This window comes from Microcebus murinus, chromosome 1, assembly GCF_040939455.1.
Source record: "Microcebus murinus isolate Inina chromosome 1, M.murinus_Inina_mat1.0, whole genome shotgun sequence".
NCBI lineage: Eukaryota > Metazoa > Chordata > Mammalia > Primates > Cheirogaleidae > Microcebus > Microcebus murinus.
The window spans coordinates 24,181,307-24,758,022 of NC_134104.1; the positions used below are offsets into that span (position 1 = coordinate 24,181,307).

The 576,716-nt window shown below is 35.6% G+C and overlaps 3 protein-coding genes, 1 long non-coding RNA gene, 2 other non-coding genes and 1 pseudogene across 9 annotated transcripts; 4 read left to right on the forward strand and 3 right to left on the reverse strand.

Moving 5' to 3' along the window:
- The first annotated feature begins 30,523 nt into the window (after positions 1 to 30,523).
- TMPRSS15 (transmembrane serine protease 15) lies at positions 30,524 to 147,474 on the forward strand. The gene is made up of 24 exons (XM_076004240.1): positions 30,524 to 30,668; positions 34,110 to 34,240; positions 34,510 to 34,577; positions 48,906 to 49,057; positions 61,796 to 61,927; positions 68,322 to 68,427; positions 72,943 to 73,049; positions 79,001 to 79,141; positions 79,816 to 79,965; positions 88,516 to 88,621; positions 88,918 to 89,068; positions 91,067 to 91,202; positions 98,694 to 98,783; positions 101,381 to 101,506; positions 103,762 to 103,902; positions 112,259 to 112,369; positions 114,043 to 114,175; positions 128,364 to 128,459; positions 130,332 to 130,381; positions 130,546 to 130,720; positions 137,751 to 137,932; positions 139,509 to 139,604; positions 142,622 to 142,761; positions 147,190 to 147,474. Exons 1-24 carry the CDS (start codon positions 30,524 to 30,526, stop codon positions 147,343 to 147,345), a joined length of 3,021 nt encoding a protein of 1,006 aa, XP_075860355.1. The 3' UTR covers positions 147,346 to 147,474.
- Positions 147,475 to 149,548: 2,074 nt separating this feature from the next.
- Positions 149,549 to 170,599, reverse strand: CHODL (chondrolectin). Of its 2 annotated transcripts, XM_012785990.2 has the most exons (7): positions 170,133 to 170,599; positions 159,330 to 159,639; positions 159,028 to 159,185; positions 156,551 to 156,637; positions 154,031 to 154,133; positions 152,300 to 152,378; positions 150,894 to 150,981 (listed from the first exon to the last, which is right to left on the reverse strand). In XM_012785990.2, exons 1-7 carry the CDS (start codon positions 170,209 to 170,211, stop codon positions 150,979 to 150,981), a joined length of 819 nt encoding a protein of 272 aa, XP_012641444.1. In that variant the 5' UTR covers positions 170,212 to 170,599; the 3' UTR covers positions 150,894 to 150,978. The 2 variants fall into 2 exon arrangements, with proteins under 2 accessions (XP_012641443.1, XP_012641444.1); XM_012785989.2 differs by lacking the exon at positions 152,300 to 152,378 and having other exon boundaries at positions 149,549 to 150,981.
- On the forward strand, positions 163,282 to 163,387 carry LOC142875455 (small nucleolar RNA SNORA40). The gene has a single exon (XR_012922809.1). It is a non-coding gene; the product is annotated as a small nucleolar RNA SNORA40 (small nucleolar RNA).
- Positions 170,600 to 185,877: 15,278 nt separating the features above from the next.
- Positions 185,878 to 422,780, reverse strand: LOC142870035 (uncharacterized). Its single transcript, XR_012918555.1, has 4 exons — positions 422,509 to 422,780; positions 422,322 to 422,398; positions 210,936 to 211,023; positions 185,878 to 186,136 (listed from the first exon to the last, which is right to left on the reverse strand). It is a non-coding gene; the product is annotated as an uncharacterized LOC142870035 (long non-coding RNA).
- Positions 398,438 to 398,544, forward strand: LOC142874915 (U6 spliceosomal RNA). Its single transcript, XR_012922494.1, has one exon. It is a non-coding gene; the product is annotated as a U6 spliceosomal RNA (small nuclear RNA).
- On the reverse strand, positions 410,920 to 412,464 carry LOC105883089 (citrate synthase, mitochondrial pseudogene; annotated as a pseudogene).
- A 118,157-nt stretch (positions 422,781 to 540,937) lies between the features above and the next one.
- Positions 540,938 to 561,755, forward strand: C1H21orf91 (chromosome 1 C21orf91 homolog). 3 transcript variants are annotated; one of them, XM_012785993.3, is made up of 5 exons: positions 540,938 to 541,060; positions 542,020 to 542,153; positions 558,461 to 558,997; positions 560,014 to 560,076; positions 561,421 to 561,755. In XM_012785993.3, exons 2-5 carry the CDS (start codon positions 542,027 to 542,029, stop codon positions 561,585 to 561,587), a joined length of 894 nt encoding a protein of 297 aa, XP_012641447.1. In that variant the 5' UTR covers positions 540,938 to 541,060; positions 542,020 to 542,026; the 3' UTR covers positions 561,588 to 561,755. The 3 variants fall into 3 exon arrangements, with proteins under 3 accessions (XP_012641447.1, XP_012641448.1, XP_012641451.1); XM_012785994.3 differs by lacking the exon at positions 540,938 to 541,060 and adding an exon at positions 541,094 to 541,458; XM_012785997.3 differs by lacking the exon at positions 540,938 to 541,060 and adding an exon at positions 541,480 to 541,714.
- Positions 561,756 to 576,716: the final 14,961 nt, after the last annotated feature.

Sequence of the window (576,716 nt, forward strand, 5' to 3'; positions counted from 1 at the left end):
TAATAGTATAACTTATGCATAATGGTTAATTAAGGAACAATAGATAATGAGTTTTGAGATGTGTTTATTTAAAAATTGACTAGTAGTGCCTTTTAATAACTCTCTTTCTTCCAGATACTTAATTTCTAATTCAAATATTTCTAAAGCATTGGATTAAGATGTCCAACCAATAAGATGGTTAATATATACATCTTATTCAGAAGAAATAATTAAAGTAAGAGATTCTTAGAATAGAATATTTTAAAAAGTTTACAAAGAAGAAAAGTTTCTCTATAGTAGTAATCTAAGATTTAAGTATCACTCTATAACTAGCTCTATAAATACACCAGATTTATGACTGTTTGTGTAGATATAAAAAGTCTCTCCTGTGTACATGTCTGCTTCTGTTATCTTCTCTAAGACAAATGAGTATTAAATTGATTAAAGAAAGAGTATCTTAAAACTTAAGAGAGATAAAGGGACAAAAGTGGAATACCTACCTCTCTGAATCTAATATGTATAATTAAATGTTATAATAAAAATAAAATGCCAATCAATTTATGCATCTATATAGTTATCTGTGTGCATATATATGTGTGTGCATACATATATGCATGTATCCATGTGTGTAGAGATAGAGATTAGACATAGATACAGCATAGATATAGATATTGATGCAGAAATAAATGCAATATAGGTATAGATGTAGATATAGATTATAATGAATCTTCCTTTCTTTGAGGTAGCTGGATCTGCAAATTTCTTTATGTTATCTTTTTACAAGTTGATGCTGGCCAAAATAAAATATCTGAGGCCATTTCATATGAAGCAAAGGACAAGTGATAGGTGAATTCCTTGTTGCTCCATACAGCAGTAGTAGAACAAATGGATCCACATGGAATAATGAACTATCCCTTAAATCTAGGCATCCAAATTGGCAACAGCAGCTGTCCAGAGTAAGTAGTCAGTATACAATTGTCAGATTATTCATGTTTTTTAAATGGAAAAATTCTAGAACACTGAATGAGGACAGAGGTTTTTCAACTTTTCAAAGTGAGAGAAAGGCTATTTATGATAGCATTGCAAAACTCCAAAACAAATTACTAATCATAACACTTATGAAAATGTATAAAGCTAATGCCAATGACTAGAAGGTACATCTGAATATAACTTTGGCCCTTACCAAGATCTGAGATATTTTTTTTATATGCCTATACTTTCATTTTTAAGATATATATTTAGGCAGAAATTCCAGAAGCTTAATCAAAAAGTTTCTTCTTCACCTTTATTTTCAGCACAAGAGTTGCATGGTATGTGAGTAGCACCAAATTGACTTCAACTTGCTGTTCCTGAAGTCTCTTCCTGTCTTATCAGTCAGGATGGATTAGGTGTCTCCTTTCTATCTTTTGGGGAGTTAAAATGCTTTAAAAACTTACCAGGACAAATATTACTACCAGGGGCAAGGTCCAACAACTACTCCATTACCTCATTTAAGGTTTGTCCAGTGGTAAGATACTGGCAGTTAATATGTATTAAAAACATTAAAAGAGGCCGGGCGCGGTGGCTCACGCCTGTAATCCTAGCACTCTGGGAGGCCGAGGCGGGCGGATTGCTCGAGGTTGGGAGTTCGAAACCATCCTGAGCGAGACCCCGTCTCTACTAAAAATAGAAAGAAATTAATTGACCAACTAAAAATATATATACAAAAAATTAGCCGGGCATGGTGGTGCATGCCTGTAGTCCCAGCTACTTGGGAGGCTGAGGCAGGAGGATCGCTTGAGCCCAGGAGTTTGAGGTTGCTGTGAGCTAGGCTGACGCCACGGCACTCACTCTAGCCAGGGCAACAAAAAGTGAGACTCTGTCTCAAAAAAAAAAAAAAAAAAAAAAAACATTAAAAGAGTAAACTCAAACACTTTCTGTGATCATGATATCTCCCCTGCCAGGTAAGTATATCATATTCTTTCTGAACTGAGATTTTTTCACCTGGTTATTTTAAGTATTATATGTGCAATTGCTAGCCATAATAAAAACTTCATCTTTTCAAGAAAGGTATACAGAAATCTTGGTGTCAATTACTTGAAAAAAGGATTGTCATAGTAATTAGTCCCAACTTTTTTTCTGAAGACAAAATATTTTAATTAACATTGACTATTTGACTATAAAAGAATTGATTGTTCCCATAACACCTAAGATCCCATGACATGTATCAGTTTCCTAGGGTTGCCTTAACAAAGTATCACAAACTAGGTGGCATAAAACAATACAAATTTATTATCTGCCTGTTCTGGAGGCTAAAAGTCCAAAATCAAGAAGTGGACCAGGCCGTACTCTCTCTAAAGCCTCTAGCGGAGGACACTACTTTGACTCTTCCACCTTCTGGTAGCCCTACATACTCCTTGAGTTGTGGAAGCATAACTCCAATCTCTGTTTCCCTCTTCACATAGCAGTCTTCCTGTGTTTCTGTGTCTTCACATAGACGTCTTTCTTAGAAGGACAGCAGTCATATTGGATTAAGAGCCCACCCTACTCCATTATAGCCCCCCTTAATTACATCGGCAATGACCCTATTTCCAGAAAAGGTGATATTATGAGGTACTAGGACATAAGACTTCAATATATCTTTTTGGGGAAATACAATGCAACCTTAGCAAGACACAGAAGTAAGATCACACTATTTTTACAAGGCTAATAAATATTAGATAATTAAATCTGAAGATTGCTGAAGGCATATTGCCTCTGCAATTGCTGAAGGCATATTGCCTCATATAACTCTGAATAGAAGAGTTCAGAGAAGTCTTATCAGAGAAGAAAACTCTTAGACTATGTTTAAGAGGATAAATAAGAGCAAGTAGGAAGGAGAAGTGGAGTGAATGATAATCCAGAAATACAGACTAAGAAAATACTTTATACTAAGGGGTGAGGTCTTGAAAAATCAAAATGTATTTAGGAAACTAAATACATTAAGGTTTTCAAATAAGTAGCAGGATCTGAAGCTGAAGATAAAGATAAGAAAAGTTTATTAAAGTTTCTTGAACCTTCAAATAATATTTTTTACTTATTTTCCTCAAAGTAAAGGGAAGTAAATGTCACACTGTAAGTAATGAAAATAGATGTACCTTTGTGTTATACAAATGTGGAAGTGGCAAAGACGAATTGGAAAGTGTATTTACCAAACATTCAGAAAATGGAAATCTAAGAGACTCCAATGGGCATTGTTGATTGCATGCATAAATCCTATGTGTTTTAAAGTGGAATTACTTGTAAACTTACATGAAAATTCCAGTAAGAAAGATTATACATATATATGAAAAATTAATTTTAATTAAATTATTCAAGTTATTCATCTTACGCTTAGGTTCTCTCATAGGTTGAACACAAGTATATTTTGGGAAAATGTTCTTATTAAACAAAAAAAGGAAAAACATATACAATGATTAAAAACAAAATTTAAATTGCCATTCAAGATGTCTTAAGTCAGTATATTTAACTACTCTCCTTGAATATACAGGAGACAAAGAAAATAAACAGAAGAGAAGTTCCGAATCTTCACTGGAAAACAGAAAGAATGGAATCAAGGAGATAAGACCAAAAGAAAATTTTACATAATACAGCTGATAGAGCATATTGAGAAATATGTCAAGCTGAGTAAAACTCAGCAAGTGCAAGTGCACAGGATTTCTATCACAATCTAACATGTACCAGAATAAATTCAATCAGATCCCTAGGCTAGACCAGCTCTTGAGGCATTTGTAGTCTCAAATTTCTATTCTATAAACTGATGCAATGAGCATACAATCTTTTCTCTCTCTTTAATAGGAGATTCCACTGCAAAGAAAGAAGGCGATCTTATTTGATAATAACAAAGGAACTAATTAATGGTGCTTCTAGCTGAAGAGTAACTTCATAGGAATTGCTTTTAATAGAATTTATCTGTTTTAGGACTGTACAGGGTAAATAAATATGGTGTTTATAGATGATTTATGGAGTATATTGTCCAGAAAATGTAACAAAAGCTATATAATTTAAAATAATAAAATGTAGATGATTCAAAACCAAAAGAACTCTCTCTTGTGTAAGTAGCTTCATATGTTATTAGATATTTCATATGTTGTAGATCAGAGTACATCCTGATGCAGCAAGAAAGGACTGTTGGAGCTACACTGGTGGCCCAGACCTCTCCTTGCTTTGCCTATGCCTTGTGATCACTTGTATCCTTGAAATAATTGAGAAGCCTTGACCCAAATTTGTGTGAGGCTGATACTGACAATCTAACACTTCGTGTTATCTCACCAGCACATGGAGTGGTAGACTGCGGTGATTCCGCCCACCTTTCATTTGATACAGATTGCATACGTAATAATACCGCCAGAGATGGCTCTGAGCAGAGATTGCCACACCAGTTGGACAAGCCAAAAATGCTCAAGTATGGCTGGGCAACCACAGCCAGGATAAAGAATGAATCTATCCATATAGAATTGAAACTTCCTTCTAGGTGAGCACCTTCATAGTCTACTACCCAAATAGGTAACTTAGATTTTTGATCAAGCAACATAAAGTTACCCTAAGTGTTTTGAAAGCATTTAGTCCTTTGGGAGAAATCATTTAAACTATCAATAACAGAATAATCTAGAACTTCCTTCAAACAAATGGAGAATCAATGCCACTAATTGTGGCATGTAATTATTCATTAGCACTGGTATACATTTAACAGTGGCTTCACTTGTGATCCCAAATTTTAATGTCCCAATTTTTAAAATTCACTAAGAAATGCAGGTTTCACAAAGAATGACATTAATGTTGTGAAAAGTCCATGGGTGCAAAGACATATCAACCAACGATAATAAACTCAATGAGATGATCCATGAGCTGAACATACATAGTTACATATACGTACATATTTTTAATTACTTGGATTCATCCTTTGGTGAATCCAAGTAATTAAAACTAAAACTATACCAAGAAGAGGAAGCCCTGAAAAAAAAAAAAAAAAAAAAAAAAAAAAAAATAAAAAAAAAAAAAAAAAAAAAAAAAAAAAATAAAAAAAAATAAAACTAAAACTATATTTAAATTAAGAAATTATTTAAGAAAGGTTGTAGAGATAAGTGCTGCTAGGGACCTCACAGAGGAAAATTGTGAAGCAGAGAAGGAAGAGGATAAAGAAAAAGAAAAAAGATATTGGCAAGGATCAAACCCAGAGAGGCTCGGAGCCTAGCAAAGCGGTAATGGGGGAATCCCTTTCTCTCTCCTACACTCCTTCGTTAATCAGCAGCAACTGGTCACCTATGCCCAAATAGTAATGTATACTTGATCATTTTAAGAAAATCGGGTGAAGCTGCATGTATAACCCAAGTGATATTATTATAAATTATAAAACTAGACTTAGAAACTTGATCAATACATCTAAGTAGTAGGGGGCACACCAGTCTTTCAAAATCAAAACAAAAGGTTGTTAAAGCTAAAGAACCAATACAAATTCTCATGAGAAACAATAAATGTCACCCAGTACAGAGTTTACTTACCTGTAAGAAAGGATATAGGACAGGCCACACAGCATGTGCAGTCTCAGCTAGCAGAGGTCGTGTGACTCCCAGGCATAGAATGCAATGTTTCTACATCCATCTGCACTGGAAACATGAGTGTGGTAATAAGAGAGAGAGGCAGACTGCATGGACACCACCTTAGCTCAGGGAGGTCGTCAGCTCTGGAATCCCTTCAGTCTTTATATCTTGCTAGTCGCACAGCCATACTGGAGAATGGAGTGCCATTCTCTAGTGTGGCTGCATCTATCTCATCAATCACAAGTTATTCATCAGTAGCAGATTACTCAATAGGATGTTTGAGTAAGGTTCTGGGTTGGCACAGGGCATATGCAGCAGTTTTTCCACAGTTCATTTTGATCCCGTACATATACCTTAATTTAGTGTTGTAAGATGTATTTAATCAGAGGAAATGTTACAGACCAACTATTAAAGCTTTCTGGAGAAATATTTAATGATTATTTTAGATTGGATCAAATGAAAGAGAAAATTATGAGACAGTTAAAAATTGTTTTCCAATAGAAAACATGAGTGCCAAATTCAAAAATTCAAAGAAGTATATCGAATACTAAAGATATATAATTAAAGACTAGAAGACCAATGCAAGATACTGAGAATTCAGAGAAAAATCATATATACTTTATACATATGAATGAATGTTTGTTAAATATTAAAAAAAAATTTATTTAAAAAAAAAGACACCTGTATTCAAATATTTATCACAGCACAATTCACAATTGCCAAGATATGGAATTAACCTAAGTCCCCATCTGGTAAGTGGATAAAGAAAATTATATATATCTGTACACACACACACATACACACACACTCCATGGAGTACTACTTAGCCATAGATAGGAATGAAATGTCTTTTGCAGCAACTTAGATGGAACTAGCGACTTTTATTCTAAGTGCTTAAGTGAAGTATCTCAGGAATGGAAAAACAAAAACCACATATACTTATTTATAAGTGGGAACTAAATGAGGGGTATATATGCTCATAAAGTGGTATAATGGACATTAAAAACTAAGAAGTGGGGAGGGTAGGAGTGAGACAAGGCATAAAAATCTGCTTAACATTTATAATGTACACTATTCTTGTCACAGATGTACTATAAGTCCTGGCTTCAGCATTATACAATTCATTCATAAAACAAAAAAGACTTATACCCTCTAAATCTATTGAAATTAAAAAAAAATTTGTTTAAGTACCTGAATGAAGAAAAGAGAATAATTAAATAATAGAAAAATACGTTCCTGATTTTTTTTTTTTTTTTTTTTTTTTTTTGCAACAGAGTCTCGCTTGTTGCCCAGGCTATAGTGAGTGCCGTGGCGTCAGCCTAGCTCACAGCAACCTCAAACTCCTGGGCTCAAGTAATCCTTCTGCCTCAGCCTCCCGAGTAGCTGGGACTACAGGCATGTGCCACCATGCCCGGCTAATTTTTATATATATATATTAGTTGGCCAATTAATTTCTTTCTATTTTTATAGTAGAGACGGGGTCTCGCTCTTGCTCAGGCTGGTTTCGAACTCCTGACCTCGAGCAATCCGCCCGCCTCAGCCTCCCAGAGTGCTAGGATTACAGGCGTGAGCCACCGCGCCCGGCACGTTCCTGATTTAAAACCCTTTGAATAAGCACATTTATTAGGTAACCTTTATGATAAAGTTTAAATCCCTAGACATGTTTTAATCAAAGGGGGAAAGAATGTAACAAAATCACATGGTAAAAGCAAATAGACCATGAGTAGTCCCCTGAATGTTGCCAAAACCTGACTCTTACAAAAAAAAAAAAAAAAAAAAAAAAAAACAGTTTAGGTCAAGAGTAATTAGAACCAATGTGTGAAAATATCCCTTCTTCAATGAGACAGCCTTTGGGGAAATGGGCCAATCTTGAGCAACTCAGCTTCTGACGGGGAACTATAATAATAATGAACGCTTTTGGTTGTGCCTAAAGTGTTCTATTAACTGTGGCTAAAACAAATAGCTCTTTATTCATGTAACATAGTTCAAAAGGAGGATCTGCATGCATAAGAACAGCTGTTTAAAGACACAAACAGGTAAGAATTTTCTTTCTCTATTTTTAGCATGTTGACTTTTATTCTCTTAAATATGACAGTAAATGAGGCAGAGAAAGTGGAAAATAGGGATGTTGTGATTGGCTAGCTGGTTGGACTGACTGTCCAACCCAGAGAGCTGTGTGCTTTGAACAACCTAATCAAAATTGAGGTGAGTAAAATTTTTTAGCAAAGAACAAGGAGGAGGTAGATTTGGGGGCAGGAAACTAACATTGTCTGCCACAAACAAACACAAATGAACAAGTAGAGAGCAGAGAATTGAATCTGTTGTCAGAGGGCTGCTGCCATGGACAACTTACATATTAAGTTGATGCCCAGAGCCAATCACTTCCTCTATAAGAACCAGTTCACAACCAGCTATACTAAATTACAATGAAATTGGATTCCAATAACATCATATTTTAGTACAAACACAAACACCAAACTAATCACACTGACCAGGCATGGTGGGGTAGATGGTATGGAAAAGGGAGCACTTAGTATTTTTCTTTTACTTTTTTTGTTTCAGAACATTCAATTTAAAAAATTGCTTTTTTTTTAATAACCATGGCAAAAGGAAATCATTTAGTTTATAAATGACTCCTTGGTATTCTCCACCATAAAAAGGGAATAATATTAATTCCTATCTAATAGAGAACATATGAGGATTTAGTGAAGTAATATCTGTACAGTCCAACTGCTTATGGTGTTTGTCACAGTGAGAGTGAGTGTGTGCGTGTACGTGTAGTTTGCTAAATAAAGGTTTGAAAAATAAATTGTGGGTGATCTAGGAAGAACTGAAATACATTATCATTAAGCTATGTATTGGTAAACCACTTGGCAACAGGTTTTTCTACCCCCTTATTTTTCAAATGTTGTCAATGAAAACATACAATTTTGTAATTTTGTGATCTATGGCAGTCTAGGAAGTAATATAGGTTGAGTTCAACAGACCTTAACCACTTCAAGAACGCGCTCACCGTCCGCGAAACCTTGCCCACAGTCGGCACTCACAGTCCGCACGATATTTTGTGTTGTGCATTGACTATGAATCTGTTTTGCTCTTGTGTGATGAGGAAAGCTTGTTTTACTTTACAGGCAGCTTTACTTGTAATGTAAATATCAGAATAGGTAACATATCATATATGTTTTCATTACGTTATTTTTAAATAACAATTTTATTTTGGTAAATGAAAAATTAGGAAAGTCATATCACAGCTGTCGGCTAAAGTTGCATGCGTTCATCTGTGGCTGTCGACTACAGTCGATGCTGGTCCCGAAGTGGTTAATAATGGAACAGATTTTGTTGAGATTATCCATTTATCTGAATGTGGGTTTTAATAAAACCAAGAAATAGTTTTCTAATTAGAAAATGAAGGTCATTAAATTCCACCTCTCATAGAGCCTCTTGCCCTACACATCACAGTATTACACACGAGAGCCCCAATCTGTAGCCAGATCATCAGCATGAGCTTGAATTCTGAATCTTCCACTTGCTTGCTAAGTGACGGTAGACAAATTAATTAACCTTTCTGCTCCTTGGTATTATCCTCCACATAAAGTGGATAATACTATTAATAATTCCTACCTCATAGAATATATATGAGGATTAAGTGAAGTAATATCCGAACAGTACAACTACTTATGTTTTCTGTTCCAGTGAACGTGAGCTTGTGTGTAGTTGCTAAACAAATGGTTTGTAAAATAAATTGTGGGTTGTTGGTACTGAAAAGGAAAATGAAGACATCATTACAGAGAAAGGTATGTGGAATATAAAATGTATGATACAAATATTTAGGGAAGGAATAAATAAGCAAATAAAAAGGAGAGATTTAATTAACATTTGTTAATACTAATAGGACAGAGACTGAGATGGGGCTAAAAATCAACATTAATGTATTTTTCTCTTTTCCCACAAAATAATATATTTTTTTTGTTATGTTGCATTCAGATTATTGAGAGATTTTGACGTGAAACTTGCCTGGAGCCCAGAATACTGATATATCTGAATCATCAAAATGTCTAAGAGAAATGTGTACAAATATACTTGGGAGATTATTTTTAACATTTTTTCTTGAATGTGGATAAGGCAAAAGAGTTTTCCATTAAGATAATATTCACATTTGAAACGTTGATAAATTCTTATTTATACATACATATATATTTAATATGCATATATATTTAAATAATATGTATACATATTTAAAATTAAAGATTATTTATATATATAGCTACATAAATAATTGCTAGAGTTTAAGAAAGAACTTATGATTCACACACCACAGGAGGCAATCACAGAAACAGAAACAACGCAGGAGAAACTGAAATAACCATTGCTTCTTCAACAATGTAGATGTTTTCAATTTGTCGGCAGAAGTCTTTTTGCTCAATGAAGAATTACATTATGGACTTCTTTTTAGCTAACCTCTTGAGGTTTTATTCTTATCATCATCTTTATTATTTTTAAACTGTGTAAGGAACACTGCAAGCTATGCAGCCTTTCTTTAAGTGATGTTCAAAGGCAAGCCAGCCAGCCAATAAGATTTGTAAACATACTACCCATAATTTTAAATTTGGAATTGACTGTAGAGGCATTACAGCAGGCAAGTTCGCTGATTGCAACAGAACATGGATGGCTAATTAATATGAATGGAAATTTCAATAAGAATAGCTTTCTGCTGGTTTGTAACTACTCTACCCGAGTTTTCTAGAATAGATTTTGGTGTTGACATTGAAAAGATCTCTTCCTTTACATTTTAGCATTTCTATGAACACATAGTATTCTGTATTATATTATTCATCCATTGATAAGGATTTATTTTTCCTTAAAGTCTCTGGCATCTTGGGCTTCTTTTTTTATTTTTTATTTACATTCTATTAATTTTCACTTATTCAATTTCTTCCTTCTTTTTACTGCTCTATTTACTTTGAGAAAACACAACAAATGGCATGCAACTTAGTATTGTTGTTGCTTTCCTCTACTTCTTTTGCTTAGCTTTTAGATCCCTGGCTCTTTTTTAGCCATCATTTTATAGCTCATAACTTTTTACAAAGCATAATGCATTCATTTGCACAGTCCTTTTTTTTCTGCTGTTCCTTTTGTCAGTTCTTTACATGAATCTGCAGAGTTGGCATTACTTTGCTCTGACTCTGAATTAAACCTATCAAAGACTTGCTTATTTTTTGCTTCTAATTTTAAGCGAAACAACATCATGGGTTTTATGAATCAAAAGACTAATGAGCCCATCTGTCATATTTTGCAAGAATGCCACAATGAATCACTTTTTCTGACTTTAGCTGGCACTGGGAAATTACTACATGTAAATAGACTCACTGAGATGTCAAAACAAGAGTGTTGCATAAAGGAATTGCTGTATAGTGTCTCCACAATATTTGGCTCGGCTTAGAGCTTTGTTAGACAACTGGGAGCATTCTGGGCACTAAAGTTTAAGCAAGATGTTCAGATTTGAACAGAGTGAAAAAGTGTATTATATAGCTGGAAAATAGAATCTTCTCTCAAGTTAGCAGAGGTTATGATGTTTGCAAATTACTCTTAAGGTAAATGAAAGCCTTAAGAATAAATATTAGACCTCAGATAACACTATGAATCTATTGGTAAAGAACTTTTAAAACACCTGCTTTTGAAGTGAAAATATGATAGCATTCTTTGAGACCTGGTGAGTAAATTCCATTTCCATTAAAATACTTAGGCAAACCACTAATGGAAGCTGAAACTTTTCTTTTTTTAACTAAAACACACTTGAATATCTCCTTTTGGTTTGTTTTGCACCAATACTTGCATGAACTTCTCAAAGAGAAAAAGGGTAAAGATGAAGATTAGGATGATGCTGCATATCACAAAGTGATCAAAATGTCCTTGACATTATGCTAATCACCATGGGCTATAATCTGTTAATAAGAGGGAAGATTTTATTTTGTAAAGAATCAATATCTTCTCTGTTTTGTGGAGATGCATATCAGTGAGTGTCTTGTTTATTAGGAAAGCAAAACCTCTGAGCAATATGGAATAGAGATTTATTTTAGAAATTAAACTCTCCACAATTATAAGAGAATGCACAGAAGCAAAAATCATGAAGGGTGAGGTTAGAGGATCAGAGAAAGGTCACTAGCAAGGAATCGAGAAAAAAAAACCTAGTGAAATCTATAGAAGACTGTTACTTTGCATGCGGGAGAGGACAGGCAGTGCCTGTAGATCAGCAGAGCAGGCAAATGTGAGTAAAATCTGGACTTAAAAGAAAAAATAAACAGCAAATAAAATCCATGAGAGTACGTCATGACAATAAACTCTAACCTGTGTCTGCTATTCACTGCTTTTCTCATCATTATAACTCCACAGCTAGCCTTGATTGACGTGCCTTGGGTAAAGTGCGGAGCAATCTGGGGCCCTCGTCCTTGGCACTGCGTGTGAGTTTGGCCCATGACTTAAAGAACCCCAAGAAATTCTGTGCTGGCCAAGCCCCATGCAAATGAGATAAGCTAGCAGATTAGCAACATTTCAGACCTGCAGTGACGTCTGGAGCCCTGGAACCAACCTCCTACCTTCCTGGCTACCATTTCACAACTACCCTTCAAACCTCACAGATTTCACTCATGGCCAGCCCAAAATTATAGAAAGAAGGACATTTGAGAATAAAGTTAGATTTCAGTTAAATTGACACATATAAAACCAGTGAACTTAATGTCTAGATCCAGATTACCTGAATTTATTTTCTGAATCTGGCAGTTATTGGCTTTGATATCTTAGGCCCTTTTATTAAATACTCTGTGTCTCAGTTTCCACATCTTTAAAATAAGAATAGTATTAGCACCTGCCACGCTACTACTATTTAACATAGCAGGATTATTGTGAGAATCAAACAAGTAAAAACCTGGTAAGTTCTTAGAATTATATGTAGCACATAGCAAATGACCATTAAATGTAATTATCATTATATGTTTTATTTTATTCTATTTTTAAAATAATCTCATAAAGTGATATTTTGTGATCTTCTTTCAAAATTTCAAAATGCGTCTTCATTCACAGCTAGATGATACCACGATTCTTTTTAAGTCATAATAAGGCAAAATATCAAAATATTAATCTTTCCTTTATTCTCCTTGAAAGGTAATACATTGTTTTCAGTCCTCTGCCTGAAGGCAGAAACTCCAGTTGCTTGAGAAGTACTGAGCTCAAGGCTGGCATTGTAATTTTCAGTGGACATAACCAAAGGGACATATCAACAGCCATTTTTATCAGGGCAGTGAAGGTTGGAGTTAAAGCAGATGATAAAATCTACTTAGAGTCTCCATGAGGCTTAATCCATTATCTTCCTGGGGAAAGTTTTATATCAGAAAAATCCTATTCAGACCTTACACAAAGGAACAAAACATTCCATAAATAGATTAAGGAGAAGTGCATTCAAAAGACTGAGAGTACAATCCTCAAACAAAGGAATGGAAATTTCATATGTCATAAATATTTTTCTTTAAATGAAACTGTACAGTTATCTTACAAAAATATACTGACCTCTGGCATACCTAAATTAGAAACACTGGTTATAATTGTCTTAGTGAGCCTGAAGAAAAGGAAATCGTTAACTAACCAAGGATAGGAACATGGGATCTCAAATAATTTTGCTGTTAGGCAATTATTATCCCTGCTATATTGGTAAGGTAATTGAAATTGAGGAAAATTAAGTAAAAACTGTCCACAGTTTTACAGCTAGTAACAAGATGCTAAGGTTTGAACTCAGAAATTTAGACTCAGAGCCAATGTTTTCAATTCCTGTGCAAACAGCCTTCCCTCCTTTATAATCAGGACAGAGCACTGACAACTGTGACCAAGGTGTTAAAACACAAAACCCTAGATTTTTGCTTAATATTCAAAGATTGAGAACCCATTGGGAATGTGTAATATACTGCATAGTTTTTATATCATTGCAGGTTGTATTGATCCTATATTAGTGCTGTAGTGTTTCTCTTTATTAGTGGTATAGTGTTTATTAGTGGTGTAGTTCTCCCAAGTCAGAGATATAAAATAACAGCTACAGAATTTGAGTTACTCCTCAAACTTACTCTAAAAACTCTGTGCTTTTAGAAATTTAATGTGCATGTAAGTTACCTGAAGATCTTTTAAAAATGGAGATTCTTATTTAATAAGTTTAGGGTGATTCTGAATTTTTAACAAGCTTCCAGAAGATGTTTTGGGACCACATATTGAGTGGTAAATCCATAACCTTTTCAAATCCTTTCTAGATACTTCTTAGGGATAAGATGAAGAAAGCCCAAACCCACCAGGAAATTCTAACCATATATTGCTGGAATTCACTGCAGTGATGTCTCTAATCTGACTAAGACCCAAAGTGACATCTACATCCCACTGGCAGTATCATCCTCACAGCCAAAGACAGGCCATGCTATTTGTCCTATTCTCTTAAGGGATTTGAACAGAAAGGCAAGGATCAAAAGCTTATTTCATACTCCAGAAAGATGAAGTGTTCCTATCATCTGTTACATATATTGATCTAATATGATGGCATTAAAATGACAATAATAAATCAAATCACTAATTGTTTTAGATAATATATAGGTTTTATTATATTCAATGTATTGCTGGTAACTAATTTGACCTTCACTACAATCTGAGAATTTTTACTGTACCTTCCAAATGTTGAAGGCCTTTTTTTTAGCCACATGGAAATAACAAATTCAATTGGATTTTGTGTTACATCCAATCACAAAGTATCACCCAGTTGCCTAATAAGGAAATAAAGAAAAAAAAGGAAATTCCAGCAAAGCTAAATAATAGTGACTTTAGCAATGGCATTTAGGATTACTCTAATCATAAAATCAAGGGATTTTAAAGCTGACTAACATTATCTTATCAAAACCATTCATTGTACAAATGCAGAAGTTAGCACTGAAGGAATTCAAGAAGTTGTTCAAGGTAACATTACAAGAAAAACATAAAGAGAATGTTATATTTCTTATTTATAGTCTAGTATTTAGGAAATAGCAGCCTTCCTTTGCCCATATGTATATATCTAATATTATCATATTAGTCAGGATAGACTAGGTTATGCTACATTTAAAAAATGACTTTCAGTTCTCAGTGGCAAACAACAACAAATATCAATTTCTTGCCCGTATTGTGTGCCCATTTTTGATTAGCTGGAGCTCTGCTTCACACTATCTTTACTTTGAAACCCAAGTTGACAGAGCAGTCCTATCTGAGAGATTGCTTTTCTCATGGCAGAGGGGGAAAAATAAAGACATGATCAACCACTGGCTGACTTGCTTTTACTCACATTTCATTAGCCAAGAAAAATCACATATTAGAGCAGCCTGCATTTTCCACCTGTAGGAAGAAGGACCGAAAGTAGCATTACCAAGTTTAATGTCAGTTCAGCATGGAAACAAACTTTTCTACCAGGGCAATGTTGAAGTGCAATAATGTAGAGATGAATCTCTATAGTTAATATGTTTTATTTGGGAAGTAACAAATGCAATTCAGGGCATACACATAGAATGAATGAGTCATCTTTGGTATGTCTGAGAACAAAGAGAAGGTTGGAAGTTTTATAAAAAGGAGAAATGTTACATTTTTTTTTAATAAGAAAGTTAATTGGCACTAGTAAAGTTTGGGAGATCTGGCAAGTTCTGAATGGTAAGTGATAGCGGTGGGTAAAATTATTCCTAGAGTTGCAGTAGGTTGTTTCAGAAGCTATTAGATAAAACTGGATTCCGGTTACAGCAAACAGTTTCAGCAGCCAGGCTTGCAGAAAATTACATTCTTGGAACAATATTATGTGCCCTGAATGCTTTTCCCATCTGGCCTCCCAAGTGATTTAGTTGGGTATGACTATACCTAAATTGTACAGTCAACTTTCACAGTGGTATAGGATAATATTTTTTAAATGATGTAATCTGCAATTATAAATGGTATGAACTCTTGCTTTTGCATAGATCTAGTACTTATGGCATACCCTCAATAAATAACCATTGTTATAAATAAGTGCCCATTTTCATTTTCCTTCCCTGGTGATTACAATTTTAAAAATGTTTCCTAGCAGAGAGTGGTCAAGATTATTTTGAAACACTTAAATCAAAAATCACAGTATTCTCTCCTGTGAACTAAATTCAGCTATAAGTAGCAACTATATCATTTAATAGATAATATATTGTGGAGCAAAATAATACCTATATCAAAGCAAAGAGATGAATGGGAAGGGGTATGGGGGTGAAAGATAATTGGTAAGGGAACATTTTGCCTGTATTAGCTAGAGGCAGCATGCAGAACAGTTCCCAAAGACAGAAAGGTTGACCCAAGTTTAAAATTGCAGCCCATCCAGCTGATATATTGAGGTATATAACACCATTCTCACAAAGATGTGGCCTCTGTCATTTCTAAATATGTGACTATGAAATCATTAGGTTTCCATAGCACTATCTATAGAATGTCATTCTTATTCTGTTTGGCCACTGCTATGACAGATAAAAATAAGATATGCAGAAAGTCCACAGAACACTTATCTCTGTTATTCCTAATCCACAGAAGCAGGACATCCTTCAGACACTCTATTTTGAATATGGTCTTCCAGCAGGTAGCAAGCATTAAAGCAATTAATGGGTGAAAGGAAACCAGAGGGTAGGGCTTGTTTGGGAGAGATGAAAAGAAAGTATCATTTCTTTTGTGTTAATTGGTCACGACTGAATGAACAAATGAGCAATACATTTAGTTATCTTGCAGGTGAAGAAAGAAAGATGCAAGTGGCATTTTCCTCAAATTCTCAGCCAACCTCAACTTCTTTCTACAACTCTGCTAAGGAAAATAAAATTTCTTACATTTCTTTCCAACAAATTTGTTGTGAAACGGATATAGCATTTTTGGTAATTATATTCCAGTCGTGTATGTGTGTGTTTGTCTATGTTTGAATATATGTGTGCTTATTTGTGTATGAAGGCATATGTGTGTGTGTGTGTGTGTGTGTGTGTGTGGCTATATGTGTAAGTGCATATGTATATATGTATGAGTTTATATGTGTGCAGGCTAGGTTTTTGACTGCCACATCTAACTGCCTCTCATAACAGAATTCTCTTAATTATTTTCCTAATATGGATCAATTCTCATTGAGCAAGATTAGCTCCTGGCAATCTATTTGGATCATTTCACTGACGAGTTAATTTTATTTTCTAGATCAGAAACATCTAGCAGATACAGACTTCTGAGGGGTTTAGGCTCTATTTTTATCACAGGGTTATTGAGAGCTTAAATTTAATTAAATTGTGAACATATCAAATCTTGTTCAGCATAGATACTGGCTTATGTAGTAGGAATCTTAAAATGTTTTAAAAATAGCTTATTTTTATAGTCTCTTATCATAGAAAGAAAATGTATTAACTATTTTAACTGCATATTTCAATTACATAACTGTGTTTTAGGACCTCTCAACCGAGATCTTGGTCTGGCTGTCATTGCTTCTGCTTATTTGCTATGGTAGACCTTTTTATATAAGGTAGGAAGAAAATAGCAGAATTACGTAAAATACCGCGATGGGTAATCCATGCTTTCTGACCCTCACAAACTATAGACTTTTTAAAAATTTAATTTAATTTATTTAAAAAAATGTTTTATTTTAAATTATTATGGACACATAATAGTTGTACATATTCATGGGGTACATGTGATATTTTGATGCAAGTATACGATGTGCAATGACCATATCAGGGTAATTTGGTAGCTATTAATCATACTTCCATTTTTAATAACATGTTTTTGGTAAGAAAAGATAAAAGATAATTTAAAAGTAGAAGTGTCAAATAAATGATAATTAGGCTACATGTGCTACAAAATCTTGAAATTACTTCTTAAAGCCCTTTTTAGGTAAAACTTGGGTGGAATGTTATAATCAACATGATGCTTTTTTTATTCCAGTTAGTTCTATATTATGTTCAGTTAAAATTGCTACCTTATACATAAAAATTAGTTGTTTAACTAGTCAAAATGTAAATTGATGTGTTTATTTTACCATTATATTTAGGGGAGAGAGTTGATTGGCATGGTTTACTTCAAAATCTGGAATGAGTCAGCTTTACTTGAGAACTAATGTCTTATAATTTATAATCTCATTAAAAAAAACTAAAGATCATAGAAAATGTGTCTTCAATAGATAAGTACACCTAAGGTGTTAGCAGGACATGAAATGTGTATATTCTTGAATGAATGAGTTTATCTAATAGCAAAAGATAAAGAAAGTAAAAAATCATCTGAATATTTTAAAGCCAAAACCAAGAAGACTGATTTTAAAAATTCTTTATTATATGCTGCAAATAGCTTACAGATTTATCAAAGGCTTTCACATTTTAGCTAAATATTAGATTTGCAAAAATTAGACAATATTGTCCTTACTTTGTTAATGGTACAGGGTAAATGCACAGGTTAAATAACAGGGAGCCAATGTCCTTCAGAGACTATTACAAATAAGGAAGATAGAACACTGGGCTCTCAGAGCAAACACCTTATATTAATAGCAAGTCTGCAAATGTCCACTCTCCAAAAGATATGTAAAGATAATCTGAATTTTAATCTAGGATATTCTGAAAAATTAAAAGTTAGGAAGTGTGGTGCCTTCAGTTTTGTTCTTCTTTCGGAAGATTACTTTGGCTACTGTGGGTTTTTTCTGTTTCCATATGAAATTTAGGATTGTTTTTTCTATTTTTGTAAGAAATGCCACTGAAATTTTGATGGAGATAGCATTTAATCTGTAAGATATACAGATTTGGCTTAGGATATACATGTTAACAGTATTAAGTTTTCCAATTCATAAGTATGTCAATTTATTCCATGTATTTCCGTCTCCTTTAATCTCTTTCAATGATTTTTTAAATTTATTTGTATATCAGAATGTGATGGGGTTATAAATGTTTAGGTTACATATATTGCCCATGCCCCACTTGAGTCAGAGCTTCAAGCATGTCCATCCCCCAGACGGTACGCACAGCACCCATTAAGTGTGAATATACCCATCCCCTCCTCCCCCTCCCACCTGCCCAACGCCTGATCAATGTTAGTGCTACATGTGCATAGTTTTCATAGTATAAGAATTTCACCTTCATAGTTAGGCTCATTTCTAAGTATTTTATTATTTTTGATATTATTGTAAATAGATTGTTTTTTTATTATCAGGGTTGATATTTTGAGGAATGTTGTCCCAGTTCTTTGGCTCCTTACTTGGAAAAAATCACAAATAGGTCTAGTGGGATGGAGAGATGACAGACACTTAGCACTTCCACACTAGCAGCTTTATTGCAGGCTTTTCAGCATAAAATAGAAAGCACAAGTACATTTTATGAGGGAAAATAGGTCTATCTCCAGAGTGGTGAAGACACTGGGGTCTTACCACAATTCTACTTTTATGTCTGCATCTTATGATATGCTCAGTGGTAGGTGGGATAGTCATTATTTTCCTGGGAAAGGAGTGAAGAGTTCTTAGAGCTAAGGGCCCTCCTTAATTTTAACCTCATAAGGTAACTTCCAGAGGTTGTCATCATAATTGCAATCTGTCATGTATTGGTGGATGTGATTTTTACTATGCTAATGTATGTTAATGAAGAAAAAGTTACCCCTGGACATGAGTTTCTAGTTTCTTGCATGTTCCTAGCCAGGAAAAGTCCCCAGCCTCAAGTTTCTGCTGTTGGGGGTTTGATTCTAAATGCTCATTGGCCTTCTCATTTTTGTCTCCCCTCTTCTATTCTGTGGTTATTGCTGCCAACCTGAACCTATCCCTAACATTGTCTTCCTTTTTGGATGGTTCCTTGTTACACAACTGGTTCCTTGTTACACAGCCTGTCACAGAAGAACAAATAATGTTGATTTTGTATCCTGCAACTTTACTAAACTTGTTTATTAGTTTTAACAGGTTTTTTTATTTTGTGGAATCTTTAGGGTTTTCTACATATAGGATGATGTCATCTGAAAACAGAGAAAATTTTACTTCTTCTTTAACAATTTGGATTCCTTTTATTTATTTTTCTTGCATAATGTCTCTGGCTAGGGCTATTAGTACTTTATTAAATATAAGTGGCACAAGCTACAGTAATTAGAGCAGTATGGTACTTGAAAAAAGACAGACATATAGACCAATAGAACAAAATAAAGAGACCAGAAATAAACCCACACAAATACAGTCAACTGATCTTTAACAACAGGGCCAAGAATACACAATGGGTAAGGGTAGTCTTTTTAACAAATGGAATAGGGAAAACTGGATATCTACATGCAAAAAATGGAATTATATCCTTACCTTACATCATATACAAAAATCAAACAAAAATGGATTAAGAACTTAAATCTAAGACCTAAACCATTACACTTCTAGAATAAAATATAGAGGAAAAAATTTTTAATATAAATCTTGGCAATGATTTCTTGGATATGGCACTAAAAGCACAGAAAACAAAAGCAAAATAGATAAGTGCAACTATATGAAATTAAAATAATTTACGACATAAACAACAGAATGAAAGGCAACCTATGGAATGTAAGAAAATATTCACAAACCATCTATCTGATAAGTGGTCAATTTTCAAAATATATAAGGAACTCCTACAAATCAATAGTATGGCAAAACAAAACAAAAAACAAGTAACCTGATGATTAAAAAAAAAAAAAAGGCCAAGAGCCCCGAATAGACATTGCTTCAAAAAAGACATACAAATGGAAAATAGGTTTGTAAAAAATAGCTCAACATCACTAATCATAAGGGACATACAGAACAAAAGTATGAAATATCATCTCACTTCTTTAGATTTCTATTGTCAAAAACAAAAGATAAGTGTTAGCAAGAAGGTAGACAAAGTGTTTTACCTATTGGTAGGAATGTAAAATGCTGCAGCATTTATGAAAAACAGGGTGCTCAAAATATTAAAAATAGAACTACCATATGATGCAGCAATTCACTTCTGGATATATATCTAAAGAAGTTGAAATCAGTATCTCAAAGTGATATTTGCCCCCTTCATGTTTATTACAATATTATTCACAACAGGCAAGATATGGAAATAACTTCTTTTCACTGACAGATAAACGGATAAAGATAATATGGTATGTACATATAATGGAATATTATTCAGACTTAAAAAAGAAGGAAATTCTGCTATTTGTAACAACATAGATGAATCTGGAGGACATTATGCTAAGTGAAAGAAGCCTGTCACAGAAGAACAAATAATGCATGATTCCACTTATATGAGGTCTCTATAATAGTAAAACTCATAGAATCAGAGAATATAATAATGACTGCCAGGCAGTAGGGTGATGGGATAAATAATAAGTTGTTCCATGGGTATAAAATTTGAGTTATGCATGATAAAGAAGTTCTAGAGATCTGCTGTATAACTAACATACAGCCTATAGTTAACAATATGGTATTGAGCACTTCAAAATTTGGTAAGAGTTTAAAGCTCCTGTTAAGTGATACCACACACATACAAAAAGCAAAGGACAAAAGGAAACTTTGAGAGTTGTTGGACATATCTATTATTTTGATTATGGTAATGATTTTACCAGTTGTTTGCATTTTTCTAAACTCATCAAATTGTACACATTAAATATATGCAGTGCTTTGTACCTTAATAAAGCTGTTTAAAAATGTAGTATTAATACCTTAAAATTATAAGAATTAGAACATTTTTAAAGAAACTAAAAAGAAAAGACATAGTATCTTAACATTGTAATGGCAATCTTTTAAATTCCTATACGTTCCTTATGTCTACACATTCCTCCAATTGTACAATTACTAGTAGAAAAGAAAAGTATCATTAAAGTAGGATAATTAAAGAATTGCTACTATCAAACAAACAGGTAATCACTTTATAAATAAATCATTTTTAAATGTTTTTTAAAGTATATTATGAATTACATTTAAATTCCTAATCCAAACCAACAGTTACAGTTTTATTGTATAAGCAAATACATATGGCCACATCAAAACTGAAGGAAGATTAAAAAACAGGGAATTTAGCTGGTTACCCACAGGTAAAACTCAGAGAGTTCTGTCACTAAAAGGGGAAAAGGGAGAATCAACACAGGGAGGGAGTAATCTCCACCATAATTATGTTTTTAAAATTTTCTCTTATTTTTACACAACTTCTCCAAGGATCTAATGCAAGGAATCTAACTTAACATGCTATTATACTGTTTAATTTCCTGTGCCTATCCACTTTCACCAAACTCATGCGTCTGTCATTGACTGTACTGTCTTAAAATAATGACTTAATAATACTACCTTTTTGGTTATTGTGTGTTATTTTATGTTTAATGTTAATGGTCCCAACTCTTAGCAGCAGCAGCAGCAGCAGCAGCAGCAGCAGCAGCAGCAGCAGCAGCAGCAGCAGCAGCAGCAGCAGCAGCAAGATTACTAGAAACATTAATCAAACACGTAATTCTGGGTACAATATAACATTATTTAAACAAAAAACACACTATATACCTATATACCTGGCCACTTTGTTTTGGAGACTGACACTCCTAATAATAAAAGAGAAGCAAATAATATCCGTATAAAGAATTTACTCAGTACAAACTATTACCCAATGAATTTAATGGGTGGCATCTAAAAAGACAGAGTCAGAAAAATGAAATTCAAATTTTTACTTGGGAGTTTTGAGGTTCAAACCAAGTCAGGAAACTTCAGTTCCTTAATTAAACGATCTCTTAATTGGATCTTATCTTTATTTTTTCAGTTGTAAAAGGAAAGAAGATGAGTTTCCTGGAACTGTTTTAATGACAAGACAGTGAAAACTTAGCAAGTTGATGTGGAAAACTTACTCTGTGGAAAAAGTACAACTTGATATAATAATACTTTGGTGATGATAGCAGGGCAATTAGATAAAAGAACACTGGGAAAATTTGACAAGTAGGCTTACTCTCTTTCAATATCAAAAAAAAGTCTTTGGACCTCCAGGCACTAAGATGATTAAAGTTAAAAAGTAACATGTTGAGAAGATAAATCTTTCCTGAGCTACAGATGTGGCTGGCACAACAATATAAAATCATGGGGTTGTGGATTGGTTAGGATTCTGTATACATAGGGGGTGTCTTTGAAAATGACCTAAACTAGCAGCTGATAGGGAATAACATGCTGACATTTTTTCAAAGCTCCCTACTAACCAACTAAGATGCTATAAAAAGTGCGGTAACCCCTACTAGGAAAAACCAATCTCTCCCAGCCTAGTTCATTTTTCTTTCCTGAAATACAGGTCTATTTTTGAATACTGCCATGAATAGAGTTCTTCCCTTAGGAAGAGTTAAGTGCTATGCAGTTCAGCATGTTCTGGTATAATATCTTTTATTCAAAAGTTTCATAATCCACTTTACAGAAAAAAGTAGATTAGGAAGATAGGCTTGGTGAGAGTGACTTTGATATGGCAAGGTAAGAAGCCACATGTGGAGTGAGAACAAAGGATGAAGAGAGAGGAAGCAGAATTTGCATTAGCAAAGAGAAAGTAAATATGGTTTCACTGTAGTCAGACAAGAGAAGGATAAAAAGGAGTTGCAATGAGAACAAAAGGTCAGTGAGAGATATGAAGGAAAAGATCTTAAGAAAATGTTTTAAAAGACATTTAAAGACATAGGTGATTTTTAGGTGAATATCTGAAACAAATCTAGGTGAAAAAGGCTTTTTAATGTAAAGGAACATAAATCATATGATTTTCTTTGGAAAGAACCATAAAAATCATAAAATTTTAGAAATGAAAGTAATTTTAAGATCAATAACTTTGTTCCCTGGGTAAGAAAACTGAAGCTCAGAAAATGTTTTAGTGAAATGCCTAAGGATAACTAGCAAAGGTCAATGCTTATATGTAAAGTGGAGTCTTCTGTCAATATCTCTAGTGGTTTTTTTTACAATGTCACATGACTTTTTTGAATCACAAATGCATTTGTTAGCAATTAAAGAAGTGCAATTTTGCAATTTTAAACAAAATATTCCAGTACATAGCATATTTACAGGCTTCATTTACTATTACACTAAAGTGGTAGAGAAACCCAACTTCTTATTAATAGGATTATAAGTGATTCAAGAGATTACTATTAACTTAAAATATTTTCATTCATTCATTCTCAATTTTCTTCTGTCCTTCTATAAAGTAGTATTCAGCTAAATATTAAATTCTATAGTATTTTTAATAGACAGGTTTAAAAAACTGAATAATATTGTCCACTTATAATATATTTTTTGAGCCAGGGAGCTTTAATATGACATCTAAATTAATTTTTAGGAATTAATTTGGCTGAATAAAATTGATATAGTCTGTAGGTTGAATAAAATTGGTATAGTCTTTAGGTCTTTAGGACATAAATTACATTGGATGGACTTTCAGGTAAAGCTGAAGCTTAAAACATTCTTCTGTAGAATTTAATTCAATGCTATAAACTAGTTATAAACCAATTAAACCAATCAAAAACTCACCAGCAGCCAAACAACAAAAACAAAAAAAACCAACTGAAATAAACAAAGTTCATGGCATAAACTTTACCCCAAAATATTAAGTTGTTCAACATGGCTCTTGTTTTCTATCATTCATCTACAAACCTTTTCCTCCCCATCAGTATTGCTGAAAAGGAACTAAAAAAGTTCTAATTTTCATTAATACCTTGTAATTCGTAGAATAGGAAGTCAAAGTAGTGGGTAGTCAGCCTGACCAAAAAAAAAAAAAAAAAAAGAGAGAGAGAAAATATCACAGGACTAGGAACTCCTTGTGATTAGTGGCTGCCACAGAATCTCAGTAGAAATAAGAAACTATAATGGCTTCTCAATGCTGCTCATTAATTTGCAGGAAATAGTATTCAGCACAGGGATATTTCACATACATTCACAGACAGAATAAACCCCACATTAGTGTAAAGGAACCTTGGCATAGTGTTTGACAAAATTGCAAAAAAAGAGAAGGAAATAGGGGCCATGACACGAGGCTCATATTTCCCTCCTGACATGAGTTTATCCTCCTCCCTTAACCCCTCAACACATTCTTCCAACCACTCAGGTTGCAGAAAAGAAGAAAGCAAAAGCATATAGTTTAATCTCCTAAAACTGTAGCTCACACGAACCCAAAATTTCACCCATTCTATGGAAAAGCAATGGGAAAGAGCCTAGACAGGACCAAGTCAAGCATGAACTAGGTGAAAATAATGTGAACAGCCATGTAAATATACCTGGAAAGGAAAGACAGAAAGGAAGAAAGGGAGGAAAGGAAGGAAGGAAGGGAAGGAAAGAAGGAAGGAAGGGAAGGAAGGTAGGAGAAAAAGAGGGAATATACCAGCCTTGGAGACAAGCAGACATGTATTACATAAGGCTCTTTCAACTTTGAACCATCAATCACAAAAGTGTTAAATTGATTTAATGACACTGAGAAGGAAGGAAGGGAAGGAAGGAAGGAGGGAAATAGGATATAAAATATTGCCAAAAACTGATGTTAGGAACAAATTGAAGCAAAAGAAAATTTTCTACAGTATTATTTCTCGTAAAATAACTTTAGAAAGTGAGTTCAAGACAGTAAGGACTTAACTAAATAACAAAACCCAGAACTGGATTAAAAAACAAAGATTATAATTATGAAAATCAATTGCAATCTGAATCAACATTATACAAATGATAAATTAGAGACAGAAAATAGAAATATAGAGTTGACCATTGCATATATTGAAACAATTAGGACTAAGAAAATTCAGCTTAAGGAAAATTGGATCCTAAGCCCAATAAGATGTCTAGTAAATTGAACAATAACAAAAAGATCAAAACTTTAATAAAGGAATATTTTTATCTGAGATGAAGAGGAAACAGAAAAAGCCACACTGCATTCTAAGAAAACTTCATTCAGAATAATCAATGTCAATTTATTCTCTTTTGAACCTCAAGTATGAAAAAAGAATTCTATAGTCATTCAGGCAGATATAAAATATGTCACATACAAAAGTAAGAAACAGAATTAGTATCAAACATCTCCACAATTCCGTTCATTGTCAGAATAATATTAGAACTCTGATATTCAGAATTCTAAGAAAAAAATAGACTTGTCAATTACCCATGCATTTAATCCACAACGGTATAAAATAAAGAGGAAGATTTCTCATATATGGATGAACTCAGGGAATACAGAATACATCAGCCCTTCTAAAAACAGATTTTAAAAAGAATGGTTGATGTTGATGCACATGCAATCAAAAAATTGAACTGAACAGTCATGAAAGAGCTCTAGTTAAGTATTTAATGCCAGAAAATAGCAGAAGTTCTGAGGGAAAGATGACATGGCAACAAAATTTTCTATACATCCAATGTTTTTCAAGTGTTTAAACAATAACAATAACCAATAAGCAAAATTCTAGGATTATAATATTTAAGGATCCTCACTGATAGATATTTAAGAATAAAGTTCTACACTTATTTTTTTGGTACCCAATAAGATGTTTGTCAAATAGCCCTCAGACTTTGAACAACAGAAAATGACTGCTCTCTTATAAAACCTAAAATATAAAGAAGCTTACCAATTAGAACTTAGAATAATGTATTAAAATTATGTAGAAAGTCAAAGAAAAGAAATATATCAGCCTTGGAGACAAATAAATGTGTGTTTCATAAGGCCATCTCAACTTTGAAAATCCATCATAGAAGTGTTAGTTGACTTATTACACTGGGACATTTGGGCACATTTTCAGAAAGAATAATAATCCCTAGAATCTCCAAAAGTATTTTTGATGAAGAACACAGAATATCTTATTTTATATTAGTTTTCTAAAATTTAATCTTATTCAAGCTATGTATCTGCTAAAAACCCAGGCACTGGTAAGTTTTAGAGGTAAAAGCTGTCTGAGATTTCCTACCTTGTGTGGAACAGTGAAAGAAATTTTATATAATTGTTCATGCCCTTAATCTTTAGAGACTCTCTACAAGTACAACTGCTACTGTGTACAGTCAGAGTGTAAAACCACATATTTGTCGAGCAAATGAACAGATTATGTTGCGCACCATGGTCCTTAACCCTCTGACTCTGTTGCTTGGATAATATAATTAGGAGATTATTAGACACTTAATTTTCTTAGTTCTTCTATTCGTATCCTTTCGTTCACTCTAGGCAAAAATACTCACAACCACCATTTAGGAGTCTCCCAAACTTGAGCATTGGCTCTCTTTATTTCATAACCCAACATCGTCAAATCTCTTCCTACATCATTATTCATCTAACTAGAATATGTCATTCCCATCACTGAAATGGTATGCAAAAATTGTATTTACACACTGAAATCTTCATTGAGTGTTAGTGAGGTTCACCTGTCCAGAGCTGTATAATCTCGTCATTCACCAACTCAAATATATTATACTCATTTGTTTCTACTTCATGTAGAGCATTTTAGGTTATATGATTAAATATTTTAACTATATCTTTAAGTATTTCACTCTCCTATAGTTACTCAGTGGCTTGACTTAAGGGAGTCTTTTCTGTAACCTCTGCATTTCTCAAAATAGAAATTTCTTGCATAAATTTTCTTAACATTTTAGTGATTATTTAATGAAGATGAAAATTTTATTAATACCATAGGGACTTCAATCATATGCCTCCATTTTAATTTCTATATATATAGAAAAATGCAGAGTATTATTAACTGACATGTTCTAATTGTCTAGCTTTGTCAAAATTAACAAAGTTCCTTAATTTGTTTTGTAATTTTAACAGAACTGACGCAATACAAATACAGCTTGGTGTTCTACTGCTATACTATCCACGTCCTTTCCTACTTGAAAAGGACCATACTAAATTTTCTCATCTCTAGGTATATTTTTATTATACAGAATTGCATCACTAAACAGTTTTCTTTTTTTATTTCAAATAGTATAACACTGCATATGTACTTTTAAACTAGTTTACTTGCTTGAAATTTTGTTTTATTATTTCCAAGCTGGTACATACAGTTCTGCTGCATGCACTTTTAACTTGTATTTAATATTTTATTGCATAAAAGTACTACAATTCACTTTTTTATTTTCCTATAGATGAACATTTATGTTTTCCCTATATTTTGTGAGGCATAGAGATTTTTATAATGAATATTGTCTTATTGCTCATGCTAGGTTCTCTAGGGCATGTAACTAGAAGGGGAATTTGGGGATTAAGTTCAGTTTTGCTAGATATTACCAAATTGCTATTAAACATGATTATTTGAATCTTCACTCTCATAAGCAACAAATGCTGTTTCTTAGTAATGCTAAAGTTTTAATTTTTTCTAGGATGTTTAAAGTAATAATATTTTATGTATTATTTTAATTAAATCTATAATTACCACTAAACTTGAGCACCTACAGACAGTTGTGTGCTTGTATTTTGTTTCTTTTTTATTTGGTATTACGTTTTTTTGTTCATTGCCTGCTATTTGTCTTCTATTTGTTAATTAGTGGAAATTCTCTATAAATCCTGGATAATGATTTTCATCTGTAAGCTATAGCAAACATTGTAAGGGTCATACACCCACAAGCCCTGTCATTCATCTCTGCACACTGAAGTCAGATTTCTGTGAATGTTCTACCCACACAGAGTAAGCTCAAAATGCCAGAGACTTAAAAGTCCAGGAAGCTACTCTCAACCAATGAGCATGACTACTTGTCAAATAACTATCACTGCTTCCTTTACCCTTAATTGGGATAACTCTCACCCCTGCTCTGCATCTCACACAGTGCCCAGTAGCATTGCGTTCTTGATGCCAATGGTGGCAACTGGCTTGATCACACACAGTCTCTACTACTTATGTATCTTTGTTCCATTTGGAATTTATGTTTCATTGCAGTGTAAGATGAAGATCTAATTTTGTTTATCTGAAGAGGATACTAACAAATCAACCCAGCACTATGTATTGAATAGCCACCAACTCCTAACCTACTATGAGTAACTTTGTGTGTTTGATACATAAAATTTCCATATGTGAATCAGGTCGAGTATGAGCACTTTATTCTATTCCACTGACACGTTTTTCTACTATGGGACGAATACTGTATTCTCTTTATTATTATAACTTCGTAATGAATTTTGCTACTTGATAGGGCAAGTCTTGTTTTATTTTAATAACTGTTCTAATAATTTCAGGATATTTTTGTTCTTTTTCACATTGGCCTGTTTGCTTCATTTGTTCTTCACAAATTATTGGCTTTTTTAAAAAAAAGGTATTCTTCCACTTGCTTATTTGATGATATTAAATATAGTTATTTAAAACATACTATTTGAAGAGAATTTATAACCTGAATGCTGACTTTGTTTCTAAAACTAAATAATTAATTTAGGATTTCAATCTTATATTTTATCTATTATTATCCTGTGATTGGAGCAGAGCAAGTGAACTTACTTTACTATCTTCTCCTCTCCTTCTATAAAGTCAAAGAAATGTAACAGATCACTACTTGATTTTCTGAAAAGTGTTTGCTTCTGCATCTGCTATAGAAAAAAATAGTAATTGTGCTTTCACCTTCTTGGCTTTCTAAATTCAAGGGGCATCTTTGCCAGGTTTCAATTTTATTAGAGTCTGGCCTGTTATTAGAATTGTCCCCTAGAATATAAATAAAATGAACTTTTCCCATTCCATTATCGGTATGAATATTTTAGAGTACTTAACAATAAGTATTAATTCAATTAAGTAAAAAATATAAATATTTTCCATGTCATACATTTATTTATTTATATTCTACTTCATATCAGCAAGAATTTGAGTTCAATGTGCAATTCTATTCTTTCAAGAGTGAAGAAGAAGAAAAGAGGTTATTGCTCATCTTAGCCTGTTATAATGTGCCTCCCTAACAGTGTGTTAAGGTTTCCAATCTAAAACTTCCTTACCTCTAGCCAATTTTATTTACGAAAATGAAAGGAAAATTGATTTACTTCAGAATCAGTTCGGTTTTATTTGGTTTTTATTTTACCTTGTTTTTAAAGTCCTGGACTCATTATTCAAGGCGTGGAATTTCCAATGATACATTGTACCTTAATTATCAGAAAACAGCTTTGAATTTCCAATAAAACATGGGTCTATAAATGTAAATGTGGTTATCTTAACCTGTTCTCTTGTTATAATTGGCACATTTAAAGGAGATAAAGTCTAGGATGAATGAGCAATGCCTTCCCCACCCAGGATATTTCTCTAAAAGAGAAACAAATATATTATTCCTCCTATAGCAACGATTCCTATTCACTGATAACTGCACAAGGCCATAAAGAGTAGCCGTACGATGCCTTGTTTCAGTGGACTTTATCTAAGTGGACACAAGATAAATCAATAATGCCTTACACTGCGTAAATTGACATGGGTGATGAAAAGTTTATAAAACTTCAGGTTTCATTAGAGACAGAGAAAGACAGAGTGTGCATGAGAGAGAATACATATGTTAGGCTTTACATACATCTGTGCATAAATGTTATTTTTGGAATGTCTATACACTTACACATGACAAGAGAAATACCTTAATCATGATCTGAGTCAGAGGGTAGAAGGTTGATCTGTTAGGTACTTTACCTGATTATCAAGTGTATGTGCCTGATGACTAATTTTCTATCACAAATTTCAAATTTTTTCCTAACAGTTCTTAAAATGATGAAGGGTCATTTTTGTTTACTACATGAATTTAATTTCATTCACCTTGCCAAAAGGCCTGTTCAGGTGATTAGCATTTACAACTGTAGGCATTTTTACTCATTTATATCTTCTTAAAGATTAACTGCCCTTTTTATGATACTTAACCAATAGAGACACAATGTTGCCAAAAGGTCATATACAACTCATTTACACTGACTAGTAGGAGTGCAGACAGGTTGTTGTTGCTTTACACATCTTCTTTAAAAGTTTAAGAGATTTTGCTCTTCAGTTGGTGCAGGCATTTATATTCTGTCACAGATCTTAAAGTAGTAAACCTTCAGAAACGAAAAATGGGATCACACAAAAGTGCATCTTCAAGGCACCATTCTCTGAACTCCTATGAAATCATGTTGGGAGTTCTTTTTGGCACATTAGTGGTGATCTGTGTTGGATTAATTGCAGTATCCTGGCTGGCAATCAAGGAATCAGAAAGAGGTAAGTCACATGGGGTTGGCTCCTAAAGCTTCTCTCAGATGAACGTACACATTCTAATCTCAGTTATCCTGTCAGGATATTGTAGTCATTGCTGTGAATTCACAACAAGATATTTATGTTGTATTTAGATGCTTCTTTGTAGTTGACTTCATAGAATGTTAAAAAAATTTGTTGGTATGTAATTTGAAACTAAATCCAGAATTCAAGTGTGAGACTAGTTTTCTTTTTTGTTTAAATAAATTATGTTACATAAGGTTCTCAGTTTTAACAGATAACCAAGTAGGTTTCATGGCCCATGAGTTCATTTTGATATGAATTAAATCATAAATGCATTAAAATATTGTTGAAAATACAAGTAGATAAATATGCACATGAATAATATGTTCATTCTCCTACTGCAATAATATAAAATATAAAATTGGATGTAAATGTAGACTTATAAAGATCTCAAGCTGAGTAGCAACTTTTGACAAACAGAAAAAAATAAGAACTGATAACTCTTATTTACAGCTTAGTCTGTATCAAGTTTTTAAAAAACCTTTAAATGTATTACCTTGCTACAATAAACCTATATGTGGTTATTGGTATTCTCATTTTACAGGTGAGGAATCTGAGACAGAGAATTTAGGTAACTGCTTAAGTTTGCATCATTAGTAGTTAGCAGAAGTAAGATTCTAAGCTACACAATCCAAGTCTAGAACTTGTGATTTTATTTTCCACTTATTCGTTTATAGAGTATATAGAAAATAATTGAAGGCATAGTGATAACTTGAATAGTAAGAGTTGATTTTTTTCTCATACAACTATTATATTTTTTAAATCATGAATTCCAAATGGGCATATAAATTCTTTCTGAAAATTCACAGGGTAAAACCCTTTACATGTGAGTGATATTAGTTTTTCCAATAAAACCTCAGCTTTGGGATTAGCTATTTTCTCTATTATATAAATAAGTTTAAATTAGAAAGGAATAACCATAATATATACTTTTATAAATTAATTTTAGTATAATCTCTGGCCTATTTAAAAAATATATCCATACACAAGGAATAGATTTTAAAGAAAAAGAACACTTGTAGATATTTTATATAATAATACAAATTACCAAAAATTATACAGAATCACTTAGACTTTTATAAAAGTGACTGTTTTGGTCTTATTTAAATGCTGTGAATAACTTCACGGATGGATACACATTTGGAGGTCCATTGAAATTGTTGATGCACAATAAAGATATAAAGGTAGTTATTTTACAGATGAAATAGAATAGAATAAATATTATAGAATAAATATTTGTAGATGTTAATATGATTGAATAGTGAACAACTAAATTTAAAAAGCTATTCAAGTTAAACCTATCCTAGAACACCAAAGAACTTAAAACATACCATTTTAATACAGGTTTGTTTTTTTTTTTTAGCATTTTTGGAAATCATTTTAGGCTTATGAAAAAAATATACAGAGTTATCATACAACCTGTCTTTCCCTAATATTAATATTTGTACATCCATATTGCAATTTTCACAGCCAAGAAATTAACATTTACATAATACTGTTAACTAAACCACACACTTTATTCAAATGTCACTAGCTTTTCCACTAATGCCCTTTACCTCTTCAGGATCAGGTGCAGATTCCTACATAGGATTTAGTTACTATGCTTCCTTGATCTCCTTTAATCTATGACAGTACCTCAATCTTTCTTTTTCTTTCACATTTAAATATTCAAATCACAATGTAATTTTGAATATTTAAAAAACAAATGAAACAGTATAAAAATAATGTTACATCAATTTTGCAGTGATAACTGTTTACACTATATGTGAATTTATTGTTTGAAATATTATTTTTAATATTCCTGTAGACTGGAAAGTATGATAAATCCTGGTATGTGGAGTCAGTCATTTTTATGTCCAAACTCTAGATCTGTCATTTAAGACTTTCACTACCTTGAGAAATTTTCTTAGTCATTCTAAGCTCTTATTTTCTTATCTCAGATGTTATTTCTTTATAACATCATCTCACACCAAGGCATAGTGAGAATTACATATCATTATTATTATTACATTTACTAATGATTTTGTCATTGTATGAATTTCAATAAAGGCAATTTATTTTAAATATAAATATGTATCAAAGAAAATATCCTAATAAAGGGATTATATGGGACTTAATGGTGCATTTTATTATCCATGTTTATATTCAACGTTTTAGCCATTATTTTTACGTTCTTTCCTATTGAGAATATATAATTTCTACAACATTCTCAATACTGTCTCCAATAAAGACAGTCACCATCTAATGGCAAAAGGTCATGCATGCCATTTTTATAATTTTTAGAATGAAAGAAATAGCTTCAAAGGTATGTTTCAAAGTAACACAAACACTGAAATCCTCACAGCAATCCACATGTCAAAAACCAGTGGTGTCCCTGGATACTAGGTGCTTAAGAAGTATCTGAAAGCAACTACAAAACTTTTAATGATTCACTTCTCACCATGTTTCCCTGAATCAGTTCCCATAATTGGTGGAAGTTGATCAGTTCATGTATCATCCAATGATAATAATAATAATATAATATATTATATATTAAATTATAATTATATTATATGTAATATTAATTATATATGATATAATTATAATATAATGTATTATATATAATAATATAATATATTATATATAAAAAAACACAGAATCACAAATTAATGATCTTTTTGCAAATACATGTAATAATGTCACTATATATAGGAAAAAGGAGAGTATTTAAAATAGTCAACATTTTTGTGAGGATTGAGAAAATGGCACAGCATACACTTTTGTTTTAGTAGCTAATAATAATAATTTCTGATTATTGATCTTACATTAACATGCTTCTCTCTCTGAAGAATAAAATCTTACAGATACACATGGAGGTGGCTGAAGTTCAACATATACAGACGCAGCTATAGTGTTTGATTTACAACAAACATTTGGAATAAGTTTGTTCATTATTAATAAAATAATATGTTGTCTCCTCACTTTATTTGCATTGTAAAATACAGTAGAGAGTGGACTGTGCACTGTTATAATTATAATATAATATATTATATGTAATATTAATATATTATAACATAATATATTCAATCTCAATAATAATATTAATAATAATCTCAATAATAATAATAATAAAGCTTAGAGTGTGGGTTAGACCTCAAAGAAAAGAAAAAAATAGAATGGAAAAAGTTTTTTAATGTTTTGAAACAATCAGGTGTTGAAAAGTAAAAAACAACAAAAAATAGCTGATTTTGAAACACTAAGACTGGAAAAAAAAAAGTGAGAACTACAGGCTACAGGGCCACCATGTTAAGCAAGACTTTATTTGTGTGTCTTAACAAAATGTGCCTATTCTCTTCTATTCACAATTCACATTTTTTGTGTTTTGTTTCTCATTAATTTATTTAGATGCAGCATTTGGACAAAGTCATGAAACCAAAGGAATATTTAAAATAACATCCGGAGCTACATATAATCCTAATTTGCAAGACACATTGTCAGTGGATTTCAAAGTTCTTGCCTTTGACCTTCAGCAATTGGTAGGAGACTATCTTTCTTCAGAGGGCTTGACATTTTATAGTATAGTTTCACTGCTTACTTGTCAAAAGATACATAGGTCCAATTTTCTCACTATGAAAAGATTAGTAAATAAATACAGTATGCCCAAGATACTTAACATATGAGTCCTATTATCACAGAGAAAATTCTCCCAATTCTAAGCAGAACATAAAGATTACTTTATATACATTTTTGAACAAATGTTAAAATCTTAAATTTATATCAATTTTTCAATCTTTGTGGTTTTTAGCTAGATGATATCTTTCAATCAAGCAATCTGAAGAATGAATATAAAAACTCAAGGATTTTACAATTTAAGTGAGTACAGCTTAAAAATTTTCTATTTTTATAAGCGTATTATGGGGGTACAAGTGTTAAGGTTACTTATATTGCCCATGCCCTCTTCCCCCTCGAGTAAGAGCTTCAAGCATGTCCATCCCCCAAAAACTGAGAAAAAAACACAGAATCACAAATTAATGATCTTTTTGCAAATACATGTAATAATGTCACTATATATAGGAAAAAGGAGAGTTTTTAAAATAGTCAACATTTTTGTGAGGATTGAGAAAATGGCACAGCATACACTTTTGTTTTAGTAGCTAATAATAATAATTTCTGATTATTGATCTTACATTAACATGCTTCTCTCTCTGAAGAATAAAATCTTACAGATACACATGGAGGTGGCTGAAGTTCAACATATACAGACGCAGCTATAGTGTTTGATTTACAACAAACATTTGGAATAAGTTTGTTCATTATTAATAAAATAATATGTTGTCTCCTCACTTTATTTACATTGTAAAACACAGTAGAGAGTGGACTGTGCACTTTTATACCAGGAGGGTTATATCCTCTATGCTTGGAGCAAAGTGAGTGCTCAATTAATAAATCTTAGATTAATAGGATAATGATATAATTACACTATAGATACTTGACTCTAGAATGAATATATATATATTAATTCTTGGAAGAACTTCTTAACAACTAGTTTTTGGATTTCTCACAATGAAAATTCATCTGTGTGTTTTTGTTGCTATTGAGTTCAAGGGGAAGAGTTTGGGGTTTCCTATTCCGCCATCTTGCTGAGATTACTTCGAGTCTAAAGTTTTCTAAACTGCAAACTGCCAAAGGATTTTTGGAGGAAAGATAAAAATCAGCAGGGAAGTTAGGTAAAACACTGTAATTTTGGTTTGAAGGTATAAAATTAAGTTAAAAGGGAAAAAAAGCAAAGAGAGTGTATCATATTAAAAATAGGAAAAAAAATGAAAGACTGATCAAAACTTCTAGTATCTGACAAAGAAAAAGGAGGAAAACCCTTTAAAATAATTAAGAACAAAAAAGCACAGAAGGGAAGAAAATATCTCAAAAGCTTAGGAAAAATGTAGGTCCTATGTCACAAGGAGGCAAAAAGGAAACTCACTGGTTAAGTCTCTATTTCAGGCCAAGCATTTTGTGATTTAAGTAAAATATATCATCTAATCCATTCCACACAAAATTACTGTGAGGGAGATGTAATTATTCTGATTTATAAATATGACACTGAGGCTTAGAAATATTAACTTGCTTCAAATCATTAACTTTTTAAAATTAATTAATTAATTAATTTTAATTAATTTATTTTCTTTTTTTAAATTTCAGAATATTATGGAAGTACAAACAGTTTGGTTATATATATTGACTATGCATTGCCAAGCCAGAGCTACAAGCGTGCCCATCCCCCATACAGTGTGCTTCACAACCATTAGTTATGAGTTTACCCATCCATTCCTCCCTGCTCCCACCTGACTGGAAACCAATGAATATTACTTCCATGTGAGCACCAACATGTTGCTCAGTTAGTCCCAATTTGATGGCGAGTACATGTAGTGCTTGTTTTTCCATTCTTTTGATACTTCACTTCGAAGAATGCCTCAAAGAACTAAAAGTAGAAATGCCATTTGATTCAACAATCCCACTACTAGCCACCTACCCAAAGGAAAAAAGACATTTTGTAATAAACACATCATATTATTAACTTTTTTCAGAGCTAGTAAGTGTTGAGAAATATATTTGAATCCAGTTTTGTTTTCCTTCTGATTCTGTATCAGGATTAGAATAGCAGAGCCCAAAGCATACAGCAACTAGTTATAGGGAGGGTGGGTTTGCTTTTTGCTAAAATAGAAGAGTGGACTCAAGATGCAATGGAAAAGGACGTTCCTCTTTTACTACAGAAATAAGAAAGGAGGCAAGCCTGGGACAGGAGGGAGACCAAATAATGAAAGCCAGAATAAGCATGGAGAAGACTTTATGTCTGTTAAACACCTAACTAAACTAGACCAATGTCAATAGTTAGTTCTTGTCAATGTCAATAGTTAGTTCTTAGTTCTTAATTCTTAGTTACAACTATCAATCTCCCCATATTCCTTTACCGTGAAAGAAAATGTTAGTTTTTAGGCTGCTGGTACCCTGCAATTGAAGGTAGTTATCCCAGTTGAGGGAGAGTGGACAATGAGACAGCTGTAAGCCCACAGTCTAGAATGAAAGCACGATATGCAAGTTCTACAGAAAAAAAGCAATGGTCTCCGTATATGTTTTCATTACATTACTACCTATAAAATGTGAATATTTATTAATTTTACTTTTATTCATTTACCATTTATTATATGCCAGGGCCTAAAAATTACATATTATCCTTGCTCTTACACAGCTTGCAGTCTAGTAGAAATTATTATAATTTTCTTGTTCACATTTGACATTGATGTTTAATTTTTACATATTCAATTAGATGAATAATCAGGAATTATAAAAACACTCAAAAATTCACTTCTCTTATATTTTCTCTCAAAAAATGTTATTTTTGTAAAAGTTAAGCTTTTTAGCCCTATTTTGAAAAGAAAATGGCAAGTACATATGGGCTGGTGGTGTTCCTGGCATGCCAATTAGGTTAGTACCATTAGCAAAATGAAGTCTCAATATTAACCAGAATATCAGCATGTACTTGTGAATTTGTTCTTCTGCGTACTGTTACTACCATGCATTTTTGTGCATTACTTACTGTATTCCTCACTAGCAATTTGTGGGTTTTTAGATGATCAACCTTTGGGAGATTATCCATCTGTGGTTCAGAGAGGCTAAGTAACTTTTCCAATGTCATGCTGATGATGCTAATGTCTGTCTGTCTAAAACAATCATGCTTTTTCTCTACTACTAATTTTGATATAAAAACTTATGACAGAGAGTAGAGAAATGAGAGTTAAATTTACAGAGGCACATATTCAAGAATTATCGGATTGGTGTTTGGTACATGTTTCCTAAGGACTATTCTTTCCCTCGGAATGTCTTATTAGGTTCATTTCCTAAACTGTCTTAAACTTTTTTGCACTAAGTCCCATGCTTTCATCTTTGCATTTTCTTGTTCTTCACTGTCATTTTTAGCCTTGTACAGAATTAAACATTTTATGGAAAAACTTATGGGAGAATCTATACTCAACCCAAGTTTAAAATACCTTATTTTCCAATCTTTTCCCCTTAAACTTTCTCTTTATTACTGGTTATACATGTGTTATTCTTCTCTAAATTATCTATGCTAGTTCTTGGAGTTGGCATATAGAAAAATACTAAGTAAATCGAAGTGGAATGAGTTAACTGAATTGAGTAGTAACCTCTGTAAGAATCCATTATTGGATTTGAAGGTGTGATGGTCCGTTTAGAAGTCTGTGAAGGGCTTTTCTAGCATTTTAGACTGCTTCCAAATTGGTGGGAACTGATTATTTTTCATAATGACTTCATTGTTATTTTAGCAAAGGCTAGAGGCAAGTCGAAGATGAGATAGAGAGTCTACAGTAAGTTTGTACTGTCACTAGGGTTTATGGATACATCAAAATATGAAGTGTGTGTGTTTATGAGAGTGACACAGATGAATATTTAAAGGTCTGTTTTGTTAAAACGAAAATTGTAATCATTTCTTACCTTTTCTTTTACCTCTTCCTGAAAATGACACATTGTTTTTATGTTTGTTTCATTTGAGGCTTTTAAAAATCAGCTATTCAAATGTCATGTGTTAGGAACTAAGTTACATTATAGTTTCTGTAATCTCCAGAAAGCAGCATTTTTCTTATCTCCCCACAATGATCTTCAGCTTAGTCAGTTTATCCCTAAAATTCTATGGAATGTACAGCATGCTTTGAAATAGACCATGGAATGCAAAGTTGAAACCATTTTATAATGGAATAAAAGATTCAAAAATATATATTGTTCTATACTTTGCACAAGTAGAGAGCAGAACTATGGTAAAGACAAGTACTTTAAAAAATAGGCAAAACATACATTAAAATGGCACTGGAAAACTGAAGCAAATATTTTTGTCCTCTCAACCTAGAGTTAAATAAATGTTCATTTAGTCATCCATTCATTGTCTCTTTTATTCAACAGATATATATAGGGCTTGCTTGGACCCATGCAATTAACTAGGTTCTGAGAATACAGATACTAAGAGAAAGTCTGTTATTAAGGAGCTCATTCAAATACCATCATTAGGACATTTTCTCTGGTGTTGATGTATTTAGAACTGTTTAAATCAATCTCTCTCTCTCTCTCTCTCTCTCTCTCTCTCTCTCTCTCTCTCTCTCTCCCTCTCTCTCTCTATGATAGGCTGTTAGGTTTTTAATTGCCTACCTACAAAGAGCACCTCAGAGTTAAGTGACTAAATACATAACAGTCATTAATAGAAAGTTAAGTTATAAGGAACCTGTGAAGATGAATTTATAATCCTGCTTTAAGGAACTTAAAATACTGTTGCATAGATACTGCCGAATCAAGAAATTATAACTAATATTACTAAGCAGTACATGACAAGTTGTGTATACAGTTTATGCTACAGTGTAAGAAAAAGAAAGAAATACAATGATGTAGTCTAGCCTTTGCTTAACTGCTCTGGTCTGAAATGCTCACAGCCTCAGAAGAAAGTTCATTCTAGTCCAACAAAAGAAGAGATTCATACTGCTTAAATTGGATTCTCTCATATATCTGAAAAAAAAAACAGTAATCTATTTTTAATATTGCTATGGACATTCTACAAACAACCTATTGAATAATTACTGTTTTTACCATATTTTATTTGTTGCTGTATAACTTCATTTACTAGAACAGACTTTATTTCTTTGGCTCTCGCCAACTGATCCTGGTTGTGGTTAGTAGTTTTTTACAGAATAAATGTATCTCCATTTTCGTATCCCCTTCTTTCAAATACCTAAAGACTGTTTCTTCTGTTACCACTCTAAATGCAGGTGGGCTCCAGGATTCTGTCTCAGAAAGCCCCCTGTTTGTCCTCTCCCATTCTCTACTGGCTTCTGCATCAGCCCTACCACAGGATCTGCACACTCCCAAAAGCATCCTGCTTTCTTTGTTTTGTGTACGTTTTCATTGGTTGGATTCCTGTTTCTCTCCTTACTATTGCATCCATTCTTACATTCTATTCCTACAATCCCTTAGAAGCCAGTCCATGTCACCTCTCAAAGGACGCTTAACTAACACTCTAGTCTGGGTTGGGTACTTCTTCCCCTCTTCTCATTTAGCACTTTGTACCTACATGTAAAGTATGGTCTTCACACCACGATATAATTGTCTATATGTCTGTCTCTAGGACATAGCCTGTCATAGACTATAAGCTCCCTCAGGGCAGAAAATGTGTCTGTGATACCCATCTTTTCAGAACCTATCTAATGCCAGCCTTAGAGTGTGTGCTGTATTAAGTTCTGACAAATGAATGAAAAATTTATTTAGCATCTGTTATTAATATATTGAATATTATGTTAGGTGTTAACATGTTTTTCTTTAATCCTCATCCTATATATAAGTATACTTTTACCATGGCTTTAACTTTCTGTTAGAATATAATTTTAATTAAAAATTCTAAGATAGTTCTCTGAAGGCGTAGATGAGTTAATGTATTAAAGAGCCCCCTGACATGGAAGGGTGGGTCATGGAAGGCTTTGTGAAAAATATGGGATATAGTCTGAGAAGGATAGGTAGAGACTACTTGAGTAGAGAAGAAAACAAAAGCCATTTCTGGTAAAGAAAGAAGAATTAGTATAGTATGTTGAGTGTATAATCTGGCTGGCTTTGAAGTCCACTAAGAAGATGTTGAGATATCATGAGTGTACTGAATACAAACCCAGGGGTTCTCATGAAATGTGTGCCAAATGAGAGCCCTAGGGGACTGATAGGCTAGTGGAGAAATACAATGAGCCTGTTGTTATAGAAAGGTTACTCTCCTATCTTGGATCAGGAACAATTGAATCAAAGAGCCAAAGGACAAAGATAATTAATACATAGTCATTGCAAAGTACTGACATTAGCAAAAGAATCCTTAATTCTTAGAGATGAAGTAAAGGCAGAAGGCTCAAATCAAAGGTCATGCTTAGAAAAACAATGACAGAAGTCATATGAAGATTATTTAATGGTCAGGAGGAACCTCAGGGCCTTGTCATTTCCTGATAGGGCAAAACTAATGCTATTAAAGATACAATAAAAAGGGGGGAAGCTTTATATTTTATACAAAAGAGTTCAAAAGAGTTTAATTTTTTTCTTTCTTGCTCTCCTATTTTCTTTCTCATCTATTTATCTATCTATAGTTATCATTCTTTAGCCTATTATTCTTGACATCTTAATCCCAGTAGCTGGTTCTATATCCTTTTGCTGTCTTTATTCTTAGCTACCAAACAGAGGCTTTTGCCCCTGTTTCCAGAACTTGTTATCTCTGGTAGCCTCTTTCATTGTCCCAGTATCAAGACTAGAAGGAGACATGTGGACTCCCAAGAAATCTTAATTACTTTTGTCTTTTTCAAAGTGCTATTTATAAAATATTTTTAGGTATTCATTCTGTAAGGGTAAAATCATGCATGCAAGTGATTTTTTTTTAAATCCACTTGAAGCAATTTGTCTACTTTGGAGTGAAGGAACAAAATTTCTCTTTTCCATTTTTGTAGAGGACTGAGTCTGGAGATTTGCAGTGACGCATCAATTCAGATTTAGTTCTGAAAGGTTTTATCCTCCCTGTAGGAAAGGTATCCCAGGTACCTGTCTCTCCTTAATTGGACTCTGCCTACTGAATTCTATATAAAAAGCACAGTATCCATTGTAGAGTTTATCAGAATAGTTTTGCTAATGCAACCCTTCATGTTCACATGTATACAACATGGTGGATATCTTTATATTTATTAGATTGGCAAAATTTGCTGTATATAGACTTTCATACATAGACCTGGTAGGCTATCAAAATCTCAGCATTTTTCTTTGGTATTTAGTAAGTAATCTTTTTTTCTCTCTCTAGATGGCAAAATCACTATCTTTGAAACTATAAATTATTTGAGCTGAGGAATTATTTCTTTTCCATCCTAGGAGCTACCTAGGAGGCCACTATTGTGCCCAAATCATTATAAATATTTTATAATGATTCTAAAATAATGTACTTCATCAATGTAGAGCTATTTTCCCCTGGTAGTAGTTGAACTTTTAAATCAGAAATGAGTTTTTGAAAAAATGCAATGCAAAGGAATTTCATGAAAACATCTACAAGATAAATTATAGGTTGTTACTTTGGGAGACCAAGCAGGGGAGGATAGGAAAAGGAATTCAGAAGCGAGAGAGAGAGTAACAAGGAAATATTTAGGATTACTTTGAATAATCACATATAAATAGACATATTGGACTCATACGAGAAAGTGACAGATTCATCATTAGCTTTATAAATTATTTTAATTTTAAAATCCAATTGATAAAATCAAGTAACAGAAAAAAACTAACTTCTCACCTTACTAACAATATCCATAGCAAATTTAAAAAATATATCTAAAAATCCTTTAAAATACCCATTTCATTTTTTTTTTTTTTTTTTTTTTTTCTAAGAAGAGCAATTATTTTATTTTATTTTTTTTTATTTTATTTATTTTTTTATTTTGGTATATTATGGGGGTACAGATTTTAAGGTTTCAATAAATGCCCATTTCCCCCCCTCCCCCCAAAAGTCTGAGTCTCCATCATGACCATCCCCCAGATGGTGCACATCTCACTCACTATGTATGTATATACCCGCCCCCCTCCCCCCCCACCTGCCCAATACCCTATTACTGTAGCACCTATGTGTCCACTTAGGTGCTACTCAGTTAATACCAGTTTGCTGGAGAATATATCTGGTGCTTGTTTTTCCACTCTTGGGATACTTCACTTAGTAGTATGGGTTCCAGCTCTAACCAGGAAAGTATAAGGTGTGCTATATCACCATTGTTTCTTAGAGCTGAATAGTACTCCATGGTATACATATACCACATTTTATTAATCCATTCTTGGATTGATGGGCACTTGGGCTGTTTCCACAGCCTTGCAATTATGAATTGTGCTGCTATAAACATTCGAGTGCAGGTGTCTTTTTTGTAGAGTGTCACTGGATCATTTGGGTAGATGCCCAGCAATGGGATTGCTGGATCAAATGGTAGATTCAGTTGTATCGCTTTAAGGTATCTCCATATTGCTTTCCACAGAGGTTGAACTAGTTTGCAGTCCCACCAGCAGTGTAGGAGTGTTCCTCTCTCTCCGCAACCACGCCAGCATTTATTGTTTGGAGATTTTTTGATAAAGGCCATTCTCACTGGGGTTAAGTGATATCTCATTGTGGTTTTGATTTGCATTTCCCTGATGATTAGAGATGTTGAGCATTTCTTCATATGTTTGTTGGCCATTCTTCTGTCTTCTTTAGAAAAATTTCTGTTCAAGTCCTTTGCCCACTTTTTAATGGGGTTATTTGATTTTTTCTTCCTAATTTTCGTGAGTTCTAAGTATATTCTAGTTATCAGTCCCTTATCGGATTCATAGGATGCAAAAATTTTCAACAAAATCTTAGCTAACCGAATCCAGACACTTATCAAAAAAATAATCCACCACGACCAAGTGGGCTTCATCCCAGGGATGCAGGGATGGTTCAACATACGTAAATCTATAAATGCAATTCACCACATAAACAGAAGCAAAAACAAAGACCACATGATTCTTTCAATAGATGCAGAAAAAGCTTTTGACAAAATTCAACACCCTTTCATGATACGAACACTTAAGAAAATAGGCATAGAAGGGACATACCTAAAAATGATACAAGCCATTTATGACAGACCCATAGCCAACATCATACTGAATGGGGAAAAACTGAAAGCATTCCCACTTAGAACCGGAACCAGACAAGGCTGCCCACTATCTCCACTTCTGTTCAACATAGTGCTGGAAGTCTTGGCTACAGCAATCAGACAGGAAAAGGGAATCAAAGGTATCCAAATAGGGGCAGAAGAGATCAAACTTTCACTGTTTGCTGATGATATGATATTGTATCTAGAAAACCCCAAGGATTCAACCAAGAAACTCCTGGAACTGATCAATGAATTTAGTAAAGTCTCAGGATACAAAATTAATACACAGAAATCAGAGGCATTCATATACGCCAACAACAATCTAATTGAGAACCAAATCAAAGACTCAATTCCCTTCACAATAGCAACAAAGAAATTAAAGTACCTAGGAATATATTTAACCAAAGAGGTAAAAGACCTCTACAGGGAGAACTATGAAACACTGAGGAAGGAAATAGCAGAGGATGTAAACAGATGGAAATCCATACCATGCTCGTGGATCGGCAGACTCAATATCATCAAAATGTCTATACTACCCAAACTGATCTACAGATTCAATGCAATACCTATTAAAATCCCATCAGCATTCTTCACAGATATAGAAAAAATAATTTTACGCTTCGTATGGAACCAAAGAAGACCCCGAATATCAAGAGCAATTCTAGGCAACAAAAACAAAATGGGAGGCATTAATATGCCAGATATCAAACTATACTACAAAGCTGTAGTAATTAAAACAATATGGTATTGGCACAAAAACAGGAATATTGACCAGTGGAACAGATGTGAGAATCCTGATATAAAACCATCCTCATATAGCCATCTCATCTTTGACAAAGCAGACAAAAACATACGCTGGGGAAAAGAATCCCTCTTCAATAAATGGTGCTGGGAAAACTGGATAGCCACCTGTAGAAGGCTAAAACAGGACCCACACCTTTCACCTCTCACAAAAACCAACTCACGCTGGATAACAGACTTAAACCTAAGATATGAAACTATTAGAACTCTAGAGGAAAAAGTTGGAAACACTCTCCTAGACATCGGCCTGGGCAAAGAGTTTATGAAGAAGTCCCCAAAGGCAATCACAGCAGCAACAAAAATAAATAAATGGGACATGATCAAACTACAAAGCTTCTGCACAGCCAAAGAAATAGTCATGAAAGTAAACAGACAACCTACAGAATGGGAGAAAATTTTTGCATCCCATTTCATTTTTTGTTACAGATTTTAATTACATTCACACTACATCTGTGTGTGTGTATGTCACATTATAGCATTCAGAATACTAAACATAGTTACTACTCTATTTCCTCTTCTTACAAATATTTAATGCCAACCCCTGCCACCTGCTAACTTTGTAATTGTGTGTGGGGCTGGGAGGGGGGAGCTACTCGGCAGGATAATTAAATGGGTTGCTCTCCTTTGGAAACACTTTCTATCATTATGCTTTGTGGAAAAGTGCTTTGACTCAAAGAGCATTTAGCAGTTGATTCTTTTAATAAAGGATTGTTTACCCTTTGTGGCAACATGCACAAAATAAAGCGGTTTATTTTGCCCTTTGAGCATAGATAAGTCACCAAGTTAGGAAAGGAAAGGCTTTAGTTTACTCAGCAACCCTTAAGGTTATCAATATTATTAAGGAAAATATGAGATAAGAAACATTTAGATCTATTACACACAGGCTTTCTGTACAATGATAGGATTTATCTGTTGTATAAAAAGGCTCAGCTGCACTTGAATGTTTATAGCAGCACAGTTCACAATTGCAAAGATGTGGAAACAGCCCAAGTGCCCATCAATACATGAGTGGATTAGTAAAATGTGGTCTATGTATACCATGGAGTTCTACTCAGCCACAAAAAGCAATGGTGATCTAGCACCTCTTATATCATCCTGGATAGAGCTGGAGCCCATTCTACTAAGTGAAGTATCTCAAGAATGGAAAAACAAGCACCACATGTATTCACCATTAAATTGGTATTAACTGATCAACACTTATGTGCACATACAGTAGTAACATTCATCAGGTGTTGGGCAGTGGGAGGGGGGATGAGGGGATGGGTACAGTCACACCTAATGGGTGCGGTGTGCTCCATCTGGGGGATGGACACACTTGAAACTCTGACTAGGGTGGGGCAAAGGCAACATATATAACCTAAACATTTGTACCCCCATAGTATACTGAAATAAAAATAAATCATAAGAAAAAGAAAGTGGAAAAAAAAAGACAGCTTTTCCACTGGAGCAAGTGCTTTGAAATGAAAATGGCTATCATTTCATTTTTTTCCCTAAAGAAAGAAAAATTTACCTTAATAAATGAAATTATTACTAAACTACTAAAATAAGAGCTTCAGCTTTCTTATAAGGAGAAACACAATTTATTATTATTATTCTCTTGATTTCTATTATATATCTCTCTTATCTCAACATTTACACTGAATAAGAAAAAAATACTTAGAGCATACAACTTTATGTGAATATAGGATATGAAACTCCTGTCCTTGCAAAGTATAAATTATTAAATGCAATGTATAATTCACAACTAAGAAAACACATCTTTCATACAAAAATGTTTTATGCCTGAGGATGAACTAATCCAGTTACTTTCAACTCAGTGAAAGGAAATTCCTGATTTGCACTTTCTTTTCTGAAAATACCTCACCTCTTTCATTCCCTAACTTAGGTAAAATAAAAGCAAATGTTCAAATTAAAATATGTGAAATTACATAAAAATAAAACACAGATTTAATCAGAATTAAAATTTTCTAATGCACAATAAGGGATAAGATGAAAAAGTGGGATTGAAAACAGAGAAAATAATGGACATTATTCACCCTCACTTTATTTTAGCCATATTTAATCCTGTCCATGTAACTATTTTGAGTGATAAGTTTGGTTAGGGAGACATAAGGCAAAGAAGAAGAAGAAGAAAGAAGATAAGAAGGAGGAAGGGAATAAAAGGAGGAGAGTGAGGAGGAGAAAAAAGTAAGAGGAAAAGGATGATGAAGAAGGAAGACTCTCTTGAAAGTATTAGAGGGATTAAAATATCTTTCCCTTCTCCCAAAAAATATCCAACTAGCTATTTTCCTCATCTATTTGTATATGAAGTTCTGATTAGAATGCAAGATAACAAAAACCAAAACTTGCCTCTAAGGTGAATGTGCCGTGGTCTCTTTCCTGCTGACATACACTTCATGACAGAGTTGGTATCAATAACAGTGGTGTCAGGGATGGGGTGTGTGAATTACATAAAAACATATTAGAAAGAGAGACATCCTAGGTTTCATTCTGATCTTTGACACCAATAAGCTGTATAACCCTGAGCAAAGTTACCTACATTACTTTGAGCCTCAATGTGTTTATTGCTTAAATGAAAATGTTAGTCAACATAGGGTGCAAAAATAATCATCCTTTTCTGGAGCTTCTGTTTATATAAATATGAAATGAGGCCTGAGAGTTATATGCAAGTTAGGATTTTAAAATTTTCAATTGACATAACACGTAACTAAAAATTCCTTAAATAATATGTGTTTATTACTTGACATCACACGAAATCTGGAAGTTTCAGCACAAGTTAATTTGGTGTTGCAATAACAATGACATAGACAGGGATTTAAGTGCTTTCCTTTCTCCAATATGCTATGTTTAGCTAGTCAACAATGGCTTGCCTCCTGGCCTTAAGACAGATGTGGCAGTTCCAGCAATCATATGAAGACACAATGTTCAACCAAGAAGACCAGTAGTCTACTATGAGCAGTTCTTTTATTAGATATGGAAAAGTTTTCCAGAAGTTTCCCATAAGTCTTCCCCTCAAATTTCATTGACCAGTGCCTGGTCATCACCCATGAATAAAACCATGTCTGAAATGAGGAATGGTTAAAGCAGATGTCACCTTTCCTGAGAAAATAAAAACTTATTTTCCAGTAAGATTAGGGTTCGGCCAGCATGGAAAAATTGACAAGTGTGGAAGAGTAGATAAAAGCAGTGTCTGTGACAAAATGTAACATTACCAAAGACAACACCGATTCCGTGTATGGGTAAGTTTGTGGAACCCTGAGCTAAACAGTTACTAACTCTTTTCGTTTACAAGATTTGGTTACTGTGCTTTAAGCAAATGATTGGAAAGCTAAACTTAACATTTTAGAAAATGTATTTAATAGACGTGAAGTATGAAAATATTATATGAGAGTATCCTGTTCATTTAAAAAATGAAAAACCAGCTACAAGGAAAGGGTCACTTCTGCTAAATTGTAACACTGAATAGTGGCATAGACATTAAGAAGGAATATGCTACCTAGTGGAGATGCTGATCTACTATGGTCTTTCAGGAATATTGTGGTCTTATATACAGTCATGGAGGAAAAGAATAACATTTCCTCTAGGTTCCATCAGGATACATAGATGGACAGACCAATAAAGAACACTTTTGAAGTTAGCAGATTTCTTCAAGAAACTCATAAACTTACAGATATCATAAGAACATATGAGAATAACTCCTATATTTCAAAACCAGCAAACATATGACATAAAATATGGTTTTTCCTAGTCTGTCTCCTAAGGAATCAAGTAAACCCTGGGTACACAAGCTTACTTAGGGGTAGAGAATAATTCTCAGAGCTAGAGTTTGTCTCCCAAGTGGTGTATCCTAAAAAGATAGCGCGAAGCAAATAGAATGTAATCAGGAGAGCAAAGATTTCTCAAGTATCCCCATTGGCCAAAATTTTATTCATTTTTATCTGTCTTTAAATTGAAAAAAAAAATCGCCTTTTAAAATGCACGCTAGAGACCAGGGGACAAAATAAAAGAGAAGATGATAGGGCTACGTGATTGAACTCTAATCTTGTGATCAGAGACCATGTAGGCAAGACAACCCCAACTCAATTCTAGGGGTCCCTGTTCTCTTTCTATCCCTTGAAATCATGATATGTTTTGGTATTTTATATTAAGCAAAATAAAGAAGAAAAAGTAGATTAGTTGCTATAAACTTCCTATCAGGACTTCTTAAATTACATGGAAATATTTTTTTTGAAACCAATGAAACTATCTTAGAGTTTTCTTGACATAGAAATCATCCACCCTTCATCTCTCCAAAGAGTAAAATCATAAATCCATACCCTTCATCTCTTCAAACAATGAAATCAGAATAAGTGCCAGGACATCATGTTATTTTGTTAAACTTAACACCAGTGACTCTAGGAACAGCCTAGCCCAGGGATTCGTATTCTAACTTGAAACTCAGAAAACTCAGATTCCAATTTAGGATCTACTTGAAAGTTTGTCTTCTTAGAAAAGCATTTATACTTTAAATTCCTATTTCTTTAACTCATGAAATAAAGATAATATTTGATATAAACTACCTTACACAGGTGTAATGAGGATTAGCAAGGTGATAACTACAGAGAATTTCAAAGACATTTTAAATGAATTGAACACAAATCACTTGAAGATGGCTGATTTTTTTCCTCCTATATCATCTTTTGCTTTGCAGAAATGGCAGCATTATAGTCATATTTGACCTTTTCTTTGCCCAGTGGGTGTCAGATGAAAATGTAAAAGAGGAACTGATTCAAGGCATTGAAGCAAATAAATCCAGCCAACTGGCCACTTTCCATATTGATTTGAACAGCATTGATATCTCAGGTATCTGTGAACATTATTTGATTTCTTTGAATCATTAAGCTATGAAATTAAAATTCTAGCAATATGCCAGGGAAGCAGTGGAATCATCCTTGACTTTAGGAACATGTACTATTGCCTGAAGTGACACATTTACATGAGAAAAGTGAAATATGAAGAAACCATATTTGAAGAAAATTATCAGTGAGAAAAAGTTTGTGAAATATCAAATATCAGAAAGGTTCTGAAAATGTTGGCATGCATAAATGTTTGTGCATTTTTTAAAATTTTATAATTTTAAATTTTATAAATTCCTTGAATTGGTCAAACCAACTCTGACTTTTCAGGAACTGTCTATCAGAAAGTGATACTTACCACTTTCCTATTGTGTTATATAGACATTGGTAGGTTACAAATTCAAATGTCAAGGTCGAATCTCTAATTGGGAAGCTAAAAGAAGAGTTAATGAGTTTACTCCTTCCCTGTTATTTATAAAAACTAAGATTTTATTTTTATTTCTTTTATAATTTCAAAATATGTAGGGAATACTAATGTTTTTGTTACATGGATACCTTGTATAATGTTTAAATTGGGACTTTTAGTGTGCTCATCACCAGAATAGTATTCATTGTACCTGTTAGGTAAGTTTTTATCTCTCATTCTCTCCCATTCTTCCCTCTTGTTGGTTTCCAATACCCCTTACATCACTTGTGCTCATCCTGATTATCATGTAGCTCCCAGTTATTAGAGAGTATATGCAGTGTCTGTTTATCCATTCCTGAGTTACTTCCCTTAGGATAATGGTCTTCAGTTTCATCCAAGTAGCTGCAAAAGAGATTATTTCATTACCTTTTAGCTGGATAGTCCTGCATAGTGTGTGTGTGTGTGTGTGTGTGTGTGTGTGTGTGTGTGTGTGTATTTGGTTCCCATTTCATTTAGTTTTGCTATGATTTTTGTGATATCTTTTCTTCTGTTGCCTTGGGTTTGTACTTCTTTTTCTGATTCCTTGAGGTGTGACATAAGGTTATTAATTTGTAATCTTTCTGTCTTTCTGATGTAGGCATTTAAGGCTATAAACTTTCCCCTTAGGACTACTTTTTCTGTATCCCATTAATTTTTGAAAGCTTATTTCTCCTTTATCATTCAGTTTGAGGAACCTTTGATTTCCATTTTAATTTCATCATTAACCCAAGAATCGTTCAGCAACAGGTTGTTTAATTTCCATGACTCTGTATGGATTTGAGTGTTTCTCTTGAAATTGATTTCTTGTTTTATTCCACTCAGAAGTGGTCTAAGAAGATACACGGTATGATTTTGATATTTTTTTAGTTTTCTGAGACTTTTTGTACCCTAGAATATGATTAATCTTGGAAAATGTCCCATGTGCTGATGAGAAGAATGTATATTCAGTAGCTTTTGAGTAGAATGTTCTGTAAATGTCTGTTAGATCCATTTGCTCTAGAGTCTTGTTTAAGTCCAGAGTTTCTTTATTGATTTTCTGCTTCACTGACTTGTCCAGTTCTGTGGCTGGGGTGTCAAAGTCCCCAGCAAAAATGATGCTACTGTTTATGTCTTTGTTTAGATTTAGTTGAATTTGTTTTATGAATCTGAGAAGAACCTGTGTTAGGTGCTATATATTTAGGAGTGTTATGTCTTCTTGTTGTATTGTTCCCTTTACCATTATATAATGACCATTTTTGTCTTTTTTTTATCACTGTTGCTCTCATGGACGCAGAGAGTATAATGATTGTTACAAGAACCTGGAAAAGGTAGCACGGTAGGGGGATAAAGTGGGGATAGTTAAAGACTGCAACAATATTATTAGATAGATATAATGAACAATATTTGATAGCACAGCAAAGTGAGTATAATCAACACTAAGTTAGGGTATACTTTAAAGTAACTAAAAGATGTGAAATTGGAATATTTTTTAACACAAAGAAATGATAAGTGCCTGAGGTGATGGATATCCCAATTACCCTGATTTGATTAATTCACATTGTATGCCTGTATCAAAATGTCATATGTACCCTATGAAGATATACAGCAATTATGCAGCCATTGTAATTTAAAATATTTAAAAACTCTATTTTATCTTATATGATAGTGGCTATACCTGCTCTCTTTCGATTTCCATTGTGTGAAATATTTTTTCATACCTTTACCTTGAGTCTGTGTGGGTCCTTGTGAGATAGATATGTTTTGTGGAGACGACATGTATCTTTGGTTTGTTTTTTACCCATCCAGCTAGACTATATCTTTTAAGTGGGGTATTAAGACTGTTGACATTCAGTGTTAATATTGATATGTAGGATACTATTCTATTCATCAGGTTGAGGAATAACTTGTTGTTTTGTTTTATCTCTTATGCTATTGTTTTATTAGAGCTGTGAGCTTTAACTTTTGGGTGTTTTTATACTGGTAAGTATCTATTGTACTGTCACATATGTAATACAGTTTTAAGTATTTCCTGTAGGGTAGTTCTAGAAATGACAAATTCCCATAGTGTTTGCTTGTCTGAAAAAGTCTTTATTTTTCTATCATTTATGAAACAGTTTTGCAGATACAAAATTTTGGCTAGCAGTTCTTTTTATTTATTTATTTATTTTAGAAGACTAAAAATAGGGCCCCAATCACTTCTGGTTTATAAGATTTCTGCTGAGAAGTCTGCTGTTAGCCTGATGTGTTTTCATTTGTAGGTTAGTTGTTGGTTTTATCTTGGCACTTATAGAACTTTCTCCTTCATTTTGACTATGGCCAGGTGAATGACTATGTGTCTTGGAGATGTCTTTTTTGCTATGAATCTTCCTGGTGTTCGATGACCATATTGTATAAGAATATATGAATCTCTGCTGATAACAGAGCAGTTTTCTTCAATAATTCCCTTGAATAGGTTTTCCATGTTTTTGCTTTTTCTTCTCCCTCTGGTATGCCTATAATTCTTATATTGTCCCAGTTTGCATAGTCCTCTATCACTTCTGTGAGTGATTGTTCATTCTTTTTTGTGCATCTTTGAGTGGCTAGGTTAGTTCAAAAGTCTTCAAGTACTGAAGTTATTTCTTCTGCTTGGTCTAGCCTGTTGTTGAACATCACTGCTATATTTTGAAATACAAGTCCTGTTATATCTTTTTTTATGCTGTCTCTTTAGCAAGTTTTTTATTTTTGTCATTCATACCCTGGAACAATTTTTTTACTTCTTTATGTTAGTTTTCAACTTTCTCTTTGATCCAATTTATCTTATTTTGCCATCCATATTTTGCATTCTATCTCTGACATTCAACAATTTCCTTTTGATTGGGATCTATTGCTTGAAATCTATTGTGATCCTTTGGGGCAATCAAAACAGCTTTTTTTTTTTTCATGTTGCCAGAGTTCTTATTCCGGTTTCTTCTCTTCTGACATCTCCTCTCTCATCTGAAGTCAGATAAGTTGCAGTGCACTTGTTCTCCTCTGCTGGGACCCTCCTACTTAGTGCAAATCAGAGGTCCCTGGATGGTACACTTGTGTCTGACTCTGGAGGATCGACCCCACACAAAATAGGCAAATACACTGTGAGCATTTACACTGCTGTTCTCCTGCATCTCCTGCCTTACTATTCCCTGTGGTTGTCACTGGTAGTCCCCATATTGCAGAGTGAGCACCACCTGGTTCTGTCAGCAGTGGTGATTTTCACCATGAGCCAGCTTGAGAGCTGTTCCACTTAGATCTGTGTGAAGTAGCATTTGTCAGCTTGTGCCAGCTTGAGTGCATCTCCTCCCATGCCCACAGGTGGCAGTGATTGTCTGCCCATGCTGTGGTTTGAGAGCTGTCCTGCTCAGATTTGTGGGTGGCAGTGCCAGCTTGAGCAGAATGCTGCTCACGTCTGTAGATAGTGACATCTGTCAGCTCACATTGGCTTGAGAACTAACTGGATTAGATCCACATACATCAGTGTTTTGGCCTTTGCAGCTTAAGTGAAGCCCTGTCCATGCCTTTGAGTGGCAGCGATTGACAGCCCACACTTGCTTGAGGGCTGTCTGGCTTAGATATGTAAACAGCATTTGTCAGTCAGCACCAGCTTGAGTGCAGGTCCACCCATGTCAACAGGTGGCAGCAATTGTCGCCCTTCCTCGGCCCCCGCAGGAGAGGAGGTAAGCAGCTCCTGCCCACAGGACTCCAAAGAGTGCCTGGCCTCCCTGCTTTCTCTGTTCCTCAGGACCACAGCTGCTATGAAGAAGGAGCAGCAATGCATGTGACCTCTGGGTAGAGGCAGTGCTCTAGGTCTAGGATTTTAAAATGGTGCCAGCCTCAGTTTCCAGGGTTCAGTTAGCCAATGGGTCCTTGCTATGCTTTCTCACCTGAGCAATGCTGCAGCATGGTCTCCAGTCAGCACCTTATGTCAGTCCTGTGGCCTTCTGAAGTGGAAGGTCCCTCTTGCAGCTCAGATAATAATGACAAGAGACAGATAGTGGGAAGAATGTGGAGCCCTAGGATTCTCTCCTCTGTCCCTTCCCCATGTATGCACTCATCTTCCCTGTGTACCCCCAAACTACAGAGCAGGTTGCCTCTCTCCCCTCTCCTTTCCTTTGGGTGGCTCCTGTCAGCTCTTTTTTAATTCACAATGCTCTTAGACAAATGATCTGAAGGTCAATGTCCACTCACCACCTTCAATCCCCTCAGTGAGAGTGGTGTGTATAGGCTGCTTCATCTAATCCATCATCTTGGCCCCCTCCCCAATTTATGTCTAAAATGATAAATAATCTTTAATACAAAAATAAACCGAAGGAGAAGAAATATGGAACATCAAAAATAACAGCAGAACAATATGTTTATCAGTGCTAAAAATGTTTTAAATTTTCCTTTCTAGTCATTTTCCATTCATTTCAATTTACAAACATTTACACTGTTCTGATTTTGGTTGAAAACAACAGTAATTTTCCAGGCTTATCCAGATTCACAATCAAATATCCATACACTTTGGGACCAAATATGTTTTGGAATTCAGAAATTGTTTAATGTTAGAAAGTTAAACCAACTTGGAATATCCACACCAAGTAGACTAAAGACAAAATGTAAATATCCTAACTATTCAATTAATTCAATGAGTTTTTATACAGAATGAGATCAGTCAGTATTGGTTTGCTTCTAACTCACATATCTAAAAACATACAGAAGGGTTTTTTTGTTTTATTTTATTTTAACTTTTTAGTAGTACATATGAAAAATTATGGACCTCTAGTTGCTTTTCTTTACAGCACTGGTTCATAGAGCACAGTTTCCTCTTTAACTCAGTCTCTTGTTATATCCTGCATCTCCTGTTCTGTGACAAGATATTTATTCTTAGTGCTTGTTCTACTTATAGCTTGGTCCCCCTGTCACAGCTGCTGGAGAAGAGGCTGTCTATTTTGGATCTTTGTCTGCTTTGAATGAACTTAAGACAAATACTGGGCTATTATTAACTAGAACAGGTGGTTTACCTATCAACATACTTACTTTCTACATCAATCTTATTATATGATGCCTTTACTACCCTCATTTTACAGAAGAGAAGTCTGAAGAACAGATTATTTTGGTAAACTGCCTAAAATCGCACAGTGATTTAGATTTAGATCAGGGATTCTGAACTAGGTGGTCTGACCCTAATGTCTATGCTTATTATGCCAGAGTTTGTTTGTTATGGTTTTATCTTTGAACAATGTTGATTGATTTTTTAATAGTCATTTTTCTTCTAGAAAGTTGTTATCTTACTCCCATTATTTGAATGTGCATTAGTTTCTGCAGGTCTGTTATGGCAAATAAATTGAAAGATATGTTGAAACTCGGGCAGGGCAAAGCCAAATATGTAACCTAAACATGTGTATACCTGTAATATTCTGAAATAAAAAAAAATATTTCATGACTCTCTACAATTGGACTATTTTAGGAAGGAGAGTTCATGGTTTTAAAAATTATGTATTTATTCAATAAACCACATTTTTGACTTAATTTAGAATTAGCATCACAAATGCAATAAACTATATCAAAACATCAACTCAAGAATATTCTCAAAAAGGCAGTTACATTTGATTTGTTAGACTGTCTTAAAACACTTTTATAACATAATACCAAGATTAACTTTAGGTATGTGAGTTTAATATTCATTTGTAGCATATAAATTTTCAGATTTATAACATTTTTAAAATGGTTAAGAATTTCAGGGCTAGGTGCAGTGGCTCACGCCTATAATCCTAGCACTCTGGGAGGCTGAGGTGGGAGGATTGCTTGAGGTCAAGACAAGCCTGAGAAAGAACGAGACCCTGTCTCTACAAAAAATAAAAAATTAGGCAGGCATGGTGGCACGCACCCGTAGTCCCAGCTACTCTGGAAACTGAGGCTAGAGGATCGCTTGAGCTCAGGAGTTTGAGGTTGCAGTGAGCTACGATGATGCTACTCTACTCTACCCAGGAGGACAGAGTGAAACTCTGTCTCAAAAAAAAAAAAAAAAAGTAGTTAAGAAGTTCATAAATACATTGGCTTTTATGTAATACACTGTCAAATGAAACGTAATAAAATTAAAATATCATTTTCTTTATGAAAAATCTTATAAATTTTATTTTATCTTCCTCACCAATACTCTATCATATGTCATTCAAAAGACTACTATAGATCTTGTATGAACAAGACAACACAAAAATGTGAAATGCTGAAATAAATAACCTAGTTAGAAGAGAATATTATACTTCTTAGCCCACTTACTGTCAGTATAGTTTTGAATAAAACCAAATTCACTATATAAGGGTTTTTCATGCTTTGATTTCCTTTATATCTTGCACATTTGAGTTACTATAGTTTTAAAACTATTAAGCATGTTAAGAGTTGAAGAAAATATCCAGTTTTTATCTTTTATGTGAAAAGCACTTTCTACTTAATGATCACTTAGATATTTATTCTGTGAAAGATTATTTGCAATTGATACCTTTCACATGTGTCAGTGTAAAACCAGTGGTTCTAGGTATGCCAGGATCTAGTGTGTCATGTTACATTACTTGGCTTAAATATAAATTAGTCTACGTATTATAAATACGATGAATAAATAGATATTTTTCTTACATGGACACAAAATAAAGCAAACTTTTTCCATAAATATTGTATAGAGAAAATATGTATATTATGAAAATATTGTATATAGAGAAAAATTATATAGAGAAAAAATTATATAGAGAGAATATGCAGATTCTGAAAATTTATCAGATTTATTACAAATATCCAAATTAATGTCCTGCTTTCTTTTTGTCAGTTTATTGGTTCATTAAGTGTTTCATCTAAGTCACAGTTTTTACGGTCCTCTTAGCTGTATAAAATGCCCTAAGAGAAATATGTGGAATGACTTAGAGGGAAAAGAATCAGTTTTAAATAAAACAAGAAAGCCTTGGACTTAAAAGATTTTTTTCTGTCCTACTGTCCTGAAGATAACCCTGTTAAAAATATATAGAATTGGCTGAACCATATGCCCAGTGTTGTCTGGACAAAGACAGAAATGATGAATGAGGGGACAGAGAACATGGGAAAGTTCTCCATCCACATTTTTTTTTTTTCCGCCTGAAGAGTAGAGCAGAAATCTCCTTTCGTATATTTAAACTACAGGAATGAGGACACTATATACGCTTAGCCCTATCATTCACATTTTACATGAGCAGTTGATAATCAAACATCAAAAAGTAACATAAAAATCTCCATCATTGAAAAGATATGAATGAATCTACCCATTACCTAATCTTACCAATTATTCTACCTGTATTTAAGCTATGTAGCCTCTTTGAACTTCATATTTATTATCTGACATGTGAAGGTTAACATACATCTCTTAGTGATTGTGAGAATTTAAAATGAGATAACATGAGATAAAATGAGATAAATGATACAGATACAGCGGTGTCTGCACTGTTGTCAACACAATGCCTAGCATGGAGGAGGAACACAGCCAATATTAGGTCCTGTCTCTCTTCCCTCTCTACTGACTTAGATGAAACAAACAGAAAACAACCAGTTGGGCACTTTTGTAAAGAGATTTTTCAAAAATAAAGTTTAAAACAAGATGATTATACTTGGTAATGCTCATTTTAATCCAAGCTTTTATTTCACTAAAAACTCTATTTCCCAACATTACCTATTACTGGAGAGTCTATTGAACTACCTTAATTAATCCTCAAAGAATTATTATAAGGTAAATAGGTAGCAAAATACTATCTTTTTAAACTAAATCCATGTATCCTACATGAGTGTCCAATCTTCCTCTCCATTTATTCCTCTCATAGTGCAAGATACTATGGATTCATAGAGGGGAACGAGGCAATTAAACTTGAAAACTGCAGTTTCCAAGCAGTAATTTATTATGAATATGTCTTTCAGGGATGTTAAGTTTATTCTCATTTTTATATGCCTGGAAGGCAGAGTTTGAGAAAAATCAACAAATGCATGCATCATATACCTGGCATTAGTACTATTATAAATTCTGCCAAAGAGAAATTTTGTATGATAATGGTACAAATTCTATGAGGGTTATGTTCTATCATTCAACTGCCTTTGTTGCCAATTACCTTAAAGTTTTACTAACCCATTTTGAACGCTTGAGGAGAGGGATGGGAACTAAGGTTGCCTTGTACAGATTGATTTCTTGGCTGCTATAGTGTGCCTAGTGGGCCGTTTTAGGCAACTGCTCATGTATTTGAAGGGTTTCTAGACTACAGCTTGTTCTAGTCCTTTGTTGCTAACTATGTAGGCAATGATTGCAAAAAAACCAAAAGTTTCACTATTTCTCAATCTCATACAAAGTGCAATCTTGCTAAAGTTACACTATGTGGTAGAGTTTGGGGATTGGAGAAAAAGAATAATTGGCTGATTTAGTGAAGAACATGAAATTGAGCCAAAGCAACCTAAGGCAGAATTATGTTCCTCAATTTAATTGCTCCAAGACTGAGATGCAGAGACTTTATCCAATACCAAATGTATTGTGACTTAATGTGCTTTTTCTTTCTCTGAGTTTGAGAAAACAACATTTATATATTGCTAGGCACTCTCCTCTAATTTAAGACATTCCTACTCACATGCATTCAGGACTATTAAACTATCTTTCCGCCATAATTTCATTTGGATTGAAAAGCCATAATCTTGCTTTAAAAAAAATAGATTTGTTCTATCAAAGTAAATGAGAATTTCTGTAAGGTGATATCTATCTTTCAATATAGTACTGTGAAATAAAACTGGTCTCTGGAAGTAGAACTCATGGATTCAGATTCTACTTCCACTATACGCTATGAGAATCTTGGGCTTAATTTCTCTCAAACAATTTTGACCATCATGTACTATTACCCCCATTTAAATGATAGGAAAAATAAAATCTAGGGTTTCCAAACTATGGTTTTCAATTTATTATGTTGTATGCAATATTTATTGCATATGGTTTGGAAGAAAAAAATAATGGAGTTTAGTCTTTATCCTCCACCATGCTTAGGGCAGGGCCTGCCTTGAGTAGGCACGAGGTCCCTTGTCCTGAACCACTGAAAATTGTTTTGACTTTGGATCACTCTGAAGTAGTCACATCTGAGTTTGTACTGAATCCTTCATAATACAAATATAAATGGATAATTAAAAGCTTTTATTTGAAGAATTCCAAATAATACTGATTTACTAGTTTGGTTTAATAAGATGCCAAAAATTAGTATCCTGAAGTTAAAATACCATGTAGATATAATAACATGCCCAAGTCCTCTTGCCACAGAAGTTAACAATACCTAATATTCAAAGCCATTTGATCAGCTTCTAATAAACTAAACCAATTGTTATTGCCTTTGTGCATATTTCTTTAACTAGAATTCATTAACTCTTCTCCTAAAAATTCCCTCTTAGGAATTACAGTTTAGTGTAGATTTCTTGGAAAAGAAGAAATACTAGGGCAAAAATTAGGGAATGAAATTCAAAGTAGTACTCAACTCAAACAACATTAGTTTTAAGAATGTAGGATCATTTTTTAAAAACTGGCATCTGGCAAATTTCTGTAACAGCTCATGTTTTAGTCAATGGTTTTGTCAGAAATGTAATTATATATGTATACATAATAAAATGAGAGAGAAGACTAGGTAAAAATACAATTTGACAAAATCCTAAAACTCGCTACCCTTGCATTATATTTCTATTTCTATTTTCTATATTAGTTTCAATATGAGAAACTGCTTTCTTTATGGATCAAGTCAGCTGAAGATTGTTGATGAGATACAGTCTTGAGAGAAAGCAAAACCTAAACAAGGGTACCTAATATTTCCACCTTCAAATCAAAATACTTCAAATTAGAATCATTTTCTAATTCCACTATCTGTTCTTCTTATAGTCACTATCGTGTCTAGTGACCATAAGTAAGTCAAGTGGCCACTCCTGTAATTCACCTGCCCACTCCTTAGCACTCTCTTCTTCACCTACCCTGATCTAGGTCAGGAGTGTATCAGTTCTACCTATAAAGCAGAAATTGAGTCCATGTCCCATCTCCTATGCAAGTGTGAGTTCTAGTTCTCATCAACTTTCACCTGGACCATTGAGACAGCTTCTCAACTGATCACCTCTTTCCAAGTGATTCTCCACAGGGTCCCCAAATTGCATTTATGAAAAATGTACTGGACATATTGCATATATGTATAAAAAGACTCAGTTCCATTGACTATTAAACAGTATTTCTACTATTTAAAAAGGTAAAAAGGTCCCCCAGGATCTGGCACCAAACTTCCTTCCTTCTATGGCTTTCACAAACATCCTGCCATCTGGGTAAGTCAGACTCATATGTTCTCCATACATTGATGTGTTTCTGACACATCACCAACTATATTCCATAAAGCTCTCCTCCTGGCGCATTTCTAGACATCCTTCAAAACCTAGTTTTAATATAACCTTTTCTTTGAGATATTTTAAATTCCTGCCTCAGAAGGAAACGAATTGCCTAATAATCTTTAATGTTCGATAGCACTACTTTTATATCTCTCTTCAAAAATAACTAATTAATGAACTGTCTCCCATTAAATTCCAAGCTCTGTGGGAATAGAGCTCTACCTCATTCATCCTTTTATCTCCATCTCTCAAAATTGCATGACACAAATACTCAGACAATAAATACTTGTGGAGTGAATAAATGATTATTAAAGAGATCAAAGGATCCCAAGTAGCGTCACTTGTTGGTGTGGTTTAGAGGTTCAATCTAGAGTTCAGTATACAACGGACAGAGAGATGTGAAGCGTCAGGAAGTGAAGCTCCCATGAGAAACAGTAAAACAGCCATAATTAGATGTCTTCTTCGCAATATCCCAAAATGTAGTCTTTCAAAGGCTGAATATTTAGAATTCTATTAGCTACTGTTAAAATAAGACCCAGAATTTCAAGTATAATGCTTTTTAAAAATATTTTTTGTCAAATGTTTATGGAATATTATCAAATGTTATGCCTTTTTTTTTTTGGATTAGGGACTCAATGATTAAGGACTTTCTTAATTGATATCCCTTATATATCAACAATTGTGCATTTGAGTTTATTAAATGCTATTTTATCATTATTTTTATTATCTTAAATGGGTGTATTCTGTCTTTTCGGAATGACTCTGATCTTTGTTCTGTTCTATTTTAGATGTGAGATATTTCAAGAATTTCCCCATGGTTTATATCCATTTTAATTAGAGCTAGTTACAAAAGTTTAATTTAGCATATATACTTGGCAACCCTGTCTTTAAATGTTTCTAATTAAGTATTATCTTAGTAGACCCACGCACTTTTATTTTCCCAGTTAATTTTATGTAGCATAAGGAGAAATTTCAGAATTTCATATTTTTCAATCCCAGCAGATGGCAGTACAGTGCTGGCTTTAAGATTAAGAAACTAACAAAAATGCTATTGATTTAAAGATTTCAAAACTTTAAACTATCATTCTTATTCTAGTCAGAGACAAAGATATTCAAATTTTCACATTGGTCTGAAAAATAAAAACATATTTTTTTCTTGTGGGCATATAAAAATATGTCTTAATTTTAGAATTGCACTTAAATTTTCCAAGTTAATTTGGAAGCAGAATGTGTTTCTTGGTGCCTACTTAAGTATGTGGAAGTGGATTAGGTGAAGGATAAGACAGGCTGAGAGGTACAAATTGATCAGGTCCCGATCAGAATGTCGTGTGGAACCTTGCAGGTTATGTTTGCATCCTACCCTCTAAGAATCTCTGACCAAGGAACAAAGAGATATTGAACGGAAATAGCCGTTGGGTTTCTTCACTGCTCAATGTTGCAATATACCAGGAATTTTAAGTGTTTTGTCTTACTCTAAAACTGGCTTTTGTTGATAAATTTTATTTTGTAGAATGCAAACTTTGACTTAAGCCACATATTTCAAATAATAAGTTTATGAGTAAATAGCTACTAGATGCTACAGATGATGCAACAAATTTTTCACTGAATTGTCCCACATAACACAACACCACTGTGATGAGTAAATACTAAGGATTAAATGTCCAAAGTATCCAAACTATATTAATCACCAAGGTTAAAATCAACAAAGTAAACATTCTTATCTAACATCTATGAAAAAACATTTTTTTCAAAATTTAAAATTCTGCATTTTTACAAATGACTGATTCATCAAATGAAATAAATATTTATATTGGGAATTAAAGTATATACTTGTAAGTATCTCAACGACAAAACAAAAACATAATAAATATTCAAACATTGTTCATCTCTCACCCATTGGCAATTAAATAATTTCAATTTTATTTTTTTAAGGAAATGTCTCAATAGAGTGCCTGCCTGGTTTAAGGCCTTGTGCTGATGCTCTAAAGTGTATAGCAATTGATTTATTTTGTGATGGAGAGTTAAACTGTCCAGATGGTTCTGATGAAGACAACAAAATTTGTGGTAAGTTTACCCCTCTACTTCTTTCCCCCATTCCTTTCCCTCCTCCCTCACTGTACACACACACACACAAACAAAAAACAAAAGAATCCCCTTAGATACCTGAAACTGGTGAAGAATGAGCTATTCCAATAGCAATTTTATAATCTAATATTAATACAAAATATTTTTTTAATTGTATGAATATTTTCCTAAACTTTAAATATTAACATTAAACACATTAATTAAACAGTATTCCACTTGGTGACTATGGAAAGGATGCTGTGCTTAGCAATGTCTGTTATGAATGTGAGGAAAGAGTGCAGTGTTTTTTATCCCTTCTCGATATTAAACTACTCCAAACTATTATGAATTTGATTTCTTACATATACATTCTCACTTCTTCCTAATGGTTTTTCATGTTTTTTCACCATCATATCAGCTTTTTTTTTTTTTTTTTTTTTTGCTATTTCAACACCTAACTCAATGAGCAACATTTTTAAATTTTGATTGTTGCTTTTATCCACCTCTTGTAGTTCTGTGAATAATGGGGACCAGTTACAAATAAGAACTTAATGTCTCATGATTAAAACATCTGTGTTTTATTTGTATATTTTGGCATCTCTTTTGAATGCTAATAATAATGTTACTTTATTTTTATTATTGTTATTTGACACTTAAGCACTTACTATACACTGAGCATGGTTCTGAGTGAATTAAACATGTTTACTCTTTGACTTATTTCTTCAATTTGTAGTTGGGTTCCACTTAGAAAATGTCACTAGAAAGTAGCATCCAAATGGGTAATTTATTGTTGTGTGTAACATATCTAAGAATATTACCACATAGAACTAAAGTAGTCTCCGTCTTATCTGTGGTTGTCACAGTTCAGTTATATGTGATCAACTGAGGGCCAAAGATATTAAATAGAAAATCCCAGAAATAAACAATTCATAAGATTTAAATTGCACATTGTTCTGAATATTGTTATGCTTGTTCTATCTTATTATTAGTTATTGCTGCTAATATCTTACTGTGCCTCATTTATAAGTTCAACTTTATTATAGGTATGTATGCATAGGAAAAAGTATATATAAGGTTCAATGCTATCCATGGTTTCAGGCATCCACTGAGGGTCTGGGCAGGTAACCCTGTTGATACAGGTGGACTACTCTTGAATTTGGGTAAGTCTAACCAATAGTTTGTTTTTGAAAAATTAAACAAAAAGCAATGAATTGCACATTTTTTGGTATGGTTAATAATCAGTTTTAACTTCAAACAACTAGTTCCTGAAGTGTGTTAAAGATTAGTTACTATTTGCTACATTTTGCTTTTTCTATTATTTATTATACTTTTTTCATCTTCCTTGATATTAATTGAAGATGAATGTTACAATAAGGAACAAAGTTTAAAAAATTACTTATCCACTTGGTACATACTTTAAAAGATAGACAGTTGGTCTGTTTCCCAGGACCAACTCAACAAAAGGCAAGTGTACTACAGAGATTTCCACTAAGCAATCCCAATTCAAATGTTCTTGGATAAAATTCAAACCTTTAAAGTTTAACTACATACTTTGAAGTGCACTCAGAACATATTGGAAGAAAGTGCAGGCTACAGAATATTTTTAATCTATTTTATATAACGAAGTTACTCAAAGAAGAAGAAAGCAACCTTTATTTTTTGCTGTGTTGTTCAGGCATTTTCCACAACCTTTTCAGGAAGAATATGATACAAGTCTGCCATCATGAGGTAGCAAAGGTGATGTTGATTTCTATTTCAAATATAACAGTGTATGTCAAGTTAGATGCATAGCTTTAAGCCTATATAATGATGATCAATAACCTTCAATAGGTTATATAATAGTAATATATTAGATGAATCAAATAATCAGAAAGTGCACCACACCTATTATTTGGTTCTTACCCTCATGAAGTTTATAATTTTCGTGTTAAATTAAAATAGTGTATATCAAAAAAAAAAAAAAAAAAACCACAGGGGTATCATGGAAGTGTGATAATTTGTGCTAAAATAAGTTTTCAGGCCATGAATTATTTTTCTGAGCACTATAAACTCATCAGATCAGCCTCAGTGTTAGAACTGAATTAATTATCTAAATTCCTCCAAAAACATAATCAAACTACATTATTACTTGTCAGTATCATGATGGTTTTGTTTTTGTTGAACCTTAATAACAACCAGCTTTCCATGTCACTAACTCGCTTAAGCAGATTTTCCATTTTCTTGTTTCTTTTATTTGTAGTTTAAAATCAGTATTATATCTATTTGGGTAGATAAATTTAAATCATTTTGGGGATAAGGTAATGGAAGAATCAATCAATCTACCTTTATCCAGTGACAATTCAAAAGTCTACGTTTTCTTATCCATTATCATTGGATATCATTATCATTTTAACCATTGATAATGGTGAGCTCAAAATCCTAGTGGATTCCAGCATCAGCTCAAACTTCCAGCAGCATCATTTCCACCTGAAAGCTCTTTTCCATCAATGTGCATTCACAGAAAAATTCTTGAAATTAATTTAAGATAATTTTCTCTATATGAAATTAACCTTTGCTCTTGCTCTTATTTATTTTTTTTTGCTCCAGCTGTGTGCTCTAATTCTAGTTTGTGTTATTAATAGAATCACATTAATGTTGACTTACGCAGCTTCCTCTTTTAGTCTTTAGTTATTTAGGTTGACACGACTTACAGCTGACTATAGCTGAACCAAGAGTTCTTTAAATTGTTTTTCTCTTCTGATTAGAATTGCATCAGCAAGAAAGTTCACTTTTTAGCTGACCTATGAGAAGGAAAGATGCTGACTCATAGCCCTTAGGCCAATGCTCAGGATTCTTTGGAAGTTGGCACATGTCCTTACAGTTTGCATGCCTCATATGTATGTGCAAAGTAGACGCTGGTGGAGATCATGTTTGATCTATGTATCCTAGAGAATACCCTGAGCAAAACGACATTACTAAATGTTGAGCCAGCAGAGGGAGCTCTCAGCGGTTCCTAAGTGCATACTTTTACACATCCCATACAGCTGCAGGCAACATTTCTGACAGTGTAATAGAATGGCTGATAGTATTTGACGAGCTAATTTATCGCCCCCTCAAAATGTTTTTTCTGATGCTGCACTGAAGCAGTTGTGCAGCCTAAAAAGTCATAATCCTAAACACCCAGAAATTCTACTCATCTATGGGTTTATCACTTTTTTTTTCTTGAAAGCCTGTCCTACTTCATCGTCATACCATAAAATTAGGTTCTCCAGAAACATTTTGAAATTAAATGAAAGAATATATAAGGAATACCTTTGTACAAGCCTATACCTAGAAATTATCTTTTAGCATTCTGAACTTTGTTAATAGAAGTAGTTCAATACTGTTGTAATTTTATTTTAAATTCCTCTTTGCTTATATGCAGGAATTTACCAAAGGCCATTTAGAGCAGAATTTGACATGCAGATTATCCACTCACACTAAAACTTAGAAACTTTATAGAAAATTAGACAGGCAAAATTATCACATTCTTTAGGACAGGCTAAGTATTATGATAAATAATCTTAGGAATTTATCACCTTTATCATAGTCCAAGAAAAATGACAAGGGGCTGCATCATCTTTGGCATTAAGGATGCCAACCAACCCCTTGTCGGCCAGACTCTCTGCCCCCAGAGTCCTCCACTGGATTCTTTACAACCTACTGACAGACAAGGGAATAATGTTACAGAAAATCCTTCTAGAAACCACATTTGGAAATAAACACAATCAGTTTCACCATAGTTTATTGGCCAACTCAGTCACATGACCTCATCTGACTACAAAGAATTTGGGGAAGTGTAGTTTTAGTTATATGCCTATGAAGGAACTACAACAGAGTTTATCAAACCAGAACTATCTTTGACACTGGAGACATAACTCAACTTTTTGTAAAAGTATGAATCCTGTTGAGGAACACAAATCTATTATTATTTTTCCCAAAAATCATGTAGTGAATGGATGTGAAGAATTGGTAAAATTTTACCAGCCTTGCAAATAGATTTTACAAATTCTTAGATTGGTCTTGTTTTGCTCCCTTTTTAATGCTATCCTTTTTTTTCTTTTTTGCTTCTTCCTGTTTGTTGTGGAATGCTATGGCAAATGTAACTGTATTCTGCTTTTAAGAACAGTAGAAAAGGTGGAATTCTTTTTTTTTTAATTTTCCTACTTCTTTCATTTATGCTTTCCACCTTGCTTTTCAGATTAAATAGTTGGTGATGTCATTATGATAGCTCTGTATATTATGATATTAGGCAATATAGCACAGAATGTTCTGGAATAAGACTGCCTGAGTTTGTATTGTTGCTTATAAGGTAGAAGGCCTTATGCTAGCTACTTAACCCCTCTATGTCTCAGTTTCCCCATCAATAACTTCATAGGATTATTATGAAGATTATGTTGAATACATGTATAATGACTTTAAAACAATAGCAAGCACTTGCAAACACTCCATAAATATTAGCAACTTTATTTTAAGGCTGGCAGGATAGAATGGTCTACCTCATTGGTTCCAAAGTATGTTAATTTAAATATAAACTATCTAGAATAGCAGTGCACTTTACTGCACTGCCTATAATCTTTTGTTGTTTCTTGGCAAATTGTTTCTTGGCAACATTGTATCAATGTTGTTTTTTGGCAAATTGTGATTAAAAGGCTATCTATACAACATAAAATACAAGCAAACACTTTAATGGTCATTGAAGCTAAGGCATTAATTGTCTCATTTGTTTATCATGGTTTGCAGTGGGCATAGGGTTGAGGGTGAGAAAAGAGATTTACTTTTACAATTAGAAAATTATTTAGCACTGCATTAAAGTCACATATTTTACTATTTATCTTCAAATCATGACAAATTAGACTTAATTTTCCTTGTTTGCTGCCCTAATTATTATACATAAGGAGATTCAGTTCTCTCAACAAGCCACAATTTTCTCTATTTCCTTTCCTGTGGTCTTTGCCGGACTGTTCAGAATTTAATCTTTGCTTCTTGGGTTATCATCTTTTCTGTTATTAGTTTATTCTTTCTTTTCTTCCCTTTTTTATTTGATCTCCTGCTGGCAATCGGATTTTTATGTCATAAACAAATACAATTAATCTGTAGGCCATTGTTCTTAAAAAGACTTTGAATCTTAAAATTAACATACCACAATAAATGTTTATGCTTTTAAAAAATATACCAAAAATAGCAAAACCAAATCAAAAACATGATATGTTTCCAAGATTTCTATGTGCAGTCTGATTTTTCAATTTATTTTTATTCATATAAAATATTTTATGTCATATAACAGCTTGTATTGTATAATTTGATAGAATTGCTGTATAATATTACAATGAGGTTTTTGATACCTCAGCATAGGATTAGTTTATTCTAGCATGCAGATTTCTAAGACAACAAATTAATTTTGATATATTTTATTGATTTTTCTACCTTCCATCAATGCTTCTGGCAAATGAGAAATCTACAATCTACAAAGAGAAAAAGAGCACTTTCTAGGAGTTGTAATTCTAGAATAGGATGTCAACAGAACTAAATAGCTAAGTATAAAAAATAATGTAATAAAACTAAAAATGCAAACATAAAAACTTAGCATATACTATACGTAGCAAGTGCACAAAGTAAACAAAAAAATTGTAAAGTACAGCTACTGGTTCATGCCTTTAAGAAGATTTTAATCTAGTTGGAAGTGATTCAGATATAAATTAAAGAGAACTAAAAATCCATGACATGAAGAAGAGGTTCATTAAATAAATATGTTACAAGAACTAAAAGAGATAAAAAAAAATTTTAAAAAGGAAAAAAGAATAACTAAAAGAGGAAAATAAACAGTCTTGGAAAGCAAAAGTTATAATCAGGAGTATTGGCTGAAATAATTGAGCTCGATAGTAAGTCTATCTAAAAGGAGCAAGAGTGATGAAGTTTAAAAGATGGGCAAAAAGATTAGATGGATGGAATTATCTAGCACTATCATGTGCCTGGCCTTATTCTAATGATTTTCAGGAAAACATAGCACTTTGTACATATATTTGAAATTCACCTAGTTCTAACTTAATGAGGAAAATAGAACAAAAAATTAGTTATTATATTCAGATATATATTTCTTTCCTTACAAATATGGAAGAATACACTTAAAATGCAGCTTAAGTATGAGTGTTTAGAAATAGAATGCTATTCTAAAGTATACACGATGGGATGTGTAAGAATATTTTAAAATAGCTAATAGATTTCAGAAACGAGATTTGATTAACTCCCATTTGGTCATTTCAGTTTTGTAAAATAACCTTGTACAGAGTCTGTCATGGGTGTTCTGTGAAATGTTTGTTAGCCAATTTGGATTCCAAGATTGTTTTGTGTAATATTAATTGTCATCTTTTTGCAGCCACCGCTTGTGATGGAAGATTTTTGTTGACTGGATCATCTGGGTCTTTCCAGGCTGCCCAATATCCAAAGCCTTCTAACCCCACTGTTTGCCAGTGGATCATACGGTAACATGTCATCTTCTATTTTCTGTTCTTACATCATAAAGTCTTTTTCTTATCACTTTTAGCAGTATTTTTTTTAACAATTATTGTTTTCATTAGCTGTAAAGCAACTGACAAACTATTGAAAAAGATTCTCTCTTGTTCTTAACCTTTAAAAAAGATATTCTGTTCTATGAACAATACTGTCTAATAAATAAGGTCATCTCATTAGTCTCTGAAATAAGGTTCCCCCCACCCCCTGTGGTTAGCACAAATCATGTGCTGCCAAGACAAATAGCACACATGCATGCTGTGCATTGCAAGAAATGGAATTTCATATGACCAGCATCTGTCTGCAGAATAGTTCCTTTCTCAGTATCCCAGCAACTGTATGAAAATCTCCAATGGCATGATTTAGATACAGCAGATTAAGAGCGGGGAATATCCTCTCTCTATATAGAGAAGATATTTGGCTATATCCTCTTTTTTGCTATATCTTGAGTGACATTTGGTTAAGTTACTATGTATTTCACCTCCAAGCTCTTACTTCAATTGACCCATCCAATCATGATAATGATCAAAATAATAAGGCCACTGATAGCTGACCTATCTTAATGCTAAACTAAGCCTTTTTCATAGACAAAAAATACCTAAAGTTCCTTTTGGATATTCCAAAAAGAAAAAAAAGTTTTCAAATAAGCATCAGGGAAACAGAAATAAACTCATAAAAACTTGAAAAAAAAACCCAAAACTACAGGAGTTATCATAGTCTTAAGTATGCTAACATGTAATCTAAATTTCCAGCAAACATTTCTGACTATATCCTCCACAAAGTGGGCAGAATAAGTGTTCCATGGAATTCCCTTTGAAAAATTATATTCTAGTTAATTTCTCTTAACAGCTGTATGAGATTATGGGTTCCCATCTGACCTACAGTATGATCATTTTAATCATTATCATGACTCACTGGGATTCAATATAATAGCTGATTAAAGAAGGGTAGAAGGCAGAGCCTCAGGTTCTGGCCAAACATCATAGGAAATGGGCCCATAAATAATCACAAGGGTTGTTTCCTCATGTAGACATATCCCAGAGAGAAGATATGAAGAAATAATTGTTTTACACACATTTACTTGTCATAAAGGCTCCTAGGGAGCTTCTCTTGCATTCATTCCTTAGTTTCACAGCTTGAAAATAACATCAGATTAAGAATAAATCATTATATTTTTGCTTAGAGACACCAAAACATTAATTGAAACCAGAAATCATCCCAGAAGGCTGCTTCATTTCTTCTGCTTCTGTCTTCTTCAGTTTTGAGTCTGGATTCACTATAGGTTGCACCAGCAGGCTCACTCTCAAATTTCTGCATCTATAGAGTTTATAAAACTGTCCTTGAACTGAGCTAACAGGGCAGAACTTAAATAAACAACTACAACTATATCTTTGATTTGTTTCTCTATGTCTGGGCTGGAAAGTTCCACTGATCCCTCACCTTGGTCTCCTTGCTTCTCTGCCAACCCCCTGTGGTTTCTGAATACAACAAAGAGGAGCCTTGAGTGTACCATCCTGAATCTACCTATTTTAATCCAATGGCCCTCAAACCTAAGAGCTCATTGCGATCACTCTTGCAGTTTTTCAGAATAGGTAGCCCAGAATCTACTCCAGAACTGCTGAATCAGATATACTCAGAGCTGAAGTGCATATGTCAGTATTTTAAAAAAATAACCTATCACTGTTCTAAATTTACATCCCTAGAAGCAAACATTGGATACGTCCAAATATCTGGATTTCTGCTTAGAGGTCTTTAAGTCCCGCCCCTGTATTATAATAGCTGCCATTTCACTATCACAAATCCCACTACTGAAGACTAAATTCCAGCCCTGAACTCCAGCCTCATGACCAGAACTATAATATAGTCTATGCCAAACCTGGGTCTTGCCACAAATGACATTTCCCAACAATAACCTTTACACTCTCAAAAATTAACCAACTTTGTGAAAAATGTTCCCAATTGCCTGATTGGCCATGTTATTACTGATGGCATACCTAAAAACTAAGGTTGTCATGCCATTGGCCCATAGGCCTTGTTCACCCAGCATACTCCAAAGGGGGCCTCTGTTTGGCCTTGGAAACTAGATCACTAGCTTTTATCAGCCTTTTCATCCTCTCTCCTAGGTCCATCTGCGTGTAATTCATCCACCCTCATGCCCAAGCAAGCTTAAACATTATCATCTACACTTTTATTTTTCTTTCAGTCCTCTTCCCTTTTGAGGAGTTCAGAGGAACTTTCTACTTCCAAAGCACTCTGAAGAATTATTTACATTTCTGAATCTAATACTTCAATAAGACAGTGGAGTTGTAAATAGAGGTTTTCCTATGCTCTCTTTCCCTAAAACTGTTGTCTGAAAATGAAAATCCTATATTTAATTATCAAATTAAAGCTTTAGGATGAACCTGTCATACTTTTCCTCCTAGGCTCTTATCCTAGCAGCTAGATATTTTTTTAATATTAACAAGCATGTACTAGTTTTTACAAAGTATTGCATAATACAAGGATAAATAAATTAATCCCTGTCATTAAGTCATACAAAGTCTGGTAGGCAAGACAATGAAGTATGTAACTGACAATTGTAGAATACAATAGTTATCACATTGATGGTATGGACAATGTACATGGATTGGGAGACTCAATATTACTAAAATGCATATACTTCCCAAAGTAATGTACAGATTCAATTAGATTTCTATGAAAATATCTATGGCATTTTTTACAGACATGGAACCAAACAAAACCTGAATAGCCAAAACAATCTTTAAAAAGAAAAACAAAACTAGAGGCCTCACACTTCCTGATTTCAAAGCTTGTTATAAAGCTATAGCAATCAAAACAGTAATATATTGGCATAAAGACAAATACATAGACTAATAAACAGGATAGAAAGCCCAGAAATAAACCCATACACATACAGTCAAAAGATCTTCACCAGGGGTGTCAAAACAACACAATAGAGAAAGGATAATCTTTTCAACAAATGGTGTTGGGAAGATCTGAAATCTACATGTAAAAGACTGAAAGTGGACTCTTATCTTACACAATACACAAACTCAATTCAAAATGGACTAAACATTTAAATGCAAGACCTAAAATCATAAAACTCCAAGGAGAAAATAGTGGAGAAAAGCTTCTTTTTAAAATTTTTTTGTTTAATATTATGTATATTTATTTTTAATTATTATGGGCATATCTGATGTTTTGATATAGGCATACAATGTGAATTAATCAAATCAGAGTAATTGGGGTATCCATCACCTCAAGCATTTAACATTTCTTTGTGTTAGGAAAATTCCAATACCAATTTTTTAGTTATTTTGAAATATATCCTAACTTATGGTTGTTTACAGTCACTTTATTGTGGTATAAAATATTGTTCATTCTATCTAATTAACTATATTTTTGCCCAAATTAACCATCCCCACTTCATCATGTTAAAGAATCAAGCTTCTAGGCAGCAAAGGAAACAGTCACAGAGTCTAAAAACAATCTACACAATAGGAGAAAATATTTGTAAATTGCATAACTGATAAGGGATTAATGTCCAAAATATTTAAAGAAATTCTACAACTCTGTAGTAAAAAAAAAAGTCAGTAACCCAATTAAAATGGGAAATGGACTTTAGTCAACATTTATCTTAAAGACACAAAAATATTTGAAAAGATATTCAACATCACTATTCACCAAGGAAATACAAATGAAAATCATGATGAAATATCACCTCACACCCATTAGGATGGACACTACCAACAAAAAAAAAAACCAAAAAAATCCAGAAAATAACAAGTGTTGGCAAGAATGTGGAAAAATTAGAGCCCTTGTGCACTCTTTGTAGGAATGTAAAATGGTGCAGCCCCTATGGAAACAGTATGCAGTTTCCTTAAGAAGTTAAAACTAGAATTACCATATAATCTAGCAATCCTAATTCTGGGTATTGATGTCAAAGAGATATCTGCACTTTCATGTTCATTTCAGCATTGTTCACAAAAGTCAAGAGGTGGAAAGAACCTGATTTCTATCAACAAATGAATTTGTAAAGGAAATGTGATATATACATAAAATAGAATATTATTTAGCCATAAAAAGAAGGAAATTCTATACATGGTACAACATGGGTGAACATTGAGGGCATTATGCTCAGTGAAATAAACTGGTCACAGAAAGGTAAATACTGCTTGTCTTCACTTACAAGAAGCATCTAAAGTAGTCACAGCCATAGAAATGGAAGTAGAATAGTGGTTGCCAGGAGCTGGAAGGAATAGACAGTAGAGAGTTGTTTGATGGTTATAGAGTTTAAGTTCTAGATATCTGCTGTACGACATTGTGTTCATAGTTAATTATACTGTGCAATACACTTAAAAATTTGTTAAGAGGGTAGATATGTGATTTTTACCAGAAGAAGATAAAATACATACAAAGTCTAGAGTGCATTAAGAATTATGACAACCATTGAGTGAACATAATCTATTTTTTTGCTTTTAATACAGTGTAAACCAAGGACTTTCCATTAAACTGAACTTCAATTTTCTTAATATGTATAATGCAGATTTATTAAATATTTATGAAGGTGTAGGATCAAGCAAAATTTTGAGAGGTAAGTTAAAACAAATATATAATCCACTATCAAAATGAAAATATATGGAGAACTTTTTGGAGTGATATGTTTTCTCTTTTATTTAGAACTAAATATGAACTTGAAATTTATATCACTGAAGGGGAAAAAAAGGAAAACTGATCCTCATTATAAAAACTAGAAAATTAGTGCTCTATGTGATCTTCTTCATAACAAAATAGTTACTATTTCACACGGTCATTTTCTTAGCGATGTCTTAAAAATCATGTGAAGATTGCCAAAGAAATATAATTATATATTTAGTTACCATGTGTTGCTGAAATGTTACTGCCTGTTAAGCAAAATTCAGACAAGCCCTGAAAATTACTATTCTATTTTTCTCCAACATTGTGTAGGTTATAAACTCACAGAGTGTCAGTTCTTGTTTTCAGTGTGCACTTGGTTCCTCAGTCTCTTGAAGGACTAATACTAATAAAATGGGTAAAACAGTGTATAGCACAGGTTGTAGGCTCAGTAAATGGTAGGTGTCAATGATATTGTTATGACTCAACCATCTGTCGTTAATATATGGACACTAAAGGAAGCTGAGGAAAGGACAGGACACGCACTAAGAATATATATCTGCCTACCCCACTTTGTTCAATCTGGCCCTAAAATGCGCAAAACTCTTCATGGTAGACAGTGAAGGTAGGGGCAAAATTCCAGGAAGAAATAAAATGAGGATGAGGAAGAAAATGTAGAAATGGAACCTAGGGAATAATTAGTTTATTCACACATTGGAGAAATAGTCAAGTGTTGAGCTAAAATGAGGTTGCAAGTGACACCTGTGATTAAAGTTTATTTACTAATGGCATTTATTTTAGTGTTTTTGCCTTGTGGGTAATGAAAATTCAGTTCTCTCTAATAAAAGTTTTGATTGATTTAATGATTTGAGAAATATTTAAGCAGGTGCTAATAATATTTCATTTGTTATTGGGTGCAACTGATAGGACACTATGCTGAGTGATTTATGTGGGTTTTCTCATTTAATATTTTCTACAAACCTGCAAAGTATGTTTTAGAGTGAAATGAGTAAAGAATAAGATGAAGTGTATGATGTTCAATGACCACATGTTCACAGAGCTAGGTAGTGTAGGAGACAGAAATCAAGCCCCAAATTCCCTTTCTTCAAACAGAGTGCAATGATTCAATTATTCATTGTGCTTTGAAAACTCAAGTGCAAATATAATAATGAGTTATATATAAAATATATGAACTCATGGTAAGTCATAGGTAGTCTAAATAAATTTATCAAGCCTTTCATAATCTATTTCAGTAGTTGATAAATACAGTTCCTAAAAATTATGATCAACATAATATTTACATATGTGGATAAATAAGCTAGTTCATATAAATATCTTCAAAGACTGATGTGGCATTAATACATTTTAGCATACATTGATCACTTCCATGTGTAAAGCCACATTGTCAGAATTTTTTAACTTGAGAAAGGCTTCCTACAGAAATGTAGCTGCTATTGTAATCTCTACTGTATAAATGATAAAATCTAAATTCATAGAATGTAGTTGCCCAGTAAGTGGTAGATGTAAGTTATCCTCATGTTCCATTACTCTTCAAATAACATGATTTATCTAACCACTATTTTCACATGTTTAGACTATCAGTAATTCATAAATAAATCTTAGAATAATTAGGTATAGTGGTATGAATATATACAATTATCTTAACAATGTAATAACAACTTAAAAATCCAAGTAGAAAAACATCTATGAATATGTATTTAAATGATGACAGGCACTTTCTTAATTTTAAGATCTTTGAAATAAAAATCCATTTTAAATTTTTGAAAATTAAATATTGAATTTTAACCTGAAAAATTGTGATAAAGAGTATTGGGTGTTAAATTTTAAAATTAAAAATGAATTTTTTTAAGAAAGGGAATAGTTTACCTCTAGCATCGAGCACAGTGTCTAGTATATTGCATAAACTCAATATTTGTTGATTTAAATTTATACTCACATGTTTATAATTCTTTCATATGTTAGTATAGTATGATGCTATATAGAGACAAGTAATATCTCTCATAGCTTTTAAGTTGTTAATATTTTGTATTGAACTAATATCAATACTTTCATTCTCAATTCACAAGCCCATCTTTTCCTAGATGTTTTAGCAAGTTCCTTTATGTGACAGATGGTTATAAGATTTGCTTTCATTAAATTCCAGTTTAAAATATATATCACAATACTGTTATTGTTTTTATCATGTTGAAAATTTATAAATATTTCACTTAAATTAGGGGAAATAGGATTATCTACAGATACTATAAGGAAATAAAAGCATACAGTACCATAAAATAATTGCCATATACTTGATTAGGGGTAAATCATCATAAACAAAGTTGAAAGGCATTTTTCAGTCATGAAAATGTTGTGATGTGACTCTAACTGGTAAAAACTGTCAAAGAAAGATGGTCATTACATAAAGAAAGATAATATAGAATGCAATGGAGTCTTCAAATAATTATAGGAATTGAAGCGAATCAGAATAAAATTTCAGGAAAGTTTGTTCAAAAATATTCTCTTTAAGTTTCAGTGATGAAAGTAAAATATTAAATTCAGTGGTGGTAGTAATTATCAATACTTGGAATGGAAAGGGTAGAAGATTGTGAGTAAGCTCCTTTAATGTTTTGTACAGGAAAATCTATAAATGTTTTTATGCACCTTCAAAAAAAGATAACAAAAATAGCCTGGGTTAGCACACTGATATTGGTTTTAAAATGCCTAGTCCAGAAAAACATGTTTCTAAGTGTGTAGGTATTATACCATTTTTTATATTGCAAGTGCTTAGCTGGTATCCCATTTCCACAGGACTGCTTACTATATGTCCCTAATACTGGAGCTTAATGTTGTGTAATGCCATGCTTTTAAAACTGAAGCACACAAAAGTATGCATGGGTATAGCCAAAGCTTTATAACAGACATAGTGAAGTTTCCTGTTGTTGATTTATCCTAAAACAAAAATAATCATATTGTGGATATAAAATAAATAACATATGCAAATATTTTTGAGGTAAATCATTCATAATGAACTTTGTGCTTTTATTAAGACACTTGTGTATACTCAGAAGTATCCATTCATTCACTTCTATTTATAGAGGTACATTACATGAAGAAGTTTAATAAGCACTAAAGAGTCACCACTTCCAGAAGTTCTCAAAGATTTCCTGATCATAATGCCTGGCAAAATTAAGGATTCCTTCCTCGGTACTCCAATAGCATTTCTCTGATATCTAATAATTCCACAGTTAATTTTTTTATAACTTTTCAATCTGAATGTTTCTAATATAGGAACTCGGTTATTTTTTCTCCCTATCATTAGCACTTGGACCCATACCAAATTAATAGTGGACACTCAATAAAGTATGTTGAATATATTTGAAATTCTTTATATCGTAAAGGTGATATACTAATGGCAGCGTTTATACTCTTATAAATCGGATAAAATAAATAGTTTTGAATTAGAGCTATTGAATCCTCCTCCTTAAAAAGTTGGTCATCCCTGTCCTTTGCCCCCTTTCCAAACACCCCTGCACCTTTTTCATGCTTTCTGTTTTTCTCTTTCACAAAACCTATTCACCAGAGCCCTTGCTATTAGAAGACAAATGATAAGTTAATTCACATTTAAGTGTTACTGCTTGACAAGACTATGTAAGTTAATATGTATCCATAGAAGTATTGGAATATTAGTAGAAGACACTGAGTTTTCTTAAGGCATTACTATTTAAAAAAATATTCTATCAGCTATACTACAACATCAGGACAATTCCAGCCTTTAAAAGTTAGTAGGTAATTGTTTTTTTTCTTTTGACACAGGCCCTATTTCTTTTAGGTACGCAAACCCTGTTACTCTGTTTACTCACATCTTTACATATGCACTCAAATATTGGTTAAAAGTCTCCTGTGCTCTGGCACAAATGACAGAGGCACAGAAACCATTGAGTCATAATCTCTGCCTTTTCATGGCTTACAACCTAGCTGGTGAGATAGAGAAACAATAACTAGCATTCACTGAGCAATTACTATATATCAGTCACTGCCTTGCATGGAAATTACTTATTTACTCCTTATCACAAATCTTTATGGAAAAAAATTATAATACAACAGGGGAAACTGAGGCACAGAGAAGTCTAGGAAGACATGGAGCCAGGTCTAAATTGAATACTGACTCTGGAGCCTCTGCTCTTAACTATAACCCTCTTCTACCATCCTGGATGCATAAGATACATGGCTTTCACTGGATCTGTGATTCTGGGACTCTTTTTAGTCAAAGCCACTTGAAGAATCTGATGAAAGTTTTATAAAATCTCTACAGACACATATTCTACATCATTTCTGTAGGTTTGTGTGCATCTCTGAAGCAGATTAATGGACTTCAGGATGTAAACTCCTGGACTACCCAGACTAGTGCAATAACATTAGATAACGTGGGGATCCAACACATTTACAACCATCAAGGGTGTGATTGAACCACTAGACACATTCAAATCTATCCAGAAGCCATTGCCCAAAATAACTCCATTGCTATGGCATAGAAAGCAAACAAGAAAGACAGAAAGGCAGATAAGTTTACAACAAAGTTTCTAGAATGCTCACATCCATTAAGTGACTTAACACTTATGAACTATAAAGATTTTCCATATGTGAAATATTTAGGTTACACAGTTACATATACTGGTGGGAAGAGTCTAAATAATGAACATAATCTGTGAAAAAACACTTGAGTGAATGACACATGTTTGGGGAAAAGCATTAAGATGTGAATAAATGCTTATTCATGATATTCTATCTATTAGATTCTACTGAAATTATATTACATGTATCAAATTGTTTGCTAATTTCTACAAAAGAACAGGATTTTTAATAGTTCATAAAAGTGTCTCTCTTCAGAACTTAATAATAATAGTGGTGCTTTGTCTCTAATATGCAAGTGTGGTATTTATTATAGATTTGAATCTGATGTGCAGTTCAGACTGTCAAACTAAAATGCTAAACCATTGTTTTTGAATCCTTTTTGTCATTATCACATCCACTAAGAAACCTTTTTACACCTTTTTGTCCAACTGCTCCATATGAAATTTTAATATTTCAAATACACCACATTCTGTACATCACCTTATGTGGTTTATGTATATTTGAGCGTTGCATATATAAAAATTAAGACTGTTTTGTTTCAAGGGCAAATTTTTACCCCCTTGGAGGCAATATCATCACCTCCTGTAAGAATGTACGTGCTGTAAATTTTTATAAAAACAAATTTTATACAATGATTTTTATAAATCACATATGAGAACTTTTTATGTCCAGAGCACTATACCAACTTTCGACAATCCAAAATGGAAAGATATCCCTTACATAGTTTAGAGTCAAGACATAAAAATGTAAAAATCGATATAAAATGCTGTAGAAAAAATTCTTAATCCTAGTTTTATTTCGAAGTCTTACAGTTATATGGATAGAAAGTCAAAGAAATATCTTTGTTTTTATCATTGTGACCTAGTTTTAGCCATTGATAATGTGACACAGGAAATACCTGAGAGAGCCAAACTAACTTTTAGCTTTTAAAACTGGTTAACTTGTGTGTTTCTTTCAGGAAACTTTTCAGAAAAGCAACATATCTTTTCTTTTTTGTATGTGTACATAGTAAATGTAGCTAATAGTTAAAAACAAAAAATGTGGCTTTTTTTCAAACCCTAAATATGTATAACAATTTGAAGTTTTTTAATTCTTAAGAGACATTTCAATTAAAATAAATTAATCGTAGGACTATGCTTTTATTTAACTGGGTGGTGTCAGATAGATTGATAGATCATTGAATAAATTGATAGACTGGTCAGTGAATAAATGGATGAAAACATGGATGAATACGTAGATACGTATGTACATATAACAGTCATTCATTTTCTTTTGTAGCTTCTATTTGGGAAAATAATCCTGGAACAATTAGGATTTTTTCCAACCAAGTTACTGTCACCTTTCTTATAGAATCTGATGAAAATAATTATGTTGGCTTTATTGCAACATATGCTACATTTAACAGCAGTGAGCTTAATAGTAAGTATTATTTATTTTTCAGCCTTTGAATTTTCAGATGCCTTAATATTATAATGGAATTTTAAAAGTAGCAGAACCCCAAATTTTCATTAAATAAGTCTTTTAATGAATATCTCTTATGTGTATCTCTCTCTAGTTAATATTTAGAAAGAAATGAGAAATTAAAAATGGTTCACATTCTTCAAAGAGATTAAATAACCAATTTGAGAAAGATTATCCAATCAGTATAAAAATTAATTTAAAATTTTATATTTTGTAAATATTCCAAGTTGAAAAAAACTTACTAGCATAAAAATAATTCAGAGAAAGTTCCACATAAACTTAATTTTATCAAAGTATTAAATTTAGTAATAGGAGGAGAGAAAAATATGAGACAAAGTTCATGTGGGAAGTGAAAATAAGAGGTAAATATTAACAAACAAGAAGCTTGTATTTGCTAAAGTCCTTATGGGTTATAAGAAATGGATTAATTTAACACAATTGGCAATACAAATTTGGTTTTTTTTTAACTAAATGGAATGAAACAGAGTTAAGATTAATAAAATGAATGATTATGTGCATGGCATTCAATTACAAGCTGTACAAGGTTATTTTCAATGCAATTTATTATAATTACTCATATTGTGAACTAAATTTGAGTTTTGCTTTTTATTCTTTCTTTTTTTAATTCACAGATCATGAGAAAATTAACTGTAATTTTGAGGATGGCTTTTGTTTCTGGATCCAAGACCTAAATGATGATAATGAATGGGAAAGGGTACAGGGAAATACCTTTCCTCCTTTTACTGGACCAAATTTTGACCACACTTTTGGCAATATTTCAGGTATAATTCATATTTAATTCAGAAATCAAAAGGAAAGAGGTGTGTTGTTCTGCAGTTTAAAGTGAGCAGTATTAATGCAAAACAGCCCTTTCAGGTTTTCTTTTTATTAACGTCATGGACTAATAAATACATTCCAATGAAATATGGTGATCAAATAGGCAACTAAAAGTAAGTGTGTTTCAATAAATATATTATTAACCCAATATATTAAAAAATATTGAGGAGTACATAGAGGCCACTAGAGACAAGAAGACTAGGTTGTCACCCTAGATTTGCCACTTATCATTAACTAAGTAAACTTGTGAAGTAATTAACTTTTCAGAACTTTGGTCTGCTTTGCCTCAATTTCATTTTCTTACTGTTCATCGCCTGTGCACAGAAATCCAATGGATTTGTATATATTGATGTTGTAACCTATAGCCTTGCCAAACTTGTTTGTTAGCTCTGATATATTTTTTAAAGAATTCCTTAGAATTTTCAATATACAAGATCATATATTGAAATGTGGATAGCTTTACTTTTTCTGGGAAGCCCTGTGGAAGACTGATTCTAAAGCATGGTCCTAAGGGTAGGGCTGTGATTTGTCAGTACATTCATCATCTGAATGGGATATTAGAATTGGATTCCAAGTAGAAATATTAGAGACAATAATATTTGACTGAGAAACCAGAAATCATGGGAAAATATCAGGAGATAAAGGACTTGTGGTGGGAAGATCATCCATGAAAGCCTTGGAAGCACATATTCATAATCCCAAATATTATCACTGAACAAACAGTTACAAATCTAGAAGGAATGTGTATCTTTAAAAGTAAGGAAAATTAGAAAAACAACAGAATGAATATTTGTGCATGTATAATATTTTCTTAGACAAAATCCATCTTACAGTATGGCTTGCTGATACATTGCTGATAAGAATACTATTCCATTCAAAAATACATACTAAAATCCTTCTTTAATCAGGCATGGTTCTAGACATTGAGGGCATAGATCACATATGCTACTTCTGTGAAGTCTGTCCAGAACTTTCAAGTTCCAAAACTTCTTTTCCATTAAACATGTTAGCACCTCTTTTGTTTCCATCACATGGCATTATATTTACTTACTTACTTGTTTCTTTTCACCACAGTATTCTTTCAGGAATGAAAACCTAGTCTTTTTTATCTTTGAATTTCTAGGAAATTCTCAGTGCCTGAATTTAATTAATACGTAAAATTATTTTTGAATATATAAATGCCTGTCTACACCTTTCACTCAAATTATTCCTGCATAAGTTATCGACTGAATGGAATGGTTTATAACATAAGAAAGTAATCTAAGAACATGTCCATTGTAATTTATTCTTTTACTCCTTTATTCATGAAGTATTTATTAAGCCCAGCCCCTATTCAAGGCACTCAGAATATATCTGTGAACAAAATAAACCAGACTTTCTGCTCTCATGGAACACATAGTTTAACCAAAAAATAAAATAAGCAATATACACCAAAAGTAATTTTTTTTAGTAGGTTAAATGTGGATGCATACTCTTGGAAAATATTAAGCTTGGTAAGTGAAAAGGGAAAGGCAGGTGCTAAGGTGCTATTGCAAGGTAAAATAGGCTGATCAATTTAGGCCTCATTGAAAAAGTGACATTTGAATGCAAACCTTAAGAAACTGAAAGGATTGTCATATCAATTATTCCAGGCAGAGGGAGCATATCTGACCTGTTGAAAGGTAAGCCAGGAGGGCAGAGTGGCTGGAGTGGAGTGAGTCAGGCAGCAGGGCCCACATGACCATGGGGCTTCTATGGCCTTGACATTTTTTAACAAGGAACCAGTTGAAGTTCTTGAGCACAGGCATGAAAAGATTCACTCTGACTGGTAGGCAAGGAATAGTTTGTGGAAGGGCATGAGTGTTGAAGGGAAACCAGTGGAAAGTTATCGCCTAACCCAGAGACGATGTCTCGGGGCTCAAATCAGAGGGAGCAGATGTGGCGAGAAGAGGTCAGATTCCAGGTCTATTCTGAAAGTGAAGCCAGTAGGATCCTGCTCAGTTAGTTTGCAGTGTGGACCTACATATAAAAATGTGCTCCATGTAGATGGCTGATCCCATAAGACCAAAAATGTTTAGTGTTGAAAATGATGGCATGAATAGCCTCATACATAATTAATCTTCTTTGAATAAGTTATTTCCCAAACCTGATCCTCCATGGATAAATTAGTAATCTGAACAGATGAAGACTAAATCCCAAGTGATAATCACCCCAACCCACTAAAGAGGCCTGACCTAAAAGAGTCAAATAATTTGATCATTTTTTCCCCTGACTGTAATAAATAAAATGTCTCTCCCGCACTTGGACAAGAGTAGTTAGAAGAAATTGCAGAAAGCATTTATATCTATTGACTTTGACAGATACCTTTTATGTAGTTGAAATCTTTGATGTTCAAATTATCATTTTTCTACTTTCATGTCATCATAATAAGAGATAAAATAATTCCACTGATATTTGAAGAATATAAGTACATTACAGGAGAAAATTGGTTTCAGTTTGCCAACAGATTAAATAATGAAAAAAATAAGATGAAACTGACCAAAGCGAAATAGGTTGAATGTCAAGTGGAGGTTTTAAATAGTTGGGTTGGAAATCGAGTTTCAGGAGAAAGTCGGATAGCAGGAGTTATTTAAAATTAGACAAGTCATGTAATGAGGACCAATGATTGGGTTTAATAGGTCCTCTCCAACTTAATGCCTGTGATTTTATAATCTACCAGTCATGCCACCACATGGGGCATTTTTCTTTTAATCTGCTTTTTTTATGTGTCAGAACATCTGAAATGGAAGAGTATTATAATAAATCTCTCCTGATGGTGGTCCTTTTATTCGTGCAGGGTTTTGTTATTGTTGCTTGTTTGTTTCAGTTCTTTGCCTTTACTTTAAATGACAGGAATGCCTAGATGAAACAGATAAATTTTGAATTGACATTGCTTTAGAGAAGACTATCTAAGCCACCTCACATTCCTAGTCCTTGTGAAGAATTCTCTCCTGATGGAGCAATGGCTCCTAACTCTTGGTATTGTCAATGCTCAGAGGGAGATGGTGGCCTTGATGCAGGGCAGTGTTTTGTGGTGCTCAGAAGTGGCCCATTTGTTCAGAAAACTCAAGGAAAACCAGGTTAGTAATATGTGAAAACTTCAGAAATGTAGGGGCCACAGAGGACTAGACAGCTCAAAGAAAGCATTTCTTTCCTTGCCTTTGTCAACAAAATTGTAATTGTCTTTAACACTTTGGGAGGCAACAGTTTAGTAGTAAAGATCCTTAAAATATAGACCCTGGAGTCTCAGCTAGGTTTAAATCTCAGCCCTGCCATTTAGGGAAGTTTTCTAACCTCTCTCTCTTCCTCAATTGCCTTGTCTGGAAAGTGGAGTTGATGATGATAGACCTGACTTTGGAAGTATGCTGTGAACATTAAATTGATTACTATGTTAAAAAACAAAAACAAACAAACAAAAAAAAAAACAAAGAAAAAAAACTCTCAGAAAAATATCTGATATGTAGAAAGTGCTATATAAGCGTTAGGTATTATAACTATTTTTTTAATGTCACAAAAGTATTCAAGAGATACAGCTGAAGTTCTAAATAGTATGCTGATGAGTAAAATAGTTATTTTGCTCAATTTTAAAGTATATTGTGTCTTTTAGATAACTGCACTTTATTTAGCATAAAACTTTTTCTAAAGTTGGTATAACTTCAGTGTTTGCGAAATAATAGCATCTTTATTTTCTTCTCGTTCCTGTGATGTTGAATTTTAAAAATATTATTTTTAAAATTTTAAAAATAATATTGCTTTCTAATATTGATAGAATTTGGACCATTTGCCAATCTAAACTTTCAATAATATCTACTAGATTCAGTTAATTTTACATGTGCACTTAAAACTCACAAATTATGTAACCAAAATATATGTACCACCGTAATATTCTGGAAAAAAAAGGAAAAGAAAAAAAAAGAACAACTCACAAAACCATTTGTATCCTTCTTAAGAGAGATCTCAAAGTTTCCAGAAAGTTCTACTACCGCTCTAGTTTCTTCTGTCTCTACATCAGCATGCTCAGCACTTGCTCAGCACATGCTCAGCACTTTTGCTCTGTAATCAGAGTGTTGGGTGGGGAAAGGTTATGGAGAAATAAAAAGTAAAAAAAGTGATAGAAGGAAGTTCTAAGAAAAACCTAATGGCTCAACAAAGAGATTCACTGTGTGCTTAAATTAATAAAATGTATTTAATTGTGTGAATTTTAAGCTAACTCTGAGATTAATTCCAAGAGCTCTTCCAAGAAGATATTTCAAGAAAGTTGAAGGCTTTTAAAAGAAATTATTATTTGACCACGTAAATTACCATGTGGTTATGGAAAATATCTATTCCCTTAGTGTAGAACTTTGATAACTTTAAAAGCCAGTAAAATCAGTGCAACAATAATCCGTTAAGCAACATTTAGCTAATTCAATATAAAGAACAAAACATGAACAAGGTGTTTTTCTTTTTCCCAAAGTTCTGCCAAGTTTAAAAATTCACACATAAACATAGATAAAATACACAATAGAATATGCTAATTGACATCAGAGAAGTACAAAGTGCCACTGAAAATTCAAAAGTGGTCACTCTTAATTGAAAGGCTTTCTGAAAGAGGTAGCAATTTGATTCAAATGACCTCAAAACAGTAGGATTTTAAAAATGTACAGGTAAGAAGGGCAGAAAAACAGAAAAAAGACCCTCCAAGTCATAAAATTTCTAGGTGTTTGGAAATATTAAAACAATCTAATTTCATAGAAATGCTGTAAGTAAGTGGATGAATTATAAGAACTATAGCTGGAAAATGATATTGAAGTCCTAGTACTTAGGCTTCAAACATCAGAGTGAATTTGTGCTTGGTTTAATAGGAAATAAAGACATAATAAAAGATCTTGAATAAAGGACCAATGGGATTGCCCATAAGAAAGTATTATTAAGCAATGGTGTAAGTGATGACGAATTTTGACATAAAGAGTGACAATGATGGTCTGATTTCAGTTAATTGTCCTGTCCATGTGTTGTGATATTCCTACTTCTCCACCTGGTAAGATTCTGCAACAGAAATACTGTGTGAACGTCCTGTTTCCACACTCTTAGTGGAAATGACTAGTTGTGCAATTGATTTTGAGCTTATCAAATTGAAGAAGCAAACTGAAATTGTGCTTTATTAAAATTAATAAAAGCAAAAAAAGGATAGATATTCTTGAGAAGACTAGGAGAGATAACAGTGGCCTTTAAACATTTGTAGAACTGCAAATAACATCTTATTTTTAATAGTCCCAGAGGGCAAAATTAGATATAATAGGTGCGGATTAGCTTAATATTTAAAAATAAAAGAATTTTCCAATCACGTTGAGATTGAATGGGCTTCCTTGGAATTCAATGGTTCCTGCTGCATCTGTGACATGTGTTAAAAACAGGTCAAGTGACTACTATAGGCATGGAATTTAAGGACAAATGGGTGATTAGACCCAGCAGACTTTTGTGTAAACTACAAATCTCTATTTTTTTTTAAATTTCAGGATATTATAGGGTACAAACATTTTGGTTACATTTTATGACTCTGCCTCACCCAGGCAAGGATTAGAGGCATGCCCTTCCCTTCTACAGTGCTCACCATGTCCATTAGTTGTGAGCTTACCCCCTGGGGACCCCCTAATCCCTGGAGAATATTACTACTGTGTGAGCACCATAGTGTTGATCAGTTAGCGCCAATTTGACGGCGAGTACATGTGGAGCCTATTCTTCCATTCTTGTGATACCTCACTTCAGAGGATGGGCTCAAGCTCTATCCAGGAAAATATAAAAGGTGCTAGATCACTGTTGTTTCTTATAATTGAGTAATATTCCATTGTATACATATACCAAATTTTAATAATCCACTCATGAATTGATGGGCACTTGGGTTGTTTCCACATCCTTACAATCGTGAATTGTCTGCCATAAACATTCAGGTGCAGATGTCTTTATTATAGAATGTCCTTTGCTCTTTTGTGTAGATGCCTAAAAGTCCTATTGCTAGATTGAAAGGTATTTCTATTTTTAGCTCTTTCAGGTATCTCCAAATTCTTTTCCACAGAGGTTGCACTAATTTGCAGTCCCACCAGCAGTGTAAGAGTGTTCCTCTCTGTCCACATCCTCGCCAGCATTTGTTGTTTGGGGATTTTTTTGATAGAGGCCAATCTCACTGGGGTTAGGTGATATTTCATTGTGCTTTTGATGTGCATTTCTCTAATGATTAGGGATGTTGAGCATTTTCAAATATGTTTGTCGGCCATTATTCTATTTTCTTTTGAAAAGTTTCTGTTCCTTTCCTTAGCCCGTTTATTGATGGGGTTGTTTGATTTTTTCAAGTTCTAGATAGATTCTTGTTATCAACCCTTTATCAGATGTGTAGAGAGCAAATGTTTTCTCCCATTCTATAGGTTGTCTATTCACTCTAATGATAATTTGCTTGGCTGTGCAAAAGCTTTTTAATTTAATCAGGTCCCATTTATTTATTTTTGTTGCTGCTGCAATTGCTTTGGGGATCTTCTTCGAAAATTCTCTGCCTAGGCTAATGTCTGAAAGGGTCTTCTCAACATCTTCTAAACTTCTCAAGGTTTCATGCCTTAGGTTTAAGTCTGTTATCCATCTTGAATTGATTTTCTATTTTTAAAATTTGTAATTTTATGAAGCATTTCCTTCACTGTGGACTAAAGAATTTAGCTGGTCACAAAATAATAATTTAATATTATATATTTTACTATATTTCCATAATACACAATTTTACATGATATTTACTATACTGTATTTATACAAAAATTAACTGGGTACTATAGTCTATATAATTAATTATGTTTTATATGATCACTGACATAAAGCCATAGAATCATATCTTGATCATAGTTAAAACTCTAAATATATTACTGCTTAATAAGTAAACAAAATATTTCAAATTATAACTAATTGACTATAAACATGGACAAACATGAATAGGAGAACTATGTGTGTTTATGTTATAAAATTTCAGCTAATTAGAAACATTTCTGATTAGGCTAAACATTTCAATACTTATTCATGGTATTCAGTGGTATTTTAATTATTTCCACCCCAACCACTTTCTAAGCAACCAAAACTAACATCAACTCAAAAGGAACTTGGAGTTGGACATTTAGAGAGTGGATTCTGGAATCTCCCCTCTGTATCTATGCTACTCTTTTCATTATGTTGTATGATTGAAGACTAACTAAATAGCTAATGTATTCATGAAATATCACAGCATTATGTAAAATATGAGAAATATGTTAAAAATATAAAATCTTAAACACATTTATTTTTATTTTTACATTTTTAATCTAAATTGAATATGTATATATCTGTATGTTTATAGTATATATATATATTACATTTATTAAATCATTTGACCACAAATTCACCTTGGTAAATACTCATTTATTTTGAATAATTTTTGCCTCACTGGTCTAAATATGCATTGATATATCTATAAGCAGTTTTACTAGTGTTTCTTTCTTCATGTTGTGTTCTTACTTTACATGTTATAAACAAATGAGTATGAATTTTATATGCAAACTTGCCTATATTTTTCTGTCAGAAAGCACAAGAGAGTAGATGGTTGATTTCAAGTAAACACAAAATTTCGGCATTTCATAAAAATTGCATTTCAATCAAATTGGGTTAATCCAATATTTCATTTGCTTTATATCATATTTTGTTACATGATTCTTGCTTCTTGTCATACTGTTAAGAGTGGCAAAGTAAGAATAAAATAAATTCCCCTAAGAAAATGTTCAAGATGTTCTTATCGCAACAACTTGGCACACTTCAAATGATTCAAATCATTGGTTGGAATAATGAATTCTAGACCAGAAAGCACTTTATGCAATGGCTTATGCTATTTTGAGGGCTTTTTTATGGATAGTGTGCTTCCTGCTCTTCCGTGATCAGATTAGGTATCATTCAAAGGAATAAGGGAAGATGAAATTATAAAATCAGGCATATTTAGAGATATGCAGTGTACCCAGTGGAATCTAAAACTGAGAGTCTTTGAAACTCTTAACTTTGCCTTCAAATTTTGTGTTTAAATTCTTTTGTATATTATGAGTTAGTCAACATATATAAATATCCTCATGTACTGATTGTCTCGAAAGATGTGAATTAATCAAAAAATCTAGTAAATTGGAATTAAAGTGGTATTTGGGCCTGATAATATAATAACTCATAACATGTCAGGATTTGATATACCCTTGATGGTGCTATAGTTCAAAGCTCTCATTTAATAAAGCTTGAGATCCAGAGTTGTGAAGCAATTTCCTAAATAACAATCTGTTATGGCAAAGGAGCTGCTTTCTGGGCTTGAGTCTCGTATCCTGTCCATTATATCAAAATTTTTCCTTATATTGTCATCTTAAGGTTGTACTTTAATATTTACAAGTGATACATTTCACACCATGAAAATGCAATACATGAGTTATATAAAAACTTTTTTGTTATTCAAACAGGATTTTATATTTCTACCCCAACTGGACCAGGAGGGAGACGAGAAAGAGTGGGACTTTTAAGCCTCCCTTTGGACCCCACATTGGAACCAGTTTGCCTTAGTTTCTGGTATGTTGTAGACACATGTTAAATGCTGTCTTATTTAATGAGATAACATTATTTTTCTCTGGTTACTGGACACAAATTTCACTAAGACGTTGGCTGAAGTTTTAATGTATATGCTATTACTTTTCCAATTTATAAAGCAACGAAATGCTGGTGGATTCCCCTTCCCTTCCCCAGCGACTCCCATATTCAAGGGGAAAAAGGTATTTCAAAGACAGTGAAGCATTTAGAAAAACTACAAAATGCATTTATTCTAATATTGAAGGAATCCAAACATTTTTTGCTTGTTTCCAAAATAGGTATTATATGTATGGTGAAAATGTCTATAAATTAAGCATTAATGTCAGCAGTGACCAAAACATGGAGAAGACAATTTTCCACAAGGAAGGAAATTATGGAGAAAATTGGTATTATGGACAAGTAACTTTAAATGAAACAGTTGAATTTAAGGTTTGCAAAATACTTTGTGATTTATATTTGGGTTCTTTTTATGATGATACAGTTATATTTATGGTGGTAGAGTGAAAAAAATTAAATTATTTTTCTGAAGATAACCAGAATGCTTTCTCCACTTTCCTAATCTACCTGAATTTTTATCTTTGAATACTTTTATTTTTATTCATTTATTAACTTATTAAAAACTACTTATTGAGAAATAACTTACTACATGAAAGTATAGCTTATAATGATCCATCATATCCATTGAAACCTTGTAGGATATTTCAGCCACTATCTAGCATAGGCAAACCATTTCTTCCTATATCCTTTGCTTACCTAGGACTTTTAACTTTTCACAAACACCACCTAGGTCAGTCCTGTACTTTTCTAGGGAATTATCCTATCCTATAAGAACATCTATGCCCATAGGTATCTATCTACCCTGCCCCACTCTAATTTAACTTCCATATATTTTCTTTAGAACAAATTATATGAGCTATATCATTGGGAAGTCTCTGATCATTTATTTCACATTAAGGTGAATTAATTTTTCAGATAAGAGTTTAATGTGTTTTCTTCCTAAGGGTCTTTGCAATTAAATTATAGCATAATATAGGCTATTAGTTTGATCAAATTAACAATATTCTAATTGGGTAATTTCAAACAAGATAGTATCACTTTTGCAAGATGTATATTTGGATAGTCATTATCACTGCCTTCAGGTCTTCCCATGACTTGGTGTAAGGCAAGCAATAGTCATCTGTTTTTCTCTCATCTTTCTTTTTTCCTTTTTCCTTCTTTTCTTTATTCTGATTCTATCCTTTTCTGTAAAGTTTTCTTCTCCAACTTTCCAATAATTGAAGTTAACATAAGAAAAAAATTAGACATCCAAAGAAGAAAGAGATGGCAGAAACGGGGAAATCAGCATTGCAGTGGCCAAATCTGGCTCAACTCACTGAATAACTTTTCTAAAGTAATATAACTAAGTCCATTTTTTGAGCGTTAGCTCATCATGGAGAGTAAGAGTATTAAGTTCTACAAATATTTGCATATTGGCTTTGCCACTTTTGCCGCTTTGTTGTGAAATCTTGAACAAGTCACCGTAGTCTCCTTGAAACTTAATTACTTCATACATGAAAGGAAGAAAATAATACTTATTTGGAATGGTGTTTGACAATGAAGTGTTTGACATGGAATGAATGAACAACTGAGTAAATAGATGGCTGTACAGTAGGGTTGAAAAATTAAATATGATAGTGTATACCATGTGCCTAACACAGCTTAGCATATGGCAGGTGTTAAGTTTATGTTTTGTCTCTCCTACATAGGAGAGGATCCAGAAAAGTGTAGCTAAAATCCCACTGTCCCTGAGAACCTAATATCTGATGAATGGACCCTTCTCCCAAATCTGGTTGTGTGTCCTTTGGGCAGCATCCTCATACAGTATCCCACACCAACACCCTGGCTGAACTATGCCCAGTACCAGCTGGCACTGAATGTCCATATTTTACTCATACTTTCTCTTGTTCTTTTCTCCTTCCATTTAAATTATCTAATCAGTGGGTCTTCTCTTCAGGGCTTGTATGCTCTAGGAAGGCAGATAGCTACCTGGATTTCTAATATTGTTGGGAGGAAAAATCTGGGGGACAGTTGCTCTCCACTGCTAGATAACGTGTGCATATGACAGACAACAGTGGAGTATGACAGTTTCATGAGAGAAAGACAGAGAGACAAAAAGACAAAGACAGAGAGACAGAAACTGTAACAATATTGCCTTACTCAGAAGGAAGCCAGGAATAAAAATTTAGCCAGTATAAACATATAATAAGTGAATTGGGTTTAGAAGAAGGCCTTAAAAATCATGATCCATTAATATTTCACTATGAGGTAACTGGACATGTATATTGGAGGTGGCAATATGGATTCTCCACAGGATATTGGGCCACAGAAGAAGGACCAAGTCAGAGAACATTACAGTGGAATTATTTCATATACCTCTCTGAATTGCAGGTTGCTTTTAATGCCTTTAAAAACCAGTTCTTAAGTGATATAGCATTGGATGACATTAGCCTAACATATGGTATTTGCAATAAGAGTATTTATCCAGAACCAACTTTGGTCCCAACTCCTCCACCGGAACTTCCCAGTAAGTAACCATAATGTGTATTTTTTCTTATTATGTCATTAATACTTTCAGGTAGATCTTGCTTTGGCTTATTTTTTTCATCTCAGTCTGATATTGTCTTTTTTTTCCCTATAGGTCAAAGACTTTAAAATATAAGGAAAATATGTATGCTATCAAAATATTACATGTGACACATAAATCCACAATGAAAATCACTTAGTACTTTGTTATGGATCTTATTAATAATCATCTTAGTCCCTTTTAATTTTGGAAAACAATGAGGGTGCTGATTTCCATTTTGTTTTCACTAGAATACGAACAAATGCTGTGTGGCATGGCCCGTAGCCTTTGGGGAACAAGCCTTGAAGTTCTCATGGCCTTCATAAGAAGTGATTAAGATTTCTAGAGCAGTTTAGTTAAGCCCGAAACTCACCAAGCCTATTTTTACAATAATTTAATAACAGTTATTACTCCTGAACTTTGAACAAACAGACCCAGATCGCACACAAGATTTTTGTCCTGAATGGTGTGTTCATAAGGCTTTAGAATATGCTCCCTTCATGGAGCCACTAAAGTGCTACAGCTGAATAGTGACTAGGATTCTGGGTGTTCTATGAGATCTTTTAGCTCAAAAGGAAAAAATGCAGCTTATGTCTACCTGTCCTCTTAAGTCAAATTGAAAACATGGCATTTCAGAGAGAAACCCATCACTGTTCAAATTATCCATGTTAAAAATGACAATCACTTCGATAGTACTTTCAGATCATGAAATTTGACAGGAAATAAAAGAAAAACACATATAGTAAATGATAACAAACACCCATTGTTTATATACTGGGATGTCTTCACTGTGTTTTTGTATTTATGCAAGAACCATCCTTCTGTTTTTGGATTATGGAGGTTAGAAGCTCATCTAGTGCTACAGCTTTGCTTGGGTTGAACATCATGGATGCTTTGTTCTGCCATGGATCTGAGCCCACAAAAACAGCACTTTTTTCATTTCCTATTTTCTTCCAAGCACACTTGAAACCTTACCACATTCACATCAACAAATCAGTTTGTTGATCCTATCCAAGTTTGGTTTTACTTCCAAATCTATGTATTTTCCTCTCCAAGCTAAAAAACAAAAAGAAGCAGATTTATCAGATGAATGACCTTAACTATTCAAAGTCTCTTAAAATAAATGACCAGTATTGGAGAATATTTAAAAAATGAGTTGTCATTAAGTTGAAGATAGTAATTATATTGCTCTTCTGGTCCCATGCCATCATATAGAATGTACACTTACATGTCACCAAAAGACTAGTTTATCTTGTGTATTAACGTTTTTAGATGCTTGTGTGGGTTGTACATACATTATTCAATATTTCAAACACTCATTCAAATTCTTTAAATATCTACAATGTGCAAAGTATTGCATAAGAAACGTAAGATGTAGCAATAACCATCGACATGAAAAAAATTAATATTCAAATAAATATTTAAAGCAATATATAATGATGTGCCCTTAAAAATAATACATGAGAGAAGAAAGCAATGAATAGAGGACTTTAGAGAAATGAGTGTGAGCTGGAGGCAGCTTTAAGGAAGCATGCAGATAAAAGGCAGAATGACATTCATAAAACTGAAGCAAAAGCAGGGAAGCACCATGCATCCTTGTGTGATAATATTGGTCACCAAATTATGGCAAAAGTGAGTTTCTTGATACCAAATCTAGGCCTAATTTACCTTTGCCCCACCAGTGTCTGACTGGTTCCTATTATCATGTAAGTAGGTGATCATAGTTATTATAAAAAATCATTGTCTCACTTCATGATACAATGTAGGGTATGTGTAGGTGTTCCATACCCTGCCTGTTTATTATATAGAACATTTTGGTGCAAAAACAACACACTCAGAATCATTAAAATCACTGCTTGTTTGATAAATAATTCCTATATATACCAATTATTAGTGATGTTTTGCTATTTTGTTACTGCAATAATAAAAACAATAGATTTTCTTTATAATACTTTTTGCCAGTCTGTTTCTGTATTCATTAATAAATGGTCAGGAAGAAAAATTTCCTAGGTTAGAAATAACGTAGTCTCACAGTCTCAATATTTAAAATATAACAAAATCTCATTACCTAAAATAGAAAATTTAAGATAACTTTTGTACATAATATCATACCTATAAATAAAAAACTTTAAAAATGGTTTTCCAAAATAAAAGTTTATCTCTATGGTCCTCAGTCCTCACATTTATTTCAGTCAGAAAGAGAAAAAGATCACACCTCAATGTCAAGAATGCTGGGTATCTATGCATATTTTAGCAATAGGGAAATTGTAATGGTAGAATGACCCATCTGATTTTAAAATATAAGCATTAGAATCTATCCAGAGTATATTTGTTCCAGTTTCCAAGTGACTCACTTCAAGGCAATATTTATCACAGCAGAAAATGTTAATTACCATCAAATGTATTCTGAACAATTTCATTCTAATGCCATTTGCAATTGGTTCACTGAAATTCTTATTTGAGCAGAGCTTTTCTGGTTCCAGATCACTGATTTGTTTAAGTAGAAATAAAAGAAAACCATGGCTGACTGGCTAATAGCCTTTCTTTGGCTCTATTTAGAGCACTCAAATAAGAAAATAATCCCAGACAAGTAACTGAATAATAAAGCTCAGTTTCCTCCCTGGTTCTTAGGGATCTACATTGTGCCTAGTTTGAGGAAATATAATCTCAGTTTTCATAACCTCAGGGATTCTTCCATTTTGTGACTTCAATCATTTGCTGGTATATCAGCCTTGCAATTTTTGCCCTGTGACATTGGCACAAATTAATTTAAATGTGGAGATTGTACTCAGGACATTTTGAGAAAGTAAACATTCATTACACAAATATGCCAATTTGCAAGACAATTTTGATGATTCATGACAAGAAACCTACTGAATAGAATAGGTGTATACAAAAAGAAATCCACATTTCAGGCCCCTGACTTATATCTGGGGGTGTTAAAACTAATTAAGAAAAAAAAAAGGGAGCCAAGCCATAGTTTTAGTAATTTTAATAGTCACTCTTCATTTCCACAGTTTTGCACGATTTGGCCATTATTTACCTATTTTCTATTTTCAAATATTAAAAGTTAATTTGGAATGTTTGGTAGACATGCCACTAAGAGCTAAATAATCTAACTTTAATTCTTTATGTAGAAGTGCATCAGTATCTATCTACTTCTCTTATAATTGATAGCCATATTCAGCAGAGCTGCTTGCTTTCTATATCATTAATATAACATAATAGTCAAAACCCTGGCAAATTCCATATTAGCTGCATTCATATACTCTGGTATCATTATGTTTTGGCTGTACTATTTTGGTTGGTTTGTTTGTCTGTTCTTGTTTGGTTGAATTTTTTAGAGACAGGGTCTCAATGTTGCTCAGACTGCAGTGCAGTGGCATCATCATAGCTCACTGCAACCTCAAACTCCTGGGCTCAAGCAATCTTCCTGCCTCAGCCTTCTGAGTAGCTGAGACGATTGATGTGTGCTACCACACCTGGCTAATTTTTATTTTTATTTTTTGTAGAGATAAGGTCTTGCTATATTGTTTAGGCTAATCTTAAACTCCAGGCCTCAAGCAATCCTCCTGCCTCAGCTTCACAAAGTTCTGGCGCTAGCTACAGAGGCATGTGCTTGTAGTCCCAGCTGCTCAGGAGGCAGAAGCAAGAAGATTGCTTGAGGACAGGCATTCAAGTCTGTAGTGTACTTGTGAATAGCCACTGTTCTCCAGCCTGGACAACATAGCAAGACCCTGTTTTGAAAAAAAACAGCCCCTCAAAACAACAAAAAACTAGTAGCCTACTTTTTAGAGTTATTGTTGGCTAGATTTCTATTAATAACCAAATTTAGACTATTGGGAATGAAAATTTGAATTTTATTGCCACAAATGTAATAAAAATATTTACATCATGGCTGGTTACTACAACTTGTTAATGGAAATATATTTGATAAACTGAACACAAAATTTTCCTGGAAGATTTCATTTTAGATAACAACCTAAACTTTTAAAATGCTATCTGTAATACCAAAGAAGTTGTTATCTATTATTATGATAATAAAAAATAATTGCTGATTTTGAAAATTAGCCACTTTCAACGTATTCAAACATCAATAAGCAGTATCAATTCTTAAGCTACATCTGTTATTTCCCTCACATAAAAGTATCAGACAAAAACCTATTTTTCCATATCCTCATTTCTTATTTCACCACAAATATGTTTAATTGGAATCCTCTTACTGTAAGTAAAAGCTAGACTCTCTTCTCTACCTCCACAGTAAATGCTTCTAAGTTGACACATATCTCATGGGCCTCAGAAACTTAAGCATAGATTTAAAATGACACGCCTCAGGGAAAATAGCTATCCCTGACAACCACTTTGCCAAATACTGCGTGTTATTTACATAGTGTATGTAGTGAAAATCTCTACTGGCATTGTAAGAAATTAATCAGAATACAAATGTTCGAGAGAATAGCTCTCAGAAAAAAAGAAAAATGAAAGAGTTTAACACTATAAATGAATAGAATTCCCTGTACAAGACAAGCTATTTTACTCACATTCTCTGGGTGGCGACGGTTTATCTAATGACACCGTGTGACTGTGATATCTAGAATTACATCTCATGAATCTTTGGCTCCTCTATCAAGAGGCATATGCCACATCTCCACAATAGCAGCACCACCATTACAGTAAATTGTGTCATCACATTTAGAGTACCTTAAAGCGCTTTTGCCAATTCCTCACGGTCATTTATATGCAGAGAGTAACTGAATATCTTAACAGGCCAAGCATCAGAGGTAGCTTACTGGTCAGTTATTTGATACTAAATTATAACTCAAATGCATTTCAAAAATACCTATTAAGTATTTTAAAGGAATAAGTTTTCCAAGACTTCTATTTAGTGGAAAAATGCTAAGAAAACCGCCTGCCTTGACAGGCTTAACAATTATACTTGACAACATTTGAGTTCCGGTTGTGTGTTTATTATAGTCATACCTTCACATCTTCACACATGATTCACTAAGTGCTTAGTTACATGAAAAATTCAATACATTTTCCTAATGTCGGCTATTTACTATATTAAGAATATAAGATTTTGAAATTTTCATGTTCCTTGAAGAGAAAGTGAGAATAATAATAAAAATAAAATAAAATAAAACAGTAAAAACCATTGGCCACAGCTAACTTTATGAAATAGGAAGAGTTTGCTTTCTCCAGTGTGTAATTTGCAGTGAATTTTTTGTCCCAGCAGTAACACTTTCCCTCCTTCACTGATCTCACTGAGGATTAAAGGAAGCATTTCATAGCAGTTGATAATTATTAAAATTAAATGCATTATGAGTATGTAGAGACATTATAGGGTTGTGATAGACCCTTCTTCAGAAATCTTGCAAATTAGTTTCATAATCAAAGAGAACATTAGTTTTCAACAGAGAACCTGCCCTTATTTCTGGATTACTGTTTACTGTTTAATTAAAATGCCTTCAGCACCTTGTATATACTGATTTCTTCCTTCTAAATCTATCCATCCTTGACCTTATTTGTCAGTGCTTTCATCCACGTTGTCTTCTGTCCTCCTTCTTTTTGTTATAAACCTATCAAATGCCACTTGTTGAGAGTCAGTCTAAACCCTGCCCATGGTGTAGACCAGATAGTGGAGATAATTTGGAGTTTAATCAACCCAGTGGAAGACAGTAATGTAATGTGGGATGAGTTTGAGATTAACTGGGTTGAAGTCTTTACTTTGACTCTAGTTGTACAACATTAGCAAGTAGCTGAATATCTCCAGTCCTCAGATAGTCCATGTAAACTGAAATAATAGTAGCAGTTACCTAATCCACAAGGAAGATTTTAAAACTGGTACTGAGTATGCTAGGCAATGCGTAGGCATTATTCATAAATTATCTCTGATTTTTACATCAACCCCCCCCAAATCTTTAATATAAATTATCTCTGATTTTTACATCAATCCCCCCTAAAATCTCTTTTATACATGAGAAAACCAAGTCTCCAAAAGACAACTAGCTCAGAGCCACAATTTTAATCTAGCAGCTCCCACGCATCTTCCTTTTGTATACCATGTTCTCTCCCCAGGTAAGAAAGTGTGCATAGAAATACTTTGCAAAGAATAAGGTTTTGTAAGAGGTTTTTATTATTTTGATAAGTTCCTCTGGGCCTAGACAAGCCTGCCCTGGGAAGGCATATAAGACAATACCATCCTCTACCATCTCACAGAACAGGACATGCTGGCAAGGATACAGCTATTGAGTCAGAGTAATTGACTCTCTCTGTTCCATTGTACATATGACCAAACTCAAATCTAAAAAGCTTGTTACATGCCAATTTGGAAGATACACATGAATTTCAAATGATCTACATAAATAAGGCAAATGATATATAAAAGAGATATTATGGAAGATAGTATGACTGAAGGCACTGCCCTAGGTGTGGAGACACTTAATTAACCCTCTCATATGATTTCTAGCTTATTGGGGGTAAGCCATTTCAGTATCATCTGCCATTAACCATAGAAAAATATATTTATCACAGTTTTCTATATTCTTCAAATTAAATTACTTTTATTCTTTTGATCATTTTTTAAATATAATAATGGTAACAAGAATGAGATAGAATTGGGATACTTAAAAGTGGTTGATGAATTTTTACATTATTTTAGAACATGTTTCTAATAAATAAGAAGATAAATATAAAATAAGAAGATAAATATAAAATTTGCTTAAAGTTTCATAAAATTAGTCTATGTACTTAAAACATCATACTCTGAGCTGGAAGATCTGTGCTGTATTGTTCTAATAAATTTACCTTAAGCTTAGTCAATTTGACTTCTGGACAGTGTTGACTATCAGATCAGTCCAGGGAAATTATTAAGCAGATAGGGTTTTAGTTTGTGTCCCTTTCCTGACTGTCAAATGCTTCAATATGCAGGATAATAACCCTTTCCCCCAACCCTACAAAAGAAGAAAAATTTTAAAAAGAAAGGTAAAAAGAAACAAGAAAATAAAAAACAAGAAATTCAAGATTAGTGATTTACTAGCCCTTCTCATAAGAGAGTAGCAGATAGAGGATCTGTCCTAGTAAAAATGTTCATTTGTTTCTACAACAGGGATTTGATACCTTATTTCACAAAGTCTATTTATAAAAGATGATTGATAAAAATGTTCCTTTGCACAAATAATTTTGGGATAAGCTGCACACTATTATGCTCTCTTGGAGATTTATAAAAGCCATATGAATATTAAAGGTTTTGAAAAGATATTCAATAAAGAGACCTATTTACTTGTATTTTTTCCATACTTAATTTGCAAAGTTTTTCCTTATGTGAACTCTAAGAGGTATCTGTCAAAACTAGAATTCTAAGAAATATAACTGGAAATGTGGTAATATGCAGTATTCTTGTTCTGAAACAAAGTGTAATATTAATGATTTTTTCATTGCTTTCATTTTCAGCGGATTGCGGAGGACCTGTTGAACTGTGGGAGCCAAATACAACATTCACTTCTATGAACTTTCCAAACAGCTACCCTAATCAGGCTTTCTGTGAGTCATTTCTTTTCCAGGTCATCAGAAACAAACATACATATAAAGATTAGATGCCCCCCTTAACACAGCAAAGTAGATTATAAATTTGTCAAATATAGATGCACCTACCACATCTACCTACGAGATTGCCTAATGTAACAACAATAATAATTGCTAAACATTTTTAAGATTTATTTTATTCCTGGCACTATGCTAATGCTTAATATACATTATATCAGTGAATTCTTACAATAATTCTTTGAAGTAGGTTCCATTATTATAATTCCAAATTTAAAAGTTGAATAATGACAATGAAAGAGCCAGTCTCACCCCAGGTAGAGTTCTCTAAATCACTCACCTTATTTATGCACATAATGTCTATACTGGGTTTAACAAGTTTGCAGTTCCATAGAGCAAAGTCAATGGAAAGTATACAAAGTTAAGAGCCAATTGTGACATCTACACCTTTAGCAAATATAGGAGAGTCAATAAAGCAGACAGCAAGAGTAATGTGATTAGATTTCCAACATAAAAAAATAAAATTATAGGGAGGATCACTAAACAATCTAAATCCACAGAGAAGAATAGTTTGCTAAAATTTCACAAAGGCTATCTCTAGATTTATGTTCCTAACTAGAGAAACTCATTTAAAGCTGCATAGAGATTGTGTTAAAGATGCAGTTAGGGGTGGGTAAACTCACAACTAATGGACGTAGTGAGTGTTGTAGGGGGGGAAGGGCACACCTCAAATGATGGTTTGGGTGTAGCAAAGTCATAACATGTAGCCAAAATGCTTGTACCCCCATGATATCCAGAAATAATGATAATAAAAAAAGATACAGTTTCCCCAGCCCATCCTACAAAGATTCCACTTCATCAAGTCTGGGAACAAACTTGTTCTTCTAACTAGGAGAAACACTAATCTAAAAGGAGAATTCTGTTTGTGAAAGAAATGTCCCAATGGCAGTAAAAAATGTGCTGTTTGAAAATGAGAACTCTTCTTCCTTCAGATGCACAAAAGGTGAATAGGTGAATAGGGCCACTATTATAGGGAGATATCTGATCCAAAATAATAAACATCCATTAATCTAATTTGACTTGTTTAGATTATCATCTGCCTCACACTAAGATATCTTTTAAGCATATCCGTTGAACAAATGATCTGAAAACCCCAAAAAGCAATGGAACATTGAAACAATTTGGAGAAATTTATTAATTTTTTTGACTTATTCAACAAATATTTATTGAGTACTTTGTTAGCACTAAAGTAAAGAAGAAACAAATATGGCACAGTGTAAATGGGCATTCAGATAAATTATCAGGCATTCAAAATGTCCACGATACTGTTCTAATAAGGGTAAAGGGAGGAGGCTGTGGAGAGATATGGAGAATCCTTAGCATACTTTTTCTTGACTTTCCAAGGAAAATTAAATAATGGTATCAGGTAAAATTGGATGTGTGAAGGGATTTTGCAACATGTTATGAAGTTTGGATTTTATTCTGAGAGCACTGGGAGAGACTTCAAAGAATTTATGGGAAAATCATGATAAAATCAGTGTGCATTTTAAATAGATCCATCTAGCTGTAGTATCAGAGAAAGATGGGAAAGAAGGAGAGACATCAGCACCACCAGTTAGAAGATGGGAAACAACAGTGACTTGTTTCTAATAGTGGCGAAGGACGTTGAGAAGTAAATGGGATTCAAGGGATATAGGATTGATTGGATGTGGTAGGAGAAAGGAGATCAGGAAGATGTCCAGGTTTCTGGTGTAGACAACTGTGAGTGGATGATTAGTTGTGCCACGCACTGTGATTGAAAGAATAAGAAGAGCAATGAGTTTGCAAAAGAGACAATTTCACATTTCCTTTAAAACATGTTGGATTTGAGATATGTACATCCATATGCAATAAATATTTGGATAAATTTTTCTACTTCTCAAAAAGAAGTGCAGAAAATAAAGACTTTAGAAGTCATTACTATATAGGGTGAAGTTATATTCCTGCACAGTGAAGGAGAGCACTCATATGGAATGAGGAAATGGCCTAGAACAGAATGTGGAAGCTGAATCATTTAAAGAATCCCAAAACAAGGAGTATTTATTGATTGATATTGATAAGTTTGTTTTGTTTTATTTTTTTCAAAATGAACTACCGGCTTACAACATATATAAAAAAATACAAAACTATTTGAATAAATATTAAATCTTATGGGTTCTAAAAATTGTGTTTTAATCATCTAATTTTCTTCTAAATTTAATCATGGATAATTAAATGGATCAAAGGAGAATATCAATATCTTTTGATATTTATAAATTTTATATTGTAGGAGTAAAATGCTATTTGCAATCTTTGATTAAAGTATTCTATTTTATATAAAATAAAACATTTAATTATACTAAATACTTTCAAACTTGATCAAAGTTTTACTATAAATATTCATGACTGAACCAATTTAATTTCTCACCAAAAAGAAAAAAATGGCTTGGAATATTTGTTTTCATGGAATAGAAAAAAAAAAATCTTTGAAAGTGATTTAAAATTCACTAGAGAGTGAAGCTTTTAAGGGAAATCAAAATTGTGCTTCAAATTAAGTGTTGTTATTTGTTACTTTTAAGGTGTTTGGAATTTAAATGCACAAAAGGGGAAAAATATACAACTTCATTTTCAAGAATTTGACTTAGAAAATATTGTAGATGTAGTTGAAATCAGAGATGGAGGGGAAGATGATTCCTTGCTCTTAGGTAAGTCTGCAATTTGAATATTGTGACGGTTGTATAGCTCGAGATGTTGCACTGATATAACATTTCTCAATAAATGTAATCACTCTTCTACAACTACCAAATTGAAAATACCACAGTAGGGTAACATGAGTTTATGTGGAGCCTTCAATATGGGGTATGTTTGCAGTAGTGACAAAGTAATATACTTCTTGGGCATTCTTGGTAAAGAAGGAATAATATTTTGGACTTATCCATTTTTACCAGCTGTTATTAATTGCCTAAGACAAGCACTTACCTTGGAGACTAATAGCTGAGGATACCTAGTGTGCAGTTCTCTATGCATCGTGTGTACATCAGATGTCCAAAGATAGCTATTCAATCAGCTATTTTATTTCACTTCAAACTATACAAATTGTGTTTGTTACAGTAAAGTTTTCAAAGGATTTTTATTTTACATTTTATTATTATTTGATTGGCTGTCTCTAGTACTAGCTGCTACTATATAGGTGTCTAAGAATGAGTCAAAAATTGGCCAAAGTTGATTTTCCCTATCACTTATTGATTATTAATATTTTAATAAGCATGAAGGGAATGTACTATTATACAGGAAATTTTTGTGCCTGGATCATAAAGTACATTTTGATGCATTAAAAAGCTATTAGTCAAACATAATAGCTGATATCTTATTTAACTGCTACTAATTTTTAAGAAAGAAGTATCTCTTGGTAAATTACACATTACGTTATAAAGATGCTTAAAGGATCAGCTGGCATGAATGAGCACACTTTATGACTAAAAGTGTTTTATCTAATTCTGCTTTAAACTCCTATTAATCATTTATTATAAACATCTTGATAGCTATGCAATCAAGATGCAATCCTATGAACACTGCAACCAATGGATGTAGACTTCAGAGAAAACTTCTCAGGCACATGGAGGGGGAGGAGGGCAAAGAGGGTTCCCCAGCTGTATAATACATCAGTCCTTTTATGTAGAGTTCTTCAGCAAAATCCCCCAAAGCCCACAGTGCAAGCTTCTTGGGAGAAGATTTTTGAGAGTCACACACAAAACAAATAAACAACCAAAGTCTTGGTGGGACTAGGAGGCCAGCAAGAACAGAGGAATTTCAAATTGCTTTTTGTATACACATTTTTAAACACATTTGGAGTAGTTTTCCCATTATCAGATCAAATTGTCCTAATAGAAACTTTAGAATTCTCATAATCAAAGAAAAATAACAAAACTGTCATTCTACCTCGTAATACTTGCACAAATATTGAAAAGTAAAGATGAATTCTAGAAGGATCTTAGATTTACAGTTTTCAAATTTGTAGGCAGGGAGCTCTTTTGAAACAGAATTGTTTTCAGGGCTTCCCATATGTAAAATATTTAAAAAGAAGAATGCATTTGTTTTTGATGGGGCAGCGTCTCCCTCTGTTGCCACCTGGGCTAGAGTGCAGTGGCATCATTATAGCTCACTGCAACTTTAGTTCCTGGGCTCAAGTGATCCTCCTCCCTCAGCCTTCCAAGTAGCTGGGAATATAGGTGTGCACCACCATGCCCAGCTAATTTTTCTAATTTTTGTAGAGATGGGATCTTGCTTTTGCTTAGGCTGGTCTGGAACTCCTGACTTCAAGTAATCCTCCCACCTAGACCTCCCAAAGTGCTAGGATTACAGGCATGAACCACTGTACCCAGCCTGAATGTATTTTTTAATTAGCTGAAGTATTGTTTAATAAAGAGTATTTCATTGTTTATGAAATCCCCAAGCCCAGAGATTAGTGGTAAAACATTTGAAAACCACCTTGTAGGTTTATATTATCTATCTCTAATTAATACATCCTTCAGATTAGGTTTATGATTCAACTAACAAAGCATACCAAATAAATTTGGTCAAAAATTTATAAAGGAGGCTATAATCTCCATTGTTTTCTTAATATAAAGGTTTGAAAAGTAATCAGTTATTTCTCTGAGATAACATGACCCTTGAATAGTAGTGGTGCTAAGCCAGATAATACTATGAATAATTCATTATTAAGTTACAGAACTGCAGAAACTACAGGTAATATAAAAAGAAGATCAATAGAGAAGTTTTCTTTGTTGAAGCAGTGTCAAAATGCAAAAGAATGTACACATTTATTTACTTGTGACTGCTTCATGAGCAAGCCATGCAGCGAGCAGCCCTACATCTGGAAGATGAAACTGAAATAAGGGGTATATTTCCTTGTAAATTCAAGAGATCATCTCGCTGATTATTTAATTTTCCTTTGGAACAGCTGTGTACACAGGGCCTGGTCCAGTAAAGGATGTGTTCTCTACCACCAATAGAATGACTGTGCTTTTAATCACTGACAGCAGTTTGGCAAGAGGAGGGTTTAAAGCAAACTTTACTACTGGCTATAACTTGGGTATTCCAGGTAAGAGCCTCAAGATCACGCATTGTACAATAACTTTTCTAAGAAAACAATAAAAGTGAACAGGTTTCAAGGTCTAAACCATGATTTCAATGTTTGCATTCTTGCTCATCTTAATGAAGATTTTCTTTCTTCATATATACATATATATATATATATATATATATATATATATATATATATATACACACATTGCCTAAGTATGTTCAAAGCTGGAATGCACAATAGTTTCCAGCAAATCTAGTCATACTTCTCTGATGTGTAGAGAGTCTTCAATTTTTTCCACTGAAGAGGGCTGCATTAAACATTAAATTGGGCCATTTGGCCCCATAAGGAAGGAAGATGTCTGTCATGTTAACTTTGCCAAGAACATTTTCAGAGAGCAAAGGGGGAAACAGGCAAATGAGCTGTTGGAATGCTGACAACATTCAACTAAAAAATTAACATCATTAACTTATTAGAGACAACCAGTGTAAAGCACAAAAATAAAGGAATTTAATGCTATTTGCTAGCATGCACAACCTTCTCACCCATATGTTTTATTGTATCTATAATATAATCAGCAGGAACAAACAAAATAGTGGCCTGCTCATCATGGGATATGTATATGTGTGTGTGTGTGTGTATTTCTTTATATTCATGTATATAGGGTATATCTTTTTCACTCAGAAATCTACAGAGAAATTTTTAAAAACTTGCTTCTCTGCTCAGACTCTGATTTTTTTTATACTACTGCCCCACATCTCAGTGGTTCTTTCTAGATGCAAATATGTCAGAAGGACAGAATACATGTTACCTCCTACATCTCTCTTTCCTTTACATAGGAATATCTATGGAATAGATGTCTTTCATTGGAATATTTAGAAAAGATGTAGGGTTGGATGATTGGTCCTCATCTGTCCTATTATCTAATTCTAAATCCAATTGTGCAATTAAGTAATGTTTATATCTGTTCCCCTACTCACAACTGGCCTAGACCTTTTGACTCCGTCCCAGATAGCTATCTGTTTTCAGCTTTATGGAAAATAAGGAAGTTAACCTGCATCTGGTCTACCCCTGGCTCTGAAAATAAGCCAAAATTTTTATTATCCATGCTACTTAGGTAGAAGTGAGTGGTAGCCCAATGAACTAATCTTCCCTTCTGCATTTTGTGATTGGTGTTAGAAGCCTATCTTTTGACTTACAAGCAACAGTGACACGGACCAACCAACTAGAATCAATTAGTGAATTAAACAAATAAAAATGTTAATATCTATGAAAAATATATAACATAAAAGACAAGAAAAAAAGACTTTGCTATCTATAGAAAATTAGAATTTATCTTATATGAAAAAGGAGAAATATAGAAAATGACATGATTTTTTAGGTAGTAAGAAAATGCATTGACATGAAAATATCAACAAATATGTATTTATGTAAATATGTGTGTGTACATTTATGTGCGTATGTGTGCAATCATAATTTAACACAGAAGAAAATTAAATCATTATTCTGGAAAATTTTAATCAAGATAATTTTGAAAATGTCATTTTGAATTAAGTCACCAATTCTGTTCCTGGATAATTTTGTTGCTGCTAGTTATACCCATGTTTGTCTCTCAATATTTTATCTACTATTTCAGTTTCTTTCTCTTTGTGATGTTCCTATTATTTTAATTTTAATTTAACTCAACATTTGATTTAACTTATATTGATCATTTTTTTTTCTGATGATACTTTTAAAACATAGATAGACACAGATTATGAAATTTTGGTAGTTAATGTTTAACACTTTTAAGATAAAACAGACTTTGGATGTGTATTGTTTGATAAAAGCTAATTGGTCCTTATAGTTACACAGAAAGCAAATTAGTTAATCAGAAATATTGAGTAACAGAAAAAAACACAAAATGGTTTCATGATTATTTTTATACTTGATATTATGACTCTAATTTTTTAAAATTAATATGTAATTTTTAGCTCCTGGTAGAATAGTCCTTGCTCAGCACCTGCTCCAGTAAGTGACATTGCAACATGATCTCCTCCCAGGAAATTTGGAAAATAATGACCATCTTTGGCAAGAGCAATTTTCTGTAAAATGTTGCCATAATCAGATTATTCTTTCTGATTTGATTAGAGGTATTTATTAATAATGTGAACCACATAGTTTTCTGGTCAATTGCATAACTGTTCAAAAATTCTGGTGCCAAAACACCCTCATTTACACAAAAATTGCTGCAGAAAAGCATGATGAAGAATGCAAAAACAATAGATAAAGAAATGGAAAAATGTAAAAATCTGTGATTGGTATGCTGGAAAGAACACCAAACCACACTGAAAGCAATACAGATTCTCAGAGGAAAAATACAGAGGAAAAGTAACAATGAAAGTTACTGTGAGGTGAAATTTCTATAGTTTCTCAAACTGATTAAAATTATCTGTAAAATCATGGTCTTACTATGTTCTATAAAAAATTAATCAGCAAGAATCAGTGTTATGAACATTTCTTATGTAAAGTTTTAAATTTGAAGAGGAAAGTTTTTCTGCACATTCCTAAACAGAATAAATATAATTATTTTTCAAAAGTGTTAACAATAAGATCAGCTTTATATTTCACTCATTTAATGAATGCTAGAAATAGTGGAGTGGGTTGGGCATAGTGGCTCATACCTATAATCTCAGCACTTTGGGAGGCTGAGATGGGAGGATTCCTTCAGGCCAGGAGTCCAAGCAATAGTAGCCTGAGCAACATAGTGAGACACCATCTCTACAAAAATTTTTTTTTTAAATTAGCCCAGTGTTGTCACATGTGCTTGTAGTCTCAGCTACTTGGCAGGCTGAGGTGGGAGGATTACATGAGCCCAGAAGCTTGATGTTATAGTGAACTAGGATCACCCCATTGACTGCATGCCAGCCCGGGTGATAATGTAAGCCTCCGTCTCTTAAACGAAACAAAACAAAACAAAACAAAACAAAGAAACGATATTTCTAAGGTTTTAAACATTTTATCATTTCTTTGTGTTGGAAACATTCCAAATCTTCTCTTCTAGTTCTTTTGAAATATACAGTAAATCATTGGTAACCATTATCACTTTAATGTGCTGTCAAACACTGGATTTTATTCCTTCTAACTGTACTTTTATACCCATTAACCAACCTTTTTTTATCTCCCCTTCCCCATTCCCCTTCCCAGACCACCATTCTATTCACTATCTCCAAGAGGTCAATTTTCATAAATTCTCACATATGAATGAAAATGTGTGACATTTGTTTTCCTGTGCCTGGCTTATTTCATTTAACATAATTTCCTCCAGTTCCATGCACATTGTTTCAAATAACAAGATTTCATTCCTTTTTTTATATTGGAATAATATTCCATTGTGGATATGTACCACATTTTCTTTATCCATTTATCCATTGATGGACACTTGAGTTGATTCCATATCCTGACTATTGTGAATAGTGCTGCAATAAATATGCAAGTGCAGATATCTCTTTAATATACTGATTCCCTTTCTTTTGGATATATATCCAGCAGTGGTATTGCTGTATCATATGGTAGTTTCACTTTTAGTTTTTTTGAGAAAACCTCTGTATAGTTTTCCATAGTGGTGGTACTATTTTACATTCCCACCAACAGTGTACTACTGTGCCCTTTTCTCTGCATCCTTGCCATCATTTGTTATTTTCTGTTTCATAATTTTATAATGAAACAAATACACCATTAAACATTTTGAAAAATATTTCAAGCAATTTTTATTCAAGATAAAACCCCAAAGAAGCATAATCTATTGCTCTTAGCACAAAAGAGATACCAAGGTGGGTTTTTTAAAGAGAAAATTCCCCTGATTGAACTTGAAATGGAGTCTTCCATAACCAACACTCTGGTGAATATGCTGGGAGAGTAGTTTCACATTCCTCTTAGACATGGGACAGATGCTGCTGGGGAGTGAAAAATGGGGTGACTGAGTTGTCATCAGCACAATCTTCTTCCATCAAGATTTTTTAGACAAAAAGACTGAAAACCACTTACAGAAACAGGAATTTGGTAGTGGAAGATAATCAAGCTAGGGGTAAGAGAAACAGAGTGGGCACACATATCTGCTTATTGGTGCTCTGCCTTGGTGATCGTTTTAGAAAAAGATAAAAAAAGGGGCATCAAAATTGGTTTTGGAATATATGTGCTTTGCTTATCTTCTGAGATATTTCAGGGACACCTGCCAAGGCATTCAATTTAAATATAACATAATCGTATAGTGTATTTTTATATCTCCTTTTCTTTGTCCTGTTCTTAACATTTCCATTTCCATTGAACTACAGTATATGTGATATAGACATATTAAGATCTGTCTCCTAGGCCGGGCGCGGTGGCTCACGCCTGTAATCCTAGCACTCTGGGAGGCCGAGGCGGGCGGATTGCTCAAGGTCAGGAGTTCAAAACCAGCCTGAGCGAGACCCCGTCTCTACCATAAAAATAGAAAGAAATTAATTGGCCAACTAATATATATAATATAAAAAATCAGCCGGGCATGGTGGCTCGTGCCTGTAGTCCCAGCTACTCGGGAGGCTGAGGCAGGAGGATTGCTTGAGCCCAGGAGTCTGAGGTTGCTGTGAGCAAGGCTGACGCCACGGCACTCACTCTAGCCTGGGCAAGAAAGCAAGACTCTGTCTCAAAAAAAAAAAAAAAAAGATCTGTCTCCTATAAGTGTCCCCACATTGCTCTTTTCTGATACTCTGAGTCTTACCACGGAATTCAATAGTGCTTATCAGGCAACTGTGGAAGTGGCAGCTGATTACATTTAGGGGTTTAGAGCCCTCCCCAGATTGTATGGCATGTGCCTTAGAGATCAATTTAGTTCCATTTAAAACCAAGCATATGTTGACTAAATGAGGCAGGGCTTTTGGAAACTTCATAAAAAGGAGATGGGGAAATTCAATTCTTAGCAATATTTCTTTTCTCTCTCTCACTGTGGGCATAAAACTATCAGAAATAAGATTTCAGAGTCCAGAGAGAGTTAAACTGTTAGATTAAAGACTTCTTAATGAAGCTGAACTGCTATATGATGCAAAGAATCGGAATTCAGTTTATGCATGTAAGGAATATTTTGTAGAAGCTTGTTTACACCTCTCCTCAGCTTTTATAATTTCTACTCAGTTCAAAACAATATATCAATTTTCTCCATTCTACTTTTTTTAATTCAATTCATTCAGCTTGCAGAAACAAGTTATTTTTTCTGGAAGCATAGACTATAACCTTAATAGCTTTGGCTAGAGCAAAGTAAAGAATTACAGTTTTCAGATACTTATACATGTTTTTGTTCAAATTTTTGTTCATATATTTAAATTTGTTTCCATTCAGCTAGTATGTGCTTTTCCAATTAAATATAGGCTAACTACATTAGTAAGAGTACAATTATCAATAAATTTATCTATGATTAAATTATTGTCATTGAGAACTCATTTTTACATAATGATTTTAAGAAGCTATGAAAAAAAGCAATGAGATAATTTAAAAATAAGTAGTGCTGACTAACATTCTATAAGCATGTTAAGAGATTTAATCATGGACTTGGAATTAGTGCTGTCAACTTTTTAAATAAATATAATATATACTAAAGTATATATTTAAAACATAATATGTGAATACAAATACCTGCGTACCTAGTTTTAAGCCTTCCTGTTTCTAAAGGTAAATGAATACCTAAAACATACAGTATAAAGTCAGTTAAAATATTATAGCTTACATGTAGAATACACAATTGTCTTGGCCCATTTGTCATGTCACTAATCTGATTAAAATATATGTGTTTGTGAAACAAATTGATAATTACATTTTACAAGAACCTTGCTAATAGTATTATATTTTGATATATGTAATGTACTTCTCTCATGATATAAAGGTTTATATAAACAACCATGCCTCCTTAAAATATCTTCTTATTAAGATAACTTAGGTTTGGGTTGAAAAATATACAATTTTTTAAAGTATAGGAAAATATATAAGTAACTTCAATTATTATTGTAAAATACCAAAAAGAAAGGATTAGGCATGTTTTCTTGTTTATCTGGTTATTTGAAAGGGAAAGTAGCACAGCTAGCACATGAAGTAAGAATGTTAACTTAAAAATATCAGTGAAAAAAATGATTTTTCAGTGTTACTATTTTGTTAAGAATATTATCTTTAGGCATTCACTGTCTACATATTAGTATAATAAATACATGTCATTATTTTTTTACATTTATTTTCATGATACACCAAAGACAAAAGTAGTAATTATTTCCATTTGACAATCAAGAAAGCTAAATCACAGAATGATTAATTTATTTGCCCAAGGTCAAAAAAGTCACAAAGGAAAATGGCTAAATTGAGGCACAAATCAAGGTCATATGACTCCAAGGTCATATGCCCATAAACTTAGAAAAATAAACTATCTCCTGTAAAATATTTTACTATATTTCATTTTAGTCTGATATTTTTTAAAAAGTGTGTAGCAAAATCAATGCTTTGGGTTCTGACCAGCATTCCTTGTTATGGAATGAATGGAATTGGATGAAATGTGATGGAATGGCATGGAATGGAATGGAATGGCATGGCATGGCATGGCATAGCATAGCATAGCATAGAATAGAATTAATAGAACAGATTAAGGGTAAATTTTAATTTAGCTATGCACTCGAGCGCACGCGCGCGTGCACACACACACACACACACACACTGCTGTGTGTCCTAGAGTTTATGATTTAAAATATATTTCATACTAAAGTCAGAGTTTTAAAAAATGTGGAAGCCCTTGTCCTAGTCCCATGAAAGCACTAGCCCTTGTAGTTCTGCTGTGTACTACACTTTCAGCTGGGGAATGGGATGCTAACTTCACTCCTTTGAGGCAACCCAATATGAACTGGTTCTCTTAAGGCACCCCACACTTGGATTGCTCCCCTACTTTCCTGCATGAAAACACTGTCCCCTCAGAAACTGTATTTAATCTTTTAATAGAACAAACTCTAATGACCCCTTTTTATAATAGCTGAAATAAGTGATGGCCATTGATGGCTGCTGAACCAGATTTGATATTTCTAATAAGGATAATATTTAGTACCTCTTTAGAGTGTAACAGTATTTATCAGTGCTCTCAGATCTGGGTCTACAACCTAGATTCTAAAACAACAGGAATGAAAGTACTTTTACATTTGATCAATATAAATTGAAAAAGTCTCCTTGGAGATTTTTGCAATTTGTTTTTAAAATCATTTTAACTTGAATTGTGTCTCCTTGAAAGCAAATAATAGTTATATTATTATCTTAATATTTTATAATAGTTTTCAAAATAGAGGTTTCCCTGTCCCCTATTTTTATCGAGTGCTTTTTCTTGCCGATTATGATTGTTCATGTGCCTCGCAGGGGATAAGACACTAAGCCTCTCCATACTCCACCACCAGCTCCATTCTCAGGGGACCCAAATCTCATGTGGTCCTCAGCAGATTTCCTAGTATCCTTCCAGCAAGTAGCTGTCTTTCCTGACCCATAATCTCTTTCCCAGTGATATGGGGACTCTCCCAGGATAAAACTTTTTAAGAACAAACAGTTCCAGGGAGCAACACCACCTACTTCCTCTAAACAATGAATATTTCTATTAGGCTTCTTTATGCACAACTCAAACTCTTGAAACAACCACCAACAAATGGCCTCCATATCTCCTCAGTCCCCAGTCTTTTCATTTTCCTTTTGTTTCTCCATGTGCCAAATGCATTCCCATATCTTCGACACTGCTTCACTTGCTTGGAGTTCCATCCCCAAATTCCTTTCACATTATTTATTATTTCCTATTGTAAATTATCCATTTCTTTGTGAGAATTTTTTCCCGCCCAACCAAACTTTAAATGAACCCTCTGTTTCCAACCAAGTCCAAACTTGGTCTCACAAAAAGACAACTTCTGCATTTCTTTACTTTAGAGGTTTGGAACTATCCTTTGAAAGGAGAAGCCAGGGAATCTCTCTTTGGTTAACATTTCAAGGATTGTTGTTTGTATGTTCATTTTGTTGTTTGTCCGTTCATGGGTGGAGGAGTTTATTGAAGAACAGAGTTATGAGAGAGAGAATTATGAGGGAGAGGTGTGTCCCAAACCTCTCAGTCATCTCTTGGAATTGCCCAAGCTCTGCTGCAAAGGAGATGCCTGAGGCTTCATCCACACTCCTCCTGAGGCACACCCTGGCTTCGACACAATTTCTGAGCTTTTCTAAACAGCTAAGTGGATGGTGTTACTCAATATCAGAGCTTGGCTCCACCATGTGCTATGGCAAAGGGGCATAAATGGTATCTGTCCTCCAGAATCATGTTTTTGCAATTTGTCTATCCTGTAAAATAAACATTCTTTCCCCACAGAGCCCTGCAAGGAAGACAATTTTCAGTGTGAAAACGGAGAGTGTGTTCCGCTGGTGAATCTCTGTGACGGTCACCCACACTGCAAGGATGGCTCAGATGAAGCACGTTGTGGTATGTCTTATTTTTAGGAAAATACTTTTTGTTACTTCAGACTCTACATTTGGATCCTACAAGTGTGAAAGAAAGTTTATGAGGACATATTTTGATGCTTTGAGATATGAACATTTTTCAGTGGTTTTAGCCCCACTGTCCCCATCTAATTAGGAGAAACCTTACCTTGCAAGCTGTGGGTCTTGTTTGTTTGTTTAAGTTTGTCTATATTTAATAGCTGTAAGTCTGGAGCAACCTGTCTTCAGATAGGAGGTAAAAGTACCACAGAGACAATAGTCCAAAGCAGGCACTGTAGCACACTCATAGTGGCCACAGTTCATTGCCTACATTCAGAAGCCCCTGCATGCTTACTTATAACTGACTTTCTCCTCCTGCTCTGCTGTGTTTTCAATCCTTCCACCACTCCTTCCAGACCTCAGTAACATTATGAACAATGGACACTTTACTATGTATTGTTTTTATTTTTAAGCAAATATTTAATACATAATATGTGTCATGCTCTGTAAATAAGTGCTGTAAAAAAAAATAATCCTCTAATAAAAATTAGCTCTGTTTTTGCCATGAGGAAACTGAGGCTCAGAGAAGTTAAGTGGCTGCCAAAAATCACACACCTACTAAAGGCCAGAGCTGAGTTTTGAAGCTAAGTCTTTCTAATTCTAAAGTCAATTCTCTTAACTCTTACTATAATAGAGGAAAAATGTAAGCACTGACATTATTGTATAGAATTACAATATTATATTTCTAAGTAAGACTACCGTTGCTGATGTTTTCCTTTTTTTGACAAACTAGCTTAGCTTGGTCCAATCCTTATCCAGCTACTAATAGTCTTAATGTTCTGTCCAAAATGGCTGTAAGATGGTGAAGAAGATGGTAGAAATCAAAAAGCATAAGAGCAAGAGCAAAGCAAATACTTTCTGAAGAAGAAACTGGGGTGATGGTGATGGTGGGGGGAAATACCTAAAGTTGTTCCTGAATTTGAGTTTTCCTTCTTTTAAAAACTAAGGTTGTAAGACACATTCCTTACAAATAACTCTATTTTCTATTTATTTGCTGTGTTGATATGCAGTGAACTTGCATATCTCTGCCACTCCCAGTTGTACGGCTATATGAAAGACCAAAATTAAGTCTACCAAATTTGTATTTTTCAACTTAGACCTTCTAACATACTCTTAAGAAAAACTATAATCAATCTCTAAACTCTAAATGTTATGAACATTGCATGTTTAGTTTAGAGACCATCATTTACTCTCACCAAATTTAGGTCAATTGGTTAGAGTAAATGACCCTGTGTCCAATCTTATCTATTTAATGTGTCTTTGTTTTATTTTAGTTTTTTTAAAAAACATTATTGTAAATTGATAAGTTATAATTGTGCATTATTTATGGGGTACAAAGTGATGTTATGACATATGTATACAATGTAGAGTGATTAAATCAAGCTAATTCATCTATCCATCACCTCAAATACTTATTTTCTGTGGTGAGAAAATTTGATATTTTGCCATTTTGAAATCTATAATACATATTATAAATAAAAATCACAATGCTGTGCAATAAATCCCCCAAAAACTTATTCCTCCTGTCTAACTAGAACTTTATACCCTTTGACCAACATCTCCCATTTTCCCTACCTTCCAGTCTCATAACCACCCTTCTGCTTTCTGTGTCTTTAGTGCGCCTCTTCAATGGCACAATGTACAACAATGGCTTGGTGCAGTTCAGAATCCAGAGTATATGGCATACAGCTTGCGCTGAGAACTGGACCACCCAGATTTCAAATGATGTTTGTCAGCTAATGGGACTAGGGTAAGTAATTCTTCTCAGCTCTCTTTTAAAAGATGCTCTTATGTTTCCATTAATATCAAAATGAATTTATTAAGAAATTTTAAAATAATAAAAGTCTAATAATTTAGAAAATACACATGAGCAAAAGGAAGAAAATAAAACATCTTTATTAATACCATTCTCAAATAATAACCACTGTTTATAGCCTTTTTGTAAATATTATATAAATATAATTATATATAAATATTATATGAACATAAAATATTATGCTCTGTTGTATAGCCTACTTATACCTAAGCAGTTCTCATGCTTTTATATATTTTTCTAGTTAATAGAAATTTTTTTAATAAAAATTTTATATATTTTTTCTAGTTAATTTTAAGAAAATGAGATGATCCATTTTATACTATCTCATTATACATGCAACTAATCACAAAGGTACTGCAGAGAATATGCCTTTTCTATATCTTTGCAATATGTTTATGACAATTCTTTTGGAAAATTTACAGTTCAATTATTGTGAGAAAGGTTGTGCAAAATTTGAAGACTTTCCCAAGAAGGATAATAGAAGTGAAAATTCCAGTTAATAATGTACCAAAAATTTATTATATCTCCCAGTCTAATGGCATAATATACTGCTTCAAATATTTAAGCTCAACATATTCATTTTTTACCTTCCTATCAGTCTTAAAAGTAGTGAGGTTAAAAAATGACAGGTAATAAGCAGTGATAACAACTTCTTTTGCATTGTACAACCTGTCAACTCTAACCCACCATTCTGATCTTTGGGTATACATGATCTTGAAGATTTGGCAATTCTTCACTATGCTGAGTCACATGTGGTTATTTTTATCAATTACAGCATTGTATTATTTAACAGTTTGTCATATTAAACTATGATGTCTATAAAGGTAAGAACCATGTCTATTTTATACATTATTGTAATACTAACATCTAGACTAATCATTATCTAAAATATAAGTGCCAAATAAATATTTGGTAAAGGAATAAATTATTCATTATATATCAAATATAGATATACTTAGCCATCTAAATGTATGTCAGTAAGTGTTATCCAATTATAAGTCATTAGCATTTTATTTCTCTCCTGAACTAATGACTGATTTTCTAATTTATTCTAAAAGGTATACAGTTACAAAGAAAAATAATTCAAGTACAACTACACACATACCCGCAACATTTGGTAGTTGTTTCAACTATTCTTAATTCATCAAAATCAAATGTAATTAATTGTTTTCCCTATAAGGGACTCTTCTTTCTAACTGACTACTAGTTCATGTAACAAAGTCTTTGTGCTACAAACAATTTTCAAAAGTTGTTTTAAATGTTTTTTTTTTTTTGGACCCAAAACATATTTTCACTAGAAATAATGTTACATGCAGTATTTAGGTCTCCAGCCCAGTCCATAAAAGCCATTCAATTTCTACTAGACCAGTAGAATTATAGTGTATACAAATGCCAAGATAGTATACAACCACCACTTATAGATATTTTATCATATGAAAATGTGTTGAGGTCCCCCTCAGAGTGTTGGGAATGTCCCCTAATGTCCTTATTTTAAATTGATGAATAATATTAATTATTGTCCATATTTATGGAGTAGATAGTGATATTTCAATAAATACAATGTGTAGTAATCAAATAAAGGTACTTAGCATATCCATCACCTCAAATAGTTATCATTTCTTAGGTTGGAAACATTCAAAATCTTCAATTCTAGCCATTTAAAAATGTATAATAAATTACTGTTAACTAAAGTCACACTACAATACTATAGAACACTAGAACTAATTCCTCCTATCTAGCTGTAATTTTGTATCCTTTACCAACCTCTCCCTCTAACACTTCCCAGACTCTGGTAACCACGATTCTACTCTCTACTTTTTTATGAGATGACCTTTTTTAGCTTCCCTATATGAATGATAATATGCAGTATTTTCTGTGCCTGTCTTATTTCACTTAACATAATGTTCTCTAAGGTCATCCATGTTGTTGCAAATGTAGGATTTCATTTTCTGTGACTGAATAGTATTCCCTTGTGTATATAAACCACATTTTCTTCATCTACTTATCTGTCGATGGACACTTAGATTGATTCCATATCTTGGCTATTATAAATAGTGCTGCAATATACATGGGAGTACAGATATCTCTCCCACATACTGGTTTCCCTTTCTTTGAATATGTACTCACTGGGATTTTTGCAGTTTTTTGAGGAACCTACATCCTGTTCTCCAAAATGGCTGTACTAACATACATTCCAACAGCAGATATGAGTTCCCTTTTCTCTGCATCCTTGCCAGCATTTGTTATTTTTTGCTTTTTTGTTAATAGCCATTCTATCTGTGGTGAGATTATATCTCATTGTGGTTATAGTCTGCATTTCACTAATTTCAAATATTTTTTGGCCATTTGTATGTCTTCCTTTGATAAATGTCTGTTCATATCATTTTCCCATTTTTAATCAGATTTTTTTTTTTTTGCTGCCAAGTTGTTTGAGCTCCTTATATATTCTGAATGTTAATGCTATGTCAGTTGAATAGTTTGCAAATATTTTCTCCCATTCTGTAGGTAGGTTGTCTTTCTAAATTGTTGTTTCTTTTGCTGTGCAGAGGTTTTTTAGTTTAAGAAAATCTCATTTGTCTATTTTTGCTTTTGTTGCCTGTGCTTTTGAAGTCTTATCTCCAAAATCTTTTTCTAGACTGTTCTGAAGCATTTTTTCTAGTAATTTTGTAGTTTGGGGTGTTATATTTAATTATTTAATCCATGTTGAAGTTATTTTTATATAAGGTGAGAGAAATGTGTCTAGTTTCATTCTTCTGCATATGGAAATCCAATTTTCTGATCACCATTTATTGAAAGACTGTCCCTTTCCCCAATGATTGTTTTTGGCAACTTTCCCAAAAATCAGTTGGCTATAAATATACAAATTTATTTCTGAGTTTCTAGCACTGCTCCCTTGGTCAATGTATCTGCTTTTATGCCAGTACCACGCTATCTTGGTTACTACAGCTTTGTAGTATATTTTGAAATCTACTTAGTAGTGTGATGCCTCCAGCTTTGTTCTTTTTGCTGAGGATTGCTGTGGCTATTTGAGTTTCTTTGTGGTTCCATACAAATTTTAGGTTTTTTTTTTTCTATTGCTGTGAAGAATGTAATTGGTATTTTGATAGGGATTGCATTGAATTTATAAATTGCTTTGGGTAGTTATGATCATTTTAATAATATCAATTCTTCTGCTCCATGAATATAGGATGTTTTTCCATTTTTAGTGGCTTTTTCAATTTCTTCCATAATATCAATTCTTCTGCTCCATAAATATAGGATGTTTTTCCATTTTTTTAGTGGCTTTTTAAATTTCTTCCATCAGTGTTTTATAGTTTTCCTTTAGTCAAGGAAATATTTTATCTCCTTGGCTAAATTTATTCCTATTTTTATATATCTCTTATAAATTATATTGCTTTCTTGAATTTTTTTTTCAACTAGTTGGTTGTTGGTTTTTATAGGTTGATTTTGCATCCTAAAACTTTACTGAATTTTTTAATCAATTCTATGAGTTTTTTCATAGAGTATTCACATATTTCCGTATAAAACACCATGTTATCTGAAAACAGAGACAATTTGAAAACTTCCTCCTTTCCAATTTGGATGTTCTTTTTCTCTCTTTTTTCTAATTCCCCTGCCTAGGACTTCCAGTACTATGTTGAATAACAGTGTTGGAAGTGAGCATCGGATCTTGTTTCAGTTCTTAGAGGAAAAGCTTTCAGTTTTTCTCCATGAAGTATGATGTTAACTATGGGCTTGAAATATAGGGCCTTTATTGTGTTGAGGTACATTCTTTCTATACCTCATTGAACTTCTTGCAATTGGATTGAGAGCTTCTAACTTCCCTATATCCCCAAATGCTATGCATTTAAAATGGGCATCCCCCAGCTCCAAGCCTCATTCAAGTGATATCAGCATTGTAGGGAAGATAATTTCCATCAAAGAGAGGAAGTGAATTTTATTGCTCATTGTGTAAATAATTATCAATTCAGTTCATGTGGGAATTATTCCATATTTTAAACATATGTATACATGTGTGTGTGTGTTTGTGTGTGTAATCTTTTTTATTATACATTATAGACTTTAACAAAATCTCTTTCAACATGGGGAGTTTTCAGGCATAAATAATCTTGAAACAGGGCAGCTTGTAAAACAAATAATGTTTTTTGTTAAAGACTCAAATAAACCTAAAACTGACAGGTGTTTATTTATTCCCACTTCAAGCAAAGCACTGGGCAAGTGACATTGATTCCATGTTCCTAGTTTAATGTTGATTTTATTTCAATAGAGAATTCAGAGAGGTGAGTTCCTAGGATGCCCTTTGCTTCAACTGCCAAAGTTTCCCATAATGTTGAGGAACTGTTTGTAGACTTGGAAACTTACTTTGTAAAGATTAAGCTAAGGAGATTGGTAACTTGACCTTATTTCCACAGTTGATGCATCTGAATGCCCTGGGTGATTGACCTTCAACTGCCTGGGAGCTTTGTGTCCCAATTCACCACCGTTCTCAGCATCACCATATGACTATAAACATAGCAGTTCTTTTCACTGTGGTTTGTGAATCTTAACTGAATTACTTCCTGAAGGATATATGGAGTTAAGATGAGTCATTTAAAAAAATGTCAAAATGATTAACACCTTCCTTTGACAGTTTTTTTTTTTAATGAATTCGAATGAAATATGGTGAATGTGAGCATAATGCTGATTCTTACAGTTGCATGGCAGAATACATTGGAAAGGAAACATTTCTTTTATTACATTTTAACAGTATATAATATAAATATATGATTTTGATTACTCCTGGATCAGAAATCTAAGCATTAGTGATGATATTGTGTCTGTTCTATGGATAAATAAGTCATATTTTTTGCTTTAAATGCTTATGTGGTGGGACTAGACACATAAAAAGATAATTACAATATAATGTGGTAAACACAATGTGCTATAGGAGAACTTAACTCAATTTGGGCATGTCAGGGAAGACTTTCTAGAAAAGAACCTGAGCTGAATGGATGACAGCCAATTCCACATACTGTGTACTGTTTATTTACATGTGGTTTTTTTTTTTTTTTCTCCCAGCCAGATTTTACTCTTTAGTTCACTGACCTCATTTCCTATGAATCACAGTCCTTCCATCTGGAGACAGGGACAAAGAACTAGCTTTTTTAGCGTGTGTAAAGCAAGTATTGCATCTCACTGCCTCAGATGCAATATTTTTGATGAAGGTCAGGCGCTTGCTTTCTTCAGAAATGAGTCAGGTAATCTCTACAAAGACTTTAATCTTTGAGCCTGTGCTTATTAAATAGTCTCCATAGTGCTGTAGTAATTGAAAGAAAGTTATAGCCTTAATGAGAATTTGTCTAGACTGGTGCATGGTAACTGAAAGAAAACTTAGTGAGTTTAAATGATGTGTGTTTGGTACAGTGGAAAGTAATTTAGGAGTCAATTTATTAAAAAGGCACTGTAGTCTCTCAAGATTATTTATGCAGATAGAGTACAAAATGCAATTCCCCACAGATTCTAGTAAATCATACAAGGCCTATTTCATTAGCCTTTCCTTTTTTTATATTAAACATTTTTATTCCCTGCCATTTATAGCAGGCTTAAGTAAAAAGTACTTGGAATAACATTTTCACGTCTTGGGTCAAAGTGTGAAAGAAAATGTTTTATACTGATGCAAGAATAAATGTTAAAGAAACATAGAATAGTGATTTTTTAAATGATATTTCCCAGGAAAGAGCATGATCCTGTTACTAACCCACTACATAAATGATGCAGGTGAAGTTTCTGTAAAACTTTACAGAATTTAGGAAATACTAATGTCTTAAAAATACAGTTAATTATTTGTGTCTTAATAAGGTTGCTTATGAGGCCAGGCACGGTGGCTCACACCTGTAATCCTAACACTCTGGGAGGCTGAGGCGGGTGGATTGCTCAAGGTCAAGAGTTCAAAACCAGCCTGAGCAAGAGCGAGACCGTCTCTACTATAAATAGAAAGAAATTAATTGGCCAACTAATACATATAGAAAAAATCAGCCAGGCATGGTGGCGCATGCCTGTAGTCCCAGCTATTCCGGGGGCTGAGACAGTAGGATTGCTTGAGCCCAGGAGTTTGAGATTACTGTGAGCTAGGCTGACGCCACGGCACTCACTCTAGCCTGGCAAAAAAAAAAAAAAAAAAAAAAAAAAAAAAGGTTGCCTATGAGAAATTGGTGTTAAATTTTAAAGTCCATAATAGTACTGTACACAATATCTTCATTTTACATGTCAGAAACATAAAGTTAGGCCTTCTAGTCCCAAACACAAATAAGAAATGGAATTACTTCAATGTTCTTCCATTGCAGAGGTATTTTGAAAACATTAGGAGGAAAGGGCAAAGTGGTTTTTAAAATAAATCTTTCAAATAAATAGAGCAAAATGATTTAAATTTCTATGTAAGCACCACAACAAATTTGTTTATGCAATTTAGTACTGAGTCCTGGAAAACTGGAAATAAAACTTATGTTTTATACTAATTTAAGTAGTAGGTAGACAGTGATTGTATTCTTGTCCATATTTTCTGACAGTGTTCCAAAATTTTTAACTGTGGAAAAAGCCTTAATTTATTGATATTATAACTCAGAACACAAAATATTTTAATAACAACAAAGATAGGATATGGGAATTGGTAGAAAAAATGTAAATACTATTTTTTTGCTTTAAATGATTCTTTTGAATTTGCTGATTTTACACAGAATGATATAATATTTTATAACATTTTTTATTTTTAATATACAACTTCAGCAGTAAACACACATTTTATTTTATTCTTAGCTATGTTACTAGGGTAGAATGGGGTGGAAAAAGCTTTGGGCAAGATGATATATAAAAATTATTTTACTTTGGTTTAATTGACTTAAGACAAAAGCTCATCATTTACCTGAAACACAAATTATAACTATGACATTTTCCTTATTTAAAAAAAATAAATTTAAAAAATTCATTTTAATTTTAAAATTAATTAATTAAAAATAATTAAAGAGCAAATAATTAACATCAAACTATCATAATTTGATAACTTTCTAAGATTAATCTTTAATGGTTTATTATCTAACAGAGTTGGAGAAAAACACAGTGATTAGTTCATTATGCCTGCTATGGTCAAGGGAGTCATGGCGAATGCACCACTACTTTATAATCCAAACGCTACATCAGTGCTTAGATGTATAACCTGGTTGTACAGTAGAATCAGTTGGTCTCTGCCTCAGATCCTTGGATTCAAAGTGGTCTAGGTGAGTGGTTCTCACTGTGTGATTATAAGACCAGGCCAACAGCATGCAATCACCTGGGATGCATTTATAGAAATGTGAATTCTAAAACCCCATCTTGGACATACTGAATCTGAAAGTCTGGAGTAGGGCCCAGCAAACTGTGATCTAATAAGCCCTTCAGGTGATTCAGATGCATGCTAAAGTTTGAGAACCACTATCTAAGTATTCTTAATCTTCTCTTGTCACTTTTGGCAATCTAGAGAAATCTACCAACTTCTCGGGTTCATATTTTTAAGTGTATAAAATAAGATATACAAAATGACATTAATAAATAATTATCCAAATATTATATGGAAATATATCTATTTATTAATGTATATGAAATAAAATAAGATATACTGGTAGTTCTAATGATTACTGTAATATCAAAGATGAGCCTAAATAATATTTTTATATATCTCCAGCAACTGCAATAATATGAAAATATCTGTAGTTTTTTTTGTTGACAATAGCGTAGGTGCTGTTAATAATATTATGGCCAGCCACCTGACTCTATATTGGAAGGAAAAACTAAATTTCAATTAAAGGTTAGTAAAAATAAAATGTAATTATTTTTCATGCAACTACAATCCCCCTACATGTTATCATGGACTACCAAGGGCTAATAGAATCCACGCTAAGTGGTTAAGTACCTTGGCTGGAGTGAGACCCAGAGGTCTTTCTTAGGTCTCTAAAGAATCCCAGATGATTCTGGCAAAGTAGTTCTCTCATATCAAAAACACTCACGAACCTTTGTGTATTTGCTTTGGTAGAAAATATAGAGCTTGTACAAAATATCTCCAAACTTTGGTGGTTTGATCTTACCTGATATTAAAAACAGACAAAGCTGCACACACACACGCACCTACACACACACAACTCCCATCAAAAAACTTTTTTCTATTGCAACCAGGTTTAAACACCCTATTCAGAAACATCTCTGACCATCCAGGGTCTTTCTTAGCTTGTCATTTTGGCACTAACCTACTTTGACTTTTCTGGAACCTCTCCCACTCCCCATCATAGATCAAAACAGAAGTAGAGAACTTTTAAAAACCTCTATCAGAAGTATCACAATGATATCATTAAAGAGCATTTTTTTGTGTTTAACTCCTATTTTGGCTTACACTTTTTAATGGGTATTTTGTCACCCATGAGAGATTTATGTAGTCAGGAATTACTGAGGATATAATTACACACAAAGAAGAGTAAGAAAATCTCTGTTATGTTTTGGAAGAATTACTAATTGTCTACCAATAATTTTCGGCAACACATAGATATTGTCTGTTAAATGAATACAACAAAAGAACATATTTTCCCCAGGGAAATGTCCTTCGTCATTTCTTAGGTCACTTTATTTTGAGTAACAGGAGGCTTCTATATTCTAAAATAGAAAAAGGTAAGTACATGAAAAAACTTTAGTCTTATGAAATTTATAATGAAACTTCCCTGGCCCATTCTATTTCTCTTCTAAAAAGTGTGTCTAACTGCTCAACCTACAGTTAACACTGTGTATTCTATGAAACCAAAGAAAACTTTTTAATAGAATTGATAAAATCCAATGAAATAATATTCCTTCTCCTCTTTTTTTCCTTTAATTTTTTCCTTCTTCTTTCCCCTTTCCTTATTTTCTTTCTTCTTTTCTCACATCCTATCTCCTTTTTTCTTTTCTCTATGATTTTCTTTTACTTTCTCTTCTTTTCTTCAAAAAGAAACTGCAGTGTATAAAACAAAGAACATATGCAGTAAGGTTAATTGAATGCTATATGAAAATAAAGTCCAAAGAAATAAAGAGGCAAATCTACAAAACATGCAAGGTCAGTGTAATTACAAACATATCTGAGATTCTTGGAAACCCAAGAATCGGAAATGAAAAACATTAAACATCATACAGCTTTCATTATGAGCTAAGATATGTGCTACCAGTTCCATAGGAAAGACAGGTTTTGCTTGACAGTAAATTCTAAGGGAAATTCACATATATGTCTTTACAAAGTCACAATACAATGAAAATATATGCACTGAGAAAACTTCATAGCAAATGTGAATGTGCATTGTCATATGCCTCCTACTCTAACTAACTAAACTCCAACAGCAGTTGAAGAACTAATGTTAAAGTAGCTCATGTTGCCCAAGATGTCCAAGATGGTGTCCGTGGAGAGAGCCTGTCTCTGTGAGAGTCTCCTAGAAGAATCATTTCTCTTAGCCATGTTTTTGGTAGGAAGAAGATGCTAGCGGTCTGTTTCTTTTGGAACGCCATTATATCTATAAAAAGAGAATAGTTACTGACCTCGTCCATCAATTTCTCTCTTGCTCTTAATGCTGTAGCTTGCACAAAGGCAGAAAAATGATGAGGTTAAAATAATTTTTATTAGTATTTCTTTAGCTCTGAGTATCACCAACTTTTAAGGGTTGAGGTCAGAAAATCTAAAAGTAATTAAACTTACCTATTTGCTAGCAACTATCCTAGGGCTAGGTGTATTGCTATAAATGTGGTAAATGAATAAGCAATTGTCACTGAAATTTGTGCAGTTCAGGAATGTTTATCTGCCTGCCCGCATGCCTTTACTCTCTGCATGGGATGATTTGCCAACGAATCCCTGCCATCCACCATTCCCCTGCCTATAAAAACACTCTCCCCTGCCTTCTGTCCTGCTGAATCAATCCCCTTCTTTCCCTCCAATCTGAAAAGAAAGGTCCATCCTTCTCCAAAAGCCTTTTCAGACTAATCCCACCTGGCTCTATTCATTACTTAAACCTTTTGGGGTGTGAAATGAGCTACAGTGCCTTGCTGCAGTATTTGCAGCATGCATTATTATTCTTTTTTAGCTTTAGTGTGTCCAAAGGCTTAAAACATCCATACCTAAGCTCCTGCTCTAGGGAAGAATTCTTATCACAGCAAATACAGTGTGAGGAGCAAGACAAAAGAGAAGAAACCTAACCAGGGCCTAAGAAGAGAGGCAGAAGATTTAATACCATGCAAGTAGCCTTGGGACATCCTTTTTTCTCTCCCTAGGATTCACTATGTGTATATTTTTACATTTCATCTATGACCTCAAAAATGGTAATGGCTGCATCTATATGCTTCTTTTCTCACATGGAATATAAGTTCTCCTGAAGTCCCTTTGAGGTTGCATAACCCATAAAAATGGTAATAAAGGTTTAGAAATAAGGTGCCAGGAGGCATCAGTATGTCAACAAGGTAATGTATATGTTGTTTCTATGTGATACTAAACTTCTACTGATTTCAAAGAGCTATATAAATGTGTGATGAAATTATCTAAATCTGCAGATCTGGGGCATTTTTAAGATTTAGAAAATGTACACACTAGTCATAATCTTCACAGAGTGCCTCTCCAAAAATTAACAGCTAATTTCCTTGTAAGAAAAGGAAATTGATGCAGGAAGAGCCTCAGTTGCAGTGCTTGATTTGCAGAATTTAATATAATACATTCTCTCTTAATTCAATTTTTCAGTAGTTCTAAGAACTTTGTCTTTCAAAAATAAATGATGACTAACATAGGGTTGTTAATCTTTTGTTTTGCTAAGAATATTTTAATGTATTATTTATTGTCCATCATTTCTTAAAATAAGGAATAGTTTGTTGTAAATTTCTGCTACTGCATTGTATTCTGTTTACTGTGAATAAAAATGAAAATAAATTGTGTTCAGTTGGAAAAGGGATGAGTTTGCCTTGGCAGTATTTGAAATGCAGGTAGGTAGTCTGTCTCAAATCTCAAATTCTAGCATATAGCACTGACACCTGGAAAAATGTTTGTATGTTCTGACAGTCCCTACAGGATTGTTGATGACAATAGTTGGTGCAAAAGACTAGTTATTAATGTGTGAGAAATTCATAAATTTGTGTGTACACATTAAATTTATTTTTTATTTCAGACTATTACGGGGGTATAAACATTTTGATTACATGAATTTCTTTTGTGCCATTTGAGTCAAAATTATAAGTATGCCCATAACCACAATAGTGTGCATTGTACCCATTAGATATTGGATTGGCATACATTTTTTTGAAACAGTGTTTTGTCCAGCTATTCTAAATAACTAACAAAACATGGTTTCAAGCTACATCTGCTTTCTCATATTAAATTTAAAAACTAAAACTGTAGAAAAAATAATCTCATAAGATGGTATGTGTCTTATTTCCACGTTTATGTGTATCTCTAATTTTCTCTACTGGGTAGTGCAAATACCACCATGGAGCAGATTTGAGAATCCCAGGGTAGAATAATTGGGTATTTACTTAATATCTATTATTTTCAAAGATTTATCTCTAGTCTTCCTTCCTTCTAGAATAGACATGTTTAAAAAAGGTTTACCACCAATTCCACTGTAGTGCATGCTAGTAGTGAATGTGTAATAAATAGGCTACATAAAAAAAAGATTTATAATTATTTTCCCAATATTTTTCAATCAATTTTTGTCCAGATTTTGATTTGAATTTTCTAAGAAATTAATGCATTCCTTCAACCTCGGTCTGAAAAGAGATATCCAAGGGATAGGAAAGGAGGATAGCTATAGAAAATTGAAGAGTCTAAAATCTACATCTCTGGAATATATTTTTAATAATGTACCTTTTAAGATATTCCTTCTATTTAGCCATGAGTGCTTCAAACAGATTATCAGGTAACTATAAGTCACTTTGGAAGTCAAAAAGCAGAGACTTGTACAGGTAGAAAAAAAAGATACCCTGTTTGGCTATGACAGTGATGTGACAGTGGTTCCCTGACTATAGTGGGCACCAAAATCACCAGGAAAGCTTGTTAAAACCAGATTGCTGACCACCCCCCACCTCCAGAGTTTCTCATTAAGTTACCCTGGAGTGAGACTAGGGTATTTGTGTGTCTAATACGATACATTCCCTCTCTCCTAAGGCTAATGCTGCTTGTCTGGAGAACACACTTTGAGAATATGTCATGGAGAGTCAGGGACATAGAAAACCACCTAAGAGAATGTTCAACACGTGACAGCATTCAGCAGAATGATGAGACTGGGAATGTTAACAAATGCTGTTAAGAGAGCTGTCTAGAAGGGAGATTGGAGAATAATTATGACCCACCAATTATACCCTGCAGCAAAGATGGTCACTAACCAATCAATTCCAATGACGTTTCTAGAGAGTATTCAAATTGGAGAAGCATACCTTGATATTTTTAAAAGCCAACATTGCTATGATGAATTTTACCAGAAGCTGTGCCAATGCTAAAACTCAAAGTCCTGTAGGATCTATTTTCATCCACATTCTGTCTTTCCCAAATGTGTGGGTCCTTAAATATAAACTGCATTCGTACATTCCAGACCTTCTACATCCTCTGCTGCCCTTTGGAGTTTTCATGCCTGTTTTGTTTTCTAAGCTATAACAAATAGATTTTATATAAATACTTGAGATGATTCTTTTGCCCACATTTAGGAAATAGCTAATCTCTAACAATAACAAGGCTCATCTTTCTTCTGGTAAATTCATTTCAGGCTTTATTAAAAGAGTAGTAATGGCTCTGTGTGCTTCAGTCACTTGTACATGTTTATAAAATAAACATGCACAATGCTAAATTCTCAGACATTAGATAGAGCTTCCATTGCCTCTGCTCTCTGTTCAGTAAATGAAAGGTACCAGACAAACACTTTCAGTTTATTCAAGGCATTGAAAGGGTGAAGAATCACCGTATCGAGTTCTTTTCTTCTAATTGATCATTAACATCTTTGAGTGCTCTTTGAAAACTCCCTGTACACAGATAGGAAAGGGTCTTTTAAAGAGGCAATGGGTTTGTCCATCACACTACTCCAAAATTTAGGAACCACATCATCACCTGGCTAATCAATAGAAGGTAGCAGGAACCAAGATGTTTCCAGCCTAAAGGCATATTTTTACATGAAAATTAAAACATGCAATAAATAAAAGGCAGTAAACAAAATGAGGAATGAGCTAAAGGTCTCCTTAGCTTAGCTGAGTCTAAGGAAGAGTGTTAGGTTAATTAAGAGAAATCTTTAATTAAAGCTCACAGTGGAGAGATTGGGTATAACAGGTTTTCAGAGAAAGGAAAGCCTTGGGGCTTAATTGTCTTTTATCACATGGAGGTGTCTCTTTCTCCACCATATGATGGTTCACCAATTGACACTTACAAATCCAGGCTACATACTTTCTCTTTTAGAGCTATCACATGGCTTCTGATTTAAATTAAGGCTCGTCAGCCTTTGAATAGAATAATATCAAGAACAAAAAAAATTTTGAAAAATAAACACTGAAGATCTTTCTTTTTCGATGTTGTTTTTTATGTTTCTAAGGAATAAAAAAGAATACCATGATTCCTTCCCACCCTTTCTTCTCTTTTGATGATAGCAAATTCGTGTTGTTCTCTTTAGTATGACCAACATTGGACCTATTTATCCCAGGTTCCACAATTTCTTTCTATGGCGTTCTTGGGGGACATGCAATTTTTAAAAGATGAATTGTATTCAACACGAGAAAGATTTAATAAATGATGGTGCAGCAATTCTGCAAAATGGTCATTCAAATTGGTCATTATGGGAACTATCGGACAACACAGAAAAGTAAAATTTTAAAAAATAAGATAGCCAAGTGATATATACAATGATTTTAACTTTGTAAAATAACATATAAATATGCAAAATTATAAGTCATTATGGGTAATTCTAGTGATTTGCATCATCCTTTAGATAGGAAAACATTTGAAGTTTTATATTAAAATGTTAATCTCTTTGTATGGAATCTCATAATTTCTTGCAATGTCCACAGCATTAAAGAAATAAAAATGTAAAATGTAGCTTAAGTTTGTTTGTTTGTGTTTTTCTTTAATCTATATGCCCTTTTTTCCTAGGAGTGGAAACTTATCGACGCCAATCTTCTCAACCAAAGGTGGACCATTTGTTAAACTGAGCACAGCACCTGATGGCAGCTTAATACTAACACCCAGGTGGGTCCTAAGATATATTCTTAGACTAGTCATACATGGATTGAAATAAGGTAGGTTTTGGAGCCTAGTCATACTTGAATGCTTCCACATACTAGCCATATAATCTTGAAAGTTATTTGATGTATTATTCTTCAGGTAATCTCAAACAGTATCTATTTGATCGTATCTGATAACATTGTCTAACCCTCATTTATGGTCAAATGAAGTATTGTATATGGAATTGTCTGGCACACTGCTAGGAATTTGATAAATTTTAATTCCATACCTTTCTGTATTCTTACCCTCAGCAGCCCACTTTAAATTGCACTCTGGAAAGGAGAAGGCAAGGAAAAAAAAAAGGACTTTTCAACAAGAAAAAGGCCATATTATTGGGCATAAATTGGAGGGAAATGAATTCCTTTTTGTCAGTATGGTAGCTATAAACCCACCCATTTAGACTCTTTATCTCACTGGGCTGAGATAAAGACACAGGATTGTGACATTGTCATTCTTCCTGAACAGAAGACTAACCTAGCTCTGACTTCCAGACCAAAAGCCAGGAAGTAATTCCATTTGTCTCCAATTTGTGTAAATATATTTGGACAAAGTATGGATTCACTGCTTATTCTGTTTAGTGATTAAACAACTTACCCCCCTCTACCTGAGACACCGTATTTGTGTGTTCATGTATAAAAATTTTGATTAACGAAAATGCATGGAGAAAGAGGTGCTAAGTTCAATTAAATTTTCTCATTCCCTATTGAGCTAACCAGAAACTTTTCTGTGTTTGATAAAAAAAAAAATTAATCAGTTTTATACATACCACAGAGCATTAGTATTGCTTAATATTTCTAAGACCATTAATAATACCTTAGAAAGATGAACTTGATTGGACATATAGGTTTTAGGTCTTATTTTGTATTTTTGTTTTCTTTTGGTTTGCTTTTTTTTTCCCTAAAAGTTCAAACACCCAAATAACATGCACAAGTAGATGTACTTAATATATTTATAAATCATTAAAATTATGTGTGTATTGTCAATACAAGTGGTTCAATTAAAAAAAAAAAAAAAAAAAAAAAAAAATTATGTGTGTGTTTTTAATGTGACCAATATCTGCATAAGGAAATAAATCTGAGCAAGTACTTTAATTCCTTGTGTTATACTGATCTCTAGTGGTTAATACATATAACACAGTGTAAAACAAATTTGTTTAATTTTTGTTATTTTTCATTTTTTATTTTAATTTTTGTTAGAATTCACTTTGAAAAAAATCGGTATCTAAACTTTTAAGCAGATAACGAGTTTTTCAATAATTCATACTTAGAATTTCTTTTATATTTGCTCTTTACGTGTCTGCCTCCCTTGAATGGAGGATCTCCTATTCATTGAACTTGAACGAAGCATACAGCTGCTCTCACACTGCTGTGCACTGAATAGCTGTGGGGTTATCAATGCTGAAGCATACTCTGTATTATAGAATTATGAAATCCAAGGTTCCTTCAAGCAAAATAGCAATATCTATCATTTATCAACTGCGCATTGTGTAAAAGTTGCATAATAATGACATTGCAAATATTTTTTTTCATTCTCACAAAGTTCCAATAAAGGACTATCACCCCCATTTGGTGAAGGAGGAAACTGAGTCTGAGGGATATTGAGCAACTTACCCAAAATTGCACGAAGGGAAAGTGGTAGAGCAAGGATGCAAAATAGACTCTGATTTTAAACTGGGACTTTTTCTACTGTGCCTTTCAGTCTCTTTGAATTTTGTATATAATAGTTAAATTAACAAGTCTATTTTACTAAAAAATAAAGGTAGGATGACCTATGCTATGTTTTATTTTAAAACATGAAATGAACAATTTTTGAAATGTAATTGTTCTTCTATTACAGTCAACAGTGTTTACATGATTTCCTGATTCTGTTGCAATGTAACCATAGATGTAAGTAAATATTTTGCCTCGTTCTCCTTCAAGCTTTCGATTGAAAATTCTGAGTAAATAGAGTTTTCATGTTATCTGAACTTATGTTGGCACCATTCTGTTTTAATGGTCAGAAGAAATCCACCAAAATAAAATAGATGTTCTTTCTTCAATTATTTTAATAGCTTGTGGGAAAAAAATGGTGGCACAGGAAGTCACCACAAAGATTGTTGGAGGAAGTGATGCCAAAGAAGGGGCGTGGCCCTGGCTTGTCGCTCTGTATTACAATGGCATACTGGTCTGTGGTGCATCTCTTGTCAGCAGTGACTGGCTGGTGTCTGCCGCACACTGCGTGTATGGGTGAGTATTCCATTTCTGGGGCCTCACAAAAACATCCCACCAGGGAAGCTTTCCTGCTGTTTATGACATTATAAACTTTCCAATGATTTTCCCATTAGAATCATGTATAGAAATAGAGACAGTTCAATTTTAAAAAGTATTCTCCATTAGATACTTATATCAAGTATTTTGTTTCCTGCGTACATAAAAATTGAAATTTTTACCTATTCACAAGGTAAGTATTTTTAAGAGTGTGAAATTAGTATTTAATGTATAAATTGTGCTGGCTACCATTCAATCAGTTCAATATTTATTGTTAGCAAATGTTCAATTTCAAGAAGGATGCATAAGTAGCTCTCACATTATGAATATATTGTGCTCTAGAAGTTCATGTATGAGCACTTTGTGATTAGAATAAAAGTGTTTTCTTAGTTCTCAAGTCAGATCTGTTTTGATGCTACCTGTAACTAAAATTTAGACCTAATATCAACCAATCTAACTCTGTTTTATAATATAATAAGACAAAATATATATAGAATTTTAGGATTTATTTTCTCTCTCTAGAAGCAGCTGCAGGAGAGAAGATAGTGGGTGGAGGAGAATGAGGGGAGGTGGCGGGGGAAGGTGGGAGGAATAAGTGATCTTGGGTCCAAACAAATGTTTGTTCTCTGTTCTTTTTTTTTTTATTTCTTAGCGTATTATGGGGGTACAAGTACTTCCACATGAGAGAAGGCACCTCTTTAGACAGTCACATTCCAGCCATTCTGAATTAAGTCAGAAAAAAAAGTGAGCTTCCTCATAGGAGATTTATGAGTGTGACCTAGGACTGGTTTTCTGCCCCTAACTGAGTGGGAGAGGTCACCAGAGCACGACCTTACCAGTGAAGGTTAGAGCAAGCCTCTCTGCAGCAAGCATCCTGAGTCTCTGAGGAAAGGACCGAGCGTGCTCAGGCATGGAAGAGACAGCCATAGTTAAGTTAATAAGGTTAAAAGAAATAACTATCCCTACCAACACAAACAATGACAGTTCTTGGGTAAATACAGACAAATTGTCAGACACAGAGGATTGGGAAAATTTTAAGGGAGATAGAAAAAGCCAACGAGGATGAGCATTAAAGGATTGAGCCTATGCCGAAATACTCATCATGCGAGAGTGCGAGGCGACTTGAATGCATAATCCTAAGAATCTGGAGAATAAGAAACTTCCCCCAGATCTCAGGTTGGCCAACTGGCTAGTCTCCAGAGGAGCTATCTGAGGCACTGCCCTATCTACATGTGAAGTTCTTTCTGATTCTATGCCTTGAGCGAATATCTAGGTGACTAAATTGCAGCCTGTCCCATATCTAAAGTACACCCTCTTGATTTTGCTGCCTTCTTATAATTACATATTAATCTGTTTTCAATCATATCATAACAAGTATCTATCCATAGCAGGCAATTTTCCATCCCCTGCTAAACATGGCTTTTAACCTTTACCTACACATATTCTCTGCTTTGGCATATCATGGATGGGTAACATCTATATCCTAACTCTGTTTTAAATAAAAGGTATTTTAGCTAAAGTTTCCATGTTTCCCATTGCACATGGATAGGTCTTAGTAAAATAGCAAGCTTGCTATATTAACCTTGGTTTGGTAAATTCCTTCGTTTTATGTTCCTGCAGAATGTATGCTTTCTGTCAACCTGGCTTGCAGTAATATTAGTGATATCTTTTAATTATCTACTTTACATATGTACCTTTTATAGGTCAATGATAGCAATATCATATCTTTTCAAACCATGAATATATGAAGAAAATATTAATAGAAAGGCAGTTCATTCTGATATTAACACATGTTCAATCATATAGGACATAAAATGTCCTCAATCTTTTTTTCCCCAGCTTTTTCTTCTCTGCAAACTCTATTAGAATACTCTGAGGTTCTGCCTTCACCATTCTCTGCTTCTCCATCTACACTGGCTGCATAAATGATCTTATCTACTGCTGGGATTTTAAATACCACCAATATGCTGAAAACTTCCAACTTATATTTTAATTTTTGACTTCTCTAAAATCTGGATTCACATGCCCACGTGCCAACTGGCCAATACCAACTTAAATGTCTAATAGGAAGTTTCAAATTTAATATATAATAATCAGAACTTCTATTCCTTTTCCAATGCTGTTTCTTTCTGTTTCCCACATCTCAGTCAATGCTATAAACACTCACCCTGTTGCTTATACTTAAGTTCTTAATTCTTCTTTTTTTCTTACTCCTTGTCTGTGATCATTAGTAAATTCAGATGAATCTAACCGACAGAACTTACTAATGAGATCCTCAGCCATGATCCCAGGACCACTGTTGTCTCTTTCTAACTGGTCTCCCAAATTCCCTCTGGCTGCACTCAACAGTGTCATCTTCACACAGCATCCTGACTAGATAATACCGATCTTCAGCCTCCAAATGGTCTCTCATCCCATTTACCGTGGCCTGCTGTGTCCTCACCAGGGACCCATCTACATCTCCAGTCTTGTTCTTGCCACTCTGGCCAATGACTTCCTGGGCAACAGCAGCAGGACTTCTAGAATAAGCCTACCCCAGTGCATTAGAGTTTGCTATTACCGCCCTACAAATTGTTCAACTTTCTTCTTCATTTATTAGGGTGTTCATTAAATTGCCAATTGTTCAGTGATGCTATCTCCAACCACTCCATCCAAAATAAAAGCCTTTCTCCCATCACTCTCTTTCTGCTTATTCTATTGGGCACACAAGATCTTATGAAGGTGAAATGTATCAGAAATTCAGCCAACCTCTCCTGCCCAAACTAAAGATGCCCTATTTCTGCCATTGTTAGCCGTTGTTGGACTTGGGCTTACCTATCTTAAAGGATTCTCTCCTTCCATGCCCACCTATCTTCTGTCTGCTAGCTCTGCTTTTCTTTACTAGAATGTAGATGCTTTGAGACAAGAAGATTTTAAAGACATAATAAGTTCCCCTTTTCATTTAAAATGATTTCTCAGAAGCCTTTCTTCCCCATCCTTCAGCTTTGGGTAAATGAGAAAGCTAGGAAGGTTATTGCATTGCTCAATATCCCAACAGTGATTACACAGTACAGATTCTTGGGTCCCACTCCAACCTTCTAAATTTGAATCTCTGGAAATGAAAACTAGGAATCTAAATTTTTAGCAAATTTCTCACATGATTCATAAAATTTGAGAACCATTGGTTATAACTTCTGTATTCTCTAGTCATTTTCCACCAAAAAAAAAAGGCTCTGAACTTGCTAAATATTAGTACTAGTGGTGCTGATGCTGGTTTGTTTTTATATTGGGGAAGTTAAGTGCACAGACACAGAAAGGATTGTGAAGCAGGACTTGAGAGAGAAATGTAAATAATACATATTTGAGGGATTTTTCCTACCCATGGTGCTACTTATAGATGCTGGAGTAATAAAAACATGAAAAAGAGGCTATTTTCCATGCAGCATAATAACAATTTTGGAAATTATCAAGAATGTGTCAGATTCACATGTATTTAATTAGACTAATAGTTTGAAGCATGTATATTTAATCTTCACAGTCCATGGTTCATGTATTGGTTTTCTACTAAAGACCTTAAAATAACAACAGGAAATGGTGATTATTAAACTTTGTGTTAGCTACAAGCTCTCTCATATCAGTAATTATATTTGTTAATTCTCAGATGGAGCACAGTACATAAAAAAGACAAGAATTTGGGAGTTCAGCTACTTTTTTGAATTGCCTTAATTTAACATTTATTCAAATCTATTGCAAGTAAACTATATATACCTTTCTGAACTTTTATGTGATAGATTCTAAATATAAAATATGTAGAAAACATTTAAAGGACAATCCTGTCTTTTTTAATAGCGATATGTACTTTGTTAACTTCAAATTAGAATCTATATAATCATCTCATTTATTCTTTGAGCAAATACTGATAATATTGAACAGTTATATCACTAATGTAACTATTATTTACATATAATTTATGTACATATATAAATTTATGAATATTAATATAAAACATTGTGTATAAGGAAAAACATAATATAAATACATTAAATACATATAAATAAAAATAAATATAAATACATATATACATATATACATAAAATACATATATATACATATAAATACATATATATAAAAATAATATAAATACACAAATACATATGATGAAATACAAAATAGAAAACACATGGTATAGCAGTTTTAAGATTATTTTTTATAAGTATTGAATAAATATATAAATTAAATGTTGAGGCTGGGCGCGGTGGCTCACGCCTGTAATCCTAGCACTCTGGGAGGCCGAGACGGGCGGATTGCTCAAGGTCAGGAGTTCGAAACCAGCCTGAGCAAGAGCGAGACCTCGTCTCTACTATAAATAGAAAGAAATTAATTGGCCAACTAATATATATAGAAAAAATCAGCCGGGCATGGTGGCGCATGCCTGTAATCCCAGCTACTCGGGAGGCTGAGGCAGGAGGATCGCTTGAGCCCAGGAGTTTGAGGTTCTAACCTAGGCTGACGCCATGGCACTCACTCTAGCCTGGGCAACAAGTGAGACTCTGTCTCAAAAAAAAAAAAATCAATTAATTAATTAATTAAATGTTGAGTAAAAAAAATACAGTTCTTAAAATAAAGTAATCGCCTATTACCTGTTGGTCTTAACAGGCAGGCTAATCAAGTGAAAACTATGACTAGTTAAGCTTTAGGAAATATACTTAACATATGATAGAGAAAGAAGTTCAGAGATAGGACTCCAGGGAATTGATTTCACTCTATTTACTCTTCCTGTTTAGGCCAAGGTAGACAGGAGAGTATGAGGGTATAGTGAGACTGGGGTACAGTCAGAATGTCTGAAATTATCAGTATGCCAAGCACAGCCAAAGTACTGATTCCTCTGACCTGTAGAAGGGAAATCAGGAAGGATTTCTGGGCCTCTAGAGCTTCGTAATAACACCCTGGCTCAGCATCTAGGCCGCTTAACCACTTCGGTATGGCGCTCACTGGCTGTGAAACCTTGCCCACAGCCGGCACTCATAGTCCACACGATAGTTTGTGCTGTGCGTTGACAACGAATCCGTTTTGCTCCTGTGTGATGAGGAAAGCTTTAAAGGACTGAAAGTTTGTTTTACTTTACAGGCCGCTTTAGGAAAAGAACTATAATAACTCCCACTAAGGACTTGTTAAAAGGTCACAGATTCGTAGTAACTTATTAGCTGAACGTACACACTGCAACTGCAGAGATAAAAGCTGTAAAAGTAAAAGCTGTTGGCTGTCACTAAAGTCGACGCTCGGCTGTGCATGTTCATCTGTGGCTATCAACTATAGTCGACACTCTTACTGAAGTGGTTAAGGAGCTATCACCAATCACTAGGACCAGAGACCTCCTCCCCTACCTGGGTTCACATAACCCAACAATAGGGCCTCCTGCCCACTACCCCCAGTCTCTCTTCCTGTCCTCAGCCCCACCCACGGAACCGTGCCCATAGCTGTATGAGGCACCTCAGTACACTGAAGCAAATACAGGCTCTAAAGTCAGATAGTCCCAGGTCAAGTGTCCCCTCTATGATTTAAACAATCAGCACTCAGTTTATTCTGATTGTGAAATTCATAGCACTACGGTAAAGACTAAATGAGATGATGTAGTCAATGTCCTTGGTACTATACTTGACACCAAGTAGATTCTTCACAGATGGGAGTTATTTTGTTGCTAGAAAGCACTTAAATGCATTTTATCAAGTTTTAATGCAATCTGATTGTCAGTGGATGCTTACTGGATACTTGGGTGTTCATTGGCTTTGTGGATGACTGTTCCTTGACCAAACATTATAATTTGGAAATAAAACAAAGAGATGAATACATAGATGAAAAGATAGACAGATAGATGTAAAATAACTTCATATTCTTTATACATTTGTAGGTGACTTGGATTTAAAAATTTTAAATACCACTTTAAACTAAGCATTTGCAACTGTTAAGAATTGAATCAATAGTTCTGCCTATTGAATAAGAATTTGATCAATTGTAGTCATTGAATTTTGAATTCATTGTGAATATGGCTTAATTGGCTTAAATCCAGCTGGTAATTCCTTGGCCTGAAGATATTGCAAGCCAATAGCCCATTTAGAAGTTCTTGCACACTTTCAAATTATAATAGGCTACCCATTTTAATCTATTTTATAACGCAAGTATTATCCTTTACCAGTGTATTATCAATGACCAACATTATATATGGAAATTATTCAAGTTCATATATTAAGCTATAAGCATCATAATAAGTTTTACTGCTTACCTTAGCTCTGTGTGAATTAGGAGATCCCCTAAATGGGAAAATGCTTCTGAATGTCCTTCTTTTACTACTATAGTTGCTTCAGTTCTATGAAGAAGTCCTGGACTAGGATACCATTTCCACAGTGGAATATGACCTAATGCAGAGGTTCTCAAATCTAGGCATATATTTCCATAAACTTGGAGTTTTAATTTAAAAATTAGTTTTTAAATTGTCAATTAGTCCATTCTAGACTCATTAAACTAGGACTGGTGGATGAGGTAAGTAGGTATCAGTATTATTTAAAAGCACTACAGGTGATACTAATGTGCAGCCAGAGTTGAAAACCACAATCTACCTAAAACTAAAGATCAAAAGATAGCTTAAGAGAAGTGGTAGAGATTAGCCTAATTAAGGCTTCCTGTATGATCTGATCCAGGTGTCCTCAAACTACCGCCTGTGGGCCACATGCGGGTGTTTTTGCCTGTTTGTTTTTTTACTTCAAAATAAGATATGTACAGTGTTCATAGTTTTTTTTTAAACTATAGTCCAGCCCTCCAATGGTCTGAGGGACAGTGAACAGGCCCCCTGTTTAAAAAGTTTGAAGACTCCTGATCTGATCAGAAAAATATAAATTTAATGACTATTTTTACAGAAGAATTGAAGAAATATGTTAGAATGGAAACCTATAATTTTGAAATTTCTATTTTGGACATCTAAAAAGTGACTTCTTTGGATGGAGAACATCTCATACTTCTTTATTACAATCTTCAGGAGGAATTTAGAGCCATCCAAGTGGACAGCAATCCTAGGCCTGCATACGACATCGAATCTGACTTCTCCTCAAATAGTCGCTCTGTCGATTGATCAAATTGTCATAAACCCACTTTACAGTAAACAAAGAAAGGACAATGACATTGCAATGATGCATCTTGAATTAAAAGTGAATTACACAGGTAAAATAAATCACTTTTAGTTATCAAATTAATTCAAAATTAGATGTGAAATATCATTATAAATGTATTAATTTATAAAAGTTGAATAATTTGTTTCATAAATCATCACATTACTTTTAATTGTTATGGATACATAGTAGTTGTGCATATTTATGAGTACATGTGATATTTTGATATAAGCATACAATGTATAATGATCAAATCAGGGTAATTGGGGTATCCATCACTTCAAGCATTTATCATTTCTTTGTGTTAGGAGCATTTCAATTCTACTTTTTTTGCTATTTTGATACAATAATAAATTATTGCTAACCATCAGCTATCCTGTTGTGCTACTGAACACTAGGTCTTATTTCTTCTAGCTAACTGTGTTTTTGTACCCATTAAACATCCCCTCTTTATAACTTCAATGGAGGGGAACAGAGGGAAATAATATATTAAATTTCTTTCATCAAGATGTTTAAATTCAACTTTCTAAAAAGAACTAATAAAATAAAACTCTGAGAGTCCACTGCAAGAGTAAACTCAAAGGAGCAGCACAGAGAAATAGGTCATGTTATTAGGCATGCCTTCTCTACTTCTCTTGTACAAGAAAAGCAGTTCCATCTTCCAATAAACTAGGAGAAGAGCCTATGTTCTAAGGGTAACAGGAGTAAGAATTAGGTTATTCATAAATAAAGTTTTTTAGAGGAGATTCAGTAATATTGTTGAGTGACAAATTAAAAACTTTCTCTAAATGCTTGAAAAATGTACAAAAAAAAATCACTAGATAAAGTAAACTTTATCTTGAAGGGCTCTGCTCAGTCTTAACCTTTACTCTGAAGTCTTTTCTAGTGCCCAGTTAGGAGGAAGTACTTCCATCTCTTTGCTCACAGGGGATTTGATCTATTCACGTATTACAGCACTTATCAAAGGAAGATTATTACTGTGGTTAGTTGTATAGCCATGATCATTAGGGTAGACACTGTATCCTATTCATTTTTGTGTCTGCCTGAGTCTTACTTGTAGTGGGTGCTTAATAATGTCAGGTAGCTTGTAAATTAATGCAGAAAGGCTTTAAAAGTCAGTGGCCAATGTTAATGTTTCCATAGGTGTCCAATAAAACAACTGCCTAAAAGCTTTTATAACACAGAGATAATTCGGGAAAATCAAAAAGCCTCAGAATGTTTGCCCAAATTTCTCTTAATTAATCCTGAAAATCGGCCGTATCAAGATTTTCACAGAACTGACATGACTTTCTATTGAGTACCATGATTATTTAAAAATAAAATATAAACAATTAACTCCAGAATAAGACATTATTTATACCATAGAAAAGTAATTAAGAGACTTCATAGAAGACCCTAAAAGGCCATCAGAGGTACTAATCCATTGTCAAAGAAGTGCTGCTCTGAAATGCTTCTTTCCCCTAAGATTGATGTCTAAAATTGTTCACACAGGATAAAACAAAAATATAAGATTTTTAAATTAAATGTTGAAGATGATTGATTTTTTTAAAACTGGTTAGAAATGCATGTATGTCTTTTCTTGTTTTTTGTTTGCTTATTTGATTGTTTTGTTTTGTTTGTTTTCCCAGACTATATACAACCTATTTGTTTACCGGAAGAAAATCAAGTTTTTTCTCCAGGAAGGAAATGTTCTATTGCTGGCTGGGGGAGAGTTGTACATCAAGGTAAATTATCAGACTCAAAAGAAATAAAAGGTCTACTAGTAAAATGTATTCTATTTCACTATCCTGTGAATATTTTTAACATTTTTGCAACTTTTACAACATAATATTATTTTTTGGAGTATCTCCTAAAGGCACTATCAGGCTGATGTTTATATGTTGTATTTTTTATAGTCTTTAAAAATTTCTCCACATTGTATAGAGCATATTATAAAACTATAATCATTTTAAAGGGGAATTCAAGTGTCTCCCAAACTTAATATCTAATTTTAGTTTTATAAACACTCTGATAAAGGGAAAAGGTATATCAATTAAAATAAATATGACCACAGTTAACAAAAATTCATTTTTATAGAACACATAAGTTTCATCAAAAGCCAAATTATTACCTGACACATTTCCCAAAATCAATAAATCTATTTATAATGTAAAGGCCTCACACTCACATTCCTTAAAGTCAGAAGGGAATCCCTTCTAGCTTCAATATCCTTTACTGACAAGAAGACTTAGATATGGCATGAATTTTTACATTGAAGACTATAAATTGAAATACTATTCACCTCCCAGCATCATTTAATAGCATGTTTCCAAACACAAAAGTTATGCATATGAAAAATAATCAAACATGATATATTTTTTAGAAAGTGTATTCCAATACTTCATATCCTCTAAATTTAACCACAAGATTCATTGGCTATGAAATCCTTTATAGGAATACTCCATCCAGGACTGAGTTTTGGCCACTCATTAATAATAAAGCAAAGAAGAAGGGCACCGTAGTCTAATAGGAGGACCCGAGCTCTATAGTCACAACAAATTATAGCCATGATGTTTAAAAGTCCTAATTGTATTTGAGATGAAAAATGTGCAGAATCTTGTGGACAGATTCAGAGTCTCAGAATTAATGTACTCACAACTCAAAGATCTTTTCTCACAAAGTTCTAAGTCAATGATTCCCTGATGATTCTGACAAAGGTTTACCACAGCAATTACATTATGCTGCTGAAGATGCCTCATGTCTGCTGTCCATTAAGTGTATTGAAGTCAAAGACTATATATTCTTATATTTCTTCCACTTGAAAAATGTCATGATTTATTGAATTTGAAATTTACATAGTAAAAATGATTCCTAGATAGATATTTTTCTCTTTCAGACTGCAATCTAAAAGACATTTTATGACCACAATGTAGACTCTTCAAAAACCAAATTATCCAATAACAAAATTTCAGCCTCTTTATTCCATAGGAAATGTATCTTTTGTTTTGTTTTTTAAGCTGAGTAAATGTAGCTAACATTTACTTATTGTTACTAAAGATGTACATTTAATTGACTTTAAAAAGTCTCTAAGAAGGCTATGGAGCCAGGGAAAAAAAGACTATCCAAAATGAATTTCATTTAGGAATAAATGACAAGGTCATGTTTAAATATTTCTTGAGTTATGGCAATTTTGATAATTTTATGGACTTTGCCTTATTATTACCATATATTTATTTTCACAAAATCCCAGCTTCCCATCTTTTGAGTATATCACACTAATTAATTAGTTAGGAAAACCATGAACTTATTGTTCAGTAGGAATAAATGAGGTGATATTAGTTGGGTAAATTAAGCCAATCAGTAAACTTAAAATTACTGAAGTGTATGGGGTGTGTGTGTGTAAATATTCTCATTTATTATTATAGCAAATCATGTTGGGAAATAAATATTAAATAAAAGGACACTGCTCAAATTTTCATTTACCAAAGAGTTTTATTGTCTACCAAACAAATGTTGAATTCCTTGACAAACAGCAAAAATAGCTTTGGTTCTTATTGTAAAACTAAAATCTATCAGCCCAACTTGATCTTCATAGGATGCATAAGAGTGAGATGGTGAATTTTATCATCCATTTCTGTCTCTCCAATTCATTTTCTTAACTCAGTCCATTGCCAGACTTGAACATTGTCCAATAATATTCATTCCATGTTCACTGTCATGCTGGTACCTTGAAATTGGCATGATGGGAGTGTTTATACCAGTCAAATGAAAAGAAGACACATTGGGGCTTTCACTTTTTCTGGAGATTCAATTGTTACACATTTACCAACACATCACTGAGTCATATATATACTGCTTTGAACCTAAACACATACACACACACACACACACACACACACACACACACACACACTTTTGCTTCTTCAGTGTTTTTAGTGAATACATTAAACCTAGATGGAAATGAGGTCACACCCAGTTTTGCAACAACACAGACTGTCAAACGTACTAAATTACCCTCAACTTTCTGCCTCTCCTGAGGAACCAAATAGAAATGCTAATTATTACAAAGTGCTTATCACATACCTTCTCTTGGGCACTAGACACCTGCTTGTTTCACATCCCTCTTGGGATTAGTATTTCAGTAAACAGAGATTCACACTTCCAGTGGATGAATCATTTTGTAAAAAAGAGGGATGTACACTCTGCTTAATAAGTACCTCCTTTCTCTTCACCTGCATGTGGATGACAAGCTGATTGTCCCTAGACTAGGGCACAGTTCATCCGAGCTTTGTGCTCTGTTCAGTGTGCACCTGCTCACTCACACAGCACCACAAAGAGGCTGAATGACATTACATGGGAGGGTGCACCTTTTCAGGTGCCAAATGAAAAGCATTTCTGGATTTCTGAGCCATTGCTAATTTCCATGAATGAAACTCTTTGTGTGGGTGGGCTTTTTTTTCCCATGAGCAGTACTGTAACTGTTTAAACTTACTAAAGATGCTCAAAGATTATCTAATCTAATCCACCATTTCTACTAGCCCTTGGAGAAGAAAGAAGTCCTTTACGGTTATCCATTTGGCAAAACTACAGATGAGCCTTATTATATGCTTTAAAGTGCAAGGTTTAGTATTTAGTTCCATTATACATACACACAGTACTTGATGAGAGTGAAATGTTGGAATAAATAAGACTGATGGTGGCTCATTCAAGGATGCATGTTGATCACTTCTGACTGTCTGACTGCAATATCCATTTTGAGCAGGTCCTACTGCAAATGTATTGCAAGAAGCTGATGTTCCTCTTCTATCAAATGAGAAATGCCAACAACAAATGCCAGAATATAACATTACTGAAAATATGATATGTGCAGGCTATGAAGAAGGAGGAATAGATACTTGTCAGGTAAATATGTGAAACTTCTCACTCTTCACTTCCAGAAGCGTTGCTATGTAATAATTTCCTTGCTTAACAATAATTTGGAAGTAGAGAAATGATCAAGGTCCTTTAATTTCACCTCTTCTTTTACAAAACTGTTATTTTTGCCTATTTTCATAGTACTCCTGAGTGGACCTGAGCATTAGAAACAAAACTAATATTAAAGACAAGAGTTACAAATCAGATGGCCTTAGAGAGAATAAGCATAATGTGTGAGGTAGTCAGCTCAAATAGGAAGTAATGGATCTGGGTTGAGACAGAAAGGGAGCACCTTACCTAAAAACATTTATTTTCAAATTTCAAATTCTTTTAAGCCCTGTGAAAACAAACAAACAAAACAGGTCTGAGGGCCAATTTGGTCTATGGGCCTCTAAATTTCAACTCTGAATTTAGAGTATAGTCCATCTGCCCAGTGACCTGAAGTAATTTCTAGATGAAAAACAACTTGGATAGCCTACTTAGTGCCAGTTTACAGCTAACCAAGTGGGAAGTAAATAAAGAACTTATTTAATAGCCTGGCATACCCTGGCTCTAGAACTCTTATACGAGAATTTTTATATTATCTTTTACATTTTATTTTAGAGATGTCATAACATGAACTTGCTGCAGTGTTAATATCAATACTCCAATAAATTTGAAATGTTGATAGCTTCTGGAACCTGAGTTACCAGCAGGAAAAAAAACTTTCACCCATATACTACCCTCATTGAAACATCTTGCCACCTAGAAATAATGCATCTATTTATTAGTTCAAAGAAATCCACTTATACTCAAGAAAAAAAATATAATTTTGCTAGATTTTAGAATCTTAATTAATTTTTAGGTGCAGCATGGGAGTGGTCATTAAGAGCATGGATTCTGTGTTCAGACTTCTCTTGTTTGATCCTTGCATTAAGTGATCCTCACTTACTGGTGAAGCTCTGGGCAAATCATTTGGGGTTTATTGAGAGGTTTAGATGAAATAATACATCTAAGACACCAAATGAGCACTCAAAAATAATAACAGTTTTTTATTAGGTGTAGGAAATAAATTTTATGGCATGTTTTTTTATATTTGAGAATTAATAAAATATTAATGCATTAATTCAAAATGGATTAGATTAAAATAACATTACTGGCAAGACAATCTTCAAATGTAGAAATAGCAATTAATATCATGAAAAAATTGATTTGTATTAAAGCAGATCAACTTGTTTCATATATTAACACATATATGTCATAATAATATATGACAAGACTTTTTAACAGATATTAGGTGAATAATCTGTATATATTAAATCAATGTCTCAAGTCATATTAAACTCTCAGCTTAGTTTGAAATTGATTCTACTTTGGTAAACATTGCAAATTTAAGACAAATCAGATAGTTTTCTTCTTGTTTAAAATTTATCTCTGGATCTTGTACTTCCCTTTTAAAACGACAAGTGTGTTAAGGTAAGATATATTACCACTTAGGGGGAGATTTATAGAATTATTGTGCAGAAGGGAAATCAGCTGTACAACTTCAATTACAGTTAATGGGGACTCTGTAGCAGACACCTCACATACTAAGCAGAAAATATGACGGCTGACGCTATTGATGTTAGGATTACATTAAGCCATTAACTCATGCCAGAGCTCTGAAATCTTATAGTTGGCTCTAATTTCTACAGAGTCTGTTATTCATTAGCAAGTAGGAGAGCTCTCACACAAGGCAATACCTTGTGTAATATAATGTTATCTTAATTGAGTAATCAATACTCCAGCTTTTCACGTGATTTTCTTTGTTCAACTTTATTACTATGTTTTATAAGAGGAGTAACTGTGAAGAGTGCGTTATTTAAAATTGTGAACATGTTATTACTGACACATTATTTGAATAGTTATTTTTTAGCCTTATAATGGCAAAGAATTCACAACAAGTTCATTCACAGCTTCTTGAATGTCTTTTGGCTTAACAAAGGCTTGCCTTTTGGAGGTAGTTGTCTAGACCAGTGGCTCAAGAATGTCTTGTCTACATAAAATTCAATGAATGACACTCTACTAACTATTTGGAGCCATATTCTATACCCATGGTTTTCAAAGTGTGGCCTCCAGTCCAGCAGATGAGCATGACCTGAGAACCTGTTAGAAATGCAAATTCTCAGGTCTCATCACACACCTGTGGAATCAGAAACTGTAAAGGCGGGGCCTAAATATGTGTGTCTCGTCATGTCCTTCGAGTGATTCTGATGCATCCTAAGGTTTGAGAATTACTGTTCTAAACAAAATTGGTCACCAAGCAACCCTTACACCCAGGTATTCAAACAAAGCAGTGATTTTTTTGTTTTATTTATAAATATATCATCTAACTGGAAATGTAAATTTGAGGTTAATACTTTATGTTCTAGGCATTCACACATGTTTTTGAAGTACTTAAAAATCTCTGAGACAGTGGCAGAAGGAAATACATTCATTGTACAAATAAGTAAATTAAGGCAAGGAGAAGATACATAAATGAACTGAAGTGGTGTAGTTAGATGATGCAAAGTAATGGAAACAGACCTTGGTCTCCCAACCCTACTGACCTCCCAGAAGACAGGCAACAAGCCTGCTTCAGGGTCCTTGAGTAACTGCAACTGACCCAGTGTGTGCTGGAAAGTTAAAACCCGTGTTCCATCTGGATCCTCTTGTCTATTGCCAAATGATTCTGTTTATGGCAGCACAATCCACTATTGCAAAAACATGGAAACAACCCAAGTGCCCGTCAATTCATGAGTGGATTATTAAAATTTGGTATACGTTTACAATGGAATATTGCTCAATTCTAAGAAAAGACAGTGAGCTAGCACCGCTTATATTACCCTGGATTAGGCTTAAGCCCATTAGCAAAGTGAGGTGACACAAGATCAGAAAAATGGGCTTCACATGTACTCGCCATCAAATTGGTACTGACTAACACTATGATGCTCAAATGGTGGTGGTGTTTACCAGGGATTCAGAGGTTGGGGGGTAGACCCACATCTGAGGGAAGTGGCGAACATTGTGGAGGGGAAGGGCATACATCTAACCTTTGCTAGGGAAAGGCAAAACTATAAAATGCAACCAAAATGTTTGTACTCTCATATTTCCTTGAAATAAAAAAAAAAATGTAAATCAACAAGTTCTCTAACTTGATCTATGAACTCACTGCTCTAAATTAAAAATCAGCCTAATTCAAAATAAATAAATAAATAAAAATTCTCAAGCAGTTAAAGTTTATTTTTAATAATTTCTAAATCATGTAAAATGCATTTTGAGCCTTGGATGTACACTGTTCCATAAATATGTCTGAACTCATATTACAGACTAAGGGTTTGGGATGCAGAAATAAAAATCATAGCTCCTGCTTTCAAACAGCTTGAACACATTTGTTACACCTAGAATACCGATAACCTGTGGTTGCCAATGCAATTTATGTTCCCCAGTACCAAAGAGAATAAAGGTACTCTGATAGATCACATGTTTTTCCTTAAATATAGTGCCCAAAGATGATAAAGAATCAGACAAAAAGTCTCACAAGATATTTTCTAAAATTGAGTTGGGTTCGAAATATTCTATTATACCAGTGATTTAAACAAAGTATAGAAAGCGTTAAAATAACTTCATAAATATAAAAAACAGATTAATTAAAAATATTTGCATAATTAATACAGGGAGAATACTTGTCAATTTTGTGTCATTAAATAATGATACTATATGTCTGCATTATCTTTGCATTATACAGAAGTTGTTCAAATAAAATTCATGTAATTGATTCTGCTAGGATCTGCTGTAATTAATGTTCGTGAAAATTAAAAACATTTCTTCATTTGAAATCTCAGATGAAAACACGTGTTCCTATCACTAGAAATTACATCATAGATTTGCCTATTTCAGTTGAAATGCTAAGTTTTCCAAATCTTATGGTGTTTGTTGAGTGCCAAATAGTTAATCCTACCTAAAAGAACTAAAATTAATGCTATGTGTGAGTTTTTAATTTTTCTGAAGAGCATATTGTGGAATAATTTTGTCTTTTCTACAAAGTCCTTCATGATATTTAGATCTAAAATGACTGACTTTTAATATATATTTTGATCGAGGTGCTTTTCATAGTTGTTTAGAGATTTTCTTAGTATCAATCAAAATGTCATAATTAAAGTGGGAAAACTATTACTACAAAAGTGCATCATAAAAAATATGAATTATGTTTTCATTATCATAGTTTGTCTGTCTCCTTACTGAGGAGAAAGGGGTTCTCATTCATGACCTAAAGTGAAAGTGAGACAATATACAGATGACTTGCAATTAAATCATATTTTGAGTATTTATTTTTGAATTGACTCACTAAAAATAATCTTATATATGTATATCAATTGACCATGTATCTACAATTTTATTTTGCAATTTACTCTTTAGGGGGATTCAGGAGGACCATTAATGTGCCAAGAAAACAACAGATGGTTCCTTGCTGGTGTGACATCATTTGGATACCAATGTGCACTGCCTAATCGCCCAGGGGTGTATGTCCGGGTCACAAGGTTCACAGAATGGATACAAGGTTTTCTACAGTAGAGCATTTCTTCAACCAAATATGAAAGGCAGGTAGTTTTCCCATTCGACTCTAAGAAGCATAGAAATTGAGAATTTTGTTTAAAAACATTAAAAAGTTACCAAAAGCCTTTATTCTTAAGCCACCGAAATATTAGGGGGAAATAAAACAAACAAAAATAAAACTAATCTTTGCAATACAAAGTAACTTTAAAATGCATTTTGATTTCATTATGAATAACTATTCCTTCACAGATAAAATGCCGTTTGTCCTTAATCATTTTATCATTTTCTGTTTATTTAAAGGGATGTTATTTTAAAGCACACATCATACACTTAATAAAGTTTGAGCAAAATTAGAAAAAAATGTGAAATAAATTCTTTTGTCCAAAGTATGTTATTGTCTAAAATAAACTGCTATAAATTGTCTAGTTCCAGTTTAACTTGCTATTATCAGAATCTAAATAGTTTTCCTGCTTTTAATCCAAACACATTTTTGTTTCAACTTAAGCATAACCTTAATATTTACCCCAATCATAAAAAATATTTACTGTAAGCTCGTGTCACAGACCTGGACTAAATTTGTTTTACATTACTCTCAAATAAACTAATTAAATAGGAAATAGGCATAAGTCTATATATCATCCTAGCATCAAAATAAAAGGCAAATTAATTGATATGGTCATTTTATATCAAATAAGTTTTTACCTAGATTATGCATATTTTCCATTTATTTCAAGCTAGTATTTTTTAAGTCTCCAAAACATCAGACATATCAAAGCAATTCAACTATCACAGATGTTTTTCTTGGTTGATGTGTGTAACAGCGGATAGTTCTAACATGTGAAAAACTTATTTAGGCACAGCTGAATTGCCATTTGAAAGACAAAAATGTGTAATAAATGAATTTGCTTCACTTCTTTAATCTCTTGGATCATTTCCAAACTTTAACTTATCTTACCACACAGAATCCATTGATTTGGGGAGACAAAATTCATACCTAGTTAATACAAAACATACACACGTATGCACATAGTCTCTCATGAGCCATATACTAGAAGACAGAGTAAGGTTTAAAGAACTTGAAAGAAGGACCAATCAGTATGCATTGGCCCTAAGAAAGAAAGGAGAGTTGAGCTACACCTGGAAGGAATGATTATTACTGACACATTGAAGAGGCTATTGGGGACCCACTGTGCAGGTGGGAGTGATCCTAAAAGTTAAGGGAGAGAGGTCAGTAGAGAATCGTGTTATACCAAAAGACTCTCTAAAATAGTCAAAAAGGAGGGGGGATGTCATATGAAGAAAGCGGGGCCAGATAATGGAGGACAAGGAAATCATAGTAAAGAATTGCAGAATTTATTCTTAGGACAAAAATTGGAGCCCCTAAACATGCTATTCTTTTTAAGACCTTTCCAATAACCTAATTCTAACAGTTGGGAAGGAGCAGGCTGTTATTTTTTTTTTCAGTATCTGAAGATTGTTTTGCATTTTATCTGTACCTCCAAACATATATTAAAAATATGTTCCAAAAATATGCTCCCAACAGATACACCATGTACACCTTTTCCTTTTTTAAAGGTCATCCAAAATTTTATGGGACTCAGGACAGCATCACTACCATTTTCTAGTAAGAGAGTTCTTTGTTCTACTCCTAGTTGCTTATGGGTTTAGTCTTTGATACTAGAAGAGTTACCCACACCAGGATAGAGATAAAAGACAAAACCGAAGTGTTTCTCCATTGCTTTGCTTCTTGCAGCTGTTATAACCCCACGTGGCAGAGACAAAGGGGAATGCCTACATTCCTTCCATTAAGTTCTGACTAAAGGAAGAAGTGCATGGTGGTACCTTAGAGGGAAAACAGTAGATTCCAGCAGCTGGTCTCCTGTTCTACCCAGAAAAATAGCCAAGAAAAGAAAGAAGAGAGCTACATGTAGGAAAATCTCAGCTTTGAATGTAGCTGCTCATTCTCTCCATCTCTAAACAGCTGAAAGGGGACTAATGCTCATTGATGCCTATTTTGCCTCTTTGCTTTGCCAACCAACTCTGGTTGTGAATTGGCATGCAAACATTTTATTATCTTACTGAAAAGGGTTGCCAGGGAAAAGATTAGATATAACCGCACCTTTCATTCTTACCACACTTGAAGAGTATTTGTTCTCAACTTAATGCATTGATGCTAACATATCTGCTTCGTTCACATAAGAGATTTAGACAATACCAATGATCATTCTTCAGAAACAAGAACTCTTTATTTGGTTAAAAGGAGCACAGGGACATTTGAAGACCAGATAGTTACAACTCTTTCTTGCAAAGAACAAGACACAAGCATTGAAGACACTAGAAGGAGATAAGACAGAAAGGAGCTGCCATTTACTATCTAAAGCAAACCCTCACCAACGAATATTCAACCATTGAAGGACTCCAACCCATTTTCACATGAATTCATGGTTTCTTTCCTTCCTGAATTGTCAGTGTACTGTGCTTAGCTCCACACTGATGGTGACCATTACCTGGTCCCAACTGTAAGACTTCACCATCTACTAATATATTTAGAGGCTAAACGCAGCTAGGGAAAACTTTGACAACCCCTGCGACTATCTGCCTCCAGGGTCAATCCCAAACCCCAAACCACCATCTATGTTTTGTGAGCAAGAGAGGGACCACATTGATTTTAGGACCCTCAGAGAGCTGCTTGTAGTTATATAGGCAACATGTGAAGACATATGATTTATACTGTATATGCCACTTCTTTTGTTCAGATAGACTGCATCATTGTTTGTACAGCATTAATAAAGTTATCTTATTACAAAATCTGTTGAATTTTAAACTAAAAATAATTGTAAGGCACATGTCTTGCACAATTGAAATTGGACAATTCTTGCCTGTACGTAAAATGTTTGAGGAAATTTGTACCACAGTTAATGAAATAGCTTCTTATTTCTGAAGAGGTTTCCTAAACATTCACTGACCAAAAGCAGAGAAGCTGAAAGATGACGAACCATTTCTTGAAAAGAAACTTTTTCTATGGTAATATATTTGTGTGTGTGTGTGGAGTCAGATGACAACAGTAATAAATTTCTTTAATCAAAACAGTATGTACTGAAAAATGAAACACCATAAAAATAAATATTAGAACAGTCCATTTTTATCAAACACTTATGCAAAGGTAAAATATTTTGCACACTGTAGATTTCAATACAATTTACATTACATTAACTAGATTACAACTTATGAAAGGTGAGAGAAAAGAAAATAACTGCTTTCAATACACATACTCCTGATGTGTTGATAGCAATTTTACCTGCATGGTCCATTCCATTTACTCAAAGTCTGGGTGCATCCTTTAGCAAAATAAGCATGTCTCACTCCATTATTAGCACAGCATATTTTGTAAATGAAATAATAAACATATAAAATTATTTTAATATTTGCCTCAAGGGGGAGCTTACAGTTCATCTTGAAGATCCTTTGAGGTTTCAAGCCATTCCAAGCTAATGTTCTGATGCCGTTCCTTATACAGATCCAGAATTATAAAATTGTATTTTCATTTCAGGAGCCAAATCAATGAATTATTACACTTCCATGCCACTTTCCTTTCTGGTGCTCTTTGAAATCCACAATGTGGACTGGTTTGGGCTAGTTTTTGTTCTTCCTTTACTGAAAAACAAGAAAAAATAAATTCAGTGCCTAAAACTTCTTATCAAACTGGTAGGCATGTCTTGGTCCAAATGGAGATATCTTAGACACTTATTTTTAAAAGGGTCTCTCTTCTCTCACCAGCATATTTTTCCATTCCTATAAAAAATTCTAGATTATTACAATGTATGAAGATGGCATACAGTTCTTATGAATGATGAAGCAAACAAAATGTATCTTTCCATGTTTGACTCTTCATAATTCAGACTTCAGATACACACAAAAATGTGTCTGACACAATATTTAAAATTTCCATGTTATTCACCAATAAACCTTTATTTTCTTTGATCAATGATTTTTTTTAAATCTTGCTTTTTGAATATACTGCCACTAATGTATGAATAATTAAATGTAAAATAATCAAACCAATGCTATTATACTAAGTGTAAGGATAGGCTTATACCCCTCCTTCCAATCATTTTACTGTCTTATACTTAAAGTCACTTGGTCCCTGAAAGCTTAGTTTTGCCTCAGTCTGTGAAACCAGTATAATTCAATAGCAGATTCATGCTTTGGTAATTTGGGAATATCTGAGTTCCTCCAGATGTGTGATATGATTTCACTCTTGCCAGACCTTGAATTCTGGCCCACCTTTCCAGCTTGTGCCTGGGGCTCAGTTGTCTTCTGTCTTTCCATAAAATGGTCACTTTTCAGGCACCTACAGAAGTATCTATTCTTGAGTTTACTCAAGTTATCCTCTGGCAGATTCCTTGTCAAGTTCTAGATTTCTCTGGTCTAATTTCCTGAGGATAACCTCTCACCTGGAGCACTATTCTTTGCCTGTCATGTTCACTGTGCCCTACACTCACCTCCTCCCCTACCCCCCCCCCAGCCCCAATTGCCAGCATCTGCCCAAATCTCCACAGGAATCTTCCCATCCCCTCCTCTCCATCCACCACACATTGCAGAACTCCTTTAAAGAGAGAAGAGAACTATTTCTAAACACACCTGACCATTGCAAGTTGACAATATTATTTAATTCACTTCAATATTACTGTTTTTACACTAATAAAATATTATGTCCATATTGTATGCTTGGTAGATTTTCATCCAAATAAGTTCGAAATAACTTTATTCTACAAAGTCATTTATCGTGAATGTAAAATAAAGCAAGCAAGGTTTATAAAAGGTACATTTTTTAAATGTTAAAAAAATAAAGGAGTTAATTGTTAATTTGTTTTTTGTGTAGAATTAGTATTTCACATAAGAATTACTACCAGTTAGGGAAATAAGAGTTATTTTGGACATGACATGGAATGAGAGAAGCCATCATGTGTACCAGATTGGAATTTAAACTTTCTGCAAGGCACTCAGATGATAATGGAGTTGAGTCTTTGATGAAGTTTCTCCTGGCTTTCCTGGAAGAAAGGAAAAGGGGAGGGTCTAAGAACAAATGAATTCAGGACTACAGCTAATTCCGGCATGTGGAAGGTGCTCTATTTTGGTTTATTGTCTCATTCTGAGAAGTTCAAACAAGTGAAAACTCCACAGATCTTCAAGCTGTAAAAACTTGGGAGATTCTGAATAAATAGAATCACCACAATAATACATGATTTGGAAGAAAGGAAACAAAGTTTACAGAAAATTCAATTGTTTGGCAGTTTTGTAATTTTCACTTTATAAATGAGAATGTCTAAATAATATGCTTATTAATAAATCATTTTTTCAAGCCAATTTGCTGCTTACAGATCTTCCTTAAAAGTTTGGCTGGATGAAGGATTTATATCAGATCTTCCCCTCTACTTCACTGCTTTCCATAATGATAAATCATCTATCTAAAGTCTAAAGAATTAGGGCAAGAAACTAAATATTTACTATTGTCTTTATTCTATACAAAATATTGAAAAAGAAACTTTAACTATGGTCCACATATATAGGAAAGCCAAGAGAACACCAAGTACAGTATTAATTTGCCAGGCTTTATTTATCATTATTCAAAAGGTTTTATATTAATCTCTAGTTAATTACAGGTTGGATCCTCTTAAAAATTTATGTGAGAAATTTAGAGCTTACATGTATTTGACTTTTTTTTCTAGGGCTTTCATTGCTTGGTGGGTTATTTAGGATTTATTTAAGAAAAAAAAGAAGATGAAGTCAAAAGAGAAAAATGAATTCATTTGCACATCTTCCCCTGATAGACAATCTCTTGATCAGTTCTTATTTTATAAGAAAATACTCAAAGATCTTTAGCTTATTCTAGCAAACATGCTCCCATTTAAACCCAATATCTTTTCTTTTTCATTTTAACACATATTTATATTTCATATTTTTTATTTAATTGACAAATTAACATATGTGGAAAAACTTCACCTCTCTAACTCAAGGGGAAAGGGTAGCAGATATAAAAGTCATAATATTCCCCAGAAGTCTTGCTGTTAAGATATAACACTTCATTTCAAGATATCTATCAAAAAGTGACCTATTTTTACTACTGCGCTTTATTTCCTAATCTTAAAAGATTCTTTTGAAATAAAACAGAAGCCTATGTCTTGAATTTGAAAAAGGTATTACAAAATACACCTACAAAAATCAAGTCTTAGACATAGCTTGACATCTACATTGAAAGGCCTAGCACTAATTCTTATACTCAATAAACAAGAACAGTGTAGTATAGTGTGTATGTTGTAAGCTTATAAGCATTCAAATTTCAAATCCACCAACTTCAATCCTTCCATCCCACTAGCCATGGGACCAAAGGCAGATTAAGTAACCCATCTAAGTCATGATCTTCTCAGCTGAAAAAATAGAAACAGAAGGAAACCTGCTTCATAAGTCTTGTGAGAATTAAATGAGATACTACATGAATTCTATAATCAAGGTATATTTTATTAGATTGCATCTACTTGATTTGTACTGACAGACATGAAAATCAGAAACTTCTTAAGGCAAGTTAAAAATATAATTAATTTTATACTAATTAAAGATTTCTGAAAACCTGCTAGACTTTGAATAAATATAGTATACTATTTAAAGTATTTTCAAGTTGTCTCTACATATATAAATTATTTACCTTTTATGTAGCATCTGGAAACAGCAGGTTCCAAAAGCAACTAGTATCAGTAAGAGCAGTGGTATCGTTGGTATTACAACATAAATTAGATTGGGAATTATGCCTATAAAAGTAAAACAGCTTTAGTGTGCAGTTAGTTGAGGAAGGATTCTATCACCAAAAAGTCTATAAGAATTTTCAAAAAAATTAAGGTAAAATGGAATTATTATCAATAGATTCCAAACAAGTTTCTTCATAAAATACTGAAAAATCTAATGAAACAATATACAGTCATGTGCCACATAATGACATTTCAGTCAATGATGGATTGCATGTGCAACGATGGTCCCATAAGATTATAATGGGGCTGCCCTATATAGATGTCTCTACTGTACCTTTTCTATGTTTAGATATGTTTATACACAAATACTTACCATTTTGTTACAATTGCGTACAGTATTCAGTGCAGTAATATGCTGTACAGGTGTGTAGCCTAGGAACAATAGGCTATACCATATAGCCAAGGTGTTGTGGGCTATACCATCTAGGGTTGTGTAAGTACACTTTATGATATTCACACAACCACAAAAACTCTTAACAATGCATTTCTCAGAATGTATCCCTGTTGCTAAGTGATGTTATGACTGTATTCATGGTTTGGTAAAACTTAAAAATTAAAAACAAAATTGTACTGCACTGGTTGTCATGTTCCAATTCAATAACCATAATTTAAAAAATATTATTAAATCTACAATTGAGACATGGGCTATTTTCATAATATATTAATGATCTTAGCTATCTCACTTCATTAATCCTTTTCAACATTACTTAGAGAAACAAGCACTGATTATTAAAGAATAATGATTATTAAAATCATTGTTGACTTATTGAATAAATAATTATCCTAACCAATAAGCTGAGTGCTGTGATGATATTCAAGAGTTCTGGGATTAAACTGAAATATGTAAATATTAACTGATGTTAAATATGTAAATATTACAGTCATAACCCAGAGACACAAGACTCCAGACACACAAGACTTGCTCTTAATTAAATTCTAAAATGAATCATTTTTTAATCCTGTTCTATCACACACAAAATAATAATGTTAGGTATTCTTAGTAAAATAAAAAAAAACTGCAACACTGAAATCCCATACAGTTTAAAATGACTTTATTAAGCATTTTTTTCAATGTAATAAGAGGGAAAATATTCCTAATGTAATTATTTACTGATATCTTTAATTAGGTTTAGTTAGATGTTGTGAAAATCAGGTGCCTGAAAAGTCCTAAGTCTTAATGTCATGTCTACACAAGAAAAGCAAATTGAAGATTATGCACTTAATTTGAAAATTAGAAGTCATCATCATGACTAAATAATTCTGGTCAAAGTGGATTGGGCATAGTTCAAGCTATCCACTTAATTGTATTTCTTTGTTAACAAAAGAAGGAAAATTAATGAGGTCCAGTGATGGGGTATTTGGGGGATAATTTGCTATGCTTTCACCTAATCTTTTAAGCCTCCAACAGGTGACTTCAAGCATTTTAAGGACTCAGGAAATATTTCTCTTCCTCTTCAAAATGACATCATGATCTCTAATATATAATAGTAAAGAAAAATAGATAGTATTTCCTATTCTTTCATGGATTTTAGATCACCTTTGGAAAGATTCCAAGACTTTAGGTCTTTTATACAATCTTCACAAAGTAACTAGAATAAACATTTCTGCCTAATTGGTACAGGCCATGTTAAAAAGAGCCCCTCACTGCTGTTGAGAGCAGTTTCTAACATGCAATTTGCATTGGGGGTTGCATTTTGTTTCCTTTGCAGGCAGTGGGGTGCTGGCGGTGGCTGGGTTGAGAGCTCATTGCATGCATCTCTTCCCAATCTGCTGTTCAGTCAGGTCACTTTGGTAGCCTGAAATGGGTCAGGGTAGGAGTACTTATACCATAAAAATTGGCAAAGGCTACAAATCAGGCCTTTTATTTTATACTCCTCCTCCACCCCAGCCAATCTGTAAACATTTACCAGTACATCACTGGTTAAAGGCCACTGAATGTGTCGATTTGCCTCAGACACCTACATGTTGTAGAGGAAGTTCCTCATTAATCCAGGTTTAAATCACTCTCTTTAATACCAGATACATCAACTTCTAATTGAACTCTGAAGAAAATAAAACAGGTTCTTCTATTCAAAAACTAGTTTTCTCTGGATAGAGACGAAAAGGAGGCCCTAAGGAGATGGTGGGGCTGTAAAATAGAAAGAGCTCAGAGGTCCCTGAATGGCTTTGTGGAGCAGAGCTGAGCTGTAAACCTGAACAATTGGCCAAGATTGTTACATGAGCAACAAATAAACTTCTAATGTTTTTTAAAAAAAGAACTAGTTTTCTCATCTAGTTCAAAAGGAAAATTCCATAGGCCCATATTTAGTGCACCACTTTCCCAAGCATGAAGAAAAGTTTCACTGGGGTCAATGTGAAGAAGCATTTGAAAGTACAGTTCTGTTCTTAATAGGAGTTAAAGACATATATGAACTAATTACCTGCTTCAGTAACAACCACATTTTGATGGGTGTCTCCTGGTTGGTTTGTAAGATAAGGCTTTTCTACAGGGGCTGTTGGATTAATCTCTGTAAATAATAAGTACAGGCATCATTTATAATGATTACACAAGAGATACGTAAACATAGATAAAAATAATAGTTTATTATAAAACAATAAAAACACTATGATTTTGATTTTTGAACAGTTTACAGCTAATAAAATATGTTCTGAATTTAAATTTACCTGAAATGATCTAACTACAAAGTCAACATTTAATTATCTTTGAATAAATGATTTACTCGGTGAAATCTCCCTGCAACCTTAAATTGCCTTTAGCAATCAACAGAGGGTCTGTGCTGATGACAGGCCATCAGAAGTAGAAGTATTAGATTCAGAAGTATCTCCATGAAAATGTCTTGGGGTGACATTGGTAGACCCAAAGAATAGATTTGTAACTCACATGTCAATAACAAAAAAGGAAGACAGGAGACTAAGAAAACTTAAATTATTCAGTTTCTGCATTGCAAGGCTAATGTTTTACCACTTTAGACGTCATTGGACATGCTCTTAGATGGCATGTAGAAGCAGAAAGATAAGCCAAAGTTCAAATCACATAGCAGTTATAGCAAAGTTAGAAAATAATAATTCATAATAATCAGTGTTACAATTTATAAATTTTAATTAGCTATTCTCCTTAGTTCTCTAACCTCCTTATCTATCACTAAAAACAACCAGAGAATTTAATCAAACCATCAATATCCTTCACAAAACAGACACTAAGCTCGAGGAAGGTTAACTTAACAGAAAAATATAACATTAAAGATAAATTAAAAAGTGAAATAAAAAATAAAAATCGTGAGCAGATTGTAAGGCCAACTATAAAGCTGTGCATATGTGTCCAAACAATGACAACAAGATAAAGGCATCTTTTAATAAATATAGATTACTTGAGGATTTGGGAAGAATGTAAAAAATAAAGAAAAAATTTATTTTATGTCTTAAATGGTTTTACAGGAGTAATAGAAATTTAAATTACCTGATACAAAACAAAAAAAATATAAGGTCGATAGTGTCTTAAATAATGGGGTAAGTTTGAATGTAAACAAGTAAAATTAAATTAAATTAAATTTTAAAAAGTGTCAAATAATTGATCCAAGAACTCAAAAGAAAGGAAACAGTAATATAATAAGAATAATCTATAATATAGTCTTTGTTTCATTCAATAGTTTTAAGTATATAGAGTGTCACAAATTTAAAATATCATAAAATTTCAACTTTATATTTTCCATGAGAAAAATAAAGAGAAAGAACCTAAGTGCAAAACAAACTTAGCTTTACAAAGGCTTCCAGGAGGATAATGATGGGTTTAGCAACCAAGGGGGTTAAAGAATAAATTCACCAGGGATATAAAAAGTTGGCTAATATACTCAAGAGCAGGATGAATATAAGAGAAGGGTAAGTCTAATCCAAATAATCCCTATGCTTTATGGTTTTATGAGAAAAAGAATCATGTAATTTCAAGAGAATAAAGGAAGCGGCAGTACTCAATTATAATTGCCTTCCGTGAACACATATTATGAGGTCAAGCAGACAGTCCTTCAGAAGAGTTAAAATGACACTTCCCAACACTGAGGAGGAGAGAAACAACAAAAAAACCTCAAAGCCTAAGGATCTAACTTGGCTTTCTCAGATGATTTTTAAAAAAGTGATTCTATGGAGTTTTGATTAGTTCCTCTTTCGGTCAAACATCAATTCAGTTGAGCTATCCTCCTCAAAGTAATTCAAATTTACTCTTTTCAACAAGAAACCACATTAGTATAGCTGAGGTCAATGTGATCTTCCCTTTTGCTGCATATGGCAAGAAGTTGGAGTTTTCAAAAGAAAACTAATGAGGCATATTTCAAGAATAGGGGTTATAGGAAGGATGCGTCACATGCCTCTACTTTTTTCCACTGTGGTGCAATGAGCTATGATCATTCTAATTTTCACTGAGGATCACATGCCAAGTATTATGCCATGAAATGATAAGCTAATGATCCAGGCAGAAGTTGCTTTGTTCCCTTAAATTCACCAGATAATCATCTAAAGAACCATTGTCCACAGGTATAAGTCTATAATATGTACTTTGGTGACTTATAACCACTTACACTAACTGTTTAAAATATTTTTAAAAAGATATTTCCTGTTCATAAAATCTGTTTACAAAAACACAGTTTGGTCTTAATATTAGAAATTATTTTTCTTAAAGACATCTCTCCAGATGTTTCTATTTACTCCACTCTATTAAGCTCACTGGGCAGTTAGCACTACAGCATACAATGTGCTTCAGTATACTGAGAGATATGATCAGCTGCAAGGTAATTTAATGTTTCATAGAAGAAAAATAAAAGAGCCCAAGGTAGTGAAGCTTAAAGATAAAACATAATATTAGCAAACATGCTTAAAATCTGCTATGCCTACTTATAATACTTCTTACCTGGTTCATACTTGCAAATGTAATTGTGCTTCATATTGCACCTGTCGTCATTCCACTGGTAAAGGTAGGGACCCCCAAGGCCAGGATTGGCAGTTGGTTGATGATACATCACAACACACTTTTCACTTCCACAGGAAGGTTCATCCGTGTACCAGTTTCTGCGAATAGAGAGCAAGAAGAACCCTTAGATGCATTTTTTCTAAGTGAGTCTGTTTTCTTATGACATCTTCTACAGGTTAACAGAACCCTCCCTTTACCCTGTGGAGTCCCCCAGAGCACCACTGCTCAAGATATGGACTCACCGGTACTGGGAACTGCTTCCATCAGACCACTGGTAGAGATCTGGGCAGGCACCAGATGTTTGTCCATCTCCATTTCTCCAAAGCCCTATCCAGAAGTCACCATCAGAAATCCCTGTTCCAGGCTTTGTCAGGTTTTGCAACATGCTCTCTATTAACTTCTGTTCTGCTTCATTCTCAAGGCTGAGGAGAACTCCTCCCTCACTTTCACAGGCCAGGCGTGCCTCCTGGAAGCTCACTCGGCTGGACAGCTCATGGAAATAGGCCATTTTGTAACAGGGATGCTTGACATCAGCAAAACACACCTTTTGGCCTGAAAAAAAAATGTCCACATGTTGGTAATCTGAACTATAGTCATAGCACTACCAGAAGACGAGGAAAGGCAACATAGGTAACCTAAACATTTGTACTCCCATAATATGCTGAAATAATAATAAAAAAATAAAGCACACATGGACAATAAAAAAAAGAATGTGTGGAAAAGACAAAGGAAAAGACCCCACAGTTATCAATAAAGAGGAATATGTTTGAAAAAAATTAAAGAACCACTCAAAGCAGGAAACAGACTATCAAGAATGCTTCTCCCATCGAATCATTTTGTAAAGTTTATTTTCTAGCCTATTACTTTCAATTTGTAAAAGTAAATTGATTCACTAGTCAACATGGAACATAAACTTTTAAACCCAGTACTTCAAGGAAATGTTTGTTAAGAGGAAGTCATAATTCTTCTTCTGGCATAGATTTTATAAACCAATTATCATAGCAAGTGAAAGTAGCTAAAGGAATTTCAGGTGTATACAGAAAAGTTAGTTAAAAGGTCAAAGTTATGAAAGAAGAAGAACTCACAAAGGAATTTAATTATTAAAAACAAGTAACACAAAATAATTTTACACAAGGTGTTCTAAAGAAGATGCAAAGTGGCAAATTCAAAGCATAAATACTTGCTTTCATTTTGTATATCTGAGAGCAAATCTGTTAAAATTAAAAGTTAATAGAAGTCAAAATAAAGACAATTGTAGAAATGAAAAATAATATTGCATCAGACATGACAGATAGATGTCTAGAGTACTATTTTTAAAAAAATATCACTGCCAATCACTACCAATTTAGTAGTTTCTGTTTTTGGGGGACATATTGTGCATGAACTCTAATCCCTGGGCAATGTCTTCTCTCATTTTACAGAGACAAGCTGGATAAGTCATAATTCCAAATGAAATTTCTCAAATATCAACTTAAAGAATAAAGTACTTAAAAAAGGAATGCATTTTAAATATAAAAAGAAAAATCCAATGTCTTAAAGAACAGTTTGGAACAAACACATCATCCGATAAAGGTGCTAGTAAAATCTCATCAATGGCTAATGATCGTCAATTTCTGACAATTTGGATAGAGATGAGGTGAGGTTGAAACCTGGCCAGACTTGTATTTCAAAGGCAGTTAAATGATTAGCTCAAAACTAATAAGGTGACAAATATAACCTACTTACAATATTCGAGACTTAAGAAGCAGCAAACTTGAGAAAAAAGTATTTGTCCATTTTAGAGGCTCTATTTATATATTAAATACATACTAAATAACAATGATTTCTTCAAATTTAACCTTAAAAATGCTCTATTAAACTAAAGTTAGTTCCTTTATGAGTTTGAAAGTAATAACAGTGTATTTTTAAATCTTCCCTAATGCAAAGCTTTATTAAATTTAAATCCAAATTGATTTATATTCACCTTTCCTTGTTATTAATCTTAACTATTGGTGGTTTTATTATATATTTCTTTGGGAATAAAGATTGGGACCAACCAAATGTCCAAAATCTATGAATAAACACATAAAATATTCTGGATTTGGAAAGGAAGTTTAAAATGTAATTTTAAAAAGTTTTTGTAAGTTTTAGCATTCAGTTTGTCTGGATATCTATTGACTTTAAAAATCACTATATACAGTATATTGAAAATAAATTTGTTTAAAGACATTAAGCAGAATAATGCTTAAAATAATTCTTGAGAACTCAATAGAATTCTGCTCTAACAACATCTGTGAATTCTTAAATATATGGAAAATAAGTTTGATTTTTAAAAAGACTCTTAAAATTAAATTTCACATACCTGTACATATTACACAGAATGAATTTTCCTGTTTATTTAGTGCCATAACTGCAAATATACACAATCATATTGGGTCATAGTAAAGCCATCTAGATAACAGGGATATTACAGTGTATAGCACCAGTCCCCAACTTTTTTGGCACCAGGGACTGATTTCATGGAAGACAATTTTTTTTTTCAGAATTTTACGGGGATACACACGTTTTGGTTACATAGCAAGGAAGACAATTTTTTTCACCAACCTGGGCGGGGGGTGGGGAGATGGCAAATGATGGGGAGTGGCTGTAAATACAGATAAAGCTTCCTTACTTGTTGCTCACCTCCTGCTGTGTGGCCCAGTTCCTAAAAGGCCACAGACCAGTTCACTACCCACCACTCTCAGGTTGAGGACCACAGATAGGATTTAGGTAACTCTACCAGCAATAGAATTCCTATTATTCTATTGTCTACACTTAGCCCTGTTCACCACCAAGCATGTGTGCCAAAATTAAAGAGATAATCTCCACAGTGATCATGCTATTGCTTTGGTTTTCATTGGCTTCTTCTTTTGTCCAACTCTGATTTCTGCTCTCAAATGACAAGAATCCCTCCTTGTTGCTATTCCTTATCCTCAAATTGCTTTCCATATTCTCCATTACTCTTTTAGTCTTGCTCTGATTATAGGTTAGGTTTGACCTTGGAAAACAAACCATCTATATTTTCTGTAAAATTAAGTCAAATCACTTTATGCTAAGAAATTTAACAAATAGCTTTACTGTTTTCTTATGATTCATCTCCATAAACATTATTCTTGTTAAGATTGAAGGCATTTTTCTACTACATATTTAATTTTATAGCCTATTAAGAAACATGTCAATAATCAGAGATTAGGGGGTGTTATTGTATAATAGTTCAACACTGGAAAACAATTAAGCATTAAAGTTTTGTACTTTAACTATAGCACACGAATGAGCCAGTGTACTATACCTCTTGCCCCCTTCCGAATTAGTAATTAATGACACAACTAATACAATAGTGGATCCAGTAATGCAAGCAAGACAACAGTTGTCCCCTCTGCCTCATTAAGTGTGACCAGGACACAGGAGAAACAAAAAATAAAATAAAAAAAAAAATTAACTGACTTCCCAAATAGTTAATAAAAAATAACATGATAGTGTGAACGACAATGGAAAATGAGTTAAAAAGAGTTCAGGAGGAAAAATCAGTGTGAAAATAAATAACCTTGGAGAAATAATCATGGAAGTTCCAATGGTTAACTCTAATATAATTAATACATTATTTTTAATTATTTTTCCTAATGTATTATTAGGTTTTGTGATGATTTCATTGTTTGAAGTGGTTGTCCCTGGTAATATTCTAACAATACCATTCAGTCTACAATTTTTATACCTGTATTTTAGAAGCAAGCTCTGTTTCCAATTTTATCTAATACAACCTTTACATATTTCTAAGTTCCCAAATATAACTTATTTTCTTATGTTTTCAATTTGTTCAATTTTTCACTCCAAGAATTTTCAGACTTGGATTCCAGCACTTTTGAAATGTTAAATTTGTTCAACAGGATTGTTTTTCAAGATGTCAAATTAAAAAAAAAAAAAAAAACAGGATAGCCAGATGTTTTAATGAGTAAGAAGCATTTCTATGTAATAAAGCCAGCACACATTCAGAGGATGTCTAGGTATTATGTATATGCTAAAACATCACTGTTCATTATCTTTGATATATTAAAAATGAATACAACACAGATTTATCCATGGAGAACATACAAAAATGGTGATATGAATTAACTCATTTATAAAATTAAGGTAGTATTCTAATTAAATTCATAAGACAGCTTTAAGTATCATGTAAAATTTTCTAACGCCATTAAGTTGGTTTCTAGAGAAGTAATAAAATCCTCTTTTGCAACCCAGAACTCATTGTTCAGTATGAGTTTTGATACATATAAGAAAGAATATTATGAAAAAGAAATAATAATAATATAAAATCAGTAGAATGTGACTAAATTTAAAATAATTAACAAGTAATAACACATTGGCCCTAAACAATAGCCAGCCGTGGCACTTTCTGTGCCAGACCATCACTCTCTGGTTATGGATAATGGAATGGTCCTCAGGTCCTGGATGAGGTTATGGAGGTTGTGATGGCTGCACAGCAAGGGACTCCCAGTGGAGCAGGACAGCAGCCCATTGCCAACAGGAACAGACATATTAACTCCCAAGTTTGATTGAATATCAGCTGTGTCTACAGATTTTGAACTAAAAAGTCACTGGCAGTTTAGATCTAGCAGGGCAATTTTCAGGAAATTATACATACATTGCACAATTTTTTATGGTTAATATATAATCAGTTAAAGCTGACACTGAATTTCTTTACATCCAATTCTATTTTACTACTGATTTCCACCTTATTGTGCAAATTTGGTGCAAGTTGAAGCAAAATCAGCACAAGCAGCAGCTATTGAACTTCTCACCGCCATTTCAGCTGATCACAGTTGGCTGCTAGGGCAGTGGAACTCCCAACAGCTGTGAAACAAATGTTGCCCTAATTCCCAGAGAAGTTCTATTAATGCAAATCTTCTGGAAGCAACTTTCCCACCTCTACAAAGGCAAATCTTCCTGGAGAACAATTTTGATTACTTACCTCCTCAATCTGTGAGATCACATGGAGAATGTTCCTGTCTCTTACTTTAAAATTTATATTCAGATAAAATCTTTCATTCACATTTTACAAGATAGGTTAAGTATTCTGAGAACCATATAATGGTTTTAATTACAGTAAAGTTACATTTATGCTGTCTAACTATAAATTACTAAATGTCACCTAGCATCTGTAGTTGAAAACATCCTCTGATTGTTGGCTTATTTATCTACGAGAGAGAGAAAAGACCTTCCAGACGGGATTTTATAAACATAATTGCGAAAAATAAAGTCTGATATAATATATCTTTACACTTATTTTTGTTAACATATTCTGGATGTGCAGCAGGAGCTAAACAATTTTTAAATCTAAAAAGTATATAAATACTTAAGTTTCCTGCACTGAATGTTTATACTACCATGAAAGAAATATATAATATTATTAGTTTCATACATACGCACAAACACACACCCCACTACATACATAAACAGGCTCTTTAGAGATTATTAATATTCCCTATGAAAATAAACATTCCTATCACTGTCACAGCTAAGATTTTTCAACTATTTCTATGAATAAGTACATGATTTTTGTCTTTTTTCTTAGCCATGAAAATTTCTGTGGAGCTAACTATTGGCAGAGGTTTAAATGCTTTTGGCAATGATGTAAAAGTAGGACCAAACCCACAGGGTCATGGTAGTTTGCTTTTTCTTCCTGAATAGAAAGGTTATAACTTGTATTTACTTTTTCTTACTTCTTGCTTATATTTATTTACTTTCTGATAGTTGAGTACTCAGTTATGAAAGCTATAAATTTTCTCATGCCTCACACTAAAATTATATATTATCAATATTAGAGGAGTATTAAATTCGTATCATATTTTTCAACAAAACATAGAAAATATATTACAAATCCCCACAATTCAGTTATGATCTACATTTAGTTGCAAAAAAAAAAGTTGTAAAAAAAAGCATCTACATTGTAAATCTTCCTAAACCAGACTGACCAACTTTGAACATTTTACTAGAATCTCACAAAATAATTTTTCATAATTACTCTTACCCCCCTCAAAATCACACTGATAAATATACTGATACTATAATATGCAGCGTATCATGATCTCTAATAGCAATGCTGACACTTTGGGACTAAAATGAAAAAGAATGCTATTGATTCTAAGTGGTCTGCTTTTGGTGTTCAATATTACACCAACTTCTTAACAATTTGTCTTATAAAGAAAGTTTTGTTAAAATAAACTTATTTTTGCAACAGAGATTTTATGATGCACTTAATTACATAATGTGCTATAGCTGGAATCTATTCTCTTCCATGGATAAATTAAACCAAATCTGTAGTCTTGAGATATTTTATGGATGGTGTTGGCAGCAGACACCCCACTTCTCCAGCTGGGAAATGCCACAAGCTTTCTGAGAAGAGGACGAGATTCCTCTTTTAAAAATCCTAATATTTACAATAGAGATCAGAATAATAAATGGTAAACCAAGTAACAGTGTGACTTAAGAGTTCATGTAGCCAATCAAAATGAAGTAGGTTTGAATCCTAACTCTACATATGAACTGTGTGGGTACTTGGGTTTACTTAATCTTTCCTGGACTCGTTTTTCTTACTTAAAAAGTAAGAGTGCTTGTGAGTTTTATAGAAATTATGGTAATAATAATGGCCTGACTTTTATTAATAATTTAGAGTGCCGCACCTCACTTCTAGCACAATTCACACCTTAGGTAAATTAGGAACAGACACACTCTCTTGGTTAGAGGTGGCAAAAAAAGATCCCCCTTATAGACGGTTCAACTAGAAAAAGTTGCTTTCACCTCTAGGTGGCCTCAGCTCCAGGCACAGGGCTTGCCAAGCTGAGCTGCTTCTCCTATTCTCTTGGCATGTACCTTGGCACAGTGCACAACCTGCATAACTGTGTGTGAACCCTTTTAATCCTGCAAGCAACCCTATGATGTCAGTGCTCTTATCCCTTTTTAAAATGAGGCAAAGAGGGCAGAGAAAAGTTAAATAATTTGCCCAAGTTCCCACAGCTCCCAAGTACTAAAGCCAGGGTTTGTAACCAGGCCATCTGGCTCCATAGTCCATGCTTTTATTAGATTTCTATGCTATCTCCATATATGTCTCAAACCTAATATAATGGTGAGGTAGTTCATGAACAAAGGGATTGATGAATATATACAGTGCACATGTTATCTATGTTAGAATCATTAGCATTGAATAGTTATTGATTCCTGGGTGGCATTGAGAGCTTATTTCTAAGTAGGCTTTGGATTTTCTATTGCTGAATATATTTAGATCAGAATTAATATGGAAACACTATCTCAGAATTTTCAAACCATATATGTCCTTAATGATTTTTTTTACCTAATCTTTTTGTTTTCTAAATAAAAGAAACAAGGCTCAAATTGAATGTTTTACCAGTAACAAAGAGTATAACTTTAATCAAGTTGTCAGGCTGTGTTATATCATAAATAATATGTTAAATAGTGAAAGAAACAATCTCATCTCACAGTTCTACACATCAATCTACTTGTATGTGAATGCAAACATTACTAACAGAAAATAGTTGTAAATAGTAAAAATTATTAGTAAGTGCATCAGCTGGATTTCCACTTTGGACCCTTTTATAAAATACTGCCTCTTTTCTAACAGTAATATAATAGATATTGCCATCTTCAGGAAAAAGTTATAAAAACAAAACTGTAAAATGATAACAAACAGTTAAAGAATAATGGCTATGATAAATGGGTAGTTTATTAAATGACTCGTAATAAGATTAATTTGTTCCTTTCTTGTCCAAGAGATACTTAAAGTAATTGCATCTATGAAAACTGCACCATCATCACTTTTTGTTTTTGATGATGTCATGGAATAGTCCCATAGGCTGAGATATGCTCAGCAGTTTTTCTTATATCTGTCTTGCTATTATACCATACTAATCTATAGGCTACTGGTTACCACCCATGAATTTGCAATATTCTATGGTATCTGCATAATAAAAAGAGAGGTTGCCAAATCACTCAATCTCCTGAATAAAATGTATGGCAGTTTTAATAATGTTAAACTAATATATATTAAAGTGTTCTCGAGAAATCTTGAGATGCTATGAAATACTCCTAATGCCATTTTGCAGCATAAACAGGTTGGGGATCACTGCTGTGTACTGTAAAACTATCATGTGCTCTTCATACACATCCTACCAGCTTAGAGACCTAAGTTTTGAATTTGTCTTCATATTCATTCACATCTCCATAAGTAAAATCCTTTTATTTTCGTCCTAAAGAAGACGTTATTACCTACCAGTCATTTCACAAAATTAAATGACTGTAGCTCCCACAGATATTCTCCATACCTCTGTGTGATGTAAGAAATGAGTATAAGTCTAAGCTCCTAGAAGTAGTTCACCACTTAGAATCACAAATTCAGTAGATACCCTTTGATTACTATCACCATGGTTACATATTTTTGACATATTTTTTCGAGAAAATAAGGATGGCCACTAACCTATAAAAATACTTTCTTACTGCTGGTAGATACCATTAAATCTTATAGGTCTAATTATTAATTATCAATTATAGATCCAATTGTCAATTATGATGATGCAGTTGTTTGAAGTGTTTATTTCTTACTAAAATATTTTCACCTTATTTTGAAATAATGCTTGGGACTTTTTAAAAGGTGATGTATTTTAAAATATTGTAAAATATAAAATATTTTTAAATATTAAAATAAAGATATTTCTATGGAGAATTATTTTCTGAGTGCATTTCTCCCTGGAGTAAGTGATTATTTGGATATGTTAGTTGGAAATTATAAATTGCTGTATTGAAATACAATAAATGGAAATGTATTCCATATGTTGTAAGTAGGTTCCTAATAATGACCCCAAATAGGCTGGTTCCAGTCTTCAGACACTTGAATAGAGATTTGGTAAATGGTCCCTAGTGGCATGAAAAAATTGACGCACCACTCAAAACTTAAAATCAACCAGGCAGACAAAAGACCTGTTAGAAAATATTGTTTCCAAAACATCAGGCTTCAGGCTGCCCTGTTCTCACGCTATTGTGGCTGAAGTATATCTTTTAAAAAAATTAGTCTTCAATTGCTAAAAGTCACAAATCGATTTATAGATGGTTAAATTTCAATGTGAATTTCATGACCAAAGACAATTAAATTATTCATAAGAAAAACATAACTATTTTAATACCAAGTAAACATCATCATTTATACTAAATCAAATAGATCATGTTCAGTTAATTAGAAATTTTCCAGATGTCACCTACAAGATGCCTATAAATACTTAATAGGAAAACACAGCAAAAGGTTTAGGACAATATACATAACTAATAGAACACAAAATCAACTTCATTGAAAATTTTTTAAAGTTCTGTTTTCTACTTTAGATATCCTTTTTCTACCTTTGGAATTTTAAGGCTTAATGGAACAAGAATATACAAAAAGATATCATTTAAGTCAATGAAGTGTTTCTATTTGTTTAAAAAGTGCCTTACATTCAAAGCATGATCACTGCTGTTCATTCACTTGGATGAATAATTCTGATAAACACAAAGGCAGTCAGATAAGTAATTCACAAAATCAGATGTGTCTATATATTGAACTTTTTCTTTGCAGCTAAATTAGAGAGGAAAAGAATGTAATGTCACAGCTTCTGTACCATCCTGCAAAAAAGTTTGTGGGGAGTGAATGGTAATTACACACATAAGAATTATATTCTAGAGATGCAGAACATCAGAAATTGCCAAGGGGAAGATCAGTAACAATTAAGCTTAATACGCCAGTGTCTAAAGGTCTGGCTTCACGACTGATTAAGTTGCTGTCATCTGTCATCTATTTCTACATCAACTGACACCTGTTGTACAGATGCACAAAAAGTGAAAAAGGACTATTTGTGCTTTTGAGGTTAAAAATATAAACTTTTCACCCTTAAAAACACGTGTCCACATACATCCAACAAATAGTATAGCAAGAGATTTTTTTTTTTTGAGACAGGGTCTTGCTCTAAAACCCAGGCTAGTCTCAAATTCCTGGCCTCAAGTGATCCCCTACCCCTGCAATTCCTGAGTAGCTGGGAAGGGTAGTTATGTTCAATCTTCATGTAAGGAATATTCACATTCATCCTAGGCCACTGAGAATCTACATCCTTTTTAAGAGACCTTCCCAAAAAACTAAGGGAGGGTGGATGCAACATAAATTGCACAACAATAGGGCACTAAAAATCTCGAAAGAAAAAAATCAGTGGAAACGCTGGGGAGCTTGCCAATTTTGATCCATTTTCTTTGCACCGACTCCACAGACCTAATTGTGCACCTACTGTGGTGTGCACGCACCTGCAGTCATAACCAAGTATACCTCTGCCCAACTCCAGCTGACTTCATTTTCTAGGAAGTCCCCAACTTGGAACGAAATGCATGCAAAGGAAAGGCGTCTACACACAATGACCAGACTCGCCCCCCCCCCCGCCCCCGCGCACCCTCCCCACCGCCAGACTTTGCCAGTAGTCCTGCTGAGAACAAAGGCTGCCTGTGTAGGCATCCGTAAGCGACCCATGGCGAACTGGTCTGGTCTCAGAAATCATCCCAGTAAACATGAAGTCCACCCAGAGCAACAGGGGGTGGCATTTCTGTGTCTGTCCTCCGTCTGCCTCCGCCCTACCCCACCCCACCCCTTTTGCAGGTGCCGAGCCCTGCCCTGTGGTCAACTCTCTCATAAAGAAAGTGGAAATCACACCTGGAAAAGGCTGTGCCTCTTATGATGAAGCAGAGGCTCGCTTCACAGCTTCTGAAGCAGTCACTCCAAAAAATTTTTAAACTTTTCTTTGTGCGTGTTAAGGACGAAAGGGGGAGAACAGCACAATCCATTTCTCCCCCATTCTCCCGGCCGGGTACCCCGCACAGGTTTCCGACCCCCACCCCCCTGCAGCCACACCCCCACTCCCGGAGAGCCTCCGCCCGAGAACAGGCTGCTCCGCAGCGCCCCGCGGTCCCCTCCTCTGGCTCGTCCGCTCGCCGGCGGTCCCCTGACTCACCGCTGACCACTCGGCGGCAGAAGGCTCCGTGGCCGCAGAGCAGCGCGACGCCCAGCAGCAGCGAGACCGCGCGGCTCATCGCGGCGCTCGGCGGCAGCAGGTGTTGCGTGGAGCAAGGGCCGTCTCAGCCAGCGGCGGTTCTAACCCCGCAGCCTCCCTGCCTCCCCGCTGGGCCCTACTCCCGCCGCCCGAGCCCAGCTGCCCGGCCCCCTGCACGCATCGCCCTCGGCCGGGACCTGCCGCGGGGCGCGCTTGTGCCGCGCGCGGATGTGCCGGGCTAGAGCGCACGACGCCGCGGGTGCGCGTCCGGGGACGGGGCACGGGAGTTAGGCGGCCGCGCGTCTGTCCCAGAGGTGAAGCAGGAGCCCCGGCTTGGACCCCACCGTGGCGCTTTGCTTTTCTCCCCGGCCTGTGCCTAGTGAGGGGCTGAGTCCGTGCGCACTGGTCGCGGTCTCACAGCAGCAGCCGCAGCTGCTCTGCGCTGGAGGCACCGTCTTATATACCCACGACCTGAGGTTCCGGCCCCTCGCTAGTATTATAATAATTTTTAACTACTTCGTCTCTCCAGTCAGGCAGAGCATCCCCGCCCCTCCCCTAAAAACCAGCGCCACTTTGAAAACCGTCCAGTCAGCAGCCCCACCTCCTCCGCTCCCCCCTCCCCGGCCCCACTTGCCATTCGCCAACACACTCCACACTCATTTGTGTAAAATGTGACAGCTTTGCTATTAAACTCTGGCAAAAGTTGGATCCATTTGATTTTCTCAAAGATAAATGTCCACGGGAATGCCAAGTTGTGGGGCCTTTCTCTTTTTGTGCACCATTGCTGGATCATATGTATTGCTAGATGCGGGCACTAGCTACTATTTAAGATGGATTGGCAGAGTGGGAGCCCAGGCTGCTCAGTGAATTATACAATGTGGCAGGTATTTTTCCCCACCTAGGTTCTACACATAGATTATTTCGAAGCAGGTTGTTTGACGAAATTGCCGCAGGAGCAAATTGAAGGGAATATTTGAAGCATGGTTTTTGCAACTGATTTAAATCTCAGTATTTGCAACTCCAGAGAAAACCATCAACACCGTATAAATATTCTGAATTCTTGGGAATTCACTAGATATAAAATTTATGATTTTTTTTTTGCAATCATCTGTTGGGGACCTATGGTTTATATTTGAAGTAACACTCATTTTAAAACCTAAAAAGACACTTTTTCATAACCTGTCTTGCTGTTTATTATAACAGTCCACCCAAGGACTGTTATATTCAGTTTCCTAGACTGCTGGAAAGTTGTTCATGAGGGTTTAATCTATATCTGGTCTGTGGTATGAACTCTAAAAATGTTCTCACAATGAGCTTCGGTAGAATTAGTATTTCCCACTATGTTGCTTTAAATGCACGAAGATTTGTTAAATAAAATTCTTTGCCTTATAGGGAAGTACACTTTCTTCTCACTCCTTGCTGTCTTTGGTTTTCATAAGCCACACTCTAAACATTTGTTGGATTGTTTTCCTGTAAAAAAAAAGAAAGTTAATACTGCTGCAATAAAGACCAGTGTTTCAGAATTAGAAATTTTAGCACTTGGAACTCAAAGCTTATTAAATCGACCCTATTTGTGAAAGTAGAATTCTAAAATAATTACAATAATATCTACTCTATTCACTTTATTTTTCCTTATATTACTTTTTTAAAAACCACTAATTTATTGCACAGCCATGGGCAATTAATACATCTGGACATTGTAGAGGGCATGGATTCTGTGACTTTCACCACTAGCTAGATGTCCACAAGAAACAGGCACTGTAAAAATGGAAAGGTGGTCTCAGTGAGACTGGCCCCAAAGTAATTTCAGGAGTGAGTCAATCACTCAATCTCCAGAGGCTCTAAAACATCAGTAGAGCAACAATATTTAGAATCCAAAGTTTTCGAAAGTGATATCGGGTCCTTTAATAGTACACTGTGGAATTTCTATATCCCAAATATATGAATTATTACTTCACTCTCCCCATTCATTTTAAATGTCTGCAATTTCCAGTGAGCACCTGCTTCATCTATTAATAAGTCTCAAGACAGCCTTAATTTCAGGCCTTGATTGGGATTCAGTGGCTCCTCGCATGGGCAACTCTATACAGTGGCTTTAGCCTCAGTAACAGCAGGGTTCATTCGTAGGTGCTGCAGACCGAAAAGTGACAAATATGTTCTACAAAGAGATTTATTACAATGTTTAATTATTATAATTTTACATTAATGTATTTGAGATGCTTTCAGAGTCTAATATTAACTAATTTACTTACTCTGTTATAATGTATTTAAAGATGGTTAATGATTCCCTTAACACTATCAATAATATTGCCAGGACTTAATAAAATAAATATCTGAAAGTTTAAAAATAAGATTGTTACTATATTACCTCTTCAGCCATAGGCAAAAACAAGTTCCTTTTTTGGGGGGGCAGTGGTTAGTTATCACTTCCAGGAAAAGACCATTTCCTCCCAATTTTTGAGAGATGACACCTTGGCATCTGTGCAGGCTGGTAACTGGCTCAAATGTAAGGATAAGCAATTGGCCAAATTCCCCTGAGATTTAGTTGTTTTTTTTGAAAACATGTCTGTGCTGTAGAATACATGAACTCTGCCTCATTCAGGAGCCAGATCCACTCTTTCTCATAATCCCAGGAGAAGTCTTAGTCTTTGCAGGGCTAACTAGAGGAGCTCCATTGTTCACAGTGATGTCAGAAATGTAATTAAGAATTATACACACTACAGAAACATGCTTCCCTAAAGCTTGAAGTTTAAATTTAGTTACTATTAAGTCTGTTGCATGCTCTGACCCTTCAGGTGATAAGTTAAAGGTATTTATGAAACTCCACTAAAAACATGTCTTATCAGATCTGAAGAATCATCTGAATATAAGTGAATGTTTAACTAAATATAATATCAACTGAGTAAATTAAAATTTATTTTTAGTGCTTCTTTATTAATTTAAAGCAATATAATTGTGTCCTATTGTTATCGATCTAACATAACCCAATACTTTTTAGTCTAATCGTGTTTTAATTACTAAGTCTGGTCTTAATATATGTTAATACAAACAAACAAAATTATAATAATATAATCAAACAAAAAAACATGTGAGCTAAAGTCATCCTTGCTTCGAGTGTCTGGTCTGAATTATTAGGTACACAATTCACTAACTCCTCATAGAAGGTGGTATTGTGATATGGAATAATTACTTGGCTAGCAGAAACATAAATCTAAATTTTCAGTTAATAGAATCTTGGGCAAGTTTCTTCACTTGTTTGGTTTTTACTTTAAAAATATGAAAAGAATGAGTTAGAGAAATTCTGTGCTTCCCAACTAAACGGTATTCTGACCTAGAAATAGTAAGTTATTTCACAAATTTTCAAATCTTAATCTTTACTGCCCCAGCCAGACTGTCATGTTATCTGCTTATGTACACTAATTTTCCAAACGTATATCGATATTATGGTTCTAATAAAGTGTTCAGCTTTATAATTCTATTTCTCGAAAGCTGGAAAAACCTAACATCTCCCTCCCTCCTTCCCTTCCTTTCTTCCTCTCTATTTCTCTTTATTTCTATAAAAAGACAATGATGATTTATAATAAATGAGTATACTCTTTTATTTGATTTCCAAATTATTCAGAAAATAGAAGTCCTGGAAAAATTTCTATGGTTCTTTGAGTAACAAATCAATATATCACAGATGCCACATAAATGGAAAATCCAAATAAAAGCAAAATAAAACTGAGTGCCAAGTAAAAGATAATACAACTAAGAGACTATAAAGCTATAAATGAATATTTGATGAACTATGATGTTTTTCTATGAAAGTGGTCCATTTTACTAAAAGGAAAACTGTGTACAGAAGAGGATAGCTAAAAGACCTAAAAACTATAAAATATTCCTTTATGGTATTCACAAATATTAAATATTTCTCCAAATATATCAAATGAATAGAAAATGATGGCGGCAAAGTCACCCATAATAGCAATAAACCATATGTGGGATGACATATAAAGTTACAGAGGATTTAGGAAAAAAACAAAGGTATTAGGATAAAAAATCAATTTAAATATCCTTCTGGAGGTACATCTGTCACTTTGCAACTTTTTCATACACTGTTTCTAAGTGTAAATAGCTCACATGCCAAATGTATGTGTATACTGCAGCACAGCAAAATGGAAATTTTGGAAATAATAAGGAACACACAATCAGATAACACTTAGATATCGGCACTTGTAAAAATTTCTCTATCCTCTACTTTTTAAAATAAAAGTTATGATTTATTTACAATAAAGTCTAAATATTCTGCATTCCAAAGAAACTCAGTTAAAATAAACCTGATATAAAGGGGAAAAAATAACAAAAGAAAGTGCATTCCCATTGCCAAATCCTTTACAACAAAAATAAATATATAGTCCATGTTACAATAAAGAATTGATGCTATAATACTGTATTTTTCTCCAAAGGGTAAACACAAAAATTCATAAGGTAGACTTAATTTTCAAGAGCTTGAGAAAACATCAGAGAGCTAAGAAATCATCATGAATGTTTTAGCCAAGTACCTCCTGTCTTCTCTAATGGATAGCAGTCATTTAATCTGATACTAAAAAATAAGGAATAATGGTTTATATTTTAAAATATTTATGAAGTTAAATAATACAACAGTTAAAAAATATATAAAGTTCTTAATACATGACTAGGATAATTATTGTGGACTCAAGCCCATCTCTGCTAAGACTCAATATCATGTGACTCTAAAGACGTCTGAAAAAAATACTTATTGGATATAAAATGTAGGACAGAGGTAGACCTCAGCATGTTAATACCCGAATCACTTCTACCACTCATTCACAGCAGCCCCTCTCTAAATTATCACATAACCACGTCACTCTGTATGGCTTATTCTAACATGTTAAGGTCCACTAGAAACCCGGTGTCTTTTCCAGACTCTACATTGTTTTCCTTAACCCAAGTTAATGATTCAGGGTGCTGAGAAGCTTTAGGATGATCACAATGGAAATGAAGATACTGTCCTTCAGTCTCTTCCTAGATCTGCAGAAGATCTTCCCTGATCTCATAATTTAAGACCACCTCTGCTCATGCTCCTCCTGTTTATTTCTATGGCCACATCTGTTATTCATTTAGGAAATATTAACTGAGCACATATTGCATTTATTCTGTTAAAATTGTGGGTATATTTGTTTAATGTTTGTCTCTCTCCACTAAGATAGTAAGTTCTGAGCTGGTTTTATTCTCTACCCCCTCCCCCCCATGGGTAGCTTTATTTTCCAACTCTAATTTTTGGTAAATTTTGATAAATAAATAGTAAGTGGGGTGTACTTACTATTTATTTGATAAACAGTTATAAAAAATGAACAACTCTATGAATTAATGTTTTTTATCTTCACCTGCAGCTAAGTTTAGGAGCTTTTCCCCTTTCCTTTTCTTCTTTTAAGAGTGAGGGAAGTGGGGTGGAGGTGGCAGGAACCTCTAATAAGAACTGCAGACAACACAGGAAGGTAATTTTTTCCTCCTCACTTCCTTACTCCTGTAGTCCAGACAAGGAAGGCTTCGATGATTCTGAAGAGCCTTCCAAAACCTTCCTTGTCTTTCCTGATACTGAAGGATGTCAGGTTTTCAGGTGGAATCTATGCATTCTATGCACTTATATTCCAGAATCTTAGGTTAATATTCCCTTCTTATTCTGCAGAAATCACAGAGTAGCCCTCGCTTTAGCTATAGGTACTTTTTTTCCGAAAGAGAGTAGACATGAATCCAAAATTTAGATGTACATTTCTAGATGATAATGACAGAGATTTTAAATTTTGGTTCCTACCATCTTACTGTCATGTATTTCTTCTGGTAACATCTTCCAAGGATACAGTGACCACACATCCTGCTTTGCCTGGCAAAGTCCTAATTTTCCCAAAACATTGCCAGTTAACACTATGATATTTCCCATGTAATTAACTTTCGCCCCTTATATGAAGCTTATTTTTTAATTTCTAGAAAAAAGTTATTTTTTTAATCTGAGTTTTTAAAATTACACTGTATTTCCATTACAGTAGTTAGCTGGGTATATTATGTCTCTTTATGGAGATACATCAATCTCTCCTTTAGGGTAAATACCATCTAATAAAATATCCTGTATCCCCAATGGCTAGCAGTCTCATGCACACTAGGAACTCAATTTACTCAATTGACTTCAAATAAGATTTTTAAAAAGACTACCAATAAAAAATAAAATTTTGCCGGGCGCGGTGGCTCACGCCTGTAATCCTAGCTCTCTGGGAGGCCGAGGCGGGCGGATTGCTCGAGGTCAGGAGTTCGAAACCAGCCTGAGCAAGAGTGAGACCCCGTCTCTACTATAAATAGAAAGAAATTAATTGGCCAACTAATATATATAGAAAAAATTAGCCGGGCATGGTGGCACCTGGCTGTAGTCCCAGCTACTTGGGAGGCTGAGGCAGAAGGATTGTTTGAGCCCAGGAGTTTGAGGTTGCTGTGAGCTAGGCTGACGCCACGGCACTCACTCTAGCCTAGGCAACAAAGCGAGACACTGTCTCAAAAAAAAAAAAAAATAAATAAAATAAAATTTTATCTGTCTCAATGTTAATATAACCACATTGTCATTGAGTATATCTTATAAATATAAATAGAAAACGTTCCATTTATTGTTCAAATAGTTATCTGAAATTTATGTCAAAAATTATTGAGATTTAAAATATTTTACAATTCTTTATCAAATTGCTCCAAACTTTTTGAACTATGAAACTACCTGCTCATTTTCTGAGCTCCACAACTATTCTTAGTGTGATGTTGAGGCGAAACCTAAAAGAAATAGAAATCACACCTAAATCACACGATCATATGACCATACTTCCTTCCAAAGAAGCTTTAGAGACAGTTTGTGGAACCCTTAGGATTCATAAATTCACTTTGAAAACCAGAGTTTCAATCAATAAGTAGCTATAATATCCTGAGCTAAGGGTCTAAATGCTCAGAATCTACCAAAAGTAATCAAAGTTCAAATAGATAAAAAAAAAAAAGACATTTGAGATTCAGGAAAAAATGGAGGATAATTGATTCATTTTATTTAATAATCAACAGATGTTGTAAATATCACTGGACATTCTAAATCTATATGATTTTAAGGGGGAAACTTTTTGTTGTTGAACATTTGATAAGAATTTCAACTTCCTCTCTGGATTTATAAAAATAAAAATGAATACTATTTAGCAGAATATGAATTAGGTATCTGTCTTTTCTGTTGCAACCTTAATGTTCTAGTTTCCAGTTGCTGTTCTAGGTTGTCATAGCAACAAAATGCTATTTTCAATAAGTTTTAGTAGAAAACCTGTTTGGAACACCTAATTTATTATAAGTGGAATACATTCAGTTGGTTGCATGTATGACAGATTCTTCTATTTAAAAAGAAATAATCTATCTTATTATTTCTGATGACTACTACTTCTTAACTCTTTTACAACATAAAAATCTATTCAAAAACTATTCATTAAAAAAAAGTTCCTAGACAATAACAGAAATAACTTCAACGAACACATGCCTGTAGCCAGTCCAAAGAATTAACTGGGATTTAGGTTTAGTCCCCTCCAGCCCAATACAGCCAATTATCCTAATCAACACACTATTTTGTCTAAAATACAAATTTCTCATATATTTAGCATTTCAACTTTTTAATTTTCTTCTAGTGTTTACATGATATATATGTGTGTGTGTGTATATATATATATATATATTTGCAGAAAATATAGTACAAAATTATAAGGAAAATTAATCATAATGCTACTATCAAAAGCTCCTATTAAAAACACATGCATGGGATTTTACATATACTTCTGCCCAAAAGCATTCAATTACACTCTGGCAGAAAAAAATTTGGATTTCTTTGTCCTTTATTCAAGACCCCCCAAAATCTGACCCTTTTTATCTTTTTATTTTTTTTCCCTTTTTTTTTTTATTTCGGCATATTATGGGGGTACAGATTTTAAGGTTTCAATAAATGCCCATTTCCCCCCCTCCCCCCAAAAGTCTGAGTCTCCATCATGACCATCCCCTAGATGGTGTGCATCTCACTCATTATGTATGTATATTGACTTTCATTTCCACTTCCTGCTTTCATAAATCAATCAGCACAACCAACTGAGTGATTGACCATCTCTTTGTGTTTTCATACCTCTCTATGCACTATGCACTTCTATAATTTTCACCACCTTTGCAATGCCTGGCTCTTTTGCTATACCTATCACAAATATCAGCTCTTCTTTTCTCAAAAAAGCCATCTCAGGCTATACTCTTTCCTTCTCCAAATGGATAAAATGTACTCATTTAGTCCTTGAATAAAATCTATCTTGTGGAAACTTTTATACTATTATTTTTTACAAATTACTTAGTTGCTTACATGTATATGTGTTACCTCCTAGAGGTAAATTCATCTAGAACCAGAACTATGTCTGGTATGTCTTTGTCCAACCCAACACCAATGTTGTCTATTTTATTTAATGAAGTTTCTCCTCAAAGCCTTCAAAGTGGAAATCTTCTTCCAGACATTTTCTGTCTTCCAGTGACACAAGTTGACAACTCGCGTGGCACTCATATATCCACAGACACACGCGGCCGGCCACTTCTGGGGGTTAAAGGTGAAGGTTCCCTAACTCTCCTTTTAATTGTATTATTCTTTCTTACCCCAGATATTGCATAAATGTTACAAAGAACCATTTACTTCACGAGTTACTTTTGAGAGACCTTAGCATACCCTCAAAGAGTGCATACCGAAAATTTTGAAAGAGAACTAAAAAGGCAGGAAAGGAGTACCAGAGAGAAACAGGTGTTTCTTGCCTGCCCAACCACCAGCCATGTCATCTTGAGGCTTCATGACCAGATAGGGACAAGAAAATAATCTACACTGTGCTTGCTTTTCCCACACACCTAAGGACGTCACCTGATACCCTTCCAGGAGAGAGTTTATCTCAGAAAGTAACCCCTGCGGAGAAGAGGCTACACTCACCTGGCAGACACCCCCTTCCACTCACAGAGGGAACACTGATGGCAGTCACAGAGTAAAAGCAGAACATGTGAACAGGGCACATATTTGTTTTCACACTGAGGAGCTTATTTTTTGTCTTTAAAATTAAAAACAAATGGTATGATGGTATGATTTGCTTTATTGCACTAAGATAGTGTACAGTTTACCAAGAACCTTGGACATGGTAAATTCCTTTATTCCAGCATTTTTAAAAGTTAATGCTCTATTGATTCACTGTGTGAATAATATATTAATAATGTGGAATATATTTCTCAATATATCATCAAAGAATTAAAATATCATGCATTCTGCAGTATATGTTTTGAAAAGTTATGGTTGGAATAGAGACAGTATTTTATTGACTTAAACCTTGACAGATTTATTGTTTTAAGTCACATAGTAAAGCAATAAATAACAAAATTTTTAATATGAAATCTTTACATTGGCATATTTGAGGGGAAGAAAAGGAAATACATAAAGTCTTACCAAAAGCAGCCTAACCATTATAAAATAAGGCCAAATTAACCCTCCTTTTTTTTAAAAGGCTCAAAATATTGGTTCTGGTTTTAGTAAAATAGTAGCTGAACTGTTAAAGCTAAACTAAGGTCTTCACACCACATGATATTATTGGAGACTTTCAGATTGACTTGGCCCTCTCTCCCTTAGGAGAATAATTACAATAATTACAACAATAACTACTGTGGGACAGGCACTGCCCCAAAAGCCTTATATCTATCAACTGTTTTATCCTCACAAATGTCTTATGACACTAGTGTTGTCTCCAGTTTTAAAGATAAGGAAACTGAGGCTCAAGGATATTAAGTAACTTGCCCAAGGTCACAGCTGGGACTTGAACCCAAGTGCTAAATGTGACAGCTGGGACTTGAACCCAAGGGCTCTAGCTCCATAGTCTGTACTCTTAAACACAATGCCAAACCATCTCTCAGGAATATGCCCTCCTTTATGCTAAGTGAAATAAGGTAGGCACAAAAAGACAAAAACCACAAGTTGTCACTCACATGTGAAAACGAAAGCAATCCATCTCATAGAGGCAGAGAGTAGAATGGCGGTTCCCAGGGGCTGGAGAGCAGGGCCAATGGGGAGATGGTGGTCAAAGGGTACAAAGTTGTAGTTACAAGGAAAAAATGATAAGTACTCATGGTGATGGATATGTTAATTAACTTGATGCAATCATTCCACAATGTGTATCAGTATATCACTGTCTACCCCATAATTGTATATCATTATAATTTGTCCAGAAAAAAATTTGAAAGAATATTAAGTATTAAAAAATATATATATATATACACACACACACACATACATATGTGCCCTCCTGTGCTATAGAATTCATAAGACAGGAGCATCCACTAACCACTATTATTTCCCCTGTCAGATAAGTAATTTTTCACCCATCACACAGCCAAATCTCGCCAAAACTAAGCCAATGTTTCCCAAAGGTGATTGAGATGGTTTTAGGTGAAATATAGATTTTTAAAAATTTTAATACCCCTATGGTCTGAATGTTTGTACCCCCCCAAAATTTATGAGTTGAAACTTAGTCCTCAATGCCATGGTTTTAAGAGGCAGGGACTTTGAAAGATGATTAGGTCACGAGGGCTCCACTCTCATAAATGAAATGGGTGCCCTTATAAAAGAGGCATTTGTTCATCACTCCCATCAGGTGAGGACACAGCCAGAAGGAGCCACCTATAATGAAGAGGCCCTCACCAGGCACCAAATCTTTCAGCACCTTGACCTAGGACTTCTCAGTCTCCAAAGTTGTGAGAAATAACTTTACATTCTTTTTAAGTTACCTAGTTTATGGTATTTTTGTTAGAGCAACCCAAACAGACTAAGACAAATAGTTATACATTTATTTGTATGTGCATTAAGAAATCAACAGAATTGGCACATCAAAAACATGATTTTATAGATTTTACTGTTTCAATGAGACAATAAAATAGTGAATAATTTAGGCCATTTTAAAGAAAAACTATTAAGTAAATAATAAGACTAGTGTTAAACAAATGAGATAGTAATGTTAAAGACAGCATGTGACCAATAAACATCAGCTTCGACAGGGCTTTTCTCTCTAAGCTAAATTTCCACATAGCCCAGCCCTGGGGTGTCTCAACAAAACTGGTCCAGGATTATTAGAGATGTGTCCATGTGGCTTGTTCTTCCCATTTTATTATAGAACACTACAAGCTTTCTCCTGTCATAACAAAGCAGGACCCCCAAGACAGCTGTACTTATTCAGCTGTGGCCTGAGGAGCCATTATCCAGAACCCCCCCACATGGAGCACAGTGGGGCTCAAGTCTCATCTGCTGCCCTTAGGACACCTAACCAGGTCCTTTCCTAAAGGCCTGAGGACAAACAGCAGGCAGGGAGAAGTGAAGACAGATGAAAAGAAACAGGAGGTTGTGGTACTTAGGGATCAAAAAGGAAAATATCTGCTCTGTACTTAGTATACTACAGAGACTTCAGCTACTTTACTCTTCCAAATAACTTCCAGACAAAGGCACTGTGGTCTCTTTTTTATAGATAAGGATACCAAAGCCTACCAAGGGAGCAGGCAGTAGAGCTGGCTTCTTTGATTCTGAAGCGAGACAACTTCTGTACTTTGCAGTAGAGACTGAAGAAGAGGAGAAATACAGAGAGGAAGAAAGAAAGCCAAAAGAGACCTTGAAAAGATACATGTCAGATACATTTTTTAGTAGGGTAAAATATAATGTAAGACAAAGGCGCATAGTCATGGACCTAAAACCACAAACTGGATATTTGAATGGCCAGTTCATTGTCTGTCTAGCCCCATTTTTGGAAAGGCTTGAGCCTTCTCTGGAAGGTATATCCGGAGAAAAGGCATGTTTAAATTGAGTCAAATGGAAGCACTGCTGGGCCCAGTCATAGAGTTAGCATATGCAAAATGGCCAGCAGCCACAGAAACAATTTCTGCTGAATAGGTTATAAAATAAATAGGCTACTCTCCAAGCAGTGTCATTTCGTGAAGTTGGTTCCAAAACACTTAGCACTTTAGTGGGCTAGCAGGGAAAGGAGCTGCCATTTATCTTGTCAAATTATTTATTAGAAATACTGCCACTCCACTATAACACTGATTAGTAGTTTTTTAAGCTTAAAAGATGAGTAAGATTGTTTCTTCAGAAACAAGCCACAACAAACATATTCTCCCCAGTGGACTACAATATCAAAATTAAAGGGCTACTTTTGTCTTTATGGTGTCTTGCCCGTGGTTGGGGCCACATAAATATTTGTTGAATTGAATCAAACTCATTATAAAGGCTGAAAGAGCTGTGTAGGGATAAACCAAAATCATCTAAGTATGAGTGAAAGAAAAATCATAAAATAAAAAAGCATTTGTATTTCTAGCAGTTTGTTTTTATCTTCTTTTATGACCATCTTTTGAGAAAGGCATAAGCATAAAAATAATTTTAGTCTATAATGACAAAAATTATGCCCAAATTATTATAACTATGATTGCTTAATGATTCTTAGTCATATATTTTACCTTTCTGGTTGGTATTTTAATGCATAATGCTGCTATTAAGAAGCATATTAACCTACCTTTTAACTCCAGAGAATTCACTTTAAGCAAACTTGTTATTTATAAAATGCCGACATAAAATTTCTCTTAGTTTCTTTGCATTTATATTTCTCCCACTGTGTTTCTCTTTAATATTTCACAAAAATGATGGTTATATGGTGTCAACAAGCATTACAAATAATAAAATCTGGGTAATCATAAGTCTCAATACTTAAAATTCTATTTAGTTTCTGTTCCCCTTTCCTCTTCCTAATAATCACAAAAATGTAAAGATATTTAATCTAAAAATAAAAATTTCACAAAAAATGAACTAATGCTAATTTTGTAATCCTGAATCCTGTATGATTACTTCACTGAAAATAATCTTTTCTATGAATCTATGAAAGAAAAGAATAACTATCTGTGGCTTACAATTTCAATAATTTATACGCTATGATTCCAGCTCTTCCCAGCTCTTCATTACAAGGAATTTTCTAGAAAAGCAAACTTCATATTGAACTGGAACTGAGAGGACCCCAAACAGCATTGAGAAAATTATCAAAGGAAACAAAAGAAAGTATTTCAAAGGTAATAATTTTTTCTTAAGGTAAGTTTAGAAACCTTTTTCCTCTGAGTTCCACAACTGAAACCCACTTAATAATTTGAGGTAGATTGTATTACTGTTCAAAAAAATATTTGTTTTCCCCTCACATCTTCTTTGGGAGGAGTGTAATTCTCCATTTCACTGATTCCACAGGCAGGCAGCTGTCTGAAGGAAAACCTAAAATTGATGGTATTGGCTTTGGGACCAGACATGAGTGGCCAGGAATTCTCTTTACTAAGATATCCTGTCCTATTCCACCACTGAATATTGGGCTGCAAGAGGGCAGGAAGGAGATATGGCACAGAGATTATCACAAGATTCTAGACTTCAAGTCTGATGCTGGAAAAGCAATAAAACTTTGAGGGGAGGAGAACATCTTCACTGGGGTAGGGGGTGAATATGTTTTGTGTGAAGAAAAAAAAGTTAATATTTGTTGTTCATAAAACAAAATGCAGGTAAATTGTATTATTATTCCAAAAATATTCATTATCCCCATCCCATCACTGGAGAAGTATGAGCTTCCCCCCATTGATGTTGGGCTTGATTATGTGATTTGCTCTGACCAAGGGAGTGAGATGGCGCATGACATACACCCTCTTCAGACAGAGGCTTTAAACCTGCTTATGTGTTTTGGTTGTTTGGGTTTGGGCTCTTGTCTATTTCCTTCTGCCATGAGAAAAATATACCCCTCTTAGCCAGTGTTCCTCCATCCTGGATCTCAGAATGACAGATACGTTGAACATACCTACAGTACTCAGGGCCTGGAGAAGACATGCCTCAGTCATCCTACAGACTATTGAACAAAAACTAAATTCCTTTTTTTTTTTTTTTTTTTCATTTTTTGAGACACAGTCTTACTCTGTTTCCTGAATTAGAGTGCAGTGGTGTCAACCTCAAACTCCTGGGCTCAAGTGATCCTCTTGCCTCAGCCTCCTAAAGTACTACAACTGAAGGTGTGAGCTACCACACCCAGAAATAAATATTTTTTGATGTAAGCCATTGAAATATTGGGGTTGCTTTTCAAAATTACCACAGAAAATTTTACTAAATACACAATCCCATGTACAACAAATCAGCAATCTTGGCCAGGCATGGTGGCTCACGCCTATAATCCTAGCACTCTGGGAAGACAAGGCCGGTGGATCGCTCAAGGTCAGGAGTTTGAAACCAGCCTGACCAAGAGCGAGACCCCGTCTCTACTAAAAATAGAAAGAAATTAATTGACCAACTGAAAATATACAGAAAAAATTAGCCAGGCATAGTGGCACATGCCTGTAGTCCCAGCTACTTGGGAGGGAGGATTGCTTGAGCCCAGGAGTTTAAGGTTGCTATGAGCTAGGCTAATGCCACCGCACTCTAGCCTGGGCAACAGAGTGGGACTCTTGTCTAAAAAAAAAAAAAATCAGCAATCTTCCCTTATAAGAAGGCAAGGAAAAAGTGATATTTCACCTGATTTTGTCTATCATGCCTTTTTCCTACTTTTTCCCATTTTTTGTATTTTATATACTCCACCCTGTTACAAAGACACGCTTTTTCTGGTATCTATTGTTTTCACTATACATCCCCAAAACAGCCAATGAGCCATAGGAGATTTATAAATAAATTGTTGAGTTCATGAGTTCAACCTAGGTATTCCTTGAGACATACTTTGGAGATATTTATTCTGAGATTTGCCATTGTATGGTAAATTAGGAAGGCATTGTCAAAAACTGCGCATTAGATGCAATTTTCACTTGGTGGGCTAAAACACAAAACAACAAAACTTGTGATTGCATTTAGTAGTGAGTGGCCTCATTATTTGTTATTCCATTATATGTGTTATCTCATTACATCAACATTTTTAGTTGAAATGAAGCATCTTCTGTTTTACAATAATCCTAATTCTTGTTAGAAAACTAAAGAGAAAAAAAATCATTGATAAATCAACCAATTTAAATGAAAGAAGGGAGTCAGTGCAGATAATAGAGTTTTAGAATTTAAGAGTCCTCTTCTAGTTGCTCACAAAATTGACAAGAGGATTAGGCTGGCCCATGAGCACCTTTTCATGCCAGAGTAGACAGCAGGGAACTGAAAACACAGCTGGGATGCTCAGATTATGTGTGTGACAAACCCCTAAGGAACTGCCAGCCAGATGCCCACAGTAAAGCCAGTGTTCTTTGTATAGCAGAGACATGAAACTAATGATGCATCCCATGATGCAGTCAGTAAGATAAAACCATCTGTTGGTTTATTTGTCCACCATTTTTGTCACTTATAGATGTGCACTAAGAAAAAAACCCACATGGCATGAAAAGCAATTTACACAGAGAGGTTATTGGTATGTAGACACTGCCTAATGACCAGTTGTCCCGAAATTTGGAACTCTCTATCATTGTGCTGTCTTATGTTGCACCATCAACACTCTTATGTGTGTGATCCAAGTAGCTTAAACAATTAAATTATTGGCAGCAATGAATAAGCCATAAAATTAATTTATTAGTGTGAAATACTGATACAGGAAATAAGAGAACTTGAGGAAAGTCAATCTTATTTTAATGTCAATAGTTTTTAAAAATAATGAAGAATTTTTGTGAAAATGATATACTTCAGTTTTTTTCCCAAATGTGGCAGCATTCCACAGCCATCAACAATACCTTCCCTACAAGGCAGCAAAGTTTACTTTTGGCTCCTGTTACAAATGTCTTTTAGATGCCTCTGACCTCCTCCTTTGCTTGCAGAGTCATTCCTCCAGGAGGTGTATGTTGTCGATGTATGTAAATGCTATTATATGAGTCTTGAGGATAAATGCCTGTAAAACCCAGAGAATTAATATTTTAGAGGCTTTATTGTATACTTGTATGTCATTCATTTAATTTTGAGTAGAAGTCTACTTGCATTCTTTCATAACTAGGAATCATAAAGATATTTACTATTAAGTATCTTGTTTCAACATTGTTCCCAATTGTCTCTGCTCCCATTCATTCACTAAAAAAGTCATTTTTATTATTCTTTTGCATTTCATTTCAGATATATTTTAAGTATATATAAAACATAAATATATATTTTCTTACTTTTCCCACTATTTTTTACTCAAATAATAGAATACCATATACAATGTTTTTATGTTGTCATTTTTTTAAAAAACTTACAATATACTTTTGAGATTTTACATTCAACTACACAAGAAATTCTTTTTAATTACTATAAATTCACTTTATTTATATTAATATTAACAATGTAAAAGGTTTATATGTCCCTAAAAGTAGTTTAAATATTAAATAGAAAGATAATACATAATTAAGTTAAATGTGTTTTATCAGTTATTTTTCCTAATGACAGGCAGATTTGAGTCTATAAGATAACATATATAACTGATAAACAATTATTCTTAAATGCAAGAACAAACATTTTATTTACATAGAAGTAAGCAAAAGAGCTAGCTGTTTTTTCAAGAATGATTACATTTTAGCTAGCATAATATATGTTTAACTAAAATGAAATATATTACTTCTTAATAATTGTTTACTTAGGATTACTATATTAAGGATAAACAGCTATTTTATGTAATAACACAAATAATAAAAGCATATGTATAGGTGTGTATGAAATTTCCAATCTAGCAGAAAAGACAGTACTGTAATGTAAGAAACACCAACCTGCACTTCCATCCAAGCCTTCTTATAAACTATATTATACTGTGCATACAAAAATTACACAATTTACAAATGTCCAGCCTATAAATTTGTTTTCACAAAGTGAACACACTTGTATAACCAGCATCCATTAAAGAAATGACTATTGCCAGCATCCCTAAAGCCATCCTCAGGAAAAGAACAGGCAGACGTATTAGATTTACTGAAAACAGGAAAAACAAATGCCTCTTATGAAATGTTGAAGGAAAGAAAAACTATTATAATCCTGAAAATATTACCTCCATACCTCATTCTCTGACTACGTCCTCCTACCTTCTCAGCTTTCATACTAAATGTTGTATTTGAAACAAAAGGAAATCGCAGGTTGCAAGAGTGGAACATATACAGGAAGAACACATAAATCCAAATTCCCAATCCCAAGAGGGTATAATAAACTCTATATTAATTTGTGCTAATAATTTAAACACCAGAGAGTATATCCTAAATACAGGGCTAGAAATAGTGTCAGGGCTTCTAATGTGCATCACCTCTCGGCATCGTTTGAACACTTTAGCAAAAATGATAACAATGAGGAGAACTAACCCATATTGAGTGTTTTAGTGTTATACAAACTGCTTTAAGCACTTTACATGATCATCTTGTTTAATCCTGATATCAACTCATTGAGGTAAGAATAATTATTATCCCAATTTTAAAGGTGAGGAAAGTAAGATAGAGAGGTACTAGTGTTATAAAACAATTTAATATGTGTTCTCCAGTTTGGAGGCGCCAGGGTTCAAATCCAATCAGTCTGATTTTAGTAGATCAGTGGCTCAGAAAGAGTTTCTCAAGGAAGTCTCAGGAATCTAAGAATCGACTAGACAAGAAGTAGTGAGGCATATGAGAGACCTCAGTCAATCAGGTAGCAGCTTATGAGCAGGCTGTAGGCCCAAGAGTTCAGGCAACTGGAGTCCAAATCAGTACTCAGAGTCCCAAGGCGATTTGGCATGGACAATGTTGGGCTCCTCCTCAGCTACTGCATTGTGATTTCCCTCTAAGGTCACGTTAGGTGTAGACAGTTTCCATTATTGAAGCTATTTCCCTCCAGAAATTAGTATTTTCTCAGTTAAATCTCTAATATTGGCCTCTTGGTAATGATAAGCTTCTTTTAGTTTCATGGTTCTTGCCATTGAAGACTTCTTCCAAGAATACTCACGGATATAACCTTTCCTATCTGAGAGGAGAGTTCCAACTCTTCTTGCATTAGTCAATATTGGTTGTAACAAATGAATCTCTGTTTCAATGGTTTTAGACAGCAGAGGTTTATTTGATGATCATGGAATAAGAAGTGGGTAAAGTAGCCTTTTCCATCTTACTAATAATGCCATCTGGTGTTAGTGAATTTTTGAGGTCACCATGGAAAAATAAGAGAAGAATGGAAGAAACACACCTACTGCAAATTACGCTGGGATATAAGTCCTAACTGCAGAGGAAACTAAGAAATATAAAGGCACACATTTGCCCACCACATACGACCTTACCATCAAAAGGTAGGAAAATTACCTTTGCCATTTCTTATTCTGGAGTATTGATCTTGGTATTCTGCTTGTTCAATTGTGAGTCTCAAGTTTCATTGGCCATTTCTTCTAAGCCCTTATACAAATGGTATTTCTGGTAGACAATGCTGTGGACACAACCCTCTATAAAGAACTACATTTTAATGTAATTTGAATTAATTTAATTTTGTAATGCAGGGGGGAGGAAAGCCTTTCCTATCATTTTCTCCTGATACCAGTGATAAAATTCTGTAGCTGTTGGAGACAAAACAGTCCTAAAAATAAAAACTGATTGAACTCTTCTAACCAACAGCTGAGGTTTTAAATTTCCATGGTTTTCATTGATTACCACTATGCAATGTGTTATCAATTTCTCCCACTGATGTGGTTATATACCTCCCGATCATCGGCTCTTTTTAATTTTTAATATTTTTCTATTTAATTTCTCTTCAAATAAAATTTATAATAGTTTCATATCACTAATATAAGATTTTATTGACAATAAGTCTCTTTGTATCCCTGTATTTATGTTGTTTTTAGAAATTTTATCTTGTCTGATTATTTCCAAAATTCACTATCTGGTGAGAGACATCATCAAGATGGCTGATTTGAGACACTCAGCACTCCTTCCTCCACAAAACAGCAAGTAGATAACAATTCATGAAACAGAGCACATAAGAGAAAATGCTGGGATTTAGCAGAAGAGCAAAAGGGACATTTGTTAATACATAAGGTTAAGATGGCAGCATAAAGAGGGAAACAAAAGGGATCAGCTTGGAGCCAGGAGGAAAACCCCATTGCAGGAAAAGGATAAGTGAGAGACCCCAGCAATCCACATTCCTACCACAGACACCTGCAGCCCTAGGTACAGGAAAGCCCCTCAACCCTCTCAAGCCCTGAGCTGCCAAGATTCCACATAACTTCATTTTTCCATAAAGGGAAATTGTTCAGTCCTACCCATGGGAACCAGGCTGCCACAGAACAGCACCATTTTGAGAGTAGAACCAATACTGGGCTACTGCCTTCCCTGAAGCCCAACAGCTCCTGCATCTATCTACAAATACCCAGAGCCCCACCAACATCCCCTCACAACCCTGAAAAGGGTGCCAGTTTGGTGGCCATGCCACCAGCACCCAATGCCAAGTGTAATGTCCTGTACCCCAGAACATAGGTGGCCCAGCACATCAAGGAGGATGCCCCCAGGAGATAGATAACTAGAACATGCATTTCCCAGAGCATGGGAGCTGACTGCTTGGTGCCACTGCCACCAATAGCAAACCCACCCCCTCTAGCAATGGGGCCACTGTGTGCCTGCATACTCCACCTGGGGTTCTGGGGAACAGCCCTTCCACCTTGCCACCTGCACTGCCAGTGCCCACACAATCTATACAGGGGTCTGGGGAGTGGCTCACCTGTCCCACTGCCAACACTACCAGTGCTCATGGGTCCTACCCAGTAGAGCAAAGATTAACCCCCTCTTGCTACCACCAGTGCCCATGCACACCACTCTAGAACCTTAAGACTGATACACCTGGCCCACCACCACTAAAGCTGGTGTCCACACACCCCACCCAGATGTCCAAAGGCTTGCCTACCCTGGGCTTACCACTGTCAATGCCAAAGCCTACACATGCCACCTAAGGCCTAAGGGGCCTACAGATCAGCCCACTTGGCACCCCCATCACCAGCAAAGTCTCACCAGAACCTCCTCAAACAACTACATCCTATGCCACTGAGAAACATGCAGACACCATGGATATCAATTATAGTCAAATCATACACAGACTATACTATGATGCACACCCAGAAGCAGTGAAAGCACCCTACCCAACCAGTATTATAGCTATATTGACAGGAAAAAGTTTCTACAGAAGCCATTCCATAAAATTGGAAGAATTAACAGTTGCATTTATATGTACATATCAACTTAAGAACACAAGAAACATGAAAAAAAAAATAAGAAAGCATGACACCTTTAAAAGACCACAATAATTCTCTAGTAATAGATCCTTAAAAAAGGAAATTTATGAACTGTCTAAAAAGGAATTCAAAATAATGATCTTCAGGAAATTCAGTAAGATACAAGAAAACAAAAATAATACAAAGAGATCAATAAAATAATTAATGATCTGAATGAGTAATTAAATAAAGAGATACATATCATTAAAAAGAACCAAACAGAAATTCTGAAACTGAAGAATTCAATGAATAAAATAAAAACTATAATCAAGAGCTTCAACAACAGACTAAATTAAACAGAAGAAAGAATTTCTAAACTTGAAGACATGTCTTTTGAAATAACCAATGAGACCAAAAGAAATAATAATCATAATAAAAAAAGAATGAAGAAAGCCAATGTGACAGAAGGGACTCCTTTAAGAAAACAAATACTCAAATTTGGGGAGTTCTTTAAGGAAAAGAGACATAGAAAACCTATTTAATGCAATAATGTCAGGAAACTTCCTAAATTTTACAAGAGATATAGGCATCTAGCAAGATATAGGAATTTCAAAGAATCACAAATAGATTCAACTCAAAAAGATCTTCACCAAGGGATATTTATAGACAAATTGTTAAAAGTAGAAGACAAAAAGAGAATTCTAAAAAGAGCAATAAAAAATATCTAATTATATATAAGAGCATCCCCATCAGACTCAGAAAGAAACTTTGCAGGCCAAGAGATGGGATGATATAGTCAAAGTGCTGAAAATACCATCTGGGGGATGGTCATGATAGAGACTCAGACTTTGGGGGGGAGGGGGAGAAATGGGCATTTATTGAAACCTTAAAATCTGTACCCCCATAATATGCCGAAATAAAAAAATAATAATAATACCTTTCAATCAACAATACTATACTCAGCAAAGCTATCCTTCAGAAATGAAAGAGAAATAAAGTCTTTCCTAGACTTTACTGAGGGAATTCATGTTCACTAGACCAAGCCTACAAGAAATCTTTAAGGCAGTCCTATATCTGGAAGTGGAAGGACAATATCTACCATTTAAAAAAGACATGGAAGTACAAAACTCACTAGAAGATCAGACAAACAAGTGAGAAAGAGAAAGAAATCAAACATCATACTATGCAAAGTCACCAAATTCCAAAGCTAAGCAAGAAAGAGGAAAAAAGAACAAAGGATATATAAAACTATAAGAAAACAATTAACAAAATGACAGGAGTAAATCCTTACTCCTTACTCCAAGGTTGTCAATAACAACCTTGAATGTAAATGGTTTAAATTCCCCAATTAAAAGATATAGACTGGGTAGATGGATTAAAAAGAAAGAAGGAGAATAAGAAGAAAAAGAAGGAAGAAAGGAGAAGGAGAAGGAGAAAGAAGAAAAAGAAGGAAAAGAAGGAGAAAGGAGAAGGGGGAGGAGGAGGTGACACCATTGAGAATGTCAAGGCAAAGATCCAAGACAAGGAAGGCATCCCCCCTGATCAGCAGAGGCTGATCTTTGCTGGAGAGCAGCTGAAAGATGGGCACACCCTGTCCGACTATAACATCCAGAAGGAGTCCACCCTGCACCTGGTGCTCTATCTGAGAGGTGGGATGCAGATCTTTGTGAAGACCCTGACTGGCAAGACCATCACCCTCAAGGTTGAGCCCAGTAACACCATTGAGAATGTCAAGGCAAAGATCGAAGACAAGGAAGGCATCCCCCCTGATCAGCAGAGGCTGATCTTGGCTAGGAAGCAGCTGTAAGATGGATGCACCCTCTCTGACTACAACATCCAGAAAGAGTCCACCCTGCACTTGGTCCTGCACTAGAGGGGAGGTATCTAAGTTTAAGCTTTCAACAAATTTCATTGCACTTTTCTTTCAATAAATTTGTTGCATCCCCCCCAAAAGTGGGGGGAGGACAGAGGGGGGAAGGGAAAGAATAAGATCTAATTATATGGTGCCTATAAGAAACTCACTTCACCTATAAATACACACATAGACTGAAAAGTGTGGGATGGAAAAGGATATTTCATGCAAATGAAAACCAAAAGCATATAGGAGTAGCTATGCTTACATCAGACAAAATAGACTTTCATATATAAAAATCAAACTGAAATGATCAAAAACTTAAATATAAGACCCACAACTCTGAAACTATGAAAAGAAAACATTGGAGAAACACTTCAGGCCATTGGGTTCAGCAAAGATTTTTTTGAGTAAGACTTAAAATTACAGGAAACAAAAGCAAAAATAGACAGATAGGATTACATAAAGCTAAACAGCTTCTGCATGCCAAAGGAAATAATCAACAGAGTGAAGAGACACTTTACAGAATGGGAGAAGATATTTGCAAACTATCCACCTGACAAAGGATTAATAACCAGAATATATAAGGAACTCAAACAACTCAACAGCAAAAAAAATACAACCAATTTAAAAAGTGGGCAAATGAACTGAGTAGACATTTCTCAAAAGAAGACATACAAATAACCAATAGATACATTTAAAAAGTTGGACATTAAAAATCATCATGGAAATACAAATCAAAACCACAATAAGATATCATCTCACCCTAGTTAAAATGACTGTTAGTATTATCAAAAAGATAAAAAATAACATATACCGGCAAGAATATGGGGAAAGGGAAATGCTCGTACACTGTTGATGGCAATGTAAATTAGTATAGCCATTGTGGAAAACAGTATGATGGTTTCTTATAAAACTACCATATGATCCAGCAATCTGACTGTTTGATATAAATCCAGAAGAAAGCAAATCAGTATATTGAAGAGATATTTGCACTCCCATGTTTATTGTAGCAGTACTTGCCTAGCCAAGATGTGGAATCAACTTGTGTGTCCATCTACGGATGAATGGATCAGTAAGATGTGATACACACACACACACACACACACACACACACACACACACACAATGGAATATTATTCAGACATTAAAAAAGAATAATGCAGTAACATGGATGAGCCTGGAGGACATTGTGTTAAATGAAATAAGCCAGGCACAGAACGATAAATATAGCAATTTCTCACTTGTATATAGGAGCTTACAAAGTGGATCTCATATAATTGGAGAGTAGAATGGTGGTTACCAGAGGCTGGGAAGGGTAGTCGGGAGGGACAAATACAGAGAGGGGTTAACAGGTGCAAAAGTACAGTTATATAAAATATGTTTTTGTGTTTGGTACCACAGTAGATAATTATAATTACCAATAATGTATCATGTATTTGAAAATAGCTAGAAGAGAAGATTTGATATATTCTTAACATAGAAAAATAATAAATATTTGAAGTTATGGATATCCCAATCACCCTGATTTAATCATTATACATTGTACACACGTATCAAAATACATGTGTTCCATAAATATGTAAAATTATTGTGTATCAAAAATTCTAAAATTCTAAAAAAAATCAAGAAGGGAAGAAACAAAGGAAGAAAAGGGAAAGTAAAAGAACAACAAATGAATAAATAAGAGAAGAAATGATATAAATGTGTATTTGCATATATTATATTTTTCTGAGAATTTTGAAAAATGAAAAAAGATTAATAATACCAAAAGCAAAAAAAAAAATCATCATTTGACTCTATTTCCAAAGCTGAAAAACATTAAAAACCTTATCGTTAATTGCTCATGTGAAATTTAATGGTAATTTCACCCAGATGAAAATATCACCCTGTCCTCTCTATGGAGAGAGACCAATTCAGTTGAGATTTCAAGAGATGCTTGAGAAGAAACACATAGACTAGAAATTGTGAGGCCCTCAGATGTATGGCTTTTCAGGAATTTTGTCTATCAAATATTTCCCAGGGTGACTTATCAAGCTATTTTAGTCTTGATCTAGAGGAGTCCTGATAAACCAATGTTTGATAACAGTAAGAGCTCCAAGATCCCAGAACCAACCAAATCCTTGGAAATAATTTTTAGGAGAAAACTTAAACTGGATGACAAATTCAAGAATTAAATTGGCCTCTGAATCATGGGTAAATTATAGCCCAACTGAATATGCTAAATATTAGACTAAAAGGCACGTATTAATCCATATTTCTTCAGATGCAATTATGTATCTCAACTCAAACTAATTTAAGACAAAAGAGAAAATAGTAACCCCAAATAACTGAGAAGTTAAGGAATTGACTTAAATTGAGCAAGTCTGGACTAAAGGATTCAAAAAATATCATCAAGACCATGCCTCTGTATACATCTCTCTGCTCTGCTTGGACTCAATAATCAACATACTTTTTCTATATGTAACAAACTTGTACAATTCTGATTGCTCTTGCTATCATGCTTGGGAAGATCAATTGCTCCTTCCCCTAACGTGAGAGTCGATGATTAGGAGGGCTATTATAGAGTAATAGAAGATTCCCAAAGCAGGTGCTTCTGCAAAAACAATTTTTTTTAACCTTGGGTAAAGGATATAAGCCTGAGTTCTCTCTTCTCTTCATGGATTATCTAAAGTGAGCTCAAGCCTGGAGACAATAATGAGGCAAGATGATTGCTGATCATGGACAGTCACCTCAAAACAAAGTGCTTTCTTTACCAAAATTATTTATGTTTAATTTGTCCTAAGCTTACCATGGTTGTTTTATCATGAATATGTTTGCTTATATTTTCTTGTTTCATATCATTTTAATTTACCACCTTTATCCTTGTAAATCTATTTTCTCCCTCTAACTATACATATGTTGCTAAATTGACATCCTTATTATGTCCATACTATTTTTTTTAAGTATCATTAGAATAATGTGGTTGTGTGTGAGGTTGGTCTGGTGCTGTAAATCAGGGATATAAGGTGGCTGTGTGATACCAGACAAGTTCAAATACTATCTTCCCTGATTGGCCCAGCAGAGATTCTTCTAGTAACTAATAATGCCCAGAAGAATGCTTGGCAAATTTTTGATGTTTAATAAATATATGTTGAGTCAATGACTGTCTGTCTTGATTCTTCCTTATATTAATTCTTTAAGTACAAAATTATCCTACATATTCACTGAAAGTAGACTGTTTCCCCAATTCACAAGTAAAGAGCTGATGGCAAGATAGGGACAGTAATCTATAATATCTGAGGACAATAAGTGATTGAGTCAGGCCTGGAATTTGTGTAAATATCATATAATTTGGTTGGAGAGACATTTATTGGTGCTTACTGTATGGAAATCATTTTATAAGGTGCTAGGAAGATAGGAAGATAAGTGAAACACTAGTCCTCTACATTCTAAATATGCCATTTAATAGCAAAAATATAGAAACAAACTTAATCATAGCATGAAATGAGTACTACTTGGAGATAAAGTAACAAGCAAGCTCAGAGGAAGATGTGATTCATTATTACAAACAGATCTGATAGCACTTTAAAAATGAGGTGCCTTTTTTTAACATTCCCTTAATAGATAGTGAGGCTTTGGGAGGTCAAAAGGAGAGAATGCTATGCTAATGTAATAATACAAGTAAAAATTCAAACCAGTGAAAGTTTAAGAAAATTGGATATGGGAGGAAATAAGTGGATAACAAAGTTGGCATTGCAAATGTATTAGATTCTATGGATAGAATAAGAAAACAGGGGGCGGAGCAAGATGGCGGACGAATAACACCGCCAGACAGAGGGTCTCTGCAGAAAAGACCGATTCTAGCAGAAACTAGAGGAAAGAAGCAAGAAGACGAGCATACAGCGGACAAGGGCCGGAAGGAGGGGTACCTGAGACCCCGGGAAACTCCACGGGAGGAGGCTGTGGAGGAGAACTGGAGGCTGAGACCACCGGAGCAGCCCGGAGACCAGCGGCAAGGGTAGGTGGATCTGCTGTTTCCCCTCCCCTGCATTCGGGACTGCTGGTGGGCTCCCCAGCGGGTGGAGAGACCTGCGGACACCAGCCCAGAGACTGCCGCCGCCTGCCAACGGTGAGCCTGTAGCAGACGTGGCACCAGGTTCCCAACTTCCTCCGGGCACCTCCGTGTGCACAGACCCGAGCCGCGCGGCAGGCGCCATATTGCCTCCTCCCCCCCTCCGCCGACCCTACCCGCGGCTGCCCAGAGAGACAATACAGCCACCAGCCGGAGGCACCTCCAGGGAACGGGACCTTCCCGTTTGGGACCCCGCCCGCCCTCCCAGGTGCTGCTGGCACCATGTTCCCAGGAAAATGGTGCCGACTCAGAGGCTGAGAGACATAGACCCAGCTTGGGCTCCCTGTGGGTGAATTAGGACCGGAAATCCTCTCCCTGGTGGGAATACAGTTTGAACTCTGGGACCCAGAGGTCGGACCTGCAGACCAGATCCCCTGCACCGAGGGCTAGCATTGCCCGGGGCACAGAAGGGTTATACGTGAACAGCCTACTGAGGACTGTGTGCCTCCAGGGGCGGATCGGAGCCCTAGAGGGCAACCCTCCTCCCAGGAGGAGGCCGTGCGCCCAACCCAGGTGGCGTTCCTGTGCAGGGAACCTCCCCGCCAGCATCACAGTCCGGGGAGGCCTGCTGGCTGGTGGTCTGGCCTGCTGGCAGAGGCCCAGGAGTAGCTGCGGAGTTGGGGAGGGTGGAAAGAAGCGAGGACTGCTGCAGACTGCGGGTCTCAGACAGCCCCACCCCCACACCCAGACTTTCGGGCTGAGCGGGACCATTCCAGCCCCGCCCTGACAGCAGAGAACAGAACTTTGACCCCTGCTAACAGCCTGAGGGCAGGCTTACCCAACCCAGCTCCGCCCAGAACGAGAGCTGATAACAGGACTCAAAATCAACACCATAGCCTGTTCCTCCAAGCAAACGCCACCTACTGACAGGGACGGCATCTTGCACAGCCTTTCCACAGCACCCACTGACTCAATATACAGGGAGTGGTCCAATTTCACCCACAGGCACCACCTAACAACTCAGAAACTAAACAAGGTGTGTGAATACCCAAACAATAACCTAAGGAAAGAAACAACAACTGATCGACATGGGAAGAAATCAGCGAAAGAACTCAGGAAATATGAAGAATCAAACGGAAAACACACCCCCAAAGAGGAGCACCAGCCCCCTAGAAACGGACACCGACCAAAATCAGGCAACCAATATGACAGAAGAGGAATTTCGTATGTGGAACATAAGAACACTCACCCAGCTGCAACAACAACTCAACAACCAACACCAAGAAACCACAAAAAGTCTCCAGGATATGAGAAAAGAAATAGACACATTGAAGAAAAGTGTAACTGAACTCCTGGAAATGAAGAATCAATTCAAGGAACTACAAAATACAGTGGAAAGTCTCAAGAACAGGGTAGATGAAGCAGAAGAAAGAATCTCAGAGCTTGAAGATAACACCCTCCAATTAAATAAATCAGTCACAGAAATAGAGCAGAGAAACAAGAGAAAAGAGCAAAGCCTACAAGAGCTGTGGGATTATGTGAAGAAACCTAATGTGAGGGTCATAGGGTTACAGGAAGGGGAAGAAGACAACACTCAAGGGTTGGACAAGCTGTTTGAAGATATAATAGAGGAAAATTTCCCAGGCCTTGCTCAAAATCTTGATATACAAGTTCAAGAAGCTCAGAGGACCCCTGGGAGATTCAATGCAAACAGGAAGACGTCACGACATGCAGTCATCAGACTAACCAAAGTATCAACTAAAGAGGCCCTTCTAAGAGCTGTAAGACAAAAGAAGCAAGTAACATACAAGGGAAAGCCAATTCGAATAACATCAGACTTCTCTAATGAGACTTTACAAGCAAGGAGAGACTGGGGCCCCATTCTCACTCTTTTGAAACAAAACAATGCCCAGCCTAGAATATTATTCCCTGCAAAACTAAGCTTCGTATATGAAGGAGAAATAAAAACATTCTCAGACAAGCAAAGGCTCAGAGAATTCACCAAGACAAGACCAGCCCTACAAGAAGTACTTAAAACAGTGTTATGCACGGAACATCATAATAATAACCCACGGATATAAAAACAACCAAAACCCAAAGATATTAAAGGCCAGATATTACAATGGCTCAAGACAGAAATCATAGCAACAACATCCAACCCAACAGAATGATCAGTAATCTACCTTACCTATCAGTTCTCTCAATAAATGTGAATGGCTTAAACTCTCCACTCAAGAGACAGAGGCTGGCTGAATGGATAAGAAAATACAGGCCAAGTATATGCTGTCTTCAGGAAACACATCTAACCTGCAAGGATGCATATAGACTAAAAGTCAAAGGGTGGAGATCAATATTCCAAGCAAATAGAAGCCAAAAGAAGGCTGGTGTGGCAGTTCTAATTTCAGACGATTTAGTTTTTAAAGCAACAAAAGTAGTAAAAGACAAACAGGGTCATTATATAATGGTGAAGGGCACAGTCCAACAAGAAGAGATAACAATTTTAAATATATATGCACCCAACTTAGGTGCACCCAGATTCATAAAGCAAACCTTACTGGAGCTAAGCAAATGGATTAATAGCAACTCCATAATTGCTGGAGATTTCAACACCCCACTGACGGCACGAGACAGATCCTCCAAACAGAAAATTAATAAAGAAATAATGGACTTAAACAAAACTCTAGAACAATTGGGTCTGACAGACATCTACAGAACATTCTACCCAAAATCCACTGAATATACGTTCTTCTCATCAGCTCACGGGACATTCTCTAAGATTGACCATATCCTAGGACACAAAGAAAATCTCAAGAAATTTAAAAAAATAGAAATCATACCATGTACATTCTCAGATCACAGTGGAATAAAACTAGAAATCAACCCTAACAGAAACTCACATTTCTACACAAAAACATGGAAATTAAACAACCTCCTACTAAATGATTACTTCGTAAATGAAGAAATCAAGACAGAAATAAAAAACTTCTATGAAGAAAGCGACAATGGAGAGACAAGTTATCAACTCCTCTGGGACACAGCTAAAGCAGTTCTGAGAGGAAAGTTTATCTCCATAAATGCCTATAACCAAAAGACAAGAAGATCACAAATAGACAATCTAATGAAACGACTCAAAGAGCTGGAAAAAGAAGAACAGACCAACCCCAAACCCAGCAGAAGAAGTGAAATCAACAAGATCAAATCAGAACTAAACGAAATTGAAAACAGGAAAGCTATTCAGGAGATTAATAAAACAAAAAGTTGGTTCTTTGAAAAAATAAACCAAATTGACACACCATTGGCTAAGCTAACGAAAAGCAGAAAAGAGAAATCCCTAATAAGCTCCATCAGGAATAAAAAAGGAGATATCACAACTGATCCCAAAGAGATACAAGATACAATTTATGAATACTACAAAAATCTTTATGCACACAAACTGGAAAATGTGGAAGAAATGGACAAATTTCTAGAAACACACAGCCTCCCTAGGCTCAACCAGGAAGAAATAGATTCCCTGAACAGACCAATCTCAACAGCTGAAATAGAAACAGCAATTAATAATCTCCCTAAAAAGAAAAGTCCCGGTCCAGATGGCTTCACACCTGAATTTTACCATACTTACAAAGAAGAACTAGTACCTATCTTGCAGAAACTATTCCACAACATCGAGAAGAACGGAAACCTCCCCGACACCTTTTATGAAGCGAATATTACTCTGATACCAAAACCAGGAAAGGATGCAACAAAAAAAGAAAACTACAGACCAATATCCCTAATGAATATAGATGCAAAAATTTTCAACAAAATCTTAGCTAACCGAATCCAGACACTTATCAAAAAAATAATCCACCATGACGAAGTGGGCTTCATCCCAGGGATGCAGGGATGGTTAAACATACGTAAATCTATAAATGCAATTCACCACATAAACAGAAGCAAAAACAAAGACCACATGATTCTTTCAATAGATGCAGAAAAAGCTTTTGACAAAATTCAACACCCTTTCATGATACGAACACTTAAGAAAATAGGCATAGAAGGGACATACCTAATAATGATACAAGCCATATATGACAGACCCATAGCCAACATCATACTGAATGGGGAAAGATTGAAATCATTCCCACTTAGAACTGGAACCAGACAAGGCTGCCCACTATCTCCACTTCTGTTCAACATAGTGCTGGAAGTCTTGGCTACAGCAATCAGACAGGAAAATGGAATCAAAGGTATCCAAATAGGGGCAGAAGAGATCAAACTTTCACTGTTTGCTGATGATATGATATTGTATCTAGAAAACCCCAAGGATTCAACCAAGAAACTCCTGGAACTGATCAATGAATTTAGTAAAGTCTCAGGATACAAAATCAATACACAGAAATCAGAGGCATTCATATATGCCAACAACAATCTAATTGAGAACCAAATCAAAGACTCAATTCCCTTCACAATAGCAACAAAGAAATTAAAGTACCTAGGAATATATTTAACCAAAGAGGTAAAAGACCTCTACAGGGAGAACTATGAAACACTGAGGAAGGAAATAGCAGAGGATGTAAACAGATGGAAATCCATACCATGCTCGTAGATCGGCAGACTCAATATCATCAAAATGTCTATACTACCCAAACTGATCTACAGATTCAATGCAATACCTATTAAAATCCCATCAGCATTCTTCACAGATATAGAAAAAAATAATTTTACGCTTTGTATGGAACCAAAGAAGACCCCGAATATCAAGAGCAATTCTAGGCAACAAAAACAAAATGGGAGGCATTAATATGCCAGATATCAAACTATACTACAAAGCTGTAGTAATTAAAACAATATGGTATTGGCACAAAAACAGGAATATTGACCAGTGGAACAGATGTGAGAATCCTGATATAAAACCATCCTCATATAGCCATCTCATCTTTGACAAAGCAGACAAAAACATACGCTGGGGAAAAGAATCTCTCTTCAATAAATGGTGCTGGGAAAACTGGATAGCCACCTGTAGAAGGCTAAAACAGGACCCACACCTTTCACCTCTCACAAAAATTAACTCACGCTGGATAACAGACTTAAACCTAAGATATGAAACTATTACAACTCTAGAGGAAAAAGTTGGAAACACTCTCCTAGACATCGGCCTGGGCAAAGAGTTTATGAAGAAGTCCCCAAAGGCAATCACAGCAGCAACAAAAATAAATAAATGGGACATGATCAAACTACAAAGCTTCTGCACAGCCAAAGAAATAGTCATGAAAGTAAACAGACAGCCTACAGAATGGGAGAAAATTTTTGCATCCTATGCATCCGATAAGGGACTGATAACTAGAATATACTTAGAACTCACGAAAATCAGGAAGAAAAAATCAAATAACCCCATTAAAAAGTGGGCAAAGGACTTGAACAGAAATTTTTCTAAAGAAGACAGAAGAATGGCCAACAAACATATGAAGAAATGCTCAACATCTCTAATCATCAGGGAAATGCAAATCAAAACCACAATGAGATATCACTTAACCCCAGTGAGAATGGCCTTTATCAAAAAATCTCCAAACAATAAATGCTGGCGTGGTTGCGGAGAGAGAGGAACACTCCTACACTGCTGGTGGGACTGCAAACTAGTTCAACCTCTGTGGAAAGCAATATGGAGATACCTTAAAGCGATACAAGTGAATCTACCATTTGATCCAGCAATCCCATTGCTGGGCATCTACCCAAATGATCCAGTGACACTCTACAAAAAAGACACCTGCACTCGAATGTTTATAGCAGCACAATTCATAATTGCAAGGCTGTGGAAACAGCCCAAGTGCCCATCAATCCAAGAATGGATTAATAAAATGTGGTATATGTATACCATGGAGTACTATTCAGCTCTAAGAAACAATGGTGATATAGCACATCTTATATTTTCCTGGTTAGAGCTGGAACCCATACTACTAAGTGAAGTATCCCAAGAATGGAAAAACAAGCACCAGATATATTCTCCAGAAAACTGGTATTAACTGAGTAGCACCTAAGTGGACACATAGGTACTACAGTAATAGGGTATTGGGCAGGTGGGAGGGGGGAGGGGGGAGGGGGGTGGGTATATACATACATAATGAGTGAGATGTGCACCATCTGGGGGATGGTCATGATGGAGACTCAGACTTTTGGGGGGAGGGGGGAAATGGGCATTTGTTGAAACCTTAAAATCTGTACCCCCATAATATGCCAAAAAAAAAAAGAAAACAATTTCAATAAACTGTAGACTCATTGAAATTTTTAAAGAGAAACTTTTCCATTGTTTCCCATTTATTTTCAAATTTCTAGCTTTCGATTCCTTATAAAAGAAATAACTAGCTGACAAAGTTAACAAAGTTCTCTTTTCCCCATCAATTTTGTTAATCCACATCACTGGGGTAAACTGTGATAGGAATACTTCTCTGTGTGAAGCCTGACAATTAATGAATAAACACATTTTGACTAGACCCATTTCCTATTAGCTGGTCTCAGTCCTTGTTCCCGCTTCCTTGACTTAGACATAAAAATCCCTATGCTGGCACAGTCCTAACTGAAACCTCCCTGGCCTATGCTAGGTGGCTTTGAAAAAGCATCTCCCCCAATTCAACCAGATGTCCCTAGGTTCTTAGCATCTGGTCTCATTTACCCCAATCCTGTTCAAATTTATACTCTAAACTCAGCTGGGCACCCCTCACACTTAAGCCTACCCTGGAGCATTTTCTCTTCCTCTATCTTCCTATTAATTTCCTTCAGCCCACAGTTCATCCTAGCAAATGACAGGTAGCATGCTGCAGTACCCAATCCCCTTTGGCTGCAATAACTGATAAGTGTTCTTTGTGTCGCCAACACATGTGAAAAAGAGAACTGGGCAGTAATAACATTCAGTTGTTTGGTTGGTATATTCTAAATAAGACATATGTTTAGTCCTTTTGGGATATTGTTTGGAATCTAGATCAGAAAATATTGTGTTTTGCTTCCTTAGAAATTATAGGCATTTTGATCATGTTAATAAGCACTTCATAATCAATAAGTAGTCTGTACCAGTGCAATCCTTACAGATATCAAAGGTTAGAAATGTCCAAATAGCAACTTAAAGCAGTGAGGCTGACTAAACTATAAGAGTGTCTCTAAAGATGTGTCTTCGATCAGAACATTACTCACAATTCCTGTAACATACGCCAAAAGGCAGATTGTTGTTGTATTAGAGATTGGACCCAGACAATTTGTTTGACATCACCTAACTACTTAGAAAACAAACAAACCATTGCATCTCTATTAGTGTTTCCTGAATGCTTAATGCAATCAATATAAGTGATTGCTCTTTAAATGATAACACCATCACTTCCTCCAAATAACACAAGGGTTACAGGCCTTTTGCTTCCATCTTACTTTGTATTTCCAGCTAAGATAAGCATATTATTTACGAATCTCACTGCAGGATGATTTCCCTTGGAAAGAAATTTTCTTAAATGTGATATTGTCATAGATTCTCAACACACAATTTATAATTCATTTCTTATAAATGAAGAAAGAATTTATAGTTCATTTTTATAAATTAAGAAAGAAGAAAAAAGATGAATAAAAACTATTCTCAATTCAAGAAAATACAGAAAGCTTTCCATATAAATTTGTTTCTTGATCAAATTTCTTCTTAAAGTCCAAAATATTTGTCTCAGTACATTTTTGATAATTTACTCTTTTAACTATAATGTACACAAATGTCAAGTTTATTTAGAACACTGTTTAGCTGTGATTATAAATTCTTTTAGTTTAATAAATTTATATTTCCATTGAAAACATGCAAAGCCTCATGAAAATTAAATATAACAAATTGTAAATGCATCTTTACACTACTCTAAGTCTAAATTTAAAGGCTTTAAAAATAAGAATTTACTTATTTCTATTTAGTTTTCACACTAATTCTAAATTTTTTCTGGGTTTTCATGCTCAAAGTAACCTTTTCAAAATGTGATGTATGATTCAATACTTGTATATAAAACCAAAAAGAGTTTTTTATTGATCCATTGATTTCTGAGGGCAATTATGGTGGTTCCAGACATTAAAATTGCTATTAACTATGATATTGTTAGGGCAGTGGCTAAGCCATGCTATTAGTTAACATTCAGACTGTTATTGATTGGCTTTTTTCAACAATAAATATAAACATACTAGACATCAGTGTTCAGCTATTTCTTTCTGACAGTTATGACCCTAGCAAAATGTAAGATTCAAAACACATATTATATGATCAACCCTATCCCGGAAGCAAAATTAATTACTGATTTATTTTTTTCCATATACTACTCTGTTTATGCCTCTAATGGAATATTTACTGTGTAAATATTATGCTTTATTTTTGTGTGTGATTTCTAAGTTCTTTAAATTTCATTACCATACTTAACAGAGAGGCTCCCATATGTTCATCATGGGATAATTATTTTTAAATGAATGAACTTATGATATGGACAAATAAATAAATAAAAGAAATAAATTTCCACTAGCAAAAACAAGCCTAGAGAGGTATGTTCAGTAAAACTTTGTGCAGTGATTGAAATGTTCTATTAACAGATCACTGCTGTCCAATAGGGGAACTACCATCTACATGTGACTAATACTACTGAACTTTTAGTTTTATTTAGTTTTAAAGACGCCAAATTAAAATACAGCAAAAGGAACCATCTAGTTAGTGTTTATGGTATTGGACAGGACATTTCTAGAAGTTCTATAATGAATGAACTTTGGCAATCTTTCAAAAGTATAGATAATTTTCTTTCTTGAAGGTTGCCAGTAAATCTGAAGTCTGAAATGGACATTCAACCAAAGATCCCCCTAAAGCTGTGAGACATATGTCATAGTCAAGTATTCAATAATAACAACTGAAAAACATCAAATTGTTAAATAAAAGTCATTAAGAGTAAGATGATGATAAAAAAAAAACAGCTCTGGATTCTCAAAAATTGATGCCTTATACCATTACGATTAATTACTGAGCCCCAGAGCAAAGAAATGTAAAATCAACTGAAATAGAGATATGTGTCCCCCCCAAAATAAATTAAATATGAAAGACAATGGCTATTGGCCACCAAATAGCAGTGACTATTATCAGTGTTTATCCATCTCAAAACCTGCAGGTCTCAGGCATGTATTTCCAGAATGTGCTGATCTAACTCACAATTCTACAAACCATATACCATGCCACCAATCTTCCTCCTGACTCATTTAGTATCTGACGCTAACTTTTTCCCTTTGGACTCATTTCTTGGTCATTGATTGCTTTTAATTTGACCTGCTTTCCTCTAGCTCTAGTAACTCATTCACTCAATAAATAGTTATTGATTATTACCTATGTGCTGTTCAATATCCTGAACGCAGGTACAGATCTGAACAAAGCAGACCAAAATCCCTGCCTCCTACAGCTAGATTGTAGAGGGGAAGGGCATCCCTCTAACCCTGTCTAGGGTGAAGCAAAGACATAAAATGTAACCAAAATGTTTGTACCCTAATAATATCTTGAAATAAAAAATAAAATAAAAGGAAACAATGAGGTGGAAGACACAGAAAATGAACAGACTGTATAATTAAAATACATCATATATTTATGAATGATTAAGAGCTATGGAACAAAATATCGCAGAAATGGGGCTAGGGAATGAGTATGTGTGTGGGGGGGAGGGTGTTTGTAGGATGGAAGGGAGGAGGCCATGTAAATGTTTGGAGGAAGAGCATTTCAGGCAAGGGTAATGGGGTGGGGGGAGTCTTTGAGGCAGAAGCATGCCTGGTTGTTTTGAGGCAAATCAGTAGAAAAGTGCAGCCGGAACAGAATTCAGGGAAGAGTAGGAGGCAGATCAGAGAGGTAGCAAGGGCCAAATAGTGTTGACTTTGAAGGCCATTTTAAAGACTTTAACACTTTTATATATTTTTTTATTTTTAATAACTATGAGTACATAATAGTTGTATATATTTATAGAGTACATGGAATGCTTTGATACAGGCATACAATGTGAATTAATCAAATCAGGGTACCTGGGGGTAGCCGTTGTCTCAGGCATTTATCATTTCTTTGTGTTAGGGACATTCCAGTAAGGACTTTAACTTTTTTTTTTTTTTTTTTGAGGCAGAGTCTCACTCTGTTGCCTGGGCTAGAGTGCCATGGCGTCAGCCTAGCTCACAGCAACCTCCAACTCCTGGGCTTAAGTGATCCTCCTGCCTTAGCCTCCCGAGTAGCTGGGACTATAATTTTTTTTAATGTATTTTTAGTTGGCCAATTAATTTCTTTCTATTTATAGTAGAGACAGGTCGCACTCTTGATCAGGCTGGTTTTTGAACTCCTGACCTTGAGCAATCCACTCCCCTCTGCCTCCCAGAGTGCTAGGATTACAAGCGTGAGCCACCGCGCCCAGCCAGGACTTTAACTTTTAATCCGAATGTTACAGGAAAACTTTGGAGGAGTAACATGACCTTTAAAAAAGTTACTCTGTGTTGAAATCAGACTGCGAGGGGTCAACGACAAAAGCAAAGTGATCTAGTTCAGGAGTTTGGGATTAGGGGACTTAGCAGTATCCCAGGTAGGAAATGATGGTCTTGAACTAAGGTAGTAGCTATGGAGGTGGTGAGAAGTGAACAATTTCTAGACATGTTTTTAAGGGATAGCTAATGGATTGGGTGGACTGGGTGGACCTAATGAAGAGATGAGAAAGAGCAACAAGGTTTTTAACCTGAGCAACTGAAAGAAATATAATGGTATTTACTGAGATGGAGGCAACTGGAAAGTAGTGATTTGGCGAGATAAGATCACGAGCTAAAAAAAAAAAGAAAAACTAATTTTGCTTATCGGCACCTGAGAGCATCATAGTACAACAGCCAAGGACCATACCAAGTTTCTTCAAGAAGGAAAAACATTGCATAATAATGAAAATATCTGTTCATTAAACAGAAAATTCCAAATTACATTTTAAAAGTGTTCCATTATAAAAGTTTGCATATAAACATTTTATTAATAAAAACTTTTAATGATTTGGAAAATCTATTCTTCTGGGAGATATATCCTTACCATTCCAAAAACTAAGTCATTATTACCACTTCTACCTGAGATATGTGGGACAATTAAGAAACTCTTAGGACAACAGCTCTTTGTTCTTCATTCTCTTTGTATAAAGAGAATTCTCTTTGTATTGAGATTCTGGAAAGTTCAGAATTGTACAATTCTAATGGACTCCACACCTAATATTTGGTTCCATCATCTATAACCTGAAGAAATTATTATTTTGGATTAAAAACCCAGTAATACCTGTTAAGTAAACTAAACCTTTTCTACAAAGTTTAAGTCTAACAAGAAATAGGCAATGTGATTTTTCTCAGTGGAGATCTACTCAAGATTCTTTTGTGAACATTCTTTTGTTTGAAAAACACAGATGACCAGGCTGTTTTCTTCCTAAAAGATACAGTTATGGTCTTGTTATGATTACAGAAAAATATTTTCTTGGAGTTGCTTTGTTTGCACCCACCAATAAAGGGATAAGGGAAAAGCACTAATAGTTCTACATATTTTGAAAAAAAATGGAATGCTATCTGTGGTATTGCACAAATCAGTCCAAATTTGAGTATTTCATGTTTTAAAATTCAGTCAGGGGCAACTCAGGGATGTTAAGTGATTTTCCAGGTACAGTAACTCAGATACAAATAAGAAACTGCAATGGTAACATGCCCTATGTTTTATATTAAAATACACTAAGTATCATAAAATGCCAAAATCTGATGTTTAATGTCATTGCAATACATCTGTAGAAGTATTATTATCATTACCATTGTTTATTTACTTATTCCCCAGATAAATATAGTACTATTTTAAAAACAATCTTATAGGGCTATGGTATGATCTAGAAACAAGCATCCATAATGGCATCTTAAAGAGTTTCTGGTAAGATGCCAATTTCTATGAGCTTCTTTTCCATTTCAATAGTTATGCTATTTTCTTAACATATACAGACTCTTCATTGATAAACTGTAGAGATACCTTGAGATATTATCCTAAAAGTTTTAAAATCAACTTCTTAATGGAACACAAAAAAGAAGATACAGGGATATTACAAAATATTTTCAGTAATCTGATATAATTATGATTTTTTTTCAGTCACAGACACTAAATAATTGTGGCTTTCTTTTGTGTGTGTGTGTGTGGTTTCTTTGAGCTCATAGCTCTTTTTTTTTTTTCAAGATATTACAAGCGTACAAACTCTTTGGTCACATAAATTGCCTTTGCACCACCAATTCAAAGCTACAAACATGTCCAGCCTTCAGACACTGTCCACGGCACCCATTAGTTGTGAATTTACCCATCCCCTACTTTCCCCCACACCTGCCCAATCGCTGATGAATTTTATTTTCATATGTACACATAAGTGTTGATTGATTAGTACCATTTAATAGTGAATACATGTGGTGTTTTTTTTTTCCATTTGTGACACTTCACTTAGATGAATGAGTTCCACCTCCATCCAGGATAATATAAGAGGTATTAGTTTACCATTTTTTATGGCTGAGTAATACTCCATGGTATACATATACCACATTTTATTAATCCACTCACGCATTGATGGGCACTTGGGTTGTTTCCACGTCTTTGCAATTGTAAATTGTACTGCCATAAACATTCACATGGAGATTTTTTTAATAGAATGTCTTTTTTTTTTCTTTGAGTAAATATCCAGTAATAGGATTGTTGGATCAAGTGGCAGTTCTACGAGATATCTCCATCCTAATTTCCATAGTGTTTGTACTAATTTTCAGTCCCACCAGAAGTGTATGAGTGTTTCTATCTCTCTGCATCCACACCAGCATTTATTGGTTTGGAACTTTTTGATAAAAGCCATTGTCACTGGTTAAGTGATATCTCACTGTGGTTTTGATTTGCACTTCGCTAATGATTAGAGATGTTGACCATTTTTTTCATATGTTTATTAGTCATTAGTCTACCTTCTTTTGAAAAGTTTCTGTGCATGTCCTTTTCCCACTTTTTAATGGGATTGTTTGATTTTTTCTTGCTAATTTACCTGAGTTCTTTCTAGCTTCTAATGATCAGCCCTTTATCAGATCTATAGCATGAAAATATTTTCTACCATTCTGTAGGTTGTCTATTCACTCTGATTATTTCCTTGGCTGTGCAATAGTTTTTTAATTCAATCAGATCCCATTTATTGAGATTGCTGTTGTGATTGCTTCAGGGGTCTTCTTCATAAATTCTTTAGTCTCAGACATTAAATAATTATGGCTTTCTTAAAGTATCACTCTAAGTTCTTTCATTTCAAAATATATTCTCTTAGATATCACTTTTCAGATTATTAAAATATAAAACTATTTATTTTAATTAATTTGTTACTTTTAATAGAAATATTTTTAGTCCATATCCCAAATACTGTCAAAAGGAGATGTTAGGTAATAGAGGATGCTATGATAGGTTATTTTAGCATATAAAGAACAGAAATAGAATTCTAGGATTTGTATTGGTTGTTTTCAAGATTGTATTTTCTCCTTGAGGGAATCTATGAAGATAAGGGGTTCACAAATTAATATTTCATAATGATCAACACAGTCATACATTTGATTACCTTTGCTTTGGATCAAGCTACTCAGGTTATCCAAAATATCAGATTGCTTTCCTTTTAACTGAAATTATATCAATTTAGTGGCCAGACTGAATATCTTATGCTGAGTAGAAGCAGAATAATATGTCCCTTTGAGTAAAATCAAATTAGTTAAGCATTGTTATTTTCTAAATGCTATTTATTTGATGAACAAAACCTTACAAAATATAAGATAAATGGGAGGAAGTAATATCAAAGACTCTTATAGTGAAAAACTTCGGAATGGTAGAGTTTTAGGGAAGCATAATTACAGATCTCAAATTAATATAATTAAAAGTTTATACTTTCAATTATAAGAAAGAAATGGAATGTGTAGCTGGAAACAAAACTTAAAATTATAAATCTAAAATGTTTTCCATGAAGATTTAAAAGCAACTTAGAAAGAAGAGATTGAAATTTTGAAACAAACTGCATGCTTATTTATACACACATTTATACGTCTAAGTTTTTTTTGTAATCACTTAAGATTATCACAGAACTTTTTTCAAAATTTGATTTGAAAAGAAGATTTATCAGCCCTCTAAACTGACTTTTCCCTCATAGGTCAAAAGCCACTTAAATGCTTAAATGGCTCCAAAAAACTTTGCTTTCATCCTAGCTCTTTCCCTCATGATGATGAAAACTTTACCTGAGCCAGGATCCTCTCAGATTTAAGCAAAACAAAATTCCTGTGAATGCAGAAACACTAAATAATGTAAGTAAATAATTTTAAAATACTTTTAAAATTAAGTTGGCTTGTGATTCCAAACACCACTGAATTTAAAGCACAGTTTCATTCAATGGATTAATCTTTATGATCTAAACTATTATTTTTGATTTATATCAGCATTCTCTAATAATGATATTTCAAAAAGAACTTTACTTTTAAATTATTCAAGTTAAGAACTGACATTGAATTATAACCTAGCTTTGGTAAATGTAGACACATGCAGTATATTTACTGTCTATGTTAAATTGTGCAGGATATTATCATACCTTTAAGATCGAAGATGGACCAAGATGAAAAGCTGATGATGTCACTGTGTTGAAAATCAAATTATTTTTCTATTATCTTCAGTCCATTCTGTTAAAAGTGAGAAGATTTATATAAAATTACTAAGAAACATGAAACCTTCAATTAAGGACTAATTATGTGGTTCCACGCTATATTAGCCTGTTTGGGCTGCTGTAATAAAATACCACAGACTGGAGAGCTTAACCAATAGGAATTTATTCTCTCACAGTTCTGGAAGCTAAACATCCATGACCAAGGGGCAGGCAAATTTGGTTTCTGGTGAGGGTCTTTTTACTGTGTCCTCACATGGTTTTTTCCCTTGGTGCATGTGCTAGGCATAGAAGAGGGGTCAGAGCTCTCTAGTGTCTCTTCCTATATAGACACTAATCCTATGGAACCAGGGCTCCATCTTATTACTTTATTTAACACTAATTACTTTCTTACTCCAAGTACGGCCACACTTTCAGTGAGTTTTGGAGGGGCAGAGAACACTGGCATTCAGTACATAATATATGTTTTCTTTTTTTCATCTACATTATCAATAAATCATTGTAACTTGAAATATAATAATTTCAGAATCAAACAATTTTCTCAGAAATTGTTTAAATTAAATTTATTTTTTTATCAATCAAAAGAAGCTTTCATGGTAGCTTTGTGGACTTTTAACAAAAATCATTTATAAAATATAAACTTTTTTTCAAATGTGCTTCTGCCTTTCCCTGGTTTATAAGGGGAGTCACAACATACAATTCAAATTCTATTAGGACACGACCTCTAACATCCAAAGGATTCTCTGCATTTAAAGAATTGAGCTTTTAGATTATGAATTAAGTCAAATAATGCATTGTGTCAGTTGTTCAATGTTGAATTAGGAATGGTTACTATCCTATTTTAATATACTATAGAAAGAAAACGCTTTTTAAGTATGTATGAAATAATTGGTTGCCCTTTTCCTTAGCCAAGGAAGTTCACTTATCTTCTGGCTCTCAAACTAGAAGACTTTTTTGTTATTAAATTAACGCCAAACTAATAACCAAAGTACCCTTAAAGGAATTGGGTTTAATTATAATAAGGCTACATTTTGATTGCCCATTCCAAAGGAAGTAAATTATTCTATAGCATATAATAGTTTATTAAAATAAAAATTTATATGATCATTTTAATAGTTATCCATTTGTTAAATCTAAGCATTAAAATTTTTAGGCAATAACATGCTTACAAAGTAGTGAAATAAGATTGCCAAGAACAACAAAAAATCAGTAACTTTATTTATAGTTTAAGAAATAAACTCAGCTTCATTAAACTAATATTCTGGTTCATTATATTATTATACTATTGAGAATTAGATATTAACCAAGTATTATTCAGGTATTAAACATGCTCTGTATTTGTTTAGTAGGACCACATAACCAATTGCCACAAATTGGTTGGCTTAAGAGAACACAAATTTATACACTGACAGTTCTGAAGGCTGGAACTCTGAAATCAAGGTGTTGGCAAGGCTTTGTTCCTTCTGAGGGCTCTAAGGAAGAATTTTTCCTCACCTCTTTTTAGATTCAGATGACTCCCAAAAATCCTTGGAGCTCCCTGAATTGTAGATGTATCACTCCAATCTCCGCCTGTCTTTATATGGCCTTCTCTCTGTGTCTGTGTATGTCCTTTCCTCCTCTTATAAGAACACAAGTCAGGCCGGGCACGGTGGCTGACGCCTGTAATCCTAGAACTCTGGGAGGCCAAGGTGGGCCGAATGCTCGAGGTCAGGAGTTTGAAACCAGCCTGAGCAAGAGCAAGACCCCGTATCTACCATAAATAGAAAGAAATTAACTGGCCAACTAATATATAGAGAAAAAATTAGTTGGGCATGGTGGTGCATGCCTATAGTCCCAGCTACTTGGGAGGCTGAGGCAGGAGGATCGCTTGAGCCCAGGAGTTTGAGGTTGCTGTGAGCTAGGCTGACGCCACGGCACTCACTCTAGCCTGGGCAACAAAGTGAGACTCTGTCTCAAAAAAAAAAACAAAAAACAAAAAAACAAAAAACACAAATCATTGGATTTGAGTCCATTTCAAGATCCTTAACTAATTAAATCTGTGCAGAAACTATTTCCAAATAAGATCACGTTCACATGTACCAGAGGTTGGAACTTGAATACACAATTCAGCCCACTCCAGGCTCTAGTTAAGTAATTAGAAACAAAGATGGAACTGATTCAGTTCCTTTTCTATTTTAACTATTGTTAAGATTTTGCAAAATGTATCAAAATATTTGAGATATATGAGAGATGAATAGGAGCATAAAAAGAGGAAAACTAGTTATCTTTGTTTATAATTACTTCTCATATTCACCTTACTTTCTCTGAAATAAATTCTATTTCTAACAGGATAAAGAAAAAGGAATAGGAAAAGGAACAGAATAGGAAAAAGTATTTGACTCCCACTGATGAAAGTTTTATTTCTTTCTTTATGAAAGAAATAAGAAGAGCAGGTAGAAATATTCAGCTTTAAGGTTATTACCTTAAGGTAAACAACTTACTTGAAAGTTTGATTTGATAGATTATTGAATTTATTTATATTGCTAATTTTATATATTTTATCACTATAATTCTTTGGTCATAGTTTTCTTTTTTTATATTTCAGCATATTATGGAGGTACAAATGTCTGTGTTACATATATTTCCTTTGCCCCACCTGAGTCAGAGCTCCAAGCATGTCCATCCCCCAGATGGTGTGTACCACACCCCATTAGGTGTGAATATACCCATCCCTCCTCCCCCATCTACCTGCCTGACACCTGATGAATGTTACTACTATATGTGCACATAAGTGTTGATCAGTTAATACTAATTTGATGGTGAGTACATGCAGTGCTTATTTTTCCATTCTTGAGATACTTCACTTTGTAGAATGGGTTCCAGCTCTATCCAGGATTATACAAGAGGTGCTAGGTCACCACTGCTTTTTGTGGCTGAATATAATTCCATGGTATACATATACTGCATTTTATTAGTCCACTCATGTATTAGTGGGCACTTGGGTTGTTTCCATATCTTTGCAATTGTGAATTGTGCTGCTATAAACATTGAAATGCAGATGTCTTTTTTATAGAATGTCTTTTTTGGGGGGGAGAGGGAGGGTTAGATGTCCCATAATGGGGTTGCTGGATCAATGGTAGTTCTACTTGCAGCTCTTTGAGGTATCTCCATATTACTTTTCAAAGAGGTTGTACTAGTTAGCAATCCCACCAGCAGTGTATGAGTGTTCCTATCTCTCCGCATCTACGCTAACATTTAGTTTTGGGCCTTTTTGGTAAAAGCCATTCTCACTGGAGTTAAGTGATATCTCACTGTGGTTTTGATTTGCATTTCACTGATTATAGATGTTAAGCATTTTTTCACATTTGTTGGCCAGTTATCTGTCTTCTTTTGAGAAGTTTCTGTTAATTTTCTTTGCCCACTTTTTAATGGTGTTGATTTTTTTCTTGCTGATTTTCCTGAGTTCTATATAGATTCTAGTTATCAGCCATTTATCAAACATGTAGCATGTGAATATTTTCTCCCATTCTGTAGGCTGTCTGTTTGCTCTCATGATAGTTTTCCTTGGCTATGCAGAATCTTTTTAATTTGATCAGGTCCCATTTATTTATCTTTGTTGTTGCTGTAATTGCCTTTAGATGGGGTCTAGACATCTAATCTTTGACAAAACAGACAAAAACATACACTGGGGAAAAAATCCTTATTCACTAAATGGTGCTGGGAAAATTGGATAGCCACATGTAGAAGACTGAAACAGGATCTGCATCTCTCACCTATCACAAAAATCAGCTCACGGTGGATAAATGACTGAAACCTAAGGCATGAAACTATAAGAATTCTAGAAGAAAATGTTGGAAAAACTCTTATAGACTTTGGCCTAGGGAAAAAAATTATGAAGTATAATTCTTTATATTTAACTATGTCTATAATTTTTACTTTTGTATTTGACTTCATAGATTTTATTGTCTTCATGGTATTATAACTATGCAAATTAAAAAATATTTCTTCAAAATACCCTGAATCAACACTAAGCTGAAATCTCTAATGACTAAAATTTTAAAAAAAAGATTGACAATACCAAATGCTACAAGGATGCAGAACAAGAACTCTCCTTCATTGCTGATGGTACTGCAAAATGGTACAGCCACTTTGTAAGACACTTTAACAGTTTCTTATAAAGCTAAACATAGTCTTCCCATAAGATCAAGAGATCCCACTCCTATATACTCCTACATACTATATACTCCTAAATGAAGGCTTACATTCACACAAAAATCTGCACATGAATTATCGTAGCAGCTTTATTCATGAGTGACCCAAATGGGAAGCAACCAAGATGTCCCCCAAAAGGTGAATGGATTAACAAACTGTGATATATTCATACAATGGAATATTATTCAGCAGTAAAAAACCAGCTATTAATATTAAGCCACCAAAAGACATGGAAGACCCTTAAATGGATAAGGAAGTCAATATGAAAAAGTTACATACTATGTAATTCCAACTATATGACATTATGGAAGAGACAGAACTATAGGTATAGTAAAAAGACCAGCGATTGCCAGAAGTTTAGAATAGGAGGAGATGTGTAAATAGGTTGAGTGAAGGGGATTTTTAAGGCAATTAAATTATTTTTATGATACATGCCATTAGATATTTATCAAAAACCATAAAGTACACAATACAGAGTGAATCCTAACAAACTATGGATTTTAGTTAATAATTATATAGCAGCATTGATTCATCAATTATAAAAATTATCATACTAATCAAGATGTTAATAATAAAGGAAACTGGACAGAAAGTGTACAGGGTACTCTCTTTACTATCTGCTCTATTTCCTATAAATATAAAACTGTTCTAAAAAATAGTCTACTAAAAATTAAAATAGTAAAGTTTTGTGTTTTTTTAATTCTAAATGAAATTTTATTGATACAATGTGATCCTTGAGAGTTATCTAGGATTATCCTATTGAATCCATGCTAACTGGTTTATGAGTAATCATTCTATTTTCATCTTTTCCACATTTTCTGGAATTCTGTTACAATGACATCTAAAAACTGAAAAATAAATCAAATCTGTTATTTGAGAACTGAATCTCTGACTGTAAACTTATTAGCATTTTAGGTTTTCTATCCAGCAGGAAATTATTTAATGAACTTATTTTAATTTCTTTGCCTGTAGGATCTCTGTCAATATCTTTAAAATGGTATTAGACAGAAGCTGAAAATTTCACTTTTAAACCAAAATGACACTTCCTATTAATTTGATATTTTATATTTAATAACTGTTTATGTTAAATGATAGTATCAAAACTTTACTATGTGTTTAACTTTTTATTTCTACTTTCTTACTTTGTGTGGTCATGGGGTAGGACTGTCCAATGCCACAGAATGTAACTTTTCTCTTTTTATGATATTATTGCCTTTATTTGAAGAATTCTATGTTTGGGTAGTTATGACACATTAACATAATGAGTACATCCTGAAGTCACAGAAAAATATTTTCTCTCTGCAAGAATGTGTTTTGCCTCTCTATTATATTATACTACCACAAACATCACCCAAAATTTAAAAGATTCAAAACATTGAGAAGTTCTGCCCTTTTTGAGTTTGGAGATTGTTTGGTATGGGAATAAATATGCCAAATAGCAACTTCACATCATATGGATTTAATTTATTATGGTATCCTCAGATGCTATATTGTTCAGTATTTTAAATAACTATAATGCTGTCTTCTATTGGTTTTAGTTGAAACATCATTATTTAATAAAACTTTATAAATTGTGTTATCCTTTGAGATACAAAAGGGGAAATAGTACAAATAGTTGATTGAAATAGAGTCTATCTTAATGTTGTTGCAAACATTTACATGATCTTCTGTGGAATGAAGTATATAATCTTGCTGTTAATTTCCCATTATGCCAAGATTAATAGAATGTAAAGCCTTCATAAACTATTATATCTACCTAGGGAATATGAGAGTTCTTCGTATAAAGCACTCCATAGAGTCTAACTGAAAAATCTAATTAAGTAAAAGTGTAGACGCTAAAGGAATCTATGTGCTTTCAATTGTCTATGTTATTTGCTGACCTATAGATAACTTTCAGCTTCCTATTTTCAAATAAATAATAAAGTCCACTAATAACAATGGCTTTTCATTAACTAAATGACCTATGATGGCCAACTCAACTGTATGTTTTTCCCTTTAATGGTGACTCAGAATGCTTAGGTAAGTTTAAACTATCATGAAATATTTATTTGGTTGCATTTGAAAATTTTATTTGCTCATGTGAATAAATGTGAAGTCAACAAAGCTTCCCTTTTAGCTTTTATATTTTCTTTTACTTCTACCCATTTGATGGTCTTTTTTCCAGGTGTCTTTTGCCTTCCCCACACCATTTCTTTGGGACCCTATTTTGGCATCCTAAATGGTATCCAGTATGCTCCCAAGTTAGGCATTTTCCCCCTATGGTTTACTCTTTTTTTTTTTTTTTTTTTTTAGATGAGGTCTTACTTTGTCGACCAAGCTACTGTAATACAATGGCTCCATCATAGGAGCTTACTGTAGCTTTGTACAGTAAGCTTCAAGCAATGGCTTGAAGCAATCCTGGCTTCAAGCAATCCTCTTGCCTCAGCCTCCCAAGTCACTGGGATTAAAGGTGTAAGCTACTGTGCTCGGCTGGGTTACTCTTCAAGCCTCACCTACCCTGTCTCATCCTTTCACAGTTTTTTGAATGGCTAAAGTGATTTTTTAAGCTAGTTTTCACTACAATTAAATTGAGAATAATGGCTTTATATATTATCCTTCATTTTATCCAGCATATACTCTTTGACACCATTCCCTAATTTCAGTACATAATTATTAACATTTACTTCAGTACAACTTAAATTTATTTAAAAACCACATACTTTTATTTCCAGATTTATTGGGGTATAATTAACAAATACAAATTTTACATATTTAAGGGATAATTTTAAGATATGTATATACTGAAGTTATTACCACTATCTGGCTAATTAGCATATTCTTCACCTCACATAGTTACTATTTATGTCTATGTGTATGTGATGAGAACATATAAGTACTTTCTTAGCAAAATTTCAAGTATACATTATTATTATAGTTATTATGCTGTACATTACATCTCCAGAATTATACATCCTGCTTAACTGAAACTTTGTACTCTTTGACTAACATCATCCCACTTTTGCCATCCCCAGCAATCACCATCCTAGCCTCTGCTTCTATCAGTTAACTTTTTTTAGATTTCAAATGGGTGAAATCATACAGTATTTGTCTTTCCGCACATGAGTTATTTCACTTAGCATAATGTGCTCCAGGATTATCCATGGATAATGACAAATTATGACAAATGACAAATGACAGAATTTCCTTCTTTTTTAAGGCTGGATAATATTCCTTTATATGTATATACTACATTTCTCAAGTCCATTTATCTGTTGATGGACACTTAGGTTGATTTCATATCTTAGCTGTTGTGTAGAATGCTGTAATGAGCATGGCAGAAAAAATTGCATACTTTAAAATAACAAATAATGTATAAAGATTGATAATTAAAAGTTTACTTTCAAACCCCTCCATGGTTCTAGTTCCTCCAAGGCCCCCATTTTAATTAATTCTATTCGTATGTTGTCTGTAGCTTATATTCATGCCTTTAAAGGATATATTTAGATCACTGTGTTTTTTTTAATTTAGCAACCTATTATCTATTGAACTAAACACTATGGATTTAGCTTCTTTATCTCACACTTCTCAGTTTTGACTCTCAGTTTCCCCATCCATCAGCATTTAACAACATTTCTAAATCTTCATTTTTGGCTCCATCAACTATAGACTTTATCATTTGACTTCCCATTTTATGACTGCTACTGCCCTTCCTCTCTCCTTCTACCTCTCAACACTTGGCAGTGTGTTTTTATTTCATCAAGAATACCATTTTGTTCTCTACACATATTTAGGTTATCCTGGTATAAACCACATTAGTCTAAACCTCCTGTGCACAGAGATAAGACCACCTTCCTGCAAAGTTTCAAATAAATCATGCTCTATCTTGCTATTTTGTTTATCATAATACTACCTGCTTAACAAAGAGAATCCAGAATGCAATGGTTCAAACAAGGCCAGCAGCTTATTTCTTCCATAGGTGACAGTGAGTTCTAAGTTGGCAGGCAACTCAGGTTCACATGATTATTTAGAGATCCAGGGTCTTTCCATATTGATTTCAGCTACCTTTTTAGATTAATTTTCTTTACCTGCATGGTGAAAGCCAGGTTTCTGGTATGTCCATTCTCAAGTTATTTGGAAGAATAAAAGGAAGCAGAAAGGATATGCAGACACTTCACAATGTCTCCATCCTGGAAGTTGCACCTGTTGCTCCAGCTCACATGCTACTAGAAGCATAGAATCCTACGATCACACTTAACTAATGATTTGGATATTAATTTTTCCTGTGAAATTGATGAATGGACTTATATTCAAATTTCTTACAATCTTGTGTGGCTAGCATTGTATTAATAGACTATAAGCATATTTTTAAATATCTATATGTCATAATTATATTACATTAAAGAACTTGTGATGCAATTGGATAAAGCTTTAGATGCAAAATAAAAGCAAGAATAAATTTTTAACATTAATTTCATTGTGATCTTAGAGTGAATTTCAGTACTGTCCCATTCTGAACCATTCTAGAGTCTTTCATTTCCAGGTAGATGCCCAAAGAGCAGGGGCTGGAATCAGGAGCGTGGTCATGGCCATGGCAGCTGGAGATGCTTCCAAGATTCTCTCTTTTGCTGAGGAGCATATCCACAACATGACAGTTAAGTCCAATTCCACTGGAACAAGTTAATTTTGGCTCTACAGATTACTGTAGCTGGATAATAGCCCACCTGTGCATACTACCTCCATACACAGAAAAGAGCATTTGGGAAAAGGAATGCTATCTTCCCACAAAATTTAACAGAATAAAATGTTAAAAAAAAAAAAAAAAAAGACTGTTTTCTTCCATGCAAGAGTTGATCACAGAGTGTAATATTCCTGGCCTCTCTCCACATCCTTGCTCACTCTGTCCAAGAAGAGATGCAGTGACTTTTCTAATTGGTAAATCTGATAAGAAAATAATAGGGTTATTCAGCTCATCTTCTCCTTTTTTCTCTTAAGAGCTGTTTGCCTGTAGAATGGAGACCTTCTCCTCTGCTCCTATGGCAGCAGAATTTGGTTTCCATGGTAGGAGGCTTCTCTTGGTCCTGTTTTACCATAATTGAATAGATACATCTGTCTAATTCTAGGTTTCATTTACCAGGCCCATTTGGCTCTCACATAAAGCTACATATTCCATCTTAACCTTTAGCAGTAATACAATTGATATTTTGCTTTACATTTCCATTACCCTTTTGTTGTAATTATCATTTTGTTTACATCCAGGTGGTAAAGAAGGAAGACACAATTTGTTTGTTACCCTTAAAGATTGTAACAAATACTTGTTTCAGTCTACAATCAGTCTTCAGTTTTTTCATTGAAATAGTTACAAATATATTCCACCAAAATGTGTAGCTAATATTAACCAGGAACACTGAAAATTAGCACAGGAATGATGCAGGCCCCATAGATCATCATGGTAAGTAATGTTTTTCTGATGAATGTCTTTCAGATTTTAACATTCAAATTCCATAACATGTACATTTTCTTCAAAATGACATTGACCAGCTTATGTTTCCATGTTTATGTCTCCCAAAACTCAACAAAATGATGTATGGGAAAAGTCTTGAATTGTGTATAGACATTTTGAAAGAATGTCAAAGTATCAACATAGGGCAATTATGTCTAAGATTTTTGGAGCATCAATGCCTAACGGATCACAAAGATTCTAGGATAGATACCCCTGAAAGTAACAATGATGTAATAAAGAGTTACTCTTTAAAAAAAGGTCTTATCTTTAAATAAATTTATGAAACACAATCACCAGAGAAAAAGTCAGTCCATTTTGTAATTTTTCTATCTGTAATCATTGACTACAGCTATTCAAGATACAGGAAAGCCTTCATGGTTAGGAAAGTCAATGGCATCACCCAAAATATGTTTTTTAAAAGCCCCAAATATCAATTCTTCTGTGTTTTATAGTTTGCTTGATATTGTTCCTTTTTATCCCAACTTATCCACATCATCACAGTCTTCTATAGCAAAAAAGGGACATCATCAACCCTTCTCTCCAACTTGTTTCTTAACTTTGTGTAAATTCCAACTTCACTCGGGAAAACACTCATTACATGAAACTGCCCAGTTGTTTTATTATATGTTTTTTTTCAGGCTTTTACAACAAATTTAATGTCAGGCATTATTTACCATAGTTTATTGTAAAAATAATGTTTGTGGCACAATATACAAACTCTACATATTAATGCATACAAAACATTTTTTAAATATTATCTGATGAGCAGGAAATAATGCTCTAAGCATCTCATATCTGCACAAAGTTTATTAGATATATGCATATATGTATATGTGGCTATCCTACCTTTTTAAAGTTATGTTTTAGAAAATTTGTCTGGATTTGTGGTTGATATATTAATACAATGCATTAGAGGTTTTACATTTAAAATAATGGGAACTAGTGATAGGACCATAGTTAGCACTTTCACTCAAAACATCTGATTTCAAAAATGGATTTTAGATATTAAATGGAATATGTTGTACCTTCCAGGAAGAACATTTCAAATCATACAATATTAGATGTAGATGGATGGATGCATAGATGAATAGGTGGATAGATAGATACACACATAATGCTACATTTTTGAAATAAGAAATTTACTAGTTGGAGCTACATGCATAAGTTCTCAATTGCTTTCAGTTACTACTATGATTTCTTTAGAACAGATTACTAAATATAGACAAAAACATCCTCATCATTAAAAATATTGGTAAAATTGAATTATTGGTATGGGATGCAAGCAAGCTATGCACTATAACAATGGTGTATTGTCCATTCAGGGATTTGGACATCAGGGATATGATAGTTTATTGCCATCCTTTAGATAAAACCTAAATTCCTTAATAACTTTTCCAGCCACATCCTCTACCACATGCCCTCTCATATTTATTCAGCCATAGTGAATGTCAGCCCCACATATGCAAGTGTTCCTTTGCATCTAAATATTTGCACAAGCTTAGATAAGCTGAAATATGACTCCAACACCTTATCTCTTTCTTCCCCTGACTATTCCTACTAGTCCTTCATAGCTCTATTTGAGTATCCTTTATTCAAGAAGCGTTCTCTGTCATCCAAACACCAGGCAAGTGTTCTTCCTATGTGCTTTGTATTACCTTGCATTTACATCTCTTTTGCTTCTTACAATGCAAAACTGTAATGGGCTGATATTGACGTGATTCCTACCTGAGCTACAAACATTATAATTTAAGATGCCTTGTCTATGCTGCATTCCCAGTGTTTTGCTTAGGCATTATCACACAGTACATGTTCGACCTATATTTTCTAAAAATATTAATGAAGAGTAGGAGGAAAGTAATATCACTGACAGGGATAGATACATAAAAATGGAAGCAGATTTAGAGGTTGGAAATTATTATTTCAGCTTAGGAGTGTATTGAGATTTATGCAGAACTGAAATTCCCAAGGGAAAAGTTTGGTAGAGATTTAGCAATATAGAATTGAAAATTGATTGAAGGCATAGATTTAGTCAAATGAATATCAAAAAAAATTGAAGTGATGAAAGCAAACTAGATCCTTACTATAAAGGAAAAACAATGACATAAATCTTTGGAAAAAGTGATAAAAGTATATTTTAGCACTTGATTAATTTCATACTCTTGTGTATAATCAACATTTTATTTGGCTTTCTGTTGATAATGTTTTGGAGGTGAGTGGGGAATTTTTTTTCTCTGATTACTAAAATTAGCTGTTATAATGGATTATTATTCTGAGAAAAGTAAATGCTAATATGAGAGTACAAAAAATTGAAATATAGTGCTCTGATTAATATAAAATTTAATATCTATTTTGACATAAACAGTGGCATATATTTAACACATTAAGAAAATAGCTTTCAGTTTCTAGAAAAGTTTGTGAATTCGTTTTAAGGAATTCTTTCTAACACTGATATAAAGTAAGTCACAAGGGAACAAGGAAATTATTGAATGGGAAAAAAATATCTGTGATAATAGCCATAAAATCATATTTTAAATGGTATAATATTTAATGGGAAGATATTTAGAAGAACATTGCTTTTTCAATGTTAGTTTCACACTGTGTTTTCAGTAAATGGATTAAAGCTGAGTGAAGATATTTGTAATTCTCTAAATAACTCCACTTTCCCAAATGGATTCATATTGATTGTATGAATGCTTTTCTTCTTCCAAAATAATGTATTTCTGACAGTTATAACTGTCAGTCACCACTTACTATTAATTGTGACATAGCTATGTAGTAGGAAATGGAAATAAACATTTCCAGTGGAAGACAGAAAATATACTTTTGAAAAGTCTCCCACATTAATGATGGAGAAAAATAATTTCCTAAGATTTAAAAATGTTATTTCATTGCATCATCTTACTAAAAATTTCATGTTAAAGTTTTATAGCAATATCAATACTTGAGATATAGTGTGTGATAAAATGTGTTATAAGGAAATATAATTAGAAAATCTCAAGCACATCAAGGATCTCTGTGTTAATAACATGCATGATATTCTTGCTCTTACAGCTTAGAGATTGATGTAGATACTTAGTAAGTAAAGCTACTAGAATTTTAAAGTACAGTTTACCACATTTCATTATGGAATGTATGTTTGCAGAGCTGGAAAGGGTCTTGGACATCACCCTGATCCAACTCTCATATTACATATGAGAAAAATAAGGTGATGAGGATAAGCATATCACTTGTACATGTCACATATGTTTACCATGCTCAGAAGGATTGCCACTTGCTTCTGACCTTCTCAGACCCTAATTGAAGGAGAGATGATATGACAGTCACACCAATCTGCCTTTTTTTTAGTGTGGCCATTTTAAAAAGTTTATTTATTCTTTAAATAATTTTCTTTGCCAGGCCGTATTATTGGCTGGGATATAGTGATTACACAGATAATAGATAGCATCCTTGCTTTCTTTAAGCTTGCTTTCTGTTGAGAAGAAACCAAAAGCAAATGAATAGATTATATGTAAATCACAAACCTGCAGAAATACCAAATACCCTGCAGAGAATTGAATAGAAATTCTGTCATATGTGACAACACAGACAAACTTGTAGGACATTATATGAAGTAAAATAAACTAGGCACAGAAAGACAAATACCACATGTTCTGGCTTTTATGTGGAATCTAAAAAAGTAAAACTCAGAGAAGTAGAGAGTAAAATGGCAGTTGCCAGGGGCTAGGGATGAAGTTGGGAGAAGGGAGAAATGTTGGTCAAAAGATACAAAGTTTCAGTTAGACAGGAGGAATAAATTTAGGAGATATTGTACAGCATGATGACTATAGTTAATAATACATCATTTTAATAACAATGTATTGTATTATTACAAATTGTTAAGATAGTAGACTTTAAGCACTCACTACAAAAAAGTATGTGAGGTAATGCAAATGTTAATTAGCTCAATTTAGCCATTCTCCAATGTACATATATTTTGAAACATTTGCATACAACAAATATATATGATTTGCCAATTAGAAAAAAGAAAAAAATAATGTATTGAATACTTGAAAATCACCAAAAGGATAGCTTTTAAATATTGCAATAAAATTGCATAAGTATGTAACCTCACAGATGTTATTAGATTAATTAGCCATTTCACGGTGTATTTCTATATTGAAACATGCTATATACTTTAAATCCATATAATTTTTATTTCTCATATTATACCTTAATTTAAAAAGAGTGACTCAGTGTCTGCTTTTTTTATTTCAAAGAATGAAGGAGGTATAAATGTTTTTGTTACATGGATAGACTGTATAATGTTGAAGCCAAAGATTTCAGTGTGTCCATCCCCTGGACAGTGTTCGTTGCCCCTGAGAGGTCAGTTTTTATCCCTCATCCCCCTGTTACTCTACCCCTTCTTAGTTTCCAATGTCTTTTACATCTCTTTGTGCTCATGTGTACCCATTGTTTAGCTTCCACTTATTAGTGAGAATATGTATTCTTACTCTTTCTAATACTGAGATATTTCATTTAGGTTAATGGTCTCCAGTTCCATCCCCTCCTCCCCTCCCACCTGCATGATTTCTGTTGAGTTTTACTTCTGTGTACATGGGTGATGATTGGTTAGTTCCAATTTAATAGTGACTACATGTGGTATTTGTTTTTCCATTCTTGTGATACTTCACTTAGAAGAATGGTGTCCAGTTCCATCCAGGTCATTACAAAAAGTATTTGTTTACCATTTTTTTAAGGCTGAACAGTATTCCCTGGTATACGTACACCACATTTTATTAATCCAGTCACGAACTGATGGGCACTTGGGTTGATTCCACATCTTTGCCATTATGAATTATGCTGCTATAAACATTCTAGTGCAAGTGTTTTTTTGTTTTTGATAAAGTGGCTTTTTTTCCTTTTCGTAAATATCCAGTAGTGGGATTGCTGGGTCAAATGGTAGGTCTACTTTTAGTTCTTTGAGTAGTATCCACACAATTTTCCATAGAGGTTGTACTAGTTTGTAGTCCCACCAGCAGTCTATAATCATCCTTTCTTTCCACATCCATGCCAGCATCTATTGTTCTGGGACTTTTTGACAAAAGGCATTCTCACTGGGGTTAAGGTGATATCTCATTATGGTTTCGATTTGCATTTCTCTGATGATCAGTGACATTGAACATTTTTTTCCTATGTTTATTGGCCATTAGTCTATCTTCTTTAGAAAAGCTTCTGTTAGTGTCTTTTGCTCACTTTTTAATGGGGCTAATTTTTTCTTGCTGATTTGCTTGAGTTCTTTGTAGATTTTAGTTATTAGCCCTTTATCAGATCTATAGCAGATGAATGATCTGCTATAGATGAATTTTCTCCCATTGTGTAGGTTGTTTATTTTGCTCTGTTGATTGTTCCCTTGGCTGTGCAGGTTTTTAATTTAATCAATTCCCATTTATTTATTCTTCTTGTTCCTGTGATCGCCCTTGAGGTCTCCTTAAATTCTTTGCCTAAGACAATATCTATACAAATTTTTCCAACATTTTCTTCTAGAATTCTTAGGATTTCATGTCTCAGATTTAATTCTGTGATTCATCTTGAATTAATTTTTGTCAATGATGAGACATATGGATCCTGTTTCAATCTTCTACTTGTGGCTATCCAATTTTCCCAGCACCATTTATTCAACAGGGCTTCTTTTCCCTAGTATATATTGTCTCCACTTCTATTCAACATAGAGCTGGAAGTCCTAGCCAGAGCAATCAGACAAGAAAAGAAAATTAAGGATATCCAAATGAGGAAAGAAGATTTCAAACTATCACTATTTGCTGATGATTTGATCTTATATCTAGATAATCCTGAATATTCCACCAAGAGATTACTGGAATTGATAAATTTGGCTAAAACACAGGTTACAAAATCAATGTACACAAATCAGTAGCATTCCTATACACCAACAACAGTCAAGCTGAGAATCAAATCACAGACTGAATACCTTTCACAATAGCTACAAAGAAAATAAAATACCTAGGAATATATTTAACCAAGGAGCTGAAAGATCTCTACAAAGAGAACTACAAATTATTGAGAAAGGAAATTGCAGATGATATAAACAAATGGAAAAACATATCATGCTCATGGATCAGCAGAATCAACATTGTTAAAATATCCACACTAACCAAAGTGCTTTACAGATTGAATACATTTCCCATAAAAATACCAATGTCATTTTTCATATATCTAGAAAAAATAATTCTATGCTTCATTTGGAACCTGAAAAGAGCCTGAATAGCCAAAACCATTTTAAGCAAAAGGAACAAATCTGAAAGCATCACTTTACCAGACTTTATACTACAAGGCTATAGTAACCAAAACACATTTTACTGGCACAAAAATAGGCACATAGACCAATGAAACAGAACAGAGAACTCAGATATAAAATAATCCACATATTGCCATCTGATCTTTGACAAAGTAGACGTGGTGTGTGTGTGTGTGTGTGTGTGTGTGTACCACATTTTCTTTATCTACTCATGAATTGATTGGCACTTAGGTTGGTTTCATATATTTGTAATTGTGAATTGTGCTGTGGTTATCATTTGGGTGTAGGTGTTTTAATAAAATTATTTATTTTCCTTCGGGTAGAGGGCCAGTAGTGGGTTTGCTGGATCGAATGCTAGGTCTATTCTTAGTTCTTTGAAGACTCTCCATATTATTTTCCACAGGGGTTATACTAGTTTGTAGTCCCACTAACAGTGTATAAGTGTTTCTTTTTCTCTGCATCCACATCAGAATCTGTAGTTTTTGGACTTTTTAATAATGGCCATTCTGACAGGAGTAAAATAGTATCTCATTGTGGTTTTAACATGAAATTTCCTAATGATTAGTGATGTTGACCTATTTTTAACACATTTTTGTCCATTTATCTATCTTCTTTTGAAAAAAAATCTATTCATTTCTTTTGCCCACTTTTTGATGAGTTTGTTTTTTTCTTGCTGATTTGTTTGAGTTCTTTGTAGATCCTGGATATTAGTCCTATATTGGATGTATAGTTTGTGAATATTTTCTCCCATTCTGTTGGCTGTCTGCAAGGAAGAAAACCATTATTAGTAGATCTGAATATCAAATTCCCTTCTCAGAAAATGGAGGAAGTTTGGCCAGTGTAAATCTTGACATAAATTTACTAGATGGAAGAGAAACATGAGTCTTGTCAAGACTCGATTACTATGAAATGCTTTGAGTAGAATAATCCTGATCTGTCGAAATTTGTCCTTCTCAAATTTGTCAGGGTTTTTACATAAATACTATTTCTTAATATCTCGCATATTAACAATTAGTATTACGTATAGTAACCCAACAATTGCACATACTGCCTTATTCTTTTTTTTACGTGGTTATTCCTCCTTACAGATGATATCAATTTTAAAGTAAGTCAGTATTTAGGCAAAGAAAACTTCAGTTTTTCCTTTAATTCATTCATATTTGCCAGGGGTTTTTTTGCTTTATTTAAGTAGACCCAAATGCCTTATTACAAATTTCTACTATATAAAATCCTAATGAACAATAGTATGTGCTGCAAGAGCAATTTTTCCTCCAATTTAAATAGCTTTAAAGTTAACCTCTACTTTAAAAAATTAGAGCTTATTTAATGGTTCTTGAAATTAATTTCTTTTCATAAATTTCAAAAATCTGTGAGGACAGCATAATGAATAACTGGCTTCAGTTGAAATGGAATTTTTTTTCTAAAGATAGAGTGAGCAGATTTAATTTTAAATAAACGTAGAAAATGGATTTTAAATAATTTTATTTACATATATAAAATCTTATTGACCATATTGAATAAAGTTACTAAAACCTAAGCCAAAACAATACAAACAAAAATATAGCCTATTGTCTCTTTTTATATGCGACTTTAAAAACATATTTTCTTACTAATATGCTCAGGTTCAAATATAGGACTAGCAAATTTATGCAGATACTTCGGTTATTAATCTTTTAAAAGTAGGATATATAACCATAAAAGATGACGTATTTTAAACTAAAAATAAAGGCAGAAAATTATGTCTCTAATGTGAAACTCATGCTTGTGTTTTTGCCTGCATAACACAAACTTATTTGGGGTCAAACTTGAGGTAAGCATACACATGTTTTACAGCTGAAATGGAATGAGGTCCTTCCTTTTTCATGATTCTGGTAAAATAAAACTCTTGCTCATACATGTAACATGTTGGAAAGTGCAGCAAAAAGTTCATTACTGTCTTGTAGATAGCTTGACACCCTTCCTCAGAGAAATCCAGAACTTGTCTAGAAGCAGATCAGTAAATTTCATACTGAGTGTATGATCAGATTGCAGTCCTCTCAAAGACAAGTTCCCAGGCTAAGCAGGAGAGTCAGAGAAAGGATCCTCCTCTCTTATCATATTGCTTGTGATACTTGCCTTCTCTCAACACGTACCTTCCCTTATCTCAAACCCGATTAGCAGCAGAAACATCTCAAGATTTTCATTTCCAACATGACTTTCACAAAGTTTCAGTTTCCTTTTTCTTAACCCTTAACAAAATTTTAAGTGTGCAAGACAGTATTGTTAACTATAGAGACAGTGTTGAACAGCAGGTCTCTAGAATTTACTCCTGTTGCGACAAATTGCACTTTGTACTCTCCAAACAAGTTTCTGTTTCCCCTCCCTCTCCAGCCCCTGACAATCACAATTCAACTCTCTAATTCTGTGAATTTGACTATTTTAGATGACTCACATAAGTGGAATCATGCAACATTTGTACTTCTTCTGTAACTGGCTTATTCCACATCAGAACTCCTGCAACTCAATCTAATAATCCGATTAAAAAATGAGCTAAAGACTTGAATAGACATTTCTCCAAAGAAGACTTACAAATGGCCAATAAGTTCAACAAAAAGATGCTTAACATCACTAATCACCAGAGAAAGGCAAATTAGATCCACAATAAGATAGCACCTCCCTAAGTATGGCTATTACCAGTTATCTTTTAAGTGCAAGAATCTTGCCACCTGAGGTCCAAGCATTTTCCATGGGAACTTATAGAGACATGGCCACTGGTTCATATGATGAGAAGTGTGTTTCCTGGGTAAGCTGTTTCTGTAGCCATTTTTCATCTTCAAAGGACTCAGCAAAATCTAGCCTACTCTTTCCTTGAAAATCCTCCTACAGTTTATCTTGTAGAGCTCTGCCTTTTCTAAGATACCAAATTCCTGCAGTACCAAGACACTTACGTGCCCTTAGTTTCAAGTTTACATTGTTTTTAAATCACCCTTGAGGGATAAAAAAAAAATAAAGCTAACCATTAATAAAGCTAACCATTTGATGAAGTTAACAATTTTATAGCATCATCTAGAAATTTTTTTCATTTCTAAAAGTTTTCATATAAGTAGCTCTCTAAAGAAAGCAGAGTATTATGACTGTGTTGGAATTTTATTTTCTTTACCACAAATGCAAGCCTTTCATGGAACCAGTATCGATGAGCTACCATCTATGCTAATACAAAAGCATAGAAACTCCAAAACAGACCTTTTATTTCCAGACAAGAAACAAAATTAAATCTATCTTGGAGTTTGCTAATATCAAGCAACACTATTCAGTAGAATTTTTTTTTTAAATTTCATCATATTACAAATATTATAAATGTTCCAACATGCAAATTTTTGGTGAAATCTGTTGACTCGATAATCCAAACAGAAAACTTATTTTTTATCAGTTTGTTACACAAAACCTCTTCAGTCTTGCATGATACTAACACTTGACATATCATACCAGTGCAGAGTGGAAACTTCTCAACTTCCTACATCTTTTCCTAGAATTTCATTCCCCATAATTTGACACACTGCCATTAGTAGGCTCTCACCAACATGACTTTTACTTTTATGAGAAGTAAATTCTGCTTATGCTACTATATAATGTGGTCCCTAAGCCTTCTTACTAAAAGTTTTTTTTTTTAAAGTTTTACTCTCCTGAGAATCCAATAACCACTTAAAATAATAAGCACATTTACTTGTCAGACAACTGGAATTTTTAGTGAAATGTCCTTTTTTGATTTTCTAGAAGCATTGCTACATTTTTCCAATTTTTTTGCCACAAACAAGCACAATAGGATAATTTAGATTTCTAGACAATAAAAAAAATCAATATGTAGCTTTCCACATAAATTGTGTTGTGTCTCTTGTTACAGGAGTGCAGTGAAATGATTTCTAGGTTGTGTGTATACCTAGGCCTAGAATCTTCCTCTCTCATCCCACATTTTTTAAAATCACATTGGACCACCAGAAACATTTACAAAATACAAAGACAAAAAAGGATAATAAAAAAGGAAATGTCAAAACTACCAAGTATATAAAATTTCACAACACAAATAATATAATCCATGTTTTGCAATGTCTGTAATGAAATTTGGTAAGGAAGCAACTTAGTCATGAAGCAAAAACATTCCTTCTTCAGAATTAAAATGTTTTTCTGATTTTTTGTTGTACTCTTGTTATCTACTCCTTTTAGTAAATCTGCAGTGCATAAGAATAGGTTGTACAAAGTAATTTGTGAATGATAGGCTGATGTAATCACCTCTTCAACCACCCTCTGTACAATTCAGCTCTTACCAATTATCAACGTCCTCCCCAATTCTGTACCAAAGATTGAGACCAGACTAAATGAAATGAGAATGGTCCTATTCACACTGTGGTGATGAAGTTGTCACATTCATCACTTTGAGCACTAACATCATGTGGCATACACAATCCAAAAATGATTTATTCTTTTAATAAATTTAGGGGGTACAAGTAGCTTTTTAATACATGGATGAATTGTACAGTGGCAAAGTCAGGGCTTTTAGTGTACCCAATAAGTAAATCTCACTTCTTGTGCAATCCTAAGGTTCTGGAGAACCCCAGTTAAGAACCTAAAGTCTAAATTAATAATCAATTTTTATTTTAAAAAAACTTTATAAAACTGAAATTTCTGGATTTATGGGATGTGCGGAATGAAAGTCACATCTGAAAGTTCTAGAATCAAAATGGAGTCACTTATATTAAAAAGAAAAAAGATAAATAGCCAGGGAAGCCCATAAAGAGAGAGTTCTCATGCTTGCATGCCTGATAATAAACTTTCACAATGGGATCTGCAAAAACCACAACCTTGCACAAAGGCCATTGTAACTTTACACAAACAATTCTTCTGCGAGGATATCTGTCCAGCAACTGCCTGTCCAACCACAAATTGGCATCATCCTTGCTATTGATCTTTGTAGCCAAGGATAATTTTCTCAAGACAATTATATAATCCTTCTCATTTTTCTTTCAAGCTCTTTGTCTTCAGCACATAGTTTATTGGTATGTAGATTCCCATTGAAATACCCTATTCCTAAATAAATATTTTCTCTTAAAGAGCCTATTTTTCTTGTTTTTTAGGTTGACACACACTAGCAAGTATACAAGCTGAGTCTCCATAACTCAGCTTCTCTAAATGGCCTGTAAATCATGTAGGTAGAACTCATCAGGTACTCTCAAACCTAAATATCAAAATATATCCCAGCTTCAGAACAGTTTTTAGGAAGCTGCCTTGATGGTGTGAGGAATCCTAGATATTAATGTGGCAGTACCCCTGCTTCTTTTCTTCTATCCTTTGTTAATCATCAATAAAGATTTCTATTTTGTTTGAATCAGATTGATAATTTAGTCATTTGTGACAATGCAGGGGGAAATAAAATGTTTTATTCTGGTCTTGAGTTTGAAATGTCTATCGAACATCCACGTAGAAACATCAAATAGCTATATGCATTTGCCAGCCTGGAGCTTCCGTGTAATTCAGAACTGAGTATAGATGAGCATGAGAATGAATTAAATGACATAGGCTAAAAATAAGTCTGAGAAATAAGCCTGAGGTATTAAAATATTTTAAGGATGTAAAGGGGGCAAGGAACAATCAAAGTAGATTTATATGGGTGGCCAATAAGAAAGATAGTCTGGTTAGGGTGTTATCATAAAATCCAAAAGAAAAGTTTTTTCCAAAAAGGGGGAAATGCTCAATTTTAATGAATGCTGCTAAAATATCAAGAAAGAGAAAAGTACCTTGGGTTTCAAATCAGACAACCCTGACAAGCACAATCTGTGTTTTGCTACAGTCCCTCCATTGATATGAGTCTGTGTCTTAAGGAAGTGGATGCATTCTGAGGCAGGGAAGTGGTTTAATTTCTCAAAAAGGAGTGGAGGATGTTTTAAGGAGACACAAAATATTTTTGCCATTTTGTTTTACCCAGACTCTCTGTTACAGAGTCAGACTCAATTCAACTTAAAATAATCAATTGTTATATATACTTGGACATTTGGGAGAAAACTCATAACAAATACATATTTCTTAAACCAATGACTTGTTGACTTTGTAAAACTGAAACTAAATGTGTTTATTCATAGCATAATTTACTTCTTAAAACTGTGATATTAATAAGCATTTTAACTGTATTTTTCTCAAATTCTTCAGTAGTCTAAATTTCACTTAGTATTATACTGACAGTATTTACATACATTTTGTTTCCAAAATAAAAAGTAAACAGTTTTTCAAAGATTTCAAAGTTAGCAAATATGTATTTATGTAAAAGAAACTTTCAAACACTATAATTAATCACCTCTGCAGAAAATTCTTTTCCAGTTGTCTATTTCACACAAAACCTTTGTTCCTCCAAATCATCAAATTACTGATTTTTTGAGGTTTCCTTTCTATGATATTTTTGGAATATAAAATTAAAAAAGTATTTGAAACTGCACAGAGTCCATTATTAAAAGAGTAAACTAATTCCATATAATGAATAATTCACATAGTTAAATTTCATTTGATCCTAACATAAAAACAAGAGCTTTGAAAAAGTAAACCTCTAATATTACATTCTTAGACATATTTTTAAAGTCATGGTGAATGTATTTTTCCAGGTAAAAAATGAACTTCTCTGTTGCAAAAGTAAATTTACATTCAAATGACGTAGATCACCGCTATATCCAAATAAAAGGTTTTTTAATTGCTAATATTGAATACAGGATTTCCTGCCTACTCCATAGCCCACTTCCCCCCATTAATTATGTGAACCATGAAAAACACACCTTTCCTGGAGGATTTTTGCTATATTAATTATTACATTTTACTTATGCAAATTTATCTGCAAATTCATGGAAGAGGTGAAAAAAGCATTCTTTCCTTTCGTGGCTCTAGGGAGCTTGAATCATCAGTGCTTTTTGTTTGCAAGTAATAGAAACTCAAGCTAGCTTAGGGGAAAAAATGGGGAGGAAATTATTAAGAAAAACCAGAGATATCTGACAAATATCAAAGGAAGATTTAAGATTTGGCTTTTCAGAAAAGACTAGCATCTCAATCTATCTCTTATAAGATAGAAGGAGGTTATGTCACAGTTCCTAATTAGTATAATTTTTCCCAAATTGAGGCTAAATCTCTTGGATCTGAAAAGGACATGATTTGGCAGAGGTTGGGACAACCCCAGTCCAATCTCCTATCATCAAAAGATTACAAGATAATATAGACAGATATATGATATAAACATGTTTTAGAGGATATCCTCAAAAACCTCATAGACAGTTGGAAGGGAGAGTGGAGAGTGTTCTTGGAGAAAAGGACCCAAGGATGTATCTACTCCAAATACCTTAAAATATATGAGAAAAATTAGAGTTTTTTAATGGTTGTCCTCTTTACAAAATGGCTTTTGTATTTAATCAATATGGCACAATTTCCTCCTCTTTTCTGTATTGTAGGCCATGTATGAGTTATGTTTTATGACTTCAGAATTTCAGTGACAGGAAGCTACCCTCTTGGTCTACCTCCACATACCTTGGCTAATATCAACTCTTGCAGTACAAATGCAGACAGAATAGGTGGCAGACAGGGCAGCACCCAAAATAGTCCATGATGACTAAGTTTCACAGAATGACAGATTGAGCAGAGATTTTTTTTTTTTTGCCTTGTATTAAAAGAAAGAAAGAAAGTAGTCTTAGGAAGGACTAAAGCACTTACTTTTACTTTGGAATCAGTTTATATGAAGTTGATTGGGCATGAATTTTTTCCACTTAGATACAGGATATATTAGAATAGGATGTTTTATATGTTTCCATAAGCATATTTTTATTAGGCTCTATTAAACTATGAAACATAAAATCATGGAAATCAAAGTGTATTTGAAACAGAAAAAGACTAATAGATTCTCTCTTTTTGTAGTTTTATTGAGGTAGAAATGACAAAAAAAATCTATATTCAAGATGTACATTGTTATGATTTGATGTATGTATACATTACGAAATTACCACAATTAAATTAGTTAACACGTCCATCATCTCACATAGTTACCATCTGTCGGAATGTCCCTCAAGGACTTGTTATAGCAGTGAAGGAAGAGCACAGGCCTTGGAGCCAGCTAGACCCGGGCTCGATCCTGACTTCTGCCTTCACCTTATCCTTTTGAGAAATACATTGAGTGATATCCTTAAATTGCCTAAAAGTCAAGATCTTCATTGGTATTATATTTCAAAAGTAGTGTTCAAAGTAATACTCATGGGTATTAAAATTGAAATTGTATGTTGCTAACGAGAGGGTAAAATACTTCAGCTACTTTGAAGAACAGTCTGGCACTTCCTCGAAAGGTTCAACACAGCATTAATATATGACATAGCAATTCTATACCTAAGTATAATATACTCAAAAGAATTGAAAAACATACTTCCACACAAAAATATGCACACGAAATACTTGTGGAAGCATTATTAACAACACTTGAAAAGTTAAAGCAACCTCTATGTTCATCTGCCGATAAATGGATAAACAGCGTGATGTATCCACATAATGGAACATTATTCAGCAATAAAAAGACATGAAGTATCGATACATGCTACGATATAGATGAGCCTTGGAAATATCACCCTAAGTAAAAGAAGTCAGTCACCAAAGTCCATCTTATGTACGATTCTGTCTATATAAGATGCTCAGAATAGGCAAATCTGTAAAGACAGAGTATAGATTAGTGGTTACCTAGGGCTGAGGGAGATTAGGATGTGACTGTTAATAGGTACAGGGTGGCTTTTTGATGCACAAAAATGTTCCAAAATTACATTGTAATGATGGTTGCACAACTCTGTAACTATATTAAAATCCATTAAATTTTATACTTTAAATGGGCTTATTTTATGGTATGTGAAATATATTTCACTACAATTCTTTCAAAAAGTGATCATGTATGAATATATCCATATCAGTTCACAATTCATTGTGCCAGGCTGAATTATATATAAACCTTCCCTTCATACTCCTATTCATATCACTACATCCTAGCTTAGAATATACAGGAATAAAGAATAAAAGAAATGGTGACAAATACTCTAAGCACTGTTTAAATGCCTTAAATAATATTAGTAACATTGACATTAATAATACTATTAATAAAAATATACTGCTATTGATCATAATTTATGTAGCATTTACTATGTACCAGGCACTGGGCTTAGAATTTTGTGTTCAAATTAATTTAATGTTCCTAACAATCCTATGAGAGATAAGTGTTATTAATCTCTTTACATTTGAGGAAGTTGAAGCTTAGAAAGCTTTGATTGTCCCAATTTATAAGTCTAGTAAAGAACAGAATAGATAATGCCAATTTTAGCTGATCCCATAGACCAAACTCTTAAATATTTGGCCTCCCCTATAGTAGTGTGATAAACATGTGTAACTAGTTTTAACACATCTTGTTTGATCATACATTTAGAATTTTTTCCCAGTATTTCAGGTGTATTCGTCATGTAAACTAGACAGGACAATGCTGTTTCCTTTTGTAGATTTTTAGTACCCCTGAGATAGCTTGAGACAACATTCAACTACCTTCTGAGTTAGACGATGTAATGAGGTACATTCTCTTAAACACCAATTTTGATTTGTGAAAACGAGTTCCATATCAATGGGCTCTGCAGCAGCCCCTTCCCAGTGATGTCTGATTGTGCATCCACAACAGAGCCTCCTCTTGCACCAACTGAGTAACTGCTGGGGTCTTGAGTGATGCGCGATGCCTCAGCCACATTGGCAGGAGTCCTTCTGGGATAATATCATGTAAGCAAATTAATAATTAACATATGAATATACTGTAAGAAGAGAGCACGAGATTACTTCTATCTTGTACTGTGGACTTCTCTTTAAATTTCTATAACAGGAGAGAGGCAATCTCACAAAGTAGAGCCTTAAGATAAGACCAATTAATAATGATAATAATAAAAGTTAACATTCATCAAAATGCTGATTATAACCTGGGCATTGGTGCTTTACATGTATCATCTCATTTAATCTCTACAACAATACTATAAACTAGGTACTATTATTATCTTCTTTTTACAGATGTGGAATATGGGGCTGAGGAAAGTAGCAGAGCCAGGATACCAGGCAGATGAACTTAAAGCTTATCCACTTGACCTCTACTCCACAGTGACTCTAAGTGTTTAAAATTAGTTTCAGTTAATAAAAACTATGAAACAATGTCACCATTAAAATCCATATAAGAAGATTCTATGTTGTCTAAGAAAATAAAATTTCAATGGCAAAATAGATATTTCACAAAACAAATGGAAATATTTTCAGACATTTTGATTCATGTGTGAAATATATATCTAAACATTTCTAATGTTGCTAGTGTAAAGAGTTCATATTCAATAATCTCATGAGTCCTTTGTGAAGTAGAAGGAAAAGGAGAGTAGAAGAATAAGAAATACCATTATTAGACCTAATTGGTTCCCTACATGGTAATAAGAACAGGAGAGTCGAGATAAAATGAAGGCCTCTGGATTTATTAATCCCTCCAAAGCTGTTCTCTGACTAAACTCAAGGGTAAAACCACCACAACTCTAGAATGGTAGAAATCAAAGGACAAATGCAAGTGAGTAGGACACTGAGAAATTCTGAACAAGAGTCACAAACTCCCTTGGATTGGTCCTTGCAAATGTAAAACCAGAAACCAAGTGAATCAATTCAAAATGGTATGATGGCAGAAATGATTTCCAGGTGGTATTCTGAAAACCAAGGTTTTTAAGGCAGGAATTAACGAACAGAGGCGGACTCTAAGAGTTAGGGCTAAAGGCAGAATGGGTCAGAAATGAGTCAGAGGGCACATAGAACAAGTAGAAGCCAAGAGCGGGAACCTGGCCAAAATTTTTTCCAAACAGCCTGCAGATAATTCCACACAACCTCAAAACTCTACAGATGGTGGTTTTCAACTTAAGATCTCAAGTTTGTTGAGGTTCTGAAGGTTTAAACCACATATCTAAGGATGGGTTTATGTGCTTGGTGGTGTTTACCTTTCTTTTTAAAATATTCAATTCTTATTAACAGAAGACAGTTTGGAAAACTGGTAAGGAACAAAATAAACTTTTGGAAGACATTACTTTATTGCCCTTAACTCTGGTATAATCCTACAGCAAATAAACATGATATGTATTTTAAAGTTGAACTCAACAGTAACAATATAATTAAGATAACCACAATGCTTCCTAACATGCATTGTTAAACTATATAGTTTACCCTTGAACAATATGGGTCCCAACTACACAGGTCCACCTATATGTGTATTTTTTCCTGCCTCTGCCAGCCCTGATATAACAAGACCAATCATTCCCTTCCTCTTCAGCCTACTCAATATGATGAGGATAAAGATTTTTATCATGATCCACTTCCACTTAATGAATAGTAATTATATTTTCTCTTTCTTAGGATTTTCTTAACATTTTCTTTTCTCTAGCTTACTTTATTATAAGAGTATAGTGTTGAGTTCAACTGTAGTTATTAGCATGATATGAATTGGTGATAATCTGAAATAAAAACTTATAAAACTTGGAAATGGAAAGAAAAAAGATAAAGCAAAATACTGAAAACCAGAAAATAGCAACCATAGTTACCACTGTCACCTTCTCATGTCAATAAAAGCATATAATCTCAAGGGAATACTATAGAACATAGATTATCTAACAGCCTTGTGAAAATAACTATTATATAGTCATGATATTTATGTCATAAAGTATGGTTTGAATTATATTAGAAATTATAAGAATGGTGATTTTACCTTTAAACAGTTAGCTAGGAGATCTCCAAGTTAATTATTAGCAACCAAAGAGCCTGATGCTGGAGACTTATCCCAAACCATTTTCTCAAGATTATATCTATTCTGGGAATTGGAGAGGAAATGAAAATACTGAAAAATATCACTGTAGTTCGCTCATTGAAAGTAAATATTTTCATTTGGACCCAAGTAAATAATTAAAGATTAACAAATTTATTTATTCTAAACCAATTGAATAAACTCAATTAGTGATGTATTCCTGATTTAAATTCTTTATCTCTTAATCTAATTTTAATACCATTTTGTGTTATTAATATCTAAGCTCTTTTACTCTCTCTGGTAAATAAGTATTGAATCTTTTTCCAGTTCTAACTCTACTATTATTAATTTTCTTTCTTCTAGGCTTTCATAAAAGCTTTTCTTTAAACTACTTATATCCTTTTATTATATTTCTTATAATATTGCTGTGCAAACATTTTAATAAATACTTTTTCATTTATTAATGAATAAAATTGTATTTTTCCCATTTTCTAAAAAATAATTTTGGTCCTATGTCCCAAACACTCTAATAGGCTCTGGGGGCTCAGAGGAGACAAAAGGACACATGGTGTCTGTATTCTTGGGGTTTAGAGTAGGATATGAATATTAATCTCATGTGCTATTTGGAGAGATTCTGAGTGCCAGGGAATATGTAATAGTTATAGCTTTTTCTGATGATATTAAGTATGCGAGAGATAAAAATGAAATTACTAAAAAATGCTTTGCTCTGGTAATGAATTAGGATGATGGAGCTAAAAATCACAACAGATACCACCATAAAGAATGTCAAAATTCTGCAATTTGTACAATGTAAAAAAAAATTTGGAAATGAATAAGCAAGAAAAATTAAGCAATCATGATTCAATATACACTTGTTTCTCAAACTATTAATAGATGCCACTAGGTGGTGTATTCACAGATGTTAGCATGGTAAGGATTGACTGTCTCTGGCTTCCTGTTGGAAATTAATGCCCTCTATTAATAATTTCCAGTAATTTTAATGGATGCCAATTTTGACTTACCGGAACTCATCTAACTCCATTCCCCAAACCTGTTTCCCCTACTGTGTTTGTGAGTTATTATCCATCTCACAGCTCAAGACTCTCTGGAAATACTTGATTCCTTCTAATCCCATACTCCCAACAACATATAACTAAGATAGTTTTATTTTCTTTCTGCAGTGAATGTTGCTTCTGTTTCCCTTCTTTTGTTTTCCTTATGTTGCCTGACTTGTGACATGCCTTCATCACCTCTTGATCATCCTCCTAATCATTACCTTTGCCTCCAATCTCTCTTCTCCCAGGTCTCCTTCTTGCTGTCCACTGAGTGATTTTCCTAAATTAAGTTTTGATCGTAAGATTTCTCCATTGTAATAAATCTTTTTGGTTCTGAATTGCCAATAAAGTTGGATTTATCCTTGCTTTAAAAACACATTTTTTCAAGCATACTTTTCTGTAATACTTATTAATCCTCAGAAAAGACACTAATTTTGCTTGACCTCAAGAACAATACATGGCATCAGATAAAGAGGCTTCAAAACTTAAGCTCCTTTGAAAAAATTATATTGGCTAACACAAGGAAGGTGATGATCGATTCTATTATACAAATCTTAGAAAAAGGGTAAGTGACCATGAAAGTTTACTTACGTGTTCATTTTTTTATCTCCTGCCAATAGTCACAATTGAAGTCTTTAGTGATAGTATATACATATGCACAATGACCATGAAATTCTACCCTCTGTTTAACAGGTTCTAGCCTTTGATTTTATGACATGGATATAACCTATAGACTATATGATAGTCTTAGCATTATTCCTAATAATGGACCTACAATAGCTGACCTCACACTCCAGATTTTCTTCATCTAAGTTTTTCTTCTAGTTCTCTGCTGGTTCTTCTAACTAATCTCTAAATGCTTTTGTTCCTGCTGTTTCAGTCCTCTTCTCTTTATTAACTCTCTCCTTAGGTGACCTTATTCAGTCATATGGCTTTAAATATAGCCCATATGTTGTTATTTTCCAATTATTTTTCTATGCTTAGGCTCTTCTGCTTAGTTCCAGATTTAAGTATTCAGCTACCTACTATATATCTGTTTGAATGTCCAAAACCCTTAACAAAATTAGTGAATATAAAACTGAACTTTATACCCCCCACCAGGGAAAAAAACTTTTCCCACCACTACCACTATGATGTTGTCTTTAGTTATTTAAACAAGCCAAGGTCTTTCATGCCTTAATATTCTTTCACATTCTAGAATGCTGTGCCAGCTATTCTCTGGCTCTTAAAATTCAAGGTTAGTTTGACTGCCATTTCCTCAAAGAGGAGGATTACCCAATGATAGTGTCTCCCCAGATACTCTCCTCTCAGTGCTGTTTGTTCCACAGTTTATTACAAGTTTTAAGTATTTCATTTATTGATTACTTTTTGGTATGTCTCCTTTATATTTTTAATGAAAAAAAGAAAAAAATAACATATTGTACTTTCAAATTTTTCATAATGCCTATTAATTTCTCATGTTATTTTAATGATTGAAGCATTAAATGTCATTAAAATAGAAAAAGTTATTGCAGTGTCATTGAACAAGACTTGGTTTTTTATATATTTTAAACCGTGCTTTTCATATTATAAAGCCAGCCTCAAACTGTTGTAATTTAAAAAAACAAAAAAGCAACAATGATAATAAAAAGAAACCACAATGATTCTGTTTTCCATGATAGCACATGCTCAGAAAAAGATGAACTGGTTATTTCCCAAGGCAATAACCATGATAGTGCCATTAGTCAATGTGCTAGCCTTTTGGTTGATCTACGTTTTTTATTTCCATACCTCATCAAAATGCTTTATTGTATAATCTCCACTTTTTATTATCTTGCCTCACACATTTTTCAATAAGAAACTGACCATAATTTTTTTAACTTCAGAATATTATACGGGTACAATGCTTAGGTTACAGGAATTGCTTTAGTAATGCTTGAGTCAAAGTTATAAGTGAGCCCATCACCCAGATAGTGCACATTGCACATTTCACCCATCTCCTCCTCCCCTCCCACCTGCATGATTTCCATTGAGTTTTACTTCCCTCTGTGCACATGTGTGCTGATCAGTTAGTTCCAATTTAATAGTGAGTACATGTGGTGTTTGTTTTCCCATTCTTGCAATACTTAACTTAGGAGGATAGCCTCCAGTTCCATCCAGATTGTTGCAAAAGGTATAAATTCCTTTTTATGGCTGAGTAGTACTCCATGGTATACATAATTAATACCACACTTTGTTAATCCACTCATGAATTGATGAGCACTTGGGTTGATTCCACATCTTTGCAATTGTGCTGCAATAAACACCCTAGTCAAGTGCCTTTCTGATAAAATGACTTTTTTTCCCCTTGGATAAATACCCAATAGTGGGATTGCTAGATAAAATTGTAGGTCTACTTTTAGTTTTTTGAGGAGTCATTATTTTCAAAAGAAGTTGCACTAGTTTGCAGTCCCCTCAACAGCACATGTGTTACTTTCTCTCCACATCCACACCAGCATGTATTGTTTTGGGACTTTTTGATAAAAGCCATCCTCATTGGGGTTAGGCAATGTCTCATTGTGGCTTTTTTTTTTTTTTTTTTACTGTTTATTTTATTGTTTTTTTATTTCGGCATGTTATGGGGGTACAGATTTTAAGGTTTAAATAAATGCCCTTTCCCCCTCTCCCCCCACAAGTCTGAGTTTCCAGCATGACCATCCCCCAGATGGTGCACATCTCACTCATTATGTATATACCCCCCTCCCCCCTCCCACCTGCCCAATACCCTATTACTGTAGTGCCTATGTGTCCACTTAGGTGCTGCTCAGTTAATACCAGTTTGCTGGTGAGAATATGATTTGCATTTCTCTGATGATTAATGACTCTGAACATTTTTGTATGTTTATTAGCCATTAGTCCATCTTCTTTTGAAAAGCTTCTGGATATCAGCCTAAGCAAAGAATTTATGAAGATGATCTCATGGGCATTTTTTGAATAAAGAAACTGAGGTGGAAGTTTATGTCTTGCTAAGAGGCACTTAGTTAAAAGAGGAAAATCCAAGATTTGAACACAGTCTTCCCTTTTGGACTACAATAATTTACTCTAATAATTTGACAAAATGCCTTTATATCTAGGTATCTTAGTATTTTAAAGATGGTTTTATTTGCAACAATACAAAGCACAAATAAATCCTAAGAACTACATCTATGACACAGAATGAAGTGCAACTGTTTTCTTCATCCAGGACTTAAAAACAAGCTTTGCCAGGTTAGAATGTGAGTATATTTTCCCTCATTGATTTAAGTGGAATTTTCTGGTCTAGGCCTTTCTGATTTCAAAAAATCCATTTAATCCTTTTTAACATTTTTTACACAATCATATATTCATCCATTAGTTATCTTCAAAAGCCATGTCAGCAAAAACTGTATCTTCAAAAAATGACAAATTGAGAAAAGCTTATGAACTTGGCTTTAAGTATGAAAGTTTGGTTAAAAGCAACTGTGTTTTATAAGCCAACACAGTCCTTAAAGAATTTTAGAATTATTGATGCCATAAAAGTTTCATTTAATTAGAACTTTAGCATTAAGATTCAAAGAAAACCATAAGATATTGAATTCAATTCTTGGAAGAGCACTTTACCTAGTTTAAAAAAATTATAAGAAAAATTATTTATTGTGTTACTTATATATGACTTTCAATAATAATCTCTATATCTAGTGCTTCATTTTTGTTTTTCTTCAAAGAAAGGATTCTCTTATCATAATGCAAATGACAATAAGCAAAGCATCTACTACTCTGAGAAGCTTAGCATATATATCCTGTATTCCCCCCCCCCGACCAAAAAAAAAAAAAAAACTGTTTAGGAACACAACTGATGGTTATTTATATTTTTCTGTGTGAAGGTATTTAGAATTCCATTTTATAAAGTATTATTTGTTTCCTTTTTTAATTTTAACATTATCAGGGATAGATAGCAGTGTTATAAGTACCTCATGAATAAGTCAAAGTAAGGGGAAATATATATATTACAATTTTCATTCAGTTGTATAAATTTAAATTCAAAGTCTTTACTTATCTAAAAGTGATACCATCATCCTGTGAGGCTAAACATCATTCATTCCTCTTGTAAAACACTGAAAAAAGAATCCACTCTTGGGAAGCTTGGTATTATCTACATATATACTTTCTCATTCTCTCTTATGAAGACAAGACATTTCTACTGGAAGAATGCCAGCGTGAACAGCATAAACTTATGAGTTTAACCTAGGACACTGAGAGCGGCACAAGAGTGGCAACATATGTTCATGTAATCTATAGTCATTCCCCAACATAAGCAACTCTTACAAAGGCAATACTTTATAAGAACTTGCTCTTGTCATGCTGGGAACCAGATTTTTTAAATTTTTAAAAAAAATTATTATGGGTATATAATAGTTGTATTAAATATATCATTATAGAGTACATGGGATGTTTTGATATAAGCATACAATGAGAATTAATCAAGGCAGGGTTACTAGGGTGCCATCACCTCAGGCATTTAACATTTCTTTGTTTTAGGAACATTCCAGTTCCAGATTTTGACAATAGTTATCCATTGGCATATAGTCAGTCTACTATCACTCTAAAATAATACTTGAAATCATTATTATATTATGAAGATAAAAAATGTGAATTTAAAATGACTGAACCAATGAACAGAATGAGAACTTCTTATAATGTACTATATGTAGTAGGCAGAATTATATGATGATCCTTGGTGACCAGGGACCTTGAAAATGCCTTCTTCATGAGTATGGATGAGACCTATAACTTTATTGTAAAAAATTAAATATGGCAAAAATGATAGAATATTCCCCCTTATTATTATGTCATGTTATATGGCAAAGATAAAAGGATTTGGCAGCTGTAATTAAGATCTCTAATCAACTGAATTTAAGTTAACCAAAGGGAAAAATATACTGGATGGGGCTGCATAAGCTTCTTAACACAGAGCCTAGAGGTGAGAGCCATAAGAAATCACAGAGATGTCATCTTGCTTATATCAAGAAAGCAAACAGCCATGTTGTAAACTGCCTATGGAAATGGGTGACCAAGTTGAGAGCCTCTGTCCTAAAACTGGGAGGAACTAAATTTTGCCAACAATCTTAATGAGCTTGGGAGAGGACCACAGCTTTAGAGGAAAATCAAGCCCAAGACGACACACTGATTTCAGCCTTAAGAGACTCCGACCAAAGAACCCTGCCGAGCAGCACTCACATTTCTGATCTTCAGAACTATGAAATACTGAGTATTGTTTAATGTCATAAAATTTTGTTTTCTTTTTTTTATTTCAGCATATTATGGGGATATAAACATTAAGGTTACATACATTGTCCTTGTCTCCTTTCCCCCTAGAGCCAGAGCTTCAAGTACATCCATCCCCCAGACGGTGCACATCACACTATGTATGTATATGCACACACCCTCCACAAAATTTGTGGTTTATTTGTTACACAGCACAGAAAACTAATAAACTAGAAGATATGACTTCTGGAATGAGGGAGTAAGGCCATCTGGAAATCCACTCTTCAATAAAAGCAGTAAGAACACTAGCCAAAATTGTCAGAATTTTTTCAGAACTTTGTGAATAACCAAACATGTACCAATCTAGGGGATGGGGAAAGTGTTTACTTAAGAAAAAATGACTAAATCTTGGTAAGAAAAGCTGGCTTTGTTGTGTTTTAACTTGAATTAATTCCATCATCTTCTCTCCACTCTGAACTAGACTTTAAAAATCAATAGCTTTATAATAAAACTATGAAAACTGGCAGTGTAGCAGCTACTATATGGGGCAAAACAGGTTTAGAGCTGTGTTGAACTCAAAATCTCCAAAGGAACTATCATTATTTGAGCTGTCTAGCTACTTCCTGAAAATCTCCACTCACAAGATTTGCCTTCATTTGATCTGATTTAGAGCTCACTCAGTATGAAAAGCCTCTTTCCAAGTTGTCAAAGAAAAAGTGGCAATTGTCTACCTGCTTAAAGCAGTGATAATATTTGGAGTAAATAAGAGGCTTAGCAGTCAAAACAAGACAAAAACTTAAAAGGAAAAGCTGTGGGATGAGATGCTCATAGGAGAATTTGAAAAACTCTGACATATTCCTGGGAATTTAGAAGGTCATAAAAATATGTAGGGCTGTGTTCTTGCCAAGGAGAGCCCCGAGAAGGCCCTAATCTCTCAAGTGTTACTAACCTTGAAGATCTCCACAAGCAGGAAATGAAAGCTAAGGCAGAGTTGTAAACTGTTGGAGCATTGAAGGTATGCCCGTCACTCACAAAGAGTCCCTCAATGAAGGGAGGGAGATTTACATTTGTATTTTATTAGCTGGGCATTAAGCTAACTGAAAAGAAACTTCAATGGACACATATAAGAAAGAATACAGACCAACAACACCAGTAGCAACAACAACAAATAAAAACAACAAACATTGGAGATATTCAGGGAAAGGGGTATATCTAATTTTCAAAGATGCTATATTATTTAAAATGTACACTGTCCCACCAAAAAATTACAAAACATACAAAGAAACAGGATTTATGCACATACAAAAAAATTAATCACTATAAAGTGTCTCACAAAAATCCAGACACCAGTATTGCTAAGCAAAGCTTTTAAGTCAGGTATTATGAATATGTTGAAAGAACTAAAAGAAACTATGCCTGAAGAACAAATGAAAATATAAGAACAAGATCTTATAAAGTAGACTATCAATAAAGAAATAGCAACTATGAACAAAATAGAAATTCTGCAGTTGAAAACTACAATAAATTAAAACATTCATTAGAGAGACTCAACAGCAAATTTGAGGTAGCAGAAAAAAAGAATTAGTGAACTTAAAGATGTATCAATTGAGGTGATACAGGTTGGGAAAAAGAAAAGAAAAAAACGAAAAATGAAGAGAGATGCAGTCTTGAGGAACACAAATATATCAATATATACATAATGAAAGTACCAGAAGAAGATAGATAGCAAGTGAAAAAATATTTGAATAAATAATGGTTAATAACTTTCCAGGTATGATTTAAAAATATATTAATCTGTATATCAAGAAGCTCAACAAGCCTCAAGTAGGATAAATTCAAAGTTATTCATACCTAAACACATCATCACTTTACTGCCCAAAAGAAAAAGACAAAACGAGAATCTTGAGAGCAGCAAAGTGGCACATTACAAGTAAGTGATCCTCAATAGATTATAGTAATAGCTTTCTTCTCATCAGAAGCCATGGAGACCATAAGTTCTTGAGATGACATACTCAAAGTGCTGAAATAAGACTGCCAAAAAAATTCTCTATACAGCAAACCTATCCTGTAAAAATAGAGAAATTAAGACATTTTCAGGGAAAACAAAAACTAAGAGAATCATCACTAGAACTTCCCTACAATAAATACCAAAGGGAGAATACAGACTAAAATGGCACTAAACAATAACTTAAATTCAAATGAAGAAAATAAAGTCACCAGTAAATGTGACTATGTCAGTTAAGGTACTATAAATATATTTTTTGTTTGTAACTAATTGAAAAGGCCATTGCATAAAACAACATACCAAACTATTTTGATGGGTTTACAATATATAAAGTCTAATGTGAATGAGAATAATAACCCAAAGCATTGAGAGAAAATGGAGTTATATAATGGCAAGATGTATATATATCATTAAGTTACAATTAACTAAAATAGAGTGTTATAAGTAGACATTAATTGTAATTCCCAGGTCAACCATTAAAAACTTAAATAGTAAAGGATATGTTTATTAGCCATTAGTCTATTTTCTTTGGAAAAGTTTGTTCGTGTCTTTTGCCCACTTTTTGATAGAGCCGTTTGATTTTTTTTCTTGATTTTCCTGAGTTCTATACAGATACTTATAAGCCCTTTATTGAATATGTAAGATGCAAATATTTTCTCCCATTCTGTAGGTTGTCTGTTTGCTCTCATGATAGTTTCCTTGGCTGTACAGAATCTTTTTAATCTGATAAGGTCCCATTAATTTATTTTTGTTGTTGTTGTAATTACCTATAGGGTCTTCTTCATAAATTCTTTGCCTATGCCAATGTCTATAAGAGTTTTTTCAACATTTTATTCTAGAATTCTTATAGTTTCATGCTTTATGTTTAAATCTGTTATACACCGTGAGTTGATTTTTTTTGTGTGTGAGAGGTGAAAGGTGTGGATCCTATTTCAGGCTTCTATGTGTAGCTATCCAATTTTCTCAGCATAATTTACTGAATAAGGATTCTTTTCCCCAATATATGTTTTTGTCTGCTTTGTCAAAGATTTGATGGCTATAGGAGGATGGTTTTATATCTGGGTTCTTAGTTATATTCTATTGGTCTGTCTCTGTTCTTGTGCTAGTACTTTGCTGTTTTAGTTACTATACTCTTGTAGTATACCTTGAAGTCTGGTCAATTGGTGCCTCCCAATTTGTTCTTTTTGCTTAAGATTACTTTTGTTATATGGGGTCTTTTCTGGTTCCATACAAAGTATAGAATTATTTTTTCTAGATCTGTGAAAAAATGATGTTGGCATTTTAACAAGTATTGCATTGTGGTGCCTATCCTGCATAAATTATTCCACAAAACTGAGAAGGAAGGAATCCTCCCCCAACATGTTTTAGGATATATGATATCAAAACCAGGAAAGGATACAACAAAAAAGAAAACTATAATCCAAAATCCCTTATGAATATAGAGGCAAAAATTCTCAAAAATCCTAGCAAACTCAATTCAGGTGCTTATTGAAAAAATAATCTATCACAACCAAGTGGGCTTCATCCCAGAGATGCAGGGATGGTTCAACATATGCAAATCTATAAATGTAAAGTCACCATATAAATAGAAGCAAAAACAAAGATCATATGATCCTCTCAATAGATACAGAAAAATATTTGACAAAATTCAACACCCTTTTATGATAAGAATGCTTAACAAAACAGGCATGGACGGGATTTACCTAAAAAGGATACAAGCCATTGACAAACCCACAGCCAACATCATACTGAACATGGAAAAAATTGAAAGCATTCATAGTTAGAACTGAAGCCAGACAAGGTTGTCTTCTATCAACACTTTTATTCAACATAGTGCTGGTAGTCTTAGCCAGAATAATCAGACAAGGGAAGGAAATCAAGGGCATCCAAATGGGGGCAGAAGAGGTCAAACTATTGCTTTTTGCTGATGATATGATCTTATATCTAGAAAACCCCAAAGATTTTTCCATGAGACTACTGGAATTGATAAACAAATTCAGCAAAGTCTCAGGTTACAAAATCAGTATACAGAAATCAGTAGCATTCCTATATGCCAACAACAGTCAAACTGAGAACCAAATCCAAGACTCAATACCCTTCACAATAGCAACAAAGAAAATAAAATACCTAGGAATATATTTAACTAAGGAAGTAAAAGACCTCTACAGGGGAAACTACAAAAAACTGAGAAAAGAAATGTCAGAGGACATTACAGGTCGAAAACCATACCATGCTTATGGGTCAGCAGAATCAACATTGTTAAAATGCGTATAACAAGGTGAATTTTTATTGTTTTAATTTCCCAGTCTGTGATAATTTGTAATAAAGAAAGCCAATATGCATTCTAATTAAAGTTAAGAACAAAAACGTCCAACTTAATATTAATCTTAAAATAGTGTAGCAGGTAGTATTTTTCAGAAATAGACACAGGACTCATTTGGATTTAATATATTCTTGTAGGACTTTGTCATTCTCTCATTAAGAGATACAGATTATTTTCCTTCTGATTGAAACTTGGTAGATTTGTGACTGCCTTGAAGATAAAAATAGTACAGATACAACATGGTAGTAATTCTGAAGTTAGGTTCTAAGAGCCAATTTGGCTTTTACCTGGTCCTTTCCCTCTTGAAATATTCACTCTTGGAAGCCAAAACCATGTTGCAAAGCAGCCATTGTCCAGATTGCCCCACTGGTGCTAAGCATAGAGCACAGATAAGCTGTCCTTACCTTACCTCCTACCCAAATTGCAGACTTGAGAAAAATAAATATTATTGTGCCGTTTTAAACCATTAAGTTTTGGGGTTTTAATGCAGCAATAGATACCAGAATAAATAATAAAAAATCAAAGAAAAACCTTTTAAAGTTTGAAAGGAGACAAAATTATCTTTATTTGAAATGACTTACATAATGATATAACAGAAAAATCTAAATGGATTAACTGAAATAAAAACAAATATAAGATACATCAGGTGAGTTTTGCAGTAGCTAACTTTTTGTATAAAGAAATAACGATAACTTATGTGAGTACAGTGTTTCTCAACTGGACTTGATTTTTTCTCCCCACATGATAACTGTCCATGTCTAGAGACATTTGTTTCCCAACTTGGCGAGTGCTACTGGCATCTAGTAAACAGAAGCCAGGGATGCTGCTAAACATCTTATAATGTACAGGACTATCCCCTATGATAAAGAATTATCTGCTCCAAAATATTAGTAACACCAAGCTTGGGAAACAGTGGACTAGTGTAATGGCAATAGAAATGGAAAGAAGTAGACATTTTCAAGATAGTCAAGATGTATTTCAGAGGTAGAGTTAACAGAATTGCTTGTGGGAGAGTATGGAAAGGGACAGAAAATAACTCTTGGCTTTTGGCTTCAGTGGCTGGCTGGATGATGGAACTATTACTAAGGGTGGGAGAGTTAGGGGACAAAGATTTCTGGGTTTGGGGCAATCAGTTTTGTTTTAGTCAGTGTAAGTCTGAGATGCCTATTACAAATCCAAGTAGAGGTGACAATTAAGCAGTTGGATAGACACATTCAGAGCTGCAGAAAGACCACGACTAATGATACACATTTGAGAATCATGAAGATATTTCTCATTTAATCCTCGTAACAATCTTATGATACAGGTGTCATTCTAATGCAACAGTTGAAGAAACAGAGACTCTAGGAAAAGTTAAGTCTTAGAGTTAGTGCTTGCCAAGACTAGCCTTTGAAACCAAGTTTGCCCAATTCCATAGTTTTGCTTTTAACCACCAAGAACAAAAAATTTGTAGTGATTATAACAAGACCACCTGACATCTAAGTTGTCTAGATTGCAAACAGTGTAGAATGAAGAGTATTACTGGGCATCAGAGCCTTGAATTTGACTATGGTCTATATCTTACTTATATTGCAGTCATTTTTAAGTGTCACTGCATTTTTTATGCTTGCTTGAGATTCAATTCCTGGCTTCATGCTTGCAATCAACATACCTTAATCAAATCCCTCCTGCATATTTGAATTTACTTGCCATCTGGAATGTAAAAGAAGCTTAGAGACTTTTAACTTAATTGGGGTGCAAGCCCTTTTATTTGGCCCAGGTGCTATTTGGCAGCCCCAGTCCTGTTGTTGTTGTCTGGGGCAAGCTTCCCTTCAGACCACAGTCAGCAAAATGAGACATCAGGAAAAGTGCTGATGCCTGGACCACTGCAACCTGAAACCACTTAATTAATATACAGATTTAATGCATTTGGTAATTAAAATTTAATTCTTTTAAGATACACAATAGAAACAATTCCTTTTGCAAGCATTTAATCCATTGTGCTGTTAAGAACAAAGTTGAAAGGGGAATTGAAATGAGGTTTTTCCTTTTTAAGCATTAATCACACTGGAGATCAGTAAAGAAATAGCTTACGCTTAGCTCTGGTTGATCGATCACTATTCTTGCTAAGTTTTAAGGTTTCTCTTTATAGAGACAGCTTTCTAAAAAAAAAAAAAAAAATCACAGAAAGCCTACATGCAGAGATGTCCCTCTAAAAATATAGATTATCAGTGAAATATAAGCAATATCCCAAGAAACTTAAATTATCCCTAAAACAAGTAAATAAGTGTGAAGATTTCAGTTTGCTGATGGACTATAATCCAAACCATATTTTCATCCATGTGAGACCCTTAGGTTTAAGAAATTTACCAAAGACCTCACAATGTATCATTTGAAGAGATGGTAATCATCTAGTGTTTATTTAGTAACAAAGTGTAGAGTCTAGTAAAATTTTGGTTCCTAGCTATATTCTACCCAAAACAAACAAGAGCTTCCTTATCAAGTTTGAGAAATGTCTTTCATATTCACTCTCTAGAAGAAACAATTCACATTAGCAATTGAAAAAAATCCTGCAGTATAACTAAGAACAAGTAAAATGCTTCACTTTGTTCAATCCAATATTTCCACATCTTTTTCATCCTAGAACTCTTTTAGAAAATAACACCCATTAAGATCCTGCCGAGCTAATATTCCAGGAAACATGTTTAGAGAAATACTTGATTCTGGTGCCCAAACTTTGACATTTGTTCATTTAGTAAAGCTATTAAAGTTTGAGTAAAGTGCTTTACTGCCTTATCAAAATATTTACATATATATATGCATCAAAATCCATATGCAAAAGTTTTTATAACAGCATTATATGTAATAGCCCCAAACTATTCAATATCCTTCAATAGTAGATATCCAATAGCCTTCAATAGTAGAATGGATAAATATGTGTGCTATAAGCATTCAATGGAACACAGTACAGCAATCAAAATGAATGAATGGAGCTGGATGTGGCAGCACACACCTAGAGTCCCAGCTTCTAGGGAGGCGAAGGAGGGAGGATTGCTTGAGCCTAGGCTGGGCAATATAGAGATACCCTGTCTCTTAAAAAATATATATATGACTAATAACACGGACAAAATCACTTGAACATAATAGCAAATCAAAGAAGATGACACAGAACAATACATAGTATATGATTCTATTTACTTAAAGTTTAAAAACAGTTATTATGAGTTGAATTGTGTTCTCTCCCCCAAATTCACATGTTGAATAAATAACCTCTAGCACCTCAAAATGTAACCTTATTTGGAAATAGTATAACTGGCTCTATGAACACATTTCAATGCCCCCCGTTTTTTTATAATCCTCTTCTTTAACTACTTGACCTTTTGAGGTGTTTCCCAGAAATGGTGGATTTTCTGCAAAACAAAGGAGCTGAGATTCCAAAGGCCCCTGGGAAGACTCCCTAACATCAAGACTCACCATCCCTCAATAAGCTACCCCAATGCCCTAGCTTCTCGTCAATTTCGCCATGCCCTGCCCCAGTGCACTGTAGGCCCTTGTCAATTTCCCCTGTTTAAAAAGTTTAGACTCCCCATTAGTAAGGGAGACAGATTTGAGGCAGCTTCTCCTGTTCTCCTGACAAAATTTCTTTCATATTAAAAAAATTTCTTTCTTCCTTGGCAATACTCATTGTCTCTTTGTGAGGCCAGCAAATGGACCTAGGCTGAAATCCCCTTGCAGTTTCAATAACAATAAGATCATTATAGATATAACTAAGTAAGATGGGGTCATACTGGAATACTGTGTGACCCTAATCCAATATGACTGGTGTCCTTATAAAAAGTGGCAAATTTGGGCACACACACACACACACACACACGCCACGTGAACATAAAGGCAGAGATCAGGTGGATACTTCCACAAGCCAAATATTGCTAGCAAACCTCTGGAAGCTAGAGAAGAGGAATGGACCAAATTCTCTCTCACAGCCCTCAGAAGGAACTAGGTCTTCTGCTAACACCTTGATCTGGGACTTCTAGCCTCCAAAAATGTGAGACAATAAATTTCTGTTGTTTAAGCTACCAATTTTGCAGAACTTTGTTATGACGCTCCTAGCAAACTAATACAACAGGCAAAAATCCATTCATGGTATTAGAGGTCAAGATAGTGACTATCTTTGGGTAGGGTGGGAAAAGGGGGTTGGGATAGTGACTTGTAGAGAGCAGAAGTTGGGGAGAGAGTGGTAGTGTACTTCTAGGGAGCTGACAACATCTTGATTTGATAGCTACATGTGTACATCATCTTATGAAAGCTCAATCAGCTCTACCTTAGAGTCACACACTTTTCATTTTTGTAGGTTACACTTCAATAAATAAATTTTTAGAAAGTTTACCAGTGAATGAATGCAGTCCTACCCTTGAAAAACTTTCAGTCTAAAAGGGAGATTTAGATAAAACAAGTTGAAATTACAATAGTGAAATAAATTCTTATAAAAGGAACAGTACAAATGCAATAGAAACATGCAGCCTTGTGTGTGTGTGGCAGGGGTGGTGAGAAGTGAGGAGGATAAACTTCCCAGAGTAATTTAATGAAAGAAAGCTGAGACTTGGAAAATGAATTCAAACTACTGAAATGAAGAAGCGGACAATATGTCCAAGTCAGAGCAAACAACATGTACAAGAGTTAAAAAAAAAAAAAAAAAAGTAAAAGTAAGAGAGAACATGACCCAGTTAAGGAATTAAAAGTTGTTCCATTTGGCCATCACACAGAGTGGAAAGTATAAAGTGTAGAAAGAGGAAGTGGGGAAAATGAGCAACAGCTGGAAAATGGGGGGCTTTAGAAGAAGCCAGAAAGCACAGGAAGCACAACTATAACTTAAAGTGAAATAAATTAGTTTTGTTGCTTCAGATATTTAAAAAATTACCTATATAAATTCATGAAAACATGCCATTCCCTTTGCAAAATGGAATTGAACTAAGGAAATTGTGGGAAGGGGTTCTTTGTTCAAGCTAATCACAGAGAATCACATTTTAACAAAAAGAACCAGTACCAAAGAGAGGTTGTGTATTCTATGTTTTTATGTAGGAACAAACTCTTACCTGAAAAATAATTTAGGGCTCAGTTCTAAGAGCACCTGCCCTTAAGACCTTGTCTTCTAACCTACCAATTGTGTGACCCTGTGGAGATCACTTTATCTTTCTAGGCATTCATTTCTCATCTGTGATTTGAAGAAAACAGCACCTTTCTCCTAGGGATGTTGACAAAGTTAAATGAGATATACAGATAAAGTACTTATATTAGTTTTCTTATAGCTACCATAATAGATTGCCACAAATTTAACAGTTTAAAAGAACACAATTTTTCTTATCTTACAGTTCTCAAGGTCTAAAATCTGATGAGGGTCTTCCTAGGCCAAAAGCAAGGTGTTAGCAGGAATGTGTTCCTTTCTGGAGACTCTGAGGAAGAATTCATTACCTTTTCTACGTTCTAGAGGCTGCCATATTCCTTGGCTCAGGGTCCTCTTCCTCCAACTTCAAAGCTAGCAACCCCAGCAATTGAGTTCTTCCCACCTGCCATCTATCTGATCCTCTGATGACAGCTGGGGAAGGTGCTCCATTTTTAAGGGCTCACACGGTTAAATTGGTCTCCCCTGGATAATTCCTAGTTCAAAGTCCTTAAACTGAATCACATGTGCAAAGACTCTTTGATCACTTAAAGTAGCATATTCACAAATTCTGAGGATTAGGGCAGTGTGGCAGACAATTATTGTTCTTACCACAATGCTGAATCCAAGGCTCTCAAAAATTGTCACGTTATTTTTATTTATTTTTATTTTTTTCTTTGACAATCAAGTCATGGATTGGTATGAAAAATTCACTCCAATATATTTGAAGTTAACCTAAGAAATTAAGAATTTAAATATTTGAGAAGGCTTCTTCTGAAAAGAATTTTATCTCAAAACAGCAGACAACTTTTCAATAAATGGCAATAAAGGGGAAAAAAATAGTTCCCATATTAAGTCACTGCAATTTATAATTTTATATACCAGTTAATTCTCTGCCAAATATTTGTGTTTAAGCGTACTCTAAAAGTTTTCTTGCCCTATACTAGGGTTTCTCAGCCTTGGTGCTATCGACATTTTGCAGTGCACAATTCTTTGTTGTTGAAGGCCTTTCCTGTCCTGTACATTGCAGTGTGTATAGCAGCCTCCCTGGCCTCTACCCACTGGATACCAATAAAACACTTGACTGCCAAGTTATGACAAACAAAAGTGTCTCCAGATATTCCCAAATGTCCCTGGGGGTCAAAAATGCCTGCATTTAAGAACTGCTGCTCTGAACTAAAATATATTAACTGTCTGGTTAATGGAGCCACACTTAAGGAATAGCACTGAAAACAAAAACCAGAACATGTTGCCAAATATTGGTAAAAACTGAATCTACTTGTGATAGATGGCACATTCCGTTTGCCCACATGTATACTACACTAATAAAATTGAAGAGTAAATATATATATATTGATGCCTGCTTTTCTTAAAGTGTCATTTTTTCCCTTTATGATATTGCCTGCATATGTAGGTAAAATAAACAGAAAATGTAAACGGAAGATGCAGGTGCAAAGTAACATGCGAATATGTCTTCTAATTAAGCCTTTTGAATAATCTGTGCTTCTGTCTTATACCTAGCAAAGCATCATCAATATGGACTTTTTATGGGAAGTACCTTCTGTTACCACTTTTAAAGTTTTAGGCAGATGGTAAAAGGGGCCATCTTCATAAAAGTGGAGGTTGAATAAAGAAAGGATGTGTGATTGAATAGTATTCAAGACTGAAAGAAACAAAATGATCTACATAAAACCTATTGTACGCAAGGCTCTGAATGTTTTCCTCTTTCATGAAATGGAGTAATTGTCTTCCATTTTCACTCCCACCACTCAAAACAGCTTGCTTCTAGTGCCCTAGAAGTTCCACTAATGACAAACACCTGAATTTGGGGAAAAAAACAATTCTTGTAATCTTACATGATTGAATCGAATCCTCAAAGCACACTGTAAAATCATCTTAATGTTTCTAATTGCCGAATTTATTATCTTTTTTGTTTACTTCTTTTCTAGAATAGATTTATTTTCAGTTTTCCAATGTATTACATGATATAATAATTATATCCATTTATTTTACAATATAATTTTTAAAAATATTAATAGTAAAATTAGAAATTTCAAACAATAAAATTATTTTATTAATCCTATGCCTAAATTCTATGTACAAAACATTACATAGATTGTGCCCATTTGGTAAATATCAAATTAAATAGAGTGAAAAATCCATTCCCAAACTTAGCAAAACAGTGTTACTATAAGCCAAGCCTTCAGTAACAGGTCTAGCAACGATAATACACAGCTATAAAAGACCTGTGTAAACATTGGATGTTATCCAGTAATTACTGGAGATGATGAGATAGCTTGGAATATGGCATTTTTTATTCACATGTTATGACCCAAATGAGAACATCTGCCTAAAGGCATTATAGTTAGGCCATCTGCTGTTTGGCCAACACAACCTGCCTGAATGAAGAAAAATAAAGTCTTCATGGAGATATGAACAAATGGAATTTTTAATGGAATATATCTATGATGTTACTAGTAAACCAAATAATAAAAGTATCATTGCATTTTTCAGTTTAACATTTGTTCTTCTCATTACTGTTATCAGAATATAAAATTTCACTTCTTTTTTTATCACAAATAAATAATTTTTTCTGAATAGTTCCCAAATGCATAATGGCAGGTAAGCAAGGTGGACCATAGCTAGGAAGATACTCTCAATTGGATAATAAATAGCTACTCCATAAACATCATGACAGATTGCATTTTCAAAGAGAGCCGTAACCTATCTTCCATCTCAAACACACTTGCCTCTACGACATGACCTTGGAGCTTCACCAGTTGGGAGGTGGTGCCTATGTACACTCCTTCTGATTATGAGCAGATGTGTCACTCACTTGTAACTAATAGAAGGGGTCACAGTGATGAGAATGGTGCCATGTGGCTTCTAAGTCAGCTTCTACCTTATTCAGTGCAACACTTGCACTTGGAACCTGAACTTGCATGCAAGATGGCATGCTGTGAGGAAGTCAAGCCACTCCAAGAATGAAGGAAAGCACCCCTGCTGGCAGTCTTATACTTTGGGTCCTGCCAGCTCAGACTCAACAAGCCAGTGAATAAGTATCAAATGATACTAGGCCCCAGACATTACTCCCAGCTGTTCAGTCTTCTACCTCAAGCCCCAGACATTGTGGAGCAGAGAAAGGCCATACCCACTATGCCCTTTAGAAGTTACTGACAAATAGAAGGCATGAGCACAATAAAAGTTTGTTTCACATCACAAAGTTTGGGTTGGCTTGTTTGATGAAATAGTTACTGTAACAAATAGACCAACCATACAGAAACATATTTTATTTTATTTTTTTTGAGATAGAGTCTCACTTTGTTGCCCAGGCTAGAGTGCCCTGGCATCAGCCTAGCTCACAGCAACCTCAAACTCCTGGGCTCAAGGAATCCTTCTGCCTCAGCCTCTGGAGTAGCTGGAACTACAGGCATGCACCACTATGCCCAGCTAACTTTTTCTATATATATTTTAGTTGGCCAATTAACTTCTTTCTATTTTTAGTAGAGATGGGATCTTGCTCTTGCTCACTCAGACTGGTTTTGAACTCCTGACCTCGAGCAATCTGCCCACCTTGGCCTCCCAGAGTGCTAGGATTACAGGCGTGAGCCACCACACCTGGCCCAGAAACATATTTTAATATGATATTCATATTAAATTTTAACAACAACAATGAATCTATGGCTAGTATTGAACTTCATTGACACTACATCGACCCAGGAAGTCGACTTTAAATTGGATACCCAAGAACTTTGCTTTACCAGTTATATGAATGATCATTTTTATTTTTATTAAAATTATTTTGTAAAAACAATAAATTTTCTTACATTTTATTTTTAATTGACAAATACTAATTGTATGTATTTATGGGATGCCCCCAACATTGATCAGGGCAAAGATTCCTTGGATGTGACCCCAAAAACACAGGCAACAAAAGTAAAAATAAATAAATAAGATTGCATTAAACTAAAAAAAACTAAAAATTTCAAACCCTGAAATTGTAGAACAATGCTATTTTTAACTGTAGCTATTTTTTTTCCCAATGGAAATTAATTGAAAGTAAATTGCCTTTTAGAGTGTCTTTTTACCTGTGCAAAGTTTTCATTAGATCTCCTAGGTAAAGTAAATCACTTTGGTTTCCATTACTGAGTCCAAGGTCGAAAGAAATACTTCAGGCCATTTTCAACAGAGAATTCCCCAGTTGCTACTGAGTATCTAACACTACAGACAGTTGAGCAGCAGTAGCATTTGGCTTCTGACCTGAATGTAGAAGTACTCTATGTTCATAGTGCCTTTAAATTGCTTGATTCCAGGATTTCCTTTTAGTGAACTGATGACCCTGAGACTTTAAAGCTATTTAGTATAAGTGGTCTTAGTCTGGCATTGCTTAGCAATTTAAACTAGCCTGGAAAGGACTCGAATTAAATCAGTAGTCTCCTCATAAGACTGAAGGACTGACACCTATGGGCTTTGAAAGAAAAATTCTGGTCAAAATCTTTGCTTCTGTGGCTTCTTTTCAAATGCTGATAACCTGAGTGAGAAGATCAACTTACTGACTAGTGTCACAAAAGTAATGTAGTTATTATAAATTCAGTGGCCTTGTATTTGCACTGCAAGGTTTCTCTAAAAACCTCAAAGTTCCCTTCCCTTGTGTTTGCTGTATTTAAATTAAAATTACTCTTGGAAGATATGTTGATACTGGATACTGTTCTCTCTAGTTGAGGGCAAAAGTTTGCAGAATGGGAGGAATGTCTTCTCTCTTGGTTCATGTTCCCCAGTGGGCCTCTTGCATCATGTATTCACTCCCTCTTCTCCAGAGGGGAATTTGTAAGAAACTTTTGGGTAACCAGTGTATGCACAAGATACATAAATCCTCTATGCTGTTAGGTTTACAACGGCAGGTTCTTTCAAGGGAGGACTGAAAACTTGGCAAGCTTGTGGCTTGTGACTGGCTAAGGCTGACTTATTAGTCTGTTCTTTCATATCAGATTTATCAAGAGTATTGGTGATATTTTGATCTCTTCACCTGACTTTTACTCCATCTCCCATTTGTTTGCTAATTCTGATGAGGAATAAAGGTATGATAAATAGTATGTTGGTCTAACTGAATTACAGGATGATTCACAGGATAGATTTGCTAGAGGTCCCTCTCAATTCCTTCAGTCCCTAGCATTAATTCAAGTTTGTCCTTCAGGTCACAGCCAAGCTGTAACAGACAGAATGGCCTAAAAAAAAAATGGCAAAAATATTTTGTCTCTTTAAAACTTCACTCACTCTTTTGGGGAACAAAAATCTGCATCCCTGCCTCAGGCCAGTGGTTGGGAGGAGCAAGGGAGGGTTCTTTGGTCTTTGTGCTACAGGAGAGGGCTCAGTGGATCTGTCCAGGTGGAAGTCCTGGGCAGAGGTCGTGGGATTGTCTTATTTGGAGATGGGATGATCATTAACTGTAGTTAAAAGATAATAGCCTACAACTGAAAACCTCCTTTAAAAGCTCTTTATTTCTGTTAATGAGGAAGATGATGGCATTTCAGACAGGAGTCTCCATCCTCTTCATTTGCCAGCAAATTAATAAACTCTTCTTTCCTTCTCCTCAAACTACTTGTTCTTGTTCTGATGCAGCCTTGGGGACAAGTGCCAAGCTCTCAGTAGCTTTAAACTAGCAAAGCTATGCACCGTGTGGTGATGATTATGTGTCTGCCACTACCTTAATCATCCCAATATTCTTCTCATAGCCTTCCCAAATACCTTCTCTGCATATCTCCACTATAACATCTCTTACCCAGACTTGACATTTTCTCCTACCAACTTTAAGCTCTTAGAGAAGAGCTTATGTGGCACCATATTTAATATAGAATATTAAACATACATACGTAACACACTGTAAACATTTGTTAATTAATTAACCTCAGATATGAAAGATGCAATAGGCAGAATTCTAAAGATGCCCCCAACCCAAGATTCTCATCCTTTGGTTACTCAATCAAACACTAATTTAAGTACTGCTATGAAGGGCCTTTATAGATAAAATTAAGATTACTAGTCAGCTGACTTTTTTTGAGAATGAAAAATGTTTCTTCTACTCTCTGATTTCCATATCTTTGGGTCTTGAATTAAACTAACAAAAGACAGATTAGCATTTAACAATATTTACATGAATGATAAATTGTTAAGAAATATATGGGGAAACTAATGGAAGACAAGGATGATTTGAGTAAGGTCTGATCATGCAAACCCATCTTGGTGTCAACTCCCCATCTTTGATGATAAGAGTTGCTCTTGCCTTCCTAGTACAGGGGTGCAGAGGAAGGAACCTTCCTCAAAAGAAAAGTTATGCCCTGCATATAAGAGGAAGGCAAAGAACTCTTCCAACATCTGCAGATACTCAATTACCTCTACCTCAAAATAATCCTTATGCCAAGATGGCATATTTCAGGAGTGATATAGTTTGATCACCTTCACCTTAAAATAGGGAAATTATCTTGGATTTACCCAGATAGACTAATATAACCATGAAAGTCCTTAGAAACAGGAAAAGAAGGCAGAAGAGCTAGAGAGATAAAGCAGAAGAGGGAAACAAAAGAGATAGGAGAGAAAAAGGTAAGTCAAAGAGATTTGAAGCATGATGAGAATGACTCAGCCTGCTGTTGTGGGTTTTGAAGATGGAGGAAGGTGGCCATGAGCCAATGAATTTAGAAGTTTCCAGATACTAAAACTGATCTCCCCCCACCCGCACCAGCTAACAGCCAACAAGGAGATAGGGCCTTCAGTCACATGGAACAAAATTCCATCAGCATTTTAGAGGAACTTCGAAGCGGATTTACCCTCAGAGCCTCCAGAAAGGAAATCAGTACTTCTGGCACCTTGATTTTAGCCTCATGAAACCCAGAACAGAGAACCAGCTGAACAAATCTATACCTAGACTTTTGGCCTACTTAACAGTTATACAATAAATGGATGAGGTTTCCTTAAGCTGCTAAGTTTGTGGTAATTTGTTCTGGCAACAATAGAAAACTAATACAGAGAATATGAACCATAATAAAAATTAATTGGTTATGTGTAGGCTGTTGGATTCAAGGGGACACTTAAGACAATAGAAATCTCTAAGAGATGTCAAAACTATGAGTTAGTCCCAGATCATGGTTTTTCATCCTTGTTGACGACAATGGCTATTCCTTCTCTTAACTTCCTGTCAGAAGAGTTATTAGGAGTCTCATAATCACTGTAGGAGCTTGGATCTGAATACGTTTATGTGGTAGATAGAATTATAAGATGGTCCCCAAGATCCCTTCGCCCTGGTGTACATAACTTGAACCATCTTTCCTCTTGAGGTACCTATGTATATGATAAGATAGTTTCTTATCTTTCTTGGTTATGTTATGTCATGTAAGATCTATCATAGCAGGCTGGAGTGGGATTTTCCTGTTGGCTTTGAAGAAGTAAGCTGCCATGTTTTGAAAAGGCCATGTGGCCAGGACCTGAGGGAGACTCCCTAAGAGGTAAGAGTAACCCCTGGCCTGTAGCCATCAAGAGACTAGGGACTTCCATTTTACAACTGCAAGGAATAAAATTCTTCCAACAACCTCAATGATTTTGAAAGGGGGAGAATCCTGAATTCTAGGTGAGAACCAGCATGACCCTCCATGTTGATTTGAGTCTAATGAGACCTTGAGGAGAGGATCCTGCTGACCAGTGCTCAGACTTCTTAACTCAGAACTGTATGAAAATTAATAGATGTGTTTTAAACCACAATATTTGTGATAGTCATTTATTATGCAATAATATAAAGCAAATATAGATTTGATTAATGAGTCCAAACCTATAGTTTGATAGATGATGTTATAGAGGATAATCAGTCTCCAGATGCATAACCACTGGTGAGTTGGGACTAAAAACCATACTTGAGTGTTGTGCTTTCGTGTATTATATAGCTGTTATTTGTCGAATGGAATATTCATATGTTCCAAGCTATCCCACAACTTCTTTTATCCAACTTGATCAAAATAATTTCCACACTATGATACTGGTAGGTTTTACGCACAAATTCATACACATACACAAAGACATGTGCACAATTACATACATATTGCCCACAATAGAATGACTATATCCCTCCAAAATTCATATGTCAGGATCCCCAATGTGATAGTACTAGAAAGTGGGTCTTTCGGGAGATGTGAGCCAAAAATATCCCCAAACTGTTTTTCTCTGCTGTCATACCACAACAATCAACATGGAAGACCTCTGTGACCAAATGTGTGAAGTTTTTCACCCACACACCAAATAAGCTATCAATTCTGCAGCAGACACCAGCTGGGTATCCTTTAATTCAATTCTGATGCTACCTACCTGCAGATGGCCTCAGATCCCGCAGATTAAAGGTTCAGTCCCAGAAGATCCCTTCTGACACCAGTCACAAGTCTGGGCCACCAGAACTTCTGACTAACCAGCTTCATGTTGAGGTTCCCAAGACCCCCTCTTCACATTTGATTAATTTGCTAAAGTGGTTGACAAAACTCAAAGGAACACTTAGAGTTACCAGTTTCTTATAGAGGATGTTACATAGGATCCAGATGAAGAGATGCACAGGGTGAGGAACAGGTGAAGGGGCCAGGGGCTTCATGCTTTTCCCAGACACACCACCCTCCAGGAACCTCCATGTGTCCAGATATCTGAAAACTCTCCAGACCCCATCCTCTTGGGCCTTTTATGGAGATTTTATTGGATGGGCAGGATTAAAGCACAGACAACCATGTAGAAATATGATTGAACAAAAAGGATATTATCTAATACTAATAGACAGAGTGAGGAAACCCAGCAAGGCCTGTCTGTTCAGATTTTTCTTGACCTGTCTATGTACCATTCCTTCCTCCAGGGTATAGGGCAGGACTCTTCTGAAATGGATGTCTTAGAACCTGCAATCAGACAAGGAGGGTCAGAGAATTTATGGCCAGCCCCAAGACAGGAAGGCCAAGAAAGATATGTTTTTAGGTTCTATGGTCTGCCTTGGGGAGAAATAACAAGGACCATGGGAGTGTTGAGTCAGGAAATGTAGACAAAAATCTATGTGCCTGCGTGCACATGCACACACACACACACACACACACACACACACACACAGATAAAGACACAGGAGGTAATTAGGTCATGAGGTTGGTCATGAATGGAATTAATACTCTTATAAAAGGGGCATTAGATAACTCTCTTCCTCTCTTTCCACCACATAAGGATGCAGTGAGACATTATTAATCTGCAACCCAAACAAGGGCCCACTGCAGAACCTGACCACAATGGCATTCTGATCTTGGGCTTCCAGCCTCTAGAACTGTAAGGAATAAATTTCTATTGTTTATGAATGGTACTTTTTATGGCAGCCTGAACTAAGGCATTGCCTCATCTCAGCAAGCCAGCTTCCTGTCAAAGGACAACTTAACTTATTGGACAATCACTTTGGCTACCTAGTGGTATTAGCTTTTGAAGACAGGTGCAGTTTTCCTCAAGGAAGTGTAAATTTTTGGATATATGTAACTAATTTGATATTTTCATTGAGATATAACTTGCCACATAGAAGTTTGAGGCCACTCTTACATTTGTAGACTGCATAGGGTTAAAACAGCTCAGGATACTTGAAAAACTAGGCCTTATGTGTTTTCCATAAGCAAAAGACCTTATGTGTTTCCCATAAGCAAAAGGAAGATCTTCATGTAGATAAACCCATGGCACTCTTTCTCTTAAAACAAAACAAAACAAAACAAAACACCCTCAGAAGTGGTAGAGACTGGATGGCCTACAAAACCTAAACTATTTGCTACCTAGCCTTCTTGTAAAGGTATGATAGATATGATTCTGAGGATTCTATGACATCTCTTGGCCTGAATGTCAATGCCATAAGAGCAATTTTGTGTACCTCTCAAGGACAGTCTTCCACCTGATGGAGAAACAGCAGTTAGGCATCAGGAGTATATACGTAAGGGCTGTTCATTCAGTGCAAGACCCCTTTTCCTGAGACTGCCAATTATTGCCAGATGGAATAGCACTACAAGAAGGTAAGAGAGCAATCCATCCAAAAAGCACTGTTTTCTTTTCTCATTGTTCCCTTCAAATGTCATTAAAGCTGAATCCAAAATCTGACTCTGATGGTTACGTTTTACTTTTACAAATCAGGAAGAAATTAAACAGGACAGGGAAACAAATTCAAACAGAATGTTCAGCAAGGAAAAAATAAATTCTCTAATTAGAAAGCAGGAAGGCCAGTTATTAAGGGCAAAACTATTTCAGGCAAAAGAGCCTGTTTTTAAAATAAATTGGTGTCTTTATCCCTTGATTAACAAACAAGTAAGAAAGGAGATTCCATTTGAGCATTTCTCCTTTGTCAGCCAATATTTTGAATTAGCATATAAACCTGGGGTGTATTTGAAATAAATTTCTGTTTGGATATTGATAATAAATGGAAAGACAAATATATTTGGGAGTTAATAGAAATTTTCCTATATCAGCAACTGAACTGCTTAATTGTATGGCATTTTAAGATATAACCAGATGTGTATAGGATAAATGTATAGTAATACTCCTTATACATAGAAGGAATCATGGAGAAGGAAATAATTTGCATAAATATCAATATTTGAAGTTTTGCTTATGTGGCCTCACATCTCTTAAATGACGCCTTATGAGATGTACTGTATCCATTTCCAATTAAAAAATATTGTATGCATGTGCATAAGTGCATTAAATAGCCATAGAACCTATAAATTCTCCTTCAAATCCCTACCCTATTTTTAAATTAAATTGTATTCCATCATTTTTCTTAAACCTTAGAAAATATTCACATATCTCTCTATGTATTACATTACACACATATATAAACACATATATTACATTAAATGGAAGTTCTACACTCCCTAAGAGATTTTGAAAGAAGTGTTTAGCTATTTTGCATTGGTATCTTTTAAAAAGATAGCTTTTAAATATATTTATGGTTTTCATGAGATTTTTAATTAGGTTTCCTGAGACATAAGATTTATCTTTGCTGTGAGTTATGGCTGCTTATGAAGCAAATAAAAAAAAAATCCATTCTTCAATATAAAAATCTCTACCAAAAGAAAGTGGTACCGGCCGGGCGCGGTGGCTCACGCCTGTAATCCTAGCTTTCTGGGAGGCCAAGGCGGGTGGATTGCTCGAGGTCGGGAGTTCAAAACCAGCCTGAGCAAGAGCGAGACCCTCGTCTCTACTATAAATAGAAAGAAACTAATTGGCCAACTAATATATATAGAAAAAATGAGCCGGGAATGGTGGCTCATGCCTGTAGTCCCAGCTACTTGGGAGGCTGAGACAGAAGGATCGCTTGAGCCCAGGAGTTTGAGGTTGCTGTGAGCTAGGCTGACGCCACGGCACTCACTCTAGCCTAGGCAACAAAGCGAGACTCTGTCTCAAAAAAAAAAGAAAGTGGTACCAATTTGTGTTGCATATTTGGGGATAATAATGAGTTACATGAAGTTTGCAAAAATTACCACTATTATCATGTGATAATACATGTAATATAGTCACATCCTCATAATGTAGCTGCCTAAAGAGCGTACTTTTCTTATGTAACATTCTCTCACAAAATAATTACCAGTAGGCTCCAACAGATTTCCCTTTATATTTCAATAACCATAAATGGGATATGTGAATACCCCTAAACCAAAAAGTGATCCTTGGCACGACTGATCTAAATCAATCGTGATTCACCGCCTGGAACTGAGGGAGGAACCTACTTCCCTGAGCGTGTGCTCGCCAACTTAGTAGCTGAACAAAACTGAGTTTCAAAAAAGAAGAATGAAGAGAGGAGCTATTGGTAGGTCAGGTATTAGCAAACCAGAGCCACACTCATTTATTCACACATTGTCTACAGGTCTTTTCATGCTCTACTCAACAGGAGAGTTGAGCAGAAGTGGTAGAGACTGGATGGCCTACAAAACCTAAACTATTTGCTACCTGGCCTTTTGCAGAAAAAGCTTACCAATCCCTCATAAAAAGCGATCGCCAGAGTCTTCCAGAATTTATATGATAGGCCATAAAGATATAGAACCCTCTACTATAATTATAAGAAAACAATCGAGATTATATTTATGAAATACACATAGAGGACTTAATTGCTTTAGGATCTTGTCTTTTTATTTAGCAGATTGAGCCCGTTGTTAGCCAATTGTTTAACAGAGATGAGGCTTGAGAATGCAATTGGAACAGGGAAAAACTGGAGAACAAGAAGCCGCGGGAGGACAGCCAGCACTGGGAGAAGGGAAGGTTGCTACTTCAAGATGTGGAAGACTCCAGCCACTTCCACGATGAACAAGAGTCTTCCAGAGAGTAGCTTGCTGAATCTCTAGAATAAACCATTTCTCTTCTTTGTAAACACATAACCAAACCCAAACATTTCTCACTGAGTGTACTCTGGAAGTGTACTCCTCCGCATGAGTTTTAAGCTCAAACACAGGAATAAGAGGAAGAACTCAAACAAATGTTAAAACCTGTCTAGCAAGATAGTCCCAGGGGATAGCAGCATATTTAAAACATATTAAAACTTTTTTCCAACGGTCCCAACATGAAGCTCCTTTCTCTTTGCCAAGAAGAATACATAAGGCCGAGAAGATGAAGCTAAAATTTTAGAAAAGGATTGGAAAAAATGATGAGTCACTTTTCACCCTCTTCCAAGATCCCAAAACACTAGCAATAGGATAAGAAGAAGGTAGACATTTCAGGTTTAATCAAAATAACATTCATCATAAATGCTACAAAAGCCAATAAGCTGGAAATAATTATGATGGTGCCAAATAAAAAAGAGAGTATTCCAAAACATTCCTCTTTACAATATTAGATACATGGGGATAATAAGAAAAAGGCTCAGATTAGCTGCGTCTCTTAAAATAAAAGAGATCAGAGCTATCACAAAAAATATGTAGGGACAGTGCACTAATAAAACTTCATCTTCATTTTTAAAACTTTTCTTAAGTTCATAGGGGTCTTTCTTGATGTACACAGTCCCTTTGACTCATACAGACACAACTCTCTGAGTGTTCAGTTAGAGACATGACAGTTATTGCACATGTGTGTATATATTGTGCACGTGTGAGAAAGATTTAACTCTTTCTCAATCGTTGATGGAATCATCCACAAAGTGAAAGGGATTTCCATCATCTGGTTTCTTTGATCAATAAACACACTCAAACCAGATTCTCAGGCTCCAAACTGAAAGTTTCTAAGATTCTCGATGAAGTTTTATAAACACAATAATATATTTCATAAACATTTGACAGGGCCTCTGGCTTTCTTTCCTGAACACATTGACTCTGAATTAAATAGTTTATTGCCTCATTATACCCTCCCTCCATTCTATGCTATGCAACTAAGCTTTAAGGAAAACCAACTTGCAAATGTCTGTCACTCAACCTTTTCACATATAGGTTCAAAATGAACTCAGTATCATATTGGACGCTGCTTTCTCATAAGCAGTATTATTGAAGTGTCCCACATAAATATTTCCTTGTAATTCACACAATGTATTTAGTTTTAGTAAATAAAAATAGATTGTTAACAAGATAAAAATTGTTCTTCTAGATTTTTGTTACAGCAAAGAATAACTGAACTTAAATGAAAATAGTCATTTGAAATTGGCACATAAAATAATTTTATTTTCAGAGCTTCAAAGTTGTAATTTTTATATAAAAATAATAGCCTTTTAAACCTTAACTTTGTTAATGTGATTCTGAATATAACCTGCTTTCTTTAAGGTTTTTTATCTTTTCTGTTACAGAAAGAGAAAATTCCTCAGTATTTACCTTTTCCTAAATTTACTTGCTCTGCCCACCTGAACTCAATAATACTGCAGAAAAAAAAATTTTAAATCTTTGGGGGGGAAAAAGTTATATTTTATTCCTAGCTTCCAGGGAAGGAAGAGGTGAGAAACAGATTCAATATTTTAAACAATATAACCTGATGCAAATATCTAAGATGTGCTTTCTAGAGAAATAGAGAGTTATAAGGGCTTGTCATACGATGGAATGTGTAAGTAGGACCACCACAGTCTACGTGTGAATGTAAATCACTTCAAGTTAAGCACTTACTGAAATTGCTTTGCTTGATGTAAACTAGAAATTATTGCAAGTGACACAGACACAGTTTGAAAGTGAACCAACTTTCAGGTAAATGTGGCCTTAAGGTTAGTTTTATATATAAAATGAAGAGTGATAACTGGAACAAGCCACACCACTTCTCCTAATGGTATAAAATTAAATTCCTCTATTTTTTACATTAATACAATATTCCACATCACATTCCAGAGTGTTATGCTAAAAGAAACAGAAAATTTCTTAAGTGGCACAATGCAATACAATAATTATCAAATGTGAAGAATCGTTCTCTCAGATATCAAATAATTCTGTTGTGATTCCCTTTACAATAAATGACGCAAGGAATTTAAAGTAAAACAAGCTTTATTTATAAATAAATATGCCTAGCCTCAGTTACTATTATCCAATCAGAGATGATATTATTGACCGAATGCAAGAACTCCAACTAATTACATGCAAATATATCTTTCAGATAAATCTGGGTAGCTATCAAATTACTAGACTAATTTTGCCAAGTTCTGAAAATATTGGTTATGTTAATGTCTAATATAATCACTTAGGTTTTGCTAGAAAATTTAATGGAATTATAATACCCTAATATAGAAGGAGGGTAAGAAGAAATGTTCAATTATATTGAATAAATGATGAATATATAAATTTGTAAAAGGATGACCTAATTAATATCCATCAGCAAGAAATAATTTTTCATAAATATGAATGCATTATTCTGAAAAATCTCTGCAAGTTGTCTGAATACTCAAATAAATTCACATCCAGTCATAATAATGACCAACCACTATATAGCATTTAATATATTCTGGAGACTGTACTAAGTAATTTACATATTTTAAGTCATTTTATTAACAGAACAGCATTAGGAACCAAAAACTTCTATTATTATTATCTTATAGATGAGAAAACTGAGGCACACTGAGTTTAAGTAAATTGCCCAAAGTAATACACATAATATCTGGAGAAACAGGGTTCAAACTCAGGCCATCTTTCTCCAAAATTCATGCCTTTAATCATAAAAAAATTTTTAAACACAACTCATTTGCTATAATATCCACTGACAGAAATAGACAAGGGAATCCATCTCTCCTTATAAAAAGCACTAATGATCATAGGAACTAAAATTATGGACTTTGTTATTATTTATAATGTCAAAAAGTTTAGACAGATATTGGAGAAATATTAGATATTGGAAAAAAGTTAAATGAATCAATGAACAAACATTTCAACAGAATACAAGGGACTTCAAAAATGTATGGAAAAATGAAATTTAAAAAATAAAAAATGTAAACTTCATTTTTCAACCTAATATTCACCAAGTTCAAGACATTTTGTAAGCAGTAACACCACCCATTTAGTCCATCCTTAAAGAACTGAGGATCCTGGGAATTTAACTATGTCAATGCAGTCTTCTTTACATTATTAACTGAAGGAAAATGGATAGCCTTTAAAGATTCTTTTAAAATTAGGAAATAAAAAGAAGTGAGAAGGAACCAACTCAGAACTAGAAGGTGGATTCCTAATGATTTCCGATCTCTCACAAAATTGCCCTTGTTTGATGTGGGGAATGAGCAAGAGCATTGGCTGGTGGAGAAGGACTCTCTGGTAAACTTTCCTTGGGGATTTTTCTCCTAAGGCTTTGGCTAACTTTCTCAAAATACTCTCATAGTAAGCAGATGTCATCATTCTTTGCTACTCCAGATAGTCAACAAGGAAAATGCCTTGAGCATTCCCCCAAAATTGACCTTTGCTCTTGATGGTTTTGCATTGACTGAACGACATCCACCTCTTGACAGCCATTGCTTTGATTATGCTTTGTCTTTAGGTTCATACTGAAAAAGCCACGTTTCATCTCCTGTTAAATTCTGTAAGAAAATGCTTCAGGATCTTGATCTCACTTGTTTAAAATTTCCATTGAAAGCTCTACTTTTGTCTGTAGCTGGTTTGGGCACCTATAGAGTGAGAAACTTTCTCAACTTTAACTTTTCAGTCATAATTATGTAAGCTGAACCAACCGAGATGTCTTGTGGTGTTGGCCATCGTTTCTGCTGTTAATTGTCCATCCTCTTCACTTAGGACATGAACAAGATGAATTTTTTTCTAGCAAATTCATCTTCAACATCTTCTCATCCCTTCTTAAAACTAGTTATCCATGAGTAAACTGCTGATTTGGGGGGTGGGCGCTGTCTCCACAAACGTTTTGGAAAGCATCAAGAATTTCACCATTCTCCCACCCAAGCTTCACCATAAATGTGATGTTTGTTCTTGCTTCAGTTTTAGCAGAATTCCTGTTGCTGTGATAGGGGCTCTTTTCAAACTGATGTCTTATCCTTTTTAGTGTCTCAAACTAGATACTGCTTGGACATGTTTTAATAAGTTAGTGTTTATTTTCATGCAAAAAAATTGAAATCCATAGTTTTTTCATAATATGCATTTTTCATGAACTTTTTGAAGACCCCTCATATACATGGCTACAGAATTCCCCTCTGCCCCTGATTTCTCAGTATATATGGAGTAACTTAGGAGTGCTTTTCCTGAAAAAATGTGTTCCTAGCATTTAATGTCTTGACAAATATTATATTTATGTAACTACTAATTTATTATAAAATGTTTTCTCCTAGGTTTTAGTAGAAGACAATCAGTTCTAGTGCTGAAAGAGAGCACAAATATGGAAGGGAAGATGGGTAAATTAATTGGGCTGTCAAAATTAAAGAATGCTATGGGTTTAGTGGAATCTTAACTACAATTCAGTTATATTTGTCTCATTCTGAAATATAATTATCCTGGACTTCTGAAATCGCAGGACTTTCAATATCTGAGCAACTTGAATATAGAAATACACAAAGCACTTAAGTATTCTGCAATCATCAAATGCAAAGTAGATCCTGGTCAATCAGTCAGCCGTGTTTACTACATACTGATCTAGGCATGCAGCCAGCTATCGTCTGCATATATTTGTCAGAAAATTGAATAACACCTGATGATTCTCCTAGAAGATCCTAATATACATTTAGTTAAAAAAAACACATAAGAAAAAGAGGGAACTCCAGATTTGAGAATTCTTGGAATAGAAAATGGATGGTAGAAAGTTGAGAAGGATGAGAACTCCAATAGAAGTGGCCACAAAGTAGCCTCTTAGGGTAACATAACCCAAGTGAGTTTACCATGGCCTAGAATCTGCTCTTCAATCTCTCAAAGCCAGAAACTGGAACTTAACACTGCACCCAGAAATAAATAATAAAATGACTCTAAATTCTCACAAAATAGATGTAAAACTAAGAATATCAACTTATTAGTTCATAGTGGAGGATGTCACTTCTAATGTCCACATTTCCTCTAACATTTATAGCCAATAGATCAGTGGGTTGATTGATGACACAGGATTAAAGCAAAAGTCCAAGGATAAACAAGGGGAGTATTTTACTCTGATTAAGTCTAAAGAAATATTTCTACCCACAGCAGAGAACATTTTGCTCATGAATAACCTGAGTCCATCAAACGTCATGTCTCTCTTCCTGGATAATGTTGGAAATGAAATTTCAAAATTTGCTTCTCTAAAGGGAGCTTCTCTTACAAGCCAATCCATTTATCTTTTAACTACATTTTTAGGTATATCTAGAGAATACGATTTCTATTTTCAATAGGTTTGATCTTTTTGTTGTTTTGTTTTACTCTCAGAAAGCAAACATATTTCTGTAATTTCCAAATTCTTTGGAGGTACCCTCTTATAATCCTCATTATGCAACCCCTCCATTGTATGATCTGTTTGACATTTAAGGTTGGGGAATTCAAGTTTTAAGTGAAGCACAGGCCAGTTCATAGTAATCATACCTGAGTAACTGCCATCAAAATCTTCACATCGCCTAGTCAAAGTCAATGTAGTTTCTTGAAATGCTTCTTAATTCTTACCTTTAGTTTGTTTCTCTGACTTATCTTCTTATGCTGATCTCTAAATTTAGGCATTGCATCCAATATCACATCACCATTTTTTTTTCTTTCTACTCTTTCTCAAGAGGGTCTCCTCTAATTGCATTCTCACTACACCTGTCACCCTTAAATCTCTATGTCAAGCCTTGACTTTTCCTAGCATTTCCAAATACCTGAAGGAAAGTTATACATGTGTAGCATGCTATCATCTCCAACTCTGAATTTCCAACATAAATTCCTCATCATCCTTTAAAAACCTAATCAAATCCAATCATCTTGTGTGTTGCCCATTTTTAATGATAACACTACTTCTCAGGTACTAAAACTTAGACACTCAGAATGTCCTTTCTCTGTTTCTGTTCATTCCACTACACTGTGTCAAGTGGTATTTTTGTTTCTTTTTTCTTTTTTCACATGTTTGAGAGAGCTATGGAAATATCTTCCTAATTTTACTCTTCATTTTTGGTATCTCTATATTTTATTGTATTTCATATACTTCTACTAAATTATTCCTAAATTGCAGCAATAATCACGTAAACTTCATGTTAAAACTTCATTGGCTTTAGCCTTTACTTACCAAATAAAGCACAAAGTTTCCCATGGTACTATAAATCAATCTTTCTGGGTTTATCTCTATTCTTTTCTCTTTTTTTCTTTGACTTTCTTAATTTCATGCTTGATGCATTTATCTATGTCATTCTTTAGCCTTGTTTAAAACATCCTCAACTCCAAGTTGGACTCACCCAATAACCCCTATAGAAAAGAATTCTATTTATCAACAGCATCTAAATAGTTCATGTCGTAGTGCATGTAGACATTGAACATGAACGGGAAACATCTATGTCAGAACATTCTGGATCCCAGTGCAAAAAAAACCCCCATAAATCTATACATTTTTATATTAAAATTCACATTTCTGAATGTGAGGAAAGTGCCACAACACAGCAATGTTACCAAATAGATGGGCATTTATTAAAATGCAGGAGTTCTAGAAGTAATCATATGTATATAATTACACACACACACACATACACACGCAAACCTACCACCAATACCACCATTATTGCTAACTTCTCACATTATTAAAGATAGAAAGAATGTGGATTATTTGTACTAAGCAAGCAGAGTCCCTCTTAATTCCATCTGCTGGCCCTATTTTTCAGCTTTCTTGTACCTGGAACTTTTCAGATCCTAGAACAACCAATGAGACATTGTAGAAAGAGCTGCAAAGTAATGCTCATTTTTCATGCTTCACAGTGCCTCTTCCCCTATGTGGGATGGGTCTGTATGAGCTTTTCACATGATTTCATGAAATATAGGTTAAAGGAAATATTGGCAAGCCATTGGCAAGTCAAGCAACAAACAGTGGTGCATTCTAGAAAGGTTATATGTCACATACAAAATTATAATTGTAAAGAAAGGGCAGCGGTCCTGAGTTTTTACCACTATCCTCTCTGTATAATCGTATAAGCCTTTTAAACTTCAGAGATTATCAAGTTTATCTACCATTTTGTACAAAAGTGATTGACATTTGAAGAGGTTAAGGAAATTGTCCAAAGATTGATAAACAAATTATCCACATCTTTAAATTCTTCAATTCACCTTTAATCTTTCCATTTACCCTCAGATCCTAGAAGAATACTCTGAGAGTAAACTTCAAAAAAATGCTCTCTTCCTAGAAATCTAGCCATTTTTATTAAATTAGTTTGGAAAGGAAGGGAAAAGAGAGACATTTACTAGCATTTTGTTTCTGTGAATTTGAGTGGTAGAACATAAAACACTACAATGAGATAAAGATGAGGAAAGAGATCAGGACAAATAGCTCAATTAGATAATGGAGCCCTTTTTAGCACCATAATCCATGTTGTATTTCCTCAATTCTCCCAAATATTTAGTCATTAAATATTGATATAGTTCCCAGGCCCACTCCCACATTTCCCTGTCAATTCTGAACATTCAAGCATAGTACTCTTTTTAAAAATTAGTTAAGAAATATAGTTAACAGAAAATACTGTGTGGCATATACAGCAAACATTAAATTCATAGCCTAGAATACACCTTGAAATTTCTAGGGTGATTTCAGCTGCAAAACTCATTGCCATTATCTGCAAACATTTATATTTTATGTAGTTTTTTTGAATTGGACTGAAAAGCCTCAGAGTACCAGAATGTAGCTTCTAAATTTCCCAGGATTCCATTACAAACAGTGAATCTTAGGTGAAATCAGGAGGTCATGGTTAGCTTTGCTTGTTTTACTTACAATGAGTTCTCCAATGACCCTTCATGCTACTTAATGCTTTGTTGTTGAAACTCTTTATATGCCATCCCTGCATTATAGCCTTATTATGCTTGTAATTTCCAGAGTGTAAAAATTCCTACCTACACTGCTGAACAACAGATTCAACTATGTTTATATAAAGATAATTGTCATATGACTCTAATAGACATAGCTTTTCTATAGACACACATATACACACATTCACATATATACTCATAGGCTTTTACACACATACATGAACACAGGCACTCACTAGCCAGGTTGTAGCATTATTATCTTCCATGAAATGACATTAAAGGAAATAAAATAAAATATTACCGAAACTATTTGTTAGCTTTTTCATTTCTACTGCAACTGCACTTAAGTCCATCCATGCCTATATCTACAATTGAGTGCTCTGCTCAAAAAAATGAGGCATCAGCTTCTATTTGATATATTCGTAAGTCTTGGCTGAGAGCATTTCATCAGAGATGAACTGCACCTAATGTAATCACCAGAATTAAAGCAGTTAAGAGAATGCAACTCTCTGCCAAGAAACCCTGCCATTTTGTGCTCTTATTCGTTTGCTATTCCAGAAAGTATGCAACTAGTACTAATAAGTTGCTGGCTGCACTTCCAGAAAGAGCAGCAGGAACAAAAAATGCTGACCTCGGTAAATTTATCCTCACTTTACAATCCATGAAATTCTTTCTGATTGATCTACAAGGCAACACATCCATCCATTCCATTACCATTCTTTCCAAGTGCCTTTTAGGAACTTACAAAATCAATATAATTCTGTAAATAAAATGAATCTCCATCAACATAACTATAAATATGGTAACAGAAAAAGTTGTCATAGTTTAATTGATAGTTATTTAAACTCAAAAACAGGAGGAGCGATTCTATTATGGTAATTCAGTTTTACTTCTGGAAAATTTAGTAAGTACTATAAAATAATAAACTGGTGTGTTTCATTAATTAATATTTATTTAAACCTTTTGAAGATTACATACTTTAAATGCATCAAAACAGGTCCTTAATTTTGGCTTAAATGTCATCAAATTCTAGATATATAAAAATATGGAGTAAATAGGAATAAAGATTTTGCAATAAGGTCAGCACCTTCAGGTATATAGGATAGCTTATATACCCACATACATACATGCAGAAACATTTATATAGCATCACTGTCATTCTTGAAATATGAAATATGCTTGTACTTTCCAGGCAAAGATACCATTTACTTCAGAGATAGATGACAATTTCGTTTAGGAAGGTCATTAGTGGACCGCCTTAGATTTGCAAAGTTAGTTCCATGGCCTAATATAGGATAAAGGTTGAGAGTAAAATTGTCCTGCCAAATAAAGAATGTGGGGCTTTAGTGATGTAACTTAAGAGAAATTAGAAAGATCTTGGCAATTGGGATGATTCATTAGAGAAAAATGCCTATTGAAAAATACTATTAAGTAGGGCGAATGAGAAAATATATTTAACATATTAAAGTTGAAGTTGTTGGCTGGGTTGTAATTCTCATCCATTATCCTGGATCCTTCCATTTAAAAATGCAAATCATGATAGCTATGTTTAGATGGTATCTTTGAAGCAGGTTGTTATCACCTTAAAAAAGTTGATAACTTAAAGAAATGGGTGGAGGGAAAACAGTGTTTATAGGAGCAATAAGAAGAAGGTAAATAAATAAAAACTCAGTAAGAGAAAGGATTCAGAATTAGAGGTGGCTGGGCAACATCAATTCTGTTAAAATTTTCAGAGATAAGGATGAGAGTGCTGGTTTTACAGCGTACTTGGGGAGGGAATTTAAGTAATTTCAAACAGATATTAGAGGAAGACTTCAGGCTACTCAGAATGCACAAAACATCTATCACTCACCATTAGTACTAGTTAAAGATAGCAAGCACAAACCATGGCATATTGTAAAAACTGATAATTTATTGTGTGCAAATGTCAAATGAGATGAACAGAAAATATTGTTTTTTCTGTAGCTCATAGTATAGTGGCATTGGACTTCAAATTAAGCACATCTGATGGGATTATCACACCAAGACCGATTATACAGTGTGCCTCATAACAAAAGCTACTTACATACTATATATGTGTATATATAATGTATATCATATATACGAGCATATGTATATGTATGCTTTGATTTACCTTCTTTATTGAGGTATCTTCTCTGTAAGCTTACTTTGTAAATGGTCTACACTTTAGATCCTTTTTTGCTCCAACATGCATAATGTATGTGCACACACACATTTACACACACTTACACCCCACACACACACAGGATAAGCTACAATGTAAAAATGTAATTTGTAATAAATAATTATTTTACCTGGGAAAGTGCCAAGATCTAGTAAAACACTCAGAGGTGACTCGCTTTAGGATGGAGATTAGCATTTGTCTAAAAGATGATGCTCCCATTCCTAGGCTGTGTAGCACACAGGGAACATTTTTAAAATGAATATAAACAGTGAAACTAGATACTGTTCAACTTCTTTCTGAGCCAACATTATCATGGATCTCAACTATTTTGACCAAAACATGTGACTGCCCAGAAAAATCCAAGGTAATATTGTCCATTAAAAATAGAAGTGAAACTGAATTCCAAACCAGAGTATTTTAATGTTGTGCATTTCATTCCTCTTCTTGCACAATCTTGAAGAATCAAGAGTTGATTGTATTTGTGTGAGTAAAGCTAACATACAAAAGAGATATGCTTAGGACAGAGATGCTATTTTATTATAGAAACTCTTATGTATTTATTAATTCATTCAACAAATACTTATTGAATGCCTACCATGGTACTGTGGTAGGTGCAAGATAGACAAAATGAACAAGTTATATCTGTTCTCAAACTGTATTGAATCCTGTGATAGTGAAAGATAACCCCCTATATCAGATCAGTAGGATATACTATGATAGAGGTAGGTTGGACTGCTGTGATAACTGAGAAGATGGCAGGGTAGAAAAAGACTTCCAAGAATTAAAACTTTGATATAGGAGGAGGGATTGGGAGACCAATGGACAGAAGTCATTAGGAACATGACAATCTATGAATTGGAGCTGGAAGAAGATAGCTGGATAGAGTGCTGGGCCACTCCCTTGTCTCCACAAAAGCAACTCTCCTCTTGTCTGTTCTGTATTTTTGAACTTCATATAAGATTTTATTTGAATTAAGCTTCATGAAAATCAAAAAAAAATCAAGAACTTGTAGTAGGAAACTGAGAAGAGTTTGAAACAGTTGCGACTGAGAGGGCATGTGTGAAAATGTTCGAAAATTAAATTAACAGAATTGGCAAAGGGCAACTTGTAAGCTTGATTAAATGAAAACCTATGTGTAATAGGATGAAATAGAATTTTCCTCTTATATAAGGATAAAGTATTGTAATCAGAATTAGCACCACTAATAGGGGGTTAAAAAAAAAAAGAAAAACAGAGAGAGAGAGAGAACGCCATTTACAATAAGTTATAGTTTCTTTTATGATGCCAGCATGGCTCAAGTGAGTCAAGAAAAAGCAAAACTCATCTTATTCACAATAATGATAAAATCTACTGTTCCAAACTGAGCAAGGTCAAAGTCATACTAATAGGGAAAAAAATACATTGTTGTTAATGTTTTCCATATGAACTTTCACCTTGGTGTGGGTGGGTTGTTTACATATTTGTTAAACCTATATAGACTAACATAGCTCTTTCTGGGGACAAATAGACTGGAATTAATGTCACTTCTCTTCCTGAACACTTTATGGCTTGATCAAAGGACAGATCTATTAGCATTTGACCGAGTCTTAATGTGTCATCCAACATTGCAAGACTTACGGTGAAATTTCCTTCTCTTGTGAGAGAGGCGAGGGAGGAAGGAAGCCCCTCAGCATGATGGATTTAAATAGATAACAAGAGGGAAAAAAAGGCAGAAAGAATGTCTATTAGCCTCAATTTGAAAAAGTTTTCACTTGCATAATACAGAAAACCACTAATTCTATGCCATGTCTGTCTTTATTCCTCAGCCCAAGTACTAACATTCTGAAAGATTGTGGCCCTTTGGTTGCAGGTCTATATTGCCCACATGTATTATAGGTTACTGTGTTCAGTCTGAAGGAAAGGAGCAAGGTAAGATGACCCAAGGAAATGATGACAAACTTAGAGGTACATCTATAGGAGGGGATGCTAGCTTCATCTAACCACCTCCACCTTATAAAATGGAGTTGCCACTGTACACCAACAACAGCAGAGAGATCCACAAGATGACAGTGGTGGAAGAGATCATACAAATATAAAAATTGCAAGATCAGGCAAAAAGACACATGTACAACCAGATAACAAAAGAATAATAACCTCATAATGAAAGTGCTAAAGAACCACTGAATGATTTAAGTAGAAGACAACATAGACATGCATATATAAAAAGGGACATGAGAGAGTTACACTATACTATTTCTGCATAGAGATTTGTTCATCATTGTGTAAAAATCTATATCTTGCTTAGGAAGATTATTTCTGTTGCCAAAGAAAATTGCTTAGATATATCTCTATATAGACAGAAGATAAATAATTGATATATATGATATAGATCAGATACAGATATAGGTATATCAAGAACTATGAAGGGTATGAGAACCTACTTGCAAACTATGTTATTCTGAAACAGTTTTACAGATGTTGGTGGAAGACATGAGACTCCTGGTTCAGAGACAAAGGAATTTATTATCACAACATTAGAAGCAATATAAGGTTCATGTCCATATAGGTTACACCCAAGTCCCATGGTGTGGTGCATAGGTGACTAGTACACATACAGTTGGTTTATGTTACAGTTGAGGGGCCCTGGCTGTAAGAAACCCCAAATCTTATAAAGGGGGCTGTAAGAAAATTTGCCTAACCTTTCTCCTGGAAATAGATATCATCTTTATTATACTGGACAATAAACTTACCAGCCTTCTGCTCCAAGGAAACACTGTTTGCTATACAAACATCTAGTAAAGGTAGTCCAAAATAAAAGTGGATATAAATATATGCATAAATGCAAAAGACTTGTGATGAATAATATATGTGTGCATGTGCATTTTCTTCTAATTATTTCATTATTTTTCATGTTTAGTTCTTTAATTCATATGGACTTTATGTAAGCTCTCAGAAGACATTTTCTATTACACATAGTAAAAGCATTCTAAATGAAATGGAGAAGCGGACTGTTCAAGTCATATAATTATGTATCTGTGGGTAAATGCAAGTATGGAAAGGAGAAATAATAAACACTAAATAGTAGTGTTTACCAATAGAGAAGGTTTGAGAAGTGAGGGCATGCATAAGGCTTTTATATTTTGTTTGATTGTCTATATTCTTTGCCTCTTGTACAAATAAATTCATGGGTTTCTTTAATATGTATTAATCAGCTTTCTTAGGTGATGAAGAGGCTATACAAAGTTCCAAATTATCAATGCATTCCAACAAAAAAAAAATTTCTATTTCTAACTCAGACTGGTTCTGCTCTATATTCCAGACTATACACTGAAGAAATATCAGCACCTATAAAGGCTTCTCATGGCAAAGACAAAAGAGCAATCAGAAAACTACTAAATGGCTCTTGAAGTTTTTGCATAGGCCTGACATACAGCCCTTTCGGTTACATTTTGATAGTCAAAGCAATTCTCATGATCACAAGTAAAGTCAGTGAGGCATCATTGTATAATTTATTTTCAGGGATAGGAAGGCAAATAATTAGAAACTATAATATAATTATACCACATGTAAATTTTAAGAAAAAGAAAATGCAGTTCTCCTAAAAAATGGTAGAACAAGGAAACAAAGAAGGAGGGAAGAAAAGGAAAAGGGAAGGAGAATTTAGCTGTCGTGTTTGTTGTAAGATGGAGATGGACCAGACTGAAGAGAGAAAAACCACCTACAAGGGTCTCATGTCATTTATATAACAGGTAATGAGAGACTGCTAGGAGGCATAACCAGTAGAGATGTAGAGCCTGTGGTGCTATGATTTCCATCATTATTAAAGAAACATTATCTAAAATAACTTTTAAAACAAAGATGATGGGAAGATCAAATATTGCATACTTAAAGGATAGAAAAATTGGAGAAAATAGAGCCAAAGGTAAATTCTCCCTGTGTGAAAATTCAACTATTTACCTAAGGCCAATATATTAGCACTTTCAACAGTCTAATATGTTGTTACATTAAATGAAAGGTTTATAAATTGTAGTGTATACAAAAGCTATGAGAATAGATTTATATTGGAATGTTTCAAATAATTTGTGGTATTGGCTATCTATGAAACTTTTTCTACCTCACTGGTTTAAGATATTATATGGACTGAATGCTTGTATCCCCCCAAAATTTATATATTGAAGCCCTAACCCCTAATATGTAGGAGGCTGGGGCATTTGGGAAGAGTTAGATCATGAAGGCAGGGCAATGATCTGATGAGATTAGTGCCCTTGTAAGTAATTTACAAGAGACGCTAAAGGATTGCTTTCTCTCTCTCTCCTTGCCATGTGAGAACACAGCAAGAAAGTGGCCATCTGCAAGCCAGAAAAAGAGCCCTCACCTAAATGTGACCATGCTGGCACCCTGATCTCATACTTCTAGCCTCCAGAAATATGGTAAAAATAAATTTCTGTTGTCTAAGCCACTCAGTCTATGGTATTTTTTTACGGAAGCCTAAACTAACTCAGATTTGTTAACAACATAAATAGAAGTACAGATATGGCATAACAAAAAGAAACATTTTAATGTGTTTCAGTATTTGAAATGATTCAATAAGCATGTAAATAATTGGGGTAAATAACACTCTGTCTGGTGAATATATGTGGTGCTTGTTTTTCCATTCTTGGGATACTTCACTTAGTAATATGGGTTCCAGCTCTAACCAGGAAAATATAAGATGTGCTATATCACCATTGTTTCTTAGAGCTGAATAGTACTCCATGGTATACATATACCACATTTTATTAATCCATTCTTGGATTGATGGACATTTGGGCTGTTTCCACAGCCTTGCAATTATGAATTGTGCTGCTATAAACATTCGAGTGCAGGTGTCTTTTTTGTAGAGTGTCATTGGGTCTTTTGGGTAGATGCCCAGCAATGGGATTGCTGGATCAAATGGGAGGTTGAACTAGTTTGCAGTCCCACCAGCAGTGTAGGAGTGTTCCTCTCTCTCTGCATCCACGCCAACTTTTATTGTTTGGAGACTTTTTGATAAAGGCCATTCTCACTGGAGTTAAGTGATATCTCATTGTGGTTTTGATTTGCATTTCCCTGATGATTAGAGATGTCGAGCATTTTTTCATATGTTTGTTGTCCATTCTTCTGTCTTCTTTAGAAAAGTTTCTGTTTAAGTCTTTTGCCCACTTTTCAATAGGGTTATTTGATTTTTTCTTGGTGATTTTCGTGAGTTCTAAGTAGATTCTAGTTATCAGCCCCTTATCAGATGCATAGGATGCAAAAATTTTCTCCCATTCTGTAGGTTGTCTGTTTACTTTCATGACTATTTCTTTGGCTCTCCAGAAGCTTTTCAGTTTGATCATGTCATAAATCATAGCCATAATTATATGAAACAGAAACCAAAACTGGAAAATAATGCATATTAAGACATGGATATCAATTTGCTCTCTTTTCCTTCTCCTTGCTATGGTGGAAATATATGTGTAGAAAGGAACCTTGTTTTCCAAAATAAGTTTTACTTAAAACAATGTCTATCATAGAAATATAGTCTCTATAAGATTAGAATTGCTTGCAGTCACACACACACACACACACACACACACACACACACATCACACACATACACAGAGAGAGAGACAGAGAGAGAGAGTGAGAGAGAGAGAGAGAGAGAGAGAGAGAGTTGCATTTATTACCCAACATCATCTATAAATTTTTTGCATTGCAACTGCCAGGCATTCATCAGCTACATTCCAGGAACATCACACCATTTCTACATTATCAGAAACTTATCTGAATATAATTTTCCCAAGGATAAGTGGTCTATAGGGAGAATTTGATGAATGTCCTCTTACAGAGAATTTTTAATGGATTTCTACTTCTGCCTAAACTGTCTTAGTTGAGGCTTTGTTGAAGGTAAGGCAATGCCAGATGATCTGTTATGGTCCCTTCCAAGTCTCAAAATCTATTATAGTTATACTAATATTCCGACGAACTCAAGAACCTTCCTTATTATTCAAATTTATGGAATTTCCTCTAGTGCTGTTCTATTACATTTTCCTCCTTAATATGTTAAATTATCCACTCTCAAACTTCCCCTCCAATCCCCTACCCTCTTCTATTACAATGCATTCTGAATAGATGATGACAAAAGGAATAACTCCTACAAATTAATAAGGATTTTCATGGAAAATGTCAATTTAATATTGGAATAACAGAGCAATAGACCAAAAGCAATTACACAAAGTATGGTACATGGTTAAGTAAAAAAAAAAAAATCTTTGTCAGGTTTTTGGTGAATGTTAACAAGAGATCTAATCTTGCTAGAATAAAAATTATCATTCTTAACATGTTTCATATGGTAGAATTTTATTAAACCCACTATCATTTTCCTTTTATCATTAAATAAACTCTCCTTTTAATAGAAATTATTATTACACAATACATAGCAAGTGACAGGAAATCTATTAAGATATAAAATAGGTTTTTTATTAAATACATTTCAAATATCTTAATACATATACCTCATGTGGCTAAATTTGACTCTATGTGGAAGAAGTAAATAGCATAAAACTATGAAGTGGAGTCTAAATTATTTAGGTAAAGAATATACCTCATGATGATTTTAGAGATCTAAAAGAATTGTACAGTTTCATAAATCTATAATAAATTCCACAGCATTGCCAAAGATAGAAATCTCATTATAGATGGAAATATTAAAGTAAAGTTACAAATGAGCATTTTATCAGTATGTGTATCAGTGGTTTCCAACTCTTTTGGCACCAGGGACTGTTTTCATGGAAGACAATTTTTCCATGGACCAAAGAGAGGGGGAATGGCTTCAGGATGATTCAAGTGCATTACATTTGTTGTGTACTTTATTTCTATTATTATTACATTGTAATATATAATGAAATAATTATATAACTCACCATAGGTTGGTGACCCCTGATATAATATATGCATGATAGTAGATATTTATATGAGATGATGATATACAGAAGTGCCTTTTGATATGTAAATTGTATATCTTATTGATCTTCTCATTGAATATGGGACCCTCCCATACCATAACCCCTTTACAATAGCATGGAACCCCTTATAAAATTTTAAGTTTACAATTACACTGCCTTAATCAGTTTGAACTGCAATAATAAATATATCATAGATTGAGAGGCTTAACACATATTTCTCACAGTTTTGGAGACTATAAACTTCAAGAGCAAGATGCCTATAGATTCAGTGTCTGGTGAGGGCCCGCTTTTGAATTTGTAGATGGCCATCTATTCATTGTATCCTCACATGGCAGAGAGAGGAAGGTCTTGTGTCTCTTCTTATAGGGGCATTAATCCCTTCTACAATGACTCCACCCTCATGACCTAATCACCTCCCCAAAAAACCTTTTCCCTGGGGCCATGGTGTTTTATTACGAAAACAGAATAAAAATTTCAAAAACAAAATAATCCTTTCTAATTTAATGAAAATTTTGTTATTGTTTACTGTTTTTTGGGAGTAATATGCAACTTGAAAAATAGGCTCTGGGCTCAAAACTAGCATGAGTTAAGTACAACTCACATGACAGTTAATGCGTTAATTTAATCAAAGTAGAGATTATCCTGATTTTCTGACATAATCAGGTGATTAAGGTTTAAGATTTAAAAGGGGGACTGTGGGATTTCTAAAAAAGAGATTCTTCTGCTAGTTTTCAAATCATATATGGAAAAAAAGCATTATAAGCCAAAAATACAATAATACTGGTTTTTATATTATTTATCTATGTAGTTATTGTTATTGTGCTTTATTTTTTCTAATGGTTTTGAATTGTTGCCTAGTTTCCTTTCATTTCTGCCTGAAAGATTTCCTTTAGCACTTCTAGCATAGATCTGCTAGCAATTATATTGTTTTTGTTTATTTGGAAATGTCCTGATTTTTTTCTTTAGTTTTAAAAGACAACTTTTCTGGTGATAAAATTCTTGGTTAATAGGGGTTTTCTTACATTCTTTCAGATCTTTAAATACTTCATCTCACTTCCTTCTGACTTGTATGGTTTATAATGAGAAACTTGTTCATTTTATTAAAGATTTCTTACACAAGGTGAGTCACTTCCCTCTTGTGCTTTCAAGATTCCCTTTTTGTTTTGCCTTTCAAGAGTTTGATTATAGTGTTAATATCTTTAAGTTTATTTTACCTATATTTTATTGAGATTCTTTAATATGTAGATTTGTGTTTTTTACAACATTGGGGAAGTTCTCAGCCATTATTATTTCAATTACTCTGTCTCCAATTTTCTCTCTCTCTTCTCCTTCAGGAATTCCCATTATGTATATGGGTCTGCTTGATGGGGCCCCACAGATCTCTTAGGCTCTTTCATTTTTCTTCATTCTTTTTCCTTATTGCTTCTAAAACTGGACAATCTCAACTGATTTACCTTCAAGTTCATTGATTCTTTTCTTTCTGCTGAAATCTGTTGGTGAAAATCCCTAGTGATTGTTTTCATTTTGGTTTTTGTATTTTCAGCTACAGAATTGTTTTTGGTTCCTCCTTTTTATAATTTCTATCTCATTGTTGATATTGTCTGCGGAATGAGATATCATTATCCTGGTTTCCTTCAGTTCATTGCCAATGGTTTTCTTTAGCTCTTTGAGCATAAATAAGACAGTTCACTTAAATTCTTTGTCTAGTAATTTGAAAGTCTGGGTTTCCTCAAAGACAGTTTCTATTAATTTATTTGTTTCCTATGAATAAGCCATACTTTCTTATTTCTTTGCATGACTGAATTTTCTGTTGAAAATTGGAAATTTCAAATACTATAATGTGGAACTTTGGAAATCAGATTCTCCCCCTTTCTCAAAGGTTTGTTGTTGCTTGTTGTGGGTTGTAACATTTTGTTTGATGATTTTTCTAAACTATTTTTGAAAAAACTATATTCTTTGTCATATGTGGTCAAATATAAGGGTATATTCCATTAATTTAGATATCAGCTAGTGAATTGACAGTGATTTTATTAAACTCCTAAAGCCAAAAACATAAAATATTCTTATAGCCTTTTCAGATTGGCTCTGTGCACTCCTTTGAAGCTTAGCCAGGTGATTTACAATTCTGCCTTAGCCTTCACTTTTGGCTTGCATGGAGCATAAAACTCAGACAGAAGTAAAAGCTTAGGATATTCTCAGTTCTTTTCTGATCCTGTATCCAGGCTTAGGCATGCACACACTTTCCAGAATCTCCAATGTGCACAGGAACTTTTGAAAACTCTTATTCCCCCATGTATCTCCTTCCCTAACCTCTTCCTTCCAGGTTTTTTGGTGTATTTTCTGCTTTCCCCATATGTTATCCCTTGCCTCAGGTGTTTGTAGCCAGTATATTTGCCTTTACATGGTTTTGACAAACACCAGCTGGGAATCCACTAGTCTAGCTATGACAAAATTTTATGGTAGGCAAAAGAAAAAGCAAGTCCCTGAGCCAATCCCTCAGGGTCAAAACACACAAACACAATTCTTTAAGAACATGGTTCATATTGCTCCCTTTGGTGTCAGCAAGTGTTGTCAAGAATGTGGTCCATTACCCCCATGGCTGCTACTGAGCTGGAAGTGGGGGAAGGTAGGTATATAAGTTAAAATACCACAGTTACAATGCTTTCTAACAAATTTAGCAGCTTCTTTCTTCATTAAGCATCCTCCTGGTTTTTGTAAGTTTTTAAAATTCGATTCCAGAATTTAATTCTAGAAATAAAATTGGAATAAATTCTAGATTTCAAAATAAAATTGAAATTTTATTCTGCTAGATTTTACCAATTTATCGTCACTTTAATGGAGTCGTGGCATTTTGGAGTTCTCTATTCTGCCATTTTCAGTGATGTCAGTCTCTCCTACTTGCATTGAAGAAGTGAGCTACCATGTTGTAAGAGAATGCATGGAAGAGGTCATGTATCAAGGACATGAGAATGGTCTCCAGCAGCTGAGAGCAGTCATCATCCAGCAGCTAGCTAGAATATCAGGCATAAGAAACTGAACTCTGCCAAAAACCACTTACGCTTGCTTGAAAGAGGACCTCAGGACTCAGATGAGAGCAGCCCTAACCAACAGAGATAAGACTCAGGCTTGACTAACCCCTCAATTGTATGTAGCTTTGTGAGATTTTGACCAAGGTAAGCTATGCCCAAACTTCTGACTCATGGAAACTGTGAAATAATAAATAATATTTTTAAAACATAAAGTGTAGTAATTGGTTATATAACCATAGAAAATTAATTCAGTGATTAATAAAGGGATTTTCAGTTACATTATCAATTCTTGGATTGAAATATGCTTTATGCATTTCAGTTTATTTACATTATTTTCTTACTGATGTTTAAATTGTCCCATCTTTGGTCAGTGTGATCATATTCAAGTTGGCTCTTAAATATTGGTGACACCATAGAGTTTCCTAATAGATTTCTTGCTTTCTGCTATGATCAGTGGATCCAGGCTCATTGTGCACATTTTCTGTCCCATAGAGAAAATCAGCCTTTAACTATAGATCCCTAATTTACTTTGTGATTTAGTTACCATAAAAATCATCTCACCCACTTAAAGTACACAATTCAATAACTTATATTTATTTATTTTTTAATAATATTCTGCCTTTAATTTTCTTTATAATTCCTTTTTTATTTTTATTTTTTTTTATTTCAGCATATTATGGGGGTACAAATGTTTTCATTAGATGTACTGTCTTTGCCCTTCCCTGTCAGAGCTATCAGTCAATGGCTTTTAGTATATCCACAGAGTTGTTCAATCACCATTAGATTGTATTTTCATAATGTTTTCATTACACCTTAAAACAACCACATACCCATTAGCACCATTCCCCATTCTCACCTTCCCCAGTTAACTATTCCCTTGGTATCTGTTTAATATGCTGTATGTATCTTTTATTTAAATCCTAGTACATGTGACTCAATCATTTCATGACTGAGGTGAGGGATAACCTGTTCATGGAATAGAAGTCTGTTTAAATAGAAATGTTTTAGTGAGAGTCTCGTTGGCCATCAATTTCTTGATCTGTGCAGGGTATTAATGTATAAGAGTCAACTATTACAGGATTTCTCTAGAGGCTGGAAAGAGTTTCTGAATTTGTCATTTCTGTCTTGCTAGGCCAGGAGTATTGGAAAAATCTGAGGCTTGGGATACAGTCTCCATTCTCCCCTTATGTTTTCCCACCAGAACACCATGGGTTTTTACACCATAGGTTTTGAATTGAAAAATGGTTTGCATTAATACCCGTAAATATATTCATCCCTTAATTTACAAAATATTTTTTACACATCATTTTCAACTCTTTAAGAGAACAAATTGTGTTTTTTTTATTGTCATATAAGAATAGTAGTTCCCAACAACACATCATTGTGTAGAGGAAAAATAAAGTGCCCCTGAAAAAGACACAATAAATTGAAAGACAACCCATGTTCATGGATCAGAAGAATAAAAATTGCTAAAATGACCATACTACCCAAGGTGATCTACAGATTCAATGCAAATTCCTATCAAAATACAAACAAACTTTGGAGATATTGTGGGTTCAGTTCCAGACCACCACAATAAATCAAATACTGCAATAAAGTGAGTCATGCAATATTTTTGGTTTCTCAGTGTATGTAAAAGTTATGTTTATACTACACTATAGTCTATTAAGTGTGCAGTAGCATTATGTTTTAAAAATGTACATACCTTAATTAAAAATGCATTATTGCTAAAAAAAATGCCAATGATCATCTGAGCATTTAGTGAGCTGTAATCTTTATTACTGGTACAGGGTCTTGCCTTGGTATTGATTGCTGCTGACTTATCAGGAGGGTAGTTGCTAAAGGTTGGGGTGGCTGTGGCAATTTCTTAAAATAAGACAATAATGAAGTTTGCCACTTTTAATTTTTTCTTTCATTAAAGATTTCTCTGTCACATGATGCTATTCAATAGCCTTTTACCCACAGTAGAACTTCTTTCAGAATTTGAGTTAATCTCAAACACTGCTCAAAACTTATCAACTAAATTTATGTAATATTCTCCTTGCCAATATTTTTACATTTATTTGTACTTTCATGGTGTTTTTGGAGCTTTCTATCATGCAAAAATTTGGGTTTTTTTTAAAATCACCAAATATATCAATAATTGTCTTTATTACTTTTGGACGTTAAGTCATAGGGAGGAACTTTTTTCTCCACTTTTCTGTTGTAGAAGTACTCACTATATTTACTTCTCGTTATTGCATTTTTTTACATATTTTATATTTGAGTCTGATTCGTTTGACATTTTTCTGATGAAGTAGGACATAGATGAGGGCCTATCCTTGCTTTTTTTTTTTTTTTTTAATTGACATAGTACAAATACCCAGAAAGGTAGCTTACACATGTTAGGAACTCAGAAAATATTAATCAAATGTGTGACTAGGTGACTAAAATGGATATTAAGAATAAACATGAATTTAACAACTAAAACATCCCATGTGCTATAACTTACATTATTTCAAGAAATTCTATACAGCCATTCACATTTATTGAGAGAACTGATAGGTGGGGCAGATTTCTGTTCATTCTTTTGGGTTGAACTTTGTTACTTTGTTTTCTCTCTTGAGCCATCATGGTATCTGGCCTTTATAGGAATAATATTTATCAGGTGTCAGGCAGGTGGGAGGGAGGGAGGGGATGGGTATATACATACACAATGAGTACAATGTGCACCATCTGGGTGATGGACACACTTGAAGCTCTGACTCGAGGGGGCCAGGGGGCAAGGGCAATATATGTAGCCTTAACATTTGTACTCCCATAATATACTGGAAAAAATAAATAAATAAACAAATAAGAAATCCTTATAACAGCTCTCTAAGGTACACTTTGTTTGCTAGTTTTTTGTGCATTGTTAAAGAGGAAATAAGTTCAGAGAAATCAGGCACCTGCTTTAAGGCTGCACCATTAGTCAGTGGTAGAGCTACAAATCAGTACACCATTCTTCACTTGCATGGCACCACTAGTGCATGCACATGTATAGTCACTGCAAGGTAGGATGTGTTTTTAAGATTCAAGATCTAGATTAAAACAGATTTATAGGCTCTAACCTTATCTCCACCACTTCTTGGCCCTGGCTAACTTATTTAACTTTCTAAGTCTTGGGGTTTTATTTTTGTTTTGTTTTTAATCTATATAGTACATTATAAGTTTATTGTGAGAACTAAATGAAAAAATGCATGGAAAAATCTTAGCATCGTGACACGTAGTAAGTGCTCAGGAAATATTAGCTACTGTTATTTATCATAACATTACTCAATTTCTCTTTTCTATTTTTCTTTTGCCAGCTAGGTCATCAAGTATCTAAAACATTTTCAAAGTGTTTGGTTATATGCAAAGCCGGCCGTTTCTTTCCAGGTGTGTTTTCAAGTGCATCAGCTTTCCATCAGTGATTTTCTAGATAGTGCATACTTAACATTATCACCATTAAAATTCTTTAAAATTGTATAGTTTTAACCCACTAAGGGATTAAAACTAAGGCAGCTATCTTTTCTATAAATAATCATAGCTAAGATACATTTGAGCCCATGGAACCAGATGAGTTTACACTATCAACTGGATGCCACATTTTACCCCCAGGAGATAGAGATACAAGAGAACATATACCCAAGCACAAGGTCAGCAGTGACATTTCAGAATATCCAAGAATGTTGGGCAGCAGTATATAAGCAAAGGACCAAAGAGAGCACATGGCAGGGTAGGGTGATGGCAAAGCATTAGCTTTAATCCTTTTCTATTTACTCCATTGATAAGGAAGAGAATTCCACTTTAGCGTTATGGGAACAGGCAGACACACAACACCTAAAACTGGACAGTTGGCATCGACAATAGTTTATTAGTCACAAATACAGCCTAGAGGAGCAGAACAGTACATGCCCGCAAAGGCTCCACAAGTAGGAGGCTGCATTGCACCTTTCAATCAAGTCCTCTCAATCAAGAGGGTGGTTTGGCAAGAGGACCTCATCTACAGAAACAGTTTGGGGAAGTGAACTTATAGTTAGGTCAAATGAGCCCTGCTGATTTCACCAAATGTCAAGGCAGCATATAATACTGGGCTTTGATTTTATAATATGGCCTCATACCACAGCATCCAGTGAGGATGGGTACCCGAGGGAAAAGAAAAGAATAACTGAAACAGCTCGCCATGGAGATCTTTTAATCACACTTTTGCATAAGTCCACCCTGCCTGTGATATACTCCCACACACTTGTGCATGAAAGAGTTTGGGCTCTTTCATGAGTTGTGTTGTTGTGTTCAGTAGATGTCTTAGATGCCAAGCACCAAATCTTTAACATTGCAAGTCAATTGGTTATATCAATAATCTCATATAGGAAGCAAAATAACCATCCAAATGGAATTGTGTAAACTTGTACAAACATAAATTGATGGTTAAATGAACATATGATTATGGAAGAGAATATGTTGCCTTATATCAAATGAAAGACATGAAGTAATTAATGAAACCACTTTAAAATGACACTTTAAACTTGGTAAATGAATAAAGCTCTAATGGAAACATTACCATTCAAGATGACAGGAAATATACATTTATTTGATGGATGTGTTTTCTAAATATCCAGCCATTAGCTTTAGTAGTGTTTTATTTCTAATCTACATATATTATCTCTTTTGTAAACTACCCTCATTCCTAAGCAAGTCTATTTTCAACTATGTTCTATTCTTTGGTGATGTTACTTCTATATCCATATTGATATTATAGGCCTCTCTTACATCAACAGAGCCCATTAAAATACTAAAATATGAGTAAAAATGTGTTGGAGGGGTTTTTATAGTTTTTGAGTTGCTAGACTTTGGCACAGCTTTTTAATTTGCCATTGGAACTCACAGAGAATTTCTTCCAGAAAACAGTGCAACAATATGCTTTCTCTTTAAAATTCTCAAATTAATTATCCGCCTTCAGTAGAAAATCCATACTTTACAAGAATTTAATGCACCATATGGAATTTATCCAGTGACTGTAAGAAGATGTATAATAGTAAAAGATATTAAGAGACTTTAAAAAGAACTACATTGGTAGTTTCCAATGCATCCAATCTTACATATATTTTGGTTAGAGTTGTTTAACTAAACAAATCAATAAAAAATAGAAAAACAAAACCATTTCAATTGAAATAATTTAGAACTTCAAGTTATTTTATTCATCATAAAATTAAATTTGTCATGAATAGAGTTTAAAACAAAGTAATAACTTTTAGAAAGTTTAAAATGATAGCTGTTCTTTAAGGGCTATAATTCATCTGGGTTAATACAACCATTCATATATCTAATATGAATAGATAAGTAGATAGATATTAATAAATAGAGCACTTACTAAGTGCCTGGCATTGGTGACAAAAATCTACATTCATTAAATTTACATTTGAAGGACAGGAGAAAGGGACAATAAATAAGAAAAAAATATTAACTAGTGACCATCACTATGAGATAGTCACTATTAACTAGTGACCATCACTACTTTTCTAGTCAGAAAAGTAAAGACAGGCAGGGTCTAAATGAGCTTGATAAACCAGGGTAGGGAGTGGCATTTATTCTAATTGTGATTGAAAGTGATTAGAAAGTTAAAAAACAGCTGTGACATGATCACTTTGGTTCTATAAGGAGAAAGAATTGTAGAACTGAACACGTCAAAGCAGTAACACTAGTGAGGAGTGTGTCCAAAGGATTTGAAAAGTGATTATGACAAAAATAGAGGGGAAAAAAACTTGATTTTTAAGTTTAAGTCATTTTGGGAAGTGAGGTACTGTGGTATTTACTGAAATGAGGAAGATGTGTGAGGAGCAGTTTGGGAAATAAGAAAATAAGAGTTTGGGACAAGCTAAGTTTGGAACACCTCTTTGATATATAAGAGATTACAAAGAATGTGTGGAGATAAAGCCCCTGGTGAGAGCCTTGGGAAACTTGAAAAGTTTGAGTTTGAGAGGAGAAATCACCAAAGAAGACTGAGAGAAGAAAAGCCAGTGAGTTAAGATTTAAAAAATAAGGGAATTTTGGAATCTTGGAAATGTTTGTAATATGTTTTACAAATGCAATACTAGCTTTATAAATAGAGGTAACTGAAAGACACATGGCTATTTGTCGGGTCATCGTCCCTAAGCTTGAAAAAAAATACAGGATTTGCACTTTTTTTCCTTGATGGTGATTATATTGGAGTGTGAGTACATGTGGAAACGCACATGCAATTTGAATAAAAGATTTTAGGTTTCCTAGATATAACAGGATTAAAATGAATGAATAATTAAGAGAGAAGGCCATTATATTATTAGGATATTCACAGAGGTCTTTTCCCAATATTGATCACACCAAAGTAAGTAAGAAATGCAATTAGCTATGAACAAAGTAGGAAAACAAATACACACACACACACACACACACACACACAGACAGGTAGATATAGAGATACATATAATATATATATACACACACACAATCACACACGTCTAACATAAAGAAATATATACAATAAACATTTCCCATTTTGGTTTCCAATTGTCTGAGGAATAGACATGCTTCAAGTTCTGACTTGGGTGGGACAAAGGCAATATATGTAACCTAAATATTTGTACCCTTGTAATATGCTAAAATAAAAAAATTAAAAATAAACAAATAAATAAAATGAGAAAAACCTCTTTTATTCAGAAACTAAATAAATAAGTAAATAAATGTTTTATATGAGTCAGTGTGATCTACTGTCAGAAAAGGGGACAAATCTACAGAGGAGGTAAAAGAATTGACTCCCTCTGTAATTTCAGCTCACAGACCTACAAAGTCAAATTAGACATGACAGGAATGTGAGGACAGAAAAATGGCCATAGAAAATAAATTAACATGGGCAATATTAATGTTATTTCTTCATTTACTTCCCCTTACACAGGGTAATTCTGTTTGTGCAGAAGTCAGAAAATAACCTCATATTGGACACAGCTCCATAACTTATATTTCTAATAATGCCATCAGCACAATATGAAACAATTCTTATTCTCAAAGATCTACAAATACACTGGGAGGCCGAGGCAGGCGGATTGCTCAAGGTCAGGAGTTTGAAACCAGCCTGAGCAAGAGCGAGACTCCATCTCTACTATAAACAGAAAGAAATTAATTGACCAACTAATATATATATATATATTATAATTAGCTGGGCATGGTGGTGCATGCCTGTAATCCCAGCTATTCGGGAGGCTGAAGGAGAAGGATCGCTTGAGCCTAGGAGTTTGATGTTGCTGTGATCTAGGCTGACAACACGGTACTCACTCTAGCATGGGCAACAAAGCAAGACTGTCTCAAAAAAAAAAAAAAAAAAACAAGATCTACAAATACAATTTTTTTCTCTCTCCACTGCTCTTTCATACAACTCTTAAGGCAATGTTAACCCTCTTCCCTTGGGGTACATGCCTGGATCATTTTATAAGCAACCTCTTTCTTGGGGTTGCTTTCTTTCATAGTTAGCACTGTCAACACTATACTACATGCACTCTCTAAAGTTTGAACAGGAAATAGAAAGCTGACTCCTGAATCAGCCCCACACTAGTGAGGTAATCTCATGGAGTAAGCAGGCAGGGAGATTCTTGAACATTCCAAGGTTCCATATCCACTACCTGTCAGCCCAACTTTGGAATTTGGAACAGAGAATAACAGATCAGGGATTGACTGGGGATGGAGGCAGGGTGAGGGTGGAAGGAAAGGGTTAAAAAAAACACAAGGAATGAGCAGCAATAAAAATAGTCTCCCATCAAAGAAAAGCCCAGGATCTGATGGCTTCACTGCTGAATGCTACCAAACATTTAAGATGGAACTATTACCAATCCTACCCAAACTATTCCAAAAATATGAGGAAGAGGTAATACTTTCAAACTCATCTTAAAATGTTAGCACTAACCTGCTACCAAAACCAGACATAGACACAACAAAAAGGAAAAATACAGTCCAATATCTCTGATGAATATAGATGTAAAAATCCTCAATAAAATACCAACAAACCAAATTCAATGACACATTAAAATGATCATTCTTCATGATCATGTGGGGTCCATCCAAGGAATACAAGGATGGTTCAACATATATAAATCAATAAACATGATACATCACATCAATAGAATGAAGAGCAAAAACCATATGATCATTTCAATAGACATCAAAAAAAGTATTAAATAAAATTCAACAGCCCTTCATGATAAAAACTCTCAATTAACTAGGTATAGAGGAATATAGCTCAACACAATAAAGACCATATATGACATACTCACCACTAATACCATACTGAATGGGAAAAAACTAAAAGCATTTCTTCTAAGATCTGGAACAAGACAAGGATGACCACTTTCATCACTTTTATTCAACACAGTACTGCAACTCCTAGCCATAGCAATTACAGAGGAAAAAAAAAGGGCATCCAAATTGAAAAGGAAGAAGTTAAATTATACTTGTTTGCAGATGACATTATCATATACTTAGAAAATCCTAAAGATTCCTCCAAAAAACTACTAGGACTAATAAATGAATTTAGTGAAGTTGTAGGACATAAAATCAACAACAATAGTTAGTAGCATTGCTATATGCCAACAGCAAACAATCTGAAAAAGAAACCAAGAAAGCAATACCATTTACAATAACTACAAGAAATACAAAATACTTAGGAATAAATTTAACCAAAGAAGTGAAAGATCTCTGCAATGATAACTATAAAGTATTGATGAAAGAAATTGAAGAGGACTTAACAAAATATGGAAAGGTATCTCATTCATGTTCATGGGTTGGAAGAATCAATATTTTTAAAATGTCCATACTACTCAAAGTGATTTACAGATTCAATGCAATCCCTATCAAAATACCAATATTTTTCTTCCCCAAAATAGGAAAAAAATCATAAAATTTTTATGCAACCATAAAGGACCCAGAATAGCCAAAGCAATTCTGAGTAAAAAGAACAAATCTGGAGGCATCATATTACTTGACTTCAAATTATACTACAAAGCTATAGTAACCAAAACAGCATGGGATTGGCATAAAAACAGACACATAGAAGAATGTAACAGAATAAAGAACCCAGAAATAAATCCACACATTTACAGTCAACTCATTTTCTACAAAGGCACCAAGAACATAAACTTGGAAAAGGGGGAGTCTCTTCAACAAATGGTGCTAGGAAAACTGGATATCCATAGTTTATGGATATCCCATACTGGATCCCAATTTCTTACAATACACAAAAATCAAATAAAATGGAATAAAGATGAAAAGTAAAATCTGATACTATGAAACTGCTAAAATAAAACATTAGGGAAATACTTTAGGACATTGGTCAGGACAAAGATTTCTTAAGCAAGATTTCAAGAGCACAGGACACCAAAGCAAAAAGGGCAACTAGGATTACATCAAGCTAAAAATCTTCTCCACAGCAAAGGAAACAATCAACAGCATGAAGAGACAACCTATAGAATTAGAGAAAATATTTGCAAACTATTCAATTGACAAAGGATTAATAACCAGATTTTATAAGGTACCTAAACAACTCAATAGCAAATAATAATCCAATTAAAAATGAGCAAAATATCTAAATGAACATTTCTCAAAAGAAGACACAAAAATGGCCAACAATTATACGAAAAAAGCTTGACATCACTAATCATGAGAGAAATGCACACCAAAACCATAATGTGATATCATCTAACCCCAGTTAAAATGGATTTTATGTAAAAGACAAAAAATAACTAATGTTGCCAAGCATGTGGAGAAAGGGGAATGATTGTACACAGTTCGTGGGAATGTAGAGTAGTACAGCCACTATGGAGAACAGTAAGGAGGTTCCTCAAAAAACTAAAACTATAAATACCATGTGATCCAGAAATCCTACTGCTGGGTATATATCCAAAAGAAAGGAAATTAATACAGGCGATCTCTGGGATTATGGATGAGATACATTCTTAAGAACATCTTTAGGTCATATTTGTACATAAATTGAATCCCTGATGAACAGTGCATATGTGGTAATAATAAAAACAGCAATACTATTATGGCTTCTATGTGGTACTAATAATACAGTGTAATATTGTAATGATAATACCCCTGTACTATAATCATAAATTACAGAAACTACTGTCTTCTTCTTTTTAATTCAAACAAACAGAACATAAAAACAAACTCATACAGAAAGTTTAGACAGGAGATGATAGGATAAATTTCAAAGATAATATTAAAGGTTAACACTCACCTAATGTTACATCAATGTGTTACTTAATGGAAGGGACAATTTTGAGGCAACTACCCTTTCAAAACAGAAAAGCTATGAAAGAAAGCAGCTAATTAATGACAAAGAAGTAGCAGAGACAAGTGCTAGGGGAATTCAGAGTGAGTTGTTCCACTGTTGAGTGGTATTAGAAGCCTGTACCATACCTTCCTGAATTAATTATTTAGAAAAGAATTGTCAGTTCCATAGAGATATAGTGTCAAGTTAATTACATGAAATAGAAGACCCATTTAAGTTGCATTAGTTAACATCTTTGAGACATTCTAGTATTGGCTATTGCTTTGTACTTTTACTGGAAGTGTGATTTATGATTAGATGATAATGGTGGATAAGGCTAACTCAGACAATAGATGTTCATAAGTTTTAGAAAAAAGTCTTAAAAATAAAACCTTTACAAATATTTGAGGACATTAATTAGTATTTTTGAGGAGGGGCTAGAGATTAGAAGTCATTATCTGTCTTACTACCCACTACCTTTGAGTTATTTATGTTCATCTCAAACTATTAGCTGATTAAGAATGAGATTCTTATCTCATTTTTGCATCTCTGAGTGCCCTAAACAGAGTTTTGATGGTGTGATTGATGTTCAATAAGCATTTATTGAGTGAAACAAGATAGAAGCCCTCTTATTCAAAGCACTTCATGTAGTTTGTCAATTAATTTAAAAATTCAGTTAAAGCTGGAAATTATTAAATTAAAATGTACGTGTACTTCAAACATTGTGTCTTAATTGAAAACACATTAATTCACATTAATTCTCCAGTTTATCTCCAGGTCTAGTTGATCACAGTTCTGCTCAGGAGCTTTCCCTATTGTCTTTTATGTAAAAACCACTTTAACACACATGGTATATGATTAAGGCTTCAGTTTATTTAAAGTGAAGTATCTCAAGAATGGAAAAATCAGCACCACATGTACTCACCAGCAAATTGGTATTAACGGATCAACACCTAAGTGGACATATAGGAGTAACATTTATCGGGGGGGGGGGCGGGAGGGGGGAAGGGGGGGAGGAGGGGATGGGTGTATACAAGCATAACGAGTAAGATGTGCAACGTTTGGGGGATGGACATGCTTGAAGCTCTTACTCGAGGGGGGAGGGAGCATGGGCAATATAAGTAACCTTAACACTTGTACCCCCATAATATGCTAAAATAATAAAAATAAATAAATAAATAAAATAAAGTGAAGTAAAAACTTTAAGACTCCTGTGCAGCAAGCCAAATGTAAAATTAGAATTAGGATTTTTCTTTAAATGTTTTAAGGATTCTTGCTTAAAGCTAATTTACAACAATTTTTAAACAATTTAACTTTATTAAGTTTTCCAAATTCAATTCCATTTTATAATAATTTCTCTCTTTAAAAATTTCTATTTCATTGTTATAGGGGTCATCTAATTGGAGTCATAATAAATCATTTTTTTATAATTTTTCTTCCCCACTAAAATATAAGCTACATGAGGGCATGAAATTCATCTTTTTGTCATCAATTTATTTCCAAGGGGGTATTGTTTTTTATGAATGAGTAAAATACTGCATAAACAGGATGGGAAACAGACACAACTGTATATTATGTGCATTAAGCTAACCACCAATGAGACCGGAGAAGCCTCTGAGCTGTGAGCTTTCAGTTAGTATAATATGTAACATAGAGAGAATGAAACTGTCACTTCAGCTAGCAGATGGTTAGAGGTCCCTTATATCACAGCATTTCCCAATATTTATCTCATCATAGCACTGTGGAAAATTATACTACTTAGCATGTTAGGATAAATGATCCAACACAACAGTCCTGGGGCTACAGATGTCCAAATCTCTACCCAGCCTCCCAAGGGCTGAGGAGATTAAGAACCCATCAGTAAACCCTTTCCATGGGTCAGAAAGCTCTGACTCAAAATTTCTACTATTATGACAGCTCATGAGCAACCCAGATAGTGTCACCTACTGTACTGCTTTGCTGTTTTATTGCACTGCTTTGCAGTTGATAGTAGAACACTGCTATAACCTGACCAGGTTTCCACTTTTACTGGTAACAAGTGCCTTGCAGGCTGACTCCTTCCCTAAAGCAGTGTCAGTGTCAGTACTAGCTAAAATTCTGACACTCTTCAAAAATGTGACCCCAATGGAGCAACCTGTCCTGGCTTACCCTGGCACTCCGCTTTCTGTTGGCATCTTTGCTCATTCATCCTAGCCGCAGTGGTTCCCTAAGATGCAGAAGAGGATGATCTGCTCTCAATGCGACTCATTCAGAGATGTCCCACAGCAAAACTGCCTGAACCTCAAATGCTGCAGCTCTGTAGTAGGCAATGTTTTCTGGCTCACCCACACCTCTCTCTACAGGAAGCACACATGTCAGCTAGGTAGTGGCACCTGGATGTTACCGGGACCAGCACTCCCCTCCCATAATTCTGGTCCTGGGCTCTGTCTCAGCCTCCTCTCTCTCCACTTTCCTTCACTGAAACCTGCCTTGATTAGGGATTCCTTAGTCTGTCAGATGTCTTTTCTACCTTTTAATCATACGCACTGTCTGGAGGATGGACATGCTTGAAGCTCTGACTTGGGTGGGGCAAAGGCAAGATATATAACCTAAACATTTGTACACCTGCAATATGCTGAAATAAAAAAAAACTGATGCAATAATTGGACTGAGCTCAGGTGATGTATTACATAAAATATCAGAGAAGTTAGCTGTTGGCTAAGGAAAATTTATACCATTAAATATTAGTAGAGCTCCGTGCCCCCACTGGCCTAGCCTCCAATTTGATCTTGGGATTTGGCATGTAAGTAACAAACAGTAACTCCTGAATAATATGTGTAATTTCTCCATGAAGATATAAAGTTAACCAAAGCTACTAAATTAAAAAAAAAAATGTATGTGCTCTCCTGCCTCCATCTTCAAATGTTTTGGTTTTAGCATGAAAAAAGGTACTGAGATGTGATCGTCTCCTTCCACAAATGGGAATAAATTTTTAGCTTCTATGAAGGATCCCCAGGAAGTTATTTATGCCCTGCTGCACAAATTCACTCCCTTGGTACATCTCTCACATGTGGAGAGTGTGAGTGAAAGCTGAACACTGGTCAGTCATTCTAATTCTAGCACATATTTGAATATCCACCTAGAGTGGCAGTGGTCATAGTCTGAATCTAAGTGAGATGCAGACCTTTCTTAGGTATGTCTGGAGAATTTATGGGGCAGGACAACAGAACGCTATTTATAGAGTAACTAAAGAAGAACAAATAACTTTGTAACTTTGGAAGAACAAATCATAAAAAAGGAGGAGTCAGGTGCAGTGAGTTTACCCCAACAAAGAAAAAATAGGAAAATATGAAGCCTTAGGGCATTTCTAACACATCTCTACAGTCACTTGCGTTACCTACATAAAACATGCACAGCATCCCCAGTGCCCCTCTGCGTTTATCCCAGTGCCCATCCTGAGCATCATACTGCCAGCCCAGAACCTATTCTTTTTCCCTGCTGGCTTTGAAGTTATATCTATGGTCTTTTCCTCCCTCCTTCCATGCTATATCCTTAAGAGAGAACATTAAGTTCTGTCTTCCTGACTACTTGGAAAAACTACTTGGAATGTGTTCTATTCCTCTAATCTTTTTGTGCTTGGATTTTGAGCTCTTTCCAGGTGCTCTTCCTTGTTACCTAGGAAAAGTATGCTCATTTCACCTTCCTGCCTTTCATCCCTTCCCTATCATTCAGATTTTTTGTTGCATGCAAGAGAAACAAGCTCTTGCTGACTTAAAATAATAATAATAATAATTTATTTAAAGCATACATTGCAGTCCAGAACATCTAAAAAAATTTACTGAATCTCTGGAAAGGTGATGGAAAAAACGGGTATGTAAAAAAGACAAGAATGAAAGAGGTGAAACGGCAGCAGGGCCATAGTGGAAGTCTTGCTAAACATTAAGTCCCCTAAAAAAGTGATGCCAACCTTGGACACTTGATGCCACTCCTGGACCACTGCCACAGCTCTCCTGGAAACTTGATGCTCCTACTGCTAATGCAGCTTATCACTACCAGAATGAAGTCTCCATTTCCTCTCCTTGCTTTAGTCATTAATTACTCCTGCAATCCCATGGTGACTACATCTCACAGTACAAGCCTATGTCACATGTTCTCATTCTAGCTAGAAGAAAGGCTAAGATACTAAATATCTAATTTTCAAAGTCTGTAGAGGGAAGGAATGATGATCTGCTGCATTTCTACTAGGACTTGTGAGGTGGGCAATTCCCAAATATAAGGGGGAGGATGATTTTCAGGGGGGAAATTACTAATATAATTCATCCCTTTGATTGCACAATATTCACATACAACCTTCTGCAAATTCTTAAGGTTTAAAAAAATGTTGCTGTATAATTAATGCAAAAACTATCACCTGTATGCTGGAAATGCCTTCAGCCCTCACTTACAGAATGATGATCCAAATTTTAATCAACATTCTGCTATAAGTCCTGGATCCCTTACAGCTACAAGTCTGTCATAATTCTATTTCAATATTCCCAATCATACTAGGTCTACATCTGCAAGGAACTTTTTATGAGGCTAAAGATGTAGGTTGAGGAGAAGATGTCACTGTGGCAAAATAGACTCAAATCTGTGCTTTCAGAGCCTGCTATGGCCTGGTATTGCTAACACTAGGTTGACAGGACCCTGTATTTTGTGATATTTGTCTTTGCTCTCTATCATGAATCTGTCTTTCTAAGAGGAAAACAGAATGCATCTGCTCTTCTCTGCTTTTTGAGTAACGACACAAAGTTTAGCAAGACTGCTGTCTGCATACCAGGAGCTAAGTGCTCTGCTTATTTGCTCCCACTAAGAGACCACATCTGGAAATAGCAACTGCTGCAGGAGCAACCATCTGATAATCTTCTAGTAATTCACTGTCATTCTCAAAGTTCATATCCAACCTCTATGAACACTAGGCAACCTGGCAGATTAAAAGGAAATATGAACTCATTACCCCTGTTTATTTCAAGTCTGAAAATGGCATTGATATTTGCATTTCCCTTAGAAATACTATTTATTAGGGAGAGGGAGCTCCAGAGCATTTCACTTAGTCCTTATTATTATTAATATAATAGCTCTGGCTTTCTAGGGCAGGAAATAAAAGAGCAGATCCTTTCAGTTGCCAAGCATATCCTTTCCTTCTGTACATTTGAGTACAAGAATAATAACCACAGGGTGGTGTCAGGGTCCTAAGGGCCTGCCATATGGCAGATAAACCAAGATTCCTAGACATGGGAATTAGAATTAGCACAGATCTAGTAACCAAAAAAACATGGAAAGCTCTTTGCACTGCCTTTTGCCCTGGTGCTAATAATGGACCTCTGAGCTACCTCATAACTGACCAATGACCCTGGAAGGACTCACAGCCTCGGTCAATATTTGTTATGTTATTGCAGGCTCTATCCTTAAGGGTACTGTCTTTTATTAATTCACTGTCTCTGGGTGTGTGGACTGACTTAGGTCTGGAAATTGGATATGGATCTATGATTCTCAAAAGATGAATCAAGTCAGACTTCCATTGGCCAGATTTGGAAATTTTCCAGTTATACAAACCAAGTAAGAAATTTTTAGGTTTCTCATCCATTTTAGTCTTAGGAACCCATGATTAATTTGGCAATAGCAAAGAGCCCAGCTGGACCAAACTTTGTGATTACCGGGCATGCCCTACAGACTATTATAATAACTGTGCCCTCCTTTTCTCCTAGAAGTTAGGTATGGCTAGCTGGCAACTGCTCCCTGGGATCCTGTTATCTACAATGGTTTCAGAGAACCCACTTCAGTGGTAATGTTTCCACCATCTCTAGCTTTAAGAGAACAGCCAAGAAGTGATTTTCAAGAACGTTTTTAGTCACTCAAACTTTGGTGAAAGAAATATGTTCTGGGCCCTCTTTAGGAGACAGAACTAGGGATGGGTGAACAGGTTACCTATATTTAAGCCACATCAATATCCCCATCTCCATAAATCATTGTATTCCTCTCTCTGTATTAATTCCCACATTGGAAACACCTAAAGATCTTTTTTTTTTTTACATATTAATACCTGGTTTTCTACCCTTGGTTATTCAATGAGATTGATATCATTTGGCTTGAGGTATTGGCATTTTTCAAATATTCTAGGTGATTCTAATGTGCAGCCAGAGTTGAAAACCACTGCTACCACTTCCCTGTGGGTCTGTGGCCTGCAAACACTCTCAATAGTAAGCTCCATAATGATCAGGGTTCCTAATTGCAAGCAACAAAATACAACTTTGACTGACTTAAGAAGATAAAGATATCTAATGAAATAATATTGGGTAAGTCACAGAATTGTAGGAAAGACTGAAGGGCCTGGCCTGCAAAAAGGTATAAATAAGTCAGGCGTCCACTAGGACCAGAGTAAAATCTTGCAAAAAAAAAAAAAAAAGTCTGGTATGGACACCATAGTTCGCCCTGCTATAGCTGGTCCTGAGCATTGGAGGCTACTGCTGTCCCAGTCTCTACCCCACCACCCATTCTTGCATGCTAGCATGCAGCTGTGATCACCAGTCTCTAGAATGTATTTTCCAGGGGCCTGATTCTTCATATCACTAGACCATGATTATTCATATGGAACAGCTATGGCTATTTAAGCCTCTCTCATGGGTCTACCCTAGTTGCCAAGAACGAGAGGAAATATCTGCCCTTTTCAGCTCCTTATTAGAAGATATTCTCTGACTCTCACCCAGATTCAAGATAACTCCACAAACATAAAATGAGGGGTCAGCTGCTAGGCAGTCAAAATATGACATATTTCTCATATTATGTCATACCAGCCTACTGAAACACACCAATTATATAGCACCATCAGAGAAAGAGAAACCCCAGAAGTACAAAATCTTGAAACTTAATACTTCACATGAGATACACACTTAGTGACAACCATTATGGTTAGAAATCTTTTTAAAATAGATTATACATTCTTTTATGCTTATAGGATACATAAAACAGAATTTAAACATGTGTTACTGGAATCATTAGAAATAGCAGTTGGTAACTTAGGGTGTAAAGCAAGTTACTGAGATGCTTACAGCCTCCTATTACCATATTTAAAAGGCCAGGGTGATAGAGTTCTAGTGTCCTGTGTTTCATACATTTTTTTTTTTCCATTTGGCTTCTAGTTACTTAAACTATGGCTCCTTTTAAGCATTCCATCCCTTAATCGACCCACAATAAGTTAAAGATCCTATGTGGTCTGAGTCTCAGCTATGTTTTGTGATTAAAATATGTAAACTCACTTGCTTTCAACATTCAGGGAATGTGCAGTTATGCTTATTTCCGTGTCTCCCAGCAATCCTAGTAACATTGGGAAACATGGTTTCCTGACACATGAAGACAAGCAGAGAATTTTCTCATGTAAGTAAGGCTGTATGAGAGGCACTGTACAGATACTGTCTCATTGAATCTTCACAATAACTCTTTGGGAGGTTTTACAGAAGGGACACACTGAAGTTCAGAGGTACTGTGATGGATTAAGAGGTAGAGCTTAATTCCTATCCTCTAGAGTATTAGCTGGATTTTCTGTCTCTCTTGATGAAAGGATTGTTGTGACAGAAGGGTTGTTCTGCAATTTATAAAGCTAAGTCACACAAAGCCTTGCAACTCCTGCCTGGGTCCCTTGGGATGTTCACTCTGGGAAAAGCCAGACTCCATGGAAGTGCAGCTCCTCTGAGACTGTCATGCTGGAGATGTCAGGAATTGGCAGGTTGGTCCACAGCCCCAGCTGAGCTCAACTTTCCAGCCACCTCCACCATGGGGGTCAGATGCACAGAAAAGTCATCCCAGCCACCCCATAGCAGCCCATCTGCCTCCTGCATACCACTGAGAGACAGCCAATGCCACATGGACCTGAGGAATTACCAGCTGTGTCCACTTGAGTTCCTGACCTACGAAATCATGAGCCATAATAAAATAGTGGTAGTTTTAAGTCACTTGGTTTTTGGGTAATTTTTGTTCACAGCAGTTGGTAACCAGAAAAAAACATGAAATACATCAATTGGCTCCTTTAGCTAACTGGTGTTCAAATCAGAAGTCACACTCAGATTGTGTTAACATCAAGGCCTATTGTCTTCCCCTTATTTCATAGTACCTCCAGAGAGACTAAGAAACTTATACTTTAACACTACTTTATTTTTTAAATAGAAAAAGTGTCAGGTGGGCAGGGGCAATATTTGTAACCCTAACAATATTTGTACCTCCATAATATGATGAAATAAAAAAAAAGATATAAAAAAAAGAAAAGAAAAAGTGTCAAAGTCTCTTTATTATTTTAACATAATTAATCATTTATTTAACATAATGATTTTTGTCTAAAACCTTATAGCTTAAAAATATTTCACACTTTCTTGATACTTCTTTCATTCTTACAACTCTCTTAATATTTCTATTTTATAAGAGAAGAGGCTACAAATGAAAATGTCTCAAATCTAGCTTCTCTGACTCTAAAATGGACCCTCTTACCATTAAATTAAAATACTTTTTCATCTATTCTATACTTAGTCCTTTATAATGAAATTTTTAAAGACAAAACAATCTATCTTCAGTTTGGATTCCAGTGGAAAGCTTAGTGTTATTGCCATTTTCATGCCAAAATAAAGCTTCAGGATGATGAAGCAGAAATGTATGCCAATGAAATTAATGTTTTTACTTTCAGTTCCAACTCTTACTTAAAGTTTTATAGCCTCTTATTTTTCTAAAGTTGTCTCTCCTTGTATTTAGTACAAGAGTGCTATCTTGTTACTCAGCTGAAAAATTCAGAAATTATTTCTATCAGCAAAATATTCATTAGTCTCCTCAAATATTCTTTCTTCTGACTATTCCTACTTGCCTAAAAACTAAGAGATCAGTAAATGAGTTAGATAATTACAAAAAGTATAGGTCTTTCTTTAGAGTTTCACATTACAGACCCTGCATTCTTCAGTAATTTTTTAAAACAGCCCATTTTAAGGTATCATTAATTGCTTTAAAACTTTTTCAAAAATAAGTGAAAAAACAAATTCTAAATAAATCATAATAAAAATAGGCTTTCATTTACATATGTTTATATAGATGATAGGAATAGATGTTGCCTCCTACCATTTCAAATCTTGTTTCATGCTATTGATGCAGATAGCAGATATGTTCAGTCTCTTTGTACAGTTAAAATCCAGCCAAAACATACTAACGTTCAGTTTGCAATGTACTATAATAGTTTACTAGGAAGAGCAGAGCTAGAAAATGTTAGGGAAAGGACATAAGACAGAAACCAGAAAAGGTAAAAGGAAGTGTTGGGGATTGATAAAGATGATAACTCAGAGGCTGTAAGGAATGATCTCTTGAAAATGGTAAAATCAGTTTGATTGAAGTAAAGTTCTACCCTCAGTGTACAGACCAGGGAGATGAGGGCAGATATAAAATGCAAGTTACAAAGCAGCTATCTGTTTCCTATGATGTGGAGCTTGCACTCAAATATGTCTTCATCCTGGCAAAATCTGCTGAATTACATAACATTAATCAGTATTAATTCTTGGACCTGAGTAATCAACAATTACTCATCTTTAATAGGAAATTTTCTCTTTAAATTGTCCTTCCTTTTTATCCTTATTAAGTTTTGGACACTTTGTCTCTTTCAAATTAAATCTATACTTTTCAAAACCAATTTGGGCCATGACCAAGTAAATATAGATTTCATTTTGAAAACTAAATATGGATTTCTCTCATTTTTCAAGGACTGCCACATAGTAATTTTATTAATGTTCTTTACCCTGGATGAGAAACTTTCTAATATACGCACAAGTACAGACATCAGCAAAAAAAAATTTGTAGTAAATGGAATTAGACTATGGTATTGAAAATGTAGCTACTAGCTTTAATTCTTTCTGGTTTTTATTTTAGTATTGTCATATTTTCCATTATGTTATGATGATATATTTCAAATGCAGGTCAGACATCTTTCTTGACTATCTCAAAAATATTCAAGTATCTATCTTATAGCTTTTTGAGTATTAAAAGAAAATCTCTACGCATTTTGTACTAAAAAATTCCTACCTCTGACTTAAGGATAAGAATAAGAAAATAAGAAAAAGTATGAAGGGTGAAAATTAAGACATCATAAGGATTGTAATTAAGAAAAAACTTTTAAAACTAGAGTAATGATTGTACTATTTCAAACATATACACACAAAAAATAAACAGCCATCTCTTGTCTGATACCCTAAATTTACTACTGAGTAGACTGAGGTTTTGAAACACTCATTAACTTGCCTGAAGTTACAAAAACCTTAAGACCACTACTTCTATGAGATGGAATTTACAAGACAAAAGGTTTCATACATGATATCATGTATGAAATATAGTATCATACATAGATACTTTCACAGATCATTTGTATGTACACATATTCAATAAGCTTAAGCTAAATTTTAATACAGTCCTGGTTGACTCTTCAGTTGTTTCCTTTTTGGTTTTTTGTGCTTATCAAAGCAGTACACAAGATTAAAAAGTTAAATAATTTATACCCCACTCCTACCTACCCATCCAACTCCCTTTCTCCAAAAGCAACAAGTTCAAACAGTCTCTTTTTGTAGTTCATCAGGTATCCTTGAATCTCTAAATAATATCCTTAAACTAATACTAATTTATCAACATTAAGTATTACATATTGAATTCTTACTACCACACAAGAAAACATTTTAGCTCTTTCATGAACCCTGTATTCACCATTCCATTCCCCATGGCAACCTCCTGACATAGTAATATTTCTACCTTTAGTTCCTCTATTATATTTATGTTCCTCTTTTTTTTACACCACCAACCACACAGAGTCAATCTTAGTTCTATCCTTATAAAAATATTATCCCTCTTGTCCACCTACTCACTTCTGTTTGCCTTCCACCTTCAATGTCTGTTACCTGTACCTTTACTATTGTAGAAGTAAATGAACTTGGCCTAATCTTTTCTGCCAAAAAAGTATTCTGTCTGCTATCCAGCTTTATGTAATTATTAGCACATAGCACAAACTGTACAATAACAAATAACCTTGGTTTAATCTCCTTTATTGCAATATCCAAAAAATCCACATTTGCTAACTTCAACTTCCTTATCCTCCCTGTTACCCCAGCAATACACCTTAGCCAACCAGGTAAGGGCATGATTGTGTGGTCAAAGTCCCAACCAATGGGATGAGACTCAGCCCTAGGTCTGTGTTAGGGATAAAAATGTGAAAAATTTCGTTGTAGCCTCTGCTAGCTGGCTGCTTTTACTGCAGCTATGTGCCCTTCTGATCAGAAGTAAAGATTTTGCCTTGCCGAGACAATTTGCAGTGTTTGACTGTTTTCTTTTTCTTTCTTTCTTTTTTTTTTTTTTGTATTTGATAGCAGCTTTTTTAATTGGTTACAAAACCTAAGCCCATACACAAAATTAGGAACACATTTAGATGCCTCTTTTGAAAGAACATTTTAGTCTTTTTTAACTGAGTTTAAAAAAAATAAAAGCAATGCAATTTTTAAACACTGTTTTGAAAAGTTAAAAGTGCAGCAATATACTTAGTTTCTTTTATCTATGAAATGGTGCAATTCCAATTCAAAACTGTTAAGGTCACAACAAATTGAATCAAGCAATTCAATGCATACATGTGTCTGCACTACTTGATGTTAATGTTGACTTATATGTTAGTTTGCACTTTAAAACACAAGAGGAAATAGGAATCATCACAGTAGAGGCCCTGTTTAATCTTAATTTGTGCAAATTTTAAAAGGTAACTGTCAGTTAAATATGGAGAATCCAGAAGAAACTAAACTAGAAGGGGTACAATTCACAATATTAAGAAGATTTGGACTTTAAGAGTTTCATGGAAGTTTGTGATCTTAATTAGCTTTGACTTTGTTATTCCTACTTTTAGTGAACACCACACAGTTTCAAAACTTTAGACTATATTGTCTGAACAGAATGCAGTTACCATATGAAGCTTGAACTCAAATTTGGATAAAGAAAAAAAGGCACAATGAATGAGTTTTGTCTTATATCTAAAGTGGATACAAGCATATGTTTAAACTGCAAGATTTTTACTTGCTAGAGAATCTGTTTTAATATAGCAGTTTGGCCTCATTATTTATAGGTTTTATAAATTTTATAATCAATTTATCTTTAAGGTAGATCAGATTTTTCAACTCTTGTGCACATAAAATTGAGTTGAAGTTCATTGTGACTGTTTTCTTAACAGAACCACAGGTTACTTCTAACACTATGTTAAAGTTTTAGGGTTGACAATGTGTCCTTCCACATTTCATAGGTTGATTCAACATGTTGGATGTGAAAAAAACAGCATTCACCTTATTTACACTGCCTACATATTTTTCACCTACGTCTACATAGAGTGTTGTTATTATTGTCCTCTCTTACATAACTTTATTTTTATTTTTACCTTTCCTGGCATCTTTAATTGTCTTTGTTTTCTTCTTCCCCTGCATTTCTCTTGTCCTTAGATTTATCCACAGTCTGGCATCCTACTCCAACTGTGCAATGCACCTTTTTATCTGGATGTCTTCTGGAGCCTTGTGTCTATCTCTGCCAATCAAGTAAAAACTCTACAGTCCTCCGGCAGTAAAATCAACTGGGGGCTTCATGTCATTGTTCTTCTGAGCTATATCCCAATTAATGCCCTGGAACACATGTATTATTTCTTAGTTTACTGCCAAATTTTATTTAAGCACATTCCAAATAGCTATCAGAAAAATGGTGTGGAGAAGTAATTTTCTGAATTACATGAAAATATATGTATATTTATTTAGTAGTTTGATGAGCACAGATGTTTTGGGTTGAAAATATTTTCCCATTAGAACTTAGAAATAATTGCTTGTCTTCCAACATCCAGCATTACTGGCAAAGTTCTGATTTAACTTAATTTTGATCTCTTTATTGGGTGACTTCTGGAAAGATTTAGGACTATATCTTTATCCTTCTTTTTTGCAATTTCACAATACTATGTCAGAGTTGAATCTTTTTATTTTTTTTTTTATCATTTGGCATTAGCAGGACTTTAAAAATGGAAACTCTGTTCCTTTTTAGTTCTAAGAATTATATTGCAATATAATATATATTGTCTTTGATATACTCTAACTCACATTGGTTTTCTCTAGAAATCATTATAGTAAGTTTTTGAAACTCCTGAATCAGCATTCTATATTGTTTATCTTTGTTCTCAAGTTTTCTATTCTCCATTTTTATTCTCCCTATAGAAGACTTCCTCCACTTTATTTTAAAGCTTTTTGTGAATCTCTTTGCACACTGTTCTTATTTTAGGGATGTAATATCCTTTCAATTATTTTGTGGCTCTCAACTAGAATCTCTTTTTTAAGTTATCTTTTAGTAGCTGAAATATCTCTATTTCCCTAAGGATGGTTCTTATGTTCACTCATCTTAATCTTTCTCTTTTATGTTTTAGGCTTTTCTCAAATGCTTAATGTTTTTAGCACCCTGGTGGGGCCTGTTGACTGGCAAACTCTTGGCTTCATTATAAATGGGCATCCTTGACACAAAACCAAGGTCTCCTAGGTAGACAAAATGTACATTGTCTACTCTAGTTATCACTATTTAACTCATTCCGTTTCTGTAGAGAAGAAATCTTTATTGATTTTGTTTTGTCCTTGTTGTATGTTTTTTTATAATTTTTTATTTGTTTGGCCAAGGTAAACACCAAGCTTCTAGCCATTTCTGCTCAAGTAAACTTATATTTGTAAGCATACACAAGTTGTAGTCAGTATACACTGAAAGGATTATTGTTAAGTGTTTACTTTGAATGTTCATTCTGACTGGTCAACATCTTTATTGTATGAGTTGCTAGGTATTTTGATGATGACCCCAGAGAAGAACCAATTGATGCCACAGACTTTAGGTTCAATTTTTCACTCTTGCCATTCGTTTGTCTTACAATTTTTTAGTCTGCAACCCTCTTCCACTGTAAAACTTTTCATGAATATTTACATTGGAAGCTTCCTTTACTTTGGCTCATTAGGATAAACTCATTCATCTGATTTCTATTTGCAATAAATGTGTTGAAATATCTTGTTTCCTGACAACCTTCCTGCTATACTCTTTTTTGTTGTAAGTTTAAAAGCTTCTTATTTCTTTATTGTCATTTTAGTGATGTCTCAGAAGGAAATGATATCCACCACATGAGTTCAATCTATAGCCTTGAAGCAGAAACTAAAAATTATTTCATTCCCTAAAACAAATTATAGTTTGATAGAGATAATATAAAGCAAGTTATAAAATAAAATAGATTCATATGTTCATTTAGAAAACAAAACACACTACGAAATTCTATATGGTGTTTTCATATTTTGATGCTGTGACAAATAAAACTGGTTAGAAAGAAATTTATAGTACATATTATTCTGTGACTAGCATGATTTAGGGCAATATAGAACATAAGAAAAATATTCTCCACTCACTTTCAAAAATGTGAACAGAAGAGAAACTGAATTTCTAGCAAAGTTTCAAAGTTTCTAAATGGCATAAGAATATTATGAAGCTGATGAAAATACAAGTATCTGTATATTTTGATCCAAAGATAGAAGGAAATGGAAGAGGAAACTAAAGAGATGAGAGACTAGCTAAGGACAAGAAATTGCTAACAGTAAGAACAGGTTAAAACAAAGATTTGAAAAGGGAGCATCAAATCATCCACCAGCTGAACCATGTAATGCAGAAGGTGATGATGAGCAATAAAACTGGTAAAATAAGTTAGGGCCATGTTGTGAAAGGCTATGCTTCTCAAGGGATATGCAGTAAGTTTCCAGAAGTTCACATTCTCCCTGGAAAATATTCCTGTATCATCAAAGTAAGGAATTAAATGGTAAAAATTTTAAACTGTATTGGAATATAATGACATGTTAAATAAATTTTAATATAAAATATGAAACTTCAAAGACATTTTAGGTGTGAAGCTGGCCACACCGAGAATTTTTCTTCACTGTCTCCAGCAGATAGGTGTATAGCAATAGAAAGGTGTGAGAATCATTGGTATAGCTTTATTTTAATGAGTAGTATGGATCCAAGGAGTAACATGAGCAGAACAGTCTTTTAATATGTCCAATCTAAAAGCAGGATAAAAGATGGACTGAAAATGAGATGGGATTGAGGTTCTGGGGCCATTTAGGAGACTGCAGCTAGCCCAAGCTAGAAATAACACAATCTCAAGTAAAACAATACACTGTGGATGGGAACTTATATGCAAAAACAAATTCATTACAGTTAATGACTCCAACAAACTTGGTATGTGGGGTGTGACTACATTTGAGAACTAAGGAAAAAGTCTGGACAATCCAGACTATTGTGGTGCTATTAATGGGATATCAGGAAGAGGTTTAAAAAGTGACACTTTGGTTGGGAGCTTATGTTGCATAAGGATTAAATTTTATAGTCACTTGCATTTGTAAAATTTATAATATTTAGAGAAATAAAAGAAAACTGGTATCTTTATGCAGATACTTGGTGTTAGCAGAAAGGAATGGATATTTTATGTGAGATATTAGTAATTCCATTAGTGATTTGCCAGTTAACCTCAGGACCAGCAAATTTGAACTTTGTAGGAAAAGTAGATGAATATCCGCAGAGATGAAAGTACAGTTCAGCAGCAGATGCTCCGTGTAAAGGTTAAGATGGGAAGAAGAGTGTAGTAAGGGCAAGGAGCCTCTCCATGGGCCTGTGAGAAGCAACAAGCAAGAGCAGAGTAAACAAATTGGTGCTCTAAGAAAAACTGAGCGAATTTTCAAAATACAATTATCATAGGAAATTAGACTATTTACATATGAGAGGTCAATAATACTTCTTTTCAGCAATCATGACAATTAAATCATTTCCCAAAAGTTATTATGTTCCTATATCTTATTTGATCTTGGGTTCCACTAGTATTAGGGCAGAAATTCAATACCTGAGTTATCATTTGACTAAAACTCTTATAGAATAAGCAGAAGAAATGACATAGCTCAAGCTTTGCTTGAGAAATAATATGTCAATGGGATTCAAAGCAAAAAGTTTTGGAATAAGAATCAAAAGACCTGGCTTTAATTCTAATCTTCTACTAACTAGCTGTGGTTTTCGACAAAATGGATGTTTGCATTCATTCATTCATTCACTTAATAGATATCAACTGAGCGCCTACTCTATTCTAAGCATTGTTCTAAGAGTTTGTGATACATCGATAAAAGCAATATCCCTGTTTTCATGGAGTTTATATTTTGGCATTAATACAGAAATAAAAAGTAACCATAATAAATAAGTAAATTTAGTATATTAGAACATGATAAGTACTGTGTAAAAAATTAAATGTAGAGCAGAGTAAAGGGAATAATGAGTTGCCACAGTTGGGGAAAGAGGTGTCAGGATTACTCTCATGGAGTAGTCAGGATAAGTCAGGATAAGTCTCACTGCAAACATAGGACCTGAGCAGAAACTTGAACAAAGTAGGTTGTGAGGATAATTGGAAGGTGGAAGCTGTCAGGGGAGGAGGATATTTTCATATTACCCATAGGATCTGGCTTAGCTTCACAGATATCATCAAATTCTAATACATAATTATTTAGTATATATAAGTAGAGAATTATTTAATTCATGTCTCTATGACTTAGTTTTTTTGTCTATAAAATGAAGGAATCCACGCAGATCCAGAATGATCTAAGTAAATGTGGCAAGAGTTAAGGGATTGGTGATATTGAAAGTGGATACATTTGCCCCTTGAACAACATGAATTTGAACTGCATGGGTCCACTTATATGTGTATTTTTCCAATAAAAGTTACACCAAGTGTGTCTGCTTCTCTTAGCTTCCTCTTCTATTTCCTCCACCTTTTCTGCCTTTGCCACACTTGAGACAGCAAGACTAACCCCTCCTTTTCCTCCTCCTCCTCTTTAGCCTACTCAATGTGAAGACAAAGATGAAAACTTCTAGATAATCCACTTCCACTTAATAAATAGTAAATATATTTTCTTTTTCTTATGACTCTCTTAATATTAATAACATTTCCTTTTCTCTAGCTTATCTTATTGTAAGAATACAGTATTTAATACATAAATAAAACATGTGTTAATCAACTGTTTATGTTATTGATAGGCTACCAGTCAGGTTTGAGGGAGTCAAAAGTTATACTTAGATTTTTGACTGTACAGGGGGTCACAGTCTTCAACCTCTGCATTGATAAGTAGTCAGCTGTATGTTTAAAGTCCCTGAAACAGGAAGTATAGCCCATTCATAAAACAGACAAAAGGCCACTTTTGCTGGTATAGGAAGAGTATGGAGGACTATCATGCAAAATGAAATGGAAATAGAAATGGGAGCCTAGACCAGAGTTTTGAAATCTAATTATTGAATCAAGATACACATTTGTTTTTAAAAATTGAATACATTTGATAAAAATATTAATCTTTAACAGTATTAAACATTGATGTTTCTGAAGCAACTATTTCACATATATGTGTTTGTATTTGTGTGCATAATTGGTAACCATATAAAAATTTCTTTGGAGAACATAATCAAAAAAGTTTAAAAGTGATCATTCAGGGCCTTAAAATAATGTTAAAATTTTAGAAGGCATAAAAATATAAAGAAGACTATTAGAACTATTCAGGGTAGCTAGAGAACAGATCTTGAAGTTGGAAGCAGCCATATATGCATACCATAAAAATTCCCTAATGGCTCCATCCATTCCTATATGTGGCAGGCTTTTCATCACTGGAAGTTGGATGAGCATCTGTCAGACATGCTGTTGAAACATGCAGTGATGTTTTAGATATTCATCTTAATGTTCAAGGCTTTACACTAGGGAATAAAGGGTATAAGGGTATAAGGATGTATAGTAATCCCCCTCTAGAAACTTATAATTAAATTTAGTTTAAAGTCATGTACATGAAATATAACAATACATAACAAACAGAAAGTTTCACAAAAGAATGATACATATGGTAGAAGTTCAAATGCAGATGAAATCACTATGAGTCAGGGTGAACCAAAGAAAGTTTCATGAGGATAAAAGGGTTTAAGTTGAATCTTGAGGCAAAAGTGACCACGAAGAGTTGGAAAAAAGAGTACCCATCAGGAGGAGGTGAATGCACATGAGACAGGATGAGCAAGTGCAATTCTATTTGGTGGTTGTAAATAAACCTATTTGGCAGGCTCTACTTAGGACCAGGACCTTGCTATGGACAGGAAAGTTATAAATGTAAGCTGAGAAATGCTGATTTTTAGTGATGGGGCTGCTTATTAACTCATTGAGGATGAACAATCATTTTGGCCAATTATACCTTGGCTCTTGTTCAACAGAAAGAAGAAACCATGTAGCAGTGGATAGGAACATGGCTCTGACTCAATCTGCCTGGGTGCAAATCCTGTGTATGATTCATATTAGCTGCATGACATTAGACAAGTTATCTAACATTTCTGAGCCTCCATCTATTCTCAAATTGTGGAAAATCTTACCTAACTTACAAGGCTCTTTAAGAAGTAAATGAGACATCTATGAAGTTCCTAATAAGTAAAGAGGATTTAATGACAACAAAACATCACTGAGCAAGTCATATGTGGTGAAGAAGAATGCAAAAGTATGATGATTTGTGTTATATAAATAAGACATTCTTATCTTTGAGAAAAATCATATTGTAATAGATAATATTAACTGACAAAAATAGAAGCAGAGATAAAATAAGTTCCAACCATGAGAACAGAAATGTATTAATAATTCAACTCTTTGAATTATTTTCAATAACAATAATATCTATTAAGAACTTATTTGTCTGACATCACTTTCCCCACTAAAAAAAAAAAAAAAGAACTTATTTAATAGACTTAGTATCCTAAGCACTGAACATATACTAACTCATTTAATACAAAAAATCTATAAATATTATTACCTCATTATTTTACAAATGAGGAAGGCTAGGCACAGAGAGACTAAGCCACTATGTAGAGAAAGAGACAGCAGGGAAATAGCAGAGCCTGAATTGTAAACCCAGCAGTTTGACTCCAGAGTCCAGGCTCCTAACCACATGCTGTGCTACAATTACTCTTAAATCTCTTCTTTTTCCAGGCCACTTTATATTATATAACGTTTAGCAGAGTTCATCACTAATGCGTGCTGGGCTTATAGATGATGGTAATGAGTCTGTTTTAGTTCATTCAGATCATCATAACAAAACAGCACAGACTGGGTAGCTTAAAAACAATAGAAATTTATTTCTTGCAGTTCTGGAACCTGGGAATTCCAAAATCAAGCAGTGATCAGCAGATTCAGTGTTTGATGAGGGCCCACTTCCTAGACAGCCCTCATACTTTGCTGTGTCCTCATATTGCAAAAGGGTCAAATTAGCTCTCCGAGGTCTCTGTTATAAGGGCACTAATCTCATTCATAAGAGTTCTTCCCCATGACCTGATCATCTCCCACTGGCTCGACCTCCTAATACCATCATCTTGGGGGGTAGAATTTTAACATATTAATTTTGGGACACAAACATTCAGACCCTAGCCCCCCATAATTCATGTCCTTCTTGCATACAAAATACATTAATTTCATCTCAATAACTCAAAAATCTTAACTTATTTTGCAACAACTCAAAAGTCTAAAGTCCAGAGTCTGATCTAAAGATTGACACTTAAGTGCACATATAGTAATAACATTCACTGGGTGTTGGGCTGATGGCAGGGGGCAGGAGGAGGTGAGTATATACACACCTAATGGGTGCAGTGCGTACTGTCTGGGGGATGGACACACTTGAAGCTCTGACTTGGGTGGGGCAGAGACAATATATGTAACCTAAACATTTGTACTCCCTAAATATGCTGAAACTAAAATAAAATAAAATTAAAAAACAAATAAATAAACATAATCTAAATCAGATATGGGTGAGACTAAAGGTTTGATTCATCCTGAGGCAAATTCCCCTCCAGCTGTGAACCTGCGAAATCAAAGAAGTTATGTGTTTCTAAAATACAATGCTGGGACAGGCATGGGACAAACATTCCCACCCCCAAAATGAAAAATTAGAAAGAAGAAGGTTTGAGAGTAATCTTCTCTGGCTCAATGCTCTACCCTCCAGGCATGGTGAAGTGGGCATCTTGCCTTCCAGACCCACATGAGCAGGAGTATCAATTTCTGGATCCATTGGCTTGGCAACCCTGTAGCTTTTCAGGGCAGAGATTTGGCATCCAAGGCTCCAGGCAGCCCTGCTCCCACAACTTGGGCAGCTCCACCCCTGTAGCAGCTCCATGCGTGAGTCGGAAGACCACTGCTTCCTAAGGTCATAGGGGTGGCCCTGCCCCATGACTCCACTAGGTATTGCCCTAATGAGGGCTCTCTCCAGTGTCTCCCCTGTCACTGGTGCTCTTGCACTATGGGCTTGTCATGGGAGTTGACTTCAGGGTCATTCTTCCCTTGTCTTGGACAACGCTTTCTGGTTTCTGTTTAGAAGGTTGACTAATCTCCTTATCAGATGACCATTTGACCACAGCCCTTGCGTTCTCTCTCAAATAGGCTCTCTCATTCTTTTCAGACTGACAATGTTCCAAATCTTTTAGGTTCTGCTTTCCTTTTGATAATCAATTTAATCTTTAAGTAATTTTTCTCTTCTCAAATTTTACTATAAGCATTCAAGAGAAGCCAAGCCATACCTTTAATACTTAACTTAGACATTTTCACAGTCAAAATCCAATTTCATCATTTGCAAGTTCTGTTTTCCACAAAACACTAGGATGCAAACACCATTCAGCCAAGTTTTTTGCCATTTTGTAACAAGATGATTTTTTCCTCCATTGTCCAATAACATGTTTTGAATTTCCATCTGAGACCTCATCAGCATGACATTTACCATCCAAATATCTATTGAAGTTTTGTCCAAGTATTCTCTAAGAAGACTGAGGCTTTCTTATAGCTCTCTTACTTTCCTGAGCTCTCACCAGAATCTCCTTAAAGGTCCATTCATGACAATGTAGACTTTTTCTAGCATGCATTTTAAAACTCCAGCCCCTATCCATTACCCAGTTTCAAAGTCACTTCCACATTTTTAGGTATTTGTTATAGCATCATCCTCTTCTTGGTACCAATTTTCTGTCTTAGTCTGTTCAGACTTCTATAACAAAATACCATACACATGGTAGCATATAAACAACAGAAATTTATTTCTCACAGTTCTGGAACCCGAGAAATCCAAGATCAAGGTGCTTGCAGATTTGGTGTCTGGGAAGGGTCCACTGCCTGGCTCATACACACCTGATCTTTTTCTGTGCCCTCACAAGTGGAAGGAGTGAGGGATCTCTCTAGGGCCTCCTTTGTAAGGGCACTAATCCCACTCATGAGGACTCTACTCTCATGACCTAATCATCTCCTAAAAGTCCACATACCATCATCTTGTGGGTTAAGATTCCAGCATAGGAATTTTGAGGAGACACAAATATTCAGACCATAGCCAAGGAGACATGGAGATCACACAAAGTGGAAGAGGACTGGTCAGCAGGTAGAGTATGGAAGTGACCAATGTGGGACAGTTTGGTCAGTAACAATCATTGTCATCATTATAAAAATAGCTGCCATTGATTAAATATCATGCACCAATTTCCCATTTGCCCTTCCCACAACCTGTAAGATAAAAATAATAATTCTCATTTTAAAAATAATAAAGCTGAGTCCTGGAGAAGTTAAGTGTCTTTCCCAAGTTCCCACAGGTAGTAAGGAGTAGAGATGAGAGGTCAATCCAAGTGTTTATGACTTTATGGTTTTGGTTGTGGTCATAGGGGGTTGTATGATAAACATGGGGAGAGGGATTTCTTGGAATTTGTTTTGACACTTGCAAAGCATTCCTTATTTTTCTGAACTACACTGCTGGGATATTTTTGCCTAAAACCACAGATATGGATATTGTGGGTTTTCAGAGCTTAGAAAGGCATGACCCTCTATAACTGATAGCTCTTCTTCTCAGAAGTGGTATTAACCAAAAAAAGGAGGGCATGGGGAAGAGAGCAATATTCCAGTCTTGTAGCTGGAAACTGTGTGGTTACAAATAATGACTGAATTTTCTGCCTTCTCTGTGCAGATAATAGATGTTGCCATTTTGAATTGGAAGTGACTCTGAGTATCAGTGCACAAATTCAAATATGTAAGAAAGACATCTTAACTTTTTAAACTCTATAAATTTACTGCCCCCTTTGCTTTGAGATTGCATCTAATTTTGAGGAGCTGGTCTGGAAACAGCCCATTAGTGGTGATCTCTCAATCAAACCACTGTGGCTCCTGCACGGACATCCTTCATCACATCTGGTCCTCCGTCACTGGTCCCTGCAGATACAACAACTCTCCATTTTTTCTACAGGCTACTTAAATCTCTCTTCTTCACTTCTCACTCCCCACAATCAATAATATTTTTAAATCTAGATTTTTTGAAGAAATTCTCTCTGACTCAGCATAACAACTAGTCTTTCCCAGGGGTGGATTAATTTTTCTCTTCACTTTTTTCTTTCTCTAGGCAGTAAACATAGAAAACTCTAATAATAGAATATGGTACTAAAAGGGCAATAAGAAAATTTCAGGGGAAATTTTGAATAATATTTCAAAAGGGTATCTCATTGTAAGTTAGTCATCTTCTGCTTTCCCTCTACAAGTACTTGAATCAATGAAAATTTTTAAAAGCACAGGGGAAAATAGAATACATTTCTCTATTTCTATCTCATCCATTCTTTATACTAATGTCTCAGTATGTACATTATTATCTCATATATATTTCTACTTTATCTTAAAAAGAAACTTGCCTAAAAGCTATGTAATGTTTCTCAGAACAGCAAACAACAGCAAGCAATAAGTCTTTAACTTCTTAAAGAGCACTCCAATATTGAAAAGATCACTGCTTAAATTGTTATTAAATTTTGTTGTATGACAAGTGACTAGTGTCTAAGTCAGAAGTTATTTAGCAATTTTTTTTTTCATTGTTCTAACAGGCATGCACACAGCCTGTTAAGCTTTCTTTCCAGGGATAATTCCATAAAGGCTGACTGGCAAAATGAGAGCTTTTCTGTCACTCAATCATTAAGAAAAGAGTGGCTATTTTCTACATAATCAATATCATCAGCCATTATGATAGTCAATAGCTCAGCGAGTCATTCAGCAGTAATCAATTAGACTCATTTGTTTCAGGCACTGAAGTGAAGTATTCTTTCAACATTTCAGCTCACATATCAGTTTAATTCTATGTCTAAGTGATGCAAAATCAAAATTATGTTCATAAGAAAATAAAATGAGCTTCTATTCCAAGCTAAATATTATAAAATGTATTTTTAACTTCTTATTCCTTAAAAATAAAGATTATTTTACTAAATTACATCAAGATAAATATAATCTACATATAATCTTGTAATAAAGTATGATATATGTTACATAAGTGATTTGAATAATCAAATAAAAATAACTAATCACTAATAAACATATTATATTTTAGGGTGAATCTGAGTTTGGGAGGTAAAACAAATAAAATTTACTCTTCAGTAAAGTAATTTTTATCCTTGACCATTTTTTCCTTACTAAAATATAGATTTAGAAAAGCATGAATTGAAATCTCAATGTGACTATTGTACTTTTTAATTTGAATAAACAATGCTGGTTGAATAATCATTAGACTTTACACAATGAAAAGATAAAGTGAGAAATTTTTTCTTCTAGTTTAAGGTGAATAATTGTAGAGAAAAAAATCATAGAATCTTACTGAAAGTCTGTCAATTTAATATAATCACTGGAAGTATAAAAAAGCTTCATTCATGTCATGCTATGCATTACTGATGCAAAAGAAGGATGATGATTAAGGATAATCATTCAGGAAGACTGTAATTGATGTATTTATTAAAGTAAAGGAACAATCTGAAACCAACTCAAACTGCAACAAATTTTACTTGCTCTTGAATTTTTTATTCACCTTATGGATGTCATTTTTTATACTGGCTGCTCAACATTCATTTTAGATTTTCACCTTAATTTTACTTTAAAAACCTTTAAGCTAGTATTCACCTTGTATCCAGATCAAAGTCATTAATGTTTTGTCTATTTCAAAAAGTTTTCCAATATAGTGGTATTAATAATAGATATTTCATTATCAACACAGACTGAAGTCACTATAAATGAGATAAATGTCACAAGGGTGCACTGAGATGGTTTGCAATTCTTGTAATTGTTCCTGTCTCCAAAGTATTCCTTATCCAAATGTTATTGTTACTGAAGAGGTTATACATTGACAAGAAATCTTCCAAAGGCTTAGCCTTTATGTATCAAAATATAAACTTTAATAATAAATGAGACCTCAAAAGACATGGAGAGATTAACATTTTTCAAATTCCATTATAATGAACTCCAATATAACACAGTTTGAAATTAAAATGCCATTGAATGTAAAAAAAAAAAAAAGGAGCATACTTTTTATAAGTATATCTGGTATAAAATGTTCTCCACCCTTAGGAAAGGTGGCAGGCTGTGAACTGTTTGAGATGCAGGAGTTGGAAGTCCATTTGTCAAGCTTACTCATGTAATAAGGTTGTGTCTGGATGGTCACATCGTTTTACCTTGTGCATGAATTTTACCTTAAATACCCATTTGTTTCTCCCTTAAGAAAATGCTTGCAGAATTGTTACCAAACATACAAAATTGGAACTGTATAGTTTAATTTTACTCTCATCAAAATAACTTATAACTATCAAAGTTCTACATTATTGAAATTCCAACATTCAGCATCACTTCAAGCATTTCAATTCATTTATGCTAGTGCTCTTCTCCTCCATTCTTTCCTCAAGTCTGAAGCCCTTGCACTTGATAATGTCAACTCTTTTATAGTAAGGAGGGTGGGAGAATGGGAGAGAGCTTCATCGCTGTAACTGGCAGTAGGTCCTGAAAAACACTTCTCACTATAATTTGAAATGACACACTGTAAGTGGGTCTTTTAATGCTCATCACTAAGTGCATTGTGACAGAAATCACATTGAAGCCATAAGGAGGGAGAGCTTCTAATTAATCAGAGGTCTTTAAAATTAGTTTTCAATCAAAATTACATGTCTTTTTGCTCAAATTTACTATTAATAATTTTAGAATTAAAAACATCAAGATCTTCTAGCAGCTGAACACTCAGCCATATTGTTCTATAATTCAGTTAAGGTATTTTAAAAATAGATTTATTTAAACAGGTTACTACATCATTCTATGAAAAAACTAAAAGAACTTTATTTATAAAAACCTATAACAAATTTTTTACAATGTGCAGACCAGCTTAGTGTAAACGTTAAGACAAAAGTAAGCCTGATGTTTGAAGAGAGTTGTGACATTTGCAATATGTATCAGTAAAAGTAGAACTTAATATTATAAAAAACACAGGCATGTATGATTTGTCACTAAATGAAATAAAAATATATATCCATTTTTTACTTGGCTAGGAATCCATCCATACTTTAGTGTTAAAGGAAAAGAGAAAAGGCACTAAGTACTATTGATAGGAGAATTATTAATACTAAAATGTTTTTAGCCTGAAATGAAATAGACAAGTTTCTTAGAAAGATCACTCAGGCAACTATGTAGAGGGTTGAACTAAAGGAGTGAGCACAGAGACAGAAAGGCCATGGAACTGTAAACTAATATAACCTCTCTGGAAAGTAATATGGAGATACCCCAAAGATCTACAAATAGAACTACCATTTGATCCAACAATCCCATTACTGGGCATCTACCCAAAAGAACAAAAGACATTCTATACAAAAGACACCTGCACTAGAATGTTTATAGCAGCATAATTCACAATTACAAAGATGTGGAAACAACCCAAGTGCCCATCAATACATGAGTGGATTAATAAAATGTGGTATATGTATACCATGGAGTTCCACTCAGCCACAAAAAACAGTGGTGATCTAGCACCTCTTGTATTATCCTGGATAGAGCTAGAACACATTCTTCTAAGTGAAGTATCCCAAGAATGGAAAAACAAGCACCACATGTACTCACCATCAAATTGGTATTAACTGATCAACACTTAAGTACACATATAGTAATAACATTCACCAGATGTCAGGCAGATGGGAGGGAGATGGAGGGAATGGGTATCTATATACCTAATGGGTATGCTGTGCACCGTCTGGGGGATGGACATGCTTGAAGCTGTGACTTGGGTGGGGCAAAGGCAATATACACAACCTAAACATTTGCACCCCCATATTATGCTGAAATAAAAAAAATCAAAAAAGAAACAGAAAGGCCAATTAAGGACTCCTAATCATAGTCCAGAGTAGGATTTTGAGGGCCTGAACTAAGACAAAGATGTGCAAAGAGAAGTTACAATCAGAAAAAAAAAAAAAGCCACAAGATTTTCATGACTTATTACAGAAAAGAAAAAGAAGGTTCAAACAATGTCTCTGATTTTACTAGTTTGGAATAATAAACAAACTTGATGACACTAAACTGAGAAATGCAGGAAGAGGCCATAATTAAAGTTAAAAAAAAAAAAAGTATCCCAAGAATGGAAAAACAAGCACCAGATATATTCTCCAGCAAACTGATATTAACTGAGTAGCACCTAAGTGGACACATAGGTGCTACAGTAATAGGGTATTGGGCAGATGGGAGGGGGGAGGGGGGCAGGCATATACATACATAATGAGTGAGATGTGCACCATCTAGGGGATGGTCATGATGGAGACTCAGACTTTTGGGGGGAGGGGGGAAAATGGGCATTTATTGAAACCTTAAAATCTGTACCCCCATAATATGCCGAAATAAAAAAAAAAAGAACTAGTTTCAATAGTTTAGATGTATCATCCAAGTTTCTGTAATTAATTAGACTTGAGAGAAAGAGAGACAGAAATATATTCAGAGCTGCAAGTGGTTGCAAGTGGTATTTGAAGTTACAGGAGAGTTGAAGTCATCCAGGAGGAATATAGATGCATGTGGAGGACTGAGAACGTGTTTCTTTGGTTCAGAGACAGTTCTCTATGGCTGTCTTGGGCTTCTGTGTGTCATGCAAGCAGAGGCACTGACAGCTTTTGCTCTGGACAGCTTTTGCATCTTTCCAAGGATGTTTGTGCAGTGAACAATCTAGGAAGACAGAAATACTGTCTTCCTCCAGATGATAAGGAAGTTTGGTTAGTGCCCAGTATAATGAAGATAATGCGTCACTGCTGGGCAAAGGTCAGACAGGTTCATTGCCTATTACAAAATATTTGGTTATTCTAAGCTCAAGTTTCCTCTTCTATTAATATAACACAATTTCAGAAGTGTGCTGGCATTGTCTGGCCTTCTTTGGGTTATCCTCTGGGAATTGGAGCCCAGAAAATGTTGAAAATGTTGATTGGTCACAAATATTGTCATGTGTAAGAAGATTCTTTGTCTCCGACCCAGGATTCATAAGAAACTGTAGAAAATTAACTTGCACATAAAGTAAAATCTCAGACTCTTGTCAGTTATTGATTGACATCTGGAAAACCTCAATGTTTGGAGCTAAAGAAAGAAATTTTCTTAAGATATTGAAAAGAACTAGCCACCTAGGCAGAATGAAATGTTGCTTCATATATAATTAAGAGAGGAGAGATTTTTTAAGAAAGAAATTTTCAACAATTCAGACATTCAAGTAAGATGAGCACTTTTAAAGGTCAATTCAATTTTGTAGCATCAACAAGGGTGTGTTCCAGGTAAGAATAGAATGCAGAATAGGGTCCAGTTGGATGAAGCTTAGGGAAGGGCGTGGTAAGAGCAATTTTAAACATCTATTTAAAGAAGTCTGCTCTTGAATAGAAGTTTTATCCTTGAAGAGGAGTACGTATTTGGAGCTATAGTTTGAAGGGAGGACAAAATTAATAACAAGCATTTTTTGTGCAGGTATTTCATTTTTTAAAATAAGAGAGGAAAATAAAAATAAATAAAAGTAAAAACACATTATTTAGATGAAAAGAGAAAGATTGAAGATTAGAAAGAAGGATAAACAAAACAGAACAAAAATTAAAATAAAGTGAATGCTGAAATGAGCACATATACATTTCAGTCTGCCGAGCAACTTCTTCAGTATGAAGAAATAGCTGGGAAATTCATCACAAATGACCTCTCTGGCTAAACTGTTGGCTGAGAATATGGCAGGTGGAACAAAAGAGAAAAGAAAAATTGTTTGAAATAGCGATAGTAAATAATGCCCAGAGAACTTTATAGATAGACATAATGCATGATTGCCAGTGAGTATTTAGACATACACATTTCTCAAATATGAAGGACAAAGAAACCAAGGCAAGTGTGTATTATTAGTTCCCTAGGGCTGCTGTAACTATTACTACCACAGACTGAGTGGCTTAAAGAATGTACATATATTGTCTCATGGTCTGGAGGCTGGAAGTCCAAAATCAAGATGACAGCAGAGTTAGTTCTTTCAAATGGCTATTAGGGAGAAACTATTGCATGTCTCCCTCTTAGCTTTAGGTGGTTTTGCTGCCAATCTTTGGTGTTTCTTGGCTTGTAGAAATATCACTCTGATCTCTGCCTTCATCTATATATGGCCTTTTCCCTAAATGCATGTCTGTGTCCACATTTCCACTTTTTATAGGGACAGCAATCATATTGGATTAGGGTCCACCCTAATGACCTCATCTTGACTACCTCTGCAAAGACCCTATTTCTAAATAAGGTCACATTCTGAAGTACTAGTGTTAAAACCTCAACGTATCTTTTTGGAAGGACACAATTCAACCCACAACAAAGTTTATACTCTCCTCCCAAAGAAAAGTCTTTTCCCACTAGCTCAGACATCTTTCTGCACTGCTTCAAAGTGATACCAGCACGAGTTGAGGTGAATGCCTTCAAGGAGCCCCTCATATCACCTGGCATGAAACATCGTGTCAATTCCAGGTTTCAGCACCAAAGATGTCAGGGTGGGAATCTACCGTCCAATGCTGAAGAATGACTGGAAACACCAAAGTGTCAAGTCCAGACTATTATCCTGGTCCTCTGACTCCTACCTTGGAAAAATCACCAGCAAGGCCAATACGACAGAGTAACCACAAGCAAGGAGCAGTTTCACAAGAGCAGCTCTTTATTGTATAATAAAAAGGGTCTGTCCCCGGGAGTGAAGAGAGACCAACTCACTGACTGACCCACTCACATCCTCCTGACCTCTCATATTGTTTCCTTTTAATAGCCCAGTCTGCAGGGGAGTTCTGGAAAGTGTAGGATGTTATCAAATGATCAACAGGTGTCCTCAAAATCCCATCTGCATGTATATATATAACAACTCATTCTAAGAAAGCCCACCTAGGGGGTTGTGAATCACAATGAAGATTCAAGCTAATGGCATATTAATTAGCCTTAGGTTACTCTAGGTCACTTTCTAAATCTTATTATGCCTAGGCTGGGGAATTCCTAGATTGATAAAGCATTCCCTCCTTCCCCAGGTGTAGCAGTTGCTCGGGATAGGATTAAGGATGGGGCAACACCAAAATGGAGTGCCCACCCTTATCCTTCTTCCCAGGTGGAGTAATCACTGGAAACAGCACCAAAACAGAGATCCCTTGTCCCCAAAAGAGCCAGAGATCCTAACAGTCTACCTAACAGTAGCATACGCAATATCTTCTATGTCCCTGTATTAATTTGCTATGGTTCCCATAAAAAAAATATCACAGACTAGGTGGTTTAAAAAACAGAAACTTATTTTCTCACAGTTCTGGAGGCTGGAAGTCCAAGTTCAAGGTGTCTGTAGGTTTGGTTTCTCCTGAGGGCTCTCTCTTTGGCTTGCAGATGGTAGCCCTCTTACTGCCTCTTCATGTGATCATCCCTCTGGGCACACTCTCCCTTGTGTCTCTTTGTGTGTTCAAATACATCTCCTCTTCTTATAAGGACACCAGTCAAATTAGATTAGGGCCCATTCTAACAGCCTCATTTTAACTTAATTACCTTTTTAAAGACCCTATTCCTAAATAAGGTCACATTCTGTGGTACTGAGACAACTTCAACATATGAATTTGGCAGGGAGAAGACAATTCAGATAACAGTCCCCTAACTTATATTTTCCAGAAAATGTGATAGCAAGAAGCTAAGTATATTTCTGTTTGAGTAATGGTAGTGATTTATTTCTTCTCCCTGCATGATTTTCTCATTCAAGATTTGTTCCACAAAGATGTGATGAGATCACTTATTCACAGAGAGAATGGAGTGGGATCTCTCACCAGTCACCAATCCCTAGAGATGAACATTCAAACCTGGAGCATCATATGAGAAGAGAATATAATAAAGGAAAATATTCAAATGTGAAATAAACAATCATGAGACATTCCCCTATTGAGGTTTCAAACTAAGATACAAAACTGTGCAATTAAGAGAAAATAAATTGCTAAAGAGTTCCTCTTAGAATTTAAAAATTTCTGGACTGAAAATCTCAGTTTACAGGAAAAGAAATGTTGCATATTTATGAAATAATATTGGAAGTCAAGTATAATAACTTCCTAGCTTTTTAATAACCCAAAGTAAAATACATAACCTTATATTTGACAGATAATGTAATTTAGTAGCATAAATCATATTTTGGGGACATGAAAAAGAAATTCCAAGTTTCTAAGTAAATTGAATTCTAACTCAGTCTTAGAGTCAGCAATCAGTACCAAAATCCTCTGTAATCTCTCTAGCAAAATTTGCTATAGATTTAGATATTGGGAGGTCATTGAAACTTAGCAAATATTTGCCTTTCAAATTTTCTGATGAAGCAGCTAAATTGGATTAGGTTGCTTATGTTAAACAGCAATGCATCACTATCAACTGTGGGCAACTGTGGGTTTCATCCTTCTCAAATGTGCCATCACAGCATTCCTGTTAAAAGTTTTTACTTAAATGCATTTCTTAATACTTTCAAACAATTAACCAAAATTTCACTTGAGCTTTTCCTGCCAAGGAAACTGAAAGTGCCATAGCCTTTCATATTCTATTAAATTTGTCTCCAATGCTGCATTTAATGAGTGCTTCTGAATGATAAATGATCACTCACTTTGCTTAAACACTGGTGTTCTCTTCCTAAGCTTCTTAAAATTTTTAATGTGACGATGATATGACTGGTTCTTTTCTCAGCCTTCATCAGCGACTTGATTGCAATCTCCAGGAGAGCAATGCTTCAGTTAAAATCCTTCACTTATTAAATAATACTCCATCATCTTATAAAAGAAATATCACCACTAGCACAAAATTTCAAGTGTCCAAACACATATGCTATTATCAATTCTCAAATATCCTTGGGTGAGCTATGTGCATTATATATTAATCATAGAGGACCATGTCTTTCATGCATTCATTTATTCATTAAATTCACTCATTTATCTTACAATATTATTGGGTATAAGTTATGGGCCAAGTAGATTATTAGAATTTGGAGACACAAAGATGGAAGAGATGGTGGCCCACCATCTCTACAGTGACCCACAGGAGGCTTACACTACCTTATTCCAATGCAGAACTGCTGATTGTGGCTTGAATCAGAAAGTAGGCATGACTGGCTCCAAAAAGAAAATCTCTATGTGTGTATGTGCCCTTGTTATTTCAAGAACAAGTGCTGGTGAGATAACCATGATGTTATTAGTGCATACAAACATCAGTCCTTTCTATGGAACCTACCCATGAATGCCACCCTTCAGAGGGCAGTGCAACTACCATTTTCAAAAGCATGAGTTATGTTTGATTCACAAATGGCATTCAGTTGGACAACACACACAGATGAGATAATTGCTAATACCAATGACACAAATTATTTGAAGCCATAAATTCCATTTGTGCTAATAGTTACTATTTTTGTTTTTACTGGTTTTAATTTCATGAATTATTATAGAAGTGTTCTCCAGAGAAACAGAATCAATGGGAGACATAAGTGTATATATCTGAGGTAGATATACATATATTTTATATACATAAAGATTTATTATAAGGAATTGGCTTATGTAGTTATGGAGGCTGAGAACTCCAAAAATCCATAGTTGGCAAACTGGAAACTCATAAGCATTGATAGTGTAGTTCCAGGCCAAGTCCAAGGGCCTGTGAAACAGGAGAGCCAACAGTGTAGTTCCAGTCTGACAGCTGGCAGGCTCAAGAGCCAATATTTCAGGTTAAGTTCCAAGGCAGGAAAAGACCAATGTCCCAGCTCAAAGCAGCGAGACAGCAGGAGCTCCTTTACACAGCATTTAACCATCACAACTATTAACAACTAGTAAAATATTAAGGAGGCAGACACTTATTACACATGTTTAATTTCGATTTATTTTTATTACTTTTATCAAAAATATTAAATACACAGTGTTGGGCATTGTATTGGGCACTGAAAATAAATTACTATGTAAAAACTGACAAATCTTAGTCTTTTGGGAACTCTCATGGAAGATATGGGGATTATTTAATTATAACTCAATTTAAAATAATTGTGAAAAGTGCTAACAAAGAAAGGCACTTATAGGAAGCCTTGACTCAAGGTCAGAGGCCAAGGAAGGATTCTTAGAAGAAGTGAAGATTGATCTATAATCTCAAGGAAGAGTGTAAGTATGAGGTGAAGGTGAGCTTGGGTGTGAGGAGGAACATCATCTAGGAAGAGAGATGACATTTAGTAACAAGCAGCTAGTCACATTGAGGAACAGAGTAGATAGAAGACAGAAAGTAGGAGTGAGAAATGTGGGAAAAGAGAGAGAGAGAGAGAGAGAGAATGCAGAAAAGGAAGATGGATCCTGGCTATGGTTGGCTTTAAAGGCTATGTTAAAAATTTTGGTTTTTAAGACCAAATACTTTAAGGAATTCCACACTAGGAATTCCCTAAAGTATTTTTTAAATAATATTCTTTACATAATTCTTTGATTATATGAAAAAGAATTATTTGAATATTATAAGTTGTAATTTTTCTGAAAATATTTTAATTCATCATTCTTTAAACAACCAAAAACTAAAATCTTCTTTAAATTTTTATTCATTTGAAAATGGTTGCAGTTATTTTTCCTTTTTATCAAATAGTATGAGTCTGCAAGAAGGGGTTTCTTACAGATAGACCTATTTTAACCCCAAGGGTACATGATTGATTCTCTCTTAAATCATTTTTTTTCCCAAGAGAAAAATCTGTATATAAATAGGGACATTCCACTTTAAATTAATTAATGTCATGCTGTTCATCTTCAATATATCTTCAGTAATAAATGAAAGAAAGTCACTAAAGTGTGGCAGTACGCTTACTGAATCTTAATTATTAAGTTCATTCTCCCATTGACACGTTCTTCCAGCATTTTCAGCCATTTTCTCTACATTCTTCTCTCTGAACTTAGAGTCAACCACCAGTTCTTCTATATTGGTTCTGTTCCTTTGCTCCTCAGGGATCCATGAATGATAAACACAGCTGGATTGTCAGCAAAGGTCTAATCTGGAAGCCATCTTTATCATCTTCCTTGTAAACTTTTTTGGATCAATGCTAATTCTCATCTTTAGTTGTTTGAAATGATGTTTTAGTTCAGCCATCATTTTTGGAACACTCATCAAACCAGCCATATTCTGCTATTTTCTATTGATTTTTTATAAAGCTATAATTGTAATCTCTTATAGCATCATATTGTTTCTCAAGATCAGAAGAATTGATGATACTTTGTCTTTCTCTCTCTCTCCTCCTCCTCCACCTCCCATGCCTGCTTTTGGATCTGGATAAAGATTTTTCTTTTAGAGTGTAGATTTCCTGCATTAAAGTTACAATTCCAAACTGAGCAATACTCAAATCAAGGTCTGAGCTGCTGCTTGTCATTCTCAAAAGTTTAAACTGTGCTACTTGGTGAAGTCTTCTTTGTCACTGAAATCACATTTTTTATACATTTTACTATTTGGTGATTCTTTATTTTTTGTATTCTTCTTCCTCTTCTCCTTCCTCTGTTGCTCAATGCCAACTTCACTTGCCCTGTCTTCTGTGTTTTCTATCAGGATTTAATCCAGGGCTTATGTCAATTGCAACAATCAGTTGTTATATAGCAATGTTGTCCCATATTCAATGATTCCTTTTGATCACTATTTTCTGCTAAACACAGTATCTTTGTCATTTTTATTGTTATAGATAACCAGCTTACATAACCTGTAAGAACCAATAAAACAGCATCATCTCTATCTCTGAAAGCAGCCCCACATCCACTTGTATCAGGATAACCATACTCACAGCTACACATTTTCATCATAAATATATATCTTTTTCTCACATATGATATATATATTATACATATCTCATATATGTGTGATATGACATATACATATGATTTTATATGTGATAAATAAATTATACATATTTATGGCATGTGTCATATATGATATCATATCACATATATTATATAGATAGCAATATAGATATAATTAGTGATGAAAGGGTATAGCTATGAGTATAGTTATCCTGGTATAGGCTTTTCTTCTGTTTTTTTCTTTGTGTTTTTTAGTCCTCAGAATTGAATAACTCCAAAAAGCAATCTTCTGCCTCCTGCAGGATTCCTTATCAGCTCTTTAGATGTGTCATCAACTCCACTTCTTTCAAATGAAGAAGAAATTTTCCAAAATAACTATTAGGAAGCAGATATAGACAATTAGATTTTCCATGATTCTAAAATATGCTGTGGTTGATTTGTCATTGTAAGACTACTTGAAAGTTTAAAAGAGTTAATGACCAAATGGAAGTTCAATTCTAATATATTAATGTCATTTGCAGTGAAGTCACTGTAAAATTTTGGTCCTTTCAGCTCCAACAAATTAATAAGTGCCAGACTAGATCAGTGTTTTAATGGAAACCAAAAAATATTTTGGCTGCCTCTGGCATTGGCAATTCCATAGGCAACAAAATGTCGTCTGAGGTCGATGCAGAACTGCTATATCAGCATTTCAATAAATAGTGCCTCCGTTTAATGGTGCCAGTAACAATGATGTAAATATCCTATGGTTCTTTGGCAAGAGAAAAAATATTTCCCCTTTCTTATTTGCCAAATTTTACTTTATATTATGACATCTTTCCTCTCCCATTTTTTTACTTTTTTTTAATTTCAGCATATTATGGGGGTACAAATGTTTAGGTAATGTATGTTGCCTTTGCCCCACCCAATTCAGAGCTTCAAGCGGGTCCATCCCCCAGACAGTGCACACCGCACCCATTAGGTGTGAAGATACCCATCTCCTTCTTCCCCCTCCCGTCTGCCTGACACCCGATAAGTGTTATTACTATACGTACATTTAAGTGATCAGGTAAAACCAATTTGATGGAGATGTGGTGCTTGTTTTTCCATTCTTGTGATACTTCCCTTAGAAGAATGAGTTCCAGCTGTATCCAGGATAATACAAGAGATGCTAGATAACCTTTGTTTTTTGTGGCTGAGTAGAATTCCATGGTATGCATATATACCACATTTTATTAATCTTCCATTATTTTTAACTGTCCGTAGTAATCTTTATTCTCTTTCCTAAATTTTTTGGAAGAATTGCTCTGTTACATTTAGCACATTTAACTCCTTCAGAATTGATATCTTCCTGCATTCACCACTGATACACTGTATAGTTTCCACATCATGTAGACAATCCATAAAGAGCATAGACTTGAAAACTACTATATCAACCATGAACATAAATATTAAACTTATTACGGTACATGAAGTGTCCCTTATGAGAAATTTAACATACTTTGCAATATTTTTCTATTTCCTCAATTATTTTGAAAATCTATTTAGGCATGGATTAGAGAAAAATAAATATAGGTGAAAGGGTCTAAAACTTTTATTCTCTTAGCTTAAATTTGCCAACCATAGCAGTCAGTCTGAAACTCATATTAACAAAATCAAAACTGACAAATTCAATTCACATTTCAGAAAGCACCTTTCAAAATATTGGCCAGAGATGTTTCCCTCATTCTGGACAGTGGTGGCAAAATGGTATGATACAAAGGACAACTAGGCCTGTGCTACATCAGAAAGATGACTCAGTACTAGTATAAAGATGCCAGTATGTTTGAGTGGAAGCACATGAAGAACCAAACTGTTTTATTTTTTTTTTCATGCATTTTTTTTATTTTAGCATATTATGGGGGTACAAGTGTTAAGGTTACTTATATTGCCCATGCCCCCCTCCCCCCTCGAGTAAGAGCTTCAAGCATGTCCATGCCCCAAACGTTGCACATCTTACTCGTTGTGGTTGTATACACCTATCCCCACCTCCCCCCTCCCACCCTCCCAACACCCCATAAATGTTATTCCTATATGTCCATTAGGTGTTGATCTGTTAATACCAATTTGCTGGTGAGTGCATGTGGTGCTTGTTTTTCCATTCTTGAGATACTTCACTTAGTAGAATGGGTTCCAGCTTTATCCAGGAATATACAAGAGGTGCTATATCACCATTGTTTCTTAAAGCTGAGTAGTACTCCATGGTACACATATACCACATTTTATTAATCTACTCATGAATTGATGGGCACTTGGGTTGTTTTCATAGCTTTGCAATTGTGAATTGTGCTGCTATAAACATTCGAGTGCAGGTATCTTTTTCATAAAGTGACTTTGGATCTTTTGGGTAGATGCCCAGTAGCGGAACCAAGCTGTTTTAAATCTAGTGCATCCTCCCTAGTAAACCATTTTCTGTCTAAGTTGATTTCTTACCCAGTTAACACTTCTAACAAAGTAGGAACTTAGTATTTTTAACAAAGGAATTGTCCAAGTATTGTATTATTTGCAGAGAGAGAGACAGAGAGACAGACAGACAGACAGACAGACAGAGACAGAGAGGGAGAGATGCTAGGCTACAAAATGCAGCCTTGTGAAGTTGAAAGGCACTACCTAGAAATCAAAATCCCTGCGTTCCACCTCCAGTTCTTCCAGTAACTGACTGTGGGCTAGTCACATTTCACCTGTTTGGATCTTAGTTTCCTCATCCATAAAATGAAGAAATTGGAAAAAAAAAATACTTAACATCTTTTTTATAGTGCCTATAAAAGTAATCACTACTTTTAGAAAAACAACCTAAATGCATGCTCTACTGCATATCACTATCCTAACGAATATTAGCCTTTAGTATATAAAAATGCCAAGATTTCTACTGATCTGTTTAGTGATGAATTTCTCCTGGTAAACCTTACTTTATTCTTGGGAGCAATTTTAAACACTGAAAATAGAAACTTTCCTGCCAAGCAAACTTCTAAAGAGCCTGATAATGACACAATAGCTTAACTGTTTTTTTCTCCATCTTTAAAATCATATTCAATTCTTTATCAAATCTATGTTAGATGCTCTGTAACAGGTTTTGACTCTCATGTACACAGATTTATGCATATGAGACTCTATTTTCCCACCCACTCTTTTTCATTAAAAATTATTTTCAAAATCAAGAAACATTTAAAAATAAGAAAAAGGGCTTTCTCAACTTACAGAAACACAAGAATCTTTTCAGGGCCCCACTTATTTGGGGTAAGCCAAATGGTTTATTTTTTTCATCAAAGAAAACTTTTTATCATCCTGTCATTCTGCCTAGAACATTAAATATTTAAGAAATTGTTAACAAGAAACCTTTACTAAATCACTAAATTACTAAAGCCATAGGAACCAAACATTTCTTAAAATCTCTGCCAGAGTTACAATTTCCAAAGTCGCACTAAAAGTATTTCATTTGATACTTTCATTTAAGTTCTAAAATACCCATCTAGTATACCTCTAAAAGCAGTCTTCAGTTTCAAATAATTTGACATTACCCCACAATACATCTTTAATAACAGCATCATCACATTAGATAGGAACACAAATATGAAACCATTTGACAAAGTCCAGAGTCTATGTCATGTATTAATGCCCAACATCTATTCTTTGAGGAAAAAAAGACAAAGCCATACCGAATCCTTTAGGCAAACCTTAATTTAAAAGCAATTTATTTGAGCTCACAGATACTGTTTTAATTTGGGGCCACTCATGATCATTAGTAAGTGGATATATTTTCATTCCAACTTCAAATATATATATGTATATATATATATATATATATAATTTTATTTTCATAACAGTTCCTACTTGAACAACTCTACAACTCTTCTAGGATAACCTAACAGGCACCTCAAAGTCAACATGACCCAACCTAAACTCTTGGATCTTGATGCCTCTTCTCAGTCCTCATCCCCAGGTAAATCTCACTGCCCCTAACACCCAGTCTTCTCCTTCACACTAATTGGCACTAACCTCTTCTCAGCTGTTCAAACCTGGGAGTCATCCTTGTTTCTACTCTCTCCTTAGCTTGCACATCCAACTTATCTTCAAGTCTTGTCCTTTCTACCCTTAGAATGTATCTAGAATCTATCTACTTCACTCATCTGCACTGCCTCTCCCTTCATTCAATCCACCATCACCACTGCCTTAACACAGCCCTTCAAACCGGCTCCCTGGGTCCCCTTTGTCCCTTCCAATATACAGCACAGCAGTCAGGGTTAAATTCGTAACACAGAAATCTCTTTCTTGCTTAAACATGTTCAAGGATTTCTTAATGCAACAAATAATACCCAAACGTTTCCCAAACCCTAAAAGGCCGTATAAATCAAAGCACCTGATGCTCCTGCAACAGCTCTTATTTGACTCCCTCTTATCCACTATCCTTCAGCCTTCCTGACCCCCTTTCAGTTTTCAAACACATTCATCTCTCATACCTTAAGGAAAATGCCTCTTCTTGGCATGATTCCTAAGGATCCCAGGGAAGCAGGTTTCCCATCACTTTTCCCACACCCTTCCACCCCTTTGATCTCCATCACATGGTCTTTTCATTGCCTTCATAGCAACTATCACCACCTGTAATTATGTAATTGTTTGTTTGCTTAACTCCTAATTGACTTTCTTGTCCATTAAACTGTTAGCTCCAGGAGGGCAGAGACCTCATCTTCATTGTATCACCTTTGCTTAGCTCAGTGCTGATGCCTAGTAGGGACTCAACAAATATGGTTAGAACATATATGGGTATGAATTCCACTGGTGTTATGTGCAGAGCTTTGTTTCCCTAAAATTCATATGTTGAAGTCAGAATGTAACCATATTTGGATATAAGGCCTTTAAGGTGGTGATTATGTTAAAATGAGGCCATTGGAGTGTGTGTGTGTGTGTGTGTGTGTGTGTGTGTGTATAATCCAATCTGACTGGTGCCCTTATAAGAAAAGGAAATTTATTTGGACTCACAAAGAGACACCAGAGGTGAGTGCACACAGAGACAAGGCCATGTGAGGATACAGCAAGGGGGCAGCCATCCACCAGCCAAGTAGAGGCCTCAGAAGAAGCCACTCCTGCTGATACCTTTGATCTCAGACTTGCTAGCCTCTAAAACTATGAGAAAATAAATTTCTGTTGTTTAAGCCACCCTGTCTGTGATACTTTGTTAGGGCAGCCCTAGCTAACTAATACAATTGAAATTAAAATGTGAATAGAAAATCTAATCACATTACTTTCCTAAATAGTTATCATTATGCATCTGAGTCATGTCTGATCTTGAATTCATAATTACAACACAGTGTAGAGCAATTTCCAGATCTGTTCATTATATAGTTAATCTCTTTAACAAAGATAAATAAATTCTAAAATTTTCCCATGAATTTGGCAAACTTCTGAAATTTTCCGAATTTATTTGTCAAGCATTTATTTTGATCTGCATAAGTGACAATTTTGACTAATATCATGCTTCAATAATACATTCTGATCAGCCTCAGCCATTCAATTTTTGGTAAAATCGCCCAAATGTATCATCATCAGCCATTGTTGAAGCTGAAGCTTACAGACTGTGTTTATATTGCATAGACTATACAAGAACAATGTAGAAGATAAAAATTCCTTCCCAAACAGAAAATAGGAAATTTTTATAGTTCTATTAATATAATTGTGTTCATCTCAATTTTTAAATTTAAAATGATTAAATAATATTCAAGTGTTCTTTAGTATCATCTGAAAATTATTATAAACCAAAATTCTATTTTTTTCACAATTTTGAAGTTCTGAACATTAAAACAAATTTGTAGCCAATATTCTAGAGGTCTAAAGTTGGCTGTGGAGGGTGGGATATAGTTCTGCCCCCTAACTTCACTAGCTGAAGGTTGGATGTCAAACAAAGGCTTTACATATGATTGTTGTTGTAGTAACTACTGTAAATGCAAAATGGATCCCGAAAAAGATTTTCAGTGTATAGCATTATCAATATGTTTGGGCAATTCTGTTACTTATAATTATTCCTCAATTGAAAGCATTAGTCAGTTACTTGGCATGCCATTCATTTCGAAGTTCAAAGATCTTAAACAGATTTCAGAAATCTTGCCAATTTTCTTGCTGATAGGTTTAATGTGTTTTCAGAATTTTTGTTTCTCTTTCCTTTTCTGTTACATCTTTTCATCTCTTTGATTTCCCAGTATTAAGTGCAATGTTTTTCTAAATTCATGAATATGAAAACAATGCACCAAGCAAGATATAGATATGAAAAGTCAGATACTCCTTAGTTCCTCCAACCATGCCTCATTTTTTATTCTATGCAAATTGCCTACTCAAGAATTTTCTCATTTTGCAAAAGAAAAATTATTATAAAAATTACCACATCCCATATTATTTTTACAAAAATTTCAGAGTTGAAGAGACACCAAGAAACATTCAAGTCCCTTCAAAATTTTTACTTCTCCTATGTGAGGTTATAGGAAAAAAATAAAGACTCCATTATTCTTAAGAGACACAAGTTAATTTCTCTTCATTTTCAAGAATTTGAGTTTGACTTTTTTCACTTGATTGGTCAGTTACCAATATCACCTCCTTAAATAGCTTTTATGTAATCAAATGAAACAAACCAACACAGTCCTCACAAGCACAGGACATAGTAGGTGTTCAAAAAGTTATGAATGGATAAGAGGGAAATGTATAATGTTATCCTGCAGACTGTGGACATACAGCACAAGTACCACAAAGAAGGGGTGGTGGCCATTGTCCTAAGATGGGTGGTTTAAGTTATGAAACTTCATCTTTTTAAAACATGGCCTCCTATCCTCACCACTTATATTGTGAAGCATCACAAATTTATGTCATGGTCAGCTTCCACCAAAGTGTTTTAGGTCAGATCCAGTAACATGGCACCTGAGATAGTAGCTTTTCTTGATTCACTGTCTGTAACGTGCCTGTTTCCCCTGAAAGAAGGACGCTATCCAGACTCTTAGTACACATAATGGTGGAGCCTGAATCCAGTCAAAATGAGACCAGGAGGGCCACTGTGTGTGGCACTCTCGTCTCTCCCAGTGTTGTTGGTCTTTCATTTACTGCAGTGGAGAATCTGGGAAGACTCAATGGTGTGGTCCTCATACTCTGATCAGACAGGAGCTAAGCTGCTATGTCCTTCCCAGCTATAAATAATTCAGGCAATCTAAACTAATTAAATCAACATATAAAGTTATAAAAAGGAGTTGAATATATTTTAATAGCTAAAAAGATTCCATTTTTAAGTATACAAATATATACCCAAACTGTGAGAGGGGAAGGGGACACCGTATTCAAACCTGTGGCCTCTGGACCCTGTATTCTTCGTATTACATTAAATAATCTCTTTCTCACAATTTTCACTAAACTAATTAAATCAGTATATAAAGTTAGAAGTCATAAAAAAAGAATTGAATATATTTTAATACTTGAAAAGATTCCAGTTTTTAATATAAAAATATATACCCAAAATTTGAGAGAGGAAGGGGACACCATAGTTGTGGCCTCTGGACCCCGTGTCCTTCATTTTACATTAAATAAAGTGTCTCTCACAATTATCACTGCCAGGCCTCCCATATATCATCTATCACTGTGGCATCAAAGTAATGCAGTTAATCTAATTAGGCAATATTCAATTACCTGTGTTAGAGAAAAGAGATATACTTTCTCTTTCTGCCAGAGTCATTACAATTAAATGGGGAAGGGTTACAAAGAACATCTATAAGCCCAGATTTTCATGTTTCTTGAGCCAAGATTAGAGTTTGGACAAAAAGTTGATTCCTGCATTTCTTCTAGTTGGTGTACTGAACACTCAAGTAAATCACCAGTTTTAGAGAACTGCTTACTTTGGAGGATTCACTTGTTATTTTGTAATAGAAGTTAGCCCTAAACTTGTATTACACTCTGTGACCTGCGGATTGGTGTAGAAATATCAAATAGATATGTAGAAACATAATGTAGAAACATAAAAATTAGCTTGGTTCTTGGAACATTGCCTTCAAAGAACATTAGTCTGCTCTAGTAATAAATGAAGATAAAAACTAATTACCGCTTTAATATAGTCTTGGAGTGCTAGCTCCAAGAGATAAAATGGTTATCTTGTGAGAACTAAACTGAGAAAATCAAGTCATCATTAAATGTTAAAGGGCATACTTATTTTTTGAGCAATTATATATGTGCAATTAATTAATCATGATTTTAGCATACATTGTCTCAACTAATGCTGCCCAAATAACATTTCCATTTTGATTTATAAACCTTAACTATGTTCTAAAGGAAATTATTATTTCCACTCTCAACAGTGGGTACCTTTTCCTGTATTAGACATTGCCATTTTGGTAATGACATGATTGATGCCCATGTTTTGCTCCAAAAATCTCAGAATTCATCTTTGATTCATCTCGTATCCAATTTGTTACCACCAAGTCCTGTCACTTCAATCTCAAAATATATCTCATCTGCGCCCTTACTCTATTTCTGAGACAACCAGAGAGTTCTGTGCCACCATAATCCCTCAGCCAGTCAACTATTGTAGCCTTCGGTTTTACTCTCTCTACCTGAACAGCCCATTCCCTGCACTGAAGCTTAAATGTACATGAGATGACACTCTAGCTTAATACCCATTAACAGCTTCCTGTGACTCTTATAATAAAATCCCAGCTCTTTCCCACATATACCTGGCCCTTCAGAATCTGCCTTCTGCCTGTTTCTCTGATTTCCTCTCAGTCTCCTCCACCTTGCTGCTTTATCTTATCCACACTGACCTGCTTTTGTTTCTTAAAAAAATGCCATGTGTGTTAGCCTCCTAAGTCTGCCATAACAAATTACCCCAGATGGTGGCATCGTAGTCCATTTGTGCTGCTATAAAAAAAAAAATACATAAAACTGAGTATAAAGAACAGAAATGTATTTTTCATAGTTCTGGATGTTGTGGAGTCCAAGATCAAGGGACTGGCAGGTTCAGAGTGTGGTAACAGCCCAGTCTCTGCTGCTAAAATGGCACCTTATTCCTGCATCCTCTGGAGTGGACAAATGCCATGTCCTCACATGGCAGAAAGGAGGGAAGGGCAAACAAAGGAACCTAGCAAGTTCTTTCCAGCCCTTTTATGAGAGCACTAATCTACTGATGAGGGAAGAGCCCTTGTGATTGAATTACCTCTGAAAGGCCACACCTCTCAATACTGTTGCAATGAGGATTAAGTTTCAACATGAATTTTGGAGGGGACACAAACATTCAACCAAAGCAAGTGACTTAAAGCAACAAAAATTTATTTTCTCACAGTTTTGGAAGCCATAAGCTCAAAATAAGGTGTTGGCAGAACCATGTTTTCCCCAAAGGCTCTAGGGGAAAATTCTTCCTTGCCTCTTCTCAGCTTCTGGTGGTTCCAGGTAGTCCTTGGTTTATGGCAACTTAATACAATCACTGCCTCTGCCTTCATGTGGCCTGCCCCCTGAGTCTGTGCCTGTTTTAGAGGCCACCATTCGACCCACCAATGGTGTTTTTTCTTTAGGCTTTTGTAATTCTTTTTTCTTTCTTTCTTTCTTTTCTTTCTTTCTTTCTTTCTCTTTCTTTCTTTCTTTCTTTCTTTCTTTCTTTCTTTCTTTCTTTCTTTCTTTCTTCCTTTCTTTTCTTTTCTTTTCTTTTCTTTCCTTCTCTTCTCTCTCTCTGTCTCTCTCTGTGTCTCTCTCTCTCTCTCTCTCTCTCTCTCTCTCTCTCTCTCTCTCTCTTTCTCTCTCTTTCAGACACCAACTCACTCTGTCACCTTGGCTATCATGGTGCCTGGAGTGCTATGGAGTCACCTAGCTCACAGCAACCTCACATTCCTGGGCTTAGGTGATCCTTCTGCCTCAGGCTCCTGAGCAGCTGGGTCTACAGGTGCACACCAACATGCCCAGCTAATTTTTTTCTATTTTTAGTAAAGATGAGGTCTTACTCTTACTCAGACTGGTCTCAAACTCTTTACCTCAAGCAACACGCCTGCCTCAGCCTCCCAGAGTGCTAGGATTACATGTGTGAGACATTGTGCCCAGCCGCTTTTGTAATTCTTATTGCCTCTGTTTAGAACATTCTTTTTCTAGAACGTTGACTCATCATTAAGGTCTCAGCTCTGATCTTATACGTTGCTCTTACTTGCTCCATCTTTGAGGACCCTATTTGTTAACAAAATGGCCTCCCATCATTACATTTTTTTCTCATCACTGTGTTTAATCTCACCAAAGCTTCATATAAACATGGAAGGCTTGTCCTTTTCATTTAAATGTTGCCACCTGTCTCCCACACTCAAATGCAAGCCGCTTGAGGGCACAGAGCCTGTCTTACATACTGCGGAGTCTCCAGCACCTAGCACAGTACCCAGCATGTACTAGCTGCTCAGTAAATATTTATTGAGTACATAAATTGAGTGCTCACAACAACTCTCTGAAATAGGATGAAATTACCCATCTGAGGAGTTAACTCAAAATAAACTTAGGCTAGCTTGCAAATCAAATCAAAATTTAATCAAGAGAACCAAGATACAATCTCAAGAAGACATGACTGAATTATTATTGATATAATAAAATGCTATCTAATCAATTATATTGCAATCTATCTAAAGGGGAAAAGAAGCTACTTCTTTTTCCGTCTATCAACAGAAAGAAGATAATCTACTTGAAATGCAGAAAATGGCAGTGTCTGCAGAATGCTATAAATTGCTCTCTCATGGACCAACGAGTCAGGACTGGCTCCATAATTTCTGGGGCTCCGTGCTAAGTTAAAATGCAAGGCCACTTGTTAAAAGAATGGGAAAATGTGCCACTAAAGGTGTTAAAAGATAAAGCTTTTCCTTTTTTCTGAAGTCACTCTCTTGACTTAACGTGGTGTTTTTAATTCACTATTTAATGTGTTTCTAAGTGAAGAAAGATTAATATTTTAAATTATTGAATGAATTTTACTGTTTATATTATGCAATATTAGTTTTAAATGCAAATAATATAAGATCACTTAACCTATATGTTAAATCATTGAAGTTACACAATTCCTATTTCATAGCTCATACATGTACGTGTATTTCATTCTTACCAGAAAAATAGAAAAACAAGATAACTAACTCAACTCTTTTTATTTCACTTCTTTATATGTACATATTTTACCAACACTTTCTACTGTCAGCTTACTGATAAATACCGAAAGACTGAAAGAAAAAGTAACTATAGCTTGCTCTATTTTTCCTCCTATGTCATCATTTTCAGCATAAGTAGTTGACTAATACAGGGACTTAACATGAGTAAGAAAGGATATGGTAGGTGTTTCTCATAACACCATTGCCATCTTTTTGAATCTAAGTAAATGCTGTATAGAATGCCCCCTTACGCTGTCAGGGCCCTGCTTACTTAGTACTAGTAACACACTTTGAGTCTCTCTGAATTCCCATACATCACGGGCCTACTGGAATTCTGTGTTCATTGAATATCTCGAACATAATATGAGAACAGAGTCATAAGAAATAGCAGACACACATACTGCATGTATCTTTGCTGTTCACAGGTATGCTCCCTTGTTCCATCGGACTTCACTTACAAACACAAGATAAAAGATAACTTTATTAAGAATTTCAAGCCTACAATAGCAGAAAATTAAACCAAGAATGGGTCCCTTCTGGCCCAGTATGGCTGTATAGGTCACATACCCTAAAAGCCAGCCCTTGCAATGAGTATTCTGGTATGCTAGGCCAACACACTCCTACAGTGGAGATGGATTCATCTGGTAATCATCTTGCTGACCTGAATCATTAAAAGCATACAACCAATTACCCTTTCTCTGTGACTATGATTCATTAGCAATCTTGCAGCTATAATTTGTCTTGCTAATGTACACTTTTCTCCAGATAGCAAAGAATATTCACACCTAATGCATACAGTGAGCACCATCTGAGAGATGGACATGCTTGAAGCTCTGACTCAGTGGGGCAAAGACAATATATGTAACCTAAACATTTGTACCCTTGTAATATGCTAAAATAAAAATAATAAAAAATAAAAACGAAGTTAAATTTCTATTGTTCAATCTTGTCTATTGTCATTTTGCATAAAAGTATTTTGAATTAGTTAACCAAAAAAAAAAAAAAAAGTCCAGAACCTGACCATGCTTAAATGCATTCCCCAAATCAAGTTTATTGGACCTACGAAGGTTAAGACTAAACAATGACCAAAGTTGATACATTGAAAATTCAACAACTCTGCATATGCATGTCTTAACAACCACCCAAGATATGTATTCCCATTATTTCACCTTCTTTCTGCTAAGGAGAATTTTTCTTTTTAAATGTTTTATATGGAAGCTTATGAACATCAAGTAATATAAGAAATGTGATGTGAAAGCACATTTTGAACAAAATGGTTAATTTATTACCAAACTATTTGGTATATAGAATCAAGGAAAGATCACCAAACATAGTTTAGATCACCTGAAGAGCATTCCCAGATCTGCTTCATACTGGCTAGGTGGCAATGCCACCATGTATAACTCCTTCATGCTTTAAATTCTTCATCTGTAAACTGAGGGTTTTAGAATAATTATTCCCTAAGATTCCTTTCTGATTTATAATTCTGTAATTCTATAGTGTCCAGAAAACAAAAATCAAACATGTGTTCTTATCACCATAGCTCTGAGACATGAGGATGCCTCTTAGACATTTTGTGAGCCACAGGATGGGGCCATCTCAATCAAACAGGGCATAGGAATATTTTTGAGAAAAGTGGGTAGAAGAAGGCCATTCATCCAAGACCTGATTAGCAAATCTGTACCATGCTCTGAAAATAATTTTTGGAAAATAATTTATCCCCTTGCCAAAAAATTAAAATTAACATTTTTAAAACAGAAAATATTCCCAGAGGCTTTTGACCAGGGATATTTATGGATTTTCTTCAAATTTTAAGTGGGCTTTTGAAGTACATACTCTTCCAAAAAGCCTACAGGACACTGTGCATTGGCTCATATGAAAATCTATCTAATGTTTCAGGCAAGAATGAGAAAAAGCAATATTTTCCCACCTCTCCAAATTTTGCCTAAGAATTAAAAAAAAGGTTAAATTTCTCATATTACATCATCCTAAATCTGTACCACAAAAGGCAGCTTTAACTTATGTAGTGATTGCTAATCTCTAGTGGATGAATTTGATATTGATATAGTCTCCACTCACCACACAAAAACACATGTATAAGAGTCATTAGGCCGGGCGCGGTGGCTCACGCCTGTAATCCTAGCACTCTGGGAGGCCGAGGCGGGCGGATTGCTCGAGGTTGGGAGTTCGAAACCATCCTGAGCGAGACCCCGTCTCTACTAAAAATAGAAAGAAATTAATTGACCAACTAAAAATATATATACAAAAAATTAGCCGGGCATGGTGGCACATGCCTGTAGTCCCAGCTACTCGGGAGGCTGAGGCAGGAGGATCGCTTGAGTCCAGGAGTTTGAGGTTGCTGTGAGCTAGGCTGACGCCACGGCACTCACTCTAGCCTGGGCAACAAAAGTGAGACTCTGTCTCAAAAAAAAAAAAATAAAAAAAAATAAAAAAAAAAAGAGTCATTAAATTTTCCACTAGAGTAGATTTGACTAAGCCTTTTCTCTAAATACTCACTTGTGATTTATTAATCAATTCATTTTAACTTCTATAAGCCTCTACTCATTTTTAAAAGAAAAAGGACTGGATTAGATGCCTCAGTTATTTTTAATTGAGCGTATTCCATTGAGTCTATTCTAAAATTCTAAGAATCTATACTTCCTAGTTCATGTTTCCTAGTACTTCCATTTTTTGATTAATGATTTAATCTTACATTATACTTAGACTTTTATGATTACAAAAATGCATTTGCATGATTTGTACTTGGATCTTAAATAAAATATTATAGCCCAAGTGCATATATATTCCAGTATGCAATGAGATGATACTTTAACAAGCAGTATTTCATTTTATTTCATTGTTTCAAATAACAATGGCTATTGTTTATCAAGTGCTTTATATTGTCATTTATTTATTTTAATGCTCAAAATATATTTTGACATGAGTATAGTATTTCCATCACACAGTTGAGAAAACTGAAGCTTATAGAGGTTAAGTAACTTACCCAAGACCCCAAAGCTAATCATGGTAGAGTCAGAATTCCAACACCATTTCCCTCAGTCTATGTAAGCCATCCTTTTGAGTCTAGCCACCTTGTGTGTCTATGACAAGCAATAATAATAACAAATGAACAAAATGACTTTCTAATCACAGGTCCAACAAAATCAATGCAAGGATATATATTTTCAGCCTATAGGAAACACAACACAATTTTTAAAGTCTTTAGTTAGGTATTGTTTTTCCTGTTTTAAAAAAGGGAGGAAACAATGACAATAAAAGCAAGTTGAAGAGCATTTCAAACACAAATCATATGACAAGAGTGGATTGTAAATCTTCCTTCTTTTTTATTCCTGCTTTTAAATGAATTCAAAACACGTCACTAAGTTCAGGAGCCAATTTACTACCATTATAATTAAGAGAAGAGGAAAAGTGGGAAAATAAAGAGAAGTTGTCCATCAAATGTTCTCTAAATAAAGTATATCATCTTGTCTTTTAACCATTTGCAACTCGACAAAAGAAAGCTGTTTCTGAAATAAAGTGCTCTTTGGCTAACACTCAAGCTACATTAAAATAAAATGGCCCCGATTAATAAAATGGTATGAAATTTGATTGCCTATAACAGTCTTTTTATGGAAAAAATAATGATACACTGTAGCTTAGGAGTAATAGTGTGAAATATACCTGTAAACCATTAAGAAGCCTTTTGTTACGAAACTCTGAAATGCTGATGCAGCTCTGGCATCAGCAAATATACCATTTTATAGCAGATACTCAAGGCCCACAGCAATTCAACAGAAAATTAATTAGCATCAGCTCACCATAAATCTCAACAGTATTAGCTAAAATGCCAATTTTGTAATCACTTTTCATTAAAGCCAAAAATACTAATTAAAATTGATTTTTGCCTGTGCTTTGGTAAACGGCTGCCAGTTAATGGCTTTCAGTGGTAATGCAGACCTTTACTTAAATTAATTTTGTATGTTGTCTCCTTTCTTTTTGTAAAGATAATAAAGTGTGAAAGGATAAGAGCAGTGAACAGGAAAGGGAAGTTCACATGCAGAAAGAATAGTAAACATAAAGTATTCTTGCCCTTTTACTAAAAATTGGTCCTTAATAAGCTGTTTTTTAAATATTTCATTTCATAAGCAAAGATAAAGAAGGCCCCTTAACAAATAAATTATAAGGCTCAATTCTTATAAGTAATTTGAGTGATTAATTAACATACTTCTTTTTAAAGAATTCTCTGGGCATAGTCATATTCTTAATTATGTAATATGACCCAAATGTAAAAATCTAGCCCATGAACTTAGTTCATGTTTGGAGATTCATTGAGAACCGATAAAGATTAATTTAAATCTCAACATGTGTTAAATGGAAGTTGATGGCTATATAAATGTCAAATTCCTTTTATCAGAGATAAATAGAAAAATGCCAATCAATAAATCTCTTAAAGGGTAATCTACAAAGGCTTTAATTGTTCTTTATACTTTTAAATTAATTTTTAAAAATTACATGGTGCCAGAGTTGAGTTTTGGTGGCATCAGGATGGGATAGATGAGAATTATGGGTTGGATTTTTCCAGTGAGTAATAGGGTATAGTGACTCACTTATAGTGAGGCTCTTTCAGGAGCCAAAAATTAGAACCAGAAGCCATACCAGCAAAACCATGTTCAGAGTTTTAGACTTCCATGGATATAGACTGAAAAGCTGGACAACATTTCTAGATTTAGATTAAGCATATGAGAAAAGCCATAGAAGAGATCCTGAATAAGAAGCTCAGGTCCAATATTCTAAGATCCATTACCGAGAAGCAGGAATAGGCAGAAAGCAGATTTCATACATAGTGTCCAGACTTAGAAAACTGCATGGAACTTCGATCACTTCCTATGGGACTCTGTAACCTTAGGACTTCACTCCCTACCCCAATTCATACCCCTAACTACTAAAAACACAAACTTACACTTTATATTTCATTCTCATGCAAAATGAAAACACATTGCTTCTCAGAAGGGCTAGAATTAGAAGGGCTGCAATTTATTAATAAACAACTCTCTGGGTTAATAAATAATAGTTATAAATCTCATACTTATTTGCAATGCATTAACACAAAGGAGTTATTTAGTATACCCTTGAAATTGAGGCAGCACAAATTCCTACCATTAAGAATTCCTCAAATTAGAATTATCACTATACAAAATAGCTTCCATCCCAAATAAGATAAAATGTGACAGAAAATTTCAGTTTGGATCATGAGTTCATAATAAGAAAGTCATTTTAAGCTCATACTCATCGAGGTATGTCCTTGTGGTCTTTTCATCCTGGTGTATTTTCCTTACATATCTGGGATCATACTTTAGATTCTGATTTTTAAGCATCATGAACAGAATATGCAAAAGTTCTACATGAAAGATGGCAGTAAGAGGGGATTTATGATTGTTTGCCACTAGATTATTTGTTAGCCCAAACATCTATACTCCCAAAAAACTTCCATCATTAATTTTACATGAGTTTTAAGGATAAGGAAACTAGCCACTCATATCCAGTGGCCATTAAGTTGCTCTATGCACCTCTAATCTGAAGTGCATGTTTAGTAATTTTCCAAGCAGTGTCCCAATAGTGTTATTTAGTAAGTGTCGGCAAGTATTTTACCATTCATTTTAAGTGGTCATCAAACGTGGAAAGAGATTCTGTCTAAACTGGGTTTCAATAATGAAACATAAGAAAGACTTGTCTTTGTGGTTGGAAATAGATTGGAAGCAGAAAAATAATAATTCAGTGAAATATCACACAAATAAATTTAACCCCCATGAGATAGACCCCAACTAAAACTATAATATTTAATTGGATTTCCAAATTTGTGTCAAATATACCAAAGGAAAACTCAGTCAATTTTATTATAATTACTTTTCTTGAATTCGTAATTTTTAGCGATTATTCAAATGCCTGAGGTTAATTTGTTATGTACTTTTGTTTGATTTACATGAGAAATATATGATTTGAGTTCTTGTGTATTTGAGAATGTCTTTCTATTGCTCAAAAACAAAAAAGACAACTTGGTGATATGTACAATTTAGCATTTCAAATTTCTCCCTCAAAATTCTTCACTTTAACTTCATTTGTTTGTGATATTTAGTGCTGAAGAGAAGTCTGAAGCTAATCTCTCTCTCTCTCTCTTTTTTAAATTGGGCCTTTTGGAAGTAATCTAATAACTTTTCACCAAGAGAAAGGATATACCGGATGTTTCTTCTGATTTTCCTCAAAAATTTTTAAGCCTATATCTAGGTATGGACTTGTGGAATTAATTTTACATAAATAAAAAGAAAATTTTAAATCTGTATATTAATTTTTTAATGTTTATACATTTTCCTCTTTTACCACTCTGGTTATTGCTGCTATGTATTCTAATGTCTAATGTCAGATGCCCTACAATTTTAGAATTTTTTTGTGAGTTTCACCATTTACATTGTCTACTTCTGCCGATTAAATAAAAATTTTCCAAATCTAGAATTTTCTAAAAGTCAGAGTATGTGGGTTTAACTTGGCCCAACTTTCTATATTCTCTTTGCGTCAAAACAGCATGCTATGGTCTGAATGTTTGTGTCATCTCCCTGCTCCCCACCAGAATTCATATGTTGAAATTCTAACCCTCAAGGTAATGGTGTCACAAGTTGGGGTTTTCTGGGATGTGGCTAGGTCATGAGGGTGGAGCTCTCATTAATGTAATCAGTGCCTTTATGAAATAGGCCCAAAGGAGCTCATTCACCCCTTCTATTAATACCACATGAAGATGTAGTGAGAAAACACTGTCAGTGAGAACAGGACTTCACCAAAGACTGCTGGCATTTTAATCTTTGACTTCCCAACCTCCAGAACTGTGAGAAATAAATTTTTGTACTTTAAAAGCTACCTAGTATTATATGGTATCATTTAGTGAGATACCTCAAACTCTGATTCCCAAGGGAATTCCCTCTCTTGGTCACTTTTGCTGTGGTAACAACTCCCATATCTCAGAAGTATGCAAGAACAAACATTTCACTCTCCACCAAATTAAAGTAAATTGCAAGTCAGCTGTGAATTAGCTCCCATCTGCACTTCTGCTCCATGTCTTTTCTTATTCTTGAACCTAGGATGAAGGAGCAACCATCCACCCCTTTCTTAACCTATTCACTTTTCTCTCTAGTGAATCCACCAGTACTTCCCTCCTCAGTGTCCAACTAGATTTTTACCTTCATCCTTCAAATGAAAGAGCTCTTCTTCAGAAGGCATGAGACTAAAATGAGGTACTCATTGTGGGTAAAAAATTTAAGGGGCACCAAAAATGCAGCACTCAAATAATTTTAATACAATAGTTTAAACACTTAATGCAAAAAGTCCCAATGAACTTACCAAAATTTTAAATAATGACAGATTCAATATTATTGATATTTCCTTTTCCCTCAGTCTCCAATATGGCTCAGCACAGTACAGTTACCAATTCTGTCATTATTTAAACTTTTGATATTCTGTTTTAGCATTTTTTAATTTTTAAATATTACATTAAAATATTATTTAATTGCATTAAAATGCTAAGATTTTTGGTGGCCAAGGCAAGCACCTCATTTGGTGTACCCTAGTCTTGTCCCCATTACAAAGATCACCATGAACAACCATATTGCTAACACCAGTGATTATGTTCTCAGCACTCAGCTCGCTGGATGTGCATGATCACCATTTTCCTTGAACATCTTATACTTAGATTTCAGGACACAACTCTCTCAGATCCTTTCACTCACTCACTACTCTTTCTCAGTGTCCTTTGCTGGTTCCTCTGTGTATAAGCATTCTCTTAATATTGGAGGGCTCAGGTTTCTGTTCTCAGTTCTCTACTCTTCATTATTTTTGCTTATTCTAATTGAGTTCCTTGGCTTTAAAAAATTTTTAGTTCAATACTCAAATTTACATATTAAACCTAGACCTGTACTCTGAAGTCCAAACTCTTATTTCTAACAGCCTACTTATCATCTTCTTGTTCCCCTGCCTATTTGCTCTCAGATTCATTCCCTGCCTTCCCCTGTTCCCTTGCCTTCTGGCTTCCAGACCATTTCAGGCAACGGGTTGTACTGGCAGAAGACTGGAGGGTAGGAATAGAATAAAAGCCAGATTATTTCTACCCCTCTCATTCTATTTCCTGTGAAATATCAAGCAGCAAGTGATTCTTCTCCATTGCCTTAGCTCCACTGGGAAACTCCTATGTTGGCTGCATATCCATGATGGATTAAATTTTTTTTTTATTTCAGCATATTATGGGGGTACAGATTTTAAGGTTTCAATAAATGCCCATTTCCCCCCCTCCCCCCACAAGTCTGAGTCTCCATCATGACCATCCCCCACATGGTGCACATCTCACTCATTATGTATGTATATACCCGCCGCCCACCCCCCTCCCCCCTCCCACCTGCCCAATACCCTATTACTGTAGTACCTATGTGACCACTTAGGTGTTGTTCAGTTAATACCAATTTGCTGGTGAGTATATGTGGTGCTTGTTTTCCCATTCTTGGGATACTTCACTTAATAGTATGGGTTCCAGCTATAACCAGGAAAATATAAGATGTGCTATGTCACCATTGTTTCTTAGAGCTGAATAGTACTCCATGGTATACATATACCACATTTTATTAATCCATTCTTGGATTGATGGACACTTGGGCTGTTTCCACAGCCTTGCAATTATGAATTGTGCTGCTATAAACATTCGAGTGCAGGTGTGTTTTTTGTAGAGTGTCATTGGGTCTTTTGGGTAGATGCCCAGCAATGGGATTGCTGGATCAAATGGTAGAATCACTTGTATCGCTTTAGGATATCTCCATATTGCTTTCCACAGAGGTTGAACTAGTTTGCAGTCCCACCAGCAGTGTAGGAGTGTTCCTCTCTCTCCGCAACCACGCCAGCATTTATAGTTTGGAGATTTTTTGATAAAGGCCATTCTCACTGGGGTTAAGTGATATCTCATTGTGGTTTTGATTTGCATTTCCCTGATGACTAGAGATGTTGAGCATTTCTTCATATGTTTGTTGGCCATTCTTCTGTCTTCTTTAGAAAAGTTTCTGTTCAAGTCCTTTGCCCACTTTTTAATGGGGTTATTTGATTTTTTTCTTCCTGATTTTCGTGAGTTCTAAGTATATTCTAATTATCAGTCCCTTATCGGATGCATAGGATGCAAAAATTTTCTCCCATTCTGTAGGTTGTCTGTTTACTTTCATGACTATTTCTTTGGCTGTGCAGAAGCTTTGTAGTTTGATCATGTCCCATTTATTTATTTTTGTTGCTGCTGTGATTGCCTTTGAGGACTTCTTCATAAACTCTTTGCCCAGGCCGATGTCTAGGAGAGTGTTTCCAACTTTTTCCTCTAGAGTTCTAATAGTTTCATACCTTAGGTATAAGTCTGTTATCCAGCGTGAGTTGGTTTTTGTGAGAGGTGAAAAGTGTGGGTCCTGTTTTAGCCTTCTACAGGTGGCTATCCAGTTTTCCCAGCACCATTTATTGAAAAGGGATTCTTTTCCCCAGCGTATATTTTTGTCTGCTTTGTCAAAGATTAGATGGCTATATGAGGATGGTTTTATATCAGGATTCTCACATCTGTTCCACTGGTCAATATTCCTGTTTTTCTGCCAATACCATATTGATTTAATTACTACAGCTTTGTAGTATAGTTTGATATCTGGCATATTAATGCCTCCCATTTTGTTTCTGTTGACTAGAATTCCTCTTGATATTCGGGGTCTTCTTTGGTTCCATACGAAGCGTAAAATTATTTTTTCTATATCTGTGAAGAATGTTGATGGGATTTTGATAGGTATTGCATTGAATCTGTAGATCAGTTTGGGTAGTATAGACATTTTAATGATACTGAGTCTACCGATCCACGAGCATGGTATGGATTTCCATCTGATTACATCCTCTGCTATTTCCTTGCTCAGTGTTTCATAGTTCTCCCTGTAGAGGTCTTTTACGTCCTTGGTTAAGTATATCCCTAGGTACTTCAATTTCTTTCTTGCTATTGTGAAGGGAATTGAGTCTTTGATTTGGTTCTCAATTTGATTTTTGTTGGCGTATATGAATGCTTCTGATTTCTCTGTATTGATTTTGTATCCTGAGACTTTACTAAATTCATTGATCAGTTCCAGGAGTTTCTTGGTTGAATCTTTGGAGTTTTCTAGATACAATATCATATCATCAGCAAACAGTGAAAGTTTGATCTCTTCTGCCCCTATTTGGATACCTTTGATTCCATTTTCCTGTCTGATTGCTGTAGCCAAGACTTCCAGCACTATGTTGAGCAGAAGTGGAGATAGTGGGCAGCCTTGTGTGGTTCCAGTTTTAAGTGGGAATGATTTCAATTTTTCCCCATTCATTATGATGTTGGCTATGGGTCTGTCATATATGGCTTGTATCATTTTTAGGTATGTCCCTTCTATGCCTATTTTCTTAAGTGTTCGTATCATGAAAGGGTGTTGAATTTTGTCAAAAGCCTTTTCTGCATCTATTGAAAGAATCATGTGGTCTTTGTTTTTGCTTCTGTTTATGTGGTGAATTGCATTTATAGATTTATGTATGTTGAACCATCCCTGCATCCCTGGGATAAAGCCCACTTGGTTGTGGTGGATTATTTTTTTTACAAGTGTCTGGAGTTGGTTAGCTAAGATTTTGTTGAAAATTTTTGCATCTATATTCATTAGGGATATTGGTCTGTAGTTTTCTTTTTTTGTTGCATCCTTTCCTGGTTTTGGTATCAGAGTAATATTCGCTTCATAAAAGGTGTCGGGGAGGTTTCCATTCTTCTCGATGTTGTGGAATAGTTTCTGCAAGATAGGTACTAGTTCTTCTTTGTAAGTATGGTAAAATTCGGGTGTGAAGCCATCTGGACGAGGACTTTTCTTTTTAGGGAGATTTTTAATTGCTGTTTCTATTTCAGCTCTTGAGATTGGTCTGTTCAGGGAATCTATTTCTTCCTGGTTGAGCCTAGGGAGGCTGTGTGTTTCTAGAAATTTGTCCATTTCCTCCACATTTTCCAGTTTGTGTGCATAAAGATTTTTGTAGTATTCATAAATTGTATCTTGTATCTCTTTGGGATCAGTTGTGATATCTCCTTTTTATTCCTGATGGAGCTTATTAGAGATTTCTCTTTTCTGCTTTTCGTTAGCTTAGCCAATGGTGTGTCAATTTTGTTTATTTTTTCAAAGAACCAACTTTTTGTTTTATTAATCTCCTGAATACCTTCCCTGTTTTCAATATCGTTTAGTTCTGATTTGATCTTGTTGATTTCACTTCTTCTGCTGGGTTTGGGGTTGGTCTGTTCTTCTTTTTCCAGCTCTTTGAGTTGTTTCATTAGATTGTCTATTTGTGATCTTCTTGTCTTTTAGTTATAGGCATTTATGGAGATAAACTTTCCTCTCAGAACTGCTTTAGCTGTGTCCCAGAGGAGTTGATAACTTGTCTCTCCATTGTCGTTTTCTTCATAGAATTTTTTTATTTCTGTCTTGATTTCTTCATTTATGAAGTAATCATTTAGTAGGAGGTTGTTTAATTTCCATGTTTTTGTGTATAACTGTGAGTTTCTGTTAGGGTTGATTTCTACTTTTATTCCACTGTGATCTGAGAAGGTACATGGTAAGATTTCTATTTTTTTTAATTTCTTGAGATTTACTTTGTGTCCTAGGATTTGATCAATCTTAGAGAATGTCCTGTGAGCTGATGAGAAGAACTTATATTCAGTGGATTTTGGGTAGAATGTTCTGTAAATGTCAGTCAGACCCAATTGTTCTAGAGTTTTGTTTCAGTCCATTATTTCTTTATTAATTTTCTGTTTGGAGGATCTGTCTCGTGCCGTCAGTGGGGTGTTGAAATCTCCGGCGATTATGGAGTTGCTATTAATCCATTTGCTTAGCTCCAGTATGGTTTGCTTTCTGAATCTGGGTGCACCTAAGTTGGGTGCATATATATTTATAATTGTTATCTCTTCTTGTTGAACTGTGCCCTTCACCATTATATAATGACCCTCTTTGTCTTTCACTACTTTTGTTGCTTTAAAAAGTAAATGGTCTGAAATTAGAACTGCCACGCCAGCCTTCTTTTGTCTTCTATGTGCTTGGAATATTGATCTCCACCCTTTTATTTTTAGTCTATATGCATCCTTGCAGGTTAGATGTGTTTCCTGAAGACAGCATATACTTGGCCTGTATTTTCTTATCCATTCAGCCAGCCTATGTCTCTTGAGTGGAGAGTTTTAAGCCATTCACATTTATTGAGAGAACTGATAGGTAAGGTAGATTACTGTTCATTCTGTTGGGTTGGATGTTGTTGCTATGATTTCTGTCTTGAGCCATTGTAATATCTGGCCTTTAATATCTCTGGGTTTTGGTTGTTTTTATATGCGTGGATTATTATTATGATGTTCTGTGCGTAACGCTGTTTTAAGTACTTCTTGTAGGGCTGGTCTTGTCTTGGTGAATTCTCTGATCCTTTGCTTGTCTGAGAATGTCTTTATTTCTCCTTCATATACAAAGCTTAGTTTTGCAGGGAATAATATTCTAGGCTGGGCATTGTTTTGTTTCAGAAGAGTGAGAATGGGGCCCCAGTCTCTCCTTGCTTGTAAAGTCTCATTAGAGAAATCTGATGTTATTCGAATTGGCTTTCCCTTGTATGTTACTTGCTTCTTTTGTCTTACAGCTCTTTGAAGGGCCTCTTTAGTTGATACTTTGGTCAATCTGATGACTGCATGTCGTGACGTCTTCCTGTTTGCATTGAATTTCCCAGGGGTCCTCTGAGCTTCTTGAACTTGTATATCAAGATTTTGAGCAAGGCCTGGGAAATTTTCCTCTATTATATCTTCAAACAGCTTGTCCAACCCTTGAGTGTTGTCTTCTTCCCCTTCTGGGAACCCTATGACCCTCACATTAGGTTTCTTCACATAATCCCACAGCTCTTGTAGGCTTTGCTCTTTTCTCTTGTTTCTCTGCTCTATTTCTGTGACTGATTTATTTAATTGGAGGGTGTTATCTTCAACCTCTGAGATTCTTTCTTCTGTTTGATTTACCCTGTTCTTGAGACTTTCCACTGTATTTTGTAGTTCCTTGAATTGATTCTTCATTTCCAGGAGTTCGGTTAAACTTTTCTTCATTGTGTCTATTTCTTTTTCCATATCCTGGAGGCTTTTTGTGGTTTCTTTGTGTTTGTTATTGAGTTGTTGTTGCAGCTGGGTGAGTGTTCTTATGATCCACATACGAAATTCCTCTTCTGTCATATTGGTTGCCTGATTTTGGTTGGTGTCCGTTTCTAGGGGGCTGGTGCTCCTCTTTGGGGGTGTGTTTTCCATTTGGTTCTTCATATTTCCTGAGTTCTTTCGCTGATTTCTTCCCATGTCAATCAGTTGTTGTTTCTTTCCTTTAGGTTATTGTTTGGGTATTCACACACCTTGTTTAGTTTCTGAGGCGTTAGGTGGTGTCTGTGGGTGAGATTGTACCACTCCTTGTATATTGAGTCAGTGGGTGCCGTGGAAAGGCTGTGCAAGATGCCATCCCTGTCAGTAGGTGGTGTTTGCTTGGAGGAACAGGCTATGTTGTTGATTTTGTGTCCTGTTATCAGCTCTTGTTCTGGGCGGAGCTGGGTTGTGTAAGCCTTCCCTCAGGCAGTTAGCAGGGGTCAAAGTTCTGTTCTCTGCTTCCAGGGAAAGCTGTCAGGGCGGGGCTTGAATGGTCCCTCTCAGCCAGAATGTCTGGGTGTGGGGGTGGGGATGTCTGAGACCCACAGTCTGGAGTGGGCCTCGCTTCTTTCCACCCTCCTCAAGTCCGCAGCTACTCCTGGTCCTCTGCCAGCAGGCCAGACCACAAGCCACCAGGCCTCTCCGGACTGTGATGCCGGCGGGGAGGTTCCCTGCACAGGAATGCCACCTGGGCTGTGTGCACAGCCTCCTTCTGGGAGGAGGGTTGCCCTCTAGGATGCTCATCCGCCCCTGGAGGCACACACACCTCAGTAGGCTGTTCACGTATAACCCTTCTGTGCCCCGGGCAATGCTAGCCCTCGGTGCAGGGGATCTGGTCTGCAGGTCTGACCTCTGGGTCCCAGAGTTCAAACTGTATCCCCACCAGGGAGAGGATTTCTGGTCCCAATTCACCCACAGGGAGCCCAAGCTGGGTCTATGTCTCTCAGCCTCTGAGTCGGCACCGTTGTCCTGGGAACACTGTGCCAGCAGCACCTGGGGGAGCTGGCGGGTAGGGAGCTCACAGTCTGAGTTCCCCTGAGTCAGCTGTAGGGTCCCAAAAGGGAAGGTCCTGTTCCCTGGAGGTTCCTCTGGCTGGTAGCTGTATTGTCTCTCTGGGCAGCCGTGGGTAGGGTCGGCGGAGGGGAGGAGGAGGCAATATGGCGCCTGCCGCGCAGCTGGGGTCTGTGCACACGGAGGTGCCCGGAGGAAGTTAGGAACCTGGTGCCACGTCTTCTACAGGCTCACTGCTGGCTGGCGGCGGCGGTCTCTGGGCTGGTGTCCGCAGGTCTCTCCACCCGCTGGAGAGCCCACCAGCAGTCCCAAATGCAGGGGAGGGGAAACAGAAAATCCACCTACCCTTTCCGCTGGTCTCCGGGCTGCTCCGGTGGTCTCAACCTCCAGTTCTCCTCCACAGCCTCCTCCCGTGGAGTCTCCCGGGGTCTCAGGTACCCCTCCTTCCGGCCCTCATCCTCTGTATGCTCGTCTTCTTGCTTCTTTCCTCTAATTTCTGCTAGAATCTGTCTTTTCTGCAGAGACACTCTGTCTGGCAGTTTTTCTCGTCCGCCATCTTGCTCTACCCCTTTGGATTAAATTTTTTGATTCTGGAAATACCACCTTCTTCTGTAGTTTCTCCAGTCTAAAGAGTGTAGTCATTTCCTCTGTGGTTAATCTCAGATCAAAACTTGGTTTTTCTATTTTTCTTATACTGTAAATCCAATCATCAAAAATATTATTGAGCTCTATTTTTAAAATATATCCGTGACACAATTGCTTCTCATGACCTCCCACTACTACTAACCTGCTCCAAGACACCATCATTTCTCATCTTAATCATTGCAATTGTAGTGTTTTAACTACATCCACTTTTCCACCTAGTCTATTCATAATACATCCACCACAATGGGTCTCTTAAAATATAAATAAGATCATGTCACAAAACCATCCACCCCTTTCCCAACTCACTCAATGATGTACAACAATGCCCTATATGATCTGATGCATCTATCCTTATTCGCACCTCACTCACAGTGTATCAGCTTCTCTGATCACTGAAATGTAGGTCACTGCTTTGCATTTCCTGCTCTCCAACTTTGGAACTTTCTTCCCCAAATATTTCATGTTGTGCTCCCCTTCTTCTACCAGGTCTCCATTGGTATGTCACCCCATCAGTTCAACCTTCCATAACCCCCACTATTAGGTAACAGTGCCCCACCTTCTGACCTTCCTTATTCCTATGACTCTATTTTATTTTTCTTCATAGCATTCATCAGAATTTGATATGTGATGTATTTATATGCTTGTTTGTTTATAATGTCTCTCTCTTTTATGATGTTAGCTCATTAGAACAGAAACTTATTTCCTTTTGTTCACTGCTAGAATTTAATCACTAAAAAGGTAACTGACACAAAATAGGCATGCAATAGATATTTTTTAATTAATTGATTAATGCCAAGCAACTGTCATATCATCACCTTTAAGATAATTGCTTTCCAGGTCCTGTCAGCATGATGTGAACAATAGAGTATAACTGCATGTAGCTGGAATTCTGGGTTAAATTTTGGAGATACAATGCTAGCTTTTAAGACTCCTGGTGTCTTCTGCTCAATAGAATAAAAGACATAAGGAAAAAAATCATTTTTCAGATAAATAATTGTATGCCAGATGTCAGGGTATGTTGATTTGCTCCAGTTAGGGGATCACATTTGAAACAGCAGTTGCATTTGAAATAACCACCTGTCGTTTTCTAGAAGTCATCTATCTTCAGCACCAGACACATTGGAGAGAGAAACAAGGATAGGATAGGAATCAATTCCCCTGCATCTTTCAAATACTTGACTGTGGCACAAATCTCTAATGATCCCCTAAGGATGTAGTACTGCTTGGGTCAAAATTTTACTTTTCCCACTTACTTAGGAACTTTATTGTATGCATTTTGTATTTTTCTTAACTTTTTAATATATATTACTAAAACTTTTTTACTTGACAAATAAAAATAATATATATATTTATGCTATAAAACATGATATTTTGAAATATGTATATGTTGGGGAATGGATAAAGAGAGCTAATTAACATATGCATTATTTTCTATACTTATAATTTTTATGATAAAAACACTTAAAAATCTACTCTCTTAGCAATTTTCAAATATACAATTCATTGTTATTAACTATAGTCACCACATTGTACAAATATATCTCTTGAACTTATTTCTCCTCTCTAAAATTTTTTACCTGTCACCAACATCTCCCCAATTTCCCCACACCAATGGCCTAAATTTTATTTATCAGCTAATTCTCCATAAACCTCTATTCTGTTAATCTGCAGTAAAATTGTGGATTAATGTATACCTATAGGCAGTGCCAAATAATCCTAATAATGGCATAGCCATGATAGCAAGTGGAAATAGAATAATTTGGAGAATCCTATTATAGAATGAAGATTCACAGTATGTATTCATTTTTCCTCAAAGATACTTTAAACTATCTTCATTAATAGATACTGGGTAATTAGATTGATTCATTTGATAATTGGTAAAAGGGCTATAGATTCTCTAATAATGCAATTTGTTGGGCCTCAGTTCAAATCAAGTAGAATCTTAGTGGACTGGCCAACTATTTTATCTCTCCCTACCTAATATGCAGGTAAGTCATTCTAACTACTATTTGACTCTGTTGCCTACTTTGTCAATGATAGTGAAGGGCTGATCCTTGGCATCCACCTCTCCAGTTTCCATACCTTTACTAGGTATGGAAATTTCTCATACCTTTATGAGAAGATTTTCTCATACCTTTACTATTCTTCCAAGTAGCAGACATTACATATCCCATTGCATATTTATTTTAATTGATCACAGGTAAAATTTTAAATAAGTGTTTTATTATTGAATACCATAAATTTCAAGATGACTTTTCCCGAATCTTAAAAAGATTTCCACTGCCTTCAGTCCCTACTACATCAGATTTTATTTCCACTCCTGGTAACAATTTCCATATTCTTGGTTGTAATCAACAGAAATTTAGTCTGGTTTACTTAAGCAGAAAAGAGACCTTCTGGAAGGACATTTTATTAGTTATGTATTGCTATGTAATAGCTTATCCAAGCAATTGAAAACAATAAGCAGTTGTAGCACATTACAGGTTTTGTAAGTAAGGATACTTGGCATGGGTCAGCTAGGTGGTTCTGGCTAAAGGTCTCTCACAAGACTACAAATAGGTCTAGACTGGGGCCATCATCATTCAAAGCTCAGCTGGAAGAGGATATGCTTCCAAACTCACTTACATGAGTGTTGTCAGACCTGAGGCCCTTGCTGGTTGTTGGCCAGAGACGTTAGTTCCTTGCTATGTGAATAGCACCACAGGGTTGCTTACAAAATGTCATCTGGCTCCCTTCAGAGCAAGCAAGCAAGAGAGTAAGAAAGAGTAAACCCAAGGCAGAAGGCATGATCTCTTTGTAGCCTAACCTCAAAAATAACATCCCATCACTTTTGCCATGTTCTACTCGTTAGAAGTGAGTCATTAGGCCCAGCCCACACTCAAGGAGAAAGGATAACTCAAGGGGACATGAATCATGGAGACAAGGACCATCAGGAGCCATCATAGAGGCTGCCTACCACAGATGTCCAGTGCCTTACATAACTCACAACAAAGCTCAAGGAAAAGCTGCAGGATCCAAGAGAGCCTAACAGCCAAGAACATAGCCAGGTCATGTCTCAAAGCTGTTATGACTGCAATGCTGTCACGGGACATTTTCTATTGTCTTCACTGGCACAGCTGCACTCCTGGACTTTACTGTACTATTCCCACTAACTTAAAAATCTTCCAGTTAATTATGAGATTCAATGATCTGGGCTTGAACATCCATTTGCTGGAGACTAAGTCACTTACCTGAGCCCTAGCAGCTAGGGAGTCGAGAAAAGAATATTAATCTCTTTTGCCTTCTCATGGGAGTTGGAGTCTCTTTGAGATTCCCCCAAAATAGGAAGGATTCCAGACTCTAGATAGCCAGAAATAGAGACTTAGCTCTATTTATAGATGAATAAAATGTCCCTTACAGTTGTCTAATATATACAAAGTTTCCTGAATTATTGCCTTTTTCATATGAAAACAAGCAATCGTTCTTATTTTAATTAAAAGTTCAAAATGTTTATGTTTTTATTCACATCTCTCTACCTTTGATGGAACTCGTTTCACTCTTTCATTTCTAAAAAGTTTGAAATATGGACAGAATTGTTTAATCCAGCCTCATAACAGATTCAAACAAGGTCAGACATGTGGCCAAATGTCTGGCTGCACACACAGTGTGATTCTAACATCATAATTTAAAATGGGAATTCCTACCACCATCTCCTCAATAACTGTGTTTAATACATGCCTAGAGTCAAACTGATTCATGAATTATTGCCACTCATTTTATTTAAAGCTGAGATCCCTCCCTATAAATATAACTCTATCTTTAGGAGTATGTCACTGGTTCATCTGTACTCGAGTGAAAGTGACTTGTCACTTCATTTTCTTTGATTAGAAATAAAGAGGTCATAAAAACTCTAAGAAATTAAAGAATTAAAGAGAAGGCATAATAGGAACTAGCATGCTTAGCCCACTTTATAATTTTTCAGACCAGGGCCAGGGAATAAAATAGACAATGAATTTATAAAATCTACTTTCATTTTGATCATCAAAAAGTGATGTATCAGCCATTTATCTTAGTTAATAAGATACATATTTGTCTATAAACTGGATTGGACCAAATAAGTGACTTTTTGGAGACAGGATCTCACTCAGTCTCCTGGGATAGATTGCAGTGGCATCATCATAGCTCACTGCAACCTCAAACTCCTGAGCTCAAGCGATCCTCCTGCCTCAACCTCCCAAGTAGCTGGGACTACAGGTGCACACCACTACACCCTGCTGATTTTTCTAGTTTTTTTTTTTTTTTTTAGAGACATGTCTTGCTATGTTGCTCTGACTGGTCTGGAACCTCTGATCTTAAGCAATATTCCTGCCTCAGCCACCCAAAGTGCTAGGATTACAGATGTGAGCCATCACACCCATCCAAAATAAGTGACTTTGAAATCATTTAATCAGCAATATTTGATAAATTTTTATTGGGTATATATTAAGTAGTGGCAACCATCTAGGCACTGGAGATAAAATAGTAAATAAGACAAGCTTAGTTCCTGATCTTATAAAACTTATGTCTAAGACTAGATAATAATTTACACAGATGATAGAGAGTGAAAGAAGAGAGGAAAAAAAAGAACAAAAAGGAATTAAGGTGCTGTGATGGAGATTAACAGATAGGAGAGGTGTCTACTTGCAGTGTTCAAAAACTTTCTACAGAGAGACAACATTTAAGTTCATACTGAAATATGAGAGTTCTTCCATTTGTTGTATTTTTATTGACATTGATTAGAGGAACTGTGTCTTAGTCAATTTGAGCTGCTATAACAGAATACCACAGACTGAATGGCTTAAACAATAGAAATTTGTTCTTTATAGTTTTAGGAGGCTAGATACCCAAGATGAAGGTGCTAGCCTATCTGGTGTGTGGTGAGAGAACACTTCCTGGTTTGCAGATGGTGGTCCTCTTGTCATATGCTCATTTGGTGGAAAACAGAGAGTGGAAGCAAGGTCTCATATTTTTTCTTATAAGGGCACTAATTCCATTCATGAGTGCTCAACCATCAGAACCTAATTACTTCCCCAAAACTCCACCTCTTAGTATTACCACATTTGGGGTTAGAATTTCAACATATGAATTTAGGGGAGACACAAACATTCAGTTATAGTAAACTCAAATGACATCAAGGTCACAGAAAGTAGAGAATTACAAATCAGGCTAAAAAGAATGGAGTAGGGGGTAATTTTTAAAAGCATCACACTTTTACTTAAGTTTTTACTTCCTAGCACTCATTTCAAGTTGAAATGCTCATTACCTAAGTTTAATCTAACATACGTGAATCATACCACACTTTAGGCAATTCACAGTGATTCTCCTATATAACTATAGAGCAATATTATCATCATTACCAATAATTTATACTTTGGTTTCCTTCAATGACCCCCAACTCTATAATTAGAAGTGAATTGTTTAGATCTGTGCCAACTTGGTTTAATAGTTGCTATAAGAAAACCAATGAAAATATATATTTCTGGACAGAAATTTATAAGATATTACTTTATTTTTGAATTGCCTTGGTTGAAATGGAAAAAAAGGAAGCAAATTTTATGAGATTTCATTTTAAACCTCATGCACTCCAAAAACTGTAATTTTGAAATATGTCCCAAAAAGTAATGATTGTAGGTACCCTAATTTTCTATAAAATCTCTCATGAATTCCTTGAAGTTAGGAATATGTATCTTCTACATACAGTGAACTCAGTAAATGAATTAAAGGAATCAAATTGATTCCATTGGATTAAACATCCTTTGGTCCTTTTAATCAGTCTTGCACAAAAGAAGAAACAATTTGGGTGTGTGAAGAAACAAAGGAGTGTACTTTCTGAATGTTAATGCATATAGTAGAGAGAAAATCACATTTATTATAACCCTGCCATAAAGTGGAGCTATAATCTCACTATGCATCTGTTCCATATGCCATCAATTAGTTTGACAAAAACAGGCTAACAGTGCAGGAGCGATGAGCAGGAAAGATTAAATTCTCTTCAGTTTTAATTACAAATCTTTGTCCTTAAAGTTTTACTGGCTTGAAAGAATCCTTACTGCTCCTCGTTTCTCTTCCACAGTTGATGTCTCTTTTATTACTTCACTTTGAAATTATTAATGCATTTTATTTGGTATTTATTTCTAAATACAGATTTTACCCACAAATGTTACAGATATGCCCATATGCCAGAATTAGCACAACTAAGACTGTTCAAATCTTAGTAATTCAAGTACAAATGATCTTTCGTAGCAAATGTGGCATCTGTTGTATGTAGAGAAAGAGCTCAGAGGTTTAAGTAGTTTTCACTAAACTTATTTGTTTTATTCATGGACTGAATTATTCATTTATTTATTCAGCAAACATTAATTTAGTGCCTATTATGTTCCAGACACTGATATAGCTGCTTAGGCTATAAGTGAACAAAAGAGACAAAAAATTCCTAACTTCACAAAACCTATATTATACTGGCTGGAAATGAATCAATTAATTGATGGGCTGAATTGTATCCCCTAAAATTTAGATGTTTTGGTCCTAATCCCCGGTATGTCAAAATGTAACCATATTTGGAGATAAGGTATTTAAAGAGGTAATTAAGTTAAAATAAGGTCTTTACAGTGGGTTTTAATCCAATGTGACTAGTGTCCTTTTATGAAGAAATTTGGACACAGACATACGCATGGATTGAGTAAAGACCATGGAAAAGGAATGGAAAAGGCAGCCATCTGCAAGCCAAAGAGAAAATCCTCAGAGTGAAATCAACTCTGCCTACACTTTGATCTCAGTTTTCTAGCTTCCAGAACTGTGAGAAAATAAATTTCTGTTGTTTAAACCACCCAGTCGGTGGTATTTTGTTATGGCAGTCCTAGCAAACTAATATGCCAATTAACAAAAAAGAAATCCTAAAGATGTAAATTATAACATATTTTAGAAATGCATAAATGCTATAAAAAATACAGCAATAAAAGAACCATAAAACAGGGGGACATTCATTTACTTTCATCTTGAGAAAATCATTGTAATGTATGGATGCTTGCCAATTCTATAAAAATAAGACCACAGCTGGAGGAGATCTTGGTGAAGGAAAAGGAGTGTTTTCCTGGAGACTCTACCTACCATACCAACTTCTATCATTTTCTATTAATAATCATAGATCAAAATAAACCACTTATGGTAATTTTACAGTATTAAAATTTTCTTATGTGTTTAATATATAATGTTAAGCTAGCCAAGTGACCAGTATTGAGCTAGATTGTGGCATTTTAGCATCTTATTTGATTTTTTTTCACAAACAGAAACAAAAGTGCCTATTTTTAAATCTTTGTTTTTTCATTGTGTAGCTAAGTGGTTTGAGCCTAAAACTCAGTAGTTTTGAACATTACATAGCATAAATTCAGGGCAATGCAGCTATTAATACTTTTAAAACTGAGCAATTTTTTCTTTAATAGTCAAAACAAATTTTCTTGTCGTTTTGTTTCTGGGAGATATCACTGTAATGTGCAGACTTGGTCAAGCAAGTATAAGTCACAAGACATTTTCTGTTCTTAAGATTAGCCCAGACATAAGTTAAATAATGCAAATGTAAATAGTGCAGGACTGTGAAGTATTCCATTTAATCAGTCTTGTGTATATTCTATTCAATAATGTAAAATTATCTGGGTCAGTGAGTGATGGTCAGTGCAGAAGGTATATCTTTGGTGAAAGTATGCAACTCCACCCTCCTCTGTGGGTCAGCCAAATAAACTCCCATGGCATCATAGTTCTGCATGGATTTTTCTAGGAGGATGATGATCAATAAAATAGGACTTCCAAAGACTGGCAAAATGTTTCATGTTATCATCAAAGAATGGAGTAAGGAGTGATTCAATGGATTTGACCACTACTCACTACCCTCCTCCCCCACCATCCAGAGGTGTACTCTGCTGGTTCTAGGGAAGTGCCATCCAGACTTGCTGTCTTTGGAATTTCCTCTATTCAGTTAGGCATTGAAGAAAAATGTCCCCCTTGAGAACATCTTTTTATTTGTTCACAAATCAGGCAGACATTTCATTACACTCAATTGTTATGTTTTCTTACTTATATGATCCTAAATAAACCAGTTTAGAAATTTTATTTCATCTGAACTTCTGAGACTTATAGATCAAAATTCATGACTTGTGCCTGGTTCTACTTTTTCTCCACCACTGTTATGCCCATAGTTCTATCTACTAGAGTATAACATTCAGGATCAGAGAAACAAAAGGATGCCAGTTGTGCCTCGGCAAACAAATGAGACAGAGATTGTGTTTTTATTATCATGGTGAGAGGGATTTCCAAAATACATTCTAAGCATTTAGGTTGTGAATCTCCTCACTAGCAACTAAGTTGTTTTAAAGAGAAATGGGGAGACAGTTTTACGTGGGAATGCAGCAAAAACACTCATATCAGAATCTCTGGCCAATAATTTCAACATAATGAACAAATACATAATAAAGAATGTAAGGCAACCAAAGTTATTCTCATGGGGAAAAAACTGTCTCCTGCCTTCTCTTTTCCATAACTAATCACTAGTTTTTCACGCTTTGAAAATCAGATATTTTGTGCTTTTCAACTCCTTTCCAAGGCCTGTTTATATTACATAGCAATTCTTCCCAGGAAAGCCATTAATACACTTTTTATTGATCCTCACAATCTCCGTATGAGAAAGAGAGGTGGAATGAGAAACTATTTACATTTTGTGGATCAAAAATATTAAGAACATGTAAAGGGTAAAGGGTAACTACTGCTTTATAACCTGATTCTATGACTCCCTTAACAATTTAATTAGTTAAGGGAAGACAACAAGTTAGAGCATTTTTGCCAGATGATCCACATTCTATGACTCCCTTAACAATGTAATTAGTTAAGGGGAGACAACAAGTTAGAGTATTTTTGCCAGATGATTCATGGCACAAGATCAGAACAGTGTCAGACTCTGTACCTACTCTAGGCAGCTGTGTCCTTATGGACAGGAGTGGACAAGATGCACGGCCAAGAACCCTGCACATTTTGACATTTGGTTGTTCATAACATTCTTTTTGTTACTTAAGCTCAGCGCTGGTCCCTGGCCCACACTTTTCTCACTCCTGCCTCCTACCACCTCCACAGGGTGGCCTCCATCCTGTGTGACTACCAGCTGGAACTGGCTCCCGTAAATAAGATCCCTCTCAGTCTGGCACATACCACAACTGACTGACCACCCAGTTGTTCACAGCAGCTTAGCCTCCACATCACACCCCTTGAGAACTGCTCCAGCTGGGAAATCTCTTTGTAGTGTAATCACTCCCTTAGTCCCAGCTGGTCCCAGCCTGCTGCTGCAGCAAAGCAATCAGACCCACCTGTACCATGATGTAGTCCAAACCCAAGGATACTAGCGAAGTAGGTGGGTTATCTCTCCCTTTCAATGTTCTTAGAAACTCACGAGCTAGCCATGGCCCATTCTTGCTCTCAGATTGCTATGAAATAATTCTTATTAAATCTCCCATTAGGCAGTTAGGCAACAGCCATTAACCACCTAATATGTTCCTCCCTTCCTCCTTCCCAAACTCTGCCCTTCCAGGTTTATCTCTGTAGAGAAGTGGAGAAAGCATTGAACTTGAAATCAAGAGATTGAGTTCCAAAGGAACTTGAGCAATTAACCTCTAACAGCATCTGTTTTTTGTGAAGACTAAAAACAATATTTATTAGAGAGTTTAGAACAATACACAACACCTGAGAGTTTCTCAGTACAGGCTAACTGAATGTTGAATTGAATCTAGGGGAGCATTTCCATGCCACAATAATGAAACAATAAGTGACATGATGGGCAGTGAGGGTTTCCTGGAAGAGCCAAATACTCTGGTAGTCAAAATTAACAAAAGATTTGTGACTTGGAAAATGAAAAACACTCCCTAACACCCATTTTTCTCCTAAAAACTTTCCATTTGATTAATTTCAAGGAGCCCAAATCTCAAAGACATATTCCTCAAGAGAGACTGTGGCATGCCAAAAATAATCTTCCAAAGATATCCCCATCAAAAAAAAATTGGAGCCTATGAATGTTATCTTATTTGGAACATAATTAAGATACAATTAAGTTAAGGGTCTTGAAATGAGAAGACCTGAGAAATACAAACAAATCTTAAGGCAGTCAAAAGAAAAGAAATTGAAGCAGCAATGGGGATACCAACAAAAATGGCAGAACTATATAGTTGGGAAATTCCTAGAGTTGACCACACAAACTGCTTCTGAGCAACCAGTGTAAACAGCTAGAGACAGAGTTTTATCCTAAATAATTGTCTTAGTCTGGGTTCCCTCAGAGAAGACTGTAAAACACAGATTTGAGTGAAAGCAGTTTTTTTTGAGAGGTGACTCCAAAAAACATTGGTAAGAGTAAAAACATGAGATAGGAAAGGAAAGTAAATAAAGGGTTCATTATTGATCAGGTTACTTCTGTGGGCAAGTAATTGAAAAAATCAAACAAATAACACATGGAATTGCAAAACTAATCAGATTCCCACAGTATAGTTTGTGATGTATAGTTCCTAATTCCCTGAGATAGTAATAAGTACTTCTAACAAGCTTTTACACTGAAATTATTAATATATCCTGAATATCACATTCAACATTTATTTTTATTCACTTATTGATCCATTTACTGAACAACATCTATCCCACTCTAACAACATTTTAGATGTAATTAAGGTTGAACAAAAAATATACCAGCTCAAGTGAACAATTTACATTTACAAATCCTTCAGCATGGTGAGCAAGTTCACTGATATTTTCTTCTATCTCTTCTGTGTGTCTCTTTACAGTCCCTGACCATTAGGAAGTCTTACATGGTAGAAAAAAAATGCTAAATTTAATGGAAAACATTAGATAATGATAGAGAGTACACAGACCTAAACTTTGAGACCTCTAGTTAGTTCCAACACTTCTTCCTAATAACTAGAAAACCCGAACCCATCATTTAAGCTTCTTAAGGCTCAATTTCCTAAAATGTCCAATTATCTGCTCAATTAAAGGTTTCTAATTAAGTTATTTTATAATTCCTTGTGCATTAATAAAAGGGGATATGGATCTACTTTAAGATTATTTGAGGAGATATTCTATAAAATTTTTCAGCAGACAAGGGACAGACTCAAAGGAATGCATTAGAAAAATTAATCAAAGTACTATTTAGACAGAAAGTCAGAGGCTTTTACAGTCATCAGAGAATGAAAGAAGGGCCTGACATGGGGACTGTCAGTAGAAATTAAAAGTAAAAGACAGAGGAGAGCAATGTATTAAAGAATGTTTGTGATTACAAATGAGAGTAAGGGAGCAGAAGTCACTATGTCATTTAGTATGTTGTCTGGGAAGATCATAATGCCACTGGCTGAATGCCCAAACACTCATACGGCCAGCCTCCACTGTCCATCCGCCAATCCTTCTTGGCTGTGTCAGTATCCTCTGTCTTCACCACGTCAAAACAGGGAGATGCAACACGCATAAACTTCTAATACATAGTTACATGTGCATGTCAGATTAAAAGATATCAATTTCCTTCAACTTAGAAACATAATATTAAAGATACACCTAGAACAATGTCCAACACACAATAGCTCAACACTCAATATTTATCGAGTAAACTGAGTTATTTGCAGTCTTTTCCAACAAAGAAACAAGAATTCCCTGTAGAATGGTCTTGCAGAGTAGAATACTCTGCAGTACACAAAGTCTATGAAGTCTGTAAAATCACCCTTAACAAATCTACTTTGCTGAAATGTCATTGTCTTTGGCTACTATTAACAGTTTAAGAGACAGAAGAAAAATAACATACTCTTATTACCTGAGCTTTAAAACTTTCTGACACATGCTAAGAGAGTAGATGATTTATTCATAGCAAAACTGTAGCACTAAGGACTAAACTTCAGCTTGAGAGAATGAAAACAGTATGATTCTTTAAAAATAAAAATCTTGCCTTTCAGCAAGAGCTGTAGTGAACTTATAACTATTTGGAACAAATATTTTCCTCTTTCTTTATTAGAGAGAGGGAGAGATTTTCAATAAGAGAAAATAATAGTTATGCCAAGTTATATTTTTATATTCTTCCCCTTAAAAACCAATGAAAGAAAATATCCTTTTCCATCATCTCCATCTTCAAAACCCAAGCTTCAGGTTTTACTTTAAAATACTCATTTATCTCCCATTCATTGTTTCTTTTCTTACCTTGATAGCTACTCAGACCATGGCACTGATTATAATCAACTATTTACATGTAGTTATTACTAAAAGAAACAATGGAGCAATTAGAAACACTATTTTACTTTTTTTTCTTATCCAAGTTACCAGCCAAAAATTCTGATATTTACCATCTACTTACTATTTAACACAATCATTAAATATTTGGACAAAGACATACAATATTGTGTTTCTTTCCACCTACCTATCCTTACCACCACACACTTGCCCCACTACAGAGTAAATATGGAAATTGGTGATATTTTATAAAACATACATAGTAAATCTGGAAATGCCCTTTAAATATTTTGCCATACTAAATACTACTAACTTTAAAACGCCCTATTGTTGAAGCATTTGGGTAAATATTCAGAAGTCAGTATGTCTTCTAAGAATATTAGAAAGTGGTCCTTATTAATAATTTTTCCTTATGCTGTAAAAGGAGAATCTTGCTTCCTGAAAGCTTGACTAAATAGTTATGTTTTTCATTTCACTTTGCTTAAACAAACAGAGCTGTCAAAACTTGATGGATCTTTCATAAAGCCAATGCTAAAAAGCTTCAGTGGAAAGCCTTCAAAAATCATAAAAATTTCAGATTTCCCTAAAAAATCAAGTCTGTTTTTAAGTGTTTTGTTTTTATTTCTCTCAATAGCTAGCATTTGAATGGCACGGCTTTTCAAGTTCTAACCCATGAATAATCCACATTATTTAAAAAATCCTTACATTTGGGAGAAAAAGAAAGCATAAGAAAACCACATTTGTAGAAAAGTGGATTCCTGATTAAATAAAACAAATTTTCAAAAGAGGATGTAGAAGGCTAGGATTCTGTAAGGGGTTCATTGAGACTATTATGAAGAGTTCAAATATGGGACACAGATAGAGAAACAAATAAGCCTCTGTGATAATTTGTCAAGAGTAGATCTTGACCAGATGAAACTTCTCCAGTTACTTGCTGAAATATCTGACCCACCAGGAGACTTCCCTGAGTTGAATTAGTTTTCTTTCTAATGATTTTAACTGTGAACAGTACAAGCTGCCCATATGAGAATTTGAACATGGGAGTGATTTCAGAACAGTGTAGATCATGTTCCTGTGTCTGGCTGGACTAATGTGCCCTGTGTCCATTTTTCCAGCCTACCTGATTGTGATCCAAATACTGTTCTTTCTTTCGAAAAGCATGTCAGCCAACAGTTCTAATGTACTGTGAATTTCAATGAGGTTATATGGTGTTAAGAGAAAATCTAGAGTCTTTCAGTTATAAATTACTTTTTATCATTCTCTTCATTTTATGCTTTAATGAATTAACTGAATTATACACAGCATTTTCTAAATAAAATGTGATTTGTGATTTGTGTAATTTATATTTTATAGCCCAACTAATTGTGCTCACTAGGCATATATTATCATTCCTCAACTCCTAGGTTTGTACTTTCAGAACAAAAAGTGTATTTCCTTCTTTTAATTATAGTTCTTTTCTTAAAAAAAATGAAATGATATCTATTGAGCACTAGTTTCAAAATGAAGGAGACTATAGGAAAACTCATCACATATGTAATACAACCTCTATATTTTTAGCTATATAGGCTGAAATACATGACTGAATAAAAATGATTACTGCATCTAAGCTATTCAACTGAATATAATTGTATTTATAAAGAAAATCATAACTAGAGTTTGGAATCAATTTTCTATGATGGAAAAAGATGTGAAGGCAATGCTTCAGTATACTAAAAATTAGAAAATCAATGTACCATATAGTTTGCTGATATTTTTCTCTTTTACTCATCACAGAATTTTCATGGTGAATATGTCTGAAATCCAATATTGTCTTAAAGTGAATGTCTGAAACCCAATATTGTTTGAAAGTGGGTTTGTTTATTTCAAAAACATCAGTAATCAGAGTATATTCCTAGGACATTTTATCTGTTTTAATAAGCCTTTTCAAAGAATAATCCAACCGGGCTAACTCTGAGCCATTTATCTGGAACCAATATGCCAACAGAGTAACATAAAATAAAATATGATTTGGCTATCCCTATCATTATAAAAATTAGTACAACTTATACAAAGGAAACTATGACTTAAATAGTACATGTTTCCCTGTTATTCAGCCTTGAAAAAAGGAAATTCTTCTATTTTTCAAAAATACAAATAAACCTAGAAGACATTATGCTAAGTGAAATAAGTCAGTCAGAGAAGGACAAATATTGGATGATTTTACATATATGAAGTATCTAATATAGTCAAACTCACAGAAGCAGGGAGTTAAATGGTGATTACCTGAAGCTGAGGGGAGGGAGAAATGTAGAATTGTTCTTCAATGGATATAAAGTTTCTGTTATTCAAGATGAATAAGTTCTATAGATCTACTGTACAACATAGTATCTATAATTAGTACAGTATCATGCAATTTATGTTATAAGGGTAGATCTCATGTTAAGTGTTATTGCAAAACACACACACAGAAAAGAACACAAAGATATTTTTAGAGATGATAAATATGTTTAGGACCTTGGTTGTGATGATGCTTTCATAGGTGTATGCATGTGTCCAAGCTCATCAAGACATATACATTAAATGTATAAGCATTTTTATGCATCAAGTATACTTCAATAAAGATTTAAAAAGAAGTAAAATAAATATATAATAAATCTACCACCCTAAAATATTAGTAAATGGTTTTCAACTTAACATGTTTTACCTCCAGTAAAACATTATTCATTGGAACAATAACTCACTATGACCATTTTCCTGATTTTCTTCAAATCAAATGCACTTATTTACAACTACACAGTATAATGAAAGACTTGTGCATGGATTTTGACCTTTAAAATTTAAGAAAATATCCCTCTATTTTCTAACATCAGTTTTCAACTATTCCAAAACCTTTGCCTGAATCAATATTGTAAGTTTTATGACACAATGTCTATATGGAAATTATGGAAACTCTGCAGATTTAATAATTCTGGTTGAAAGCAAGATGGCAGACCAGAGACATCACCAGCCAGAGTGTCTCTGTAAGAAGGAGAAGTTTTAGATGAAAGGGAAAAAACAGACAAACATAGATGGGAAGAGGTCTGAAGGAAGGGTGCCTGAACCTACAGAAGACTCCACAGGAAGAGGCTTTACAAAGAACTAGAAGGAGAAAGGCATCAGTGGGGATTAAGCCTTGAGAGTCTCAGAGACCAGCAAGAAGGGTAGGTGGATTGGTTAACTTCCCCCTCCCTCATATCTTGGACTGCTGGTGGGCTCCTAAGCTGATAGAGAGAACTTTTGCCAATACAAACCCAGAGACTTCTGCTGCCAGTGAGTGGAGATCTTCTTGTGGACAGGGTACCAGTCTCCCATCCCCCACCCCGGGGCACCTCCTGTCCCACAGACCTGAGCTGCACAGTAGGTGTGATATTTTTTCTCTACCCACTGGACACCTTTGTCTTATCCAGGAGTCCTCAACCCCTCCGGTTCCATCTTGCTTGTCCCCACACAGACATTTCCCAACTGTGGCTTAGACTGCAAGGAACCACAGGGGGTCAGGTAGGTCCTAGAAGATCTGAATGACTCCAGAGCCCCATCATTCTGGGAAGATGGCCTCCTGGAGAAAGGGTTGGAAATCACCAGAGGGTGGACTTTCCTCCACCTAGACTTTTTCCTCCCCTTCCAGTTCCCCACCCATGGCTGCCAAGAGAAACAACTGATCCACCACACTAAGTCTTCCACAGGAAAGGGGATTCAGACGTTTCTTTTTGGGGTCCTGCAGCAGACTGATGGATGATTGGATTTTGAGCTCCCTGCCTGCCAGTCCACACTGGTGCTGTTTGCCCAGTGACTTCAGCACAGCGGGACATATCCCAAGACAGAGGGACATTGAACCAGCTTGGACACCCTGTGGGTGACTTGGGACCAGCATCCTTCTCCTTGGCAAGGCCAGGGATTGATCTCCATGACCCAGGGGATGGGCTAGTAGGCCAGATCCCATACAACCAGGTACGATTGCATTACCTGGAGGCACAGAGGGGATATTTGTGATTTAGTCTCCTGAGGTGTGAGTGCCTGCATGGGGGAGATAAGGAGTGAGAGTGTAGAGTGGGTCCTAGCTTCAGCATACTTGGAGGGCACCCCTTCTCCCATGGGAGAGCCACACTCCCAAATCAAGATGGGATCCTAGCCAGGGAACCTCCTGGCCCACATCACAGTCATGGGGGAGCTCAGCTGGTTTGACATCTTGCCTGCCAGCAGAGCCCCAGGAGAATCTGCAGAAAAGAAGGGTAGAAAGGAGTGAGGCCTGTTCCAGACTGCCTGATTGAGGGTCTCAGACAGTCACACCTCCACATGCAGACTTTCTTGTTGAGTGGGGCCCCTTCAGCCCCTCCCTGGCAGCTTTGCCCAAAAGCATGGAACAGAACTTTGACTCCAGCTAAAAGTATTTGTGGAGCTTGAGGTCAGGCTTACCCAATCCAGCCATGCCCAACCTCACTTCCCCACCTGTCCCTGCTGAGGTGAAAAATAAGGACAAATCTGGAAGTTCCAGGGCCCCACCCATCACCTGGGGTATTAGAGTGCTTTTCCTGAGGAACTAGTGCTGGTCACAGGATGCACAAACAACATTCCAGCTTGTTCCTTCTGGCAAGTGCCACCTACTGACAGGGAAATCAAATTGCACACTCCTTTACTGCATTTACTGACTCATCATACAGGGTGTGGTCAATTATCACCCATAAGCACCACATGCTTATTCTGAGATTAAACTGGACATGTCATTATCTAAACAAAATAAAATCCAAACGTAGGAAGCAATAGCTCCAGATGGAAAGGAATCAGTGAAATAACTCTGGAAGTACAAAGAAACAAAGTGAAATGACAAACCCAAAAGGGAACATCAACTTTCTAGCAATAAATACCAACCAAATTCAGAATACTGAAATGATAGGTGAAGAATTTTGAGCATGGATTGTAAGGAGTTCAGTGAAATGCAAGATAAAATGGAAACCTAACAAAAGACACCACAAAAACAGCACAGGAAATGAATGAAAAATTCACACACAAAAAATAAAATATTAAAGAAAAATCAAACAGATCTTCTGGAAATGAAAAATTTATTCATTTTTAATTCAAGGAATTAAAAAACACAGTGGAAAGCCTTAAGACTAGGTTAGATCAAGCAGAAGAAAAAATCTCAGAGCTTGAAGACAGAACTTTCAATTAAACAAGTTCATCACAGAGATAGAACAGAGAAATAAAAGAAATGAGCAAAACCTACAAGAAATATCGAATTATGTTAAGAGACCTAACATAAGAATCATAGGCATCCCAGGAGGTGAAGAAGAAAATACACAAGGGTTGGATAATTTATTTGAGGGAATAATTGAGGAAAATTTCCCTGGCCTTTCTAGAAATCTAGATATGAAGGTACAAGAAGCCCAAAGGACTCCTAAAAGATTCATTGCAAAGAGGAAAACACTACAATACATAGTCATCAGACTGGACAAAATGAACATGAAAGAAGCCCTCCTATGAGCAGTAAGGTGACAGCAGCAGGTAATCCACAAAGGAAAACCTATCAGACAACTGAAGACTTCTCAACTGAGACCTTACAAGCCAGGAGGGACTAGGGTGCCATTCTCAGTCTTCTCAAACAGAATAATGCCCAGCCTAGAATTTTGTACCCTGTAAAACTGAGTTTCATATATGGGGGGAAATAAAGTCTTTCTCAGACAAGCAAACATTGAGGGAATTTGTCAAAATGAGACACACCCTGCAGGAAGTACTCAGAACTGTATTATACACAGATCAGCACAATAGACTTTCACCGGTGTTAAATCACACAAAAGCTAAAGGTCAAGATACAAAATTGGCTCAAGAGATAAAACAAAGCAACAAAGTTCTACTCAACAAGATGAACAGAAATCCACTCCATTTATAAATTCTTTCAATAATGTGAATGTCTTGAACTCCCCACTAAAGAGACATAGGCTGGTGGAATGGACAAATATACACAAGCCAAGTATCTGCTGTCTTCAGAAAACACATCTAACTCACAAGGATGCATTCACATTCAAGGCAAAGAGAAGGAAAACAATTTTCCATGGAAATGGAAACCAAACAAAAGCTTGTGTAGCAGTTCTAATATCGGATAACATACTCTTCAAATCAACAAAAGTAATGAAAGACAAAGATGGTCATTATATAATAGCAAGGGGAAAAATTCAACAACAAGATATAACAATTCTAAATGGTCTGTACCCAACAAGGATCCACCAGATTCATAAAGTAATTCAGAAAGAAATAGAATTCCTGAACAGAACAATATCAAATATTGAAATCGAAGTAGCAATAAAATCCTTCCTATAAAAAAATTCCTGGACCAGATGGTTTCACGGCCAAGTTTTACCACACCTACAAAAAACAACTGGTGCCTATGCTGCTGGAATTATTCCACAGCATTGAGAAGGAAGGAATCTTCCCCAACATGTTTTACAAAGCCAACATCACCCTGATACCAAAGCCAAGAAAGGACTCAACAAAAAATAAAACTACAGATCAATATCCCTTATGAATATGCATGCAAAATTCTCAATAAAATCCAGCAAATCGAATTCAATTGCTGATCAAAAAAATAATCCATCATGACCAAGTGGGCATCATCCCAGAGACGCAGGGATGTCTCAATATACACAAATCTATAAATGTAATTTACTACATAAATAGAAGCAAAAACAAAGAACATATGATCCTCTCAATAGACACAGAAAAAGCATTTGACAAAATTGAGCACCCTTTTATGATAAGAACACTTAACAAAATAGGCATAAATGGGACTTACCTAAAAATGATACAAGCCATCTATGACAAACCCACAGCCAACATAATACTGAATGGGGTAAAATTGAAAGCATTCCCAGAACTGGAAACACACAAAGTTGCCCTCTATCACCACTTCTATTCAACATAGTGCTGGAAGTCCTAGCCAAGGAAATCAGATAAGAGAAGGAACATGGGCATCCAAATAGGGGCAGAAGAGGGCAAACTATCATTATTTGATGATAGTGTGATCTTATATCTAGAAAACCCCAAAGATTCTGCCAAGAGACTGCTAAAATTGATCAATAAGTTCAACAAAGTCTCAGGTTACAAAATCAATGTACATAAATTAGTAGCATTCATAGAGGCAAACAGTCAAACTGAGAACCAAATTGAAGACTCAATACCTTTCACAATAGCAACAAAGAAAATAAAGTACCTAGGAATATATTTAATTAAGGAGGTAAAAGACCTCTACAGGAAAAAGTATGAAACACTGAGAAAGGAAATATCAGAGAATGTAAACAGTTGGAAAACCATACCATCCTCATAGATCAGCAGAATCAACATTGTTAAAATGTCTATACTACCCAAAGCGAACTACAGATTCAATGTAATCCCTATTAAAATACCAACATCATTTTACCAGATTTAGAAAAAAATAATTCTACACTTTGTATAGAACCAGAGAAGACCCATATAGCTAAAGCAACCTTAAGCAAAAAGAATAAATTGGGAAGCATCAATTTGCCAGACTTCAAACTGTACTACAAGGTTATAGTAATCAAAACAGCTTTACATCGGCACAAGAACAGGGACATTGACCAGTGGAACAGAATTGATAACTCAGATATGAAACCAAACTCCTATAGCCATCTAATCTTTGACAAAGCAGAAAAAAACATATACTGGAGAAAATAATTCTTATTCAATAAATGATGCTGGGAAAATTGGATAGCCACACATAGAAGACTGACACAGGATCCACACCTTTCACCTCTCACAAAAATCAACTCACAGTGGATAACAAACTTAAACCTAAGGCATGAAACTATAAGAATTCTAGAAGAAAATGTTGGAAAAACTTTTATAGACATTGGCCTAGGCAAAGAATTTATGAAGAAGACCCCAAAGGCAATCACAGCAACAGCAAAAATAAATAAGTGAGACCTTATCAAATTAAAAAAGCTTCTGGACAGTCAAGGAAACTATCATGAGAGCAAACAGACAACCTAAAGAATGGGAGAAAATATTCACACACTACACATGCAATAAAGGGCTAATAACTAGAATCTATACTCAGGAAAATCAGCAAGAAAAACTCAAACAACCCCATTAAAAAGTGGGCAAAGAACATGAATAGAAACTTTTCAAAAGAAGGCAGACTAATGGCCAGCAAGCATATGAAAAAATGCTCAACATTTCTAATCATCAGGGAAATGCAAATCAAAACCACAATGAGATATCACTTAACTCCAGTGAGAAGAGTTTTATCAAAAAAATCCCCAAACAACAAATGTTCACATGAATGTGGGGAGAGAGGAACACTCATACACACTTCTGGTGGGACTGCAAACTGGTACAACCTCTATGGAAAGTAATATGGAGATACATTAAAGAACTAAAAATAGAACTACCATTTGATCCAGCAATGCCACTACTGGTTATCTACCCAAAGGAAAAAAAAAACTTTCTATAAAAAAGACATCTGCACTTGAATGTTTATAGCAGCACAATTAACAATTGCAAAGATGTGCAAACAACCCAAGTGCTCATCAATACATGAGTGGACTAATAAAATGTGGTCTATGTATACCATGGAGTACTACTCAGCCACTTAAAAAAATGATGAACTATCTATTATATTATCCTGGATGGTGCTGGAGCCCATTCTTTAAGTGAAGTATGACAAGAATGGAAAAATAAAAACCACATGTACTCACCATTAAATTGGTACTAACTGATCAACACTAATGTGCACATATGACCTGTGTCAGGCAGGTAGGAAGGGGGAGAGGAGGGTGGGTAAATCCACACCTAATGGATATGGTGCACACTGTGTGGGGGACGGGCATGCTTTCGGGCAGTGCAAATGCAATTTATGTAACCAAAGAATTTGTGCCCCTGTAATACTCTGAAATAAATATAAATAAATAAAAATACAATAATTTAAAAATAAATAAATATTCTGGTTTAGTACTATGTTTGATGCTATTATGTCTTTTTTATAAACTGGAAAACCTTCCAGAAAGTTTCTTTGCCAGTATAACCTCTGTTACATAGCTCATTTATTTGCTGTACCTCAGAGTGAAGTGAACAAATAGCAGCTCAATTTTGGGAGTTCCTGGTGTTCTTTTAGGAACTACACAATGCCTTATGCAATTTAGACTGTGTATGCAATCAATAAATGCCTATATTTTTTCGCATCAATATTTCTTAAACATTAATCACAATGTATACATGTAATCAAAACACCAGGCTATTAGCTTAGTGAGAGTCTTATATCCCAAGAATCTAGTCCTCTGTCTGCTCACAATTAAGTGTACAGTAAAAACACACTGGATAAATACAGAAAACAGTTCATTGGGAAATATGCCAATTTTCTACAGCAGATGAACATATTTGAATTGTCAGCTCTTAAAAATGGTTATTTAAAGGGTACGATAAGCCCTAAGTCTACCTCTCAATTAGCACACTTCTGAGATCTATGATGGCTGGCCATGTTGGCTTTTCTTGGCCCTTCAGACAACCACATCATAATTCTTCCTTTTTTTTTAAGTTCATTTTTCTAAAATTCAATTTAACAAGCATTTTTGAAAGCTTACTGTGTACACATTTGCTATAGAAATCTCTTGAATATTTTATTTTTCAATCTCATTTTATCAACACAAAATACATGTGCTTAATGATACAACTGAACCCTAAACTAGAAAAAAAAAGTTCTTTGTTATTCATTTATAAGCTCACAATTGCATCTGTAACAGTAAGCCAAGAATCATTAGTTGATGGCCACTTTTTAGGTGTCAGACTGAAGACACTAAGCTGCTTAAGTGCTTCATGAGGCTGCCAAATTGCAAAAGGGTACCAGAGTGGACCCAAGACAGCATTATAATTCTGCCACCAGTTTCCTGGTAGTGAAGTTTTAAATACTGGGAAGAGTTACATAGGTTGTGTATGAAATCTCTTTAGAAGATATTTCTCCATAGAAAGATAACCCTTGGTGAGACTGTCTAGTGGTAATCTTACCACTTTAACCTGAAATGCCACTTGCTATAATCTTAAGGTTAGAATGGAAAGAATATTTTGCACAAGAATAATAGTTTTATCACTTATTTAGCAGTGAGTTCCTCTATACTGACTCTAAATATCAGTATAAAGATAACTGAGTTTTCTGTTTGGTTTTTTTGCCCCTCAGTGATGCTGAGTGGGAGAAGAGATATCAGAGAAAAGCCACAGAAGTGGCAGTAACATAGATAAGTGTAAAGGTCTTTGTTGGTTCCTATCCTGGGCAGAAGAGAGGGAAGGGAAAGGAGCCCCACATTTTCTAGGTGGATGTGGATTCTGTCCTCAAACTGAGTCTAGTGATAATCAAGATTTTGGAGGTGACTCGGTGAAGTGGGACATACTTTACAGATAAATTATGCAGACATGACTTACACAAAAGATGCTTATGATCTAAGGAATGTCTGGTCATTTGTTCTCTCCTGAATCTAGTGTTGCTTCCAAATAACTTTAACAGAAACCTTTTTAGATGTGTAGGTTATAACAAACTCATAGAAATTCCTAGACAAGATTAATTAAAATTGCTTTTGAAATTATCCTACTAGTTAAATATAATTTAAAGCCTCTTTATTTTATTAAATAAACACTTTTATGGCACCTGCTATGTACCAGGCACAATTCTAAAGTGCCTCATAAACATTGCCTCCTTTAACAGATATAACAACCTTATGAGTTCGATAATATTTTTCCTAGTTCACACATAAAGAAACTGAGGCAGCAGAGTGAACAGACAACTTGCCCAAGTCATGCTGCAAGGAAGTGGCAGAACCCAGGTTAGAACCCAGAGGATCTAGCCCCAGTGTCCAAGCTTATTACCACTCTACTGTGAGCCTCTCAGAAGTGATTCTTTTTGTAACAAACAGTATATGCACCTATATTTGAATTCATATTCTCTATCTGCAAAACGGGGATAGTATTGCCTACTACAATTAAATGAGCTGAGGCTAAATTCAGTATAGTGTCTGGCTCCTAAGAAGCGAACATACCACAACTGGCTGTTGCTATTTTTATCACTTAATTGTCAGTAGTGATAACAAAATATCACCTCACAAATAAAAGTATCAATAGCCACTATGTTTAGGACCTCTTGCATATTTTTACAATTTAGTATCTCATGAATTTTTGCAAGAGTGCTGCAAGAAAAATGTGATTCTTGTTTTACATATTAAAATACATATATGACATCAAAGTTAAATAGTAAGCATGAGACCTCATATGTATTAAGTAGTGTATGATAGAGTTTGTGCGATTTTTGAGAGAGAGGAAAAAAATAAGGCATGGAGCAGGGTAGTGGCTGCCTCTATGTGTGTGAGTTAGTGAATTCTGAAGCAAACAAACAAATAATTAGATAAGCTATAAAAATTAAATTGTCCTTATTTGACCTAACTCTTTTCCATTTAATTCAGATGATTGTCAGCTTGATTTCCTAAAAGCCATGGGTACATATTTCAGGTGCATCAACAAGCATAATATTGACATCATTCTATTTTTATTTTCCCAAGAGTATTTCTGTTATAACCGATATGTGAGTGCTTTTTTTTTAATCCTTGAGGAAGATTTAATGTAGTATAAGTACAGTATGCTAATACATATTGATTTAGACCCTGGATACCACTCATAGAGTAGAGACCAAAACCTTCTTTCTTTTAAAAACCAATTTACATATTATTCTTGATTGCAAGAAAGTGTTGTCTTTTTACAGTGTCCATTAAATACAATATTAAAAATATATATTATCAAATGTCTCCTCAAACTCTTAATAGCAAAAATATGTCAAAATGGAAGAATTTTTACTAACTTGCCCCTTCTAAGGCCAATAATGCTTTGCTTAGGTTTATCTATTAAAATTTTTATTTACTTTATTAATTATTTTTTCCAAGAAAAGGCAAACAACTAAAACATTCCTCTTAACCACTAAATCATGTACTTTTCCACAAGGCAGAATTAAAGAAATTTTGCACCTGCATTATTACTTGTATGTAGAATAATTGAACTGACATCCCATCTAATAACATCAACATATTATTAGATGCACATGTATCATTAAATGAAATAATACAGATAAAGTGCCTGTTTATCACTTAGAAAGTAATCAATTAGCATCAGCTTTCCTTTTTAATATTATTCTTTAGATTGCTAATATATTATTTTTCTGAAGTCTTATGGTTTGCCAGTGTAGACAGTATCAAAAGTGAAAAAGATCTTTACTCGGGAGTTTGTCATTGTGTGTTATCCACCACTTGGGGGAAGTTTGCCATGTACTGGGCAGCAATTTCTCTGCTGACATTAAGGTAGAAAAGAGAAATGCATGAGTAACTAGATAAAGCTAGTGAAGGTGGACATCCTTAGGGCTCTTGGTTTTACCAGCACCCTGTCACCAAAGAAAGAGTGTTTCAGTTCTAACAACATCACTGTCATTGGTACCCAGAAGGCCCCCTGTCCATCAACCTGTATTTCCAAGGTTCCTGTAAACAACTCAGAGTGGAAGAGAGGAGTTGTCTTCCACCCTATGAGGCTAAGGGGGCTCCTTTGGGCCTGACTGCTAAGGCGAGAGCCAAGGCAGAAGTCTCTCCTGTTGGAGGCTAAAATATTCATGAAATGTTCATGGAGAACTAGCTCTAGGCTACTTGTAGACATCCTGCTTCAGAACCAGAACTTCCTTTACTTTATATGTCTCATAGCAACTATCTCACTGCAATCTATCCAAAGCCAGCATGTGATGAGTGTTAAAAATTAAAAGTAAAAATTTACAATTACAGAAGGAAGTAAGTACTAAATTTAAAAATTAAAACAAAGTTAAAACTAAGAGAAAAATAGAAGGACATTACAATCAAGTTCTTCTTGACATCTTTTAAGACTGGCATGTTATCTGTTAGGCATCCTTTCTACACTGGCCTCAGTAGTAGCTTGCAAATTAAATCTTTAAAGAAAAAATTAAATCTTTAAAGAAAAATAAATAGGGTTAGTTTTAAGTTTTAATTATTGAATTCACATGTCCAGAAAACAAGTGAGTAGAATCATAACCTGATATGTTATTATATTCATGGAAAATAGACTATATTCAGATATTTTCTTCAAAAGTGACCTATTTTATATTTATTAACTTTGTCTTGGCTTTTCTTTTGCAAAGACTGGGATATGGTGATAGAATTGTGAGAAATAAAACAAAAGAGGATGAGCCCCATGTATGCATGAATTCTCTCCCTTCCTTATTTAGGCCTTTTTAACAACTCATGAAGAAGCAACACATCACAGTGCAATATACTGTAACAGGAGGAATAAATGTATTTGCTGGCAGCAGAAACGTGTCTATTCAACAGTCCCTAAGTAATCCTCAGCCTGATGGATCTGAATAAACCATTATGGCTTTAACTGGTAAATGAGGCATGTCATTATCCTGTATTTATAACAAAAATAAAGGCATCCTTATGGACCATTTGTCTAGAGCCTCAGGGGTCCTTTAAACACACCCACATGAAAGATTCTGATGTAGGCAGGAAGACCAATAAAATTGAAGTCTGGCGTGTTATCAGCTTGTTATCAAAATTTCCTGAAATGGGTGAACCTTGTTCTCTTATACTCTGCCTTCATTAACTGAAAATTTCTTCTGGTCCTCAAGTCAGCTATAGTCTAAAAGTCATTCGGCTTTACTTTTCTGTCTTAGTTTGCCTTGCCCTACATTACTCTGCATTTTTTCTGTGGTCTCTGGTCACAAGCCCGTCATTCCACACCTACATCCCGTTTAGATGATGGCCCATGCCCAGTGCTTGAAATAGCCTCTGGTTCCCTACCTGGCCTAATCCTGAACTTTGACTCTATCACACAACGGATGATGATGATGATCTCATTCCATTTTTTTCTCTTTTAAAATCAAAACAAAATGTGGAGTGTGCTAAACTAATCTTCAGGATTAGGTTGCACTCTGTTTTTCAGGAAGTTCAATGTTGAAAGTTGAAACCTATCTCAGGAAAAAAAGAAAGAAAAAAAAAGTTGTTCTGAGAGCCGGTTGGATTTTGAACTTTGATCCCCGTTATTTTTTATAATTAATATGAGTATTTATCAGAGTGCTGTCAGCAGGTCTACGTTTTCCCTGTCGTGCCCATGAGACCTCTTTAATAATTTATTATTGGTGTGGGGATGCTAAGGAAGCCCTTCCTGCATGGAACAAGCAGAAACACTTCATGGAAAATCAGGTAAACCTTTTCCTTATTCCCCAAGGAAGTTTTTTAAGTTCACAAGAGAGGAAGAACTGATGTATTTCCCTTATTCAAATGATACCATGGCAAAAGTATAGGTGGGAAAAGTGAATTACTGGAACAAGAGACATGAATGGAAGCAGCAATAAATAACTAATTAGATATGTGGCCCAGTTAAGCAACATGTAGTTATTATAGTTCATACAGGACTTCAGAAACCCAGGAAAGACAAGCAGAAGAGCACTCCCCACTCCCAAAATAGCTTAAGACTCTGATGCCATTAAAGTTTTATTTATAGTCACATTTTATGCAAGCCAAGGAACAAGCCTATGACATTCTTCTATGCATTTAGCAAGTATCTAGGGAATCTCACCTCTGTGGTTTGTTCAAAATGATCCTGATCCTGATATAGATTCTGTTAAAATAGAATTCAGTCTCAGTTATGACTGGGGCCCTAAGTCAAAAATATCAATTACTATCATGGTCTGAAATGAATCGCCTGACAATCAAAATATAACAATATTTGAAAAGGAAACAGTTAAAGCCCAATTTCGCAACACATATTTTAGCAGCTACTTTAAGTGTTTAAGAAGGTGAAACTGAATATTTAAGAGAGAATTTCTTTAGAAAAAAAATTGTTGGAGTGCTGTGACTATTTATTTCTCCTCTACTATGGAGAAGAGGGAGTATTTCTGCCCTCAACTTGACCGTGATTAAAAAAAAATAAAACTCCCCGGCCAACAGAAGGTCTACAAAGAACCCATAACCTGCCTCTACATGATACAATGAAAGAGCCATTTTCCAGCATCTGCCAAACCCAGAGAATGCCGATGTCTGCTCATGGCAACACTAGTGAAGTAAGATCCTCTGCATGATCCTGGTGGTAGCCAGAAACATAGACAGCAAGAAGAGGGAGGAGACTTAGAAGCCAAGGTGAAAGAGAAGCTGACCATGCGCTGCTTCCCTCTATGCAGGCTTTGGACTGCAGCAGACCTCACCTGGAAAGGAGAGAAGCTTTGACTTTACATCAAGATTAAAATTTTGACTATTACACATATCTAGGCATATCATTTGTTGAAATGAGATTATTTGGAAGACAAATGTGACCTGGGATTTTCTCCAGGAGAAGCAGAATAATGAATCCCATAATAATCCCAAGAAAGGTGAAAAATAAAATTAAAGTTGTTTTGTAATTGACATTAGTAGTCTCATTTATTCAATGTTCTAGTTACAAAAATAATTTTTCATGTTTTTGTCTCAGAATAAAATGCATGTTTTTCTACTAGTTTAAAGAAATGATTCTAAGTTAATTTTAAAGTAATATATATTTGTCTATAATAATAAAAATTCTCTAATCATTTTTTAATCTTTAAACTCCTCTAAAATTTTATGATAGGAATCATATAAATTCAAATTTTTCAAGGTCCTCAGAGGTTTTATCCAAAGAGTACATGAATTTCCTCCATAAATTCTGCAAAAATAATCAACCAGCCTCTGATTAAACACCTCCAGGTCCATAAATTCATGAGGCACTTCAGTCTTTGTTGAAGAGTGTTTTTTATTAAAAGTCCTTCTTCATGTTAAAGATAAAATCAAAACATTCAGTCCCTCTACTGCTTTGTTGGCTTGGTGAAAAAATAGTCATCAATTCCCAGGTCAAATCTCTCTGATACAATTTTCTTTGTCCCTGACAGTCTATTTGAACCACTCTACTTATACCCCCACTGAGTTTCTTACTTAACTTATATGATGCAACTTCCCATAGGGTGTTTCCTATCATTGCTTATTTAGCTGCCTCCTTCACTAAACTGAGCAGCTGTTGCTCACCCACTGCTCTGGGTCTTGCACAGGATTCCAAGATAATCAGACATGGTTCCTGCCCACAACTTGTGTTAACATAGGGATAAAGCATATCCAGAAGTGCCATGGGGAGGTGCAGGTATCTTAAAGAGAAACATTAGTATTTAGTTTTTTTCTCTTTTAGTCAAGGATCCTTACTGTATATTGCCTCATTCCTATTCTTTAGACTAGAAATTACATCTAAATTTTAACTTACCAACAATGGGCATTTGATCTTACCAAAAAGGATTGTGTTCTGGCTAGGAGAACAAGAAAACCTTGATATAGCTGAAAGCATTTGAGTCAGACATTCAAGGACAGGTAGCATGTGACCAGAAGTACAAAGAACCTTTGCAAAGGAAAAAAAAATGATGAGTAGTCACTCAATCGGATGCCACATAACATATACAGTGGAAAGCAAGTCATTCTGTTCAGCAGAAGCTCAGGATACATGGGTCAGGTAATTAGTTGATCATTTTGAAGAAGTAGTAGTCAGTATTCTATAGTCAGCCAGAATACAAAAGACCTTGAACAGCAATGTACTAGATACTTTCAACTCATCTGGAGATCTGAAAAAGTAAATGAGATTTGGGACTCCAGTTCTTACTCCAGAATTTGAAGGAATTGAATCTCTCTCCCAGTACTCCAGCAGTTAGGCCACAGGCATGAAACTTGATCCTGGCTGATCTAATTTTCTCCAGCAAGACCATAAATATGAAGGGAGTCACCCAAAGATGTAGAGACTACTAGAGATAATTAAGGTAGTGGTAATAGCAAAGACAATGACCCAGATGCACAATAGATGGGGGATTGTTATTTAGTATTATTTAAGAAAGTATATGCCAGCTTCAAGACGGCTGACTACAGGCATCCCGCTTTCACCTTCTCACAAAGAAGAATCAATACAGTAAGTAGATAACCACACATTGAATTGGTATCTAAGAGAGAACACTGTAATCAGCAGGGGTGCAACAAGAAATCTAGGAAGCACAGAAGGAGAAAGACGTGAACCACACATTGACTAGACACATAGACCAATGGAACAGAATAGGGGACATAGAAATAAATCCACATATTTCACAGACAACTCATTTTCTATAAGGAAAAGAGATGGTCAAAGGAATAGGAAACAAAATAATAGCTGAAAATTTCCCGAGTCTTCCAAGATATGTAGACATCTAGATACAGGAAGTTCAAAAATTCTCAAATAGATTAAACTCCAAAAGGTCTTCTCTAAGGCACATTATAGTCAAAATGACAAAAGTTAAAGACAGAGAGAATTTTTAAAACAGCAAAAGAAAAGCATCAAGCTATGTGTAAGAGAATCTCAACAGACAGCATATTTCTCAACATAAACCTTACATGCCAGGAGAGAATGGGATAATATATCCAAAGTTCTGAAAGAAAACAACTATTAATCAAGAATACTATACCAAGCAAAGCTACCCTTCAAAATGAATGAGAAATCAAGTCTTTCTTAGGCAAGCAAAAATAGTGAATTCATTACCACTAAACTAGCCCATATGAAATGCTAAGTAAGGGACACTTGCATCCAGAAAAAAATATATATCTATCATCATGAAAACACATGAAAGTAAAAGAAAATGCACTTATAGAGCAAATACACAAATGAGAAAGAGAAAGGAGTCAAATGTTATCATAAAAAAAGAAAACCCATCAAAATGTAAAGGTAGAAAATAAAAGAGGATAAAAAGAATGAAGAATATATAAAACATAGACCGGGCGCGGTGACTCACGCCTGTAATCCTAGCACTCTGGGAGGCCAAGGCGGGTGGATTGCCCGAGGTCAGGAGTTTGAAACCAGCCTGAGCAAGAGCAAGACCCTGTCTCTACTAAAAATAGAAAGAAATTAATTGGCCAACTAATATATATATAGAAAAAATTAGCCGGGCATGGTGGCACATGCCTGTAGTCCCAGCTACTCAGGAGGCTGAGGCAGCAGGATTGCTTGAGCCCAGGAGATTGAGGTTGCTGTGAGCTAGGCTGATGCCACAGTACTCACTCTAGCCTCTAGCCTGAGCAACAAAGCAAGACTCTGTCTCAAAAAAAAAAAAAAAAAAAAAAAAGAATATATAAAACAATTAATAAAATGACAAAGTAGCTCCTCACCTGTCAATAATAACCTTGAATGTAAAGGGTTTAAATTTCTCAATTAAAAGATATAGACAAAAAAAGATATAGACTGACTGAATGTATTACAAAACAAGACCTAGCTATACACTGCCTGCAAGAAGCATGTCACCTGTAAAAATACACACAGACAAGAAGCAAAGGGGTGGAAAAAATATATTCTATGTAAATGGAAACCAGAAGTATGGAGGAGTAACTATACTTATAGCAGACAAAATAGACTTATATAATATTGGCAAATTATATATGCCCAACACTAGAGCACCCAGATATATAAAGCAACTATTATTAGAGCTAATGAGAGAGATAAATGCCAAATCAATATAGTTGGAGACTTCAATACCCCACTCTCAGCATTGGACAGATCATCTGGATAGAAAATAAAGAAAGAAAATTTAGACTTAATCTAGACTATAGACCAAAGGGACCAAACACACATTTACAGAAAATTTCATCCAATAATTGAAGAATATACATTCTTCTTATGAGCACGTGGAACATTCTCCATGATAGAACACATGTTAGGCCACAAAACAAGTCTTAACCTATTTCTTGAAACAAATGAAAATAAAACACAGCATACCAAAACCTATGGAATACAGTAAAAGCAGTTCTAAGAGGATGTTTATAGCAATAAATGCCTACATCAAAATATAGAAATAATATTTCAAATGAAAAACCTAATGAAGCACCCCAAAGAACTAGCTAAGCAAGAACAAACCAGACCCAGTATTAGTAGAAAAGGGAAAGAAATAATAAAGATTAAAGCAGAGCTAAATGAAATGGAAATTAAAAACAGTACAAAGAACCAACAAAATGAAAAGTTGTGCTTTTTTTGAAAAGATAAACAAAATTGAGAAACTACTAGCTAGACTAACCAAGGAAAAAAGAGAGAAGACCCAAATAAATAAAATCAGAAATGAAAAAGGAGACATTACAACTGATACCACAGATATACAAGGATCATTAGAGACTATTATGAAAAACTATCAACTAACAAATTAGAAACCCTAGAAGAAATGGATAAATTCCTAGACAAATACAACCTACCAAGATTGCATCAGGAAAAAATAGAAAACTTGAACACACTAATAATGAATCACAAGAATGAATCAGTAATAAAAAGTCTTCCAACAAAGAAATTCCTGGGACTGGATGGTTTTACTGCTGAATTCTACCAAGCTTTAAAAGAGGAGCAAACACCAGTTATTCCCAAACTATCCAAAAAATCGAAAGGGAGAGAATTTTTTCCAACACATCCTATGAGGCCAGCTATACCCTTGTACCAAACTAGAAAAGGACACAACAAAAAAAGAAAACCACATTACATGATCCCTGATGAAAATAGATGCAAAAATTCTCAACAAAATACTGACAAATCAAATCCAATAACACATCAAAAAAAAGTTGTGATCAAGTGGAATTTATCCCATAGATACAGGGATGATTCAAAATACAAAAAATCACTAAAAGTGATAAATCACATCAACAGAATGAAGGACAAAAGTTATATGATCATCTCAATAGATCCAGAAAGAGCAAAACCCCTTCATGATAAAAACTCTGGTCAAACTGGATATAGAAGGAACATACCTCAACATAATAATGGCCATTTAAAATAAACATTATACTCACATTATACTGAATGGGGAAAAGCTGAAAACCTTCCTTCTAACAATTATAACAAGACAAACATGTCTACTTTTATAAATTCTATTAAACATAGTACTGGAAGTCCTAGTCAAAGCAAACAGACAAGAGAAAGAAATAAAAGGCATCCAAATTGCAAAACAAGAAATAAAATTGCCCCCTCTTTGCAGATGACATGATCTTACACATAAAAAACAATCCTAAAGATTCCCCAAAAACCCTTAGAACTGATAAACAAATACAGTAAAGTTTCAGTATACAAAATCAACACACAAAAATCAATAGCATTTCTATACACTGATAACAAACTAGAAATCAAGAAAGCAATCTTATTTACAATAGCTATGAAAAAAAACTCTGGAAATAAATTTAATCAATGAGGCAAAAGACCTATACTATGAAAACTGCAAAACACTGATGAAAGAAATTGAGGAGGACACAAAAAAAATGGAAAGATATTCCATGTTTATGGATCGGAAGAATCAATATCATTATAACAACCATACTGCCCAAAGCAATCTACAGATTCAATGTGATCCCAATGACGTTCTTCACAGAATTTTTTTTAAATCCCAAAATTTGTATGAAATCGCAAAAGACCCCACATAGCCAAAACAATTCTGAGCAAAAAGAACAAATCTGGAAGCATCACACTACCTGACTTCAAAATGTACCACACAAAGGTATGGTAATCAGAATAGCATGGTACTGGTATAAAAACTAACACATAGAACAATGGAACAGAATAGAGGACACCAAAATAAATCCATTCCACAGCCAACTCACGTTCAACAAAGGCACCAAGAACACATATTGAAAAAAGGACAGTCTCTTCAATAAATGATGCTGAGAAAACTAGATATCCATATGCAGAAGAATAAAACTAGACCCCTATCTCTCACCATGTACAAAAATCAACTCAAAATGGATTAAAAACTTAAATGCAACACCTAAAACTATAAAACTATTAGAATAGGCAGATATTTTATGGCTAAGATCTCAAAGCACAGGAAACAAAAATAGAAGCAAATGGGTCCATATTAACCTAAAAAGTTCTGCACAGCAAAGGAAATAATCAACAGCATGAAGAATGAGAGAAAACATTTGCAAACTATTTATCATACAAAGGACTAATATTCAGAATATGCAAGGAACACAAACAACACTGCCTAAAAACACAAATAATCCTCCTACAATGTAGGCAAAGGGTCTGAAGAGATATTTCTCAAAAGAAGACCTACAAATGGTCAACATGTATATAATAATATGCTCAATATCACTAATCATTAGGGAAATGCAAGTCAAAACCACAATGAGATATCATCTCACCCAAGTTAGAACGGCTATTATCAAAAAGACAAAAAACAACATACTGGTGAAGTCTCAGTGAAAAGGGAACTCATACATTGTTGGTGAAAATGTAAATTAGTACAGGCATTACGGAGAACAGTATGAAGTTTTCTCAAAAACATACAAACAGAACTACATAGCATAGATCCAGCAATCCCACTACTGGGCATTTATCCTAAGGAAAAGAAATCTGTATATCAAAGGAAAACCCACAAACTCGTGTTTACTGCAGCACTATTGACAAAAGCCAAGATATAAAATCAAGCTAAATGTTCATCAATTGATGAATGGATAAAGAAAATATGGTATATATACGCAATGGAGTACTATTCAGCCTTTAAAACTGAAATTTTGTCATTTTCAGCAACAGTGATGGAACTGGAGTTCATTATGTTAAGTGAAATATGCCATACACAGAGGGACAAGTATAACATGTTCTCACTTCTATGTAAGAGCTAAAAAGGTTTATATCATGGAGGCAGAGAGTAGAACAATGGCTACAGAGGTTGGGATGTGCTGGGGAGGGAGATAAAGAGAGGCTGGTTAATGAGTACAAACATACACTTAGATAGAATAAGTTCTAGTGTTCAATAGTGGAGTAGAGTGACTTTAGTTAATAATTTATTGTATATTTCAACATAACTAGAAGAGAAGATGTGAAATGTTCCTAACACAAAGAAATGATAAATGTTTGAGATGATAGATACCCTAAATACCCAGATTTGATTATTACACATTAAGCATGTATCAAAATATCACATGTACCACATACATATGTACAATTATTACTCATCAATACTGAATTTTTTAATTTACAAATTTAAAACAGTGATTCCCTAGAAAACACAAAAACATAAAATTTTTAGTGTTAATTCTCAACTAAGTGATATTTTTAACATGCTCAAATTCAACACTTAGAATTGCCCAAACTACTTAGAACTATGGTGGAAATGTTAGTATATAGTGTACAAAGATGTAACCAGATATTCTTACATACCAGCATGTTGGCTAAAGGCAACCCTATTTTCTATGCAAGAAAAAAAAGATATAAAAGAAGATTTATAGTAAAATTGATTTACAGCCAATGATAAAAAAAAAAAAGATCTTCAGCTTTCAAGACATGCAACTTAATAGTGATTCTCACTGTGCCTTTCCCAAACATTATTTGGGAAGTTGTGTGTACAATGTAAAGAAAGAGAGAGAGTGTCAAAGACAGAGTGAGAGAGACAGAGACAGAGATGAAAACAGAGTCTTTGAGACACAGGCAAAAGGAGAGGAGAAGAATGTATATTTTTGTTTTGTATATTTCATTTTTACATTAAATTATTTTATAATATATTATAATATTTTATAATATATGTAGGTTAAATATATTTTATAATACATTATATTTAGATAAAATATATGTTTTATATTTTAATATATTACATATATATATATACATTTTGGTTTGGCTATAATTAAAATTAAAATCAACTATAGGTAACAATGACATTTCACCAGTAATTTCAGGAGAATTTAATCTGAATATATTAGACTTCACAAAGTCCTATATACTAATTATTATTCTTCCCAGCAAGGACCACAGGACAGCCTCAAAGAGCTCTGTAGGAGTCTTATTAAATTTCAATCTGCACTCTGTCTCTTGTTATGTTTACCAAGAAGAATCAAGAGACTTCCAGAAATGTTTAACTGTTTACCAGCAAGTTCTTGTTTAATTCTTCAGGAATGAAACTTTTTATCTAACAAGTTTGTAAAATACTGACTGTTTAGTCCATAGTTCCATTTTGTTTTTGAAAAATGGAATGTGTTTACTTGGATTGTAAATAACCTCACAAGCCTTGGATTAATCAACACATGGTGGGCTCATCTATTAGTCGAAAAGATCCTAGATTCTCTGAGATTTGACTCTTTCATTTCAGGTTGGTATGAAAAAAAATTGACTCAAGCAAATTTAAATCCAAACACATAGTGTTGCTTGGGTTTTGTTTTGTTATATATTTTTTTGACATAAAAAAGACTATAGTCACCCAGTCCAATCACATTTTGGACCTCTAATATAAATCTTGTTTAGTATTAAATATCTGGTTTTGTGTTCGTTGGAGTTTTAGAAATACAGTCTATATATAGAGAAAGATACTTGGTGTGTGTGGGAGGGAGTGTAGGAAAAAACTCCTAAGAAGTTCATAGTTCATCAATAGATAAACCTATCAAATTTTAGAATTGTAAGAAACTCAATGTCTCCTTTCTCAAAACTTTTCATTTTACAAATGAAACTGAAACAGAAGTCAGTGATTTCTTCAACATCCCACAGAGGACCCAAAGAAAAGAAGGTAAATGATCGTCTCAAAAAAAAGCATTCTGTATCCAACCTTTGCCTCTGTATTGTTCTTGGTTCCAGAACCAGGACCTTAAATAGTTTCTAAAACCTTAAAAATATTCAAGCACAAAAATATTTATAACATGGGAAGTCATGGCCTAAGAATCCTTTTTACACTATTTTATTTCCAAACTCTTTTTTTTTTCTCAATTCCAATAGGTATTTGGCAAACATTACTCTTCCCCAGTGTAGAGCCATATTTAGTGTTCAACATTTACAAGGCGTGGATTAAAAACTTCCGACAGGAAATAACAGCCAATAAACCAACTAGCTGCATCCACGTATATGAGATAGGACCAGCTGAACTTTCCACCTCTATGTCAGTGGGATTTGAATGCTGCACTGTAACAAGGGAAGCAAGATCCATGACTTCTTGATTGCAAGTTATTTCTAAAAAACACCAAATGTTCCACTTTTCTCATGACTTCACACACCAAGAATATTCAGGTTAGGCAAAACTTAATGCATTTTGCAACTGCTGAAATTTTTCATCCCCTACATTGTGCTGTTTTATAATTATATTTTATATAGTGCCTTTTTTTTAGGGAAATTTTTGGGCAGATAAATGACTTCCTTTGAGGCCAAATGTCTTGTACTCACATCAAAAGACTTACCACAAAGCACTTAGCCTCAAGTTGTATGTTTCTCAGAGCCATGAAGCAGGGGACCAGTTATAAGTAAAATGTCAGATGGCTTACAATTTGTTTTAATAACCGGCAGTGGGATGCTTGTTATTCACATTAAATACATAATAGACATAGCAGGTGGTGCAGTTTTCATTCCTGATGGATCATAAGAGACTGAAATATAACAATGTTGTATTCCAGAGTATGTTTCCCCTCAAGCTCTCTCACCAGAATCAAAGAAAATTTGCGTTACTGTGATTTAAAATACTGCATGAGTGGCTCTTTGCTCTTCCATTAAGACAGTGTTCGAAGAAAACAGATTATGAATACATATTACTTTTTAAATATTCTCCCTTGGCAAGGGTCTGGATGGATGCTCTGGTTACCTAGAAGATGAGGACAAAGTGAAAATTGATTGACTTATCAAACTGATTGTAAGCTGAGCTTCAAGTGGCAGCTGTGTGTGCTGCACATAAAACATAGCTCCTTGAAAGGGATTTTTTTTTTAATTTGTCACATCACTAATGATGCCATATAGACTACTAGGTGGAATAAAGTGACTATATTTTATTAGTAAATGAAGTATTGAATGATATTCTAATGATTACAGTTGGGGAAAAAGATATGTTAAAGAAGATATTTTAATTCTGCCTTGGATGTTTGTCTCAATGTGCCATTAGAAATGATTACATTGATAATGGTAGAATTTTATCTGTGGTAGGAACTTTGCTGCTGGCTCACTTTTTAGGAATAATAACCCTGTCTCCTTTTGACAGAGATTGAGCTAGTTGGAAGAAAATTTAATAGATCTTACTGTAAATGCAGCTATACTCTCCACCTCCTCTATTCTTCTATTCCCCATGCAATTTTTCTATACAACCAGGCAGGACAAACTGTAGACGAAAAAAAAAAAATTTGTTTTCCGAGCTATCCCAACTTCTTATTAACATCTTCCTTCTCCTCAAAAGACCACCACTGTTTCCTTCAATTTCATCATTTCATCATGTCCTCTCATCACCCATTTCTTTCAACCATGTTCTACTCTACCTGGCACCTATTTTTGGCACCATTCCACTATTAAAACATGCATCTATTCACCTTATGATGTTCAGGGTCTTGCTCTCATGTAGCAATCCAGATGGAAATAATCTGATTAACTAAATATTACTGCATTATAATATTTCTAATGAACTAAGTATTTGTGCTCTCCCCAAATTCCCATGTTGAAATCCTAATTCCCAAGGTGATGGTATTAGGAGATAGAGCCCTTGAAAGGTAATAATGTCCTAAGTGCAGAGCCCTCGTGAATGGGATCATTGCCCTTTTAAGAAGAGACATGAAAGCTTGTGTTGTGCCATATGAAAACAGAGCAGGAAGTTGCCATCTACACACCAGGCGGGCACTCACCAGATACTGAATCTGTTAGCAACTTGATCTTGAACTTCCCATCCTCTAGAACTGTGAGAAATAAATGTTTGCTGTTTAAGTCACCCAGTTTCATATAATTTATTATAGCAGCCCAAACTGACTAAGGCAATAGCGTAAGAGGTTACTCCTCCAAGAGTTATTTTTAATTTTTTGGAGACACAGCCTTAACCCAAAAGATTGGACCCATAATGGTGAAATGCAGTCTCTCCTGAGAGATAAGTGGAAAGTATATGTTAGGTCATAGGAGACTTCCTTTTTGTCTCTTCTTTTTGTGAATTGACTTCCTCAATTCACACCCGTTAGTCACCATAAAATTGCAAACATACAAGCCAGAACAGTTTGTCTCAGGAACTAATTGAAAGCTGGACAAAAGAAGAGGAAAAATAACTGGAATTTTCCCTCCCTTACTGTAGAAATGTCATTATCCCATGACCTTGTAACTCTATGGGAACTTCCAGTTAATGCACACATTGCTAAATTTGCTACTAAATGGGGAAATGAAACAGGTAAATAGTAAATCCCAGAGTGATGCATGTGAGATGTGGAGCAGATAACTTAATGTTGGGTACAGAAATTGTCCATAAAGTCATTCTCTTGACATAATGAAGAAAGTGTGCTAAAAGGGCACTAAAGTAAAAATCTGAGTTTATGGGAATAGAACTACAAATTTTACTGAAAGACATAAAAAAAGAGTTGACAAACTGTAGCAATAACCATGTTTCTAGATAAGAAGTATCTACATTATAAACATGTCAGTTTTCTCTAAATTAGCTTATAAACGTAATGCAATACCAATTAAAATCCATGTAAGAATTTTGTTTGGAACTAGATTATATGACTCAATTTCATCTGGAAATTTGTGAAAACAAAGACTTTTGTTATTAAGAGACAAACAACAAAGGAACCTTCCTTATTAACATACTAAGATGCATTATAAAGTTATAAAAAAAATAGTGCAATATTACTGCCAAACCAAACAACTTATCAATGGAAAGGATAGACTCTTTATATATAAGGGTCTAAAGATCTAGTAAGTGGTAATGGAAGTATTTCAAATTAGTGAAAAAAATGTGAAAGTAACTAAATTCAATTTTCTGAAATGACGTAGTTTTATTCATTCCTCCAATCTTATATCAAAATAAATTACAAATCAAAGTATAAATTTTTAAAAAACTAGAAAATCTAAAAGTCTACTGATATAAATTTAGGGCGAGTAAAGCCTTTCTACACATAATAAAAAAGGCAAAATCTATAAAGAAAAATATTAGTATAATATATAAAAATTAAATTTTTTAATTTAAAAAATAATTTTATATGCAAAGGGCAAACAATAAACTGGAAAATATTTTAATTTTATATTTGATAAAAGATTAATATCCTTTCAACATAAAGAGAATAGTGCAGCAGCAAGATAATAACAGCATAAAGGTTTCTCAAAAAATTAAAAATAGAACTATCATATGATCCAACAATCCCACTTCTGGGTATATATCCAAAGGAATTAAAATCAGGATCTTGAAGAGATATCTGCACTCTCATGTTCATTGTAGCATTATTTACAATAGCCAAGATGTGGAAACAATCCAAGTGTCCCTTGATAGGTTAATAGATAAAGGGAATTTGGTATATACATACAACAAAATTTTATTCAGCCTTAAAAAAGAAGAAAATCTTTCCATTTGTGGCAACATAGATGAACCTGAAGGACATTACACTAAATGAAATAAGTCAATCAGAGAAAGGCAAACACTGCATAATTCCAGTTATATAAGCTGTGTTAAATAGTCAAACTCATAGAAACAGAGAATACATTAATGGTTGCTAGGGCCTAGGGGAAGGGAGAAATGGGGAATTATTTTTCTATGGAATTAAACTTTGAGTTATACTATATGAATAAATTCTAGGGATCTGCTTTATAATGTACTACCTATAGTTAACAATACAGCATTAAGCACTTCAAAGTTTAAGAAGGTAGATCTCGTGTTAAGTGTTCTTACCACACACACACAAAAAGCAAAGGGATGCAAAGAAAACTTTGGGAAATGCTGTACATCTCTAGTTTCTTGCTTGTGGTGATGGTATCATGGGTGTATACATATGTCCAAACTCATCAAATTGTACACATTAAATATATGCAGTTCTTTTTATATCAACTATACCTCAATAAAGATGTTATAAGAATATAGTGAAAAAATTCCAAAAACAAGCTGGAAATTAAAAAATTATGAAATGAAAACTGGCATTTAATACATGAAATAAGTTCAATCAATAGTAATGGAGATGCAAATTAAGTAACAATTAAGATATTATTTATCTATATGATTAACAAAGATTAAAAACTAATGAGAAGATGTAGTTTGAATGAAAATGTGGGGAAATGAGCTATTTCAAGCACTGAGGAAGTAATTAAATTACTACGATAATTCTGGAGGAAAATTGACAATTTTTGCCTAAAACTTTAAATATGTATACACCCTTTAAATACAAAATACCATTTATAGAAATGTATTCAAAAAAATAATCAGATAAATGCACAAGATATGTACAATAATGTTTGTCAAAATATTCACAAACAATGTAAAAGAAAAATAATGTAAATATCCTAAAAATAGGGACTTGGTTAAATGATGTATAGTATATCTATACAATAGAACATTCCTGTAGGAAAACAGCCTATTCCATGGCAAGAGTAACATCATCTTGAAGCGAAACCTCCAACCGTGATGACCAATGTCTGACTCTTGCATACTAAAGTGTTCCATAGCATAGATAGATAACCCCTCATAAAAAAAACAATGCCTCTAGCATATAGATAACTACTCATAAAGATGTTTATCTAACCTTCCTAGTGGTCAAATAGTCTGAGGCATGACCACCTACACATGTTCTACAAAAAAAGTTTGCTATATAAAAGATATTTTCTGGTGCTCCAAATGGCAGCACGTATACTAAAATTGGAATGATACAGAGAAGATTAGCACAGCCCCTGCCCAAGGATGACATGCAAATTTGTGAAATGTTACATATTTTTCTTCCTTTTAATCTATTCATATAAATACATTGTGCGATCACAATAGACCATATGGAATGAGATGATTATTATTATTTTTGGAGCAGAGAAAACAATAAATTACAGAAAGAAAGAGAGAATAGGAAGCAGTTAGTAGGTAGAGGAGAAAAGAAAACCACACAATTTATGATGAGAGGAAGGATTCTAAGGCTGTTTTGAAATTTAGCCAGTGGACTCCCCCACTTTCTGGTTGAGGTGAATGATCTATTGTTTTCCTACTGCTTTCTTTCAGTTGAACAATTATTTTCACCTGGATCATTGCACATTAGCTCCTATGACTGATTAAGGAAGAACTCCAAGACCTGGAAAAGACAAGCCCTGATTCTCATATGGCCAGGCTTAGGGTTCTGGAGCAATGGGATAGAGGAGAGAAATAATCATTACTTAGGGAGGTCACATTTGACATTGCATCTTTATCAAAAATATACCCTGAATGATGTTTGCCAGGGGCTAGGGCACAGAGAAAGTGGGGAATGTTGGTCAAAGAGTATATAAACTCTCAGTTATAAGATGAATAAGGTCTGAGGAGCTAATGTACAGGATAGCAGCAATAATTGATAATACTATATTGTTTACTTGAAATTTGCCAATAGAGTAGATATGAAGTGCCCTCACTCCCCCCACACACACACGTACACACACAAAAAGTAACTATGTGTGGTGACGAATGTGTCAGATAATTTGATTATTGTAATCATTACATAATGCATCTGTAGATGAATCACATTGCACACCTTGAATATATACCATTTGTATTTTTCAATTATATCTCCATAAAGCTGGGATAAAAAAAGATTTGTCCAAGAAAAAAATAATAATAATGAAGGATAGTTTCTGGAGGACAGATGTAGGGATCCACTGTCTCTCAGCTGCCCAAGACATCACTTCTGTTCCTGAATCCCCATTAAATGTTTCTTTCTGAAAAACTAGATTTGTCAGCCTTTTTCATTGGTCTCTCAGCTCCCTCAGCCTTTAGGGGTAGGTTTGCATATACATGCTCAGCAAGGAACAATTACAAAGCCACTACTAAAGTTAGTGTTGATTTTATGGCTAGATGCATGGAATGATATTTATAACATATTTAAGGTTAAAAATAAAACATATTAGAAAGAGTACACATATTGTAATTAAATTAATGTTACTAATTTATATGAGTATATGTGAAAGGGTGTTATGATTATATTTAAGCCACATTTATATAAGCATTTATGTGAGAGGATTTTATATGTGCATGCTTTATATATGAATACTAATTGGATAAAGAGATTGTGAATGAATTTTATCTTCTTTTTAATTCTTTTGATTGGTTTATAAAAGCTTTTAAAAAGAGTACACAGTACTTTCATACTCAGAAAATAATAAAATTTTCCTATAATAAAATAATTCCTCAGTAGGATAAAATGAGTATCATTTTCCAATATTATGCTTAAATGTTGAGAAACCGTATATTGTGCATGACATAAAGCAAACTCAGTCCTCAACTAAACCTTTTGTTTTCTTTATAAAACTTTCAGTTATGGAAACTCATTTAGATATTTATAAAGAAAACTTTATAAATACCCACAGGACCCAAGTAAAATTTTTAGTAAAAGATGTGGTGGTCAGAGTGGCCTAGAGTGGTGGGTACCCACCTGTCGCAAGACGATTCAGAGGTACAGCTTTTCCCATGGAGATACAGCACACAAATAAACATTCACATACTCACAATATATTTGAGTTAGGAAAAAGAACAAGTGGCCTCTTGATTTATAGTACATAGTAGAAACTCAAGAAGTGAAATTGTGATTTTTCTTCCTCTAATGTGATGTGGAATTACTGGAAAGTCTTTATAAAGTAAGATAGTGATTACTACTTTTATATCAGCTAGCCTGGGAGATATATAATAGCATTGTGAAAGAATTAGAAAAATTCTAATTAAGAATTATAAAAATCTCTACAAACACCAATTATGAAAGCCCCCACAGAAATATTTGGGCCTATGTCATTTAAACATATCTATCTTTATAAGTTTGGCTTTTATACATTTTCATTTAATTTTTTTCTTTCATATTAAGTTCTCATGCTATTAAATCATAGGTCCATTTTGTGGTATTTTATTAACCCCCCCAACGTTTCAGCCTTTTCATGTGCTCAGTGTAACAAAAATACATGACAAATAGGTAAGTTGCTTTAGCCACTCAGGAAAAGGTGTTTAGTATGAAGCCAGATTGTGTAATTTCTAACCGTGAATTACATCCGTGAGTCTCTCTCTGCCTACCCATTACACATGCTTTTCTCGCTTTTCTCAAACTCACAGCATTCTGCACATATGATTTTGTAAATGTTTGATTTATTGCTCCTTTCCTTTCTCTAGAGATCAGCTAACTCTTATTTCTGTTGGCTCCTTTAGGTGCCTTGGGACAACTGACATTTGCAAGACTTAACCTGAGCCCCACCAGTTACAAGAGCTTGGAGGCCTCAGCTGTCACTTCTGTTTCCATGGAAACTCAAATCAGATTGCCAAAAATGAGGTTAGTCACTTAGAAATCATATTTTTAAAAAAAGAAAGAAAGAAACTGCCCACCACCAACACATTATTTGAAACAGGGCTTTGTTGAAAGCCGTTTTTTCTTGTTTTTTAAAGATTAAATATCTGTTTCCATGGTAGCAGATTAATAAACTACAAAGATAGAGCTAAATGCTGCAAGTTCCTTCTGACAGCAACTGCATGCTCAGAGCCTGCAGTGCTCATGAAGCCACCCAGGGTGTGGGGCTCTCGACATTTTTTTTAAACAATGATGAAGAATAACTAATTTGTATCTATTCATGTTTCCCATAGAAGAATACATTAATAAATATAGTGACAAGAGGATTTTGATAACAGTAACAATAATAACAACTACTAATTATTATTAACTGTCCACAATGGTACCAAAAATGCACAGGGTGCTTTACATAAATTATCTTTAGTCCTTGGTATTATTCTCCCCATTTTACATGGAAACTGATACTCACTGATCACACAGATATTGACAAGGGATGGCGCTATAATTCAAACCCAGTTCTGGCCTATGTTGGGACCCAGGCTCTTCTCTCATCCTTTTCAAAGTGAAGGATGGAACAAAGAAAGAACAGTTTGTCCCTCCCCTTATCCCAACACAGGCACGTGCACACATAGTCATACGCACACACTGTGCACTTTGGAGACTCAATCCACATGCAGTGAATGAGGGAAGAGGGAGGCAGACTCCTCAAAAGTGTTTAAGAACTGTTCGTTCTTTCTCAGACCTGGTCATAAAAGAAATGTCCAGGTGCTTCTGAAGCCCAAGAAAGGCAGCTGGTTTCCCAGGGCAACGATCTTTCAGTGGAATTCAATGCGACATCATTTTCCTTTTTACACCTCATTCTCTCACCACCAACCACAACCTGGCATATAAACTACAGTATCTTTGAGTATAGGCTTTATAAATTACACAGGTTTGCAGATAAATGGATAACTTCTTTTAAATTATTAATCAACTGATGAAAATTTCAGTCAAGTCAAACAACTGCAACAGAAATTGAGTAAGTGCATTATTTTACCCTGCAATAATATTTTTGTGGTTTACTTGAGAGCGTACATTTCTGCTGCTTACTCAAAGGCAGAGGTAACCACACATTCTTCAGAAAATTAGACAGGGACAACACTGGTCATTTACGTCTTATTCTAAATTAATTCTGTCAGAGTTAAAAATAAACTTCCTAAAGCTCTGAGGACATACTTAGTAGAAATTGGATTCATTTCAACATTAAAACAGCTGTCTTCCACAGTTTTTGTCAGGCAAAATGTAGAGGGAAAACTGATATAACAGATTTTGTCTCTAGGCAAAATGAAATGGATGAATGTAATGTCAATACAGGAAGAAAAGAAGGGGATAATTCCCAGAAGAAAAACTCAGACCTCACTTTTAATTTATGTCAATATTTTTCTATTGAACTAGAAAAAGAAACCATAAAATAGAACATTTCTGGAGGGATGAAGTTGAGGCACCCCTAACAACATAATGACATGCTGTTTAACCCTGAACTACTTGAATTCTTTGGAATAGGGGTAAAGTTATTTCTAATTGAAAGAGCTTGGAATACATGGCATTGGCTGGCCATGCTGGCTCACACCTGTAATCCTAGCACTCTGGGAGGCTGAGGCAGGAGGATCACTTGAGCTCAGGAGTTCAAGACTAGCTGAGCAAGAGTGAAACCCCATCTCTACTAAATATAGAAAAAATTAGCTGGTCATGGTGGCAAGTGCCTGTAGTTCCAGCTACTCAGGAGGCTGAGGAAAGGAGGGTCATTTGAGGAGGAGTTTGAGGTTGCTGTGAGCTAGGTTGATGCCACTGCACTCTAGCCCAAGCAACAGAGTGAGACTCTGTCTCAAAAAAAAAAAAAAAAAAAAAAGAAAAGAAAAGAATACATGACATAAAGGCTTAAGTGACATTTAATTCAAAAATACAATTGCTGTGTTTTCTAAAATTACAAGTATTTCTCCAAAGACTAAACACTCTAAAAACCAATACAAAACATATTTCCTCAAGGAAAGAAATGATTTCCCATAAAAATACAAGTTGCCATTTGTAACTCATTACTTCTAACTGTCCCGTCTGCTCCTTCAATTTTCAGATCTTTAGAAATCTTAGTTAGAATTTCCAACCCTCTGTACTCAGCCGTAATGTTAATCACCACAGTAATCCAAATAAAGCTACAATAAGCCAAAAATCAGCGGTAATCAAGAAAAATGTATTCCAAACAGACAAGCAAAAAATTTTTTTCAAAAATTATACTTAATTATACTTGAAAAGTTATAAATTAGAACCAAAACCTCAAAATAAAACCAGCCTATACCAAAAATGGAAGATAAAAATATCCTAAACTATGGTTCTGTTTAGTTATTTAACCACAAATTTCAACTACATGGGAAAACAATCATTAAACAGGGAATCTTATACTTAGAGCAAATTTCATCTAACAAAAGTATCAAAAATTCTCTCAGATATAGTTTCTCCCTCTTCTATTCTTCTTCTGTCTGTGATAGGCAGAATGGCCCCCCAATGATGCTCATGACTAATCCTGGAATTTATGAATATGTTAACATTACATTGCAAAAGGGACTTTGCAGATGTAATTAAGGTTATAGACGTTAAATAGGGGAGATTATCTCTGATTATCCAGGCAGGTCCAATCTAATACTCATGAGCCCTTAAAAGCAGAGAATGTTCTCCAGCTAGAATAAAAAGAGAAAGACAAAGGAGATTCTAAGCATGAGAAAAATTCAACACACCTTTCCTGACTCTGAGATGTAGAAACTGTATGCATGGACCAGAGAGGGGCCTATTGCAGGTAAGGGCAACTCTCAGCTGACAGCAAGAAAAAAAGAACCTTAGTATTTCAGTGACAAGAAACTGAATTCTGGCCGGGCGCTGTGGCTCACGCCTGTAATCCTAGCTCTTGGGAGGCCGAGGCGGGCGGATTGCTCAAGGTCAGGAGTTCAAAACCAGCCTGAGCAAGAGCGAGACCCCGTCTCTACTATAAATAGAAAGAAATTAATTGGCCAACTGATATATATATAAAAAAATTAGCCGGGCATGGTGGCGCATGCCTGTAGTCCCAGCTACCCGGGAGGCTGAGGCAGAAGGATCACTGGAGCCCAGGAGTTTGAGGTTGCTGTGAGCTAGGCTGACGCCACGGCACTCACTCTAGCCTGGGCAACAAAGCAAGACTCTGTCTCAAAAAAAAAAAAAAAAAAAAAAAAAAAAAAAAAAAAAAAAAAAAAAAAAAGAAACTGAATTCTATCAACAGCATGAATGGGCCTGGCAGGACCTGGATTCTCAGAACCTTCCATTAAGAGTCCAGAGGTGTCAGCATCTTTTTTCAACATAGTGACACCCAGAGCAGAGGACCCAGACAAACCACCTAGAACTTCTGATCTATAGAACTGTAAGATAATAAATGGGGGTTGATGTAAGCCACTAAGTTTGTGGCAATTTGTTCTGCCTACAAAACAAATGCATCCCCCTGACAAAAACCTATTCTCTCTTCATTATTACTTCCCATTTATCTTTTTAAGGAATTTAAAAATGGCAACAATGCCTTAAAATATAATCCCAAAGCATGTTATTTCTGCATTGAACAGAGTACTCAATATTTATTCTTGAAAAGCATTCCTTGCTGTTTCCAGTAGAGCCAAAATAGCAAAGTGTGAAAAACTAAGGGGTGTTGGGGGAAGGTCAGAAATTCCTGATCCCCTTAAGATTTAGTTTCCTTATTGATAAACTGGAAAGAATGCTCTTTTTCTGACAATGCTGTAATGAGGAATGAATGGTTCTGTAAATGTAAAACCACGTAGAAAATGCAGAATCCATCTTTGTCCCCTCTGCCATGGCCTCCTTTGCAGGTTTGTGGAGGTTGCAATCACAAGTTCAAGAAACACCGTTTCCACCACGGGGTGGATAGGTGGCTGCACAAAGCAACAAAGGTTTATAATAACAAAGCTTATGTGCCTGGAAAGCATATCTGAGAACCATCCCATGGAAGTCAGGACTGATGTCACACAACCACAATGACTCAGATGAAAGAAGAGAGTGTTATTATTTTAGGTTTATGCTGACTTGCATATAACCTGAATGACAAAAGTAAAATTTGAGACGATCTTTATAAATTAAAAAAAAAGAATATGCTCTCCCCACCCAAAAAAAAAAAAAAAAAACCCAGACAGTAAAAAACAAGGAATAACTGTGAAGAATGCTGATGGGATTTTAATAGGTATTGCATTGAATCTATAGATCAGTTTGGGTAGTATAGACATTTTAATGACGTTGAATCTGCCGATCCACAAGCATGGAATGGATTTCCATCTGGTTACATTCTCTGCTATTTCCTTCCTTAGTGTTTCATAGTTCTCCCTGTAGAGGTCTTTTACCTCCTTGGTTAAGTATATTCCTAGGTACTTTAATTTCTTTGTTGCTATTGTGAAGGGAATTGAGTCTTTGATTTGGTTCTCAATTTGATTGTTGTTGGCGTATATGAATGCCTCTGATTTCTGTGTATTGATTTTGTATCCTGAGACTTTACTAAATTCATTTATCAGTTCCAGGAGTTTCTTGGTTGAATCTTTGGGGTTTTCTAAATATAATATCATATCATCAGCAAACAGTGAAAGTTTGATCTCTTCTGCCCCTATTTGGATACCTTTAATTCCACTTTCCTGTCTGATTGCTGTAGCCAGGACTTCCAGCACTATGTTGAATAGAAGTGGAGATAGTGGGCAGCCTTGTCTGGTTCCAGTTCTAATTGGGAATGCTTTCAATTTTTCCCCATTCAGTATGATGTTGGCTATGGGTCTGTCATATATGGCTTGTATCATTTTTAGGTATGTTCCTTCTATGCCTATTTTATTAAGTGTTCATATCATGAAAGGGTGTTGAATTTTGTCAAAAGCTTTTTCTGCATCTATTGAAAGAATCATGTGGTCTTTGTTTTTGCTTCTGTTTATGTGGTGAATTGCACTTATAGATTTATGTATGTTGAACCATCCCTGCATCACAACCACTTGGTTGTGACGGATTATGTTTTTGATAAGCGTCTGGATTCGGTTAGCTAAGGTTCTGTTGAAAATTTTTGCATCTATTGATTAGGAATATTGGTCTGTAGTTTTCTTTTTTTGTTGCATCCTTTCCTGGTTTTGGTATCAGAGTAATATTTGCTTCATAAAAGGTGTCGGGGAGGTTTCCTTTCTTCTCGATGTTGTGGAATAATTTCTGCAAGATAGATACTAGTTCTTCTTTGTAAGTGTGGTAAAATTTGGGTGTGAAACCATCTGGACCGGGACTTTTCATTTTAGGGAGATTTTTAATTGCTGTTTCTATTTCAGCTGTTGAGATTGGTCTGTTCAGGAAATCTATTTCTTCCTGGTTGAGCCTAGGTGGCTGTGTGTTTCTAGAAATTTGTCCATTTCCTCCACATTTTCCCGTTTGTGTGCATAAAGATTTTTGTAGTATTCATAAATTATATCTTGTATCTCTTTGGGATCAGTTGTGATATCTCCTTTTTTTTCCTGATGGAGCTTATTAGAGATTTCTCTTTTCTGCTTTTCATTAGCTTAGCCAATGGTGTGTCAATTTTGTTTATTTTTTCAAAGAACCAACTTTTTGTTTTATTAATCTCCTGAATAGCTTCCCTGTTTTCAATTTCGTTTAGTTCTGATTTGATCTTGTTGCACCATCTGGGGGATGGTCACGCTGGAAACTCAGACTTGTAGGGGGAGGGGGAAAGGGCATTTATTGAAACCTTAAAATTTGTACCCCCATAATATGCCAAAATAAAATAAATAAATAAACAAACAAATTAAATAAATAAATAAATAAAAGGAATAATTAGGACCAAGGGCATAGTAGTGAAAGCTTAACAAGTGTAGATAATCTGCCCAATGCTAATGCAGAAAATTATAATGTAGAGTATACATGAATAATTTTGTAGATAAAGTGATATTAGGAAATAATAATTAGCAAGCATGTTTTTGATCCTGGTGAATTGATTATTAGATGAATTGATTTATGGGAAAATTGATTCTCAGAGGTTTGGCCAGCTCTTCATTGGTATGTGAAAGGTACTCAATAAATATTTGTTGAATGAATGGTGAGTGCAAGTACTATGTTTGGCCTTAAATTTAGCTCTATGATTCCTGGAATGATACATTATGATGATTAAAATTAAAAAGATCAATTACATACCCACCCCTTTTTCATATATCCAATTAAACATATAGAGATTTAGGAAGCAATAATCAAATTATATCATTTAATTCATCAGTTTTATAGTTTTGTCAAGTTAACAAAGTTTATCTGTCATAGAAACTTTAGCTAATAAAACAGCATGTCTCTGTGAAAATGCAACTCATTTTACTACATTTGATGATTCAAAATTATTTAAAAATCTGTACTGCACTTTCATAAATAGTCAAAATATTTGTTGAGTTTATTGGTTAGGGTTCTGATAAGGACCGTAGACTTTGAGGGGTGTTGTGCCCCTTATGTTTATTAACGATTGACCATAATTCAATATAATAATCACAGATTCTTAGATATTGGAGCAAGAGGATACAGGGGTCGTGTGAGTGTAGACAGAGAAGGCCTTGTTTTGCGAAAAATGATACTTAAAATGACACCAGCCCTTGAAGGATAGAGTTTCCCAGTAAATAGTGCAGAAGGAGCTCTTCTGCCAGAATACCAGATAAGGAACTTTGAATTTAAGACCTTGAGGTCAGTAAAAATAGAGTGGGTTTGAGAAACTGAAAAATGGCCTGTGTGCCAAGAATGTGGTATATGAGGGAGAAAAATAGCATGATATGATATCAAAAAAACAGGCAGGAATCATCCATTGCAAGGCTTTGTAAAACATTTTAAAGCAGTTAGATATTTTTCCTAGGTAAAATGAAAAACCTAGGTTTGGAGTATATATATATTTCTTCTAAATTTTTCTTTAGTTTATACTTCTATTTTAATAGTGTTATTGTTTCCCTTTTTTAGAATTGGATATAAATTTTTAAGAATAATAACATCTACAGTTTATTAAAATATACTGCATGTTAACTAACAACATAAAGATGTCAGTGGTCTTTCCAAACATGACTTCACATGGCTGTCTTAAACAATGAACAGATTTTCTATATCTATATTAAGAGGATATTTTGACTGCCTCAGCAGTATATATTGTCTCTTTTCCATGAAATCATTTGATATTTGGCAATCCCTATTCTCCTGACGTAATTCATCTTCCACATTTATTGACTCATTAATGAGCCTTTCATTCGTGATTAAGGATGTTTGCTTTTTTTAAGGAATTGCCTCTTTTAATGTAACTTTTACCCAAATAATTTTCAAATGACTGCCATATAATATAAAATAACCCATATTTTAAGACTTCAAAACCAATCTTCATAAAGATCGTTTTTATCAAAATATATTTTTCTTTAACTTATTCCTTTCCTTTTCCAGTATATGGCCCAAGTTAGAAAACATTGATATATTTATATGAATAAATTACATTTAAACTATTAATAAAAATTCTAAAAACCAGAGAGGCATTCAATATCCAACATTCTTTTTTTTTTTTTTTTTTTCAGTGTGTATTTGACTTTATTGTATTGTTTCTTGGGGGAATAATGTAGATAAAGCAGAATAGATGAACGTCGTGGCTTCCTTCCCTGGAGGAGTGAAGGTGTAAGAAGGCCTCTTGGACATAGTGTCCCTGCTAACTATAGTATCAAATTCTACAAGCCAGGACCTCGTACCCACCCCCTTGCCTATTTATAGACTTTTTCAGAAGGTCAGTTGCAGCAGGAGTCTTAGGCGAGAATCATCTGGTCTCAGATCTCCCATATATCTGATGCCCTCAGGACCACCTCTTGTTATTTTTGGGACCTCCTTAAGGGAAGCTGCAAAGAGTAGGCACTCCAAGAAGTACCAGAGCCTTCTAGTGGCTCAGCTCCTGAGCTAGCAATTGTAGCCCATTTTTCCTTCGTATAGTTTGTTCCTTTCACTCAGTGGACTAGACCAATTCTTGGATTATTCACATAAGCACTTGTGGTCTCAGCTGTAGTCCTTGAGTGCTCTACCCTACAACAAAATTAAGAAGGTTAGGGGATAAAGTTCAAGGATTTCCTAGCCTTGAGGAAGGACAGAAATCTCTTTTGGGAATCTCTCAGGAACCTTTCCTCTGATTAGGGTAAAAGAAGGCCAAACCTCTCTAAAAGATAAAGGGATGCAGAGGATAACTTATAACCTGCTACGTTCAGGATCTTACTAGCCAGATTCCTTACCTCGTAATAAAGATTCCTCCAGTTCTTATTTAATAGCAGACTCAAGCATTGTTAATAAAAACATTTATTTTGCATTTTATACAGAATAACCCGAAGTCTGCATAATGACCTGACAGTTATCCAAGGGTTTACAATGTGTCCATCTCAACAGTGTGGTTCTGGGGGTTAGGAATCCACACAAACACAGGCAGGAGTTTTGAGGGAAAAAAGGGGCACAGTAGGAGTGTATCAACCCTTTCTCAAAGAAAAGGCAGTGGAGCATTCTGAGTCGCTGAAAACCTGTGCAAATGGGGCTTCTAAAACACTGTACTGTGAGCTCTTGGGGAAGGGGCAGGAAAAGGATGTTGATAAATAAGGGGGCATTTTTTTGAGGCAGGGGATGAAGAGGGAAGCTTACTATTTTTAATGCCCTCACTCCCCAGAACTGATATTCAAAGGAGTCCACATCTAATCTTGAATGATTTCCCTATTCAAAAAGAGGTGCTAGTAACCCTGGAACCAGACTCTGAAGATATGCTGGTCATTCCTAAGTCCTTGTCCCACAGTATATTAAAGGGGGGCTGGAGGGTGGGTCAGAAGGTAGTGGCTTATATTCTGTGGAAGTAAAAAACTTAGTTCACATTAAGCACTGATAAAACCCAATGACTGGGAAAGACCATGGATCAGACAGATCTGTTGAAAGAGGTCTCTAATAGGGACCAAGAGGGAAAGGTCCAGAACATCCTCATCTTGAGGTGCAGCAGGTATAGAAAGTCTGGAAGGAGGTTAATTTTAAAGTAATAGGAAACTTAACAAATGAGTGATAGCATGGGAAAAAATAATAATAATAAAAAAAAAATAATGGGAAACAAAACACTCCCAGACCTTAATTTTAACGAGATAATTTTAAAACGTGAAAATCAAACACTGGGTGCCAGTCACAACAAATGCCATGCTTTTATGGTCACCTGGTAACATAAAAAAATTGCCAAAGCATGTCCAGCTAACCAACAGGTTCTTCTAGGAGATGTTTGTGTGCATGGGTAGGGCCAAAGAGCTTGGTACAGCTGACAATCCAACATGATTCCTATGTAAACAAAAGGGGCAGAATCCTGGTTTGCTGGCTAATTGAGGGCTTAGCAGAGTAGAAGCAAAATCTCTGAAGTGACTGAAGATTCTCTGCAACCAGCTTTGACCCAGAGAAAGAAGAGCCAGATTATCACTCTGGAGATGGCAGGGAACCAAATCTAACCCATACTACATGCATTAGTCCTGGTCATCCTACAGTTGATGGGCAACTCATACCAGGCAGGGGAAGGGACCTGGTTAGGGAAGACGTGGTCACTTTTCATCTTTTAAAGTCATAATTTATATTTTAACCTCAAACATATTATCAGTGCCTCAGATACAATTAATCTTAAGTCTTTAAAGGCCCCCTGAAACAAAGGTATATATATATATGTATATATATATATATATATATATATATATTTTTTTTTTAAGCTTCCTCATTTTCTGATAAGTCAGTTTCCTCCCAGTCTCCACTTTTACCCTGACTTAGAATCCACAAACTTCATCAGACCATCAGTGCTCATGGACTTGAGCCTCTCTAGAGGGAAGCCTAGGGCTCGGCTCCAGATGAGCTGTGCCAATACACCAAGTGCCTGTGACACCCCGAACAGGACTGTGTAGTAATACATCTCTGTGATGCCATAGTACTGGAGCAGCACCCCACTGTGAGCATCTACATTGGGCCAAGGGTTCTTGGCCTTGCCCTGTTCCAAGAGGATATTGGGCACAATCTTGTATAGTTGAGCAACCAGCTTAAACATGGGGTCATTAGGCAGATGTTTCAGAGCAAACTCTCGCTGACAGGTGTATCGTGGATCAGTCTTCCTTAGTACTGCATGACCATAGCCTGGAACAACCCGTCCTGAGTTGAGTGTGTTCCAGATGTAGTCTTGTAACTTCTCATCTGATACTTCTTTGCCAACTTCCTTCTGTAGTTGTGTTAGCCAATCAAGCACTTCCTGATTTGCTAGTCCATGTAGAGGCCCTGCCAACCCATTCATGGCTGCTGCAAAGGACAGGTAAGGGTCTGAAAGGGCACTGCCCACCAAGTGGCTGGTATGGGCACTTACATTGCCACGCTCATGGTCACTGTCGATAGTGAGGTACAGGCGCATGAGCTCAGTGAACTGTGCATCCGTATAGCCTAACATGTTGGTGAAATTGTGGGACCAGTCCAGCTTAGAGTCAATGGCCCCAATACTGGTGCCTTCCCAGTAGAGATTCCGGTAGATTTTTGCTGCAACACAAGGTAGCTTTGCGATCAGATCCATACAGTCTTCATAAATCAACTCCCAGTATTTGGTTTGGTTGATACCCTCTGCATATGCCCAGGCAAATTTACTTTCACTGTTGAGGGCTGTAATGGCTGCACTGAGCTGAAACATGGGGTGTAGATTGGTGGGAAAGTTGTCCAGCATGGTGACCACATGGGAAGGCAGAGCTGTCCTCTTTGCCCACTCTTTTGACAGCCAAGATACCTGTTCCTCTGTTGGGATCTGTCCAGTTACCAGCAGCCAAAATAAGCCCTATGGGAGGGGTTCTTCCCCTCCCTTAACCTTGGGCAGCACTTTCTGGCATTCAGGGATACTAATTCCTCGGAAAGAGATGCCCTCATCAGGATCAAGAACTGATGTTTCATATACCAATCCCTTCATGCCTCTCATGCCACCATACATCATGTCCACAGTGATTTGGCCCACCATTGTCTTGCCATGTTGCTGCCTGAAGGTCTTAATTCTGGCCTGCTCTTTAGGTATCAGATCAGCCAATATGTCTTTCAAATTTGTGGAGGAAGCACTGGCATGCCGGGCAGCAAAAACAACACAGGATGCATTCTTAGCTCCCAAGAGCCGGGCAGCCTCAGTGAGTAAAGCCATGGTGGCCGAACTCCAGGATCTGGTGGGGAGGGAAAGAGGGGACAGAGCTAGGCAGGAACGGGAGCCGCCGCGGCTGCACCAAAGGCCACGCCAACCGGCGGACAAGGTTGAAAGGAGGCGGCTTAGGGAGAGGGTAGACAATATCCAACATTCTTGATTCCCTACTAACCAGGTTATTATGAATGTTATTTTGGTTCCTTATATCTGTATTGTTGTTGTTCTTTTGCAAATATTACTTATTTTTCAAAGACTTTAGGAGGATTCAAAGTGGAAATTGGTAGAAAATTATAAGGCTACCAAAACAAGAAATGGAAATAAGAACAAGGAGCATCCATGCCTGGAGGAATCTCCCTCTGGCATAGAGGAGCAAACAGACCATTGTAATTTCTCACTACATACATTAAATCTGAATTTCATCTGAATTTACCCCACATATATTCCCCCAATTTACACATTAACTTGATCTTTCCATGATGAGAAGTTGACAAGAAGGAAAGAGAAGAGTGAGAAGGAGAAGAAGGTAAAAATAAAGAGAAGACTATTATTAATTCCTAAGTATTGCTTTGTCCAGTATGTGTTTTCTGATAGATATTAACCTAACAAGGCAACTTAGTAAGGAGTCTGTGGATTCCTTGGGACACAATTCTTAGAAGACAACTTAAGCTATTAATACTAGATGACTATAAATAATGCCACTGGGCAAGAATGTCTTGGTCTAGGTGGAGTAATATTCTAGAAGCCTCTTCTCCTTAGTTAAGGCATCATTCACTACCTCATTCAGGAAATGGATAGTAGCACCCCACACTGCTACTTTATTACCATAATTGTTGAGGTTTTGCAGAATTCAAGACATGACACTCATTTCTTCCCCTGTCAATTTTGGAACAAATTGGGAAATAAGATGGAGAAAACAGACAAATGGAAACAAAAATACTGGCCTTATTGTTGTAAGCTGATTGGAAAATGTGGACATGGTTCTGTAGTCAAAGGGCTTGCTACCTTCCCTGCCCCAACACTGTCACCACACACACTCACATACATAAACATTATACCTCAGGAAGTCCATCAAAGAAAATTTTGCATCCACAGAAGAGATGCACTTATCAAAGACTAGTCACTTACTCTGGCCCAGGGCAATGAGAGAAAGAAAAGAGAGTAAATTTGCAGGGTCCAATAAAGAAACAGGACACAGATGTCAACCACCAATCAGGAAACTCACTTCTTCTCATGGTTTTGAATGAGTAATGGGTGGGAAGAGGCCAGGAATGTTACTCTAGCATATGTTCCTTTACATTGAAACATGAAGCAAACAGAAAGAAGCCCCCCCACACACATCAGTAAGTTTAGTATCTGAGGCTCAAAGAGTAGAGCCCTATAATTCTACAGATATTAAAATATTAAGAAGCCTTAATGATACAGCCACATTTAGGACATCAAAATTCATAATCTAGACTTAATATCATATTAATGCTTCAAAGTACTCTCCTAGGTGCTATATACAATTGTTTAAAATAGAACACTGCATCTCCAGGATTGAGAAAGAAAGGAGGACAAGACATGTTTGCACTTGTTCTAAACTGCTCACAAAATAATTGATTTATTTTAATAGCTTTTACCTTCTCATAAAAACTTTATACATTATTACTAACAGAAAAAAATATAAAATTTCCTCAAAATGTAATATAACCCAAAATTCACTTGCTAATAAAAACTTAATTCTGCATTCAGACTGAAAAGCCACTAGTTCTGTAAGCTTTTTGTAAATTTGTTTCATATAACATTTTTATGTAGCTAGCTGGTATTTCAAATGGTATTAATAATGCGTTTGTAGCATATTCCTTCTCCTCTATATCTCATCTGTCTCTCTGATTTTCTGTTCTATATATTTATTCTCTCCTTATACCAAAAGCATGAGCTAATAAAATTCAAGATATCAATAGAAGCATTTATGAATTAATTCTATATGACCATAAAATGCTCTGTAGCTATAATTTGTGCAACAAAATGAACTATTTTGTCTTTTTACCCTTAAGAAAGTCACAAATAAATATTTAGAATAAAATGAATATAAAAAGAAAATTATTCAAGACTTCGGTATTTAAGGAAATGTACTTATGCTCTCAGCCCACAAATTTGAAGAATTCAGGAAGCAATGGCTTCATTTAGGCAGGTTGAGCAAAAGAATAAATTAATATTCTTAAAAGGAATAACTTGAGCAGATACCGCAGGTGTCCACATTCCTGGAATATATGATTTTCTTGAAAGTTACAAGAAAATCATTGATGACTCCTAGAAACCCTCTAATTCTGGAGCATAAAGAAAGTCTTTAAAAAACTTCATAAAAAGAAAGTCTTATTCCCAAAGGCCCTTTGATTTCTGTAGTTGAAAGACATTCAATAACACAACCACTGAATTCTGAAATAGCACAAGTTACAAACAAGTGCAGGGGAATCAAGAGTGAGAATAAGGTAAAGATTTCATTTTCTAACTAAGAGAAATGCTCTGCATGGTGAGAAATTTCAAATGAATTCTGCATTTATCCCATTGGTCACCATTGGGTAAACATGTATCAGGTGTCTGCTAGGTGTTTGTCACTGTCTTTGACATTGGGGAAAGGGAAAGAGGAATTTAAAGACAAACAAGGCATGGATTTTTCTTCATCGGGTTTGCACTTCAGTTGGTGTGTAAGACCTGTGTATAAGTATCAATATCATACGAATAGTACTAGATAACCACTACCAATAATGTGTTATGAGTTGTAGCTTTGATTTTTAAATAAGGTTTGAAAATATACTTCTAAGAAAACTGGACTTTGGAGAAGAAAGTGTTTCCCAGATGTGAGCCACACTCTGGAGTGGGAGAGGTTTGGGAGTTGGTCAGGGTTGGGGAGAAGCTTACTGACAACAAAGATTTCAACATGTAAGATGTAGGCTCCAAATATGATCATTGAGGCAAAGAGCTGACGCTAATGACCTAAGACACAGAAAGGCATCCTGGCAGGTATATGGGGAAATCTAAACAATAAAAAGGAATACAAGAGAGGTGACACTAAACAGTGCCAGGAGACAGCAAGCCAGCCTTGGGTCAGTACACATGCCACAGCTAAATAGACCCCAACACATGTATGGGGGTGGGGGTAGAAAAGTACCTAATCTTTCTTCAAGGACAGGGAATAGAAGACCAGTTCCAGTCCTTGAATGCCTGCTTTGTTTTGACCTATACTTGAAGGCCAGATTTCTGTGAACAGCACTTACAACTGGGACCAGAGCTGTCAAGGTGAGTTCTCAGAGAGCTGAAGCACACTGTGCCTACTGGGAGAAGGATTCTGGGACACGGTATAGGTCTAAACTTAAAAGAAGAAGGAATTAGGGGGAATTTTACTGGAAGGGGGAAACAAGGGAAAATAACTTTCTATTTCTTGGAGTTTGGAATCAGGACAACTCCAAACAGAAGCACATCAATGACAGCCATTTTCGTGCAAAAGACGAAGAAACTAGGTGCCAAGAAAATACTATGTGTTGTATATCTGAGTTTTATATGATAAAAAGCCACTCAAAGTACAGAGCGGGGACAATGGACACTTGGAAAAAGACATACTGTTAACACCAAACAAAGCATGAATGACCAGAAACATGGATAAGCCCCTAGATTTTAGTAGCAGAGGAAGCTGACAGGACAAAACTATGGACAGGTCTCTGATAGTTGGCTGGAGTATGGAGGAGGAGGTTCCATTACTTTCCCTCACCCAAGACACACAATTTCCAAAGCTCGAGAGAAAACTCAGGTTCTCAACAAACCTAAGCAAAAGGCAGAATGGCCTCATAATGGAGGAATTTAGCAATGAATGCTGATTAACATTGCCACTGGAATATCTGGAGACTTTTGATAAAATTGCAAAATTCCTGCAATCATTCGAGATAAACATTGTTTTACTATAGACCACTGGTCTGTCCACACATTCTGGAGGGACCTGGATTGAACTGTGTGGTTAAGTGACATCTAATATGTGTGCAGAAACAAGGTAGATACTGATCCTACTATGGTTCTTCCCTTTAAGGAAAGGGATATTGTTGGGGGTACATAATGGGTTCATAAAAATATTTCTGGAATTTGTTGATTGGTTGATTGATTGACCCTGGACCAGGAGAAATACACCAGAGATGGCTTAAGGCAAGACTCTAGTTACAGAAAGTATGTACACTTTGCACTTATTTTTCCTTCTCCTTTCCCCAAATCCCCACCATATATTTCCTGTTGAAAGAAGAGGTACATTTACAAGTAGCAGTAAATACAATTTGAGGTAACATTGTTACTAGATAGGAGGCATTTTGAGCAACACAGGAGATCCCACTGGGCTCATTCAGTTCAGGAAATCTTAGAGCTTGAGGATTTCCTGAGCTAGAGACTCTATTTGCATTTTAAAAAATAAGCTTCTAGGAAGAAAATGAAAATAAAAACACTCTGAAGCTATAATTAAGATTTCTCCCAAAGAGAAGATATCAAAGAGTATGCCAAGAAGATAAAGAATTTTTTTTTTAAGTATGAAAAAGTAAAAGGACAGGATTTCCCTTTGCATGATGGATTTGTAGTTGCTGGAAAAGGACTCACTTGTCTCATTAACAAGTGCACCACACCAGTAGTGTCCTGGTTTAATTCTTCAGCATAAATATTAATACTTCAGCAGTTGGAGGAATAAAACTTCCACAATCAAAATAAGCTACAATTATTTGATGGCCACACAAAGAAGCTCAGAGGAAAATAAATCCTGTCACTATTGAAGGCAAAGATTTCTTTGGGACTCTTTGTATCATCAGACACTGGAACAAATGGAAATAGAGGCCCAGCAAGAGTCATTACATGGAGTTGCTAAACAGGAACTAGTACCTAATAAATCACCCTATTTAGGCCCCTTTTCTCCTCTCAATTAAGTGACTTACTCTGACTCTGCAAAATGTTAATTCCCCTGATTCTGGGAAGAGCCTGGGAGACAATTCTAGAGTTGTGGATACATGAAGAAAACAACAAACAAGCAAAGCAACCAGTTCAGAGGTTTGTACCCTGCTTTGTACTTCTTAATTATAATCTATGCTTTTAATACTTTTTCCTACAGTTAAGGTAACCTAAGAAATAACAGCCAGACAAATGATAGGCCCATTGAAAAAAACTATTTAAACTCTAAAAATTATTGAGAATTGAACAATTTTTTCTTCCTTCCTGTCCTTCACAACCCATTCTTGCATAGTTCTTCAATTCTTTTTTTTTCTTAGTAATACCTACTGCAGCCTCAATTTACAGTTGTGTTTTTATAATCACTGACAAGACTAAGCAAAACCATCATTAGGACTCCCTAAATTTAATTCAAGATTAGTTTTTCGAGCCCAAGTATATTGCCTGAGACTATGAATGCCATCTCGCCATCATTTCTTATCAAGTCTGAGACTGATAGAGGACTATGGATTTGCAGAGATGGATTTCATAAAACATATGATATTAAAATATTTAAGAAATTATATTTTAATAGGGGTGTGTAACAAGAACATAAGAATTTCCATATTGTATGAGAACCACAATCCATCCAGACCAGTTTCTATTGAAAAAACAAGTTTCCTATAGATATATATAGAGAGAGATATATATAGATATATTTTTTTTAATTTAGCTTCTCTTCAAACTTCTGAAACTGGAATGAGAGGAATGGCCTCTTCCCTTAGCGCTCTGTTCTTGGATGGGCCATGGGGGAACCTGGAGTGCCCAGACATGAATCCATATGGAGCTTTTCTTGGGTTTCCACTACACTCTGTATAAATATTTACCCCTACTGAATGTGTTCTGTCACTCAGCTTTGCTTCTGACACCTCCATTTCCTCCTCCCCTTTGTCCTTCTATGTGTGTTGACCTAAACTATACGCCATAAACTTCATGATACTCATGTTATTCTGTTTTCATTTTGGGGTAAAGATTCACTTTCAGTCTTTGGAACTGGGTTTCCAATTAAGTATATGATATTAACGGCACAAGTACTAACAGCACGAGTGATGGATTAACTTTAGAGTAGGAATTGGTATAGGGAGTTCAAGAATCATGATTGTATTTTACTTTGTTTTTTGGATGAAATTTTTATCTATTATATATTAACCATTTTTGCTGCTGCACTGCAAAGCCATAGCAGATTTGTGACACTGTAAAGGACTGAATTATTCTCCACTTTCAGAGATGTCCTTGAGTTAAATTAAAAGCCCTACCCAAAAACTGAAGTGGGAAGGAGGAAAAGGCTTTGCACCCCACCTTCCCCTTAAACCTTCTGCCTTTTGAAAGAAGATCATTTTCACTGTCCCTGGGCCAGTAAAGACATCTGAAGATTTCTTCATCGCCTGGCTTATTTTTTCTTTTTCAATCCTGTGGTTTTTCTAATGAACTTTCAGTAATTTTATAATGCCATAACTTTCCAAGCTCCACCACCTCCTAAATTTTAAGAACTTTAAGGAAATTTACATTGAAAGTGCCGTTTGTGGACTTAACACCCAATGAAAGCCCAGCCATTATGACAAATGCTTGAATGTCCAGAAAATGATGTTGGTCCTCAAAGCTTCAGCATCTCCTGCTTATTTATTTATTTATTTATTTCAAAGTATTAAGGGGATACAAATGTTTTTGGTTATGTGGTTTACTTTTGTAATGCTGGGGTCAATAGCTATAAGTGTGCCCATCATCCAAGTAGTATTCATTCCAACAGTTTGGATGGCACTGGAGACCATTATCCTAAATGAAGTATCTCCTGCTTTTTGATGCTTGGCTCCATCTGCTGACCTCAGAGTCTCCTGGCTTTTCCTCCCGCATCCTCGCCTCACCCTTTTGCTGTCCTGTGTAGTGATCTGGTGAGAGAAAGTGTTGCTGCCCATCTTCCCTTTGCCACCAGGACCACATATGAGTTTCAAGTTTAATTATTGCAATAAAAATGCTTTATGCTGGCCTTTCTCAAAAAAAAAAAAAAAAAAAAAAAAGAATTAGGTTGGGCACGGTGGCTCACGCCTGTAATCCTAGCACTCTGGGAGGCCAAAGTGGGTGGATCATTTGAGCTCAGGGTTTCAAGACCAGCCTGAGCAAGAGCGAGACCTCGTCTCTACTAAAAATACAAAGAAATTAGCTGGACAACTAAAAAAACATAGAAAAAATTAGCCAGGCATGGTGGTGCATGTCTGTAGTCCCAGCTGCTCAGGAGGCTGAAGCAGAAGGATTGCTTGAGACCAGGAGTTTGAGGTTGCTGTGGGCTAGACTGACGCCATGGCACTCTAGCCCAAGCAACAGAGCTGGACTCTGTCTCAAAAAAAAAAAAAAAATTAGCTTCTCTTGATAGCCTTATAACTCTGTCATTCAACAGAATAATTAAGTAATTTTAAATTCAAGATATTTTACTCATATAGCTTGATTCTTTTTCTTTTTGTAACAGAGTGACACTGGGTAACCTATGTGGTTTTGTTTTGTTTTGGTTTGGTTTGGTTTTGGGTTTTATGCACTTTACTAACTTGTATTATGTGCAGATTTACATGCAGACCACTATGGTAGGTGTTGTGAGGTATAATGATTAAAGAAATATGGACCCTGAGTTCAAGAAAATCACAATCTAGCAGAAGAAAGTGATGTGAAATAATCTGTAAGTCAGGAATTAAGACAAATGCATTATAAAGGAGTGAACAAGGTACTACAGAACCCCAAAGGAAGTAGCAGTTTATTGTAATGGAGGAGGGAGTGACAAAGGTGGCATTTGAAGATTTGAAGCTCAATAAAAATTAAAATAATAAGAGGATGAGGAAGAAGCAAAGAAAAAGTACAAATAGTGAAATAGAAAGACATGGCTGTACTACATATTGTGTGAAGCGACAAAATAGAGGTGAGACCAGACAGATTCCAGCACATGGTCAATGTTGAATTTGAAACTATTGAGCTTGAATTTTTTTATACACCACTGGAAGACTTTGGAGGTTTATGAAGTAGAGATTGATAAGACTCCCCTTTCTAAGTTTTAGGAAGAAAACTCTTTTGACTGAAGACCAGATGTCTACATTTTGAGGAGAGAGAGGGGGCTAAGTATAATTATTGCTAAATTAAGACAGTGATAATGTAAATGGAAAATTAATGGTTTTAGTAATTGTCAAGGAGATGAACTTTTCAGATGAAACTAAATGTAAATTTAATTATTCTATGAATAGTCTTTTCTGAAGTATGTCAAGTCCAAATGAAGCAGAAATTTCCAAACTGTTGTTTACTGATTGTTTCCAGATGTTTTGGCTTCTATATTATTTGTCTACATGTAACAAAGGAAAGTGCTAAAGAGGACGGATGAGGGGAAAACAGCAGTTGCTACCCTAACACATTTGTGGCACCATGGCACATATTAAAAGTAGCAAGTGGCAGCTATTTGTTTAACCTGATCAAAATAGATCAAGCAAACAAGAAATAGAGCAAGCAACCCAAAAGTTATCTAAGATATTCAGTTGAAAATCAACATTGATTATGTTAGACAGATCACAGAGTAAAGTGAGAACTTGCCAATGTTTATAAGCATTCACCGATAGTTAAACCACAAATTCTTTGTCTGGGAAATAATCCTCAACCTGATAGAAACAAAGAATTCTAAACAAACCTTTCTAAAAGAAACACTGAAATAGACTGAAACCAATTCTTAAATAAAAGACAGCACTACCCACAAACATATATATCCACTTACTCTGAAAAAAAAAACCATTTTGCAGTATACCCACAGGCACTTCAACTGAAGTCTTTGCTAAAACTAAATTTTTGGCTTCTTTATTTTTTAAACTGAAAGAAATTAATTCTCTTTGGTTTGTGCATTTTCATCTAGGTATGTATGCGTGTGTGTGTGCTCATGTCTATGTATGTATTCGTTCTATGAATATTCTTTCTGTACTGTTAACTTCCTTTTATTCTGCTTAAATAAATTGTATGGCTTTTTGCAGGCCATTCACATGTAAAATATGAAACACATGTATCTATCTTTCTATAAATGAGATGGATTTGATACATAAAAGACTTTTTTTATTTCAGTTCAGCTTCAAAGGTAGCTTTTCTCTCTTGAAGGAATTTCAAAATATGAATGTTATGTTAATTTGTATAATCTCCGATTTAACAAGTCTCTTGATTAAATACTTTCACAGTCAAAGACAAACAACAAGGTGTGATTATGTACTCTGAATACATTTTTCCATAACAGTGTATGTTTGTGATTTTTTGGCAAGTTGATTCTATTGATGGGAGAAAAAAAAGCCATTAACAGATTAAATATAAAGTGCTATCATTTTAGCCAAATCCCTTCACCTTTCTTGTGCTTTTCTTTGAGCATTAATGCAAATGGTCATAAACGGGTGAAATGATAGCAGAAATGTAAGAAAGAGCAGGATGGTGGCATGCCTTCAGCTGTATAATAGAAAGAAGCTTTAAAAAGATGTGGAAACCAAAGACACAGAAGAGAAAGGTCCTTTTCTGGTCAAAAATATGATGATTATGATAATGCCATGTTCTGGCATCATTTTCTCAATCTAACATTTTTCTATGTAAATGCCAACAGATTAGAAGAGTTTTAAGAATCTCAATTTGGGGACATGATCTATGAATTGAATAGCCATGGATGCCTACAATGGCATCTCTAGCACATTCAACTTGAATAAAAGAATGAATGAAGGAAACCCTTTTCATCATCAAATTTTTGGAAAAGAAGAATTAGTTGACTACCTTTCCATGAAGGATGTGTTACCTGTTAACAACAATCCCCACTAGATTTTTTTAACCACTCACTATATTTGTGATAATATAATTTATTTTCTCAAAGCTCTGTCAGGGAAAAGAATATCACTTTATCAGCTAGCTGGCTTCCCACCAGTTTTTCTGAAAGTTTCCTTTTAATGGTCACATCTGGCAATAAAATAACTTCCCATTCCCAGGTATTGATATTATGCATAATTACTCACAGATGGCCAGGGAGCCACCCCAGCTCAGACAGTGCAGACACATCCTCAAGGTCAGCTTGTCCACCTGCATCAAACTCCTGGAAGATAATTCAAGAGATCTATGTTGCAGAATCACTGCCCAAATCTACCTTTAGCTCATGACAAAACTGCCATTGAGACCAAAAATTTGAATGCATTAAAAGCTTACCTCTCATCCAACACAATGAAATAGAATTGATTATATCCTCAATGCTTCACATTGGAGAATAGAAGTTCAATTTGCTGGGAAAAAAATAAGCTATTTATTTACGCTCCAAAGTGCAACAATTAGAGCTTTTGAGATAAATTTAGGTTACACTCTCAAGAAAGGATTAAATGTTCTTGATTCACATTATTGAGAAAAATACAGAGAAAAATGCAAATATATCTGCTTTCCCACATCCTTGAAAATAGGTCCTTGAACATTCAGTCATAAACCTCTTGGGTAACTCAGCCCCAAATTTGGAAGACCTTGAATTCTATTGTTGCAGTTTGATCTACCCAGGACCAGAAAAATTCCTGGAAACTTCTGTTTATGGAATTGAATTTGTCTTGCTTCCAGTTCTTTCTAACATCCCAAGCTCTTTTGATGTGGTCACATTAAAGACTGAAGAAGAAACAATGAAAACCTTAGGGAAGCAAATATAATAGTAGACCCTTTCTTCTCCAAATAAGTCCATTCATCCATTCACCATTGTCCATTCTTTTAATGAGCCCCATATACTAAGCATTTATCCGCCTAAGCTTGTTTATATTTGAGAACCACTTTGTTACTATACACTAGTCTTTCTTTAACAAAAATCTTATTAGCAATATAATCCCATCTCTAAGACATATTTTAAAGGTTTTGTTAAAACATTTATTTGTAGCCTGTTCCCAGGAAATGGCTCTTAAGGATTAACAATCACAGTTAGGAACTGTGGTGAGTCAGTAAATCAGACCTCTCTGCTCAGAAGCAAGCATAAGGATCAGTTTGGAGGAGGCAAGTTAAATGATATCCTTCCCCTAGCCACTGCTTTACTTACTGATCTTGTTTGAATATTTGCCCACAACATTTTCCCCAGACACCTCTGAAAGGATTTTAAATAGCAACGCTTTTCTGTGAGCCATCTGGCAGCTTCCTGGAAAGCAGCAGTGCAAGATGTCCCCACTCGCAGAGATTAATTAGATTCCCAGGAGAACCTTTCAAAACTGATCATTTACAACAAGATGCTCACTGTGGGCCAAACTCACTTTTAGGTAGCACTCACTGAACTGATAGGCATACGGGCAATCAACACTTCAACAACCACGGGCTCAATTCTCAAGCATAGAAAAGTGGTAAGAGAAAAGGCTACATGAACACTGAAGTCTTATGCAAAGGTGTAGAGACAAAAGAACGCCCCCCAAAGAAGATGAACACCCAGATACAATGTGCTGTTCAGTCAAGAAGCATTTATGGAGCATCTACTATGTGACAGACACGGTTAGGCACTAGGAACATGCAGATGACAAGGTACAGTCTTCGCATGTCTTAGAAAGGAGAGAGACAAAGGAGCAAATGTAATATAGTTTAGTTTGAAGATTATTGAAATAATAAAAGAACTAAAGCATAAAAGAAAGATGAAGGCTTAATCCCAGTGAGAAGTAAATGCACCAGAAAAGAGATTATAAAATTAATATAAACAGTCATCATATCTTGAAGATTAATTGGATGTGGGAGGTGTGGAGAGAAAAGCATTCAGGTCTGGGAGGCTGAATAGGGAACGTAGGAGGAATTCAGATGAAGAGAAGTCTGGAAAAGAGATATCAAAGGGGGTGTCAGTGTGTAGGATGGATTAAAGTCATGGAAAAGGATAATCGTCTATTATCCTGTAAGACAAAAACCAAGATCATATTCTGAAAAGCACCAAGTTTTAGTGGACAATAGAACAAGAGAATTTAGTGAAAGAAACTGACAAATGACAGTTGGTGAGCAAGGAAGCCAAAACAGTGGCTTCTGAAATGCCAAGGAAAGTTTCAAAACAAGTAGCAGTCCTATCAAACATCTCAGAAAAGTTAAGATGGGAACTGAAAAAGTATTCCTGGGATTTGAAAATTAGGAAAATGTTATTAAACTTGGCCAGAGCATTCAACAGAGCTCTGAAAACAGCACTGCATGCTGGGCATATTGGTGTTTCAGGAGCCATTTAATCTATCATCCAACAGACCCTTAACTGAAGAACTTAACAGATCACACTGGCTAAGACACTAGAGTATGTGTTCAATGATTATTCTCAACTTTTACATAAAACAAAATCCAGGCTAGCTATAAGAGATGGAGTTTTAAGGATGGATGTTGTGGCTCATGCCTACAATCCTAACACTTTCAGAGACCGAGGTGAAAGGATTGCCTGAGGTTGGGAATTCAAGACCAGCCTGAGAAAGAGTGAGCCCTAATCTCTACAACAAATAGAAAAATTAGCCAGGCATGGTGTCGTGCACTGGTAGGTCCAACTACTTGGGAGACTGAGGTAGGAGGATCACTCAAGCCCAGGAGTTTGAGGTTGCAGTGAGTTAAGAGGATACCACTGCACTCTGGCCCAGCGCAACAAAGCAAGACCCTGTTTCAAGAAAAGAGAGAAAGAAATGGAGTTTTTGTCAACTTTCTTAAAATATTCTGAATCAAATAAGCTTGGATACCAGCAGTGCAGTGGGTATGTAGAGCCAAGCATTAACTCTTTGTCTGCCGTATCATGGAGAAGTCCAGGTATCTCTGAGGCATCTTAAAGAGCAAATAATGCATATTGCACCCAGCGACATTGTCCAAGATAGCATGGGCTTTTCTGTCAACTCTACACCTCATAATCATCTACTCTTCTCTCCTAACGCCTCCTCACTATTCACCAATGCCCATATCAGTGCTGATACCACTGAAGGTTTAGATAATACATTATAGAACAGAAACTAATATCTTCTAAAGGGCAGTAATTACATTTTAATTTCCTGAAAATTCTGAATATGATTACACTGAATGTATTTGTTAGAACATTGAATCACTTTTTAAATTTAAACTACCATTTTAAAGTAATGTCCAAACTGTCCTAAGTATGGAAATGTAGGAAAATAATTTTCTGTCTCTCTTGATAAGACCTGTTCTCTCTAAATTACACATGTAAGTGCCAATTGATTCTGTCTGTTAACTTTTGAAAAGTAAAAGAGGAAAATGAGGTAATTTCCTAGGAGCTAAACTTACGTTCTTTATAATAAAAGATGTTTTTCATGCTTGTAATAAGTGTTATAGTCTATGACTTTCTGCTCATTTCTCTTTTTCATTCGCTTCATCTTTATTTGGTAAATGAGAATTTTTCTCAACTCACAATCAAAATCTATAATTTTCATCAAAAGTCAGAGTATAGGATTTCCAAATCTTTCCTGAATCCCAAATGTCTCGCTAAGTTAGAAAAGAGTTCCTTATACTATGTCTTCACAATATCAAATTATGTCCTCACAATAGACATTGAGAAATACTGAGGAAATAAGATCAAAAACTTAGTGAACAGAGTAAGCTTAATTGGGAAGCCTCAGAGATATATTCATTTGCCACTTGAGCCAGGGATTGGCTGTTGTTCTATTTTTATTTCATAACCTGGCTTTGATTACGTCTAAGAGTGCAGTCAGAAAGATTCAAGAGATTTGGAATATCTGATACCCAGGAGTAGAAGCTGAGTGCAATAATATTTTGTAGCTTTTTGTTCTTATCTCAGTGGCCACTTTTAGTAAATTATGTATTAAATACTTTCCCCCTGCTTTTAAAAAAATCTTCCTATTTCCTTATTTCCTTTTAGTGAGGGTGATTACATCCTTACCATAGAAGGAGACTATGTTTTTGTCTTTACAGGCAAAAGAAAGGGCAAGCTGAAGAGACTTGAGAGGAGAAAAAATATCCATGAAATAGAGTAGTGTCAGCCAGAGAAGACAAGGAAATCAGGCTAAGTGTCCTAATCTTGCAAGAAAGAAGAAGTAGCACACTGAACCACTCTGGGCCAAGAAAGGACTTTCAAGTTTGCGTGGAAAAGTCCATACGCATTTCTCATCTATTCAGAGAATGTACTGAAATCTCATGTTTATAATCAAAGGCTTGGTGCTAAATAAACCTGCCTATGCTGTACTGCTCTCTCCTTGTATTTATTTCCGGCAAGTTTAGACAAAAATAGCATCATAGACTCCTACTTGCTCACTAACTTCCACTGAAAATCTTAATTTTGGTTTTACAATCTTCTTTCTTTTCATCCCTCTGCCTCCCAACATTGGATGCCTATTCCTACCAAGTGTCTGATGGAAACAGATGAGCATCTGAATTTCTTTTGATACTTTTGCAAGCCGGCTCTGCACAGAGACACTGAACAAATGCTTTTGAAGATAATGTTATTGAAGGGGGGAAGGATATCAGGATATATTAACAGTAGTGCTACTTGCCAAGAGTCAGGGAGCAACCTTCCACTTCTTTTTGGCAATGGTTTAAGCCTTATAAAATGCTGTGCCCAGTGTTTGTCTTTGCAATTTAAATGAATGTGAGGAAATTTGAGAGGGGCTAGAGAAGGGCAAAAAAGCAAAATAGAATAAGAAAAATAGAAAACTGTTATTTGGAGAAAAGATTAAAGGCACTATGATCATTTAGTGTGGAAAAGAAAAGCTTAAGGGGAAATTTAATGACAAGTATTATAGTGAACAAAAAATAAGCCAAATCATTCTTCATCTTGACCAAGGAAATAATGAAGGGAAATGTACTAAAATGAGAAAAATAGGGAGAGAGCTTGATTAGGCATAAGAAAGAAACACTTGGCCTCAACATTGAAACTTTGGTATATATTGCCAAAAAAAGTTGTGAAATTTCTTGGAAACATCAATAACAATCTGTACTAATTGGTGAAGACATTTATCTCTGCAAGAAAAAGTTTAAATCAATAACTTTTTGAAGTCCCTGTTCTGAGGCATCTTTATAAAATATTAGCTCCCTAAAATATAAGGTCAAACAGAAATTTCCAAGCCCAAAACAGTTTGTTCATAAATAATATTTAGGTCTCTGACATCTCAAAGTTTTATTTGATTAAATTTGAAAAGCCAGAAGTTTACAGTAAAAGATTTTTTATTATTATTTTTACCATGTGGCTCTGTCTCTGTTTCTTGCACCAGCATCTCATTTTAATAGGTTGGACCCTTTAGGGTTCTAAGATTATTAAAAAGAAGACAGAGACGTTCTGGCTTACAGAATATAAGACATACAAATTAACTCCCTTGCTCATATATATGAGCAAGGCTTATATATATAAAACAAAAAGATAAAAAATAAACCTTCTTCCAGGCTACAATTCATGGTCCCATCCCAGATGAATTTCTTTCACAGCATTGTAACATCCTACACCATATGGTTTCCTAATGCCTGATGAACAAAACATGAAGGGCCAGAGACAGACCTGAAGATAGTAAGGAGGTAGTAAGAAGAAGAACAGAAAGTATGAAAGAAGAAGAATAAGGCATTTAAAGTTTATCTTGATGGGTGGGAGCATTGAAAGTGTTTAAGTAGAAAAGGGACATAATCCAATGTTTATTACATCAAAATCATTCTGAAACTGTGGAGAATAGAGTTGATGAGGTGAAACTGGATGTGATACATGATTACGGCTTAAACGTGGTAGTGGAAGTCAAGATGGAGTATTCTGAGTGGATTCCAGAGATATCCCAGGGGCACAGTTGATAAGGCATAGAGATTCATTGGATGGAAGATACAATTAGTGAATGAGAAAGAAAAATCCAGGAAAATTCCCAAGTGTCCATCTGATTTCCACAGAAAACTTGTGCTCCCACTCATCTACCCAAAATAACATATGTTGAAATCTAATCCCCATTGTGATGGTATTTGGGAGTGAGACCCTCCCAATCTAGGAGGTGACCTAATCACCTCCCAGGTGATTAGGTCATAAGGGCAGAACCCTCATGAATGGGATTAATGCCCTCATAAAGGAAACTCCAGAGAGCATCCGGGCCTCTCTACCATGTGAGGACTCAGGGAGAAGACAGCTGTCTATGAACCAGGAAGAAGGCCCTCACCAGACGCTAAACCTGCCAGAATGTTGGTCTTGGACTTCCCAACCTCCAGAAATGTAAGAAATAAATTTATATTATTTAAAAAACACTATATCTTTGATATTTTTGTAATACCAGTACAAACAGACTACAAAACTGATACAAAGAAAGACTAGGAGGCCAGGCCTGGTGGCTCACGACTGTAATCCTAGCACTCTGGGAGGCCAAGGCAGGAGGACTGCTTGAGGTCAGGAGCTTGAAACCAGCCTGAGCAAGAGTGAGACCCCGTCTCTACAAAAAATAGAAAAATTATCTGGGCATGGGGGTGCATGCCTGTAGTCCTAGCTACTCAGAAGGCTGTAACCTCAGCCCAGGAGTCTGAGGTTACAGTGAACATGATGATACCACCACACTCTACCGTGGGTGACAGAGAGAAACACTGCCTAAAAAAAAAAAAAAAAAAGACTGGGAGGATGTAGATGCTTCTTTTTTTGACTCAGTTACTCCTTGCCCACAAGCCCCAAGAGTACAGATGAAAAGACTCCTGGAGTTGTATGAACTCCTTGATATCTTTTTCTTCCTTGGATCAAAGCCATTCATTCAGTCAAACAAATAGTTGTATTGCCTTTAATATTATTTCTGAAGTTCTTTGTGAGATATCCTTGTTTAATCCTCAAAACAGCCCCATAAATTATTTGACAAAGAAAGAAGCCTAACCATAAAACTAGTATGTGAGCATGCAAGCCCTGGAATCTAATTCCCCTGACTTGCTTCACAGCACTTCAGGTTTTTATAACATTTTATTCCCCAAACTCAAACAATTCTTTCCCCTAAAGCACATCATTTCCAAGGGCAAATCAAAACTCCAACTACTCTGAATCTTATGTGCAATATCAAATCCAGTCATGATATGATTTTCAGGTTTATTTGGCAACTCTGATAAGCTGCTCTGATGGTTTCTGCATTAGCACTCCCCTGGCGACTGTCTGAAGAGTCGTCATGCAGAGTTTTAATTGAATCCGCCTAACACACTCCTGGAGATTAAAGGTAGTGCTTCCAAGAGGAAAGAAAGGTAATGAAACAGAAGAGCTTAAAGTCAGGTTGTAAGATTGCAAGAGAAAGAAGTAGAACAATCATATAGTATTTGCATCTATGACAATAATAGTACTAACTCTACCCAAGAAATATTTAATTTAGAGTTTTTCTGAGGCAAAATTTTTCAGAGATGGACAATAGGAGATTAAAAGCAGTCATTTAGTTGTTCATTAAATGCCAGCTACAACCCTGAAATGAGTCTCCAGGATAATGTTTAATCCCATGACTACAGGCAGGTAAGGTTGTTAAAGGAGAAAAAAAAAATTATGCTTATATTTAAACTGGGTGAATTTGATTCAATTAGTCAAGTTGATGGGCTAAAAAATTCTTAGAAAAGAACTGCTATTTTGTTTAAGAGACTTTAATGAGCATTTTTGTTGTGAAATACATTGTCAAGTGGGAAAAGAAAAGATTGGAAGAGTTTAAATAAAGAAATGTTAAAACTTTCAGTATAATAAATTAACCAAAAAAAAATCCATTTTCCCATGGCAGACAAAAAGGACTGGGATATTCTTATATCTTTGAATATTTTTCTGTCCTACTTATTCTCTTCCCTTTTTTTTTTTACTTTCTTCCCACATTCACTAATAATATATCATATATGCTTTTTCTTTCTTAGTAAAATATATCCTATCATCATTTTTATATCATTGCTCTTTTCCATCTCTAAGATTATATGTTCACCATGAAAATTTCAGTCATGCATAGTCATTTTTAGTTGCTTCTGAATGTGGCTTTCATATCTATAATATTCTTTTATGTTTGAGGAGATATTATTTACAGACAATAAAATGTACCAACCTTCTATGTAAAGTTTGATATTTTATCAATTATATTCAGCCATGTAACTATCACCCCATTGAAGACATAGAATAATTTCATCTTCTCCTATAATTCCCTTGTGCCACATGTTAGGATACTATGGGACAATATCTTACAATTTTTGAATCCCTTTTGTCTAATTCAGAAGATCTAGTATGCCTCAAATATTTCCAAAGTTTTGACAAAAAGTCTAACAGTCATATCTTTAATCTTTACTTTGAGACCATTCCTTACCATGAGAAGTTTTTCCAATCTAGAGAGGCTGGGCATTAATTTTATTTTCAAATCAAGCAAGTTCTGAGCCTTGTTATTTCCTCTAAATTATGCTTGCAAACTAGACAATTCCCTCTTTATTTCCTCTCTCTCTTCCCACACTTTACTGTGTACAGCTAAAAGAAGCCAAATGTTTCACAATTTTGCCTGATAATCTTCTTGGCCAGAGCCATAAATTCATATGCTTTGTTTTCTATTTTATAATTTACATGAAGAAAGAGTTTGGGTAATATTTCAACTAATATTTAAGACAAGTTATCATTTTTCAAACCTCCAACAATCCATTCACTGTTATCACCACCAATTGCTGACCAGTATCAAAACCAATGCCACATATTTTAGGTTTTGTTATGGCAGTGCCCCACTTCTAGATACCTATTTCTGTTTCAGTTATCTACTGCCACATATTAAACAATTCTACTACTAATTCCTATAAACTACAACCATTTTATTTGTGCATAATACTGGGAACCAACAATTTGGGTTGAGCTCAGATCGATGGTTCTTTTTCCGGTCTTCCCTGAGACCATAATGTGGCTGGACATTATGGAGCTGGGTACCTAGAAAGACTGCACTGCTGTGATTCACATGTTTGGTGGTTGGTGCTGGCTATCCACTGTTTCTTTGTCTCCATCTCATCATTCTCAAGAGAGTCAGCTTAGGCTTTCTCACATGACAATCTCAGGGTGCAAAAAAGAGAAGTTCTTGACCTAGGATCAGAAATCGCATACTATCACTTCTGTCACACTCCATTAGGTAAGGAAAGCAAGGCCAGAGAGGGTTGACTTTGTGTTCTGGGTTCTTCCAGTTTCAAGTCTGGCTTGCTATCTCTCTTGTTCATCAAAACTTGATTAGTTTCTCTCCAACTCACAAAAGACTTGCTCCTCTCCTTACCCTAAATCTCTGCAATTGACCCAAGGTATGGAAGCACCCTCTAGTTCTACTCTATACAGGGACATAGGAAGGGATCACTCTTCTGAAATCTTTAGACTTCTTTAGACTCCTGTAGCCTTCTTTGTATCCACAGCTCTTAGATGACTTTTAAAAAGTGTGTGTGTGTGTGTGTGTGTGTGTGTGCGCGCGCGCGCATTTGTATTTGGAATTTCTTGTTGTTATGATAAGACTATTGGCTATTCACCTCTTTCTGCATTCCAACCAGAGGCAGTAACTTCATCTCTGCAATATTTCTATTTTTTCTCTTCCGTTTTATTATCAAGCTCCACCAGTTTGGTCTTCATCACCATCTATTTTTTACAATTTCTTCTTTGAATTATTATATGCTTTCTTTGAGTTTTAAGAACTCATTTTTGTAATTTTTTTAAATTTGGAAAACTATTTCTTAAACTAATCTGCTTTTCCTTAGGTTTTTCTTCTTATAATGTATGTTATTTACCCCCTTATTAGAAATGTATCTCAAACTGGTCCATTTCTTCTCATAGCTTATCTTTGAATAAGTTCAACACTTTGTTTAAGAATATTGTGGGAAAAGACAGAGTGACATGACACCCTTCAGAATCTTGATTAGAGTATATTATCTTAATCACTCTTTTACAAAATCTGGAAAAGTCTGTTTTCTTGTTTTGCTCTATTCTGGTCTGCAGACATGTCTCTGCAGTTTTTCTGTTTAAGAAATTTTGGATGTACCTCAATCCACAAGCTCTCTAGATTGTTATCTGGAAATATTCCATCTTTACTTTCCTCCTCCATCCTCCATTTTCTCTTAACTAGGAGTTAGATTTCAGACATAAGAAATAATTTCCCATCAGATTCCCCCTTTTACTTTAGATTTTTGTTATATTCTCTGGTTTCCCATCCATCTCTCTGGCTCACAGCACTTTAATCAAATAATAGCTGAATAGCCTTTTGTAAGAGTGGAAGACCAGGAGGCAGGGCTGAGACCAGATGCAGAGTTTGAAGACTGGGTGCAGGTGTTAAATTAAACAACCCTCAAGTAAAAACTAACTAGAGGAGCTGATAACTGCAGGCAAGAACCGGCTCCAACTGGCTTGTCGGCTACCTCTGTGACTTTACATGAACTTTGTCTAATTACAATACCATTTATAATGTGGTTTTACAATTTCTCCACCCTTGAAATCACCATGACAGTTCTGAGAAAACCATATAAAACATGAAAATGGGAGGAAACACAATTCTAGGAATTACTACCCAAATTCTTAGTAGAAGCCAATCCCTTAGCCTTGAATATTCCTGTCCTCAATTAGTAAGACTTCAAAAGGCCAAAAACCACTTCCTCTTGGGGCAGCTGCTCTTTTTTGAGCCTGCCTGCTCCCCTCCCTGATAGGGTACTCTTGCTTATAATAAAAAGTTGTCACTTGCTTGGCTTATGTGGTACATCCTGAAATTCTTTTCCCCACAGTCACCATGAACTTGGAAAAACCTCTGCTCAGAGGCAAGTAACACATTCAAGACTATAACATTTACTTTTACAATTTCCTGCTAAAGATCAGAGGAGACAGGTCAGCACTAAGCATGATCTGTCTCACTCCAGTCTATATCCTATATATTTGACTGGTTTGTGACAAATTCAGGATATGTGAATGCAGCCACTTCCTTTTTTTTTTCTTTTTTGAAAATGAAGAGAAATTTCATCCCTTCACCACTTCTCCACACCCCTACACACACACACACACACATACACACACACGCACACACCTTTTGTTTTGCTTAGATATGATTCCTTGGCAATTTTGGAGTAAATGAAATGAAGACAAAATGTCTCTTTCCCACAGTCTTTAACTAGAAGTGCTTTCTTCAAATACACATTTAATATGTAATTTGAAACTGAAAAGCCAAGGATGTGACACAATTAGGTTGCACATCTAGAATAAACATGCTTTTATACTTCTCATCCAGACAATTTAATCTGAAAAACTTCTTGAGGCTGATATATCGACTGACATTATTCTGCAGCTAAATTACAACTGAGAACTAGGAATCCATTTCCTTCCACAAATGATTCACAAGAAGAAATGAAGAATAGGTAGTTATTGAGCAGCTTCATGTCACCAGCGTGTGACTATCGCAACGATTGTTAACTCTGCACTCAGGGGTTCATAAAACCAGTGAAATCAAAGGAGTTCAGCTGAAAATAATCAAATTCTTACATATGCATTCTAAGTTCATATCCAAATTTAGCACTCCATGGAGTTATATGTATCCCATGAAGCATTTTTTAAAAACACACAATAGAAATCCAATCTATGAAAGATTTCTCCTACATCCTGTAATACATTTGAAAACTGAGAAATACTTTCAACAGCATTTACTAAATACATACTAAGCACCTCCCACTTGAGGGATTGAGGGCACCAAAAGGACAGCAGTTGATCTTAAATCCATATTTCCAATTTAGCATTAATTAGACTCCCCTGTTATGTCCCCAATTTAGCAAGTAAAAGGGAACTCCAAAAGTTTCCAGTCTACAACCAAGCATTTATAACTAAATCTTTTTAGATGTTCTCATTAAATAAAAACAGGGCATGCCTCTAATCCTTGCTTGGATGAGGCAAAGTCATAGGATGTAACCAAAATATTTATACCCCCATAATATCCTGAATTTTTTTAAAAAACATACATTTCTGAAACAGTCTAAAAATCCTTTTTCATATTCAGCCTGTCCAGTAGAGGCCAAATAATTAACTCTCAATTAGCCCACCTCATATAAATAAGTTTGATAACAAATCACTGAATCCCTACTTTTAAGAAGTTTGCCTATGTGCCTACCACTTTCATCCCCACTAGTCACTGCTAAATGATGTAGGCAAAGAAAAACAAACTTATTTCTCAGCAAAAATGCAATCAGAACAGAGAGAAAAGGTACCAACAGTCTATGCAATGATTGATATGCAACAGTCTGTGCAAACAGTCTATGCAAACATTGATCTCTAGACTTCTGGTTTTTTTCTAAACTTGGAAAGGAACAGCATTCTTGTAACTCAAAACTATAGAAACAACATAACTCTTAAGAACATGCTATTCTGTATTAAACAATTACATTCATTCGGGAATAATTTCCACACCACAACAAAGAAATATGCATATTAAAGCAAAACTCCACAGTTCTCACGTCAAAAATTTACGGTCCAAATTGGATGGTTCAATCATTGGTCTAAGGAAGTTTGCTTTCAAAATACTCACTTTGAAAAAAAAAACCCTGAATATTGATTTTTGACTAAGTACCTCTTTATTTCTCTCTCTTTCATATCAAATCAGATGAGGTCCTTCCACACAAGGTATGACTACAGCTTAAAAGAGAAAAAGATAATTTTGCACAAGTTCATTTTCATCTCACGGTGCAAACTGCTCATAGTAAACAGGGAGAAATAAAAATGTGTTCTTCACTTATGTGATCATTGCCCAATTTTTTAGATATACACAAACAGTAACTGCACTAGAGAAATGCCCTGCTTCTGGATGCCTTTAGTGTTCATCATCATTGTTGTTTACGTGCTCATGTCCAGCTAAAGACATTTCACGGCACAATTTCCAGGATCCAGTACTTTTAAAGGTACCTGAAAAGTCCATTTTTCTTTCCAACTCTTCCTTACTTGTAGAGGGTCTTTGCTTTACTCGATTTGAATTCTGCTGAGAGCTCTCAACAATGGTCTATCCCAGCTGCTATTGGTCCCTTTCTTTTGTGCCATTTGAGTCATCTGTCCTTCATCCTCCACCTCCCTAGGAATAGCTTTCCAGAGAATTATGTGGCATACCAAGTCAGGTTCATGGTGAAAGGACCTCATCAAAAGGTTACTCTCAGTGGAGGGAGGAGGAACTCTTCTCTATTGACCATCAAATGTATCATGGTACACCACTATCAGAATTTCTTTCCCTAGTTTTGCTTTCAGCAAACCCTATCCTGTTACAATTTGTGTCTGTTTCTAGCTTTGATGCTAAGGTATTGGGTGCACATCCTAATATTAGACCAATTCTTTCTCAAATTATAAGTAAATCCCTTTGTTTATGTTTGCCAATGTGGAGGGGGAGCATTGTCTCTTTTTAGTTGAAACAAAAGAGACTCAGAACACTTACTGTACCAGGAACATAATGCACACCAATAGTCCCAGCTAGGGCGGCCTCAGACTGCCTAACATTTCTTACAAGTGTGGCATAGTCAATGAGTCTGACTTACTGATCTCACAATGCAACCAAGAAAATAGAGTATAGTGGCTAATGTTACTGATGGTGAGGAACATAGATTTCTGTAGTCATACTGTCAGTGACATCTCACTCCCAAAACCTTAACAGTGTTTTCGTTTAAACCTAATGTATAGTTTTGGTTAATTGAGTGCTAACACCAAATAGCCCTTGAATACTTCTTCATTTGTCATATTAAACATGTCATACAATTATTTTTGCAATTGGAAGGTTGGGCAGAGAGGTCTGTGACTGTCATAATGTTAGGTAACAAAAAGTATGGGTCAGCTGTAACTCTTTTTGCAACTTTAGTTGGAATGACAGAGTCAGTAAAGGCAAGCAATTAAGATTACTGAAAAAGAAAGGTCTCTATCTTTTTCTGTCTCTGTTTCTATATATGAATATATTTATACATATAGGCATATATGTAACATATATATTTATGTGCGAGCTTTGACTATAGTCAATAGCCACAGATGAACATGCACAGCCGAGCGTCGACTTTAGCGGTAATAACAAAACTTGACTTTTCTAATTTTTCATTTATCAAAATAAAATTGTGAACATTTAAAAATAACATAATAAAAACATATTTGTATATATTACCTATTCTGATTTACAAGTAAAGCTGCCTGTAAAGTAAAACAAGCTTTCAGTGCTTTAAAGCTTTCCTCATCACACAAGAGCAAAACAGATTCATCAAATGCGCAGCACAAACTATTGTATGGACTATGAGTGCTGGCTGTGGGCAAGGTTTTGCAGCCAGTGAGCACAGTACCAAAATGGTCAATTATACAGGTAAATCATGATTACATATTAAAAGCATTAAAACAGTTCAGAAAAGATTAAAATTCTTCTTAGAGCAGCATTTTTCCCAAGTCCCATCTTATCACTCCCTAGGGATAACTCCTATCCTTGAAGCCTCTACTCTCACCTTCTTGCAACCCTTCCACCTCAGTGCAACCTGTAAGAAAAGGAGAGATCATGGGGAGGAGAACTCAGGAGTCTCAACAGCCAGTACCAACGGCTGCACATCTGACTGAGGACACAGTAAGCCATGCAGCCACAGTGAAGCCTTCAGATTACTGTAACTTGAATCATCCCAGTTGAAACCAGAACAAGAATCTCCTAAACTGCCAATCTGCAGTTAATGAAAAATAATGAATTATTGTTTTAAGCCATTAGGTTTCATAGTGGTTTTTTATTCAGCAACAGACAACTGAAACATATCTTTGGCCCATTTTTAATTAGGCTAGCAATTTTTCTTCTCAGAAAGTTGTTTTAATTTTTTTATTAAAAACTTCATTTCTAAAATTTACTTTCTTTTGTTTTTGTTGACACATAATTGTACATATTTATGGAGTATTGCATGATGTTTTGATACCTGTATACATTGTGTAAAAATCAAACCAGGGTATTTAGCATGTTTATCACCTCATACATTTATCAGTTCTTTGTGGCAGGAGCATTCAAAATCCTCTCTTCTAGTTATTTTGAAATATAGAACACAAAATTGTTAATGATAGTCACCCTACTGTGCAATAGTGCACCGTTACTCATTCCTTCTACCAAACTATAACTTTGTACCCACTGACCAATCTCTCCCCATCCTTCCATTCTCCTCCCCTCCCTAGACTCAGGTAATCACAACTCTACTCTTTATTTTTATGATATCAAGTTTTTTTCCTTCCACATATGAGTAAGATCATATAATATTTACTACAAGCTCATCCATGTTGCAGTAAGTGACAGAATTTCATTCTTTTTATGACTAAATAGGATTCCATTGTGTGTATATATCACATTTTCTTTATCTATTCATATTTTGATGGACACTTGGGTTGATTACATATCTTGGCCATTGTGAATAGTGCTGCAAAATAAACATGGGATTACATATATCTCTTGGACATACTGATTTCATTTCCTTTTAACATATACCCAGTACTGAGATTGCTGGATCATATAGTTCTATTTTTAATTTTTTGAGAATCTTCCTTGTTGTTTCATATAATGGTTGTACTAATTTAAAATCCCACCAACAGTATATAGAAGCTTCCCTTTTTCCATATCCTTCTCAGCATTTATTTTTGTCCTTTTGATAATAGTCTAATAGGTGTTGGGTGGTATGTAATTGTGCTTTTGTTTTGCATTTCCCTGATGATTAGTAATGTTGATCATATTTTAATATACCTCCTGGCCATTTGTATGTTTTATTTTGATAAATATTCTGTTCAGGCCTTTTGCCCATTTTTAAATCAGATTTTTAAATTTTTTTTTGCTATTGAGTTGTTTGAGTTCCATATTTTCCTGGATATTAACCCCCTGTCAGATGCATAGCTTATGAATATTTTCTCCCATACTGGGTTGGTTGTCTCTTCACTCTCCTTTGCAGAAGCTTTTAGTTTGATTTAATCCCATTTGTCTATTTTTGCTTTTGTTGCCTATGCTTTTGGGATCTTATTCAAAAATTCCTTGCCTAGACCAATATCATTATTTCCTCTGTATTTTCTTCCAGTAGTTTTATCATTTCAGATATTACATTTAAGTCTTTACTTATTTTGAGATGATCTTTGTATATGGTGAGAGACTGAAGTCTAACTTCATTCTTCTGCATGTAGATATCTAGTTTTCCCAGCACCATTTATTAAAGATATTGCCCTTTCTCCATTGTGTGTTTTTGGCTCCTTTGTCAAAAATCAATTAACTATAGGTGCATAGATTTATTTTTGTGTTTTCCATTCTGTTCCATTGGTCAATGTGTCTATTTCTATGCCAGTCCCATGCTGCTTGGATCTCTTTTGGTTTCTATTTGCATGGAATATCTTTCCATCTCTTCTCTTTCATTCTATGTGTGTCCTTACTAGTGAAGCAAGTCTTTTGTAGGCAGCATATAGTTGGGTCTTCTTTTTTTTTTTTATCCATTCAGCTACTCTGTCTTTTAATTGGAGCAATTAACACATTTACTTTCAAAGTGATTATTGATTGGTAAGGACTTATTACTACCATTTTGTTCACTGTTGTCTAGTTGTTTTGTGGATTTTTATTTTCTTTCTTCCTCCTTTACTGTCTTCCTTTGTTGTTAAATTATTTTCTCTAGTAGTATGTTTTGACTTTTTGCTTCTTATTTTTAATGTATCTATGATAGGTTTTGCTTTGTGGTTATCATAAGGCTTATAAAAAACATAGCTATAATAGGTTATTTTAAGTTGATAACTTTGATCAAAATAAAAGAGACTCTGCCTTTTAACCCCACTCTCCCCCACACTTCTAATTTTTGAGTTATAATTTACATCTTTTTATTGCATATCTCTTCACAAATTATTGCAATTATTACTTTTTTAAGATTTTTGTCTTTTAACCTTCATACTAAAGATATAAGTGATTTACACACCATAATTACAATATTATAGTATTCTGAATTTCACTGTGAACTTACTTTTACCAGTGAATTTTATTCTCCAAATGTTTTCATGTTGCTCATTATCAACCTTTTCATTCAACTTGAAGATCTCCTTTTAGCATTTCTTGTAAGACAGGTCTGGTGATGATGAACTCTCTCAGTTTTTGCCTGTCTGGGAAAATCTTTACCTCTTCTTCATTTCTGAAGGACAAATGTGCTGGATAAAGTATTCTTAATTGGCAGTTCTTTTTCTTCAACACTTTGAATATATCATCCTACTCTATCCAGGTTTGCAGAGTTTCTGCTGAGAAATCCACTGATAGTCATATTGGCACTCCTGTGTATCTGATAGGTTTCTTATCTCTTGCTCCTTTCAGAATTTTTTCTTTGTCTTTGAACTTTGATAGTTTGATTATTGTATGTCCTGGTATATTCCTCCTTGGGTTGAATTTAATTAGAGACCTCGGTTCCTATACCTGGGTGTTGGGATCTTTCCCAAGATTAGAGAAGTTTTCTGTCACTATTTCTTTAAATATGCTTTCTGGCCCTTTTTCTCTTTTCTTTCTATAACCCAAGTGATGTGAAATTTGGTTCTTTTGATGGTACCCCATATTCCTGTAGATTTTCTTCATGCTTTTTCATTCTTTAGTCTTTTTGCCCTTTGACTGGTAATTTCAAATGTTCTGTGTTCCCGCTCATTGGTTCTTTCTTATTTTTGATTGATTCTGCTGTGGAAGATTTCTATTGAATTTTTCTGTTCAGTCATTGTATTTTTCATCTCTAGAATTTCTGTCTGGTTCTTTTTTATTATTTCTATTTCTTTGTCAATCTTCTCTCTTTTTAATGTATTTTGTCCAGATTTCATTAAATTTTCAATCTGTATATTTTTGTAGTTCACCGAATTTACCTGTATTATTCTGAATTATTTGTTATATTTTAGATCTCCTTTTCTTTGAGGTCTGTTATTAGAGATTTATTAGTTTCTTTTTTAGATGTTGTGATTCTCTGATTCTTCATAATATTTGTATGCTTACATTTTTGTTTGTGCATTTGAGGAGACATCTCTCTCTTCTGGCCTGTACAGGTGCTCTTTGGCAGAGATAGAGCTTCACTGTTTAGTCTTGCTTATGGTTGCATCAGCTTACACTTCCCAGAATTTTTTTCATACCATTTGGACTCATTGAATTATGAGACATGTAATAGATTGAACATTTCATGATCTTAAGAGCAGGTCCCAGAATTCTACTTTGGGGAAAAAACTATTTGGGAAACTACCTTCTTTGATAAAGCAAAGGGAGCTATTCTAAAGGAAAAACCAAGACAACCAAATTTAATGCTGAATTTTATTCATGGGACCCTGTGAGAAATGTAATTCCTTCTGAATGAAACAGAAAAGGCAAGAAACAAGAGACAGAGAAGGGAAATAATTAAGAGGATGGTATGAGTCTTGGTGGTGAAAAATGCCCATTGTGACACTTTTACAGATAAGAATTTCTAATGTTTAATTTTCTATTTATAAATATTTATACTAATTATTTACAATTATTTAATTTTGTATTATTTTATTGTTTTGGTTTTTAATGTTCTGTGACAGATGAATAGAGAAAATGTGGTGTATGTATACAGCGAATACAAAGGTAAATGAGGACATTATGCTAAGTCAAATAAACCAGTCACAGAAATACAAACATTGCATGATTCCTCTTACACGAGATATCTAAAATAGTCAAATTCATATACCAAAGAGCGAAATAGTGATTACTAGGGGCCAGAGCATGGGGAGAAATGAGAAGTTACTAATCAATGAGCATAAAGCTTCAAAGATGTTCATAAGTTCTAGAGATCTGCTATACAACATTGTACTTATAGTGAACAATAATAGGGTAGATCTCATGTTAAATGTTCTTATCAAAAACGAAATAAAATAACAGATGAAATAAATTAAATAAAATAACAGTTCAATTTTAACTCATTTACATTTTCAAATTATAAGCATTTCTCCATATTTCTCACCAACGAATTTTCAGGATTGTGTTAGGAATACTTTATTTGTAGATATTGATAAAGAGCAATGTGCCATATTTAAATAATACCTTTATGGAAACAAAGTTAGACAGTATGGAAACAAAAATATCCAACAGAGATAGTAAATTGAAATTAGAGGTACCCACATGTTCATATGCCCCTGGGAATTTGCAGAAGAGCTTAGACCTTCATAAAGCATAGAATGTGGGTTTCAGCTGATGTTATTTAAAATCAGGATCCATAAGCACTATATAGAAGTAGGAGCTATTTTCACATCAATTGACAGCTATTATACCCACTGCATTGTTTTTCCTCTAAATGTCACTTAAAATAGCAAAACAGAACTTTGCCTTCTTGTTGAAATAGATCAACAACCATTAACACTCATGGTTTCCAGTGCAGTGCTAAGTATTGAGATGGCCTGTGGAAATGGCAACATTTATGCATAAATATGGCAAAACCCAGTGGGGAGACTATGGTATAGTGGATGAAGTGGTGTTAGCAATAAGCATCAGTCCCAACAGTGGGGACCAAAGCAGAGAAGGGTAATGGTTCTTTTCATGTATTAATTAACTAAATTTGATGAAAAGCAATATAGTAATATATGGGACAGGCAGGGACTTTTCAGGAAGTGAGGTTTCTCAGTGGCAAGTGAGAACAAAAGCTGTTGTAACACAAGTTGTACAAATTTTAGGAGCTTGAGAAGCTTATATTTTTCTGGTGTGGAAAGTTTGTTTTGTTTATACTTTCCTGCTATAGTTTTAGACTCTATTAACCACATCAAGGACAATACGTTAATTCATTTATCTTTGTATCCTTAGATATTCACATGGTACCTGGCACATATTTGGCACTTAATAATTATCATTAATTATCTGGCAGATGAATTAAATGGCAAACTTTTGTTTGACAAACTTTTTATTTGTTTTTAGAAAAGTGACAAGCTTTTATAAAAACCTATTCAAAATTTTTCCACAAATAAAGGTCATTTGAAAAAGCCTATCGAAGTGAAAAAATGAGAAGGTAGAAAAATTATCCAAAACCTAAAATTATGGTTTATAAAGAACCAAGTGTAAAAAAAAAATCTAGGCTCCAGTAGTTAGACAGATAAATTTCAAACCAATGTGAAGATTATCCGAACCACAGGGATATAAAATGTTTCTGTGGGGAAACATTGTATTTTTATGAAAAAACAATAAGAAAGGATTAGAGAGAACTATAAGTATGACCTTAGGCAAATAATTTAATCCATAAGAATCACAAACCTGGATCACCCTCACTGTGAGCTTTTTCTGCCTGTTCCCAGGACACCGAATACTAATGAGAGAAGACAGAGAATTATTTAGGCTTGGCACATTACAAATTCACGCAGTGTAACTTCAAATGGGCCCTCTGTGCTCAGCAATCCTGTAATCATAACCAGGTTTTCGTCTCTTGGTGGTGATTTCAAAACTTCTCTTTTCTCATCTCTCACCTGCCCCTCTCCTTCCATCCTACTTAGCAGATGACTTCTCCTACTTTAGTGGAAAATTGAGGCACTGGGACCAACAAGGTCTTGTAATTTATCAACTCCTATCCCCATCTCAGTGCATATCTATCTCTCTGTCTATCCTTCCTTCCTAAAATTTTAATGGAAGCTATTTCCCTCTCCTCCTCCAAAGATTACCCTTCCCTGCATGTTCTCTGTCACAGCACTTCCTAATTTTTGTGCACCTTGATTCTGATACTAATCACCCATGTCCCCAACAACTTTTCCATACTGCTGAATTTCTATATTTTTTATGATTTCAAATATGCAAACATATAGGCTAACTTTAAAACAAAACGTAATAAAACAAAAACCTTCCATTAAATCTGTTCCACCTTCTAAGTACTGTGAAATTTCTCTGAAACACCAAATTTTTCCAAGTGAACTTTTCCTGATAATTCTTTCATTTAACCCTGTCTTATAACATCTTTAACTCCATGAAAAGGATTTAAGGGTCTCTCTCCTACCTATCTTAAAAATCTACCTTCCACACTCACTTCCATATTTGCTTCCTCATTTATGATAATTTATTCTCCCAAATCAAAACTGTTAAGGTAATTCTGTCAGTTTCCTCTGAATCTTTGTACCACATAACTCATCATTTCACCAAGTCAAGTATTTATCAAGTATTGTCAAGTATTTCTTTGCAACAACTTTCTTTTGCAACAATTTCTCTCCTGTTCTTCACTGCCTAAATCTTCAGTCCTTTGTGCCTGCGATGCTGAAATGGCCTACCAGATAGTTACATACGGTAGGAAATGCTGCATCAATACATTATACCAAAGTTTTCATGGATAACAATAAGAAAGTTTTATTTCTACTTTAAAATATAAGTTGTCAGAACACTCTGCTTCATGCTTCTTTGTCTTCTGATTCAAGTTGATAGAGCAGCCTCCGTCTACAAAATTGCCAGGCTTGCAGCAAGGAGAAAGGAGCACAGTATACCACAATTCAGAGCATAAAGCTTCCGCTTGGAAGTGGCGCTCTTCATTTTTATTGCTTCCAAATTGCACATTCACTCTTGTCTTCATGCTCTTCTCTGCACTCCTGACATCCCCAACCAGCACTCACCACTTTCCCCAAACCTGCATCCTCTTCAGCATTCTCAGGAGATTCAGTATTTCCCTGTATGCATTCCAGTTCTCTCTCCAGTCATTCCTTTCCTAATTATTCTCTGTGCTCCACTCTTTAGAGATTTAATATATCTTTATAAAATGCTGGCACAGACATTTCTAGTTTGGTCATTAAGTGTGTCATCTATATATCTGATTTCTCCAACTATACTGAATACATTTTAAAAGAAAAGACAACTCTTAACATTTACCATTTAAATTATTGATTTTTGTCTATTTCAAAAACAATCCTGAATGTCTCTATCATGAAGAAATTCATAATTTGTCTAAGGCACCCCATGACACAGTCCTCCCCTAACTAGAGTAAGCTTGTGGGCAGTGTAGAGGAAATGCATAGTAATGAAAGGTCAATGTGGTTCGGACTATGGCCTCCAAAGATAGACTACCTGGCTTCAGATTCATGGCTCTACCACTTACCAGCTGAGTGACCATTACTTAACTGCTTTTTTCTACATTACCTGTTATTTATAAAATGGGGAGGATGATGATACTATGTCTACAGCATACAGCTGTTTTAATGAGTAAATATGTAAGGACATGAAAAGTCATTATGACAGTGACTGGCACATGTGAAGACCTCAAGAAATATTAGATGTTGTTGTTGCTGTTGCCATTAGTCCAAAATCTAACAATTTGGACAGTCCAAAATCTCAGTAGAGCTTTGTTATTTTCTACTCTCGTGGTTGCCAAGAATACAGCATACAAGGAAACTCATATCCGTTACTGGTACTTGCAAATATTAGAATTTTAAAAGGTGTCAGCAAACATTCCTAAAATATTCCAAGTACTTACTACATTTTTGTTTCCCTTAGCACTGAAGGCTGCCCAAGCCCCCTTCCAGGAGTTCAATAAATATTTGTTAATTGATGATGTAACTTCTCTGTTCTCAGCTTTCAAATCTTAAAAATAGAAATAATACCTGCAGTGTTTATATTACAACATTATTTTAGGCATATAAATTTGAATTTGTTTCAGAAAAGAAAATGAAACAAAATATGCACATAATATTTTCTTTTTATGATAACGGAAGTGGATAATGGGACATTCAGGGTGATCAGAGAAACACATTTAAAAATATTATATAAGTTTTGCCATTTACATTATGGAAAGAAGAGATGAGATGAAGAAAATGTTATAACAAAAATTTAAAAGGACCGAAAATATAAAATGATTGCTTGGAAGTTGGAAAAGCAAAAATGACACAGTTTGAGACACTCTAAGAAAAACAAAACCAAGTTCTAGCAATGGCTTGAGCATAAAGGGAGAAAAGAAGGAAGAAAGTACCATAGTTGAGAATAAGCCCAAGTTATAAACAATTATGAAAACAATCTCTACTGGAAAGAGAAAGAGAGAGAATGAACTGTGTATTGAATAACTCCCTGTTGCCATTTACCAAATTCTGTTAGATGATGAAATGCCCCTAATTTTAGAAATTGAAGAAATCAGTTTTCCTATTCTCAGCATTTTGCAATTTTTTTATGCATTCTATTTTATTTTACTTTTTATTTGTACTTTCTCTGTGAGAAACATTTCAAATATGTTATTAAAATGGTAAATTTTCAACTCTAAGTGAAATGTAGTTTAGAATTGATGAATTATTAATGATAATATTTATATCATGAAAGTACAAAATGGCAATCTGGAAAACACATTACTTTGATGTATAAAAATATCCTGTGTCTGTTTCTGCAATATATATTCATTTCAGGGGGGGAGAAAAACATTATTTCTGTAGTGGATTTCCATTTGGAACAAGTGAAATGTTTTTTACTTCATGTGCTGGCTTTCTATTAAAGGGTATATCTCTTTCCAACAAACCATTAGTTTACCAGTGTTTGGTGTTAGAAATAGCTCCTTGGTAAAAAAATTAAAATGTACCATTGTTAGGTCTTATGTTTTATTTTAAGTGGATTTCTAGTGACTATGATTCATGCATGGGGTCCAGGTTGTAATCCATCACTAATACTATCTTAGAATGAAAAATGAGATATAGATTTATTACTGCTAAGCCTACTATATTAAAATATATCATTACATAGATCTAAAAATATAATTCAGGTCAATAATTCTAATATTCACAGTACACAAGTAAACTGTCCCCACCATCCTTTACCTACTCCAAACATAGACCTCCTCTTACTATCATTCCACAGGTTCTTGGCAGTTTCCACAACAAAGGAAGCAAAGGGATGTTAATTTTCTGGAAACATGGTTATCTTTTCATTGTTCTCCTACCCAAGAATGTTACAGAATTCATCTTCTTCTATAGCTTCAATTCCAAAAATCGTATCACTTTTCCAACTTTAACCCACACTACTACCCAATTTGTGGTTACGCTCTAGTCTGTTTTCTGAAATGGACCATGCTCATACTTTTTAAATCTTTATATGGCTGTTCTTCCTAGGACACCCTCCCTTTCCCTCTGTGTCCAAACTCTACCTGCACTTTAGGAGTCAGCTCCAGGTACCCACTCTCTGTGGAGCCTTCCCCCAAGGTCTCTACTTCTTATTGACTTCCCCTCTTCAGAACCCTTTTAATCCTGGGGAATGGCACTTGCTCATTTGCATTAGTGATCTATGCGGTACCTTTTATGGTTACTGATGTTTTCATGTGTGCTAGTCTTGGGACTCCAGGGAGATTATAAATTCGTTGAAGACAGGGACATAGTTTGTTCTTCTTTTTTATACTGTGTAGTAAATTTCAATACAGAATCAGCACAAGGATGTGCAAAGAATAGTGCTTAATAAATATTAATGTTAATTCTTAAAATATATTTAAATAGTTGAAAGATGAGAATAATCCTCAAATTCATATTTTAAATTTGCTTGTGATGGCCACGATGCTATCAAACCTATTTTAATTCCTAGTTAACCTATTCAATATAGCACAATGAAGAATCATCAAATACTTCTACCTCAATCTGCCTGACCCTTTCCAATAATGATAATCAAAGTTTTCCTCCATCAAAGTTAGTTAGCCTCACAAAAAGGAAGAGAATTTCTATTCTGTATTATTGGCAGGTAGAAAAACAGCTATATCTTTCATTCACTGTTTCAAGTCTTCATTCATTTAACAACTATTTATTGAAAACCTACTATATATAAACAGAAACCTGCTGACAACCAAAAGCTATCACTCTATGATCCATTCCTTTATGCCTTAACTATCTTCTAATCTTCACAAGTCCTCTATTAAATGCAAATACATCGGAGAGAAGAAACATTTTGAACAACTGGTAGATAACACCCTTATCATTTGACCACCACCTGAGTGCAAGAATAGCACCTGGAAAGCCAGGAACAGAGAGGGTAGTGCTGTGCTAAGTGCTAAAGACAAACCTCACCTGTACTCTGTGTGAGAAATGCCCAAATTCTTTCCATACTGCTAGGCATGAGTGTATTCAACTCCCTCTCATTTTCCTATTTTTCTGGAACCAATCATCAAGTTTTCTTCAACTCTGGGATATAAATATTTTTAAGGTCTTTCCACCTAGAGTAGATCATAGATAAAAAGGCAATTTCCAAAATGGCCCCAATAAATTCAAGCACAACCATTTTCTAGCTACAAATCAAGGAATTCGGGAGGAAAAAAAGAAAAAAAAAAAAAAAACCTCTTCTTTGTTATCCTCAGTAGCTTACTTAAACATTTGTCTTTGTTGAAACAATGCATTTTGAGACCCCAAGCAAGTATAATTCTTTTCTCTAACCTAAAAGGAAAAAGTAGAATTTTTTTCATTTCACAAAGAAAAAGCTAAACTTTCATAAAATGCCAATACAAATATCAACACATGTTATGTTTAATTAGTTGGACTAATATGAATGATCAGGTCAAGGGAATGTCTGTGAACCAGCTTTTTAAGAATTTCATCCTGAGCTTTGAGAACTGAGCTGTGCAGTTTTGCTGCCCTCTTGAGGAGAATCAAAGTCATTACATCTACTGATTCAGTACTTTTTGATGTTTTCATTACGTTAGGCTTCCTGGAACTGATCAAATTACTGTCTATATTAAGTCACAAATTAAAATAATTTTTGCAATAAAAGTTGCCTTTTAAACATTTCAAAGAACTTATAATCACTACATTGTTAAAAGTAGAAAATAATTGGTATGAGGTATTAGGTCCACTATTTGCCCTTTATAGACAACTAACATGGAATTATCATTTACTCAAAGGAATTCAGAAAGCATGTGACTCATTTATAGTCCTGAATTCGCTGTATAAAATGCAATGAATAAAATAACTTAAAAAGAGGAATCATTCAAGTCCATTATAAGTAAATGTATTCCTTTACTTGTAGGTGAATGTGAAATTTACAGATGATAATATATTAATGTTCCTATAAATTAAATCTTTCTCCCAATCCATGACAGTAAAGAAGCAAATCTCATAATGACTAGCTCCCTGTTTATTTATTCAAGCATTTATTCAAAGCCTTCTATGTGCTCTTTATGAATAATGCCAGAGGTCAGTTGAGAAATCAATAAATTATTTAATTCTCTTCTGTCTGCCCTCCAATACTTAGGTGTGTGACCAAATCTACACTCCGCATGAAAGCTGGCTATCAGGAAACTGGCCTACATGCCTTCATCCTCATCCGTTCTCCACCTGAGCAATCGAACCACTAAAATATAGTGAGAACTCTCTGCCTGCACCGTTTTAAAAGTTCTAAAATTTTAAACTGGTGGGAATTGGGAAGCAACTTCCAGATTGTGTGTCAGTCACTGCTTTAGATACATGTATTGCATGATGGTGCCCGAGTGACCACTAGAGGTCGCATCAGGTGGAATTTCCTGAGACTGCCCCTCTGAAACAGCACCTGCGTTGTCCTCGGAGCTGTTCTTTTTCCACCCCACCCAAGTGCCCGTGCCCTCTCCCTGCAGCTGGGTTGCCCAGATCGCCCACTAATACACTGTTTACCCTAAACTTCCCAGTATCTTAGGCTCCAGACTATTCTTTTTATAATTCCTACCCATAGAATAGCTAACCCCCAGTCCCAGGTGTATTTACTAATTCAGACCACAGGCTTAATGAGTGAACATTGATCGCCGTCTTTTGTCTTCTCATGTGGCATTTTTTTAACAAAGCCAAACAAAGAAAATCTTTGTGGCAGTATAGTAGAATGGTTAAAAGTGCACCTAGTTGATTGTACCAGGTGGATATGATGATGTACGAAAAAGAAAAACAGACTTTTAATTTCTATGGAGTCATTAATTTTTATCCTGGATGAAATATCAAACAAGTATTGTTGCTTTTTTTGGTGTGGTTATGCTCAGCTAAAAAGCCCTTCAGATGATAAAAAATAAAAAGTCCAGTTCCATCCAATCCAGACTAATTACATAACTGCAATCTTCAAGTAAAAACTTCTCCTTTTTTCCAGCTTTAGACTTGGAAGCCTGCAATAGGCAAGTAGGATGAAGCTGGCTTCCTTTCTCTTCCTTGCTCACCCCCTCTCTTGCTAGGTCAGGCCCAGGGAAGAGTGTTTGGCAGGTAATTGCACAGCTCTTACATGGTGGTACAGTTGTGGTCTTGTATCATTGTCCTCTGGTCCCCAAAGGCTGATGCTTCCCTAAAGGGTTTGGGGGGCAGGTCCTCAGAGACCCTCTCACTGGAAGGCAACAACTGCCCTTCCTCCAGCAGGCCACTTGCTGCTCCTCCCTGCCAGCCTCTGGGTTTCTCCGGCTACCCATTCCCTTCTTGTGCCATTCAGCCACGCTCCAGGGTCAGATGCAGGCCAGCTGTCTTCCCTGTGTTCACAGAGCTTTCATGGGAGACACCACCTTGGTTCTCCTCCTTGTGTAAGTGCCCTTGCTTCCCAAGCAGCCTGGTGCTGCTGGGCAGAGGCACCTCCAGCCACCTCTCACTGTAGCCTCCTCAGGCATGAGCCAAATAGGAGTCCCTGTATCTTTCAAATTCCAGAATACGCAAATATTCCTCAACAGCCTTCTCCAAGTTCAAAGAAAGAAAGAGCACGCCAACAACACTGTCCAGAGAATTCCTCTCAGCCTCTTCAACTTCAATCTGTTTTGAAACCTAAGTGATTGTCTCGTCCTGATCTTTCTAGGACCACATGGCTATTTTAGCACCTTTTAAAAAATGTAGGCATACTTAAGACCCAGTATTTTTTTCTTGGCCTTTGGGTCTTTTGATAAAACCAACAATAAGGAAAACTGTTGTGTAGAATGTCCTGTGTGGCCTTGGGAAATTTTTTGTACCTTTTTAAAATTTATTTTACAAATCTGTAAAATAGGATCCTTACCAGCATAGGACAATTGTAAGAATTCAGTGAGATAATGCAGATTTCCATAGAGAAAATAGGCAGAATGGAGAAAAAAATGTGCTCTCTATCATGGAAAACAAGGGGAGCTACATCTTGGTGCATTCAGTCACCTAAAGCTAAGGTGTCCTAGGGGAAAAACACCCCATATTCCTGACATCTAATGCAAAACTTCTTATTGTTGTTGTTTAATTTCCACATGAATAGCAATAACATCATCATACCACATTGGTGACATGAGGTTTAGAACAACCCCTCGCCTGGTAGATAACTGTGCTAACTATCTTAACTGAGCTGCCACTAACGAGTTCCAGACCAGATTTATCAACCATATTGAGTATTCTATACCCTGTAGGGCTACTTCCTCCTTATTAATCTTCTTTTTCAGATTTTTTCTATTTATTTCTGGTTCTTACATTTTTATTAAAATGTTAAGATTAGCTTCTGGAGTTAAAAGTATTGCTAGTATTTTTACTAGAATACATTTAAAATTATGGATTAATTAGTGAAAGTTTGCACCTTTATTATATTAATTGTTTCTATTCAGGAATATGATATACTTTCTTCATTTGTCCATTTGTCCATATCTATTTTTTTTGCCCATTACTCATGTTAAAAAAGTTCTTTATATAAATATTGCATGTTTCCAGCTATCTGTGTAAGTCAGAATCCCAGCAAGAAAGATATAGCAAATATACAAGTGAGCTAATGGAAGAGAGTTTAATGAGGGATCATTTTCAAAGGTTAGGAGAAGGGTTAAGAAGACTCAACAAAGGACAGTGTGATGATTAATTATATGTGTCAACTTGACAGGATTAAGGATACCCAGATAGCTAGGTGGTAAAGCATTATTTCTGATTGTGGCTATGAGGGTGTTTCTAGAAGAAATTGGCATTTGAACCAGTGGACTAAGGAAGATGCACCCTCACCCATGTGGGTGGGCACCATCCAATTAGCTGAGGGACCCGATGGAACAAAAAGGCAGAGGAAACGTGAATTCACTCTCTCTCTTCTGGAGCTCTGGCACCCTTCTTCTGTTGCCCTTGGACATTAGACGTCCAGGTTCTCCGGTCTTGGGACTCTGGGACTTGTACCTCCTCCCCCCATCTCATGGGTCATTGGCCCCTTGCTCTGTAGTAATTGTGGCCACAGCACAGGGACTAATTCCAGGCTATGCAGCTGTCCAGAGTCTCTGGCTCCTCGTACCACATCTAAAGCAGTGGAACAGTGTTATAAATTCCCTCTGGGATGGCCTTTAACCAACAGGAGACAGGACATATGAGTGAGCTGGCAGATAAATTTTCTCTATAATCCTCTATCTGATGGGCTGTTCTGAGGCACACTTTTTCTTTAGAGCCATGTAGCAGTGCCCTACCTGGTGCATCACCTTGAATTTGCTTCTTATCCTTCCCTGTCTCATTTCTCCTTTCCTTCACTCTAACTGTACTGGAATGTACCTTTTAATTAAGCATCATCACTTCAACTTTGCCTAAGACTCTTTTTTTAAAATCAAACATGAACTAAAAAACCAGAAATAACATCATATTTAATAAGTTTCCCTTTATTGTGGAATAAATCCAGATAATCAATCAATTTATATTTTTTCTTGAAAAAAAATAGAATTTGAAGTTTACACTGAGATACATTCGGTAAAGCACTAAATGTTTATTACTAATCACAGCATGATTAGTTTAGACATCAGCTGCATACCTACTGCACCAACTTAGTCCACATCAACAATATCTCTTGCCTAGACATGTGCCAAAAATTCCTAACCAGCCTCCCTGACTCTCCCCTCTACCTGCTTCAACACATTCTCCTCACTGCTGCCAGAATGATTCATCAGTCAGATACACTAACTGCTCCAATAAACAACCCCCTAAATCCCAATGCTTTACACAACAACATCTGCTTATTTCTCACATATGTCACAGTTCAATGAGAGACGGGGGTGGGATAAGGCTCTGTTCCACCTAATCTTTCAGGGACCCAGCTTCCTTCCATCTAGAGGCTTCTCATCCCCCTAGAACTCACAGTCCTAGTCTAGATCTTCTGCCTCCCACTTGCCATGGAGCAAAGAAAGAAAGCATGGAGGATTGTGCATGAGAGGGTGAAGACACCCAGCCTGTAAGGGCGCACACAAACTCTGCCCAATGCCTCCGATGGTTGATTTTATGCATCAACTTGGAAAATGTTTTTGAATGATATTAACATTTAAATCAGTGAGCTCCGAGTGAAGGAGAATGCCCTCCACAATGTAGGTGAGCCACATTCATTCAGTTGAAGGCCTAAATAGAACAAAAACACACTAGTCTCCTAGAGCAAGAGGGAATTCTCCAGCAAACTGCTTTCAAACTTCGTGTGTCTCATCAACTCTCCTGGGCCTTTAGCCTGCCAGCCCACACTATAGATTTTAGACTCACCAGCCTCTGTGATCGTGGGAACCAATTCTTTATGGTAAATCTCTTTGTAGCTATCTATGTAGCCATTTATGTATCTATCAATCTATCCATCCTATTGGTCTTATGTTTCTACAGAGCCCTGACTGATACACCCCTTTGGCCAGAAGCCAGGCATATGACCTCTAACTGCAAAGGATCTTGGAAATGTGATTTGGTAGTTAGGCCCAGAAAGAAAAGGAGAGGCATGAATAGTGGCACCAACACTTTCTACAACAGACAGCTGGTCACATAACTTTCCTGTATTAAATCCATGAGGGAGACTTATTTTTAAGTCATTTGTTCTTGAAATTCTTATCTTGGTCTATGTGTCCAGTTGAGGCTCTGACTCTCTCTCACTAGCATTATACACTTTGATGAATTTCCTCTGATGGATCTCACTCTCTATTGACTCCAGGTCTTCCTTATACAGTTTTAATAATAATAGCTACCATTTATCCAGCATGCACCATCTGCCAAGCACTGTCCCAAAAACTTAAATACATTTTCTCATTTAATCCTTACAACAACCCTGTGAGGGAAGTATTACAACTACTTTACAGATAGAAAAGTGTGGCACAGAGTAGTTAGGTTATTCGTTCAAGGTAGCAAGTAAATAGTAAAATAAAAAAATACTCAAACCCCTTCTAGCTTGAACCCCCCCCCAGCCCCCAGATTCTCTTTACCATACTTTATTACTATCAGCATCTTCATCTGCCTAATATCTTCTCATCCTTAGGATATCAATTTAAACCTCTCTTCTTTCAGGAGCCATTTATGACTCCATTGATTTCATCACCTACTAAAGCTTTCATGGAATCCTTTGTTTCCCCTGTAATAGCACATTTATGACAACTACTTAGCTAATAGTCTATTATCTGTTTTAGAGTTTAGGCTTATGTATGGCAGAACTATAGTCATATACATGCACAGAGAGAGAGAGAGAAAGAAATATTTCATTTACAATATTAACAAAAAGATAAAATATGTAGTGTGCTAAATATCACTCATTTGTCCCAAATGGGGAAATTGGGTCACTCAATTATGGAAGTTGAGAAGTCTCAAGATTTACCATCCTCAAGCTGGCCTAGAGACCTGTGGAGACTGCTGGTACAAGTCCCAGAGTCCCAAGACCGGAGAACCTGGACTTCTAATGTCCAAGGGCAACAGAAGAAGGGTGCCATAGCTCCAGAAGAGAGAGAGTGAATTCACGTTTCCTCTGCCTTTTTGTTCCATCGGGTCCCTCAGCTAATTGGATGGTGCCCACCCACATGGGTGAGGGTGCATCTTCCTTAGTCCACTGGTTCAAATGCCAATTTCTTCTAGAAACACCCTCATAGCCACAATCAGAAATAATGCTTTACCACCTAGCTATCTGGGTATCCTTAATCCTGTCAAGTTGACACATATAATTAATCATCACACTGTCCTTTGTTGAGTCTTCTTAACCCTTCTCCTAACCTTTGAAAATGATCCCTCATTAAACTCTCTTCCATTAGCTCACTTGTATATTTGCTATATCTTTCTTGCTGGGATTCTGACTTACACAGATAGCCGGAAACATGCAATATTTATATAAAGAACTTTTTTAACATGAGTAATGGGCAAAAAAAATAGATATGGACAAATGGACAAATGAAGAAAGTATATCATATTCCTGAATAGAAACAATTAATATAATAAAGGTGCAAACTTTCACTAATTAATCCATAATTTTAAATGTATTCTAGTAAAAATACTAGCAATATTTTTAACTCCAGAAGCTAATCTTAACATTTTAATAAAAATGTAAGAACCAGAAATAAACAGAAAAAATCTGAAAAAGAAGATTAATAAGGAGGAAGTAGCCCTACAGGGTATAGAATATATTATAAAACTACAATATTAAGAAAAATACAGTATCTGTTCAAAAATAGATAAACAATTCATTGGGATAGAAAAGAATATCCAAATATAGACCTAAATATATAAAATAATTTAGTATGCCCTAACAGTGTTATTTTGAACCAGTTGGAAAAGATGAATTGTGAAATAAATGACTGGGGAACAATGTGGATCTAAACTGAAACAAAAATTAAAGTTCTTTGTCTTAACCTCAGTTAATTCAGGCTCCCTTGCCACTTTCCCCTGAAGTCGTCTTTATATTCTGGGGTTATTTGTAGTGTCTAAGCATCAGAAGAAGGTCATCTTGTCCTGTATGTCATCTGAGCCTGGGGGTGTACACCAGCATGCCCACTGCCTCCTCTGGTCACTGGTCCAGCCAGGACATGTGGAGACATGCCTCATCCAGGTCTGCATGACCCCTTCAGGTCCAACACAATCTCTGCTGCTTCTGTGGGACTCCTGGAGGTTAAAACTGATTCTACATCCACACCATGCTGGGGTATAGGACGTCTGTGTGATTGTCTAAGGTGTCAGGTCCCTAGACATGCCATGCATTTGTTTCTCCCAAAATAAAGTATTTTAAGAGAACAGATGTGCTAAGTGTTCTTAATGGTCCTACATACAGGTATGTATACCTCTAATGAGTAAAGCATTATTAGGGGCTTTAGGCTTATATGCCCAAAGTCAGGCAGCACAGTGGACAAGTCAGGATCCATCTAGGCAACAGAAGGAGATGGGATCTTGCCATGTCTTCAGTGCTCTTTCCTAGGCAGCAAGGCATGGCTCCCTTTATTCGTAGATTCCACAAATTCATCTGAAATTTTGATGTCTGTCTGTAAAAGCTCTGCCTTTCTTAAATCCTCAGCTCTGCCTTTTTATTCCCCTTGATGCTTAGCATTCAGTAAAAGAAAAACCAGGGAGAGAATGGAAACCAATTTGATGTCACCAAACCTCTGCACTCCACATTCTTCTCTAGGAAACGAACACTGGGATAGCATAGCTTCTTGAATAGAGAAAAGGGCAAAGCGACAAGGGCAAATACCAGTAGGGGGGATGAGATTTCCAAAATCTATAAAGTGCTGTGTTCATCATGTAAACAGATACTTTTGTGAACCAAAATTAAATCTTCAGACCACCTGCTGACTGAATGGACTCCCTCTTCACCAAGTGACCCTCCCAAAAAAATCCTTAAAGCTGAGTTGCTGGCCATGAGGAAAAGGGAAATCAGACATGCCTAGCTATGCCCTATCACTTTGGGCATTATCTTTTGTAACAATAAGATACAAAATCATTAGCAAGCCTAAGGCCATGTAAGACAAAGATTAAACTACACCTGCAGGTCATCGATTTATTTATCAGATCACTTGAGTCTGAGTATATATCTGGTATATGTCCAGTGATTTGTCTCTGATTAAGACCTCCTTACCTTAACTTAAAACATTGCAAGCCTTTATACAAGCTTCATTTCTTTACCCAATTACAAATGAAATAAGCTTTAAACCCACCTATCACCTGTAATCCCCTACTTCAAGGTGCCCTGCCTTTTTGAGCCAAACCAATGTATGTTGTCCATGTATTAATTCATGACTTTGTTTGCAATTCTTATCTCTCTAAAATACATAAAACCAAATTGTAACCCAATCATGATGAGACCACTTGCTCGAGGATTCTTAGCCGTGGTTCTCCAGGTCATGGTCACACATATTTGGTTCAGAATAAACTTCTTTAAATCATTTTACAGAGTTTTGGTTCTTGTCCATTGATACTTTAAACAGACATTGTATGTCACAAAGAAACCAATTAGAGAATCCACTGGTCCACTTGACAATAATAACACATAAGCACATAATCCACAAGTGAAAGAGAGAAAACAAAGACTTTAAATTCTTAGCTTACTTTGGGCTTTGCTAGGAAATTCATTTGAAAGACTTACATTACTAATTTATATTTCTAATCAGACATTCTGATATACTTTGTTAGATGAGGGAAATCACCCTCAATTTTCTCCTATCTCCTCCCCCTTGCAAAACCATTCTCAAATAACACCCTTCCTCTTATTTACTTTCCCTTTATTTTCCTCTTAGGAAGAAATTCCCCTCTCCTCTCTATCCATGTGCCTTACCTCAAGATGCCAGCACTGGGTCCCTCAATCAATGACCTGCCTAGCATCTCTACTGGTTCCTTCTTCTCTTCCTGCCAAAATGTGTGGCCCTCCTATCTTATACCTATTTTCAACCCATCCCATGTGTATATTCTTGATTCATTATCCTGCCTTTACCAAAACCTCATTGTACTTTTTTCACTATGCAATTTGATATATAACTCTTGCTTTGGAATTCAAATTATCCAAATATAACACTTTAACAGAATGGTTGTGCTACGTGTTCTTAGTGGTTATATATATTATATATAACTAAAGTATTATTAGATTATAGCCTTATAAAGATCAAAGATGAGCAGCACAGTGTCATGATCCAATTTGGAAACAAATCACTCTGAGTATTTGCAATATTGTGAAATATATGTTTGGTCTTCGACCCATTTCTGGACACATAGCTCCTAAAACCCTTGGCATCTTGGAATCTCTGGTGTGCTAACAGTGTCTTTTGTTTGCCAATGAAATGGCTGGTGACTGGCAGCCCCTATGTAGATTCAGGATGATGGCTAATCATAGCAAAGACCAAGGCAGGATTAGTAGGTTGAGACTTTTAGCCATTCCCTCAACCACGAGAGAGGGGAAAGGAGCTAAAGGATTAGTTGACCATCAATGGCCAAACACTTAATCAATCAGGTCTACCTGCTGAAGCTTCCATAAAAACTGAAAAGGACTGGGTTCAGGGAGCTACATGATAGCTGAACACATCAGGCTCCTGGAGGATGGCATGTCCAAAGAGGGTGTGGAAGCTCCTCACCCTTTCTTCCATATCTCAACCATCTGGCTGCTCACATTTACCCTTTGTAATATCCTTTATAATAAACATGTAAATGTAGTGGTTTTCAGAGTTCTGTGAGCCCCTCTAGCAAATTAATCAAACCCAAGAAATTGGTTGTGGGAACCCCCAGTGTACAGCCAGTATGTCAGAAGTTCCAGAGGCCCAAACTTGCAACTGGCATCTGAAGTCAGGGACAGTTTTGTGAGGCTAAGTCCACAACATGTGGGATCTGAGGTTATCATCAGGTAGATAGTGTCATAATTGAATTAAACTAGAGGACATCTAGCTGTGTCCACTAGAGAATCTGCTGTAGAATCATCCACTGCAGAATTGGTTGCTGATGGGGAGAAGTTCCCACATGTTTTGGTGATCAAAGATCACAGAAGTGTGTTGCAGTGAATGTTGTGAGAGTATAGTAGGAGAAATTGAGATTTTTTTTTCCTGTATCCTTACACTATTTAAATGAGAGAGAATTTAGGTGAGGCAAGAGCTATGAAGCCAAATAGGGTTGGTGAGGCAACCTGATTGACATTAGCAATCTTAAGGAACCAAGGGAGTAAATAGAGTTACAGCCCCCCCCCCCCCCAGGGCTGGGTCACCTAGGGGAACCTGGAACCATGGCCAGATTCATAGTAGACAGCAAGAGCCACAAAGGAGATGTAGCCATACCCAGATATGCCACCCAGGGCAAATAAGTAGAGGGAAAATGCTGCATTTTCCAATATAGATCTTATCCCCTTGAACCCTAGTCACCTATTATGCTACTTTTTACTCACAGCACTTCTTGTTTTACCCACAACACTTCTACCTTCTTTATGTTCTTATAACAGAATACCTGAGGCTAAGTAATTTATAAAGAAAAGAGGTTTATTTAGCTCATGGTCTTGAAGACTGGGAAGTATAAGAAGCATGGAGCCAGCATCTACTCAGCTTCTGGTGAGGAACTCATGCTGCTTCCACTTATCATGTAAAGCAGAAGGAGAGCAGGCACATGCAGAGATCACATGGTGAGAGAGGAAGCAACAGGGGAAAACTGAGGAAGCCAGACTCATAACAATTCACTCTTGGAATTAATCTACTCCCTGGAAAGCAAGAACTCACCCAGCAGGAAGGCACTAATCTATTCATAAGGATTTGGTTCCCATGACCCAACCTCCTTCCCACTGGATCCCACCTGCCACTACTGCCACATTGGGGCTCAAATTTCAACATGAGTTTTGTCAGAGAGGTTTTTTTTTCCCCTCCTCTTGATACCAAGTACATGGTATCATTTCCAACCCCACTTCTCCAACTCTCCAACACCAACTGGGTGTCCTATAATTCAATTCAAATCTAACACTATCTACCTGGAGTTAGCACCACATACCACACATTAAAGGCTTAGTCCCTCAAGACTGTGCCCCCACTTCAGACACCAATTGCAAGTCCTGGACCTCCCACATTTCTGACCAACTGGCTATAAATTGAGGGTCCCCAAAACCCCCTCACAGGTTTGATAATTTGCTTGAATGGCTCACAAAACTCAGCAAGGTATTTTACTTACTATTACCAGTTTATTATAAGGGAACAGCCATATGGAAGAGGTGGGTAGGGCAAGATATAGAGGGAAAGGGAATGCACCATTTCCATGCCTTCTCCAGGCACACCCCACTCCCCCCCAGCTCCTCAATGTGTTCACTGACCAGGAAATTTCCTAATATCATTGTTTAGGGTCTTAATGTAGAGGTTTCATTATGTAGCCATGATTAATTAAATCATTGGGCACTAGTAACTGAACTCAACCTCCAGCCCCTTTTTTCTCCTCAGAGCTCAAGTAGTAGAACTGAAATTTCCAACCCTTTAATCATGGTGTGGTCTTTCTGGTGACCAGACCCCACTCTGAGGCTATCTAGAGGCCCCTCAGCTACTAGTCATCATCTCATTAGCATAAAAAGGACATTATAACCACACCAGAAGTGCCAAGGGTTTTAGAAGCTGTGTGCCAGGAGTAGGGACAAAGGCCAAATATATATTTTCCATTCCTATGGTCTGAATATTTATGTCCCCCCAAAATCCATATATTTGAAATCCTCACTCCCAATGAGATGGTGTTAGAATATTGGGCATTTAAGATTAGATAGATCATACAGTCAAAGCCCTCATGGATTGGGATTAGTGTTGCTATAAAAGAGACTGAAGAGAGACCATTCACTCCTTCTGTCACATGAAAGTAGAGTGAGAAGACTGTCAATAAAGAAGGTGGCCCTCACCAGACACAGAATCTGCTGGTGCCTTGATCTTGGACTTTCCAGCCTGCAGAACTGTGACAAATATTTGTTATTTATAAACCTCCCAATTTATGCTATTTTGCTATAGTATCCTGAATGGTTTGGTACCCATTATAGCACATCTGTCTTGCCTTCTTGCTGCAGTCTCACTCTTGTCCTTCAGCTCTGACTTTTAGACTACTCTGGTCTTGGCTCAGATGGTCCTAACAACCCTGCATCTCCAGTGTTTCCCGGATCTCCAGATCCAGATACCATTCCACTTTCATAGAGCCACCAGCCCAGCTCCCAAGATCTCACTTGAGAAGATTTTCTGTCACTTGCAAATGAAAGAGTCCTAATCCAATTCACAAATATCAATCCAGTCTGTCATCGGTTTTGTAACCTATCATTTTGTGCCTAAGAATTGTGATTTTTTTTTCATGTACTTTCTGGTTTTCTGTTCAATTCCATCACCAGCTCTATCTGTTGATGTTCTGTTTGGAGTTATTTTTCATAAAGAAACATAGTTATAATACTTCATCAGTCATTATCTCCATAAGAATAAGTAGAGATAATACAGGCTCTACAAACTAGAAATGCTACACAGTATTCTAACTCCAAGAAAAGGGAAAACACTTTTGCAAGTTGGGGGAAGGGTATCTGCAGACTCCATCTGGAGGCATAAGGGCACTAGGTTTGGTGATTGGCACAGTGAGTACACAAACAAGCTTGGGAGCCAGGCAGACACGGGCTTGCATCGGCCATTTGCCAGTCCTGTGACCATCTTCAGGCACAGTTTCTTCATCTGTACCTGGCCATTTTAATCGTCCATCTCTTATGGAGCTGTCATAGTAAATGAGATAATGCATATAATGCAATTTCCCAAGTTTCTGGCACATAGTTAGGCTGATAAAATGTTAAGCTATTTTTGTTTTATTGTTGTTGGAACTGGCAGAGGCTAGGAAATGAAATGGAAGCTGACATTATCCAAGACATTAGAAAATAAGTGAAGGGTGAATTTATGAAATTGTTGGTCAAAACATTTGTCTGTCATTTCTAACAAATTGCTAGAGGGATCCTGAGAAATACAGACCAATGACTCTAACTTTAGTACCAGAAAAGTTGGCAGACTATAATAAAGTTCTAAGAGAGAAATGTGTGTATATATATATATATACCCACAGATGTACCCACAGATTTGAAACCAAATCTAAGAAAATGGCAACATGGTTCCTATAAAGATGACCCTCCCTGATTTCAGATATTACCAACAAGTAGCCAAACATTTAATCTCACATGAAGATATAAGACGACATTTATAAAGCATTTAATTGTAGATGCAAGAATAGCTTTGCAGAGTGTATGTGCAAAGAGTGCAAATCTGGGCCTACAAGTGACATGTGAAAGAAATAGAGCTTTATTTTTCTGAAATCCAACTCATTATCTATTTCAAATTCCCATTCAGAAACTAGATTGCAAGCTACTCAAGCCCCCTCTCACAGTTTCACTCCCTGCCCTCTATCAGTAAAGTAACAGTGTTCCTTGTAGCCACATCAGAGCCTGAGGCCAGAGAAAAACTCAGTGATACTGATACTGTCATTACTTAAAATTTCAATATTTTATTCATCATGCACTTTTGCATTAACTTTGATTTCAAATATGGCATTAAGATATTATTTATCTTGATTACTGAATTTTTTGGCACGTCATTAAATTTTGCACCCAAGGTTGGTGACTCACTTCACCATAATCCTACTCCTTCTCCTCTTTATTTTCCCTGGGATCAAGTTTAAATTCCAGGGGCTTATAGAGTTGTGCCAAGAGAGTAAAGAGAGTGAGCTGGAGATGTGGAGCTGTCCTCTCTGGACACCACTGTGCTTTGAGATGCAGGTTGCTTATCTGGTCCGAGGTCACTGATCCATGCAGGTTGCTGACACATTATCGCTTAGACTGAACCTCAGAACCCTTCAAATTCGATCCTGTTCAATCACTGTGATATGGTTTGGATGTTTGTCTCCTCCAAATCTCATGTTAAAATTTGATATCCAATGGTGGAGGTGGGGCCGAGTGTGAATGTTCAGGTTATGGGGGCAGATCTCTCATGCACGGCTTGGTGCCCTCTCTGCATAAATGAGTGAGTTCTTGCTCTATTAGTTCACTTGAGAACTGGTTGTTTAAAAGAGCCTGGCATTTCTCCTCTCTTGCTCCTTCTCTCATCATGTGACACGCCAGCTCCCCTTTGTCTTCTGCAATGAGTGGAGGCATCCTGAGGCCCTCACCGCAAACAGATGCTGGCACCTTGCTTCTTGTACAGCCTGCAGAACGGAGCCAAATAAACCTCTTTTCTTTATAAATTACCCAGCCTTGGGTATTTCTTTACAGCAACACAAAACAGACTAAGACACAGTGCCATGCTCATTTCAAAGAGCTCAAAATACATTAATCTGCTCTCCACACCACTCTGGGAATCACCACTAATCAATTATTAGTGTTGTCAGAGATACTTTACACCCTGTCCTGCTCTTAGATGAACGGGAAGTGGTTCTGCTCCTCCCCAGAGCACAAAGAGACAGGCAGGAACCGTGAGAGGCTGGCATAGGCCCATTTTCCTGGATGCATCCTGCAGCAGATTTTACACTGGATGTGAAATATAAGAATATGGTAGGTCCTCAGCAGTCCATCTACCTTCCCAGGTGGAAACTGGGAAGCTCGGGTCCACTGGTAAGCCCAGGTCCACTGGGGTGATGATAAGTATTTATCAAAAGTTCTTTGGGGTGGGATGTGGAGACTGGTTTGTAGCATTTGTTCACTTTCATAGAGTAAAACTCTCACCACAGCTGATTTCAAGTTACCAATGTGATACCAACAAGTTCACAAAACTCCTAAGAAGGTACCAATTGGCTCTCACAATCAGGACAAACCAGGTCCAGCACATGAGAACATAGTTCCCCTCAATTATCAGAGCCTCCAAACCTATCTGAGGGTGTTATCATCCTTTAAGATTATAATCAAGGAAGGAAAGACATCAAGTGTCAGCCTCCCATTTTCAGGGACACCCTCTTGCCTAACTTGTTGTTTACTTTCTCACTTTCTTCCTTCCCAGGTTCAGAGAATCAGGAACAGCAAAAACAACCCTTTATCTCATCTTCCAAACCCATTATTTACTGCTAAATTCAAGAAATAAAACAGATTAGCCAAGAATTTAACTGTTTTATAATCTGATTTGTCTGTGTTCTCCCTACCCTGAGGCAATGAAGGCAGAATGCCTGACTGTTCACATGGAGAAAACCATCAGGAAATCCCTAAAGAAAGTGAGAAAGAGTTTACATCTCAATATATAGTCTACCACATCATCAAAACTATCCCCAAAAGATAAGTGAAATAATGATCTCTATTTAACAAGTTTATAATTTATTTGCACAATACAGCTTTATTGCATGCTTTTACAAAAAAAAAAAATAAGTGAAGTATCAGGGACTGTGATAGGTACTAAATATATAAAGATTAGTAAGGCTACCCAATGTTGAGTTCATAAATCTCACAAATATATTACTTAGTTAGAATATTGGCTAGGATTATATATACACACACATATATATCACATACATACTATCGTTTATTATAAACTGTACACACTATAAGGAAACTATACACATAATATATATACATATAGTATGTATACAATATATATAAAACTTAGATACTAAAACTAAAAGAAAAGCATGTAAGTGATTTATCATAAAAATCAGCTTTGCAAAAGAACTGTGTTTAAGAAGAGGCTTTAGATGCTGGCAATACTCTATTTCTTTCTTCCTTTTTGTTTTTTGCTTTAATATACATATATATTACAAAATGATTATCACAATCAAGTTAGTTAACCCATCCAGTTGCTCTATTTCTTGATCTGGGTGGTAGTTACATTAGTGAGACAGTATAGGGATAGGACTTAGGCCTCACTTCTGAACAAGGGAGCTAACATGGGACAGCATGATCCAGCCTAATTAACTGCAGAAGAGCAAATAATAATAATAATAATAATGACCCCCTAGTCACTGGAATTCAGCACATATCCTTATAAGAAAAGGGCCAAACCATCTGTCTCTTAAGTTAGGTTTTGCCAAGACCACTGAAGCAAGATGCTGACACTAGCTGATAAGGAACCTGGCTGCAAAGAAACCAAACCTATCCAGATCTAACTACCTCTAGACAAAAAGAACCCCTACAGTGACCTTACCTTGACTTTTCCCTCATTATAATCTCATTTTAGTATTAAATATCATCCCCAGGCGTGGAGATTTAACATGCTAGTGAGACATACAATTCATGAAGAAGCATGTAATAAAACATGCAGGTGCAAGAAAATCACCTCTAGGTGCTTACAAGTCATCTAAGCCTAAGCCTCTTTTAAAATCTCCACGAACACCCCTCCCAGAGCCAGCATGAGGATTTTTCGGGAAGCCCTAATAAGGCCTTGCCTGTGACTCCCGTTCAGCCTCTGACTAATTTCTATTACAGAGCCAAAGGGCCTGTATCAGTAACAGGAGGGTTCACTTGATTCTTTCAGTGAAACTCTCTAATTCCTCCTAGGCTCACCTTTTTTCTAGTTAGCAACTAAACTTGGAAATTTCATGATTTCTTTTACTTTTTATTATATTATTTTCTTATCTTTAAAAATCCCTCCTAATTTTGCCATGTAATTATATCAATTTTTTTCATACCTCATATTTTCAGCCCTAAGCATAATCTTATTCTAGGTTTCTTAGCAAGTTGAGATGGTTTTTAATGTTCCTGGGGGTTATTGTTTTAAAAGTAATATCTTTGAATTTTTTGGAACAACTATATACATTTAGCTCTGATTTTCTTTCGTAACTATGAATAGATGTATTTTGTCCTTCTCACCAATAGGCTGTTAAATTAAATTATGTTGATATCAGTGTTTATGATGGCCTAATCTCCATCAAAAGGATGTTCTCTCGTGGATACATTTTCCAAACGTTTAAGATATGCAAAACTACCACCACTTCACTCAAATAAGAAATGACCCTGCTTTTCCACAAGGACTGGGGCTGTGAATAAAGGAAGTTTGTACCAGCAAGAACAGGCAAACACGAAGAATCACTGGGTGGAGCAAGGATATTCCCATAAACTAAAAGAGCAGCAACAAAAGGAAAAACTGCCAAAATTCCTTACGGCCTTTGATCAGGGAGCATCACACAGATGTTCAATGGGCTGATTTCAGATTCCTGACTCAGCTAGTTACTAATTATGTGACCTGAAGCAACTCACTCCACTGCTCTGAGCCTGCTTCCTCATCTGTAAAAAAGAGAACAACTACTACTTTTGGGATTCTTACAGGACTATGATAATGTATGTCAAGTGCTTGGTAAAATGTAAGGGCACATTTATTACAGCCATATATTCATTTCAACAAAATTTCATAGTAAAACAAGTTGGATATTTTCTAGACTTATTTTGTTGGCAATTTACTGTGGAAACCAGTAAACCCAGAAGCCAGCACTGTATTTATTATCCAGGGACAGAAGCCTTGTGCATGCATACCTTTAGGTTGTCTAATGTCCTGGTGCTAAAAGAAACAAGCAATTATAACCAATCGACAAATTCCATCTAGAACATGCATTATATAATATCCATTTGTCATAAAAGTAATTGATTATAAAAATATTATTTTTAAATTGCCTTGAGTGCAAATTCTAACTCACACTTCTAAAAACCCACAGAAGTACTCCAACAGCACATTGGGAAGACATAAGAGGGGAATTTTTATATTCTGCTGTTCTTTGCTCTCGTGTCTCAGATCATGAGCAAAGCTGTTACAGACACCTCTCATATAAAAGTTCCACATCTTATAAGGAGAGTAGAGAGGTCACAGAGCAATCAATTAAGAACCAGGGACTGAGTCTCAAAACGCTTTTTCTCTGTCCTTGAGAGACTTTCACTTCACTCTAACTCTCAGTGGTTGGTATGACCATACCCCACGGATTTTGCTACCCAATTTTTCAGAATAATTGTTGAGAGAAAATTTTAAAACTCTACATGATCCATCCCTGATTCATCAGCTCTCACCCAGGAATTGCCCTGCTCAGGGCAGGTAAAATATAGTCACTCCATTCCCCTCACGACAGCTACCTTTTCTCTCCTCTTTCCTCCCTTCCACCCTCCACATGAACACTGCTCTTATCCAACCCCCAAGTATTATTTCCAGAGATTTCCTCAAATCACAAATTTTTATACAGTATTTGGAATTTCATGTGATTCCAATGCAAGAACAGGGCAGGAATCTTTTCTATTTCTGCCATTTCTATCATTGTATGAAAACACCCTCCTCCTTTCCAACCTTCATAATGAAGAAAGGGAACTAGAAGAAAAAATATCCCCTCCCATTAAAATAATTCCCCTTCACTAATCAATCACAAATGCTACTCCATGACACCACTGTGCTCCTTCCTGTGTAACTTACTCCCCCTCTTCACCCTCTTCCCTAAATTCCCTCTCCTGACTCAACACCTGCCAGAGAGATTTCCCCAGCAACTTAGGCAGATTTCCCTCTGGACAGCTCAGTGTATCACACCACTGTTCAATCTTTCCTTAATTTTTATCCCAGTATATAAAAGTTGTAAATATTCATTGTTTCTTCCTAACTATTTTAGTGTATAATCCTAGAAGATATTTTGAGCTCCTCAGTGGCAGGGATCTTTCTGCATTTGTGTCTCACCTTTGTGTCCCAGTGCCTAGTCCAATGCCTGACACGTAATAAGGACTGGAATGGGTCTGACATTTTGCCCCACTTACAAGCCACTTCCTTGCCTGCCACAGTTTCACTGATGTTGGTATAACACAAGAGACTCTGGGTCTGAGAAGAGCAGTTTATGAATCACAGTAATACCCGTAGCTAGAATTTTGGCATTTTTGTACCAGTTTTTTGACCTCCAAGTCTACAGGGTGACAAAAAGAGGACCATAGGACACCTGTATACACAGTGAGTTGTGATATAGGAGAGGAGCCCTGAAAATTCTATAATGGGCAGCAAGCATGTCTGCCCTTTGCTCCAGAGGAAGACATAATTTCTATCTTCCAAGGCCATTTGCTGTCTTAATATCACTGAGCAGATATTCTGGGACAAAGGGCAGTCAGTACCTCTCTTATAAGATGTGCAGAAACACAAGAGACCCATGGAGAATCGTCTCCTAAACAAGTAGAGAATCAAAAAATATTTTTTGATTTAATGAATAAATGAACTAGGACATCAATCCAATGCTGACACAAAAATCAAACTGTGCAAAATTTTAAAGAGTTGATTCTGAGCCAATATAAGTGACCGCATCCCAGAGAAACACAGTCTCAAGAGGTCCTGAGAAAGTATGACCAAAGCAGTCAGATTGCAATACTGCTTTAAATATTTTAGGGAAGCTGGAGTTACAGGCAAAGACATAAATCAATACATGGAGGTTATATTAATACATTGCTTGGTCCTAAAAGGTGGGATATCTGGAAGCAAAGGCTTACAAACCAGAGGTGGGTTCAGGGATTCTTTATCAGCAATTGGTTGAAATGGGTAATCTTTGTCTAAAACGTTGTAATCAACAGAAAGGAAAGTTTTTAAGTTAAGATATGGAGATCTGTAATCCTTCATGTGAGGCTATGTCAGAGTCAGGCTGTGAAAGCAAGCCAGAGTATACTGGATCAAAATGACCTGTTTAGAAAGATTAATGGCTGATAGGTGTGACCCTTTCTAGGCCATCTGGAAAGGAATTTCTGAGTAAGGAAAAAGATTTAGTCTGCACCAGCATAGGCAGTAGAATTCTTTTTTAAAAAAAAAAATTATTTTGTTCCCAAAGAGACCTCCTTACTGAGTGGAATGCTGGCATATATTTAACAATCAGCTCTTGGGGATAGAGGAAAGCCTTGATTTGTATCCTTTTCTAATTTTCTTGGCAAAAGTATTCCGACCATGAGCAACATGAGCTACTGATATCTCAGAATGCAGAGTTGGGGAGAGATGCCCAGCAGTACAACATCATAGACTATTTCCACCATGCAAATACAAAACATGCAAATCATCTCAAGGTAGGTAATTTTAGTAAAATAGGAAGTGATGAGTTTCAAGCATACATTTACCTTAGTTTTAAGGCAATTTATTTGACTGAATGTTTTTATAATTCAACCTTTAATAATGTCCACATTTAACAACTGGCTCGCGAAATTATTGAAAATTTAATCATTGGCATTTGAGTGGGTGCAGGACAGCCCTTACCAGTATTCTTCATATCTCCCTCTGGTTTTGATGTCATTCTTATCCTTCCATTATGCATTATGCATCTTATTTCTAGAACTCCTACTTCTCTCAAACTCAGCTTCTTATCCTGATCCTCCTGGCTGTACTCTGCCTGGTTTCCTTCCACTGCCCCAGGCCCCAGCCCCATTCCTGGAGAGTCATCAGCTCTGTCCTTCATGAGCCTCGGGCCTCCCCTGACTGTCCCAGCCTACAGGGACATCCCCAGGAATGGGGTCCAGGGAAGTCCACTTAGCCTTCCTCAGCCATCAAGGCCACAGCAAGGAAGTTGGCTGGTGATTCCCAAGTGATCACTTGCAAAGCATTTTTTCATGGAATCATTGTCACTACTTCTTGTTAGGCTCTACTTCTTTGGGTGCCATATTTTAAGTATTTCATGCATCATAACAGGAATTTATAAGCAAATCTGAGATGCTAATCTCTCTTCTTATGTAAAAAATGCATTTTAATTTCCAAACTTAAAAGGAATTTTGGGAACATATCTAAATAGGAGACCACTTATTATATGAAATTTGATATGTATTTATATATTTGATATTTACGGAACTATGTCCACCAGAGGGCAGCAAAAAATGTTATATGTGAAATGTATTTGCTCAAAATGAAGAGCAAACCTGTATCATTACTTGTTGATAAATAGGAAACTATTACAGTCCTAGTAGCAATAGTACTTCAAGTTTATGTGGGAAAAAAACTTGGAGAATTTATCTCTTAAGACTAAAAAAGCACAACCATTCTATTTATATTTAGAGGATTTAAGGATTATGGTGAAACATGATCATAGGCTAAAATTTCATTTTTTTTTTACTTTAAAGCCTTAATACTAACTTTTATATTAGGTTAATCTCCAGTTAGTTACTCATTGATCCATTTAACATATATTATTTGAACACTTCTCATATTCAAAACATTGTGCTGGCAATTACCACTTTTAGGCATGACTTGAGGAATACAAAAATGACTGCCTGCCTGTACCATTGTATCAGTCAGGATTCTCCAGAGAAATAGAAGCAATCAGATATATGTGTATATATGTGTGTGTGTGTACATATGTATATACATATACATACATATGTATATACATATACATATGTATATACACATGTATGTGTGCAGAAAGAGAACGGTGCTAAGGAATTGGTTCATGCAATTATGAGTAGTGGCAAATCTTCCTGTACAGCAGGCAAGCAGGCTGGAAATTCGGGCAGGAGGTGATGCTGCAGTCTTGAAGCAGAATTTCTTCTTCTCCGGGAAACTTTAGTTTTTTGCTCTTAAGACCTTTACCTGATTGGATGTGACCCACCCACATATCAAAGTTAATCTCCGTTATTTAAGTCAACTGATTGTAGATGTTAACCATATCTACAAAATACCTTCATTGACACCTGATTAGCATTCAATTATACAACTGGGTACCATAGTCTAGCCAAGTTGACAAATAAAATTAACGATTACAGTGCCCCAAAATATTTCCCCCATTCAGATGCCATGTCACAAAAATGCCACCCTTGGAAAGCCATGCTTTGAATCATGGATCACATGGAAAACCATGCTTTGAGTTATGGATTACATGGATTGCATTTGAGAAGATGTATATCATGTTCTAAAATGCATACATCCTTGGTAGGTTAATACCCCTACTTAGACACCATTGTGGGAGTGCTAGGTTATTATATACATTTCTCCAAACAAAAGAAAATTTGTGTCTTTCTGAAAGTGCTAAGTAGCAGGAGATTCTAAAATGCTAAAAGGGAAGCTGTGTGAGTCACCTTCAATGAACCACCAATTTCCTAACTTTACAATTTCCTTTCTCCAAAAGTATAGTATTTGGAGTTTATTGTGAGAAAATACATTGTTTTTGTTGTTTTTAGAAACTGCAGCTACCTTGTAACCCAGCAACTAAACAACAACATACAACCTCAAACTCTGACCCTTGTTCAATGTGCTATTCAAAGTTTTAGTTCAAAGTGTTTTGCTTATTGTACTTCAATAAAAAGATTCCCAAAAAGAATGTATAACCTGACTGTAATGCTGAGGAAACATGAGACAAACAAAATGAAAAACATTCTATTAAAAAGGTAAGACTGGATTCTTTAAAAATGTCAATGTCATAAAAGATAAAAGTTAAAGGCAAAGACAAAGATTAAGGGGGACAAAGGAGACACAACAATTAAAATCAGGACACGGTCCTAGACTGGATACTGTATTGTACTAATGGGGGGAAAATGTCATGAAGGATAGTTTGAAGTCAACTCATAGACTGGAATACAGACAGTGGATTAAAGAGAAATGAGGCGTTTATTTTTTTAGTTTGATAACGGTACTGTGTTTGTGTCCTTATTTTTAGGCAGTGGTCACATTCATAAAAAATATGAAAAATAAGTATATATGTGAAGAAAGAAGAAGAGATGAAGCAAATGGAATGACATGTAGGTGAACCTGGTTGAGGAGCATGCAGGTGTTCTTTGTGCGACAAAAAAAAAAGACTTTGTCTTGAAGAATAACAATTTTTCTTGTCTTGAAATTATTTCTAAATAAAAAGTTATTTAAACATCTGCTGAAAACACTATAAGAAATTCAGTCATATGCTTTATATTGATAGTGACATCACTTTAGGAAATCAATATAATATGGAATTGAACGTGAAAAGTGTTCAAAAAATGGATGCTAAATAGATCAGTGGATCTATTTTTTTGCAACTATCTATCTTTCTCCAACTGGAGAGCCCATCAATATAAATAGTCAGGGTTATTTGTAGCTTGCATCACTCCACAGTACAATATGTATGCACTAGGAGGAAGGGAAGGTTCTGTCTTGCACCCATAATTCGGAGACCCAGTGTCCTTCCCACCAGAGGCTACATTCTCCTTTGCTCTCCCAGAGTCCTCTTTAATCAACCAGGGGACAAAGAATTGCACATGGGAGGTTCTCTAAATGTCAGTCTTGAAATGGTCCCATCAGTCCTGGTCACCAGCCATTGCCCAGAACTCTCACATGGCTACACCTGCCTACAAGGGAGCCCAGAAAGTGTGATGCACCTAGAGGCTCAGGAAAAGGAAGAGAATACAGATGTTCGTAAGGACCAGCATATTCTCCACAGTTAGCATCTTATTTCGCAAAGATTTGGAGATACTTAATTAAAAAATAGAAGGAATAACTCCTCCTGAGAAAAGCTGGCTCAGAAACTTACACGTGGAAATCTTGAGACTGAAGACCATCTCTCTCGCTCCTTCTCTCTTTCCCCTCAGGGAGGATAAATAGCCTAGAGGGTGGGATGGAATTAAATTTGGAAGCAAATTAATATCAGAAACTGAGTTTTAAGACAGCCATCACAAATTATTCTGTAAGTGGGTATCATGACATTAACAATAGAAAATACAGGCACAGTGGTGCAAGCAAAAGCTAGGCTGAAGCTCAAGGATGATGCACATGCCTGGGAATGGGTTTATTAGTGCTGTGCACTTGCCTCTCCCATCTGCCTATCCATTCTCCTCTCCCCCATCCTTCTCCTTTAAGGAGCATCACAAGTTGTATCTCATTTATGAAATCTCTTTCCTCAGATCCTATTAATTTTTTTCAATTTGTCTCTTATTGCCTCTGTAGCTGATATGAAATGTTTTAGACTACGACAATTCTTTCTTTTGTGTTTTCATATAATTTAGAATAATTATTTGAGCTCAGGAAAATAGTTTGTCCCTATTTTATATACCTTACATTTAGCTCAGTGTTGGGCCCATAAAAGGGGATTAAAAAATATTTGCTACTTGATTTGCTTCAATTTCTGGAGTTGAGCAGGTGAACTATCTCCTTTGAATTTATGTGTCTTAGTTGGAAACAGTAAATGTCTGAATTCTCCTCCAGCATGCTCCACAAACAAGGACTAGCCACACTTAGTAAGTGATGGAGCACAGTGGTTTGAATAAAGTTCTAACAGCATTCTTTTTCGCACATTCACTTCCCCCCTGCAAACCCTCTTATGAAGACCTTTGTGATCTCTAAAAAAGATGTATATGTCTAGTACCCTCAGACTGAAAAGATACTGGTGAGGGGAGGCAGCATTCTATCAAAGGACTGATTTCCAGATTTTCTCCTCTGGGCCCCGATGCTATTTTCAGATAGTGTCTTCCCAGTCCAGTAACCTAAAACAACACTCTTTAAGTCAAGAACTTTGTGACAATAAAAGAACAAACTGGATAGATGAGCTGGATCTGCACTGTAAAATAAAAAATTTATATGTATTTTACTATATAGTTCATTAATAGTAATTATATACTGAATACAAACAATAGATGGTAGAGAAATTCTAATATTAATTTCCAACATCTTCCTCAATAAGTCTTTAGTGAAAATTCTTAGTCAAGGATGATTAAGAGAATCATCACTATTCTAGTTCAATCCAGATCTGATTTCCCTTGTCTCCACCTTTATCCAATGTCTGCATCCCTTCTGTTGAAAGCCACACACTGTTCATGGTTTTACAGGCATGTACCAGAGGTCACTTCCTTCTAGCAGAGTCATTATTCTCACTATCTGCTCATGGGCTTGCTCAATGTTCCATTTAATATCCACTCCTAATAGCTATGCTGCTAAAACAGTTGTCTTCATTGCTCTCCAATATATCTGCAAAATGCCAGCTTCCATTTGTCTCTGTTCTGAGCCTTTCTGTCCCTCGGGGAGTATTCACTTTGTGTCCACTCCATGTTGAGGTGATGAAGAGGGTTTTATTCTCCTCATATTTGAAGAGGAAGAAAAGCTACCTAATGAGAACAGAGCTGAAAAAATATCTCATAGACAGCAGGATGCTGTGCTTTCTGCCCTGAAATAGCATCCATTTTCGACCCAAAGTTGCAGCTCAGGGGTCTAACTCTATCATGCTCAATATCATATGGGCAACATTAGCACAAGTTATATTTTTCAATATTTCTATGGGAAATCCAGCAAAGTATCAGGGAAAAAATTACTTTCTGAAATGTGCATAAAAATTAGATCAGTGGCAAATCCAGACTACCTGATATTTCAAAGGAGAATTTTCTTATGCATTTGGCAATTTGATGTTTTTGCTTTCTCTGATTTCTCAGCTGAAACATCTCAGGAGAAAGAAACATTTCATATTTTTATAAATTGTGTTAATGTTCACATAACAAAGACTGTAAGTGTTTGGTCTCAATAAATGTAAGAGTTTGCAATCGTCTTTCATGTGAGAATACTCACACCATCATGCTTGGAGGTCACCAGAATTATGTCCACTCATGAAAAATGCAGTTCTCTGCTCACTTGTCTCTGGTTTATGGCTTGGTGCATTTTTTTTCTTTTAATCAATTAATTCAGTTAGTACATGACCCCAGTGAGGCTAAGGCTCTGGAGTTCAATTTAGCATGGATCAGTTATAGTTTCACTCTGTTATGGAATAAATAGATTAAAACTTTTATCTTGCTCAGTCTTCCTACACATTTATGTCAAAAGTCACAGGAGAAATCAGACAAGATATTCATCACCACAATTTGAAAAACAATTCCAAATGCATGCCCTGACGTGGATCAAAAACATGAACTGCTACAGGAAAGATGACATGCCTTAACTGGTTTGCAAATATTACAGCCAGCAATGATAATTAAAACCTCTCTTCCGCCACTTACAATGTCATGAATTCTCAGAAGATACACATGGGCTTTTGACTACAGTAAATGAATTTAACCCATCATTTAAATATATTTTTTATTATAAAAATCATGCTATATTATGTGTTGTACTTACAATTCATGATTCAAATATAGCAATTCAGCTTGTTTGACACCACCTAATCAAGATCAATACTGAATTTCTCACTGCCTTTATTTCCACCTATGTCAAAACTGACAAGTGCAATAGTGCATGCATTCAAGGATTTAGCAAATGTGTAGTCAATTTTTACCTCAGAGTAACTGACTTTAAGTTTTATGAATCATTTGCTCAAGAAACACTCGGTTTCTAAAAGTCTATTTTAAGTTCCTAACATAATCATGCTGTACTATGTGCTATGGGTAATATGAATCAAGTATCAAAAACATGGTCTATTGTATTAGTCAATCTTCTATGGAGAAACAGAACCAATAGGATGAATGTCTCTATTCCTCTCTTTCTCTCTCTCTGTATCTCTCCGGAACTGACTAATGCAATTATGGACTCTATGTCCCAAGATCTGTACTCGGTAATCTGGAGACCCAAGAGAGCCAATGATATTGTTTCAGTTTGAGTACAAAGGTCTGAAAACCACAAAAGTCAGTGGTGTAAGTTCCAGTCTGAACATCAGCGAGCACAAGAACTATGAAGAGCAATGTTTCAGTTCAAATACAAAGGCAAGAAAAAACTGATATTCTAGCTCTAAGCGGTCAGGCAAGAGGAATTCCGTCTTACTCAGCCTTTTTGTTCCATTCAGGTTTTCAATTGATCGGATGAGGCCCAACCACATTAGGAAGGGCTATCTGCTTTACTCACTTTACTGATTCAAATGTTAATCTCATCCAGAAAACCCTCCCAGATACACTCAGAAAAACATTTTCCCAAGTGTTTAGGCAGCTGTGGTCTAGTCAACTTGACATATGAAATTAACCATTATATCCATATACACACACAAAATATATAAAATGTGTGTATATATATATAATTTAAGGAAGAAATAAGATAAACATGATAAATTGGAAGAAATAAGATAAACAAGATAAGGAAGAAATAAGATAAACAAGATAAACAATGACAAAATGGCATATAATTAACTGCTAAATTAAATGATAATACCTATAATTCCTATAGAAATGTGGAAAGGGAGTAATCAGAGAACTCTGAATAAAAATTATGTAATAAATATGTTTTCATTTGTGTACAAGTGATTAAATCCAAAGAAATAAATAAGCGTTGATTATTCACCACCAAAAAGAAGGCAGAGGAAACCAGGCTTTCCTAGGCATAACTAGGACAATACCCACTGCCCTGCAACTGGCTGCGGAAACAAGACACAAGTGCACTGCGCTCTCCACAGCTTCATGCTGCTACCCTCTCCCTCTCCGGTCACTGGCCCACAGACAGAGCCATTTTGAGAGCTTAACACTCACTGCACCCTGCCCTTGGGCCAAGTCCAGGCTGACAAAGTTGCAGCTGCCACCCAGAAGGAACAGGGAAATCAGGCTCTCCTAGGCATCCCTAGGACAATACCCACTACCCTGCAATGGGATGCTGTAAGACAAAGACACAAGTGGAGCATACTCCTAACACCTTCTTACCCACCTAGCTTGCCTGGAAGGGGCCCTGCCCTCACTGGTTGCAGGCCCAAAGTGACACTTTGAGAGTTTAATGCTGGACTGCACCCTGCCACCTGGCCAGGGAGGGGTAGGGAAGTCCAAGCTCTCCTAAGCATACCTAGGACCATATCTATTGTCCTGCTATGGACAGCTATGGGACTGGACACTAACCTGCCTCAACCACTCTAATACCAGCAACAGCAACATGGACCCTTTTGTCTCAGTGGATTGCTCCACCACTGCACTAACATCATCCACATCACACTAGCTACCCAGGAGCCTGAGAACCTACTCACACACTCAGCCCACTGCTTCCAATATTAGCTTCTGAGCAACACACCTAGAGGCACAAGAAGGGAACCACTAACACCAGTGTTGGCATAAGATGCTCTGCAGCCTAAAAACAGGAACACTCAGCCCACTTCTCCCACTACCAGGGCCTGAAGACTGGTTCATTTGGTGTCTGTATCCCCAGTAAAACTTCATCACAGCATCAAATAATTACCATACCCTAAGTCAACAAGGAAATCATAGATATCACTGACCCTATGTAATACTGAAGAAAGCATACAAAGATCACACTGCTGCAAGCACCCAAAATCAAAGCCAAAATGTCCTACACAACCAACAACATACATCTTCAGGAAAAAAAAATCTTCCCTACAGAAGCAATTTCAAAAAATCAGAAGAAGTGACTGCTACACAAGATGAGGAGATGTCAATGGAAGGACAAAGGAAACATGTTTATATCACAATTTCTTTATCCACTCATCAGGTGATGGGCACATAGGTTAATTCCATATCTTTGTCATTGTGGATTGTGCTATGATAAGCATACAAGTGCATGTGGCTTTTTGATATAATGACTTATTTTCCTTAGGGTAGATAGCCATTAGTGGGATTGCTATATTGAATGGTAGGTCTACCTTTAGTTCTTTGAGGAATCTCTATACTGTTTTCTGTAGAAGTTGTGTTAATTTACATTCCCATGAACAGTGTATAAGCATTCCCTTTTTACTACATCATATCAACATTTTAATTTTTTATAATGACAATTCTGACAGGGTAAGATGGTATCACATTGTGGTTTTAATTTGCATTTCCCTGATGATTAAGGATGTTGAGCATTTTTTTCATATGTTTGTTGGCCATTTTTATATTTTCTTTTGAAAAATGTCTGTTCATGCCTCTTGCCCACTTTTTTTTTTTTTTTTTTTTTTTTTTTTTTTTTTTTTTGAGACAGAGTCTCGCTTTGTTGCCCAGGCTAGAGTGAGTGCCGTGGCGTCAGCCTAGCTCACAGCAACCTCAAACTCCTGGGCTCGAGTGATCCTTCTGCCTCAGCCTCCCGGGTAGCTGGGACTACAGGCATGCGCCACCATGCCCGGCTAATTTTTTATATATATATCAGTTGGCCAATTAATTTCTTTCTATTTTTATAGTAGAGACGGGGTCTCGCTCTTGCTCAGGCTGGTTTTGAACTCCTGACCTTGAGCAATCCGCCCGCCTCGGCCTCCCAAGAGCTAGGATTACAGGCGTGAGCCACAGCGCCCGGCCTCTTGCCCACTTTTTAATGGGGTTATTTGTTTTTGTCTTCCTGATGTGTTATGTTCCTTGTAGATTCTGGATATTAGTTCTTTGTTGGATGTATAGTTTGCGAATATTTTCTCCCATTCTATAAGTTGTCTATTGACTCTGTTGTTCATTTCTTTTGCTGTGCAGTAACTTTTTAGCTTAATGAAGTCCCATTTACTTATTTTTGTTTTTGTTGTATTTGCTTTGGGAGTCTTAGTCATAAATTCTTTGCATAGGCCAATGGCTGGAAGGGTTTTTCCTGAGTTTTCTTCTAGAATTATTATGGTGTCAGGTCTTACATTTAAATGTTTAATCCAACTTGAATTAATATTTGTGTATGGTGAGACCCAGGGGTCTGGTTTCATTCTTCTGCATTTGGTTCTCCAATTTTCTCAGCTCTGTTTATTAAATAGGGCATCCTTTCCCCAGTGTATGTTTTTGTCTGCTTTGTTGAATATCTGTTGGTTGCAGGTGTATAGTTTTATTTCTGGGTTCTCTATTCAGTTCAAATGATCTATGTGTATATTTTTATACTACTACCATGTTTTTTGATTAATATAGCTTTGTAGTATAATTTGAAGTTGGGTAATGTGATGCTTCCAGACATTTTTTTTTCTGAGGATTTCTCCCAAAACAATCTTGAGCAACAAAGCTGGAGGTATCACATTGGCTGACTCCAAATTATAATACAAGGTTATGGTAACCAAAACAGCATGGTACTGTTATAAAAATAGACACATTGATCAATGAAATAGAACAGAGAACTCAGAGATAAAACAATATCCTTAGAGCCAACTGATCTTTGACAAAATCAACAAGAACATAAACTGGGAAAAGGATGCCCTTTTCAATAAGAGGTGCTGGGAAAATTGGATTGCCATATGCAGAAGAATGAAACTGGACCCCTATCTATGTCTCACTATATAAAAATTCAACTCAAGATGGATTAAAGACATGAATGTAAGACATGAGACTATAAAAACACTAAAAGAAAATCTAGGGAATACTCTTCTGGACATTGTCCCAGGCAAGGAATTCATGACTAAGAGCTCAAAAGCACAGGCAACAAACAAATGAGATTTAAGCAATAAACAAATGAGACTTAATTAAGCTACAAAGTTTCTGCACAACAAAAGAAATAATCAACAGAGTGAACAGACAACCTACCGAATGAGAAAAAACATTTGCAAACTGTGCATTCAACTAATATGCAGAATTTACAAGGAACTCAAACAACTCAACAACAACAAAAACCCATTTAACTCCATTAAAATGTGGGCTAAGGACTTTGTCAGGCAGGGACCAAATCTGCAGGTCACAGATACAGGCCAGGAGGGCAGTTCCTAGGGGTGGAGAAGCTGGGAACACCAATTAAGAGAAGGGACTAAATGAAAATGCAGAAAACCTGACAATCATGTATATTAATCACCTGGTAACATCCCACAACCCTGTAAGCCCTCTCCCAGGCCAAGCCAATAAAAGAAACTTACCTGGGAGTTCTTAATGTCTTTCTCCATGAGTGTATTCCTCTTTGGAATGTACTCTCACTTTGTATAGCTCCCTTATTTTCTGCAATAAAAGCTGTTTGTGTGGAATTACTTCCTGTCTGTCATCACTCCATCACACCAGCCTTGCTTGTGAATTTTCCAAGCAAGAAGCCAAAGAACCAGGACAACAGTCCACCAAGAGACTGGACTTGACATTTGATGACCAAACCCGGAATCCCTCTCTTTTGAAGGTAAGGTAATGGAATATATGTGTGTGTTTTCTGGAGGTTGCCTTGTCACATCATCTTTATGTCTTCTTGCTTTCCTGAATCTGATGAGATGTGGTGAGTAATGTGAATGTGGTGCAAACCTTGGAGTTCCTCCCTTTTTGTTATGACACTAAGACCCAGGAAATGGCATTTTAGAAATCCTATGCTGTTAAATGCCAGCCAAGGCCTTATGAGACTCCCCTCACCCTCAGTCAATGGGTTGCCTGCTCTCTGTGGACACAATGGAGCTGTTGAGGGGATATTCTAACTAGAAAACTTCCTGACTATAGTGAGGTCCCTATAGTAATGCTAGTGTTCTCCCTCAACCCTATAATCCTATCTTTCTTTTTCTAAACTAAAACTTAGTTTTCTAGGACTGTCTTGTGATGTCTCATGCTGTTTGAGACTTAGAGAACTGAGGGTAGACTGACCCCTGCTATCTGCCACTTGGTCATGGGGGGAGGGGTGGAGAGTTTTCAGCAAGTATCCAGAGCCAGGGGAGGGCTCTGACCATGGAGATGGGATGTGGTGTCCCCACAGTGAAGTACTGCCCAGGAGAGGGACACCTGAATGGGTGGTGGCCAACACATTGTTACTGGGGAAGCCTGGTCTGATGGGTAGTCAGAACAGAGGTTTGGGGCATGGCTTAAGCAAGCTCTGAGCCAAACCTACTGGACACAGATATCTGGCCCAATGGGCAATCTACTCTTGGTCTATTCTGTTTTCTTTCCATAGAGAAACAATGGGATAAGAAACCTCAGTCCCCACCAAATCTCCCCTGGGATGTCTGTTAAAAATCTAGGTGACGCTTGGATTCAATAGCCTCTGCAAAATGAAACTCATGTTTTTCTGCAACACAGCCTGGTCCCAATAACAACTGCTAGGTGGAGAATCCTGGCCTGAGAACAGGAGTCTTAACCCAAATACTATCCTATGATTAGATCTCTTTTGTAGGAGGGAGGGAAAGTTGTCATAAATTCCCTATGTTCAGGCCTTTATATACCTGAGAGATAACCCCCAATATTGTAAGACTTGTGTGGAGCAATCAGTTAGAGCCCATATGGAAGGGCTGTATAGGGTGCTGTTGTCTACCCCGACAGGAGGCAAACTAAAGGCAATCAAGAACTGGGTACACATCTTGACAGCTAAATTGGTAGACATTCAGAGCCCAGACACAAGCAAGGATGCTGAAACAACAGATACCTGCAAGTGTGAACCAACTGAGGAGTTAAAGCTTCTCTTTAAAGAGGTGAAATAATTAAGCCTCATGGACAATGCCACCACAGATAGTAAAGAATCCCTACATATATTTCCTGACCTTTCTTATGTTTGCCTTTGCTGGAATCCTCTGCATATTGTGCCATGAAGGAATAATTCCATGCTTGCCTATTTTCAAGCACTCATAACTTTATGATTTCATTTTTCTTCATCTTACTACAACTTATTTTCTTCACTGTTACCAAGTATGACCTGGTTGCTATCATTCCTGGAACCTTTAGTGGCCACTGTCCTTCTACTAATATTTGGCTCATGCATCTTTAACCTTCTTCCTAAGTTTGTGTATCTTCAAGGCTTCAATAGTCGCATGTGAAATTTGTGCTAGTTCAAGGATTTCACTCCATATCTGAACAAGATAACACCACCACCCATGGAGCGCTAGATAAGGCCACAAGTAACTTCCATCTATGGCTCTTAAGAGAGGTCATGGCACCTGACAACATTGTCCCTGTTCAGCTCGAAGTAGCTACAGAAGACGGACCTTCAGTCCCAAGCCTCAAAGTTATAAGGTTCTATGTCTCTCAGTGGGGAATATTTGGCAGGGACCAAATCTGCTGGTGCCAGATACAGGCCAGAGGGTGGTTCCTAGGGGTGGAAAAGCTGGGGAGCAATCAGGGGAAGGGACTGCAGGAAAATGTAGAACACCTGACAATCATGTATATCAATCACCTGGCAAAATCCCACACATCCACAATCCCTTCCCTATACCAGGCCAATAAAAGGGAACCACCTGGAGTCCTTAATGTCTTCCTCCACTCATAGAGACTTGTTAGAGGCAAGGACCCTCAAAGACCCTCAACTCCCTTATGACTCGTCCTACGCACGGACTTCACCCTGGAAAATTCCAGCTATAGCTCCAAGAAGAATGCATTCCATGACGTGCTGACCACGGGATGCTCCAGGGAGTGCTGACTGCAATTGTTCCCGACCACCTGCCAGGTTGGAGTTGAGTAATCAGTCACAAACAGGATACCGATAAGACGCTGATTGGGGCTGATTAACCCAGACCCAAGCCTCATCGTCACCCCACTCTATTTTTTTTTGTTTCTACTTCCTTGTTTCTGTATGCTTATAAAACCTACTAAGAATCTAAGTAAAGCAGACCTTGACAGCCATTTGCTTGGTCTCGTTCCTTTCTCTCACCCATCTCTTTCAGGCAAGGTCCCCCTTGACCCCCGAGAGTAACAGAAGGTCCCGCGGGTTGGGACAAGTGGCGCCCAACGTGGGGCCCGAGGTACGGACCTTTGTCGGGTGACACCGAGGTGCGCTCTTCGGCCGAAGGAAACCCTACAGAGACCCTCGTTCTGCCGCTCACAGAGTCAACGGTCTGGTGAGCAAATTTTTTACATTGTCATCCCATCGAGATGGGCCATTCATTGTCTAAAGAGGCCGTTTTTATTAAGGATCTCAAGGCCTCACTCAGAGAGAGAGGAATTAGAGTTAAGAAAAAGGATCTAGTAAAGTTTTTTGTGTTCATTGATCGTACTTGTCCTTGGTTTATTATTGGTGGACCTGAGATTCACCCACACAAGTGGCAAAAGGTAGGCAGACATTTAAACAATTTACTTCTGAATCAGGGCCCAGATGCCGTCCCTGTATTCGTTTTCTCCTACTGGGGACTAATCAGTGATATTGTTGAGGGAGCAGATTCAGACCCCAATAAAAAGCAGCTGCTCTCCGTAGCAGAATTCTGCCTCCAACCCGTGTCATGGTCCGCTTCAAGAGCATCTTTAGAGGCGGCCGAAGGGTCGACTCCCCCTAATAATCCTGAGGGACCAATATGCGCTTCCCCTTGCCCCTCGGTTTGTATTAATATGCCCCCTCAGGCCCCCTCGGCTGGGCTCCAGACATCTAGGGACGAGCCCCCAATTAGTAGGCCAGACACCAAGACTCTCTATCCTCCCTTACCCGAGGGTACAGCCCCTCATGCATTTAATTACCCAGTATTCAAGAAACAACCCCTCCGAGAGTCCCTCGACCCTGCAGACGAGGCAACCCTCGAAGATGAAGTGGCCCAATATCACAATCCTGAATGGCCTCCTCCTTACGCTCCCCAAATTTGCGCACCTTTGTTAATGCCTCCCCTTACAATGCCCTTACTTTTGCGTGCCAAAAAAGACTTAAGTCAAAGGGTTACGCAATTAAAGGATGTCTTACAACTTCAAAAAGAGTTTGCCCAGCTTTCCAGTGACTTGTCCTCCCTCCTAGATACGCTTAAAGATTCGGTCTTCATTAGCCACCCACATCATGAGACCGCCCAGTCATATGCCACCTTAAATAAAAAATCCTTAAAGTCCTCCCATAAAGCCCTAGCATTCCCGGTAGTTACCAGGTCTAATAGGCAAGGAGACCTTGCCACCCCTTCTTCTAGCCAGTCCCCGCCCCAAGATTCAGATGATGAGAATACAGAAGAGAAAGAAAGGAAAAGTGAAAGTGATGACCCCCCGGAGGAGACAGTCCCGGGGCCCACTGCAGAGCCCACTGAATTTCGCAGACTAAAGTTTAAAACCTTAAAAGAACTGAATTCTGCTGTTAGGACGTATGGGCCCAATGCACCCTTTACCTATTCCCTTCTAGAGGCAGCCTCAGGGGGCGGCTACCTGCTCCCCGGAGAATGGGTCAAACTAGTACAGGCGGTCCTTTTTCACGGGAAGTTCCTCTCTTGGAAGGCCGACTTTCTCGACCGCTGTCAGACCACGGCTGCTAATAATTTAAAAAACCCCAATTCTGCATCTTGGACCCTTGAAAAGCTTAGCGGACAAGGAAAATTTGCCTCTGAACAGCGCCAAAAGAGACTCCCAATTGGACTCTTGTCTCAGACCGCCGCAGCCGCCTTCGGCGCTTGGCGTACACTTCCCTCTATGGGATCTGTCCTTACTCCCCTGACAAAAATCACCCAGGGAGCTCAAGAGGGTTTCAGTGAATTTGTGGGCAGGCTTCTAGAGTCTGCTGAACGAACCCTCGGATACGAAGATGAGAATAATAGGCTTATTAAGCAATTAGCCTATGAAAATGCCAACAGGACCTGTAGGGCCATCATCAGGGGCAAACTCAAAAATAAAGACCTTAATGACATGATTAGAATGTGTAATGATGTTGACCCCTTCGCCCATAAGGTATCGCAGGCCGTGCAGCTTGCGGTTGGGGCCGCCATCCAAGGGACCGCGCCACAGAGGGACTGCTTTAAATGCGGTCAGCCAAGGCACTTTGCGAGGCAGTGCCCCTTAGCCACCTCCTTTGCTACCCCTAACCTCAGTGAGCCACCAGGCAGCCAGCCCAGCCCCCCTCTCTCTGTCCTCTCTGTAAGAAGGGAAAGCATTGGACCAATCAGTGCCGCTCCAAAACTGATGTCTTTGGAAACCCCTTGCCCCCCCTTTCGGGAAACGGCCTGAGGGGCCAGCCCCGGGCCCCCTGTCCTATTCAATTCCAGTCGGCCTCGGGGAACAGCCGACAAGAGAGCCCCCAGACTCTAGACTCCTCCAAGCAACCACAGGGAGCACAGGAGTAGACTTGTGTGCCTCCTCCGACACAATATTAAGACCTGAGGATGGTGTTCAAATTTTGCCCACTGGCTCCTTTGGACCCCCCCACACCCCCCTGGCTAACATGTTCTTTTTTATTCTGGGCCGAGCCTCCTCCACTCTTGCAGGGCTCATAGTCCACCCCTCCATAGTAGATAGTGACTTTACCGGGGAAATTAACATCTTAGCCAGTGCGCTTACCAGCCCTGTGTATGTCTCTAAGGGACAGCGCTAAGCTCAGGCATTACCCTTGCCCCTTAATACATCCTTCCCAGCCATCGCCTCTAACTGAGGTGCTTCTTGCCCTGGCTCTTCTGATCTCTATTGGGTCCAAGCTATCACCAAAGAACGGCCCACCCTGCGGCTAAAATTAGATGGTAAACTTTTTAAAGGCCTTCTTGATTCAGGCGCCAATTCCACAGTTATTGCCCAAGACGCCTGGCCCGATTCATGGCCACTGCAGCCCTCCCTTATGCACTTGCAAGGTATAGGACAGTCTAGAGATACTCTCCAGAGCTCAAAAATTTTGACATGAGAAGACTCTGAGAGAAACAGAGGTACTACTCAACCCTTTGTAGTCCCGAGCCTACCTGTTAACTTGTGGGGGTGTGATATCCTTGCACAAATGAATGTCATTATGTGTAGCCCCAATGAAGTTGTAGCCAGCCAAATGCTTAAACAGGGATTTCTCCCAGGACAGGGTTTAGGCAAAGAGGGTCAGAGACTAAGAGCACCCTTGACCACCCTCCCTAAGTCAGACAGATCAGGACTAGGGTTCAAAGACCATTTTTCATAAGGGCCATTAATCCCCCTGCACTTCAGGCAGATAAAATCACTTGAAAGAGTGACTCCCCTGTCTGGATCGATCAGTGGCCCCTCCCATCTAACAAGCTAGCCGCAGCTACAGCGTTGGTGCAGGAACAATTAGCTGCCGGACACATAGAGCCCTCTACTTCACCATGGAACACCCCTATTTTCGTCATCCAAAAAAGGACTGGCAAATGGCGGCTGCTACAAGACTTACGGGCTGTTAACCAAACAATGGTTCCCATGGGGGCACTCCAGCCTGGTTTGCCTTCACCCGTAGCCATCCCCAAAGGCTACTATAAAATAGTCATTGACCTAAAAGACTGCTTCTTCTCCATACCATTGCACCCAGATGACTGCAAACGCTTTGCGTTCAGTCTCCCGGTGGTAAACTGTATAGGACCCTCTCCGCGCTTTCAATGGCGAGTATTGCCTCTAGGCATGGCCAACAGCCCTACCCTTTGCCAAAAATATGTAGCTCAGACAATTGATTCTTTTAGAATTCAACATCCTCAGCTATATATAATTCATTATATGGATGACATTCTTTTTGCCGGAACCGACGAGGCAACTTTATATCAAGTTACCATGCAGGTTGTCTCAGCCTTACAAGCTCGAGGCCTCCGCTTGTCCCCTGAAAAAATTCAGGTCTGCCCCCCTCACCTGTTTCTAGGCTTTGAATTGTTCCCCAATAAGGTCCTCTCCCAAAAGGTGCAAATCAGAAAAGACTCTCTTCAATGCCTTAATGATTTTCAGCGCCTTCTAGGCGACATTAATTAGCTTCGCCCATATTTGAAACTCACCACAGGACAGTTAAAACCCCTATTTGACATCCTGCAGGGAGATGCCGATCCAACCTCTTCACGCTCCCTGACTAAAGAAGGGCAGCAAGCGCTTAGTTTGGTCGAGCAGGCCATAAATGCCCAAGCCATTGGCTACTTCTCCCCCGGCTCCCCCTTGTACATCATTGTCCTTCCTACCCCCTTTTCGCCCACGGGACTCTTTTGGCAGGGCAAGCCTCTCTTTTGGGTTCACCTGTCGGCTTCCCCACCTCTAAAGTCCTTCCCACCTACCCTTACTTAGTAGCTAAGATTATTCGCTTGGGGCGAGAAAACTCACTTAAACTCTTTGGAAAGGATCCAGATATCATAATACTCCCTTACAAGGCTTCTCAAATTCAGTGGCTAATACAGAATGATGATGACTGGGCAGTTAACTGTACGTCTTTCCAGGGCAAACTAGATAATCATTACCCCCCTGATAAACTAATTCAGTTCCTCTATCGGACACCTGTAATATTTCCCAAAAAAACAAGAGTCTCCCCCATTCCAGGAGCCGTCTTAGTCTTTACCGACGGATCCTCCTCAGGCACCGCGGCCTATAGCATTAATGGCCAGGTCCGCAGTTTTCCCACCGGGTTCTCCTCTGCTCAACTTGTTGAGTTAGTAGCCTTAGTCACAGTCTTCAAAAACATAGATCAATCGCCATTTAACTTGTATACTGATAGTTCTTATGTTGCTCATGCTGTCGCCACTTTGGAAACTGTGCCTCATATTCGGCCCTCCAACAATACCACTCAAATGTTCCAGCAACTACAAGGACTCATTCACTCCCGTTCTGTGCCCTTTTTTATAGGCCATATTCGCGCCCACACTGGCCTTCCTGGGCCTCTAGTCGCTGGAAATAATCTTGTTGATCAGGCAACCCGCGTTGCGGGCGCAGTCCACAGTATCACTGTTGATCCTGTCTGCGCTGCACGCCAGGCTCATAATTTACACCATCTCAATGCCCATACCCTCCGACTTAAATTCTCTATTACTAGAGAACAAGCCAGAGAAATCGTCCGCCAATTCAGGGCCTGTTTCACCCTTCTCCCTGAGCCACACCTAGGAGTCAACCCTCGCGGCCTGATCCCTGGGGAGCTCCGGCAGATGGATGTCACTCATTACCTTCCTTTTGGAAAGCTTAAATATGTACATGTCTCTATAGACACTTGCAGTGGATTTATCTTTGCTTCCCTACAAACAGGCAAAGCCACCCGCCACGTTATTAGTCCTATTATAGCCTGTCTCACCTCCCTCCCTCAGCCTAAAGTTATTAAGACTGACAATGGCCCAGGATATGTCAACTCCAACTTCAAAAGCTTTTGTGCTCAGCTAGGCATTAAGCATATTGCAGGCATTCCATACAACCCTCAGGGCCAAGGTATTGTAGAGAGAGCTCATCAGACGTTAAAAAATACGCTCTCCAAACTACAATCGGGAAGAGAAATTTTGTACCCTTTGACAGGTAATTCCAAAACCCTGCTTAATCACGCCCTGTTCATTTTAGATTTTCTCACCTTTGACACCGCCGGTAAAACAGCTGCCGACCGCCTTTGGCACCCATCCACCACAGATACTTATGCACAGGCCTTATGGAAGGAGCCGCTTACAGGCAAATGGCTGGGGCCTGACCCCGTCCTCATATGGGGAAAAAGACATGCCTGTATCTACGATACCCAGGCAGAAAACGCCAGATGGCTACCAGAGAGAGCGATTAAGTTATATAACCCACCCAGGGAATCCCCTGAGAAGAATTCTTAATTCTGTTCTCTTCCAGAAATACAATGACTCCCCGAGAAAAGGTGCTGCCCCTCCTATGCCTGATTCTAGTCGTGATCAAGAGCACCATCGCAACCAACATCCATCAGATCTACAACTATACATGGCAGGTAATTAATGAGGAAGGAGACGTTGTTAATTCCTCCTCACGTCTCTCCGCTGTTATACCATGGGATCCATTAGAAATTGACCTATGCGTATTAGCTCTTGGGGCTAAAGACCCTGTGTGGGGCCTTCCCGCACTTTTCATCCCTCAGCCAGCCCCTCCAACGACTGACTCCTCCCCAGGCTTTTGCTCCTCAAGAGCTGGACGCTCTACAACGAGATATAAAGACTTTTATGTTTGCCCGGGGGCCCATCGACCTCTTACCAACAACTACCAATGTGGTTACGCCCCTGACTTCTTTTGTGCTTCCTGGGGCTGTGAGACCACCGGTGATGCCTACTGGAATCCCTCCTCTTCCTGGGATTATATCACCATCAAAAAGCAGTTTCCCCGTCAAGCTCCTTCATCCCCTTACGCCCCACAACCACGCACTGACCCTCAGTGTAACAACCAGTGGTGCAACCCCCTGTTAATTTCATTCACCGAAGCTGGAAAAAAGGCTTCTTGGGATCAGTCCAGGGGATTTGAATAGGGGCTTAGACTTTACATATCTGGAAAAGACATTGGTCTCACATTTAAAATCAAATTAATTAAAAGCCTCCCCAGAGGTCCTACGGTCGCAATAGGTCCTAACGATGACCTACACCCACCTCGACCTCACGGTCCCTCCACGGGCCTACCCTCCTCCCCAGCTGTGTCCCCTTTTCTGTTTAGCACCTCCCTATACCAACCTACCCTGCCCGAGGGGGCCCCCTCCTCTGCAGAACTAATTCTCACCTTAGTCAACGCCTCTGTCAGGACCATCCGAGAGGCCAACAATTCAGAATATCAGGAGCGTTGGGTATGCTACTCCCCCCGGCCTCCCTTCTATGAGGATGTCGCTACATTTGATAAACTATTATTTACTAACAACACCAGCAAACTCAGATGGGGCCTAGAGACCCATGATGGCCTGACACTCAGCCAAGTCACAGGCCTAGGCCTTTGCCTTCTTAGCCCAAGAATGCTCCCTCCTGAACCCTTAGAGAAAATATGCAATCAGTCAATTACTGTCAACTCCACTTTTCAGTATATTCAGGCATCTAACACCTCTTATTTTGCTTGTTCTTCCAGCCTTACCCCGTATGTAGTCACTGCAACGTTTCTTGAGCATAAAGAATATTGTGTGTTAGTCATGCTTTTCCCCAGACTCACTATACATCCTGCTGACGAATTGCTCAAATTTTGGGAGTGCGGCACCACAATGCCCCGAGAAAAGAGAGAGCCCATCACGGCCATAACACTCGCAGTTGTTCTAGGCCTTGGTGCCACAGGGGCTGGAACAGGCATAGCCTCTCTAGTCACCTCCAACCAGCAATACCTGCAGCTCTCTGCTGCCATCGATAACGATCTCCGAGAGCTACAGCAGGGCCTAAAATATCTCAAAGAATCCCTCGCTTCGCTTTCTGAGGTAGTGTTGCAAAACAGAAGAGGTCTAGAGTTAGTGTTCCTCCAAGAGGGAGGTTTGTGCGCAGCACTTAAAGAAGAATGTTGCTTTTACGCAGACAAAACAGGTCTGGTAGAAGATAGCATTGAGAGAGTTAGAGCCTAAAAGATAGAAAAAAACGGAGAGAACAAAGTGAGGCATGGTATCAAAATTGGTTTTCTACATCCCCCTGGCTATCCACATTGCTTCCCAGTGTCTTAGGGCCACTTGTAGGCTTTCTGTTGCTCCTCACCTTTGGGCCTTGGGCTCTCAAAAAACTAACTAATTTTGTCAAGTCACAGGTAGACGCAGCCACACAAAAATCGGTCTCTGTGTTTTACCAACGGCTAGAACAAAGAGGCTCCAGAGAAGACCTCCGTGGAGAGTCTCCCAATACACCCACTAAAGGTCTAAATTTCTCAGACCTTGCCTCAGACATAGAATGCAGTTGGTTCCAAAGGCTGTGGAGACACCCATGACGGGATTATCGTGATGACGTGTACCAGATGCACACCCCGCCAGCAGTGAGGTAACTCCATGACAGGAATATTGTAGGTCCATGCCTGGGGGCACACTTCATAATCAAAAGTGCCGGAGCTAGATGCCACCTACATAGCCTAAGACAGAGGCCTCACCTTCACGTTAATCGCCCAATCTTATATTTGGGGTGCTGGTCGCAGAAGCCCATCGTGTAGCCTAAGACAGGCTCTCCACCCACCTATATAAATCTCCCTCATATTAATAAAGAGAGGGGGAGATGTTAGAGGCAAGGACCCTCAAAGACCCTCAACTCCCCTATGACTCGTCCTACGCACGGACTTCACTCTGGAAAATTCCAGCTATAGCTCCAAGAAGAATGCATTCCATGACGTGCTGACCATGGGATGCTCCAGGGAGTGCTGACTGCAATTGTTCCCGACCACCTGCCAGGTTGGAGTTGAGTAATCAGTCACAAACAGGATACCAATAAGACGCTGATTGGGGCTGATTAACCCAGACCCAAGCCTCATCGTCACCCCACTCTATTTTTTTGTTCTACTTCCTGGTTTCTGTATGCTTATAAAACCTACTACGAATCTAAGTAAAGCAGACCTTGACAACCATTTGCTTGGTCTCGTTCCTTTCTCTCGCCCATCTCTTTCAGGCAAGGTCCCCCTTGACCCCCGCGAGTAACAGAAGGTCCCGCGGGTCGGGACAGAGACTGACCCATTCCTCTCTTGAATGCACTCTTGCTTTGTATAGCTCCCTTCTTTTTTTTTATTTCAGCATATTATGGGGGTACAGATTTTAAGGTTTCAATAAATGCCCATTTCCCCCCCCTTCCCCCACAAGTCTGAGTCTCCAGCATGACCATCCCCCAGATGGTGCCCTTCTTTTCTACAATAAAAGCTGTTTGTGTAGAATTGCTTTCTGTCTGTGGTCACTCCATCACACCAGCCCTGCTTGTGAATTTTGCAAGCAAGGAGCCAAAGAACCAGGACAACAGTCCGCCAAGAAGCTGGACCTGACAACTTGAAGAGACATTTTTCAAAAGAAGAGATACAAATGGCCAATAAGCATGTGAAGAAATGGCCGATAAGCATGTTCAATATCACTAATCAGAGAAATGCAAATTAAAACCACAATGAGATATCTTGCACCAATCAGAATGGCAATTAATAAAAAGACCAAAAAATAGCAGATGCTGGTGAGGATGTGGAGAAAAAAGGAACTCTTATACATTGTTGGTGAGAATGTAAATTAGTGCAACCTCTATGAAAAAACAGCATGGAGATTTCTCAAAGAACTAAAAATAGAACTATTGTATAATCCAGCACTTCCACTTCTAGATATCTACCCAAAGGAAAATAAATCAATATATAAAAATGATACCTGTGCTTGTATATTTATCACAGCACTATTCACTATAGCAAAGACATGGAGTCAATTTAGGCATCTATCAACAGAGGATTAGATAAAGAAAATGTGGTTTATATACATGGTAGAATACTATTCAGCTGCAAAAAAAAAAAAAGTGAAACCAAAAGACATGAGTCTTTTACCAAAGACACAACATAGTGGCACTATGTTGGCACATAGTGGCACAACATAAAGGCTATTATCCTAAGTGAAACAACTCAGATACAAAAAGACAATACCACATGTTCTCACTTATAAGTGGGAGCTAAATAATGTGTACAAATGGAGGGAGAGTGTGGGGCGATGGATAACAGACTCAGAGAGGTGGGAAATGGGAGGGAAGTGGATGATGGGAGGTTGTATGGTGGATATGATGTATATTACGTCAGTGATGTATCACTGAAGGCCCTGACTAAACCACAGTGAAATATACCAATGTAGCAAAATTGCACTTAAACCCCATAAATATATACAAGTAAAAAAATGGGGGAAAAAGCAAAAGATAAAATGCCTAAAATTACTTTTACACAAAAACCTTAAGCACAGAAATGAAAGAGAAAAATAACAGACTGCTTCAGCATTTTTCCTGTCTGAATCTTGATACCATTTTGTACCTCCACATGAAATAATGCTTTAGCTGAGAGAAAATGGTTTTTGATGCCACGTATTCCCAAAACACCTGCTGTTCCTAAGTGTTTCAGCAAATAATTCAGCCTGCTGAGAATTTTTAGGTTATAATTTTTATATAAATAGCTTCTCAAAAATTTTTAGAGATTTTCAGCGGCAGAAGAAAAGCAAACAATGCCGAGCTAAATGATCTCTGAGAGTAATAGATATTATTCACTACTTGAGTTTCTATCCACTACCCACCAGATTCTATTCTTTCACAGTCAGTGTTTTAATAGAAGAGGTACAAGGCATAATGCCACATTTATTATTTCTCCAAGGATTAGGCAATGATGTATAAGCAATGCCATTGGCCAACCTTGACAGCAGTTTTTACTGAAAACTAATAATAGAAATTATTATGCAAAAGTTTCACAATATCTCTCTGATCTTTCTTGAAGGCATCAATCCCAAACAGCTTGGGAGTCATCAAAGTGTCTGTAGCTGAAAACCTATCATCTTTCTTTAGTTTCTACCTCTTCAGTAATTCTAGATCAACACTCTGATATGATGTGAACCACCATTTTCTAGTAAGACTTAGTAGCCCAGCAGAGGCCAACTCAATGCCCCCTTTCTACCAACAAGAATGGCAAAATCTACTCCATTTTTGTTGATTTTCCCAGCTGTCTATGACAATGATTTTCTCACTGGTCACTCCTTTTGCTACAATCAAACAGATTGAAGCTGCTTGGTCTCTTAAAAATTTCCTGTCATCTAGAGTAGCCTTTCTCAACCAGAATTCTGAGAGAGAATTAAACTTAACACCACAAGGCAACTATTACATATATGATGAATTGACTGCTTCCCCACAAATCTAAAATTATTGCAGCCAATAGAATTAGGAAAATAATCACAATCATTTCATTTCCTATAGGGTTTAATCCTTTTAATAAAGCCAAATTGAGAAACACCATTAGAATAATGGGGTAAAACAGGATGAAGTATTTAGTATATAGGTCCTGGTCCAGTAACTCTCTTAAATGGCTTTCCTTCTAGTATTTAATCAAAATATACTATTTTAATATCCATAATTTAATCAAAAATTACTAAATATGCCAGAAGACAGAACAAAGGACAAAAATTCACAGAAAAAAAAGAAGAAAACAGACAAAATATATAAGATGAAAAAGAAAGCAGTTATATTAAAATACTGTTATATAAATATTTGATTTAGAATAAATTAATATATCTATTTTTTAATATATCAAATAGGATCTAGTGGCAAGTCTAACAAGTTCAATATCAAAATAGAAATGAGTATAAATAATTTGAAATATCTGTATGTAAGATAAAAATATCTATGACTCTATAAGTGACAAAATAAGAGATATTGCAAATATTCTTCAGGTTAAGACTATATTCACAATTGAAGGAGATTATAAATTTTAATTAGAGTTTACAGAAAATTAAGAGACCCCACAAGTTTATCTAGTGGACCTGTCATCCTCTAGGACAAGGAAGTTTCAGTAAATCTTTTTCTTTTAGCCAACTGATGAACCATGAGAGAAAGCATGTGAAGGATTGCAAAAGAAGTGTGAGTGGCCAGCCTTGGAAGTGGTGTACATTGTTTCCACCCACATTCTCTGGCCAGAACTTAGATACATGGTCCCACCTATCTGTAAAAAAGCTGGAAAATATAGTTAGCTCTGAACACAAGAGGAAAATGAAACACAGAAAAATATCTTTTCTGCAAGTACTGAGCAAAAACAGTATGATTAGGGGCAATTGGATTGATAGGGTGCAATTGTATAGGGCCAAATATTAATATAGCAAAACCACAAAGTCTATAAATAGGCAGAAAAGGAGTAGGTTTTGCAAAGCATAAAAACCCAAGTCAACATTTGGGTGCTAATGATCAAAAGATCAATCTTCCCCTTACCAGCTGTGCAAATTTACACATTAAAGTGAAAATACAAAAAAGAAGGATATACCTAATTTTGACTACCAAATAAAAAAAATAACTCTTAAATCCACAGTAAGGCATTTGTCTTGTAAGCCAGGCTATTTTGATAAGGGAAGGAAGGTGGTATAGACTTTAAAAGCTTCATTCTCATATCAGGTTTCAAATCTAAATGACTTGACTTGGAACATAGAGTTTTATTAAAAGCTTATTAGAGTAAGCATTCAATGAAGAGGGAATCATCTAATTCAATAGAAAAGAAGGAAATATTTGGAAGGGATTTTAATAGGATGAGAACATAACCTGGGTCTCTGAGAATGGAATTAGTGTCCCAAATTCAAAGTCAGGTAAAAGAAAAACAAAAAGACAGAACCCCTGATAAAGACTCTTGATTCTTTGAGGGAGATCATAAGAATGTCCAGGGTTATTCCTTATTTTCTCCACCAAATCCAGCATGAAGTAGGAGTGGAAGATTAGTTATGAACAGATGGTAGTGAGCATCCCTATTCCCCAGGACTAACACTTCACATATAGGAGACCTTGGAGTTCCCATGGCTTAAGATAAAGAGCTTGGGAGACTTGATGTTGAGAGATATGGTATCAGAGGGTGAGACTACAGAATATAGGACCCTGGAAAACCCACACAAATGGAAAGGATTAAACACCAAAGAGGAGGTCCCAGCAGGAAGCCCAGCCACCCAGGCAGGGATGGGAAACCTGAGGCCTTAGGGCTACATGTGGCCTTCTGGATCCTTGAATATGGCCTTTTGACTTAATCCAAATTTTACAGAACAAATACTTTTATTCAAAGGGATGCAGCAGAGAAAGATGAAGCTTTTCTTGCCTCCTTTGGTACTTAAAAAAGAACAATCAGAAGGCTGCAGATTTCCTACCAGCCCAACACCAGAACACTACCCCATACTGAATTAAACAATTCAATCTTCTCTTGGGGCAAACATATCATCTTGGGGAAAAGAAAGGAAAGGCCAGACCTCACCTGAGGAGGTAAGAAGGAATCTGAAGGATAGGGAATTTGAACTTTGAACTAATATTTTATTCCACACCCTCCAAAGACTAATTAATCACAAAGGTTAAATCAATCAATCTCAAGGAAACTTTTGTTAAACCAAAAGAGGCTGAGTTACCTCTCATAGGCAAGTGTTTTCTACCATACCCATGTGCCTACCAGCAGCAGAAGTGGGATATGCAGAGCTAGATGCAATCCATTATAGAAAGTAAAAGAAGCAACATATTTTGTGCAGATCTGTATTGTGTAAACTTTAACCTCAAAATACAGAAATGAATAAGATATAGTTCTTATCTTCCTTGAACTCACACTCTATATGGGAAAAAAAATTCCATAAGAACATAGTATGATAAATGAAAAAATAGAAAGAGGTATAAGCACAAAGGTAGCACAAAGGAGAGATTCATAAAATAGAAGGAGAATAAAAATCAGCTTCTTGGAAAAGAAAATAATGTTGAGTTTTAAAGGATGAATAAGAGTTCATCATGTGTTGGGGAGAGTTCCCTGCAGGAAGAAAACAATAAGCAAAATGCACACATGAGTGGAAGATTTAAGAGTGTTTAGTTTAGTCTTAACTGAACACTGGAACATAATAGAGAATCTCAATCTTCAGACAAAATTCTATTCTCTAGTGACTAATGTTATAGCTTAAAGGATAGAAACTACTTTTGTTTCAAGACATTAAAATTTTATTTTTAGAGAGAATATATTTAATAGTGTCTTCAGTATAATGGGAAAATTTTTATAGTATTCCTCAACCATCAAAATTAGAAGAGACATTTCAAAGATAAATTTGTGGGATTGTTGCTTTTCTCTTTAATCCAGAAAATAGACTCCAGCTGGTCACAAATATTTATTTCTAAGGTGTAAAAAAATCAGATCTGTTTTCATTCCATCCAGTCTCAGGTCTTTAGCAATTTCCACCTTTAAAGAATTATAAGGAGGTGCTTGATGTCACTAACCATTTTGTTTTGAAGTGCGTTCACTATTAAAAATGCTTATCCACATTATTTTGTGTCATATTGAGAGTAATGTGCATTTTTTGAAAGCCATCATCTTGTACATTCCATATAATTAATTCTTGTTCAAAGGTTATTATGAACGATTCTCTTTAAGTGGTAGTTTAAACATGAGTAAGTTTCAGATGATCTCAACAGTATTTTTATTAGTTATTCAAGTGGAATTCAGTTAGGCTGTAGAATACGATCTTGATTTCATAGAAAAAGAAACACATTTAGACAGTGACTATCATTGTGGGAACAAGATTGTGGTCTTATAAATACATAGTATGACCTAAGGGATTCTAGAAAGATTCACCTGCCCAAATACATTTTATCTACTTCCCAGGGCACCAAGCATGCTCTACTAGAGACTCATAGCTTTCAGTTTCAAAGATCTGTTAACCATCATTTATCCTGTACTAAAGTGCCAGTATCCCTACGAGGGATCTTTTAATATCCACATTAAAAGACATTATCAAAGAATAACTTTCAGCAGCATTTCCCAACAGGTGTTTGGTACATGATTAAGGGGTTCCATGCTCAGATAAAATAAAGAAATACTGAACATTATTTTTCTCTTTTAGAGAGTCACAATACATATTAAAGACCCTGAGAATTCCAAGGACTTTTTTTAAAAAAGAATCTTCAACCTTTTAAAACTCAGCAAGTCAAAAACTCTTGACTCTTACAGTCCTTGTGGTTGCTATGAGAATTATAAAAACATCTAGCTGAGAGTCAGACAACAAAAATTAAACAAAAAAGAGACAACTGAATTGGGGCAAGGAAGGGGCACTCAGATGACTAAGAAAGAGCTAACAGTGAAGATGAATTCTTCCCAAGGAAGACCTGAATGTATTCAACTCTTTTTCTTGGATTGGTACTAGGAATAATCCACACCTTTGGGTGGATAAAATTCATTTGGTCTAGATAGCTTTCGTTTCATCAAAGGTGAGTCCTCACAAAATTGCATCCACTGAGATGCATTTTAAGGTTATATCACTATTATCTAAAGACAACACAAGAAATATAGTCATATAAAATCCATTCTTGCACTCACTACCTGAAGGAATTCAAGAATGTTGTCTATTATCTCATTCAGTGCCCTTCTATAAAGTACCACATTGAAAATGCTTTTCAGACCTTAGTGCTAAAAGAAGACAGTTTTGTTTTCCCTAAGAAGCTGAGATCCTTTCTCCTTTCTGAAAAGAAGCAATAGGTCTTTCTACAGCTTTTATTGCCAGGAAACCCAAAGCTAAATGTTAGAGCAAGTATAACAACCACATAGGCCTTGATGGCTTGAATGTTTTCTCCTGACTCCCTCCTCTTATTAATGCCTTGTCTGGTCATGACTCTGAATTTCTCATTCTCTGTTAGTTTATTGTGTGTGCTTGTTATAAACCACCAGAAATCCACTCCAGGATAATGAGAGGGATGGGTGAAGAAATGAAAAGTTAAATAAAGGCAAACAGAAATGACTGGCTCCTGTAGGATCTATGTGGAACACAACACCAGCACCTTCCATGGGGTCTGGAATATCACTGATGCCTAATAATTTCTAATATTTCTAAGTGAAGACATTTTCTTAGATAATATTTACCTCATCAAGATCTCCAGGGAGAGATGTTTCTTATTAAAAGGTATATCAATCGCTTCTCAGCCTTTTGGCTAAGATCAAGTGTAGTAAAATCAAGTGTAGTACATCAATGATACCGAGCACGAGTTAAGGCTGCCAGCCCCCACCATTGCTTGGGTTGAAGGGATTCTATTGTGAGTTGGCTAAGGAGTAACCTTGAAATGGTCAGTGAGGGTACACCTAGGATAGGTCAGAGAACCTAAGAAGTAACACCCAGGGGAGACTCCCTTATGGATCTGCAGAGGGCTAAGAATGAGTTAACCTCTTCTGAAAACATGATTTGCTAATAAGGATAACTTAGGATGAGGCATGACTACACACACTCAAACATTCATAAACACACACAGGTAATTTGTTTGGGTAAAGGAGGGTGAAATTTAGAGGGGAAATCCCATGTTATCTATTTAGAATACATTTTGTATATGAGAAATTATAGGACAAATATTTTTTTCCAAAGGGCTCAAAAACATTTATTAGTAGTAAATATATAGTCTAATGGTCACATAATAGAAACTATACTCACATAGCTTCCTTGCCAACAACTTCAACTGTGTATTTCTAGCCCAAAGCTTCATTTTATAAGACAGATCTATATACCCACAGCCTATGCAACATCTTCATGTGTATATTATATGGGCATCTCATTACTTAATACATACAAAACTAAACTTGAGACCTGCTTTTCTGGCAGTATAACTATCTCAATAAGTTGCTCAAGACAGAAATGGAAGTACTTTCTTTGACAACTTTGTTTCCCCTACTCCCCATATCCAATCAGGCACTAAAGGCTGCCAATTCTACCTTCTAAGTACATCTCGAACCCCATCTGCTTCTCCTCACGCCAAGGCCTCCATGATAGGCCAAGAATCCAAATGAGCCCTCACCTAGACAAGTATGTGCGTCTTCTACATGATCTTTCTGAATCACTTCCTGCCTTCTACCAATCCATTCTCCACGAGACAGCCAGAGTGAGCATTTGTAAATGTGTAGTGAATGTGAATTCCTTACAGTCAGAGCCTTCAAATTTGCAAAGACATAACTTCCCTCAGGTCCCTAAAAAATCATCTTAGTTCTAAAACCTCCACTGAATCTTACAAAATTAAGATATACTAAGTCATTTGGGGTATATAGTCAACCTATTCAAGATTCTTGTCAGGATTCTCCAAACTGTGTCTTCCACTTGAGGATAATCTGTGATCTAGTGAGAATTACATACTCCTGACCTTGGGATGGTGGGGAATAGGGTAACTCTTCCATATCCATCCTTCATCTACAGTGACTTCTGTTGTAATCCAACTCATCCTGACTGCCCCCCACCAAAGATGTACTCTGTCCTTCCATAGCTTCTTCTAGCTGACTTATTGATCATAATAATAACAATAACAACTGGCTTTTATTCTAAGGTCTTTGCATTTCCTCCATAACCCTTCAGATCTCTCTGTCATCCCTTGGCATTTTTATACACCATTCTTCCCCCTCTAAGGAAACTCAGAGCTGTTGTTGCTTTTCCACATCACATGGCATATGTGTGCTGAACTCTCCCAATCAGCCCAACAGCTCATTGAACCACTGCTCTTCTGTCACTCCAGGGCCACAGCAAGCGTGAGGCTTCTCTATGGCAATTGTAGTCTCCCCAGGCCACTCCCAGGAAAGTAATATGTGGCCCTCGCTGCTCTCAGATTCATCTATATTCATCCTATAATTCATCTATTCATCCTATAATTCTCCCAATCCTGCCCCTATCAAGGTCTAAAATTTGAGAGAGAGAATGGTGCCCTACCCTCTCATAGAAACCCACACCAGCTGCCAACCCTCTTGCTCCTTTTTCCCAATTCTGAAACTCTGCTTACCTGACAAGAATATTTTAAACATAAAAAACCAAAAACTTTCTGTATGTCAGGAAAACTGGCTTTGCGTCTATTCTCACCCTACTGTGTTGTTTATGTGTAAGTCTGATATATTCTTTCCACAGGCTTTGACAATTGATGCTAAAAATCCTGCTTTGGGAAGATTCATAAAACATTTTCTGGCTCAAGCATTGGGCTTTTCATTGAAAAATTGGGCTTTCAGGATTCTTATCACTTTTATAGGTTTCAAATAACCAATTGTCTTCTTTTGCTAGACTGAAACTATTCTTTCTCTCAGGTCATTACTGACTGAAATGCCACTGACTGAAATGCTAAAGACCATAGAACATTGAGGAAAAAAATGTAAAAAAGAAAAAAACTTCAGTTTTAATGCCCTCCAAATTTTATCCTTAGACAAATGCAAATATAATCAAGTACTCAGCCTGATACACTTATTCCCTTTTGAAACTCTACTTCTCTTTTAAGTAAACTTTTTACCGATATATCACTCACAAACAGAAAAGCACACAATTCAGGAATGTACCTCTTGATGAATTTTCACCAAGTGAAAACACACCCTTGTCACTGTCACAGGTCAGGAAGTTAGGTAGGTAGTCTCCCACCTACACCCCACAAGAACTTACTATCCTGATTTCTATGACTATACATTAACTTTACGAGTTTTTGAACTTCATATAAATGGTATCATATACTGTGCTTTTTTGGTTCTGGTTTCTTTCTCTCAAAATTTCTCTCAAAACATGAGATTCATCCCACAGTGCTGCTCATGGCAGTAGCTTATTCATTTTCATTGTTTTGTGGGTTTCCATTTATGAAATTTATTTTCCCATTCTACTCCTGATGGACACTTTGGCTGTTTCCAGTTTAAGGCTATTGTGAATGAAGCATTCATATGTGCACTAGAAGGAGTGTAACAATCTTATACATACCCTTTGGTGCACATATGAATACATTTTTTTGGTTATACCCATAGGAATAATACTACTAATTCATAGGGTTATGTGTTTAGTTATGTAGTAGATATTGCCAAACAATTGCCAAACAATTTAAATTAAATTGGACCAATTTAAATTGTACCAATTTAAACACCTACTAATAACATTTGGAAATTCCACTTGTTCCACATCTTCACCAACACTTAATATCATCAGTCTTTTTAATTACAACTATGCTTCTGAGTGTGTATTGTTATCTCATTTTGTTTCAATTTTGCATTTCCCTGTGACTAAGGTACTTTTTCATGTGCTTCTTTGTCATTTGGATGCATTTTTGGTGAAGTGCCTGTTAAAGTCATTTGTCATTTTTCTATTTGGTTTCTGTATTCTTTTTGATTTCTAGTAGTCCTTTATCAGATATATCCTCTTACTTCCATTCTTTGACTTTTCTTTTCCACTTCTTAATGAGGTTTTTTGATGACTGAAATTCTTAATTTTAAAGTACTCCAGAGTATCAGTCTTTTCCTTTATGGTTTTTGTATTCTCTTAAAGAAACTTTGCCTACCACAATGCCACAAAGTATTCTCCTATATTACCTTATCTAAGCTTTCTTATTTTACCCTTTACACTTAGCTACAAACCATCTAAAATTAACTGTGCTGTATCATATACAGTGGTAGTCAAAATTCATTTTTTCCATATATTACCCAATTTACCCAGAATCATTTTTTAAGAGACTATATTTTTCCTACATTACAGTGAGACACTTTTGTCATGTCATGTGATACTATATATGTCTGAAACTATTTCTGGGCTCTCTACTTTGCTCTATTGGTTTATGTGTGCATCCTTGTGCCAATACCACAACTGCCTTCATTACTATGGCTGTATAATATGCCTTCTTCTTTTTCTTCAAGATTGTCTTGGTTGTGCTTAAAAAAAATCTCTATAGATTTTACCATCAGCTTCACACACAAAAATGTATATGTATGTACATTATATACATATATCTTTTATGTATTATATACTAATACATATATAGATTGAAATTTTTATTGGGGCTACATTGATTGTATAGATAAATGTTTTAGAAAACAGAAATCTTTACAATGATTATTTTTCCAATCCTTGAACTTGATAGAATTCTTCATTTATTTAGATCTTTAATTTCTCTTGGCTTATCTTTGTATATTTCTAATCTGGTTGGATTTAAAGATGATAATTGCTCTATGTCCAATAGTAAAAAGAGCAGTGATAGTCAATGGCCATAAAAATAAGTCAAATATCTTCATAGGATCCTCCTAATCAACCACTTATAATAAGCAAACTAGGTTACATGCAGATGCTCTCTCAAAAAATAAAAAAGAGAAGAAGAAGAAGTAGTAAAGGGCTAAATGACTCTATGTGATACCTTTGAACATTTTTGAACAACTAAGGAATATAAATGATGTTGGTTAACTCCCAATATCACTGGACAAAGTGGTAGAAAACAAAAACAATGAGCTCAAGGATTGAAATTCCCAGCTAAAGTGCTGCATAAATGACCTAAGAGCTTCTGTATGTGTTCTGAAAAAGGCCCTTACGTCTTGTAGCCAGAGCCAAAATTGCTGAAAATCAAATGTTGAACTTCATCCTGCCATTGACTGAATTATAATGCAAGCTGAACTCCAAGTGAGGGCACTGTTTGGGAAAGAATGGGTTCTTGTAAATTGGAATGGAGCTATGTGAGAAGACCCTAATAAAGCTGGGGACTTGGAGTTGCTGAATTCTGATGAGTTTTCTTTCCCAGTGGAAGGCATCTCCCCAGTCCCATTGAAAGCAGCCTCCCTACCCTCAGAGCAATTAGTCCCCCAACCCCAAGGGAAATGGTCTCTCCACCTACAGTAGTAGCAGCCTTTCCACCTCCATGGGGGGATTAACCCTGCATTGCCTGAAGAAATGGTAATGGCTTCCTCAGAGACAGCTGCCACTCAAGTCAATGTTGATTCTCACTCCTTCCACCCCTCTTTGCTTCTAGACCTGTAACCAGACTCAAGTCCCAGCAGGACCCTAAAGATAATATACAAAGTGTGCCCCATGAAAAGGTGCACTATATTCCAAAATAACTACTTAAGTTTTCTAATTTATACAAGCAGAAATTGAGGGAACACATGTGGGAATGCACATTAGAAATGTGGGATAATGGTGGAAGGAACAAAAAGTTGTATCGGGCTGAATTTATTGAGATGAGCTCACTAAGCAGAAATTTGTGTTTAATGTTGCAGCTCAGGAAGTTACAAAGGGCTATAACAGTTTGGTTGGTTGACTGAAACATCAATCCAAAGCTGGCTAGTGGCCCACCATGAGTGAATTAAAAATGCTCAACCTCACCTGGTTCAATGGAGAGAAAGTGATTCAAAAGCTTAGAGAGATTGGAATGCTTGAGTGGGATTTGTCATTTAAGACATACTCACTCACACTGGGAGAGTCTAGAAGACACACCTTTTACCAATACTTTCAAGAAATAAATTTGTGAGGAGAGCTCCAACATCCTAGAAGAGCTCTGTGATGGCTCTTTTCTGCAGGCCTTACAGTGGGACCATAACCACTCAATTGGAAAACCTAAATGCAATAGACGTTGTTAAATGCTGGGTAACCAGAGCCAAGTTCAACAGTCAATTGCCAATGGATATAGTTACCCTAATAAATACCAGAGTCAAAGTATTAATCAGAATATTCTGACCTTTCCTCACCTACAACATTAGCTAGTTAATCACAGTGTTTCTCAGAATGAAGTAGTTAGGAAGCCTACTAAATTCTTATTTGATCTGTATAAGCAGAAAAGTTCTAGGTCAAGTAAACAAAAGTCTAACTCAAATCAAAAAACAGAGCTCCATGGCCTCTCACCCAATTCCTAAACTTGAGCCAGTTTATAGACCCAGAACCCCTTGAATAAATGAAGGTTGGATCCCCTTGAGGAAAAACCCCGGTACACTAGCTAAAATTTATACTGTTAATATTTGTCCCCAGCCTTCCCCAGAGAGATGTATAGCCTTTTACCAAGGTAATTGTTCATTGGTAAAAAGAACATAATCAGAAATTTGAGGGACTACTGGACACTGGCTCTGAACTGACAATGATTCCAGGAGACCCAAAACATCACTGTGGCCCTCCATCAGTATAGGGGGTTATGGGGGTCAGATGATCAATAGAGTTTTAGCTTAGGTCTATCTTACAGTTTGTCCAGTGGTTTCCTGATCACACTCTGTGGTTACTTTCCTATTTCTAGAATGCTTAATTGAAATAAACATACTTAGCAGCTGGCAGAATGTTTATATTGGTTCCCTGATCTGTAGGGTGAAGGCTATGATGGCAGGAAAGACCATTACAACTGCCTCTTCCTAGGAAAATAGTGAATCAAAAGCAATACTGCATTCTTGGAGGGATTTCAGAATTTAGTGCCATCATCAAGGACTTGGAAGTTGCAAGGGTGATAATTCCTAACACATCTCCATTTGCCTTTCCTATTTGGCCTGTGCAGAAGACAGATTGAAGGACGACAGTAGATTATTATAAGCTTGACCGTGGGGTGACTCCAATTGCAGCTCTCTACCAGACATGGTTTCATTGTTTGAGCAAATTAACACATTACCTGCCACCTGGTATGCAGCTATTGATCTGGAAAATGCCTTTTTCTCCACCTCTCCATAAACCCACCAGAGGCAGTTTTCTTTTAGCTGGCAAGACTACTAGGACACCTTCACTGTCCTACCTCAGAGGTCTATCAACTCTCCAGTCCTATGTCATAATTTAGTTTGCAGAGATCCTGACTGCCTTTCCCTTCCACAAGATATCACACTGGTCCATTATATTGATGACATTATGCTAATTGCCTAGTGAGCAAAAAGTTAAAACTACTCTAGACTTTTTCATAAGACAGTGTGTGCCAGAGGGTGAAAAATAAAGCAAACTAAAATCCATAGGCCTTATACTTCTGTGGTATTTCTAGGGGTTCAGTAGTGTGGAACACATCAAAATATCCCTTCTAAAGTGAAGAATAAGTTTTTGCACCTGGTCCCTCCTACAACCAAGAAAGACGCACAATGCCTAGTGGGCCTATCTGGATTTGGGGGCAACATATTCTTCATTTGGGTGTATTACTTCAGCCCATTTACAGAGTGACTCAAAAGGCTGCTAGTCTTGGGTGGGGCCCAAAACAAAAGAAGTCTCCGCAATAGGTCCAGGCTGTTGTGCAAGCTGCTCTGCCACTTGGACCATAGAGTGTCAGTGACAGATAGGAATGCTGTTTGGGGGCTTTTCCAGGCCTCCATACGTAAATTGCAGCACAGGCCTTTAGGAATTTGAAGCCAGGTCCTGTCATCATCTGCAGATAACTTCTATCCCTTTGAGAGACAGCTCTTGGCCTGCTACTGGGAGTTAGTAGAAACTGAGCTCTTGACCATGGGCCACCAAGTTACCAAACAACCTGATCTTCCTATCATAAACTGAGTGTCATCTGACCCACCAAATCATAAAACTGAGCATGCACAACAACATGGTTCTCTTTCTCTGATAGCCAGAATTTACAGGAATCAAGGAGTATAAATGGCAGTGACACTACTCAATATTACCCCCAGTGACTCACTAGCAAAATTTTTTCTTCTTGTTCCCACAACCTTATGCTCTGCTGGCCTAGAAGTCTTAGTTCCAGTGTGAGGAATTCTTCTGCCAGGAGATACAACAATTTCTACATTGAACTGGAAGTTAAGACTACCATCTGGCCACATTGAACTCCTCATACCTCTGAATCAACAGGCCAAGAAGGGAATTATGATACTGGCTGGAGTGATTGATCTGGACTGCCAATGGGAAGCACCAGATGAGATACTTGCTGAAGTCAAAAGGAATAAAAAATGAATGGTGGAAGAAGGTCATTATAAATAGCAGCTATAACCATGTGACCAGTTACAGAAAAGAATATTGTCATGAATATTTTCCCCCTATTATGTGTGTGTAGACATAAATATACTAAGAAAATGTTTGTCATTTTTCCTCTCTTATTCTCTTATTAGGTAACGTAAGATGTGTTGACTTAATATCAGTATCTAAATATTGTTAATTTTACATTATGGTATGCAAGTGTTGTGGGATATCAGAAGAGTAAACATCACTCAAAGACTTTCTCCTCTCATCTCTGGAAGGGATTAGTGTGTTTTCAGTTATACACAGGATAGTTGTATCATGTTAGGTGGAATTATGACCTTGTTATTGTCTTTATTTGAAGATTAAGTATGGTTTAAGGAGATATGTATGGGTGCCAAGTTGACAAAGGGTGACCTTGTGATGGTTAATTTTTTGTGTCAACTTGACTGGGCTAGGGGTGCCCAGATATCTGTTAAATAATATTTCTGGATATGTCTGTGAGGTTGTTTCTGGAAGAGATTAACATCTGATTCAGTAAACTGGGTAAAGAAGATCTGTCCTCACTAAAGTGAGTATGTATCACCAAAGATATCAAGAGCTTGAATACAACAAAAGAGCAGAGGAAGGGAAACTTCTGTCTATGTTTGAACTGGGACATCCATTTTCTCTTGCCCTTGGACATCAGTGCTCCTAGTTCTTGAGCTTTGGGATGCAGACTGACTTTACACCATCGCCCATCACTTTTGGGCCTTTGGACTCAGACTAGAACTTATAGCATAGGCTCTCCTGGTTCTCCTTGAATTACATCACCACCTTTCCCCTTCCCCAGATTTCAGATGGCAGTGGGACTCCTCAGCCCCCACAATTGCTTGAGCTAATTCTCATCTTAAAAATCTCCTCACATATATGTCCTGTTGGTTCTGTTTTCCTGGTGAACCCTGACTGATACACACCTCAATCACAATCTTTAGATTTTTCCTATCTAATTGCCTACTTAGTATTTCCAACTGGATGTTAGACACTACAAACTCAACATGTTCCAACTGGGTTCATCTTTTTCTCACTTCTGTATCCCCACCTGCTCTGCCTACTCCTGCATTTATAATTTCAATTAATGGTGCCATCATCCACCTAGTTTACTAAAGCAGGAATCTTGTAGTCATTATAAATTCCTTTCTCTCCTTCTATCTGCATCTTTTCATTCACTAATTATTCCTTCCACATGGTTCTATAATTCTTTTTTTTTCCTCCCCACCCCTACTATGACTACCTAATTATGCTTCCATTCTTTCTTACCTTGACTATGAAAATAGTTTTTCTAATAATTAGCATCTCAATTTTGCCCTCCTTTGAAGCCTCCTCCACATATCAGCCAGAATGACATATCTAAAATTCAATCTGACTGTGGAATTTCAAGGTTTAATACCCTTCCAAGGTTTCTCCTTGTTACTCAGTTAACATATTGGGTCTTCAATAACCTGATTCCTTATTTACTTCCTCACTTCTACCTTCTATTGATATTTTACCTTCTAATAACCCCTAAATATTTGCAATTCCTATGAAACAATGCTATTTCCTTCATCCTAGCTTTCTTTTTGATGTTACCCCAGACTGGAATGTCATCCAACTCTTACCTATCCTTCAAGAGTAGATCCTTGGTAAATTGCTTCCAGAAAGCACAGACTTCCAGGTTGATTGAGTTCATCTCTACTTTCCCACAACTCACCAGCAAACCTCTCATTATTACCACATAAATGGAGACAAATCACTTATAGTCTGTCACCTTCATTAAACAGTCAACTCCTTGAATGCTGGCCCAATGTCACATTTGCCCCAGGATGCAGCGGACAGCCTGACATATATTAGGTGTCTAAAAATAGCTTCTTGCACTGAAATTGTTGAGATCCTTTTGATGGATGATCTGTGACAGAACTCGATCCATTTTCCCCTTTCTCTCTGTTAATAGAATTCAAATTTTTTTCCAGTGATAATGTGCCCAACTCAATGATTACATTTCCCACCTGCCCTTGCTGTGACTGAAGATCAATGAGATGTAAGAACTCAGTGCTGGCAGCTTGGAAACTGTTTTAAAGGAGGCTGATTCAAATAGGTGGGTGGGGTTGAATTTTTGTCATTTGTTTCTCCCCATTCTTCCTAAAACAATGTCTGGAGTTCTAGGAGACATCAAACCTTGAGGATTCAAAGCCATGCTCTAAATCTGGTTCTGCATTAATCATGGAGCATTCATACCAGCCCAGAGCAGCATTTCTTTAGCCTGGTGTTAAACTGAGAAAATATGATCTCTATATTGTTTCGTTTACCTGGCTTTTTGTTATCAGTGGATGAATGCAATAGTAGCTACTAGCTCTGAATAAAAGTTTCTTCTTAAATATTATAATTGCAAATTAAAATTGAGCATGAAAAAGTGGCTATTTGGGATCATCTAGGATGGACACCCTTCTACTTCTAAATATATTGCTCTATTCAACTTTATCCAGGAACTGGGACGCTGAATGACTTTTAATATGACAGTGAGCTACTTTGTTTTTTCAATTCTTATTTAGCTCTTATAATTTGTCACATTAAGTAGAGTTGGAGTTTGTGAGGCATGTTTACAGTACTCTTATTCACAGCTGGTAGCTGTTATGGGGGCTTCATAGTGCCTAATTAAGAAATAAGGACAGAGTAATTGGAATTCTTTCAAGGATTTATAATCAAGAAACCATTAATTAAACATTATATATATATATATATATATATATATATATATACACTCTAAATTACATGTACTTATATGTATGCACAGATATAAATCTTTCTGAAGGTAGCAAACAAAGTTAATCTCTCCATCTATAAGGATAAAATAAAGCAATAAAAACAACAACATATACACAAAAATTTCAAGAATACATTGGATTCTAGGTCTCTAACTTAACAGGTATCATATTTTGTGTTTATAACTACTGACTTGTTGCTCCACCCCCCACACACAACCCCAGGGCTATCACTGACCATTTTCACACTATATTAACTCAGTTTAAACTCTGTTCAATTGATGCTTAGATACTGATACCATGTGACCTCTTCTCCAGGCACTTAAGGTTAGCATTTTAACATCAGTGCCTATACTCTGAGTAACTCTGAATTGTTTAAGGTCTGTGCCACTAATTATTGCTGTGCCAACTTCCTTGAGCTCCTTCCTCCTAGTGAATGGTCATTGACTACAATGATTTCTCCAAATACTTATTCCCTTCTGAGTTATTTGAAGTCCTTGTAGGAAAAAGACTTGATCCAGAAAGTAAAATATTTTGTCTTATTTTGTTTTTAAGGATAAATTGTAGGATATGAGATCAGAGGTTTTTAGACACTAATTGTCATATCTTTACCCTGGTGTTTTGCACTTAATAGGTGCTTGTGGTTAATAATAGGAAACTTGTCCAAGGTCCATTCATTCATTGGGTCAATAAATATTAGGTATCTACCTATGTGCCTACTACAGTGAGTAAAAACAAATATTGTATCTAATTATGTTTTGAGAGGAAGATAGGTATTAAGCAAATAACCACAGAAAATGAGTTTACAATTGTAAACTGAGACAAATGCTAAGAAGGAAAGAAATATGGTTCTATAAGTTTGCTAATTTTAGACTAGATTGTTTTAGGCCAACTATTGCACTGAGAAAACTAGAAAAATAGGGTTTAAAAAACCAACTTGTTTGAATGTTTCATAAAGCTACCAAGATGGTAAGGACTTGATGGATCAAAATTCAAAAAAGGAGGGAATTTCTGAGAGGTAGACCTGAAAGTCACAGAGTGACTTTTCTTCTCAGGGCATTTGCTCATTCCCACTGGAAGCTCAGAAGATGAGCAGAGCTTGCTAAAGTCTCATAAAGCTGGGGAATAAAAGTTGAAGGTTAGAACACACAAAGAAAGGGAGGCCTTCATAAAATCTGAAGCTTTAAGTTGAAAAAAGAAGGCACTTATGATTGCCTTAGTTCATTTGTGTGTCTATAAAGCAATACACGAGGCTGGATAATTTATAAAGAAAAGAGTTTTATTTGGCTCATGGTTCTCCAGGCTTTACAAAAAGCATGGAAATGGCATCTGCTTCTGGTGAGGGACTCAAGAATTTCCACTCATGGTGGAAGGTGAAGGGGAGTAGGCAACACATGGTGTAAGGAAGGAAGCAAGAGAGGGGAGGGAGGTGCCAGGTTCTTCTCAACAAGCAGTTCTCACTGGAATAGAGCAAGAGCTCACTCATTACCAAGAGAAGGATACCAAGCCCTCATAAGGGATCTTCCCCCATGGCCCAACATTGGAGACCAAAGTTCAACATGAGATTTGGAGGGGACAAATATCCAAACAATATCACTGCCTTTTTCCATGACTTGTTCCATGTGCTTTTTTGCCTTTAAGCAGCACTCCAGACAGTCAAGGCTCTTCAACCAGTGGGTGGCTCAGAATCTTAGTCCTAATGTACCTGATCCATTGATCATTCTGTTTATAAAGTGTTGCTTTAGCCTTTTATAAAATTGTACCACTGAGCATGGCAGTTCTAGGAGGAAGTCCAAAAGATTTCTTTAGCTGTATCCATGCTTTTCTCTGGACCCACCGTGTAATGAAAACTTTAATAGGATCAGTCAGCAACCATAACTTCCTTTTGTCCATGTAATGAAGTCTGGAAAAGTAGGTATGGGAGGTAAAACATTTGCAAATAGTTTATTAGGTGCAAAAGGGAGAAGCTCTACTCTCACTTCCATCCTATTGTCTCCAAATTCACGTTTCAATCTATGGAAGACCTAATACTGTATATTGATTCTTAGCTAAAAGGATATTATAAGACAGTCCTCTACTTACAACGTGCTATATTTCAGTTCTACTGTATGTAAGACTCCAGTAGACCACAGCTATTTCTGGCCCGTGGGTGTTTTAGACTTGGCAATCACTCTTTGCCTCACTTTTTCAATAAAAAAAACTTTCTTGGTCAGAGAAAGATTGGGTAGGATATCACAACACTGTATAAAATGCTCAGTCCATGATTAGTGGTACTGAGAGAAGAAAAATTAAGAAGGGCAAATTAAATCTAAAGTGCCATAGCCTCCTCCTTGATGAAAGAAGTCTAGCTGGCCTCCCTAAGGCATGGCACTCTATTGCAACCTCGGGGTTGATAGCTGTTGGTGGAAAGTGCAGCAAGGTCAGATTTTCAAGAAAAAGTCCATGTGTTAATGTCTGTCACCATATCCACTTTGATCAAGTACTAAGGAGAAGGGAAAAAAGCTGACTGACATAAATAGAATGAGTCATCTTGTCCACCTGATAATTAACAGCCTCATTCACAGTGGCCTTTTGTTGGTCATTTGTACAGGATATATTTAGTCACATTTTGAGATTCTATTCTGAGAGGTCCATTTGTTTATGTCTCCCCAAAATTATTTGTAATCAATCTCACAATTCTGCTTCTTTTAGGTCCTCGACAATCTGATTATACCATTAACCATAGCCCATCAATCAGTATAGATACTTACCTCGGGTTTTCTACTAACAGACAAAGTGAACAAGATAAAGTGTTTGAATTTCTGCTCACTGGGAGAACTTCCATCCTTAACTATCCTTCAGGGCCACTCCTGAGGATGTGGAAGTGAAGCCCTAACAATCCATTTCTGGTTGGTGCAGAACCATCTTTAACCAGAATCAAATGTTTTTCTCTTCATCAATTGGTCTGAAGAAACTCCCCCCTGAGAGTGGAGTGCAATGCAGCAGAAGGATACGAGGTAAAAGTTAATAAAATTACTTATGCAACTTATTTCTGCCTTCACAATTGGCTTGGACCTGATCCTGGATATAATACTTCCACTTGCAGATGGAGGATTTATGGTCATGTCTAACTTCAGTGTTGGTTTCTAATCCTTTGCTCCTTGTGATATATAGTCCTCTATCTTTCATCTTTTGGTGAAAGAAATAATTCAGCCTGGTTCTGCTCTACACTTCTGACCTCATCTCCTACTATTATCACCCGGGCTTGATCCAGTCCATCAAGTCAGGCATGTTCCCCATCTATGCCCTCCTTCTTTCTGCCTGGAATGCTCTTCCCAAAGGCTACTTCCACACCTCCTGCAGGTTACTGCATAAATGTGACATTCTGGATGACATCATCTCTGACAACCCTTTTTAAAACTATACTCTTCCACACCCTGGCAATTCTGATTTATTCAGATTTATTTTCTCCTTACACAGGTCACCTTCTGATATACTGTGTATTTTGATTTATTTATTCATTTTTTGTCTTTCTCCACTAGAATATAAGCTGCATGAGGGAATTTTAACTTGTCTAGTTTATCAATATATTTCCAGTACCTAAAATACTGTGTGTGAACATATTAGAAATTCAGTGAATATTGAACGAATGCATACATGAATGAATAAATGAATTTTTTTCCTCAAACTCCTACCAAAAAATTTCTTTGAGAGTATTCCAAGGGGTCAAAAACAACTAGTATTACTTTGTAAATTACAGGCCTGACCTTGTTCATGCCCAATTCATTTCCGCTTCCTTTTTTTCCCATCCTTCCAATCCAGATATACCATAAAAACTTTGGAGTGAGGAGAAATAAGTTCAGTTTGCTTTTCTTTCCCAACATCTGCTGGCTTTTTGAATAATAATGCCACTGGTTGTTTTTGATTCAAACACAAAGTGAAGCTTTGTTTCCTAGACAAGTCAGCCAAGCAAACAAACAGTTGGAATTACTCCCAGTTTGAAGAGGTACATTGATTCCAGAATCTCAGCGAGTTGTCCCCATAGTGCTAAAATCAGCCTGGTCTAAAATCATCACTTCCCTCCTTTGACCTAGTCACTCAGAATACACACATACACACACACACACACACACACACACACACACACACACAAAAAAAAAAAACAAAAAACTCTGATATAAATTAACAAAGTTTTGCAATTTTTGTAGGCATTCTGTAATGTCACAGATTTGCTTTTAAATTGGTTCCAAAAGCATGCTGGGGTGTGAAAACAGTTAAATCCCTAGAGACAAAGAAGAGGGTGAGGACAGTACAGAAGACAAATTGGTTTCCCTTGGCCAAGTAAATCCCTTAGATGAGCCTGTTTAAGGGCTGTTAAGAACCTTGAAACAAAGGAGAAAGAGCATCAGAGAGAGGAAGAGGGCTGCTGTACTTGCCAACAAAACTCATGGGGAATAGAAGTTCCTCCCATATAACAACATTTTCATTCACAGCATCCTATTTCTCCTTGATCAATGCCCCAACTTTACATCAGACACAGCAAGTCTGTAAATTTAACTGACGTTGACTTTCGACAACCCACAGACTCAGTGTGAGTGTATCTTGGCTCTCTTCACCCAGTGGCTGAAAGAAATGTGATGTTTCTTATTGAGTCAAAAACAAAAGTCACTGATTTTCAATCCAGGACTTAAGCAGGAAATTGAACAGTTATAAATTGTACAATTATAAATCTATTTATTTAAACTGTTTGGAAATTTTAACAGTAAGTACTATACACTATAGGTCCTATAGAACTCTTTTTACTAGTCTCTAGCAGAAGCTAATTGGCCCCCAACACTTTCCTTTAATTAGCGCTACATTCCAGGGTTAATAATTTAATATACTGTGTCACCACTGCATACCACATGTTGTCAGAAACCTATTGCTGACTAGCAACAATTTTTACTAATGTTATCTCTATCAGTCAGCTATTGCCACAATAATGCTGCATAATAAAACTAGATGGCTTAATATGATTACTTATTTTTGCTCTTGTAACTTTAAATTGGTAGAAGTTGGCTAATCTAGCTTAACCTCAATTGAGTCTTCAAGTTATTCTGCATATCTCCCCTTATCCTTGAACCACCAGGCTAGTTGCAGCATATTTTTTTCACAGTGACAGGGGAAGTTCTTGGGACAGGAACCATTACACAAATACAACTCAGTCCTATGCTCATGTTATGTACACTGACATCCTACTGGCCAGAGCAAGTCACATGGCTAAGCCCAACATCAATGAAGCAGGGTGATATACTTCACTCACAGTAGAAGGAAAAGGAAAGTGAGCATTTGTTGAACAATAATCTAAGCTACCATTATCCCTAATAAGGCCAGATAAGCAATCCCAGATTTCATCATTTCTTTGAATGTCTGTGCCTACAAAAATTTCCGATTTAAATTTCTATAACAATAGTGTTCTTACAAACCAACTTTGGCTGATTTCAGAAGAAATGAGAATATTGAAAGTATATTGAACCATTAACAAATGCAATGGTGGGGATTGAAGAACTAGACTCAGGACTCTGAAATAACTCACAGCACAGCACAGATCTGGTCTTGCATGAAGACATGGCTGCCCACTGCCTCTGAGCTCTAGGACAATACTGTCTAATATGGGACTCACTAGCCTCATATAGCTATTAAGCTGCTCAACCTACCAGCAGTGGATGCTGTGATTGCTGCTGGTGCCACCACCAATGTGGTCTACAGAAACTGAAAATTGCTATAGCAGCCAACACCAGCAGATAAGAGTCTTCCCTATTCTGTCTTCTTTGCATCTCTACCTCCCACACACAATCTGGGACAGATCCATCTGCTTAGCCAAACCTGGGTCATATGTTCATGTCATAGTTTCAAGCAGCTTACAAAGTGAATATGTGGTGTTTCTAGCCTCTAATGAAGGAGATAAACTCTTCCCTCCTTCCAAGACTCATAAAGTGTAATTCCCCAAATACAGGTGGAAGATTTGACTTGGAGTACTCAAAAGTCAGTAAAAAAATAAACCTATTCTTTGACCCAGTATTTCCCTTTTGAAGACTGTAACTTTAAGAAACAGAAATAGAGGCAAATATTTCTTTACAAAGATTTTTATCTTAGCTGAGTTCCCCCAGAAGACACATAAATAAGTAGTTTATATGTGAGATGATCCCAGAAGCATCAGTAGGGAGTTATAGAAGTAACACAAGACAAGGAAGAAAATCAATTGTAAAGGCTCATTAATGAGGAAGGAAACTGAGGCTCAGTCCTTCTGGGACCTTTCGGACACTGTATAGAACATACTTCAGTATTTTGCCACCTGACAGTGAGGAAGATAGAATGAGGGCTTATCCTGGGAGTGTTAACTCTCTGGCACTCTCAACCTGCACACACATGTGGAAGCTGATCATAATACCAAAAGACATAATCCTGAATGCCATAATCCCGGAGAGTTTTTAAAAGCTCCTCCATGATACTCTGCTGAGAATAAACTGAAGGGTAATCAAGGCCGGAAGCAAGGAGACCAGCTAGGAGGTCATTGCAAAAATACAATAAAGAAGAGACAGTGATTTAGACCAGTTGATTTGGTAGCAGAGAAGCTACTGCAGAGAAGTGGAGAGAGAATTTTGAAGATAGGGCCAACAGGATTTGCTGACAGATTAGATGCGCGCTGGAATAGAAAGAGAGGAGTCAAGAGGTTTTTGCCCTGAGCGACTCTAAGAATGGAATCACAATGAATTAAGAAGACAAGTGGAAAAGTAAGCTTGAGATTGGGGCATGAAGTGAAGGAGAAATTCGAGAGTTCAGTGATGGACACGTTCATGGGCAATGAATAGGTCACGTGGATCTGGAGTTCACGGGCAAGCTCTAAACTACATGTGTAAGTTTATGAAAGTTCAGCATAGAGATGATATTTAAAACCACTACTTGGGCCAGGCACAGTGGCTCACCCCTGTAATCCTAGCACTCTGGGAGGCCAAGGCGGGCGGATTGCTCAAGGTCAAGAGTTCAAAACTAGCCTGAGCGAGACGCCGTCTCTACTATAAAAAAATAGAAAGAAATTAACTGGCCAACTAATATATATATAAAAAATTAGCCGGGCATGGTGGCGCATGCCTGTAGTCCCAGCTACTCGGGAGGCGGAGGTAGGAGAATTGCTTAAGCCCAGGAGTTTGAGGTTGCTGTGAGCTAGGCTGACGCCACAGCACTCACTCTAGCCTGGGCAACAGAGCGAGACTCTGTCTCAAAAATAAATAAATAAATAAATAAATAAATAAAACCACGACTAGATGAACTCACCAGTGGAATGCGAACTGATAGAAAAGAGTTCCAAGCTGGTTTGGAAAATAGTCTGGCAATTCCTCAAAAACTATACGTAAAATTATTATCCTATGATCTAGCAATTCCACTCTTAGAGGGATCAAAATCCTAAAAATATAATTCTGGAAAAAGTAATGTGAAAATTCTTTAAAAGACATTTATATTTTTAAAAGAAGATTTAGTTGAGAAACATATAAAAACATGACAGAACACTTTATAGGCCACTTTACACAATAAAATAGGCAATAATAACATAAACATTTTTTGTAAGCATAAACACTCAGGTATACTAACAGTTGCATGGGTATAACAGCTATGAGCAGATGAACCATATTCATAAAGAAAGAGGTCCAAAATCGATATGTATAAGTGCACATCACTGTAGTTGGTGCTTGGGTGCACCCAGCTTCATAACTGTGGTCATCTGAAATACTCATGATGGACAACCCATTCATGAAGAGATCAATCCAAACCTGCAATGGATCATCACTGTATATGCAATTGCTCAAAGAGCTGAGATCTTAAGAAATTTTATCTTTTACAAAAGAGATGTACAAAAAAGATAACTCTTCACTTACTGAGGAAGTTTCAATATTTTTATGTACATGCACAAGGCTTACACACAGATTCCACATTGTGATAATGCATTTTCATGGAGTCAAAATTTTGCAAAAAATTCATAAGACAAATTAGAACTCTGTAAACATCTTTATACAGTTTCTACTTCTAGTTTTGGAAATGATGCAAAGACAAAATACATAGCATAACAAATTGGCTCTATAGGTAAAGGGGCAGAAATCATATATGACTGAATAATTTGGTAGGGAAGATTTCTTGTATTTTTCACCTGCATTTTCACTTCTATGTTCTTTGAAAGACTCACTGCACTTGTATTTGGAGAGCAGTTGTGGTCTACAAATTTTGTAAGTACAAGCTGTCCATTTGAAAGTCTGGTTGTTGTTTAGCCATTGCAATTAAGCAATTTTCTGCTTCCACAGCACCAGTAATAATTAGCTTTTAAACTTTCATCTTTCACCATTAAGTAGCCTCATATACAGCCTTTTTGTGAGAGAACAATTTCACAGATCTCCATGTGTTGTAAGGAATGCTGTAAGGAGGAATGACATTCGGTTTCCCCAATATCAAATCTGCATGAGTCAGGGTTCTCCAGAGAGACAAAACCAATAGGATATGTGCATAGATATAGGAAAGGGGATTCATTAGGGGAATTGGATCATGCAATTATGATGGCTGAGGAGTCCCACAACAGGTCATCTGCAAACTAAAGACCCTGGGATGCTGACAGCATGGCTCAGTCCAAGTCCAAAGTCCTCAGAACCAGATAAGGTGATGGTGTAACCCTCAGTCCCAGGCTGAAAGCCTCAGGATCTGGTGGGGGTGAGGAGTGCTCCCTTTGGATCACTCCAAAGGCCAGTGATCCTGGAGTTCTGATGTCCAGAGCAGCAGAAGAAAAGTCTGCCCCAGCTCTCAGAGAGAGACTAATTCACCTTCTGCATTTGTTCTCTCTGAGCCCCTGGCCAATTGGATGGCGCCCACCAACACTGAGGACAGATCTTCCCCCCCTTGTCCACTTAGACTCACACACTACAGTTAACCTTTAAATAACACAGGGGTTTGGAACACTGACCCCCCCCCCACACACACACACAGTTGAAAATTCACATATAACTTTTGATTCTGCAAAAACTTAACTACTAATAGCCTATGGTTGACCAGAAACCTTACTGATAACAAATCAGCAATTAACACATATTATTGTATGTATATTATATGTATTATAGACTATATTCTGACAATAAAGTATGCTAGAGAAAAGAAAATGTTATTAAGAAAACCATAAGGAGGAGAAAATGTATTCATTATTCATTAAGTGGGAGTGGATCATTGTAAAGGTCTTCAGCCTTGTCATCTTCACATTGAGTAGGCTGAGAGGGGGAGGACAAGAGGGGGGTTGGTCTTGCTGTCTCATAGGTGGCAGAGGTGGCAGGAAATCCATGTATAACTGGACCCGCATGGTTCGAACTCAAGATGTTCAAGGGTCAACTGTAATCTCTTCTGAAAACACACTCACAGACATCCCCAAAATAATGCTTTATCAGGTTTCCAGGTATTTCTTAACCCAGTCAAGTTGACACCTAAAATTAAATCTAAAAGTCCACCCCTTGTCAATTTGGCACTCATACACACCTCCTTAAGCCATATTTAATTTCCAAACAAAGACAATAACAAGGTAATAGTGCCTCCTAATGTGATGCAACTATCCTGCCTACAACTAAAACACACTAATCGCTGCCCCAGTATTCAGGTTTCAGGATTTCAACACTCAGGATTTTAATGTTTTGGAATTGTGATTTTCAGGATTTTAGACATTAGGGTTTTTATACTTTAGAGATTTGGATCTTTTGGGATTTCAACATTCTGGATTATGGTGTTTGGGATTGTCTTTCAGGATTTCGTGTCTTTCATGAAAGACCACATAGTATATGATTACATCTATTTGAAACATACAGAATATGCAAACCCATAGAGGCACAAAGTAAACTAGTGGTTGCTTAGGTCTGGGGGCAGTGAAGGGAAGATTGGGAAGGGGTGACAGGTTATGATTATGATTGATTATGATTATGATAATGGTTAAACAACTCTGTAAATATAGTAAAAGCCCATGAACTGTACACTTCAAATGGTTGAATTATATGCTATGTCAATTATATCTCAATAATGTGTGTTAAAAAAGAAAAGGAGACTTCCAAGGTTTGAGTCCTGGGGCTATTGAGCATTTAGGGCATTTGTGATGCTTATTAGACATTCAAGGTGAAATTATGAATAGGAGATTGAGTATGTGGATTTGGAGTTCAAGAGAGTGGTCTGAACTTAAGAAGTCAATTTGAGACTCCTTAATATATAGATATTATATAAAACCATTGTACTCGGTGAAATCACATAGAAAGTGTGTATAAAAAATGAAGAAAACAGACCTGAGATATGGTCCACAGCACACCAATGGTTAGAAGTTACAAGTATATAAGGGGACCAGCAAAGGAGTCTCAAAAGGAGGGGCCAACAAAATAGAACCAAAAGTGTAGTGCCTTAAAAGTCAAGTGAAGAAAGTATTTAACAGAAGAGTGATTGCCTCTGTCAAATGCTGCCAACAGGTCAAATAAGATGAAAACTCAGATCCATCGTTGGTTTTAACTGTGTGAAAGTCAATAGCAATTTGACAGGAGCTATTTTGTAAGCACTGTGAGAAAGAATGCCTGATCAGAAAATGAGAGACAGGCAAATTGCAGATATCAAGTGGATATGACTATTGAGAAGAATTGCTTCTCATAGGAGCAGAGAAGTGATCTGGTAACTAAAGGGGGATAAAGAGTCTGGCAAATTTTGTCCTCCCTAAGATAGGAAAACTAATAGCATTTATAAGCTCATGGAAATAACCAAGCAACAAGAGAAAACACAATGTAAAAAAAGTAACAGAATAAAACTAAAAAGGAAGTCTATTAATGGCATTTTCTTTTAAGATTATTTTTTGTTGCACAAGTTATAAATGACACATGTTTTTATATTTAAAACATAAAGTAAATACAGGCCAGGCATTGTGGCTCACACCTGTAATCCTAGCACTCTGGGAGGCTGAGGTGGGAAGATCACTTGAGGTCAGGAGTTTGAGACCAGCCTGAGCAAGAGCGAGACCCCGCCTCTACTGAAAATATAAAAATTAGCTGGGCATGGTGGCATATCCCTGTAGTCCCAGCTACTTAGGAGGCTGAACAGTAGGATTACTTGAGCCCAGGAGTTAGAGGTTGCTGTGAGCTAGTCTGACACCACGGCACTCTAGCCTGGGCAATAGAGTTAGACTGTTTCAAAAAAAAAAAATGCTAAAAAAAATAATACATATATATATATAATAAATAAATACAGAAGCATATAGAGGAAAATAAAAGGCTCCTTTAGTCCTACTTCCCTCACCCATGACCCTCCCCAATTCCACAGACTCTGCAGAAGAAAACACAATTAACAGTTTTCAGCTGAACTTTTCCAACTGTTTTTCTAGGTTAGGTTTATTCTTTAGTTCATTCTCAAAACTTTTCTTTTCCATCTTTAAACTTGCCTTTCTTTCTTTACGCTGTTCACTTCCTGTCAATATTCCTGGTAAGTTGTATACCCTGGTGGCCTTAATTCCAGGCCCTATAAACACATTTTTAACGGCATCCCAATCATCTAATCCCTTAAGCCTCTCCTATTTCACTCATTTTTTAAAAGCAGACATTTTATGGACCAGCGAAGCAATCATTTAGAAACGTACATCTCTGAAGCCATAATCATTTCATAATTTGTTCTGCCTCACAAACAACTACAGCCAGTCTTCCAGGAGGACAATCCTTTAAACCAAATCTCCAACATGAAAGCCGCTTACGGCTATTTCAGATAATGGAAGCTGTCCAGGCTGTGATGTGTTCAGTCCCTTTCATTTAGAAAAGATCTACTGTACTAATAGTCAACTTGAAAATGAGCTCTGCACTAGAAATTTAGCAGCGAATGGTGGAAATAAGTGTGCTTACAAAATTTATTAGAAATTTCTTTCTGAAGGTCAGTGAATATATCAAGCACAACAGCAAATGTGCATCTTTAAAATAGTATATCACATTCTTATGAGACACTGTTGTGAAGTTTATGGTGCTACCCTTTCAAAGGAACCAGTTAAAGATAGTTCAACCAAAACCTACTTTGTAGAATTGTCTAAATTTCTGAAACAATAAATAATATGCAATAAAGAAAAAAAAACTCTGGAGATTTCCTCCAAAAGGAGAAAAATTCCCCAAAATATGTCCTTTGTAGACCTTGTAATGAGCCATATTTGTGTAGAAATACACCCTACCCTACCATTTAAGAGTATTAGAATTTTTATGATTCTCAGCTTCCTGTTTAAACTAGAAATAATATTTATAAATATATAGAAATAAATAAATAAATTTATAAATAAATAGAAATAATAATACCTATTTCACAAGTATTGTTGCAAAATATATTTGCAACCCTCCCCCCCAAATTCATATGATGAAACCTAAGCCCCAATCTGATGGTATTTGGAGATAGGGCCTTTGGATGGTGATTAGATCATCAGGTTGGAGCCCTCATGAGTGGGATTAGTGTCCTTTTAAGAGGCTGAAGAAACCAGAGTTCTTCCCTTCCACCATTTGAGGATACAACAAGAAGGTGTCATTCTATGAACCAGAAAATGGGTCCTTACCAAACACCAATTCTGCTGACACCTTGAACTTGGACTTCCCAGCCTCCAGAACTGTAAGATATAAATTTCTGTTGTTTATAAGCCACCTAGTTTATGGTATTCTGTTATACCAACCCAAATGAACTAAGACAATTATATAACGTATACACAGCAGAGACTATGCTATGTGCCTGGCCCATCACTGATTCCAATTCCAGCTCAGGGCATACAAGTCCCATGCATACTGGCAAAACCTCACCCCAAATGTCTGCCTTATTGCTCAGCTTTTCAGCTTCAAGATATAAGATTCTTCAGCTTTATGCAGGACAGTACAGAGACATTAGGGCATTAACATCCACAGAGGCAACCCTTAGCCAATGAGGAATGGGAGTCAGTGGACAATGCTTCAGTCTTCTGTTCTTTAGAGGGACAATTCTGAAAACCATTCTATATAGTTCCCTGAAGGCTTCCCAGTGGAATTGAGCCAGTTGCCCATAGCAATCACTGGCTCAAAAATGCAACCTTAATTGGCTTCCTGGAATCATCTCTCAAATAAATTACCTTCACCCAAACACTTGTTTCAGGCTCTGCCATGGGGAAGAACAAAACTAAGATGTTATGTAACATCTTTTAATAGTGCCCAGTACAAAATTTGCGGTTAGTACCTGACAGTTCCTTTCCCTGTATCTCTTTAGTAACGCCCTTCACTTTACTGATGAATCAAATATCCAGTCCTTAGCAATGACCCACTCTGGGCAAAGCAATGCTCTAATATGGTAGCCGCATGTGGCTACTGAGGACTTGAAATGTGGCTAATTCAAATTGAGAGGTGCTGACTGTATGAGCTACACAATAGATTTTGAAAACTTAGAATTAAAAAAAGCATGTGAAGTATCTCATGAATAATTTTCATATATTGGTTAGTTGAACGATAATACTTTGGGTATATTGGGTTAAACAAAATATATTACTAACATTAACCTCACTTGTTTCTTCTTACTTTTTATAATATGGCTACCAAAAGTTTTTAATTATCTTTGTGGCTTGCACTGCTCTGGACATTGAGGAAAAGAGTCATGTGTAAACTGAGAGAGAGAGAGAAAAAGAATGTGTGTGTGACACAGCATATTCGACAAGATGTTTAATTATAAGCCACAGAAACAATTTAGGCTGATGTAAGCAAGGAAAGATTTTATTAAAGATTAAAGGAGGCTATGAAACCTGGTCCAAAGAATGAAGCTTGGAGGCTGCACAGCCATGGAAAATGTTCATAGACAGTCTGCAAAATAGCTGCTTTTATTCCCTTTCCTGTATCCATGTCCCTTGGGAATGTGACTTTGACACTCTTCCCATCAAGACGTAGAGTGGATTTCTTCACCCTTTGATTTGGGGCTGGCCTTTTGACTTGCTTTGGCTAAGAGAATGTGGCAGAAGTGACAGTTGTATCAGTTATAAATGTAGTCTTCACAAGGCCTCTGCTTCCTGGAATCCAGCTGAGCTGTCATGTGAACAAGCCCAGGCTGGCCTGCTGGGTGACAGGGACACGTGGTCCCGTCATCTCCGCAGCCTCAGCTGACAGTCAGCCGAACCACAGAAACAGAGCTGCCGAACTTACCAGCAGTTGACCGCAAACACACCCGTGAGCCGGGAGCTGCTCATTTAAACCCAGTTTAAATTGCCATTTTCTCAAAGTCGTGAGCTAAACAGGCTACTAAGTTCTGAGATGATCTGTGTCAAAGATAAATCCGAACACTGGTCAAAACGGTAAGGACAGACTTTATTCAGTAACAATCACTGCAAAGGGGAAGAGGGTCCAGTGTGAACTGAATTCAACTTCGATTTGGGGATGGGTGATTGGGCATTTTAGAAGGTGAATGAGGGAGTAAGAAGGGGACATAAGTAGGGGCTTGAACAGAGACTGGGTTGGTTAATTGGTGCTTATCTAGAAGAGAAGCAAATTTCTTGTGTCTTTATGGCAGGAGGTAACCATGTCAATTAGAGGAGGCAAGTTGCCCACCTGGCTAGGAGGGAGAACAGGAATTATTTCCCTGAAAGTTTGCATTTCAAAGAGATGGTTCTCAGGTCCAGCAGAAGACAGGTATGGTTGGTAGAAGAGCCACATCTCAAGGTGGAAGAGAAAGGAATTAGAACTGCACTTTTTCTAAAGTAACTGCTCTAAGAGGGGAGGGTTCAGGGGCCTGTCTATGACCAGGTTTGGGCTGGAATGAATAGCAGCCTTGAGGTTTCTAAGGCAGACACTTTAAGGGGGCTAGGGTCATTCTAAGGATGCAGCCTTGAGCTGCTAGAAACAGTATTGGTTTTTGTTCAAGTCTTTTAGCGTGGGGTAAGGTGTGGGGAATGAACAAAATCATCTGTGCTGAGAGTCTGCAGTCTTTATAGACCTAAGTTGAGACCTAGTCAAAAACCAGACTCAGGGGAGCTTGTCTAAAGTTTGGACAAGAAGAGAGTCTTTGCCACTTAGTTTGGGGGTGGTTTGTTATGCAGCAAAATCTAAATATTAAAATCATGTCTCAAATCAAGCCACAGAACTGGTCCACTGGAAACTCCACCATCCCTCCCTCTGGATCCAGAAACTACAGCTTGCACTGCCGACTCACTGATGGTGGATGTGGCACTGCGGATAGTGCCTCTGGAAAGGGCATGCCACTCCACCACCACTGCTGGGCTCACCAGAATGGACTCTGTGAGGCTAGTGCTTTTTGGTATCACTACCCTCGATTCAGAGTCTGGGGATTCTCCATCTGGTTAACAGATCCTAAGTCATGTGCCCACTCCCTAGTTTCTCAATGGCCTCTCCTCCAGCCTCTACAATGGAAATGCATTCTCTTTAATAAAACTGAGAATTTCCCAATGTAGGAAGGGTGTTTAGATGCTGGGTTTGTTAGGTAGATAGCGAGGGATTCCAGGTCTCCCAGGAACGAAAGTGGGTGCCGTTGCTGTTCACTCCCACAAATGGGCTTTCAGAAAGGCTCATAGGAGATCCACTTGCATAGTAAGACTCAGGTCATATAATTCCAAATCATCCATCAAAGTGGTTCCATGATGACATCTGAAGCATGGGGAGGTTCTAAATTCAGACACTATAAAACAAGACCCAGACCATAACCAAGGTCTCTTTTGCTACCACAGTGGGTCCAGTCATCATCTGTGGTATATATACCTTGTTCTGTAAACCTAAATCTTGCTCTTGCTCTATAATCTTATCTTGCTTCCTCCCCCCACCAATAAATTTCACCTCATGCTTGCCTTACTTTGGTGTGCATGGTCATTCTTCAACCAAGGGCACCCCAAGAACCAACATTTCAGACTGTGCCCCAATAAGCTAACAAACCAAAAAATGTGGACCATAATATTCCACTCCTCCATTGTTTACTGATGCTGAGAAACATGCCTGAAACATACTCTTCACCCTTCTCCACTTTAATAACATCTCTTCACCTTCCCTGGGAAATCTTCTCTGATTTCCCCCTCATCCAGACCTGGCTGAATTAGAAAAATGTGCAGAGGCATGAAACTCAGAAAGTAATTAGCTTTCCCATTGTTTCCTTAGTTCTTCCTTGGTCATATTGGTTGTTCTTATCAAGAATCTTTCAATCTGAGTGACTAAAATCTTTCATTCATTCCCCAGTGTCTGGCATGGTTTTGGAATACAGTAAACTCTCAGGGTTTGCTTCTATTCAAATAAATTAGGAATTTCATCAAAGGAAGAAATGGGAGGTCAATCTTAAAATAGGTTGGTGTCAGATTATGCAGGATATCAATGTAACTTATCTCAGAGGCAATATGGGGTCATTGAAGGCTTTAGTACTATTTATTAGAAAGAGTCACCTATGTTCAGTGTGTAAGATGCAAAAAAAGGAGTGAGACCAGAACCTAGCCAGCAGCTGATTGCAAAATGTTGAGTATGTGAGTGGAAGGGTGTAGCCATGTTAATGGAAGAGAAGAACCAGATGCATGAGATAAATTTAAGAAGATGCTGGAATCTGATTGGTTTTGGGGGGGAGATGGAAGAGAGAAAGGAATATGTTCATAAGTCAAGTGACAAAAAGATGAAGTGTGGATTTTTTTTTAATTATGGTAATTTTCTTGTTGCCTCAAGACCTTTTCCTTATCCTAGTCATTCTGAGGCATTTTCTAATGCAGGAAAGGAAAAATTACTGCAGAGCAGGAAAAAAGGATGTCATATTCTTTGCTTTTAACTTCAAAAAGTCATGTTTTAGGACAGCAAAATTTTGGAAGAGTAATTGCTAAAAGGGGTTTCGCCCTTCCTCTCTGTGCAAGTTCAGGTTCCCAGTAGGTAAGAGCCTTCTGCGAGTATGGAAAGAATTCACGGAGGAGTAGAAAAAGGGTTAAATACATATGCAGAGAGGACTGGAAACTGCCCCTCCTCTAGGTGTGGAGCTCAGGGAGAGAGAAGGCTGGAGAAAAGTGTGGCATTTTAGATCCCCAACATCGACTTGGTACTCCAGCATTCGGGGCAGAAATGGTGGTGTGGGTCTCTCGGTGTGATGATACATTGGACCTACTGTTAGATGTGGCTGGGTGTGACATCAGGGGACAAAGAGGCTCTGATGACAGCTCTGATTCTACATTAATCTCACCAGTGAGACAAATAAACTTCCCACTCCCTCAAGTAGGGCTCAGAAGTTACCTGAAAGAGATAGCCAAAGGCCAAAGGGGCTTGAATTGTTAACCTCAATGAAAATGTGAATCAACTGAGGTTTCTACAATTGCAGCGACTTCAGGAGGTGACCTTCTGAAAGACTAACAAATACCATGACCACCAAAGAGGCAGACACCCTCCCTCCCTTTCACCTCTATCCTGTCAAAAATAAACTTGGGAACAGGAACGCCACCCTGTAGGGAAAAAGACAAAGGTAAAGTCTAGAACTGACATGATTTTAAACTTGAAATGACTGAAAAAGCATGACAAAGGCTAAGTCCATCTGGAAATGACTAGATTTAGTTTTATACCATCAGAGGAAATAGGGCATGTAATACAAATTAAGTTCAATTACAGGAAAATAAAATGCTACCTGGTTTGTATGTGCGACTTTAGGGCCTATGAAAATTACACTTACAATAGGTATAATGGAGTTTACTTCACTTTTAAGAGGATTAAGAGCTCTCTTTAGGGAATGGCAACATAGATTATTTTAAAAAATAATAACAGATCATTGACTGAAATGGTTTAACACTACCTTGAAATTAACAAAGTGAATTGCTGTTTTCCTGATGCCCGGCCTGCTCTCTGAGGCATGTTCTGATTCTAATTTAATGCTGGGTTTGGGTCACCAAGGTGAATGTAGCCACTATTCCTTAGTACAATCCAAAGATTTCTAGTCCATCTTGAGTCAATCAAAATCTAGGGGACTCAGAAAAGATACATTAGCTATTGAAGTGGACCTGAGGCTAAGATAAACTCTAGAACAATTGTTCTCCGTGTGGGCTGGAGAAAGGGGGTTTGCTCTTCGTGGGACAGTTAGTGATGTCTGGAGATAGTTTTGGTTGTCACAGCTGAGGGTGTCACAACCGCCATCCAGAGATGCTGCTAAACAGCACACAATGCAGACAGTCCCCACAACAAAGAATTATCCTGAGCCAAAATGTCAGTAATACTACAGTTGAGAAACCTGCTTTAGAGATGAGTTAGAAGCTTAACCACTTTCAGAATCCTGGCAGCCTCTTAAAGTTGACCTACCACTCCAAATTGTTAATATAAGAAATTTAATGTATACAGGATTCTGTGTACTCGGGAGGACTTAGACAAAATTTAGATTGTTCATTAGATTGTTTTCAGAAATATTTAACTTCTAAATAAAATTGAAAACACAAGAATTCTTTAAATACTTTCCTGCCATCCTTTAAATATAGAATTAATCAATAAATAGTCTGTCTTCTCCTTCTTAATTTTGGTAATCTATTTATTCTTAAATAGTTCTAAACAAAAATGTAACTGATTGCCCTGGTTTTACATGAGAAAATTACTATATAATGCAGTATCTGTCAACCACAACCCACAGCCAATATCCTAAAACATAACTAAAACTCAATAAAACACCTATAAATAAATAACAAACTATCATGTTAAGGTGTAAAATGCTTCAAGCATTTAATAATGCTAATAACCAATGAATTAATAACCAATGAATTAATAACCAATGAATTAATATATAATAACCAATGAATTAATATATCTAATAATCAGTTGTGTGGTATACAGCAATATACTGTATACAATATATATCTCTTCTCTGAAGACTCAAGAGCTTTTCAAAATATCAACATGTGACTCTAATGCTGTGGTTGAATAACTCAAAAACTTCCTCACACATTGTTTCACATAAATTATTTTATTGATTTTTCTTTTCACTGATTAATAATGTACACTTTTTTATGTGCTTGGGTATTTGTATATCATCCTATGTTAAGTGTCTATTCAAGTATTTTCACCATTTTTTAAAAATTCAATTGCATGTATTTCTATTATTGAGATATAATAGTTGCTTATAGATTCTGGATACAAGTTCTTTGTCAAGTATATTTTTCCCTATTTTTTGGTTTGCTTCTTTTTTTTTTTTTTTTTTTGAGACAGATTCTTGCTCTGTTGGCCTAAGTACTGCAGTGGCATCATCACAGCAACCTCAAACTCCTGGGCTCAAGTGATCCTCCTGCCTCAGCCTCCCGAGTAGGTGGTACTCCAGGCCTGTGCCAACTAGTCAAGGTCCAGCTAATTTTTTCTATTTTTAGTAGAGATGGGGTCTCCCTCTTGTTCAGGCTGGTCTCAAACTCCTTAGCACAGGCAATCTCCCATCTTGGCCTTTCAGAGTGCTAGGATTACAGCTTTGAGCCACTGCACCTGGCCTTGCTCTTTTTTTTTTTAAACATTGTCTCTCAAAGAACAAAATTTTTAGTTTTGATTAATCTGAGTATTGAACTGTTTCTTTTATAGATAGTGATTTCTATGTCATGTTTAAGAAATCTTTACTTACCTCAAGATCACAAAGATATTCTCACCTTCCTTCCTTCTAGAAGCTTTACATACACTAGGATGGCTAAAAATAAAGGTTTAAAACTCCTACTGCAAGTGAGGATGTGGAGCAAACAGATATTTCATAAATTGCTATAGTGCAAAATGATAAAAGTATTTTGGAAAATTGCTTTGTAGGTTCTTCCAATGCTAAACATACAACTACTCTCTGAATGAGCAATTCCACTCTAGGTGTTTATCCAAGAGAAGGGAAAACATGTGCACAAACAGCTTATATAAATATATTTATAACAACCATATTCATAGTAGCTTACAAATGAGAATAGCATAATTACCCAACAACAGGTAGGAAATAAACAAATTATGGTATATTCATATAATGGTGAATGAACTACTGATATATACAATAACATAGATGAATCACAAAAACGTTATGCTAAGCAAAGACAGACAGACACAAAACAGTACATGCTTCATGATTCCATTTATCTAAAGTTCAAAGAAGGTAAAACTAGTTGATACTGATAGAAATTAGAAGGGTGTTTGTTTCAGGGCAGGGAGAAAGGAGGCTAGGAAGGGGCACAAGGGAATTTAGTAAGGTGTTAGAAATGCTTTATACCTTGACAATGGTATGGCTTACATTGTTATTGACAATGGCATGGATTCTGTTGTTATTTTAATGTTAATCATATATTCATTTGTTATTGAACAGTGCACTTAAAATCTGTGCATTTCACCATATAAAAATTATACCTCAATAATATATATCATATTGAGTATTAGAGGCATAAGTCTAAATACATCTTAAGTGTACAGCAACTAAGAAATATGTACACTTTATGAAATCCAAGTATTAAAAGGCGCAGTCTAATGGAAAAATGTTAAAGTAGGAGAAATACTATTAGGGTGTGCCTGTACTTTTTACATGCCTAGAAAGATCTGTCCTCATCTGTGCCTTTTTAGACAAAAATGAAAAGTCAAGATTATGCACTGGAGGTTGTTTCACTCTGGATTACAACATTTTAAATTAGCTGTAATTCCTAACAGTGGGGCTGTGTTCTACCCTATATTTGATCTGTTCTACTGGGCAAGTGCCAAGAGTTAATTCTATTTCTACCTCTCATTCTACCTCACAAAATATGGTATAACAGGATTTTATTTATTTATAAGACAAGGTTGGAAAATATTTTTGTTAGCTATTAAATTAAGTATAACCCACTTCGTTTTCTCAAGGACCAGAGAGAATGCATCAGTTGATCAGTAACCAAGACCTACTAAACCTCTGACCTAGTTCCAATAGTATAAAAAGGACTGCATAACTGTGGGCAAAGCATTAACAAAATCTTTTGTCCTTAATCAACAAACTTGACCTTGGGTTAACTTTATAGCACTGTTTCCCTGGAGATCTGAAAAGGGTAGGATGGAAATATTTCTACTAGGCAATATTTCTTATGATTTTTTTTTAAAATGACAAATTGCATCTGACAGGAGAGAAACTCTATATGAACCATAAATACCTAGTGGGAAACCATAGCTTTGGGCTCCTGGAATGTGATGACTCTAATAGCTGTGTAACTCACTGCAGGGACTCTAGAATTGATGCCACGAACATTGTTATAGGAGATACAGGTTCCTATTTGAGACATGAGGATTCTAAGCTAAGATGGTACACATGTATCTGTCTCATCTCCTTGCACCTGAACTGTCAACTTGAAACCTAGAGATTTACCTCTTGGTGTGAGGACTTCTGCAAAAAGTCTTACTAAAGAAAAATACTTTATGCTGCCATTCTGGCAAGCTGCATTTCCTACCTTATATCTCTCAAATTGAATCTAATGCCAAGTGTGCCTTATGGAAGTCTTGTGAGTCGAAATTTTTAGAGACTCTCTTGTGGGCATTGCAATAACTCAGTGCACAATACAGGATACCTAATACAGAATGGTAGTGAATAAATGCCTTTCACGATTGATGGGAAATTCAGTGCTCTCAGAGTCATGTTCATCTCTGTCAGCATGGGTAAGTCACACTTCAATGCCACAATATAAAGTGGAGATGGCATCTGCTCTTGTACAATAGTAGGAATGTCAGGAACATAAAGCAGTACATGAAATGCTTGTGATCTCCTTAGAAGAAAGTGAGAAAGAAAAATAGCTCAGAGCAGTCTATCTATGTGAGGTAGGCAAAACTTATCAGGCCCAGGGAAACAGGAGCATGAATCCTCAGTCATGCCCCCTGCACCCATGCCCAGGGGCAATTATTTAAAGTCATTTTGTTCTTTCTTTCCCTGTAGTTTCCAGACTAGCTGATAAATTTCCTAAATGTCATCGTAAGTTGCAAAATGTGGCCCTCACCCATTATCTTCATATTCCTTGAATCTGTGAAACAAAGAACAATGTATAGTCCATCAATAGCTTATGTTATTTTAATAAACCAATGTAAGAACTGCTTTTTTCCTTTAAAAACCTACTTGGAACTGCTACTAATCAAAGCACAAAGGGCAGTTTGAATCTGTGTCTCTCGGGTTGCAGTCCTCAAATTCAGCCCAAATAAACTCTCTATTGATATTAATTTTGCCTCAGGTTCTTTCTTTAGGTCAACAAAAGACACTATAAAAATCAAAAATATGTTTTGGTACAGGCAGGGCTGTATTTATTTCCTCTGACATTTTTGATAATTTTTTTTTTGTTCTTCTCACAGATACATATGTGGTTCCTTTTTCAAAAAATAATAGGTTTACATATATTAAAAGTGACAATTATTCTTTCTCCTCTGCATCCGGTTAACTATACCAAGCCATCACATATCACAAATCAAAAGCAAAGAAATGGAACTCTCAAATACCATTAGAGAACTTGTGAACCACAAAATAGATGGGAACAAAGACTAGAAATCTCTAAATCATTCTAGAACAGAGAGAAAAAAATTAAGGATACTTAGACTTGAAGACACTTGACACAAACTTTAAATACACAAAGCAAACTAATAGTAGTTTCTGAACAGTTTCCATGGGCATGTAATCTACTTGCTACACCTGTCAGAAGTCAGTGCACCACCACTACCTTTTCTTGGTAAATAAACTTTCTCTCTAGATACACATTTAGCCTAACAGGAAAAGTAGTTTAGTGAACTTAATATTATGAGACACTTTTAAAGAATTAAGACTTTTCCCAAGCACACATTTGTCACTTGAACTTAAATTATCAAAAAAAGAGCTGAGTAAATGCAACTTCCGTTACTGAGTTTAGATATAAAGCCTATATGCTCATTTGGCAGCTAGCATTACCATTTGCAAATATTGAACAGCTTTGCAAAGAAAATGCCTCAATATATCAATGACTAGATAGCTACTTTGAGATGATAAAGATGCAGGGTTTTTCTTTAAGACAAAAAAAAAAAAAAAAAAAACCAACCCTATCATTTTCCAGATGATGACACTGAAATATTTAACAACATGCTATTCTAATTCATTTTCCAAGCATATATGCAAAATTCACCAAGAGCCTGCAGCAGCATACTTAAGCAGCCACAATTTGATTCACACATTCTAAACACAGTCAATTCTATTCTTCTGGGTATGAGTAGACATGGAGAATAAAGAGGCAAACTATCCTACCTGCTTCCTTAACCCCACAATCTTCTCTGCATGTGAATTTATGTCTGAATAGATACAAACTAAATAATATGGTTACAACTGCCTACATAGGTGCCATTCCTTCTGTGGCACCAGGAGAGAGCTTCCCTCAAATGGCAAATGAGAATAAAATCCATGTAGAACCACTGCAAACATGACAGGATAGACTGCCTCTATCCATCTTGGTATGCCGAGAAGGCTAACTATTTATACTAGTTCTGTTAGGTAGATACTCTGGGGTGCCTCTGGCTATCCTGGGGATGAGGGACAAGTATCCCACTTCAGATAACCACAGCTGGAGGGAGGAGTAATGTACGGCCCATCAGAATTCAGCATGCTAACTTCAAAAGCAGCAGGGGATTCCCAGAAAGCCAAGCAGCACAGGTGCAGTAGGGCCTGGGAGATGACCCAAAGTAATCTTGAGCCAATTATCATGTCATTAGCATAAATTTGCATTGTGGTTTTGCCTCCCAGGGGGCTTTAAGATAGGCTCACAGGAAATTCACATGCGCAGTAAGACTCAGGTTATATAAGTAACGATTGTTCATCGACATGACGCATGAGCCCCACCTGCCAAGGAGGGTGAAACCCAGACAATATAAAATGAAACTCTAGTTAATAGTCAGGCCTCCTGTAGCAACAGGGGCCTGTTCACTGTCTGTGGGGAATGTATCTTGCTTCTGCTCAATAAACTCTGCCTCTTGCTTGCTTTACTATCAGTGTATCTTGTCATTCTTTGGCAAGAGCACACCAAGAATGGAGAACAGACTACAACCTGACAGTTCTACTAATTATACAGAATTTGAAAATGCTAGTGAGCACTTGCTCTGTGATAACAGTGTGCTAGATAGATCATTTATAATGATTTGTTTGTCCCCCTATTGTCAGTTCCTTGAGGCCATGCACAACCTGTATCTTATTAATCTTTTCACCTCTAGGTTTTACATAGAACCTGGTATACAGTAAATTTATTCAATAAATAAATGAATGAACAACTGGATGAATGAATGGCAATATGGTAGCAAATTAGTCTCAACAATTACTGAATATATTGCTGCTGTATCAGTTAGGATGCTTTCAGCTGCAGTCAACAAATGACAGACTAGCAGACCAAAAATGGATTAAATAAAGTAAACATTGATTATCTCATTTAAATAGGAAGTGATTCCAAGTTTGGTGCCGTGATTTAATTATGTCATATGAATCAGGGTTCTTTCTATCTTTCCACTCTTCTAATCTCAGTATGTTAGCAAAGTCTGCCTTCATAAGCACAAGATGGCTATTGAAGCTCCAACATCATATCATCACAAAAATAAAAAATACCCAAAGCAGAAAAGAAGTGAACAGAAAATTTTTTTTTTCTTTCCAGAGGTCCTCCACGCTACCATACTTTTACTTACCTCTCATGGGTGAAGACTACTTAATTTTTCCATTTTAGACTGGTCGCCAACAAAGAAGAATGGAATTTCCATAACTGGCGTAGAATAGCTCTCTGTGGCTATAGAACAGAGAAGCATCCTTTCTGCATTACTCCATCAAATGAGCAAAGTAAGAATTCTATTTATGTGGAAGAGGAAGGAATGGCTGTAACCTGCAGTATTTGCACAGCTAACTTACAGCATGATATATAGCAGATCCTAAAAAGCCGGCGCGTTCTCATATCTTTCATTCATTCATCATATATTTGTTAAGCACCTACCATGTGGCAGGTCTCTGTCCCTGGAAGACATCAGAGAATAAAATATATATAACTTCCAAAGCTCACAGAATTTATATTCCAGAGGGGAGAAGACAATAAATAATTAGTATAATAAATACTAATAAGATATATTTATTGTATGTATATGAAAGTGATAAAGGGTATTTAAAAAAAAAATCAGGGTAAGGTGGGACCAGGTGGAAGTTTTAAATAAGGTGATCTGAAAAGAACTCCTAAAAAAGTGACAATGATTTAAAGGTAAAAAGGCCAAAGACTAACACTCTCCCATGATGTGAAAAGCTGACTAATTGCAAATGGCAAAAGTCAGACTATTGCCTTCCCAGCAAAGCCTAATTATTCAGATGGCCTCAGGATAGCCAACAATAAAGTGAAAGAGCAGGTCAGAGGAAGAGCAAGAATGTAAAAACTGAAGTACTGTGCAGAACACATTCAGAAAAATTTCTGGTTGTGTTTCCAGGCACCTTAACAGCCAATAAGCTAGGAGCTTACTAAGGTAGAGGAAATTACATTGCTAAGAATCTATCAACCTAAGCAATAATCAAATAACCAAGTGACTCTATTAGCTTGAAAACTGAACTGCAAAATATATGTGGCCCTCCAAAGGGAAGGAATTTCCCAAATCCTTTTCAGATGTGAACAAGAATAATAATGGACAAGGAAATTCCTTCCAGAAAGGAGAAACAGGGTCTAATCAAGGAAGTTCCTCCACTGCCAGAACAGAAGTCTTTGAAATTCCATCAGTGGTTTGGACCTCATGCTTTGTGCTTTGTTTCTTATTCTTCTCTTTTCTGAATAGAAGTTTTAATTACAAATATCCTGTCCCTGATCCACCATTTATTCTTGTGGTGGGAAGGGGTAACATAAACAGAGGAAGGTATTTTGCCTTCAGTTTATAGGTCACCAGACAAGGAAAAGCTACACCTGGATGTGAGTGACAGGACTGAACATCACCCAGGGATCATGGACATTGAGCTGGATACAGCAACTTTATGGAACTTTGAGTTGTCTCTCTTGCGGAAGGGATGAGTGTGCTGCTCTTTGTGGCTTGCCTGGTGAGAGGATGAGTGTGAGAAGTATACACACAAAAACCTGGCAGCCAGAATTGCAGGGTGTGGGAGAAATAGCCAGTAATCTAACATAAATCACCCACCCCTTATTCCTAGGCACATAATTAGGTTACATTTCCAAGTCTCTCTTGCAGACTGCTGTAACCATGTGATTAAATCTCAGCAATGAAATGAGAGTAGATGTGATGTATGGCTACCTCTTCAGGACTGGGGGGACTTTAGGAGAGATGTGCCTCCTCCACATTATTCCTCCTTCCACTGGCTGAAATCTGGATACAGTCGAGCTCACACCTGATGCCATGATCTTAGACAAAAAAAAAAAAAATGGAAGAAACCTGGGTCCTTGAATCACCATGTGGAGGAGAGCTACCACCAACCCAGAGTAACTACCCTCTGTTATTACATGAGGAAGAAATCATCTTCTTGTTCATTAAGTCACTGATTTTCTAAGTCAGTGTTTGTAACAACTTATTCTATTCTAACACAGAAATTTAGTTAATGCAGAAATTATCTTCTATAAAGAATATAATTTTAGCTATTTTCTTTCAAAATAGCTAAAGTGTTTTCAGTTTTGAAGCTGACATTTTCCAGTTACTTTGGGAAAAAAACTATGGTGGAACCTCTCACTTCTTACACACTATAGATAATGGATTATTAATATGTTTAACATGTAAGATATAGCAAAAATGATGAAAAAATCAGGAAATAAAAATATTATTTGCTGATGTGGTACTTAAGACACCTTCACAGTGCTACAGCAATTGAAATGCAAATGTATTTCACTGCCATTAAAAACTCCATTCCAAATGCAATTGTTTAAGGCTTTTCTCTTGTGCTAAGTGGTAAATTTCTTAAGAGGAGGGACTCTGATTTGCTCTCAACTGTAAAAATAATATGTAGCACAGTATCTCACATGTAACATGCATTTAATAAATACTTGTTGAATGAATAAAATTAACAATAGAATGAAGTATTTACATTTTAATTGGTTTTAACTTTTGTAGAAGAGTAATATATTTAATAGATATTCAAAAAGCAAAAAAACCAAAAAATTGTATTCTTTCTCACGTATCTTCAATGCTATCATCTCTCATTAAGTAACCTTTCTGAATTACAATGAAATTTTAAATTTTAGATCTAACTCCATGGGCACACCGATAACTCAGAAATCTGTCTGGATTTTAATTTTGAGCTTGAATATTCCACACTCAGACATCTGGTATTTATACAGTAAAATATAAAAATAAACTTCTGGTAAAATATTATGAAACATACTTTTCTAACTTCAGACATTAATCCTGAACTTTCCTTTTATCACCTTGATTTTAACAGTGGGAAATGTAGACATTACTAAAGACTGGATTTGCCCCACAGTGAAAACAAAAATCAATAGCTTGGTAGTTAACTCCCAATCTTCTCCCAGAAATGCCAACACAGAATTTATCCACAGACTGGAAATAGGTTTGGTTTGTTCTGCTTGCACAACAAGACAATGGATCAGCAGACAGCTTACCCATAATGTCAGCATTACTAAAACTATAGGTTATAAATCTCTTTAATGCAAATATCTGTATCCCAAACTTTCAAAGGCATGCTTGTGTAAGCTTAAGAGGAGCCATAATTTTAAGAGCAATATTTTCTTTAGTGTTAAAGATTCCAATAGAAAAGCACTAGACTCTGTGTGTAGTAACTTGTAAGGATTAGACTTTTAGAAAACTAAAATAAGCCTGGCATACTGTTCAATTTGAGTGGAAATCAAGAAGAATTTTGAAACAAATTTGTTTTAAAAGTTTGAAAATCATTATTGCTTTCTTCCTTATTAAACATGAGAAATAGTTCAAATAGGTATTTAAATCTCAAATATATTATTTAAGCAGCATGAAATCTAAGATTGAAAATTTAATCTTCAGAGTTTATTAATCAATTTTAATTTTTAATGTGATTCATTCACTCACACATTCGTTCAAGAAATATTTATTGAGCATTGCAGCAGAGATTGCTTGTTGTGTATTCCAATATCCATGCTTCCTCTTTTAGAAGCCCTGACATTTAGCTGGCCACGTGGACACCTTGATTAAAGATGTGATCTTCAAGTCTCCCTTTGAGGTCGGCCCTTACCACCTCAATGGTGGGGGTAACCAGAAATGTTATGTGGCCACCTCTGAGCAATATTCTAAAAAGGCAACTGGTATATATTCTTTACCCTATCTTCCCACCTTCTTCCACTCTATTTAGGATATGGTTCTACTGAAAGAACCTACCATTTGCACAAAGATGAGATCCATATCCTAGGGATGGCAGAGCAGAAAGCTGGAAGCAACATGTATGCCTGAGGACTTTGTGAATTAGAGGCACCACCGTTGCCCTAGAATGTCCACCTCTAGACTTAAACACAAGAGAAAAATAAAGTCCTATCTTTTTAAACTCACCCTTGTTTGGGGTTTTCATATTACTTGTGATTAAACCTAATCCTAATGAATTCAAGCACAAATTGTAAGATCTAATAAGTATTGAAGTAAATACAAGATGAGTAAGGCAGAGTTTCTGCACACAACCAGCTTAAAATTTAACAGTGAATACAAATGTATAAAGAGCATCAGAGTAGATTGTCATAGTTTTTTCCTGTTTATGTTTCAAACTAACTCCCTTTCTCTGGTAACAACCACCACTTTCTTTTGGGGAAATTCTTCTTCCATATCATGATGTCAAATTTTAATTCCCATACCTCCATTCCTGAGCCAACTTGAGTTATTTGGGGCTGGAGGAGAGGTAGAAATAATACAGCCTGGCCAATTAAAATACTTAACCATTGCAATTGATTCACAGATGAGCATATAAATTAAATTTGTCCATTCAAAATCCCACTGTATTAATCAACTAGCACTGCAATATGCTGCATAACAAAGCAACCCCAAACTCAGTGCTTTAACAACAAACCTCTGTCATTGATAGGTCAGCTGGGTCTACCTAGCTTTATGCTACCAGTTAGGCTATGGACTGCTCCACATGTCCCTCACCCTTCTTGGAATAGCAAATACATGGGTGAACTTCTTGTGACATATGACATGAGCAAAGGAGCCAAGCGAAGCCACACAGTTAGGTCTTTGCTCATTGCCATGCTCATTAATATACCATTGGGATGGAGAAATATATTCTTCCCACTGTAGGGTCATATGACAGAAAGGGTGAAGAAGTAGAAATAATAATGCAATCGATTACACACACATCTTGAGTTTCCAGGACCATTTGGGTCATGGTACCAGAAGGCTTTGAGACTGGGGCTGCACATGCCAGTCTTTCCAGCAAAATGGAAAAAGCACATCTCCAATCGGAGAGAATGAGATAGCATATGAGGAGAAGCAAAGAGGTGAGAGATGAATGGATGGATATACTGAATATACTAAATCCCTTACTTTAAAAATAGGACCATCGGCCAGGCGTGGTGGCTCACGCCTGTAATCCTAGCACTCTGGGAGGCCAAGGCAGGCTGATTGCTCAAGGTCAGGAGTTTGAAACTAGCCTGAGCAAGAGCGAGACCCCATCTCTACATAAATAGAAAGAAATTAATTGGCCAACTAATATATATAGAAAAAATTAGCCGGGCATGGTGGTGCATGCCTGTAGTCCCAGCTACTCGGGAGACCGAGGCAGCAGGATTACTTGAGCCTAGGAGTTTGAGGTTGCTGTGAGCTAGGCTGACACTATGACACTCACTCTAGCCTGGGCAACAAAGTGAGACTGTGTCTCAAAAAAAAAAAAAAGGAAAAAATAGGACCATGTTAGAAAAAATTACCAATAGTAGTGGCATAAGCAAAAGTTGGGGGAATTCAAGAAAGTGGAAAGATTAGAGAAACTTTTGTAGCAGATATTCATTTGAATTGGACTTTAAATGATGAGTGAGAATGATTTTTACCATCACAGATACAAAAGTGACTTTCAGATAACAAAATTATGTGATCTTTCTAGCAGACATTGTTGGTTTATCTGCCTAGTCTTTTTTCCTTGCTTTCTATCGTGGAGGCTGAAAAAACTAAAAACTCACTTTCACAGAACCATTACAATAAAGGTCATATAATAGTTCTGGTGATCAGATATAAGCAGAAATCTGCTAGGGTCTCTCAGAAAAGTTTTTATCTCCTAGTAAAAGTGAAAGATGTAACTTCGCCTTTCCCTTATCCCCATATCTCCCATCCCTGACTTCCTCGCTGGAAGAAAATATGTTGTCTCTCAAGAGTTGCAAAGCCCCTCTTGAGAGAATCAAAACCAGGAGAGCTGCAGAGATGGTAAGGACAACAATAACTGCTAGCAGTTGGTTCCACTGATTTTGTTCTGTGAGACAAATAAACCCATATTTGACTCAGACACTGTTAATCAAGTTTTCTTTTACTTGAATCTGAAAGGATTCCTAACTGACATAAGCCTAAAGTCAAAATAATATCTATTTTAGATCAAGAACTAATTGTACAACTAATCTTTGTATATCACCTTATAGTTTATAACACATTTTTACACACTTCACTGAGTTACTAGACTAGAAAGAAATGTAAAGATAAAATCCTTGACTATTCAAGTACATAATTGTTTTGTCAAATAATATAGTAAACTGGAAAGCCCACTGTAACTGTTTACATTCTAAATACAGTCCTGTGTCGCTTAACAAGCATAGTTCTGAGAAGTGGATCATTAGGTAATTTCATCACTGTGTGAACATGACAGAGTGTACTAACATAAACATAGATGGTATAGCCTACTACATACTTGGGCTATACAGTATGACCTATTGCTTCTAGGCTACAAACCTATACAGCATGTTACTATACTGAATACTGTTGGCAACTGTAATACAGTGGTATTTGTCAATCTAAACATATACAAATGTAGAAAAGGTACAGAAAAAATATAATATAAAAGATTTTTTTAAAATGTTACTCCTGTATAGAGCACTTATTATGGGAGCTTACAGGACTAAAAGTTGCTCTGATTGATTCAGTAAGTGAGTGGTGAATGAATGTAAAGGCTAGGACATTACTATACACTACTGTAGACTTTATAAACACTATACACTAAATTTATACAAAATTTTTTTCTCCAATAATAAATTAAACTTAGCTTACTGTAATTTTTAATTATAAATGTTTTAAATTTTTTAACTTTTTGGCACTTAGCTTAAAACACACATTGTACAGCTGTACAAAAATATTTCCTCTTTATATCCTTATTCTATAAGCTTTTTTTTTAATTTACTGTTTTTAGCTTTAAAAATTTTTTTAAACTAAGACACAAACACACACATTAGCCTAAGCCTACACAGGGTCAGGATCATCAATATCAATGTCTTCCACCTCCACATCTTGTCCCAATGGAAGGTTTTCAGGAGAAATAACTCACATGAAGTTGTCATCTCCTATGATAACAATCCCTTCCCCTGGAATACTCTTGAAGGACCTGCCTGAAGCGGTTTTACAGTTAACCTTTTTTATTTTTTTATAAGCAGAAGATAGTTTTTTTTTCTCTCTAGCAGCTAAACAACACTGGCCTCAAGATGAGCAATATCAAAACAATTGCAGCTCACCAACCACCAGACACTAACTGACCCACCTCCATGTTCCATAAGCCATAACCGCATCTTTCATCAGACAACAGATTGATTTCAGTAACTTTCTTCTGATCCTGATAAGAGACCAGCAACCATGGACTGGTTCCGGACAGTGCACAGAGGTTGTGCCCTGAGTGTTTTTGTGTCCCTGCTTTACCTTTTGATATATAGGGCCTAATTATAATACATTTAAATATTAAGTCTCCACCTCAAAGTAAACATGGGGTATATGTAACATGCCTGTTTACTTATTGCACCTGTGTATGCACCGTCATGAATATTCATACCTCTTTCTATAACCTCTTGAATATGTATACTTAGCCAACCCATTCAGCATAAATTCATATCTCACTCTTTCCTCCTTCAAAGTGCCTGCTTCCAGTCTTTGCTGAAGGATAGACTTCCTAGCATGCCAGGATGGTCAGACCACAAGTTGTAACCCTTTATAAGAAATAAAGTTCTCCTTTCCATATTTATGAACTCTTTTTAGTCAACATAAGCAAGGCGCAAAGAAAATTGATCGTGAAAAATGGACTGAAAAAAATTAGATAAAAGGTCCACCAATGTAATAATAATGGATTCCAGCCAGGATTGGAGTAGTACCAGAATAGACTGTGATAAATTAAAAACAGATCCACTAATCTATAGAGCAATCCAAGAATAGATGAATAGATATACAATATAGCTAATTGGAATATATAAAATATAGCTAATCGAGAAGAAAAGTGAAAAAAATACTAAAAAGAAAAAACTAATCTAAAGAAGGCATAAAAAAAGGGGAAAGGAACAAGAATATATATGACAAAAAACAAACAGCATAAAGGTAGACTTAAATTCAATCATATCAGTAATTAAATTAAATATAAATGGATTTTATATATTGATTGGGGTAGTGGTTACACAAGTGTATACATTTGTCAAAACTCATTGAATTGGGCTTTAAAAGCGGGAAGTTTTTATTTCTGTAAATTATACCTTGATTTTTAAAAATGGAGGAGAGTTTTAAGGAGCATAAGCAAACAGTGTAAAATGCCTCAAAAAGGGAGATAACCGATCATTGAAAAGAATTTGTTTCAATACAAAAATTGTTGGTGATTTTAGAAAACTTTTATTGAATCACATTAAAAGAATCACTTTATTTTGAAATCATCACAAGATGATTTCATCCTTTTCAAGATGGATTTGAAAATCCATCTTTTTAGTCATATTTACTTAGCATGAGAAATTCAAATAGAGAAAGCATAGACTTTTCTGTTTCAATTAACGCATCTCAAACTTTAATGTGCATAGGAATCGTCTGGGGGGCTTGTTCAACTGCAGGTACTTATTTTGAGGGATCTTGGACGGGACCTGAGAGAGCCTACAGTTCTAACAAGACATCAGGTGATGTCAGTGTTGCTGGTTCTTCCACTGCACTTTAAGCAGCAAGAGTACAGACCACTTTGCTGAGGAACTGATGACTTATAGGAAGTGCCAATGTGATCCAGAAGTTTTTTAAATCTATGGAATCCATTCCTACCGCCAGTTCAAGAATACTCACACGTAGACTGACAACCCAGGCCCCTTTCTACTAGTGAATGTAACCAGAACAGGTGCTTATGATGCTGTGGAAAATAACCGTGATCTTCTGTCACCAGCCGGGGGTTCAAGTCCCAGCCTCTGTTTCTAACCGACTGTGAGATAACCTGGGTCATTTACTCCTAGGCTGCAAAACGAGAGAACACTTCCCGTTTCTCTTCTCTAGACTATTGTGAGGAGTACAATAGAAAATGTAAGTGAAACTATTGCCTGAAACCCTAATCTAAAAAAAAAAAAAAAGTCAAGCAGAGACTTTGAGAAAGGGGCGGAACCTAAAAATAAAAGGTAGGGATCCGGGATTATCCCCGAGGGTGTGCAAGGAATGTACCATGTTGTGGGGGAGGGGTGACCTATTTAAAAATAATCTATAAAAAAGCTTCTGTATTTAAAATGACGCCTATACCATGACACGAGAAACACGAACTTTTCTTTCCTTCAGCATATACTTCAACTGGCACCGAACTAAAAGTTCGGTGATAGTGTTTTGCTTCAGCCTCCTGATTTGAGACAAAGTCCTACCCACGCATCTGTGTCCCTTTCTCCCATCCACCCGTCACTTTCCTGCCCCCGCCCCCCTGCGGCCCCCGCCCCCCTGCGGCCCCCGCCTCGGGGCAGTAGTTTGCACTACGCTGAAGGGGAGGTGGCGACGGACTCGTCTATCTGCGCACCTCGAGGAGGGGGGGCGTGAAGAGCTACGGCTCAGAGAACGGGAAGAAACTCCGGCCAAGAGACAACAGATCGCGGCAGGCAAGTCGCGGTTGCGCCGTCGGTGCAGACGGGCGGGAGCGGGGCGCGCAGCTGCCCCGCGAGCCCGCAGCTCTGCCCCCGGCAGCGCCGCGGTCCCCGCAGCCTTCGCGGGATGGCGCCGGCGGGAGAGGGCGGGGCCCGGCGCGCGGCGGCCGCCTCCGCTGCAGCCGCCTCCGCTGCGGCCGGAAACAATAGTGGAGGAGCCCGAGCCGCGAGGAACGGCGGCGGCGGCGGCGGCGGCGGCCGGCGGAGCTGGACGGTAAAGAGCCCGCACCCCTGCTTTTGCCCTGCCCGCGCCTCGGCCCCTAGCCCTGTCGTCCCGCCTCCTCCGAGCCCCGAGCCCCGCCGCCCCTCGCGCTCCTGCGCGCCCCGACGGTCGGTGGTCGGACGGACGTGGGTCCGCGACAGCCTGAGGGGCGGGCGCACGCCCCCAACGCCGAGGCTGGGCAGGGACCCGGCTCCCCTAGACGCTGGGGCTGGGCACACCGGCCGTCGTGGCCCTCGGACGCTTTTTCCCTGCGCGGGAGGAAGCCCGGGACGATGGGACGCGGCGCCCCAGCCGGCCGCGCTCCGGGATCCCGCGGCTCCCCCCGCCCTGGCTCCGGCCCCTTTGGCTGTGCCCGATCCCGACCGGGGAGCCGCCGTTCGGCCTTGCGTGTAGGTGCCTCGGACGCGGCCGGGACGCCCTCCCCGGGTGTTCGCGTTTTCCACGTGCGTTTTCTGCCGCAGACCTCGGATGACAAGCCTCGCAACGCCAAGTTAGCGAAATGCATCCAGGGTTCCCACGATGAAGTTAGCGAAGCAGTGTCCCGTGCAGGTCGCTTTTGTTGCATCTAACAGCGTGAAGTAGGGTGACAGAACCCGGCAGCTGGAAAGGCCTCGCTGCCAAGCTCTCTGTGCTTGAGTACTCCAGGTCGGGGGACGGAGGGGGAAGACTGGAATACCCGCGAACAGCTTTCCCTCTGATCCCCTTAACCAAATGAAATGTAGAACACAAAAGACACTTGGGTGTAATGTCGCCTATGCCCAGGCGTTAAGTTTTACTGGCACAATGAAAGTATACTATTGAAGTGCAAGAATGACGATGCTTGTTTGATTAGAGAAACTGAACAACTGAACAACGTCCTTGTCGTTTCCTAGAAGTTCCCAATATTGCCTGCCCTGCGGTAGAGGCAAGTTCTTGAAATGGTGTAACTTTCCTTTTCTGTTTCTTAATAGGGGCACTATGAACGAAGAGGAGCAGTTTGTAAACATTGACTTGAATGATGACAACATTTGCAGTGTTTGTAAACTGGGAACAGACAAAGAAACACTCTCCTTCTGCCACATTTGTTTTGAACTAAATATTGAGGGTAAGGACACAATATAGTTTTGATTTTATGGCATGACCTGTGCATTACTACTTTTATGCGAACTGGCTGTAAGATAAAACTAAAATATTTTGAGTGGTTGGAAATCGTGCTAACTATGAAATATATGAAATCTGTCAAAGATAAGGGTTTCTGAAAATGGAGCAGGAGTTAACAGTTATAAATGTAAGAGAAATCTTTGTTTTTTAAACACCCACAGTACCAACCCCATTTTTGCTAATATAAAAATGAAGTGAGTATTGGCTGGTAAACATGTTTTCTGGTGTGAAAGCTTATTAAGTTATCAGATTTTAACAGATGTGTTTTTTGTATTGAGAAGTAACATAACAATTTACATTGATGGGTAAATGTAATTTTTTTCCTTTGGGCCTATCATGCAAGTACTTAAGTGAGGTGAGCCTGTTTTTCCACCAGTGCTGTCTTATCCAGAAAAGTGTTTTAGTGTTTTTAGATAATATCTTTTCAGTAATCACACACAGCATTAGTAATTTTTTAAAACTGAAAAGGTTTTTAAAATTTCTTAATAATGTCTCTAAGATATATGAAGAAAAGTTCTCCAAATATTTTTTTTAAATCTTACTGAAAGTTTTCATTCTAATTGATACACAGTTATTGTGTTTATGGACATCAGTAGTTTATTTCCAAGAAACATGGGATGTTTCCTTAATCTTAATGTTGTCATGTTAGAACTAACACTTTAAAAAAAAAAACAAAAAACTTAATATTCCTTAAAAAAAAAGTTTGTAATTTGAATTGTAACATATAAGTACAGAAACTTTATTAGACCTTTAGATTTTGGACAGTTTCAACTCAGTATTTCTTTTTTCCTGATTATATATTTGAAAATTTTCATGATCTTTATTTTTTCTTTGGTAAGTAGGAGCTATGAAATATTCTTAAAGTTCAAAAAATGCATTAAGATTATACACATTGAAATTCTTCTTAGGACTTGTTATTCAGAAATTGTTGTGGTCACCAAACAGTATGTGATGGAAGATTATGGATTTCATGTGGGTTAGAAAAAATAGCTATAACTTTGGCTTTAGTAAATGTAGTAATAATAACTAATTTCAAAAGGATAACTTAGCTGGGCAGAGTGGCTGGTGCCTATAGTCCCAGCTGCTCGGGAGGCTAAGGCAGGAGGATCCCCTGAGCCCAGAAGATTGAGTCCAGCCTGGGCAACATAGATTATCTTTAAAAAAAAAAATAAACTAAAAAGGATCACTTAAGGCCGGGCGAGGTGGTTCATGCCTGTAATCCTAGCACTCTGGGAGGCTGGAGGATGGCTTGAGCTCAGGAGGTCAAGACCAGCCTGATCAAAAGAGCAAGAGTGAGACCCCATCTCGAATAAAAATTAGCTGGATATCATGGCACAAACCTGTAGTCCCAGATACTCAGGTGGCTGAGGCAAGAGGATCACTTGAGCCCAGAAGTTTGAAGTTACAATGAGCTACAATGATGCCACTTGCACTCTACCTAGGGCGACAGAGCCAGACTCTATGTCTAAAAAAAGGATGACTTAAAAATGTGATTCTTCTGTAGTATTTGAATTACCATGCTCTTAATCATGCAAGAGTGAAAAATCTAAATTTACATTCTTTGGGAATAGAATTGGCCCTGTATATTCTGATACATTGTAGAATTTTAATTTTAGATGGGCAAAGACATGAAAAATTATTCAGTCCAAACCCTATTTTTGCATTTAAGGAAACTGAGAGCCAAATAGTTGGACTACTCAAGGTCACTGTAGTGATGATGGAAAGCTATTGTTATGTGCCAGGTGCTATGCTAAGCACCTTATGTAGATTATCTTATTTACTTCAAAATAGCTCTGAGATGACTATCATTATCCATTTTAAATGTGGTGGCACTGAACCTTGGAGACCTAAGAAATGCACTTTGAAGTCACACAGCTAATAATTGACAGTCCTGGGCTTTGAAGTGTGACTATCTAGTTCTGGTATATGTGATCCTAATTCTATTGATCTATTATCAATAATTATTTTAATTTATAAGGCTCATGTTAAAAACCTTTCCTCCTAAATTCTAATTTGGCTATCCTTGCTATTCAGTCAGCCAACTTTTCCTAACCAATGGTTCCTGCTAAATCATCATTAGAAGGATTCATGTTGTGATAGAATTTTTCCACACAAACTTAAATTTTTGTAATTATTTTTCTAGCCTTTTAAAATATGCCTTTTTAATTTGTTCTCAATCATTATATTAAAAATGTATAAAACATTCCTCAGGTACCATCTTTATACACATTTCAGCTCTGATAATATCTCAGTTTGTAAGCGTGATGTTAAGTCCTGTTTTCTCTTTTTGGAAATAATAGTTGTCTTCAGTTTAAAGGACAATTTCCAATTTGAAATAGAACAATTTCATTTAATACTCTATGTATACTCAAGGTTTATATATTAAAATGCCAATTTAACCTTTGTGAGAAAAATGAATTAAATAATTTCTTCTTGGTTTATCTGGTGTCAGCTCTCATGAATATATATTTTCACTTTTAGTGCAGTGACAAGCTAGTGCATTATAATCGTTTTAATATTATAAAATTATTGTAGAATTAGAGCAGGAAAATAAATACCTTGAATTCCACAAAATTTTACTTTTTATATCACCATAGAGATCATTAAAAATCAATGGAAAAAAAGGTGATAATAATCATATACCAGAAAAATAACAAGTTATATTCTTTGTCAGTAAACTTTAAAAAATATCTTTGAAGTTTTCTTTCTTCTACCAAGTTCCCAGCACAATACTAGTCAATAGACTAGAATGTAAGAAGGACTTTTAAAAAATGACATTTAACTTGAATAATTTGGTATAATTTTTTGAAGGGGAGTATGGTAATATTGCTGTTGCCTGGCTTTTAGCTTACTAATTGCTAAATTTGCTCTAAAGCACTCTTTTCTCTGAGAAGAGGCTTAGTAAAAATAAATTCTCTCAAAGCATAACAACAATTAGGCTAGTTCTGAGTCCACACATTTGTAGTAAACAAAAGTAATATATTTTGCTTTTTGGATTGTTGCTTACATCAAATCAACACTGGTCTCCTAATCAACTGGCCTCTTATTTAAGAGCTGTGTGTATGCATATGTTTATAAATGAAGACAAAGGAAGAAAGAGAAATAACAAAAGACTAATCTTGTTGGACAGAGTTTGTATTCCAGACATGGCTCTAAATTGTTATTTACAAATAATTTTAACCTAGTGTATCTATTTGTGGTAGCTCTTTGCTATTACTGTCTCATCTGTGTAGTAGGCAAAATAATGATTTGTGTGTACCCATCAATCTAAATCTCAGAATGAAAGCTGTGTGGTTGAGTTCATAGCAACTTTAAGCATATTTGTTCAATAAATATTAATTGAGCAACTGTTATATGTCATAAATTGTTCTAGTATCTGGAGATAAGGTAGTTAAAAACATAAATCCCTGCCATCATGATGCTTACATGAGAGGGGGAAAAGATAATATAATAAATAGATTATATGTAGTGTATTAGAAGGTAAGATAGGATTATTTGCTTTTATGAAGATAAGACATTAAAAGTACCTTCCAGCCTACAGTGCTATATAAATATTACTCAGTGACATTCTTAATATCTATCTTAAACTCATAATGACTGGCAGAATAATATCTACCATTAATTTAATAAATGATAATTTCTAGTCTGTTCCAAAAATAGAGCCCATATGTTGAAGATATTTGGTTGTGTTATTGGGGGGAAGTGGTTCAAAATTAACATGAATTACTCTTTTGCTCATACTTTTATATTTCTATCTTTAAATTTTAAAGATGATCTTTTAGTATCTTTAAGTATTTATTAATAGGACAATGGAAAATATTAAGGTTTTGTATTCTTACTACTTCCTTACTAACATCGTTTGTTAATAGTATTTACCCTGAGAATATTTCTGTTATATCTTCATAAGTTTGAACATGTTAATTTGACTGAACAGATTATTTTCAATTTATCTAGATCAATCAACATTTTGGCTCTATTTTTACTACAAAGTAGAATAAATACAGTAAAGATAAAATGTAATTTCCACATAATATATCAGAAAGTTCTCTATAAAAATCAGTTTTAAATTACAAGCGTATTTATTAGCCAAATGCATTGGATAAATATATCATAAGGATCTTGGAAAAGAAATGAAAATCTCACAATTCTCAGTTGTTGAGACTGAATATAGAACAATTTAATTTCATGCTTCTTGTAGCTTCTGTCTTTTTCACTTCCCACTCTTCTTAATTCATCTATTTACACTCTCCTCCATTTGTTTTACTTTCTACTGACTCATCAGCTTGCCAACCTACAGTTATCTTCTATGTAACCTGACAGATTGGCCAAAAGCATGATTAGAGTAACAGAAATGCTCATATCTCCCATAGTTAAAAGAAAAGAAAAAATCAAGGAAAACCTTTTCTCTCTTTCCCTTAAAACAGCTCTTGAAAGAGCAGTGTTCATTTGGAGTCTCTTCTGTATCTCCCACTATTCTTCAGCCTCTTTTAATTTGCAAGCCTCTTTTGCTTTCACCAGTGACAACCTAGCTATTAATGCAATAGTTTCATGTTCTTGCAACTTCATAGTCTGACATTTAACATTTCCCTCTTCCCTGAAATACTCAACTCCCTGGATTCTGTGATGAGGTAGCTCTGGCCTCATATTGCTGCCCACTTTTCTGTCATCTTCTCAGGTTCATTGCTTACTATAAGTCCCTCTGTTTTTGTCTGTCTTTTTCTTCTCATACTGCACTTTATGTGTTTTGTTTGTTTGTTTGTTTGTTTTTTTCCACTGCTATGGCTTCAACTATACATCTGTAAGCTAGTAAGCTTAAGCTGGAACTCCACAAACATATTGCCAGGACAAATCTTTCTTCTGAGCTCCAGACCCTTATAGCCAACCTGCTAGACATCTCTGTGTCGATCTTATGCAGGTGTCTTGAACTTAAGTTTCTTGAACTAAACATATCTTCTTACTTCCATATACATATCCATTTTATATTTTCTTCATCACTGGCTTACATGGAACTCCAGGCCCCATCTCTCAGAGATTTTGATTCATTAGAGGTCTAGGGTTAAGTCTAGAAATTTGCATTTTAACAAGAATTCCAGCTGACTCCTATGCAGGTGATCGAAGGACCAGGTTCTTTAGGACTTACCAGGTAGAGTTGTATAGGTGCAGGGATGAGTTAGGGCTGAAATGTAGCATAAAGTCTGCTTTTCAAGGTGTGTGCCCTGTAAGAGACGGGTTTCCAGTTTGCAAAGGCAAATTGAGCTGTATGCTAGCCTCAGCTCTGTCACCCTCACTACTTCCCGCCTACCTACCCTCTTCGTCATGTAATCTGAGTTCTATTGATTATCTGCAATCTATTCTCTACTAGTCATTCCCCCTGCTATATCTAAGTCCAGACCATTATTCCTTCTCATCTATAGCACTTCAAGAACCACGTAATTGGTTTCATAGACTTAATCTCCTCTCCCTCATCCCTACCCCACACTAGAGGTCTTCTCCCTCAGTACCTCCAGAGGGTCTTTAAGATACAAATCTGATCATGCCATTCATTTTCTTTCAGTGGTTCCTTCCCATTTTCTTAGAGTTGATTAACTCCCTAACATGATATGTAAGACATTTCATTACTAGGGACCTGCTTACCTGGCCACCTTTTTCTTTTCTTACCTCTCCAAAGGCAATCTACAGCCAGTCATGCCCTCCCTGTGTCATTCCTTCCCTTTCTTTCTGTCTCACTTATATGCCTTTGACTGTCTAGTACTCTGTGTCGTAAACATTATTTACATTCCTTCTTCCTTGTATGCAACTGCCTAACTTAGAGAGTACATGTATTAAATGAGAAGAGATGATAAATAACATCATTGCCTATGTCACAGGACTGCTATGAGGATGAGAAAAGGTGATGAATCTAGGAACCCTATATAAATAAATATAGGTAAATATAGTATGTGATACTAATTTAGTATTTCAATTGAAATATAGAAGGGTTTTGTTTTTATCTCATCTGAAAAGATGAAATACTACTGAAGGTATTGCTATGATTGGTTTGTATGTTAAATAGCATCTTCATTAACAAAATAAGTTAATATTCTGTGTACATTGAGGAGTTTTGATTTTTATCCTGAGTTGACCTGTGATGTGGTTTTCAGTAGGCTTTTCTGCTCTAACTTCCCTCATTTCCTCATATAGTAGCTGCCCAACAAATCCTTTCAGCACAGTTTTTGTTTTGTTTTGTTTTTCTTTAATCAAATGGTGTGGATTTTGTTCATTTATCTACATATTTCCCCCACTGCTTTTGCAATCTTTGGGTCTCCAACAAGGATTACCAGATAAAACTCTACTGTGGTTGTGATTTTACTTGGTGGGGGATGGGGGGAGATGCCGCTGTCATTTGAGTGTTAAATACTTTAAATTGCTAGATACATTGTTAGCCTAAGAGAATTCTCATAATCAAAAAAATAGACTTTTAGGATGTTTTAGGAATGTGTATCTTTTACCATTTTAGTATCTTAATCTTCTCTGTTTCACTTGGTTCATTGGAACATACAGTACAATACCTAAAGTCTAATCTGTCTTGGACTCAGGAACACTGTGTTCTTTCCCAAACCAAAATGCATTTCTTCACAGGCATTTCTTTCAATGTTTTAAATTTTCACTCCTTAAAATTATAAAAGATTTTGTTTTTCCTAATAGTTTCCCTTTTTTCATTGAAAAAGCAAACTATACCTATTATAAAAAAACCCAATACAGGAAGCAAAAAGATTATTAAGATTCATAATCCCACCTATTTACTAATAATCTCTTAATATTTTTGGTGTGGTGTTAGAAGTCTTCTGCAGTGCATGTGGAGAGGGGGTAAAAATGTTTTTAAAACATTTTTCTGTTTAAAATTTTGTGTTTAAAAATTGGAATCAAGCTGAATACACCATTTAATAACCAGCCTTTTCATTTAATATACTAGGAACATCTTTTTCACATTAGTAGGTAAAATTTAACCACATCAGTTTTTTTAAGGTTGCATCCTGTTGTACCATAATTTAACAAGTATCACATCAGTGAATGTTTAGCTTCCAATATACCACCACTAAAATGTTCTTATACATTCATCTCTTTTGCTTGTCTGGTTAAATTCCCATTGTATGTAGCTTAAAATCACAGAGTTAAACTGTAGGTCAAAGGCATGTCCCAGTTAGCAGTCCTATCATTTGTTTTCATGTCTTCCATTACTACTAAATTGATACTATGTTATCTGTCATTTAGAAACTGTATTTCATTATGGAAAATTTTTATTTTACCTTAGTTTTCTAACCTCTTTGTTTAGATCAGAGATCTTTTTCTCTAAAATTTCTGTGATGCAATTATGACAAATAGTCACAGTATTTAAGGATATTAACCTCAACTTGAGATAGAATTCAGGCTCCTACGTATAATTCAGTATGTTGTTGCCCTGACAGTAACGTCCTATCCTTGTCTCTGTGTGTAGTAGCATCATTTTTAAAAAATTGCTTGTAGAAATGTGATTGAAGAATGGATCGGCTAGAATGTATATTGGTATAATACTACATTTATGTATTAATAGTCCACATTATTTTGAACTGTAATTTCTTACATCTGTTTTAGCATTTTGCAATATAATTCATCAATTATTGCTTTTTCTTTTTTTAGCTTTAGTTTTCTTATCAAATGGTTGCTGATTATTTCTCGAATCAACCTTAATTTTTACCATCTACTACCTACAGTAGTAATTGAATTATAAATGTCTCAAATTCACTTGTATATATCTGTTAGATACTGTAAAAAAATTTATTTAAGGAATAGTTAACTAGAATTTCAGATACAGTGATTTAAATATATGCAAAAAAGTTGAGTTGCAGAACTGATGGGTTATAATCGCGGGTCAGCTTTTCGTTTTATTTTTCTTATTTATGAGAAAAGAGATTAGTTTCTCAGTCAGAACCTTAACTGGCAGATTGGCAGTTCACAAGATGAAGGGCCAAGAGATGAAGTTATCACATTTCTTGTTTTCAAACCCTTAATCTGCTTGTCATAATGGTGTGCCTCATTCATCTGGTTATTATTATGAAGGCATTTTTTCAGGCTGTCTTTTTTTTAAGTAATACTTACCTTTTTAATCTTGTCTATCATTAGGAAAGTTTTGTTGTTTTTCCTGCAAGTTGGTATCTTCATATGTTACATATTATATTTATATTTTTATATGCTACTGTGACTTTAGTATCCTATGTTAATACATCAGTAAGGTTTCAAAAGAAATGGTGATGGTGTCTATCCATGTTTTTTTTCCAAGTAGCCTTTTGCTTAATCAGTTACCTATGGACAAGCTGCCCTGTCCAATTCAGTAGACTAGCCATAATGTGGTCATTTAAATTAAAATTGAATTAAAAATGTTAGTTTCTCAGTCACGGTAGCTACATTTCAAATGCCCCTAATGGCAACTGTATTGGAAGCTCAGATATAGAACGTGTTCATCGTCACAGAAAGTTCTATTGAACGTTGCTATTAAAAAAAACTGCTAAAGTAGGCAGTAGAATTGAGTGTGGGTTGTTATTTTTTGTACCCTTTTAGTAATAAACAGTTGGTTATGTAGGTGTGTTTCCCCAACTTTCCAACTGTTAGAATGAAAAAGTAGAATGCACTAAGAGAGGTTTTCTTTTTGACAAGTAATTGCAATGTATATGTGCTATCAATACAAGATCTCAGTTCTGCTTTGGCTTTCTTGGTTGAGGTTGAGTTTATATTTTAATATTATCTTTCTGAACTTTTAGCTCACTGAAATTTGCTCGTATAATTCATTTATTAGATTAAGCTGCTTTAACTGCTAAATTCTTAGCACACACACAAAAACTTTAAAATGGCATAAACATCTCTAAGCTGAAATCTGCTGTCTAAAGACCACCTGTTGATATATCTTTCTTTAGGGCAGTAATTCTCAAAATGTGGAAAAACAAGTTGGTGAACCCATCTGTTTATTGGCTTAGTGTGGTTGCCAGTGATTCCATCTGCTACCAATGTAGAGATAAGCAATTACCTTTTATTTTTAAACAGTATGTTGAGTACTTGAACATGGCAGACTCTATGTAGTCTTTTAAGTGGCTCCTGTGCTAGGGAAAGCCATGAGGGGAAGGGGAATGAGGCACTCTTTATCACCAGTACTCTCTAAGGAACATAGGGTAACTGGTAATAATTTCTAAGAGGCAGAAGCCTGTCCTATTGTGAGTCTAGGAATGAAGTAAATATTTCAACTATCCTTCTCAACTGTAGTCTAATCTCTCATCTTAGTTGCATGACAGGATATTCAGTCTGAGCATCTTCTCACTAAGTGGCAGTGATTGACAATAGATATAATGGTAATAATTCTCTTGAATCACAGCTTGGCTACTGCTTACTCATCAAATGCATAGTAGTCTCGTTGAATTGGGTGTCAAAGCATGACTGGGGCAAGCAGTATTTACGCTGCAGCAATCCAGACCTATATCAATGCACAGTCATAGTGCAGGTGACCTGACATAGCTTTGGAGCCTGGGAGGTCACAAGTACATGTGCATTCATTAAGGGAATGATAAGAACTGTTGCGAATTGAAAAGTACATGCTCTATGTATGAGCCTGTTGCTGCCAGATCCTCTGATTTTGCTTTTAAGAGAAACCAAGAAATTGAAAATTATATGTGTATCTAATTTTTTTTTCTCTTTAAAACATTTGTAGTTTAAACAAAACTTGTCTGTGGTATGAATCCAGCCTTCAGTCTGTGTGTGTGCCACTTCTAATTACAGGGCTTTTCCTTTTATCAGGAATGGTTTATCTGTTCCTCAAAAACAAAAAAGTAACATTTCAGTCTTTTCAATCTTTCCTGGTAGAGTTTGACTGTCCTCCCATTTTTACAGTTAACACTTGCTTAAAGAAGCAAAAGATTACTGCTACCTAATATGAGCAGCACATACATACATATGCAGGTATTTATACTCCCTTTCTTAACAACCAAGATAAAATCATCACAAAAAGAAATACCTCAAATCCTTAAAACTTAATTTAAGCTAGGAAAAACATGGGCCTCCTTGAAAAAGATTTTGAAGCAATACTGCATGAATTCTTGCACAAATGTTTGTCATATTTGACGGCAATATGCTTATAAATTTTTCACAGCATGTTAACAACCTGGAACTTGAATCATAACTTAACGTTTTTGCCTTATTTAAACATTAAGAAAGAGCACACAAGCTTACCATTTGGAAAAGCCATACTGCTAGATCTCTAATTCTGCTACAAGTTTAAGGTAAAAGTTGAAGTACCTGCTCTTTTAGTATTGCCAGTCTCCTACTGATGTGATGGTTCATATTACAAGTTTACATCCAACTACCGATGGTATTAAATTTGCTCTCCGTGTGGAGCATTATATAGAGCCATTTCTTTTATTAGGAAATGGAATATGTAATGAAATTCAAAATAAAGTTTTGTCTAATTGACAGTGACTAAACGTGCATGAGGCAGACAGATGATATGATTCAAGAATGTGTGAAGTATAAAGCCATGCAGCATCAGTGTAGCTGAGAGACAGTGTTGTTTGACAGGACCAGCTGGTGAATCATCAGGAAAAGACTGCTTAGCTTACTACCAAATCATAAATAAGGTCTTCTTCAGAAGACTAGGGGTAAAAGCAGAGATGGGACATGTAGTAGAACTTTAGGTGTTTTGGTATTTGTGGCTTTTTTTAGTGCCATTTGGAATATCATCTTTGTTAGGGAAAAAATGTGTTACTGTGATAGGCAAATTAAATATAATCATGGAAATACCCTTATTTTAAAAGGGTGACAGGCCGGGAGCAGTGGCACACATTTGTAACGCCAGCTACTCAGGAGACTCAGGTGGAAGGATGGCTTGAGCCCAGAAATGCAAGACCCCTGCCTCAATCAATAAAAGGGTCACAGTGGTAGCTAAACATCTACATTTGAGTAGATTTTGCTCTTTTATGGCTTTAACCAAGCTTTCTTAAAGCAAATTTATTCTGAAGAGGAAGTTAAAGAATAGAAGTGTGGAGAGCATGCCAGATGGGTTAGGGGAAAGTTCTGAAGTACATAGAAGAATGGTATAAATATCAGGGATAAAAGTGGGAAAAGAGAAAACTATTCAGTAGGAACAGTTTAACTTTATAAAATACCACTGTTCATACAGTCTATAAAATTGCCAAATAGCCTGTATCCAAAAGAAACTCATACTTTTAAAAAATAAAATTAAATTAACAATTACACCAATTAAGGTCATGGTTTTCTGATAACAATGAGCTTATGACCAAAAAAAGTGACATGGACATCTTTGAAGTATGTTTTAAATATGTTTTCATAATAGGATGTCAGTTATTCTGGCGTTCAAAATTTTTATTAACAAGGAAATTGTAGTGCCATCTTTGTTGAACTGGTTGGTAAACCCCTATAACTCAGCTCCTTCAGAATATCAACTAATTTAATTGCATTTAGATTCATTCCCTTTCAAAAGCTGTGTAGGAAACAAATTATTAGTGCTCAGAGCTGTTTACCCTTGTAAATGCAATTAAAATTGAAAAGTCAGTTGAGAAACTCACTGGGATCTCTGATAATAGCAATGGTTCTTTCTACTGTATTAAGTTGAACTGATGAGGTGGAAAAAACAAAATCACTTCGAGATTATAAAAGGATATGTATATTGCTGATACAAATTAAGCGAGCTACTCACATTTTTTTCTAGATTAAAAAGTAATTTTGTTCACGTATATGAAGTATATTTTTGAATTTTTTGTTTTCTCTGCTACTGCATGAAGTATATTTATAAAAAAAATATTGTCAAATTGAACTTTAAAATTCAGGTTTTTAAATTTTACTATAACAGACTTAGTTAAGGAAATCAGAGGTACAGATCTAGATGAATGAGCTACAGTTTACATGAAATAGCCTTCTTGTGTATTTACTATCTGTCAATTTCTATTTTAAAAATATATAATTGAGTAGAAATTTATAATTTTCCTTGGCTGATTGATAATAAACTAATTTCCTTTTTTTTGAGACAGAGTTTCACTTTGTTGCCCAGGCTACAGTGAGTGCCATGGTGTCAGCCTAGCTCACAGCAACCTCAAACTCCTGGCCTCAAGCAATCCTCCTGCCTCAGCCTCCGGAGTAGCTGGAACTACAGGCATGCGCCACCATGCCAGGCTAATTTTTTCTATATATATTAGTTGGCCAATTAATTTCTTTCTATTTATAGTAGAGACGGGGTCTCACTCTTGCTGAGGCTGGTTTTGAACTCGTGACCTTGAGCAGTTAGCCAGCCTTGGCCTCCCAGAGTGCTAGGATTACAGGCGTGAGCCACCCTGCTGGGCCCAAAAGATGCTTTTAATTATCCTCTGAGCAGCCTGACAGAACAGCAAGCACATCCTAGTTCCCTTGCTAGGATAGGCAAAACTGCATTTCAGTAGGCCTCCAGTGATAATTGCTACATTTTTGGGGGTTTTTAAATACAGTTTTAAATTTCTTTTATGAATTTAACTTCTTTTTCTCGAGTACCAGTTATGTGCCAGGTACTATACACTGAAGATGCATATGAGTAAGATAGATATGGTCCCTTTTTTTTCACAGAATTTACATTCTCTTGAGAGATATAGACCAGTAAAGAGGGAATTGTAAAATCTGGTGTGATAAATTAACCCAGATATATTGGTTAGAGAAGGCTTCTTAGAAGAAATGATCTTCTTAGGAGATGATGATGATCCAGATTTGTAGCGGGAGTGGTAATAGAGTGAGCAGAAGGATTTCAGATGTAGTAAATGCTGGAATTTATGGGGGAAAAAATCTGTTAAAATGGATAGCAAAATATCTGGGACTGGGGGAAGAAGAGAGCTCTCAAGGACACTCAGGTTTCTTCCTTGAACAGTTGGTGAGGCCAGATTCAGCAAGAGGATCGAGTAAAGAGGATCAGGTTTGGGGTCTCAGTGGGGAGAATGGAGGAAGAGCAGTTTTGTTTAGTTAGAGTTACGTTTGAGGAGGCTATAGACGTATCTAAGTGGAAATGTCCAGTAGAAAGCTGTACTAAATGCGTATTAAGAACTCTTCTTTCCCATGACACTTTTTTCATCTCGTATTTATAGGGGATTTTTCTCCTGAATGTCTGAGTTTGAAATTTATTTTACATATTTGTATTTTTACAGTAAATTGACCGTTGTAGTTCTGTGATTTGCCGTTCATTTCAGAAGACAACTTAAATAATCTTGAACTTACCTTGGTTCCTATTATTGGTTTGGGGATTAAATTACAGGTTAAGAGAAATTATTTCTGGAGAAGGAAAAGTTATTTTATACAAATCATTAAGAAGAAACATTGGATAAAATTCTTCAACTTTAAAAATCCACATTATTCTTCAGATAAATATCTTTTATTGACGTGTTGTTGAACCTCTGGAGTACATCAGGAAATGAGTTTAAGGCTGGGCGAGATGGCTCACGTCTGTAATCCGAGCACTCTAGGAGGCCAAGGCAGGCAGATTGCTCAAGGTCAGGAGTTCAAAACCAGCCTGAGCAAAAGCGAGACCCCGTCTCTACTATAAATAGGAAGAAATTAATTGGCCAACTAATATATAGAGAAAAAATTAGCCGGGCATGGGCGCATGCCTGTAGTTCCAGCTACTCGGGAGGCTGAGGCAGGAGGATTGCTTGAGCCCAGGAGTTTGAGGTTGCTGTGAGCTAGGCTGACGCCATGGCACTCACTCTAGCCTGGGCAACAAAGTGAAACTCTGTCTCAAAAAAAAGGAAATTAGTTTATTATAATGTAATTACTTTTTTATCATAATATAATTTCTGAGGTTTCTATTAGTATATAAATACTATAAAACCTACAAAATTTAACAGTGTTAATTACTTTCTGTTGCCCATTTAAAACAGTTTTTATATTCTGAAGAATTTTCTTTCATACAAACTGAAGGAGAAATTTATAATTTACTATATTCAACTAAATCATTGCTACATATGTTAGAGCTGTAGCAGTGGACTGAGAGTGAGACTATTGACTGTTTTGAGGGATTAACTAGCCATCTGTTGCCAACGAGACCTAAAAAAGTTTGCAGAGAGTAAGGGAAGCTCTTTAATAAAATTTTGTTAGTAAAGTAAGTAGATTTCAAATTCTCTCTGCTTATGTCTATTTTCCGGAGAAGTAGACATTGGAATCAAACAACAGAATGGAACTATTTTTTATTTGATGTATAACTTGTAATAACTACCTTCTGGTCTTGTTAATGATCTAAAACATCTGTAATAACAAAACTTTAATATTTTTATTTTAATAAGCAAGGCTTGTAAACTTCATTTTGATGTTAATTTACCCAGTTTTGGATGTATAAACTTTGTTATCAAATAAAGCTTTAAAATTATGCATTCAAGTATCTTAATGTTCCTGGAAATTTGACCTAATCAATCAGTAATTGGGAGAAATATATACATACACACAATTCCAGTACAAGCAGCAAAGTGATAAATCTGTATGAAATTGTGTTTAAGTTTCAAACAATTTTCATGCTCAGTGGAAGAAAAAAGGCTGAGATATTTGAGTCTACCTCAATGGGAGCAGTTGTTCACATCTGCTACTATGTTGGTGTTCTGGATTGTGCTCACATAGCTTACAGTAACTTTTGAGAGAACTGATAAGCAATTTAACACTTGATTTTATTGCCAGGCACAGTGGCTTACACTTGTAATCGTGGCACTTTGGAAGGCCGGGGTGGGAGCATCGCTTGAGTCCAGGAGTTCAAGATCACCCTGAGCAACATAGGGAGACCCTGTCTCTACCAAAAAATTTTTTTAAATTAGCCAGTCTGGTGGCACACACCTGTAGTCCCAGCTACTTGGGAGACTGAGGCAGGGGGATTGGGTGAGCCCAGGAGTTTGAAGTTACAGTGAGCTATGATGACACCACTGGTCTCTAGCCCAGGCAACAGAGTGAGACCCTGTTTTTTTTAAAAAAAAAAAAACTTGAGACTCACCAAGACTCACTCAGCCCACCATTGGCTGATATTATATCTTTTTAGAACAAAATTAGTACTTCATAATATACCACTAATTAAAGTACAAATACATCATTATCTTACTGTTAGCCAGAATTTGGAGTTCAGTCATAAAGTGATTGTTATCATTTTTATAGCAAAGGATGAATACAGACTGTATTTTTTTTCTGATGTATCAGCTAAAACATTTTTTTTTTTAAATCTAGCATTGGAGTGGCTCTCCACTTACTCTATTTAAAAAGCTAAGCAGATTTACACTGGTTAGTTCTGGCAGGCATTAATTTCAGCTCCACATCCCTAATTCACCTTCAGTGTAAAAGCACTGCTATTTGACTTTAATAAAATGGCTTGGACTTAGGAAAATGTATGAATGTATTCTATATTTTGACATATATTTGAAAATATATTCTATATTTTAAAAAACAATTAACATAGCATATTTAAGCTAAGAAGTTGAGGAGATAAAAGTATAATATGAGTATTTCCATTATTTATGGTATGAATGAATATTTGTGAGTTGAATTATATTGGCTCTTGTATCTTGGCAGATTGAATTTACTGCTATAAGAAAAATAATTGTGTGTAGTGCATTTCTTCTAGAAGATAAAATTGTCTTGATAAAGCTTTAGTAAGTATATAAAATGGAAATGTGAAAAACATTAGATGCTTTCATTTTAAAAAATAAATCTAAGCAGTTCATTGACTTTTCAAGGCTTTTATTAATGTGTATTTTTCTAGTTTCCCCAGTAAAAACATAACTAACAATTTAAGAATGTGATTTACTGTGTTTTTGTTAGAAAATAAAAACTTGTTGAGCATTTTTGTTACTGAACCTTATAATAGAAATTTTTGCAAGTGTGTACTCTAGGATGATTAGTGAAGAAAGGACAGAAATGTAAAGGCCAAGAGTCTGTAAAGGTAATTTGCTGGGTTCAGTAGCACTTTTTAATATTGTGTGCAATAATGTGTCTGGACTAAAGTTAAAATTGAATCATTAAGTTCTTAGAAAGGCTTTGGTAGTCATGAGAATTCAGTATTACTGAATACATAATTAAACTTAAGCAGTAATTATTAGGCCACATTTTATGTTAATACTAATATTCTTTAGCATTTTTCTTCCAATTTACAAATTACTGGGACTCTGTATTTTACTAAGATTTGTGTGTTCGTAAAGCAACTTATAAGAAACAAAATGTTCTCAAGTCTTTTGTTTCTGTTTTTTATTATAGGAGTACCAAAATCTAATCTCTTGCACACCAGATCATTAAGGGGCCATAAAGACTGCTTTGAAAAATACCATTTAATTGCAAACCAGGATTGTCCTCGATCTAAGCTTTCAAAAAGTACTTATGAAGAAGTTAAAACCATTTTGAGTAAGAAGATAAACTGGATTGTACAGTATGCACAAAATAAGGATCTGGACTCAGATTCTGAATCTTCTAAAAACCCCCAGCATCACCTATTCAATTTCAAGCACAAGCCAGATAAAAAATTACTCCCACAATTTGACTCCCAGGTACCAAAGTATTCTGCAAAATGGATAGATGGAAGTACAGGTGGCATCTCAAACTGTACACAAAGAATTTTGGAGCAGAGGGAAAATACAGACTTTGGACTTGCTATGTTACAAGATTCAGGTGCCACTTTTTGCCATAACAGTGTAATATGGCCTCATAGTCACAAGCAGGCACAGAAAAAAGAAGAGACAATCTCTAGTCCACAGACTGATGTCCAGACCCAGCATCCACATTATAGCAGAGAGGAATGTAAGTAAAATGAAGAAAAAGGTAAAAGTTGAATGGTTTGGTTTGGATTATTTTCTTTTAACATTTTTATATGTGTGTGATATGTCAAGAATTTTGATGTAGAATCATAGGTTGAGTAAGCCTATATTTAAATAACAGGTTCACCTTAGCAAAAATGAAATATCTTAAAACCACCCATTCTCTGGAATACTCTTGAACATGTCCTAAGATTTGAAGTTCAGCAATCCCAGTGTTTGTTTTGCCATTTTAAATGAATAAACTGAATGGCATCAGCAAAGTGTGAATTGGAAAGTTCAAGATTCATATAGTTTAGAATAGCCTCGACTATTGGCTAATAGACATTGTCACATTGCTAATCCCTACAAGACTAATTGACTGGGGATGGCATTTCCAAAGCAAAAATCTGACATTTTACTGAAGGCCAAAGGTAATGTGTGCACTTATTTTAAAGTTAGAAAACGTGACTCATTCTGTCTGCATCTATTTCTACAAAACTCACAGAAGCTGGGGTAATTTTAATTGACTTGAAATCATGTGATTTTAGCTTCAGTATCTTTTTATATATCTCATTCCACATGTGAATTAAGTTGTATAACTAGATAAATTGATTTTTTTAAACTATTTTCACAGTAAAGTAGTGATTTTCAAACTGCAGGTCATAAACTATATAATGCTTAATCAAAATCATCCTGATGAGTAGTGACTAGCACTTTTTAAAAACTGAAACAGGAGATATTCATTGAACCTGCTACTAGGTATTTTTTGATGAAACTTGTTTCAGTTTGGGGGTGGTGGTATACTGGGAATGATGTGAAATATGTTTCTTACTGTGGGTTGTGGTCAGGATTTGAAAACTTTTGCTCCAAGCTAAGAGCTAATGGATGAATCCTAGAGTACTGCTGAGTGTTGTATTGGCAGATAAGTGCAAATTTTTTAATAGGATATTGTGTTAATGATGTAAGCAGCTTATTTTCCCAAATTGTTGTGATGACAATGAATATATTTTCATGTTTCAGTGAATTCAATGACTCTTGGTGAAGTCGAGCAACTGAATACAAAGCTCCTACAGCAAATCCAGGGTAAGAATCAGTCTCAACTTTTTTTGTGCATGAACATATCACTATAGAAAAATCACCTGTGATATAGGGTACTATTAGCTTTATCTCCATTTAAATTTGGAAATGAGATATTTGAACCTGTTAGAGTGTCCAGAGCAAAAACAAGAAGAAACAACTTAATCTGTACCTCTTACTAACATTTTATTGACTACTTACTATTGTGCCAGGTGCTCCTTAATAGCTCTTTAAGGTATTAGCCCTGTTTTTTCTTTAATTATGAACAATTTCAAAGGTATATACCAAAGTAGTGATTGTTATAGTGAACTCCTTGAGCTGTCTTCACCAGCTTCAACTGTTATCAAAAGCACAGCTAATTTTTCTTCATTTTTACTTGCATCCATTCCTCTCAGCCTACTCCCATCTCCAACATGGATTATTTTGAAACAAATCTTAGATGACATATTATTTTTTCCATAGATACTTCAATATTTTCTCTAAAAAATAACTATAAAAGCAATCGCAATCTTTAAAAAACTAGTAAATCCTTAAATCAATTGTGTCCTTTTATTTATTTATTTTTTTACAACATATTCCCATTTAGGTAAGGAAATTACACACTTAAGAGACATTTCAGTTGCTTACAAAGATCATGCATCAAGCTAGTAGCAGATCAAGGATTTTCACCCCTGTCTTTTTAACTCGAAAGCTAGTGGTCTGTCTTGACCACACAGCCTCTCAGAATAATAGTAATAGCAACTTATATATATCAAGTGTTTATTCTGTGCACTTTACAAGTATGATCTCATTTAATCTTTACAGTAACCTTGTGAAGTGTTGACTGTATTATCAATGTTGTACATAAAAGGAAATTGAAAGAACAAATTTAAGTTGCTTGCCTAAGGCACATAGGAGTAGGAGCAAGGATTCAAAATCCTGGCAGTCTGATCCCAAAGCCTCTTAGAGGGATTTCCAGACCTGGATACTAATGGCACTTACTTATCCATAAATTTTATTAAATATTGATCAAACCTATTTATTAGATCCTAATTGATAAAAGTAGCTTAGCTGTAGTGGTAACCGACATTTCTGTTTTGCATCTCTATAGTCCTTGCTTATGGCTCTTAAGTTTCACTTGATGGAGAAAAGGCAGACAGTATTCTAATTGGCTGTGTAAAGTATACAGACTTCTGGTGGATGATCAGAACTGATAGGCTTTGTAGAAAACACAACTGTTTCTTTAGTGTCAAATCAGTTTCATTGTGAAAATTTGCCCAGTGTATTCATTGCACTTAGAGTACTTGAAAAACAAATCATAGGATTCTCTTTCTGTGTGCTAAAATGAAACCACTTTTTAAATCTTTACAGAAGTTTTTGAAGAGTTAACACACCAAGTACAAGAAAAAGATTCTTTGGCCTCAGAGCTCCATGTCCGCCATGTTGCTATTGAACAGCTTCTCAAGAACTATTCCAAGCTACCATGTCTGCAAGTGGGGCGAACAGGATTGAAGTCACACCTACCCATGAACAACTGAACCAAACTTATACTTCATATGCCCTTCCCTTTATCAGTCTGCCAGGCATGCAAACTTTGAAGAAGTTTGAAGAAGGTTATGGTCCATTTTTTTATGGTCATTATATTTGCAAAGCATATCAGGCAATATTTAACATCTTTGTCAAATAAAGCAGATCATTGTACTCTAGTCTTCTAGGGTTAATCATTTTGTCTCATTTTGGGAATCCTTTTCCCCATAATTACTAGACGCCCCTCCCTAAGTTTTACCACATGTGACTACTTAAATATAATGTTAAAGTGTGATTTTATTAAACATATTTTAATGTAATTCACCTATCAAAACAACAGAAGATTAACAGACTCCTTAGATTATTCTAAACTACTAAAGATAATTTTTAAGAGGGAAATGGAATTCATAATATCACCTCTTATGAGCAATATTTTAATATAAAAATTTTATATATATATATAAAATGCTATTTTAGGTACTTTGCCATTCTCTTTCTAAATGTGTATTTGAATGGCTCTGTATATTTACACTTTCATGTGTGAATATATTCACCCATATTTCAGGTCACTTCATTTTATTCTCTTAATACAGTGTTTTTACAACTATTGTTTTGCTTTCCAAAGATAAATGTATTTTGGAGTAGAAATCTATTTAGTTGAATTGTTTTAATTTCTAATAACTAACTCTTAGGAAAGAGGAATTAATAACTTTTTAAAGCAAGTATCCAAGTAAATAAAATACATTATTTTTTTCTAACAAAAGCAGTTCTGAGTTAGTTAAGGAAGAAAAGGCTAATCTAGTTTTTGTATGTCAGCATGTCTCCATAGAAATGAAAACCTCATCTACTTCATTATTAGTTTCATTTTAATGACTTCGATGTGTTAGAATTTGGACAGAATAAGTCATGCCTCACTTTCAAGTCATATATAATATCAATCTTCAGATTGAATGTGCTGTGAAATTATTCTATCTTTGAAAAAAATTAAAATTATTCTGTATGCCACTGGGGTAAAGATTCAAGAATACTTAAACTGTCCAAATTGTTATCACCATCATTGATACTGTGCTAAAAAACACATTGTGAGATATTTTTCTAAACTTTAGAATCTAAAAAAAAAAAAGACTGCTTGACAGAAGAAAAGCAAAATTCCTAATTAAAAAAAGGACCCTTGTTTAAAAGTATATTCTTATAAGTTGCCTATAGGATATTTTCAAAGAATTTTTAACAGGTTGTCTCAAAAGCTAGATCAGTTTTAATAATGTATTATAGTAAAAGCTACAACCAATGCAAAATTAAAATGGGCTCTAAATTCTGTTTTCAACTGGTATTTAGAATGTATTTATCAGGTAGATTCTTTGCTTGAAAGAATCTGCAGAAAAGTCCAGTAACTTGGTAGCTTCATGCATAAAGATATGAATGACTTTTTCTTTAAATTTGGCAGCCTACCTTGGCTTGGATTAGCCTTGAACAATATTTGACAAAGCAAAGAAACACTTAAGTCTAGTTGAAAGCAATGTTTTGTAGTGCTAAAATGTGTTAAATTGGCCATAGGGTATTAATTGATATCCCATTGATATATTTTTTTGAAGTATAACATACTTGCTTTTTGAAGGGCACTTTTGAAAAATGCTTTCAGTTTCTCTCAGTTATCAAAAATGAATTTAAAATCCAGGTAGTGGGGATACATTGCCTTAGTTTTGATAAGCTTTAAATTGACTGTGCAATATCAAGACATCCATATTTACAAGTTGGATAAATAGATTTCCTGATTATGCCAGTAAGAATCTTAGTGCTTAGTTATTATGGTCACATTTCAAACTTGACTTTATTCTTTTTTTGGCATAATTCAGTAAGAATGTTACCAGCCAGTGTGCTTGCACACATTTGGATTTCTGTTTAGATGACTTAGTGATAGTCATAAAAGTTTGGGACGTGTTGCATTTGATGTCAGTAGTAGTAGCATATTTCCAGAGTACGAGCCATATGGTGCAATCACAAATACGACAGTGTTATCCAAAGAAAGTATTTGCTTAACTCTTAAGGAGTTTTCTGGCAAATATGTAGCTTTACTAATGAGTTTGGGACAATTAGATGGATTGTGCATATACTTAAGGTCTTAACTGGGGACTCTGATTTATTCCATTCAGATATTTCTGCTTAAGCTCTTCAAAGGAAAGGTGCTCTTTAAAAATATCTAAGGTGCTGGTATTCACACTAGTACTTTATTTGGATGAATCTCTATTAATTTTTTTCTTAAAGTATTTTGCACAGTAGTTTAATCCTAATATTTGGTAAACTTATAAATTCCTGTGCTATTAATAGTTGTCTTGATTGAATGTGCAGTTATCGTATATGCAAAAATAAGAATCAGGGACAGAGTTGAGTTCTAACTTGAAAGAACATGAAATACCACAAATACTGGTTTTCATACTTGGCTGTTCTATACAGTTGTTAATTTTTGAGGGAGTTTAGAAGAAAATTTCATACACTGAGTTGCAAAAATGAAAAAAAAAAAAACCAAAACAGACTGCCAATCTGCCATTACTGACATTTTCAGAGCTTATATGATTAAGGGGAGTGAAATAAGACTAATATTTTTCACATTAGATTTCAGAATTAGACAATTTAAATTGAGTTAAAAAAAACCAGAAGTCAAAAGGATTTTGACCACACAAGATTGTTCTCTTTAAAGATTGAAGTTTTAAAATCCATTCAGCCTTATAAGTAAGCTGAAAATCAATTATGTTTACTTTGAGATTATCATCTTATCCTTTGATCCTAGATTTAATATCTAAATTAGCCTTTTTTAAAAGGCATGCACTTGAGACACCAATAATTGATGATTCAGGCAGCAGAATAGTGTTGTGTTCCATTAAGTTGTTCCATTATGTAGTTTTCTATGCATAATGTTGGAGCAGAGATGTTCTTAGTTTTTCAAAATGTATGTTCATCTCACCACAGAGTGCCCATTTTTATATACATTTAAGAATTATTTTTAAAATGTCAAGTTCATGGTAGAAAGTGATTTCAGAAATATAATCAAAATATATTCTATTTTATTGGCATCTTGACAGGATCTTGAGATTTCTCGGTTTTTCATCTTGCCATATTCTTTGCCATTGAAAATGGTTTAAAGTGCTTTATTTTTTGTATATATATTTTTACCTTAGTGTTTACACTGTTGAGGCTTATCGGTAAATTTTTGTTAGTGTTTAAAGTAAGTTGTTTTGGATCTGTTTATGTTTTAATGTTTACCAGTTTTGATATTATTCTGTTTTGTTTGGAAAGAATCTGCTTTCATTATTAACATTGTAAAATGTAAAGTGTAATACAAAATGTATATGCTCTAAACTTAAGTAGGAATTTTTTTTAAAGAATAAGTTATTTATGTAGCTTATTAGGAGGTTCAGGTTACTGACCATAAAAGTAGGTTACATGTACATGAAAGCTTTAAATGGTACAGTGTAAACTTCTTGTAGTGTCATTTTTTCTGACTTATGCCAGTGCATTTACTGACAGATGTTATTGTTTATACTGAAGTAAGATATTTGAATATTTTTAAGTACTTATTAAGAATTTGAATACTCTACAAAAATTTTTAAATACCTTCTATTCTGTAGATGTAGCTATAAAGCAAAGATAATTGACTTCATTTCAGTGTATCTTTTATTTTAGGTTGGTGGGAGTAATTATCTAAGAAAATTTATGGTGAAAATTAGTAAGTGATAAAACCCTCAACAGTTTATTCTTGCCAAGTTAAGTTTTGTGATGATGCGGCAAGAGACAGTTTATCAGAATAATGAGGTAATAAGGCTCTGGCACAAAGTAAAGGGATCTTGGAGGAGGGCCATAATGCTGTGTTTGGAATACCACAATTATCTTGCATCTCAGTATTTTCATTTCACTTCATCCTTTCACAATTGCCCCTGTGGTGGTGCAGCCTAATCTAGTAAGAAACTTCTGGCTGTGGTTACCTTTATGTGAACCATATTGTAGCAAGTCTCTGGCATATCGTTTTTTTTTAATAGCTGGTTTGTAACATACACTTTCCCTATTCTTTTTAGTCCGAGTCCACATTACTAAGGCATTTTAATAATAATACTCTACAATTTTAAGCTTACAAAAGTGAAACAAAAAAATCATGGTGATGAGAAATTACTCTCCCCACCAAAAAAGTATTAGTTGAACTTCTCTCAACACCACCAAGGCAGAGGGAATTTTAGTATATGTTTCTTGCTTTTTTCAAACATGTGTAGAATGTTTTTTTCACCCTACTACCTCCAAAAGAGGCAGTCGAGAAAGTATTTGGTAGTGACTTCTGTTAAATGCCATTCCTACCTTTATTGTGTGTCTGTGTATGTGTATACTTTGCTTTAAATCTCTGTAGCATATGCAGTGGTCATGGAACGTAATCTCTCTGATGTTAGAAATTTATTTTACAAAATTGTGCTAAGACATTTGGAAAAAGAAATTGAAACTGCTGTGGTAAAAACCAAGTTAGTTTCAAAAAAGTTGAAACATTATTTGGCTGTTATATTAATATTTTCCTTAAAAACTGCAATAATTTATATATTTGTATTGCTCTGCTTTGGAACTGTAACTATATATGCTTGTCTACTATTTTTAATTTTACAATAATAAAATAAATATTTTGTTATTTGCTAGTTTCAGTGGATGTTTTTTAAGAGTACCTGTATTTTTTTAAATGGTTGACCTATGTAAAGGGTTTTTTTGTTTTGCAGGCTTAGGAGTCTATACTTAGAATTATCTGACAGTTTTCTTTTTTTTGAGACAGTCTCCCTTTGTTGCCCAGGCTATAGCCCAGGCTATAGTGGCGTCAGCCTAGCTCACAGCAACCTCAAACTCCTGGGCTCAAGCGATCCTCCTGCCTCACCCTACTGAGTAGCTGGGACTACAGGCATGCGCCACCATGCCTGGCTAATGTTTTGTATATATATTTTTAGTCGGTCAATTAATTTCTTTCTGTTTTTAGTAGAGACAGGGTCTCGCTCAGGCTGGTTTAAAACTCCTTACCTCGAGCAATCTGCCCACCTCGGCCTCCCAGAGTGCTAGGATTACAGGAGTGAGCCACCATACCCGGCCTGACAGTTTTCTTATCTGGCAGTTTTTTAGCTTAATTTCTTGTGAGAATCTTACCTGATCTTTGATGCTTAAATTAACATCTCTCTGTCCTGAGAGTCCGAAAGTGGGAAATAAGACCCTGTGATATACTGGCTATATGTGCAGTTTTTTAAATTGGGGTATAAGTTACACACAATAACTAGGTTGTAAGTATATTGAGTTTTAACAAATGTGCACAGCTGTGTAGCCATCACTGCTTTTGGCTCCCTTTCTGATCACGTCACTTCCCATTTCCCTTCACCCACTGTTTTGACTCCTGTCGCCATCATTTTCATTTGCCTGCTTTAACATTTGCTATAAATGTAATCATACAGTATGTACTCATTTGCCTCTGGCTTTTTTCACTTAACTCAATGTTTTTGAATTTATTCATGTTAGTTCAAGGGTCAATAATAATTTATTCCCCTTTTTTTTGCAGACTAGTGTTCTATTATATGAATATATTACAATATATCATGTTACTGGACCTTTGAATTGTTTTCAGTTTGCAGCTAATATAAATAAAGCTGTTATGAATATTTTTAAATTGGCTTTTAAAAAATTAAGAATAGGAATTAAAAAAGTATTCAAAGTCACATGCTATAATGGTAGCTTACAGTTAGCATTACAAATTGAAATAATTACCAGTTTTCTTCACAAATGATTTTTAAAATAATTTATATGATGTTTTTATGGTAGTTATTTATGGTAGTTTCAAAGTTATTTGAAACTAGGAAACAAGGACAATATACAAAAGATCAGAGGCAGATTACAAAATAAGGACTGTTTGAGAACTGAAACATTTATCAGGATACTAGAAGACTCTTAATCATCCTTAAAAGTCTCCTTAAAGTCTAACAACCATACTACTTTGTTTTTCAGAAAAGGAAATGTAAACCAAGAGAGTCTAGTTTGGAAAAAGTACTGGAAAGAGTACCAGACCACAAAGTCCTTCTTTTTAGCTTTGACTACTTTGTAACATTAAGGAACATTCATCTTTTCTAACTCTGAATTCTCTAAGCTTTGTTCCCAGCCTTCCTGGGAATTTTCAAACTATTTGTAAAATAGTTTGCTGTCCCTCATTTTTAGTTATTGTAGGACCAGACATTCTTTGCAGGAAGAAGTGACTAAGAAGCTGGTGAATAAGTGTGTGTTGGATAGAATAGGAGGGGGGCTGTAGGCAGAAAGTTATATATTGATATTCTAAATTCATAAAAAGCTTTTTAAAAGGCTTTACTTTTGGAATCTGATCTAGATGATGTGTTAGGTCCTGTCTTAAAAATTCCACATGACTTGCAAGTTTAAATCAGTAGAGTTTCTTTTTTCTTTTTGGTTTTGTGGTATTGTGCTTATTTTGCTGTTCTTCCACATCTGAATCCCATTCCAGTGTTTGGATGACACAGGCCACCTTCACCTCTGGAAGCAAAAACTTCAACCTTCCTTGCATCTGGGGCACCTCACCCTGACTGGTGAAGCAAAGAAACCTGGTAGGAGAAGGTCCATGTTGCAAGCATCAGTGTCTATCAATAGAGCTGGCATCTGTTACCCCATATCCTTTGAGTACAACAGGTAAGATCCTGGCATCTGGTGTTTAGTAGCCATTGCCTTGTGTAAATTTGACTGTGAATCTAGTAGATGATTAATCACCTTTATTCCTGCCTGGTTTCCCAGCCTTTTGGCCAATCTCTTCCCATTGAATAAATTCCTTTTCAACCTAAATCAACTAGTTGCTTTCTCTCGTTTGCAGCTGAGAAGTCTGCTATACCTAACCTCATCCACTAGGTCTGTGTCCTAGTGGTCTAACTCTCCTCCTCTGAGACCTTATGAAATTGGTTTCTAAAAGTGAGCTGCTAAGAGCCAATATGCAGTGGCTCAGGACCACATGGACTACTTGTTGGGTCAGCTGAAGCTGATGAGAAGATTTTGAAGAGAAATTAAACCTCTTGGTAATGCAGATGTCAGTTTTCCTGTTAAGAGTGTGCATTGTTCACAGGAGGAATGACTTTGGAGAATTTCTCGCTGTCTGCCAGTAATGTCTGAAATGCTAACAGTTTGTATCTACTGGGATCTTAGAGGGAGTGTTCTAGTAGAAACAGTGATGATCATAACTTTAGCTGTGAGCTTTGCCTGTGTTTTCCTTGGTAATAGTAAATGACCTCCAGCCCAGTAAGCATTGAATGAATGAGCGAATGAGAGATCTCAGAGGCAGGATTGCATGAGCTTTCAAAGTAAAACAATAGCTACCCCCCAAAGGGCCTGATCTTATCCAGTGACTGATTACTACACACTCTCTACATGCCCCAGTCTCCACCCCACCACCATGACTATTTCGGGCCTTTGATATCTCACACTTATACTTCTTTCTCCTCCAAACCTGTTGTTCTCTAATTTCGAGTTTCACCAAACATAACACTACTGAGCTGCACCTTCAGAGCTTCTGAATCAGTATGTCAGGGGTAAGACCTGAGAATTTTTCATCTAACAAATCCCCAGATGATACTGATACTGCTTGTCTACACAGCACTTCGCAAAATACTATTCCAAACCATCAACTGCCCTGAAATTTACTTCCCAAAAGATGTAATAATGCTACTTTTTTGCTCAAAGACCTTCAAAGATTACCATTGCCTACAGAATAAAAACAAATCCCCACAGCTCAGCGTTTAAAGCCTTCACTCTTTGGCATCCACCTATTTCCATTTTAAATACTTGATCAAATTGAGATTTGGTTATGTGCCAGTAACTCCACCAAACCCTATAAGGCTCTGGGTCCAAGGGATGTAAAGGCCAACAAGACTGTGTGGGTCCAGTGAAAAGTATTCTGACAAGAAGAGATTTAAAAAATAAAGATTGAGTAATGTCCATTGGGTTTAACAACCAGAAATTCATTGAGAACAATTTTAATGGACCTGTGCAAGCAAAAGTAGATCACAGTAGATTGAAATACGGGTGGAAGAAAGTGCTATGGTTTGAATGTATTCCCCAAAGTTCATGTGTTGGAAATTTAACCTCCAATCCAACAGTGTTTCGAGGTGGGGTCTAAGAAGTCATTAGGTTATGAGGGCAGTGCCCTCATGAATGGACTAATGTTACTGAGGGAATTGGTTTGTTATTAAAGCAAATCCAGCCCCCTGATTTCTTTCTCTTGCCCACTCTTCTGCTTTCCTTCCACCATAGCATGATGCAGCATGAAGGCCCTCACCGAATGCCAACAACATGCTCTTGGACTTCCCAGTCTCCAACACTCTGAGCCAAATAAATTTCTGTTTATTATAAATAACCCGTCTGTGGTATTCTGTTATAGCAACATAAAACAGACTGAAATAGGATGGTGTATTTAGGGTATAATCTCTTTAAAAAGTTTATGAAGTGAAGTTGAGGCAATCAGAGAGGATGTGGGTCCGAGATTATTTTTTAAAAGTCAGGAACATGAGTAAATACTAAGAGGACAGATCCAGCGGAAAGGCTAAAGATAGAGAGGTAGCAATAATCAAAGAAGCAAAGTCCTGAAGAGGCAGAGCAGGGTGTCACAACTGAAATGACTTGTCTTTGAAGAAGTTTAGGATCAACTCAGGCATTGACACCAAAGAGAAGGTAAAACTGCAGATGAATATATTTGATGGAGAGTGAGTTTAGAAAGTCCTTACCTGGCTTCCTCTATTTTCTGTAAGAAAGAAGGAAAAGATGGTGGGGCCAGAGGCTCAAGGGAAGTGGTGAAGTGCTAGAAAGCTACCTCTCAAGGAATGTGAGGGGTCCTGACTACACAGGAAGGGTTGCCTGACTGTTTCAGAAGAGGCAGTGATGGGGGTCCTTGACTCACTGTTGGTTGAAGTTCTCTGCATTGGCATTCAGATTTTGTTGCTGTAAATACAAAGAAGTATTTTTGAAATTGGAGTAAACTAAACCAAGAGCACTAGTAAAAATAAATTATCTGAAACTCAGATTTTGTGACTCAAAAAGAAAATTCACAAAAACTCTATCCAATAGATGAAATGTTAAGTGTGGGATAAATGAGAAATTTGAAAAGCTACTGCAAATGGCATGCGGGGAATATATGAATTCTATAGCATTTACTTATTCTTTTCAAGCAATAATTTTCATTTGTCTTCTCAGCATTTGGTGCTATAGGTGAGCATGGACAAAGACTGTTCTGAAGGCCAAGCCCTTATAGGTCAGTTGGTAACACACTTCACCAGAGGAATGTCAGAAAATCTCTAACCTAGATGAAAAAGGTTTATAAGAGGATAGTCGGTACAGTATACAGAATGTGGAAGAAAACCAAGGCATAGCTAAATATACAGAGTTTCAGATCTATAACTTCAGAGCAAAGAAAAGGCAGTGTGAATGGAGAAAGGCCATTCTTGGGGAAAGAGGAAACTGAATTTAAAATGATCAAGGCAGAAGAAGAAGTTCTAACGAGCAAGGTGATTGCTCAACTGACATTCAGGAACTTCTAATCCTCTGCCACTACTAGGCACCTCTCTTAGCCTCTGTTTTCTCATCTGTAAAAAATGAAACTGAACTTGATGATCTTTAGGGAAACTTCCAGCTCTAACATTCTAAAAGTATAATGAATTTTAAGAAACCTGTAGTGGAAAATTTCCCCCACTCCTGCATGAACAGCAGAACTGAGCTGAAGGGCACAGAGAAAGTGTTGTTTCATCGAAGAAGAAACTGTGAGGTGCTGTACAGCAAGACATTTCTATGATCATCTGTGACAAAAGGGAAAAGACAGCCAAGTCAACCTGGCTCATACTTTAAGCAGCTACACAATTCTCTACATACTACTTAAGAGCAGATCGTTTATAGAAAGTAAAAGCAGTCTATAAGCTTTGGTGCTTTGTTACTCTCCCATTTCTTATATCAGGAGAAGCTGGGGACATGTTCTCTTAGGAGTGACAATGGCTTGGTTCTCCCACACAATCAGAAGCTGGGTCACCTCCAGCACAATTTCTAAAGGCTGGCTCCTATGCAGAGAAAGTGAGACATGAAAAGGCAGTGTGGTAACCTGGTTAGTAGGACATACTTCTATAGAATTGTTCTTCGTTCTGAAATTCCATCTTTCCCATGATGGGGAAAGCAAATTGTTCTTTTATGAAGTGATGATGACGGTAGATGGTAGGTTTTCATTTTTATTTGTTTAGTTTTAAGTCCTTACTAGGTGAAGTTAAAACCACAGTCTTATAGTGGTGTATTAGTCTGCATTCTCCAGAGAAATAAAACTGGTAGTATGTATATATGAAGGGAGAGAGAGAGAGAGATTTCTTTTAGACAATTGGCTTACCAGACTGTGGAAGCCTTCAGGGCAGGCAGGCAGGCTGCAAATTCCAAGAGTTGACATTGCAATCTTAGGTCTGGAGGCAGAATGCCTTCTTCCTTGGAGGACTCTGGTCTTTTCTTTTATGGCCTCCAATTTATGGGATGAAGCCCATGCACCTTATGAAGGGTAATCTGCTGTACTCAACGTTTACTGATTTTAATAGTAATCACATCTAACAAATACTTTCAGAGCAATACCTCGACTAGTGTTTGAACAAATAACTGGGCACCATATTTTCAATTTTATTGCAATACTCCATGAATTTGACAAGTCTGGAAACCATGGTTTGGCATAACTTCATCCAGACAGTTGCCTCTAAGCAGCACTGCCCTAAACCCTCCATTCAGATCTTCACATCTCCAAAGAAGGAAATGCACATGAGAGGTTCTTATACTATCCCAAATTTTTCCTTGTATTCTTAGAGGGCTTACAGAAACAGCTTTTCATTATTTTTTTAATAATCCTTTGTGTAACAAAAACACAGATTATTTAATTTGTGTTATTTGTCATTTTTTTCTCTTAATCTGGCATTCAACCAAATTATTTGAAGACTGAGTATCATACAAAAAGTAAAAGATTAAATACCCATAGGTAGATTCAACATCCAATAATTTTAGATAAATTATTGAAGATTGTTAGACTATCGAACGTTTGGTTTGTTTCTCTTTTGTTCCCTATGCTCTCTCCCACCCAGACCCCACAAACACTTATGCAGCGAGTTGTCTTGCATTAGAGAAAGATCCCACTGAATCCCATCCACCACCAACCCATAGTACATGTTCCCTTGAAACAAATTTACACAGTCCTGAGTGTCAGAAGAGCTCTAGAGTCCCCAAGACTAACTGGGTAAGTAACCAAGTTGCCGGCCACCTCTCTGTGAGCAAGTTTGTTCCTCTTTATCCTGATCAGACAACTCTGAAACTAGAAATGGCATCACCTGGGCCTCCTGCTAAGTTTATCTTCACTGTTGTTGCCACACTGCTTCTCAAAAAACCCCCGGAAAAATGTGGGGCCCTGTGTGCTGCTGCTGCTGCTCTGTAAAGACATTGGGGGTGCTTCATTCAGTTAAGAGAAAATGCAGGAGGACTTGAGCCCGTGACATGCAAAACCACATTTCCTTTGTTTCCTCCGTCTCATCTCATCTCCATGCTTGTATGAACAAAGTATGGGGCAATAGACTCTCACATCCTGCAGGGCTACACTGCTTTTCATCAAAGCGTGGAAGGAATTTCTATCCCATATTCACACAGATTGGTCTCATCTCGAGGACAAAGTGAACTGACATGTGGTATATATAAAAATCATAGGAAGCCACTAAATATGTAGAGCTAGAGGGACCTTCAAGAGACTCTCATAGCTTTGATTTGATTTGATTTTGTTTTGTTTTATTTTAGCAGAGGCCTTTCTTCAAAAAAACCCTTCAAGAATAAATAATATGTAATATATATGAAAACAGAGCTGTTTTTGCTCTACGTGAAAAACAATTGAGATTATTAGAGCAAAGCTGCCCCCTTTGCATCCCTCTTGGTGTCTATTCCCCCAGTTCCACAAACCTGCCACCATGAGCCCCTGAGACAGCTCTGAGAGACCTTCAGGGTCTTGGGTCTCTACAAACCACCATTTAGAAACTGCTTTTCTAATCCAACACCCTTAAGTGGCCTAAGTTGCTTGAGAAACTTCCATACATTCTAAACCTTGTTAGCCACAGAGGCAAGGACCAAACCCCAAACCTCCTGCTTCTATTTCCAAAGTTCCTATAACATGATACCACTCCAACTGGACTTCTAGTTTTTATTTTCATCACACAAGATCTTCGGAACGATAGGCTATTTCTCCACAGTCCAGTGGATTACAGAAACAGCCAGGAGAGGACAGCACAGTTGGAAAAGAATAGGCAGGGCAAGTTTGCTAGTGAATCCAGAGATATCTTAGATGTCTTCATTCTGGAAGACAACCAAGGCAGACTATGGAAAAAGTTCACACCATTAAAACATAAATATAGCAAGTGCTTCCTTACATCAAAAAGCCAGTTTCAGCAAAATTCATTCTTAGGAAATTTCAAAGCTTATAAATATCTATTTTCATTACCCAGATGGGGTGAAAAACCCACATACCCTACTGCTCCTGACTGGTTCTTCAGAGTAGAGGAGCTGAAGTCACATATGGTGTGTTCAAGGGCTTGTGCGTGCTGTGGGTAGGATTTCCTGGGTCAATAAAAGGAAATCACATGTACAAAAGCTCCAAGTGTCCCTTATTATATTAGCGTATCTTGTGCAGAAACGATAGATTTTTATTCTATACCCTGGAACCAGAAGGTAGCTAACGCAGCTGGAACAGCCAAGAAGTTCACAAGGAGCCAGATTCCCATCTCATACCTGAACGAATTTGAAATGGAAGCCCAGTTAAATACAAAGAACTTTAGAGCAAGATCTAGAAACTATTAGTTAAATAACTCTCTTCTTAGTCATTACCACTAACTTAATGCTCATTAGCAGTAAAAGGAGGACCTATCCAATTACCTACTGCTTGGTTTCCTGTTGTGCTAATGAACAGGAAGAGAAACAGAGATTACCACTAAGCAAGTATTCCTGTCTGTGTGTCGCCTGCGGCTTGGCCACATGTCTGGGTGTGCTGAGTTGTTCTGATCAGTCAACTTAGGTAAAATCTCATTACTGGAAATGCCAGAAATAGTACCAGCAAAATGCGCTAAGAAAACCCAAAAAGCTTATGCACTCCTTCCCCTTTTTTTCTGGAATAGTTTCGTCCTGGAGCTATTAGGTGCAACAAACAAGGTAGGTACAAGTGGGATGGGGCTGCCTGTGAGGCATGCTCCTGTTTGAGCAGACCAGAGGGCCTGGCGTGGGCTGGGTGGGGTGGTCTGATGCAGGCTGCCAGGTTGGGAGTGGAAGGAGGAGGGTACCCAGGTGGCCGAGGCAGGTAAAGGGATCTGGGGGTTAGGTGTTAGAGCCTCAGTGGTCATGAACCCCAACAAAAGCAATGAGTAACACCTACAACCCAAATCTTTGTTTCTAAAAACTGCTCTCCACTAAATCAGGGCCCTTTGGGGAAATGACTGACTTTAGGGCTGGGACAGGGAAAGTACAAGTTGAGTCTGAAATATCTTTTTGTTCCAGAAACTACAGAAGTGTTAAAAAAAAAAAAAAAGTGGGGATATGTCAAAAGGACAGGGAATCTTGTTGAAGGGGCTCACATGGCCAAGTCAGAGGCAATTTAAGTTCCAGAATAATTAGTGAATCCGTTGAATAAAATAGGAAAATCCATGTCCATCAATAAAAACAAATGAATAAATTGAGTTTTTCATAAAAGATGAGCTATTTACATAATATCAAACACCTACCCCCAAATAATTATTATTTACTATGGGGGAAAGAATATCTTTATAGTGGAGTGGAGTGGAGAAGACTGGCAGATTTCACCTTAAGCAATCAAAATTGATGCTGGGTAGTGAGGATGTGGATGGGGTGGGAAGAGGCATGAGACTGCTATTTTCCATGAGAAAATACAATTTGACTTTTAAAAAATGATATAAATGTATAACTTTGATAAAAATATTAAACTAGAAAAAATGTAATAAATCTTTGTCTTTTATTCTTAGATCTTATTCACTGAAAGCTAGAAAACAACAAGTATTATCAAGACAATTCAATCATAACACAGTACTTGAAACAAAAAATTAAATGAAAAGGCTTTTACTAAGGGACAAATACAATCATATAATTGCTCTCAAATTGAGAAATCCTTGATCCTTCATCAAATTGTTGATCCTCAGAGTGTCAAATGTTAGCAATTTGAAAGAAGCAATTTTAAACGCTAAAATAAATACTATCATTAGTATTCACAAATCCTTGATCTTTGATCCTTAGAGTTTCAAATGTTAGCAATTTGAAAGAAGCAATCTAAATTGCTAAATGAATATTATCATTAGTTATCATAGGTAATAAAATACTATCTACCATTTGTAGAGTTTTACTAAAGGGCAAGCATTGTTCTTAGTGCTTTATATGCATAATCACATTTAATTTTCACAATTTCTCTACAAAGTAGATACAATTATTATCCCTATTCTACAGATGAGGAAACTGAGGTGCAGAGAATTTAAGAATGTAGCCCAACATCACACAATTAGAGGGGTGAACCCAGGTAGTTTAACTCATGTGCCTGTGTATATAATCATTACACTGACAGTTGTAATCCTCAATTCTAACCCATAGATGTATCTCCTTCTCAGTCATCTATGATCTGTTAACCCTGACGTCTGTCCCCATGACCGACCATCACAACCTTCATTCTAATCCTGCCATTTATTTAATGCCTTAGCTCTTAAGGAGCCTTCTAATTCTCCTCCCTCTGTCCCTATTCTCCCCAGAATGACCCACACTCCAGGCTCTTCAAAGTAAACTTTCAAAGAGAGATGTATCCAGGGCATACCCTTACTTAAAAACAAGTGGTGACACCTTGTTGCCTGAGGGCTGAGTTCATACCCCTAAGGAAGGTATTCAAATTCTGTACCACTGGGCCCAGTTCTAACCACACTTTCTATGAAATCCTCCCTCCAGCCAATCCCCCAAAAGCATCCTACACAACCCTTCTCTCTGCCCCTACACAAGTCCCTCAGATATTTCTAAAATGCTCTACCGTCTCTTCTCTCCCCACAAATTCTTTTTCCTTTTAAGAC

What these genes read in the sequence shown, in the direction of transcription:
- C1H21orf91 (XM_012785993.3), top strand. Translation starts at nt 542,027, where the DNA reads ATGAACGAAGAGGAGCAGTTTGTAAACATTGACTTGAATGATGACAAC. An exon ending in TTTTGAACTAAATATTGAGG is followed by an intron (nt 542,154 to 558,460) that starts GTAAGGACACAA and finishes TTTTTATTATAG; the next exon opens with GAGTACCAAAATCTAATCTC. An exon ending in GCTCCTACAGCAAATCCAGG is followed by an intron (nt 560,077 to 561,420) that starts GTAAGAATCAGT and finishes AAATCTTTACAG; the next exon opens with AAGTTTTTGAAGAGTTAACA.
- CHODL (XM_012785989.2), bottom strand. Translation starts at nt 170,211, where the DNA reads ATGAGCCGCGCGGTCTCGCTGCTGCTGGGCGTCGCGCTGCTCTGCGGC. An exon ending in GGAAGCAGTTCCCAGTACCG is followed by an intron (nt 159,186 to 159,329) that starts GTGAGTCCATAT and finishes CTCTATTCGCAG; the next exon opens with AAACTGGTACACGGATGAAC. An exon ending in TGTGGTTGTTACTGAAGCAG is followed by an intron (nt 154,134 to 156,550) that starts GTAATTAGTTCA and finishes TTACTTTTATAG; the next exon opens with GCATAATTCCCAATCTAATT.
- TMPRSS15 (XM_076004240.1), top strand. Translation starts at nt 30,524, where the DNA reads ATGGGATCACACAAAAGTGCATCTTCAAGGCACCATTCTCTGAACTCC. An exon ending in CACTTTTGGCAATATTTCAG is followed by an intron (nt 79,966 to 88,515) that starts GTATAATTCATA and finishes TTATTCAAACAG; the next exon opens with GATTTTATATTTCTACCCCA. An exon ending in AGCTTAATACTAACACCCAG is followed by an intron (nt 128,460 to 130,331) that starts GTGGGTCCTAAG and finishes CTTCTATTACAG; the next exon opens with TCAACAGTGTTTACATGATT.